At 51.5% G+C, this 407,226-nt stretch overlaps 3 long non-coding RNA genes across 3 annotated transcripts in view; 2 read left to right on the top strand and 1 right to left on the bottom strand.

Moving 5' to 3' along the window:
- Positions 1-4,794, top strand: part of LOC132388222 (uncharacterized) — a 13,137-nt gene extending 8,343 nt beyond the window's left edge. Inside the window, exon 3 of the long non-coding RNA XR_009510185.1 lies at positions 4,579-4,794. This is a non-coding gene — a long non-coding RNA (uncharacterized LOC132388222). The remainder of the gene's footprint in view (positions 1-4,578) is intronic.
- A 107,711-nt stretch (positions 4,795-112,505) lies between these two features.
- Positions 112,506-382,509, top strand: LOC132388221 (uncharacterized). Its single transcript, XR_009510184.1, has 5 exons — positions 112,506-112,641; positions 116,390-116,482; positions 137,746-137,815; positions 363,610-363,679; positions 382,371-382,509. It is a non-coding gene; the product is annotated as an uncharacterized LOC132388221 (long non-coding RNA).
- Positions 118,508-124,378, bottom strand: LOC132388220 (uncharacterized). The gene is made up of 3 exons (XR_009510183.1): positions 124,327-124,378; positions 122,610-122,684; positions 118,508-118,521 (listed from the first exon to the last, which is right to left on the bottom strand). It is a non-coding gene; the product is annotated as an uncharacterized LOC132388220 (long non-coding RNA).
- Positions 382,510-407,226: the final 24,717 nt, after the last annotated feature.

Consider the following 407,226-nt stretch of genomic DNA (forward strand, 5'->3'; position numbering starts at 1 on the left):
TGGCAATCACTATTCTCTGCCGAGGAAATTGCAACGACGGTCTGGAGAGGCAACTGGGTGTGTTACGGTAAACTCCTATTACCTTTTTCGGTAACGTTTGAGGGATTTTATTAGGCAAACCGCCTGCTGAATCCGCTACTTCCTTTCTTCCTCATTTTGACCCTCAATGCTCTGACCGTCGGACAGATACTGGCGGCGAGCAGAGTTCGCAGGGGTCTGAAGGGACGGGGAAATTGCGGTAAACAGCGAGATCCGGAGATGGAGAGTCGGAGAGTATCTTTCTCTGTTGGGCGACAACCACTCTGGTCTTCATCCTCATGCGGTACCTTTCCACCGACCTGGCAAAGTCTATCCGGCTTTTTTCAGGCTCACAATTGAGGCTCTGTGACTCAGAATTTCAGCAGCTGCACAAATACATTTATTTACGGAGTGACCCAGACCAGATTCAGACAGCAGATGAAAGTTCTTCTGCAATCCCCCCGCTAATTTAGTTTTGAAGCTTCTTAGATGTTTGTACCGCTCAGAGGAAAGAGTCAAGTAATTCTCTCTAATTTTTGGAAATAAAGACACATCTGCGCTGCGAACATATTGAAAAGTTTAACTCCCTGAAAACGTTGCAGTTCTCATTCAATCCGTTTGCTCCCAGCAAGTCTGTCTTTCCTTTCCTTTAACTTGAAGACTACTTTACTCTGTTGTAGATTAAATTGTCTGCTTAATTCCCTTCTGTAAGATGTGTTTTACCTTCCACATTAAATCACCATAATATCCAGTACTGAAAACTCATCGATCCATTCTCGAAGATTGCATTTCATAAATCTTTGGAGTGAACTGTCCGTGTCTACTGATCCGGACATCAATTATCTTTCAGTGGTGTTTCATTGTTTACTGTTTCAGTTTGCCTTCTGTACCGGCTGCTGTTTGATCTATTGCCCTTATTTTGCCTGGCTATTAATTTCTAGCTTCAGCACATGTTGAAAATCACGGAACAAATGAGATATAACTTTGCCTTGGTCCAGTTTCTCTCGAATTCTACAACACCTCGGTACAGTTTCCCTACTGGCCGAACAGTATTTTCCACAGTAAATACAAGTGGATCTTGCTACAGCGGATTTACACACAGTTCTTTTAGAGTTAGGATGTCGAATAAGATGAACTCAAGCAAATTAAAATACCTTACGCTTTATACGATACACTTATTTTAAAATGCTTATCTTCAAAATTCTTACTCAAGTGCGAGTTATTAATATCCCAGTCATTCAATCTCTATTCCAATATTAAGCAATCCGGGATTCCTTTCTTTTTTTTACCCCAGGGCTGTTTTGCTTTAATGACATTGAACTGTGACCTGGTTTGTCATGTCGTGTGTCGCAAGGAGTTGGATCGTAATGTATGACGATAATTTAATAGCTCTGGGTCTGTGCTTGCTGGAGTTTGGAAGAATTGGGGAAGAACACATTGCAACCTATCGGACAGTGGAAAGTCCAGATTAAGAATATGGGGAGACAATATTTCCTATTGTAACTGAGACTAGGACCAAGGTGCTGAATCTCAGTATTGAGAACATCCAATTAAAACACAGAGGACGAAGTTATTTCTTTAACCAGAGAGCGGTGAATCTGTGGAATGCATTGGTGTAGGCAGCTATGCAGGCTAATACATCTGAAAAGTTGAATCTATTGGAATCTGCTGCGTCTCCCGCTGCGCATTTTAAAATTCTGCTCCCAAGATACGCGGGGACTCGTTCTATTATGGCGCTGCATCATGGGAAAATTAGGCTAAAGGCCATCTAGTGAAACATGCTCATTGTAAACTAAACAGTTTGGGCAAAAGACCCTCCAGTGGAAATATAGACCCCTACAATAATTTTTAACAATTTTGTAATTTTATTTAATTTTGTAATTAGGGAGACTCAGTGAGGAGCAATATATAGAAACACATTCCATCAGACTGTTTTCCGAGATCAAAACTGACAAGTAAAGCTGGACAATGTGTGAGAATCATAATTACCAATGGAATTCTGACCTGACAGGCGGCATTGAAAACAGTTAAATTGAACTCAATCCAGGTGTTCCGGAGTTGTTCGCTGTCGAGCACTTACGTTTCCCGTTCCTTGCTCTCCAGTGACGTTGTTCAGCCTCTCAGTGAATTCTCTCCAGTTACGGGGGAGTTATCGCTAACACGCTCTGCAATGATCTCAAATCCCAATGGGAAACGAACTGAATAATCTGCTTGTTTTCAGCAGGCAGTGAAAGTCGTCACGTTGACTTTGGCCTGGAACAGGTTACACGGCTGTTCTTTCCTGGTGAACCAAATGAAATGAACAACTACTTGTCCTTATGTAACTAACTTTCTAAGAAAGTGGGCGGATTGTTTTGTTGTATTCATTTGTTTAATTGAATTCAAATTTTCCGAAACTTTGTTCGGTTGTGAACTCATTCCCCAATATTCAACGATGCAAGCTGAATGTTGGAAAATGTCATAGGAATGTCAACAGTGGCATGTAAAAGTTTGGGCACCCCTAGTCAAAATTTCTGTTACTGAGAATAGCTAAGTAACCAGAAGTTGACCTGATCTCCAAAAGTCTTAAAGTTAAAGATAAAACATTTTTTCAACATTTTATGCGATAGCAGTGTATTATTTTTTGTTTTCTACATTTTTAGAGTGTAAATAAGGAAAGGAACACCATGCAGAGGTTTGCGCACTCCAAGAGATTTGAGCTCTCAGATAACTTTTACCAAAGGCTCAGACATTAATTAGCTTGTTAGGCTAGGGCTTGTTCAAAGCAATCGTTAGGAACGGCCAGGTAATACAAATTTCAAAGTTGAATGAATACCCTGACTTGTCAAACCTTGTCCCAACAATCATCAGCCATGGGCTCCTCTATGCAGCTGCCCAGCACTCTGAAAATTAAAGTAAACAATGCCCCCAAAGCAGGAGAAGGCTATAAGAAGACAGCAAAGCGTTTTCAGGTAGCCGTTTCTTGAGTTCGTAATGTAATTAAGAAATGGTAGTTAACAACAATGGCGAAGGTCAAGTTGAGGTTTAGAAGACCAAGAAAACTTTCTGACAGAACTACTCGTAGGATTTCTAAAAATGCAAATCAATCCCTTCAGGAAGATTTAGCAGACTGTGGAGCGTTGGCGCACTGTTCTACTGTGCGGCAGCAACACCTGCACAGGTATGACCTTCATGAAAGAGTCATCAGAAGAAAACTTTTAGTGCGTCCACAAAATTCAGAGTCGGAAGTTTGCGAAGCAGCATCTAAACAAGTCTGATGCATTTTGGCATGTCCTGTGGACTGCAAAAGTTAAAATATAAGTTTTTGGCCGCAATGAGAAAAGGTATATTTGGAGAAAAACGGGTACAGAATTTCATGAAAAGAACACCTCTCCAACTGTTAAGCACCGGGGTGGATCGATCATGCTTTGGGCTTGTGTTGCAACCAGTGGCACGGTGAACGCTTTCCTGGTAGAGGGAAGAATGAATTCAATTTAATCCCAGCAAATTCTGGAAATAAATATCACACTGCCAGTAAAAAAAGAAAAAAAGCTGAAGTTGAGACGAAGATGGCTTCTACAACAGGATAATGATCCGAAGCACACGTCAAAATCCACCATGGACTACCTCACGGGGTACAAGCTGAAGGTTTGGCCATGGCCCTCACAGTCTCCCGACCTATCGTCGAAAGTTTGTGCATATACCTCAAAAAAACAGTGCATGCAAGACGACCCGAGAATCTTACAGAACTAGAAGCCTTTTGAAAGGAAAAACAGGCGAAATCCCCCAAACAAGAATTGAAAGACATTTAGCTGGCGACAGAAAGAGTTTGCAAGTTGTGATACTTGCCAAAGGGCGTGGTTCTAAGTACTGACCATGCAGGATGCACAAATTTTGCTTTGGGCCTTTTCCGATTTTTTGTTATTTTGAAACCTGTCAAAGTTTGAAACAAAAATAAATAATAATCTTGCTTAAAAATTAAAGAAATATCACATCTTTAACTATACACCTTTTGAAAATCAGGTCATCTTTTACTCGCTTAGCTATTCACATCAACAGAAATTTAAACCAGAGATGCCCAAACTTCTGCATACCAATGTAGTTTTCTTGTGAGGCACACCTGAGAACATCTATTGAAACGTAACTCTGAACAGGATTAATGAACAACAAACTGTGCAAATGAATATATAAACAGCTAGCAGTGTGTGAGGATCTCAGTAAATGTATGGAAAGTTAAATGCGCCTACTCTAGCAACTTTATGTTTCTTGCTACAGTCTATCTGCGAGTGTGTTCCTCTGAATCCCGAGGACTGATACGTGATTTGTAATAGGGCCCTATTATAGTGGCCATCTCCACTTTCTTCCCCAGTTCCACCGTTAGCGCCTCACTAGACGAATTTTCCAATCTGTGCTGACTGAGCAGTGAGATGACATTTTCCGTGACTAACAACACCGCCCCTCCCACGTTTCTCCCTCCCGCTCTGTCACGTCCAAAGAAAGGGAATATTAAGTTGCCAGAACTTTCTGCCCCTCCTGCAAGCAACTCTCACTAATCACTGCGTTATTATATTTTAATTCCAGGTGCCTTTAACTCATCTGCCTTTCCTACGACATTTCCGGCATTGGAACATGCGCTGCTATGCACATTTGCCTCACAGACCAAGCCTATGTCTCCGCAGCCACAGTTGAAACGGATAAGACAGGCCAAAGGGGCTCTGGTAAAGCTCTTTACGCCCATTCCCTGCACAGTTGATGGAGCGCTGATGACTTCCAACCAGACGGCCAACCCCAAATGGACGATGGAGATCAGAGATGTCGATGGCCTACAAGCCACTTTCGAGCTTGTGAACAATTAAGGGAGAAAGAACATTAGTCGCACATGTTCAAATATTTGATTTATGCTTGAGGTCTCAGCATCATCTGTCTCCACAATCCATTTTTAAATATTTTCTGACAGTCGGATTACCATCCCTTGCACTCTCGTTTAACTCTGTCACTCTGTCCCCTGCAAAGCAGGTCTCCCCAGCAGGATATTTGTCCCCCTCTAGTTCAGTTGCAATCCGTCTCTTAGGTACAGGGCTCACCTTCCCTCGAAGAGACCAAGCCGCTTACACCAGTTTCTTATTCCCGTGTTAAATTGTATATTCTTCGTATTGCATGTCCCTACTGTCATGTGGTAGCAATCCTGAGATCACAACCCAGGACGGCCTGTTCTTCAAAGGTAGTCCCTAACTCTCTGAACCAATGTTGCAGAGCTTCGTCACACTTCATATCTACGTCACTCGTAGCCAAATGTACCACAGCCCGTGACTGTTCACCCTTCAGCTTAAAATTCAGAGGACTCGATGCGGAATACCCCGCAATCTGTCATCTTGGAGTTGAGAAGACATCCGGGATTCTCTCTCTCATTCACAGATCTTCCTTTCAGGGATCATTTACAAAACAGATATCATATCAATGAAGAAGAGGATTAGTAGACTGGGCACATAGAAGATACGACTGCGTGGGCATTGCTTAACATTATCGTTTATACGGGAAATACATTTAATTGCTGAATGCTGTTTTCGATATTAAAGTTAAACATTGTTCATTTCAATATTCTGTTTGCAACCGCTACAGTTCCGGTAATCCATTACAATCCATATTTAAGTTTAAAATGAACAAGTATTGAGATGGAGATGGTAAAAATCATTATATGCGGGAAATTTAATAAGTGAGTAGTTGGGAATTCGTCTGGAGCCAGCGAGATGAAAGGCGTCCTTTCCCTCCACTGGCCTGCTGGCCGCTACTGCGATACATGTCGTACCTGCTTGGCAGCCTGATCAAGGTCACGTGAAGCCACGGCAGCGGCTGTTGGACGATTGCATGAGCAGCTGTGTCTCACAAGTCCTAGTTATGTGACTGATGATGCTAGGCAAGCAATCTCTGAAGGTTATTTATCATGGCCGCGTTACCCAAATTTCAAAGACACTGCCCACAATAAAGCAATCATCATCATCACGGATTTCATCACAATGATTGGCGTCAGAGCCAGCAGATGTCACTGACCAAAACCATAAGAAATCAGAGCAGAATTAGACCATTCGGCCCAAGGACTCAGCTCCGCCATTCCACCATTCCATCATTTATTGTTCCCTTCACGTCCATTCTCCTGCCTTTACTCCGTAACTTTAACTCGTTAATAATCAGGAAAAAATGTTATTTTTTTGTTTCATATACCGAATGGCATGGCATCAACAGCTGTCTGAGGGATTGAAGTCCAAAGATTCACCACCTCCTGGCTGCAGAATTATCTCCTCGTCTTTCTTCTATAGAAACGTCCTTGTATTCTGAGGCCGTGCAGTCTGTTCCCAAACCCCACAATGTGTGAATTATTCCTCCACGCATCCACTCATTCCTGGTCTTCCAATAGTCTATAATCTCAATTAAATCCATTTGCAATCTCCTGAACTCCCGCGAGTGCGGGCTCAGAGTCATCAAACGCTCCTTGTACGTTAACCCTTTCAATTCGGCATCACTCTTGTGTCAGTCATCTCGGCCATCGCCAATGCGATCGCATCCATTCTCAGATGAATTGCCGACACCAGTCAGAGTATTCCGAGTGTTGTCTGACTAAATACTTATGAAGCCTCAGTATTGCATCCTTCCTTTAATATTTTAGTTCACACAGAATGAGTGCAAATGTTTCATAGCGCCTGTCTTTATGCCAGTGGGCAGCAGCTTGTGAAATGTTGAACGTGTCTATCTGTGGTCTGGCGCGCACACAGACTGAGCAGTCAGTCTGGGATTTTGACGTAACCAGCAGCCTTACGGGGATTGGCTGTCCGCAGAGTCCTCATATTTGCCGTTGCTGCAGACATTGCCTGGTCACCTGGAGGTGTTCTGTTGACGGGGTCATAGGTCAACCGCTGGTGTCACGTGTGCCCACAGAACCGATAAATGGATAAAAAATCACAATCTGTCGATGGCGGAACATGTTTTGTTTGAGTTTGACGTCCTCTGCTGGCACCCTGCTGGATTCACATTATTGCCGATTCCTTTTGCACTCCTATAGCTGCCCGCCTGTTCCCTGTAAACTGACACACTGTGAATTCACTGCGATTGAGGAGTGCTGGCAGAATGATCCGCGCAGCCTTACACACAATTACCCTGATCAAACGATCCTGCTCAACGAACAGCGCGAACTGAAGATCATCGACCGGACTTCAGGTGTGCAAAGGATTCAGCTGTCCAACACGTACAAGGAGACTTGTTATGGCTCCTGAGTGTCGGTAACGGAGGTGGCCCGTGCCTAAAGTTGCAGACTCTGCTGGCACAGTTACATTATTGATCATAGAATGCAAGAGGATAGGAAACTGAAACACCCGGCCACTCAGCCGCCTGATTTTGCTAAAGAATCCTTCCTAAATCAGGTCTCTGATTCAATGGCAGACTGGGTTTAATCTGACTGTAGGAACAATGAAAGTCTGTTTGCTCATTTTGCATGCGCTGGAGTTGTACAGCATGAAATCAGACCATGCCGTCCATGATGACCGCGGTGCCTTCAAAGCTCGATCTATTTGTCAGCGTTCGGTGCCTAACCTTCCCAAATAATGCATCCCTTGAACTGCTTTTAAATGATGTTATTGTACCTGTTATTGTAAGTGATGGCATTGTAAACGTTATTAACATTTAAGAAAAACTTGGACGTGGATGAGAGGTGTATGGAGGGATATGGGCCACGGGCATGTCTCTGGGACTGGTCAGAAAAATGGTTCGGGACAGCCAGGAAGGGCCAACAGGCCTGTTTCCGTGCTGTAATGTTCTATGGGTCTGTGGTACTTGGCTACACCCTTTCTGACTGCTCTTTGCCGACATATGCCATTTTTAATCGAATTTTACACATCTACGGGAATAAAAGAAGACTGAGTGTATTCACCCTGGCAAGACCAGAGACACATCCATAAGCTGACACGTCATTCTGCTCAGCTCCAACGAACAATGTTCTTGCTGTCCAGCTTCTCTCAGATCGGATTTCCCTGTGTGCTATTAAAGTATCGATGAATGCCTCCTGTGCTATTCTAGAGTAATACAATTTGCTCTATAACTGGCCGTCTAAAACTGATCAGCTTATTTCAAGTGCAGCCTGACATCTCACATTTGGTTACCCCTTCCTCTCCACCTACGACCCTCACATCGCCTGGTCATCGGCCTCACTGCCGACACACAAACAAATAACTGAGTGTGTTCCGGAATTCTGCAAGGACCGAACTGTAACGGGTTAACTACATCCGACTTTGATCAGTGATTTGCACTGATGCTACCTTTTCATCATCGCACAGCCCAACTGAAACAACTAAAAACATGTGCATTCATTCACAGCATTCAGCACATTTTCTTCAATAGTTATCTTAAAAGTATGGTTACATGTACACAGGGTATTTTAACATAAATAATCTCCATTTCATACCTGGCATAAGACTTCAGAGTATCATATAGTTGTAAAGCTGTAAGTGCTGTAGGCTCGGCATTCATATGTTTCCATTATAGACAATAGACAATGGGTGCAGATGTAGAGCATTCGGCCCTTCGAGCCTGCACCGCCATTCTGAGATCATGGCTGATCATCTACTATCAATATCCGGTTCCTGCCTTGTCCCCTATTCCCCTTGATTCCCCTATCCATAAGATACCTATCTAGCTCCTTCTTGAAAGCATCCAGAGAATAGACCTCCACTACCTTCCGAGGCAGTGCATTCCAGACCCTCACAACTCTCTGGGAGAAGAAGTTTTTCCTTAACTCTGTCCTAAATGACCTACCCCTTATTCTCAAACCATGCCCTCTGGTATTGGACACTCCCAGCATCTGGAACATATTTCCTGCCTCTATCTTGTCCAATCCCTTAATAAACTTAATTATCTGAAACTACTTTTGTCATTGAGGTTCTTTATCCGCGAAGACGCCGTACAACGTCCGGATGTATTTTCATGAGAGTGCCGAAATAAAATAGGGGTAACAGGATTTGCAACAAATATCTCGAATGTCATTTAGAGATACGAAAATAAAACTATGCCATTGTCTCCAAATATAAACACGTGAAGATAACGAGTGAGTTTTCCTCCTGAGATCAACAGCAAAAGCCGAGGTTCCATGACGTTCTGTCCCACTAATGTTTTCGGTAACTCGTAGGTATGTGGACCTCTAAACTGAATTAGCGATAAAATCACGGCCACAAGGATACGATGAACGGAAGTTGTGTCCAGTACACCCCATCATTGTACCTATGTATAATGACAATAAAGATCATTCAATTCAATTCAATTCAATTCATTCAATCCATCTCCTGCTGTGCCTGGTGCTATAAGTATCTTTAAATGTTTGCACTTTTGAGGAATTGATTCTGCCGTTTATAATATGTGTATTATCGACATTTTTACTTGCTAAAGGGGAGTGGATATTATCGAATAAAGACATGAGAAATACGTTCCGCCATTCCGCTGACAATGTGGGCACTGATCACTGGGCATCTTCACTAACGGTGTCACTCTGCTGAAGAATATTTTTATGAAGAGGGAGCTTTTATGGTTTTCTGGTCTTATGGTTTTGCATCTGGCTTGCGCTGCGTCCCTCATGAGGCTGAAAAAAAATCAATGACTTTATCAGTGTAGTGAGTTCTGAATAAGCAGTGATATTCCCCGTGTTAGAGATCGTAGGACGGAATGAGCTGTGAGAGTAACTTTGCAGTATTGAGGAACTCTGACAAGTAGAGACATTGCCTTGGCCAGGGGTGTCAAACTCATTTTAGTTCCCGGGCCGGATTGGGCAAAATGCAGCTTCATGCGGCCGGATCAGTCGGGCGCGTGTGATAGGACGCTGTACACCAGGGGTGTCAAACTCATTTTAGGTCCCGGGCCGGATGGGGCAAAATGCAGCTTCATGAGGCCGGATCAGTCGGGCGTGGGCGAACGCAGCTTTCATTGCCACCGTTTTTTCAGCCTGTTCTCATGTGTCTCAGTCTCTGCTATAACTACAAAGTGTTTCACTTCACAAATTCCGTTTCTTATGAAGAAGACTGCTGAGCAAGCATTATTTTTATGATTGGTATTAACTGACAATCATAGGCTTCATATCGCCGGGCCATTAATTAAAATAACAGATCTATCTAAAATGAACTCGCGGACCGGATATAATTGTACGCCGGGCCGGATGTGGCCGGAGTTTGACACCTATGGCCTAGGTGGTCCGTAAGATCTCCGAGTAAGCACTGGTAGTGACAGTCTGGTGCCTCGAGGAGTAATGGATGCCCGGGAATGAGGAAAATACCAGTGGGCTCCTCACAGACCAGAAAATCCTCATCAATATAATCCTTCTCTATCTACCTCTCTACATATCTATCTACTTGTATGTGCACATTGCGATAAACTGAACACCTCTTTCTGTGAAATAGCCGCGGTGCCATCTTCTTTTGAATGTTGACAGAGTTCTCACCAGTAAGCAGGTTTATAAAAATGATTGTAAAAATCGTGAAGATTAAAAATCCGCAACAATATGTCTGTGTTATATCCTAATATAATTGGTTTGTTGCTTTATTATTGATGCATTTTCAATTGTTGCTTGCTGATGTAGATTATTGACCGTCGATGCGACGGTGACGTAAACCTGGGAGGGATAAAGTTCACAGTGAAACGGCCGTTGCTGTGGGACAGCTGCTGCGCTCCATCGGCCTTAACAGATTCCGTCCAATGGCGGGAAAATGTCGCTAACATTACAGACGTCAGCCGCTGCAGCGTAGAGCCGTGACGCACCATATGCTTTGTTTTGCCCTTCGCTCTCCACGAAGCTTTGCAACACCGCCCTCATAGGCTTTGGTTCTCGTAGTTGACCTCATCTGCCCAGTCCGGGAGCTGTTTTCCCATGCTCGGGTAGGCAAATCCCTAACTTATCGGGATTATAGTTTCCCGGTTACCCTCACCTTATTTAGCCCGCCTGTCGAGGTGATGTGCCAGGGTCAGGGTTACTTGGAAACACAAGTTATAGGTGGTGGCGAGTGGTGACCAAAGGTGGACGAGATGCCCCTGGTGGAGCACGACAAGCTCGCCACCAGAAGTGCCAACCAAATTATTATTTTATAAATGAAGAGTCTTGGAGGCTTTGTTTTGGCACGAAAGTTAAGCTGCCAAATTTGGGAAATTTTCATATATAGTCATTTTTATGACATGAACAATCAGCACGAAATACGTCATAACTATCAGTTCTTACCTTTGGCGGAGCACAGCGGTTCTCTAAAGAAAGTAAGGCAGTTAAATTGAAGTAAATTTATACAGTATGTTTTCCTGAAAGTGAAAGAGGTACGTTTCCGTGGACCGCTCGTATTTCAATGCTGGTTGTTAGCTGATGATATTCGACATAATAAATAATTATGATATTTAGTTGACAAGTACGAGATCAATATATTGACGCGGACAACGGTAACAATTGCATTCAACGCCGATACAGCACCTGAGCGTTTTGTAGAGTATGCTGAACAACACATTCTTGCAGTAAATTGACAGATCTGCCCGAAGCCCGTGGAAATCTTTCAATGAAGCTCCAGGCGGTATATCCTCAAACGCTTGAAGTTTGGCTCAGTTTCCTGTACTTGCATTTACCTCCGATAGCAATCATGATTATTTTGCAGGTTTCGGTGTTTGATGCTACACACGATTTTCCAGACCTTCAGTTGACTGAACGAGATGATCACCCTGAAACCAATAAGTATTTCTCGATATCTATACCTCACCCTCTGGAGAAATTCCAACCACGAATTCATCCCTCGTCAGAGCTGAGAACAGAATCTTCATGTCGTTACTGAACACACCACGAGCATCTCGTCCTCCGGAAATTCATTCATCTCGAACGGGAGCTCAGGAAGTTTCTCATTCCCTACCCCACCCCCCAATTTCTTTCGGCAGGAATCACTTTCCACATCACTGCCGTGTCCAATATCCCTCCCTACTGACATCCTTTCTGGCACTGATCCCTGCAGGCGTTACAAGTGGCTCAACCTTCTCGCTCAACAACTACCTTTAACGGCAATCTGTCCTTGCAGATCCAGCAGTTAAATCGCAATCCCTGGGAGTGGTGGCCCTCAGACTGGTGACGCCCAATGTACATCCGGTTCAGCATTGCGAAACGCCATCATTTCGCAGACACCCTCTAAAGCCCATGCCTTCTGAATCAGCGAATGTATGTACAAACAATTTCCAATACTCCGAGACAAATGGATTTATGGCCAGTCGATAAGAATGAAGCCCAGTGAATCTCGGGTTAATTGAGAAATTTAATTTCGGTAAAATATTCTGCTTTCTGTCCGCACATGGCATGCCACAAGAATACGATGGAATGTGCACCGCTGACCTTAAAAGAAATCCTCAGCAAGTCAGTAGGAGATTCGATGCTATCCGGAACAGGAAACCTGCTTCATGCTGTTTCATTCGGCGAGCGCAGAGACCGTCCAGGCAGTAGCTCCGGCGTCTGGGGCAACGGTCACAGTGGCAGGGAAACCCCGCCACCTCACAGTTCCCGTGCAAGTTAGAACTTGTTTTGCCGAGATATATATCTCCGACCGTCACTGTCGTTCTCTACCTCATTCCATCCGCTACTTGAAAGACTGCAATCATCGCCACCGGAGGAGTAATTGCATACAGATAATAATTGATTAATAATTGATTGGTAACAACGCAAATATCGCAGAAATGAACTAAGCCACATTAATGATCTGGATGATGGGGTGGTAAATCGGATTAGTAAGTATGCAAATGATACTAAGATAGGTGGCATTGTGGATAATGAAGTACATTTTCAAAGCTTGTGGAGAGATTTAGACCTGTCAGAAGAGCGGGCTGAAAGATGGCAGATGGACTTTAATGCTGATAAGTGTGAGGTGCTACATTCTGGTAGGAATAATCTAAATAGGACATACATGGTAAATGGTAGGGCACTGAGGAATTCAGTAGAACAAAGTGATCTGGGAATAACAGTGCATAGTTCCCTGAAGGTGGAATCTCATGTGGATAGGGTGGTGAAGAAAGTTTGTGATATGCTGGCCTTTATAAATCAGAACATTGAGTATAGGAGTTGGGATGTAATGTTAAAATTGTACAAGGCATTGGTGAGGCCAAGTTTGTAGTATTATGTACAGTTCTGGTCACCGAATTATAGGAAAGATGTCAACAAAATAGAGAGAGTACAGAGGAGATTTACTAGAATGTTACCTGGGTTTCAGCACCTAAGTTAGAGAGAAAGTTTGAACAAGTTAGGTCTTTATTCTTTGGAGCGTAGAAGGTTGAAGGGGGACTTGATAGAAGTATTTAAGATTATGAGGTGGATAGATAGATTTGACGTGGACAGGCAGGTTCGATTTTGTCATTTTAAACAATGGATAGGTATATGAACAGGATAGGAATGTAGGGTTATAGGCTGTGTGCAGGTCGGCGGGACTAGGCGAGAGTAAGCGTTAGGCACGGACTAGAAGGGCCCAGGTGACCTGTTCCCGTGCTGGTTATATGGTTATATGAATACTTGTATTAATCAGCTAATCGGATAAATTGAATAATGGAGCTGTTGGCAATAAAAATGACGGTGTAGGAATTGAAATGATCTGTTGTTGCAACAAAGGACAGATGTTTACGAATTGGGAATAGAATAAAACTATTCTCAAGACGGATGCAGTGAGCCTTGCAAATAGGATTCAAAGTGTAAGAAGGTAAAGCGTGTTATCACGCTGAAATGTTCTGAAACGAGCCGAGGGCCACGCACAGAAACAAGCTCCACAATGGATATCGAATAGTGAATCATCCGACAGTAAGCCGAGGGCCGCACGTCGATCCCAGTTCCACGACGGGACTGGCGTCAGACCTTCCGGAGACAACCGAGAGCTGCACATCGTTACGAATTCTACGATAGGCAAAGAGGGGGTACTGCAAGAGCAGTAGGAATTGCGATTGAAATCTGAGTTTGAACGCATACGCGGTTTTGCACATACTTAGAGTAGTGACGAACTGGAAATTGAGAAGAGTGGAGATATTCATGGCGTCATTGATTATCACTAGAGAGAAATAGGGCCTTCTGCCCCTCTAGATCCCCACCCCGTCCTGTTTCCGCACTCTCCTTCCTGCTCTCATGCATGTGCCTGACAAATTTCACAGAAATTATACAGTTCCTAGTTTCGCTGGCAATTACTTCCACATTTGTTCGACCCACTGAGTTGAATAAGCGTCAGCACATACTCCTTTTGAACAAATCACCTTTCACCTCAAACCTATGAATTCTTGTAGATGCACTCAGATGATGGGGAATATCTTCGGGAATTCACCGTCCGTAACTCACAATTTTCTATACTCCTGAAAAATCACCAATCATTTTCCTGCTGTCAAACGAATGAATTATTAACCTATTCAACCAGTCCCTCTAACTCTTGCTGTCATTTCCTGAACTCTTCCTTTCAAGTTACCGCTGCAAACCTGAAAGCTTATTGACATTTCAAAACTGCAGTTAGGTGACCAGAACAGTCCAGAACATACTACCTACGGCCTCACGAAGCTCACGGAGCTTCAACATGACGTCCCAACTCCTGTACTCAGTGAACTGATTGTTTAGGCCTATGTGATGAGTGGTCAATACGTGCCGATCTGCCCGTGAAATATCGATCTGTATTCCCAGGACCCTTTTAAATAATGCACACTAAATTCCAAAAAATTCAATGTTTGCTTATTTACCTGTTGCATCTTTCCTCACTACGCAGACAGCGTCACAGTAGCCTGCATTAAATTCCACCGGCCATTTTCAACCGATTCCCCAGCCATCCAATATCAATCTACAAGCTTGGATAGAGTTATTGTCTAACAACGCTAGCAACCTAGGATTGCCCACATTTTTTTCTGATTTAGTTTTCTACATTGAAATCCAAGTCAGTAACATTTATGGTAAATAATAACGGACCTAACATCAATCCTGCAGTTACACTTGTCACACAAAGAAGCAACCAGACACACTCTACCAATCCAGAAAGGAACGTTCATCAATCAGTCCGCTAGCTGCAGCTAGATATGAGTTGGCGCGAAGATTTTTTTTTTATTATGAATGGTCTCTGGAATATTGCTGTCAATCTATTTTATATGCTTGTAACAACATACGTACATCATGTTTTATTGTGGGACGTGTCATCAGCTGTGACTGTAACTTAATAGGAATTGTGTTTGGGAAGCGATGGACGGCTCACTGCCTCGCTCTAAACTGGTGGAGGGTCGCCAACCCACTGCCGCTCTCGTCCACCAGCCGGAGTGCACCGGCAGAGACTACACACACTTTATTTCTGCTTTCCACTTTCCAGGCGCTTGCTTTTCCAGATAGGCATCCTTTATTTCAAAAGATCGCCCAGTAGAATCTGGACACGCAGATCTATTCTTCTAAAATTTATGAAATCCCTTCACCTGTTTCACCTCTAATTATGGAATTGGCGTTGCTCCTGGTTACTGGAGCGATCGGAAGGTGAGTTGTGAAAATTATACGCCTCTCTCTAAACTGTCGGGAAGTTAATGGTACTCTAGCCAAAGTGCATCAACGGAGCCTCCACACTTTGAATTTCTGCTTTTCACTTCCGAAGAGCAGAACTTCCTGCATTGAAGGAATCGTGGGCATTCAGACAGTTGCAGCGAACGATAATCCTGTTTTTTTTTCTTCATATTTCTTGTAGTTAATTTAACGGCGATTGTGATCCTCTCTCGGGGGAAATGCGGACTCTCCAAATGCATCACCCGTTACCTGGTTGGAATGGCGACAGCGGATCTACTGGTGGTCATCGTTGTTGCTTTAGTGGAGCAGACCAACAATATCTACATTTATTCCCGAACCCTGCTCATCGCTCCTGTGTGCGCACTGACACTGGTATTTCGCGTAGTAACGAGGGACTGTTCTGTTTGGTTTACGGTCAGTTTTACCTTCGATCGCTTCATCGCAATATGTTGTCAACAGCTGCGGGAACGATACTGCACCGAGAGGACCGCAACGGCAGTTATGGTGACCGTGGCTCTCGTGAGTTGTGGGAGAAATATACCGTTTTACTTTGCCATTGAACCTTACGTCATTATCGACAACATCCCGTGGCGTTGTGTCTTCACACAGGGAATACGCTACGTCATCAGTGTGCAAAGGATTCGAATTGCTGGATAGCATTTTAACTCCGTTGTTACCAATCGGCTTAATTCTAGTATCAAGTGGGTTAACAGTCAGACATATAATTGCGGCAAATAGAGACCGCAGAGGGCTTCGGAACAGCATCGAAAATCAGAAAGATACCGAGGTTAAAAACCGCAGAAGATCGATGATTTTGTTGTTTGCAATATCAGCTAACTTCATTTTATTTTGGATTCCCTATCTAGCTCATTCCCTGAAATGGCAAGCCGAAAGCTATTTTTATCAGGACAGATATTTGAGTTCCCCAGCGTATATTCTACAACAATTTGGACACATGTTGCAAATGCTCAGTATGTGCACCAATACTTGTATCTATGCACTGACACAGAGGAAATTCAGAAAAGAGCTGAAGAATGGACTGAAGTATGTGTTTACTCTAAATGGCCATCTCTGTAGATAACGCCCCGTCCGTAAGGCCAGTGACGTTGTAGGGGTGGAACTGGACTCTCTGATGGTGGTGTCTGAAAAGAGAATGCTGTCCAAGTTGCATGCCATCTTGGACAACGACTCCCATCCACTCCATAATGTACTGGTCAGGCACAGGAGTACATTCAGCCAGAGACTCATTCCACCGAGATGTAACACTGAGCGGCATAGGAAGTCATCAAACTTTACAACTCCTCCCTCGGAGTGTCAGACACCCTGAGCCAAAAGGCTAGTCCTGGACTAATTTCCACTTGGCATGATTAAATTATTATTATTTAATTATTTATGGTTTTATATTGCTATATTTCTTCACTACTCTTGGTTGGTGCGGTTGTACCGAAACTCAATTTCCTTCTGGGTCACTAAAGTACGTTTGTCCGTCTGCCTGTCCGTCCGTCCAATAGCAATTCAGCTGAGTTTTGGAATAAAACAGCTTTAAAATTGAGTAGTTTTGTCGTAAATTCAGGCGATCATTTGTCTGGTCTTCCGGAAATTGCAAATTCTACGGCAGATTGCATACTTCATGCAGTTAAGGTAGGAAACTGGGCAAACATTCTCAGAGCTGGCGAGGTCGGTACATTTGTTGTACCCCAAACTATAATAGAGACTTGTGTTACGTACCCCGTAACTGGGTGTCTTACCAGCAAAGACAGAAGAGTCCGTTACAGTCTGGTACTACTTTCAAAACTGTGTTTATTAGTACAATATACAAATCAATAACAGCAATACAAATATACAGATAGTACAGTTTAGCAGTACTCAATCTAAAAATGTGGGTATAATAATAATCAATAATAAACAAGCTCTTTTGATGTCTAGGGGATAATGAATTAACATGGGAAGTATAAAGAGAGAGAGAGAGAGAGAGAGAGAGAGAGAGAGAGAGAGAGAGAGAGAGAGAGAGAGAGAGAGAGAGAGAGCGAGAGAGAAAGAGAGAGAGAAGAGAGAACGATCAAACAGTGACAGCTAGTCAAAACGTCCTTTACGTTCTTGATCCGTCCATATGTTGTTGTGGCCATTCAGGTATGACCACTCTGTCCTTTAGGACTAGGGTGTTCATCTATGGTGGACTCGTCACCCAGGCAAAGGTGGACACACACGCAAGCCCCCACTGGCCTCGTTATAAACACTGTGAGTTAAAATTGACTGATCCTTCGCTCGGTTTCCGATGCCCCCACACCTACGCGTGGGTCCCAGAACTTAAGCAGTGCTCACTAGTGCGTCTCCTGGTGTTTCTGAGGGGTGTCTCCCCAGACCTCAGTTTTATCCCTATTCACGGGGTCTCAGGTGTCAATCAGTTTTGAATGGTTTAGCCCATCAAACTAGCCCACTCCGGCTGTCCATTGAGGAATTTTAATGAACAGAATAGTACCAAGTAAACAGCCCTCTCCGGAGCCGTGAGTCTTACAGGACTCATAATATGGTCTCCCTCCCTCCGTTTATCTCACCCTTGTCTGAAGCAAATGTTCCAGTCCCAGTATGTTTTGTTCCATCTCTTTCTCTCTCATTAACAGCCTGGCAACAGTAACGGTTTGTAAGTCTCCCAGGGGAGGGGGACATGGGCAACCTTGCACCCTTCTACCTATCAGAGCTGTTCATCCTTCGTAACACCCCCATCCTTCTAGGAATTTTCAACAAAGGAGAAAATTAGCGAGTACAGCGTTTTACAGGATTACAGAGTTTAGCAAAAAATACAGAAATGTTTAACTACAAAACAATGCAGATATACCTTCAGCTTAGCATCTAGATAAACTGTCAGCGATTACATTGTCACTTCCTTTAATATCTTGTATCATAATAAATTCCTGTAGCATCAGACTCCAATTTATTAACCGCCTATTTTTTTCTTTGTTAGCCAACAAATACCAAGGGTTGTGATCTTAGCTTAAGTGTGGTGTATTACAAAATGTGAACTAATACATGTGTGATTATACTGTAGTACATTACAAAAGTTTATGCAAATACTAACCTCTATTTTACTTCTAAACTTAACATTCAATCTTCCATGTTGTTGTCTTTATTATTTACATGCTTTGTCGAATTCACTCAAAGCCAGATCCTGTTATTTAAAGTGGCATTCTGTCAACCTTTGCCTCTTTTCCACTTAACTCTCACGTGGTTAGCTTGCTCACCAGTGTGGAAAAGGCTTTCACATACTCCTTTCGTAGGAGTTATTTTATCACCAATGTTTTCCAAACTCAGTCTATTTTCTGAACTTCCACACAATTCTTTATTTTTAAGCAAGTCATTAATTTTATCTTCAGGACCCTGCATTCTATTAGTTTTCAGTTTAACATCTGCAAGTAATCCCTCTGTGTCAAAATAACACTTTTGATTCTGTCCCTCCAAATCACGTCCTTGAATAACATCAGCGAGTTGTTTACCTTTAAATTCCAAAACAAACTGGAATTGATTCACATGCACCTTGTTAACAAGCCATTGTTCATTCCGCCTGGTTACTGCTTCTAAAACCAATCCAGACTTTAAATTTTCTTTATTCAATTTAGGAATAACACTTTTCCCTTCTCCTTCAATAATATTCACATTACCACATTTCATCTCCTCACTAACTTGTAATATACCTTTTAACACAAACAACTGAGAATTCTCACTTTCCACAGGTTAATGCTTTCTTCACTGAACCAAGTCCATCTGCCCCAAAAGGACTGCATTCCTTTTGAACTAAATCAGATACCTCAGACTCTTCCTGAGTTTCAATACTAGGTTCAGTACCCTGTGCATCCACATCCTGAACACATTCAAACGGGACATCTACTTCTTCCAGGCTTTCCATACCAGTCCCTTTTTCAATTTCTAAGTACCCCTGATCCTCCCAGTTACTCTCTGGGCAACTCCCATCCGGAGTAATCGCAACTCTGCGGGTTAAAACAACTTCATCTGCTAACCCAGCAGACTCCTTCAAGGTAGCGGCATCCTTTTCATGTGGGAGACTCAGAATCGAAGTAAACAATACGGCACCAAGCCAACCGAAGCCAAAATCTCAAGCAGTCGGACTGGAGACGGGACTCTTACGATTGAGCACTGAGTGTTCTGCGACAATGCTTTAACTACAGACTGTCCATAAGGAATTGTGACATTGCACAATTATATCTCTGAATCTTTAGAAGAAAAGTGACAGTTAACTATACTCTGGGAAATGGACGTGCGGAAACATGACACCTTCTTTGTGTTTGCGTGAACGTGTTGGGCCACAATAGACCCTCTGAGTTGCTGACACACAGTAACCTAGGAACTTCAATTAAACCCAAACGACGCAGGAGGAGAATTAGGACATCGAGTCTGCTGGTCGTTTCACAGCTGATCCATAGTCCTCTTGGTTCCAAACTCGCGCCTTCATTCCTTCAATAATGTAGAATTTTTCAAACTCTCTCTTAAATATACAGAATGGCTGGTAGTCCACGCCTGCCTGCGGCGTTGGATTCGGCAGATTCAGCACGCTCTGGCGAAGGAAGTTCCTGATTATCCCCTTTTTAAAAGATATCTCTATATTCCCAAGCTGTTTCGTCTGATCCTAGATCCATTCTCTTCATACCAACTCTGTCATGATCTTTCACAATCTGAAATCTTTCAATATGCACCCTTCATTATTCATTATTCTGAATTCCCGCGAGTAGAGGCCCACAACCATCAAACGTTCTTCATACGACAGGCAATTTATTTCGGGAACCTTCTTTGAAACCTTTCAAATATAACCACATGCTTTGTTCGATAAGGGATATCAAAGTGCTCACAGTTCTCCAAATGTGGCCTCACAGTTCCTTATTTAGCCTTAGAATTATTGGCATTTTTGCTTGGAAGCTGAGGTGTGATGAGGTGGTTATACTGTGAGGATGTTAGACCCAACGTGCAGTTCACAGGAGACTGGGTGACAGTCAGAAGGACTAAGTTTAACAGACAGGCCCAGGTTAGAGTGCCCCTGTAGCCCACCCCTTCAATAGCTGGTCTACCGCTTTGTATACTTTTGGGTGGGGGACGGGTCAAATGACCAAGTAGAGGGAAGTATCTCAGGTCAGGTCTCTGGCACTGATTTTGTCACTGTGTTTCAGAATGGAAGGGGGAGGGCGAGATGAGGCGAGCTGTGGGATAGGGGATTATTCGTTAGGGAATTAGAAAAGGGGTTCTGTGTGCGACAGTGGGATTAGTGGATGGTATTTCGCCTCCCGAGTGTCAGGGACACTACCACTCTGAGCGGGTCCTCAGCAATCTTAAGCAGCAGGGTGAGCAGTCGAAGTTCGATACGCGCTGGTGTGGCCAGAAATAGGAAGATAACACTGCTTAACACGTGGCTCAGGTGTCCTGGGATGAGTGAGGGCTTCTGATAGCGGGATCATTGGATCTCTTCGAAGGAAGGTACAATAGACCTTATATGCATAAGGCTTAAAATAAGCCACAACGCAGCTTGAGTCCCGGGGTCCACAGATTGCAACCGGAATCTGGATTCGACACCGACAGAAGTTGTCTTCTGCAGAGTGAACAATAGGGGGCGGCACATACACCTGCCTGGAGGCCATGCTACACATCCCCTTCCTTTACACTGCCAAGAGCAAATCTCACCGTTTACATCTGGACTGGTCTGGAACTGATATTCCAACGGGAAATTCTGTCAATAAAGATGAGGAGGAGTGGGGATAGAACCAGCGATGCAGGGGTATGAAAAACAGAATGTCAAAACAGATGTTGGAGTGGTTGATGGAGCAGATGTTGTTGAGACCACAGACAAAGTGAGGAAGCAAAAGGTTGAGCCTGCTGGGACTCATGTTCTGAGCTGCCTCCGTTTCAATGCGAGAAGTATTGTCCGAAAGACCGCCGGGCTCAGGGAAGGGGTCATCCGCTGGCATTATGATATTGTAGACATTAGTGAGACACCGTTGCAGGGCGGGCAGGAGCGTCAGCTCAACATTCCCGGTTTCGGTTGTATTAGTCGTGATGAACCGGGAAGTATTCAAAATTGAGGGGTGGCTTTACTAGTCACGTGAGATTCATTGACAAGCACGGAGAGAGGAGTTCCGGTGCCGCTTTAACAGGGACGTTAATATGCAGGGAGTTGATTGCTGTGCAGTCAGAAGTGATTCAACTCGAGGTATATCACAACATTGAGGGTCGACTGGTCTGTTCTGTTCCGTGATGTACGTTCTCTGCTCTGCAGGAGGGGTAAAAGAGAAATTTAAACTCATCGAGTGGACAGATAAGAAGGTGGGTTAGATCAAGGACTTTGACGATAGGTTGCAAAACACAGAGAACAGCCACTTCACAGACTACATAGGCAGTGAGCGAGCCACACAGCTCTCACTGTGACACCTACACACCCCTCACCATGACTTGGACACAACACCGACCGGACTCTAAACGACCCCATTCCGTGACACCCACACGCATCTCGCTGTGACACTCTGCGTAAAGCGTTGGAACTGGAATTGGATGAACTCCGGATCATTCAGGAAGCTGAGGGGGTGATAGGGAAGACATATAGAGAGGTATTTACAACTACGGTGACGGGTACAGGAAACTGGGTAACAGACAGGAAGGGGAAAGAGGTTAAACAGCCAGAGCCAATGCAGAGACCCCTGGTGGCGAATCCGCAGAATAACAGGTGGACCACTTCCGATACTTCTGGATGGGAGGAGAGAGGTGCAAATAACCAATCAGAGGAAAGTCTTACCAGTCAGGTCACTGGCACTGTCTATGGCTCTGTGGCTCAGAAGGGATTAAGTTGTGAAATCTGGCGAGCTGTATCGATCGGGTTGCCTTTGTTAGGGGAGCAGAAAAGAGGTATTGTGAACGAGAACGAGATTAGAGCACGGATTGATACCTGGAAATATGATGTTGTAGCTATTAGTGAAACATGGTTGCAGGAGGGGTGTGATTGGCAAATAAATATTCCGGGATTTTGTTGCTTCAGGTGTGATAGAATCGGAGGATGAAGAGTAGGAGATGTGGCATTGCTTGTGCGAGAAAAATATTACAGCGGTGCTTTGGCAGGACAGATTAGAAGGCACATCCAGAGAGACTACTTGGCTGGAATTCAGGTATGGGAAAGGTGTAGTAACACTTATAGGCGTATATTATGGACCACCAAATGGGGAGCAAGAATTTAAGGAGCAAATTTGTAAGAAGATAGCAAATATTTGTAGAAAGCGCAAGGTTGTGATTGTGGGAAATTTTCCACACAGAGACTGGGAAGCTCATTCTGTAAAAGGGCTGGATGAATAGCAGTTTGTAAAATGTGTGCAATACTTAGACGTACCAACTAGCGAAGGGGCAGTGTTGGATCTCTATTAGGGAATGAGATAGGTCAGGTGACGGAGGTATGTGTTGGGGAGAACTTCGGGTCCGGGGATCACAATAGCATTAGTTTCAATATAATTATGGAGAAGGATAGGACTGGAACCAGGGTAGAGATTTTTGATTGAAGAAGGCTAACTTTGAGGAGATGCGAAAGGAGGCAGAAGGAGTCGATTGGGACATTTAGTTTTATGGGAAGGATGTAATAGAGAAATGGAGGTCATTTAAAAGTGAAATTTTGAGGGAACAGAATCTTTATGTTCCTATTACGTTGAAAGGAAATATTAAAATTTTGAGAGTGCAATGGTTTTCTAGGGATAGTGGAAACTTGGTTCGAAGAAAAGGGAGATCTATAATAAATATAAGCAGCATGGAGTAAATGAGGTGCTCGAGGAATATAAAGAATGTAAGTAGAATCGTAAGAAAGAAATTATAAAAGCAAGAAGAAGATACGAGATTGCATTGGCAAGTAAGGTTAAAATAAATCCGAAGGGATTCTACAGGTATATTAACAGCAAAAGGATAGTGAGGGATAAAATTGGTCCCTTAGAGAAGCAGATTGGACAGCTATATGTGGAACCGAAAGATATGGGGGAGATTGTGAACAATTTATTTTCTTCGGTATTAACTAAGGAGAAGGATATTGAATTGTGTAAGGTAAGGGAAACAAGTAAGGAAGTTATGGATACTATGACAATTAAAGAGGAGGAAGTACTGACATTTTTAAGGAATATAAAAGTGGATAAATCTCCGGCTCCTGACCGGATATTCCCTAGGACCTTGAGGGAACTTGGTGTATAAACAGCAGGGGCTCTGACAGAAATATTTCAAATGTCATTAGAAATGGGGATGTTGCCGGAGGATTGGCGTTTTGATCAAGTGGATCCATTGTTTAAAAAGGGGTTCTAAGAATAAACCTAGGCCTGTAAGTTTCACGTCAGTGGTGGGTAACTTAATGGTAAGTATTCTTAGAGATGATATATATAATTATCTGGATAAACAGGGTCTGATTTGGAATAGTCAGCATGGATATGTGCGTGGAAGGTCATGTTTGACAAATATTATTGAATTTTTTTGAAGAAGTTATGTACAGTTGACGAGGGTAAAGCAGTGGATTTTGTCTATATGGACAGCAGTAAGGCCTTTGCCAAGGTTCCGCACAGAAGGTTAGTCAGGAAGGTTTAATCGTTAGGTATTAACATTAAAGTACGTTTGTAGTAAAATGGATTCAACAGTGGCTAGATGGGAGATGCCAGAGAGTAGTGGTGGAGAACTGCATGTCAGGTTGGAGGCCGGTGTCTAATGGTGTGCCTCAGGGATCTCTAATGGGTTCAATGCTGTTTGTCATAATCATTAATGATCTGGATGATGGGGTGGTAAGTGGGATTAGCAAGTATGCAGATATAGGTACCTACGTAAGACACCTACCTAAGGTAGGTGGCATTGTTGATAATGATGTAGGTTTTCAAAGTTTGCAGCGAGATTTAGGACAATAAGAAGAGTGGGCTGAACGATGGCAGATGGAGTTTAATGCTGATAAATGTGCGGTGCTACATTTTGGTAGGGATAATCCAAATAGGACATGCATCATAAATGGTAGGGCATTGAAGATTGCAGTAGAATAGAGTGATCTCGGAATATTGGTGCATAGTTCCCTGAAGGTGGAATCTCATGTGGATAGGGTGGCGAAGAAAGTTTTTGGTATGCTGGCCTTTATAAATCAGAGCATTGAGTATAGTTGATGGGATGTAATGCTAAAATTGCATAATGCATTGATCTGCCTAATAAGAGGAAAGATATCAACAAAATAGAAAGAGTACAGTGCAAATTTACTAGAATGTTACCCGGGTTTCAGCGCCTAAATTACAGGGAAAGGCTGAACAAGTTATATCTTTATTCTTTGCAGCGTAGAAGGTTGAGCACGGAACTGATAGAGCTATTTAATATAATGAGGTGTATAGATCAAGTTGACGTGGATAGGCTCTTTGAGAGTAGGGGAGATTCAAACAAGAGGACATGATTTGAGAGTTAGGGGGCAAAATTTTAAGGGTAAAAGGAGGGGGAATTTCCTTACTCAGAGAGTGGTCGCTGTGTGGAATCAGCTTCCCGTAGAAGTGGTACAGACATTTTCGGTATTGTCATTTAAAGTAAATTTCGATAGGTACATGGACAAGAAAGGAATGGAGGGTTATGGGCTGAGTGCGGGCCAGTGGGATTAGGTGAGTGTCAGCGTCGGCACGGACTAGAAAGGCCGAGATGGTCTGTTTCTGTGCTGTAATTGTTATATGCTTATATGGATTTTTCCTCGATCGTGTGCGGTCGTTATCATCGCCAGTACTTAGGTTGGAAACGAGCCGGTTCTGAACATTCAATTTAAAACGTGGCGAAAATGTTAGGGTTGAAGCGCACATAATATGTATAAAATATGAAGATAACAAGCATATGTAGGAAATCAGTAAGTACATTTTCGCATTTCACACACACACACACACACACACACACACACACACACACACACACACACACACACACACACACACACACACACACACACACACACACACACACACACACACACACACACACACACACACACACACACACACACACACTGCACACATCTCTGCAGCCTGGGCACTTTGAATCCAACTGTTTACAACTGAGTTTGTATTCTGCCGAGCGGACACCTGGGGGCAGCACAGACTCCTGACCGGAGGCCGCGCCACACCTCCTCCACCTTGCTACGGTCCTTCATTTCCTCTCCAATTAGTACACCTGAACTGGATTGGAACTAATATTCCAGGGGTGAATTTTTTCCATTAAAATGGGAGATTGGTGGCATAAATTAGAGTTGCAGGGACATGTAAACAAGAACGCCATTTCAGATAGTTGAGTGGTTGTTGGGACAGATGTTGCTAAGACTTCTGAAAAAGTCAAGAAGCAAAAGGTTGAGCCTGCTGGGACTCGTGTTCTGAGCTGCGTACGCTTCAATGCAGGAAGTAGTGTTTGAAGGGCAGATGTGCTCAGGTCGGGGGTCAACGCCTCTAAGCCTTACACGGCAGATATTAGTGAGTCTAGATTGCAGGAGAGACAGTACCGTTTGCAGAAGCTATGAACGATACACACAACCCTCAGTGTGACACGGATAAGTTTTTCAATGGGGCTCTGAAAGTGTGTCGGTGTCACTGCCACAACCCACATCTGTCACGAACACGCCCCTCATTGTGACACTGACACACTGACAGGCTCTGCACCATGGCAGGATCTCACCACTCAACGATACCAACACAGAGTCAGGCCCTGCACTGGAACTCGAATACAGTCCTCCCAGTATGCATAACACCTTCCCACTCCAAAACCACTCCCGGACTCCGTCACCCTAGTCCTAAACTATTCCCAGTCACCGTCACACAGACTGCAGTGCACCACTCCCGTTTCCGTCACCCATCCCTCGACTACAAGCAATTCCGTGTCCTTGACTCACATCCTCTCCTGCACGCTTCGCCATCTCCATCATCCCGTACGTACCCATGCGCCCCGCCCCGTCTCCATGATACACTCCACCCGATAAACGCTCCCCATCTACGTCGTCCCTCCGCTCTCCTCCCACTCGATGTCCGAGAGACGGTCCAGCTGCAGTAAGTGCGACGCGTACGGGAGCTACAATTGCACAAGTAAATACAGATTAATCTGCGAGAAGTCGGCACTTCTACCACTTCTCCCCATTTAATGTACACCACTCTCACTCCCCCATCTTTTCTTACACTCCCACCCTCTCCGCCCCACCTTCCTACCCCATTATCGTCCTCTACTCACTTCCACATACTCCTCCACTGCTCTTCCTCTCCCCATCTAGTCAGCTCTTCGACCTTCCCGGACCCGAATCCCCCCCATCCCCCATTGAGTCCCCCTTTCTACTCCTCTTTCTCCCCGTCTCACCAACTCATTCCCTTTCCACCCCTTCTCTTCCCCTCGGACCCCATTCTCTGTCTCTCCTCTCTCCGATCCCTCCAAACACTCTCACCTCAATTCTGTGCACTCTGGCTCACAACTCCCCAACCTAGGGGGAAAAACTGTGTACATTCACCCTATCTGTGCCTCTCCTGGCTTCATACCCACGCTTCAAGGTACAAAGTCCCCTCCTTCTTGCCGACTCCCCATAACTCAGACCCTCGAGACCCGGCAACATCCTCCTAAATCTCCCCCTACACTCTTCCCAGCTCAGTGGCATCTTTCCTTCAGCAGGGCGACCAGAACTGAACACCGGACTCCAAGTGCGGACTCACCGACACCTTGTACAACTTCAACGTGACCTCAGCACGGTCGAAGATGCAAAATTAACGTAAATAGCGAAAAATAATAAATAATAGTTCAAAGGTGAATACCGAGGGAGCGTAAAAATGTGTACGGGGTGTTCTTAAACTGATGGCGAAGAGGCAGCAACGGCTTGTAAATTGTTGAGTTTACAGGCGCCTGTACCCCCTCCCCGCTGGTACCGATCAGCACAGGGCACTTATCCGGCTGGACAGGGTCCTCGCTGATGGATGTGGTCTTCCCGAGGCATTCCTTCTTGAACATGTCCTCGATGGAGGGGAGGTTTGTGCCCGTGATGGGGTTGGCTGAGCCTAGAACCCTCTGCAGCCTCTGGGGACCCTCTGCTTTGCAGCCTCCACACCAGGCGGCGATGCGACAAGTCAGAACGCTCTCCACAGTACATCCGGAGAAATTCGCGAGTCTTCAATGAGAGACTACATCCCGTAAAACCCCTAACCTTGCAATCTCTTCTGCATGGATTGTGGAGAAGGCAAGGGCAGAGTAGAGTCCAGAATACACTCCGGAATTAAACAAGTGCACAGTGGTGAAATCCAAAGATATAGTCACAAGCAGCAGAACAAGAAATGGATCCCGTACGGTTGAGCACTGAAATTGGATTAGCAAGTATGCAGATGTAGGTACATACCTAAGGTATGGAGCGTTGTTAATAATGAGGTAGGTTTTCAATGTTTGCAGAAAGATTTAAGACAGTTAAATGAGTGGGCTGAACGATGGCAGATGGAGTTTAATGCTGATAAATGTGCGGTGCTACATTTTGATAGGAATAATCCAAATAGGACATGCATCATAAATGGTAGGGCATTGAAGATTTCAGTAGAATAGAGTGATCTCGGACTATTGATGCATAGTTCCCTGAAGGTGGAATCTCATGTATAGGGTGGCGAAGAAAGCTTTTGGTATGCTGGCCTTCATAAATCAGTGCATTTAGTATAGGAGATGGGATGTAATGTTAAAAATGTATCATGCATTGGTCTGGCCGAATTATAGGCAAGATATCAACAAAATAGAAAGAGTACAGTGCAGATTTACTGGAATGTTACCCGGGTTTCAGCGCCTAAATTACAGGGAAAGGCTGAACAAGTTAGATCTTTATTCTTTACAGCGTAGAAGGTTGAGCACGGACCTGATCGAGCTATTTAATATAATTAGGTGTATAGATCAAGTTGACGTGGATGGGCTCTTTCTTTGAGAGTAGGGGAGATTCAAACAAGAGGACATGATTTGAGAGTTAGGGGGCAAAATTTTAAGGGTTTCAGGAGGGGGAATTTCCTTACTCAGAGAGTGGTAGCTGTGTGGACACAGCTTCCTGTAGAAGTGGTAGAGACAGTTTCGGTATTGTCATTTAAAGTAAAATTCGATAGGTGTATGGACAAGAGAAGACTGGCCGGTTATGGGCTCAGTGCGGGCCAATGGGATTAGGTGAGTGTAAGTGCCGGCACGGACTAGAAAGGCCGAGATGGTCTGTATCTGTGCGGGAATTGTTATATAGTTATTCCTCGATCGTGTTCGGTCGTTATCGTCGCCAGCATTTAGGTAGGAAACGAGCCGGTTCTGAATATTCAGTTTAAAGCGTGGCTAAAATGTTAACGTTGAAGCGCACATGATATGTATAAAATATGAAGATAGCAAGCATATTTAGGATATCAGTGAATACATTCTCGCATTATGCACACACACACACACACACACACACACACACACACACACACACACACACACACACACATCTCTGCAGCTTGAGGTCCCCTGGGCACTTTGAATGCCACGGTAATCTCCAACTTTTCACAACTGTGTTTGTATTCTACCGAGCGGACATCTGGGGGCAGCACAGACTCCTGCCTGGAGGCCGCGCCACACCTCCTCCACCTTGCTCAGCTCCATCATTTCCTCTACCATGAGCAACTCTCTCAGTTTTCACCTGAACAGGAATCGAACTAATATCCCAGCGGTAAGCTTTACCATGAGAAGGTGAGAGTGGTGGCATAAACTAGAGTTGCAGGGACATGTAAAGAAGAACGCTGTTACAGATATTTGAGTGGTCGTTGAGACAGATGTTGCTAAAACTTCTGAAAAAGTCACGAAGCAAAAGGTTGAGCCTGCTGGGACTCATGTTCTGAGCTGCGTACGTTTCATTGCAGGAAGTATTGTTTGAAGGGCAGATGCGCTCTGGAAAGGGGTCAACGCCTCTAAGCCTGACACGGCAGATATTAGTGAGACTTGATTGTAGGTGGGACAGTACCGTTTGCATAAGCTCTGAACGAGACACACAACCCTCACTGTGACACGGAGACGTTCTTCAATGGGACACTGGAAGTGTTTCGGTGTCACTGCCACAACCCACATCTGACATGAACACGCCCCTCATCGTGACACTGACACACTGATAGGCTCTGCACCACAGCAGGATCTCACCACTCAACGATACCAACACAGAGTCAGGCCCTGCACTGTAATTCGAATACAGTCCTCCCTGTATGCATAACTCCCTCCCTCTCCAAAACCACACCCCGACTCATTCACCCTACTCCGACACGATTCCCAGTCACCGTCATACAGATTGCAGTACACCACTCCCGTCTCCGTCACCCATCCCTCCATACAAGCATTCCCGGCTCTGTGACCCACAGCATTTCCTGCAGAACACATGAAAAGTGCTGGTGGAACACAGCAGGACAGGCAGCATTATTAAGGAGAAGCACTGTCGACGTTTCGGGCAAAGACCCAGTCTCAGGACTAACTGAAAGGAAAGATGGTAAGAGATTTGAAAGTTGTGGAGGAAGGGGGAAATGCGAAATGAGAGGAGAAGACCGGAGTGTGTGGGATGTAGCTAAGAGCTGGAAAGGTGATTGGCGAAAGTGATACAGAGCTGAAGAAGGGAACGGGTCATGGGACGGGAGGCCTAGAGAGAAAGAAACGGGGAGGAGAGCACAAGAGTGTCATGGAGAACAGGCAGTGTGATGGGCAGAGAGAGAGAGAAAAAAAACCAAACAACTAGGTATGTCAGGGATGGGGTAAGAAGGGGAGGAGGGGCATTAACAGAAGTGAGAGAAGTCAATGTTCATGTCATCCGGTTGGAGGCTACCCTGCCGGTATATACCGACCACCAACCTGATGGCATGAACATTGACTTATCTAACTTGCGTTAATGCCCCTCCCCTTCTTACCCCTTCCCTGATACATTTATTTTTCCCTCTCTCTATGTTACGTCTCCTCACTTTGCAACGGATATCGATCACAAGGAAATGAGCCTTTCCACAACTCTCCATGCATACGCCGGTCATGTGATTCCACACCACTTTCAGCAGTGCCTGCAAACTCACCACCCTTTCCCTGGCCTCCTCTCTCCTCCCCTTCCTTCCTCTAACGGCAGCACACAATCCGCTCACACACACACACACACACACACACACACACACACACCATCTCCGAGAGGCACACACAGTTCAAGACTACTGGAATGCCGAAAGGCTGGGTATTGGTGAGTGGGGAGAACGGAGGATGGAGAGGTTTTAGTACTTTTGCTGACTCCGGTAGTGTGTGCTGCGATGGTGTGGGAGGGTCTTTGCATGTCCGACCCCGGGAGCGTGATGGAATAATATTTAGAGAGATTAGCTGGTTATCCGACCCAAGGACTGAGCGTTTGGACGGTGTGGACGGAGCTTCAGTCTGTGTGTGACCCCGGAGTGTGTGTTGAAACAATATGGAGGGAGCTGCACTCTGTGTCTGATCCTGGGGGTGTGTAATTGATCGTTGCGGAGGGAGCGTGACTCAGTGTACGTTTCCAGGAGTGTGTGATGTGATTAAGTGGAGGTATTCTCGCTCATCTGTGACTCCTGCTCATGGTTCAGTGTATTTCGGCGCTTGAACAGACTCCGAACAAAGCCAGGGCGCCAGAAAATGGTGCCTCACACTTTCCACTCCCTTCCTTCCTCTTTTTCACAGCACACCGCTCCTTCCCTATGATGTTTCTTTATAATATATTTTATTGAAGGAACGGCACAATACAAAATACATTACATTTTCCTCTATTTTGCTTTTGTATATTACCCTTAAACAAACCTCCCCTCACCCGCCCTCCCCGAACATACAATGACAGCAAAGGCATTTCCAATATAACACTTCACAAATTCAAGTACGGACATTTCACAGCCACACCCCCACACTACTTCAAGACGACACAGATCTGCAACATCTCAGATGATCCAGAATATTACAATTCATCAATCACCCTGCGAGGTAAACCATATGCGTGTTAAAAGGGAAGCAACTTCCCAAGTACAATCAAATGCCCTAAACTATTAGGTAATTCCTTACGACTCCCAAAATACGAAGTGCCCCCATTTCGAATAGAACTTCCTCTCAGACGCACTCAGAGTGAATTTAATCATTTTTAATTTTAGAAAAAAGAAACAGTACGCCCTCTAACCAAGCAGAAGTAGATGGGGGTGGTGCAGATTTCCAGACCAGCAAGATTCTCCTACGTGGTTCAAGCTACGGTGCAGGTGAGAGGGCTTCAAATTTCATTGTGTTTTTTCCGAAGGAAGGCGTACAGAACAGCTGGTAAAATGTTTAATCATAAGCTGTAGGGGAACTGATATCCCAGCGGGATGGTTTGTCCGTACTGTACATGAGAGTTTTTGGGAGAGTTATTGAACTCAATTAGCGGGGGGGGGGGGGTGGTTGGGATTCAGAGTTCGAGCGTAGATAGCAGAGTCGATATGGAGAGAGATGATGTTAAGACCTCAGAACAAGTCAGGAGTCAAAAGTTTGTGCATCGAGCGACTTGTGCCCTGAGCTCCGTATGTTTCAATGCAGGAAGCTTCAAAGAAGCACAGTTGAGCTTAGGAAATGAATCAATACAGTGAATCTGATATTGCAGCCATTACTCAGAATGGGGTGTAGGAGGACCAAGCAGGACAGTACGAATTTTCGGGTTTCCCTATTTTTGGACGTGAGAAAATAGGAAGAATTACAGGAGAAGTGGTGACATTACAGAGCTGAGCAAATGTCACGGCCAACCACAGTCAGTACAGACAAGACAACTTGTCTAAGTAAGGCTTTATGGGAGGAAATATAGAAAACTTACAGCACAACACAGGCCTTTCGGCCCATAAACTTGCTCCGAACTGGTCCCTACTTTAGAAATTACTAAACTTACACACAGTCCTCTATATTTTCTAAGCTCCATGTACCTATACAAAAGTCTCTTTAAAGAGCCTACTGTATCCGCCTCCACCATCGTTGCCAGCAGCCCATTCCACGCACTCCCACTCTCTACGTAAAACACTTACCCCTGACATCTGCTCTGCACCTTCTCCACATCTCTTTCAATCTGTGTCCTCTTGTGGAGCCATTTCAGCCTCTGACTATCCACACCATCAATGCCTGTCATCATCTAATACACATTTATCAGGTCACCTCTCATCCTCCTTCTCTTCAAGAGAAAAGGCCGAGTTAGCTCAACCTGTTTTCATAAGGCATTCTCTCCAATCCAAGCAATTTCCTTGTGAATCTCCTCGGTACTTTTTTTTTGTAATTTATTTTTTTTTGATTGTCATCGTCAAACAAACATTTCCCAAACGTGTATTTCAGATATTGTACAAATATATCATATAGTCATAAATGACTCAAATCTCCACATAATATTTGTCTGAGGTATACACTTATAGAAAGAGAGAAAAGAAAGATCAAGGGAAAGCAGAAAACGATGTACAAGTAGGGAGTGATCACCTTTTACAACACATCCATTGTTTTGTGAGAATAAGATCAGGCCTATGAGGTGTTATGTATTTAAACCATTTTTCCTGTATCAAATTGTTCCAACTTATGATTAACAGATGCTGTTATCTTCTCCATTTTGTAAATGTCCAACGTCATTTGCATCTATGCATTTAAAATCGGGCTCTCCTCTGATAACCATTTCCTAGTAAGAGTCTTTTTAATTCCTACCGGCAGTATATTCATTAAATATTTTTCTCTTTTCAACCATTCTTGAGGTACGTACCACACATTCCGAACCTTTTCTATGGCTTCCATACCCTTCCTGTAGACAGGCGACCAGAACGGAGTACAGTACTCCATGTGGGGTCTGAACAGGGTCCTATATAGCTGCAACATTACCTCTCGGCTACTAAATTCAATACCAAGATTGACGAAGGCCAATACACAGGATGTCCTGTTAACCACAGACACAACCTGCGCAGCTGCTTTGAGCGTCCTATGGACCAGGACCACAAGATCCCTCTTATGCTCCACACTGCCAAGAGTCCTGTCATTAATATTGCATTAGGCCATAATATTTGGCTTACCAAAATGAACTACTTCATTCATATCTGGATTAAACTCCATCTGCTATGTCTCAGCTCAATTTTGCATCCTATCAATGTTCCACTGTAACTCCTGACAGACCTCCACACTAACCACAAAACCTCCAAACTTTCTGTCAGCAACAAACGTACGAACCCATCCCTCCACGTCCTCATTCGGGTCATTTATAAAAATCAGGAAGAGTAAGGGTCCCAGAACAGATCCCTGAGATACATCGCTGGTCACTGACGTCCATGCAAAATATGACCCGTCTACAACCACACTTCGCCTTCTGTGGGCAAGCCAGTTCTGGATCCGCAAAGCAATGTCTCCTTGGTTCCCATGCCTCCTTATTTTCTCAATAAGGCTTGAATGGGGTACTTAAACAAATGTCTTGCTTAAAGCCATATACACTACATCTACTGTTCTTCCTTCATCAATGGAAATGATGAAATAAGGAATAAGACATATATGGCCATGATATTCAAACTACATTGTAGACCAGCGAACAATCCGCTGAATTAGGAGGAACAGATCTGCAGAGAGATTGCAGACTGTTAGAACCAGAGAACCATAGAATATTACCGCACAGAAACAGGCCTTTAGGCCCTTCTTGACTGTGCTGAAACATTTTTCTGTCTAGTCCCACTGATCTGCACCTGCACTATATCCATCCATGCAACACTCATCCATGTACATGTCTAAGTTTTTCTTATATATTAAAAGTGAGGTCGGCATTCACAAGTTCATCTGGCAGCTCATTCCACACCTTCACCACCCTCTGTGTGAAGAAGCCACGTCCCCCAATGTTCCCTTTAGAGTTTTTCCCCTTCACAGTTAACCCATGTCCTCCGGCTTTTCCTTCCCCGAGCCTCGGATTAAATAGACTGCTTGCATTCCCTCTATCTGTACACATCATAATATTATATACCTCTATCAAATCATCCCCCATTCTCCTACGTTCCAGGGAATAATGTCATAACCTATTCAACCTTACTCTGTAACTCAGTTTCTCAAGTCCCGGCAACATCCTTTTAAACCTTCTCTGCATTATTTCTAAATTATTAATATCCTTTCTGTAATTAGGTGACCAAAACTGCACACAATACTCCAAATTCGATCTCACCAATGTGTTATACAACCTCACCGTTACATTTCAACTCTTACACTCAATAATTTGGTTTATAAAGTCCAATGTACCGATAGCTTTATTTGAACCCTTTCTACATGTGAAGCCACTTTTAGTAAGTTATGTATCTGCACTCCCAGATCCCTCTGTTCTACTACACTCCTGGGTGTCCTACCATTTACCCTGTATGTTCTACGTTGGTTTGACCTTCCGAAGTACAATATATCACTCTTCTCCGCATTAAACTCCATCTGTAATTTTTCAGCCCATTCATTCAACTGGTCCAAATACCTCTGCAAGCTTTGAAAAAACTTCCTCACTGTCCACTGCACCTCCAACCTTTATATCATCAGCAAAGTTGCTGATCAAATTTGTCACATTATCATCCAGATCATTAATATTGATTACAAATAACAATGGACACAGCACTGATCCCAGTGGCCAACACTAATCACTGGCCTCCACTCAGAAAAGCAATCCTCCATAATCACTCTCTGGGTTTACCTATTGAGCCAATGTATAATCCAATGTACTACCTCATCATGAATACCTAGCCACTGAATCTTCCTAACAGATCTCCTGTGCGGAACCTTGTCAAAGTCTTTACTGAGGTTCATGTAGACAACATTCACTGCCTTCGTTTCATCCACTTTCCTTGTAACTTCCTAGAGAAACTCTAATAGAATTGTTTAACATGAACTACCAGAAGCAAAGCAATGTTTACAATCCATTATAAGGCACTGTCTGTCCAAATGCTTATTGATCCTATCGCTTGGTACTCCTTACAATAATATTCACACTACAGACATCAGACTTACTGGCCTATAATCCCGGGATTACTTTTAGCGAATTTTTTAAACAGCAGAACAACATGAGCTATCCTCTAATCCTCCGGCACCTCAACAGTGACTACCGACCTTTTAAGTATATCTGCCCGCGCTCCTGCAATGTCAACACTAGTATCCGAGGGAATAGCCTGTCAGGTCCCGGGGTTTTAACTGCTCTGATTTGCCTCAAGATAGCAAGCACCTTCTCCTCTTCAATCTGTATTGGATCCATAATCTCACTACTTGTTTCCCTTATTTCCATTGACCTCGTGCCAGTTCACTTATTAAACAGGATAGGACTGGACCCAGGGTTGAGATTTTTGATTGCAGAAAGGCTAACTTTGAGGAGATGCGAAAGGAGTTAGAAGGACTGGATTGGGACAATTAGTTTTATGGGAAGGATTTAATAGAGCAATGGAAATCATTTAAAGGTGAAATTTTCAGTGCACCGAATCTTTATGTTCCTGTTAGGTTGAAAGGAAAGGTTAAACATCTGAGACAGCCATGGTTTTGAAGGGTTATTGCAAACTTGGTTAGGAAAAAGAGAGATATCGGCAATAAATATAGGCAGTAAGGAGAGAATGTGGTGCTGGAGGAATATAAAGAATGTAAGAAGAATCTTAAGAAAGATATTAGAAAAGCTAAAAGAAGATAAGAGGTTGTTTTGGCAAGTAAGGTGAAAAAAATAAATACGATGGGTTTCTATAGTTATGTTAATATTAAATGGATAGTGAGGGATAGAATTTGTCCCTTAAAGAACCAAAGCAAACAGCTATGTGTGGAGCCTAATGCGAGGGATTTTGATCAATTTATTTTCTTTGGTATTCACCAAGGAGAACGATATTGAATTGTGGAAGGCAAGAGAAAGTAGGGAAGTTATGGAAACTATGAAGATTAAAGAGGAGAATTTACTGTAGTATTTAATGAATATAAAATTGTGTAAATCTCCCGTCCGGGCAGGATATTCCCTCGGATCTTAAGGGAAGTTAGAGTAGAAATAACAAGGCCTCTGACGGTAATATTTAAAATTTCATTCGGAACGGGGATCCTGCCAGAGGATTGGCATATTGCTCATGTGACTCGGCTGTTTAAATACAGTTATAAGAGTAAACCTAGCGAGTATAGATCTGTCGGTTAGACGTCAGTGGTGGGTAAAATAATGGAAAGTATTCTTGGACATGGTATATATAATTATCTGGATTGACAGGGTATGATAAGGAGCTGTCAACATGGATTCGTGCGTGGGAGGTCATGTTTGACAAATGTTTTTGAATTTTTTGAAGAGGTTGCGAGGAAAGTTGACAAGGATAAATCAGTGAGAAAGCCTTTGACAAGGTTACTCACGGAAGGTTAGTTAGGAATGTTCAATTGGTAGGTATCAATATTGAAGTTGTTAATGGATTCAACAGTGGCTAGATGGGAGATGCCAGAGAGTATTTTTTTATAATATATTTAATGAAGAAACGGCACGGTATAGAATACATAGTAGATTACACTTTTCTAGTTTGCTTTTGTATCTTACACCTGAACAATACTCCCCTCACCCGCCCTCCCCGAACATACAATGACAGCAAATACATTTACAATACAACACTTCACAAATTCAAGTACGGACATTTCACAGCCACACCCCCACACTACTTCAGGACGAAGTCCCACACACATCTACAACATCTCAGATGATTCAGAATAGACTCAGATTAAAATTCATCAACCACCCTGTGAGGTAAACCTTATGCGTGTTAAAAGGGATGCAACTTCCCAAGTACAATCAAATGCCCTCAACTGGTTGTTAATTCCTTAAGACTCCCAACATATGACAAGAAGGGTCCTCATTTCGATTAGAACTTCTTCACAGACTCCCTCAGAGTGAATTTAATCTGTTCTAATTTCAGGAATAAAAAAAAACATTACGTCCTCTAACCAAGCAGCAGCAGATGGGGGAGTGGCAGATTTCCAGACCAGCAAGATTTTCCTACGTGGCACAAACTACGGTGCTGGTGGGAGGGCTTTAGATTTCATTGTGTTATTTTCCCAAGGAAGGCGGGATCTGTACAGAACAGCTGGTAAAAAGTTTAAACATAAGCTCTGGGGGAACTGATATCCTCGCGGGAAGGTTTATCAGTACTGTACATGAGAGTTTTTGGGATAGTTGTTGAACTCAATTAGCGGGGGGATTTGACATTCAGAGTTTGATAGCAGATAGCGGAGTCGATATGGAGACAGATGTTGTTACGACGTCAGAAAAAGTCAGGAATCAAAAGATTGTTCATCAAGCAACTGGTGCCCTGAGCTCCATATATTTCAATACAAGAAGCTTCTAAGAAGCGCATTTGAGCTCAGGGCATGAATTAACACAGTGAATATGATATTGCAGCCATTATTGAGAGTAGGGTGGAGGAGAAGCAAGCAGGACTGCACTTATTTTCGAGTTTCCCTAGTTTTGGATGTGAGAAAATAGGAAGAATTAAAGGAGACGTGGTGACAGTACAGTACAGAGCAAATGCCACCTCAAACCACAATCAGAACAGACAAGATAACTTGTCTAAGTGAGAATTTATGGGAGTAAATATAGAAACATAGAAAGCTTACAGCAGAACACAGGTCCTTCGGCTCACAAAGTTACGCCGAACTAGTCCCTACCTTCGAAATTTCTAGACTTACACACAGTCCTCAATTTTTCTAAGCTCCAAGTACCTATATAAAGTCTCTTAAAAGAGCTTATTGTATCCGTCTCCACCGCCGTTGCCAGCAGCCCATTCCGCTCACTCCCTCTGTCTACGTATAACATTTACCCCTGCCAACTGCTCTCCACCTTCTCCACATCACGTTAATACTGTGTCCTCTTGTGGAACCATTCAGCCCTGGGAAAAAGCTTCTGAAAATCCACACGATCAATGCCTCTCATCATCTTATACACATTTATCAGGTCACCTCTCATCCTCCTTCTCTTCAAGAGAAAAGGCCGAGTTAGCTCAACCTGTTTTCATAAGGCATGTTCTCCAATCCAAGCAATTTCCTTGTGAATCTCCTCGGTACTTTTTTGTGTAATTTATTTTAATTGAATTTCATCAACAAACATTTCCATGAGATGTATTTCATATATTGTATAAATATATCACACTGTCATAAATGACACAAATCTCCACATAATATTTATCTGAGGTATACACTTATAGAAAGAGAGGAAAGAAAGATCAAGGGAAAGCAGAAAACGATGTACAAGTAGGGAGTGATTATTTTTACAACACATACATTGTTTTGTGAGAATAAAATCAGGCCAATGAGGTGTTTTGTAGTTAAAACATTTTTCCCAGTATCAAATTTTTCCAACTTCTGATTAACAGATGCAGTTATCTTCTCCACAATGTAAATGTCCATTGTCATTTCCATCCATGCACTTGAAGTTGGGCTCTCCTCTGATAACCATTTCCTAGTCAGAGTCTTTTTTCAAGCTACCAACAGTATATTCATTAAATATTTATCTCTTTTCAACCAACCTTGAGGAACATACCGCACACTCCGAACATATCCTTCCTGTTGTCAGGCGAACAGAACTGAGCACAATACTCCGTGTGGTCTGACCCGGGTCCTATATAGCTGCAACATTACCTCCCGGCGGCAAACTTCAATTCCACGGTTGATGCGCAGCTGCTTTGAGCGTCCTATAGATTCGAACCCCAAGATCCCTCTGATTGTCCACACTGCCAAAAGTCTTGCATTAATATTATATTCGGCCATAATATTTGATCTACCAAAATGAACTACTTAATTCATATCTGGATTGAAGTCAATCTGCTATGTCTCAGCCCAGTTTTGCATCCTATCAATGTTCCACTGTAATTTCTGACAGCCCTCCACACTATCCACAAAACCTCCACCATTCCCATCAGCAGCAAACAGACGAACCCATCCCACCAACTCCTCATTCAGGTGATTTATAAAAATCATGAATAATAAGTGTCCAGAAACATTTCCCTGAGATACATCATTGGTCACTGACTTCCGTGCAAAATATGACCCGTCTACAACAACACTTTGCCTTCTGGATTCACAAAGCAATGCTTACTTGGATCCACTACTTCCTTACTTTCTCAATAAGGCTTGAATAGAGTACTTTAACAAATGCATTGCTGAAATCCATATACACTACATCTACTGCTCTTCTTTCATCAATGGAAATAATGAAATAAGGAATAAGACACTTATGACCATGATATGCAAGCTACATTGTAGACCAGCGAACAATCTGCTGAATTATGAGGAACAGATCTGCAGAGAGATTGCAGACTGTTAGAACCATAGAACCATAGAACCATAGAATATTACAGCAGAGAAACAGGCATTTAGGCCCTTCTTGGCTGTGCTGAAACATTTTTCTGCCTAGTTCCTCTGACCTGAACCTGGACCATATCCCTCCATACACCATTCATCCATGCACATGTCCAAGTTTTTCTTAAATATTAAAAGTGAGGCCCGCATTCACAGCTTCATCTGGAAGCTCATTCCACACCTTCACCAACCTCTGGGTGAAGACGCCACGACCCCCCATGTTCCTTTTCGAGTTTTCCCCCTTCACCGTGAACCCATTTCCTCTGGCTTTTCCCTCCCCGAGCCTCAGTTTAAATAGCCTCCTTGCATTCACTCTATCTATACACATCATAATTTTATCTACCTCTTTCAAATCATCCCTCATTCTGCTACGCTCCAGGGAATAATGTCATAACCTATTCAAACTTACTCTGTAAATCAGTTTCTCAAGTCCCGGCAACATCCTTTTAAACCTTCTCTGCATTCTATCAAACTTATTAATATCCTTTCTGTAATTAGGTGACCAAAACTGCACACAATACAGCAAATTCGATATCACCAATGTGTTATACAACCTCCCCATCACATTTCCAATCTTACACAGGATAATTTGATTTATAAAGGACAATGTAACAAAAGCTTTCTTTGAACCCTTTCTACATGTGAAGCCACTTTTAGTAAGTTATGTATCTGTATTCCCAGATCCCTCTGTTCTACTGCACTCCGCAGTGTCCTACTGTTTACCTTGTATGTTCTACCTTGGTTTGACCTTCCGAAGTGCAATACATCACACTTGTTCGCATTAAAATCCATCTGTAATTTTTCAGCCCATTTCTTCAACTGGTCCAAATCCCTCTGCAAGCTTTGAAAACCTTCCTCACTATCCACTGCACCTCCAATCTTTGTATCATCAGAAAATTTGCTGATCCAATTTGTCACATTATCATCCAGATCATTAGTATAGATTACAAATAACAATGGACCCTGCACTGATCCCAGTGGCCAACACTAATCACAGGCCGGGGATTTATCTGCTCTGATTTGCGTCAAGATAGCAAGCCCCTTCTCCTCTTCAATCTGCATAGGATACATGAACTCACTACTTGTTTGCCTTATTTCCAATGACTCCATGCCAGTTTCCTTATTGAATAGGATAGGACTGGACCCTGGGTTGAGATTTCTGATTGCAGAAAGGCTAACTTTGAGGAGATGCGAAAGGAGTTAGAAGGACTGGATTGGGACAATTAGTTTTATGGGAAGGATGTAATAAATCAATGGTGATCATTTAAAGGTGAGATTTTCAGTGCACCGAATCTTTATGTTCCTCTCAGGTTGAAAGGAAAGGTTAAACGTCTGAGAGAGCCATGGTTTTGAAGGGATATTGGAAACTTGGTTAGGAAAAAGAGAGGTATCTACAATAAATATAGGCAGTAAGGAATGAATGTGGTGCTCGAGGAATATAAAGAATGTAAGAAGAATCTTAAGAAAGAAATTAGAAAAGAAGATAAGAGGTTGCTTTCAAGGTTAAAATAAATTCGGTTTCCACAGTTCTGATAATAGTAAATAGATAGTGAGGGATAAAAATTGTCCCTTAAAGAACCACAGAAGACAGCTATGTGTGGAGCCTAATGCGAGGGATTTTGCTCAATTTCTTTCTTTTGGTATTCACCAAGGAGAACGATATTGAATTGTGGAAGGTAAGAGAAAGTAGTGAAGTTATAGAAACTATGACGATTAAAGACGAGAAAGTACTGTACTTTCTAATGAATATAAAAGTGGTTAAATCTCCCGGTCCTGGCAGGATATTCCCTCGGATCTCGAGGGAAGTTAGAGTAGAAATAACAGGGCCTCTGACGGTAATATTTCAAATGTCATTAGAAATTTGGATGCTGGATTGGCGTATTGCTCATGTGGTTCCGCTGTTTAAAAAGAGTTTTAAGAGTAAACCTAGCGATTATAGGCCTGTCGGTTTGACGTCAGAGGTGGGTAAAATAATGGAAAGTATTCTTGGACATGTTATATATAATTATCTGGATAGACAGGGTCTGATTAGGAGCAGTCAACCTGGATTTGTGCGTGGGAGGTCATGTTTGACAAATCTTTTTGAATTTGTTGAAGAGGTTGCGAGGAAAGTTGACAAGGGTAAAGCAGTGAGAAAGCCTTTGAACAGGTTACTCACGGAAGGTTAGTTAGGAAGGTTCAATGGTTAGGTATCAATATTGAAGTAGTAAAATGGATTCAACAGTGGCTAGTTTGGAGATGCCAGAGAGTATTTGCGGATAACTGTCAGATTGGAGGCCGGTGACTATTGGTGTGCCTCAGGAATCTGTACTGCGTCCAGTGATGTTTGTCATATACATTAATGATCAGGATGATGGGATGGTAGATTGGAGAGAGATTTGCTAAATCTCCGAGAGACACACAGGATTGAAGATTACTGGAAAGCCGAAAGGCTGGGTATTGGTGAGTGGAAAAACGGAGGTGGAAGAGGGCTGTGCACATTTTCTGACTCCATTAGGGTGTGCTGCGATGGTGCGGGATGTACTTCACATGACTGACCCCTAGGGTGTGATGGGAAATTTTTTTGGGAGCTTCGCTGGATATCAGACCCAGGAACTGTGCGTTTCGACGGTGTGGACGGAGATACACTCTGTGTGTGACCTCGGAGTGTGTGTTGAAACAAGATGGAGGGAGTTGCACTCTGTGTATGATCCCGGGGGGTGTGGCATGAATCGTCGCGGAGGGAGCGTTTCTTAGTGTATGCTTCCAGAAGTGTGTGATGGGATTGTATGGTGGGATTCTCGCTCTGTCTGTGGCTCCTGGCCATGATTTAGTGGATTTCGGGGTTTAAACAGACTCCCATCAGAAATAGGTTGAAAGAAATTGGTGCCTCACACGTTCTGCCCCAACGGCTGAATCTGAACACCCTTTCTGTGGCCCCACTCTCCTCCCCTTCCTTCCTCTTTTCACAGCACACCATTCCTTCTCCATGATTATTTCTTTATAATATATTTTATTGAATGAACGGCACAATAGAAAATACATAATAGATTACATTTTTATCTATTTTGCTTTTGTATCTTACCACTAAACAAACATCCCCTCACCAGTCCTCCCCGAACATACAATGACAGCTATTGTATTTACAATACAACACTTCACAAATTCAAGTACGGTCATTTCACAGAAAATACCCCCACAATACTTCAAGGCGAAGTCCCAAACACATCTGCAACATCTCAGATGATCAAGAATAGACTCAGATTTAAATTCATCAACCACCCTGTGAGGTAAACCACATGCGTGTGAAAAGGGAAGCACCTTCCCAAGTACAATCAAATGCCCTCAACTAGTTGGTAATTCCGTAAGACTCCCAACATATGACAAGAAAGACCCCCATTTTGAATAGAACTTTCTCACAGACGCCCTCAGAGTGAATTTAATCTTTTCTAATTTCAGGAATAAAAAAAAACATTACGTCCTCTAACCAAGCAGCAGCAGATGGGGGAGTGGCAGATTTCCAGACCAACAAGATTCTCCTACGTGGCACAAACTACGGTGCTGGTGGGAGGGCTTCAGATTTCATTGTGTTATTTTCCCAAGGAAGGCGGGATCTGTACATAACTGGTGGTAAAAAGTTTAAACATAAGCTCCAGGGGAACTGATATCCTCGTGGGAATGTTTTTCAGTACTGTACATGAGAGTTTTTGGGATTGTTATTGAACTCAATTAGCGGGGGGGGGGGGGTTGAGATTCAGAGTTCGAAAGCAGATAGCGGAGTCAATATGGAGACAGATGTTGTTAAGATCTCAGAAAAAAAGCAGGAATGAAAAGGTTGTGCATCAAGCGCTTGTGCCCTGAGCTCCGTATATTTCAATGCAGGAAGCTTCTGTGAAGCGCAGTTGATCTCAGGACATGAATCAACACAGTGAATATGACATTGAGGCCATTATTGAGAGTAGGGTGTAGAAGAAGCCAGCAGGACAGCACGAATTTTCGGGTTTCCCTATTATTGGACGTGAGAAAAGAGGAAGAATTACAGAAGAAGTGGTGACAGTACAGTACTGAGCAAAGGTCAACGTAAACCACAATCGGAACATACAAGACAACTTGTCTAAGTGAGGCTTTATGGGACTAAATGTAGAAACATAGACTATCCACACGATCAATGCCTCTCATCATCTTATACACATTTATCAGGTACCTTGATGAAATCCATATACACTACAGCTTCTGCTCTTCCATCACCAATGAACATGAGGAAATAAGGGATCAGAAATGTATGACTATGGTATTCAAGCTACATTGTAGACCAGCGAACAATCTGCTGGATTAGGAGGAACAGATCTGTCGAGAGATCGCAGACTGTTAGAACCATGGAACCATAGAATATTACAGCAGAGAAACAGGCCTTTTGGCCCTTCTTGGCTGTGCTGAAACATTTTTCTGCCTCGTCCTACTGACCTGCACCCGGACCATATCCCTGCATACACCACTTATCCCTGTACCTGCCCAAGTTTTTTCTTAAATATATTTAAAGTGAGGTCCGCATTCACAACTTCAACCGGTAGTTTATTCCACACCTTCACCACCCTCTGTGTGAAGAAGCCATGCCCGCAAGTGTTCCCTTTAAAGTTTTCCACTTCACCGTTAATCCATTTCCTCTGGCGTTTTCCTCCCCGAGCCTCAGTTTAAAAAGCCTGCTTGCATTCACTCTATCTATACACGTCATAATTTTATATACCTCTATCAAATCACCACTCATTCTCCTACGCTCCAGTGAATAATGTCATAACCTATTCAACTTTACTCTGTAGCTCAGTTTCTCAAGTCCCGGCAACGTCCTTTTTAACCGTCTCTGCATTCTTTCAACCTTATTCATATCCATCCTGGAATTAAGTGACCAAAACTGCACTCAATACTCCAAATTCGGTCTCACCAATGTCTTATATAACCTTACCATTACATTTCAACTATTACACTCAATAATTTGATTTATAAAGGCCAATGTACCAAAGGCTTTCTTTGCAACCCTTTCTACATGTGAAGACACTTTTAGTAAGTTATGCATCTGTACTCCCAGATCCCTCTGTTCTACTGCACGCCTCTGTGTCCTATCAGTTACCTTCTATGTTCTACCTTGGATTGACCTTCCGACGTGCAATACATCATACTTGTCCGCAATAAACTCCTTCTGCAATTTTTCAGCCCATTCTTTCAACTGGCCCAAATCGCTCTGCAAGCTTTGAAAACCTTCCTCACTGTCCACTGCACCTCCAATCGGTGTATCATCTGCAGATTTGCTGATCCAACTTGCCACATTATCTTCCAGATCATTGATATAGATAAAAAAAATAACAATGGACCCAGCAGTGATCCCTGTGTCACACCACTAATCACAAGCCTCCACTCAGAGTAGAAATCCTCCATTAGCACTCTCTGACTTTTCCTAATGAACCAATGTCTAATCCAATTTACCACCTCATCATGTATACCTGGCGGCTGAATCGTCCTAACCTATCTCCGATGCGGGACCTCGTCAAAGGCTTTACTGAGGTTCATGTAGACAAACTCCACTGCCTTAGTGTCATCCACTTTCTTTGTAACTTCCTGGAGAAACTCTAATAGATTTGTTTAATTTGACCTGCCACAAACAAAACCATGTTAACTCTCCCTAATAATTCCCTGTCTATCCAAATGCCTGGAGATCCTATCTCTTAGTACTCCTTACAATACCTTACACACTACAGACGTCAGACTTATTGGTCTATAACTCCGAGATTACTTTTAGCGCCTTTTTTTAAAACAACAGAACAACATGACCTATCCTCCGATCCTCCGGCACCTCACCCCTGGATACCGACATTTTAACAGTATCTGCCAGGGCCACTGCAATTTCAAGACTAGTATCCCGCAAGATCCGAGGGAATACCGTGTCAGGTCCCGGGGATTTATCTGCTCTGATTTGCCTCAAGATAGCAAGCACCTTCTCCTCTTCAATCCGTATAGGATCCATGAACTCAGTACTTGTTTCCCTTATTTCCATTGACTGCATGCCAGTTTCCTTATTACGTAGGATAGGTCTGGACCCAGGTTGAGATTTTTGATTGCAGCAATGCTAACTTTGAGGAGATGCAAAAGGATTTAGAAGGACTGGATTGGGACAATTAGTTTTATGGGAAGGATGTAATAGAGCAATGGAGATCATTTAAAGGTGAAATTTTCAGTGTACTGAATCTTTATGTTCCTGTTAGGTTGAAAGGAAAGGCTAAACGTCTGAGTCAGCCATGGTTTTGACGGGGTATTGTAAACTTGGTTAGGAAAAAGATAGATATGTACAATAAATATATGCAGTAAGGACTAAATGTAGAGTTCGAGGAATACAAAGAATGTCAGAAGAATCTGAAGAAAGAAATTAGAAAAGCTAAAAGTAGATACACGGTTGCTTTGGCAAGTAAGGTGAAAATAAACACGAAGGGTTTCCACAGTTATATTAATAACAATATTATCGTGAGGTATAAAATTTGTCCTTTAAAGATCCAGAGAGGACAGCTGTGTGTGGAGCAGAAAGAGATGACAGAGATTTTGATCAATTTCTTTTCTTTGTTATTCACCAAGGAGAACGATATTGCATTGTGTACGGTAAGAGAAACAAGTAGGGAAGTTATGGAAACTATGACGATTAAAGAGGAGGAAGTACCGCAGCTTTTAATGAATATAACATTGGGTAAATCTCCCGGTCCTGGCAGGATATTCCCTCGGATATTACGGGAAGTTAGAGAAGAAATAACAGGGACTCTGACGGTAATATTTAAAATGTCATTAGAAACGGGGATGCTGCCAGAGGATTGGCGTATTGCTCATGCGATTCCGCTGTTTAAGAAGAGTTATAAGAGTAAACCTAGCGATTATAGGCCTGTCAGTTTGACGCCAGTGATGGGTAAAATAATGGAAAGTATTCTTTGAGATGGTATATATAATTATCTGGTCAGACTGGGTCAGATTAGGAGCGGTCAACAGGGATTTGTGCGTGGAATGTCATGTTTGACAAATCTTCCTGAAATTTTTGAAGAAGTTGCGAGGGAAGTTGACAAGGGTAAAGCGGTGAGAAAGGCTTTGACAAAGTTACTCACGGAAGGTTAGTTCGGAAGGTTCAATGGTTAGGTATCAATATTGAAGTAGTAAAATGGATTCAACAGTGGCTAGATCGGAGAAGTCATAGAGTAGTGGTGGATAACTGTCAGATTGGAGGCCGGTGACTAGTGGTATGCCTCAGGGATCTGTCCTGGGAGTTGGGATGTAATGTTAAAATTTTGCAATACATTTTCAAGGCCGAGTTTGGAGAATTGCGTACAGTTCTGGGCACCGAATTATAGGAAAGATGTCAACAAATTAGAGAGAGTACAGTGATGTTTTACTAGAATGTTCCCTGGGTTTCAGCACCTAAGTTACAGAGAAACGTTGAACAAGTTAGGTCTTTATTCTTGCAGCGTAGAAGGTTGAGGGGGACTTGATAGAGTATTTAAAATTATGCGGAGGAGAGACAGAGTTGACATCGATAGGCTTTTTCCATTGAGAGTAGGGGGGATTCAACAAGTGGACATGAGTTGAGAGATAGTTGGCAAAATTTAAGGGTAACACGAGGGGAATTTCTTTACTCAGAGAGTGGTAGCGGTGTGGAACGAGCTTCCAGTAGAAGTGGTAGAGGCTGTTTCGGTATTGTCACTTAATGCAAAATTAGATAGGTATATAGAAAGGAAAGGAATGGAGGCCTATGGGTTGAGTGCGGGCCAGTGGGTCTAGCTGGGAGTAAGCGGTCGGCACGGACTAGAAGGGGCAAGATGGCCTGTTTCCGTGCTGTAATTGTTATATGGTTATAAATACAGGCGCAAAAAAGAAAACATTTACGATCTCTCCCGTTTATTTTTTGGTTCCATACATAGCCGACCTCTGATCTTCAAGAGGACCATTAAGATCCTTTTGCTCTTAATATACCTATCAAAGCTATTTGGATTATCCTTCACCTTGACTGCCAAAACAACCTCATTTCTTCTTTTAGTCCTCCTGATTTCTTCCTTAAAGATTTTTTGCACTTTCTAGCACCTTATTTGCTCGCGGTTTCCCTTGCATGACATATTTGTCTCTCTTCTTCTTTATCAGAGTTCCAATATCTCTTGATAACAAAGGTTCCTTATTCTTATTCACTTTGCCTTTATTCCTGACAGGAACATACAAAGTAAAAATTCCTCCTTTGAAGGCCTCCCACTTAACAATCACACATTTGCTAGAGAACAGCCTGTCCCAATCCACGTTTTTAGATCTTTTCCTATTTCTTCAAATATTGCCAGTTTCGAGCCTCAACCTGAAGACCAGATCTATCTTTATCCTTGCTCAAGTTGAATCTAATGGTGATATGATCACTGGAACCAAAGTGTTACCCTACACACACTTCCGTCTCCTGTCCTAAGTTGTTTCCTGACAAGAGATCTAATATTGCATCCTCTCCAATTGGTACCTCTATATATTGAAGTAGAAAACTTTCCTGAACATATTTTACCAACTCTAACCGTTCTAGACCTTTATCAGTTTGGGAGCCCCAATCAATATGTGGAAAATTAAAATCCCCTACTGTCAGAGCTTTATGTTTCCTGCATTTGTCTGTTATCTCTGTGCAGATTTGCTCCTCTGTTTCTCGTTGACTATTGGGTGGTCTATAGCACAATCTTATTATTGTGTTCATAACTTTCCTGCTTCTCAGCTGCACACATATGGCCCCGGAAAACAAATCCTCTGATCTGTTCTCCCTGAGCACTGCTGTAGCATTTTCCACGACACACCCACCCCCACACCCACGCACTCTCCATTCTTCTGCCTCTATTACGTCCGAAACACCGGAACTCTGGAACAGAGAGCTGGCCGTCCTGCCCCTCCTGTGTTTCAGTTTCAGTGATGGCTATAATGTTGAAATTCCATGTGTCAATCACCGTCCTCAGCTCGTCAGCCTTCCCCACAACACTCCTTGCATTGGAATAGACACACCTCAGAAGATTATTACCATCACACACAACACTTCTATTTGTGACTTTGCATGAAATTTAACATCATTTATCTTCACCCATGCTCCACTATCTACTCTGGCAATTTAACTCCCATTCCTCTCCCAATCTGGTTTAAGTCCTCCCCAAAAGCACTAAAAAATCCCCTGGCATAATATTGGACACCCTTTAGTTTAGGCGTAACTCGTCTCTCTTGTATAAGTGCCACCTGCCCGCGAAGAGGTCCCAATCAACCAGAAATCTGTAACACTGCCGCTACACCAGTTCTTCAGCCACGTGTTCATCCTCAAGAGCATCTTAATCTTACCCTCACTGGTACGTGGTATAGTTAGCAGTACTGAGAATACCACCCCTGAGGTTCTTCTTTTTATTTTTCTACAGAGCTCTCTATACTCACTCGTCAGGACCTCCTCATTCTTTCTTCCTTTGTTCTGGTACATCCATACATCTCCCAGATGTATGGATGGGCCAGGGTCATAAGATATCAGAGGAATTGAAACAGATTGACATTAGGAAAGAAACTGTGATGAGTAGACTGATAGTACTGATGGCTAATAAATCCCCGGGTCAACATGGTCTGCATCCGAGGGGTCAAAAAGAGGTGGCTCAGGAAATTGCGGATGCATTGGTAATCATTTTCCAATGTTCCTTAGATTCAGGTTCAGTTCCTGAAGATTGGAGAGTGGCTTTTCAAGAAGGGAGGGAAGGAGAAAACGGAGAACATGCTTGAGTCCATTATTAAGGACGAAATAGTGGCACATCTAGATGGCAGTAATAGGATTAGGCCGAGCCAGCATGGATTTACCAAGGGCAAATCATGCTTGGCTAATCTGTTGGAGTTTTTTGAGGGTGTAACAAGGATGTTAGACGAGGGTAAGCCAGTGGATGTTGTATACCAAGATTTTCAGAAGGCATTTGATAAGGTGCCACATAGGAGATTGGTGAGTAAAATCAGAGCTCATGGCATTGGGGGCAGGGTTTCAACATGGATAGAAAACTGGTTGGCAGATAGAAAGCAAAGGGTAGCAGTGAATGGGTGTTTCTCGGACTGGCTGGAGGTGACTAGTGGGGTACCACAGGGCTCTGTATTGGGACCACAGCTCTTTACGATTTATGTCAACGATTTAGATGAGGGCATTGAAAACTATATCAGCAAGTTTGCTGACGATACTAAACTGGGTGGCAGTGTGACATGCGAAGAGGACGTTAGGAGAATACAGGGAGACTTGGATAGGTTGGGTGAGTGGGCAGATACTTGGCAGATGTCATTCAATGTGAATAAATGTGAAGTTATCCATTTTGGAAGCAGGAACCAGAGGGCAGAGTATTGTATGAACGGTGTAGAGTCAGGTAAGGGAGAAATGCAAAGAGACCTAGCAGTCCTAGTTCATCAGTCAATGAAGGTGTATGAAAAAGTGCAACAGGCAGTGAAGAGGGCAAATGGAATGTTGGCCTTTATTACAAGGGGAATTGAGTACAAGAGCAAGGATGACCTTTTGCATTTGTACAGGGCCCTGGTGAGACCACACCTGGAATCTTGTGTACAGTTTTGGTCTCCAGGTTTAAGGATGGACATTCTGGCAATTGAGGAAGTGCAGCGTAGATTTACTAGATTGATTCCTGGGATGGCAGGGATGTCTTACGCAGAGAGATTGGAGAATATGGGCTTGTACACACTGGAATTGAGGAGATTGAGAGGGGATCTGATTGAAACGTTTAAGATAATTAAAGAATTTGATAGGATTGAGGCAGGAAATATGTTCCAGATGTTGGGAGAGTCCAGTACCAGAGAGCATGGATTGAGAATAAGAGGTCAGTTATTTAAAACAGAGTTGAGGAAAAACCTCTTCTCCCAGAGAGTTGTGGATGTGTGGAATGCACTGTCTTGGAAGACGATGGAGGACAATTCTCTGGATTCTTTCAAGAATGAGCTAGATACATATCTGATGGAGAGGGGAATCAAGGGATATGGGGACAAGGCAGAGACTGGGTATTGATAGTGAATGATCAGCCATGATCTCAGAATGGCGGTGCAGACTCGAGGGGCGGAATGGTCTACTTCTGCACCTATTGTCTATTGTCTATTGGTACCGATGTGTACCATGACATCTGGCTGATCACTCTTCCACCTCAGAACGCTGTGCATGCGATCGGAAACATCCCCGAACCTGGCACCCGGGAGGCTACAAACCATCTTGGAGCTTCTGCCACGACCAACGAACCTCCTGTCTGTACCTCTAACTGTAGATTCCCTTATCACTACAGCTGTCCTCTTCTTCCACCCTCCATTCTACCAGAGTCAATGCCAGAGTTCCGAATGCCGCAGATGGTCCCTAGTAACTCATCCTGCCAACAGTATCTAAATCGGTTTTCTTGTTTTTGAGGGCAACGACCACAGGGGAACCCGGCTCTGCCTACTCTTTCCTCTTCCCTCGCCTGAAAGCATCCGAATTACCTGTGCGCTGCTCCTTTGGCGTAACAACCTCCCTAAAACTACTATCTATAAACTCCTCATTTTCCCAAATGATCCGGAGGTCATCCAGATCTTGCTCCAGTTCCGTAAACCGGTTTTTTAGGAGCTGCAGCTGGACTAACTTCCCACAGCTGTCGCTGTCGCTCTCCCTGATATCCTGTATCCTGCCAGAGTAGCATTCCAACATCCTGCTCTATTCTCGCTATTCTAAACGAAAACAACAAAACTGACAGGACCCCGCCCTCGCTGTTCACGCCAAAGCCTGTTGAGCCAAAGCCGCGCGACTCTGCTCATTCTCATTCCTCTGCCCGCTCTCAACGCTGCCGCTGTACATGGTGTTTTTTTTTTTCTCAAACCTTTGGCGCTTTACGTCACGCGCCGGCGTAGTTTGATCTTATTTCCCCGAGCAGTAAAAAAACAAGATTTCTCTCCGGGATACATTTACTCCTTTACTCTCAGCCTCTTGCTTCAGTTTAAAAAGGATTTTGGGCTTCATTGCTAGAGGGATTCATTTTAAGTGAAGGGAGTTTATGCTGCATCTCCACAGTGTAGTGATCAGGCTGCACCGTGTTTTCCTGTCTCCTTACTTGATAAAGCTTGTACTGATTCTGAAGCGGTGCAGAGGAGTTTCTCCAGGTTAATTCCTGAGATGAGGGGGTTAGACTACGAGGAGAGATTTAATCTCCTGCGACTCCATTCAATGGAATTCAGAATATGAGAGAAGACCGTATCGAAACAGATAAAATATGAAAGGTGATAGATAAGACAGCGGCAGGAAAAGTTGTCTCTAATATTAAAAATGAACTGGATGAGGAAATGGAGGGAGTATTTAGCAGGTTTGACGGTGACACAAAGATTGGAGGTGTTGTGGACGGTTTAGGGGGTTGTCAGAGTTTACAGAGGGCATTGTTAGGATGCAGAACTGGGCTGAGAAGCGGCAGATGGAGTTCAACCCAGACAGGTATGAAGTGGTTCAATTTGGTCGGTCAAATATAATGGCAGAATATAGTACTAACGGTAAGACTCTTGGCAGTGTGGAGGATCAGTGATCTTGGGGTGCGAGCCAATAGGACGCTCGAAACACTACGCAGGTTGACTCAGTAGTTAAAAAGGCATATGGTGCAGCAGCTTTCATCAATCGCGGAATTGCATTTCGGAGCCGAGAGGTAATGTTGCAGCTTTATAGGACCCTGGACAGAGATCACTTGGAGGGCTGTGCTCAATTTTAGTCGTCTCACTAGAGGAAAGGTTCAGAGGGTAATTAGAAGGATGTGACCTGGATGATGTTGCTGGCATAGGGTGAGTGAATTCCGCATTTTCCCCTTGGAGTGACGGAGTATGAGAAGCGACTGCTCTGAGGCTCCTGAAACTTTCTGATGGTTGCGAGTTAATATCTGTCCCTGATCCTTTTGGAGAGCGATCTGAGGATCCTGTACCTTCCAATGAAGCTTGAGTGGTAATAACTGTTTCTGAAACCGTTGGGGTGAATCCTGAACCTCCTCTAGCTTATTCCTGATGGTCAAGGGGTAGTAACCATTCCTAAAACAGGTAATATGTGCCCTGAGGCTGTTGGAACTACTTCCCGATACTTGAGGGTTAATAACGTTCCTGAACCGTGTGTGTCCGGAGGCTCCTCCACCTGCTTCCTGATGGCTGAGTGGTAATAGCTGTTCCTCAACCTGAAGTGTGTGTCTTCAGGCCAGTATCTACAGTGAACGATTCTGTAAAAAATGGATTGTTGCAGGATAATCCCACTTCAGTGATGGTACCCGTGACCATTTATATCATCAATGACATGATGTTAGGAAATTTCAGAACTTCTCTGTCAGCAAAACTCAAAACCGTCACTCACTGTTCTCTGTTCCCCCATTTACAGAACAAACTTGCAGACAGGGATGGATCAACAGGAAAGGCGCTAGTTACCTCATAAAACCTCACGATGAGGCGAAGAATGTTCAAACAATGGTTCAAAGCTGCTGGAAATGAACTCAATCGAGGAAGGGGTTTGTATCAGAACATGTGAGGATGACTCCACACTCTCCTGTTCCTGACAAACTGAGGCTCAAAAACACACCGTCCAATCCCACACTCAAGGGGTCAGACACAGAGTGAATCTCCCTCCACAAGCTCCCAGGGTCCCATTAGACACGTCCGGGGCAAGACACAATGGGCAGCTCTCTCCCCACCGTCCCAGTACAGAGCTCCGTGATGAGACACAGAGAGAAGCTCCCTCTTCACCGATCCATCTCAAGCACCCGGGGTCAGACACAGTGTCACTCTCCCGACACGCCATCTCATCACACATCCACGGGATCAGACACAGAGTAAAGCACCCATCATACTCTCCGATCACACGCACCCGGGGTCAGACATTGTGTGAATCTCCCTGCATACCGTCCCATCACCAACTTCAGGGATCGGACACAGAGTGAAGTCCCTACACAAAGTCCCATCACACACTCCTGGCGTGAGGCACAGAGTGAAACTCCCTCCACACCGTCCCATCACACAATCCTGGTGTCAGACACAGAATGAAACTCCCTCCACACTGTCTCATCACACACTCCTGTTGTGAGACACAGAGTGAAACGCCCTCCACACTGTCCCATCATAGACTTCTGGGGCCAGACTCTGAGAGATGCTCACTCCGCACCTTCCCATCACACTCTCCAGGAATCACACATTGTATGAAGATCCATCCACACCATCTCAGCAAACACAATCGGTGTCAGTCACAGTGTGAAGCTTTGTGCACAACGTGCCATCACTGACTCCCGGGAGCAGAGAGTGAACGAAGATCCCACCACATCGTCCAATCACACACTATGCGGTCTTACTGAGTGAAGCTCCCTCCGCACCTTCACATTCACACACTCCCCGAGTACGACACAGACAGAAACTCCCTCCACATCTTCCCATCACACACTCCCATGGTCATACATAGATTGAATCTCCTTCCACAACTTCACATCACACTTTAACGGGATCGTAAAGAGTGTTTAGCTCCCTTCACAGTGTGCAATCACCCCCACCCGGGGTCCGACAAGATTGAATCTTTCTCCACACCGGCCCATCACTAAATTGGGCTTGTTGGGTAGTGGGAACCACACTGAAGTGACTAGGGAAGAGGAGGTTGTTTTACAGGTAGAAAAAACTTGGAGACAGTGCGAGAGGGAGGACAGGGAGGTGATAGAGAAGGGATGCACTCTATCCGATAATTTGAGATGCGTCTATTTTAACACAAGGTGTGTTGTGAACAAAACGGATGAACTCAGTGCATGGATCAGTAATGGAAATATGATGCACTGGCCATTACGGAGACTTTGATAGCTCAGGGACAGGATTTGTTAATTCAAGTGCCAGGTTTTATATGTTTCAGAAAGGACAGGGAAGGAGAGAAAAGAGGTGTGGGTGTGGCACTTGATCAGAAAAATGAAGGAGGTATTGTATACGGAGTCTCTGTAAGTACAGGTTAGGAAAACGAAGGGATCATTAACTTTACTGGGTGTGTTTTTACAGGCCGCTTAATAGTAATAGGGATGTAGAAGAGCCGAGAGGGGAGCAGATCCTGGAAAGCTGCAATAATAACAGAGCTGTGATGGGAGATTTTAATTTCCCAAATATCGATAGGCATCTTCCTCGGGTAAATAGTTTAGATGTGGTGGAGTTTGTTAGGTGTGTTCAGGAAATCTTCTTGACACAATATGTACGTTTGTAGATAAACCTAAAGAGGAGAAGCTGTACTTGATTTGTTATTGGGAAATGAAGCTGGTCAGTTATCAGATCTCTCAGTGGGAGAGAATTTTCGAGATAGTGATCATTATTCTATCTTCTTTACAATGCCATTGGAGAGAGATAGGAACAGACAAATTAGAAAAAAAACAATTAATTGGATTATGGGAAATTATGAGGCTGTCAGGCAGGACCTTTGAGGCTTAAATTGGAAACAGATTTTTCTCAAAAACAATGTACGGAAGAAATGTTGCAAATATTCAGGGGATATTTGTGCTGAGTTCAGTACAGGTACGTTCGAATGCGAGACATGGAAGTTATTGCAGGGTAGAGGAACCGTCGTGTACAAAGAGTGTAAGAAATCTAATCAAGAGAGAAACCGAAAGCTTACAAAAGGTCTTCACATTCCCACATTCACATTCACATTCGGATATGTCCATACATGGCCTCCTCTACTGCCATGATGAGCCCAAACTCAGGTTGGAGGAGCAACACCTCATATACCGTCTGGGTAGTCTCCAGCCCCTTGTTATGTATCGAATTCTCCAACTTCCGGTAATTACCTCCCTCTCCCTTCCACCATCCCACTTTCACTCTGCCTCCTCTTCGAGCTGCCTTTCACCTCTCTCATGATTATAGTGCTTTCCCCTTTCAATCATTCTTCACCTCGACGGTCTATCCCCTCCCTGCTTCATCTCTCTCTCCCCTTGAACTTTCCTCTGATTGTTTCTTCACCTGTCCCCCCACCACCTTTATAGGACTCCTGCACTTCTTCAATCCATCTGTAAGGACTACAAACGCGCATATTGTGACAAGAAACCTTCCTGAACACACCTAACAAACTCCACAGCGTCTAAACTCTTTACCCTAGGGAGATGCCAATCGATATTTGGGAAATTAAAATCTGCCTTTACGTCAACTCTGTTATAATCGCAGCTTTCCAGGATCTGCCTTCTTCAGTCCTGACGAAGGGTCTCGGCCTGAAACGTTGGCTGCTCATTTCAACGGATGCTGCCCGACCTGCTGATCTCATCCAGCCTGTCTGTACGTCTTATAAAAGTCCCTATAACCTAGAAGATTATAAGGCTAACAGGAAGAAGCTTTAAGAGAAAATTAGGAGAGACAGAAGTGACCATGCGAAGGCTTTGGCGTGCAGGATTAAGGAAAACCCTAAGGCATTCTAGGAGTATGTTAGAGGAAGAGGATAAGACGTTTAGCATTGGGAAAGTGTGTATGGAACCGGAGGAAATAGCAGTGGTACTGCTTGAATACTGTACTTCAGCATTCACTATGTAAAAACAGCTTCGAGATTGCAGTGATGATTTACAGCAGACTGAAAGCTAACGAGGCATAGGATCTAAGAGGACATTGTTCTGTCGATCCTGAACTGGTTTGACCACAGAAGGCAAAGAATAGTTGTAAAATGGTCATATTCTGCATGGAGAGCTGTCACCAGTGGAGTGCCTCAGGGCCCCATACTCTTCGTGAATGGTTTAAATAACCTGGCTGAGGATGTGGAGGGAAGAGTTAGTAAGTATGTCTGTGACACAAAGGTTGGACGAGTTGTGGATAATCTAAAGGGTTGTAGAAGGTTACAGTGGGATTCAAAACTGGGCTGAAAAGTGATAGATGGAATTTAGTCCAGAAAAATCAGAACTGGTTCATAGGTCAGGTATTATTGCAGGATACAGTATTAATTCTAAGACCCTTGGCAGTGCGGAGTATCAGAGGGATCTTGGGTAGTCCGGGTCCATAGGACGCTCAAAGCAGAAGCGCAGGTTGACTCAGTGGTTAAGAAGGTGGACGTTGCTTTGGACTTCATCAATCGTGGAATTGAATTTAAGAACCTCGAGGTAATTTTGCAGCTATCTAGGACCCCAGTCAGACCCCATTTGGAGTACTGTGCTCAGGTCTGGTCGCCGCTCTACAGGAAGGATGTAAAAGCCATAGAAAGGGTGCAGAGGAAACATACAAGGATTTTGCCTGGATTGGGGAGCATGTCTTATGAAGACAGGGTGAGTGAACTCGGCCTTTTCTACATGGAGCGGTGGAGGATGATAGCTGACCTGATCGAGGTGTAGAAGATGATGAGAGGCATTGATTTTGTGAATAGTCAGAGGCTTTTTGCCAGGGCCAAAATTGTTGCCACATTAGACAACAGACAATAGGTGCAGGAATAGGCCATTCGGACCTTCTAGCCAGCTCCACCATTCTTGTGATCATGGCTGATCATACACAATCAGTACACCGTTCCTACCCTCTCCCCATATCCCTTGACCCCGCTATCTATAAGAGCTCTATCTAACTCTCCCTTGAATGCATCCAAGACTTGGCCTCCCCTGTCTTCTGGTGCAGAGCATTCCACATATCCAACATTCTCTGGGTGAAAAAGTTTTTCAGCATCTTAGTTCTAAATGGCCTACCCTTTATTCTTAAACTGTGGCCTCTAGTTCTGGACTCACCCATCAGCGGAAAAAATGTTTCCTGCTTCCAGCGTGTCCAATCCCTTAATAATCTTATATGTCTCAATCAAGTCCCCTCTCATCCTTCTAAATTCCAGTGTATACAAGCCCAGTCCCTCCAATCTTTCAACATATGACAGTCCCGCCATCCCGGGAATTAACCTTGTGAACCTAAGCTGCACTCCCTCAATAGCAAAAATGTCCTTCCTCAGATTTGGAGACTAAAACTGCACACAATACTCCAGATGGCGTCTCACCAGGGCCCTGTACAGATGCAGAAGGACCTTTTTACTCCTATACTCAAATTATTTTGTTATAAAGGACAGCATGCCATTACCTTTCTTCACTGCCTGCTGTACCTGCATGCTTGCTTTCATTGACAGATGTACAAAAACACTTAGATCTCGTTGTACTTCCACTTTTCCTATCTTGACTCCATTTAGATATAACCTGCCTTCCTGTTCTTGCCACCAAAATGGATAACCTCACCCTGTCCCACATTAAACTGCATCTGCCATACATTTGCCCACTCACCCAACCTGTCCAAGTCCCCCTGCATTCTCATAACATCTTCCTGACATTTCACACAGCCACCTAGCTTTGTGTCATCGGCAAATTTGCTAATGTTACTTTTAATCCCTTCATCTAAGTCATTATGATATATTGTAAACAGCTGCGGTCCCAGCACAGAACCTTGCGGTACGCCACGGTCACAGCCTCTCAGTCCGAAAACGACCCGTTAATAGCTACTCTTTGTTTCCTGGCACCCAGCCGATTTTCAATCCATGTCAGTGCTTTGCCCCCAATACCACGTGCCCTAATTTTGACCACTAATCCCCTATTTGGGACTTTATCAAATGCTTTCTGGAAGTCCAGCTATACTACATCCACTGGCTGTCCCTTATCCATTATCATAGTTCCATCCTCAAAAAACTCCAGAAGATTAGTCAAGCATGATTTTCCCTTCATAAATCCCTGCTGACTCGGATTGATCCTTCTACTGCTATCCAAATATCTCGTAATTTCATCTTTTAAGAGAAGACACAGGTTTAATGTGCTGTGGAGATGTCAAGGGTAAGTGTTTTACTCAGAGAGTTGTGGTTGTGTGCAGATGGGCATCCGGCAAATGTGGTGGAGGGGAATTCGATAAGGCCCTTTTTGAGTATTTTGGATAGGTACATGGAGCTTAGAAAAATAGTGGGCTATTGGTAAGCCTAGTAATTACTAGGTTGGGGACATGTTGGGCAAAACCTTGTGGACCGAAGGGCCAGTATTGCGCTGCAGATTTTTTTTTCTATTTCCTGTGTTTTCATATTAGATGAACATATAACTAGGGGACACTGCCAAGAGTCTTAACATTAATACCAGATCCTGCCTTCATATTTGACCTACCAAAATAAACTACTTCACACTTACCTGTGTTGTTCACCACCAGCCACTTCTTTGCCCAGTTTTGCAGCCTATCAATGTCCCGCCTTAACCTCTAACTGCCCTTCGAACTATCCACAACCCTCTAATATTAGAGTCATCAGCAAACTTGCTAATCCAGCCCTCCACTTCCTCATCCAGGGAATTTTTAATAATGATAACAACTTTACTGCCTCTATCTTATCTATCACCTTTCAGTTTCCCACTGTTTCTGTTTATCTGGAGCTTAGAAAAATAGTGGGCTATAGGTAAGCTTTGTAGTTTCTCAGGTAGGGACATGTTCAGCACAGCGTTTGAGCCGAAGGGACGGTATTTTGCTCCAGGTTTCTAAAGGAAATTATAAGCCAGTTCGCCTAACGTCAGTGGTTGGGAAAGTTTTGGATCTATTAATACAGCTGCGGTTGCCAGACACTGGGTTACTCATGATAAAATATGTTAAAGTCGGCTTGGTATCTGTCAAGGGAAATTTTGATGACAAATCTGTTAGAATTCTTTGAGGAAGTAATCAGCAGGGTGGACAAAGGACAGGCAGTGGATGTCATTTACTGGACTTCCAGAAGGTGTTTGGTAAAGTGCCATGAATGTGGTTGCTAAACTAGTTAAAATTCTTTGGCGTTACAGGAAAGAAAAAGACATGGATAGAGGAATGACTGACAGGCCGGAACACATTATTTGTCAATGATTGAGTTGAATAGAGGGCTTTGTGGTAAAGTTTGCCAATGAAACGAAAATAGGGGTAGGATCCAATTCCATTATCAAAATTGTAGAACGAAGTCCCCATCTATGTCTCTTCAAGGATCCCATTGAATCCGCCTCGACCACCACCAGTGGAAGTGCATTCTCGCTCTGCAGTAACCCACATATTCTGTGTGAAAAACATTTGTCCGACAACACAATGTGCCATCACCCAAGCACCTTAACACTATGACCCGGCATCCCGAGAAAAGTTTGCTTTTCATTGGCAAACAACGCGAGAAAAACGGGACGGTGTGGAGGGAGCTTCACTCTGTGTGTGTCCCCGGGAGTGAGTGATGGGACGGTGTGGAGGGAGCTTCACTCTATGTCTGACCCCGGGAGTGTGTGATGGGAAGGTGTGGAGAGAGATTCACTCTCTGTCTGACCCCGGGAGTGTGTGATGGGACGGTGTGGAGGGAGATTCACTCTATGAGTTGACCTCTCATCAAGATGATGAGAGGCTTAGATCCTACGGACACTCAAAGGATTTTTTCCCAGAAATGAAATTGCTGACACGAAAGAGCAGTTTTAAAGTGCTTGGGAGTGGGTGCAGAGGAGATAACACAGGTATTTTTATTTTACTCGGAGAGCGTTGAGTGCGTTGAATGTGTTGCCGGCTACGTTGGTAGAGTCGGATTCGATAGGGTTCTTTAAGAGACTCCTGGGCATGTATATGGAGCTCCCAGAAATGTAGGGCTATGGGTAACCCTACATAATTTCTAAGTTATGGGCATGTTCAGAACAGCACTGTGGGACGAACGGCCTGTATTTTGCTCAGGGTTTTCTATGTTTCAGTGTTTCACTCAGGCTCTCTCTCACTCTACGCCCACTCTTTGCTCACTTTCACTCTCTTCCTCCCTCTTCCCCAGTACTTCTTCCCCCTGCTCTCGGTCCCTCCCTTCATCAGCTGCTAATCTGGTGATTTTTTGCTTCGCTGAGCTCAGAGAAGCAGAGGATCCTCGGCAAGATGGACGACAACGAGACTTACATGAAAATGCAGATCGTAAAACCGGACTCACCGTCTTCATCGGGAAGTGAGTGAGGAAGAAAAGGAGGGAATGAGTTCAATCTCTTTCTGACACCTGGAGTGTGTGATGGGACGTTCTGGAGGGAGCTACACTCCGTGTCTGACCTGGGGATTGTGTTATGGGGCAGTATGGAAGGCGCTGTACTCTGTATCGGATATTAGATATCCTATTAGGAAATGAATAAGGGCAGGTGACGGAAGTATGTGTTGGGAACTCTTCGGTTCCAGTGATCATAATGTCATTAGTTCAACTTGATCATGGATAAAGATAAATCTGGTCCTCGGGTTGAAGTAATACACTGAAAAGAGGGCCAAATTTGAAGAAATGAGAAAGGATCTAAAAAGCGTAGATTGGGACAGGTTGTTCTCTCGCAAGGGTGTGATTGCTAAGTGGGAGACCTTCAAAGGAGACATTTTCAGAGTGCAGAGTTTATATGTTCCTGTCAGGGTTAAAGGCAAAATGAATAAGAATAAGGAACCTTGGTTCTCGAGGGATGTTGGAACTCTGATAAAGAAGAAGAGAGCGGTGTATAACATGTATAGGCAACAAGGGGGGAAAAGGCGCTTGCGGGGTATAAAAAGAGTAAGAAAATACTTAAGAAAGAAGTCAGGAAGGCTAAAAGAGGACATGAGGTTGCTTTGGCAATCAGGGTGAAGAATAATCCTAAGAGTTTCTACAGGTATCTTTAGGCAAAAGGATAGTAAGGGATAAAATTGTTCCTCTTGAAGATCAGAGTGGTCGGCTATGTAAGGAACCAAAATAAATGGGAGATGCATTATTTATTTATTTATTTTTACATCTGTATTTACTAAGGAAACTGGAATGGACTCTATGGAAACAAGACAAACAAGTAGGCAGATCATGGAACTTATACAAATTAAATGGGAGGAGGTGCTTGCTGTCTTGCGGCAAATCAGAGACGTTAAATCTCCAGGACCTGACAGGCCATTACCTTGGACCTGGAAGGAGACTAATGTTGAAATTGCAGGGGCCCTGACAGAAATATTTAAATGAAGATATTCACAGATCAGGTGCCAGAGGATTGGAGGATAGCTGATGTTGTTCCGTTGTTTAAAAAAAAAGTTCAAAATGTAAGCCGGAAAATTATAGGCCAGTAATCCTGACATCGTTAGTAGGTAGGTTATTGGAAGGAATTCTAAGCGACAGTATCTACAAGTATTTGGATAGACAGGGACTTATTAGAAAAAGTCAGCATGGCTTTGTGCGTGGTAGGTCATGTTTAAACAATCTATTAGAGTTTTTCGAAGAAGTGACCAGGAAAGTGGATGGAGGGAAGGAAGTGGATGTTGTACACATGGACTTCAATAAGGCCTTTGACAAGGTCCCGCATGGGAGGTTATTCAGGAAAATTAAGTCGCAAGGTATAAATGGAAATGTAGTAAGCTGGGTTAGACATTGGCTCAATGGAAGAAGCCAAAGAGTGGTAGTGGAGGATTGCTACTTTGAGTGGAGACCTGTGACCAGTGGTGTGCCACAGGGATCAGTGTTGTGTCTATTGTTATTTGTCATCTCTATCAATGATCTGGATGATAATGTGGCAACTTGCATCAGCAAAGATTGGAGGTGTAATGGACAGTGAAGAAGGTTTTCAAAGCTTGCAGAGGGATTTGGACCAGTTGCAGGGACGGGCTGAAGAATGGCTGATGGAATTTAACACGGTCAAGTGTGAGGTATTGCTCTTCGGAAGGTCAAATCAAGGTTAGATCATACAAGGTAAATGGTAGGACACTGGGGAGTGCAATAGAACAGAGGGATCTGGGAGTACAGATACATAATTTGGTCAAAGTGGCGTCAGGTGGTTAGGGTCGTAAAGAGAGTTTTTGGTACATTGGCCTTGATAAATCAAAGTACTGAGTATAAGAATTGGAATGTAATGGTGAGGTAGTATAAGACATTAGTGAGACCGAATTGGACTACTGTGTGCAGTTTTGGTCACCTAATTACTGGAAGATTATTGATAAGTTTGAACGAGTGCAGAGAAACATTACAAGGATATTGCTGGGACTTGAGAACCTGAGTTACAGAGAAAGGTCGGATAGGTTAGGTAGGACATTATTCCCTGGAGCATAGGAGAATGAGATGTGATTTGATAGAGGTGTATAAAATTATGATGGATATAGGTATAGTGAATGCAAGCTGTTTTTCTTTTTTCCACTGAGGCTAGGGAGAAAAAAAATCAGAGGTCATGTGTTTAGGATGAAGGTGGGAAAGGTTAAAGGGAACATAATGGTGGTGGGGTCTCTTCGCGCACGGAGTGGTGGGAGTGTGGAATGAGCTGCCAGATGAAGTGTTGAATGCGGGCTCACTTTTGACATTTAAAAAAACACCTCGACAGGTATATGGATGAGAGTAATTTGGTGGGATATGGCCCAGGTGCAGGTCTGTGGGACTAGGCGAAAAAAATGTCTCTGCACAGCCAAGAAGGACCAAAAGTCCTGTTTCTGTGCCGTAATGTTCTATTGTTCTATGGACCCAGGGTGTAGGTCATGGGACGTTGTGGAGAAAGAGTCACCCTGTATCTGACCACGGAAGTGTGATACGGGACAGTATGGAGGGACAACCATTCTCTTTCTGATCCCGGAAGTGGTTAATGGTACGGTGTGGAGGAAGCATCACTCAATGTCCGACCACGAGAGTGTATGATGGGACGGTGGGTGACTGAGCGCACACTATGACTCACTCCGGGAGTGGATAGTGGGACAGGTGCTTCCCTTATGTCTAACCCCGGGAATGTTGGTTCGGACAGTGCCGAAGGCGTTCTCTCTCTCTCTCTCTCTCTCTCTCTCTCTCTCTCTCTCTCTCTCACACACACACACACACACACACACACACACACACACACAGACACACACACATAAATTTCAAGCGGGTTAGAGGCTTTCACTGCAGAGAACCGGGACAGGGAGGGCAGCGTGAGGGACGCGAGAGAGAAAATGATAGAAGGTGATGGAAGATTGCTGAGAACTGCTGAATTCCGTCTGTTGGGCTGACGTCGCTGCTGTTTTTATTTTTGCTGCCTGTATGCCGGACCAGTCAGTGTAGCCGCGCGTTTTCTATACATCTCTGAAACACTGACAACACCCAGCTTATGTTCTCATGGGCGAAGAGAGTCAATACTCAGACACCGCTCAGCGTGCGTTGGTTTCCTGTAAACTTCAATATCTAAATGTCAGCTTTCTTTGGTAAGTACTGCAGTGTCTAAAAATGGAAATCTATTGTTTGACGTCTTCTCGGAGGGACGGGACTTGCTTACTTCGGTGTGTTTTGCGGGTTGTCCCGGTGCCGTGGTTTCCAGAGCACAGAGGGTCTGAAGCCCTGGCGATAAGCAGAGCAATGGGAGCGCTGACGGTCAAACCGGGAATCAACTGGAGGTCGGGGTTGGGGTGGGGTATTTGGTGCAAATCCCTCTGACAATAAAGGCTCTGAATGAGTGACAATATATCCGTCCGTCTTTCCCTCCCTGTTCACTCATCATCCCTCACTCTTCCTCTCATCTATTACTTTCTTTCACCATTTTTCTCATTCAATGTCCCGCCAACTTACATATTCCATTCCCTCAATCGTCCCTTCCCAGCAACAATCTTCCCTCTCTTCCTTCGCCCCTCCGTTTCTCTCTCTCTCCCCCTCTCTCTCCCCCCTCTCTCTCTCTCTCCCTCTCTCTCCCTCTTTCTCCTGTTTCCCCCGGTAGCCCGCCTTCTGTTTTCTCACACTCTGCCCTAATTTCTCTAAAGGAATGTTCCCTCTTTATTTCGACCCCTCTATCACCCCAAGTCCCCCATTTCGGACGTCACTATGCCCTGTCCTGCCCCTATCTCCCTCCTCCTTTTTCTCCGCACTTTCACTTCCTCCAGCCACTCTCATCGGTCCAGCCCAACCCCTCTCACACACACAGTCTGACTCTTCCCCAGCACTTCCTTTCCCTGCTCTCGGCTCCTCTCATTATAAGCTGCTCATCTGGTGTTTGTTGGTCTCGCTGAGCTCAGAGACGCCGAGGATCCTCGACAGGATGGACGACAGCGAGACTTACATGAAAATGCAGCGCGTAAAACCGGACTCACGGTGTCCATCGAGAAGTGAGTGGGGCAGTGAGGGCGGGAGGAGGCATCAACCTCTTTCTGAACCCGTAATGTCTGATGTGACGGTGTGGAGGGAGTTTCACTCCGTGTCTGACCCCGGGAGTGTGTGATGGGACGGTGTGGAGGGAGATTCACTCTTTGTCTCATACCGGGAGTGCGAGATGGAACGGTGAGGAGGGAGATTCACTCTGTGTTTGACCCCGGGAGTGTTTGATAGGACAGTCTGGACGAAGCTACACTCTGTGTCTGACTTTGAGTGTGTGTGATGAGACGGTGTGGAGGGATCTTGACTCTGTGTCTTTGTGTAATGTGATTGTGTTATGGGACGTTCTTGAGAGAGATGCCCTTTGTGTCTGACCTCTGGACCCCTGGAGTGTGTGACGGTCACATTTCATTCCGGGAACGTTCACAGTGATCAGGAGAGCGTGGGAAGTGAGGGAATGGGGCAGAGAGAGAGAGCAGACGGAAAGAGAAGTCTTGTGAGGAGGGCAGTGATATAGAAAGGTAGTGGGCAGAGGGAGAGTGGAGCGAAATGGAGAGAGCAGGAGAGAGGAGTGAAACTGCTGCGGGTTAGAGACATTCATGGGAGAGAAATAGGGAGAGAGTGAGTGGAGAGTGAGGGACGCAGAGAGAGAAAAGATAGACAGAAGGTGCTGGAGGGTTTGGGAGAACTGCTGAAGTCCATCTGCTGGGCTGACGTCGCTGCTATTTTTATATTTTGCCGTTTGTATGACGGCCCAGTCAGTGTAGCCGCACGCTTTCTATACTTCTGTGAAATACTGAAAAACCGCAGCTTCTGTTCTCATGGGGGAAGAGAGTCAATACTCAGACACCGTTCAGAGCGTGCTTGTTTCCTGTGAACTTCAATATCTAAATGTCCTCTTTCTTTGATCAGTATAACACAGTTTGAAAATGACACTCTATTGTTCAGACGGCATCTCGGAGGGAGGGGGCTCCCTTACTTCGGAGGGTGTTGCGGGTTGCCCGGGACCCTGGTTTCCAAAGCACAGAGGGTCTGAAGCCCCGGCGATCAGCAGAGCAATGGGACCGCTGACACTCAAACAAGCAACCAACTGGAGGTTGGGTTGTCTCTGACAATAAAGGGTCTGAATGAGTGACAATATATCCGTGCGTCTTTCCCTCCCTGTTCATGCATCATACCTCACTGTTCCGCTTCATCCAGTCCTTTCTCTCTCCATTCTTTACTTCCAGTGTCCCTCCAACTTCCATATTCCATCTCCCTCAACCGTCCCTTCTCTGTATATCTCCTCCCTCTCTGTAGCGTTTCTCTCCTCACTTCGCCCCTCCTGGTCTCTTGGTCTCTCTCTCTCTCTCTCTCTCTCTCTCTCTCTCTCTCTCTCTCTCTCTCTCTCTCTCTCTCTCTCTCTCTCTCTCTCTCACTTTTTCTCCCGTTAGCTAGCTCGCCCTCTGTGTTTTCACTCCCTCCCTAATTTCTGTGCAGGGATCCACCCTCTCTATTTCGACTGCTCTCTCTCCCCACTTCACCCCTTTCAGGACCATGTATACCACTTCTCTTTTTCCTCCAAGCCCTGTGCTTCGCCTCCATCTCGCCTCCCTTTGATTCTCCACACTCTCACTACTCTCCCGCCAACCACTCTCATCGGTCCAGACCAACCCTACTCACACCCTCAATCTGCCTCTTTCCCAGCACATCCTTCCCCTGCTATCGGCATCTCTCTTCATCAGCAGCTCATCCGCTGTGAATTTGTCTCGCTGAGCTCAGAGAAGCAGGGGATCCTCGACGGCAAGACTTAAATTAATATGCAGCTCGTAAAACCGGACTCACTGTCTCCATGGATAAGTACATAGGGCAGAGAAGCTTCAATCTCTTTCTGACCACGGTGGTATGTGATGGGACGGTGTGGAGGTAGATTCCCCCAGTGTCTGACACCGGGAGTGTGTGATAGGACGGGGTAGAGGGAGATTCACTTTGTTCTGACCCCGAGAATGTGTGATGGGACGGTGTGGAGGGAGAATCGCTCTGTGTCTGACCCCTGGAGAGTGTGATGCGACTGTGTGGAGGATCCTTCATTTTGTGTCTGACCACGACAGTGTTTGATGGGACGGTGTGGAGAAAGATTCACTCTGTGCCAGACCCGTGAAGTGTGTGATGAGACAGGGTAGAGGGAGATTCACACTGTCTGACCCCGAAACTGTGTGATGGGTCGGTGTGGAGGGAGCTTCACTCTGTGACTGACCCCTGGAGTGTGTGATGGGACTGTGTGGAGAAAGATTCACTCTTGTGTCTGACCCCAAGAACGTGTGATGGGTCGGAGTGGAGGGAGATTCCCTCTGTGTCTGACCCCGGGAGTGTGTGATGATACGGTGTGGAGGGAGATTCACTCTGTGTCGGACACCGGGCGTGTGTGATGGGACGGTGTGGAGGGAGATTGCCTCTGTGTCTGACCCCGGGAGTGTTTGATGGAACGGAGGGAAGGAAGATTCACGTTGTGTCTGACTCCCAGAGTGTGTGAAGAGACGGTGTGCAGGAAGATTCACTTAGTGTCCGACTTCCGGAGTGTGTGAAGGGACGGTGTAGAGGAAGATTCACTTTATGTCTGACTCCCGGAGTGCGTGATGGGACGGTGTGGAGGGAGATTCACTCTGTGTCTGACCCCGGGACCGTGTGATAGGACGGTGTGGAGGAAGATTCACTCTGTGTCTGACTCCCGGAGTGTGCAGGGACGGTGTGGAGGAAGATTCACTTTGTGTCCGACTCCCGGAGTGTGTGAAGGGACGGTGTAGAAGAAGATTCAATTTGTGTCTGAATTCCGGAGTGTGTGATTAGACATTGTAGAGGCTGTTGGTGAACTCCGAATCCGTAACGCAACGGTCTGGAGGTGCCTTCACTGTGTGTGATCCAGGGAGTCTGTGTTGAGAGAGTCTGGAGGGATTCTCACTTTGTATCTGACCACGGGATTGCATGAAAAGGTGATGTGGAGTGTGCTTCACTCTGTGACCGACCCCGGGATTGTGTGATGTGACGGGGTGGAGGGAGCTTCACTCTGTGTCTGACCCCAGGTGTGAGTGATATGACGGTGTTGAGGAATTTCTGATGGGATGGTTTGGAGGGAGATTCACTCTGTGTCTGACCCCGGGTGTGTGTGATGGGACGGTGTGGAGTGGGATTCACTCTGTGTCTGACTCCGGGAGTGTGTGATGTGTCGGTATGGAGGCAGAATCTCTCTGGGTCTGACTCCACGAGTGTGTGATGGGACAGTGTGGAGGGAGATTCACTTTGTGTCGCACCCTCACTGACGAGTGTCCAGCTGAACCTGATGTACTTAATTTCGAGACATTCCCTGAACCCCCGGCCGGGACAGATCGAGGTCAGTTTCATCTTTGTCATTTTAAACCTCTTTAGCTGACGTGTCCATCCCTGTCGAGAGATCTCCGAGCAAACATGCAGTTGACTCCAGCGATTCCCTGTTTGAGAATAACACGGAGGGAACGCGTGAGAGATGCGACGACGGTGAAATACCCTTTGATTTTCCGTGCGGAGCTTTGCATGTCGGTGTGGTAAAGAGTGAGGACAGTGGGAGAGACGGTGAGTAGCGAGCGCGGTATAAAACCTTAAGCCCTCTCTCACTTTACTAACCCCACTCTCTTTTTTCTCTTTCCCCTTCTCTCATCTCCCTGCAAATCTCTCAACCCGTCTCCTCTCGCCGTCTCTGCACTGTCACTCACTCACACTATTTCCCCTACTGACCCCCACTGTGCCCTCCTATTTGCCCTCTCTCATTGTCCCCGTCTCTCCTTTATCACAGTTACCGTCTCTATCACACTTGGTTTCTCCATCGTACTCTTTTTCTCTCTGTCTCTGTTAACTCTCATTCCATCCCGCCCGCCTCTCCCGTTCTTCCTACCTCTCTGTCCATTTGTCGCTCATCTCCCCTCGCTCCTACCCCTGCTTTCTAACAAGCCCTTTCTCCCCGACGCTCTCCCTCTTGCTCTCCCCTTCACTCTATCCCCACGTCTCTGTCTTCTCCTTCCCTCTTCTCCCTCACACTCTGCCGCTGTCTCACCCCTTCTCACCCCTCACGTATCCCTCTCACTCTCTTCTCTCAACCCCTCTCTCTTCTGTCTATCACAGATTACCTCTCCTATTCCCTAACGCTCTCACTCTCTTCGTATCCGCCTGACCGACTCTTTCCCCCAGAGGGTCTGAACTCCACTGACACAGCGCTGAACGTTTGGAAAGTGGAACCGCTCATCGATGTGGATGAAGATCCTCCCATTTCCCCGGGAACCGACGGGCTGTCAACCACAGCACAAACAGGTCAGAGTTCACAGGGATGACGTCTTTCTGGAGGGTCACGTGCCATAATCTCACGATTCCGAATTTCCAATGCATCTGTCTCGACGACGTCCACTGTCATCTCAGTCCATAGACTGACCACCGTCTGGGTAAAAAAAAAATGGTATCTCTCGGCTCCGCAAATAAATCCCTTTCACCTCTTACCTCAGCCCTGTGCGCTCTGGTCCTCTGGAGGGTAGTAACAGATGTATGGGAGAAGGAAGAAAAAGAAGACAGCAAATTTCTTTGTCCTGTTAGAGATAAACAGAGAGGAAGTGGTGGAAAATTTTTTCAATGCATTTATTTTAATGCTAGGAACATTGTAAGAAAGGTGGATGAGCTTGGAGCTTGGATTTATACCTGGAAATATGATGTTGTAGCAAATAGTGAAACATTGTTGCAGGAGGAGTGTGATAGGTAACTAAATATTCGTGGATTTCTTTGCTTCAGGTGTGATAGGATCGGAGGGACAAGGGGGGGGGAGATGTTGCGTTGGTTGTCAGAGAAAAAAATACAGTGGTGCTCTGGCAGGATAGATTAGAGGGCTCGTCTAATATATTGTCGATGTCTTATAGACAACCTAATGGAGAGCAAGAATTGGAGGAGCAAATCTGTAAGAGATAGCAGATGTTTGTAGTGAGCACGGGGTTGTTATTGTGGGAGATTTTAATTTTCCACACACAGACTAGGAAGCCCATACTGTAAAAGGGATTGATGGTTTTGATTTGTAAAGTATGTACAGGATAGATTTGTTTGCAGCAATGTATAGAGGTACCAATCAGAGAAGGGGCAGTGTTGGATCTTCTATTGGGGAATGAAATAGGTCCGGTGACGGAGGCATATGTTCTGGGGAGCATTTCCCGTCCAGTGATCACAATGCCATTAATTTCAATATAATTATGGAGAAGAATTGCACTGGACCCTGTGTTGAGAATTTTGAGATTTTTCATTGGAGAAAGGCTAACTTTGACAAGATGCGAAAGAATTAGGAGTGGATAGGGTCAATTAGTTTTATTGGAAAAATGTAATAGAGAAATGGAGCTCATTTAAAGGTGAAATCTTGAGGGTACAGAATCTTTATGTTCCTGTTAGGTTGAAAGGAAAGGTTAAAAGTTTGAGAGGGCCATGGTTCTCAGGGGATACTGGAAACTTGGTTTGGAAAAAGAGGGAGATATACAATAAATATAGGCAGAATGGAGTAAATGAGGTGCTCGAAGAATATAAAGAATGTAAACTTCAGAAAGAAATTAGAAAAGCTGAAATAAGATACCAGGTTGCTTTGGCAAGTACGGGGAAAATAAATCCGAAGGGTTTCTACAGTTACATGAATAGCAAAAGGATAGTGATGGATAAAACTGGTCCCTTAGAGAATCAGAGTGGACAGCTACGTGCGGAGCCGAAAGAGATGGGGGAGAATTTGAACAATTTCTTTTCTTCGGTATTCATTAAGGAGAAGAACACTGGATTGTATAAGGTAAGGTAAACAAGTAGTGAAGATATAGAAATTAGCGGTTAAAGAGGAGGAAGTACTGGTGCTTTTAAGGAATATAAAAGTGGACAAATCTCCGGGTGCTGACATGATTTCCTGTAGGACCTTGAGGGGGTTAGTGCATAATTAGCAGGGGCTCTGACAGAAATATTTCAAATGTCATTAGAAACGGGGATTGTGCCGGAGGATTGGCGTATTGCTTATGTGGTTCCATTGTTTAAAAAGGGTTCTAAGAGTAAACTTAGCAATTATAGGCCTGTCAGTTTGACGTCTGTGGTTGGTAAATTAATGGAAAGTATTTTTATAGATGGTATAATAACTATCTGTATAGAGAGGGTCTGATTAGGAACAGTCAACATGGATTTGTGTGGGGAAAGTCATGTTCGTCACATCTTCTTGAAATTATTGAAGAGGATACGAGGAAAGTTGACGAGGGTAAAGCAGTGGATGTTGTCTATATGGACGTCAGTAAGGCCTTTGACAAGGTTCTGCATGGAAGGTTAGTTAGGAAAGTTCAATTGTTAGGTATTAATATTGAAGTAGTAAAATATATTCAAAAGTGCCTGGATGGGAGATGCCAGTGAGTAGTGATGGAGAACTGTTTGTCAGGTTGGAGGCCGGTGACTAGTGGTGTGCCTCAGGGATCTGTACTGGGTTCAATGTTGTTTGTCATATACATCAATGATCTGGATGATGGGGTGGTAAATTGGATTAGTAAATATGCAGATGATACTAATTTAGGTGGCGTAGTGGATACTGAAGTAGTTTTTCAAAGTTTGCAGAAAGACTTAAGACATTTAAAGAGTGGGCTGAGCGATGGCAAATGGAATTTAATGTTGATAAGTGTGAGCCGCTACATTTTGGTAGGAATATTCCAAATAGGAAATACATGGCAAATGGTAGGACATTGAAGAATGCAGTAGAACAGAGTGATCTGGAAATAATGGTGCATAGTTCCCTGAAGGTGGAAACTTATGTGGATAGTGTGGTGACGAAAGCTTTTGGTATTTTGGCCTTTATAAACCAGAGCATTGAGTATTTGAGTTGGGATGTAATGTTAAAATTTTACAAGACATTAGTAAGGCCGAATTTGGAGTATTGCGTAAAGTTCTGGTCACTTAAGTATAGTAAAGATGTCAACGAGATGTCAGTAGAGAGAGTACAGAGAAGATTTACGAGAATGTTGCCTGGGTTTCAGCACCTAAGTTACAGGGAAAGATTGAGGAAGTTAGGTTTTTTATTCTTTGGAGCGCAGGACGTTGAGTGGGGACGGTAAAGGTATAGAAAATTATGAGAGGGATAGATAGAGATGACGTGTATACGTTTTTTCCATTGAGAGTAGGGGAGATTCAAACAAGAGCACATGAGTTGAGACTTACGGGTCACAATTTAAGGGTAACATGAGGGGGAATTTCTGTACTCAGTGAGTGGTAGCTGAATGGAATGAGCTTCCAGTAGCAATTTTAGAGGCATGTTCGGTATTGTCATTTAAAGCAAAATTGTATAGGTATATGGACAGGAAAAGAATGGAGGGTTATGGGCTGATTGCGGATCGGTGGGATTAGGTGAGAGTAGGCGTTCGACAAGGACTAGAATGGCCGAGATGGCCTGTTTCCGTGCTGCAATTGTAATATGGTTATATGGTTATGTGACTATTCTGCATGTCTGGGGAAAATAACTGTACGCGTTGACCGCTCGTGGTGTTATACGTCTCTGTATCTTCATCACTACGCTCCAAGAATTAAAGTCCCAACCTGTCCTTTGATCAGTCTCCCGAGTCCGGCAACATCCTCGTTCTCCTCCTGCTCTCTCATCCACTCTAACATTGCACTCCTCACTCTCTCTGACCAACTCCTACCCCATTCTCCTCCTTTGCTCGCGTCCTGTTTCTCCCCCACCACTCTCCTACAAACTCCTACAAATCTATGGCCTTCTTTCTCCACATCCGTTCCATTCTTCTCCGTCCTTCCACTCTCCTCCACTCCCATCCCACTCCCTATTTCCTCTCCCACCCTTTCTCTCGCCCGTCTCTCTCCGTTCTCTCTACACAGCCTCCGTGTTTCCTCAACTTTCTCCCTCGTCGCCATCGAATCTCACTTCAATCCTCTGCCCAAAGGTCCCAGATACCCCGGTCCTGAGGAACGTCTGTGCTGATTCCCGCTGCCCGCGCCCGTCATGGTTTTATACAACTCTGTCAGATCGCCCCTGCGCTCCAAGGAATAATGTCTCGAATTTCCCGTCCTCTCTCCATGCCTCACTCCCCCGAGTCCAACATCCTCGTGAACCTTCCAGCACAGTATCCTTTCCTATATCAGGGCGACCGACACTGAACAAGATCGGCGTCACTGTACATCAGCCACGTGACCTCCCGACTCCTGTACCATCATCTTCCAGAGCAGTGTACCATCTGAGCCATGTTAATGTCTAGGTAGATTACATCTACTCACCGGGCCAGATGAGTCCTTCCCAATCATATTAGCCCGGCGACTCTCTCTCGGTCTCAGGCCATCCGTATCTCTCTCCCTCCTCCAACTTCCACAATCTGGATCTTCGCCCTCCCTCCCTCTCTCACCGCTCCTTTCTTTCTTCGTCCTTCCCTTCCTCTCTTCCATCTCCCAGAGTGATCCACCATCTGGGATCTTGTGACAGTATTTGTCACTGTACATTTTACCAACCAATCAGGCCAAACAGGTCCTACGCAATAGCTCCGATCAGTCTAATCCCCCCTGGCCCCACACCCTCATACAGAGCAGCCCAACAATAGCTCACTAAAGACCCTATCCATCACGCCTGTTACACTACCCTAAACAGCCGCCCTACTATCTTACTCCAAAGATGGAAATCTTACATGTCTACATCCATGGACACTGTCTACAGTTCTTGTTGCCTCCGTGAAGAAACCAGCATAACCAGAGACTCCCTCCCGAACCAACCGTACTCACTCCCATCGGGGAGAAAGTTACGAAGGCTCGTCCCACCGGTCTCAAGGACGGCTTCTGCTCCGTTTTTACCGGATTATCGAACGGCCCCCAAGGACAACGTGGAGGGAGATTCACCCTGTGTCTGACCCCAGTCGTGTGTGATAGGACCATGGGTGGGAGCATCACTCTGTGTCTGACACCAGGAATGTTTGATAGAACCGTGCGGAGGGAGATTCACTCTGTGACTGATCCCAGTCGTGTGTGATGGGACCGTGTAGAGGAATGATCACTCTGTGTCTGACCCCCGGAATGTGTGATGGAACCGTGCGGAGGGAGAGTCACTCTGTGTCTGACTCTCACTCTTCTGTGTCCAGCTGAACCTGATGTGCTGTACGCGGAAGTTAATTTCAAGACCCTCTCGGCAACCCGAGTCCGGACAGATCGAGGTCAGTTTCAGCTTTGTTCTTTCATCCCTGATTAGGTGACGTGTCCAATCCTGTCGCGAGATCTCAGGGCAAACGTCCAGTTGACACTAATGATTCCCTGTTTGAGAATAACACGGAGGGAACGGGTGATCAATGCGAAGTGGGGTGGGGGGTGTGGGGGGTGGATTCTCTGTTTGACGATCGGTACGGAGTGTTGCACTCTGGGAGGGGCGGATTAGAGGTAGCGCCGTGGAATGTGTTGTGGAGGGAGTGCTGTGGGAAGATGGCATGTTGTGCGGAGAAAGGCGCAATGAGGAGCAGGCGATGTGGGGAAGGGGTGGTGGAGATCAGTTAGATTCGTGTTGTTGTAGTGAGGAAGCAGGACTGTGGGCGAGACGGGGAGAAGGAGCGCGATATTAAACCTTAACCCTCTCTCTCTTTTCTAACACCACTCTCTTTTCCCTTTCCCTTTCTATCTCACCGTCTCCTCTCTCCCTCTATCTCCTGTCCCTCCCTCACACTATTTCCCCTACTGTCTCCCACTGTCCCGTACTCTTCTCCCTCTCTCAATGCCCCCTCTCCCTGCGATCTCTCTTCTATCACAGTCACCGTCTCTCCCACTCTCGTTCTCCCTCTCTATCGCTCTCTCTCTGCTCACACTTCTATCCCCGTCAACCCCGCCAGTTCTTCCCACTTCTCTCTGTCTCGAAGTTAGCCACTCATCTCCCCTCCACGCTTTCTCTTTCTCTCCATCCATCTCTCCCGCTTCCCGACGCTCTTCCCGCTTGCTCTTACCCCTCTCACTGAGATTCTCTTGTTCTCGCTTCCTCCTCCCTCTCCCACTTCCGCCCGCCCTCCCTCTCCCTTCTCATTCCCCTACATTCATCTCTCACGCCTCTCAATCCGCTCCCCCGACACAGTCTGCCCCCTCTCCCTTTCTCTCCCCGTTCTTTCTCTCGCATTTTCCTGTCCAATGCCCACCGCGCTCTCCCCTCTCTGTCCATCGTTTTCACTTACTCTCTGTCTCCACGTCTCTGTCCTCTCTCTCTCCCCGGTCGCCCCCAACCTCTCTCTCGCTACCTCATACCCTCTCTCCCTTCACTGGTCCCTCTCCCTCTTCTCTCTCTCCCCGACTCACTCCCTTATTCCCTACCGATCTCACTCTCTTCCTAATCTGCCTGTCTCTCTCTCTCTCCCTCACTCTCTCCCAGACAGTCTGAACACCACCTGCTCAGAGCTGAACATCCGGAAAAAGAAACCTCGCATCGATGAGGACGAAGATCCTCCCATTTCCTCGGGACCCGGCGGACTGTCAACCACTGCGCAAATAGCGATGACGTCATTCTGGAGTGGTCAGTCTCATACTCCCAAGTGTTTGTACTCCAACTGCTTGGACCACATTCACTGTCAGCTCCATAGACTGACAACCCTCACACGGGTCCCAATTAAATCTCATTCCCCTCTCACCTTAGACCTGTGCGCTCTGGTCCTCGATTCTCCAAGTCTGTGGAAAATAGCCGTACGCATTCACGGCTCGTGGTTTTATACGTCTTTGTGTGGTCACCCCAACACTCCAAAAATTAAAGTCCCAACCTGACCGATCTCTATCGATAAATTTCTCCCTCCAATCCGGCAACATCCTCATTCTCCTCATTCTCTCTGCTCTACTCTCACTCCTCCGTCTTCCCACACTACCCACCCCTCTCTCTCTGCCCCTGTCCTACGCCAGTCGCCTCCACTACTCTGTTCCCGATTCTCCCCATCTAATCTACTACAAACGTTTCCCCATCTATTCCCCTGTTTCTCCCCATATCCCCACTCTTCCCCTCCGCCCCACTGTCCGTCTCTCTCTCCACACCTATGCTCTCACTCTCACTTTCTCTTTTCCCCTCCAGTCTCGGTCTACCTCCTACCTCTCTAACACCACTCCCTCACTCATCTCTCTCCTTCCACGCAATCGACTCTCACCTCAATCCTGTGCCCTCTGGTTCCCGAAACCCCGGACCTGAGAAACGTCTGTGCTTGTTCACCCTGCCTGTGCACCTCGAGGTTTTATACAACTCTGTAAGGTCACCCCTGCGATACAAGGAATAAAATCCCGACGTGCCCGACCTCTCTCCATGCCTCATTCCCCCGAGTCAAACATACTCATAAACATTCCGGCATCGTGACCTTTCCTATATCAGAGCGACCAACACTGAACAAGAGCGGCGTCACTGTAGATCTGCAACGAGACATCCCGACTCCTGTACCATCATCTTCCAGAGCAGTGTACCATCTGAGAAATAGTTAACGTCCAGGTAGATTACATCTACTCCCCGTAACTGATCAGTCCTTCCGGAGCAAATTAGCCGGACATCTCTCCCTGGGTCTCAAACCATCCAGTCTGTCTCTCACTCCTCCATTTTCCACACTCTGGATCTCCCCCCCCACTCTCCCTCTCTCACCTCTCCTGTTCTTTCTCCGACTCTCCCTCCCTTCCTTTCTTCCATCTCACAGAGTGATCCACCATCTGGGATCATGTGACAGTATTTGTTAACGTCAGTGTACATATTATCGACCAATCAGGACAAACAGGTCCTCCGCAAAAAAATCTGACTGCTCTCAGGCCATCCAGTATCTCTTACTTTTCTCCATCTTCGATCTTCAGGATCTCCCCCCTCCCTCCCTCTCTCACCGCTCATTTCTTTCTTCGTCCTTCCCTTCCTCTCTTCTATCTCCCTGAGTGTTCTACCATTTTGTACCCAGTAAAAATATTTGTTGAATTCAGTGTGCATTTTATCTATTAATCAGGTCCTCCGCAAAAATATCGATGAATCTAATCTCCCCTGGCCCCACCCCCTTATACAAAGCAGCCCTACAATAGGTCATTGAAGTCCCTATCCATCACGCCTGGTACACTGCCCTAACCAGCCGTCCTGCTGTCTTACTCCAAAGATGGAAACCTGACACTTTCACTCCGTGGACATTTCCTGCTGTCTCCGTGAAGCAGCCAGCATAACTATAGACCCCCATCCATCCCAGCCGGACTCCGTCCCATCGGGGAGAAAGGTACTAAAGCTCGTACCACCAGTCTGAAGGACGGCTTCTGGCCCGTATCTATCGGATTATCGAACGGCCCCCTGGGACGATCAGATGGAGTCCTGACCTCACGATCTACCTCGTCCTGGCCCCTTGCATTTTATAGCCTGCCGGCACTGCCCTCTCTCTGTAACTGTGACTCTTTATACTGTAGGACCTCTCCTGCTCGTGATCTATATAGAAACATTCAAACATAGAAAACATACAGCACATTACAAGCTCTTCGGCCAAAAAGTTGAAGCGAACACGTCCCTACCTTCGAACTACCAAGGCTTTACCCAGAACCCTCTATTTTTCTAAGCTCGATGTAGCCATCCATGAGTCCTTTGATAGAGCCTAACGGTTTCGCCTCCACCACCATTTCCTGCAGCCTCACCACACTCTGAGTAAAAAAAAAGCTTACCCCGACACCTCCTCTGTACCTACTTCCAAGCACCTTAAAAGCATGTCCTTTTCTGCGAGCGATTTCAGTCCTGAGAAAAAGCCTCTGACTATCCACACGTTCCATGCCTCTCCTCATCTTGTGCACCTCAAATCTGGTCACCTCTCATCCTCCGTCAATAGGTTGAGTTCACTCAACCTATTCTCATAATGCATGCTCTCAAATCAAATAAACATTCTTGTCAATCTCCTCTGCACCCTTTCTATGGATTCCACGTCTTTTCTACAGCGTGGCGACCAGATCTGAGCACAGTACTCCAAGTAGGGTATGTCCAACATCCTATATAGCTGCAACATTACCTCTCGGCTCCTAAATTAAATTCCACGATTAACTAAGGCCAAAATAAACGTACGCCTTCTTAATCACAGAGTCAACCTGCGCATCTGCTTTGAGCTAGGTCCCCAAGATCCCTCTGATTCTCCACTCTGCCCATAATCTTACCATTAGTCCTGTAATCTGCCCTAGCAACGTGAACCACTTCACACTAAGCTGGGTTGAACACCATATGTAATTTCTTAGCCCGGTTTTGCACCCTATCAATGTCCCGCTGTAACCTCTGACAGCCCTCTAACTATCTACAACAACTCCAAACATTGTGTCATCAAACTTACGAACCCAGCCCTCCACATCTTCATCTAGTTCACTTATAAAAGTCACGAAGAATAAGGGTCCCAGAACAGATCCCACATGCACTCCACTGGTGACCGTTTTCCGTGCAGAATATGACCGGTCTACACCCACTCTTTGCCTTCTGTGGCAAGCCAGGTCTGGATCCACAAAGCAATATCCCCTTGGATCCCATTTCTCCTTACTTTCTCAGTAAGACTGGCAAGGGTTACCTTATCAAATGCCTTACTGAGATACATATACGTTAAATCTACTTCTCTTCCTTCGACAATGTGTTTAGTCTCATCCTCACAAATATACAATCAGGCTCGTCAAGCATACCTGCCCTTGACAAAGCCTTACTGGCTATTGCTAATCATATTGTAGCTCTCCGAACCCATCATTGCACAGTAGGTGATTCAGTGAAAACACTTTTCAATTCCCAGATCGGGACCATTACCTCTAGCCACTGAGTTCAAGTGTTTCCACCGATCCGCAGACGAGTCCAGATTAAATTAGAACAAATAGGTCACCATACTGAATGTGAGAGGACTTCAGTGTAAATGTACCATATTGCGTTCAGTCTTTCAAATGAAAGCATGTGTCTGAAGGTCGGAAATAACAGAGGGAAATGGGAACGAGCTGATGAAGAAGGGAAAGCAATATTGTGGAGAGCGGAGAAGACTAGCCAGGAATTCAGTGGGGCGTAGATCAGTTACAGATATGGTTTGGAGACCTGGCAGATAGAGGTTAACCGGTTAAAACCTAAAATGTTGGGCCTTGGTAAATCAAATGAAAGAAGTGACACACAATCAAAGCCAAGACCCTAAACATTGTTGGAACATAGAGACGTAGAGAATCTACAGCACAATACAACCCTTCAGATTACAATGCTGTGCCGAACAACTTTAGATGGTCAGAGGATCTTGGGATCCATGTTCATAGCTCCCTGAACATGGCTGCACAGTTTTATCAAGGCCCTTGACATTTTAGGTCACACTTTGAGGACAGTGTCCAGTTCCAGTCGCCTCACTATAGAAAGGATGTGGAAGCATTGGAAGGGGTACAGAGGAGACTTACCAGGATGAATCCTAGTTTAGAGAGTGTGCATTATGATCGGAGATTAAGGGAGCAAAGTCTTTACTCTCTGGAGCGAAGGAAGATGAGAGGATACATGGTAGATGATACAAGAAATTGACAAGCATAGATAGAGTGGAGAGTGAACGCCACTTTCCCAGGGAACCACAGCTCAATATAACAGGACATGGCTTGAAGGTAAGGGGTGGGAAGTTCAAGGGAGATATTAGATGAAGGTTTTTTTTACTCAGAGAGTGGCAGGTGCGTGGAATGCACTGCCTGAGTCAGTGGAGGAGGCAGATACAATAGTGAAATTTAAGAGAATACTAGACAGGTATATGGAGGAACTTAATGTGTTGAATTACATGGGAGGCAGTGTTTAAGGGTCAACACAGCATTGTGGGCCAAAGGGCATCAACTGCTCTTCCTTCACCAATGTGTTTAGTCGCGTCCCCACAAAAATTCAATCAGTCTCGTAAGGCACGATCTGCCCGTTACAAATCCATGCTGACAACTCCTAAACTGATTATACCTCTCTAACTGTTCATAAATCCTGCCTCCCAGGATCTTCTCCATCAGCTTACCAATCGCTGAGGTAAGACTCACTGGTCTATAATTTCCTGGGTTATCTCTTGTCCCATTTTTGAATAAAGGAACAACATCCACAATCTTCCAATCCTCCGGACCCTCCCACGTCTCCATTGATGATGCATAGATCATTGCCAGAGCCTCAGCAATCTCTTTCCTCCCCTCCCATGGTTGCCTGGGGTATGTTTCGTCCGGTACCGATGACTTATCCAATGTGATGCTCTCCCAATGCTCCATTAGATCCTCTTTCTCAACATCTACATGCTCAGGCCTTGCAGCTTCCTGCAAGTCATCACGACAGTCACTAAGATACTGAAGTAACGTATTCATTAAGTATCTCATATTGTCTTATTAAATACTTATTGTGATCTTATGGTCGTATGGTATCTCCACAGCTGCGCAGGAACAGGAGTCGAAAGTGAAGATTGGAAAAACAGCCTACCGACTTATCTGCATAATCTGCCTAGTTACGTTCGCCCTCATCGTGACAGTGGCCGGTCTCTCGATCCATGGTGAGTGGAACGGTCTCCGAGTGGAGTCAGACCGTAAAAAAAGAGAGTGGAATATATAGAGATTGTAAAACACAACAGTGAAACCAACAGCCGCCTTACCGTAACACCGATGGAAGAAGGCAGAGTACATGAAGATTAGGAAGCCAGAAAGAGATGTATAGATTGAGGAAAGCAGTTTAGAAAGAAAAGAGATGAAGAAGTCGCTGTCGACAGAAGGAAGCAAGAGAAGGCCTTGGCGAATAGTGTAAAGGAAAACAAGGCATTCTTCAATTATGTGAAGAACAAAAGGATGACAGGATTGAAGGCAGGAGCGATTAGAGATAAAGGTGGGAACATGTGCCTGGAGACTGTGGAAGTGAGCGAGGTTCTCAATGAATACTTCTCTTCTGTATTCACAAATGAGAGGGAAATTGATGACGGTGAAGACAATATGAGGGAGCTTGATGTTCTGGAGTATGCTGATATTAGGGGAGAGGAGCTGTTGTAGTTGATTAAATACATTCAGACGGATAAGTCACAGGAGCCTAAAAGAATATTCCCCAGGCTGCTTCACGAGGGGAGAGAAGAGATTGTTGATCACCTGGGTAGAATCGTTATGTCCGCGCTGTCCAAGGGAATGGTTCGGCAGGAAGGGAGGGGGGCACATTTTTCACTCCTGTTCAAATAAGTAGGTAGGGATAGTCCGGATAATTATAACCCAGTGAGCCTTCCGTCAGTGGTGGAAAAGCTGTTGGAAAAGATTCGAAGGGATAACACCAATGGGCATTTAGAGATCATGGTCTGAACAGGGACAGTCATCAAGGCTTTGTGAAGTGCAGATCGTGTCTAACAATCCTGATAGAATCCTTTGAGGAGGTGAACAGGCATACAGATGAGGGTAGAGCAGAGAATGTGATATACATGGAATTGAGTGAGGCATTTGACAAAGTTCCACACGGTGGAGCTTATTTTGAAATTCAGAAGGCATGGGATCCAGGGAAGCTTGGCCAGTTGTATTCACAATTGGCTTGCCTGGAGAAAGCAGAGTATCGTGGTGGAGGGAACACATTCGGATTGGAGGTCCGTGACTAGCGGTGTTCCTCAAGGATCGGTTTTTCGAGATTTTTATGAACGACATGGATTGGGGGGTAGAATTGTGGGTGGTAAGATTGGAGGTGACACAAAGGTTGGTGGTCTTGTGGATAGTGTTAAGGATTGTCGATGATGGCAGAGAGAATTTGATGGGATGCAGAAGTGGGCTGAAATGTGGCAGGTGGAGTTCAACCCGGAATGGTTTGAGGTGGTACACTTTGGAAGGGCAAACTCCAAGTCAGAGTGCAGAGTAAATGGTAGGATACTGGGTAGTGTGGTGGAGCAGAGGGAACTGGGGGTACGTGTCCACAGATCCCTGAAATTTCTACAAGACGGAAACACCCCAAACCGTGATACAAACACGGCCTTTACCGTAGCACAATCAGGTCTCATGCTGACACCGACACGCCATTCGCTGTCACGTCAACAATGATGTTACAGTTGCACAGTCACGACGTTCAATGAGATGCAGATGCACTCCTAACCGCGACACTGACACGACCATCGCTGTGACCCACATGTAGCTGTCACACTGACCGCAACATCCCCTCACTGTAATATTGACATGCCCCTCACCGTCTCACTGATAAATTTCTCACGCGACACCGAAAGACACCTCACGGTGACACCGACACGCTCTTCACCGTGACACTGAGGTACCGTACACCGTGACACCTTCACGGATCTCAGAGCGATCCGCTCTGCACCGCATCGTGACAAAGACTCACACGCCACTGTATCACCTCTTACTGAGACAGGATCACCCCTCAATATAACGCCGATGCATTGCTCACTGAGGCAATTACCCACACCTCACTCTGACACAGGCAAACCCCTTAACAAATACCGAGAGCTAAATTCACACTGAACACAGTGACATCGACGTACAACTCTTCATTGCACCGACACACACCTCAGCGTGTCACTCTCACACACACCGTGGCCATGACATGTCTCTCACTTTGTTCCTGACATAACCTTCTCTTTGCGACCAGCACACACCTCACCATGACACCTGGAAACGTCATTGTCAATTCCCGCCGGGGCATTGAAACTCCTATCACACTGACACCGACAGGCTCTTCACAGCAACTCGGACATGCCGCGCACGACACTGACGCAGACCCCCACGGTAACAACAACACCTTCACCGGGACATTGATATACCCGTCAGAGTAACACAAACACGCCCCTCAAGGTGGCGCCGTTTCCTCTCACTGTACCACGAGCACATCCTTCACTGTGACACCCTTCACCGTGACACTGACACAACACTCTCTGTGACCTGTTCTGTAGCGTGACGCTGACTCACGTGTCACTGTAAACTCTTAACATTCTTTACCATCTCTCTCAGTGTCACAGATTCGTCAGTCGAACGAAAGATGTCACCGGAACTCTAATCTGCCCGATCGTAAAGGAATGCAGAGCGATCTCCGTCACCGGTTCACCGAGATGGAAACGAAGTTCAGATCTGTCAACGAAACCAAGGCTCGAATCTGTGAATTGTTGACCAGCAGAAGAGGTGAGGCATCATCCCCCTCTTTCACCCGCTCCTCGTCACATGGCAGGCATGGAGAGAGGAAGCGTCACTCTGTGCTTGACATTGGGAGTGTGTGTGAAGAGATGGTATGGAGGGTGATACTCCCTGTGTTTGTCCCGGTGAGTGTGTGATGGGGCTGCGTGGAGGAACTTTCACTCTATCACTGAATCCAGTAGAGTGTGATGGGACGTTGCGATGTGGATCCACTCTGTGTCAGACCACGGGATTGTGAGACGTAACATTACAGTTTCGCTCTGTATCTGACTCGAGGATTCTGTGATCGATCGGTATGGTGCCAGCTACACTCTGTGTCTGACAGCGGGATCGTCTAATGGGAAGTGCTCAGAGAGATTCACCCCAAGTCTGAACTCTGAAGGGTGTACTGGGACCGTGCACACAGAGTTTCTCTCTGTGTGACGGGACGGTACAGAGGGGGATTCACTCTGTGTCTGACACCGGGAGTGAGTGATGGGATGGTGTGGAGGGAGATTCACTCTGTGTCTGACTCCGGGTGTGTGTGATAGGACAGTGCAGAGGAAGGTTCACTCTGTGTCTGCCTCGTAGAGGGGGTAATGGGATCGTACTGAGAGAGAGCGTTTGTGTCTCACTCGAAGAGTTTATGATTGGACAGTGCAGAGGAACCTTCATTCTATGTGACACCGGATTCTGTCATTGGATGTTGCGGAGGGAGTCTGACCACGTGAGTGAACTTCACTTTGTGTGTGAACACAGGGAGGTGTTGTGAGACGGTACAGAGAGAGCTTCATTCTGCGACTCGCCAGAGAGTGCAATGTGACGTAAGGAGGGGGACTCGTGTTAGACTTGAAGTGTGTGATAAGACCGTGAGGTGGCAGCTTCCCTCAGTGTCTGACAGTCTGCTCTGTGGTGTGTTTGGAAGCTGTAGAGGGAGAATCACTCTCCATCTGACATATGCCGTGTGTGCAGAGGGAGTTTCTTTCTGTGTCTTACCGATGAAGTGTGTGGTGGGGCCGTGGAGACGGAGAGATTCACATTGTGCCTGGCAAGGCTGTGTGTGTGATTGGACTCTGTGGAGGGATATAAATTTTACCGGCTGACACAGAGATTGTGTGAGGGGTGGTGCGGAGGGAAATTCACACTGTGTCTGACCCCGGTAGTGTGATGTGACGGTGTGGAGGGAGATTCACTCAGTGTCCGAACCCAGGAGTGTGTGATGGGACGGTGTGGAGGGAGCTGCACTCTGTGTCTGACCGCAGGAGTGTGTGATGTGACTGTGTGGAGGGATATTTGCTCTGTGTCTGACCCAGGAGTATGTGATGGGATAGTGCGGAGGAAGATTCACTCTCTGTCTGTCCGCAAGAGCGTATCATTTGACAATGAGCAGCCTGCAGTCTGAAACCATGTGTGTCCGATGGGGCCGGAGAGAGAGAGAGAGCTTCACTGTTTGTGTCTGACCCCGGGGGTGTGCAATGGAAGAGTGCGGAGGGAGATTCACTCTGTGTCCGGCCCAGAGGCTGCGTGACGAGGCGCAGTGGAGTGACCTTCACTGCCTGTTTGTGGTCGGTGATGGGACGGTGTGGAGGAAGCATCGCTCTGTTTCTGACACACCGAGTGAGTGATGGGACGGTGTGGAGGAAGCATCGGTCTGTTTCTGACACACCGAGTGAGTGATGGGACGGTGTTGAGCGAGCATCGATTTGTGAGTGTTTCAGCGTTGGGGTCGAGGTAGCTTCAATCGGTACCTGACGGCAGATTCTGTGTCTCTCCCCGGGCGTGTGCGATAAGACAGAGTGGTACGGAATTCACTCTGTGTCTTGACACCGGAAGTGCGTGATGGATGGTTTGGTGGGAACTTCACTACGCCTGATCCTTGTAACTTGTCCGATAGTACGGTGTTGGTGGAGATTCATTCTGTGCCTGACCTCAGTTGTGCGTGATGGGACCGCATGGAAGGAAATTTACTCTGTGTGTCACCGTTCCTTGTTCCTGATTTTCAGAGCAAACGTGTTCCGAGGACTTGGTCACAAATAAAGACCGGTGTTATTACGTCTCCACGTTTGAAACATCTTTCCGCCAAGCGATTCAAGAATGTTCAAACCGTGATTCAAGGCTGCTGGAAGTCAATACAAGGGATGAAGCGGTATGTGTCACAGCAGGGGAAGATCCCACAGTAACACAGGAATCATCACATACCAGCGGGGTCAAATACAGAGTGAATCTCCCTCCACACCGTCCCATCACACTCTCTCGGGGTCAGACACTGAGTGAATGTCCCTCCACACCGTCCCATCGCACTCTCCCGGGATCAGGCACAGAGTGAATTTCCTTCCACACCGTCCCATCACACACACCCGGGGTCAGACATAGAGTGAATCTCCCTCCACACCGTCCCATCACACACTCCCGGGGTCAGACACTGATTGATGCTCCCTCCACACCGTCCAATCACACACTCCCGGGGTCAGACACAGAGTGATGCTCCCTCCACACCGTCCAATCACACACTCCCGGGGTCAGACACAGAGTGATGCTCCCTCCACACCGTCCCATCGCACTCTCCCGGGATCAGACACAGAGTGAATTTCCCTCCACACCGTCCCATCACCCACTCCCGGGGTCAGACTCAGAGTGAATCTCCCTCCACACCGTCCCAACACACACTCCCTGGGTCAGACTCGGAGTGACTCTCCCTGCACACCGTCCCAACACACACTCCCGGGGTCAGACTCGGAGTGACTCTCCCGGCACACCTGCCCATCACACTCTCCCGCTCAGATTCAGAGTGAATCAACCATAACAGATTCCTGTTGAAATCAACGGACAGAAGCTACGTAGATAATTTTCAATTTTGGCATTAATGAAATAACTTTATTTTTCCAGAGCTTTGTATCACACAGAGTTTTGTATCTGACTTATGCATACTGGATTGGAAAATGCGAAGCCGGGTGAGATTTGGACTGATCTCTGGGGTGGGGGATGGGGTTTGTTTACTGAATGAAGTGGTTTTGTGGGAACAGGGCGGGGCTTTGGGATTTGTTTGTAGCCTGACGTAGGTATAGGATTGTGTGATTCATTGGGGAGGGATGGTACAATGGGAACATTTTGGGGCCGACACCTGTCTGCAGGGGAAGGACAGGACAGTGGGAATATTTCGGAAACTGTCAAGTTGCCGTGTGGAGAGATCAGTACACAGGGATTATTCTGGTCCTGACGCATGTCACTGAAGAGAGCGCGGTGCAGTGGGGTTATTTTGAAGATATTCGCCGGGCTGTGATAAGAGCGAGCAACAGTGTGATTAGTTTAGTGAGTGACTTAGATTTGCGGGGCGGTAGAAGGAAAACTGGATCAGTTTGGAGACCGATACAGGGCGGTGGTACATAATGGGTTAACGGGATTAGTTTGCGAACTGACGCAAGGATGTGGGAGAGAGGGTGCCAGTGTTATAAGCCCGGAGGTGGACCAGAGGCTGAGGGGAGAGCGCGGTGTAGTGGGATATGTTAGGAGACAGACAGGAAGCTCTTGGTAGAGGGAGGGGCAACGGGATTAATCTGGGTCCGGCACAGAGTGCAACAGTGGGATTCATTTCTGGACAGACATAGGTCTGTGCGGAGACGGTGGGATAGTGGGCTTTGTTCGGGGACTCAGATCAGAATGGAGAGAAGCGGGTGGACCCTTTCGATTCGTACGGGGACTGACGGAGGACTGGTGTGAGGAAGCGGTTCGGTGGGATTAGATGGGGTAACAAAGGGCTGTCGGGAGACGTTGGAACTGGGTATTTGTCTGTGTACTGGCACGGGGCGCTGGGGAGAGAGGGGTTGAATGGGATGAGTTGGAGACTGACACAGGCTGCTAGGAGAGAGTGAATTCATTGGACGATCTTGGGGTCGGTCTCGGCTCGTGTTCTCTGCTGGAGCTGCTTTGTCTCTGTTGAAATTGTTTAACCCTCTTGGACAGGAATGTGAGCTTGGCCCTCCTGTACAATGAGTCCCCGGGGACGTCCGTCTGCATAGACTGCGAGTCGTACGTAGGAGATCGCCCTTGCGATCGTGATCACCGTTTCATCTGCGAGAAGTCGGCACCTTTGTTCCCGGATATTCCTGAAAAGATCCAGGGTCTCTGTCAACAGCCAGTGGAGTCGACATGAATCAAGTGACTACCCCCATTTTCTCCTCCTTCTCTCTCCTTCACTTTCACTCCTAAATCCTTTCAAGTTCGCTCCTCACCCTCTCAACCCCTTCCTCCTACTCCATCTGCTCCTCTTGTCGCCATCATATTCTCCCCACCAGACACCGACATCGTCCTCTTCGTTCTTGCCATTCCTCCCCGTCCCGTTCTTCCCCGCTCCCTCTCCCTTTCTCTCTGCCCTAGCCTCCCCTTCTTTCCCCGCACTTTCTCTGCACCCTCTGCCCACCTCTTACACCTCTCTGCCCCTTCCTCCTACTCCATCTCATCCTCTTGTCGCCATCATATTCTCCCCACCAGACACCGACATCGTCCTCCGATCCTGCCATTCCTCCCCGTCCCGCTCTTCCCCGCTCACCTTTCTCTCTGCCCTCATCTCCCCTTATTTCCCCGACCTTTCTCCGCCCGCACTTTCTCTGCGCACTCTGCCCACCTCTGACCTCTCTCCCCTTCCCTCCACCAGGCACTCTGTATCTCCCCTCCCCGTTCACTCTGAACCCTCCGTCTCCCTGATCTCTCACTCTCTCTCTCTCTTTCTGTTTTCCCCTCACTCTCACCTCAATCCTGTGCGGTCTGGATCTCGACAACCCAACCCTGGGTGAAAGTCTGTGCGCATTCCCTCTGTCTGTGTTCCTCTCGAGTTTATGGAACTCTGTAAGGTTATAACTACGCTCCAGGGAATACAGTCCCAACACTCCTTCCCTCCCACCACAACTCAGTGCTCCGAGTTTCGGCAATATCCCCGTAGAATTCCCTGTACAATATATCGAGTTCAATGGCATTTTTCCTGAAGCAGGGCGGCCTCACCGACGTCTTGTCCCACGGCAACGTGACCTCCCGACTCCTGTACTCAGTGTGACTGGTGAAGACCAGCGGGGCAATTGTCCTGTCCACCCTATCGGATGTTTTCCACAGGAATCTCTATTTCAATTATTATCTGAATCTTATAAGTCCCGAAATTTGTTCTTTTGAAGCATCAGTACGGTGCAAAGATGTACAATTAATGTAAATTACAAATATTAATAAACACCGCAAAAATGTCGAGTTCTTGCTGATGCATTGAATGATGTGAGGGCGCAGGGGAAGAAGCTATTCCTGAATCGCTGTGTGTGGGTGTTCTGTCTCCCAGACCTGTAAAATAATCCTCCAGTAATACGAATCCCAATCCCGTTATAATTCCCGTAAGCCCTCTCTAACGTCTCACATCCCCTGTGAGATAAGCGATCGAGACTTGCTCACAAAACTCCAAATGTGACCTCAACAGTGACGTATTAAACTTGAGAATGACGTCAATGCTTTTACGTCCCAGTCCTCTCGAAATGAATGCTATCATCGCATTTGCCTTCCTCACTGCCGGCTCAAGCTGCAGGTTAAACTTCTGGGAAAGTTGCACGAAGTCTCCCAAATCCCTCTGCACCGCAGATTGTTTTTAACCCTTACACACTGTGCCGGGCATGTTTGACCCGTTTTGACATTTGACAACAGTAAATACACCCTGAAGTTTTATACTTCTGCAGGTGCTACAGATGTTTGCACATTGAGGCTGCGCCGGATCGAATTTGACCCGCAAATATTGAAGCGTATTTTGGATCTCTGAAAAATTAATTAAATATTAATCACTCATTTATTAACGTCAAATCGGCTATTCATACATACTAAATAGATCTGCGGTTCAAACTTTTGTGCAATCACTTTTTATGAGGGGATTTTTGGGCCGGCTGAATATTGACCCAGACCATTCTGTGAAGATATAGAATATGAACAGGTAGCCTGGGTTAAAAAAATCCCTCCCTTCTGAAAATATTGTGCGATTTTATGTCTTTTCAAAATAAAAAAAAAAAAATATGCCCATTCGATTCCCGGCACTGTATTCAATCTGCCGCGTATTTTCCCATTCTTCTGATCTCTGAGCGCTTCTGCAGCCCCAGCCCCCCTGCTTCCTCAGCACAACCTGTCAGTCGGTAACGTTGCTACCGACTGTGGTTTCCGGATGAGGGAGTCTATCATCCCGTTGCAGCGGGACGGATCCCAGCCCGGGATATGGAGTCGGTGATTAAAACTGGGAGCACGTGCACGATGAATAATCCACATCCTGTCACGCGCACTTACAGTATCCGGGACAGAATTCCAGAGAACTGGAATGGCGGAGACAACTGGGGATTGCTGAGAGGGGAGAGTGGAGGGGTTTAGATCTGCTATTGACTTGAGTAGTGTGTGGTGCGATTGTGCGGGTTTTGAGCTGGGGAGTGGCAGTTGAACTAAACAATATATGAACGGTGAGAGTGTGAAGGAATGGGGAACAGGGAATTTACTCTGTGTCTGTACCAGAAAGTATGTGATGGGATAGTGTCGACGTAGCATCACGTGTTTTATCACAGGGGTCTGCCATGGGACGGTGTGGAGGGAACTGCATTCTGTGTCTGCTCCGGAAAGTGTGTAATGGGACGGTGTGGAGGGATCTTCACACTGTGTTGCATCCCGGGAGTGTGTTTTAGCACGGCGTGCAGGGAGACGCACTTTGTGTCTGACCCCAACAGTGTGTGACGGGACAGTGTGGAGGGACATTCAGTCTCTCTCTGTCTCCAGAAGTGCGCTATACGACTGTGAGTGGGAGCTTCACTCCTTATCCAAAAATTTGGGACAGCGCGGAGGGAGCTTCACTCCTTGTCTGACCCGGAACTTGTGTGATGTAATGTTGGTGAGGGAGCTTCACTCAGCGTCTGACTCCGGTTGTGTATGATGTGATGGTATGGGTAAGTCTAGCTCTGTGTCTGACTAACGGTGTCAGAGACTCATATATATTTCCCCTTGGGACACCTCCAATCAGAGTTCGGGTGCAAGGAAATGTCTACATTATAAATCAGTGCAACGCGCTTATTTGACCAACAACCGATCCGCAAGGCGGGTTCATCAGCAAGAGAAAACGAAGATAGAAACATAGGAGCATGGAAAACCTACAGCTCAATGCAGGCCCTTCGGCCCACAACGTTGTGCCGAACACGTCCTCACCTTAGAAATTACTAGGCTTACCAATAGCCCTCTATTTTTCTAAGCCCCATGTACCTATCCGAAAGGCTATTAAAAGACCCTATCGAATTCGCCTCCACCACCGTTGCCGGCAGCCCATTCCACGCACTCACCCCATTCTGAGTAAAAAACTTACCCCTGACATCTCCTCTGTACCTACTCCCCATCACCTTAAACCTGTGTCCTCTTGTTGCAACCATTCAGCCCTGGGAAAAAGTGATGACAAAGCCATGAGATACAAGGTAATTATGGAAAAGGTTATTTTTCACCTCATGATTAGTTTCTAAATTGACACCAACTTCAAAGGAGATTAGGTCGGCAAGTTTTTTATTCACACAGAAACTAATGGAAGCTTGGACTGTATTACCAGAGACGGTGGTGAGGCAGATCGATAGAGGCGTTTCGCTGGCTCTTTGACAGACAAGTGGATATACAGGGAATTTATAGAGATGGACCTGTGACGGCAGATGTGATTTAGGTTAATTGGTATATCACAACATTGCGGGCCGAAGGGTCTCAACTATTCGGTAATTTACGTTCACTGCTCTGCAGGAGGTTCAGGGAGAGTTTTGAACTCATGGGATGGAAAACGCATGGGGCGGGGTAGATGCAGGAATATGACGCTGCATTGCGAAACTAAGGGAACGACCTCTCGACATAGGCAGTGAAAGAGCCACACAGCCCTCACTACAACACAGACACCCGCCCCTCTCACCGTGACACCGACACAGCACTCAACGGGACACGAACTCAACGCCCAACGTTACCGACACACCGTCACGCCCTTCACGGTAGCAGGGCACAATCCCCCCGTATGCATAATCCCCTCGCTCTCCAGCACTACTCCTGTCTCCGTCACAGACTGCATCCTTTACAGTACTCCCGTTCAGGTCACATTCCCTCCCTTTCAAGCTGCCCCGTCTTTGTGACACGCTCCCTCTCGGCACACATCACCGTCTTGGTTCAACTCCTGTCTTCCCACCGCCACAACCCGTCTCGGTGCCCCGCTGGATCCCTGAAATGTGCAGTGAGATTGGTCTGGAGAATGACACGGGGCCGTGAAGAGAGAGGGAGAGCGATGCACTGGGAAATGTTCGAAAAAAAATCCCGGAGTTGTCTGCTGTATCTATTTTGCTTCTGTTCAGATTGTTCAACACTTTTGATAGGAAATATCGTGTACAAGATGATCTCTGGAAAGTCCGAATGCAGTGAATGCAAATCGTCCAGGAAGAGCTCCTCCTGTTGTCGTGATAAACACAATTTCATCTGCGAGACGGTGGAGCGGTAGTGTCCCTGAGGGGGCTGTCTGAGTCTACATCTCTCTGCAGAGTCTGGCCACCCAAGGCGTTGACGACTCCACATCAGGCGGTGATGCGACTGGACAGAGCGCCCCCGAGCGGACATCCATTGAAATTTGCTCGTGTACAATGTGAGACCAAATTGTATCCAACTCATGACATGGCAATACTGTACCTTCTTCCTGACACATTTCCTCTCTGCACACATTACTGTCTCCGTTATCTCCTGTCTTCCCACCACCACAGCCCGTCTCGGTGCCCCGATGTATCCCCTGAGATTAGTCTGGATAATGACGCGGGGTCGTGGAGAGTGATCGGTGTAGTGAGAATAGTTTGGAGACTGACGTGGGGCTGCCTGGAGATCGCAGTATATTGAGATTAGTTTAGAGACCGACACGGGCTGTGGAGAGAGTGGAGTAGTGGGAATATGTCCAAAAAAACTCTTGTGGTTGCCAACTGGATCTATTTTGCTTCGGTTGAGATTGTCTAACACTGCTTAATAGGAAAGTGGCCTCTAATGTTGTCTACAAGAGGCACTCTGGAAAGTTCGAATGCAGAGTGCAAATCGACCATGAAGATTTCGTCTTGCAATCGTGATAAACACCGTTTCAACTACGAGACGGAGGGAGCGGTGTTGCCCTTGAAGGGACCGGCTGAGTCTACATCCCTCTGAAGTCCCTGGCCACCCTGGGCGTCGTCGACTCCACACCAGGCGGTGATGCGACTGGTCAGAGCGCCCCCCAGCGGACATCCATAGAAATTTACGCGCGTTCAATGAGAGACCAAATCGTCACATACTCCTGACGTCACAATAACTTCTGTGTCCAGGGAGTTATGGATGGTGTCAACCCAAGTGCGGAGTCAGGTCTGGAAATAACTCAGAGTTAGGCTCAAAATAAACGACGGCAGTAACTGCATCCGAAGTGTCAATCACAACCCACAGTGCCAGAAATAGATCTTCGACGGTTGAGCACTGAGTGCTCAGCACAATCCATTTAATTACAGACATTCCAGGAAGGATTGTGATAGGCAGAAATTTGCATTCCGAGTCTTAAAGTGGAAATGTCAGGGATACACACTCCAAACGAGGCCTCAGAAGAGCCTGAAAATTAAATCCTTGCCCGGGAAATGAATGCGAAACTTTTGTTAGCCTTCCTCTCTGCCGAGACCTTGTCCACTCCAGCCTGTTGGTGTCAAAGGTTTTCAATGCCCTACTAGAAACACATTCGGAACCCGATGCCTTGCGAGGGTTCACCCACCTGAAGGATGATTCTTACATCGGCCGAGAAAATAGAGGTTACAGAAGAGAAGTGGGCGAGCAGAGCCGAACATGATGCCCCTCTCTAACGTCTTTTTTCAAATGCAACGTGACTTTCCAACTCGTGTAGTTACTCAACTGCAACCCCCTTCGTCTCCGTCATCTCCTCCCCGCCCGACATCAGAACCGGTCCCCTCCAATAAAATCCTCCCCGACTCCATGACTCCTCCCTCCTGTGCACCGCTACACACCTCAGTTGTTCCTACTTCTCCTCCTCAACCCCGCCCCGTCTCTGTCAGTCCCTCCCTCTTCCCCACTCTCGGTTCCAGTCACTCTGTCCCTTCCAATTACCATTGCCCATCTCCATGAGCACTTCGCTCTTCTACACACCGTCAGTCTCTGTCACCACCAGCAGTGACAGCACCCTATCCTGTCTCCATCAGCCCCTTTCTCCCCTACGACTCCCCTCGTCGCCAACCCCATTCCCCGTCGACCAACCTCGCCACAGTCAGACAGGACATCCTCAACGTCACCACCCTCCCCCGTTGTATTCATACCTTCCCTTCCACACACCTCGTCTCCATTACTGTTTTATCCCCTACACCTTACGCCGTCTCTGTTATCCCCCCTTCCCCAACTCCTCTCGCCGTCTCTCTGAAACGCTGCGTCCCCTACAGCCTTGCAGGTTTCCGTCATCCCGCTGCATCCTCTACCCCGCTCCCTTTCTGTGTTAATGTGGAATTGTGGGGAAGAGGGAGATGTGACGTCTGGTGTTACATCAGCACACCCCCACACCCTACACCCGATGTCGATTTCCCCTACCTTCATTTCCATCACCGCAATCATTTTTACACACCCCGACTCCATCAGCCCTCCGTCTCCCGCACTCTTTGCCGTCTCCGTTATCTCCTCCTTCACCATCTCCTCTTCCCGTCCACCTGACCCGTTCAATCCTCTACACTCTCCACGGTTCCATCAACCCTCTCACTCCTCTACACCCCTCCCCCCGTTCATCTGGAAATCTGGGGAGGAAGGGGGAGAGGTGACGTCTGGTGTTACAATACCCAACCCCCTCTTCCGGATGTCGATCTCTCGGTTCTGATCCTGTTCACGGTTCTGTGTAGACAGGCCGGACTTGCGGTACCACACCATTTTCTGCCAGTGACCACTATCTCAACACCACGTCCCTACCCACTACCCGTCAACCTCTCCCACTTCTCTGCTCTTCCCTGCTCACCATCTGAACACGAACACACGCACAGTCTCCGAGACAGACACACAATGAAGGACTACTGGAACGGCGGAGTGCTGGGGGTGGGGAGAGGAAAGCAGCTTCTGACCCTCGGAGTATGTGAAAGGACCGGGGGGAGGGAGCTTCAATCTGTGCCTGATCCCGCGTCGGGGTGTTGGGACGGTGTGGGGTGAATTTCATTCATTGTTTGAATTTCTATATCCGTGTAATTAACAGGAGCAGAGCGGACATAACTCGGAATAAAGGAGTGGGCAATCGCAGCGGACATTGTTCAAGTAATCAGTGTCCGAGTGAAAGGTAGAGGGCTGATCAATTTGATGCTGTACGGATGAGAGAGGCATAAAACTGTTGCTAGATTTGTTTTCAATTTATTAATTGTTTCGTTTATAATTGCAGTTAGAAAGAGCAGTGAGCATTCCTGCAGGAGAGTGGACTGCTTTCCTTACGGGTTGTGGGAGGGCATGGAGACCGCCAGAGTCCCTGACAACTTCACCTGTAAGAAAGTCATCCAGCTGCACCTTCTATCACTGTGCGTAACAGCGTTGGAACTAGAACTGGACGAACTCGGGATCATTCAGGAAGCTGAGCGGGTGATAGGGCGGGTATATAGAGAAGTACTTACACTCAAGGTGGAGGATACAGGAATCTGGGTGACAGACAGGAAGGTGAAAGGGGTTAAACAGCTATAACCATTGCAGAGAACCCTTGTGGCCAACCTGCTCAATAACCGATAACCCACGTTGGATAGTTCTGGATGGGAGGAGAGAGGTGCAAATGACCAAGCAGGGGAATGTCTCACCGGTCAGGTCTCTGGCACTGACTATGATTCTGTGACTCTGCAGGGAGGCGGGTGAAATCTGACGAGCTGTGTCGATAGGGTTGTCTTTGTTGGGGGAACGGAAAAGTGGTACTGTGGATGAGAAACACATTCCTCGATGGTATGCGGTCCCCAAAATACAAGATTGTCGCTGGAATGGAGGAGCATTCCTTATGAGGTTGAATGAACTCGATCTTTTCTCCTTGGAGCGACGGAGAATGAGCGGTGAACAGACAGATGTGTACAAGATAATGAGAGGAATTTATCGTGTGGACAGTCAGACCCCTTTCGCCAAGGCTAAAATGACTAGCACAAAAGCGCATTGACTTATGGTGCTTGGAAGTATGTACAGAGGAGTTGTCAGGGTAGGTTTTTTTTACGTTGTGTGGTGTGTGCGTGGAATGGGCTGCCGGCGGCGGTGGTGGGGGCGGATACGATAGGGGCTTTTGACAGACTCCAGGCTGGCTGCATGGAGCTTGTAAAAATAGAGGTCTATGGGTAAACCCTAGGTCGTTCTAAGTTAGGGACATGTTCGGCACCGATTTCCGGGCCTAAGGGTCTGAATTGTGCTGCAGATTCTTCTATATTTCTATGTTGCCTATGTTATAGTCACCAGTATATAGGAACGAAGAGTGAGCCGTTTCTGCAAACTTATGTATGTGCAGGTGCGGCCAAAATTAAAAATAACTTTTAGTTTAACATGAGGTTTGGAATGAGAACTTCAGATATGTGTATCACTAGATTCTCTTCCACTGAAGGTGCGAACTCTGCAGACGGAACGGTTTCATTTTATTTCAATAATTTCAATTTATATTTCATTGTACTTCCATCACACAGGACTGCCCATGGATTCAGCCAGGAGGCGGATACAATAGGGTCTTTTCAGAGACTCCAGTCTGGTTGAATGGGGCTTGCAAAAATAGAGGTCTATGGGTAAACAAAAGACACAGAATGCTGGTGGAACACAGCAGGCCAGGCAACATCGATAAGGAGAAGCACTGTCGACGTTTCGAGCCGAGACCTTTCGCCAGGACTAACTGAAAGCGAAGATAGTCAGAGATTTGAAAGCAGTGGGGGGAGTGGGAAATGAGAAGACTGGAGGGGGTGGGATGACGCCAAGAGCTGGAAAGGTGATTGGAGAAAGTGATACAGAGCTGGAGAAGGGAAAGGATCATGGGACGGGAGGCCTCGGGAGAAAGAAAGGGCAGGGGGGCACAAGATGAAGATAGAGAACAGGCAAACAACTAAATATGTCAGGGATGGGGTAAGAAGGGGAGAAGGGGCATTAACGGAAGTTAGAGGTCAATGTTCATGCCATCAGGTTGGAGGCTACCCAGCCTGTATATAAGGTTTTGTTCCTCCAACCTGAGGTTGCATTCATTTGGACAGTAGAGGAGGCCATGGATAGACATATCAGAGTGGGAATGGGACGTGGAACTAAGATGTGTGACCACAGGGAGATCCTGCTTTCTCTGGCGGACCGAGGTTAGGTGTTCAGCGAAACGGTCTTCCATTCTGCGCCGGGTCTCAACGACATATAGAAGACCACACAGGGAGCACCCGACGCAGTATACCACACCAGACGACTCACAGGTGAAGTGATGTCTCACCTGGAAGTTAGTCCTGATGAAGAGTCTCGACCCCAAACGTCGACAGTGTTTCTCCCTATAGATGCTGCCTGGCCTACTGTGTTCCACCAGCATTTTGTGAGTGTTGCTTGAATTTCCAGCATCTGCAGCTTTCCTCGTGTTTGGTCTAAGTTAGGGACATGTTCGGCACAGACATATGTTGCCTATGTTATAGACACCAGCATATAGGAACGAAGAGGGAGCCGTTTCTGCAAACTTATGTATGTGTAGGTGTGACCAAAAAGAATAAGAACTTTGAGTTTAACACTAGGGTTGGAATGAGATCTTCAGACATGTGTATCACTAGATTCTCTTCCACTGAAGGTGCGAACTCTACAGACGGAACGGTTTCATTTCATTTCAATTGAAGTTTCATTGTAATTTCAACACAGAGAACTGCCCATGAATACAGCCAGGATCTGCTGTTAATTGCAATGCCAACAGTCCCACATGGCATAAAGCACACACAATATGTATAGAATGGAAAGATAGCAAGCATATGTAGGATATCAAGAAAACACATTATGTACACGCGCGCGCGCGCGCGCACACACACACACACACACACACACACACACACACACACACACACACACACACACACACACACACACACACACACACACACACACATTCATGCAGCTTGAAGCCCCTGGGCACTTTGAATACACGGTAATCTACAATTGTTCACAAAGAGATTGTCTTCTGCCGAGCGAACACTGGGGGGCATCTCAGACTCCTGCCTGGATACAGCGCCTCACCGGATCCATCTTGCGCAGCTCCTTCATTTACTCTCCGATGAGCAACCCTCTCACTTTACACCGATCTTTATTGGAACTAATATACCATCGGTAAGGTTTGCCATTAAAAATGCAGAGTGGTGAAATAAAATAGAGTTGCAGGGACATATAAACAAAAACGCCTTTGCAGATAACTGAGTGGTTGTTGAGTCAGATGTTGTTAAGGCCTCCGACAAAGTCAAGTATCAAAACGTTGAGCCTGCTGGGACTCTGTGGTGAACTATTTGCCTGTCTGGACAAGCCCCCTTCTGACTGCTCCTGTGGCTCCTCCCACAGGCCCCTGTATAAAGGTGATTCAGGTCTAATGCTCTGCCTCATTCTCCAGGATGTAATATGATGGTCACTCACTGCTGGTTCCTTCTTCAGTCAATAAATGCCGATATATCGCCTTACGTCGCAGTGTGAGTTATTGATGGTGCAATAATTTTATTGACTGAAAGTTTTAAAGCATGGAAACCGTTTTACGTCCGGAAAGGTTGGATTTGGACCCTCAAGATCCTGACGCAGCTCTCGCTTTTGAACACTGGCTTGCATGCTTCCAATCATACTTGGCGGAGCTTCCTGCGACTGACCCTGCCGTTATGTACAGAATTCTCCTCTCGAGGGTCACTCCAAAAGTTTATTCCATTATCCGGGACCTGCCGACATACGAAGGGGCACTGGACGCCCTCAAAAGACAGTACCTGCGGCCGGTGAACACCGTCTACGCAAGACATCGTTCAGCTACCCGGCGACAGCGGCCTGGAGAATCGAGCGCGGAGTTTCTCCGAGCACTACAGACACTCGTCCGAGCTTGTGACTGCAAGACGCTCGCGGCAGAACAACATGCGGAGCTGCTGGTGCGTGACGCCTTTGTGACGGGACTGAGGTCAGTGTACGTGCGCCAGCGACTGCTGGAACACTCCGATCTTACCTTACGCTCGGCGATCGAGACGGCGAACGCTCTGGAAGCTGCGCTGCACTACGCCGACGCTGTCCAGTCGCGCGATTCCCCGCCGGTTCCGTGGACGCATCCGACCCCGCCACCGCCGGCTCCCGCGAGCGAAATCGCCGCTGCCAGTGCGATTCCACCAGCTCCCCGAACCCGACCATGGCGGTGGCCCGTCAGAAGCCTGTGCTTTGTTATTTCTGCGGCCACAAAAAGCACCCCCGAAAACGCTGTCCAGCGGGGGAAGCGACCTTCTCCAGCTGCGGAAAGCGGGGCCATTTCGCCGAGGTCTGTACGTCTAAACTGCGAGCGGAGTGCAGCGCTGCTGGTGAGACGTGGGGGCCGCCATCTTGCATGCCCGGATGTGGGCGGCCATCTTTGTCGGCGTCAGCATGCCCCGCCGCCGACACTCGGATGCTTACCGGGTACCCCGGATGTGGCGGCCATCTTTGTCGGCGTCAGCACGCCCCGCCCCCGACCATCCGATGCTTACCGGGTACCCCGGATGTGGGCGGCCATCATTGTCCGCGTCAACACGCCCCGCCCCCGACCTTCCGATGCTTACCGGGTACCCCGGATGTGGGCGGCCATCTTTGTCCGCGTCAACACGCCCCGCCCCCGAGCTTCCGATGCTTACCGGGTACCCCGGTTGTGGGCGGCCATCTTTGTCGGCCTCAGCATGCCCCGCCGCCGACACTCGGATGCTTACCGGGTACCCCGAATGTGGGCGGCCATCTTTGTCGGCGTCAGCATGCCCCGCACCCGACCCTCCGATGCTTACTGGGTACCCCGGATGTGGGCGGCCATCTTTGTCGGCGTCAGCATGCCCCGCCCCCGACCCTCCAATGCTGACCGGGTACCCCGACGGCCACTGTGACCCTCGACCAAAGCGCCCCACACCAGCTTGCAAAGTCAATGATGGACATCCGGGTGGAGGGGCACAGGACTAGATGCCTGTTTGACACGGGCAGCACTAAGAGTTTTATTCACCCGGACACAGTGCAACGCTGCGGACTCGCAACACGGCCAGTAAGTCAGAAGATCCATTTGGCTTCTGGGTCGCGTTCCACAGACATCCGGGCGGGTTGTGTAGCGACATTGGTGGTGCAAGGCACAGCATATCGGAACTTTGCGCTGCTGGTCATGCCTAATCTGTGCGCACCTGTGCTATTGGGGCTGGACTTCCAGAGCCATCTTGAAAGTGTGACTGTGGTATATGACGGGCCCCTCCCACCACTCACTGTCCGGAATCCTCAGTTCTGTGGAACTTCATCACTGCTGACCACACACACACACACAGCGGCACACACATCCCATCCAGCATGACAGCTGCGCTACCGACACCACTTGCAGCCTCTCCACTCTCCAGGTCCCTCCCCTACCGCTGTCAGCCAACCTGACCCCGACTGTAAACCTGTGACGACTAAAAGCAGGCGGTACAGTGCGGGGGACAGAGCCTTCACTCAGTCAGAGGGGCAGTGGCTGCTCAGGGAGGGGATCATTGAGCCAAGCACAAGCCCTTGGAGTGCCCAGGTAGTTGGATGGCGGCCCCAACCCCCCCTCACGAACTCCTATTCTCTTTTCCCAGGAAGTCTGTCACTGGGACCACTCTACCTGTTTGGCTGACGTCCCCGGGGCCAGTGCTGCTCCGGAAACATGTGAGCAGCAATAAATACTCCCCGCTGGTCGAGAGGGTTCACCTTCTGCATACGAACCCCCAGTATGCCTACGTGGTCTTACTTGATGGGCGGGAGGACAAGGTCTCCATCCGCGACCTGGCGCCCGCAGGTGCAGCAGACCACTACCCTGAACACTCTCCGGTAACTATGAACCCTGTACCCGAGGTGACACCGCGCTCACCAGGCCCTACATAGACTCCTCATGACACCTATATACCAGGTGCCTCGCACATGCATGAGCTGGAACCAGCACAACCTCCGTCTCCTGTCACCAATATCACCAATATCGCCGGCATCGGTGCAATCACAGCCGGTGCTACGTAGATCGCAGCGACAGATTCGACCACCTGATAGACTTTACCTGTAAGAAACTTCGCCACATGGGTACACGTTTAAACAAAGTGTAGGGGGGGGGGTGAATGTGGTGAACTATTTGCCTGTCTGGACACGCTCCTCCCACAGGCCCCTGTATAAAGGCGATCGAGGTCTGATCCTCTCCCTCATTCTCCAAGATGTAGTATGATGGTCACTCGCTCCTGGTTCCTTCTTCAGTCAATTAAAGCCGATATCTCGCCTTACGTCTCAGAGTGAGTTATTGATGGTGCATCAACCACCTCACACCAGCTCCTCAGCCACCACTTTACCTGGGGTTTAGAAGGCGCCAGAAGCGTGGTCTATATATCCTAATATCAGTCTTATCCTGTTCCTCTATGTGACCGGACTTTCATTTCCCTCGCGACCCAGAGGAACAATTGTTCTGATGAATTAACCCTCTTATCACTGGAAGTGACTGCCCCCTCGCCCACCAACTGCTGTGTGTGAGGGCGCTCGCACTGGTCACGGGGCCGGGGAGCGACAGACCCAGTTTCTCGGGTATTTCCGGAATGGAAAAGCACTTCCTATAATTTAAAGCATGAGAATCAGCAAATTCCCAGAAAACCTTCAGTGTGTACGTGTTGTGTGAGGGAGGTTTTTTTTTTCCGCTCGAGCGCTGTGCTGCGGATAGGAAATTGCCGGGCCAAGTAAAGTGAAGGCGGAGAACAACACAAAGACTCTTCTAAGAGCCACCCAACACCTCACAGAGGGAGCCGTGTCCACAACCTTTTAATTATTTTTATCGATATATTTGGCTGAGTTACTTTTGAAGCAGATTAATCCATGATACAATTAATGGTACATAACATGAAAAAGTAATCAAGCACCGTTGCTGGGTGCTGTGAAATTGGCGGGTGATTTGAAATTAATCCTGCGCCAATCACACTGTATTCTGATTGCATGAAGTCCGACAGCCAGAAAATTCCTAGGAATTTTTCAGTATGTACGTGGTGTGTGAGGGAGTTTTCTTTCCCCTCTCTGGAGCTCTGTGTTTCGGATAAACCATTGGAAATTGCCGGGCCTAGTAAAGTGAAGGCGGAGCTGGACGATGAGAGGCCGCTCTCGGCTCTGTCCGTCACTCTGACTCTGTCCCCTCACTCCCCGCTCTGTCTCTCTGTGTGTTTCTTGGGCAGGAGTAGTGGCAGAAGATTGGAGGATGGGTTATGTTATCCTGTAAATTAGGAAAGGATCGAAGGAAAACCAAACATTGTTCAGATTCTGGGGGGTCTCGGCCTGAAACGTCGGCTATTTACTGTTTCTCACAGATGCTGCCTGGCCTGCTGAGTTCCCCCAGCACTGTGCGTGTATCACTGGAAGGAAAAGCCTGGGAGCTGAGTCAGGTCTGCTGCTGCAGTTCAATCATTAAAGACTCGGCTGACAATGTCAATGCCCGGCTCAGCAAATATGCAGATCCCTTTAAAGAGTGAAAAAATGTAACTAGCAATACAACAGGACGGTGATCAATGAGCTCAGTGATTTGAGGAATGTGAGATAGAAACATGGAAAATAGGTGCAGGAGTAGTCCATTCTGCCCTTCGAGCCTGCAAACAAGAACAAGAGATGTTCCATTGTCATTCACGAACCAGGGCAGAACTGCCGTGGGGAATGGTCGGTCCCTGGGAGTGCTGTAAAACAGAGATATCGGGGTGCAGATATCGAATTCCTTCAAAGTGTAAACACAGGTAGGCAGGACGGTGAAGAAGGTGTTTGCCACACCAGCATTCATCGGGAGAGTATTGGACACTGAGCAGTGACGTCACATTACAGCTCTACCAGCCTTGGGGAAACGACTCTTGGAGCATGACGTACATTTATAGTTGCCCTGTGAGCAGAGGGTGACATTAAACTGGAGAGGGTGCAAAATGGATTTAACAGGAGGCTAGATAGGCTGGAAATTCCTCATCAGAGTGTATGTGACATTAGAGAGGTTGATAACATAATGGCAGACATTGATATGTTCTGTGAATCTGTTATCTCCAGGGTCATGGAGTTGGACGCTAGAGATTCCAGGTATAAAGTGAGAGAGGGAAGATTTAAATGGGACCATGAGGAGCAGGTTTTGTACACAGAATGCGCTATTTACTTGTAACAAACTACCGCCAGTGATGATATAGGTGGGCACCATTGCAATATCTCTTGCACTGTAGAGAGGGAAGTTTCACAGGGATATGGGCCAAATGTAGGTAACTGAGAATGGTTTTGTTTGTCCACTTTGTCAGCATGGATGTGTTGGGCTGAAGGGCCTGTTTCTGTGCTGCACGACTCAGTGACAACGTCTGTTGCTCTCGCAGAGCGGAACGGACAGTGTCAGTAGTGAGAAGGTTTGGGGGATGTAGAGAGGAGAGTGAATGGTTGAGGATGGGGCGGATGGAAAAGAATGTGGGGAAAAGTGAGATCACCTATTCCCAGGAACAAACTGTAAGAGTCATTTCCACATGGGGATGTTCAAAGGGACCTGGGTGTCATTGTAAACAAATCACTTGAGTTAACATGCAGATACAACAAGTAATGAGAGGGGCAAACAGTATTTTGTCCTGTGATCAGGAGGAGTGGAGAAGAGGGGTACAGATATCTCAGTGGATTCTATAGGGTCCTGGTGAGAGCACACCTTGAATGTAGTGACCGTGTTTGGTCACACTTCCTCAGGAAGGATATCCCTGCAATAGAGGGAGTGCAGTGACTGTTCCCCACACTGACTGGGCTGGTTCCAAGGATGGAGCGTTGGTTATGTGAAAGGACAGTGAGTGGGCTGGGTCTGTATTCCTTGCACTTAATGAGAAAACGAGGAAATCTGTTAGATTCTTTCAGGGTGTGACAGACAGTAGGCAAGGAGGATCTTTCCCCTGAATGAGAGTTCCATAATTGAGGAAAATACCCTCAGAATGAGGTGTAAATCGCAAACACGAGAGAATCTGCTGATGCTGGAAATCCAAAGCAACACAAGATGCTGGTGGAACTCATGAGGACAGGCAGCCTGTATGCCAAAGAGTAAACAGTTAACACTTCGGGCCAAGACCCTTCCATCAGATCACAGTGTGAAGGTTCTCAGCCCAAAGCATCATTACTCTTTTACATCAGAATGCGGTGACATGCATTCAAGATGGAAATGGAATTATATCTTTTTAATCAGAAAATGAAGAACTTCTGTATTCGCTGGATAAGTAATCTGGAGCCTCAGGTGCTGGGTTGTGTCAAAGCTGAGATCACCATTCTCTGGGAGAGTTTTCGTCACTCAGTCCATAAGACCATAAGATATAGGAGCAGAATTCAGCCATTTCGCCCATCGAGCCTGCTCTGCCATTTCATCATCACTGATCAATTTATCCTCTTACCTCTTATCTGCCCTTGTATCCCTTTATGCCCTGACCACTAAAGAATCTATGAATCTCTGCCTACACCCAGTGATTTGGCCTCTCCTGCTGCCTGTTGCAAAAAACTCCACCGATTCACCACTCCCTGGCTGAAGGAATTCCTCCTCCTCTCCATTCTGAAAGGATATTCTATTTTGAAGCTGTGTGGTCTGGCTTTAGACACTCCCACCACAGGAAAAATCCTCTCCACATCCACTCAATCAAGCTCTTCCACTATTTGATAGGTTTCAATTCGGCAACCCTTCTTTCTCCAACGTCACGGGGAAGAGAGGCCCAGAGCTAGGAAACGCTTTTCATATGACAAGCCATTTAATCCTGGTAAAAATTCACCATTTGTGACGTCATGTCAGCAGAAAAGGTTCTGGATTTCAGAGATTTTTGTATTTTGGAATAATGGACAAATCTGCAAACCTCAATCATTAACCCATGCAATCCCAGGCACACAGATGCAAAATAAAGACAGATGTAAATTTAAAGCAGGAAAGTGGAACCTTACGAGGAGGTAAAGCCTGATTACAAGGCCTCAGAATATTGTACTCTCCAAATGGTCAAAATACAGCCAAGTAACAAGTTCGAAAATACCCACAACTTGCAGAATTACAGTGCCTCTGATTATCTTGGTCCATGGGATAAGCACAAGCTGGGTCTGATCAACCCTGGCTCGGTCACCTGGGTAAGAGAGTCTCATGATTAACGACCCGAAACCCCCAATGACCCCAGGTTGCAGTACTGATGATGTGTCCCTTTGCACACCCGGTTCTTTAAGCCAAGTGGGAGTCAGGCCACGTTAATGAAAGGCATCGGCTAGATTAAAGTGGCTGCACTACACTACCCTATCCACCATAGTCCCACATATCTCACCATACTAAACTCCACAGCTTTATCTCTTCCAGCCTCACATATACATCCACCAGCCCTACCCTCAAACCCAATCCTAAGAAGGGGCACCCACCGCTTCTAACCCTGGCCACACACCCACAAACCCGAAGCCGAGTGTACGGAGGAGTAAGATCCAACAAAGGCAAGTGTTGGACCTGGTGGATGAAGGCATGGGCCGGATCAATGTGGCAGCGTTGCGTGAGACTGAATCGAGAGTGACGAGATGAAGAAGCACAAGAGGGGTGATTCTCCGACTGCCCGCATAATCTCTTTGTTATTTTGATTTTGTTCTGATAGTCCTCTGTCTATTTGAATATGTTGGTATAATTCATATATAATTCCAGTGTTTCTTGTCAATGTTGTGTCTGATGAAATGTGTCTGTGATGCTGCTACAAATCCGTTGTTCCTTTCTCCTGTGTGCATAAATAAACTCGATTTGAACTTGACTTTGAAATGTACAAATCTCTCCTTCGCTCTCCTGCTGCCCTGTGTCATGAACTGAACGTCTTCGTGTTTAATTTTACAATATTTCATCTAATTTTATTTTCGTACTGCTTTTGAAATTTGCGTTTCCCTTTTCAATTGCAGCCCGCACCCCCGCCTGTCTCTGCCCTCTGTCCTTCCTCCTGTATTAAACGCAGCGCGAACCGTCACACATTGGTGCCGCTTCCCATCCCCCAGCGTTCCGCTTGGTGATTCATTTCTGCAAGCAGCCAATCGGAATGCTCAGCGTCGCCATTCTAATTAACATACCATTTTGTGCGCTGCCCATTTAGTCCGAGCTCCGAACAGTTTCTGATTATTATTGTGTTTGAAACCGACGGGGAAGTGCCTGATCCACCGAAACCCGCTCCCAAGAAGGGCGCCAAGAAAGCTCCGTCCAAACCGGCGAGCAAGTCTGGCAAGAGGTCGAGGAAGGAGAGTTACAAAGTGATGAAGCAGGTTCACCCCGACACAGGCATCTCCTCCAAGGCCATGAGCATCATGAATTCATTCGTGAACGATATCTTCGAGCGCATCGCGGGTGAGGCTTACCGCCTGGCCGACTACAACAAGCGGTCCACCATCAGCTCCCGGGAGATCCAGACCGCCGTGCGCCTGCTGCTGCCCGGGGACCTGGCCAAGCACGCCGTGTCCGAAGGAACAATGGCGGTGACCAAGTACACCAGCTCCAACTGAAGACAAGTTTACTGACAAAACAAACGGGAAAATCAAAGGATCATTTAAGAGCCACTCACGCTTTTATTAAAAGAGTTACAAAATATTGAGCCATGGACTTGAGGTAAGTTTGAAAATTGCTTTTTGATGCGCTCATTCAGAATCTTATCTCCGTTACTCAGAAATTGCTGTCCACTATTCAGCAGAATCCAGATTTCTCTGTTACATTCCTGCGTACTGCACAGGCACGGTCGTGACGCACCCCTTCCCTGTCATTTCCTCTCGGTCATCAGGTTTCTCTGAAGAAGACACTAATTGTTGCTTCTGGTTTAATTACCGTGGAGAATGCGGTTCTTTGAGTTTTGTCCCATTTCGGTTACTTCTCTTAACCCCATTCCAACACGAGAGCTGAACACTCACGGTTTGTTCAGACTGTATTTGTTAAAGCTCCACTTTCTGAAGGGCCATCCGCTGGTAAACTGACTTGAGTTTACACAATGACCGTCCGCGAACATTTATCAATTGAAAGAAATCGGTGAACTAAATCTCCAGACACTGTGGCAATATTAACTACACTTAGTTTAAATCTGTTTCACCAATCATAAACGACCCGCTACATTTCTCCAGACTGTATATGAAGGGAGAACACGCATATTTCCGGAAGCCAGAATTTTTCACGGTCAAGACTCCAAGTTTATTTCTGATTTATCAAATCTATCTGACGTTGTATGTATTCAGGAAACCTGGTTTCCCACATTTAAATTTTACCTTCCAGGATTATATTGTAATTAGGCGTGATAGATTATTTGGTAGAGAAGGTGCTATTGCAAATTTTATACAGAAAGGGAGAAGGCATACAGTTGTGGATGTGAATGAAATGTATGAGGCACTTGTAGAAGTATTTGATTCAACAGGGAGCGACATTAAAGAGGTATATTATTATAACCATGGTGGAAAGCTTTCGATTGATCTGTTAGAGTATATGTAGCTCCAGCTCACTAAGGGTTGTATGGTTGGGGATTTTAATGCATAGACTTCACTGTGGGCTTGTTCTCAGAATGATGGTGCTGGTTTGAAATGCAGAAGAGTTTTAGATATTTCACTGTGTCTAACTGGTGGGAGAGTTATGAGATTTAATGTTCATAATAGTTCTGAAATTGCTGTAAATTTAACTTTGGTTTCAAACATTCATGCTGCAGTGAGTGAGTGGTATGTCATGGGAGATGAAACATTGGGGAGTGATCATTTTCCTCTATTTATAAGCCTGGGTTTAGACCAAGATGCCACTTTGAGGAGGTGGAATTTCGGTAAAGCAAATTGGAGAAGTTGTAATGTTTTATGTGATGAATGGAACATCTGTGTGGATGGAATGGTGAGCATGATGTCGATTTCTGCAAAGAAAGGTTGTCACGTTATTCCTCAAATTTGCTGGAAGAGACTCATATTAAAAAGTGCATTAATAGGAGAAAAGCTGTACCATGGTGGACGGAGGAGTGTGCAGAGGCAATTATTCAGAAAAATGTGGCATTTTGGAAAGTTAAGAAGTATCACTGTCCGCGTGATCTTATTAAGTGTAACAGGTCACAGGCCGTGGTGAGGAAAGTAATGAAGGTTGTGAAAAATATTTACTAGAGGTCATATTGTGCTAGAATTCGAAGGACTATTAAACTTGGAGGTGTTAGGGGAATGATTAAGAAAGTGGGGGTGAGGGATTCATAGGGTTCCCAGTATTGATTAAAGAAGGTGATACAATTGTGACTGAAACAGAGAGGGTTTAATTACTGGCTTGGTCATTTGCTGTAACTCATAATCAAAATAATGAAGGGACTAAACAATGTAGGGATAAGCTGTTAAGTGAATACCCAGACGTGTTGGAAACCTGCTGTAGCAATGACAGTGATGTAGAGTTTTATTTGTGTGAATTTAGGAAAACGATTATTAATACAGGGCTGACGGCTCCAGGAAAGGATGATATAAGTTATTGCATGTTTAAACGTATGGCCATAGCTCTTTGGAGATAATATTACATTTTTGAATCCTATTTGGCATTCAGGCCATCTTCCCTCCTCATGGAAAATTGCAATTGTAGTGTCTATTCAGGATCCTGGTAAACCCCTGTTGGATCCTCCTAGTTATAGACCAATATTCCTGATTTCCCATTTGTGTAAACATATGGGATATATGGTATTAGAGTGGTTGAATTATATTTTGGAAAAGGGAGGGGACATGTTGTTGTTAATATACTGGATTAGTTTGAGGGGAGAAGTGCTGGTTCAACAGCACATGTCCCAAAAGCAGTCAATGTTTTTATGCAGAAATCTCAGCATCTACTTCAACACAGCAAGCTTCCAGAAACAATATATTCAGTGGAAATGTCAATCCATCGCCTCCTATATTGTCGCGATGAGGCCACACTCAGGTAGGAGGAACAACACCTTGTATTCTTGCTGGTCAGCCTCCAATCTGATGGCATGAACATCGATTTCTTGATCTTCCGGTCATGCCTCCCCTCCATCATCAATCCCCATCCACTTTTCCCTCTTGTCGCCTGCCCATCACCTCCCTCGGGTGTTTCTCCCCCCCCCCCCTTTCTTTCTTCCACGCCCTTCCGTTCTCTCCTATCAGACTTGCCCTTCTCCAGCCCTGTAGCTCTTTCACCAATCAACTTCCCAGCTCCTTACTTCATCTCTCCCTCTCCCAGTTCCAGTTATCACTTTGTGTTTCTCTCCCCCCTCCCCCACCTTTAAATTTACTCCTCATTGTTTGTTCCCCAGTCCTACTGAAGAATCTTGGCCCAAAATGTAAACTGTACTTTATCCACAGACGCTGCCTGGCCTGCAGAGTTTCTCTAGCATTTTGTGTGTTCTCCTTGGATTTCAATAACTGCAGATTTTCTCCTCTTTATTACTCAATGTCAACAGGCATTCTGTATGACAACTGTCAAAGTCCCACAGCAGATATGAAACTCGAGGTTCGGCAGATGCTGAGAATAAAGTGCAAAGTAACACACAAAAATACTGCAGGAGCTCAGCAAGTCGGGCAGCATCTCAGCAGAGAAATAAACAGTCTAGGTAGGATGAAGTGTTTGGGCCCATAATATTCACGGTTTATTCCTCTGCATAGATGCTGCTGGGGCTACTGAGACCCGCCAGCATTTTGCAAACATAAACCTCTTTTTTTTCAGTCAATCAGTTTCCAGATGTTGCTGAACTTTCATTTGTAGCCTCATCCTCCTGCTCTGGTTCCCTCTTTCTACTCCCCATCAACTCGAGCCTCCATCACATCTAGAGCCTCCTTTTTGCTGATCCCACTTGTTTCTGCTCCATCGAATATTTACCCACCATTCTGCTCATACCTTAGAGGAGAGCATTGTATTGCAACAGTCTGGCTGTGTGAGGCACGGCCCTTCAAAATCAGTGAAAATCACCCAAAACAGTGAACAGAGAAGGGCAGAGCCTATATTACCAGCAATATCGAGGAGCAGATAGGGAATCAGATTCTGGAAAGGTGTAAGAATAACAGAGTTGTCATGATGGGAAATTTTAATTTGCCAAATATAGATTAGCATCTCTCTAGAGCAAGGGTTTTTATGAGGTGGAGTTTGTTAGGTGTGTTCAGGAAGGCTTCTTGACACAATACGTAGTTAAGCCTACAAGAGGAGAGGCTGCACTTGATTTGGTATTGGGAAATGAACTTGGTCAGGTGTCAGATCTCTCAGTAGGAGAGCATTTTGGAGATAGTGAATATAATCCTTTCTCCTTTACAATATCATTGGAGAGATATTCGGAGCAGCCAAGTTAGAAAAGAATTTAATTTGAATAAGGGGAATTATGAGGCTATCAGACAGGAATTTGGAAACAAATGCTCTCAAGGAAAAGTACGGTAGTGTGGCAAATGTTCAGGGAATACTTGAGTGAAGTTCTGCAATAGTTACGTTCCCATGAGACACGGAAGTGATGGTAGTGTGCAGAAACTCTGGTGTACAAAGGCTGGTCAAGAAGAAAAGAAAACATTACTTCTTACTTCTTACTTCTCCTGACAGTAAGAGTGTTCACTTTGATTTGCAAATATGTGGATTTCATCTCCAGGCACAGTGAGGATATAAAATCCCCATTTGAATACACTCAGATATGAACTGATTGTTCATAGTCACAGTGCATTGATTACTCTTCACAAACATGTCTATCCAAATAGAAACTATTTGCGCCATTGCAAAATACTCCACTTGAGGTTCCTCCCCTCCCTGAATCACAATATATAGGGGACAACCACCTAAATCTGATACAGCAGCTCAAAGAAAGCAACTTCCATTTCTTTGTTACAGGTACATCTGATTTTTCTGAGTCTTTCTGAAATAATTATTGTCAAGCATTAAATGTAGATGGCTTCATTGGTAAATTGGAAGATGAAGAAACAATTGATGGAGCTGTGGATAGTGTGGAGGACTGGCAATAAATACAGCAAAATGTAGATCAATTGCAGATATAGGCTGGGAAATGGCAAATGGAATTTGACCCAGATAAATGTGACGAATTGCACCTCAGTAAGTCAAACGCAAGACAGAACACTGTTATGGGCAAGGTCCTTTAGTGTTGCTGAGCAGAGAGATCATGGCATCCTAGTTCATTGCTAGTTGTAAGTAGCTACACAAGTTGGTATGTTGTTTAGAAATCGGCTTACAACATGCTTGCATTTATTATTCGAAGCATTTAGCTCAATAGTCATGTTCCTAATTTGTAAGACTCTCGTTGGGCCACATCTGGATGACTGCATACAGTACTGGTCGCCCCACACTTGGAAGGATGTGGAGGCTTTGGAGAGGGTGAAGAATATGTTTACCAGGATGCTGCTTCATTTAGAGGGTGTGTGCTATCACAGGAGGCGTAATAAAATGTTGTTTCCACTGGAGCTCCAAAGGCTGAGGGGTGATCTGATAGAGGATTGCAGGAAGATGGAGAGTATGGGCATGGTATAGGCAGGAAGGATTAGTGTTTGGGTGTTTTTGATTTGCTTTATAGCTAGTTCATCACAACATTGTGGCCCTAATGGCCTGCTGTTGTGCTGTACTCTTCATTGTTCTATGTTCTCCTTAGTTCTCAAAGCATTTTCATAGCAAACTGACCCATTTGACAGTTACCTTGTAGCTGTTGGTTAAATCCTTTGCGATTTACAATTTGCTATTTCTAAACTCAAGGTAAAGATTCCATTTAGTATTTTAAATCTCTCACAATATCATTAGACATTTTGGCTCTTAAACCACACAAGCAGCAATGACGTTAAATTAGTTTCGTCATTCCCTGTTCATGAGATGTTCTTCTGCACACCATTGATTTAACATGTGGTAATTTAATAGCACCTTTCTGTCAGCTTAAACAGTCTGACATATCACAGAAACAAACGTTTTCACTGATAGAACTGCCAATGATCAAATGACTTATCTGTAAACGCTTTAAACTCTTGTACATGAAAGTCGCTGAAGGCTCTGATATTCTCGATCCACCTTGCCTGGCACAAATGATCAATCCATGGTCAAAGTCACTAAGATCTCATTTCTTTCCTATGATGATGTTTGGTCTCAACAACAAATGAATCTCTTGACCATTCCTGCATGCTTTTATGCATTAAGTTTCATCGACAATATTGGATGATGAGATATCGGCACTAACAAGTGTAATGGGATGTACGGGTGTTCCTAATAAAGTGGCCACTGAATGTACTATGCTCTGCTTGGGCTGTCCTGAACCATTTCACTGTCATTGAGATATTTTAGTAGAGTTTCTGATAAATTGGAAACACAGCAACCAACCTCACACATGCAGCAATGTTATGCCCTGATAGAAAGGAAAATGACTCAAAACCAGGGAGAACTTGCCCATCTTTTCCATGGTATATGGAAATCACTCAAGAGGCTTTAACATATCTGCCTGGATTCCTTCAGGATGGCATTGAAATAGCATCCTAGAATTTGAACTGTTCACTCGATTGGACCTCAAACCCACGCTATAGCCTCAAGGAAATAATCACACCACCTTGTCACACTTGACACTGTTAAGAACTCAGCATAGAAACAACTTTAGGGAAATGGAAAACAATCAGCTCAGCAAAGGCAGTAGTACAGGAACTTGCAGCTCATACTGAATGGAATCTAAATTCATACTCTCTGTGATTAAAGAAGAGAATAGTAATTTTAATATTATTCTATCTACAATTGAATGGTGTCCTAAAGTTGTCTTCAAGGCTACCAAAGTCTGTACTTCTGCAGATAATCTATTACCTTCAGTGACAGTGTCTGATTGTACAAGACAATATGTGGGAACCGAATTCAGCACAGATATACTATAGCCCATTGTTGAACACACTCAACTTAAACTAGAAAAATACAGTATTGCCTTTAAAACTGATCTGATTTACTGTCCCAGCTATCCAAAGATAAGTCATTCTTGTCATATAGTAGTATGTCTGTATTAATTTTACCTGTATTCTCAGTTTTCTGAAATATCCTCCCTCTCAATTTGTAGTTTCCAAAAGTCATAGGAGCAGAATTAGGCCATTTAGAACCAACGGGTCTGCCCATCATTCCATTTTGGATGATTTATTATCCCTCTCAACTCCATTTGCTTCCCCTGCTCCGGAACCTATCACAAACATATTAATGAATAATCTATCAACCTCCGCTTCACCCATCCCCAATTACATAGCTTCACAGCTGTCTGTGGCAAGCAATTCCACAGATTCACCACCTTCTGGCTCGAGAAATTCCTCCTCATCCCTGTTGTAAAGGGAAATACTTCTACTCCAAGGCTGTACCGTCTGGTCGCAAACTCCTCCACCACAAAATACATCCTATCTACTTCAACTCTATCTAGGTCTTCCAATATCCATAAGCTTTCAATGTCCTTCTTTTCTCTTTACCAGAGCTATCAAAATTGAGATACCTTCCTCCAGATAATTGCCTTCCAAAAAAACTCTTGTCGTCCTGGTGTTTCTCCTGCTGATTGTTAACACTGAGTTTTCCAAAGCCCGAGGGGTCAGACGACTTGATATCAGATTCAACAGTAATGCAGAGGGAATTTCTTCACAGGTAGGATTGTCTTAGCTCCACTTCTTTAACATTGTTCATTGTTGAAATTGCCTGCAATCCCAAAAAATGAACAGGTTCAGGAACTCGCGTTCAAATTCAATTTTCTTTACAGATATAAAACCAAACGAAACAACATTCCTCTGCACCTTGCTCCAACCACAGATCTTTGATCGCACAAAGCGCATAAAACTAAATATTGTCAAAAATAAGTGCATAAAATATAATTCACAATGCATGCAGTGTGCAGCACATTAAAAAAACAACTAACAGTACAGAGCTCACTGTCCTGTGATGAGAGGTCGGGAGTTGCAGGGCATTAATTTGTTTTGTAACCTAATGGAAGAAGCTATTACCCAGTCTAGCAGTCGTAGTCCTCGAGCTGCAATGCCTCCTTCCCGATGATTATAGGTCAAAGAGATTGGGAGATATGTGCCAGGGATCCTCAATGATGCTTTGGGCTTTCACTAAATCAAATGTGTCAGATCATTAATATTCCAAACAACATTTTATTTAAAGTCAAACATCTATTTTTTGATATAATGAACATACTGAAATGCAATATAAAACATTAATTTTTCCAAGTCAAATTGAGTTTATTCTTATTATCATAAGTTCAGTGAGGTACGGGTTCAGTACCAAGGAAAATTTGCATGCAGCAACATCACAAAGATGAAGGGACAGACAGCACACAGAATATAGATTATGCATTAGGTCTACCTTAAGTCATGCCATATGCAATAAAGTCGATTTGCCATCATGAGTATATATTTTCAGAAGTTAATTGGCTGGAATAGTAATGAATGGGAGATTGGTTTGACTAGACAAAATAGATGAATGTCACTTGAGGCAGGCATCCCCAAGAGTGCTGAAAACTTTGTCAATTACAATTTCCCACGAGACGTTACTCACGGACAGTTATACAAAATCGTGTAGGTCTTGTAATGGAAATGTTCCCATGATAGTTCAGGGTTTATTCATCGAGAAGATACTTTGATTGATGCACCAGTGGGGTGGGAGGTGGACGGGGTAATATTTTGGAAATACTTTCTGAGGAGCTGACTGGTCAAACTAAATAGTGAGAACTGGTGCCGAATACTTTCCTGTGTTCAATGGTGGGTGAGGTTCACCAATGACGGACTGGGCCATATTTAGTACTTATTACAGGCTATTCCGTACAATGGCATTGATGCTTCCATATCAGGCCAAGATGAAACCAGTCAATAAACTCTCTAACAGACATCTGTGGAAATTAATCAACGTTTCAGATAATAATTCAAATTTTGTCAAGCTTCCAAGAAAGCATAGCGTTTTTGGTGACATTCCAAATCTCCTCAAATTCCTATTGAAATATAGCCGTCGTCACACCTTCTTTACAGCTGTATCAATATTTTGGGTCCAGGTTAGCTCCTCGGACATACTGGCACCCAGGATCTTAAAATAGCTCCCTCACTGCATTTCTGATCCCTCCATGAGGATTAGTGTGTGTCATTCACTCAACTATAACGTGTCATCTCTCCTCATACTCGAACTCCGGAAAACACGTTGAGGAATTCTTCCATGGGCAACAAAGTCAATGGTCTGAGATAACTGAGCAGCAAGTTGACTTCACAATTCTTTGTTAATTGTTAATTCAAATATGAGCGAAAGTCTGAGAATCAGATTCCCTCGACACAATAGGTGACTTTGTGGTTTGTTAGAAGTAAAGGTCTGTTAAGATCAATTAAGAACTGTGCATTCCAGTGATCCACTACTCTCTGAATAAATAAAACCCTACCCATCACATGCCCTTTGAACACACGCCTTCTCACTTTAAATGCCTGCCCTTTGGTATTTGACATTTCAACCCCGGGAATCAGATACTCCCTGTCTACTCTATCTATGCCTCTTTTAAACTTATAAACCTTCGTCGGAATTCCCCTCAGGCTATGGTGCTCCAGAGGAAACAACTCACCGTCCTTTCCAATTGTATCCAGTCTCAATTGTAAGCCAGACTGACGCTGTGGAAATACAGCTCCAGAAATATGATTTTTATTTCTGCAAGGAGCATGTGTGTGTGTGTCAAATATCCGTCGACATTTCCTGGTACATGCTTCAGAGCATCGACTGATGATAAGAGGATGCTCACCATGACACTGGAGTAAACTCCAGATGTCTCTTTCTCCTGTGTAGTAAAGGACTTCAATTTGCTGCATCCTACTACAGGTTCTGAGTTATCATAATTCGAAAATGAGCAATGCTAAAAGTTCAGGTGCAACTGTTCTATTTATATTTTCTGCCCATTACACTACTGGTGTTTTGGCAGCAATAAAGGTCTTCCTTCTTTGGCTGTGTTCAGGGCTTCCTTCATCATGTCAGTGTTACGCCTGTGACAATAGACAATAGGTGCAGAAGAAGACCATTCAGCCCTTCGAGCCTGCACCGCCATTATGAGATCATGCCTGATCAATTACTATCAATACCCTGTTCCTGCCTTGTCCCCTAATCCCTTGATTCCCCTATCCATAAGATACCTCTTTAGCTCCTTGAAAGCATCCAGAGAATTGGCCTCCACTACCTTCCGAGGCAGTGCATTCCAGACCCCCACAACTCTCTTGCAGAAGAAGTTTTTCCTTAACTCTGTACTAAATGACCTTTTTTAATGATCCTCTTTTTAAAACGTTTTTTATTGCGTTTTCAAATAATTACAGAAAGAAAAACAAATATACCCTTAGCCCCTCCCCTCTAACAACCCTACAGAAAAAAAAGAAAATGAAAAAAAAAGAAAGAAAGCGAGAGTGCCTGTATATCTGAAGATCCCCACATGCTCCACGGAGTTCGTAATAACTTTATTATATATACTTATTTCTTTCCCCAAATAACCAATTATTTTATCTTCGGAGCAGTCATTTGAGATCTTAAGCTGTGTTGCCTTTAAGGCATTTGTTTAGTTTATTATACTTTTGCTTTAGTAATTTGTTTGTTATCAATTTCTAGTTAAAGTTAAGGTTGTTTAAAGTAAATTCGTTTTCTGTGATATATAGCGGCATGCGATGACGTCACTCCCAGTTACGCCGTGTGTTGTGGGAGAATACCGGTTTGGAGAAACAGGAGGGAGGGGGCTTATGTGTACAGTATCAGCGCGAGAAAAGTTTTCTTTCTACGCACTAGAAACATTAGTGAATCAACGCCCTAAGTTCATGAGATAATCGATATGTTGAATTAAAAATGTTAACGCTGATTCTGTTAAAAGTAATGATGATTGATAAAGTTTATGTTTTTTGTTATTTAAAGAGTGGCGGATAGTTTGTGTTGAAGTGTATTTAAAGCCAGTCGATGGCGTGGGTAGATTCTGACTGTATGTTGCACTTTAATGTAAGATTGTTGTTGTAGTTTTACTTTTGCAAGTGTTTATGATGTAAATGTGATGTCAAGAAGGAAACAAATACAGTATATTTTTTGTATTGTTTTATCAACAGTTTTCACCATACCTTAATGTGGAAGAGTGAACAGTAAATGGTTAATCTTACTGGGACCGCCTCATTGATTGGTTTATGCTTGGTGTTTAGTTCAGAGTTATTTTACAGCTGTGCGAGAACACTACATAAGCATTTACGAGAATGACAGCATCTGATTTCAAATCCCAGAAAATCCTGCAGTCTCGTTCCTGCAGTTCTTCCATTGGAGTGAAAATCATATAGTTATTGGAGATGATGTATGTTGCCGTATGTCGATTACAATAATGACATTTGTGCTGTTCATTTTTTTTCAGACAGCTGCACCATAGACCCTGAAAGTGACATCAGGAATATCTTCTCCGCAAGTTACAGTGAGCATCTGGGTTAAAACTGATCAACAGCACAAGGTCAGAAACTTAGTGTCACTACCAAAAGTTCCAGCCAATAGAAGTTCAACACTGTATAATGTGTGTTAAAGAAATGTGAAATAGTGCAACACTTGTAATAATAATTAACAATCAATGAAACATACATACAATGAGTTCTTCATTAGCATTTATTGTAAGACTGGAAGTGGTTACTACTGATATTGGCAACATTTATTCACCATACCTAATATCTGTGCTCTTGAGATTGTCCCCATTAAACACAAAATTATTATAAATAATTAATTTTAGACATACTTATTTAAGACCATATGACATAAGAGCAGAATGAGATAATCGGGCCCATTGAATCAGCTCTGCCATTCAATCACTGATGATCCTTTGTTTTATCTCCTCCTCAACCCCATGAGAAAGTAAGGATACATGGGATCCAAGGAGACATTGCTTTGTGGATCCTGAACTGACTTACCCCAAGAAGGCAAAATGTGCTTGGAGACGGGTCATATTCTGCATGGAGGCCAGAGTCCAGTGTTGTGCCTCAGGGATCTATTCTGGGACCCCAACTCTTCGAGATTTTTATAAATGACTGAGACGAGGTAATTTAATGAGATGAGGCATTAATAAGATGCAAAACTGGGCTGAGAAATGGTAGATGAAGTTCAACCCAGATAAGTGTGGCCTGGTTCATTTTGGTAGGTCAAATATGATGGCAGAATGTAGAGTTAATGCCTAGACTCTTGGCAGTGAGGAGGATCAGAGGGATCTTGGGGTCCCAGGCCCAAATTTTCTTTAAATAACTATTTATGGTTCTTAGTAATTGTTCCATCCAAATAAGTAAGTTTATTTCTTACAATTTTAAAAGGAAGGTTAGTATTAATTGATACTAAATGATTCAATAGAAAAAGTTCACTCTTATCCTGAATACTGACTAAAACAGGAGACAAAAGAATGTACGATAGCTAATAAAGTCTCAACATTAGGAATATAAAGCAAAAGGTCATCGGCATAATGCAAAATTTCTAAGGTAAGGACATGTTCGGCACAGCTTTGTAGGCTGGAGGGCCTGTATTGTGCAGTAGTTCCGTGTTTCTATGTTTCTATCATATCTGTTTCCTCAACATTTCATGTCCCTCCACCAATATTCCTAATATCTGCAAACCTGGCAGGAAAACCATCTATTCCTTCATCTAAGTCATTATATACAGCATAAAAATAAGTGGCCCCATAGGAACCCTGCGGATCACCACTAGCCACTGGCAGCCAACCAGAACAGGATCCATTTATTCCCACTCGCTGCCTCCTACCAATCAGCCAATGTACTACCCATGTTAGTAACATTCTTGTAATATCATGGGCTCTTAATTAAATACGCAGCCTTCTGTGTGGCACTTGTGTCAAAGGACTTCTTAACGCCCAGATATACAAAATACACTGCATCCCCTTTATCTATCCTACTGGCATTCTCATCAAATTATCGCAAAAGGTACATATTTTTAGCCAGATGGTGGTGGAATTATGGAATTCGTTGCCACATACAGTGTGGAGGCCCAATCATTGATGGTGCTTAAGGAGGAGATTGATAGGTATCTAATTAGTCAGTGTATCAAAGGATATGGGGAAAAAGTCGGAAATTGGATCTAGATGGGAGAATAGTTCAGTTCATGGTGGAGTGGCAGAGCAGACTCAATGGGTCGAATGGCCTACTTCTGCACCTTTACCTTGCTTGAAATGTAATATGAATTATTAATAGAGTAAACGAATAGACTATAACAGAGACAGTACTTAGCTCATGACGAATTAATGTTGTCACAAATAAAATGACTATGAATCACTGATTATTTCTCCTTGGCATAATTTATAATTATTTAATCATTTATGGTTAAATATTGCTATATTTCTACACAATTCCTGCTTAGTATGAATGTAACGAGACCCAATTTCCTTCGGGATCAATAAAGTATGTCGTTCAGTCTGTCTGTCTGATTGAAGTTTCTGGCAGACTGAATAACTTCCGATGGATCATTGTTGGGAGTGGTCGTTCCATTTGGGCAGCTCGCCAACTACAACACAAGTTCAGAAATATTCATTTGTTACTGAAAGCATAGTACCTTAAAACCTGGAATACAACAAATGATTAATATTGAATAGGATAAAAAAAACCTGACACATAAAGGTTTGCAACAAGAGGAAGTGGATTATGATGAATGTTAAATTGTGCCAATGCTTGAAATAAGGGATGGCAATAAATAAAGGGCTGCAAGAAGACCACAAACATGTCATCAGGTTTGAAGGACCATGTGCCTCAATGACCCTGAGTTCTATGTTGTCTGGAGTCAGGGCCTTCTGCTTTAGCTCTTGGTAGTATCAGCCATACCTAACAGGTCAATAAGTAGAGGACAGGCGAAGAGATGTCCATGGGTCCTGCCCGTTCAGGGTTTCAGTTCAGCAATAAAAATTCAGACTGGTAAATCAAAACTGGTGTGGAAAAGCAATAAAGAATAATTCTACATCTGAGTGTAACTGTATTCCTGAGTCTCCACATGAAATGCATACTAGAAAGTAGAGAAAACTAAGTGGAAGTACTGACATGATGAAGGAAGCCCGGGACACAACCAGAGAGGAAGACCTTTATTGCTGCCAAAAACACCGGTAGTGTAATGGGCAGAAAATATAAATAGAACAGTTGCATTTGACTTTCAGCATTGTTCATTTTCGAATTATGATAATTCAGAACTTGTAGTAGGATGCAGAAAATTTAATTCCTTTACTGCACAGAAGAAAGAGACATCTGGAGTTTACTCCAATGTCGTGGTGAACATCCTCTTATCATCAGTCGTGTGCTCTGAATCATGCACCAGGAAATGCTGCTTGATATTTGCCACACACACATACTCCTTGCAGAAATAAAAATCTTATTTCTGGAGCTGTATTTCCTCAGTGTCAGCTTGGCTTACAATTTAGACTGGATACAACTATTGTATTATACAATATTAATTAAAGTTCATAATGTGCTCCTTTGTTGCCTTTACATAGATCTAGTTTTATCAAGAGAACAGAAACATTCCCCGATATGTGACACAGCAGACTCTGCTTAGCTAATATTATAGACTGATTACTTTTGTTGAAAGTTATCAATATACGTTATCAAATGACAATTTTAATTAAATTACAAAGCACTTCAAATCACTTCAACAGGACTGACGATTTGGTATTCACTTAATGAGTGACATGTCAACAGAAACATTGAGAAAGTTTGTAGTATGATACCAAAGCAAAACGGATTATTGTGTAATGTGGGCATTGATTGCAAATTGATTGGAACTCATTGTCCTGTAATTCTGTTTGAGGCATCATGGTCGTGGAATTATGGAATTCGTTGCCACATGCAGTGTGGAGGCCCAATAATTTAGGGTGTTTAAGGAGGAGATTGATGGGAATCTAATTAGTCAGGGTATCAAGGAATATGGGGAAAATGTCGGAAATTGGAGATGGGAGAATACTTAAGCTCATGGTGAAGTGGCGGAGCGGACTCAAGGGGCCGAATGGCCTACTTCTGCTCCTTTATCTTGTCTTGTCTTGACATGTGAATTATTATTATAGTAAATGAATAGTCAGAAACAGTGCTTAGCTGATAACGAATTAATGTTGTCACGAATAAAATGACTTTGAATCACTGATTACTTCCACTTGGCATAATTTATTATTATTTAATTATTTATGGTTTTATATTTCTATATTTCTACGTGGGCTTTTCCGCCGGCTTTCACTATTACGCTGTTACAGGAGTTCTAGCCATTCTTCTGGTGCGTCTCAAGGAGCTGTTCCCCAGACCCTCTTTTATCCCCACTCAAAGGGTCTCAGATGTCACTCAGGGTGGAATGATGCCATCCCCTAACCTGCCCACGTTGCCAGAGGGCTTCCATGAAGCAGAGTACTCAATACACAATTCAGCCTCCAAGAAACAATGACCTTTTCCGTGGCTTTGTATCGCTGGGGGCCAGGACATTCCAAACTTCTCTCACTCATTTCCTGGGTCTCCTACCCTGACTTAATAGCGATCTTGCAATTCTCAAAAAGGAAGAGGGAGAAAACAGAGAACTATCGACCTGTTAGCCTGACATCGGTGGTGGGAAAGATGCTGGAGTGCATTATTAAGGATGAAATTGTGGCATGACTAGATAGCAGTGATAGGATTGGCCCGATCCAGCATGGATTTACCAAGGGTAAATCATGCTTGACTAATCTGTTGGAGTTTTTCCAGGAAGTAACCAGGAAGTTAGACGGGGGAGATCCAGTGGATGTAGTGTACCTTGATTTTCAGAAGGCATTTGATAAGGTCCCACATAGGTGATTGGTGGGTAAAATCAAAGCTCATGGCATCGGGGGGAAGGCATTGACATGGATAGAACACTTGTTGGCAGATAGAAAGCAAAGGGTAGGTGTGAATGGGTGTTTCTCGGAATGGCAGGTGGTGACTAGTGGGGTGCCACAGGGCTCGGAATTGGGACCACAGCTGTTTACAACTTACGTTATTGATTTGGATGAAGGCATAAAAAATAACATCAGCAAATTTGCTGATGATACTAAGCTGGGTGGCAGTACGACGTGATGAGGATGCTGGGAGAATTCAGGGTGACTTAGATAGGCTGGGTGAGTGGGCAGATACTTGGCAGATGGCGTTTAATGTGAATAAGTGTGAGGTTATCCACTTTGGGAGTAAGAACAGGAAGGTAGATTATTATCTGAACGGTTTAGAGTTGGGTAAGGGAGCAATACAAAGAGATCTCGGAGTCCTTGTTCATCAGTCACTGAAAGTGAATGAGCAAGTGCAGCAGGCAGTGAAGAAGGCTATTGGAATGTTGGCCTTTATTGCAAAGGGAATTGAGTACAAGTGCAAGGAAATCCTCTTGGATTTGTACAGAGCCCTGGTGAGACCTCACCTGGAGTATTTTGTACAGTTTTGGTCTTCAGGGTTAAGGAAGGTCATCCTGGCTGTAGAGGAAGTGCAGCGTAGATTCACGAGGTTAATTCCTGGGGTGTCTGGACTGTCTTACGCAGGAAGGTTAGAGAGACTGGGCTTGTACACGCTGGAATTAAGGAGATTGAGAGGGGATCTGATTGAAGCATGTAAGATTATTAAGAGATTGGACTAGATAGAGGCAGGAAATATGTTCCAGATGCTGGGAGAGTCCAGTACCAGAGGGCTTGGTTTGGGAATAAGGGGTAGGTCATTTAGGACAGAGTTAAGGAAAGGCTTCTTCTCCCAGAGAGTTGTGGGGGTCTGGAAGGCACTGCCTTGGAAGATAGTGGAGGCCAATTCTCTGGATGCTTTCAAGAAGGAGCTAGATAGGTATCATGGATAAGGGAATCAAGAGATATGGGGACAAAGCAGGAACAGGGTATTGATAGTAATTGATCAGCCATGATCTCAAAATGGCGGTGCAGGCTTGTAGGGCCGAATGGTCTACTTCTGCACCTATTGTCTATTGTCACAGGCGTAACACTGACATGATGAAGGAAGCACTGATCACAGCCAGAGAAGGAAGACCTTTATTGCTGCCAAAAAAAACAGTAGTGTAATGGGCAGAAAATATAAATACAACCGTTGCACATGAACTTTTAGCATTGTTCATTTTCGAATTATGATAACTCAGAACTTGTAGTAGGTTGCAGCAAATTGAAGTCCTTTACTACACAGGAGAATGAGACATCTAGAGTTTACTCCAGTGTCATGGTGAACATCCTCTTATCATCAGTCGATGCTCTGAAGCATGTACCAGGAAATGTTGATGGATCTGTGCCACACACACACATGCAGAAATAAAAATTATATTACTGGAGCTGTATTTCCTCAGCGACAGCTTAGCTTACAATTGAGACTAGATACAATTGGAAAGGACGGTGAGTTGTTTCCTCTGGAGCACCAGAGCCTGTGTGGAATTCCGATGAAGGTTTATAAGTTTAAAAGAGGCATAGATAGAGTAGACAGGGAGTATCTGATTCCCGGGGTTGAAATGTCAAATACCAAAGGGCAGGCATTTAAAGTGAGAAGGCGTGTGTTCAAAGGGCATGTGAGGCGTAGGTTTTTTTTTTATTCAGAGAGTGGTGGATCACTGGAATGCACAGTTCTTAATAGATCTTAACAGACCTTTACTTCCAACAAACCACAAGGTCACCTGTTGTTTGGTGGGAATCCGCTTCTCAGACTTTCGTTCATATTTTCCTGTGAATTGACAAGAAACAAAGAATTGTGAATTCAACTTGCTGCTCAGTTATCTCAGACCATTGACTTTCTTGCCCATTGAAGAATTCTTCACCGTGTTTTCCGGAGGTCGGGTTTGAGAATATAGAGTTCGGGTATGAGGACAGATGACACATTATAGTTGAGTGAATGACACACACCAATCCTCATGGAGGGATCAGAAATGCAGTGAGGGAGCCATTTAAAGTTCCTGGGTGCCAGTATGTCCGAGGAACTAACCTGGACCCAACATATTGATACAGCTGTAAAGAAGGTGTGACGGCGGCTATATTTCAATAGGAATTTGAGGAGATTTGGAATGTCAACAAAAATGCTATGCTTTCTTGGAAGCTTGACAAAATTTGAATTATTATCTGAAACATTGACTAATTTCTACAGATGTCTGTTAGAGAGTATATTGACTGGTTTCATCTTGGCCTGATATGGAAGCATCAATGCCATTGTACGGAAAAGCCTGTAATATATACTAAATATGGCCCAGCCCGTCATTGGTGAACCTCACCCACCATTGAACACAGGAAAGTATTCGGCACCAGTTCTCACTATTTAGTTTGACCAGACAGCTCCTCAGAAAGTATTTCCAAAATATTACCCCGTCCACCTCCCACCTCTCTTGTGCATCAATCAAAGTATCTTCTCGATGAATAAACCCTGAAGTATCATGGGAACATTTTCATTGCAACACGATTTTCTATAACTGTCCGTGAGTAACTTCTAGTGGGAAATTGTAATTGACGTTGTTTTCAGTCCTGTTGGGGATGCCTGCCTCAAGTAACATTCATCTATTTTGTATAGTCAAACCAATCTCCCATTCATTACTATTCCAGCCAATTAACTTCTGAAAATATATACTCATGATGGCAAATCGACTTTATTGCGTATGGCATGACTTAAGGAAGAGCTAATGCATAATCTATATTCTGTGTGCTGTCTGTCCCTTCATCTTTGTGATGTTGCTGCATGCAAATTTTCCTTGGTACTAAATCCGTACCTCACTGAACTTATGATAATAAGAATAAACTCAATTTGACTTGGAAAAATTAATTTTTTATTGCATTTCAGTATGTTCATTATATCAAAGAATAGATGTTTGACTTTAAATAAAATGCTGTTTGGAATATTAATGATCTGACACATTTGATTTAGTCAAAGCCCAAAGCATCATTGAGGATCCCTGGCACATATCACCCAATCTCTTTGACCTATAATCATCGGGAAGGAGGCACTGGAGCTTGAGAACTATCACTGCTAGACTGCTTCTTCCATTAGGTTACAAAACCAATGAATGCCCTGCCACTCCCGACCTCTCATCTCAAGACAGTGAGCTCTTTACTGTTAGTTGTTTTTTTTTATGTGCTGCACACTGCATGCATTGTGAATTATATTTTATTCACTTATTTTTGACAGTATTTAGTTTTATGTGCTTTGTGCGATCGATGTTCTGTGGTTGGAGCACGTTGTAGAGGAATGTTGTTTCGTTTGGTTGTATATCTGTAAAGAAAATTGAATTTGATCTTGAGTTCCTGAACCTGTTCATTTTTTGGGATTGCAGGCAATTTCAACAGTGAACAATGTTAAAGAAGTGGAGGTAAGACAATCCCACCTGTTTAGAAAGTCTCTCTGCATTTCTGTTCAATCCGATATCAAGACGTCCGGCCACTTGGGCTTTGGAAAACTCAGTGTTAACAATCAGCAGGAGAAACACCAGGACGACAAGTGTTTTTTGGAAGGCCATTATCTGGGGAAGATATCTCACTTTTGATAGCTCTGGTAAAGAGAAAAGAAGGACATTGAAAGCTGATGGATATTGAAAGACCTAGATAGAGTTGAGGTAGAGATGATGTATTTTGTGGTGGAGGAGTTTGCGACCAGACGGTACAGCTTTGGAGTAGAAGTATGTCCCTTTACAACAGGGATGAGGAGGGATTTCTCGAGCCAGAAGGTGGTGAATCTGTGGAATTGCTTGCCACAGACAGCTGTGAAGCTAAGTAATTGGGGATGTGTAAAGTGGAGATTGATAGATTATTCATTAATATGTTTGTGAAAGGTTCGTGACCAGGGGAAGCAAATGGGGTTAAGAGGGATAATAAATCAGCCAAAATGGAATGGTGGGGCAAACCCGTTGGGTATAAATGGCCTAATTCTGCTTCTATGACTTTTGAAACTACAAATTGAGAGGTAGAATATTTCAGAAAACTGAGAATGCAGGTAAAATGAATACAGACATACTACTATATGACAAGAATGACTTATCGTTGGATAGCTGGGACAGTAAATCAGATCAGTTTTAAAGGCAATACTGTATTTTTGTAGTTTAAGTTGTGTGTGTTCAACAATAGGCTATAGTATATCTGTGCTGAATTCAGTTCCCACATATTGTCTTGTACAATCAGATTCCTGTCACTGAAGGTAATAGATTATCTGCAGAAGTACAGACTCTAGTAGCCTTGAAGACTACTTTAGAACACCCTTCAATTGCAGATTGAATAATATTAAAATTACTAATCTCTTCTTTAATCACAGAGAGTATGAATTTAGATTCCATTCAGTATGAGCTGCAAGTTCCTATACTGCTGCCTTTGCTGAGCTGATTGTTTTCCATTTCCCTAATGTTGTTTTCATGCTGAGTTCGTAAAAGTGTCAAGTGTGACCAGGTGCTATAGAATGGGTTCAAGGTCCAATCTTGTGAACAGTTCAAATTCTAGGATGCTATTTCAATGCAGCTCTGAAGCAATCCAGGCAGAGAAGTTAAAGCCTTTTGAGTGATTTCCATGTACCTTGGAAAAGATGGGCAAGTTCTCCCTGGTGTTCAGTCCTTGTCCTTTCTATCAGTGTCATTATCAAACACATTGTCGTAACATTGCTGCATGAGTGAGATTTGTTGCTGTGTTTCCAATTTATCAGAAACTCTACTTCTAAAATACCTCAATGACAGAGAAATGGTTCCGGAAAGCCCAAGCAGAGCATAATACATTCAGTGGCCACTTTATTATGGACACCCGTACATCCCATTACACTTGTTAGTGCCGATATCTCATCATCCAAAATTTTCGATGTAACTTAATGCATAAAAGCATGCAGGAATGGTCAAGAGATTCATTTGTTGTTGAGACCAAACATCAGCATAGGAGAGAAATGAGATCTTCGTGACCTTGACCATGGATTGATCACTTGTGCCAGGCAGGGTGGTTTGAGAATCTCAGAACCCTCAGCGACTTTCATGTACAAGAGATTCCAGCGTTTAAAGATAAGTCATCTGATCTTTGGCAGTTCTATGGGTGAAAATATTTATTTCTGTGATATTTCAGACTGTTTAAGGTGACAGAAAGGTGCTATTAACTCAAATTACCACATGTTAAATCAATGGTGTGCAGAAGAACATCTCATGAACATGGAATGTCGAAACTAATTTAACGTCATTGCTGCTTGTGTAGTTTAGGAGCCAACATGTTTAATGATATTGTGAGAGATTTAAAATTCTAATTGGAATCTTTACCTTGGGTTTAGAAATAGCAAGTTGTAAATTGCAAAGGATTTAACCAACAGCTACAAAGTAACAGTCAAACATGTCAGTTTGCTATGAAAATGCTTTGAGAACATAGAACAATGAAGAGTACAGCACAACACCAGGCCATTTGGGCCACATTGCTGTGATGAACTAGCTATAAAACAAATCAAAAACACCCAAACACTAATCCTTCCTGCCTATACCATGTCCATACCCTCCATCTTGCTGCAATCCTCTATCAGATCACCCCTCAGTTTTTGGAGCTCCAGTGGAAACAACATTTTATTACGCCTCCTGTGATAGCACACACCCTCTAAATGAAGCAGCATCCTGGTAAACATATTCTTCACCCTCTCCAAAGCCTCCACATCCTTCCAAGTGCGGGGTGACCAGAACTGTATGCAGTCATCCAGATGTGGCCCAACGAGAGTCTTACAAAGTAGGAACATGACTATTGAACTAAATTATTCGAATAATAAATGCAAGCATGTTGTAAGCCTATTTCTAAACAACATACCAACTTGTGTAGCTACTTACAACTAGCAATGAACTAGGATGCCATGATCTCTCTGCTCAGCAACACCAAAGGACCTTGCCCATAACAGTGTTCTGTCTTGCATTTGCCTTACTGAGGTGCAATTCGTCACATTTATCTGGGTCAATTTCCATTTGCCATTTCCCAGCCTATATCTGCAATTGATCTAAATTTTGCTAAATTTATTGCCAGTTCTCCACACTATCCACAGCTCCAGCAATTGTTTCATCATCTGCCAATTTACCAATGAAGCCATCTCCATTTAATGCTTGACAATAATAATTTCAGAAAGACTCAGAAAACTCAGATTTACCTGTAACGAAGAAATCGAAGTTGCTTTCGTTGACCTGCTGTATCAGATTTCGGTGGTTGTCCCCTATATATTGTGATTCAGGGAGGGGAGAAACCTCAAATGGAGTATTTTGCAATTGCGCAAATATTTGGATAAACATGTTTGTGAAGAGTAATCAATGCACTGTGACTATGAACAAACAGTTCATATCTTAGTGTTTACAAATGGGGATCTTATATACTCACTGTGCCTGGAGATGAAATCCACATATTTACAAAATCAAAGTGAACACTCTTACTGTTAGGAGAAGTAAGAACCAAGATGCACTGATACCACATCCGTAGCATGGACTCTCAAATTGCACCGTCCACTGCAATCTTGGTAAGCAACCAATAATTTCTTATCTTTTTCCTTCCTGTGTTCCTCAGGAGTAGAGTGACATTTGTGATTTCCCGGTCTCGGGGAACAATTCCTGACTAAGTATTCTTGCACTATGAATGCCTCTACAATCGCTTCAGCCTCTTTTTGCGAATCTGTGGTGTCTTGTCCATCCACCGTCAGGATTTACAACTCTCCAAGCAATTTCTCCTTATTAAAAGGACTATACTCGATGCCGCCCAGGCTTCAATTTCTGGCATGCTCTTCATGTCGGAAAACATTGGACACTGACACAAAGTACGTGTACAGTTCTCTGCCGTTTCAGTGTATCTGACAACTTCTCCAGTGTCATTCCCCAGAGGTCCAATATCCATTCTACACTTTCTTTTACTGTTTATACATCTGTAAAAGTACTCTTTGTATCTTCTTTAATATTCACAAAAAGAATTAGGTTTAATATCACTGCTATATGTCTTGAAATTTGTTATGCTCGAGAAGTACATCGTAATACATTATAATAAAACCAGTAAATCACAGTTAGATTTCTATAAAAATAGTATAAAAAAGTTAAATAAGTTAGAAATCCGATGTCAGATGGGAAGAGGCTGTCGCTGAACCATTGAGTGTGTGCCTTCAGGCTCCTGTACCTCCTCCATGATGGTAGAAATGGGAAGAAGGCATGTCCTGGGTGGTGGCGGTCCCTCATGATGGATGCTGCCTTTTAGAGGCAGCGCTCGTCAGTGATGTCATGGATGCTATTATTTCATCCATACTTTTCCTTAATTCTATTGTAATTATTCAGCACATTATTCTACACCTTCTGCATTATTAATGTTTTACCTTATCCTACCTCATTACACTGTGTAACGATATGATTTGATTTGTCTCAAGGGTACACATGCAAAAACATTCACTATTGCGGTACCTATGGCAATAATAAAAACATTCCAATTCCAATCTGTTGAACCGACTTCCCTGCTATTTAGTGAAATACTGTCCACAGCCCTAGTTATGTGATTTGTCAGGACTTCAGACCTAACATGTTTCAGCTGGAACCTGTCCAATCAAATCATCTCCATCCTTCCCCAATAGTGGAAGCAAAGTACCATGAATCTAAGCATTCTTCTCTTCCTCCAGCCAGTCCTCCTGTCACCCGGAGCCATTGGATCGTCTTGACTTAAGGAGGGACAGCTGTCGCCTAATAGGGGACAGGTGTTTATAAGGGACTCGCGGACTGAGCCTGGGTGTGGGTTGTCCTACTCCGAAGCCGGTTTTACCCGATCTGTACCTGGGCTGCCGGCTCTGAATTCTGCTCTTTCCCTGGTTGCCGGCCTGCTCGGAATCCTGTTTTGCCCTGGTTGCCGGCCTCTTCTGCATCTGTTCTGTCCGGTTGGACTTGTTCCACTGCTTCTCTCGTGTGCGCTGGTCCCGCTGTTCCGCCTTAGTCGCCTTGCCTGCGCTGTCACGCTGTCGGTTGCCCTTCCCAATAAACCGGTGTATCACGGTAGCCCTACTGCTCTCCCTGGACCCAGCTTTCTTCTGATTCCTTGCCTCCCTCGGGCAGGCCTGGCTGGACTGCCGCTGCCGGGTGGGGATTCTGCCCTTTCCACCCATTGCTCACTAAGGGTTGTGCCCCGCACCTGCCCAGGTGTCCGCTCCTTGCAGATGCCTCCGTGTTTTTAGCCTGGGAGGTGGCCCTGCCCGGGGTCCATGCGGCCCGCCACGAGCTCTGGGATCCTCCTGCCCTATCACGAAATCGGGGATCCAGCCCCGCCTGCATAAACCCCTGCATGCCATGGCATCCCCATCCTGTCCTACCCCTAGTACTTCAGTGCCTGCGTTCTGCATTTGGGTCCAATCCTGTCCCCGTCCTGACAAGCTCCTGGAGACTTGATACTATCAAAAGGCTTGTCAGGAGGCAGATAAGAGTCAGGAGTCTAGATGTAGGGATGAGAGTGATGAAAAACCAGAATGGGTAAGGATGGGATTTCTCTATTAGGTCTCCAGATAGAGTTTGAATAAACAACAGACTTATGATCTGTTATGGCTTCTGTCACATGAAGTGGATGCTTTTCTCTGGGTACTGTAAAACAAATGGAAAGTTAAAAACAGTATATTCCATGAATGGATTTTTACGTACTCGTGACATGACAGTGGTACCCTTGTCACTTGACAGGGGTTGAAGCTGTACTGGACTTGATGTAATGGTCTTGTGATGGTGAAATGACGTCAGTTTCCCGCCAGTAGAGATCATGTGACAGTTTTTTTTTAACTGGTTATAAAAGGAAGACTCCACCCTGTGAGGAGGGACAGCTCGAGGCTGGATTTGTCAAGTTGATTTCATGCCACTGCGTGATTTAATGGGATGACGCAGTTTAGCTGAAGGGTGAAGTTTTATCAAATGCCAAAAGTTTAAAAGATCATTGCCAGCAGGTTCTTGAAATACTGCAAGTTCCGAAATCAGTGGAGAGTGAAGATCGAAGATCGAGGAGGATCTACTTCGACGGTGAAACGGGTTCGACCTTATTTAATCCTTATTCGAAAGGATTTCGTGGACTGTTCACGTGTTAATCTCTGCGGGAAAGCAGGAGATTGAGGACAGTGTGATAAAGGAAAGTTCAGTGCCTTTAAGCCGTTCCGTTTTGTAAATTCGTCGTGGGAGAAGTTCGACATCGGGTATCGAAGTGAAGCGACGTGAAAGAAAATTTAAATAGTCTTATAAAGTCTCTCCTTTTAGCTGAACTGTGAGCATATCGAACTTTTGGCAATACTACTTTAAAGAACTGTTTTTGCAATATCGCTTTAAGAACTGTTTGAGCTGCCGCACAGCAGCTGTTTCCGGTTACGTTAGTGTTTGTTTACTTTTGGGGGGTTTGTTTTCTGTGTTTAATAAACGTGTTATTTGTTATACAGAACCCCTTGCCGAACTCATATATTCATTGTTGCCGGAATACGTAACAGGATGACATCATCTTTTCTGTCAATGCAGAATCATCTCACCCACTTCCACGTAGCAAATCAGTGGTCAGCACTTTACACCACTTAATATCTTTGAATCCAAACCCCAGCTCCTGAAGGGAAAAAGGTAGGTCATCAGGCATCGTGAATAAATTATTGAGATTTATTTCTCGTCAGCTGAGGAATACTATGTTACCCTGCAGACTTTGTATGAATTGAACGAGCTGGTCTTTGTGCAATAGATGTCAAGTCTGATCTCTAATTGCGACTAATACGTATCTGTGGAGGGAAATCCCCATAAATGGACAACTGTAAATCCTGCATCGGACTCAGCTCCACCATAGACTTTCCATAGAGTCCAAAAAGAGAGAGTGACATTCCACAGTTACAGAAATCTAAAAAAGATGGTGGTTTAGCTTTACCCAATTTTAGATTTTACTATTGGGCGAATAATATTCGGAATTTATTATACTGGAAATTAGACTTAGAGTGCCCACAGTGGGTAAATTTAGAATGTACTGATACACAAGGATATTCTCTATTTTCAGTTCTTGGTTCTTCACTCCCTGTTGATTTAGTTAAACTTAATAAGATATCTAACCGTATTGTCAAACATGGTGTTCTTTGTCTTACATCCACATCAGGTTTAAAAATGTTACTGGTGTTTATCTGCTGCACCTATATTTCCAGTACGCTCATCGCTACCCTTTCAGTGACAGATCTGAATGCCACTCGTATTGACCCAGACATTTACATTCGGACCTAAAATATCCTCTTCTACACCTCACCAATTGTTCACTTACATCGAAACAGTGCATCGTATTCCAATATATTTTCTGTGCAGTCATAAAAAGTACAAATCGATCAATGTATATTTCACCCTTTGTGTGTTCTACTGGTGCCTGTCGACCATGTGGCCTTGCTTATCTTGTTGCTGCTCAGTTCTGTTATTCAGCTGATGGAAGACTGACGTATCATAGAGGGAGAAAGATGAACTTAGAGAAATGGAGACTGCAAGAACTGCTTCTGTTCCCAGCCATTCTCCATGACAACAAGAATTCTGGACTGGCTGGTTGACAGGACACGCTCAAGGAACAAAGACAGAATGAATGTTAACAACGTTTGAGGGCAGCATTAGTGAAATAACGAAGTTGAATTTGTTCAGGTCTCGTACCACACATCCGCCAATCTCTTTGACACCCACAATCTTTAGGAATGAAATGCTGGAGCATCAGGTCTACGACTGCCAGACTGGGTAAAAGCTTCTTCCCTCAGGCTGAGAACCTAATAAATATCCTCGCACCACCAAGGTCTCATCACGAGCAATGTGAGCTGTTTATTGTTTACTGTTTACTCTTTACAATTCACCCGTGCTGCCCACTGCATGTATTGTGAATTTTATTTTAGCCATTTATTTGTGATAATGGTGTGTTTTATGTGCTGTGCTTTGTGAGTATATGTTTTCTGAGTGCACCATGGTTTGGAGGAACATTTCTTTATTTGGTTGTCTGTACTTGAACTTGAGTTACTGAACCTGTTGAGCTAGTCTATTTGTCGGTGTAGGTTAACAATGCACAAATTACAGAAGTGGAGGAAAGTCAAATTCACCTGTGCAGACTGAGGTAGATCCACTTTGCTTCTGATACTTTTGAGTATAAGTTGAACTCTGGAAAACTCAGGGTTAACAAACAGAGGCCAAGTGTATTTTGAAAAGGCATTTACCTTTAGGAAGAGATCTCACTGTTCATGGCTCTGGGAGAAATTCATTGAAACAGGCGGGTTTGTGGATCTTGGATATGAAGTAGAAATGTTGGTTATGGGGTTAGAGTTCTATTATGTTGGTGGCAGTCTAACATGTCTGGTGCTATGAAAATGCTTTGAAAACAATGCAGAGTACGGTTGGGGGAGACAGTCTATGGGGGAAGCAACTATGGTGGCACTTCTGACACAGAGTCTGCCCCTGTGACTCAGATGACAGGGACATCAAAGATGCAATAATAACAGGGTTGACTTAGTGGGCGATTTTAATTTCCCAAATATTAATTAGCATCTCCATCGAGCAAGGGGTTCAGATGGAGTGGCATTGTTAGGTGGGTTCAGGAAAGTTTCTTGCCAAAATATGATGATAAGCCTACATGAGGAGAGGCTGTACTTGATCGAGTATTGGGAAATGAACCTAGTCAGGTGTCAGGTCTCTCAGTGGTAGAGCATTTTGGAGATAGAAATCACATAACATTGGAGAGGGATAGGAACAGATAAGTTAGGAAAACGTTTAATAAGAGTAGGGGGAAATATCATGCTATCCGGTAGGAACGTGGAAGCTTGAATTGGGAGCAGATGTTATCAGGAAATGTATGGCAGAAATGTGGTAAATGTTCAGTGGATGTTTGTGTGGATTCCTGAAGAGATGTGTTCTAATGAGACAGGGAGAGGATGGTACGGGACAGGAACCATGGGGTACAAATGCTGTTGTAACTCTAATCAAGAGGAGAGCAAAAGCTCATGAAAGGTGCGAAAGACTAGATAATGATTGAGATCTAGAAGATTGAGGCCAGAAGCGGCCAGGTGAAGGATTGATGAGCAGGATAAAGGAGAACCCCAAGGCATTATACAATGACAGGAATAGCAAGGGGATAAGATGTGAGAGAATAGGACCAATAAAGAGTGCCGGGGGATACGTGTGAATGGAACACAGGCGACTGTGGAAGGCGAGGGGTGGAGCCCATGGCAATGATATTTGCTTCATGAATGGGGACAGAAGTAGTTCCGGAGGATTGGAGTGTTGCAGATCTTGTTCCATTATTCAACAAAGGAAGCAGAGTTAGCCCGGGAAATTGAAGACCAGTGAGTCTTACTTCAGTTGATGGTTAGTACTTTGGTGGAGAGATCCCATGAGGTCGAATTTATAAACATATGGAGAGGTATAATATGATTATAAATTAAAAGCATGGCTTTGTCAAAGAAGGTTGTGCCTTACGAGTCTGATTGAATTTTTTGAGGATGTAACTAAATATATTGATGAAGGTAGAGCGGAAAACGTAGTGTATATGGACTTTAGTAATGCAATTCATATGATATCCCATGGAAAGCTTATGGAGAAACTAAGCAGGCATGGGATCCAAGGGACATTGCTTTGAGCATCCAGAACTAGCTTGCCCACAGATGGAAAAGTGTGATTTTAAACGGGTCATATTCTGCATAGAGTTCGGCGACCAGTGGTGTGCCTCAGGGACCTGTTCTGGACGCCCTTCTCATTCTGATTTTTATAAATGGTCTACATGAGGAAGTGGAAGAGGATTTAGTAAATTTGCTGATGTCACAGAGGTTGGGCGTGTTGTGGATAGTGCGGAAAGCTGTCAGATTTCACAGCAGAACATTGATATGGTACAAAACTGGGCTGAGAGTTGGCAGATGGAGGTCAACAAAGATAATGTGAGGTGGTTCATTTTGGTAGGTGAATTATGATGTCAGAATATAGTATTAATAGTAAAATTCTTGGCAGTGTGGAGGAACAGAGGGATCTTGGGGTCCAAGTCCATAAGACACTCAAAGCTGCTCTTCAGGTTGACTGTGGTTGATGAGACATACGGTGCATTGGCCTTCACCAACTGTGGGATTGAGATCAAGAGCCGAGAGGTTAATATTGCAGCTATATAGTACCCCTGTCAGACCCCACTTGGAATACTGTGTCCAGTTCTGGTCGCTGCACAAAAGGAAGAATGTGGAGACTACAGAGAGGGTGCAGATGAGATTTACGAGGATGGTCCCGGTAGTGAGGAGCATGCCCATTGAGAATAGATTGAATGATCTTGTCCTTTTCTTCTCAGAGCAACGAAGGATGAGTGGTGACATAATAGAGGTGTATAAGATGATCAGGGGCTTTGTTTGTGCAGATAGTCAGAGGTCTTATCCCAGGGCTGAAAAGGCTAATGTGTGAGGGCACATTTTGAAGGTGTTTGGAAGTAGATACAGAGGAGATGTCAGGGGTAAGTATTTTAAGCAGTGAGTGATGAGTTTGTGGAATGGTGCAGGAGGATACAATAGGGTATTTGAAGAGACTCCTGGGATGGAACATGGAGTTTAGAAAAAATAGAGGGCTATGTGTAATCCGGGGTAAATTCGAAATTCAAAAAAATGTTCGGTAAACCATTGTGCAGGAAGTTTTCCATGTTCTATGTTCTAAATGCTCTTCATATTACAAGACATTCAATCCTCGGTTTTATATTCTGATTCTCTTGAAATAAAATTTTACACGGCGTTTACCTTCCTGACCACAGAATCAACCAACAAATTAAGTTTTCAAATGCTGCACAGGAATACCAAATGCTTTTGCACTTCAGATTTTTATGTTTTATTTCCATTTAGAAAGCAGTAAAACTTTTATTTCTTCTAACAAAGTTTACAACCATAAACCTCTCAACATTGGATTCATCTGCCACTTATTTGACCATTCCCTTAATGTGTCGAATTCTTCTGTATCTTCCCTATTCTTTCAAATCTACCTGCCGATTCACTTATCTTTGTATCGTCTGCAAACTTTGCAACAAGGCCATCAATTCCATCAGGTCCATCAATCCCATCATTCAAATCATTCTCATATAATAAAAAAAAATTGGTCACAACACAAAGCCATGAGGAACACCAATAGTCAGGGTAATGAATCAGAAAAGGATCCCATTCTCCCCGCTCTTTTCCTCCTGCTAAGCAGCACTTCTTGAATCCGTGCTGGTATCTTTTCAATAATACCATGGGTTTATAGTTTGTTAAACAGCCTTATGTGTGGCAGCTTGTGAAAAGCCTTCTGAAAATCTATGTCCACAACATCAACGTATCTACATCGACACAACATCAACATATTTGTCTATCTTATTTTTTTCTTTCTTCAAAGAATTCCAACAGATTAGTCAGGCATGGTTTTCTCAAGGAAACCCTGCCTCCGACAAGCTATTCGTACCTCCCAGAATCCCTAAACCACATCCTTTACAATCAACTCCAACATCGTCCCTACCACTAAAGTCTGATTATCTGGCCCCTTGTTTCCTATCTTCTGCCTTTCACATTTCTCAAAGAGTGGGGCGACTGGGACGTTCCGGAGTTTGGAGAACAATTCCAGTCCCATCATGCTCGGAGTCTCTTTACATCCACTGAGTGGAAAGCTTGGGATATTCCCGACTGATCGAGTTTCTTTTCACGGTTCAAAGACCGATAGGCTTGGGAATTGATCATTACAAATTGTCCTGTGATTACACAGCTTGTACCTTGGTTTACTAGGTGGCGCAGCTTGAGGGGATGGAAGTCCTTGTTCCATCTTGCATCTCAATAAATAAGTAAATAATAGATTTGGGGCATCACATCTGAACTGCGGAAGAATTTGGGGTGGGAGAAAAAAAATGATCAGTGGTCCTGGTCCAGGTGAGTCCAGCAAATAGGATAACCACTGAAAAGTGACTGCTAAGCAGCTAAGAAATAAATATAGGAATCAGAATCAAAAGGTTAATATACTCTGCATTGTTATGTAAAGTGTGTGCGCTTGTTACAGGATCAATTAGATTAGGGAGTTAAAAGTGTGCCTCAAAGACTGGAGGAAGATTGCTGATATTCATGATACTTTGGTCCCACTTTTGGGGAGGAATGGAGATGATTTGATTGGACAGGGTACAGCTGAATCATGCTCGGACTGAGGTCCTGACAAGTCACATAACTACAGCTATAGACAGTCTTTCACTAAATTGCAGGGAAATGGGTTCAACAGATTGGAAATGTTATGGATGATGTTTAAGTGTATCTTGTTTCTCACTTCTTCTGGCAGCAATAGTGTTAACTTTGATGTCTAAATATGTGGATTTGATCCCAGGGACAGTGAGGACATACGACCCCCAACTGACGACACTGAGTCAGGATCTGTTTGTTCATGGTCACCTTCAATTGATTATTCTTGGCAAACTTGTTTATCCAAATAGAAGCTATTTACATAGAGCTTGATAAGGGTAGGCAGTGCATGTATCTACATTGATTTTACTCAGGCGCTGGGCAAAGTCTTTTTGGATGGTAATCCGGAAAATTCAGATGCATGTGGTTGGCAGGGACAGGAGGAGTGGTTGAAGGAAAACATTGGAGCTGGAGGTCTTCGATTAGTGGAGTTTCACAGCGATCTATGATGGGACCTCTGCTGCTTGTAATGTCTCTACATGTCCTGGATGAAGATGTAGATGGATTCGTTAGTAAATTAGCAGATGATACCAGGATTGACGGAGCTGTGGATAGCACAAGGGAGTGGCAATAAATACAACAAAATATAGATCAGTTGCAGATATAGGCTGAGAAATGGCAGATGGAATTTGACCCAGAGAAATGTGAGGAACTGCAACTCTGCAGGGCAAATGCAAAGAGACAGAACACTGTTATGGACAAGGTCTTTTAGAGTGTTGCTGAGCAGAGATCATGGCATCCTCATTCATTGCTAGTTGAATGTAGCTACACAGGTTGATATGTTGCTTCAGAGAAGCTTACAGAATGCTTTCATTTACTTGTCGAGGTACTGAGTTCAAAATTCATGTTCCAACTTGGTAAAGCTCTCGTTGGGCCACGTCAGGATCACTGCATAAAGTTCTGGTGGCCCCACACTTGGAAGGATGTGGAGGCTCTGTAGAGGGTGCAGAGTATGTTTACCAGGATGCTGCCTCAGTTAAAGGGTGTGTACTATCACAAGAGGGGTAATAAAATAGTTGTTGTCACTGCAACTCCAGAGACTGAGAGGTGATCTGATGCAGGAAGATGGAGGGATTTGGACATGGTGTAGGTAGGAGGGATTAGTGGGTTTGGTTTACCAATGACGGACTGGGCCATATTTACTACTACTGACAGGCTTTTCCGTACAATGGCATTGATGCTTCCACATCAGGCCACGAGAAAACCAGTCAATATACTCTCTAACATACATCTGTGGAAATTTGTAAATGTTTCAGCTAACATGTCAAATTTTGTCAAGCTTCCAAGAAAGTATAGCGTTTTTGTTGACATTCAAAATCTACTCAAATTTCTATTGAAATATAGCCGCCGAAATACCTTCTTTACAACAGCATAAATATGTTGGGTCCAGGTTAGGTCCTCGGATATTTTCACACCCAGGAACTTAGCTCCCTCATTTAATTTCTGATCCCTCCATGAGGATTGGCGTGTGTTATTCTCTCAACTATTTTCTGTCACCTGTCCTCATACCTGAACCCTTTTCAGTGCAACAGCACTCCAGAAAGCATGCTGTGGAATTCTTTCATGGGCAACAAAGTCAATAGTCTAAGATAACGGAGTTGCAAGCTGAATTCACTGTTCTTTGTTTCTTGTCAATTCACAGGAAAATATGTGCGAAAGTCTGAGATGCATATTCCCACATAGCTGTCCAGAACACAGCAGGTAACCGTTTGGTAAGTAAAGATCTGTTAAGAGCTCGTAAGAACAATGCATTCCAGTCATCCACAACTCTCTGAGTCAAAAGCCTACCTCTCATGTGCCCCTTGAACCCATGCCTTCTCACTCTAGATGCCTGCCCTTTGGTATTTGACATTTCAACCACGGGAAACAGATACTCCCTGTCTAATCTATCTGTGCCTCTTTTAATCTTATAAACTTTTATCTGATCCCGCCTCAGTCTCTGGTGTTCCAGAGAAAACATTTCAGCTTCCTTTCCAATTGTATCCAGTCTCAATTGTAAGCCAAGCTGATGCTGAGGAAATACACCTCCAGAAATATGATTTTGATTTCTGCAATGAGTATGTGTGTGTATGGCAAATATCCATCAGCGTTTCCTGGTGAATGATTCAGAGCACACGACTAATGATAAGAGGATGTTCATCATGACATTGGAGTTGTTTCCTTCTGTGTAATAAAGTACTTCTATTTGCTGCATCCGACTACCACTTCTGAGCTGTTATAATTTGGGAATGAAAAATGCTAAAAGTCCAAGTGCAACTATTTTATTTATATTTTCTGCCAATTACACTACTGACAGTTAGGGCAGAAATAAATGTCTTCCTTCTCTGGCCGTGGTCAGGGCTTTCTTCACCATGTCAGTAGCTTCCTCTTGGGTTTCAGTGCAGTCCAGTACACATCCCACGTGGAGACTGAGGAGAAGCATTACACTCAGATCTAGAATAATTCTTCATTGCTGTTTCTGGAGCAGTTTGGTCTTACCAGTCAGAGTTGTTATTCCTTGGCTGAACGCCCAGACCCGTGGACCTCTCTTAGCCTGGCCTCTACTTATTGACCTATTTGGTACGGCTGATACTACCGAGAGCCAAAGCGGAAGCCCCTGACTCCAGACAACATAGAACTCAGGGTCATTGAGGCACAATGGCCTCCAAACCTAAAGCTTGTGGTCCTCTTTCAGGCCTTTATTTTTTGCTATCCCTTATTTTAAGCATTGGCACAATTTAACATTCATCATAAACCACTTCCTCCTGTATCCAAACCTTTATGAATCAGGTTTTCTATCCGATTCAATGTTAAATGTTTATTTTATAACATTTTTATGGCTCCAAGCTTTCAGTAACAAATGAATATTGCTGACCTTGTATTGTAGATTGGGAATTGCACAGAGGGTTAGGATCACCTAAAGTCTGGATAGTGACAATCTTCAATCTTCTACGACTCTTCAGTCAGTGATAAATGGATGCTTTAGTTGTGTCAAAATAATTCGTCATCGGCTAAGCACTATCTCTAAGCTTAGTCTATTTATTTACTCTTTGAATAATTCACGTCTTCCTGTTGGAATTCTTTGAGGAGAATACAAGTAGGATAGATAAATGGGATGCAGCGGATTTTGTTTATCTGGACGTTAGGAAGGCCTTCGTTAAGTTACCACACAGATGGCTGATTACCAAAGTAAGAGCCCACGTTATTACTAGAATGTTATTAACATTGCTAGGTCATTGGCTGATTGGTAAGAGGCAGCAATTGGGAATAAAATGCTCCTTTTCCGGTTACCTGCCAGTGGCCAGTGGTGTTCCGCAGTGGTCGGTGTTGGGATCACTTCTTTTTTTTGCTGTATATAATGACATATGATAGAATAGATGGCTGTGTTGCCAAGTTTCAGATGTTAGAAAGATTCGTGGAAGGGCATGTAGTGTTGAGGAAACAGGTAGAATAGGAACATACAGATCATAGAATTGCAACAGCACAATACAGGCTCCTTGGTCCACAAAGCTGTGTCAAATATGTCCTACTCTTTAGAACTTTTGCATTATGTCGATGACCTTTTGCTTTATATTTCTAATGTTAAGACTTCATTACCTTTCGTACTTCCTTCATTCTCCTGTTTTTGCCAGTTTTCAGGACATAAAATAAATTTTCATAAGAATTAACATTTTCCTTTGAATAATTTGGTATCAATTAATAGCAACCTTACTTTTAAAATTGTAAGAAATCAATGTAAACACAAGGAAATCTGCAGATGCTGCTAATTCGAGAAACACACACAAGATGAAGGTGGAACGCCGCAGGCCAGGCAGCATGTATAGAAAGAAGCATTGTCGATGTTTCGGGCCGAGTCCATTCGTCAGGACTAACTGAAAGAAAAGATAGAGATTTGAAAATAGGAGGTGGAGGGGGAAATGCAAAAATATAAGAAAAGACCTGAGCGGGTGGGTTGAAGCAAAAAGCTAGAGAGTTGATTGGCAAAAGGGATACAGGGCTGGAGAAGGGAAAGGAACATGGGACGGGAGACCTAGGGAGAAAGAAAGGTGGAGAGGAACACCAGAGTGAGATGGAGAACAGACAGCGTGATGGACAGAGAGAGAACAAAAAGTGGCGGGGGGGAATAACTAAATCAGGGCTAGGGTAAGAAGGCGAGGGGCATTAACGAAAGTTAGAGAAGTCAATGTTCATGCCATCAAGTTGGATGCTGCCCAGACGGTATATAGAAAAAGGAAGGCATCTCCTTCGTCCTGGAATGAAAAGCCTCATCCCAAGAGCAGATGCGGCGGAGACGCAGGAATTGCGAAGAGGGGATGACATTTTTGCAAGAGACATGGTGGGAATACAAATAGTCCAGGTAGTTGTGAGATTCAGTCGGCTTATAGAAGATATGTGTAGATAAGCCGTCTCCAGAGATGGAGACAGGAAGATCAAGAAAGGGGAGGGAGTTGTCGGAAATGGACCAGGTAAATTTGAGAACAGGATGGAAGTTGGAGGGAAAGTTAATGAAATCAACGTGTTCAGCATGCGTGCAGAAAACAGCACCAATGCAGTCGTCGATGTAGCGAAGGAAAAGAGGGGGGCAGATACTCGTATAGGCTTGGAACATGGACTGCTCCACAAAGCCAACAGAAAGGCTGACGTAGATGGGACCCATGCGGGTGCCCCTGGCTGCACCTTTGGCATGGAGGAAGTGGGAGGAGCCAAAGGACAAATTATTGAGAGTGAGAACGAATTCCTCTAGACGGAGTTGAGTGGTGATAGACGGGAATTGGTTTGGTCTGGAATCCAAAAATAATCGGAGAGATTTAAGACCTTCTGGGTGGGGGATGGAGGTATATAGGGACTGCACGTCTATGGCGAAAATAAAGCAGTGGGGGGAAATAGAACTAAAAATCACTGAAAAAAATCAGAACATGAGAAGTGACACGAACATAGGTGGGAAGGGGTTGAACAAGGTTGGATAAAACAGTGTCAGGATACGCAGAAATGAGTCCGGTGGGGCAGAAGCAAGCTGAGACAATAGGTCTACCTGGACAGGCAGGTTTGTGGATCTTGCGCAGGAGGCTGAGACGGGAAGTACGGGGTGTGGGAACTATGAGATTGGTGGCAGGGGATGGGAGCTCCCCTGAGCTGACAAGGTTGGTGATGGTGTGGGAGACAGTGGCCTGGTGCTCCTTAGTAGGGTCATGATCGAGGTGTAAGTAAGAGGAGGTATCAGTGAGATGTCGCTGTGCCTCGGCCATGTAGAGGTCAGTACACTAGGCCACAACAGAGCCCCCTTATCAGCGGGCTTGATACTGAGTTTGGGGTTGGAGCGGAGAGCAGAGTGTTCGGAAGAAGTGAGGTTGGAAGTGGAACAAGGTGCGGTGAAGTCCAGATGGTTGATGTTCCGTCAGCAGCTAGCAATAAAGAGATCCAGAGCAGGCAGAAGACCAGAGCGGGGTGTCCATGAAGAGGAGTTTGGTTGAAGACGGGTCATCGGTGGGGGTGGGAGTCCTTGCCGAAGAATTAGGCTCGTAGACGGAGCCGGCGGAAGAAAAGTTCAGCATCATGGCGTCGAACTCGCTGAGATGTGGGCGAAGGAGCACAAAGATGAGGTCTTTACTGAGGACAGAGCACTCTGCCTCAGAGAGTTGAATGTCGGAGGGGATGGTAAATACCCGGCACGGATGAGAGATGGGATCACGGGGAGAGGCTGGTGAAGTCGGTGGAGAGGGGAGGATTAGGGTGAGAGGAAGGTGGAGCCTCTGAGGGTCCAGGAGCTGACGATGGGAATGAGGGAGAGGAGAATGCAGAGTGGTGCTTGGGGAAGGTCAGACAGGAGTCACAACCGCTGCACGTGAAGACCCGGCCTGGTGTTCAAGGCTGGAGTCGCAGTTGGGGTCTGCGCAATCGCGTTGAAGGTGTCCATGGTCGTTGGATTTTGAATATGCCCTGGGTTGCTGTGGCAGCCGAGATCGACGGCGGGGCCATTCCATGGTCTTTGGAACCAGTATTGATAGTGCTGGAGTCCGGGTATGAGAGAGTGTGAGATGTTTGAGAGAGCCATGGTTTTCAAGGGACATTGGAAGATTATTTCGAAAAAGAGAAAGGTCTATAATAAATATAGGCAGCATGGTGTAAATGTCGTGTTTGAGGAATATAAAGAATATAAATAAATCTTAAGGAAGAAAATAGAAAAGCTAAAAGAAGATACGAGGTTGCTTTGGCAAGTATGGTGAAAATAAATCCTGAAGGTTTCTACAGTTATATCAATAGCAAAAGGATAGTAAGGGAGAAAATTGGTCCCTTAGAGAATCAGAGTGGACAGCTATATGTGGAGCCAAAAGAGATGGGGTCGATTTTGAACAATTTATTTTCTTCGGTATTCAATAAGGAGAAGGATATTGTATCGTGTAAGATAAGGGAAACAAGTATAGTAGTTGTGGAAACTATGATGACTAAAAAAGAGGAAGTACTGGCGCTTTTAACGAATATAAAATGGCAAAAGCCTTCGGGTCCTGACAGGATTTCCTCTAGGACCTTGAGGGAAGTTAGTGTAGATACAGCTAGGGCTGTGACAGAAATATTTCAAATGTCATTAGAGACGGTCATCCCTACTTCGAGGCACACCGCTAATTCTGCGACACCTCTGGTGCCTGACTGCATCGGTCTTGACCATTGCTCTGGATTCATCAGCTGCGTGGAGAGCATTCACCCCTGCATGGGCAACAGCTTGCTTTATGTATCGTACTACCCTGACTTGCATATTGACTTTCATCCGCGAAGGTACAATATCCATGGTCGAACCTGACCAGCGGAGGGCCATCAACAGCATGTCTGACTATGACCTCCTCTCCTGCTGCGATGAGGCCAAGTAAAGGTTGAATGAACAACACCTCATATTCCGATTGTGTAGCCTCCAATCTCGACGGCATGAACATTGATTTCTTCAAATTCAAGAAATGAATATCCTGTGCTTCTTCCCCCCACTCTACCTCAACGTTCCTTCGGATCCCCCCGCCCCATTCTGGTGGCTATTTACTCCTTCACTTCCCCTCACGCACCGCCATGACCTCCTCATCAATTCTGTCTGGCTCTCCATCTCTTTTGTGTAATCCCGTGGTCCTGCGTCTCTCCTGTTAGATTCCTTGCTCTTCATCTCTTTGCCTTTTCTGCCTGTCACTCAGCTCTTCACATAATCGTTCCTCCAGAAACCAGACCCCTCCCGCACTCACTTGTCCTTCTACTCCTCCCCCATCACCTAATTCTGGCTTTTGTCTCTTTCTCTTTAATCAGAATGAAGGTTCCCAGCCCGAGCTGTCGACTGGTTGCTGAGTTCCTCCAACATTCTCTGTGTGTTTGCTTCTGTTTGTTTATTGATTAAAATAATCAAACTGGTACAGTGGAAGAGGAATTTGTGGAATGGTCAGAGACAGTTTCATACAGTAGCTTATTTGCCCAGGAACATGCCATTTCAGTTGTAATCTGTGTAATGAGGTGGTATTACAGAGAGTTCTTGCGGTGAAGGATCCTGAATATGAGCAGTGGCAGATGTTTAAGGAGAAGGTTCGTTAGAGCCGACATTTATCCCGATCAGACAGAGGAATCACAGAGAGCAAACAACAGTCTGTGGTTAAAAGAGTTCAAGGTAAATATTAAATCAGAGAACAAACAAAGAGGCAATGACAGGGTGGACAAAACAGTCGGGATTTTTCCTGTAACTCATGATGCGTCAAAAGATAAAAATATCAAGGAAAAAAACAGATTAGTTAACTCAATAATTTCCATTAGTGTTTTCAGTGGGGACACAGCAAACATCCTACAGATATCTAACGGTGACATTTCAATGCTGTGCCATAATGTGTAGCAATCACCATCAGGGGTGATAAACTAATGGGACTAAAAGCAAAAATATCCAGTTCCCAACGACCTGCACCAGACGGTTTCACAGGAAGGCTGGAGAGAAAGTAGAGACATTGGAATCTGTCAAAAATCACTGTTACAGAAAGGTCCCAGTGGAGCTGAAAACCATTGCTGAAGGGTGGAAGAGAAAGGAAAACAAAGTAGGTAACTGTACTGGAGTCTATAATCTGTGAAGAAATGAGAAGTCATTTAGAAAAGTTTAATGTCATTGAACTAAACCAAGAGGGTTTACAGCCAGATTCACACAGCACAGAAACAAGTCTTCAGCTCAAATGGTCCACACTGACCAAAATTCCCATCTGAGCTTCTGGTCTGTAACCGCCTCACCACGATATTATGAACAATGTTATCCTCCGTCCTTTTCCCATTTCCCACCTTTTGACCCATATCCTTCAAAACCTTTCCTTCCCATTAGCCTGTCCGAGTACTGCTTCAATGTACCTGATTCAACCACTCCCCCAGTAGCTCATTCCATTTGCTGACCAGCCTGTGCTTGGAAATGTTGTCCTTCAGGTTCCTATTAGATCTCCTCTTAAACCAATGCCTTCCGGTTCCTGATTCCCCAACACTGGCAGAAAGACTGTTTTATTCGACCCACACTGCAATACACCTCTGCAATACCAGCACTCATTCTCTGACATTCCAGGGAAAATTGTCCAAAACACCTTTCACAATTCAGTCCTTTGAGATCCAGTCACATCCCAGTAAATCTCCTCTGCACTTTTTCCAGCGGAATGGTGTCTGTCATACAGCAGGGCGACCTGAACTAAACACTATTTGCAAAATGCGGCGAAACCAACGTGGTGTACATCTGCACCATTTCTTCCCAGCTTCTATATTCGGTGCCCTGACTGAAGGATAGTGTTCCAAACCCCTCTTCACCACCCTGTCCATCTGGAACCTGGTCTTGGACCCTGTAACCTGGGTTACTGAATATTAAAACAACACACAGAAAATGCTGGTGGAACACAGCAGGCCAGGCAGCATCTATTAGGAGAAGCACTGTCGACGTTTCGGGCCGAGACCCTTCACCCCACACTCAGGTTGGAGGAATAACACCTTCTATACCAGCTGGTTAGCCTCCAACCTGATGGCATTAACATTGACTTCTCTAACTTCCGTTAATGCACCTTCTTACCCCATCCCTGACATATTTAGTTTTTTTCCCCTTTCTCCCTTTATTTTTTCTTTCTCTCTCTGCGCATCACTCTGCCTGTTCTCCATCTCCCTCTGGTGCTCCCCTCACCTTTTCTTTCTCACTCGGCATCCCGTCCCATGATCCTTTCCCTTCTCGAGCTCTGTAACCCTTTTACCAATCACCTCTCTGGCTCTCAGCTTCACCCCACCCCCTCCGGTCTTCTCCTGACATTTTGCATTCCCCCCCCCCAGTTTCAAATCTCTTACTATCTTTCCGTTCAGTTAGTCCTGACGAAGGGTCTCGGCCCGAAACTTCGACAGCCCTTCTCCCGATAGATGCTGCCTCGCCTGTTGCGTTCCACCAGCATTCTGTGTGATACCAGAGTTTTGAGACTTTATAGGGGAATTTGGAGAAGTGTGTCTTTGTACTTTCAGGGGCATTTACCACATGTAAGGCAAGTGCACAAGACAAGAGCTCTGTGCTGGGATGGAAGTGTGTTAATATTGATTGAAGTCTGGTTACCTTACTGAGACAGAATAACGTGTAAGGAGGATATAATTGGTGGAGTTTTCCAGGGATCATCAATGACTTATTGATATTAATGACCCGATGGAAGGGCAGAATGTGCGGAATCCACGGTGTCAATGATGGGGAACGTGATGAGGGGACGTGTTGTGATTGAACATTTGGTCTCTCCAACAAGACATGGGGAAGCTGGTGAGAAGAATACTTGGTAAATGAAGCTTAATGTGGTAAAGTGTGATGGCATGCAGAGAAGCAGGAGGAAACAAAAGTCAGACAATTATTTATGTTGAGATAAATTGTTAATGAGAGAAATAGAGAGGCGTCAATGTGTTCTCCTGCACAACAAAGTAGAGATGGGTGTAGTGAGTGGTTCATAAAAACATATATGACCAAGGTTCAGAGGTGAATGGTTCATTGATATTTATTGCTGTAGAGAAATAGAGAGGTTTTGTTACAGTGTCAGACAAATGCACAATGATGGATTTTGGAAAGTTAAAGCAGGTTATGACACAGACAGAGAAAAATAGGTTCCTGAGGATTGTTGACGAAAAGAAAGACTTGGGGTACAGGTACATAATTTCATGAAGGTGCCAACACAGGTAGACAAGGTTGTGAAGAAGGTGCACGTCATGCTTGCCTTCATCGGCAAAAGGCTTTGGGAGGAGCTGGGACATAATATTACAGTTGTACAAATCAATAATGAAACCACACCGGGAGTTCCCTGTGCAGTTCTGGTCACCACGAGAGGAAGGATGTGGTTAAGCTGAAACGATGCAAAAACCATTCACAGGAATGTTACCTGGACTGCGGGATTCAGTTACAAGGAAAGATCATACTGACTTGGACTGTTTTCCACGAAGTGAAGGAGGCTGACAGGTGAAATGGTAGAAGTTTATAAAACTAAGAGAGGAGTAGACAAGCAGAATCACTTACCCAGGGTGCAAGTATCAAATATGACAAGGTGCAGCTTTAAAATGCCAGGGTGAGTACTTAAAAGTGGGCATTAGTGGAGGTAAGATTAGTGTCTCCGTAAAAAGGGAGGGTGGGGAATAAATCAATCAGGGATGGGCTAAGAAAGGGAGGAAGGTTATTAACGGGTTAGAAAAATCAATGTTCATTCCATCAGGTTGGAGGCTACCCAGACGGAATATGCGGTGTTGTTCCTCTAAACTGAGTGTGGCTTCATCGTGATAGTAGAGGAGTCGTGGATCGACATATCAGAATTTGAATGGGACGTGGAATTAAAATATGTGGCCACTAGGAGGTGCTGCTTTCTCTGGCTTTTTCTGTCTATCCACGGTCCCAGAACAGGAACACTGCAATCCAGTGACGTTGCTCAGTCTCCTTCATCCTTCAACGCTGGCAGATGGTATCTATTTGGTACTACATATGCCGAATTGTAATAACCCCTTGACAGCGTTTGTTCAGCCTGCCAGCCGAATCTGTAACTGCCATCAGCAGAAGTTGTGATATTACTGGTGACATAGGTATTGTCCGTACAGTTAGCTAAATATGATCCCATTACCCCGTAGTTGCAATAACAGACTTCACGCTCATTCTCGTGAAGTTGTTTCAGAGATTAGGATTCGTGCAGTCCATTATAAGAAATTTAATGTCAGCGTTCAAAACAGTTCCATTGGCAAGAGTAATTTCTCTGGGCAGTTCAGACCAGTGCTCCCTTCACAGATCTAACATTGCTACTACAGTAAAACACAGACTCAATCTTGCCCAAACCTCAGCACCTGCAACTGGCTTTCGCATGGCGCTGACATCAATCAAAGCTTGTGTCTTCCTTGCTCTCAGCAAAGGATCGGCTATCTCGCCTCGGTTCAGCCACATCGAATTGTCTTCAATTCCAAAAGGAAGTTACAGACTATAACGTACGATGGTCTACACACACAAATTTCTTGAAGAACTCAGCAGGCCAGTCAGCATTTACAGAAGAAGTACTTTTTTTCCGAAGATGCGGCCTGACCTGCGAAGCTCCTCCAGCATTTTGAGATTGTTGCTCGAATTTCCAGCAGCTGTAGATTTCCTCTTGTTTGCCAATTGCGATGATCGTTTGTCAGAAAACGTGTGATGAAAAAACAGCGCAGAACCTCAGGATACTGACCACCACCCCCTTCCAGTGAAGATGGAAACCATCCCTTTGGTATCGATCACCCCTGCACAGATGAAGTCCCAGTGATTGGGTGAATGCAAGTCGGCTTTTTCCACGGGGGTTGGGAGGTACTACAACCAGAGGGCATGAGTTAAGGATGATGGGTGAAAGTTTAAGGAGAACAGGAAAGGAAAATTCTTCACTCAGATGGTTGTGAGAGTGTTGGAACGAGCTGCCAGAATGAGTGTTGCATGCAAGTTTGATTTCAATATTTAAGAGAAGTTCGGATAGATGCGTGCGAACGATCCCTGCGAAAAGCAGAGAGGGGTAGAGAGGGAACGATGTCCTTAGTGGTGGGTTCCTGTTGAAGGTGGCGGAAGTTGCGTAGGATAATATGCTGGTTCCGGAGGCTGGTGTGTGGTCTGGTGGGGTCAGCAACCCATTGTGCTTTCCCCTTAGATTCCTTCTTCTCCTCTCCTGCCTAACCCCGCCCTGCTTCCCCTCCCCACCCTTGATCTTTCCTCTGATTCGTTTTCCACCATCTTCTTCGTAGGGCCCCTGCCCCCTGCTTCTTTAATCCTGACGAAGGTTCTCGACCAGAAACATTGACTGCTTTTTTCAACTGATGCTGCCGGCCCTGCTGAGCTTATCCAGCCTTTTTGTACGTCCGGTAAATGGTTGACTCGTGCATCAGTCTTTACATTAATTCTTACTCATAGACTCAACTCACATCGGTAAAGGCATATTTTTTTGAGGTTTGCAAAATGGCTTTGTGTGGGTGAGATAATAGTTTACAAACCTGATCACATTGTTTATGAAAAATGGTTGATTGATGAAGCCCGGGGTGGATATTATATTAGTCGAATTTGAAAAGCTTTCAACAAGGCCTATCATGGTGGTCTCATCCAGAGCATTTATGCTCGGTGGAGATTGCAAACAGAAAGCAATGGTTGAAGGGTGTTACTCGAACTGGAGATCTGTGGACAGAGGCGTTCCAGGAGGATCAGTGCTGGGAACTGAATTTGAATTGAACTGAACTGAATTGTTTTTATTTATTGTATCCTTTACATACATGAGGCGTAAAAATCTTGACGTTACGTCTCCATCCCAATGCGCAAAGTGCAATCATGTTCATTTATAATAAATAGAACAGTCAATGTATTATCGTGTGCACTCAAATCAGCGTGAGCTTATTAGTCTAATGCCCTGGTGAAGAAGTTATCCCGGAGATTTTGGACGAAACAATTATGCTGCGGTATCGCTTCCCGGATGGTAGCCGCAGGGATAGATTGTGGTTGGAAAGGCTTGGATCCCATTGATACTTCGGGCCCTTGACATACACCGGTCCTTCAAAATGTCCATTTTCATCGGGGGTTGACAATTACAGATGCGCTGGACTGTCTTCACCACTCGCGGCAGAGTCCTGCGATTAAGGGGGGTATAGTTTCCACATCAGGGAGTCATGCAGCCAGTCAGGATGCTCCCAACTGTGCCACTCTAGAAAGTTAATAGTATTTGGGGGCCCATACCAAACTTCCCAAACCGTCTGAGTTGAAAGTGGTGCTGTTGTACCTGCACAGCGCAGAGCTGGTGTGCACAGTCCATGTGAGGTCCTCAGGGATGTGGATGTCGAGGAATTGGTAGCTGGTTACCCTCTCAAATCCAGACACACTGATGTCAACAGGTTTGAACCCGTCTCCATTCCGCCTGTAACCCGCCAGTAGCTGCTTAGTTTTTGCGACATTGAGGGAAAGGTTCTTTTCATGACACCCCTGTGTAGGATACATGACTTTTTCCTGATAGGCCATCTTGTTACTGTTTGAAATTAGGCCAATGAATGTAGTGTCGCCGGCAGAGTTCAATAGCATAATGCAACTGTGGTTGGCGATATAGTCATTGGTGTACAGGGAGTAGAGGAGGTGAATCAGTAAGCAGCCCTGTGGGTCTCCAGTATTGAGACTTGAATTCTCACAATACCTTACAAACTTTAAGTACTCACAACATCTCTTCGGATCCTCTGTTACCGCGATACCTCATAAACTTTTAAACCCACAATACCTCGTTACCCCGAATCTACTGACCTGTGGTACTCGGGCGACCCTCGGGTTTCGGTAGGAATCCGGCAGAGGATACCTGTCAGGTAGGGGGCAGGATTGGACCCAAATGCAGGACGCAGACACTGAAGTACTAGAGATAGGACAGGATGGGGATGCCATGGCATGCAAGGGGTAAGGCAGGTGGGGCTGGATCCCGGAGGTCAGGCGAGGCGGGAGGATCTCAGAGTTCAGATGAGGCGGGATAATTCCAGTGTTCAGACGAGGCAGGCCAGGAGGATCCCAGTGTTCAGACGAGGCAGGCAGGAGGTTCCCAGAGTTCAGACGAGGCAGACAGGAGGATCCCAGAGTTCAGACGAGGCAGGCAGGAGGATCCCAGTGTTCAGACGAGGCAGACAGGAGGATCCCAGTGTTCAGACGAGGCAGACATGAGGATCCCAGTCTTCAGACGAGGCAAACCGGAGGATCCCAGTGTTCAGAGGAGGCAGACCGGAGGATCCCAGAGTTCAGACGAGGCAGACAGGAGGATCCCAGTGTTCGGACGAGGCAGACAGGAGGATCCCAGTGTTCAGACGAGGCAGACTGGAGGATCCCAGTGTTCGGACGAGGCAGACTGGAGGATCCCAGTGTTCGGACGAGGCAGACAGGAGGATCCCAGTGTTCAGACGAGGCAGACAGGAGGATCCCAGTGTTCAGACGAGGCAGACCGGAGGATAACAGTGTTCAGGCGTGGGAGACAAGAGAATCCCAGTGTTCAGACGAGGCAGACAGGAGGATCCCAGTGTTCAGACGAGGCAGACAGGAGGATCCCAGAGTTCAGACGAGGCAGACAGGAGGATCCCAGTGTTCAGACGAGGCAGACAGGAGGATCCCAGTGTTCAGACGAGGCAGACAGGAGGATCCCAGAGTTCCGACGTGGATGACAGGAGGATCCCAGAGTTCAGACGAGGCGGACAGGAGGATCCCAGTGTTCAGACGAGGCAGACAGGAGGATCCCAGAGATCAGACGAGGCAGACAGGAGGATCCCAGTGTTCAGACGAGGCAGACTGGAGGATCCCAGTGTTCAGACGAGGCAGACAAGAGGATCCCAGTGTTTAGACGTGGGAGACAGGAGGATCCCAGTGTTCAGACGTGGGGGACAGGAGGATCCCAGAGTTCGTGGGAGACAGGATCCCAGTGTTCAGACGTGCGTGACAGGAGGATCCCAGAGTTCGTGGGAGACAGGAGGATCCCAGAGTTCGTGGGAGACAGGAGGATCCCAGAGTTCGTGGGAGACAGGAGGATCCCAGTGTTCAGATGAGGCAGACAGGAGGATCCCAGTGTTCAGACAGAGTTCGTGGGAGACAGGAGGATCCCAGATATCGTGGGAGACAGGAGGATCCCAGAGTTCGTGTGAGACAGGAGGATCCCCGAGTTCGTGTGAGACAGGAGGATCCCCGAGTTCGTGGGAGTCAGGAGGATCCCCGAGTTCGTGGGAGTCAGGAGGATCCCCGAGTTCGTGGGAGTCAGGAGGATCCCCGAGTTCGTGGGAGACAGGAGTATCGCAGAGTTCGTGGGAGACAGGAGTATCGAGAGTTCGTGGGAGACAGGAGGATCCCAGAGTTCAGGCTAGACAGGAGGATCAAAGAGTTCAGGCTAGACAGGAGGATCACAGAGTTCAGGCTAGACAGGAGGATCCCAGTGTTCAGACGAGGCAGACCGGAGGATCCCAGTGTTCAAACGAGGCAGACAGGAGGATCCCAGTGTTCAGACGTGGGAGACAGGAGGATCCCAGTGTTCAGACGTGGGAGACAGGAGGATCTCAGTGTTCAGACGAGGCAGACAGGAGGATCTCAGTGTTCAGACGAGGCAGATAGGAGGATCCCAGTGTTAAGACGAGGCAGACAGGAGGATCCCAGTGTTCAGACGAGGCAGACAGGAGGATCTCAGTGTTCAGACGAGGCAGATGGGAGGATCCCAGTGTTCAGACGAGGCAGACGGGAGGATCCCAGTGTTCAGACGAGGCAGACAGGAGGATCCCAGAGTTCGTGGGAGACAGGAGGATCCCAGAGTTCGTGGGAGACAGGAGGATCCCAGAGTTCGGAATTGGCAGACAGGAGGATCCCAGAGTTCAGACGAGGCAGCCAGGAGGATCCCAGTGTTCAGACGAGGCAGACAGGTGGATCCCAGAGTTCGTGGGAGACAGGAGGATCCCAGTTCGTGGGAGACAGGAGGATCCCAGAGTTCGTGGGAGACAGGAGGATCCCAGAGTTCGTGGGAGACAGGAGGATCCCAGAGTTCGAGGGAGACAGGAGGATCCCAGAGTTCGTGGGAGACAGGAGGATCCCAGAGATCGTGGGAGACAGGAGGACCCCAGAGTTCGTGGGAGACAGGAGGACCCCAGAGTTCGTGGGAGACAGGAGGACCCCAGAGTTCGTGGGAGACAGGAGGACCCCAGAGTTCGTGGGAGACAGGAGGACCCCAGAGTTCGTGGGAGACAGGAGGACCCCAGAGTTCGTGGGAGACAGTAGGATCCCAGAGTTCGTGGGAGACAGGATCCCAGTGTTCAGACAGAGTTCGTGGGAGACAGGAAGATCCAAGAGTTCGTGGGAGACAGGAGGATCCCAGAGTTCGTGGGAGACAGGAGGATCCCAGTGTTCGTGGGAGACAGGAGGATCCCAGTGTTCGTGGGAGACAGGAGGATCCCCGAGTTTTTGGGAGACAGGAGGATCCCAGAGTTCAGACGTGGGAGACAGGAGGATCCCAGAGTTCGTGGGAGACAGGAGGATCCCAGAGTTCGAGGGAGACAGGAGGATCCCAGTGTTGAGACGTGGGAGACAGGAGGATCCCAGAGTCCGTGGGAGACAGGAGAATCCCAGAGTCCGTGGGAGACAGGAGGATCCCAGAGTCCGTGGGAGACAGGAGGATCCCAGAGATCGTGGGAGACAGGAGGATCCCAGAGTTCGTGGGAGACAGGAGGATCCCAGTGTTCAGACGAGGCAGGCAGGAGGATCCCAATGTTCAGACGAGGCAGACCGGAGGATCCCAGTGTTCAGACGAGGCAGACAGGAGGATCCCAGAGTTCAGACGAGGCAGACAGGAGGATCCAAGTGTTCATACGTGGCAGACAGGTGGATCCCAGAGTTCGTGGGAGACAGGAGGATCCCAGAGTTCGTGGGAGACAGGAGGATCCCAGAGTTCGTGGGAGACAGGAGGATCCCAGAGTTCGTGGGAGACAGGAGGATCCCAGAGTTCGTGGGAGACAGGAGGATCACAGTGTTCGTGGGAGACAGGAGGATCCCAGTGTTCAGACGAGGCAGACAGGAGGATCCCAGCGTTCAGACGAGGCAGACAGGAGGATCCCAGTGTTCAGACGAGGCAGACAGGAGGATCCCAGTGTTCAGATGTGGCAGACAGGAGGATCCCAGAGTTCGTGGGAGACAGGAGGATCCCAGAGATCGTGGGAGACAAGAGGATCCCAGAGATCGTGGGAGACAGGAGGACCCCAGAGTTCGTGGGAGACAGTAGGATCCCAGAGTTCGTGGGAGACAGGATCCCAGTGTTCAGACGTGCGTGACAGTAGGATCCCAGAGTTCGTGGGAGACCGGAGGATCCCAGAGTTCAGACAGAGTTCGTCGGAGACAGGAAGATCCAAGAGATCGTGGGAGACAGGAGGAACCCAGAGTTCGTGGGAGACAGGAGGATCCCAGAGTTCGTGGGAGACAGGAGGATCCCAGAGTTCGTGGGAGAAAGGAGGATCCCAGAGTTCTGACGTGGGTGACAGGAGGATCCCAGATTTCAGACGAGGCAGACAGGAGGATCCCAGTGTTCAGACGTGGGAGACAGGAGGATCCCAGAGTTCGAGGGAGACAGGAGGATCCCAGAGTTCGTGGGAGACAGGAGGATCCCAGAGTTCGTGGGAGACAGGAGGATCCCAGAGTTCGTGGGAGACAGGAGGAAACCAGAGTTCGTGGGATTAGGAGGATCCCAGAGTTCGTGGGATTAGGAGGATCCCAGAGTTCGTGGGAGACAGGAGGATCCCAGTGTTCGTGGGAGACAGGAGTATCCCCGAGTTTGTGGGAGACAGGAGGATCCCAGAGGTCGTGGAAGACAGGAGTATCCCCGAGTTTGTGGGAGACAGGAGGATCCCAGAGGTCGTGGGAGACAGGAGGATCCCAGAGTTCAGACGTGGCAGACAGGAGGATCCCAGAGTCCGTGGGAGACAGGAGGATCCCAGTGTTCGTGGGAGACAGGAGGATCCCCGAGTTTGTGGGAGACAGGAGGATCCCCGAGTTCATGGGAGAGAGGAGGATCCCCGAGTTCGTGTGAGTCAGGCGGATCCCCGAGTTCGTGGGAGACAGGAGGACCCCAGAGTTCGTGGGAGACAGGAGGACCCCAGAGTTCGTGGGAGACAGTAGGATCCCAGAGTTCGTGGGAGACAGGATCCCAGTGTTCAGACGTGCGTGACAGGAGGATCCCAGAGTTCGTAGGAGACCGGAGGATCCCAGAGATCGTGGGAGACAGGAGGATCACAGTGTTCAGACGAGGCAGACAGGAGGATCCCAGAGTTCGTGGGAGACATGATCCCAGTGTTGAGACGTGGGAGACAGGAGGATCCCAGAGTTCAGACGAGGCAGACAGGAGGATCCCATTGTTCAGACGTGGGAGACAGGAGGATCCCAGAGTTCGTGGGAGACAGGAGGATCCCAGAGATCGTGGGAGACAGGAGGATCCCAGAGATCGTGGGAGACAGGAGGATCCCAGAGATCGTGGGAGACAGGAGGATCCCAGAGATCGTGGGAGACAGGAGGATCCCAGAGATCGTGGGAGACAGGAGGATCCCAGAGATCGTGGGAGACAGGAGGATCCCAGAGATCGTGGGAGACAGGAGGATCCCAGTGTTCGTGGGAGACAGGAGGATCCCCGAGTTTGTGGGAGACAGGAGGATCCCAGAGTTCGTGGGAGACAGGAGGATCCCAGAGTTTGTGGGAGACAGGAGGATCCCAGAGTTCGTGGGAGACAGGAGGATCCCAGAGTTCAGGCCAGACAGGAGGATCCCAGAGTTCGTGGGAGACAGGAGGATCCCAGAGTTCAAGCCAGACTGGAGGAACCCAGTGTTCAGACGAGGCAGACAGGAGGATCCCAGTGTTCAGACGAGGCAGAAAGGTGGATCCCAGTGTTCAGACGAGGCAGTCAGGAGGATCACAGTGTTCAGACGTGGCAGACAGGAGGATCCCAGAGTTCGTGGGAGACAGGAGAATCCCAGAGTTCGTGGGAGACAGGTGGATCCCGGAGTTTGTTGGAGACAGGTGGATCCCAGAGTTCGTTGGAGACAGGAGGATCCCAGAGTTCGTGGGAGACAGGAATATCCCAGAGTTCGTGGGAGACAGGAGTATCCCAGAGTTCGTGGGAGACAGGAGTATCCCAGAGTTCGTGGGAGACAGGAGGATCCCCGAGTTTGTGGGAGACAGGAGGATCCCCGAGTTTGTGGGAGACAGGAGGATCCCAGAGTTCGTGGGAGACAGGAGTATCCCAGAGTTCGTGGGATACAGGAGGATCCCAGAGTTCGTGGGAGACAGGAGGATCCCAGTGTTCAGACGAGGCAGACAGTAGGATCCCAGTGTTCAGACGTGGCAGACAGGAGGATCCCAGAGATCGTGGGAGACAGGCGGATCCCAAGTTCGTGGGAGACAGGAGGATCCCCGTGTTCGTGGGAGACAGGAGGATCCCCGTGTTCGTGGGAGACAGGAGGATCCCAGAGTTCGTGGGAGACAGGAGGATCCCAGAGTTCGTGGGAGACAGGAGGATCCCAGAGTTCAGGCCAGACTGGAGGATCCCAGTGTTCAGACGAGGCAGACAGGAGTATCCCAGTGTTCAGACGAGGCAGACAGGAGGATCCCAATGTTCAGATGTGGCAGACAGGAGGATCCCAGAGTTCGTGGGAGACAGGAGGATCCCAGAGTTCGTGGGAGACAGGAGGATCCCAGAGTTCAGGCCAGACAGGAGGATCCCAGAGTTCGTGGGAGACAGGAGGATCCCAGAGTTCAGGCCAGACAGGAGGATCCCAGTGTTCAGACGAGGCAGACAGGAGTATCCCAGTGTTCAGACAGGGCAGACAGGAGGATCCCAATGTTCAGATGTGGCAGACAGGAGGATCCCAATGTTCAGATGTGGCAGACAGGAGGATCCCAGAGTTCGTGGCAGACAGGAGGATCCCAGAGTTCGTGGGAGACAGGAGAATCCCAGAGTTCGTGTGAGACAGGAGGATCCCAGAGTTCGTGGCAGACAGGAGGATCCCAGAGTTCGTGGGAGACAGGAGAATCCCAGAGTTCGTGTGAGACAGGAGGAGCCCAGAGTTCAGGCCAGACAGGAGGATCCCAGTGTTCAGACGAGGCAGACAGGAGTATCCCAGTGTTCAGACGAGGCAGACAGGAGGATTCCAATGTTCAGATGTGGCAGACAGGAGGATCCCAGAGTTCGCGGGAGACAGGAGGATCCCAGAGTTCGTGGGAGACAGGAGGATCCCAGAGTTCAGGCCAGACGGGAGGAACCCAGTGTTCAGACGAGGCAGACAGGAGGATCCCAGTGTTCAGACGAGGCCGACAGGAGGATCCCAGTGTTCAGACGAGGCAGACAGGAGGATCCCAGTGTTCAGACGAGGCAGACAGGAGGATCCCAGTGTTCAGACGTGGCAGACAGGAGGATCCCAGAGTTCGTGGGAGACAGGAGAATCCCAGAGTTCGTGGGAGACAGGAGGATCCCAGAGTTCAGGCCAGACAGGAGGATCCCAGTGTTCAGACGAGGCAGACAGGAGGATCCCAATGTTCAGATGTGGCAGACAGGAGGATCCCAGAGTTCGTGGGAGACAGGAGGATCCCAGAGTTCAGGCCAGACAGGAGGATCCCAGTGTTCAGACGAGGCAGACAGGAGTATCCCAGTGTTCAGTCGAGGCAGACAGGAGGATCCCAATGTTCAGATGTGGCAGACAGGAGGATCCCAGAGTTCGTGGGAGACAGGAGGATCCCAGAGTTCGTGGGAGACAGGAGGATCCCAGAGTTCAGGCCAGACAGGAGGAACCCAGTGTTCAGACGAGGCAGACAGGAGGATCCCAGTGTTCAGACGAGGCAGACAGGAGGATCCCAGAGTTCGTGGGAGACAGGAGAAACCCAGAGTTCGTGGGAGACAGGAGGATCCCAGAGTTCAGGCCAGACAGGAGGATCCCAGTGTTCAGACGAGGCAGACAGGAGTATCCCAGTGTTCAGACAGGGTAGACAGGAGGATCACAATGTTCAGATGTGGCAGACAGGAGGATCCCAGAGTTCGTGGGAGACAGGAGGATCCCAGAGTTCGTGGCAGACAGGAGGATCCCAGAGTTCGTGGGAGACAGGAGAATCCCAGAGTTCGTGTGAGACAGGAGGATCCCAGAGTTCAGGCCAGACAGGAGGATCCCAGTGTTCAGACGAGGCAGACAGGAGTATCCCAGTGTTCAGACGAGGCAGACAGGAGGATCCCAATGTTCAGATGTGGCAGACAGGAGGATCCCAGAGTTCGTGGGAGACAGGAGGATCCCAGAGTTCGTGGGAGACAGGAGGATCACAGAGTTCAGGCCAGACAGGAGGATCCCAGTGTTCAGACGAGGCAGACAGGAGTATCCCAGTGTTCAGACAGGGCAGACAGGAGGATCCCAATGTTCAGATGTGGCAGACAGGAGGATCCCAATGTTCAGATGTGGCAGACAGGAGGATCCCAGAGTTCGTGGCAGACAGGAGGATCCCAGAGTTCGTGGGAGACAGGAGAATCCCAGAGTTCGTGTGAGACAGGAGGAGCCCAGAGTTCAGGCCAGACAGGAGGATCCCAGTGTTCAGACGAGGCAGACAGGAGTATCCCAGTGTTCAGACGAGGCAGACAGGAGGATTCCAATGTTCAGATGTGGCAGACAGGAGGATCCCAGAGTTCGCGGGAGACAGGAGGATCCCAGAGTTCGTGGGAGACAGGAGGATCCCAGAGTTCAGGCCAGACGGGAGGAACCCAGTGTTCAGACGAGGCAGACAGGAGGATCCCAGTGTTCAGACGAGGCCGACAGGAGGATCCCAGTGTTCAGACGAGGCAGACAGGAGGATCCCAGTGTTCAGACGAGGCAGACAGGAGGATCCCAGTGTTCAGACGTGGCAGACAGGAGGATCCCAGAGTTCGTGGGAGACAGGAGAATCCCAGAGTTCGTGGGAGACAGGAGGATCCCAGAGTTCAGGCCAGACAGGAGGATCCCAGTGTTCAGACGAGGCAGACAGGAGGATCCCAATGTTCAGATGTGGCAGACAGGAGGATCCCAGAGTTCGTGGGAGACAGGAGGATCCCAGAGTTCAGGCCAGACAGGAGGATCCCAGTGTTCAGACGAGGCAGACAGGAGTATCCCAGTGTTCAGTCGAGGCAGACAGGAGGATCCCAATGTTCAGATGTGGCAGACAGGAGGATCCCAGAGTTCGTGGGAGACAGGAGGATCCCAGAGTTCGTGGGAGACAGGAGGATCCCAGAGTTCAGGCCAGACAGGAGGAACCCAGTGTTCAGACGAGGCAGACAGGAGGATCCCAGTGTTCAGACGAGGCAGACAGGAGGATCCCAGAGTTCGTGGGAGACAGGAGAAACCCAGAGTTCGTGGGAGACAGGAGGATCCCAGAGTTCAGGCCAGACAGGAGGATCCCAGTGTTCAGACGAGGCAGACAGGAGTATCCCAGTGTTCAGACAGGGTAGACAGGAGGATCACAATGTTCAGATGTGGCAGACAGGAGGATCCCAGAGTTCGTGGGAGACAGGAGGATCCCAGAGTTCGTGGCAGACAGGAGGATCCCAGAGTTCGTGGGAGACAGGAGAATCCCAGAGTTCGTGTGAGACAGGAGGATCCCAGAGTTCAGGCCAGACAGGAGGATCCCAGTGTTCAGACGAGGCAGACAGGAGTATCCCAGTGTTCAGACGAGGCAGACAGGAGGATCCCAATGTTCAGATGTGGCAGACAGGAGGATCCCAGAGTTCGTGGGAGACAGGAGGATCCCAGAGTTCGTGGGAGACAGGAGGATCACAGAGTTCAGGCCAGACGGGAGGAACCCAGTGTTCAGACGAGGCAGACAGGAGGATCCCAGTGTTCAGACGAGGCCGACAGGAGGATCCCAGTGTTCAGACGAGGCAGACAGGAGGATCCCAGTGTTCAGACGAGGCAGACAGGAGGATCCCAGTGTTCAGACGTGGCAGACAGGAGGATCCCAGAGTTCGTGGGAGACAGGAGAATCCCAGAGTTCGTGGGAGACAGTAGGATCCCAGAGTTCAGGCCAGACAGGAGGATCCCAGTGTTCAGACGAGGCAGACAGGAGGATCCCAATGTTCAGATGTGGCAGACAGGAGGATCCCAGAGTTCGTGGGAGACAGGAGGATCCCAGAGTTCAGGCCAGACAGGAGGATCCCAGTGTTCAGACGAGGCAGACAGGAGTATCCCAGTGTTCAGACGAGGCAGACAGGAGGATCCCAATGTTCAGATGTGGCAGACAGGAGGATCCCAGAGTTCGTGGGAGACAGGAGGATCCCAGAGTTCGTGGGAGACAGGAGGATCCCAGAGTTCAGGCCAGACAGGAGGAACCCAGTGTTCAGACGAGGCAGACAGGAGGATCCCAGTGTTCAGACGAGGCAGACAGGAGGATCCCAGTGTTCAGACGAGGCAGACAGGAGGATCCCAGTGTTCAGACGAGTCAGACAGGAAGATCCCAGTGTTCAGACGTGGCAGACAGGAGGATCCCAGAGTTCGTGGGAGACAGGATAATCCCAGAGTTCGTGGGAGACAGGTGGATCCCGGAGTTCGTGGGAGACAGGTGGATCCCGGAGTTCGTTGGAGACAGGAGGATCCCAGAGTTCGTGGGAGACAGGAGGATCCCAGAGTTCGTGGGAGACAGGAGGATCCCAGAGTTTGTGGGAGACAGGAGGATCCCCAAGTTTGTGGGAGACAGGAGGATCCCCGAGTTTGTGGGAGACAGGAGGATCCCAGAGTTCGTGGGAGACTGGAGTATCCCAGAGTTCGTGGGATACAGGAGGATCCCAGAGTTCGTGGGAGACAGTAGGATCCCAGTGTTCAGACGAGGCAGACAGTAGGATCCCAGTGTTCAGACGTGGCTGACAAGAGTATCCCAGAGTTCGTGGGAGACAGGGGGATCCCAAGTTCGTGGGAGACAGGAGGATCCACGAGTTCGTGGGAGACAGGAGGATCCCAGAGTTCAGGCCAGACAGGAGGATCCCAGAGTTCAGACCAGACAGGAGGATCCCAGTGTTCAGACGAGGCAGACAGGAGGATCCCAATGTTCAGATGTGGCAGACAGGAGGATCCCAGAGTTCGTGGGAGACAGGAGGATCCCAGAGTTCGTGGGAGACAGGAGGATCCCAGAGTTCAGGCCAGACAGGAGGAACCCAGTGTTCAGACGAGGCAGACAGGAGGATCCCAGTGTTCAGACGAGGCAGACAGGAGGATCCCAGTGTTCAGCCGTGGCAGACAGGAGGATCCCAGAGTTCGTGGGAGGCAGGAGAATCCCAGAGTTCGTGGGAGACAGGAGGATCCCAGAGTTCAGGCCAGACAGGAGGATCCCAGTGTTCAGACGAGGCAGACAGGAGTATCCCAGTGTTCAGACGAGGCAGACAGGAGGATCCCAATGTTCAGATGTGGCAGACAGGAGGATCCCAGAGTTCGTGGGAGACCGAAGGATCCCAGAGTTCGTGGCAGACAGGAGGATCCCAGAGTTCGTGGCAGACAGGAGGATCCCAGAGTTCGTGGGAGACAGGAGAATCCCAGAGTTCGTGGGAGACAGGAGGATCCCAGAGTTCAGGCCAGACAGGAGGATCCCAGTGTTCAGACGAGGCAGACAGGAGTATCCCAGTGTTCAGACGAGGCAGACAGTAGGATCCCAATGTTCAGATGTGGCAGACAGGAGGATCCCAGAGTTCGTGGGAGACAGGAGGATCCCTGAGTTCGTGGGAGACAGGAGGATCCCAAAGTTCAGGCCAGACAGGAGGAACCCAGTGTTCAGACGAGGGAGACAGGAGGATCCCAGTGTTCAGACGAGGCAGACAGGAGGATCCCAGTGTTCAGACGAGGCAGACAGGAGGATCCCAGTGTTCAGACGTGGCAGACAGGAGGATCCCAGAGTTCGTGGGAGACAGGAGGATCCCAGAGTTCGTGGGAGACAGGAGGATCCCAGAGTTCGTGGGAGACAGGAGGAGCCCCGAGTTCGTGGGAGACAGGAGGATCCTCGAGTTCGTGGGAGACAGGAGGATCCCCGAGTTCGTGGGAGTCAGGAGGATCCCCGAGTTCGTGGGAGACAGGAGTATCGCAGAGTTCGTGGGAGACAGGAGTATCGCAGAGTTCGTGGGAGACAGGAGGATCCCAGAGTTCAGGCTAGACAGGAGGATCAAAGAGTTCAGGCTAGACAGGAGGATCCCAGAGTTCAGGCTAGACAGGTGGATCCCAGTGTTCAGACGAGGCAGACCGGAGGATCCCAGTGTTCTGACGAGGCAGACAGGAGGATCCCAGTGTTCAGACGTGGGAGACAGGACGATCTCAGTGTTCAGACGAGGCAGACAGGAGGATCCCAGTGTCCAGACGAGGCAGACAGGAGGATCCCACAGTTCAGACTTGGGAGACAGGAGGTTCCCAGTGTTCAGACGAGGCAGTCAGGAGGATCCCAGTGTTCAGACGAGGCAGACAGGAGGATCCCAGTGTTCACACGAGACAGACAGGAGGATCCCAGTGTTCAGACGTGGGAGACAGGAGGATCCCAGTGTTCAGACGTGGGAGACAGGAGGATCTCAGTGTTCAGATGTGGCAGGCAGGTTGATCCCAGAGTTCAGACGTGGGTGACAGGAGGATCCCAGAGTTCGTGGGAGACCGGAGGATCCCAGAGTTCGTTGGAGACCGGAGGATCCCAGAGTTCTTGGGAGACAGGAGGATCCCAGAGTTCAAGCCAGACTGGAGGAACCCAGTGTTCAGACGAGGCAGACAGGAGGATCCCAGTGTTCAGACGAGGCAGAAAGGAGGATCCCAGTGTTCAGACGAGGCAGACAGGAGGATCACAGTGTTCAGACGTGGCAGACAGGAGGATCCCAGAGTTCGTGGGAGACAGGAGAATCCCAGAGTTCGTGGGAGACAGGTGGATCCCGGAGTTCGTGGGAGACAGGTGGATCCCAGAGTTCGTTGGAGACAGGAATATCCCAGAGTTCGTGGGAGACAGGAGGATCCCAGAGTTCGTGGGAGACAGGAGGATCCCCGAGTTTGTGGGAGACAGGAGGATCCCCGAGTTTGTGGGAGACAGGAGGATCCCAGAGTTCGTGGGAGACAGGAGTATCCCAGAGTTCGTGGGATACAGGAGGATCCCAGAGTTCGTGGGATACAGGAGGATCCCAGAGTTCGTGGGAGACAGTAGGATCCCAGTGTTCAGACGAGGCAGACAGTAGGAGCCCAGTGTTCAGACGTGGCAGACAGGAGGATCCCAGAGATCGTGGGAGGCAGGCGGATCCCAAGTTCGTGGGAGACAGGAGGATCCCCGAGTTCGTGGGAGACAGGAGGATCCCAGAGTTCTAGGGAGACAGGAGGATCCCAGAGTTCGTGGGAGACAGGAGGATCCCAGAGTTCAGGCCAGACAGGAGGATCCCAGTGTTCAGAAGAGGCAGACAGGAGTATCCCAGTGTTCAGACGAGGCAGACAGGAGTATCCCAGTGTTCAGACGAGGCAGACAGGAGGATCCCAATGTTCAGATGTGGCAGACAGGAGGATCCCAGAGTTCGTGGGAGACAGGAGGATCCCAGAGTTCGTGGGAGACAGGAGGATCCCAGAGTTCAGGCCAGACAGGAGGAACCCAGTGTTCAGACGAGGCAGACAGGAGGATCCCAGTGTTCAGACGAGGCAGACAGGAGGATCCCAGTGTTCAGACGTGGCAGACAGGAGGATCCCAGTGTTCAGACGTGGCAGACAGGAGGATCCCAGAGTTCGTGGGAGACAGGAGAATCCCAGAGTTCGTGGGAGTCAGGAGGATCCCAGAGTTCAGGCCAGACAGGAGGATCCCAGTGTTCAGACGAGGCAGACAGGAGTATCCCAGTGTTCAGAAAGGGCAGACAGGAGGATCCCAATGTTCAGATGTGGCAGACAGGAGGATCCCAGAGTTCGTGGGAGACAGGAGGATCCCAGAGTTCGTGGCAGACAGGAGGATCCCAGAGATCGTGGGAGACAGGAGAATCCCAGAGTTCGTGTGAGGCAGGAGGATCCCAGAGTTCAGGCCAGACAGGAGGATCCCAGTGTTCAGACGAGGCAGACAGGAGTATCCCAGGGTTCAGACGAGGCAGACAGGAGGATCCCAATGTTCAGATGTGGCAGACAGGAGGATCCCAGAGTTCGTGGGAGACAGGAGGATCCCAGAGTTCGTGGGAGACAGGAGGATCCCAGAGTTCGTGGGAGACAGGAGGATCCCAGAGTTCAGGCCAGACGGGAGGAACCCAGTGTTCAGACGAGGCAGACAGGAGTATCCCAGTGTTCAGACGAGGCAGACAGGAGGATCCCAGTGTTCTGACGAGGCAGACAGGAGGATCCCAGTGTTCAGACGAGGCAGACAGGAGGATCCCAGTGTTCAGACGAGGCAGACAGGAGGATCCCAGTGTTCAGACGTGGCAGACAGGAGGATCCCAGAGTTCGTGGGAGACAGGAGAATCCCAGAGTTCGTGGGAGACAGGAGGATCCCAGAGTTCAGGCCAGACAGGAGGATCCCAGTGTTCAGACAAGGCAGACAGGAGGATCCCAATGTTCAGATGTGGCAGACAGGAGGATCCCAGAGTTCGTGGGAGACAGGAGGATCCCAGAGTTCAGGCCAGACAGGAGTATCCCAGTGTTCAGACGAGGCAGACAGGAGTATCCCAGTGTTCAGACGAGGCAGACAGGAGGATCCCAATGTTCAGATGTGGCAGACAGGAGGATCCCAATGTTCAGATGTGGCAGACAGGAGGATCCCAGAGTTCGTGGGAGACAGGAGGATCCCAGAGTTCAGGCCAGACAGGAGGAACCCAGTGTTCAGACGAGGCAGACAGGAGGATCCCAGTGTTCAGACGAGGCAGACAGGAGGATCCCAGTGTTCAGACGAGGCAGACAGGAGGATCCCAATGTTCAGATGTGGCAGACAGTAGGATCCCAGAGTTCGTGGGAGACAGGAGGATCCCAGAGTTCGCGGGAGACAGGAGGATCCCAGAGTTCAGGCCAGACAGGAGGAACCCAGTGTTCAGACGAGGCAGACAGGAGGATCCCAGTGTTCAGAGGAGGCAGACAGGATGATCCCAGTGTTCAGACGAGGCAGACAGGAGGATCCCAGTGTTCAGACGTGGCAGACAGGAGGATCCCAGAGTTCGTGGGAGACAGGAGAATCCCAGAGTTCGTGGGAGACAGGAGGATCCCAGAATTCAGGCCAGACAGGAGGATCCCAGTGTTCAGACGAGGCAGACAGGAGTATCCCAGTGTTCAGACGAGGCAGACAGGAGGATCCCAATGTTCAGATGTGGCAGACAGGAGGATCCCAGAGTTCGTGGGAGACAGGAGGATCCCAGAGTTCGTGGCAGACAGGAGGATCCCAGAGTTCGTGGCAGACAGGAGGATCCCAGAGTTCGTGGCAGACAGGAGAATCCCAGAGTTCGTGGGAGACAGGAGGATCCCAGAGTTCAGGCCAGACAGGAGGATCCCAGTGTTCAGACGAGGCAGACAGGAGGATCCCAGAGTTCGTGGGAGACAGGAGGATCCCAGAGTTCGTGGGAGACAGGAGGATCCCAGAGTTCGTGGGATACAGGAGGATCCCAGAGTTCGTGGGATACAGGAGGATCCCAGAGTTCGTGGGAGACAGGAGGATCCCAGTGTTCAGACGAGGCAGACAGTAGGATCCCAGTGTTCAGACGTGGCAGACAGGAGGATCCCAGAGATCGTGGGAGACAGGCGGATCCCGAGTTCGTGGGAGACAGGAGGATCCCCGTGTTCGTGGGAGACAGGAGGATCCCAGAATTCTAGGGAGACAGGAGGATCCCAGAGATCGTGGGAGACAGGAGGATCCCAGAGTTCAGGCCAGACAGGAGGATCCCAGTGTTCAGACGAGGCAGACAGGAGTATCCCAGTGTTCAGACGAGGCAGACAGGAGGATCCCAATGTTCAGATGTGGCAGACAGGAGGATCCCAGAGTTCGTGGGAGACAGGAGGATCCCAGAGTTCGTGGGAGACAGGAGGATCCCAGAGTTCAGGCCAGACAGGAGGATCCCAGTGTTCAGACGAGGCAGACAGGAGTATCCCAGTGTTCAGACGAGGCAGACAGGAGGATGCCAATGTTCAGATGTGGCAGACAGGAGGATCCCAGAGTTCGTGGGAGACAGGAGGATCCCAGAGTTCGTGGGAGACAGGAGGATCCCAGAGTTCAGGCCAGACGGGAGGAACCCAGTGTTCAGACGAGGCAGACAGGAGGATCCCAGTGTTCAGACGAGGCAGACAGGAGGATCCCAGTGTTCAGACGAGGCAGACAGGAGGATCCCAGTGTTCAGACTAGGCAGACAGGAGGATCCCAATGTTCAGATGTGGCAGACAGGAGGATCCCAGAGTTCGTGGGAGACAGGAGGATCCCAGAGTTCAGGCCAGACAGGAGGATCCCAGTGTTCAGACGAGGCAGACAGGAGTATCCCAGTGTTCAGACGAGGCAGACAGGAGGATCCCAATGTTCAGATGTGGCAGACAGGAGGATCCCAGAGTTCGTGGGAGACAGGAGGATCCCAGAGTTCAGGCCAGACAGGAGGATCCCATTGTTCAGACGAGGCAGACAGGAGGATCCCAATGTTCAGATGTGGCAGACAGGAGGATCCCAGAGTTCGTGGGAGACAGGAGGATCCCAGAGTTCAGGCCAGACAGGAGGATCCCAGTGTTCAGACGAGGCAGACAGGAGTATCCCAGTGTTCAGACGAGGCAGACAGGAAGATCCCAGTGTTCAGACGTGGCAGACAGGAGGATCCCAGAGTTCGTGGGAGACAGGAGAATCCCAGAGTTCGTGGGAGACAGGAGGATCCCAGAGTTCAGGCCAGACAGGAGGATCCCAGTGTTCAGACGAGGCAGACAGGAGTATCCCAGTGTTCAGACAGGGCAGACAGGAGGATCCCAATGTTCAGATGTGGCAGACAGGAGGATCCCAGAGTTCGTGGGAGACAGGAGGATCCCAGAGTTCGTGGCAGACAGGAGGATCCCAGAGTTCGTGGGAGACTGGAGAATCCCAGAGTTCGTGTGAGACAGGAGGATCCCAGAGTTCAGGCCAGACAGGAGGATCCCAGTGTTCAGACGAGGCAGACAGGAGTATCCCAGTGTTCAGACGAGGCAGACAGGAGGATCCCAATGTTCAGATGTGGCAGACAGGAGGATCCCAGAGTTCGTGGGAGACAGGAGGATCCCAGAGTTCGTGGCAGACAGGAGGATCCCAGAGTTCGTGGGAGACAGGAGAATCCCAGAGTTCGTGTGAGACAGGAGGATCCCAGAGTTCAGGCCAGACAGGAGGATCCCAGTGTTCAGAAGAGGCAGACAGGAGTATCCCAGTGTTCAGACGAGGCAGACAGGAGGATCCCAATGTTCAGATGTGGCAGACAGGAGGATTCCAGAGTTCGTGGGAGACAGGAGGATCCCAGAGTTCGTGGGAGACAGGAGGATCCCAGAGTTCGTGGGAGACAGGAGGATCCCAGAGTTCAGGCCAGACGGGAGGAACCCAGTGTTCAGACGAGGCAGACAGGAGGATGCCAGTGTTCAGACGAGGCAGACAGGAGGATCCCAGTGTTCAGACGAGGCAGACAGGAGGATCCCAGTGTTCAGACGAGGCAGACAGGAGGATCCCAGTGTTCAGCCGTGGCAGACAGGAGGATCCCAGAGTTCGTGGGAGACAGGAGAATCCCAGAGTTCATGGGAGACAGGAGGATCCCAGAGTTCAGGCCAGACAGGAGGATCCCAGTGTTCAGACGAGGCAGACAGGAGTATCCAAGTGTTCAGACGAGGCAGACAGGAGGATCCCAATGTTCAGATGTGGCAGACAGGAGGATACCAGAGTTCGTGGGAGACAGGAGGATCCCAATGTTCAGGCCAGACAGGAGGAACCCAGTGTTCAGACGAGGCAGACAGGAGGATCCCAGTGTTCAGACGAGGCGGACAGGAGGATCCCAGTGTTCAGTCGAGGCAGACAGGAGGATCCCAGTGTTCAGACGTGGCAGACAGGAGGATCCCAGAGTTCGTGGGAGACAGGAGGATTCCAGAGTTCGTGGGAGACAGGAGGATCCCAGAGTTCGTGGGAGACAGGAGGAGCCCCGAGTTCGTGGGAGACAGGAGGATCCCCGAGTTCGTGGGAGACAGGAGGATCCCCGAGTTCGTGGGAGTCAGGAGGATCCCCGAGTTCGTGGGAGACAGGAGTATCGCAGAGTTCGTGGGAGACAGGAGTATCGCAGAGTTCGTGGGAGACAGGAGGATCCCAGAGTTCAGGCTAGACAGGAGGATCAAAGAGTTCAGGCTAGACAGGAGGATCCCAGAGTTCAGGCTAGACAGGTGGATCCCAGTGTTCAGACGAGGCAGACCGGAGGATCCCAGTGTTCTGACGAGGCAGACAGGAGGATCCCAGTGTTCAGACGTGGGAGACAGGAGGATCCCAGAGTTCAGGCCAGACAGGAGTATCCCAGTGTTCAGACGAGGCAGACAGGAGGATCCCAATGTTCAGATGTGGCAGACAGGAGGATCCCAATGTTCAGATGTGGCAGACAGGAGGATCCCAGAGTTCGTGGGAGACAGGAGGATCCCAGAGTTCAGGCCAGACAGGAGGAACCCAGTGTTCAGACGAGGCAGACAGGAGGATCCCAGTGTTCAGACGAGGCAGACAGGAGGATCCCAGTGTTCAGACGAGGCAGACAGGAGGATCCCAATGTTCAGATGTGGCAGACAGGAGGATCCCAGAGTTCGTGGGAGACAGGAGGATCCCAGAGTTCGCGGGAGACAGGAGGATCCCAGAGTTCAGGCCAGACAGGAGGAACCCAGTGTTCAGACGAGGCAGACAGGAGGATCCCAGTGTTCAGAGGAGGCAGACAGGATGATCCCAGTGTTCAGACGAGGCAGACAGGAGGATCCCAGTGTTCAGACGTGGCAGACAGGAGGATCCCAGAGTTCGTGGGAGACAGGAGAATCCCAGAGTTCGTGGGAGACAGGAGGATCCCAGAATTCAGGCCAGACAGGAGGATCCCAGTGTTCAGACGAGGCAGACAGGAGTATCCCAGTGTTCAGACGAGGCAGACAGGAGGATCCCAATGTTCAGATGTGGCAGACAGGAGGATCCCAGAGTTCGTGGGAGACAGGAGGATCCCAGAGTTCGTGGCAGACAGGAGGATCCCAGAGTTCGTGGCAGACAGGAGGATCCCAGAGTTCGTGGCAGACAGGAGAATCCCAGAGTTCGTGGGAGACAGGAGGATCCCAGAGTTCAGGCCAGACAGGAGGATCCCAGTGTTCAGACGAGGCAGACAGGAGGATCCCAGAGTTCGTGGGAGACAGGAGGATCCCAGAGATCGTGGGAGACAGGAGTATCCCAGAGTTCGTGGGATACAGGAGGATCCCAGAGTTCGTGGGATACAGGAGGATCCCAGAGTTCGTGGGAGACAGGAGGATCCCAGTGTTCAGACGAGGCAGACAGTAGGATCCCAGTGTTCAGACGTGGCAGACAGGAGGATCCCAGAGATCGTGGGAGACAGGCGGATCCCGAGTTCGTGGGAGACAGGAGGATCCCCGTGTTCGTGGGAGACAGGAGGATCCCAGAATTCTAGGGAGACAGGAGGATCCCAGAGTTCAGGCCAGACAGGAGGATCCCAGTGTTCAGACGAGGCAGACAGGAGTATCCCAGTGTTCAGACGAGGCAGACAGGAGGATCCCAATGTTCAGATGTGGCAGACAGGAGGATCCCAGAGTTCGTGGGAGACAGGAGGATCCCAGAGTTCGTGGGAGACAGGAGGATCCCAGAGTTCAGGCCAGACAGGAGGATCCCAGTGTTCAGACGAGGCAGACAGGAGTATCCCAGTGTTCAGACGAGGCAGACAGGAGGATCCCAATGTTCAGATGTGGCAGACAGGAGGATCCCCGAGTTCGTGGGAGACAGGAGGATCCCCGAGTTCGTGGGAGACAGGAGGATCCCCGAGTTCGTGGGAGACAGGGGTATCCCAGAGTTCGTGGGAGACAGGGGTATCCCAGAGTTCGTGGGATACAGGAGGATCCCAGAGTTCGTGGGAGACAGGAGGATCCCAGTGTTCAGACGAGGCAGACAGTAGGATCCCAGTGTTCAGACGTGGCAGACAGGAGGATCCCAGAGATCGTGGGAGACAGGCGGATCCCAAGTTCGTGGGAGACAGGAGGATCCCCGAGTTCGTGGGAGACAGGAGGATCCCCGAGTTCGTGGGAGACAGGAGGATCCCAGAGTTCTAGGGAGACAGGAGGATCCCAGAGTTCTAGGGAGACAGGAGGATCCCAGAGTTCAGGCCAGACAGGAGGATCCCAGTGTTCCGAAGAGGCAGACAGGAGGATCCCAATGTTCAGATGTGGCAGACAGGAGGATCCCAGAGTTCGTGGGAGACAGGAGGATCCCAGAGTTCGTGGGAGACAGGAGGATCCCAGAGTTCAGGCCAGACAGGAGGAGCCCAGTGTTCAGACGAGGCAGACAGGAGGATCCCAGTGTTCAGACGAGGCAGACAGGAGGATCCCAGTGTTCAGACGAGGCAGACAGGAGGATCCCAGTGTTCAGACGTGGCAGACAGGAGGATCCCAGAGTTCGTGGGAGACAGGAGAATCCCAGAGTTCGTGGGAGACAGGAGGATCCCAGAGTTCAGGCCAGACAGGAGGATCCCAGTGTTCAGACGAGGCAGACAGGAGTATCCCAGTGTTCAGACAGGGCAGACAGGAGGATCTCAATGTTCAGATGTGGCAGACAGGAGGATCCCAGAGTTCGTGGGAGACAGGAGGATCCCAGAGTTCGTGGCAGACAGGAGGATCCCAGAGTTCGTGGGGGACAGGAGAATCCCAGAGTTCGTGTGAGACAGGAGGATCCCAGAGTTCAGGCCAGACAGGAGGATCCCAGTGTTCAGACGAGGCAGACAGGAGGATCCCAGTGTTCAGACGAGGCAGACAGGAGGATCCCAGTGTTCAGACGAGGCAGACAGGAGGATCCCAGTGTTCAGACGTGGCAGACAGGAGGATCCCAGAGTTCGTGGGAGACAGGAGAATCCCAGTGTTCGTGGGAGACAGGAGGATCCCAGTGTTCAGGCCAGACAGGAGGATCCCAGTGTTCAGACGAGGCAGACAGGAGTATCCCAGCGTTCAGACAGGGCAGACAGGAGGATCCCAATGTTCAGATGTGGCAGACAGGAGGATCCCAGAGTTCGTGGGAGACAGGAGGATCCCAGTTCGTGTCAGACAGTAGGATCCCAGAGTTCGTGGGAGACAGGAGGATCCCAGAGTTCGTGGGAGACAGGAGGATCCCAGAGTTCAGGCCAGACGGGAGGATCCCAGTGTTCAGACGAGGCAGACAGGAGGATCCCAGTGTTCAGACGAGGCAGACAGGAGGATCCCAATGTTCAGACGAGGCAGACAGGAGGATCCCAGTGTTCAGACGTGGCAGACAGGAGGATCCCAGAGTTCGTGGCAGACAGGAGAATCCCAGATTTCTTGGGAGACAGGAGGATCCCAGAGTTCAGGCCAGACAGGAGGATCCCAGTGTTCAGACGAGGCAGACAGGAGGATCCCAATGTTCAGATGTGGGAGACAGGAGGATCCCAGAGTTCGTGGGAGACAGGAGGATCCCAGAGTTCAGGCCAGACAGGAGGAGCCCAGTGTTCAGACGAGGCAGACAGGAGGATCCCAGTGTTCAGACGAGGCAGACAGGAGGATCCCAGTGTTCAGACGAGGCAGACAGGAGGATCCCAGTGTTCAGACGTGGCAGACAGGAGGATCCCAGAGTTCGTGGGAGACAGGAGAATCCCAGAGTTCGTGGGAGACAGGAGGATCCCAGAGTTCAGGCCAGACAGGAGGATCCCAGTGTTCAGACGAGGCAGACAGGAGTATCCCAGTGTTCAGACAGGGCAGACAGGAGGATCCCAATGTTCAGATGTGGCAGACAGGAGGATCCCAGAGTTCGTGGGAGACAGGAGGATCCCAGAGTTCGTGGCAGACAGGAGGATCCCAGAGTTCGTGGGAGACAGGAGAATCCCAGAGTTCGTGTGAGACAGGAGGATCCCAGAGTTCAGGCCAGACAGGAGGATCCCAGTGTTCAGACGAGGCAGACAGGAGGATCCCAGTGTTCAGACGAGGCAGACAGGAGGATCCCAGTGTTCAGAAGAGGCAGACAGGAGGATCCCAGTGTTCAGACGTGGCAGACAGGAGGATCCCAGAGTTCGTGGGAGACAGGAGAATCCCAGAGTTCGTGGGAGACAGGAGGATCCCAGTGTTCAGGCCAGACAGGAGGATCCCAGTGTTCAGACGAGGCAGACAGGAGTATCCCAGTGTTCAGACAGGGCAGACAGGAGGATCCCAATGTTCAGATGTGGCAGACAGGAGGATCCCAGAGTTCGTGGGAGACAGGAGGATCCCAGTTCGTGTCAGACAGGAGGATCCCAGAGTTCGTGGGAGACAGGAGGATCCCAGAGTTCGTGGGAGACAGGAGGATCCCAGAGTTCAGGCCAGACGGGAGGATCCCAGTGTTCAGACGAGGCAGACAGGAGGATCCCAGTGTTCAGACGAGGCAGACAGGAGGATCCCAATGTTCAGACGAGGCAGACAGGAGGATCCCAGTGTTCAGACGTGGCAGACAGGAGGATCCCAGAGTTCGTGGCAGACAGGAGAATCCCAGATTTCTTGGGAGACAGGAGGATCCCAGAGTTCAGGCCAGACAGGAGGATCCCAGTGTTCAGACGAGGCAGACAGGAGGATCCCAATGTTCAGATGTGGGAGACAGGAGGATCCCAGAGTTCGTGGGAGACAGGAGGATCCCAGAGTTCAGGCCAGACAGGAGGATCCCAGTGTTCAGACGACGCAGACAGGAGTATCCCAGTGTTCAGACGAGGCAGACAGGAGGATCCCAGAGTTCGTGGGAGACAGGAGGATCCCAGAGTTCGTGGGAGACAGGAGGATCCCAGAGTTCGTGGGAGACAGGAGGATCCCAGAGTTCGTGGGAGACAGGAGGATCCCAGAGTTCGTGGGAGACAGGAGGATCCCAGAGTTCGTGGGAGACAGGAGGATCCCAGAGTTCGTGGGAGACAGGAGGATCCCAGAGTTCAGGCCAGACAGGAGGATCCCAGAGTTCGTGGGAGACAGGAGGATCCCAGAGTTCAAGCCAGACTGGAGGAACCCAGTGTTCAGACGAGGCAGACAGGAGGATCCCAGTGTTCAGACGAGGCAGAAAGGAGGATCCCAGTGTTCAGACGAGGCAGACAGGAGGATCACAGTGTTCAGACGTGGCAGACAGGAGGATCCCAGAGTTCGTGGGAGGCAGGAGAATCCCAGAGTTCGTGGGAGACAGGTGGATCCCGGAGTTCGTGGGAGACAGGTGGATCCCAGAGTTCGTTGGAGACAGGAGGATCCCAGAGTTCGTTGGAGACTGGAGGATCCCAGATTTCGTGGGAGGCAGGAATATCCCAGAGTTCGTGGGAGACAGGAGTATCCCAGAGTTCGTGGGAGACAGGAGTATCCCAGAGTTCGTGGGATACAGGAGGATCCCAGAGTTCGTGGGAGAAAGGAGGATCCCAGTGTTCAGACGAGGCAGACAGTAGGATCCCAGTGTTCAGACGTGGCAGACAGGAGGATCCCAGAGATCGTGGGAGACAGGCGGATCCCAAGTTCGTGGGAGACAGGAGGATCCCCGAGTTCGTGGGAGACAGGAGGATCCCAGAGTTCTAGGGAGACAGGAGGATCCCAGAGTTCGTGGGAGACAGGAGGATCACAGAGTTCAGGCCAGACAGGAGGATCCCAGTGTTCCGACGAGGCAGACAGGAGTATCCCAGTGTTCAGACGAGGCAGACAGGAGGATCCCAATGTTCAGATGTGGCAGACAGGAGGATCCCAGAGTTCGTGGGAGACAGGAGGATCCCAGAGTTCGTGGGAGACAGGAGGATCCCAGAGTTCGTGGGAGACAGGAGGATCCCAGAGTTCAGGCCAGACAGGAGGAACCCAGTGTTCAGACGAGGCAGACAGGAGGATCCCAGTGTTCAGACGAGGCAGACAGGAGGATCCCAGTGTTCAGTCGAGGCAGACAGGAGGATCCCAATGTTCAGATGTGGCAGACAGGAGGATCCCAATGTTCAGATGTGGCAGACAGGAGGATCCCAGAGTTCGCGGGAGACAGGAGGATCCCAGAGTTCAGGCCAGACAGGAGGAACCCAGTGTTCAGACGAGGCAGACAGGAGGATCCCAGTGTTCAGACGAGGCAGACAGGAGGATCCCAGTGTTCAGACGAGGCAGACAGGAGGATCCCAGTGTTCAGACGTGGCAGAAAGGAGGATCCCAGAGTTCGTGGCAGACAGGAGGATCCCAGAGTTCGTGGCAGACAGGAGGATCCCAGAGTTCGTGGGAGACAGGAGAATCCCAGAGTTCGTGGGAGACAGGAGGATCCCAGAGTTCAGGCCAGACAGGAGGATCCCAGTGTTCAGACGAGGCAGACAAGAGTATCCCAGTGTTCAGACGAGGCAGACAGGAGGATCCCAATGTTCAGATGTGGCAGACAGGAGGATGCCAGAGTTCGTGGGAGACAGGAGGATCCCAGAGTTCGTGGGAGACAGGAGGATCCCAGAGTTCAGGCCAGACAGGAGGATCCCAGTGTTCAGACGAGGCATACAGGAGGATCCCAATGTTCAGATGTGGCAGACAGGAGGATCCCAGAGTTCGTGGGAGACAGGAGGATCCCAGAGTTCAGGCCAGACAGGAGGATCCCAGTGTTCAGACGAGGCAGACAGGAGTATCCCAGTGTTCAGACGAGGCAGACAGGAGGATCCCAATGTTCAGATGTGGCAGAGAGGAGGATCCCAGAGTTCGTGGGAGACAGGAGGATCCCAGAGTTCGTGGGAGACAGGAGGATCCCAGAGTTCAGGCCAGACAGGAGGAACCCAGTGTTCAGACGAGGCAGACAGGAGGATCCCAGTGTTCAGACGAGGCAGACAGGAGGATCCCAGTGTTCAGACGAGGCAGACAGGAGGATCCCAATGTTCAGATGTGGCAGACAGGAGGATCCCAGAGTTCGTGGGAGACAGGAGGATCCCAGAGTTCGCGGGAGACAGGAGGATCCCAGAGTTCAGGCCAGACAGGAGGAATCCAGTGTTCAGACGAGGCAGACAGGAGGATCCCAGTGTTCAGACGAGGCAGACAGGAGGATCCCAGTGTTGAGACGAGGCAGCCAGGAGGATCCCAGTGTTCAGACGAGGCAGACAGGATCCCAATGTTCAGATGTGGCAGACAGGAGGATCCCAGATTTCGTGGGAGACAGGGGGATCCCAGAGTTCGTGGGAGACAGGAGGATCCCAGAGTTCAGGCCAGACAGGAGGAACCCAGTGTTCAGACGAGGCAGACAGGAGGATCCCAGTGTTCAGACGAGGCAGACAGGAGGATCCCAGTGTTCAGACGAGGCAGACAGGAGGATCCCAGTGTTCAGACGTGGCAGACAGGAGGATCCCAGAGTTCGTGGGAGACAGGATAATCCCAGAGTTCGTGGGAGACAGGTGGATCCCGGAGTTCGTTGGAGACAGGAGGATCCCAGAGTTCGTGGGAGACAGGAGGATCCCAGAGTTCGTGGGAGACAGGAGGATCCCAGAGTTCGTGGGAGACAGGAGGATCCCAGAGTTCGTGGGAGACAGGAGGATCCCAGAGTTCGTGGGAGACAGGAGGATCCCCGAGTTTGTGGGAGACAGGAGGATCCCCGAGTTTGTGGGAGACAGGAGGATCCCAGAGTTCGTGGGAGACTGGAGTATCCCAGAGTTCGTGGGATACAGGAGGATCCCAGAGTTCGTGGGAGACAGGAGGATCCCAGTGTTCAGACGAGGCAGACAGTAGGATCCCAGTGTTCAGACGTGGCTGACAAGAGGATCCCAGAGTTCGTGGGAGACAGGGGGATCCCAAGTTCGTGGGAGACAGGAGGATCCACGAGTTCGTGGGAGACAGGAGGATCCCAGAGTTCAGGCCAGACAGGAGGATCCCAGAGTTCAGGCCAGACAGGTGGATCCCAGTGTTCAGACGAGGCAGACAGGAGTATCCCAGTGTTCAGACGAGGCAGACAGGAGGATCCCAATGTTCAGATGTGGCAGACAGGAGGATCCCAGAGTTCGTGGGAGACAGGAGGATCCCAGAGTTCGTGGGAGACAGGAGGATCCCAGAGTTCAGGCCAGACAGGAGGAACCCAGTGTTCAGACGAGGCAGACAGGAGGATCCCAGTGTTCAGACGAGGCAGACAGGAGGATCCCAGTGTTCAGACGAGGCAGACAGGAGGAACCCAGTGTTCCGCCGTGGCAGACAGGAGGATCCCAGAGTTCGTGGGAGACAGGAGAATCCCAGAGTTCGTGGGAGACTGGAGGATCCCAGAGTTCAGGCCAGACAGGAGGATCCCAGAGTTCAGACGAGGCAGACAGGAGTATCCCAGTGTTCAGACGAGGCAGACAGGAGGATCCCAATGTTCAGATGTGGCAGACAGGAGGATCCCAGAGTTCGTGGGAGACAGCAGGATCCCAGAGTTCGTGGCAGACAAGAGGATCCCAGAGTTCGTGGGAGACAGGAGGATCCCAAAGTTCAGGCCAGACAGGAGGAACCCAGTGTTCAGACGAGGCAGACAGGAGGACCCCAGTGTTCAGACGAGGCAGACAGGAGGATCCCAGTGTTCAGACGAGGCAGACAGGAGGATCCCAGTGTTCAGACGTGGCAGACAGGAGGATCCCAGAGTTCGTGGGAGACAGGAGGATCCCAGAGTTCGTGGGAGACAGGAGGATCCCAGAGTTCGTGGGAGACAGGAGGAGCCCCGAGTTCGTGGGAGACAGGAGGATCCCCGAGTTCGTGGGAGACAGGAGGATCCCCGAGTTCGTGGGAGTCAGGAGGATCCCCGAGTTCGTGGGAGACAGGAGTATCGCAGAGTTCGTGGGAGACAGGAGTATCGCAGAGTTCGTGGGAGACAGGAGGATCCCAGAGTTCAGGCTAGACAGGAGGATCAAAGAGTTCAGGCTAGACAGGAGGATCCCAGAGTTCAGGCTAGACAGGTGGATCCCAGTGTTCAGACGAGGCAGACCGGAGGATCCCAGTGTCCAGACGAGGGAGACAGGAGGTTCCCAGTGTTCAGACGAGGCAGTCAGGAGGATCCCAGTGTTCAGACTTGACAGACAGGAGGATCCCAGTGTTCAGACGTGGGAGACAGGAGGATCCCAGTGTTCAGACTTGGGAGACAGGAGGATCTCAGTGTTCAGATGTGGCAGGCAGGTGGATCCCAGAGTTCAGACGTGGGTGACAGGAGGATCCCAGAGTTCGTGGGAGACCGGAGGATCCCAGAGTTCGTTGGAGACCGGAGGATCCCAGAGTTCGTTGGAGACCGGAGGATCCCAGAGTTCGTGGGAGACAGGAGGATCCCAGAGTTCAGGCCAGGCAGGAGGATCCCAGTGTTCAGACGAGGCAGACAGGAGTATCCCAGTGTTCAGACGAGGCAGGCAGGTGGATCCCAGAGTTCAGACGTGGGTGACAGGAGGATCCCAGAGTTCGTGGGAGACCGGCGGATCCCAGAGTTCCTGGGAGACAGGGGGATCCCAGAGTTCGTGGGAGACAGGAGGATCCCAGAGTTCGTGGGAGACAGGAGGATCCCAGAGTTCAGGTCAGACAGGAGGATCCCAGAGTTCGTGGGAGACAGGAGGATCCCAGAGTTCAAGCCAGACTGGAGGAACCCAGTGTTCAGACGAGGCAGACAGGAGGATCCCAGTGTTCAGATGAGGCAGAAAGGAGGATCCCAGTGTTCAGACGAGGCAGACAGGAGGATCACTGTGTTCAGACGTGGCAGACAGGAGGATCCCAGATTTCGTGGGAGACAGGAGAATCCCAGAGTTCGTGGGAGACAGGTGGATCCCGGAGTTCGTGGGAGACAGGTGGATCCCAGAGTTCGTGGGAGACAGGAGGATCCCCGAGTTTGTGGGAGACAGGAGGATCCCCGACTTTGTGGGAGACAGGAGGATCCCCGAGTTTGTGGGAGACAGGAGGATCCCCAAGTTAGTGGGAGACAGGAGGATCCCAGAGTTCGTGGGAGACAGGAATATCCCAGAGTTCGTGGGAGACAGGAGGATCCCAGAGTTCGTGGGAGACAGGAGGATCCCCGAGTTTGTGGGAGACAGGAGGATCCCCGAGTTTGTGGGAGACAGGAGGATCCCCGAGTTTGTGGGAGACAGGAGGATCCCCGAGTTTGTGGGAGACAGGAGGATCCCAGAGTTCGTGGGAGACAGGAGTATCCCAGAGTTCGTGGGAGACAGGAGTATCCCAGAGTTCGTGGGATACAGGAGGATCCCAGAGTTAGTGGGAGACAGGAGGATCCCAGTGTTCAGACGAGGCAGACAGTAGGATCCCAGTGTTCAGACGTGGCAGACAGGAGGATCCCAGAGATCGTGGGAGACAGGCGGATCCCAAGTTCGTGGGAGACAGGAGGATCCCCGAGTTCGTGGGAGACAGGAGGATCCCAGAGTTCTAGGGAGACAGGAGGATCCCAGAGTTCTAGGGAGACAGGAGGATCCCAGAGTTCGTGGGAGACAGGAGGATCCCAGAGTTCAGGCTAGACAGGAGAATCCCAGTGTTCAGACGAGGCAGACAGGAGTATCCCAGTGTTCAGACGAGGCAGACAGGAGGATCCCAATGTTCAGATGTGGCAGACAGGAGGATCCCAGAGTTCGTGGGAGACAGGAGGATCCCAGAGTTCGTGGGAGACAGGAGGATCCCAGAGTTCAGGCCAGACAGGAGGAACCCAGTGTTCAGACGAGGCAGACAGGAGGATCCCAGTGTTCAGACGAGGCAGACAGGAGTATCCCAGTGTTCAGACGTGGCAGACAGGAGGATCCCAGAGTTCGTGGGAGACAGGAGAATCCCGGAGTTCGTGGGAGACAGGAGGATCCCAGAGTTCAGGCCAGACAGGAGGATCCCAGTGTTCAGACGAGGCCGACAGGAGTATCCCAGTGTTCAGACAGGGCAGACAGGAGGATCCCAATGTTCAGATGTGGCAGACAGGATGATCCCAGAGTTCGTGGGAGACAGGAGGATCCCAGAGATCGTGGGAGACAGGAGGATCCCAGAGTTCAGGCCAGACGGGAGGAACCCAGTGTTCAGACGAGGCAGACAGGAGGATCCCAATGTTCAGATGTGGCAGACAGGAGGATGCCAGAGTTCGTGGGAGACAGGAGGATCCCAGAGTTCGTGGGAGACAGGAGGATCCCAGAGTTCAGGCCAGACAGGAGGATCCCAGTGTTCAGACGAGGCAGACAGGAGGATCCCAATGTTCAGATGTGGCAGACAGGAGGATCCCAGAGTTCGTGGGAGACAGGAGGATCCCAGAGTTCAGGAGAGACAGGAGGATCCCAGTGTTCAGACGAGGCAGACAGGAGTATCCCAGTGTTCAGACGAGGCAGACAGGAGGATCCCAATGTTCAGATGTGGCAGAGAGGAGGATCCCAGAGTTCGTGGGAGACAGGAGGATCCCAGAGTTCGTGGGAGACAGGAGGATCTCAGAGTTCAGGCCAGACAGGAGGAACCCAGTGTTCAGACGAGGCAGACAGGAGGATCCCAGTGTTCAGACGAGGCAGACAGGAGGATCCCAGTGTTCAGACGAGGCAGACAGGAGGATCCCAATGTTCAGATGTGGCAGACAGGAGGATCCCAGAGTTCGTGGGAGACAGGAGGATCCCAGAGTTCGCGGGAGACAGGAGGATCCCAGAGTTCAGGCCAGACAGGAGGAATCCAGTGTTCAGACGAGGCAGACAGGAGGATCCCAGTGTTCAGACGAGGCAGACAGGAGGATCCCAGTGTTGAGACGAGGCAGCCAGGAGGATCCCAGTGTTCAGACGAGGCAGACAGGATCCCAATGTTCAGATGTGGCAGACAGGAGGATCCCAGATTTCGTGGGAGACAGGGGGATCCCAGAGTTCGTGGGAGACAGGAGGATCCCAGAGTTCAGGCCAGACAGGAGGAACCCAGTGTTCAGACGAGGCAGACAGGAGGATCCCAGTGTTCAGACGAGGCAGACAGGAGGATCCCAGTGTTCAGACGTGGCAGACAGGAGGATCCCAGAGTTCGTGGGAGACAGGATAATCCCAGAGTTCGTGGGAGACAGGTGGATCCCGGAGTTCGTGGGAGACAGGTGGATCCCAGAGTTCGTTGGAGACAGGAGGATCCCAGAGTTCGTGGGAGACAGGAGGATCCCAGAGTTCGTGGGAGACAGGAGGATCCCAGAGTTCAGACGAGGCAGACAGGAGGATCCCAATGTTCAGATGTGGCAGAGAGGAGGATCCCAGAGTTCGTGGGAGACAGGAGGATCCCAGAGTTCGTGGGAGACAGGAGGATCCCAGAGTTCAGGCCAGACAGGAGGAACCCAGTGTTCAGACGAGGCAGACAGGAGGATCCCAGTGTTCAGACGAGGCAGACAGGAGGATCCCAGTGTTCAGACGAGGCAGACAGGAGGATCCCAATGTTCAGATGTGGCAGACAGGAGGATCCCAGAGTTCGTGGGAGACAGGATAATCCCAGAGTTCGTGGGAGACAGGTGGATCCCGGAGTTCGTGGGAGACAGGTGGATCCCAGAGTTCGTTGGAGACAGGAGGATCCCAGAGTTCGTGGGAGACAGGAGGATCCCAGAGTTCGTGGGAGACAGGAGGATCCCAGAGTTCGTGGGAGACAGGAGGATCCCAGAGTTCGTGGGAGACAGGAGGATCCCAGAGTTCGTGGGAGACAGGAGGATCCCCGAGTTTGTGGGAGACAGGAGGATCCCCGAGTTTGTGGGAGACAGGAGGATCCCAGAGTTCGTGGGAGACTGGAGTATCCCAGAGTTCGTGGGATACAGGAGGATCCCAGAGTTCGTGGGAGACAGGAGGATCCCAGTGTTCAGACGAGGCAGACAGTAGGATCCCAGTGTTCAGACGTGGCTGACAAGAGGATCCCAGAGTTCACGGGAGACAGGGGGATCCCAAGTTCGTGGGAGACAGGAGGATCCACGAGTTCGTGGGAGACAGGAGGATCCCAGAGTTCAGGCCAGACAGGAGGATCCCAGAGTTCAGGCCAGACAGGTGGATCCCAGTGTTCAGACGAGGCAGACAGGAGTATCCCAGTGTTCAGACGAGGCAGACAGGAGGATCCCAATGTTCAGATGTGGCAGACAGGAGGATCCCAGAGTTCGTGGGAGACAGGAGGATACCAGAGTTCGTGGGAGACAGGAGGATCCCAGAGTTCAGGCCAGACAGGAGGAACCCAGTGTTCAGACGAGGCAGACAGGAGGATCCCAGTGTTCAGACGAGGCAGACAGGAGGATCCCAGTGTTCAGACGAGGCAGACAGGAGGAACCCAGTGTTCAGCCGTGGCAGACAGGAGGATCCCAGAGTTCGTGGGAGACAGGAGAATCCCAGAGTTCGTGGGAGACAGGAGGATCCCAGAGTTCAGGCCAGACAGGAGGATCCCAGAGTTCAGACGAGGCAGACAGGAGTATCCCAGTGTTCAGACGAGGCAGACAGGAGGATCCCAATGTTCAGATGTGGCAGACAGGAGGATCCCAGAGTTCGTGGGAGACAGCAGGATCCCAGAGTTCGTGGCAGACAGGAGGATCCCAGAGTTCGTGGGAGTCAGGAGGATCCCAAAGTTCAGGCCAGACAGGAGGAACCCAGTGTTCAGACGAGGCAGACAGGAGGACCCCAGTGTTCAGACGAGGCAGACAGGAGGATCCCAGTTTTCAGACGAGGCAGACAGGAGGATCCCAGTGTTCAGACGTGGCAGACAGGAGGATCCCAGAGTTCGTGGGAGACAGGAGGATCCCAGAGTTCGTGGGAGACAGGAGGATCCCAGAGTTCGTGGGAGACAGGAGGAGCCCCGAGTTCGTGGGAGACAGGAGGATCCCCGAGTTCGTGGGAGACAGGAGGATCCCCGAGTTCGTGGGAGTCAGGAGGATCCCCGAGTTCGTGGGAGACAGGAGTATCGCAGAGTTCGTGGGAGACAGGAGTATCGCAGAGTTCGTGGGAGACAGGAGGATCCCAGAGTTCAGGCTAGACAGGAGGATCAAAGAGTTCAGGCTAGACAGGAGGATCCCAGAGTTCAGGCTAGACAGGTGGATCCCAGTGTTCAGACGAGGCAGACCGGAGGATCCCAGTGTCCAGACGAGGGAGACAGGAGGTTCCCAGTGTTCAGACGAGGCAGTCAGGAGGATCCCAGTGTTCAGACTTGACAGACAGGAGGATCCCAGTGTTCAGACGTGGGAGACAGGAGGATCCCAGTGTTCAGACTTGGGAGACAGGAGGATCTCAGTGTTCAGATGTGGCAGGCAGGTGGATCCCAGAGTTCAGACGTGGGTGACAGGAGGATCCCAGAGTTCGTGGGAGACCGGAGGATCCCAGAGTTCGTTGGAGACCGGAGGATCCCAGAGTTCGTTGGAGACCGGAGGATCCCAGAGTTCGTGGGAGACAGGAGGATCCCAGAGTTCAGGCCAGGCAGGAGGATCCCAGTGTTCAGACGAGGCAGGCAGGTGGATCCCAGAGTTCAGACGTGGGTGACAGGAGGATCCCAGAGTTCGTGGGAGACCGGCGGATCCCAGAGTTCGTGGGAGACAGGGGGATCCCAGAGTTCGTGGGAGACAGGAGGATCCCAGAGTTCGTGGGAGACAGGAGGATCCCAGAGTTCAGGCCAGACAGGAGGATCCCAGAGTTCGTGGGAGACAGGAGGATCCCAGAGTTCAAGCCAGACTGGAGGAACCCAGTGTTCAGACGAGGCAGACAGGAGGATCCCAGTGTTCAGATGAGGCAGAAAGGAGGATCCCAGTGTTCAGACGAGGCAGACAGGAGGATCACTGTGTTCAGACGTGGCAGACAGGAGGATCCCAGATTTCGTGGGAGACAGGAGAATCCCAGAGTTCGTGGGAGACAGGTGGATCCCGGAGTTCGTGGGAGACAGGTGGATCCCAGAGTTCGTGGGAGACAGGAGGATCCCCGAGTTTGTGGGAGACAGGAGGATCCCCGAGTTTGTGGGAGACAGGAGGATCCCCGAGTTTGTGGGAGACAGGAGGATCCCCGAGTTTGTGGGAGACAGGAGGATCCCAGAGTTCGTGGGAGACAGGAATATCCCAGAGTTCGTGGGAGACAGGAGGATCCCAGAGTTCGTGGGAGACAGGAGGATCCCCGAGTTTGTGGGAGACAGGAGGATCCCCGAGTTTGTGGGAGACAGGAGGATCCCCGAGTTTGTGGGAGACAGGAGGATCCCCGAGTTTGTGGGAGACAGGAGGATCCCAGAGTTCGTGGGAGACAGGAGTATCCCAGAGTTCGTGGGAGACAGGAGTATCCCAGAGTTCGTGGGATACAGGAGGATCCCAGAGTTAGTGGGAGACAGGAGGATCCCAGTGTTCAGACGAGGCAGACAGTAGGATCCCAGTGTTCAGACGTGGCAGACAGGAGGATCCCAGAGATCGTGGGAGACAGGCGGATCCCAAGTTCGTGGGAGACAGGAGGATCCCCGAGTTCGTGGGAGACAGGAGGATCCCAGAGTTCTAGGGAGACAGGAGGATCCCAGAGTTCTAGGGAGACAGGAGGATCCCAGAGTTCGTGGGAGACAGGAGGATCCCAGAGTTCAGGCTAGACAGGAGAATCCCAGTGTTCAGACGAGGCAGACAGGAGTATCCCAGTGTTCAGACGAGGCAGACAGGAGGATCCCAATGTTCAGATGTGGCAGACAGGAGGATCCCAGAGTTCGTGGGAGACAGGAGGATCCCAGAGTTCGCGGGAGACAGGAGGATCCCAGAGTTCAGGCCAGACAGGAGGAATCCAGTGTTCAGACGAGGCAGACAGGAGGATCCCAGTGTTCAGACGAGGCAGACAGGAGGATCCCAGTGTTGAGACGAGGCAGCCAGGAGGATCCCAGTGTTCAGACGAGGCAGACAGGATCCCAATGTTCAGATGTGGCAGACAGGAGGATCCCAGATTTCGTGGGAGACAGGGGGATCCCAGAGTTCGTGGGAGACAGGAGGATCCCAGAGTTCAGGCCAGACAGGAGGAACCCAGTGTTCAGACGAGGCAGACAGGAGGATCCCAGTGTTCAGACGAGGCGGACAGGAGGATCCCATTGTTCAGACGAGGCAGACAGGAGGATCCCAGTGTTCAGACGTGGCAGACAGGAGGATCCCAGAGTTCGTGGGAGACAGGATAATCCCAGAGTTCGTGGGAGACAGGTGGATCCCGGAGTTCGTGGGAGACAGGTGGATCCCAGAGTTCGTTGGAGACAGGAGGATCCCAGAGTTCGTGGGAGACAGGAGGATCCCAGAGTTCGTGGGAGACAGGAGGATCCCAGAGTTCGTGGGAGACAGGAGGATCCCAGAGTTCGTGGGAGACAGGAGGATCCCAGAGTTCGTGGGAGACAGGAGGATCCCCGAGTTTGTGGGAGACAGGAGGATCCCCGAGTTTGTGGGAGACAGGAGGATCCCAGAGTTCGTGGGAGACTGGAGTATCCCAGAGTTCGTGGGATACAGGAGGATCCCAGAGTTCGTGGGAGACAGGAGAATCCCAGTGTTCAGACGAGGCAGACAGTAGGATCCCAGTGTTCAGACGTGGCTGACAAGAGGATCCCAGAGTTCGTGGGAGACAGGGGGATCCCAAGTTCGTGGGAGACAGGAGGATCCACGAGTTCGTGGGAGACAGGAGGATCCCAGAGTTCAGGCCAGACAGGAGGATCCCAGAGTTCAGGCCAGACAGGTGGATCCCAGTGTTCAGACGAGGCAGACAGGAGTATCCCAGTGTTCAGACGAGGCAGACAGGAGGATCCCAATGTTCAGATGTGGCAGACAGGAGGATCCCAGAGTTCGTGGGAGACAGGAGGATCCCAGAGTTCGTGGGAGACAGGAGGATCTCAGAGTTCAGGCCAGACAGGAGGAACCCAGTGTTCAGACGAGGCAGACAGGAGGATCCCAGTGTTCAGACGAGGCAGACAGGAGGATCCCAGTGTTCAGACGAGGCAGACAGGAGGAACCCAGTGTTCAGCCGTGGCAGACAGGAGGATCCCAGAGTTCGTGGGAGACAGGAGAATCCCAGAGTTCGTGGGAGACAGGAGGATCCCAGAGTTCAGGCCAGACAGGAGGATCCCAGAGTTCAGACGAGGCAGACAGGAGTATCCCAGTGTTCAGACGAGGCAGACAGGAGGATCCCAATGTTCAGATGTGGCAGACAGGAGGATCCCAGAGTTCGTGGGAGACAGCAGGATCCCAGAGATCGTGGCAGACAGGAGGATCCCAGAGTTCGTGGGAGACAGGAGGATCCCAAAGTTCAGGCCAGACAGGAGGAACCCAGTGTTCAGACGAGGCAGACAGGAGGACCTCAGTGTTCAGACGAGGCAGACAGGAGGATCCCAGTGTTCAGACGAGGCAGACAGGAGGATCCCAGTGTTCAGACGTGGCAGACAGGAGGATCCCAGAGTTCGTGGGAGACAGGAGGATCCCAGAGTTCGTGGGAGACAGGAGGATCCCAGAGTTCGTGGGAGACAGGAGGAGCCCCGAGTTCGTGGGAGACAGGAGGATCCCCGAGTTCGTGGGAGACAGGAGGATCCCCGAGTTCGTGGGAGTCAGGAGGATCCCCGAGTTCGTGGGAGACAGGAGTATCGCAGAGTTCGTGGGAGACAGGAGTATCGCAGAGTTCGTGGGAGACAGGAGGATCCCAGAGTTCAGGCTAGACAGGAGGATCAAAGAGTTCAGGCTAGACAGGAGGATCCCAGAGTTCAGGCTAGACAGGTGGATCCCAGTGTTCAGACGAGGCAGACCGGAGGATCCCAGTGTCCAGACGAGGGAGACAGGAGGTTCCCAGTGTTCAGACGAGGCAGTCAGGAGGATCCCAGTGTTCAGACTTGACAGACAGGAGGATCCCAGTGTTCAGACGTGGGAGACAGGAGGATCCCAGTGTTCAGACTTGGGAGACAGGAGGATCTCAGTGTTCAGATGTGGCAGGCAGGTGGATCCCAGAGTTCAGACGTGGGTGACAGGAGGATCCCAGAGTTCGTGGGAGACCGGAGGATCCCAGAGTTCGTTGGAGACCGGAGGATCCCAGAGTTCGTTGGAGACCGGAGGATCCCAGAGTTCGTGGGAGACAGGAGGATCCCAGAGTTCAGGCCAGGCAGGAGGATCCCAGTGTTCAGACGAGGCAGACAGGAGTATCCCAGTGTTCAGACGAGGCAGGCAGGTGGATCCCAGAGTTCAGACGTGGGTGACAGGAGGATCCCAGAGTTCGTGGGAGACCGGCGGATCCCAGAGTTCGTGGGAGACAGGGGGATCCCAGAGTTCGTGGGAGACAGGAGGATCCCAGAGTTCGTGGGAGACAGGAGGATCCCAGAGTTCAGGCCAGACAGGAGGATCCCAGAGTTCGTGGGAGACAGGAGGATCCCAGAGTTCAAGCCAGACTGGAGGAACCCAGTGTTCAGACGAGGCAGACAGGAGGATCCCAGTGTTCAGATGAGGCAGAAAGGAGGATCCCAGTGTTCAGACGAGGCAGACAGGAGGATCACTGTGTTCAGACGTGGCAGACAGGAGGATCCCAGATTTCGTGGGAGACAGGAGAATCCCAGAGTTCGTGGGAGACAGGTGGATCCCGGAGTTCGTGGGAGACAGGTGGATCCCAGAGTTCGTGGGAGACAGGAGGATCCCCGAGTTTGTGGGAGACAGGAGGATCCCCGAGTTTGTGGGAGACAGGAGGATCCCCGAGTTTGTGGGAGACAGGAGGATCCCCGAGTTTGTGGGAGACAGGAGGATCCCAGAGTTCGTGGGAGACAGGAATATCCCAGAGTTCGTGGGAGACAGGAGGATCCCAGAGTTCGTGGGAGACAGGAGGATCCCCGAGTTTGTGGGAGACAGGAGGATCCCCGAGTTTGTGGGAGACAGGAGGATCCCCGAGTTTGTGGGAGACAGGAGGATCCCCGAGTTTGTGGGAGACAGGAGGATCCCAGAGTTCGTGGGAGACAGGAGTATCCCAGAGTTCGTGGGAGACAGGAGTATCCCAGAGTTCGTGGGATACAGGAGGATCCCAGAGTTAGTGGGAGACAGGAGGATCCCAGTGTTCAGACGAGGCAGACAGTAGGATCCCAGTGTTCAGACGTGGCAGACAGGAGGATCCCAGAGATCGTGGGAGACAGGCGGATCCCAAGTTCGTGGGAGACAGGAGGATCCCCGAGTTCGTGGGAGACAGGAGGATCCCAGAGTTCTAGGGAGACAGGAGGATCCCAGAGTTCTAGGGAGACAGGAGGATCCCAGAGTTCGTGGGAGACAGGAGGATCCCAGAGTTCAGGCTAGACAGGAGAATCCCAGTGTTCAGACGAGGCAGACAGGAGTATCCCAGTGTTCAGACGAGGCAGACAGGAGGATCCCAATGTTCAGATGTGGCAGACAGGAGGATCCCAGAGTTCGTGGGAGACAGGAGGATCCCAGAGTTCGTGGGAGACAGGAGGATCCCAGAGTTCAGGCCAGACAGGAGGAACCCAGTGTTCAGACGAGGCAGACAGGAGGATCCCAGTGTTCAGACGAGGCAGACAGGAGGATCCCAGTGTTCAGACGAGGCAGACAGGAGGATCCCAGTGTTCAGACGTGGCAGACAGGAGGATCCCAGAGTTCGTGGGAGACAGGAGAATCCCAGAGTTCGTGGGAGACAGGAGGATCCCAGAGTTCAGGCCAGACAGGAGGATCCCAGTGTTCAGACGAGGCCGACAGGAGTATCCCAGTGTTCAGACAGGGCAGACAGGAGGATCCCAATGTTCAGATGTGGCAGACAGGATGATCCCAGAGTTCGTGGGAGACAGGAGGATCCCAGAGTTCGTGGGAGACAGGAGGATCCCAGAGTTCAGGCCAGACGGGAGGAACCCAGTGTTCAGACGAGGCAGACAGGAGGATCCCAGAGTTCAGACGAGGAAGACAGGAGGATCCCAGTGTTCAGACGAGGCAGACAGGAGGATCCCAGTGTTCAGACGAGGCAGACAGGAGGATCCCAGTGTTCAGACGTGGCAGACAGGAGGATCCCAGAGTTCGTGGGAGACAGGAGAATCCCAGAGTTCGTGGGAGACTGGAGGATCCCAGAGTTCAGGCCAGACAGGAGGATCCCAGTGTTCAGACGAGGCAGTCAGGAGGATCCCAATGTTCAGATGTGGCAGACAGGAGGATCCCAGAGTTCGTGGGAGACAGGAGGATCCCAGAGTTCAGGCCAGACAGGAGGATCCCAGTGTTCAGACGAGGCAGACAGGAGTATCCCAGTGTTCAGACGAGGCAGACAGGAGGATCCGAATGTTCAGATGTGGCAGACAGGAGGATCCCAGAGTTCGTGGGAGACAGGAGGATCCCAGAGTTCGTGGGAGACAGGAGGATCCCAGAGTTCAGGCCAGTCAGGAGGAACCCAGTGTTCAGACGAGGCAGACAGGAGGATCCCAGTGTTCAGACGAGGCAGACAGGAGGATCCCAGTGTTCAGACGAGGCAGACAGGAGGATCCCAGTGTTCAGACGTGGGAGACAGGAGGATCCCAGTGTTCAGACGTGGGAGACAGGAGGATCTCAGTGTTCAGATGTGGCAGGCAGGTGGATCCCAGAGTTCAGACGTGGGTTGCAGGAGGATCCCAGAGTTCGTGGGAGACCGGAGGATCCCAGAGTTCGTTGGAGACCGGAGGATCCCAGACTTCTTGGGAGACAGGAGGATCCCAGAGTTCGTGGGAGACAGGAGGATCCCAGAGTTCAGGCCAGGCAGGAGGATCCCAGTGTTCAGACGAGGCAGACAGGAGTATCCCAGTGTTCAGACGAGGCAGGCAGGTGGATCCCAGAGTTCAGACGTGGGTGACAGGAGGATCCCAGAGATCGTGGGAGAGAGGCGGATCCCAGAGTTCGTGGGAGACAGGGGGATCCCAGAGTTCGTGGGAGACAGGAGGATCCCAGAGTTCGTGGGAGACAGGAGGATCCCAGAGTTCAGGACAGACAGGAGGATCCCAGAGTTCGTGGGAGACAGGAGGATCCCAGAGTTCAAGCCAGTCTGGAGGAACCCAGTGTTCAGACGAGGCAGACAGGAGGAACCCAGTGTTCAGAATGAGGCAGAAAGGAGGATCCCAGTGTTCAGACGAGGCAGACAGGAGGATCACAGTGTTCAGACGTGGCAGACAGGTGGATCCCAGATTTCGTGGGAGACAGGAGAATCCCAGAGTTCGTGGGAGACAGGTGGATCCCGGAGTTCGTGGGAGACAGGTGGATCCCGGAGTTCGTGGGAGACAGGAGGATCCCAGAGTTCGTGGGAGACAGGAATATCCCAGAGTTCGTGGGAGGCAGGAGAATCCCAGAGTTCGTGGGAGACAGGAGGATCCCCGAGTTTGTGGGAGACAGGAGGATCCCCGAGTTTGTGGGAGACAGGAGGATCCCAGAGTTCGTGGGAGACAGGAGTATCCCAGAGTTCGTGGGATACAGGAGGATCCCAGAGTTCGTGGGAGACAGGAGGATCCCAGTGTTCAGACGAGGCAGACAGGAGGATCCCAGTGTTCAGACGTGGCAGACAGGAGGATCCCAGAGATCGTGGGAGACAGGCGCATCCCAAGTTCGTGGGAGACAGGAGGATCCCAGAGTTCTAGGGAGACAGGAGGATCCCAGAGTTCGTGCGAGACAGGAGGATCCCAGAGTTCAGGCCAGACAGGAGAATCCCAGTGTTCAGACGAGGCAGACAGGAGTATCCCAGTGTTCAGACGAGGCAGACAGGAGGATCCCAATGTTCAGATGTGGCAGACAGGAGGATCCCAGAGTTCGTGGGAGACAGGAGGATCCCAGAGTTCGTGGGAGACAGGAGGATCCCAGAGCTCAGGCCAGACAGGAGGAACCCAGTGTTCAGACGAGGCAGACAGGAGGATCCCAGTGTTCAGACGAGGCAGACAGGAGGATCCCAGTGTTCAGACGAGGCAGACAGGAGGATCCCAGTGTTCAGACGTGGCAGACAGGAGGATCCCAGAGTTCGTGGGAGACAGGAGAATCCCAGAGTTCGTGGGAGACAGGAGGATCCCAGAGTTCAGGCCAGACAGGAGGATCCCAGTGTTCAGACGAGGCAGACAGGAGTATCCCAGTGTTCAGACAGGGCAGACAGGAGGATCCCAATGTTCAGATGTGGCAGACAGGAGGATCCCAGAGTTCGTTGGAGACAGGAGGATCCCAGAGTTCGTGGCAGACAGGAGGATCCCAGAGTTCGTGGGAGACAGGAGAATCCCAGAGTTCGTGTGAGACAGGAGGATCTCAGAGTTCAGGCCAGACAGGAGGATCCCAGTGTTCAGACGAGGCAGACAGGAGTATCCCAGTGTTCAGACGAGGCAGACAGGAGGATCCCAATGTTCAGATGTGGCAGACAGGATGATCCCAGAGTTCGTGGGAGACAGGAGGATCCCAGAGTTCGTGGGAGACAGGAGGATCCCAGAGTTCAGGCCAGACGGGAGGAACCCAGTGTTCAGACGAGGCAGACAGGAGGATCCCAGTGTTCAGACGAGGAAGACAGGAGGATCCCAGTGTTCAGACGAGGCAGACAGGAGGATCCCAGAGTTCAGACGAGGCAGACAGGAGGATCCCAGTGTTCAGACGTGGCAGACAGGAGGATCCCAGAGTTCGTGGGAGACAGGAGAATCCCAGAGTTCGTGGGAGACTGGAGGATCCCAGAGTTCAGGCCAGACAGGAGGAGCCCAGTGTTCAGACGAGGCAGACAGGAGGATCCCAATGTTCAGATGTGGCAGACAGGAGGATCCCAGAGTTCGTGGGAGACAGGAGGATCCCAGAGTTCAGGCCAGACAGGAGGATCCCAGTGTTCAGACGAGGCAGACAGGAGTATCCCAGTGTTCAGACGAGGCAGACAGGAGGATCCCAATGTTCAGATCTGGCAGACAGGAGGATCCCAGAGTTCGTGGGAGACAGGAGGATCCCAGAGTTCGTGGAAGACAGGAGGATCCCAGAGTTCAGGCCAGACAGGAGGAACCCAGTGTTCAGACGAGGCAGACAGGAGGATCCCAGTGTTCAGGCCAGACAGGAGCAACCCAGTGTTCAGACGAGGCAGACAGGAGGATCCCAGTGTTCAGACGAGGCAGACAGGAGGATCCCAGTGTTCAGACGAGGCAGACAGGAGGATCCCAATGTTCAGATGTGGCAGACAGGAGGATCCCAGAGTTCGTGGGAGACAGGAGGATCCCAGAGTTCGCGGGAGACAGGAGGATCCCAGTGTTCAGACGAGGCCGACAGGAGGATCCCAGTGTTCAGACGAGGCAGGCAGGAGGATCCCAATGTTCAGATGTGGCAGACAGGAGGATCCCAGAGTTCGCGGGAGACAGGAGGATCCCAGAGTTCAGGCCAGACAGGAGGAACCCAGTGTTCAGACGAGGCAGACAGGAGGATCCCAGTGTTCAGACGAGGCAGACAGGATGATCCCAGTGTTCAGACGAGGCAGACAGGAGGATCCCAGTGTTCAGACGTGGCAGACAGGAGGATCCCAGAGTTCGTGGTAGACAGGAGAATCCCAGAGTTCGTGGGAGACAGGAGGATCCCAGAGTTCAGGCCAGACAGGAGGATCCCAGTGTTCAGACGAGGCAGACAGGAGTATCCCAGTGTTCAGACGAGGCAGACAGGAGGATCCCAATGTTCAGATGTGGCAGACAGGAGGATCCCAGAGTTCGTGGGAGACAGGAGGATCCCAGAGTTCGTGGCAGACAGGAGGATCCCAGAGTTCGTGGGAGACAGGAGAATCCCAGAGTTCGTGGGAGACAGGAGGATCCCAGAGTTCAGGCCAGACAGGAGGATCCCAGTGTTCAGACGAGGCAGACAGGAGTATCCCAGTGTTCAGACGAGGCAGACAGGAGGATCCCAATGTTCAGATGTGGCAGACAGGAGGATCCCAGAGTTCGTGGGAGACAGGAGGATCCCAGAGTTCGTGGGAGACAGGAGGATCCCAGAGTTCAGGCCAGACAGGAGGAACCCAGTGTTCAGACGAGGCAGACAGGAGGATCCCAGTGTTCAGACGAGGCAGACAGGATGATCCCAGTGTTCAGACGAGGCAGACAGGAGGATCCCAGTGTTCAGACGAGGCAGACAGGAGGATCCAAGTGTTCAGACGTGGCAGACAGGAGGATCCCAGAGTTCGTGGGAGACAGTAGGATCATAGAGTTCGTGGGAGACAGGAGTATCCCAGAGTTCGTGGGAGACAGGAGGAGCCCCGAGTTCGTGGGAGACAGGAGGATCCCCGAGTTCGTGGGAGACAGGAGGATCCCCGAGTTCGTGGGAGTCAGGAGGATCCCCGAGTTCGTGGGAGACAGGAGTATCGCAGAGTTCGTGGGAGACAGGAGTATCGCAGAGTTCGTGGGAGACAGGAGGATCCCAGAGTTCAGGCTAGACAGGAGGATCAAAGATTTCAGGCTAGACAGGAGGATCCCAGAGTTCAGGCTAGACAGGTGTATCCCAGTGTTCAGACGAGGCAGACCGGAGGATCCCAGTCATCAGACGAGGCAGACAGGAGGATCCCAGTGTCCAGACGAGGCAGACAGGAGGATCCCACAGTTCAGACGTGGGAGACAGGAGGTTCCCAGTGTTCAGACGAGGCAGTCAGGAGGATCCCAGTGTCCAGACGAGGCAGAAAGGAGGATCCCACAGTTCAGACGTGGGAGACAGGAGGTTCCCAGTGTTCAGACGAGGCAGTCAGGAGGATCCCAGTGTTCAAACGAGGCAGACAAGAGGATCCCAGTGTTCAGACGAGACAGACAGGAGGATCCCAATGTTTAGATGTGGCAGACAGGAGGATCCCAGAGTTCGTGGGAGACAGGAGGATCGCAGAGTTCGTGGGAGACAGGAGGATACCAGAGTTCAGGCCAGACAGGAGGAACCCAGTGTTCAGACGAGGCAGACAGGAGGATCCCAGTGTTCAGACGAGGCAGACAGGAGGATCCCAGTGTTCAGACGAGGCAGACAGGAGGATCCCAATGTTCAGATGTGGCAGACAGGAGGATCCTAGAGATCGTGGGAGACAGGAGGATCCCAGAGTTCAGGCCAGACAGGAGGAACCCAGTGTTCAGACGAGGCAGACAGGAGGATCCCAGTGTTCAGGCGAGGCAGACAGGAGGATCCCAGTGTTCAGACGAGGCAGACAGGAGGATCCCAGTGTTCAGACGTGGCAGACAGGAGGATCCCAGAGTTCGTGGGAGACAGGAGAATCCCAGAGTTCGTGGGAGACAGGAGGATCCCAGAGTTCAGGCCAGACAGGAGGATCCCAGAGTTCGTGGGAGACAGGATGATCCCAGAGTTCGTGGGAGACAGGAGGAGCCCCGAGTTCGTTGGAGACAGGAGGATCCCCGAGTTCGTGGGAGACAGGAGGATCCCCGAGTTCGTGGGAGTCAGGAGGATCCCCGAGTTCGTGGGAGACAGGAGTATCGCAGAGTTCGTGGGAGACAGGAGTATCGCAGAGTTCGTGGGAGACAGGAAGATCCCAGAGTTCAGGCTAGACAGGAGGATCAAAGATTTCAGGCTAGACAGGAGGATCCCAGAGTTCAGGCTAGACAGGTGGATCCCAGTGTTCAGACGAAGCAGACAGGAGGATCCCAGTGTTCAGACGAGGCAGACAGGAGGATCCCAGTGTTCAGACGAGGCAGACAGGAGGATCCCAGTGTTCAGACGTGGCAGACAGGAGGATCCCAGAGTTCGTGGGAGACAGGAGAATCCCAGAGTTCGTGGGAGACAGGAGGATCCCCGAGTTCGTGGGAGACAGGAGGATCCCCGAGTTCGTGGGAGTCAGGAGGATCCCCGAGTTCGTGGGAGACAGGAGTATCGCAGAGTTCGTGGGAGACAGGAGTATCGCAGAGTTCGTGGGAGACAGGAGGATCCCAGAGTTCAGGCTAGACAGGAGGATCAAAGAGTTCAGGCTAGACAGGAGGATCCCAGAGTTCAGACGAGGCAGACCGAAGAATCCCAGTGTCCAGACGAGGCAGACAGGAGGATCCCACAGTTCAGACGTGGGAGACAGGAGGTTCCCAGTGTTCAGACGAGGCAGTCAGGAGGATCCCAGTGTTCAGACGAGACAGACAGGAGGATCCCAGTGTTCAGACGTGGGAGACAGGAGGATCCCAGTGTTCAGACGTGGGAGACAGGAGGATCTCAGTGTTCAGATGTGGCAGGCAGGTGGATCCCAGAGTTCAGACGTGGGTGGCAGGAGGATCCCAGAGTTCGTGGGAGACCGGAGGATCCCAGAGTTCGTTGGAGACCGGAGGATCCCAGAGTTCTTGGGAGACAGGAGGATCCCAGAGTTCGTGGGAGACAGGAGGATCCCAGAGTTCAGGCCAGGCAGGAGGATCCCAGTGTTCAGACGAGGCAGACAGGAGTATCCCAGTGTTCAGACGAGGCAGGCAGGTGGATCCCAGAGTTCAGACGTGGGTGACAGGAGGATCCCAGAGATCGTGGGAGAGAGGCGGATCCCAGAGTTCGTGGGAGACAGGGGGATCCCAGAGTTCGTGGGAGACAGGAGGATCCCAGAGTTCGTGGGAGACAGGAGGATCCCAGAGTTCAGGACAGACAGGAGGATCCCAGAGTTCGTGGGAGACAGGAGGATCCCAGAGTTCAAGCCAGTCTGGAGGAACCCAGTGTTCAGACGAGGCAGACAGGAGGAACCCAGTGTTCAGAATGAGGCAGAAAGGAGGATCCCAGTGTTCAGACGAGGCAGACAGGAGGATCACAGTGTTCAGACGTGGCAGACAGGTGGATCCCAGATTTCGTGGGAGACAGGAGAATCCCAGAGTTCGTGGGAGACAGGTGGATCCCGGAGTTCGTGGGAGACAGGTGGATCCCGGAGTTCGTGGGAGACAGGAGGATCCCAGAGTTCGTGGGAGACAGGAATATCCCAGAGTTCGTGGGAGGCAGGAGAATCCCAGAGTTCGTGGGAGACAGGAGGATCCCCGAGTTTGTGGGAGACAGGAGGATCCCCGAGTTTGTGGGAGACAGGAGGATCCCAGAGTTCGTGGGAGACAGGAGTATCCCAGAGTTCGTGGGATACAGGAGGATCCCAGAGTTCGTGGGAGACAGGAGGATCCCAGTGTTCAGACGAGGCAGACAGGAGGATCCCAGTGTTCAGACGTGGCAGACAGGAGGATCCCAGAGATCGTGGGAGACAGGCGCATCCCAAGTTCGTGGGAGACAGGAGGATCCCAGAGTTCTAGGGAGACAGGAGGATCCCAGAGTTCGTGGGAGACAGGAGGATCCCAGAGTTCAGGCCAGACAGGAGAATCCCAGTGTTCAGACGAGGCAGACAGGAGTATCCCAGTGTTCAGACGAGGCAGACAGGAGGATCCCAATGTTCAGATGTGGCAGACAGGAGGATCCCAGAGTTCGTGGGAGACAGGAGGATCCCAGAGTTCGTGGGAGACAGGAGGATCCCAGAGCTCAGGCCAGACAGGAGGAACCCAGTGTTCAGACGAGGCAGACAGGAGGATCCCACAGTTCAGACGTGGGAGACAGGAGGTTCCCAGTGTTCAGACGAGGCAGTCAGGAGGATCCCAGTGTTCAGACGAGACAGACAGGAGGATCCCAGTGTTCAGACGTGGGAGACAGGAGGATCCCAGTGTTCAGACGTGGGAGACAGGAGGATCTCAGTGTTCAGATGTGGCAGGCAGGTGGATCCCAGAGTTCAGACGTGGGTGGCAGGAGGATCCCAGAGTTCGTGGGAGACCGGAGGATCCCAGAGTTCGTTGGAGACCGGAGGATCCCAGAGTTCTTGGGAGACAGGAGGATCCCAGAGTTCGTGGGAGACAGGAGGATCCCAGAGTTCAGGCCAGGCAGGAGGATCCCAGTGTTCAGACGAGGCAGACAGGAGTATCCCAGTGTTCAGACGAGGCAGGCAGGTGGATCCCAGAGTTCAGACGTGGGTGACAGGAGGATCCCAGAGATCGTGGGAGAGAGGCGGATCCCAGAGTTCGTGGGAGACAGGGGGATCCCAGAGTTCGTGGGAGACAGGAGGATCCCAGAGTTCGTGGGAGACAGGAGGATCCCAGAGTTCAGGACAGACAGGAGGATCCCAGAGTTCGTGGGAGACAGGAGGATCCCAGAGTTCAAGCCAGTCTGGAGGAACCCAGTGTTCAGACGAGGCAGACAGGAGGAACCCAGTGTTCAGAATGAGGCAGAAAGGAGGATCCCAGTGTTCAGACGAGGCAGACAGGAGGATCACAGTGTTCAGACGTGGCAGACAGGTGGATCCCAGATTTCGTGGGAGACAGGAGAATCCCAGAGTTCGTGGGAGACAGGTGGATCCCGGAGTTCGTGGGAGACAGGTGGATCCCGGAGTTCGTGGGAGACAGGAGGATCCCAGAGTTCGTGGGAGACAGGAATATCCCAGAGTTCGTGGGAGGCAGGAGAATCCCAGAGTTCGTGGGAGACAGGAGGATCCCCGAGTTTGTGGGAGACAGGAGGATCCCCGAGTTTGTGGGAGACAGGAGGATCCCAGAGTTCGTGGGAGACAGGAGTATCCCAGAGTTCGTGGGATACAGGAGGATCCCAGAGTTCGTGGGAGACAGGAGGATCCCAGTGTTCAGACGAGGCAGACAGGAGGATCCCAGTGTTCAGACGTGGCAGACAGGAGGATCCCAGAGATCGTGGGAGACAGGCGCATCCCAAGTTCGTGGGAGACAGGAGGATCCCAGAGTTCTAGGGAGACAGGAGGATCCCAGAGTTCGTGGGAGACAGGAGGATCCCAGAGTTCAGGCCAGACAGGAGAATCCCAGTGTTCAGACGAGGCAGACAGGAGTATCCCAGTGTTCAGACGAGGCAGACAGGAGGATCCCAATGTTCAGATGTGGCAGACAGGAGGATCCCAGAGTTCGTGGGAGACAGGAGGATCCCAGAGTTCGTGGGAGACAGGAGGATCCCAGAGCTCAGGCCAGACAGGAGGAACCCAGTGTTCAGACGAGGCAGACAGGAGGATCCCAGTGTTCAGACGAGGCAGATAGGAGGATCCCAGTGTTCAGACGAGGCAGACAGGAGGATCCCAGTGTTCAGACGTGGCAGACAGGAGGATCCCAGAGTTCGTGGGAGACAGGAGAATCCCAGAGTTCGTGGGAGACAGGAGGATCCCAGAGTTCAGGCCAGACAGGAGGATCCCAGTGTTCAGACGAGGCAGACAGGAGTATCCCAGTGTTCAGACAGGGCAGACAGGAGGATCCCAATGTTCAGATGTGGCAGACAGGAGGATCCCAGAGTTCGTTGGAGACAGGAGGATCCCAGAGTTCGTGGCAGACAGGAGGATCCCAGAGTTCGTGGGAGACAGGAGAATCCCAGAGTTCGTGTGAGACAGGAGGATCCCAGAGTTCAGGCCAGACAGGAGGATCCCAGTGTTCAGACGAGGCAGACAGGAGTATCCCAGTGTTCAGACGAGGCAGACAGGAGGATCCCAATGTTCAGATGTGGCAGACAGGATGATCCCAGAGTTCGTGGGAGACAGGAGGATCCCAGAGTTCGTGGGAGACAGGAGGATCCCAGAGTTCAGGCCAGACGGGAGGAACCCAGTGTTCAGACGAGGCAGACAGGAGGATCCCAGTGTTCAGACGAGGAAGACAGGAGGATCCCAGTGTTCAGACGAGGCAGACAGGAGGATCCCAGAGTTCAGACGAGGCAGACAGGAGGATCCCAGTGTTCAGACGTGGCAGACAGGAGGATCCCAGAGTTCGTGGGAGACAGGAGAATCCCAGAGTTCGTGGGAGACTGGAGGATCCCAGAGTTCAGGCCAGACAGGAGGAGCCCAGTGTTCAGACGAGGCAGACAGGAGGATCCCAATGTTCAGATGTGGCAGACAGGAGGATCCCAGAGTTCGTGGGAGACAGGAGGATCCCAGAGTTCAGGCCAGACAGGAGGATCCCAGTGTTCAGACGAGGCAGACAGGAGTATCCCAGTGTTCAGACGAGGCAGACAGGAGGATCCCAATGTTCAGATGTGGCAGACAGGAGGATCCCAGAGTTCGTGGGAGACAGGAGGATCCCAGAGTTCGTGGAAGACAGGAGGATCCCAGAGTTCAGGCCAGACAGGAGGAACCCAGTGTTCAGACGAGGCAGACAGGAGGATCCCAGTGTTCAGGCCAGACAGGAGGAACCCAGTGTTCAGACGAGGCAGACAGGAGGATCCCAGTGTTCAGACGAGGCAGACAGGAGGATCCCAGTGTTCAGACGAGGCAGACAGGAGGATCCCAATGTTCAGATGTGGCAGACAGGAGGATCCCAGAGTTCGTGGGAGACAGGAGGATCCCAGAGTTCGCGGGAGACAGGAGGATCCCAGTGTTCAGACGAGGCAGACAGGAGGATCCCAGTGTTCAGACGAGGCAGGCAGGAGGATCCCAATGTTCAGATGTGGCAGACAGGAGGATCCCAGAGTTCGCGGGAGACAGGAGGATCCCAGAGTTCAGGCCAGACAGGTGGAACCCAGTGTTCAGACGAGGCAGACAGGAGGATCCCAGTGTTCAGACGAGGCAGACAGGATGATCCCAGTGTTCAGACGAGGCAGACAGGAGGATCCCAGTGTTCAGACGTGGCAGACAGGAGGATCCCAGAGTTCGTGGTAGACAGGAGAATCCCAGAGTTCGTGGGAGACAGGAGGATCCCAGAGTTCAGGCCAGACAGGAGGATCCCAGTGTTCAGACGAGGCAGACAGGAGTATCCCAGTGTTCAGACGAGGCAGACAGGAGGATCCCAATGTTCAGATGTGGCAGACAGGAGGATCCCAGAGTTCGTGGGAGACAGGAGGATCCCAGAGTTCGTGGCAGACAGGAGGATCCCAGAGTTCGTGGGAGACAGGAGAATCCCAGAGTTCGTGGGAGACAGGAGGATCCCAGAGTTCAGGCCAGACAGGAGGATCCCAGTGTTCAGACGAGGCAGACAGGAGTATCCCAGTGTTCAGACGAGGCAGACAGGAGGATCCCAATGTTCAGATGTGGCAGACAGGAGGATCCCAGAGTTCGTGGGAGACAGGAGGATCCCAGAGTTCGTGGGAGACAGGAGGATCCCAGAGTTCAGGCCAGACAGGAGGAACCCAGTGTTCAGACGAGGCAGACAGGAGGATCCCAGTGTTCAGACGAGGCAGACAGGAGGATCCCAGTGTTCAGACGAGGCAGACAGGAGGATCCCAGTGTTCAGACGAGGCAGACAGGAGGATCCAAGTGTTCAGACGTGGCAGACAGGAGGATCCCAGAGTTCGTGGGAGACAGTAGGATCCCAGAGTTCGTGGGAGACAGGAGTATCCCAGAGTTCGTGGGAGACAGGAGGAGCCCCGAGTTCGTGGGAGACAGGAGGATCCCCGAGTTCGTGGGAGACAGGAGGATCCCCGAGTTCGTGGGAGTCAGGAGGATCCCCGAGTTCGTGGGAGACAGGAGTATCGCAGAGTTCGTGGGAGACAGGAGTATCGCAGAGTTCGTGGGAGACAGGAGGATCCCAGAGTTCAGGCTAGACAGGAGGATCAAAGATTTCAGGCTAGACAGGAGGATCCCAGAGTTCAGGCTAGACAGGTGTATCCCAGTGTTCAGACGAGGCAGACCGGAGGATCCCAGTCATCAGACGAGGCAGACAGGAGGATCCCAGTGTCCAGACGAGGCAGACAGGAGGATCCCACAGTTCAGACGTGGGAGACAGGAGGTTCCCAGTGTTCAGACGAGGCAGTCAGGAGGATCCCAGTGTCTAGACGAGGCAGAAAGGAGGATCCCACAGTTCAGACGTGGGAGACAGGAGGTTCCCAGTGTTCAGACGAGGCAGTCAGGAGGATCCCAGTGTTCAAACGAGGCAGACAAGAGGATCCCAGTGTTCAGACGAGACAGACAGGAGGATCCCAATGTTCAGATGTGGCAGACAGGAGGATCCCAGAGTTCGTGGGAGACAGGAGGATCGCAGAGTTCGTGGGAGACAGGAGGATACCAGAGTTCAGGCCAGACAGGAGGAACCCAGTGTTCAGACGAGGCAGACAGGAGGATCCCAGTGTTCAGGCGAGGCAGACAGGAGGATCCCAGTGTTCAGACGAGGCAGACAGGAGGATCCCAGTGTTCAGACGTGGCAGACAGGAGGATCCCAGAGTTCGTGGGAGACAGGAGAATCCCAGAGTTCGTGGGAGACAGGAGGATCCCAGAGTTCAGGCCAGACAGGAGGATCCCAGAGTTCGTGGGAGACAGGATGATCCCAGAGTTCGTGGGAGACAGGAGGAGCCCCGAGTTCGTTGGAGACAGGAGGATCCCCGAGTTCGTGGGAGACAGGAGGATCCCCGAGTTCGTGGGAGTCAGGAGGATCCCCGAGTTCGTGGGAGACAGGAGTATCGCAGAGTTCGTGGGAGACAGGAGTATCGCAGAGTTCGTGGGAGACAGGAGGATCCCAGAGTTCAGGCTAGACAGGAGGATCAAAGATTTCAGGCTAGACAGGAGGATCCCAGAGTTCAGGCTAGACAGGTGGATCCCAGTGTTCAGACGAGGCAGACAGGAGGATCCCAGTGCTCAGACGAGGCAGACAGGAGGATCCCAGTGTTCAGACGAGGCAGACAGGAGGATCCCAGTGTTCAGACGTGGCAGACAGGAGGATCCCAGAGTTCGTGGGAGACAGGAGAATCCCAGAGTTCGTGGGAGACAGGAGGATCCCAGAGTTCAGGCCAGACAGGAGGATCCCAGTGTTCAGACGAGGCAGACAGGAGGATCCCAATGTTCAGATGTGGCAGACAGGAGAATCCCAGAGTTCGTGGGAGACAGGAGGATCCCAGAGTTCAGGCCAGACAGGAGGATCCCAGTGTTCAGACGAGGCAGACAGGAGTATCCCAGTGTTCCGACGAGGCAGACAGGAGGATCCCAATGTTCAGATGTGGCAGACAGGAGGATCCCAGAGTTCGTGGGAGACAGGAGGATCCCAGAGTTCGTGGGAGACAGGAGGATCCCAGAGTTCAGGCCAGACAGGAGGAACCCAGTGTTCAGACGAGGCAGACAGGAGGAACCCAGTGTTCAGACGAGGCAGACAGGAGGATCCCAGTGTTCAGACGAGGCAGACAGGAGGATCCCAGTTTTCAGACGAGGCAGACAGGAGGATCCAAGTGTTCAGACGTGGCAGACAGGAGGATCCCAGAGTTCGTGGGAGACAGGAGGATCCCAGAGTTCGTGGGAGACAGGAGGATCCCAGAGTTCGTGGGAGACAGGAGGAGCCCCGAGTTCGTTGGAGACAGGAGGATCCCCGAGTTCGTGGGAGACAGGAGGATCCCAGTGTTCAGACGAGGCAGACAGGAGTATCCCAGTGTTCAGACGAGGCAGACAGGAGGATCCCAATGTTCAGATGTGGCAGACAGGAGGAGCCCCGAGTTCGTGGGAGACAGGAGGATCCCCGAGTTCGTGGGAGACAGGAGGATCCCCGAGTTCGTGGGAGTCAGGAGGATCCCCGAGTTCGTGGGAGACAGGAGTATCGCAGAGTTCGTGGGAGACAGGAGTATCGCAGAGTTCGTGGGAGACAGGAGGATCCCAGAGTTCAGGCTAGACAGGAGGATCAAAGAGTTCAGGCTAGACAGGAGGATCCCAGAGTTCAGACGAGGCAGACCGAAGAATCCCAGTGTCCAGACGAGGCAGACAGGAGGATCCCACAGTTCAGACGTGGGAGACAGGAGGTTCCCAGTGTTCAGACGAGGCAGTCAGGAGGATCCCAGTGTTCAGACGAGACAGACAGGAGGATCCCAGTGTTCAGACGTGGGAGACAGGAGGATCCCAGTGTTCAGACGTGGGAGACAGGAGGATCTCAGTGTTCAGATGTGGCAGGCAGGTGGATCCCAGAGTTCAGACGTGGGTGGCAGGAGGATCCCAGAGTTCGTGGGAGACCGGAGGATCCCAGAGTTCGTTGGAGACCGGAGGATCCCAGACTTCTTGGGAGACAGGAGGATCCCAGAGTTCGTGGGAGACAGGAGGATCCCAGAGTTCAGGCCAGGCAGGAGGATCCCAGTGTTCAGACGAGGCAGACAGGAGTATCCCAGTGTTCAGACGAGGCAGGCAGGTGGATCCCAGAGTTCAGACGTGGGTGACAGGAGGATCCCAGAGATCGTGGGAGACAGGTGGATCCCGGAGTTCGTGGGAGACAGGAGGATCCCAGAGTTCGTGGGAGACAGGAATATCCCAGAGTTCGTGGGAGGCAGGAGAATCCCAGAGTTCGTGGGAGACAGGAGGATCCCCGAGTTTGTGGGAGACAGGAGGATCCCCGAGTTTGTGGGAGACAGGAGGATCCCAGAGTTCGTGGGAGACAGGAGTATCCCAGAGTTCGTGGGATACAGGAGGATCCCAGAGTTCGTGGGAGACAGGAGGATCCCAGTGTTCAGACGAGGCAGACAGGAGGATCCCAGTGTTCAGACGTGGCAGACAGGAGGATCCCAGAGATCGTGGGAGACAGGCGCATCCCAAGTTCGTTGGAGACAGGAGGATCCCAGAGTTCTAGGGAGACAGGAGGATCCCAGAGTTCGTGGGAGACAGGAGGATCCCAGAGTTCAGGCCAGACAGGAGAATCCCAGTGTTCAGACGAGGCAGACAGGAGTATCCCAGTGTTCAGACGAGGCAGACAGGAGGATCCCAATGTTCAGATGTGGCAGACAGGAGGATCCCAGAGTTCGTGGGAGACAGGAGGATCCCAGAGTTCGTGGGAGACAGGAGGATCCCAGAGCTCAGGCCAGACAGGAGGAACCCAGTGTTCAGACGAGGCAGACAGGAGGATCCCAGTGTTCAGACGAGGCAGACAGGAGGATCCCAGTGTTCAGACGAGGCAGACAGGAGGATCCCAGTGTTCAGACGTGGCAGACAGGAGGATCCCAGAGTTCGTGGGAGACAGGAGAATCCCAGAGTTCGTGGGAGACAGGAGGATCCCAGAGTTCAGGCCAGACAGGAGGATCCCAGTGTTCAGACGAGGCAGACAGGAGTATCCCAGTGTTCAGACAGGGCAGACAGGAGGATCCCAATGTTCAGATGTGGCAGACAGGAGGATCCCAGAGTTCGTGGGAGACAGGAGGATCCCAGAGTTCGTGGCAGACAGGAGGATCCCAGAGTTCGTGGGAGACAGGAGAATCCCAGAGTTCGTGTGAGACAGGAGGATCCCAGAGTTCAGGCCAGACAGGAGGATCCCAGTGTTCAGACGAGGCAGACAGGAGTATCCCAGTGTTCAGACGAGGCAGACAGGAGTATCCCAATGTTCAGATGTGGCAGACAGGATGATCCCAGAGTTCGTGGGAGACAGGAGGATCCCAGAGTTCGTGGGAGACAGGAGGATCCCAGAGTTCAGGCCAGACGGGAGGAACCCAGTGTTCAGACGAGGCAGACAGGAGGATCCCAGTGTTCAGACGAGGAAGACAGGAGGATCCCAGTGTTCAGACGAGGCAGACAGGAGGATCCCAGAGTTCAGACGAGGCAGACAGGAGGATCCCAGTGTTCAGACGTGGCAGACAGGAGGATCCCAGAGTTCGTGGGAGACAGGAGAATCCCAGAGTTCGTGGGAGACTGGAGGATCCCAGAGTTCAGGCCAGACAGGAGGAGCCCAGTGTTCAGACGAGGCAGACAGGAGGATCCCAATGTTCAGATGTGGCAGACAGGAGGATCCCAGAGTTCGTGGGAGACAGGAGGATCCCAGAGTTCAGGCCAGACAGGAGGATCCCAGTGTTCAGACGAGGCAGACAGGAGTATCCCAGTGTTCAGACGAGGCAGACAGGAGGATCCCAATGTTCAGATGTGGCAGACAGGAGGATCCCAGAGTTCGTGGGAGACAGGAGGATCCCAGAGTTCGTGGAAGACAGGAGGATCCCAGAGTTCAGGCCAGACAGGAGGAACCCAGTGTTCAGACGAGGCAGACAGGAGGATCCCAGTGTTCAGGCCAGACAGGAGGAACCCAGTGTTCAGACGAGGCAGACAGGAGGATCCCAGTGTTCAGACGAGGCAGACAGGAGGATCCCAGTGTTCAGACGAGGCAGACAGGAGGATCCCAATGTTCAGATGTGGCAGACAGGAGGATCCCAGAGTTCGTGGGAGACAGGAGGATCCCAGAGTTCGCGGGAGACAGGAGGATCCCAGTGTTCAGACGAGGCAGACAGGAGGATCCCAGTGTTCAGACGAGGCAGGCAGGAGGATCCCAATGTTCAGATGTGGCAGACAGGAGGATCCCAGAGTTCGCGGGAGACAGGAGGATCCCAGAGTTCAGGCCAGACAGGAGGAACCCAGTGTTCAGACGAGGCAGACAGGAGGATCCCAGTGTTCAGACGAGGCAGACAGGATGATCCCAGTGTTCAGACGAGGCAGACAGGAGGATCCCAGTGTTCAGACGTGGCAGACAGGAGGATCCCAGAGTTCGTGGTAGACAGGAGAATCCCAGAGTTCGTGGGAGAAAGGAGGATCCCAGAGTTCAGGCCAGACAGGAGGATCCCAGTGTTCAGACGAGGCAGACAGGAGTATCCCAGTGTTCAGACGAGGCAGACAGGAGGATCCCAATGTTCAGATGTGGCAGACAGGAGGATCCCAGAGTTCGTGGGAGACAGGAGGATCCCAGAGTTCGTGGCAGACAGGAGGATCCCAGAGTTCGTGGGAGACAGGAGAATCCCAGAGTTCGTGGGAGACAGGAGGATCCCAGAGTTCAGGCCAGACAGGAGGATCCCAGTGTTCAGACGAGGCAGACAGGAGTATCCCAGTGTTCAGACGAGGCAGACAGGAGGATCCCAATGTTCAGATGTGGCAGACAGGAGGATCCCAGAGTTCGTGGGAGACAGGAGGATCCCAGAGTTCGTGGGAGACAGGAGGATCCCAGAGTTCAGGCCAGACAGGAGGAACCCAGTGTTCAGACGAGGCAGACAGGAGGATCCCAGTGTTCAGACGAGGCAGACAGGAGGATCCCAGTGTTCAGACGAGGCAGACAGGAGGATCCCAGTGTTCAGACGAGGCAGACAGGAGGATCCAAGTGTTCAGACGTGGCAGACAGGAGGATCCCAGAGTTCGTGGGAGACAGTAGGATCCCAGAGTTCGTGGGAGACAGGAGTATCCCAGAGTTCGTGGGAGACAGGAGGAGCCCCGAGTTCGTGGGAGACAGGAGGATCCCCGAGTTCAGGCCAGACAGGAGGAGCCCAGTGTTCAGACGAGGCAGACAGGAGGATCCCAATGTTCAGATGTGGCAGACAGGAGGATCCCAGAGTTCGTGGGAGACAGGAGGATCCCAGAGTTCGTGGGAGACAGGAGTATCCCAGAGTTCGTGGGATACAGGAGGATCCCAGAGTTCGTGGGAGACAGGAGGATCCCAGTGTTCAGACGAGGCAGACAGGAGGATCCCAGTGTTCAGACGTGGCAGACAGGAGGATCCCAGAGATCGTGGGAGACAGGCGCATCCCAAGTTCGTTGGAGACAGGAGGATCCCAGAGTTCTAGGGAGACAGGAGGATCCCAGAGTTCGTGGGAGACAGGAGGATCCCAGAGTTCAGGCCAGACAGGAGAATCCCAGTGTTCAGACGAGGCAGACAGGAGTATCCCAGTGTTCAGACGAGGCAGACAGGAGGATCCCAATGTTCAGATGTGGCAGACAGGAGGATCCCAGAGTTCGTGGGAGACAGGAGGATCCCAGAGTTCGTGGGAGACAGGAGGATCCCAGAGCTCAGGCCAGACAGGAGGAACCCAGTGTTCAGACGAGGCAGACAGGAGGATCCCAGTGTTCAGACGAGGCAGACAGGAGGATCCCAGTGTTCAGACGAGGCAGACAGGAGGATCCCAGTGTTCAGACGTGGCAGACAGGAGGATCCCAGAGTTCGTGGGAGACAGGAGAATCCCAGAGTTCGTGGGAGACAGGAGGATCCCAGAGTTCAGGCCAGACAGGAGGATCCCAGTGTTCAGACGAGGCAGACAGGAGTATCCCAGTGTTCAGACAGGGCAGACAGGAGGATCCCAATGTTCAGATGTGGCAGACAGGAGGATCCCAGAGTTCGTGGGAGACAGGAGGATCCCAGAGTTCGTGGCAGACAGGAGGATCCCAGAGTTCGTGGGAGACAGGAGAATCCCAGAGTTCGTGTGAGACAGGAGGATCCCAGAGTTCAGGCCAGACAGGAGGATCCCAGTGTTCAGACGAGGCAGACAGGAGTATCCCAGTGTTCAGACGAGGCAGACAGGAGGATCCCAATGTTCAGATGTGGCAGACAGGATGATCCCAGAGTTCGTGGGAGACAGGAGGATCCCAGAGTTCGTGGGAGACAGGAGGATCCCAGAGTTCAGGCCAGACGGGAGGAACCCAGTGTTCAGACGAGGCAGACAGGAGGATCCCAGTGTTCAGACGAGGAAGACAGGAGGATCCCAGTGTTCAGACGAGGCAGACAGGAGGATCCCAGAGTTCAGACGAGGCAGACAGGAGGATCCCAGTGTTCAGACGTGGCAGACAGGAGGATCCCAGAGTTCGTGGGAGACAGGAGAATCCCAGAGTTCGTGGGAGACTGGAGGATCCCAGAGTTCAGGCCAGACAGGAGGAGCCCAGTGTTCAGACGAGGCAGACAGGAGGATCCCAATGTTCAGATGTGGCAGACAGGAGGATCCCAGAGTTCGTGGGAGACAGGAGGATCCCAGAGTTCAGGCCAGACAGGAGGATCCCAGTGTTCAGACGAGGCAGACAGGAGTATCCCAGTGTTCAGACGAGGCAGACAGGAGGATCCCAATGTTCAGATGTGGCAGACAGGAGGATCCCAGAGTTCGTGGGAGACAGGAGGATCCCAGAGTTCGTGGAAGACAGGAGGATCCCAGAGTTCAGGCCAGACAGGAGGAACCCAGTGTTCAGACGAGGCAGACAGGAGGATCCCAGTGTTCTGGCCAGACAGGAGGAACCCAGTGTTCAGACGAGGCAGACAGGAGGATCCCAGTGTTCAGACGAGGCAGACAGGAGGATCCCAGTGTTCAGACGAGGCAGACAGGAGGATCCCAATGTTCAGATGTGGCAGACAGGAGGATCCCAGAGTTCGTGGGAGACAGGAGGATCCCAGAGTTCGCGGGAGACAGGAGGATCCCAGTGTTCAGACGAGGCAGACAGGAGGATCCCAGTGTTCAGACGAGGCAGGCAGGAGGATCCCAATGTTCAGATGTGGCAGACAGGAGGATCCCAGAGTTCGCGGGAGACAGGAGGATCCCAGAGTTCAGGCCAGACAGGAGGAACCCAGTGTTCAGACGAGGCAGACAGGAGGATCCCAGTGTTCAGACGAGGCAGACAGGATGATCCCAGTGTTCAGACGAGGCAGACAGGAGGATCCCAGTGTTCAGACGTGGCAGACAGGAGGATCCCAGAGTTCGTGGTAGACAGGAGAATCCCAGAGTTCGTGGGAGAAAGGAGGATCCCAGAGTTCAGGCCAGACAGGAGGATCCCAGTGTTCAGACGAGGCAGACAGGAGTATCCCAGTGTTCAGACGAGGCAGACAGGAGGATCCCAATGTTCAGATGTGGCAGACAGGAGGATCCCAGAGTTCGTGGGAGACAGGAGGATCCCAGAGTTCGTGGCAGACAGGAGGATCCCAGAGTTCGTGGGAGACAGGAGAATCCCAGAGTTCGTGGGAGACAGGAGGATCCCAGAGTTCAGGCCAGACAGGAGGATCCCAGTGTTCAGACGAGGCAGACAGGAGTATCCCAGTGTTCAGACAGGGCAGACAGGAGGATCCCAATGTTCAGATGTGGCAGACAGGAGGATCCCAGAGTTCGTGGGAGACAGGAGGATCCCAGAGTTCGTGGCAGACAGGAGGATCCCAGAGTTCGTGGGAGACAGGAGAATCCCAGAGTTCGTGTGAGACAGGAGGATCCCAGAGTTCAGGCCAGACAGGAGGATCCCAGTGTTCAGACGAGGCAGACAGGAGTATCCCAGTGTTCAGACGAGGCAGACAGGAGGATCCCAATGTTCAGATGTGGCAGACAGGATGATCCCAGAGTTCGTGGGAGACAGGAGGATCCCAGAGTTCGTGGGAGACAGGAGGATCCCAGAGTTCAGGCCAGACGGGAGGAACCCAGTGTTCAGACGAGGCAGACAGGAGGATCCCAGTGTTCAGACGAGGAAGACAGGAGGATCCCAGTGTTCAGACGAGGCAGACAGGAGGATCCCAGAGTTCAGACGAGGCAGACAGGAGGATCCCAGTGTTCAGACGTGGCAGACAGGAGGATCCCAGAGTTCGTGGGAGACAGGAGAATCCCAGAGTTCGTGGGAGACTGGAGGATCCCAGAGTTCAGGCCAGACAGGAGGAGCCCAGTGTTCAGACGAGGCAGACAGGAGGATCCCAATGTTCAGATGTGGCAGACAGGAGGATCCCAGAGTTCGTGGGAGACAGGAGGATCCCAGAGTTCAGGCCAGACAGGAGGATCCCAGTGTTCAGACGAGGCAGACAGGAGTATCCCAGTGTTCAGACGAGGCAGACAGGAGGATCCCAATGTTCAGATGTGGCAGACAGGAGGATCCCAGAGTTCGTGGGAGACAGGAGGATCCCAGAGTTCGTGGAAGACAGGAGGATCCCAGAGTTCAGGCCAGACAGGAGGAACCCAGTGTTCAGACGAGGCAGACAGGAGGATCCCAGTGTTCTGGCCAGACAGGAGGAACCCAGTGTTCAGACGAGGCAGACAGGAGGATCCCAGTGTTCAGACGAGGCAGACAGGAGGATCCCAGTGTTCAGACGAGGCAGACAGGAGGATCCCAATGTTCAGATGTGGCAGACAGGAGGATCCCAGAGTTCGTGGGAGACAGGAGGATCCCAGAGTTCGCGGGAGACAGGAGGATCCCAGTGTTCAGACGAGGCAGACAGGAGGATCCCAGTGTTCAGACGAGGCAGGCAGGAGGATCCCAATGTTCAGATGTGGCAGACAGGAGGATCCCAGAGTTCGCGGGAGACAGGAGGATCCCAGAGTTCAGGCCAGACAGGAGGAACCCAGTGTTCAGACGAGGCAGACAGGAGGATCCCAGTGTTCAGACGAGGCAGACAGGATGATCCCAGTGTTCAGACGAGGCAGACAGGAGGATCCCAGTGTTCAGACGTGGCAGACAGGAGGATCCCAGAGTTCGTGGTAGACAGGAGAATCCCAGAGTTCGTGGGAGAAAGGAGGATCCCAGAGTTCAGGCCAGACAGGAGGATCCCAGTGTTCATACGAGGCAGACAGGAGTATCCCAGTGTTCAGACGAGGCAGACAGGAGGATCCCAATGTTCAGATGTGGCAGACAGGAGGATCCCAGAGTTCGTGGGAGACAGGAGGATCCCAGAGTTCGTGGCAGACAGGAGGATCCCAGAGTTCGTGGGAGACAGGAGAATCCCAGAGTTCGTGGGAGACAGGAGGATCCCAGAGTTCAGGCCAGACAGGAGGATCCCAGTGTTCAGACGAGGCAGACAGGAGTATCCCAGTGTTCAGACGAGGCAGACAGGAGGATCCCAATGTTCAGATGTGGCAGACAGGAGGATCCCAGAGTTCGTGGGAGACAGGAGGATCCCAGAGTTCGTGGGAGACAGGAGGATCCCAGAGTTCAGGCCAGACAGGAGGAACCCAGTGTTCAGACGAGGCAGACAGGAGGATCCCAGTGTTCAGACGAGGCAGACAGGAGGATCCCAGTGTTCAGACGAGGCAGACAGGAGGATCCCAGTGTTCAGACGAGGCAGACAGGAGGATCCAAGTGTTCAGACGTGGCAGACAGGAGGATCCCAGAGTTCGTGGGAGACAGTAGGATCCCAGAGTTCGTGGGAGACAGGAGTATCCCAGAGTTCGTGGGAGACAGGAGGAGCCCCGAGTTCGTGGGAGACAGGAGGATCCCCGAGTTCAGGCCAGACAGGAGGAGCCCAGTGTTCAGACGAGGCAGACAGGAGGATCCCAATGTTCAGATGTGGCAGACAGGAGGATCCCAGAGTTCGTGGGAGACAGGAGGATCCCAGAGTTCAGGCCAGACAGGAGGATCCCAGTGTTCAGACGAGGCAGACAGGAGAATCCCAATGTTCAGATGTGGCAGACAGGAGGATCCCAGAGTTCGTGGGAGACAGGAGGATCCCAGAGTTCGTGGAAGACAGGAGGATCCCAGAGTTCAGGCCAGACAGGAGGAACCCAGTGTTCAGACGAGGCAGACAGGAGGATCCCAGTGTTCAGGCCAGACAGGAGGAACCCAGTGTTCAGACGAGGCAGACAGGAGGATCCCAGTGTTCAGACGAGGCAGACAGGAGGATCCCAGTGTTCAGACGAGGCAGACAGGAGGATCCCAATGTTCAGATGTGGCAGACAGGAGGATCCCAGAGTTCGTGGGAGACAGGAGGATCCCAGAGTTCGCGGGAGACAGGAGGATCCCAGTGTTCAGACGAGGCAGACAGGAGGATCCCAGTGTTCAGACGAGGCAGGCAGGAGGATCCCAATGTTCAGATGTGGCAGACAGGAGGATCCCAGAGTTCGCGGGAGACAGGAGGATCCCAGAGTTCAGGCCAGACAGGAGGAACCCAGTGTTCAGACGAGGCAGACAGGAGGATCCCAGTGTTCAGACGAGGCAGACAGGATGATCCCAGTGTTCAGACGAGGCAGACAGGAGGATCCCAGTGTTCAGACGTGGCAGACAGGAGGATCCCAGAGTTCGTGGTAGACAGGAGAATCCCAGAGTTCGTGGGAGACAGGAGGATCCCAGAGTTCAGGCCAGACAGGAGGATCCCAGTGTTCAGACGAGGCAGACAGGAGTATCCCAGTGTTCAGACGAGGCAGACAGGAGGATCCCAATGTTCAGATGTGGCAGACAGGAGGATCCCAGAGTTCGTGGGAGACAGGAGGATCCCAGAGTTCGTGGCAGACAGGAGGATCCCAGAGTTCGTGGGAGACAGGAGAATCCCAGAGTTCGTGGGAGACAGGAGGATCCCAGAGTTCAGGCCAGACAGGAGGATCCCAGTGTTCAGACGAGGCAGACAGGAGTATCCCAGTGTTCAGACGAGGCAGACAGGAGGATCCCAATGTTCAGATGTGGCAGACAGGAGGATCCCAGCGTTCGTGGGAGACAGGAGGATCCCAGAGTTCGTGGGAGACAGGAGGATCCCAGAGTTCAGGCCAGACAGGAGGAACCCAGTGTTCAGACGAGGCAGACAGGAGGATCCCAGTGTTCAGACGAGGCAGACAGGAGGATCCCAGTGTTCAGACGAGGCAGACAGGAGGATCCCAGTGTTCAGACGAGGCAGACAGGAGGATCCAAGTGTTCAGACGTGGCAGACAGGAGGATCCCAGAGTTCGTGGGAGACAGTAGGATCCCAGAGTTCGTGGGAGACAGGAGTATCCCAGAGTTCGTGGGAGACAGGAGGAGCCCCGAGTTCGTGGGAGACAGGAGGATCCCCGAGTTCGTGGGAGACAGGAGGATCCCCGAGTTCGTGGGAGTCAGGAGGATCCCCGAGTTCGTGGGAGACAGGAGTATCGCAGAGTTCGTGGGAGACAGGAGTATTGCAGAGTTCGTGGGAGACAGGAGGATCCCAGAGTTCAGGCTAGACAGGAGGATCAAAGATTTCAGGCTAGACAGGAGGATCCCAGAGTTCAGGCTAGACAGGTGTATCCCAGTGTTCAGACGAGGCAGACCGGAGGATCCCAGTCATCAGACGAGGCAGACAGGAGGATCCCAGTGTCCAGACGAGGCAGACAGGAGGATCCCACAGTTCAGACGTGGGAGACAGGAGGTTCCCAGTGTTCAGACGAGGCAGTCAGGAGGATCCCAGTGTCCAGACGAGGCAGAAAGGAGGATCCCACAGTTCAGACGTGGGAGACAGGAGGTTCCCAGTGTTCAGACGAGGCAGTCAGGAGGATCCCAGTGTTCAAACGAGGCAGACAAGAGGATCCCAGTGTTCAGACGAGACAGACAGGAGGATCCCAATGTTCAGATGTGGCAGACAGGAGGATCCCAGAGTTCGTGGGAGACAGGAGGATCGCAGAGTTCGTGGGAGACAGGAGGATACCAGAGTTCAGGCCAGACAGGAGGAACCCAGTGTTCAGACGAGGCAGACAGGAGGATCCCAGTGTTCAGACGAGGCAGACAGGAGGATCCCAGTGTTCAGACGAGGCAGATAGGAGGATCCCAATGTTCAGATGTGGCAGACAGGAGGATCCTAGAGATCGTGGGAGACAGGAGGATCCCAGAGTTCAGGCCAGACAGGAGGAACCCAGTGTTCAGACGAGGCAGACAGGAGGATCCCAGTGTTCAGGCGAGGCAGACAGGAGGATCCCAGTGTTCAGACGAGGCAGACAGGAGGATCCCAGTGTTCAGACGTGGCAGACAGGAGGATCCCAGAGTTCGTGGGAGACAGGAGAATCCCAGAGTTCGTGGGAGACAGGAGGATCCCAGAGTTCAGGCCAGACAGGAGGATCCCAGAGTTCGTGGGAGACAGGATGATCCCAGAGTTCGTGGTAGACAGGAGGAGCCCCGAGTTCGTTGGAGACAGGAGGATCCCCGAGTTCGTGGGAGACAGGAGGATCCCCGAGTTCGTGGGAGTCAGGAGGATCCCCGAGTTCGTGGGAGACAGGAGTATCGCAGAGTTCGTGGGAGACAGGAGTATCGCAGAGTTCGTGGGAGACAGGAGGATCCCAGAGTTCAGGCTAGACAGGAGGATCAAAGATTTCAGGCTAGACAGGAGGATCCCAGAGTTCAGGCTAGACAGGTGGATCCCAGTGTTCAGACGAGGCAGACAGGAGGATCCCAGTGTTCAGACGAGGCAGACAGGAGGATCCCAGTGTGCAGACGAGGCAGACAGGAGGATCCCAGTGTTCAGACGTGGCAGACAGGAGGATCCCAGAGTTCGTGGGAGACAGGAGAATCCCAGAGTTCGTGGGAGACAGGAGGATCCCAGAGTTCAGGCCAGACAGGAGGATCCCAGTGTTCAGACGAGGCAGACAGGAGTATCCCAGTGTTCAGACGAGGCAGACAGGAGGATCCCAATGTTCAGATGTGGCAGACAGGAGAATCCCAGAGTTCGTGGGAGACAGGAGGATCCCAGAGTTCAGGCCAGACAGGAGGATCCCAGTGTTCAGACGAGGCAGACAGGAGTATCCCAGTGTTCAGACGAGGCAGACAGGAGGATCCCAATGTTCAGATGTGGCAGACAGGAGGATCCCAGAGTTCGTGGGAGACAGGAGGATCCCAGAGTTCAGGCCAGACAGGAGGAACCCAGTGTTCAGACGAGGCAGACAGGAGGAACCCAGTGTTCAGACGAGGCAGACAGGAGGATCCCAGTGTTCAGACGAGGCAGACAGGAGGATCCCAGTTTTCAGACGAGGCAGACAGGAGGATCCAAGTGTTCAGACGTGGCAGACAGGAGGATCCCAGAGTTCGTGGGAGACAGGAGGATCCCAGAGTTCGTGGGAGACAGGAGGAGCCCCGAGTTCGTTGGAGACAGGAGGATCCCCGAGTTCGTGGGAGACAGGAGGATCCCCGAGTTCGTGGGAGTCAGGAGGATCCCCGAGTTCGTGGGAGACAGGAGTATCGCAGAGTTCGTGGGAGACAGGAGTATCGCAGAGTTCGTGGGAGACAGGAGGATCCCAGAGTTCAGGCTAGACAGGAGGATCAAAGATTTCAGGCTAGACAGGAGGATCCCAGAGTTCAGGCTAGACAGGTGGATCCCAGTGTTCAGACGAGGCAGACCGGAGGATCCCAGTCATCAGACGAGGCAGACAGGAGGATCCCACAGTTCAGACGTGGGAGACAGGAGGTTCCCAGTGTTCAGACGAGGCAGTCAGGAGGATCCCAGTGTTCAGACGAGGCAGACAGGAGGATCCCAGTGTTCAGACGTGGGAGACAGGAGGATCTCAGTGTTCAGATGTGGCAGGCAGGTGGATCCCAGAGTTCAGACGTGGGTGACAGGAGGATCCCAGAGTTCGTGGGAGACCGGAGGATCCCAGAGTTCGTTGGAGACCGGAGGATCCCAGAGTTCTTGGGAGACAGGAGGATCCCAGAGTTCGTGGGAGACAGGAGGATCCCAGAGTTCAGGCCAGGCAGGAGGATCCCAGTGTTCAGACGAGGCAGACAGGAGTATCCCAGTGATCAGACGAGGCAGACAGGAGGATCCCAATGTTCAGATGTGGCAGACAGGAGGATCCCAGAGTTCGTGGGAGACAGGAGGATCCCAGAGTTCGTGGCAGACAGGAGGATCCCAGAGTTCGTGGGAGACAGGAGAATCCCAGAGTTCGTGGGAGACAGGAGGATCCCAGAGTTCAGGCCAGACAGGAGGATCCCAGTGTTCAGACGAGGCAGACAGGAGTATCCCAGTGTTCAGACGAGGCAGACAGGAGGATCCCAATGTTCAGATGTGGCAGACAGGAGGATCCCAGAGTTCGTGGGAGACAGGAGGATCCCAGAGTTCGTGGGAGACAGGAGGATCCCAGAGTTCAGGCCAGACAGGAGGAACCCAGTGTTCAGACGAGGCAGACAGGAGGATCCCAGTGTTCAGACGAGGCAGACAGGAGGATCCCAGTGTTCAGACGAGGCAGACAGGAGGATCCCAGTGTTCAGACGAGGCAGACAGGAGGATCCAAGTGTTCAGACGTGGCAGACAGGAGGATCCCAGAGTTCGTGGGAGACAGTAGGATCCCAGAGTTCGTGGGAGACAGGAGTATCCCAGAGTTCGTGGGAGACAGGAGGAGCCCCGAGTTCGTGGGAGACAGGAGGATCCCCGAGTTCAGGCCAGACAGGAGGAGCCCAGTGTTCAGACGAGGCAGACAGGAGGATCCCAATGTTCAGATGTGGCAGACAGGAGGATCCCAGAGTTCGTGGGAGACAGGAGGATCCCAGAGTTCAGGCCAGACAGGAGGATCCCAGTGTTCAGACGAGGCAGACAGGAGAATCCCAATGTTCAGATGTGGCAGACAGGAGGATCCCAGAGTTCGTGGGAGACAGGAGGATCCCAGAGTTCGTGGAAGACAGGAGGATCCCAGAGTTCAGGCCAGACAGGAGGAACCCAGTGTTCAGACGAGGCAGACAGGAGGATCCCAGTGTTCAGGCCAGACAGGAGGAACCCAGTGTTCAGACGAGGCAGACAGGAGGATCCCAGTGTTCAGACGAGGCAGACAGGAGGATCCCAGTGTTCAGACGAGGCAGACAGGAGGATCCCAATGTTCAGATGTGGCAGACAGGAGGATCCCAGAGTTCGTGGGAGACAGGAGGATCCCAGAGTTCGCGGGAGACAGGAGGATCCCAGTGTTCAGACGAGGCAGACAGGAGGATCCCAGTGTTCAGACGAGGCAGGCAGGAGGATCCCAATGTTCAGATGTGGCAGACAGGAGGATCCCAGAGTTCGCGGGAGACAGGAGGATCCCAGAGTTCAGGCCAGACAGGAGGAACCCAGTGTTCAGACGAGGCAGACAGGAGGATCCCAGTGTTCAGACGAGGCAGACAGGATGATCCCAGTGTTCAGACGAGGCAGACAGGAGGATCCCAGTGTTCAGACGTGGCAGACAGGAGGATCCCAGAGTTCGTGGTAGACAGGAGAATCCCAGAGTTCGTGGGAGACAGGAGGATCCCAGAGTTCAGGCCAGACAGGAGGATCCCAGTGTTCAGACGAGGCAGACAGGAGTATCCCAGTGTTCAGACGAGGCAGACAGGAGGATCCCAATGTTCAGATGTGGCAGACAGGAGGATCCCAGAGTTCGTGGGAGACAGGAGGATCCCAGAGTTCGTGGCAGACAGGAGGATCCCAGAGTTCGTGGGAGACAGGAGAATCCCAGAGTTCGTGGGAGACAGGAGGATCCCAGAGTTCAGGCCAGACAGGAGGATCCCAGTGTTCAGACGAGGCAGACAGGAGTATCCCAGTGTTCAGACGAGGCAGACAGGAGGATCCCAATGTTCAGATGTGGCAGACAGGAGGATCCCAGAGTTCGTGGGAGACAGGAGGATCCCAGAGTTCGTGGGAGACAGGAGGATCCCAGAGTTCAGGCCAGACAGGAGGAACCCAGTGTTCAGACGAGGCAGACAGGAGGATCCCAGTGTTCAGACGAGGCAGACAGGAGGATCCCAGTGTTCAGACGAGGCAGACAGGAGGATCCCAGTGTTCAGACGAGGCAGACAGGAGGATCCAAGTGTTCAGACGTGGCAGACAGGAGGATCCCAGAGTTCGTGGGAGACAGTAGGATCCCAGAGTTCGTGGGAGACAGGAGTATCCCAGAGTTCGTGGGAGACAGGAGGAGCCCCGAGTTCGTGGGAGACAGGAGGATCCCCGAGTTCGTGGGAGACAGGAGGATCCCCGAGTTCGTGGGAGTCAGGAGGATCCCCGAGTTCGTGGGAGACAGGAGTATCGCAGAGTTCGTGGGAGACAGGAGTATTGCAGAGTTCGTGGGAGACAGGAGGATCCCAGAGTTCAGGCTAGACAGGAGGATCAAAGATTTCAGGCTAGACAGGAGGATCCCAGAGTTCAGGCTAGACAGGTGTATCCCAGTGTTCAGACGAGGCAGACCGGAGGATCCCAGTCATCAGACGAGGCAGACAGGAGGATCCCAGTGTCCAGACGAGGCAGACAGGAGGATCCCACAGTTCAGACGTGGGAGACAGGAGGTTCCCAGTGTTCAGACGAGGCAGTCAGGAGGATCCCAGTGTCCAGACGAGGCAGAAAGGAGGATCCCACAGTTCAGACGTGGGAGACAGGAGGTTCCCAGTGTTCAGACGAGGCAGTCAGGAGGATCCCAGTGTTCAAACGAGGCAGACAAGAGGATCCCAGTGTTCAGACGAGACAGACAGGAGGATCCCAATGTTCAGATGTGGCAGACAGGAGGATCCCAGAGTTCGTGGGAGACAGGAGGATCGCAGAGTTCGTGGGAGACAGGAGGATACCAGAGTTCAGGCCAGACAGGAGGAACCCAGTGTTCAGACGAGGCAGACAGGAGGATCCCAGTGTTCAGACGAGGCAGACAGGAGGATCCCAGTGTTCAGACGAGGCAGATAGGAGGATCCCAATGTTCAGATGTGGCAGACAGGAGGATCCTAGAGATCGTGGGAGACAGGAGGATCCCAGAGTTCAGGCCAGACAGGAGGAACCCAGTGTTCAGACGAGGCAGACAGGAGGATCCCAGTGTTCAGGCGAGGCAGACAGGAGGATCCCAGTGTTCAGACGAGGCAGACAGGAGGATCCCAGTGTTCAGACGTGGCAGACAGGAGGATCCCAGAGTTCGTGGGAGACAGGAGAATCCCAGAGTTCGTGGGAGACAGGAGGATCCCAGAGTTCAGGCCAGACAGGAGGATCCCAGAGTTCGTGGGAGACAGGATGATCCCAGAGTTCGTGGTAGACAGGAGGAGCCCCGAGTTCGTTGGAGACAGGAGGATCCCCGAGTTCGTGGGAGACAGGAGGATCCCCGAGTTCGTGGGAGTCAGGAGGATCCCCGAGTTCGTGGGAGACAGGAGTATCGCAGAGTTCGTGGGAGACAGGAGTATCGCAGAGTTCGTGGGAGACAGGAGGATCCCAGAGTTCAGGCTAGACAGGAGGATCAAAGATTTCAGGCTAGACAGGAGGATCCCAGAGTTCAGGCTAGACAGGTGGATCCCAGTGTTCAGACGAGGCAGACAGGAGGATCCCAGTGTTCAGACGAGGCAGACAGGAGGATCCCAGTGTGCAGACGAGGCAGACAGGAGGATCCCAGTGTTCAGACGTGGCAGACAGGAGGATCCCAGAGTTCGTGGGAGACAGGAGAATCCCAGAGTTCGTGGGAGACAGGAGGATCCCAGAGTTCAGGCCAGACAGGAGGATCCCAGTGTTCAGACGAGGCAGACAGGAGTATCCCAGTGTTCAGACGAGGCAGACAGGAGGATCCCAATGTTCAGATGTGGCAGACAGGAGAATCCCAGAGTTCGTGGGAGACAGGAGGATCCCAGAGTTCAGGCCAGACAGGAGGATCCCAGTGTTCAGACGAGGCAGACAGGAGTATCCCAGTGTTCAGACGAGGCAGACAGGAGGATCCCAATGTTCAGATGTGGCAGACAGGAGGATCCCAGAGTTCGTGGGAGACAGGAGGATCCCAGAGTTCGTGGGAGACAGGAGGATCCCAGAGTTCAGGCCAGACAGGAGGAACCCAGTGTTCAGACGAGGCAGACAGGAGGAACCCAGTGTTCAGACGAGGCAGACAGGAGGATCCCAGTGTTCAGACGAGGCAGACAGGAGGATCCCAGTTTTCAGACGAGGCAGACAGGAGGATCCAAGTGTTCAGACGTGGCAGACAGGAGGATCCCAGAGTTCGTGGGAGACAGGAGGATCCCAGAGTTCGTGGGAGACAGGAGGAGCCCCGAGTTCGTTGGAGACAGGAGGATCCCCGAGTTCGTGGGAGACAGGAGGATCCCCGAGTTCGTGGGAGTCAGGAGGATCCCCGAGTTCGTGGGAGACAGGAGTATCGCAGAGTTCGTGGGAGACAGGAGTATCGCAGAGTTCGTGGGAGACAGGAGGATCCCAGAGTTCAGGCTAGACAGGAGGATCAAAGATTTCAGGCTAGACAGGAGGATCCCAGAGTTCAGGCTAGACAGGTGGATCCCAGTGTTCAGACGAGGCAGACCGGAGGATCCCAGTCATCAGACGAGGCAGACAGGAGGATCCCACAGTTCAGACGTGGGAGACAGGAGGTTCCCAGTGTTCAGACGAGGCAGTCAGGAGGATCCCAGTGTTCAGACGAGGCAGACAGGAGGATCCCAGTGTTCAGACGTGGGAGACAGGAGGATCTCAGTGTTCAGATGTGGCAGGCAGGTGGATCCCAGAGTTCAGACGTGGGTGACAGGAGGATCCCAGAGTTCGTGGGAGACCGGAGGATCCCAGAGTTCGTTGGAGACCGGAGGATCCCAGAGTTCTTGGGAGACAGGAGGATCGCAGAGTTCGTGGGAGACAGGAGGATCCCAGAGTTCAGGCCAGGCAGGAGGATCCCAGTGTTCAGACGAGGCAGACAGGAGTATCCCAGTGATCAGACGAGGCAGACAGGAGGATCCCAATGTTCAGATGTGGCAGACAGGAGGATCCCAGTGTTCAGACGTGGGAGACAGGAGGATCCCAGTGTTCAGACGTGGGAGACAGGCAGGTGGATCCCAGAGTTCAGACGTGGGTGACAGGAGGATCCCAGAGTTCGTGGGAGACCGGAGGATCCCAGAGTTCGTTGGAGACCGGAGGATCCCAGAGTTCTTGGGAGACAGGAGGATCCCAGAGTTCGTGGGAGACAGGAGGATCCCAGAGTTCAGGCCAGGCAGGAGGATCCCAGTGTTCAGACGAGGCAGACAGGAGTATCCCAGTGTTCAGACGAGGCAGACAGGAGGATCCCAATGTTCAGATGTGGCAGACAGGAGGATCCCAGAGTTCGTGGGAGACAGGGGGATCCCAGAGTTCGTGGGAGACAGGAGGATCCCAGAGTTCGTGGGAGACAGGAGGATCCCAGAGTTCAGGCCAGACAGGAGGATCCCAGAGTTCGTGGGAGACAGGAGGATCCCAGAGTTCAGGCCAGACAGGAGGAACCCAGTGTTCAGACGAGGCAGACAGCAGGATCCCAGTGTTCAGACGAGGCAGACAGGAGGATCCCAGTGTTCAGACGAGGCAGACCGGAGGATCCCAGTGTTCAGACGTGGCAGACAGGAGGATCCCAGAGTTCGTGGGAGACAGGAGAATCCCAGAGTTCGTGGGAGACAGGAGTATCGCAGAGTTCGTGGGAGACAGGAGTATCGCAGAGTTCGTGGGAGACAGGAGTATCGCAGAGTTCGTGGGAGACAGGAGGATCCCAGAGTTCAGGCTAGACAGGTGGATCAAAGATTTCAGGCTAGACAGGAGGATCCCAGAGTTCAGGCTAGACAGGTGGATCCCAGTGTTCAGACGAGGCAGACCGGAGGATCCCAGTCATCAGACGAGGCAGACAGGAGGATCCCACAGTTCAGACGTGGGAGACAGGAGGTTCCCAGTGTTCAGACGAGGCAGTCAGGAGGATCCCAGTGTTCAGACGTGGGAGACAGGAGGATCCCAGTGTTCAGACGTGGGAGACAGGAGGATCTCAGTGTTCAGATGTGGCAGGCAGGTGGATCCCAGAGTTCAGACGTGGGAGACCGGAGGATCCCAGAGTTCGTGGGAGACCGGAGGATCCCAGAGTTCGTGGGAGACCGGAGGATCCCAGAGTTCGTTGGAGACCGGAGGATCCCAGAGTTCTTGGGAGACAGGAGGATCCCAGAGTTCGTGGGAGACAGGAGGATCCCAGAGTTCAGGCCAGGCAGGAGGATCCCAGTGTTCAGACGAGGCAGACAGGAGTATCCCAGTGTTCAGACGAGGCAGACAGGAGGATCCCAATGTTCAGATGTGGCAGACAGGAGGATCCCAGAGTTCGTGGGAGACAGGGGGATCCCAGAGTTCGTGGGAGACAGGAGGATCCCAGAGTTCGTGGGAGACAGGAGGATCCCAGAGTTCAGGCCAGACAGGAGGATCCCAGAGTTCGTGGGAGACAGGAGGATCCCAGAGTTCAGGCCAGACAGGAGGAACCCAGTGTTCAGACGAGGCAGACAGGAGGATCCCAGTGTTCAGACGAGCCAGAAAGGAGGATCCCAGTGTTCAGACGAGGCAGACCGGAGGATCCCAGTGTTCAGACGTGGCAGACAGGAGGATCCCAGAGTTCGTGGGAGACAGGAGAATCCCGGAGTTCGTGGGAGACAGGTGGATCCCGGAGTTCGTGGGAGACAGGTGGATCCCAGAGTTCGTTGGAGACAGGAGGATCCCAGAGTTCGTGGGAGACAGGAATATCCCAGAGTTCGTGGGAGACAGGAGTATCCCAGAGTTCGTGGGAGACAGGAGGAACCCCGAGTTTGTGGGAGACAGGAGGATCCCCGAGTTTGTGGGAGACAGGAGGATCCCAGAGTTCAGGCCAGACAGGAGGATCCCAGTGTTCAGACGAGGCAGACAGGAGTATCCCAGTGTTCAGACGAGGCAGACAGGAGGATCCCAATGTTCAGATGTGGCAGACAGGATGATCCCAGAGTTCGTGGGAGACAGGAGGATCCCAGAGTTCGTGGGAGACAGGAGGATCCCAGAGTTCAGGCCAGACGGGAGGAACCCAGTGTTCAGACGAGGCAGACAGGAGGATCCCAGTGTTCAGACGAGGCAGACAGGAGGATCCCAGTGTTCAGACGAGGCAGACAGGAGGATCCCAGTGTTCAGACGAGGCAGACAGGAGGATCCCAGTGTTCAGGCGTGGCAGACAGGAGGATCCCAGAGTTCGTGGGAGACAGGAGAATCCCAGAGTTCGTGGGAGACAGGAGGATCCCAGAGTTCAGGCCAGACAGGTGGATCCCAGTGTTCAGACGAGGCAGACAGGAGGATCCCAGTGTTCAGACGAGGCAGACAGGAGGATCCCAATGTTCAGATGTGGCAGACAGGAGGATCCCAGAGTTCGTGGGAGACAGGATGATCCCAGAGTTCAGGCCAGACCGGAGGATCCCAGTGTTCAGACGAGGCAGACAGGAGTATCCCAGTGTTCAGACGAGGCAGACAGGAGGATCCCAATGTTCAGATGTGGCAGACAGGAGGATCCCAGATTTCGTGGGAGACAGGAGGATCCCAGAGTTCGTGGGAGACAGGAGGATCCCAGAGTTCAGGCCAGACAGGAGGAACCCAGTGTTCAGACGAGGCAGACAGGAGGATCCCAGTGTTCAGACGAGGCAGACAGGAGGATCCCAGTGTTCAGACGAGGCAGACAGGAGGATCCCAATGTTCAGATGTGGCAGACAGGAGGATCCCAGAGTTCGCGGGAGACAGGAGGATCCCAGAGTTCGCGGGAGACTGGAGGATCCCAGAGTTCAGGCCAGACAGGAGGAACCCAGTGTTCAGACGAGGCAGACAGGAGGATCCCAGTGTTCAGACGAGGCAGACAGGATGATCCCAGTGTTCAGACGAGACAGACAGGAGGATCCCAGTGTTCAGACGTGGCAGACATGAGGATCCCAGAGTTCGTGGGAGACAGGAGAATCCCAGAGTTCGTGGGAGACAGGAGGATCCCAGAGTTCAGGCCAGACAGGAGGATCCCAGTGTTCAGACGAGGCAGACAGGAGTATCCCAGTGTTCAGACGAGGCAGACAGGAGGATCCCAATGTTCAGATGTGGCAGACAGGAGGATCCCAGAGTTCGTGGGAGACAGGAGGATCCCAGAGTTCGAGGCAGACAGGAGGATCCCAGAGTTCGTGGGAGACAGGAGAATCCCAGAGTTCGTGGGAGACAGGAGGATCCCAGAGTTCAGGCCAGACAGGAGGATCCCAGTGTTCAGACGAGGCAGACAGGAGTATCCCAGTGTTCAGACGAGGCAGACAGGAGGATCCCAATGTTCAGATGTGGCAGAGAGGAGGATCCCAGAGTTCGTGGGAGACAGGAGGATCCCAGAGTTCGTGGGAGACAGGAGGATCCCAGAGTTCAGGCCAGACTGGAGGAACCCAGTGTTCAGACGAGGCAGACAGGAGGATCCCAGTGTTCAGACGAGGCAGACAGGAGGATCCAAGTGTTCAGACGTGGCAGACAGGAGGATCCCAGCGTTCGTGGGAGACAGGAGGATCCCAGAGTTCGTGGGAGACAGGAGGATCCCAGAGTTCGTGGGAGAGAGGAGGAGCCCCGAGTTCGTGGGAGAGAGGAGGAACCCCGAGTTCGTGGGAGAGAGGAGGAACCCCGAGTTCGTGGGAGACAGGAGTATCGCAGAGTTCGTGGGAGACAGGAGTATCGCAGAGTTCGTGGGAGACAGGAGGATCCCAGAGTTCAGGCTAGACAGGAGGATCAAAGATTTCAGGCTAGACAGGAGGATCCCAGAGTTCCGGCTAGACAGGTGGATCCCAGTGTTCAGACGAGGCAGACCGGAGGATCCCAGTCATCAGACGAGGCAGACAGGAGGATCCCAGTGTTCAGACGTGGGAGACAGGAGGTTCCCACAGTTCAGACGTGGGAGACAGGAGGTTCCCAGTGTTCAGACGAGGCAGTCAGGAGGATCCCAGTGTTCAAACGAGGCAGACAAGAGGATCCCAGTGTTCAGACGAGACAGACAGGAGGATCCCAATGTTCAGATGTGGCAGACAGGGGGATCCCAGAGTTTGTGAGAGACAGGAGGATCCCAGAGTTCGTGGGAGACAGGAGGATACCAGAGTTCAGGCCAGACAGGAGGAACCCAGTGTTCAGACGAGGCAGACAGGAGGATCCCAGTGTTCAGACGAGGCAGACAGGAGGATCCCAGTGTTGAGACGAGGCAGACAGGAGGATCCCAATGTTCAGATGTGGCAGACAGGAGGATCCTAGAGTTCGTGGGAGACAGGAGGATCCCAGAGTTCAGGCCAGACAGGAGGAACCCAGTGTTCAGACGAGGCAGACAGGAGGATCCCAGTGTTCAGACGAGGCAGACAGGAGGATCCCAGTGTTCAGACGAGGCAGACAGGAGGATCCCACTTTTCAGACGTGGCAGACAGGAGGATCCCAGAGTTCGTGGGAGACAGGAGAATCCCAGAGTTCGTGGGAGACAGGAGGATCCCAGAGTTCAGGCCTGACAGGAGCATCCCAGTGTTCAGACGAGGCAGACAGGAGTATCCCAGTGTTCAGACGAGGCAGACAGGAGGATCCCAATGTTCAGATGTGGCAGACAGGAGGATCCCAGAGTTCGTGGGAGACAGGAGGATCCCAGAGTTCGTGGCAGACAGGCGGATCCCAGAGTTCGTGGGAGAGAGGAGGAGCCCCGAGTTCGTGGGAGAGAGGAGGAGCCCCGAGTTCGTGGGAGACAGGAGTATCGCAGAGTTCGTGGGAGACAGGAGTATCGCAGAGTTCGTGGGAGACAGGAGGATCCCAGAGTTCAGGCTAGACAGGAGGATCAAAGATTTCAGGCTAGACAGGAGGATCCCAGAGTTCAGGCTAGACAGGTGGATCCCAGTGTTCAGACGAGGCAGACCGGAGCTTCCCAGTCATCAGACGAGGCAGACAGGAGGATCCCAGTGTCCAGACGAGGCAGACAGGAGGATCCCACAGTTCAGACGTGGGAGACAGGAGGTTCCCAGTGTTCAGACGAGGCAGTCAGGAGGATCCCAGTGTTCAAACGAGGCAGACAAGAGGATCCCAGTGTTCAGACGAGACAGACAGGAGGATCCCAATGTTCAGATGTGGCAGACAGGAGGATCCCAGAGTTTGTGAGAGACAGGAGGATCCCAGAGTTCGTGGGAGACAGGAGGATACCAGAGTTCAGGCCAGACAGGAGGAACCCAGTGTTCAGACGAGGCAGACAGGAGGATCCCAGTGTTCAGACGAGGCAGACAGGAGGATCCCAGTGTTCAGACGAGGCAGACAGGAGGATCCCAATGTTCAGATGTGGCAGACAGGAGGATCCTAGAGTTCGTGGGAGACAGGAGGATCCCAGAGTTCAGGCCAGACAGGAGGAACCCAGTGTTCAGACGAGGCAGACAGGAGGATCCCAGTGTTCAGACGAGGCAGACAGGAGGATCCCAGTGTTCAGACGAGGCAGACAGGAGGATCCCACTGTTCAGACGTGGCAGACAGGAGGATCCCAGAGTTCGTGGGAGACAGGAGAATCCCAGAGTTCGTGGGAGACAGGAGGATCCCAGAGTTCAGGCCTAACAGGAGGATCCCAGTGTTCAGACGAGGCAGACAGGAGTATCCCAGTGTTCAGACGAGGCAGACAGGAGGATCCCAATGTTCAGATGTGGCAGACAGGAGGATCCCAGAGTTCGTGGGAGACAGGAGGATCCCAGAGTTCGTGGCAGACAGGAGGATCCCAGAGTTCGTGGGAGACAGGAGAATCCCAGAGTTCGTGGGAGACAGGAGGATCCCAGAGTTCAGGCCAGACAGGAGGATCCCAGTGTTCAGACGAGGCAGACAGGAGTATCCCAGTGTTCAGACGAGGCAGACAGGAGGATCCCAATGTTCAGATGTGGCAGACAGGAGGATCCCAGAGTTCGTGGGAGACAGGAGGATCCCAGAGTTCGTGGGAGACAGGAGGATCCCAGAGTTCAGGCCAGACAGGAGGAACCCAGTGTTCAGACGAGGCAGACAGGAGGATCCCAGTGTTCAGACGAGGCAGACAGGAGGATCCCAGTGTTCAAACGAGGCAGACAGGAGGATCCAAGTGTTCAGACGTGGCAGACAGGAGGATCCCAGAGTTCGTGGGAGACAGGAGGATCCCAGAGTTCGTGGGAGACAGGAGGATCCCAGAGTTCGTGGGAGACAGGAGGAGCCCCGAGTTCGTTGGAGACAGGAGGATCCCCGAGTTCGTGGGAGACAGGAGGATCCCCGAGTTCGTGGGAGTCAGGAGGATCCCCGAGTTCGTGGGAGACAGGAGTATCGCAGAGTTCGTGGGAGACAGGAGTATCGCAGAGTTCGTGGGAGACAGGAGGATCCCAGAGTTCAGGCTAGACAGGAGGATCAAAGATTTCAGGCTAGACATTAGGATCCCAGAGTTCAGGCTAGACAGGTGGATCCCAGTGTTCAGACGAGGCAGACCGGAGGATCCCAGTCATCAGACGAGGCAGACCGGAGGATCCCACAGTTCAGACGTGGGAGACAGGAGGTTCCCAGTGTTCAGACGAGGCAGTCAGGAGGATCCCGGTGTTCAGACGAGGCAGACAGGAGGATCCCAGTGTTCAGACGTGGGAGACAGGAGGATCCCAGTGTTCAGACGTGGGAGACAGGAGGATCTCAGTGTTCAGACGTGGGAGACAGGAGGATCTCAGTGTTCAGATGTGGCAGGCAGGTGGATCCCAGAGTTCGTGGGAGACCGGAGGATCCCAGAGTTCGTTGGAGACCGGAGGATCCCAGAGTTCTTGGGAGACAGGAGGATCCCAGAGTTCGTGGGAGACAGGAGGATCCCAGAGTTCAGGCCAGGCAGGAGGATCCCAGTGTTCAGACGAGGCAGACAGGAGTATCCCAGTGTTCAGACGAGGCAGACAGGAGGATCCCAATGTTCAGATGTGGCAGACAGGAGGATCCCAGAGTTCGTGGGAGACAGGGGGATCCCAGAGTTCGTGGGAGACAGGAGGATCCCAGAGTTCGTGGGAGACAGGAGGATCCCAGAGTTCAGGCCAGACAGGAGGATCCCAGAGTTCGTGGGAGACAGGAGGATCCCAGAGTTCAGGCCAGACAGGAGGAACCCAGTGTTCAGACGAGGCAGACAGGAGGATCCCAGTGTTCAGACGAGGCAGAAAGGAGGATCCCAGTGTTCAGACGAGGCAGACCGGAGGATCCCAGTGTTCAGACGTGGCAGACAGGAGGATCCCAGAGTTCGTGGGAGACAGGAGAAACACAGAGTTCGTGGGAGACAGGTGGATCCCGGAGTTCGTGGGAGACAGGAGGATCCCAGAGTTCGTTGGAGACAGGAGGATCCCAGAGTTCGTGGGAGACAGGAATATCCCAGAGTTCGTGGGAGACAGGAGGATCCCCGAGTTTGTGGGAGACAGGAGGATCCCCGAGTTTGTGGGAGACAGGAGGATCCCCGAGTTCGTGGGAGACAGGAGTATCCCAGAGTTCGTGGGAGACAGGAGTATCCCAGAGTTCGTGGGATACAGGAGGATCCCAGAGTTCGTGGGAGTCAGGAGGATCCCAGTGTTCAGACGAGGCAGACAGTAGGATCCCAGTGTTCAGACGTGGCAGACAGGAGGATCCCAGAGTTCGTGGGGGACAGGGGGATCCCAAGTTCGTGGTAGACAGTAGGATCCCAGAGTTCGTGGGAGACAGGAGGATCCCAGAGTTCAGGCCAGACAGGAGGATCCCAGTGTTCAGACGAGGCAGACAGGAGTATCCCAGTGTTCAGACGAGGCAGACAGGAGCATCCCAGTGTTCAGACGTGGCAGACAGGAGGATCCCAGTTCGTGGGAGACAGGAGAATCCCAGAGTTCGTGGGAGACAGGAGGATCCCAGAGTTCAGGCCAGACAGGAGGATCCCAGTGTTCAGACGAGGCAGACAGGAGTATCCCAGTGTTCAGACGAGGCAGACAGGAGGATCCCAATGTTCAGATGTGGCAGTCAGGAGGATCCCAGAGTTCGTGGGAGACAGGAGGATCCCAGAGTTCGTGGCAGACAGGAGGATCCCAGAGTTCGTGGGAGACAGGAGAATCCCAGAGTTCGTGGGAGACAGGAGGATCCCAGAGTTCAGGCCAGACAGGAGGATCCCAGTGTTCAGACGAGGCAGACAGGAGTATCCCAGTGTTCAGACGAGGCAGACAGGAGGATCCCAATGTTCAGATGTGGCAGACAGGAGGATCCCAGAGTTCGTGGGAGACAGGAGGATCCCAGAGTTCGTGGGAGACAGGAGGATCCCAGAGTTCAGGCCAGACAGGAGGAACCCAGTGTTCAGACGAGGCAGACAGGAGGATCCCAGTGTTCAGACGAGGCAGACAGGAGGATCCCAGTGTTCAGACGAGGCAGAGAGAAGGATCCAAGTGTTCAGACGTGGCAGACAGGAGGATCCCAGAGTTCAGGCTAGACAGGTGGATCCCAGTGTTCAGACGAGGCAGACCGGAGGATCCCAGTCATCAGGCGAGGCAGACAGGAGGATCCCAGTGTCCAGACGAGGCCGACAGGAGGAGCCCACAGTTCAGACGTGGGAGACAGGAGGTTCCCAGTGTTCAGACGAGGCAGTCAGGAGGATATCAGTGTTCAAACGAGGCAGACAAGAGGATCCCAGTGTTCAGACGAGACAGACAGGAGGATCCCAATGTTCAGATGTGGCAGACAGGGGGATCCCAGAGTTCGTGGGAGACAGGAGGATCCCAGAGTTCGTGGGAGACAGGAGGATCCCAGTGTTCGTGGGAGACAGGAGGATCCCAGAGTTCAGGCCAGACAGGAGGAACCCAGTGTTCAGACGAGGCAGACAGGAGTATCCCAGTGTTCAGACGAGGCAGACAGGAGGATCCCAGTGTTCAGACGAGGCAGACAGGAGGATCCCAGTGTTCAGACGAGGCAGAGAGAAGGATCCAAGTGTTCAGACGTGGCAGACAGGAGGATCCCAGAGTTCGTGGGAGACAGGAGGATCCCAGAGTTCGTGGGAGACAGGAGGATCCCAGAGTTCGTGGGAGACAGGAGGATCCCAGAGTTCGTGGGAGACAGGAGGATCCCAGAGTTCGTGGGAGACAGGAGGAGCCCCGAGTTCGTGGGAGACAGGAGGATCCCAGAGTTCGTGGGAGACAGGAGGATCCCCGAGTTCGTGGGAGACAGGAGTATCGCAGAGTTCGTGGGAGACAGGAGGATCCCTGAGTTCAGGCTAGACAGGAGGATCAAAGATTTCAGGCTAGACAGGAGGATCCCAGAGTTCAGGCTAGACAGGTGGATCCCAGTGTTCAGACGAGGCAGACCGGAGGATCCCAGTCATCAGGCGAGGCAGACAGGAGGATCCCAGTGTCCAGACGAGGCAGACAGGAGGAGCCCACAGTTCAGACGTGGGAGACAGGAGGTTCCCAGTGTTCAGACGAGGCAGTCAGGAGGATATCAGTGTTCAAACGAGGCAGACAAGAGGATCCCAGTGTTCAGACGAGACAGACAGGAGGATCCCAATGTTCAGATGTGGCAGACAGGAGGATCCCAGAGTTCGTGGGAGACAGGAGGATCCCAGAGTTCGTGGGAGACAGGAGGATCCCAGTGTTCGTGGGAGACAGGAGGATCCCAGAGTTCAGGCCAGACAGGAGGAACCCAGTGTTCAGACGAGGCAGACAGGAGTATCCCAGTGTTCAGACGAGGCAGACAGGAGGATCCCAGTGTTCAGACGAGGCAGACAGGAGGATCCCAATGTTCAGATGTGGCAGACAGGAGGATCCTAGAGTTCGTGGGAGACAGGAGGATCCCAGAGTTCGCGGGAGACAGGAGGATCCCAGAGTTCAGGCCAGACAGGAGGAATCCAGTGTTCAGACGCGGCAGACAGGAGGATCCCAGTGTTCAGAGGAGGCAGACAGGAGGATCCCAGTGTTCAGACGAGGCAGACAGGAGGATCCCAGTGTTCAGACGTGGCAGACAGGAGGATCCAAGAGTTCGTGGGAGACAGGAGAATCCCAGAGTTCGTGGGAGACAGGAGGATCCCAGAGTTCAGACGAGGCAGACAGGAGGATCCCAGTGTTCAGACGAGGCAGACAGGAGGATCCCAATGTTCAGATGTGGCAGACAGGAGGATCCCAGAGTTCGTGGGAGACAGGAGGATCCCAGAGTTCGTGGGAGACAGGAGGATCCCAAAGTTCGTGGGAGTCAGGAGGATCCCAGAGTTCAGGCCAGACAGGAGGAACCCAGTGTTCAGACGAGGCAGACAGGAGTATCCCAGTGTTCAGACGAGGCAGACAGGAGGTTCCCAGTGTTCAGACGAGGCAGACAGGAGGATCCCAATGTTCAGATGTGGCAGTAAGGAGGATCCTAGAGTTCGTGGGAGACAGGAGGATCCCAGAGTTCGCGGAAGACAGGAGGATCCCAGAGTTCAGGCCAGACAGGAGGAACCCAGTGTTCAGACGAGGCAGACAGGAGGATCCCAGTGTTCAGACGAGGCAGACAGGAGGATCCCATTGTTCAGACGAGGCAGACAGGAGGATCCCAGTGTTCAGACGTGGCAGACAGGAGGATCCCAGAGTTCGTGGGAGACAGGAGAATCCCAGAGTTCGTGGGAGACAGGAGGATCCCAGAGTTCAGGCCAGACAGGAGGATCCCAGTGTTCAGACGAGGCAGACAGGAGTATCCCAGTGTTCAGACGAGGCAGACAGGAGGATCCCAATGTTCAGATGTGGCAGACAGGAGGATCCCAGAGTTCGTGGGAGACAGGAGGATCCCAGAGTTCGTGGCAGACAGGAGGATCCCAGAGTTCGTGGGAGACAGGAGAATCCCAGAGTTCGTGGGAGACAGGAGGATCCCAGAGTTCAGGCCAGACAGGAGGATCCCAGTGTTCAGACGAGGCAGACAGGAGTATCCCAGTGTTCAGACGAGGCAGACAGGAGGATCCCAATGTTCAGATGTGGCAGACAGGAGGATCCCAGAGTTCGTGGGAGACAGGAGGATCCCAGAGTTCGTGGGAGACAGGAGGATCCCAGAGTTCAGGCCAGACAGGAGGAACCCAGTGTTCAGACGAGGCAGACAGGAGGATCCCAGTGTTCAGACGAGGCAGACAGGAGGATCCCAGTGTTCAGACGAGGCAGACAGGAGGATCCAAGTGTTCAGACGTGGCAGACAGGAGGATCCCAGAGTTCCTGGGAGACAGGAGGATCCCAGAGTTCGTGGGAGACAGGAGGATCCCAGAGTTCGTGGGAGACAGGAGGAGCCCCGAGTTCGTTGGAGACAGGAGGATCCCCGAGTTCGTGGGAGACAGGAGGATCCCCGAGTTCGTGGGAGTCAGGAGGATCCCCGAGTTCGTGGGAGACAGGAGTATCGCAGAGTTCGTGGGAGACAGGAGTATCGCAGAGTTCGTGGGAGACAGGAGTATCGCAGAGTTCGTGGGAGACAGGAGGATCCCAGAGTTCAGGCTAGACAGGAGGATCAAAGATTTCAGGCTAGACAGGAGGATCCCAGAGTTCAGGCTAGACAGGTGGATCCCAGTGTTCAGACGAGGCAGACCGGAGGATCCCAGTCATTAGACGAGGCAGACCGGAGGATCCCACAGTTCAGACGTGGGAGACAGGAGGTTCCCAGTGTTCAGACGAGGCAGTCAGGAGGATCCCGGTGTTCAGACGAGGCAGACAGGAGGATCCCAGTGTTCAGACGTGGGAGACAGGAGGATCCCAGTGTTCAGACGTGGGAGACAGGAGGATCTCAGTGTTCAGATGTGGCAGGCAGGTGGATCCCAGAGTTCAGACGTGGGTGACAGGAGGATCCCATAGTTCGTGGGAGACCGGAGGATCCCAGAGTTCGTTGGAGACCGGAGGATCCCAGAGTTCTTGGGAGACAGGAGGATCCCAGAGTTCTTGGCAGACAGGAGGATCCCAGAGTTCGTGGGAGACAGGAGGATCCCAGAGTTCGTGGGAGACAGGAGGATCCCAGTGTTCAGACGAGGCAGACAGGAGTATCCCAGTGTTCAGACGAGGCAGACAGGAGGATCCCAATGTTCAGATGTGGCAGACAGGAGGATCCCAGAGTTCGTGGGAGACAGGGGGATCCCAGAGTTCGTGGGAGACAGGAGGATCCCAGAGTTCGTGGGAGACAGGAGGATCCCAGAGTTCAGGCCAGACAGGAGGATCCCAGAGTTCGTGGGAGACAGGAGGATCCCAGAGTTCAGGCCAGACAGGAGGAACCCAGTGTTCAGACGAGGCAGACAGGAGGATCCCAGTGTTCAGACGAGGCAGAAAGGAGGATCCCAGTGTTCAGACGAGGCAGACCGGAGGATCCCAGTGTTCAGACGTGGCAGACAGGAGGATCCCAGAGTTCGTGGGAGACAGGAGAATCCCAGAGTTCGTGGGAGACAGGTGGATCCCGGAGTTCGTGGGAGACAGGTGGATCCCAGAGTTCGTTGGAGACAGGAGGATCCCAGAGTTCGTGGGAGACAGGAATATCCCAGAGTTCGTGGGAGACAGGAGTATCCCAGAGTTCGTGGGAGACAGGAGGATCCCCGAGTTTGTGGGAGACAGGAGGATCCCCGAGTTTGTGGGAGACAGGAGGATCCCAGAGTTCGTGGGAGACAGGAGGAGCCCCGAGTTCGTTGGAGACAGGAGGATCCCCGAGTTCGTGGGAGACAGGAGGATCCCCGAGTTCGTGGGAGTCAGGAGGATCCCCGAGTTCGTGGGAGACAGGAGTATCGCAGAGTTCGTGGGAGACAGGAGTATCGCAGAGTTCGTGGGAGACAGGAGTATCGCAGAGTTCGTGGGAGACAGGAGGATCCCAGAGTTCAGGCTAGACAGGAGGATCAAAGATTTCAGGCTAGACAGGAGGATCCCAGAGTTCAGGCTAGACAGGTGGATCCCAGTGTTCAGACGAGGCAGACCGGAGGATCCCAGTCATTAGACGAGGCAGACCGGAGGATCCCACAGTTCAGACGTGGGAGACAGGAGGTTCCCAGTGTTCAGACGAGGCAGTCAGGAGGATCCCGGTGTTCAGACGAGGCAGACAGGAGGATCCCAGTGTTCAGACGTGGGAGACAGGAGGATCCCAGTGTTCAGACGTGGGAGACAGGAGGATCTCAGTGTTCAGATGTGGCAGGCAGGTGGATCCCAGAGTTCAGACTTGGGTGACAGGAGGATCCCAGAGTTCGTGGGAGACCGGAGGATCCCAGAGTTCGTTGGAGACCGGAGGATCCCAGAGTTCTTGGGAGACAGGAGGATCCCAGAGTTCTTGGCAGACAGGAGGATCCCAGAGTTCGTGGGAGACAGGAGGATCCCAGAGTTCGTGGGAGACAGGAGGATCCCAGTGTTCAGACGAGGCAGACAGGAGTATCCCAGTGTTCAGACGAGGCAGACAGGAGGATCCCAATGTTCAGATGTGGCAGACAGGAGGATCCCAGAGTTCGTGGGAGACAGGGGGATCCCAGAGTTCGTGGGAGACAGGAGGATCCCAGAGTTCGTGGGAGACAGGAGGATCCCAGAGTTCAGGCCAGACAGGAGGATCCCAGAGTTCGTGGGAGACAGGAGGATCCCAGAGTTCAGGCCAGACAGGAGGAACCCAGTGTTCAGACGAGGCAGACAGGAGGATCCCAGTGTTCAGACGAGGCAGAAAGGAGGATCCCAGTGTTCAGACGAGGCAGACCGGAGGATCCCAGTGTTCAGACGTGGCAGACAGGAGGATCCCAGAGTTCGTGGGAGACAGGAGAATCCCAGAGTTCGTGGGAGACAGGTGGATCCCGGAGTTCGTGGGAGACAGGTGGATCCCAGAGTTCGTTGGAGACAGGAGGATCCCAGAGTTCGTGGGAGACAGGAATATCCCAGAGTTCGTGGGAGACAGGAGTATCCCAGAGTTCGTGGGAGACAGGAGGATCCCCGAGTTTGTGGGAGACAGGAGGATCCCCGAGTTTGTGGGAGACAGGAGGATCCCAGAGTTCGTGGGAGACAGGAGTATCCCAGAGTTCGTGGGATACAGGAGGATCCCAGAGTTCGTGGGAGTCAGGAGGATCCCAGTGTTCAGACGAGGCAGACAGTAGGATCCCAGTGTTCAGACGTGGTAGACAGGAGGATCCCAGAGTTCGTGGTAGACAGGAGGATCCCAGAGTTCAGGCCAGACAGGAGGATCCCAGTGTTCAGACGAGGCAGACAGGAGTATCCCAGTGTTCAGACGAGGCAGACAGGAGGATCCCAGTGTTCAGACGTGGCAGACAGGAGGATCCCAGTTCGTGGGAGTCAGGAGAATCCCAGAGTTCGTGGGAGACAGGAGGATCCCAGAGTTCAGGCCAGACAGGAGGATCCCAGTGTTCAGACGAGGCAGACAGGAGTATACCAGTGTTCAGACGAGGCAGACAGGAGGATCCAAGTGTTCAGACGTGGCAGACAGGAGGATCCCAGAGTTCGTGGGAGACAGGAGGATCCCAGAGTTCGTGGGAGACAGGAGGATCCCAGAGTTCGTGGGAGACAGGAGGAGCCCCGAGTTCGTTGGAGACAGGAGGATCCCCGAGTTCGTGGGAGACAGGAGGATCCCCGAGTTCGTGGGAGTCAGGAGGATCCCCGAGTTCGTGGGAGACAGGAGTATCGCAGAGTTCGTGGGAGACAGGAGTATCGCAGAGTTCGTGGGAGACAGGAGTATCGCAGAGTTCGTGGGAGACAGGAGAATCCCAGAGTTCGTGGGAGACAGGAGGATCCCAGAGTTCAGGCGAGACAGGAGGATCCCAGTGTTCAGACGAGGCAGACAGGAGTATCCCAGTGTTCAGACGAGGCAGACAGGAGGATCCCAATGTTCAGATGTGGCAGACAGGAGGATCCCAGAGTTCGTGGGAGACAGGAGGATCCCAGAGTTCGTGGGAGACAGGAGGATCCCAGAGTTCAGGCCAGACAGGAGGAACCCAGTGTTCAGACGAGGCAGACAGGAGGATCCCAGTGTTCAGACGAGGCAGACAGGAGGATCCCAGTGTTCAGACGAGGCAGACAGAAGGATCCAAGTGTTCAGACGTGGCAGACAGGAGGATCCCAGAGTTCGTGGGAGACAGGAGGATCCCAGAGTTCGTGGGAGACAGGAGGATCCCAGAGTTCGTGGGAGACAGGAGGATCCCAGAGTTCGTGGGAGACAGGAGGAGCCCCGAGTTCGTGGGAGACAGGAGGATCCCCGAGTTCGTGGGAGACAGGAGGATCCCCGAGTTCGTGGGAGACAGGAGTATCGCAGAGTTCGTGGGAGACAGGAGTATCGCAGAGTTCGTGGGAGACAGGAGGATCCCAGAGTTCAGGCTAGACAGGAGGATCAAAGATTTCAGGCTAGACAGGAGGATCCCAGAGTTCAGGCTAGACAGGTGGATCCCAGTGTTCAGACGAGGCAGACCGGAGGATCCCAGTCATCAGGCGAGGCAGACAGGAGGATCCCAGTGTCCAGACGAGGCAGACAGGAGGATCCCACAGTTCAGACGTGGGAGACAGGAGGTTCCCAGTGTTCAGACGAGGCAGTCAGGAGGATATCAGTGTTCAAACGAGGCAGACAAGAGGATCCCAGTGTTCAGACGAGACAGACAGGAGGATCCCAATGTTCAGATGTGGCAGACAGGAGGATCCCAGAGTTCGTGGGAGACAGGAGGATCCCAGAGTTCGTGGGAGACAGGAGGATCCCAGAGTTCGTGGGAGACAGGAGGATCCCAGTGTTCAGACGAGGCAGACAGGAGTATCCCTGTGTTCAGACGAGGCAGACAGGAGGATCCCAATGTTCAGATGTGGCAGACAGGAGGATCCCAGAGTTCGTGGGAGACAGGAGGATCCCAGAGTTCGTGGGAGACAGGAGTATCCCAGAGTTCAGGCCAGACAGGAGGAACCCAGTGTTCAGACGAGGCAGACAGGAGGGTCCCAATGTTCAGATGTGGCAGACAGGAGGATCCCAGAGTTCGTGGGAGACAGGAGGATCCCAGAGTTCGTGGGAGACAGGAGGATCCCAAAGTTCGTGGGAGACAGGAGGATCCCAGAGTTCAGGCCAGACAGGAGGAACCCAGTGTTCAGACGAGGCAGACAGGAGGATCCCAGTGTTCAGACGAGGCAGACAGGAGGTTCCCAGTGTTCAGACGAGGCAGATAGGAGGATCCCAATGTTCAGATGTGGCAGAGAGGAGGATCCTAGAGTTCGTGGGAGACAGGAGGATCCCAGAGTTCGCGGGAGACAGGAGGATCCCAGAGTTCAGGCCAGACAGGAGGAACCCAGTGTTCAGACGAGGCAGACAGGAGGATCCCAGTGTTCAGACGAGGCAGACAGGAGGATCCCATTGTTCAGACGAGGCAGACAGGAGGATCCCAGTGTTCAGACGTGGCAGACAGGAGGATCCCAGAGTTCGTGGGAGACAGGAGAATCCCAGAGTTCGTGGGAGACAGGAGGATCCCAGAGTTCAGGCCAGACAGGAGGATCCCAGTGTTCAGACGAGGCAGACATGAGTATCCCAGTGTTCAGACGAGGCAGACAGGAGGATCCCAATGTTCAGATGTGGCAGACAGGAGGATCCCAGAGTTCGTGGGAGACAGGAGGATCCCAGAGTTCGTGGCAGACAGGAGGATCCCAGAGTTCGTGGGAGACAGGAGATTCCCAGAGTTCGTGGGAGACAGGAGGATCCCAGAGTTCAGGCCAGACAGGAGGATCCCAGTGTTCAGACGAGGCAGACAGGAGTATCCCAGTGTTCAGACGAGGCAGACAGGAGGATCCCAATGTTCAGATGTGGCAGACAGGAGGATCCCAGAGTTCGTGGGAGACAGGAGGATCCCAGAGTTCGTGGGAGACAGGAGGATCCCAGAGTTCAGGCCAGACAGGAGGAACCCAGTGTTCAGACGAGGCAGACAGGAGGATCCCAGTTTTCAGACGAGGCAGACAGGAGGATCCCAGTGTTCAGACGAGGCAGACAGGAGGATCCAAGTGTTCAGACGTGGCAGACAGGAGGATCCCAGAGTTCGTGGGAGACAGGAGGATCCCAGAGTTCGTGGGAGACAGGAGGATCCCAGAGTTCGTGGGAGACAGGAGGAGCCCCGAGTTCGTTGGAGACAGGAGGATCCCCGAGTTCGTGGGAGACAGGAGGATCCCCGAGTTCGTGGGAGTCAGGAGGATCCCCGAGTTCGTGGGAGACAGGAGTATCGCAGAGTTCGTGGGAGACAGGAGTATCGCAGAGTTCGTGGGAGACAGGAGTATCGCAGAGTTCGTGGGAGACAGGAGGATCCCAGAGTTCAGGCTAGACAGGAGGATCAAAGATTTCAGGCTAGACAGGAGGATCCCAGAGTTCAGGCTAGACAGGTGGATCCCAGTGTTCAGACGAGGCAGACCGGAGGATCCCAGTCATTAGACGAGGCAGACCGGAGGATCCCACAGTTCAGACGTGGGAGACAGGAGGTTCCCAGTGTTCAGACGAGGCAGTCAGGAGGATCCCGGTGTTCAGACGAGGCAGACAGGAGGATCCCAGTGTTCAGACGTGGGAGACAGGAGGATCCCAGTGTTCAGACGTGGGAGACAGGAGGATCTCAGTGTTCAGATGTGGCAGGCAGGTGGATCCCAGAGTTCAGACGTGGGTGACAGGAGGATCCCAGAGTTCGTGGGAGACCGGAGGATCCCAGAGTTCGTGGGAGACCGGAGGATCCCAGAATTCGTTGGAGACCGTAGGATCCCAGAGTTCTTGGGAGACAGGAGGATCCCAGAGTTCGTGGGAGACAGGAGGATCCCAGAGTTCGTGGGAGACAGGAGGATCCCAGTGTTCAGACGAGGCAGACAGGAGTATCCCAGTGTTCAGACGAGGCAGACAGGAGGATCCCAATGTTCAGATGTGGCAGACAGGAGGATCCCAGAGTTCGTGGGAGACAGGGGGATCCCAGAGTTCGTGGGAGACAGGAGGATCCCAGAGTTCGTGGGAGACAGGAGGATCCCAGAGTTCAGGTCAGACAGGAGGATCCCAGAGTTCGTGGGAGACAGGAGGATCCCAGAGTTTAGGCCAGACAGGAGGAACCCAGTGTTCAGACGAGGCAGACAGGAGGATCCCAGTGTTCAGACGAGGCAGAAAGGAGGATCCCAGTGTTCAGACGAGGCAGACCGGAGGATCCCAGTGTTCAGACGTGGCAGACAGGAGGATCCCAGAGTTCGTGGGAGACAGGAGAATCCCAGAGTTCGTGGGAGACAGGTGGATCCCGGAGTTCGTGGGAGACAGGTGGATCCCAGAGTTCGTTGGAGACAGGAGGATCCCAGAGTTCGTGGGAGACAGGAATATCCCAGAGTTCGTGGGAGACAGGAGTATCCCAGAGTTCGTGGGAGACAGGAGGATCCCCGAGTTTGTGGGAGACAGGAGGATCCCCGAGTTTATGGGAGACAGGAGGATCCCAGAGCTCGTGGGAGACAGGAGTATCCCAGAGTTCGTGGGATACAGGAGGATCCCAGAGTTCGTGGGAGTCAGGAGGATCCCAGTGTTCAGACGAGGCAGACAGTAGGATCCCAGTGTTCAGACGTGGCAGACAGGAGGATCCCAGAGTTCGTGGGGGACAGGGGGATCCCAAGTTCGTGGTAGACAGGAGGATCCCAGAGTTCGTGGTAGACAGGAGGATCCCAGAGTTCGTGGGAGACAGGAGGATCCCAGAGTTCGTGGGAGACAGGAGGATCCCAGAGTTCGTGGGAGACAGGAGGAGCCCCGAGTTCGTTGGAGACAGGAGGATCCCAGAGTTCGTGGGAGACAGGAGGATCCCAGAGTTCGTGGGAGACAGGAGGATCCCAGAGTTCGTGGGAGACAGGAGGAGCCCCGAGTTCGTGGGAGACAGGAGGATCCCCGAGTTCGTGGGAGACAGGAGTATCGCAGAGTTCGTGGGAGACAGGAGTATCGCAGAGTTCGTGGGAGACAGGAGTATCGCAGAGTTCGTGGGAGACAGGAGGATCCCAGAGTTCAGGCTAGACAGGAGGATCAAAGATTTCAGGCTAGACAGGAGGATCCCAGAGTTCAGGCTAGACAGGTGGATCCCAGTGTTCAGACGAGGCAGACCGGAGGATCCCAGTCATCAGGCGAGGCAGACAGGAGGATCCCAGTGTCCAGACGAGGCCGACAGGAGGAGCCCACAGTTCAGACGTGGGAGACAGGAGGTTCCCAGTGTTCAGAGGAGGCAGTCAGGAGGATATCAGTGTTCAAACGAGGCAGACAAGAGGATCCCAGTGTTCAGACGAGACAGACAGGAGGATCCCAATGTTCAGATGTGGCAGACAGGGGGATCCCAGAGTTCGTGGGAGACAGGAGGATCCCAGAGTTCGTGGGAGACAGGAGGATCCCAGTGTTCGTGGGAGACAGGAGGATCCCAGAGTTCAGGCCAGACAGGAGGAACCCAGTGTTCAGACGAGGCAGACAGGAGTATCCCAGTGTTCAGACGAGGCAGACAGGAGGATCCCAGTGTTCAGACGAGGCAGACAGGAGGATCCCAGTGTTCAGACGAGGCAGAGAGAAGGATCCAAGTGTTCAGACGTGGCAGACAGGAGGATCCCAGAGTTCGTGGGAGACAGGAGGATCCCAGAGTTCGTGGGAGACAGGAGGATCCCAGAGTTCGTGGGAGACAGGAGGATCCCAGAGTTCGTGGGAGACAGGAGGATCCCAGAGTTCGTGGGAGACAGGAGGAGCCCCGAGTTCGTGGGAGACAGGAGGATCCCAGAGTTCGTGGGAGACAGGAGGATCCCCGAGTTCGTGGGAGACAGGAGTATCGCAGAGTTCGTGGGAGACAGGAGGATCCCTGAGTTCAGGCTAGACAGGAGGATCAAAGATTTCAGGCTAGACAGGAGGATCCCAGAGTTCAGGCTAGACAGGTGGATCCCAGTGTTCAGACGAGGCAGACCGGAGGATCCCAGTCATCAGGCGAGGCAGACAGGAGGATCCCAGTGTCCAGACGAGGCAGACAGGAGGAGCCCACAGTTCAGACGTGGGAGACAGGAGGTTCCCAGTGTTCAGACGAGGCAGTCAGGAGGATATCAGTGTTCAAACGAGGCAGACAAGAGGATCCCAGTGTTCAGACGAGACAGACAGGAGGATCCCAATGTTCAGATGTGGCAGACAGGAGGATCCCAGAGTTCGTGGGAGACAGGAGGATCCCAGAGTTCGTGGGAGACAGGAGAATCCCAGAGTTCGTGGGAGACAGGTGGATCCCGGAGTTCGTGGGAGACAGGTGGATCCCAGAGTTCGTTGGAGACAGGAGGATCCCAGAGTTCGTGGGAGACAGGAATATCCCAGAGTTCGTGGGAGACAGGAGTATCCCAGAGTTCGTGGGAGACAGGAGGATCCCCGAGTTTGTGGGAGACAGGAGGATCCCCGAGTTTGTGGGAGACAGGAGGATCCCAGAGTTCGTGGGAGACAGGAGTATCCCAGAGTTCGTGGGATACAGGAGGATCCCAGAGTTCGTGGGAGTCAGGAGGATCCCAGTGTTCAGACGAGGCAGACAGTAGGATCCCAGTGTTCAGACGTGGTAGACAGGAGGATCCCAGAGTTCGTGGTAGACAGGAGGATCCCAGAGTTCAGGCCAGACAGGAGGATCCCAGTGTTCAGACGAGGCAGACAGGAGTATCCCAGTGTTCAGACGAGGCAGACAGGAGGATCCCAGTGTTCAGACGTGGCAGACAGGAGGATCCCAGTTCGTGGGAGTCAGGAGAATCCCAGAGTTCGTGGGAGACAGGAGGATCCCAGAGTTCAGGCCAGACAGGAGGATCCCAGTGTTCAGACGAGGCAGACAGGAGTATACCAGTGTTCAGACGAGGCAGACAGGAGGATCCAAGTGTTCAGACGTGGCAGACAGGAGGATCCCAGAGTTCGTGGGAGACAGGAGGATCCCAGAGTTCGTGGGAGACAGGAGGATCCCAGAGTTCGTGGGAGACAGGAGGAGCCCCGAGTTCGTTGGAGACAGGAGGATCCCCGAGTTCGTGTGAGACAGGAGGATCCCCGAGTTCGTGGGAGTCAGGAGGATCCCCGAGTTCGTGGGAGACAGGAGTATCGCAGAGTTCGTGGGAGACAGGAGTATCGCAGAGTTCGTGGGAGACAGGAGTATCGCAGAGTTCGTGGGAGACAGGAGAATCCCAGAGTTCGTGGGAGACAGGAGGATCCCAGAGTTCAGGCGAGACAGGAGGATCCCAGTGTTCAGACGAGGCAGACAGGAGTATCCCAGTGTTCAGACGAGGCAGACAGGAGGATCCCAATGTTCAGATGTGGCAGACAGGAGGATCCCAGAGTTCGTGGGAGACAGGAGGATCCCAGAGTTCGTGGGAGACAGGAGGATCCCAGAGTTCAGGCCAGACAGGAGGAACCCAGTGTTCAGACGAGGCAGACAGGAGGATCCCAGTGTTCAGACGAGGCAGACAGGAGGATCCCAGTGTTCAGACGAGGCAGACAGAAGGATCCAAGTGTTCAGACGTGGCAGACAGGAGGATCCCAGAGTTCGTGGGAGACAGGAGGATCCCAGAGTTCGTGGGAGACAGGAGGATCCCAGAGTTCGTGGGAGACAGGAGGATCCCAGAGTTCGTGGGAGACAGGAGGAGCCCCGAGTTCGTGGGAGACAGGAGGATCCCCGAGTTCGTGGGAGACAGGAGGATCCCCGAGTTCGTGGGAGACAGGAGTATCGCAGAGTTCGTGGGAGACAGGAGTATCGCAGAGTTCGTGGGAGACAGGAGGATCCCAGAGTTCAGGCTAGACAGGAGGATCAAAGATTTCAGGCTAGACAGGAGGATCCCAGAGTTCAGGCTAGACAGGTGGATCCCAGTGTTCAGACGAGGCAGACCGGAGGATCCCAGTCATCAGGCGAGGCAGACAGGAGGATCCCAGTCCAGACGAGGCAGACAGGAGGATCCCACAGTTCAGACGTGGGAGACAGGAGGTTCCCAGTGTTCAGACGAGGCAGTCAGGAGGATATCAGTGTTCAAACGAGGCAGACAAGAGGATCCCAGTGTTCAGACGAGACAGACAGGAGGATCCCAATGTTCAGATGTGGCAGACAGGAGGATCCCAGAGTTCGTGGGAGACAGGAGGATCCCAGAGTTCGTGGGAGACAGGAGGATCCCAGAGTTCGTGGGAGACAGGAGGATCCCAGTGTTCAGACGAGGCAGACAGGAGTATCCCTGTGTTCAGACGAGGCAGACAGGAGGATCCCAATGTTCAGATGTGGCAGACAGGAGGATCCCAGAGTTCGTGGGAGACAGGAGGATCCCAGAGTTCGTGGGAGACAGGAGTATCCCAGAGTTCAGGCCAGACAGGAGGAACCCAGTGTTCAGACGAGGCAGACAGGAGGGTCCCAATGTTCAGATGTGGCAGACAGGAGGATCCCAGAGTTCGTGGGAGACAGGAGGATCCCAGAGTTCGTGGGAGACAGGAGGATCCCAAAGTTCGTGGGAGACAGGAGGATCCCAGAGTTCAGGCTAGACAGGAGGAACCCAGTGTTCAGACGAGGCAGACAGGAGGATCCCAGTGTTCAGACGAGGCAGACAGGAGGTTCCCAGTGTTCAGACGAGGCAGATAGGAGGATCCCAATGTTCAGATGTGGCAGAGAGGAGGATCCTAGAGTTCGTGGGAGACAGGAGGATCCCAGAGTTCGCGGGAGACAGGAGGATCCCAGAGTTCAGACGAGGCAGACAGTAGGATCCCAGTGTTCAGACGAGGCAGACAGGAGGATCCCATTGTTCAGACGAGGCAGACAGGAGGATCCCAGTGTTCAGACGTGGCAGACAGGAGGATCCCAGAGTTCGTGGGAGACAGGAGAATCCCAGAGTTCGTGGGAGACAGGAGGATCCCAGAGTTCAGGCCAGACAGGAGGATCCCAGTGTTCAGACGAGGCAGACAGGAGTATCCCAGTGTTCAGACGAGGCAGACAGGAGGATCCCAATGTTCAGATGTGGCAGACAGGAGGATCCCAGAGTTCGTGGGAGACAGGAGGATCCCAGAGTTCGTGGCAGACAGGAGGATCCCAGAGTTCGTGGGAGACAGGAGATTCCCAGAGTTCGTGGGAGACAGGAGGATCCCAGAGTTCAGGCCAGACAGGAGGATCCCAGTGTTCAGACGAGGCAGACAGGAGTATCCCAGTGTTCAGACGAGGCAGACAGGAGGATCCCAATGTTCAGATGTGGCAGACAGGAGGATCCCAGAGTTCGTGGGAGACAGGAGGATCCCAGAGTTCGTGGGAGACAGGAGGATCCCAGAGTTCAGGCCAGACAGGAGGAACCCAGTGTTCAGACGAGGCAGACAGGAGGATCCCAGTTTTCAGACGAGGCAGACAGGAGGATCCCAGTGTTCAGACGAGGCAGACAGGAGGATCCAAGTGTTCAGACGTGGCAGACAGGAGGATCCCAGAGTTCGTGGGAGACAGGAGGATCCCAGAGTTCGTGGGAGACAGGAGGATCCCAGAGTTCGTGGGAGACAGGAGGAGCCCCGAGTTCGTTGGAGACAGGAGGATCCCCGAGTTCGTGGGAGACAGGAGGATCCCCGAGTTCGTGGGAGTCAGGAGGATCCCCGAGTTCGTGGGAGACAGGAGTATCGCAGAGTTCGTGGGAGACAGGAGTATCGCAGAGTTCGTGGGAGACAGGAGTATCGCAGAGTTCGTGGGAGACAGGAGGATCCCAGAGTTCAGGCTAGACAGGAGGATCAAAGATTTCAGGCTAGACAGGAGGATCCCAGAGTTCAGGCTAGACAGGTGGATCACAGTGTTCAGACGAGGCAGACCGGAGGATCCCAGTCATTAGACGAGGCAGACCGGAGGATCCCACAGTTCAGACGTGGGAGACAGGAGGTTCCCAGTGTTCAGACGAGGCAGTCAGGAGGATCCCGGTGTTCAGACGAGGCAGACAGGAGGATCCCAGTGTTCAGACGTGGGAGACAGGAGGATCCCAGTGTTCAGACGTGGGAGACAGGAGGATCTCAGTGTTCAGATGTGGCAGGCAGGTGGATCCCAGAGTTCAGACGTGGGTGACAGGAGGATCCCAGAGTTCGTGGGAGACCGGAGGATCCCAGAGTTCGTGGGAGACCGGAGGATCCCAGAATTCGTTGGAGACCGTAGGATCCCAGAGTTCTTGGGAGACAGGAGGATCCCAGAGTTCGTGGGAGACAGGAGGATCCCAGAGTTCGTGGGAGACAGGAGGATCCCAGTGTTCAGACGAGGCAGACAGGAGTATCCCAGTGTTCAGACGAGGCAGACAGGAGGATCCCAATGTTCAGATGTGGCAGACAGGAGGATCCCAGAGTTCGTGGGAGACAGGGGGATCCCAGAGTTCGTGGGAGACAGGAGGATCCCAGAGTTCGTGGGAGACAGGAGGATCCCAGAGTTCAGGTCAGACAGGAGGATCCCAGAGTTCGTGGGAGACAGGAGGATCCCAGAGTTTAGGCCAGACAGGAGGAACCCAGTGTTCAGACGAGGCAGACAGGAGGATCCCAGTGTTCAGACGAGGCAGAAAGGAGGATCCCAGTGTTCAGACGAGGCAGACCGGAGGATCCCAGTGTTCAGACGTGGCAGACAGGAGGATCCCAGAGTTCGTGGGAGACAGGAGAATCCCAGAGTTCGTGGGAGACAGGTGGATCCCGGAGTTCGTGGGAGACAGGTGGATCCCAGAGTTCGTTGGAGACAGGAGGATCCCAGAGTTCGTGGGAGACAGGAATATCCCAGAGTTCGTGGGAGACAGGAGTATCCCAGAGTTCGTGGGAGACAGGAGGATCCCCGAGTTTGTGGGAGACAGGAGGATCCCCGAGTTTATGGGAGACAGGAGGATCCCAGAGCTCGTGGGAGACAGGAGTATCCCAGAGTTCGTGGGATACAGGAGGATCCCAGAGTTCGTGGGAGTCAGGAGGATCCCAGTGTTCAGACGAGGCAGACAGTAGGATCCCAGTGTTCAGACGTGGCAGACAGGAGGATCCCAGAGTTCGTGGGGGACAGGGGGATCCCAAGTTCGTGGTAGACAGGAGGATCCCAGAGTTCGTGGTAGACAGGAGGATCCCAGAGTTCGTGGGAGACAGGAGGATCCCAGAGTTCGTGGGAGACAGGAGGATCCCAGAGTTCGTGGGAGACAGGAGGAGCCCCGAGTTCGTTGGAGACAGGAGGATCCCCGAGTTCGTGGGAGACAGGAGGATCCCCGAGTTCGTGGGAGTCAGGAGGATCCCCGAGTTCGTGGGAGACAGGAGTATCGCAGAGTTCGTGGGAGACAGGAGTATCGCAGAGTTCGTGGGAGACAGGAGTATCGCAGAGTTCGTGGGAGACAGGAGGATCCCAGAGTTCAGGCTAGACAGGAGGATCAAAGATTTCAGGCTAGACAGGAGGATCCCAGAGTTCAGGCTAGACAGGTGGATCCCAGTGTTCAGACGAGGCAGACCGGAGGATCCCAGTCATCAGACGAGGCAGACCGGAGGATCCCACAGTTCAGACGTGGGAGACAGGAGGTTCCCAGTGTTCAGACGAGGCAGTCAGGAGGATCCCGGTGTTCAGACGAGGCAGACAGGAGGATCCCAGTGTTCAGACGTGGGAGACAGGAGGATCCCAGTGTTCAGACGTGGGAGACAGGAGGATCTCAGTGTTCAGATGTGGCAGGCACGTGGATCCCAGAGTTCAGACGTGGGTGACAGGAGGATCCCAGAGTTCGTGGGAGACCGGAGGATCCCAGAGTTCGTTGGAGACCGGAGGATCCCAGAGTTCGTTGGAGACCGGAGGATCCCAGAGTTCTTGGGAGACAGGAGGATCCCAGAGTTCGTGGGAGACAGGAGGATCCCAGAGTTCAGGCCAGGCAGGAGGATCCCAGTGTTCAGACGAGGCAGACAGGAGTATCCCAGTGTTCAGACGAGGCAGACAGGAGGATCCCAATGTTCAGATGTGGCAGACAGGAGGATCCCAGAGTTCGTGGGAGACAGGGGGATCCTAGAGTTCGTGGGAGACAGGAGGATCCCAGAGTTCGTGGGAGACAGGAGGATCCCAGAGTTCAGGCCAGACAGGAGGATCCCAGAGTTCGTGGGAGACAGGAGGATCCCAGAGTTCAGGCCAGACAGGAGGAACCCAGTGTTCAGACGAGGCAGACAGGAGGATCCCAGTGTTCAGACGAGGCAGAAAGGAGGATCCCAGTGTTCAGACGAGGCAGACCGGAGGATCCCAGTGTTCAGACGTGGCAGACAGGAGGATCCCAGAGTTCGTGGGAGACAGGAGAATCCCAGAGTTCGTGGGAGACAGGTGGATCCCGGAGTTCGTGGGAGACAGGTGGATCCCAGAGTTCGTTGGAGACAGGAGGATCCCAGAGTTCGTGGGAGACAGGAATATCCCAGAGTTCGTGGGAGACAGGAGTATCCCAGAGTTCGTGGGAGACAGGAGGATCCCCGAGTTTGTGGGAGACAGGAGGATCACCGAGTTTGTGGGAGACAGGAGGATCCCAGAGTTCGTGGGAGACAGGAGTATCCCAGAGTTCGTGGGATACAGGAGGATCCCAGAGTTCGTGGGAGTCAGGAGGATCCCAGTGTTCAGACGAGGCAGACAGTAGGATCCCAGTGTTCAGACGTGGCAGACAGGAGGATCCCAGAGTTCGTGGGGGACAGGGGGATCCCAAGTTCGTGGTAGACAGGAGGATCCCAGAGTTCGTGGTAGACAGGAGGATCCCAGAGTTCGTGGGAGACAGGAGGATCCCAGAGTTCGTGGGAGACAGGAGGATCCCAGAGTTCGTGGGAGACAGGAGGAGCCCCGAGTTCGTTGGAGACAGGAGGATCCCAGAGTTCGTGGGAGACAGGAGGATCCCAGAGTTCGTGGGAGACAGGAGGATCCCAGAGTTCGTGGGAGACAGGAGGAGCCCCGAGTTCGTGGGAGACAGGAGGATCCCCGAGTTCGTGGGAGACAGGAGTATCGCAGAGTTCGTGGGAGACAGGAGTATCGCAGAGTTCGTGGGAGACAGGAGTATCGCAGAGTTCGTGGGAGACAGGAGGATCCCAGAGTTCAGGCTAGACAGGAGGATCAAAGATTTCAGGCTAGACAGGAGGATCCCAGAGTTCAGGCTAGACAGGTGGATCCCAGTGTTCAGACGAGGCAGACCGGAGGATCCCAGTCATCAGGCGAGGCAGACAGGAGGATCCCAGTGTCCAGACGAGGCCGACAGGAGGAGCCCACAGTTCAGACGTGGGAGACAGGAGGTTCCCAGTGTTCAGAGGAGGCAGTCAGGAGGATATCAGTGTTCAAACGAGGCAGACAAGAGGATCCCAGTGTTCAGACGAGACAGACAGGAGGATCCCAATGTTCAGATGTGGCAGACAGGGGGATCCCAGAGTTCGTGGGAGACAGGAGGATCCCAAAGTTCGTGGGAGACAGGAGGATCCCAGTGTTCGTGGGAGACAGGAGGATCCCAGAGTTCAGGCCAGACAGGAGGAACCCAGTGTTCAGACGAGGCAGACAGGAGTATCCCAGTGTTCAGACGAGGCAGACAGGAGGATCCCAGTGTTCAGACGAGGCAGACAGGAGGATCCCAGTGTTCAGACGAGGCAGAGAGAAGGATCCAAGTGTTCAGACGTGGCAGACAGGAGGATCCCAGAGTTCGTGGGAGACAGGAGGATCCCAGAGTTCGTGGGAGACAGGAGGATCCCAGAGTTCGTGGGAGACAGGAGGATCCCAGAGTTCGTGGGAGACAGGAGGATCCCAGAGTTCGTGGGAGACAGGAGGAGCCCCGAGTTCGTGGGAGACAGGAGGATCCCAGAGTTCGTGGGAGACAGGAGGATCCCCGAGTTCGTGGGAGACAGGAGTATCGCAGAGTTCGTGGGAGACAGGAGGATCCCTGAGTTCAGGCTAGACAGGAGGATCAAAGATTTCAGGCTAGACAGGAGGATCCCAGAGTTCAGGCTAGACAGGTGGATCCCAGTGTTCAGACGAGGCAGACCGGAGGATCCCAGTCATCAGGCGAGGCAGACAGGAGGATCCCAGTGTCCAGACGAGGCAGACAGGAGTAGCCCACAGTTCAGACGTGGGAGAGAGGAGGTTCCCAGTGTTCAGACGAGGCAGTCAGGAGGATATCAGTGTTCAAACGAGGCAGACAAGAGGATCCCAGTGTTCAGACGAGACAGACAGGAGGATCCCAATGTTCAGATGTGGCAGACAGGAGGATCCCAGAGTTCGTGGGAGACAGGAGGATCCCAGAGTTCGTGGGAGACAGGAGGATCCCAGTGTTCGTGGGAGACAGGAGGATCCCAGAGTTCAGGCCAGACAGGAGGAACCCAGTGTTCAGACGAGGCAGACAGGAGTATCCCAGTGTTCAGACGAGGCAGACAGGAGGATCCCAGTGTTCAGACGAGGCAGACAGGAGGATCCCAATGTTCAGATGTGGCAGACAGGAGGATCCTAGAGTTCGTGGGAGACAGGAGGATCCCAGAGTTCGCGGGAGACAGGAGGATCCCAGAGTTCAGGCCAGACAGGAGGAATCCAGTGTTCAGACGCGGCAGACAGGAGGATCCCAGTGTTCAGAGGAGGCAGACAGGAGGATCCCAGTGTTCAGACGAGGCAGACAGGAGGATCCCAGTGTTCAGACGTGGCAGACAGGAGGATCCAAGAGTTCGTGGGAGACAGGAGAATCCCAGAGTTCGTGGGAGACAGGAGGATCCCAGAGTTCAGACGAGGCAGACAGGAGGATCCCAGTGTTCAGACGAGGCAGACAGGAGGATCCCAATGTTCAGATGTGGCAGACAGGAGGATCCCAGAGTTCGTGGGAGACAGGAGGATCCCAGAGTTCGTGGGAGACAGGAGGATCCCAAAGTTCGTGGGAGTCAGGAGGATCCCAGAGTTCAGGCCAGACAGGAGGAACCCAGTGTTCAGACGAGGCAGACAGGAGGATCCCAGTGTTCAGACGAGGCAGACAGGAGGTTCCCAGTGTTCAGACGAGGCAGACAGGAGGATCCCAATGTTCAGATGTGGCAGTAAGGAGGATCCTAGAGTTCGTGGGAGACAGGAGGATCCCAGAGTTCGCGGAAGACAGGAGGATCCCAGAGTTCAGGCCAGACAGGAGGAACCCAGTGTTCAGACGAGGCAGACAGGAGGATCCCAGTGTTCAGACGAGGCAGACAGGAGGATCCCATTGTTCAGACGAGGCAGACAGGAGGATCCCAGTGTTCAGACGTGGCAGACAGGAGGATCCCAGAGTTCGTGGGAGACAGGAGAATCCCAGAGTTCGTGGGAGACAGGAGGATCCCAGAGTTCAGGCCAGACAGGAGGATCCCAGTGTTCAGACGAGGCAGACAGGAGTATCCCAGTGTTCAGACGAGGCAGACAGGAGGATCCCAATGTTCAGATGTGGCAGACAGGAGGATCCCAGAGTTCGTGGGAGACAGGAGGATCCCAGAGTTCGTGGCAGACAGGAGGATCCCAGAGTTCGTGGGAGACAGGAGAATCCCAGAGTTCGTGGGAGACAGGAGGATCCCAGAGTTCAGGCCAGACAGGAGGATCCCAGTGTTCAGACGAGGCAGACAGGAGTATCCCAGTGTTCAGACGAGGCAGACAGGAGGATCCCAATGTTCAGATGTGGCAGACAGGAGGATCCCAGAGTTCGTGGGAGACAGGAGGATCCCAGAGTTCGTGGGAGACAGGAGGATCCCAGAGTTCAGGCCAGACAGGAGGAACCCAGTGTTCAGACGAGGCAGACAGGAGGATCCCAGTGTTCAGACGAGGCAGACAGGAGGATCCCAGTGTTCAGACGAGGCAGACAGGAGGATCCAAGTGTTCAGACGTGGCAGACAGGAGGATCCCAGAGTTCCTGGGAGACAGGAGGATCCCAGAGTTCGTGGGAGACAGGAGGATCCCAGAGTTCGTGGGAGACAGGAGGAGCCCCGAGTTCGTTGGAGACAGGAGGATCCCCGAGTTCGTGGGAGACAGGAGGATCCCCGAGTTCGTGGGAGTCAGGAGGATCCCCGAGTTCGTGGGAGACAGGAGTATCGCAGAGTTCGTGGGAGACAGGAGTATCGCAGAGTTCGTGGGAGACAGGAGTATCGCAGAGTTCGTGGGAGACAGGAGGATCCCAGAGTTCAGGCTAGACAGGAGGATCAAAGATTTCAGGCTAGACAGGAGGATCCCAGAGTTCAGGCTAGACAGGTGGATCCCAGTGTTCAGACGAGGCAGACCGGAGGATCCCAGTCATTAGACGAGGCAGACCGGAGGATCCCACAGTTCAGACGTGGGAGAAAGGAGGTTCCCAGTGTTCAGACGAGGCAGTCAGGAGGATCCCGGTGTTCAGACGAGGCAGACAGGAGGATCCCAGTGTTCAGACGTGGGAGACAGGAGGATCCCAGTGTTCAGACGTGGGAGACAGGAGGATCTCAGTGTTCAGATGTGGCAGGCAGGTGGATCCCAGAGTTCAGACGTGGGTGACAGGAGGATCCCAGAGTTCGTGGGAGACCGGAGGATCCCAGAGTTCGTTGGAGACCGGAGGATCCCAGAGTTCTTGGGAGACAGGAGGATCCCAGAGTTCTTGGCAGACAGGAGGATCCCAGAGTTCGTGGGAGACAGGAGGATCCCAGAGTTCGTGGGAGACAGGAGGATCCCAGTGTTCAGACGAGGCAGACAGGAGTATCCCAGTGTTCAGACGAGGCAGACAGGAGGATCCCAATGTTCAGATGTGGCAGACAGGAGGATCCCAGAGTTCGTGGGAGACAGGGGGATCCCAGAGTTCGTGGGAGACAGGAGGATCCCAGAGTTCGTGGGAGACAGGAGGATCCCAGAGTTCAGGCCAGACAGGAGGATCCCAGAGTTCGTGGGAGACAGGAGGATCCCAGAGTTCAGGCCAGACAGGAGGAACCCAGTGTTCAGACGAGGCAGACAGGAGGATCCCAGTGTTCAGACGAGGCAGAAAGGAGGATCCCAGTGTTCAGACGAGGCAGACCGGAGGATCCCAGTGTTCAGACGTGGCAGACAGGAGGATCCCAGAGTTCGTGGGAGACAGGAGAATCCCAGAGTTCGTGGGAGACAGGTGGATCCCGGAGTTCGTGGGAGACAGGTGGATCCCAGAGTTCGTTGGAGACAGGAGGATCCCAGAGTTCGTGGGAGACAGGAATATCCCAGAGTTCGTGGGAGACAGGAGTATCCCAGAGTTCGTGGGAGACAGGAGGATCCCCGAGTTTGTGGGAGACAGGAGGATCCCCGAGTTTGTGGGAGACAGCAGGATCCCAGAGTTCGTGGGAGACAGGAGGAGCCCCGAGTTCGTTGGAGACAGGAGGATCCCCGAGTTCGTGGGAGACAGGAGGATCCCCGAGTTCGTGGGAGTCAGGAGGATCCCCGAGTTCGTGGGAGACAGGAGTATCGCAGAGTTCGTGGGAGACAGGAGTATCGCAGAGTTCGTGGGAGACAGGAGTATCGCAGAGTTCGTGGGAGACAGGAGGATCCCAGAGTTCAGGCTAGACAGGAGGATCAAAGATTTCAGGCTAGACAGGAGGATCCCAGAGTTCAGGCTAGACAGGTGGATCCCAGTGTTCAGACGAGGCAGACCGGAGGATCCCAGTCATTAGACGAGGCAGACCGGAGGATCCCACAGTTCAGACGTGGGAGACAGGAGGTTCCCAGTGTTCAGACGAGGCAGTCAGGAGGATCCCGGTGTTCAGACGAGGCAGACAGGAGGATCCCAGTGTTCAGACGTGGGAGACAGGAGGATCCCAGTGTTCAGACGTGGGAGACAGGAGGATCTCAGTGTTCAGATGTGGCAGGCAGGTGGATCCCAGAGTTCAGACGTGGGTGACAGGAGGATCCCAGAGTTCGTGGGAGACCGGAGGATCCCAGAGTTCGTTGGAGACCGGAGGATCCCAGAGTTCTTGGGAGACAGGAGGATCCCAGAGTTCTTGGCAGACAGGAGGATCCCAGAGTTCGTGGGAGACAGGAGGATCCCAGAGTTCGTGGGAGACAGGAGGATCCCAGTGTTCAGACGAGGCAGACAGGAGTATCCCAGTGTTCAGACGAGGCAGACAGGAGGATCCCAATGTTCAGATGTGGCAGACAGGAGGATCCCAGAGTTCGTGGGAGACAGGGGGATCCCAGAGTTCGTGGGAGACAGGAGGATCCCAGAGTTCGTGGGAGACAGGAGGATCCCAGAGTTCAGGCCAGACAGGAGGATCCCAGAGTTCGTGGGAGACAGGAGGATCCCAGAGTTCAGGCCAGACAGGAGGAACCCAGTGTTCAGACGAGGCAGACAGGAGGATCCCAGTGTTCAGACGAGGCAGAAAGGAGGATCCCAGTGTTCAGACGAGGCAGACCGGAGGATCCCAGTGTTCAGACGTGGCAGACAGGAGGATCCCAGAGTTCGTGGGAGACAGGAGAATCCCAGAGTTCGTGGGAGACAGGTGGATCCCGGAGTTCGTGGGAGACAGGTGGATCCCAGAGTTCGTTGGAGACAGGAGGATCCCAGAGTTCGTGGGAGACAGGAATATCCCAGAGTTCGTGGGAGACAGGAGTATCCCAGAGTTCGTGGGAGACAGGAGGATCCCCGAGTTTGTGGGAGACAGGAGGATCCCCGAGTTTGTGGGAGACAGGAGGATCCCAGAGTTCGTGGGAGACAGGAGTATCCCAGAGTTCGTGGGATACAGGAGGATCCCAGAGTTCGTGGGAGTCAGGAGGATCCCAGTGTTCAGACGAGGCAGACAGTAGGATCCCAGTGTTCAGACGTGGCAGACAGGAGGATCCCAGAGTTCGTGGGGGACAGGGGGATCCCAAGTTCGTGGTAGACAGGAGGATCCCAGAGTTCGTGGTAGACAGGAGGATCCCAGAGTTCAGGCCAGACAGGAGGATCCCAGTGTTCAGACGAGGCAGACAGGAGTATCCCAGTGTTCAGACGAGGCAGACAGGAGGATCCCAGTGTTCAGACGTGGCAGACAGGAGGATCCCAGTTCGTGGGAGTCAGGAGAATCCCAGAGTTCGTGGGAGACAGGAGGATCCCAGAGTTCAGGCCAGACAGGAGGATCCCAGTGTTCAGACGAGGCAGACAGGAGTATACCAGTGTTCAGACGAGGCAGACAGGAGGATCCAAGTGTTCAGACGTGGCAGACAGGAGGATCCCAGAGTTCGTGGGAGACAGGAGGATCCCAGAGTTCGTGGGAGACAGGAGGATCCCAGAGTTCGTGGGAGACAGGAGGAGCCCCGAGTTCGTTGGAGACAGGAGGATCCCCGAGTTCGTGTGAGACAGGAGGATCCCCGAGTTCGTGGGAGTCAGGAGGATCCCCGAGTTCGTGGGAGACAGGAGTATCGCAGAGTTCGTGGGAGACAGGAGTATCGCAGAGTTCGTGGGAGACAGGAGTATCGCAGAGTTCGTGGGAGACAGGAGAATCCCAGAGTTCGTGGGAGACAGGAGGATCCCAGAGTTCAGGCGAGACAGGAGGATCCCAGTGTTCAGACGAGGCAGACAGGAGTATCCCAGTGTTCAGACGAGGCAGACAGGAGGATCCCAATGTTCAGATGTGGCAGACAGGAGGATCCCAGAGTTCGTGGGAGACAGGAGGATCCCAGAGTTCGTGGGAGACAGGAGGATCCCAGAGTTCAGGCCAGACAGGAGGAACCCAGTGTTCAGACGAGGCAGACAGGAGGATCCCAGTGTTCAGACGAGGCAGACAGGAGGATCCCAGTGTTCAGACGAGGCAGACAGAAGGATCCAAGTGTTCAGACGTGGCAGACAGGAGGATCCCAGAGTTCGTGGGAGACAGGAGGATCCCAGAGTTCGTGGGAGACAGGAGGATCCCAGAGTTCGTGGGAGACAGGAGGATCCCAGAGTTCGTGGGAGACAGGAGGAGCCCCGAGTTCGTGGGAGACAGGAGGATCCCCGAGTTCGTGGGAGACAGGAGGATCCCCGAGTTCGTGGGAGACAGGAGTATCGCAGAGTTCGTGGGAGACAGGAGTATCGCAGAGTTCGTGGGAGACAGGAGGATCCCAGAGTTCAGGCTAGACAGGAGGATCAAAGATTTCAGGCTAGACAGGAGGATCCCAGAGTTCAGGCTAGACAGGTGGATCCCAGTGTTCAGACGAGGCAGACCGGAGGATCCCAGTCATCAGGCGAGGCAGACAGGAGGATCCCAGTGTCCAGACGAGGCAGACAGGAGGATCCCACAGTTCAGACGTGGGAGACAGGAGGTTCCCAGTGTTCAGACGAGGCAGTCAGGAGGATATCAGTGTTCAAACGAGGCAGACAAGAGGATCCCAGTGTTCAGACGAGACAGACAGGAGGATCCCAATGTTCAGATGTGGCAGACAGGAGGATCCCAGAGTTCGTGGGAGACAGGAGGATCCCAGAGTTCGTGGGAGACAGGAGGATCCCAGAGTTCGTGGGAGACAGGAGGATCCCAGTGTTCAGACGAGGCAGACAGGAGTATCCCTGTGTTCAGACGAGGCAGACAGGAGGATCCCAATGTTCAGATGTGGCAGACAGGAGGATCCCAGAGTTCGTGGGAGACAGGAGGATCCCAGAGTTCGTGGGAGACAGGAGTATCCCAGAGTTCAGGCCAGACAGGAGGAACCCAGTGTTCAGACGAGGCAGACAGGAGGGTCCCAATGTTCAGATGTGGCAGACAGGAGGATCCCAGAGTTCGTGGGAGACAGGAGGATCCCAGAGTTCGTGGGAGACAGGAGGATCCCAAAGTTCGTGGGAGACAGGAGGATCCCAGAGTTCAGGCTAGACAGGAGGAACCCAGTGTTCAGACGAGGCAGACAGGAGGATCCCAGTGTTCAGACGAGGCAGACAGGAGGTTCCCAGTGTTCAGACGAGGCAGACAGGAGGATCCCAATGTTCAGATGTGGCAGACAGGAGGATCCTAGAGTTCGTGGGAGACAGGAGGATCCCATTGTTCAGACGAGGCAGACAGGAGGATCCCAGTGTTCAGACGTGGCAGACAGGAGGATCCCAGAGTTCGTGGGAGACAGGAGAATCCCAGAGTTCGTGGGAGACAGGAGGATCCCAGAGTTCAGGCCAGACAGGAGGATCCCAGTGTTCAGACGAGGCAGACAGGAGTATCCCAGTGTTCAGACGAGGCAGACAGGAGGATCCCAATGTTCAGATGTGGCAGACAGGAGGATCCCAGAGTTCGTGGGAGACAGGAGGATCCCAGAGTTCGTGGCAGACAGGAGGATCCCAGAGTTCGTGGGAGACAGGAGATTCCCAGAGTTCGTGGGAGACTGGAGGATCCCAGAGTTCAGGCCAGACAGGAGGATCCCAGTGTTCAGACGAGGCAGACAGGAGTATCCCAGTGTTCAGACGAGGCAGACAGGAGGATCCCAATGTTCAGATGTGGCAGACAGGAGGATCCCAGAGTTCGTGGGAGACAGGAGGATCCCAGAGTTCGTGGGAGACAGGAGGATCCCAGAGTTCAGGCCAGACAGGAGGAACCCAGTGTTCAGACGAGGCAGACAGGAGGATCCCAGTTTTCAGACGAGGCAGACAGGAGGATCCCAGTGTTCAGACGAGGCAGACAGGAGGATCCAAGTGTTCAGACGTGGCAGACAGGAGGATCCCAGAGTTCGTGGGAGACAGGAGGATCCCAGAGTTCGTGGGAGACAGGAGGATCCCAGAGTTCGTGGGAGACAGGAGGAGCCCCGAGTTCGTTGGAGACAGGAGGATCCCCGAGTTCGTGGGAGACAGGAGGATCCCCGAGTTCGTGGGAGTCAGGAGGATCCCCGAGTTCGTGGGAGACAGGAGTATCGCAGAGTTCGTGGGAGACAGGAGTATCGCAGAGTTCGTGGGAGACAGGAGTATCGCAGAGTTCGTGGGAGACAGGAGGATCCCAGAGTTCAGGCTAGACAGGAGGATCAAAGATTTCAGGCTAGACAGGAGGATCCCAGAGTTCAGGCTAGACAGGTGGATCCCAGTGTTCAGACGAGGCAGACCGGAGGATCCCAGTCATTAGACGAGGCAGACCGGAGGATCCCACAGTTCAGACGTGGGAGACAGGAGGTTCCCAGTGTTCAGACGAGGCAGTCAGGAGGATCCCGGTGTTCAGACGAGGCAGACAGGAGGATCCCAGTGTTCAGACGTGGGAGACAGGAGGATCCCAGTGTTCAGACGTGGGAGACAGGAGGATCTCAGTGTTCAGATGTGGCAGGCAGGTGGATCCCAGAGTTCAGACGTGGGTGACAGGAGGATCCCAGAGTTCGTGGGAGACCGGAGGATCCCAGAGTTCGTGGGAGACCGGAGGATCCCAGAATTCGTTGGAGACCGTAGGATCCCAGAGTTCTTGGGAGACAGGAGGATCCCAGAGTTCGTGGGAGACAGGAGGATCCCAGAGTTCGTGGGAGACAGGAGGATCCCAGTGTTCAGACGAGGCAGACAGGAGTATCCCAGTGTTCAGACGAGGCAGACAGGAGGATCCCAATGTTCAGATGTGGCAGACAGGAGGATCCCAGAGTTCGTGGGAGACAGGGGGATCCCAGAGTTCGTGGGAGACAGGAGGATCCCAGAGTTCGTGGGAGACAGGAGGATCCCAGAGTTCAGGTCAGACAGGAGGATCCCAGAGTTCGTGGGAGACAGGAGGATCCCAGAGTTTAGGCCAGACAGGAGGAACCCAGTGTTCAGACGAGGCAGACAGGAGGATCCCAGTGTTCAGACGAGGCAGAAAGGAGGATCCCAGTGTTCAGACGAGGCAGACCGGAGGATCCCAGTGTTCAGACGTGGCAGACAGGAGGATCCCAGAGTTCGTGGGAGACAGGAGAATCCCAGAGTTCGTGGGAGACAGGTGGATCCCGGAGTTCGTGGGAGACAGGTGGATCCCAGAGTTCGTTGGAGACAGGAGGATCCCAGAGTTCGTGGGAGACAGGAATATCCCAGAGTTCGTGGGAGACAGGAGTATCCCAGAGTTCGTGGGAGACAGGAGGATCCCCGAGTTTGTGGGAGACAGGAGGATCCCCGAGTTTATGGGAGACAGGAGGATCCCAGAGCTCGTGGGAGACAGGAGTATCCCAGAGTTCGTGGGATACAGGAGGATCCCAGAGTTCGTGGGAGTCAGGAGGATCCCAGTGTTCAGACGAGGCAGACAGTAGGATCCCAGTGTTCAGACGTGGCAGACAGGAGGATCCCAGAGTTCGTGGGGGACAGGGGGATCCCAAGTTCGTGGTAGACAGGAGGATCCCAGAGTTCGTGGTAGACAGGAGGATCCCAGAGTTCGTGGGAGACAGGAGGATCCCAGAGTTCGTGGGAGACAGGAGGATCCCAGAGTTCGTGGGAGACAGGAGGAGCCCCGAGTTCGTTGGAGACAGGAGGATCCCCGAGTTCGTGGGAGACAGGAGGATCCCCGAGTTCGTGGGAGTCAGGAGGATCCCCGAGTTCGTGGGAGACAGGAGTATCGCAGAGTTCGTGGGAGACAGGAGTATCGCAGAGTTCGTGGGAGACAGGAGTATCGCAGAGTTCGTGGGAGACAGGAGGATCCCAGAGTTCAGGCTAGACAGGAGGATCAAAGATTTCAGGCTAGACAGGAGGATCCCAGAGTTCAGGCTAGACAGGTGGATCCCAGTGTTCAGACGAGGCAGACCGGAGGATCCCAGTCATCAGACGAGGCAGACCGGAGGATCCCACAGTTCAGACGTGGGAGACAGGAGGTTCCCAGTGTTCAGACGAGGCAGTCAGGAGGATCCCGGTGTTCAGACGAGGCAGACAGGAGGATCCCAGTGTTCAGACGTGGGAGACAGGAGGATCCCAGTGTTCAGACGTGGGAGACAGGAGGATCTCAGTGTTCAGATGTGGCAGGCACGTGGATCCCAGAGTTCAGACGTGGGTGACAGGAGGATCCCAGAGTTCGTGGGAGACCGGAGGATCCCAGAGTTCGTTGGAGACCGGAGGATCCCAGAGTTCGTTGGAGACCGGAGGATCCCAGAGTTCTTGGGAGACAGGAGGATCCCAGAGTTCGTGGGAGACAGGAGGATCCCAGAGTTCAGGCCAGGCAGGAGGATCCCAGTGTTCAGACGAGGCAGACAGGAGTATCCCAGTGTTCAGACGAGGCAGACAGGAGGATCCCAATGTTCAGATGTGGCAGACAGGAGGATCCCAGAGTTCGTGGGAGACAGGGGGATCCTAGAGTTCGTGGGAGACAGGAGGATCCCAGAGTTCGTGGGAGACAGGAGGATCCCAGAGTTCAGGCCAGACAGGAGGATCCCAGAGTTCGTGGGAGACAGGAGGATCCCAGAGTTCAGGCCAGACAGGAGGAACCCAGTGTTCAGACGAGGCAGACAGGAGGATCCCAGTGTTCAGACGAGGCAGAAAGGAGGATCCCAGTGTTCAGACGAGGCAGACCGGAGGATCCCAGTGTTCAGACGTGGCAGACAGGAGGATCCCAGAGTTCGTGGGAGACAGGAGAATCCCAGAGTTCGTGGGAGACAGGTGGATCCCGGAGTTCGTGGGAGACAGGTGGATCCCAGAGTTCGTTGGAGACAGGAGGATCCCAGAGTTCGTGGGAGACAGGAATATCCCAGAGTTCGTGGGAGACAGGAGTATCCCAGAGTTCGTGGGAGACAGGAGGATCCCCGAGTTTGTGGGAGACAGGAGGATCACCGAGTTTGTGGGAGACAGGAGGATCCCAGAGTTCGTGGGAGACAGGAGTATCCCAGAGTTCCTGGGATACAGGAGGATCCCAGAGTTCGTGGGAGTCAGGAGGATCCCAGTGTTCAGACGAGGCAGACAGTAGGATCCCAGTGTTCAGACGTGGCAGACAGGAGGATCCCAGAGTTCGTCGGGTCAGGGGGATCCCAGAGTTCGTGGGAGACAGGAGGATCCCAGAGTTCGTGGGAGACAGGAGGATCCCAGAGTTCAGGCCAGACAGGAGGATCCCAGTGTTCAGACGAGGCAGACAGGAGTATCCCAGTGTTCAGACGAGGCAGACAGGAGGATCCCAGTGTTCAGACGTGGCAGACAGGAGGATCCCAGTTCGTGGGAGACAGGAGAATCCCAGAGTTCGTGGGAGACAGGAGGATCCCAGAGTTCAGGCCAGACAGGAGGATCCCAGTGTTCAGATGAGGCAGACAGGAGTATCCCAGTGTTCAGACGAGGCAGACAGGAGGATCCCAATGTTCAGATGTGGCAGACAGGAGGATCCCAGAGTTCGTGGGAGACAGGAGGATCCCAGAGTTCGTGGCAGACAGGAGGATCCCAGAGTTCGTGGGAGACAGGAGAATCCCAGAGGTCGTGGGAGACAGGAGGATCCCAGAGTTCAGGCCAGACAGGAGGATCCCAGTGTTCAGACGAGGCAGACAGGAGTATCCCAGTGTTCAGACGAGGCAGACAGCAGGATCCCAATGTTCAGATGTGGCAGACAGGAGGATCCCAGAGTTCGTGGGAGACAGGAGGATCCCAGAGTTCGTGGGAGACAGGAGGTTCCCAGAGTTCAGGCCAGACAGGAGGAACCCAGTGTTCAGACGAGGCAGACAGGAGGATCCCAGTGTTCTGACGATGCAGACAGGAGGATCCCAGTGTTCAGACGAGGCAGACAGGAGGATCCAAGTATTCAGACGTGGCAGACAGGAGGATCCCAGAGTTCGTGGGAGACAGGAGGATCCCAGAGTTCGTGGGAGACAGGAGGATCCCAGAGTTCGTGGGAGACAGGAGGAGCCCCGAGTTCGTGGGAGACAGGAGGATCCCCGAGTTCGTGGGAGACAGGAGGATCCCCGAGTTCGTGGGAGACAGGAGTATCGCAGAGTTCGTGGGAGACAGGAGTATCGCAGAGTTCGTGGGAGACAGGAGGATCCCAGAGTTCAGGCTAGACAGGAGGATCAAAGATTTCAGGCTAGACAGGAGGATCCCAGAGTTCAGGCTAGACAGGTAGATCCCAGTGTTCAGACGAGGCAGACCGGAGGATCCCATTCATCAGACGAGGCAGACAGGTGGATCCCAGTGTCCAGACGAGGCAGACAGGAGGATCCCACAGTTCAGACGTGGGAGACAGGAGGTTCCCAGTGTTCAGACGAGGCAGTCTGGAGGATCCCAGTGTTCAAACGAGGCAGACAAGAGGATCCCAGTGTTCAGACGAGACAGACAGGAGGATCCCAATGTTCAGATGTGGCAGACAGGAGGATCCCAGAGTTCGTGGGAGACAGGAGGATCCCAGAGTTCGTGGGAGACAGGAGGATCCCAGAGTTCAGGCCAGACAGGAGGATCCCAGTGTTCTGACGAGGCAGACAGGAGGATCCCAGTGTTCAGACGAGGCAGACAGGAGGATCCCAGTGTTCAGACGAGGCAGACAGGAGGATCCCAATGTTCAGATGTGGCAGACAGGAGGATCCCAGAGTTCGTGGGAGACAGGAGGATCCCAGAGTTCGTGGCAGACAGGAGGATCCCAGAGTTCGTGGGAGACAGGAGGATCCCAGAGTTCGTGGGAGACAGGAGGATCCCAGAGTTCGTGGGAGACAGGAGGATCCCAGAGTTCGTGGGAGACAGGAGGATCCCAGTGTTCAGACGAGGCAGACAGGAGTATCCCTGTGTTCAGACGAGGCAGACAGGAGGATCCCAATGTTCAGATGTTGCAGACAGGAGGATCCCAGAGTTCGTGGGAGACAGGAGGATCCCAGAGTTCGTGGGAGACAGGAGTATCCCAGAGTTCAGGCCAGACAGGAGGAACCCAGTGTTCAGACGAGGCAGACAGGAGGATCCCAGTGTTCAGACGTGGCAGACAGGAGGATCCCAGAGTTCGTGGGAGACAGGAGGATCCCAGAGTTCGTGGGAGACAGGAGGATCCCAGAGTTCGTGGGAGACAGGATGATCCCAGTGTTCAGACGCGGCAGACAGGAGTATCCCTGTGTTCAGACGAGGCAGACAGGAGGATCCCAATGTTCAGATGTGGCAGTCAGGAGGATCCTAGAGTTCGTGGGAGACAGGAGGATCCCAGAGTTCGTGGGAGACAGGAGTATCCCAGAGTTCAGGCCAGACAGGAGGAACCCAGTGTTCAGACGAGGCAGACAGGAGGATCCCAGTGTTCAGACGTGGCAGACAGGAGGATCCCAGAGTTCGTGGGAGACAGGAGGATCCCAGAATTCGTGGGAGACAGGAGGATCCCAGAGTTCGTGGGAGACAGGAGGATCCCAGAGTTCGTGGGAGACAGGAGGAGCCCCGAGTTCGTTGGAGACAGGAGGATCCCCGAGTTCGTGGGAGACAGGAGGATCCCCGAGTTCGTGGGAGTCAGGAGGATCCCCGAGTTCGTGGGAGACAGGAGTATCGCAGAGTTCGTGGGAGACAGGAGTATCGCAGAGTTCGTGGGAGACAGGAGGATCCCAGAGTTCAGGCTAGACAGGAGGATCAAAGATTTCAGGCTAGACAGGAGGATCCCAGAGTTCAGGCTAGACAGGTGGATCCCAGTGTTCAGACGAGGCAGACCGGAGGATCCCAGTCATCAGACGAGGCAGACCGGAGGATCCCACAGTTCAGACGTGGGTGACAGGAGGTTCCCAGTGTTCAGACGAGGCAGTCAGGAGGATCCCAGTGTTCAGACGAGGCAGACAGGAGGATCCCAGTGTTCAGACGAGGCAGACAGGAGGATCCAAGTGTTCAGACGTGGCAGACAGGAGGATCCCAGAGTTCGTGGGAGACAGGAGGATCCAGAGTTCGTGGGAGACAGGAGGATCCCAGAGTTCGTGGGAGACAGGAGGAGCCCCGAGTTCGTGGGAGACAGGAGGATCCCGAGTTCGTGGGAGACAGGAGGATCCCCGAGTTCGTGGGAGACAGGAGTATCGCAGAGTTCGTGGGAGACAGGAGTATCGCAGAGTTCGTGGGAGACAGGAGGATCCCAGAGTTCAGGCTAGACAGGAGGATCAAAGATTTCAGGCTAGACAGGAGGATCCCAGAGTTCAGGCTAGACAGGTGGATCCCAGTGTTCAGTCGAGGCAGACCGGAGGATCCCAGTCATCAGACGAGGCAGACAGGAGGATCCCACAGTTCAGACGTGGGAGACAGGAGGTTCCCAGTGTTCAGACGAGGCAGTCAGGAGGATCCCAGTGTTCAAACGAGGCAGACAAGAGGATCCCAGTGTTCAGACGAGACAGACAGGAGGATCCCAGTGTTCAGATGTGGCAGACAGGAGGATCCCAGAGTTCGTGGGAGACAGGAGGATCCCAGAGTTCAGACGAGGCAGACAGGTGGATCCCAGTGTTCAGACGAGGCAGACAGGAGGATCCCAATGTTCAGATGTGGCAGACAGGAGGATCCTAGAGTTCGTGGGAGACAGGAGGACCCCAGAGTTCGCGGAGACAGGAGGATCCCAGAGTTCAGGCCAGACAGGAGGAACCCAGTGTTCAGACGAGGCAGGCAGGAGGATCCCAGTGTTCAGACGAGGCAGACAGGAGGATCCCAGTGTTCAGACGAGGCAGACAGGAGGATCCCAATGTTCAGATGTGGCAGACAGGAGGATCCTAGAGTTCGTGGGAGACAGGAGGATCCCAGAGTTCGCGGGAGACAGGAGGATCCCAGAGTTCAGGCCAGACAGGAGCAACCCAGTGTTCAGGCCAGACAGGAGAAACCCAGTGTTCAGACGAGGCAGGCAGGAGGATCCCAGTGTTCAGACGAGGCAGACAGGAGGATCCCAGTGTTCAGACGAGGCAGACAGGAGGATCCCAATGTTCAGATGTGGCAGACAGGAGGATCCTAGAGTTCGTGGGAGACAGGAGGATCCCAGAGTTCGCGGGAGACAGGAGGATCCCAGAGTTCAGGCCAGACAGGAGGATCCCAGTGTTCAGACGAGGCAGACAGGAGGATCCCAGTGTTCAGACGAGGCAGACAGGAGGATCCCAGTGTTCAGACGAGGCAGACAGGAGAATCCCAGTGTTCAGACGTGGCAGACAGGAGGATCCCAGAGTTCGTGGGAGACAGGATTATCCCAGAGTTCGTGGGAGACAGGAGGATCCCAGAGTTCAGGCCAGACAGGAGGATCCCAGTGTTCAGACGAGGCAGACAGGAGTATCCCAGTGTTCAGACGAGGCAGACAGGAGGATCCCAATGTTCAGATGTGGCAGACAGGAGGATCCCAGAGTTCGTGGGAGACAGGAGGATCCCAGAGTTCAGGCCAGACAGGAGTATCCCAGTGTTCAGACGAGGCAGACAGGAGTATCCCAGTGTTCAGACGAGGCAGACAGGAGGATCCAATGTTCAGATGTGGCAGACAGGAGGATCCCAGAGTTCGTGGAGACAGGAGGATCCCAGAGTTCAGACGAGGCAGACAGGAGGATCCAAGTGTTCAGACGTGGCAGACAGGAGGATCCCAGAGTTCGTGGGAGACAGGAGGATCCCAGAGTTCGTGGAGACAGGAGGATCCCAGAGTTCGTTTGAGACAGGAGGAGCCCCGAGTTCGTGGGAGACAGGAGGATCCCCGAGTTCGTGGGAGACAGGAGGATCCCCGAGTTCGTGGGAGGCAGGAGTATCGCAGAGTTCGTGGGAGACAGGAGTATCGCAGAGTTCGTGGGAGACAGGAGGATCCCAGAGTTCAGGCTAGACAGGAGGATCAAAGATTTCAGGCTAGACAGGAGGATCCCAGAGTTCAGGCTAGACAGGTGGATCCCAGTGTTCAGACGAGGCAGACCGGAGGATCCCAGTCATCAGACGAGGCAGACAGGAGTATCCCAGTGTCCAGACGAGGCAGACAGGAGGATCCCACAGTTCAGACGTGGGAGACAGGAGGTTCCCAGTGTTCAGACGAGGCAGTCAGGAGGATCCCAGTGTTCAAACGAGGCAGACAAGAGGATCCCAGTGTTCAGACGAGACAGACAGGAGGATCCCAATGTTCAGATGTGGCAGACAGGAGGATCCCAGAGTTCGTGGGAGACAGGAGGATCCCAGAGTCGTGGGAGACAGGAGGATCCCAGAGTTCAGGCCAGACAGGAGGAACCCAGTGTTCAGACGAGGCAGACAGGAGGATCCCAGTGTTCAGACGAGGCAGACAGGAGGATCCCAGTGTTCAGACGAGGCAGACAGGAGGATCCCAATGTTCATATGTGGCAGACAGGAGGATCCTTGAGTTCGTGGGAGACAGGAGGATCCCAGAGTTCGCGGGAGACAGGAGTATCCCAGAGTTCAGGCCAGACAGGAGGAACCCAGTGTTCAGACGAGGCAGACAGGAGGATCCCAGTGTTCAGACGAGGCAGACAGGAGGATCCCAGTGTTCAGACGAGGCAGACAGGAGGATCACAGTGTTCAGACGTGGCAGACATGAGGATCCAAGAGTTCGTGGGAGACAGGAGAATCCCAGAGTTCGTGGGAGACAGGAGGATCCCAGAGTTCGTGGGAGACAGGAGGATCCCAGAGTTCGTGGGAGACAGGAGGAGCCCCGAGTTCGTGGGAGACAGGAGGATCCCCGAGTTCGTGGGAGACAGGAGGATCCCCGAGTTCGTGGGAGGCAGGAGTATCGCAGAGTTCGTGGGAGACAGGAGTATCGCAGAGTTCGTGGGAGACAGGAGGATCCCAGAGTTCAGGCTAGACAGGAGGATCAAAGATTTCAGGCTAGACAGGAGGATCCCAGAGTTCAGGCTAGACAGGTGGATCCCAGTGTTCAGACGAGGCAGACCGGAGGATCCCAGTCATCAGACGAGGCAGACAGGAGTATCCCAGTGTCCAGACGAGGCAGACAGGAGGATCCCACAGTTCAGACGTGGGAGACAGGAGGTTCCCAGTGTACAGACGAGGCAGTCAGGAGGATCCCAGTGTTCAAACGAGGCAGACAAGAGGATCCCAGTGTTCAGACGAGACAGACAGGAGGATCCCAATGTTCAGATGTGGCAGACAGGAGGATCCCAGAGTTCGTGGGAGACAGGAGGATCCCAGAGTTCGTGGGAGACAGGAGGATCCCAGATTTCAGGCCAGACAGGAGGAACCCAGTGTTCAGACGAGGCAGACAGGAGGATCCCAGTGTTCAGACGAGGCAGACAGGAGGATCCCAGTGTTCAGACGAGGCAGACAGGAGGATCACAGTGTTCAGACGTGGCAGACAGGAGGATCCAAGAGTTCGTGGGAGACAGGAGAATCCCAGAGTTCGTGGGAGACAGGAGGATCCCAGTGTTCAGACGAGGCAGACAGGAGTATCCCAGTGTTCAGACGAGGCAGACAGGAGGATCCCAATGTTCAGATGTGGCAGACAGGAGGATCCCAGAGTTCGTGGGAGACAGGAGGATCCCAGAGTTCGTGGGAGACAGGAGGATCCCAGAGTTCGTGGGAGACAGGAGGATCCCAGAGTTCGTGGGAGACAGGAGGATCCCAGAGTTCGTGGGAGACAGGAGGATCCCAGAGTTCAGGCCAGACAGGAGGAACCCAGTGTTCAGACGAGGCAGACAGGAGGATCCCAGTGTTCAGACGAGGCAGACAGGAGGATCCCAGTGTTCAGACGAGGCAGACAGGAGGATCCCAATGTTCAGATGTGGCAGACAGGAGGATCCTAGAGTTCGTGGGAGACAGGAGGATCCCAGAGTTCGCGGGAGACAGGAGGATCCCAGAGTTCAGGCCAGACAGGAGGAACCCAGTGTTCAGACGAGGCAGACAGGAGGATCCCAGTGTTCAGACGAGGCAGACAGGAGGATCCCAGTGTTCAGACGAGGCAGACAGGAGGATCCCAGTGTTCAGACGTGGCAGACAGGAGGATCCCAGAGTTCGTGGGAGACAGGAGAATCCCAGAGTTCGTGGGAGACAGGAGGATCCCAGAGTTCAGGCCAGACAGGAGGATCCCAGTGTTCTGACGAGACACCCAGGAGTATCCCAGTGTTCAGACGAGGCAGACAGGAGGATCCCAATGTTCAGATGTGGCAGACTTGAGGATCCCAGAGTTCGTGGGAGACAGGAGGATCCCAGAGTTCGTGGCAGACAGGAGGATCCCAGAGTTCGTGGGAGACAGGAGGATCCCAGAGTTCAGGCCAGACAGGAGGATCCCAGTGTTCAGACGAGGCAGACAGGAGTATCCCAGTGTTCAGACGAGGCAGACAGGAGGATCCCAATGTTCAGATGTGGCAGACAGGAGGATCCCAGAGTTCGTGGGAGACAGGAGGATCCCAGAGTTCAGGCCAGACAGGAGGAACCCAGTGTTCAGACGAGGCAGACAGGAGGATCCCAGTGTTCAGACGAGGCAGACAGGAGGATCCAAGTGTTCAGACGTGGCAGACAGGAGGATCCTAGAGTTCGTGGGAGACAGGAGGATCCCAGAGTTCGTGGGAGACAGGAGGATCCCAGAGTTCGTTGGAGACAGGAGGAGCCCCGAGTTCGTTGGAGACAGGAGGATCCCCGAGTTCGTGGGAGACAGGAGGATCCCCGAGTTCGTGGGAGTCAGGAGGATCCCCGAGTTCGTGGGAGACAGGAGTATCGCAGAGTTCGTGGGAGACAGGAGGATCCCAGAGTTCAGGCTAGACAGGAGGATCAAAGATTTCAGGCTAGACAGGAGGATCCCAGAGTTCAGGCTAGACAGGTGGATCCCAGTGTTCAGACGAGGCAGACCGGAGGATCCCAGTCATCAGACGAGGCAGACCGGAGGATCCCACAGTTCAGACGTGGGAGACAGGAGGTTCCCAGTGTTCAGACGAGGCAGTCAGGAGGATCCCGGTGTTCAGACGAGGCAGACAGGAGGATCCCAGTGTTCAGACGTGGGAGACAGGAGGATCCCAGTGTTCAGACGTGGGAGAAAGGAGGATCTCAGTGTTCAGATGTGGCAGGCAGGTGGATCCCAGAGTTCAGACGTGGGTGACAGGAGGATCCCAGAGTTCGTGGGAGACCGGAGGATCCCAGAGTTCGTTGGAGACCGGAGGATCCCAGAGTTCTTGGGAGACAGGAGGATCCCAGAGTTCGTGGGAGACAGGAGGATCCCAGAGTTCAGGCCAGGCAGGAGGATCCCAGTGTTCAGACGAGGCAGACAGGAGTATCCCAGTGTTCAGACGAGGCAGACAGGAGGATCCCAATGTTCAGATGTGGCAGACAGGAGGATCCCAGAGTTCGTGGGAGACAGGGGGATCCCAGAGTTCGTGGGAGACAGGAGGATCACAGAGTTCGTGGGAGACAGGAGGATCCCAGAGTTCAGGCCAGACAGGAGGATCCCAGAGTTCGTGGGAGACAGGAGGATCCCAGAGTTCAGGCCAGACAGGAGGAACCCAGTGTTCAGACGAGGCAGAAAGGAGGATCCCAGTGTTCAGACGAGGCAGACCGGAGGATCCCAGTGTTCAGACGTGGCAGACAGGAGGATCCCAGAGTTCGTGGGAGACAGGAGAATCCCAGAGTTCGTGGGAGACAGGTGGATCCCGGAGTTCGTGGGAGACAGGTGGATCCCAGATTTCGTTGGAGACAGGAAGATCCCAGAGTTCGTGGGAGACAGGAATATCCCAGAGTTCGTGGGAGACAGGAGTATCCCAGAGTTCGTGGGAGACAGGAGGATCCCCGAGTTTGTGGGAGACAGGAGGATCCCCGAGTTTGTGGGAGACAGGAGGATCCCGAGTTTGTGGGAGACAGGAGTATCCCAGAGTTCGTGGGATACAGGAGGATCCCAGAGTTCGTGGGAGTCAGGAGGATCCCAGTGTTCAGACGAGGCAGAAAGTAGGATCCCAGTGTTCAGACGTGGCAGACAGTAGGATCCCAGAGTTCGTGGGGGACAGGGGGATCCCAAGTACGTGGTAGACAGGAGGATCCCAGAGTTCGTGGGAGACAGGAGGATCCCAGAGTTCAGGCCAGACAGGAGGATCCCAGTGTTCAGACGAGGCAGACAGGAGTATCCCAGTGTTCAGACGAGGCAGACAGGAGGATCCCAGTGTTCAGACGTGGCAGACAGGAGGATCCCAGTTCGTGGGAGACAGGAGAATCCCAGTGTTCGTGGGAGACAGGAGGATCCCAGAGTTCAGGCCAGACAGGAGGATCCCAGTGTTCAGACGAGGCAGACAGGAGTATCCCAGTGTTCAGACGAGGCAGACAGGAGGATCCCAATGTTCAGATGTGGCAGACAGGAGGATCCCAGAGTTCGTGGGAGACAGGAGGATCCCAGAGTTCGTGGCAGACAGGAGGATCCCAGAGTTCGTGGGAGACAGGAGAATCCCAGAGTTCGTGGGAGACAGGAGGATCCCAGAGTTCAGGCCAGACAGGAGGATCCCAGTGTTCAGACGAGGCAGACAGGAGTATCCCAGTGTTCAGACGAGCCAGACAGGAGGATCCCAATGTTCAGATGTGGCAGACAGGAGGATCCCAGAGTTCGTGGGAGACAGGAGGATCCCAGAGTTCGTGGGAGACAGGAGGATCCCAGAGTTCAGGCCAGACAGGAGGAACCCAGTGTTCAGACGAGGCAGACAGGAGTATCCCAGTGTTCAGACGAGGCAGACAGGAGGATCCCAGTGTTCAGACGAGGCAGACAGGAGGATCCAAGTGTTCAGACGTGGCAGACAGGAGGATCCCAGAGTTCGTGGGAGACAGGAGGATCCCAGAGTTCGTGGGAGACAGGAGGATCCCAGAGTTCGTGGGAGACAGGAGGAGCCCCGAGTTCGTGGGAGACAGGAGGAGCCCCGAGTTCGTGGGAGACAGGAGGATCCCCGAGTTCGTGGGAGACAGGAGTATCGCAGAGTTCGTGGGAGACAGGAGTATCGCAGAGTTCGTGGGAGACAGGAGGATCCCAGAGTACAGGCTAGACAGGAGGATCAAAGATTTCAGGCTAGACAGGAGGATCCCAGAGTTCAGGCTAAACAGGTGGATCCCAGTGTTCAGACGAGGCAGACCGGAGGATCCCAGTCATCAGACGAGGCAGACAGGAGTATCCCAGTGTCCAGACGAGGCAGACAGGAGGATCCCACAGTTCAGACGTGGGAGACAGGCGGTTCCCTGTGTTCAGACGAGGCAGTCAGGAGGATCCCAGGGTTCAAACGAGGCAGACAAGAGGATCCCAGTGTTCAGACGAGACAGACAGGAGGATCCCAATGTTCAGATGTGGCAGACAGGAGGATCCCAGAGTTCGTGGGAGACAGGAGGATCCCAGAGTTCGTGGGAGACAGGAGGATCCCAGAGTTCAGGCAAGACAGGAGGAACCCAGTGTTCAGACGAGGCAGACAGGAGGATCCCAGTGTTCAGACGAGGCAGACAGGAGGATCCCAGTGTTCAGACGAGGCAGACAGGAGGATCCCAATGTTCAGATGTGGCAGACAGGAGGATACTAGAGTTCGTGGGAGACAGGAGGATCCCAGAGTTCGCGGGAGACAGGAGGATCCCAGAGTTCAGGCCAGACAGGAGGAACCCAGTGTTCAGACGAGGCAGACAGGAGGATCCCAGTGTTCAGACGAGGCAGACAGGAGGATCCCAGTGTTCAGACGAGGCAGACAGGAGGATCCCAGTGTTCAGACGTGGCAGACAGGAGGATCCAAGAGTTCGTGGGAGACAGGAGAATCCCAGAGTTCGTGGGAGACAGGAGGATCCCAGAGTTCAGACGAGGCAGACAGGAGGATCCCAGTGTTCAGACGTGCCAGACAGGAGGATCCAAGAGTTCGTGGGAGACAGGAGAATCCCAGAGTTCGTGGGAGACAGGAGGATCCCAGTGTTCAGACGAGGCAGACAGGAGTATCCCAGTGTTCAGACGAGGCAGACAGGAGGATCCCAATGTTCAGATGTGGCAGACAGGAGGATCCCAGAGTTCGTGGGAGACAGGAGGATCCCAGAGTTCGTGGCAGACAGGAGGATCCCAGAGTTCGTGGCAGACAGGAGGATCCCAGAGTTCGTGCGAGACAGGAGAATCCCAGAGTTCGTGGGAGACAGGAGGATCCCAGAGTTCAGGCCAGACAGGAGGATCCCAGTGTTCAGACGAGGCAGACAGGAGTATCCCTGTGTTCAGACGAGGCAGACAGGAGGATCCCGATGTTCAGATGTGGCAGACAGGAGGATCCCAGAGTTCGTGGGAGACAGGAGGATCCCAGAGTTCGTGGGAGACAGGAGGATCCCAGAGTTCAGGCCAGACAGGAGGAACCCAGTGTTCAGACGAGGCAGACAGGAGGATCCGAGTGTTCAGACGAGGCAGACAGGAGGATCCCAGTGTTCAGACGAGGCAGACAGGAGGATCCAAGTGTTCAGACGTGGCAGACAGGAGGATCCCAGAGTTCGTGGGAGACAGGAGGATCCCAGAGTTCCTGGGAGACAGGAGGATCCCAGAGTTCGTTGGAGACAGGAGGAGCCCCGAGTTCGTGGGAGACAGGAGGATCCCCGAGTTCGTGGGAGACAGGAGGATCCCCGAGTTCGTGGGAGTCAGGAGGATCCCCGAGTTCGTGGGAGACAGGAGTATCGCAGAGTTCGTGGGAGACAGGAGTATCGCAGAGTTCGTGGGAGACAGGAGTATCGCAGAGTTCAGGCTAGACAGGAGGATCAAAGATTTCAGGCTAGACAGGAGGATCCCAGAGTTCAGGCTAGACAGGTGGATCCCAGTGTTCAGACGAGGCAGACCGGAGGATCCCAGTTATCAGACGAGGCAGACCGGAGGATCCCACAGTTCAGACGTGGGTGACAGGAGGTTCCCAGTGTTCAGACGAGGCAGTCAGGAGGATCCCAGTGTTCAGACGAGGCAGACAGGAGGATCCCAGTGTTCAGACGAGGCAGACAGGAGGATCCCAGTGTTCAGACGTGGGAGACAGGAGGATCCCAGTGTTCAGACGTGGGAGACAGGAGGATCCCAGTGTTCAGACGTGGGAGACAGGAGGATCTCAGTGTTCAGATGTGGCATGCAGGTGGATCCCAGAGTTCAGACGTGGGTGACAGGAGGATCCCAGAGTTCGTGGGAGACCGGAGGATCCCAGAGTTCGTTGGAGACCGGAGAATCCCAGAGTTCTTGGGAGACAGGAGGATCCCAGAGTTCGTGGGAGACAGGAGGATCCCAGAGTTCAGGCCAGGCAGGAGGATCCCAGTGTTCAGACGAGGCAGACAGGAGTATCCCAGTGTTCAGACGAGGCAGACAGCAGGATCCCAATGTTCAGATGTGGCAGACAGGAGGATCCCAGAGTTCGTGGGAGACAGGGGGATCCCAGAGTTCGTGGGAGACAGGAGGATCCCAGAGTTCGTGGGAGACAGGAGGATCCCAGAGTTCAGGCCAGACAGGAGGATCCCAGAGTTCGTGGGAGACAGGAGGATCCCAGAGTTCAGGCCAGACAGGAGGAACCCAGCGTTCAGACGAGGCAGACAGGAGGATCCCAGTGTTCAGACGAGGCAGAAAGGAGGATCCCAGTGTTCAGACGAGGCAGACCGGAGGATCCCAGTGTTCTGACGTGGCAGACAGGAGGATCCCAGAGTTCGTGGGAGACAGGAGAATCCCAGAGTTCGTGGGAGACAGGTGGATCCCGGAGTTCGTGGGAGACAGGTGGATCCCAGAGTTCGTTGGAGACAGGAGGATCCCAGAGTTCGTGGGAGACAGGAATATCCCAGAGTTCGTGGGAGACAGGAGGATCCCCGAGTTTGTGGGAGACAGGAGGATCCCCGAGTTTATGGTAGACAGGAGGATCCCCGAGTTTGTGGGAGACAGGAGGATCCCAGAGTTAGTGGGAGACAGGAGTATCCCAGAGTTCGTGGGATACAGGAGGATCCCAGAGTTCGTGGGAGTCAGGAGGATCCCAGTGTTCAGACGAGGCAGACAGTAGGATCCCAGTGTTCAGACGTGGCAGACAGTAGGATCCCAGTGTTCAGACGTGGCAGACAGGAGGATCCCAGAGTTCGTGGGAGACAGGAGGATCCCAGAGTTCAGGCCAGACAGGAGGAACCCAGTGTTCAGACGAGGCAGACAGGAGGATCCCAGTGTTCAGACGAGGCAGACAGGAGGAACCCAGTGTTCAGACGAGGCAGACAGGAGGATCCAAGTGTTCAGACGTGGCAGACAGGAGGATCCCAGAGTTCGTGGGAGACAGGAGGATCCCAGAGTTCGTGGGAGACAGGAGGATCCCAGAGTACGTGGGAGACAGGAGGAGCCCCGAGTTCGTGGGAGACAGGAGGATCCCCGAGTTCGTGGGAGACAGGAGGATCCCCGAGTTCGTGGGAGTCAGGAGGATCCCCGAGTTCGTGGGAGACAGCAGTATCGCAGAGTTCGTGGGAGACAGGAGTATCGCAGAGTGCGTGGGAGACAGGAGGATCCCAGAGTTCAGGCTAGACAGGAGGATCAAAGATTTCAGGCTAGACAGGAAGATCCCAGAGTTCAGGCTAGACAGGTGGATCCCAGTGTTCAGACGAGGCAGACCGGAGGATCCCAGTGTTCAGACGAGGCAGACAGGAGGATCCCAGTGTTCAGGCGAGGCAGACAGGAGGATCCCAGTGTTCAGACGAGGCAGACAGGAGGATCCCAGTGTTCAGACGTGGCAGACAGGAGGATCCCAGAGTTCGTGGGAGACAGGAGAATCCCAGAGTTCGTGGGAGACAGGAGGATCCCAGAGTTCAGGCCAGACAGGAGGATCCCAGAGTTCGTGGGAGTCAGGAGGATCCCAGTGTTCAGACGAGGCAGACAGTAGGATCCCAGTGTTCAGACGTGGCAGACAGGAGGATCCCAGAGTTCGTGGGGGACAGGGGGATCCCAAGTTCGTGGTAGACAGGAGGATCCCAGAGTTCGTGGGAGACAGGAGGATCCCAGAGTTCAGGCCAGACAGGAGGATCCCAGTGTTCAGACGAGGCAGACAGGAGTATCCCAGTGTTCAGACGAGGCAGACTGGAGGATCCCAGTGTTCAGACGTGGCAGACAGGAGAATCCCAGAGTTCGTGGGAGACAGGAGGATCCCAGAGTTCAGGCCAGACAGGAGGATCCCAGTGTTCAGACGAGGCAGACAGGAGTATCCCAGTGTTCAGACGAGGCAGACAGGAGGATCCCAATGTTCAGATGTGGCAGACAGGAGGATCCCAGAGTTCGTGGGAGACAGGAGGATCCCAGAGTTCGTGGGAGACAGGAGGATCCCAGAGTTCAGGCCAGACAGGAGGAACCCAGTGTTCAGACGAGGCAGACAGGAGGATCCCAGTGTTCAGACGAGGCAGACAGGAGGAACCCAGTGTTCAGACGAGGCAGACAGGAGGATCCAAGTGTTCAGACGTGGCAGACAGGAGGATCCCAGAGTTCGTGGGAGACAGGAGGATCCCAGAGTTCGTGGGAGACAGGAGGATCCCAGAGTTCGTGGGAGACAGGAGGAGCCCCGAGTTCGTGGGAGACAGGAGGATCCCCGAGTTCGTGGGAGACAGGAGGATCCCCGAGTTCGTGGGAGTCAGGAGGATCCCCGAGTTCGTGGGAGACAGCAGTATCGCAGAGTTCGTGGGAGACAGGAGTATCGCAGAGTGCGTGGGAGACAGGAGGATCCCAGAGTTCAGGCTAGACAGGAGGATCAAAGATTTCAGGCTAGACAGGAAGATCCCAGAGTTCAGGCTAGACAGGTGGATCCCAGTGTTCAGACGAGGCAGACCGGAGGATCCCAGTGTTCAGACGAGGCAGACAGGAGGATCCCAGTGTTCAGGCGAGGCAGACAGGAGGATCCCAGTGTTCAGACGAGGCAGACAGGAGGATCCCAGTGTTCAGACGTGGCAGACAGGAGGATCCCAGAGTTCGTGGGAGACAGGAGAATCCCAGAGTTCGTGGGAGACAGGAGGATCCCAGAGTTCAGGCCAGACAGGAGGATCCCAGAGTTCGTGGGAGACAGGATGATCCCAGAGTTCGTGGTAGACAGGAGGAGCCCCGAGTTCGTTGGAGACAGGAGGATCCCCGAGTTCGTGGGAGACAGGAGGATCCCCGAGTTCGTGGGAGTCAGGAGGATCCCCGAGTTCGTGGGAGACAGGAGTATCGCAGAGTTCGTGGGAGACAGGAGTATCGCAGAGTTCGTGGGAGACAGGAGGATCCCAGAGTTCAGGCTAGACAGGAGGATCAAAGATTTCAGGCTAGACAGGAGGATCCCACAGTTCAGGCTAGACAGGTGGATCCCAGTGTTCAGACGAGGCAGACAGGAGGATCCCAGTGTTCAGACGAGGCAGACAGGAGGATCCCAGTGTGCAGACGAGGCAGACAGGAGGATCCCAGTGTTCAGACGTGGCAGACAGGAGGATCCCAGAGTTCGTGGGAGACAGGAGAATCCCAGAGTTCGTGGGAGACAGGAGGATCCCAGAGTTCAGGCCAGACAGGAGGATCCCAGTGTTCAGACGAGGCAGACAGGAGTATCCCAGTGTTCAGACGAGGCAGACAGGAGGATCCCAATGTTCAGATGTGGCAGACAGGAGAATCCCAGAGTTCGTGGGAGACAGGAGGATCCCAGAGTTCAGGCCAGACAGGAGGATCCCAGTGTTCAGACGAGGCAGACAGGAGTATCCCAGTGTTCAGACGAGGCAGACAGGAGGATCCCAATGTTCAGATGTGGCAGACAGGAGGATCCCAGAGTTCGTGGGAGACAGGAGGATCCCAGAGTTCGTGGGAGACAGGAGGATCCCAGAGTTCAGGCCAGACAGGAGGAACCCAGTGTTCAGACGAGGCAGACAGGAGGAACCCAGTGTTCAGACGAGGCAGACAGGAGGATCCCAGTGTTCAGACGAGGCAGACAGGAGGATCCCAGATTTCAGACGAGGCAGACAGGAGGATCCAAGTGTTCAGACGTGGCAGACAGGAGGATCCCAGAGTTCGTGGGAGACAGGAGGATCCCAGAGTTCGTGGGAGACAGGAGGAGCCCCGAGTTCGTTGGAGACAGGAGGATCCCCGAGTTCGTGGGAGACAGGAGGATCCCCGAGTTCGTGGGAGTCAGGAGGATCCCCGAGTTCGTGGGAGACAGGAGTATCGCAGAGTTCGTGGGAGACAGGAGTATCGCAGAGTTCGTGGGAGACAGGAGGATCCCAGAGTTCAGGCTAGACAGGAGGATCAAAGATTTCAGGCTAGACAGGAGGATCCCAGAGTTCAGGCTAGACAGGTGGATCCCAGTGTTCAGACGAGGCAGACCGGAGGATCCCAGTCATCAGACGAGGCAGACAGGAGGATCCCACAGTTCAGACGTGGGAGACAGGAGGTTCCCAGTGTTCAGACGAGGCAGTCAGGAGGATCCCAGTGTTCAGACGAGGCAGACAGGAGGATCCCAGTGTTCAGACGTGGGAGACAGGAGGATCTCAGTGTTCAGATGTGGCAGGCAGGTGGATCCCAGAGTTCAGACGTGGGTGACAGGAGGATCCCAGAGTTCGTGGGAGACCGGAGGATCCCAGAGTTCGTTGGAGACCGGAGGATCCCAGAGTTCTTGGGAGACAGGAGGATCCCAGAGTTCGTGGGAGACAGGAGGATCCCAGAGTTCAGGCCAGGCAGGAGGATCCCAGTGTTCAGACGAGGCAGACAGGAGGATCCCAATGTTCAGATGTGGCAGGCAGGAGGATCCCAGTGTTCAGACTTGGGAGACAGGAGGATCCCAGTGTTCAGACGTGGGAGACAGGAGGATCTCAGTGTTCAGATGTGGCAGGCAGGTGGATCCCAGAGTTCAGACGTGGGTGACAGGAGGATCCCAGAGATCGTGGGAGACCGGAGGATCCCAGAGTTTGTTGGAGACCGGAGGATCCCAGAGTTCTTGGGAGACAGGAGGATCCCAGAGTTCGTGGGAGACAGGAGGATCCCAGAGTTCAGGCCAGGCAGGAGGATCCCAGTGTTCAGACGAGGCAGACAGGAGTATCCCAGTGTTCAGACGAGGCAGACAGGAGGATCCCAATGTTCAGATGTGGCAGACAGGAGGATCCCAGAGTTCGTGGGAGACAGGGGGATCCCAGAGTTCGTGGGAGACAGGAGGATCCCAGAGTTCGTGGGAGACAGGAGGATCCCAGAGTTCAGGCCAGACAGGAGGATCCCAGAGTTCGTGGGAGACAGGAGGATCCCAGAGTTCAGGCCAGACAGGAGGAACCCAGTGTTCAGACGAGGCAGACAGGAGGATCCCAGTTTTCAGACGAGGCAGAAAGGAGGATCCCAGTGTTCAGACGAGGCAGACCGGAGGATCCCAGTGTTCAGACGTGGCAGACAGGAGGATCCCAGAGTTCGTGGGAGACAGGAGAATCCCAGAGTTCGTGGGAGACAGGAGTATCGCAGAGTTCGTGGGAGACAGGAGTATCGCAGAGTTCGTGGGAGACAGGAGTATCGCAGAGTTCGTGGGAGACAGGAGGATCCCAGAGTTCAGGCTAGACAGGTGGATCAAAGATTTCAGGCTAGACAGGAGGATCCCAGAGTTCAGGCTAGACAGGTGGATCCCAGTGTTCAGACGAGGCAGACCGGAGGATCCCAGTCATCAGACGAGGCAGACAGGAGGATCCCACAGTTCAGACGTGGGAGACAGGAGGTTCCCTGTGTTCAGACGAGGCAGTCAGGAGGATCCCAGTGTTCAGACGTGGGAGACAGGAGGATCCCAGTGTTCAGACGTGGGAGACAGGAGGATCTCAGTGTTCAGATGTGGCAGGCAGGTGGATCCCAGAGTTCAGACGTGGGAGACCGGAGGATCCCAGAGTTCGTGGGAGACCGGAGGATCCCAGAGTTCGTGGGAGACCGGAGGATCCCAGAGTTCGTTGGAGACCGGAGGATCCCAGAGTTCTTGGGAGACAGGAGGATCCCAGAGTTCGTGGGAGACAGGAGGATCCCAGAGTTCAGGCCAGGCAGGAGGATCCCAGTGTTCAGACGAGGCAGACAGGAGTATCCCAGTGTTCAGACGAGGCAGACAGGAGGATCCCAATGTTCAGATGTGGCAGACAGGAGGATCCCAGAGTTCGTGGGAGACAGGGGGATCCCAGAGTTCGTGGGAGACAGGAGGATCCCAGAGTTCGTGGGAGACAGGAGGATCCCAGAGTTCAGGCCAGACAGGAGGATCCCAGAGTTCGTGGGAGACAGGAGGATCCCAGAGTTCAGGCCAGACAGGAGGAACCCAGTGTTCAGACGAGGCAGACAGGAGGATCCCAGTGTTCAGACGAGGCAGAAAGGAGGATCCCAGTGTTCAGACGAGGCAGACCGGAGGATCCCAGTGTTCAGACGTGGCAGACAGGAGGATCCCAGAGTTCGTGGGAGACAGGAGAATCCCGGAGTTCGTGGGAGACAGGTGGATCCCGGAGTTCGTGGGAGACAGGTGGATCCCAGAGTTCGTTGGAGACAGGAGGATCCCAGAGTTCGTGGGAGACAGGAATATCCCAGAGTTCGTGGGAGACAGGAGTATCCCAGAGTTCGTGGGAGACAGGAGGAACCCCGAGTTTGTGGGAGACAGGAGGATCCCCGAGTTTGTGGGAGACAGGAGGATCCCAGAGTTCAGGCCAGACAGGAGGATCCCAGTGTTCAGACGAGGCAGACAGGAGTATCCCAGTGTTCAGACGAGGCAGACAGGAGGATCCCAATGTTCAGATGTGGCAGACAGGATGATCCCAGAGTTCGTGGGAGACAGGAGGATCCCAGAGTTCGTGGGAGACAGGAGGATCCCAGAGTTCAGGCCAGACGGGAGGAACCCAGTGTTCAGACGAGGCAGACAGGAGGATCCCAGTGTTCAGACGAGGCAGACAGGAGGATCCCAGTGTTCAGACGAGGCAGACAGGAGGATCCCAGTGTTCAGACGAGGCAGACAGGAGGATCCCAGTGTTCAGGCGTGGCAGACAGGAGGATCCCAGAGTTCGTGGGAGACAGGAGAATCCCAGAGTTCGTGGGAGACAGGAGGATCCCAGAGTTCAGGCCAGACAGGTGGATCCCAGTGTTCAGACGAGGCAGACAGGAGGATCCCAGTGTTCAGACGAGGCAGACAGGAGGATACCAATGTTCAGATGTGGCAGACAGGAGGATCCCAGAGTTCGTGGGAGACAGGATGATCCCAGAGTTCAGGCCAGACCGGAGGATCCCAGTGTTCAGACGAGGCAGACAGGAGTATCCCAGTGTTCAGACGAGGCAGACAGGAGGATCCCAATGTTCAGATGTGGCAGACAGGAGGATCCCAGATTTCGTGGGAGACAGGAGGATCCCAGAGTTCGTGGGAGACAGGAGGATCCCAGAGTTCAGGCCAGACAGGAGGAACCCAGTGTTCAGACGAGGCAGACAGGAGGATCCCAGTGTTCAGACGAGGCAGACAGGAGGATCCCAGTGTTCAGACGAGGCAGACAGGAGGATCCCAATGTTCAGATGTGGCAGACAGGAGGATCCCAGAGTTCGCGGGAGACAGGAGGATCCCAGAGTTCGCGGGAGACAGGAGGATCCCAGAGTTCAGGCCAGACAGGAGGAACCCAGTGTTCAGACGAGGCAGACAGGAGGATCCCAGTGTTCAGACGAGGCAGACAGGATGATCCCAGTGTTCAGACGAGGCAGACAGGAGGATCCCAGTGTTCAGACGTGGCAGACAGGAGGATCCCAGAGTTCGTGGGAGACAGGAGAATCCCAGAGTTCGTGGGAGACAGGAGGATCCCAGAGTTCAGGCCAGACAGGAGGATCCCAGTGTTCAGACGAGGCAGACAGGAGTATCCCAGTGTTCAGACGAGGCAGACAGGAGGATCCCAATGTTCAGATGTGGCAGACAGGAGGATCCCAGAGTTCGTGGGAGACAGGAGGATCCCAGAGTTCGTGGCAGACAGGAGGATCCCAGAGTTCGTGGGAGACAGGAGAATCCCAGAGTTCGTGGGAGACAGGAGGATCCCAGAGTTCAGGCCAGACAGGAGGATCCCAGTGTTCAGACGAGGCAGACAGGAGTATCCCAGTGTTCAGACGAGGCAGACAGGAGGATCCCAATGTTCAGATGTGGCAGAGAGGAGGATCCCAGAGTTCGTGGGAGACAGGAGGATCCCAGAGTTCGTGGGAGACAGGAGGATCCCAGAGTTCAGGCCAGACTGGAGGAACCCAGTGTTCAGACGAGGCAGACAGGGGGATCCCAGTGTTCAGACGAGGCAGACAGGAGGATCCCAGTGTTCAGACGAGGCAGACAGGAGGATCCAAGTGTTCAGACGGGGCAGACAGGAGGATCCCAGCGTTCGTGGGAGACAGGAGGATCCCAGAGTTCGTGGGAGACAGGAGGATCCCAGAGTTCGTGGGAGAGAGGAGGAGCCCCGAGTTCGTGGGAGAGAGGAGGAACCCCGAGTTCGTGGGAGACAGGAGTATCGCAGAGTTCGTGGGAGACAGGAGTATCGCAGAGTTCGTGGGAGACAGGAGGATCCCAGAGTTCAGGCTAGACAGGAGGATCAAAGATTTCAGGCTAGACAGGAGGATCCCAGAGTTCCGGCTAGACAGGTGGATCCCAGTGTTCAGACGAGGCAGACCGGAGGATCCCAGTCATCAGACGAGGCAGACAGGAGGATCCCAGTGTTCAGACGTGGGAGACAGGAGGTTCCCACAGTTCAGACGTGGGAGACAGGAGGTTCCCAGTGTTCAGACGAGGCAGTCAGGAGGATCCCAGTGTTCAAACGAGGCAGACAAGAGGATCCCAGTGTTCAGACGAGACAGACAGGAGGATCCCAATGTTCAGATGTGGCAGACAGGGGGATCCCAGAGTTTGTGAGAGACAGGAGGATCCCAGAGTTCGTGGGAGACAGGAGGATACCAGAGTTCAGGCCAGACAGGAGGAACCCAGTGTTCAGACGAGGCAGACAGGAGGATCCCAGTGTTCAGACGAGGCAGACAGGAGGATCCCAGTGTTGAGACGAGGCAGACAGGAGGATCCCAATGTTCAGATGTGGCAGACAGGAGGATCCTAGAGTTCGTGGGAGACAGGAGGATCCCAGAGTTCAGGCCAGACAGGAGGAACCCAGTGTTCAGACGAGGCAGACAGGAGGATCCCAGTGTTCAGACGAGGCAGACAGGAGGATCCCAGTGTTCAGACGAGGCAGACAGGAGGATCCCACTGTTCAGACGTGGCAGACAGGAGGATCCCAGAGTTCGTGGGAGACAGGAGAATCCCAGAGTTCGTGGGAGACAGGAGTATCCCAGAGTTCAGGCCTGACAGGAGCATCCCAGTGTTCAGACGAGGCAGACAGGAGTATCCCAGTGTTCAGACGAGGCAGACAGGAGGATCCCAATGTTCAGATGTGGCAGACAGGAGGATCCCAGAGTTCGTGGGAGACAGGAGGATCCCAGAGTTCGTGGCAGACAGGAGGATCCCAGAGTTCGTGGGAGAGAGGAGGAGCCCCGAGTTCGTGGGAGAGAGGAGGAGCCCCGAGTTCGTGGGAGACAGGAGTATCGCAGAGTTCGTGGGAGACAGGAGTATCGCAGAGTTCGTGGGAGACAGGAGGATCCCAGAGTTCAGGCTAGACAGGAGGATCAAAGATTTCAGGCTAGACAGGAGGATCCCAGAGTTCAGGCTAGACAGGTGGATCCCAGTGTTCAGACGAGGCAGACCGGAGCTTCCCAGTCATCAGACGAGGCAGACAGGAGGATCCCAGTGTCCAGACGAGGCAGACAGGAGGATCCCACAGTTCAGACGTGGGAGACAGGAGGTTCCCAGTGTTCAGACGAGGCAGTCAGGAGGATCCCAGTGTTCAAACGAGGCAGACAAGAGGATCCCAGTGTTCAGACGAGACAGACAGGAGGATCCCAATGTTCAGATGTGGCAGACAGGAGGATCCCAGAGTTTGTGAGAGACAGGAGGATCCCAGAGTTCGTGGGAGACAGGAGGATACCAGAGTTCAGGCCAGACAGGAGGAACCCAGTGTTCAGACGAGGCAGACAGGAGGATCCCAGTGTTCAGACGAGGCAGACAGGAGGATCCCAGTGTTCAGACGAGGCAGACAGGAGGATCCCAATGTTCAGATGTGGCAGACAGGAGGATCCTAGAGTTCGTGGGAGACAGGAGGATCCCAGAGTTCAGGCCAGACAGGAGGAACCCAGTGTTCAGACGAGGCAGACAGGAGGATCCCAGTGTTCAGACGAGGCAGACAGGAGGATCCCAGTGTTCAGACGAGGCAGACAGGAGGATCCCACTGTTCAGACGTGGCAGACAGGAGGATCCCAGAGTTCGTGGGAGACAGGAGAATCCCAGAGTTCGTGGGAGACAGGAGGATCCCAGAGTTCAGGCCTAACAGGAGGATCCCAGTGTTCAGACGAGGCAGACAGGAGTATCCCAGTGTTCAGACGAGGCAGACAGGAGGATCCCAATGTTCAGATGTGGCAGACAGGAGGATCCCAGAGTTCGTGGGAGACAGGAGGATCCCAGAGTTCGTGGCAGACAGGAGGATCCCAGAGTTCGTGGGAGACAGGAGAATCCCAGAGTTCGTGGGAGACAGGAGGATCCCAGAGTTCAGGCCAGACAGGAGGATCCCAGTGTTCAGACGAGGCAGACAGGAGTATCCCAGTGTTCAGACGAGGCAGACAGGAGGATCCCAATGTTCAGATGTGGCAGACAGGAGGATCCCATAGTTCGTGGGAGACAGGAGGATCCCAGAGTTCGTGGGAGACAGGAGGATCCCAGAGTTCAGGCCAGACAGGAGGAACCCAGTGTTCAGACGAGGCAGACAGGAGGATCCCAGTGTTCAGACGAGGCAGACAGGAGGATCCCAGTGTTCAAACGAGGCAGACAGGAGGATCCAAGTGTTCAGACGTGGCAGACAGGAGGATCCCAGAGTTCGTGGGAGACAGGAGGATCCCAGAGTTCGTGGGAGACAGGAGGATCCCAGAGTTCGTGGGAGACAGGAGGAGCCCCGAGTTCGTTGGAGACAGGAGGATCCCCGAGTTCGTGGGAGACAGGAGGATCCCCGAGTTCGTGGGAGTCAGGAGGATCCCCGAGTTCGTGGGAGACAGGAGTATCGCAGAGTTCGTGGGAGACAGGAGTATCGCAGAGTTCGTGGGAGACAGGAGGATCCCAGAGTTCAGGCTAGACAGGAGGATCAAAGATTTCAGGCTAGACATTAGGATCCCAGAGTTCAGGCTAGACAGGTGGATCCCAGTGTTCAGACGAGGCAGACCGGAGGATCCCAGTCATCAGACGAGGCAGACCGGAGGATCCCACAGTTCAGACGTGGGAGACAGGAGGTTCCCAGTGTTCAGACGAGGCAGTCAGGAGGATCCCGGTGTTCAGACGAGGCAGACAGGAGGATCCCAGTGTTCAGACGTGGGAGACAGGAGGATCCCAGTGTTCAGACGTGGGAGACAGGAGGATCTCAGTGTTCAGACGTGGGAGACAGGAGGATCTCAGTGTTCAGATGTGGCAGGCAGGTGGATCCCAGAGTTCGTGGGAGACCGGAGGATCCCAGAGTTCGTTGGAGACCGGAGGATCCCAGAGTTCTTGGGAGACAGGAGGATCCCAGAGTTCGTGGGAGACAGGAGGATCCCAGAGTTCAGGCCAGGCAGGAGGATCCCAGTGTTCAGACGAGGCAGACAGGAGTATCCCAGTGTTCAGACGAGGCAGACAGGAGGATCCCAATGTTCAGATGTGGCAGACAGGAGGATCCCAGAGTTCGTGGGAGACAGGGGGATCCCAGAGTTCGTGGGAGACAGGAGGATCCCAGAGTTCGTGGGAGACAGGAGGATCCCAGAGTTCAGGCCAGACAGGAGGATCCCAGAGTTCGTGGGAGACAGGAGGATCCCAGAGTTCAGACGAGGCAGAAAGGAGGATCCCAGTGTTCAGACGAGGCAGACCGGAGGATCCCAGTGTTCAGACGTGGCAGACAGGAGGATCCCAGAGTTCGTGGGAGACAGGAGAAACCCAGAGTTCGTGGGAGACAGGTGGATCCCGGAGTTCGTGGGAGACAGGAGGATCCCAGAGTTCGTTGGAGACAGGAGGATCCCAGAGTTCGTGGGAGACAGGAATATCCCAGAGTTCGTGGGAGACAGGAGGATCCCCGAGTTTGTGGGAGACAGGAGGATCCCCGAGTTTGTGGGAGACAGGAGGATCCCCGAGTTCGTGGGAGACAGGAGTATCCCAGAGTTCGTGGGAGACAGGAGTATCCCAGAGTTCGTGGGATACAGGAGGATCCCAGAGTTCGTGGGAGTCAGGAGGATCCCAGTGTTCAGACGAGGCAGACAGTAGGATCCCAGTGTTCAGACGTGGCAGACAGGAGGATCCCAGAGTTCGTGGGGGACAGGGGGATCCCAAGTTCGTGGTAGACAGTAGGATCCCAGAGTTCGTGGGAGACAGGAGGATCCCAGAGTTCAGGCCAGACAGGAGGATCCCAGTGTTCAGACGAGGCAGACAGGAGTATCCCAGTGTTCAGACGAGGCAGACAGGAGCATCCCAGTGTTCAGACGTGGCAGACAGGAGGATCCCAGTTCGTGGGAGACAGGAGAATCCCAGAGTTCGTGGGAGACAGGAGGATCCCAGAGTTCAGGCCAGACAGGAGGATCCCAGTGTTCAGACGAGGCAGACAGGAGTATCCCAGTGTTCAGACGAGGCAGACAGGAGGATCCCAATGTTCAGATGTGGCAGTCTGGAGGATCCCAGAGTTCGTGGGAGACAGGAGGATCCCAGAGTTCGTGGCAGACAGGAGGATCCCAGAGTTCGTGGGAGACAGGAGAATCCCAGAGTTCGTGGGAGACAGGAGGATCCCAGAGTTCAGGCCAGACAGGAGGATCCCAGTGTTCAGACGAGGCAGACAGGAGTATCCCAGTGTTCAGACGAGGCAGACAGGAGGATCCCAATGTTCAGATGTGGCAGACAGGAGGATCCCAGAGTTCGTGGGAGACAGGAGGATCCCAGAGTTCGTGGGAGACAGGAGGATCCCAGAGTTCAGGCCACACAGGAGGAACCCAGTGTTCAGACGAGGCAGACAGGAGGATCCCAGTGTTCAGACGAGGCAGACAGGAGGATCCCAGTGTTCAGACGAGGCAGAGAGAAGGATCCAAGTGTTCAGACGTGGCAGACAGGAGGATCCCAGAGTTCGTGGGAGACAGGAGGATCCCAGAGTTCGTGGGAGACAGGAGGATCCCAGAGTTCGTGGGAGACAGGAGGATCCCAGAGTTCGTGGGAGACAGGAGGAGCCCCGAGTTCGTGGGAGACAGGAGGATCCCCGAGTTCGTGGGAGACAGGAGTATCGCAGAGTTCGTGGGAGACAGGAGTATCGCAGAGTTCGTGGGAGACAGGAGTATCGCAGAGTTCGTGGGAGACAGGAGGATCCCAGAGTTCAGGCTAGACAGGAGGATCAAAGATTTCAGGCTAGACAGGAGGATCCCAGAGTTCAGGCTAGACAGGTGGATCCCAGTGTTCAGACGAGGCAGACCGGAGGATGCCAGTCATCAGGCGAGGCAGACAGGAGGATCCCAGTGTCCAGACGAGGCCGACAGGAGGAGCCCACAGTTCAGACGTGGGAGACAGGAGGTTCCCAGTGTTCAGACGAGGCAGTCAGGAGGATATCAGTGTTCAAACGAGGCAGACAAGAGGATCCCAGTGTTCAGACGAGACAGACAGGAGGATCCCAATGTTCAGATGTGGCAGACAGGGGGATCCCAGAGTTCGTGGGAGACAGGAGGATCCCAGAGTTCGTGGGAGACAGGAGGATCCCAGTGTTCGTGGGAGACAGGAGGATCCCAGAGTTCAGGCCAGACAGGAGGAACCCAGTGTTCAGACGAGGCAGACAGGAGTATCCCAGTGTTCAGACGAGGCAGACAGGAGGATCCCAGTGTTCAGACGAGGCAGACAGGAGGATCCCAGTGTTCAGACGAGGCAGAGAGAAGGATCCAAGTGTTCAGACGTGGCAGACAGGAGGATCCCAGAGTTCGTGGGAGACAGGAGGATCCCAGAGTTCGTGGGAGACAGGAGGATCCCAGAGTTCGTGGGAGACAGGAGGATCCCAGAGTTCGTGGGAGACAGGAGGATCCCAGAGTTCGTGGGAGACAGGAGGAGCCCCGAGTTCGTGGGAGACAGGAGGATCCCAGAGTTCGTGGGAGACAGGAGGATCCCCGAGTTCGTGGGAGACAGGAGTATCGCAGAGTTCGTGGGAGACAGGAGGATCCCTGAGTTCAGGCTAGACAGGAGGATCAAAGATTTCAGGCTAGACAGGAGGATCCCAGAGTTCAGGCTAGACAGGTGGATCCCAGTGTTCAGACGAGGCAGACCGGAGGATCCCAGTCATCAGGCGAGGCAGACAGGAGGATCCCAGTGTCCAGACGAGGCAGACAGGAGGAGCCCACAGTTCAGACGTGGGAGACAGGAGGTTCCCAGTGTTCAGACGAGGCAGTCAGGAGGATATCAGTGTTCAAACGAGGCAGACAAGAGGATCCCAGTGTTCAGACGAGACAGACAGGAGGATCCCAATGTTCAGATGAGGCAGACAGGAGGATCCCAGAGTTCGTGGGAGACAGGAGGATCCCAGAGTTCGTGGGAGACAGGAGGATCCCAGTGTTCGTGGGAGACAGGAGGATCCCAGAGTTCAGGCCAGACAGGAGGAACCCAGTGTTCAGACGAGGCAGACAGGAGTATCCCAGTGTTCAGACGAGGCAGACAGGAGGATCCCAGTGTTCAGACGAGGCAGACAGGAGGATCCCAATGTTCAGATGTGGCAGACAGGAGGATCCTAGAGTTCGTGGGAGACAGGAGGATCCCAGAGTTCGCGGGAGACAGGAGGATCCCAGAGTTCAGGCCAGACAGGAGGAATCCAGTGTTCAGACGCGGCAGACAGGAGGATCCCAGTGTTCAGAGGAGGCAGACAGGAGGATCCCAGTGTTCAGACGAGGCAGACAGGAGGATCCCAGTGTTCAGACGTGGCAGACAGGAGGATCCAAGAGTTCGTGGGAGACAGGAGAATCCCAGAGTTCGTGGGAGACAGGAGGATCCCAGAGTTCAGACGAGGCAGACAGGAGGATCCCAGTGTTCAGACGAGGCAGACCGGAGGATCCCAGTCATCAGACGAGGCAGACAGGAGGATCCCAGTGTTCAGACGTGGGAGACAGGAGGTTCCCACAGTTCAGACGTGGGAGACAGGAGGTTCCCAGTGTTCAGACGAGGCAGTCAGGAGGATCCCAGTGTTCAAACGAGGCAGACAAGAGGATCCCAGTGTTCAGACGAGACAGACAGGAGGATCCCAATGTTCAGATGTGGCAGACAGGGGGATCCCAGAGTTTGTGAGAGACAGGAGGATCCCAGAGTTCGTGGGAGACAGGAGGATACCAGAGTTCAGGCCAGACAGGAGGAACCCAGTGTTCAGACGAGGCAGACAGGAGGATCCCAGTGTTCAGACGAGGCAGACAGGAGGATCCCAGTGTTGAGACGAGGCAGACAGGAGGATCCCAATGTTCAGGTGTGGCAGACAGGAGGATCCTAGAGTTCGTGGGAGACAGGAGGATCCCAGAGTTCAGGCCAGACAGGAGGAACCCAGTGTTCAGACGAGGCAGACAGGAGGATCCCAGTGTTCAGACGAGGCAGACAGGAGGATCCCAGTGTTCAGACGAGGCAGACAGGAGGATCCCACTGTTCAGACGTGGCAGACAGGAGGATCCCAGAGTTCGTGGGAGACAGGAGAATCCCAGAGTTCGTGGGAGACAGGAGGATCCCAGAGTTCAGGCCTGACAGGAGCATCCCAGTGTTCAGACGAGGCAGACAGGAGTATCCCAGTGTTCAGACGAGGCAGACAGGAGGATCCCAATGTTCAGATGTGGCAGACAGGAGGATCCCAGAGTTCGTGGGAGACAGGAGGATCCCAGAGTTCGTGGCAGACAGGAGGATCCCAGAGTTCGTGGGAGAGAGGAGGAGCCCCGAGTTCGTGGGAGAGAGGAGGAGCCCCGAGTTCGTGGGAGACAGGAGTATCGCAGAGTTAGTGGGAGACAGGAGTATCGCAGAGTTTGTGGGAGACAGGAGGATCCCAGAGTTCAGGCTAGACAGGAGGATCAAAGATTTCAGGCTAGACAGGAGGATCCCAGAGTTCAGGCTAGACAGGTGGATCCCAGTGTTCAGACGAGGCAGACCGGAGCTTCCCAGTCATCAGACGAGGCAGACAGGAGGATCCCAGTGTCCAGACGAGGCAGACAGGAGGATCCCACAGTTCAGACGTGGGAGACAGGAGGTTCCCAGTGTTCAGACGAGGCAGTCAGGAGGATCCCAGTGTTCAAACGAGGCAGACAAGAGGATCCCAGTGTTCAGACGAGACAGACAGGAGGATCCCAATGTTCAGATGTGGCAGACAGGAGGATCCCAGAGTTTGTGAGAGACAGGAGTATCCCAGAGTTCGTGGGAGACAGGAGGATACCAGAGTTCAGGCCAGACAGGAGGAACCCAGTGTTCAGACGAGGCAGACAGGAGGATCCCAGTGTTCAGACGAGGCAGACATGAGGATCCCAGTGTTCAGACGAGGCAGACAGGAGGATCCCAATGTTCAGATGTGGCAGACAGGAGGATCCTAGAGTTCGTGGGAGACAGGAGGATCCCAGAGTTCAGGCCAGACAGGAGGAACCCAGTGTTCAGACGAGGCAGACAGGAGGATCCCAGTGTTCAGACGAGGCAGACAGGAGGATCCCAGTGTTCAGACGAGGCAGACAGGAGGATCCCACTGTTCAGACGTGGCAGACAGGAGGATCCCAGAGTTCGTGGGAGACAGGAGAATCCCAGAGTTCGTGGGAGACAGGAGGATCCCAGAGTTCAGGCCTAACAGGAGGATCCCAGTGTTCAGACGAGGCAGACAGGAGTATCCCAGTGTTCAGACGAGGCAGACAGGAGGATCCCAATGTTCAGATGTGGCAGACAGGAGGATCCCAGAGTTCGTGGGAGACAGGAGGATCCCAGAGTTCGTGGCAGACAGGAGGATCCCAGAGTTCGTGGGAGACAGGAGAATCCCAGAGTTCGTGGGAGACAGGAGGATCCCAGAGTTCAGGCCAGACAGGAGGATCCCAGTGTTCAGACGAGGCAGACAGGAGTATCCCAGTGTTCAGACGAGGCAGACAGGAGGATCCCAATGTTCAGATGTGGCAGACAGGAGGATCCCAGAGTTCGTGGGAGACAGGAGGATCCCAGAGTTCGTGGGAGACAGGAGGATCCCAGAGTTCAGGCCAGACAGGAGGAACCCAGTGTTCAGACGAGGCAGACAGGAGGATCCCAGTGTTCAGACGAGGCAGACAGGAGGATCCCAGTGTTCAAACGAGGCAGACAGGAGGATCCAAGTGTTCAGACGTGGCAGACAGGAGGATCCCAGAGTTCGTGGGAGACAGGAGGATCCCAGAGTTCGTGGGAGACAGGAGGATCCCAGAGTTCGTGGGAGACAGGAGGAGCCCCGAGTTCGTTGGAGACAGGAGGATCCCCGAGTTCGTGGGAGACAGGAGGATCCCCGAGTTCGTGGGAGTCAGGAGGATCCCCGAGTTCGTGGGAGACAGGAGTATCGCAGAGTTCGTGGGAGACAGGAGTATCGCAGAGTTCGTGGGAGACAGGAGGATCCCAGAGTTCAGGCTAGACAGGAGGATCAAAGATTTCAGGCTAGACATTAGGATCCCAGAGTTCAGGCTAGACAGGTGGATCCCAGTGTTCAGACGAGGCAGACCGGAGGATCCCAGTCATCAGACGAGGCAGACCGGAGGATCCCACAGTTCAGACGTGGGAGACAGGAGGTTCCCAGTGTTCAGACGAGGCAGTCAGGAGGATCCCGGTGTTCAGACGAGGCAGACAGGAGGATCCCAGTGTTCAGACGTGGGAGACAGGAGGATCCCAGTGTTCAGACGTGGGAGACAGGAGGATCTCAGTGTTCAGACGTGGGAGACAGGAGGATCTCAGTGTTCAGATGTGGCAGGCAGGTGGATCCCAGAGTTCGTGGGAGACCGGAGGATCCCAGAGTTCGTTGGAGACCGGAGGATCCCAGAGTTCTTGGGAGACAGGAGGATCACAGAGTTCGTGGGAGACAGGAGGATCCCAGAGTTCAGGCCAGGCAGGAGGATCCCAGTGTTCAGACGAGGCAGACAGGAGTATCCCAGTGTTCAGACGAGGCAGACAGGAGGATCCCAATGTTCAGATGTGGCAGACAGGAGGATCCCAGAGTTCGTGGGAGACAGGGGGATCCCAGAGTTCGTGGGAGACAGGAGGATCCCAGAGTTCGTGGGAGACAGGAGGATCCCAGAGTTCAGGCCAGACAGGAGGATCCCAGAGTTCGTGGGAGACAGGAGGATCCCAGAGTTCAGGCCAGACAGGAGGAACCCAGTGTTCAGACGAGGCAGACAGGAGGATCCCAGTGTTCAGACGAGGCAGAAAGGAGGATCCCAGTGTTCAGACGAGGCAGACCGGAGGATCCCAGTGTTCAGACGTGGCAGACAGGAGGATCCCAGAGTTCGTGGGAGACAGGAGAAACCCAGAGTTCGTGGGAGACAGGTGGATCCCGGAGTTCGTGGGAGACAGGAGGATCCCAGAGTTCGTTGGAGACAGGAGGATCCCAGAGTTCGTGGGAGACAGGAATATCCCAGAGTTCGTGGGAGACAGGAGGATCCCCGAGTTTGTGGGAGACAGGAGGATCCCCGAGTTTGTGGGAGACAGGAGGATCCCCGAGTTCGTGGGAGACAGGAGTATCCCAGAGTTCGTGGGAGACAGGAGTATCCCAGAGTTCGTGGGATACAGGAGGATCCCAGAGTTCGTGGGAGTCAGGAGGATCCCAGTGTTCAGACGAGGCAGACAGTAGGATCCCAGTGTTCAGACGTGGCAGACAGGAGGATCCCAGAGTTCGTGGGGGACAGGGGGATCCCAAGTTCGTGGTAGACAGTAGGATCCCAGAGTTCGTGGGAGACAGGAGGATCCCAGAGTTCAGGCCAGACAGGAGGATCCCAGTGTTCAGACGAGGCAGACAGGAGTATCCCAGTGTTCAGACGAGGCAGACAGGAGCATCCCAGTGTTCAGACGTGGCAGACAGGAGGATCCCAGTTCGTGGGAGACAGGAGAATCCCAGAGTTCGTGGGAGACAGGAGGATCCCAGAGTTCAGGCCAGACAGGAGGATCCCAGTGTTCAGACGAGGCAGACAGGAGTATCCCAGTGTTCAGACGAGGCAGACAGGAGGATCCCAATGTTCAGATGTGGCAGTCAGGAGGATCCCAGAGTGCGTGGGAGACAGGAGGATCCCAGAGTTCGTGGCAGACAGGAGGATCCCAGAGTTCGTGGGAGACAGGAGAATCCCAGAGTTCGTGGGAGACAGGAGGATCCCAGAGTTCAGGCCAGACAGGAGGATCCCAGTGTTCAGACGAGGCAGACAGGAGTATCCCAGTGTTCAGACGAGGCAGACAGGAGGATCCCAATGTTCAGATGTGGCAGACAGGAGGATCCCAGAGTTCGTGGGAGACAGGAGGATCCCAGAGTTCGTGGGAGACAGGAGGATCCCAGAGTTCAGGCCAGACAGGAGGAACCCAGTGTTCAGACGAGGCAGACAGGAGGATCCCAGTGTTCAGACGAGGCAGACAGGAGGATCCCAGTGTTCAGACGAGGCAGAGAGAAGGATCCAAGTGTTCAGACGTGGCAGACAGGAGGATCCCAGAGTTCGTGGGAGACAGGAGGATCCCAGAGTTCGTGGGAGACAGGAGGATCCCAGAGTTCGTGGGAGACAGGAGGATCCCAGAGTTCGTGGGAGACAGGAGGAGCCCCGAGTTCGTGGGAGACAGGAGGATCCCCGAGTTCGTGGGAGACAGGAGTATCGCAGAGTTCGTGGGAGACAGGAGTATCGCAGAGTTCGTGGGAGACAGGAGTATCGCAGAGTTCGTGGGAGACAGGAGGATCCCAGAGTTCAGGCTAGACAGGAGGATCAAAGATTTCAGGCTAGACAGGAGGATCCCAGAGTTCAGGCTAGACAGGTGGATCCCAGTGTTCAGACGAGGCAGACCGGAGGATCCCAGTCATCAGGCGAGGCAGACAGGAGGATCCCAGTGTCCAGACGAGGCCGACAGGAGGAGCCCACAGTTCAGACGTGGGAGACAGGAGGTTCCCAGTGTTCAGACGAGGCAGTCAGGAGGATATCAGTGTTCAAACGAGGCAGACAAGAGGATCCCAGTGTTCAGACGAGACAGACAGGAGGATCCCAATGTTCAGATGTGGCAGACAGGGGGATCCCAGAGTTCGTGGGAGACAGGAGGATCCCAGAGTTCGTGGGAGACAGGAGGATCCCAGTGTTCGTGGGAGACAGGAGGATCCCAGAGTTCAGGCCAGACAGGAGGAACCCAGTGTTCAGACGAGGCAGACAGGAGTATCCCAGTGTTCAGACGAGGCAGACAGGAGGATCCCAGTGTTCAGACGAGGCAGACAGGAGGATCCCAGTGTTCAGACGAGGCAGAGAGAAGGATCCAAGTGTTCAGACGTGGCAGACAGGAGGATCCCAGAGTTCGTGGGAGACAGGAGGATCCCAGAGTTCGTGGGAGACAGGAGGATCCCAGAGTTCGTGGGAGACAGGAGGATCCCAGAGTTCGTGGGAGACAGGAGGATCCCAGAGTTCGTGGGAGACAGGAGGAGCCCCGAGTTCGTGGGAGACAGGAGGATCCCAGAGTTCGTGGGAGACAGGAGGATCCCCGAGTTCGTGGGAGACAGGAGTATCGCAGAGTTCGTGGGAGACAGGAGGATCCCTGAGTTCAGGCTAGACAGGAGGATCAAAGATTTCAGGCTAGACAGGAGGATCCCAGAGTTCAGGCTAGACAGGTGGATCCCAGTGTTCAGACGAGGCAGACCGGAGGATCCCAGTCATCAGGCGAGGCAGACAGGAGGATCCCAGTGTCCAGACGAGGCAGACAGGAGGAGCCCACAGTTCAGACGTGGGAGACAGGAGGTTCCCAGTGTTCAGACGAGGCAGTCAGGAGGATATCAGTGTTCAAACGAGGCAGACAAGAGGATCCCAGTGTTCAGACGAGACAGACAGGAGGATCCCAATGTTCAGATGTGGCAGACAGGAGGATCCCAGAGTTCGTGGGAGACAGGAGGATCCCAGAGTTCGTGGGAGACAGGAGGATCCCAGTGTTCGTGGGAGACAGGAGGATCCCAGAGTTCAGGCCAGACAGGAGGAACCCAGTGTTCAGACGAGGCAGACAGGAGTATCCCAGTGTTCAGACGAGGCAGACAGGAGGATCCCAGTGTTCAGACGAGGCAGACAGGAGGATCCCAATGTTCAGATGTGGCAGACAGGAGGATCCTAGAGTTCGTGGGAGACAGGAGGATCCCAGAGTTCGCGGGAGACAGGAGGATCCCAGAGTTCAGGCCAGACAGGAGGAATCCAGTGTTCAGACGCGGCAGACAGGAGGATCCCAGTGTTCAGAGGAGGCAGACAGGAGGATCCCAGTGTTCAGACGAGGCAGACAGGAGGATCCCAGTGTTCAGACGTGGCAGACAGGAGGATCCAAGAGTTCGTGGGAGACAGGAGAATCCCAGAGTTCGTGGGAGACAGGAGGATCCCAGAGTTCAGACGAGGCAGACAGGAGGATCCCAGTGTTCAGACGAGGCAGACAGGAGGATCCCAATGTTCAGATGTGGCAGACAGGAGGATCCCAGAGTTCGTGGGAGACAGGAGGATCCCAGAGTTCGTGGGAGACAGGAGGATCCCAAAGTTCGTGGGAGTCAGGAGGATCCCAGAGTTCAGGCCAGACAGGAGGAACCCAGTGTTCAGACGAGGCAGACAGGAGGATCCCAGTGTTCAGACGAGGCAGACAGGAGGTTCCCAGTGTTCAGACGAGGCAGACAGGAGGATCCCAATGTTCAGATGTGGCAGTAAGGAGGATCCTAGAGTTCGTGGGAGACAGGAGGATCCCAGAGTTCGCGGAAGACAGGAGGATCCCAGAGTTCAGGCCAGACAGGAGGAACCCAGTGTTCAGACGAGGCAGACAGCAGGATCCCAGTGTTCAGACGAGGCAGACAGGAGGATCCCATTGTTCAGACGAGGCAGACAGGAGGATCCCAGTGTTCAGACGTGGCAGACAGGAGGATCCCAGAGTTCGTGGGAGACAGGAGAATCCCAGAGTTCGTGGGAGACAGGAGGATCCCAGAGTTCAGGCCAGACAGGAGGATCCCAGTGTTCAGACGAGGCAGACAGGAGTATCCCAGTGTTCAGACGAGGCAGACAGGAGGATCCCAATGTTCAGATGTGGCAGACAGGAGGATCCCAGAGTTCGTGGGAGACAGGAGGATCCCAGAGTTCGTGGCAGACAGGAGGATCCCAGAGTTCGTGGGAGACAGGAGAATCCCAGAGTTCGTGGGAGACAGGAGGATCCCAGAGTTCAGGCCAGACAGGAGGATCCCAGTGTTCAGACGAGGCAGACAGGAGTATCCCAGTGTTCAGACGAGGCAGACAGGAGGATCCCAATGTTCAGATGTGGCAGACAGGAGGATCCCAGAGTTCGTGGGAGACAGGAGGATCACAGAGTTCGTGGGAGACAGGAGGATCCCAGAGTTCAGGCCAGACAGGAGGATCCCAGTGTTCAGACGAGGCAGACAGGAGGATCCCAGTGTTCAGACGAGGCAGACAGGAGGATCCCAGTGTTCAGACGAGGCAGACAGGAGGATCCAAGTGTTCAGACGTGGCAGACAGGAGGATCCCAGAGTTCCTGGGAGACAGGAGGATCCCAGAGTTCGTGGGAGACAGGAGGATCCCAGAGTTCGTGGGAGACAGGAGGAGCCCCGAGTTCGTTGGAGACAGGAGGATCCCCGAGTTCGTGGGAGACAGGAGGATCCCCGAGTTCGTGGGAGTCAGGAGGATCCCCGAGTTCGTGGGAGACAGGAGTATCGCAGAGTTCGTGGGAGACAGGAGTATCGCAGAGTTCGTGGGAGACAGGAGTATCGCAGAGTTCGTGGGAGACAGGAGGATCCCAGAGTTCAGGCTAGACAGGAGGATCAAAGATTTCAGGCTAGACAGGAGGATCCCAGAGTTCAGGCTAGACAGGTGGATCCCAGTGTTCAGACGAGGCAGACCGGAGGATCCCAGTCATTAGACGAGGCAGACCGGAGGATCCCACAGTTCAGACGTGGGAGACAGGAGGTTCCCAGTGTTCAGACGAGGCAGTCAGGAGGATCCCGGTGTTCAGACGAGGCAGACAGGAGGATCCCAGTGTTCAGACGTGGGAGACAGGAGGATCCCAGTGTTCAGACGTGGGAGACAGGAGGATCTCAGTGTTCAGATGTGGCAGGCAGGTGGATCCCAGAGTTCAGACGTGGGTGACAGGAGGATCCCAGAGTTCGTGGGAGACCGGAGGATCCCAGAGTTCGTTGGAGACCGGAGGATCCCAGAGTTCTTGGGAGACAGGAGGATCCCAGAGTTCTTGGCAGACAGGAGGATCCCAGAGTTCGTGGGAGACAGGAGGATCCCAGAGTTCGTGGGAGACAGGAGGATCCCAGTGTTCAGACGAGGCAGACAGGAGTATCCCAGTGTTCAGACGAGGCAGACAGGAGGATCCCAATGTTCAGATGTGGCAGACAGGAGTATCCCAGAGTTCGTGGGAGACAGGGGGATCCCAGAGTTCGTGGGAGACAGGAGGATCCCAGAGTTCGTGGGAGACAGGAGGATCCCAGAGTTCAGGCCAGACAGGAGGATCCCAGAGTTCGTGGGAGACAGGAGGATCCCAGAGTTCAGGCCAGACAGGAGGAACCCAGTGTTCAGACGAGGCAGACAGGAGGATCCCAGTGTTCAGACGAGGCAGAAAGCAGGATCCCAGTGTTCAGACGAGGCAGACCGGAGGATCCCAGTGTTCAGACGTGGCAGACAGGAGGAGCCCAGAGTTCGTGGGAGACAGGAGAATCCCAGAGTTCGTGGGAGACAGGTGGATCCCGGAGTTCGTGGGAGACAGGTGGATCCCAGAGTTCGTTGGAGACAGGAGGATCCCAGAGTTCGTGGGAGACAGGAATATCCCAGAGTTCGTGGGAGACAGGAGTATCCCAGAGTTCGTGGGAGACAGGAGGATCCCCGAGTTTGTGGGAGACAGGAGGATCCCCGAGTTTGTGGGAGACAGGAGGATCCCAGAGTTCGTGGGAGACAGGAGTATCCCAGAGTTCGTGGGATACAGGAGGATCCCAGAGTTCGTGGGAGTCAGGAGGATCCCAGTGTTCAGACGAGGCAGACAGTAGGATCCCAGTGTTCAGACGTGGCAGACAGGAGGATCCCAGAGTTCGTGGGGGACAGGGGGATCCCAAGTTCGTGGTAGACAGGAGGATCCCAGAGTTCGTGGTAGACAGGAGGATCCCAGAGTTCAGGCCAGACAGGAGGATCCCAGTGTTCAGACGAGGCAGACAGGAGTATCCCAGTGTTCAGACGAGGCAGACAGGAGGATCCCAGTGTTCAGACGTGGCAGACAGGAGGATCCCAGTTCGTGGGAGTCAGGAGAATCCCAGAGTTCGTGGGAGACAGGAGGATCCCAGAGTTCAGGCCAGACAGGAGGATCCCAGTGTTCAGACGAGGCAGACAGGAGTATACCAGTGTTCAGACGAGGCAGACAGGAGGATCCAAGTGTTCAGACGTGGCAGACAGGAGGATCCCAGAGTTCGTGGGAGACAGGAGGATCCCAGAGTTCGTGGGAGACAGGAGGATCCCAGAGTTCGTGGGAGACAGGAGGAGCCCCGAGTTCGTTGGAGACAGGAGGATCCCCGAGTTCGTGGGAGTCAGGAGGATCCCCGAGTTCGTGGGAGTCAGGAGGATCCCCGAGTTCGTGGGAGACAGGAGTATCGCAGAGTTCGTGGGAGACAGGAGTATCGCAGAGTTCGTGGGAGACAGGAGTATCGCAGAGTTCGTGGGAGACAGGAGAATCCCAGAGTTCGTGGGAGACAGGAGGATCCCAGAGTTCAGGCCAGACAGGAGGATCCCAGTGTTCAGACGAGGCAGACAGGAGTATCCCAGTGTTCAGACGAGGCAGACAGGAGGATCCCAATGTTCAGATGTGGCAGACAGGAGGATCCCAGAGTTCGTGGGAGACAGGAGGATCCCAGAGTTCGTGGGAGACAGGAGGATCCCAGAGTTCAGGCCAGACAGGAGGAACCCAGTGTTCAGACGAGGCAGACAGGAGGATCCCAGTGTTCAGACGAGGCAGACAGGAGGATCCCAGTGTTCAGACGAGGCAGACAGAAGGATCCAAGTGTTCAGACGTGGCAGACAGGAGGATCCCAGAGTTCGTGGGAGACAGGAGGATCCCAGAGTTCGTGGGAGACAGGAGGATCCCAGAGTTCGTGGGAGACAGGAGGATCCCAGAGTTCGTGGGAGACAGGAGGAGCCCCGAGTTCGTGGGAGACAGGAGGATCCCCGAGTTCGTGGGAGACAGGAGGATCCCCGAGTTCGTGGGAGACAGGAGTATCGCAGAGTTCGTGGGAGACAGGAGTATCGCAGAGTTCGTGGGAGACAGGAGGATCCCAGAGTTCAGGCTAGACAGGAGGATCAAAGATTTCAGGCTAGACAGGAGGATCCCAGAGTTCAGGCTAGACAGGTGGATCCCAGTGTTCAGACGAGGCAGACCGGAGGATCCCAGTCATCAGGCGAGGCAGACAGGAGGATCCCAGTGTCCAGACGAGGCAGACAGGAGGATCCCACAGTTCAGACGTGGGAGACAGGAGGTTCCCAGTGTTCAGACGAGGCAGTCAGGAGGATATCAGTGTTCAAACGAGGCAGACAAGAGGATCCCAGTGTTCAGACGAGACAGACAGGAGGATCCCAATGTTCAGATGTGGCAGACAGGAGGATCCCAGAGTTCGTGGGAGACAGGAGGATCCCAGAGTTCGTGGGAGACAGGAGGATCCCAGAGTTCGTGGGAGACAGGAGGATCCCAGTGTTCAGACGAGGCAGACAGGAGTATCCCTGTGTTCAGACGAGGCAGACAGGAGGATCCCAATGTTCAGATGTGGCAGACAGGAGGATCCCAGAGTTCGTGGGAGACAGGAGGATCCCAGAGTTCGTGGGAGACAGGAGTATCCCAGAGTTCAGGCCAGACAGGAGGAACCCAGTGTTCAGACGAGGCAGACAGGAGGGTCCCAATGTTCAGATGTGGCAGACAGGAGGATCCCAGAGTTCGTGGGAGACAGGAGGATCCCAGAGTTCGTGGGAGACAGGAGGATCCCAAAGTTCGTGGGAGACAGGAGGATCCCAGAGTTCAGGCCAGACAGGAGGAACCCAGTGTTCAGACGAGGCAGACAGGAGGATCCCAGTGTTCAGACGAGGCAGACAGGAGGTTCCCAGTGTTCAGACGAGGCAGATAGGAGGATCCCAATGTTCAGATGTGGCAGAGAGGAGGATCCTAGAGTTCGTGGGAGACAGGAGGATCCCAGAGTTCGCGGGAGACAGGAGGATCCCAGAGTTCAGGCCAGACAGGAGGAACCCAGTGTTCAGACGAGGCAGACAGGAGGATCCCAGTGTTCAGACGAGGCAGACAGGAGGATCCCATTGTTCAGACGAGGCAGACAGGAGGATCCCAGTGTTCAGACGTGGCAGACAGGAGGATCCCAGAGTTCGTGGGAGACAGGAGAATCCCAGAGTTCGTGGGAGACAGGAGGATCCCAGAGTTCAGGCCAGACAGGAGGATCCCAGTGTTCAGACGAGGCAGACAGGAGTATCCCAGTGTTCAGACGAGGCAGACAGGAGGATCCCAATGTTCAGATGTGGCAGACAGGAGGATCCCAGAGTTCGTGGGAGACAGGAGGATCCCAGAGTTCGTGGCAGACAGGAGGATCCCAGAGTTCGTGGGAGACAGGAGATTCCCAGAGTTCGTGGGAGACAGGAGGATCCCAGAGTTCAGGCCAGACAGGAGGATCCCAGTGTTCAGACGAGGCAGACAGGAGTATCCCAGTGTTCAGACGAGGCAGACAGGAGGATCCCAATGTTCAGATGTGGCAGACAGGAGGATCCCAGAGTTCGTGGGAGACAGGAGGATCCCAGAGTTCGTGGGAGACAGGAGGATCCCAGAGTTCAGGCCAGACAGGAGGAACCCAGTTTTCAGACGAGGCAGACAGGAGGATCCCAGTGTTCAGACGAGGCAGACAGGAGGATCCCAGTGTTCAGACGAGGCAGACAGGAGGATCCAAGTGTTCAGACGTGGCAGACAGGAGGATCCCAGAGTTCGTGGGAGACAGGAGGATCCCAGAGTTCGTGGGAGACAGGAGGATCCCAGAGTTCGTGGGAGACAGGAGGAGCCCCGAGTTCGTTGGAGACAGGAGGATCCCCGAGTTCGTGGGAGACAGGAGGATCCCCGAGTTCGTGGGAGTCAGGAGGATCCCCGAGTTCGTGGGAGACAGGAGTATCGCAGAGTTCGTGGGAGACAGGAGTATCGCAGAGTTCGTGGGAGACAGGAGTATCGCAGAGTTCGTGGGAGACAGGAGGATCCCAGAGTTCAGGCTAGACAGGAGGATCAAAGATTTCAGGCTAGACAGGAGGATCCCAGAGTTCAGGCTAGACAGGTGGATCCCAGTGTTCAGACGAGGCAGACCGGAGGATCCCAGTCTTTAGACGAGGCAGACCGGAGGATCCCACAGTTCAGACGTGGGAGACAGGAGGTTCCCAGTGTTCAGACGAGGCAGTCAGGAGGATCCCGGTGTTCAGACGAGGCAGACAGGAGGATCCCAGTGTTCAGACGTGGGAGACAGGAGGATCCCAGTGTTCAGACGTGGGAGACAGGAGGATCTCAGTGTTCAGATGTGGCAGGCAGGTGGATCCCAGAGTTCAGACGTGGTTGACAGGAGGATCCCAGAGTTCGTGGGAGACCGGAGGATCCCAGAGTTCGTGGGAGACCGGAGGATCCCAGAATTCGTTGGAGACCGTAGGATCCCAGAGTTCTTGGGAGACAGGAGGATCCCAGAGTTCGTGGGAGACAGGAGGATCCCAGAGTTCGTGGGAGACAGGAGGATCCCAGTGTTCAGACGAGGCAGACAGGAGTATCCCAGTGTTCAGACGAGGCAGACAGGAGGATCCCAATGTTCAGATGTGGCAGACAGGAGGATCCCAGAGTTCGTGGGAGACAGGGGGATCCCAGAGTTCGTGGGAGACAGGAGGATCCCAGAGTTCGTGGGAGACAGGAGGATCCCAGAGTTCAGGTCAGACAGGAGGATCCCAGAGTTCGTGGGAGACAGGAGGAACCCAGTGTTCAGACGAGGCAGACAGGAGGATCCCAGTGTTCAGACGAGGCAGAAAGGAGGATCCCAGTGTTCAGACGAGGCAGACCGGAGGATCCCAGTGTTCAGACGTGGCAGACAGGAGGATCCCAGAGTTCGTGGGAGACAGGAGAATCCCAGAGTTCGTGGGAGACAGGTGGATCCCGGAGTTCGTGGGAGACAGGTGGATCCCAGAGTTCGTTGGAGACAGGAGGATCCCAGAGTTCGTGGGAGACAGGAATATCCCAGAGTTCGTGGGAGACAGGAGTATCCCAGAGTTCGTGGGAGACAGGAGGATCCCCGAGTTTGTGGGAGACAGGAGGATCCCCGAGTTTGTGGGAGACAGGAGGATCCCAGAGCTCGTGGGAGACAGGAGTATCCCAGAGTTCGTGGGATACAGGAGGATCCCAGAGTTCGTGGGAGTCAGGAGGATCCCAGTGTTCAGACGAGGCAGACAGTAGGATCCCAGTGTTCAGACGTGGCAGACAGGAGGATCCCAGAGTTCGTGGGGGACAGGGGGATCCCAAGTTCGTGGTAGACAGGAGGATCCCAGAGTTCGTGGTAGACAGGAGGATCCCAGAGTTCGTGGGAGACAGGAGGATCCCAGAGTTCGTGGGAGACAGGAGGATCCCAGAGTTCGTGGGAGACAGGAGGAGCCCCGAGTTCGTTGGAGACAGGAGGATCCCCGAGTTCGTGGGAGACAGGAGGATCCCCGAGTTCGTGGGAGTCAGGAGGATCCCCGAGTTCGTGGGAGACAGGAGTATCGCAGAGTTCGTGGGAGACAGGAGTATCGCAGAGTTCGTGGGAGACAGGAGTATCGCAGAGTTCGTGGGAGACAGGAGGATCCCAGAGTTCAGGCTAGACAGGAGGATCAAAGATTTCAGGCTAGACAGGAGGATCCCAGAGTTCAGGCTAGACAGGTGGATCCCAGTGTTCAGACGAGGCAGACCGGAGGATCCCAGTCATCAGACGAGGCAGACCGGAGGATCCCACAGTTCAGACGTGGGAGACAGGAGGTTCCCAGTGTTCAGACGAGGCAGTCAGGAGGATCCCGGTGTTCAGACGAGGCAGACAGGAGGATCCCAGTGTTCAGACGTGGGAGACAGGAGGATCCCAGTGTTCAGACGTGGGAGACAGGAGGATCTCAGTGTTCAGATGTGGCAGGCACGTGGATCCCAGAGTTCAGACGTGGGTGACAGGAGGATCCCAGAGTTCGTGGGAGACCGGAGGATCCCAGAGTTCGTTGGAGACCGGAGGATCCCAGAGTTCGTTGGAGACCGGAGGATCCCAGAGTTCTTGGGAGACAGGAGGATCCCAGAGTTCGTGGGAGACAGGAGGATCCCAGAGTTCAGGCCAGGCAGGAGGATCCCAGTGTTCAGACGAGGCAGACAGGAGTATCCCAGTGTTCAGACGAGGCAGACAGGAGGATCCCAATGTTCAGATGTGGCAGACAGGAGGATCCCAGAGTTCGTGGGAGACAGGGGGATCCTAGAGTTCGTGGGAGACAGGAGGATCCCAGAGTTCGTGGGAGACAGGAGGATCCCAGAGTTCAGGCCAGACAGGAGGATCCCAGAGTTCGTGGGAGACAGGAGGATCCCAGAGTTCAGGCCAGACAGGAGGAACCCAGTGTTCAGACGAGGCAGACAGGAGGATCCCAGTGTTCAGACGAGGCAGAAAGGAGGATCCCAGTGTTCAGACGAGGCAGACCGGAGGATCCCAGTGTTCAGACGTGGCAGACAGGAGGATCCCAGAGTTCGTGGGAGACAGGAGAATCCCAGAGTTCGTGGGAGACAGGTGGATCCCGGAGTTCGTGGGAGACAGGTGGATCCCAGAGTTCGTTGGAGACAGGAGGATCCCAGAGTTCGTGGGAGACAGGAATATCCCAGAGTTCGTGGGAGACAGGAGTATCCCAGAGTTCGTGGGAGACAGGAGGATCCCCGAGTTTGTGGGAGACAGGAGGATCACCGAGTTTGTGGGAGACAGGAGGATCCCAGAGTTCGTGGGAGACAGGAGGATCCCCGAGTTTGTGGGAGACAGGAGGATCCCCGAGTTTGTGGGAGACAGGAGGATCCCAGAGCTCGTGGGAGACAGGAGTATCCCAGAGTTCGTGGGATACAGGAGGATCCCAGAGTTCGTGGGAGTCAGGAGGATCCCAGTGTTCAGACGAGGCAGACAGTAGGATCCCAGTGTTCAGACGTGGCAGACAGGAGGATCCCAGAGTTCGTGGGGGACAGGGGGATCCCAAGTTCGTGGTAGACAGGAGGATCCCAGAGTTCGTGGTAGACAGGAGGATCCCAGAGTTCGTGGGAGACAGGAGGATCCCAGAGTTCGTGGGAGACAGGAGGATCCCCGAGTTTGTGGGAGACAGGAGGATCACCGAGTTTGTGGGAGACAGGAGTATCCCAGAGTTCGTGGGAGACAGGAGGATCCCCGAGTTTGTGGGAGACAGGAGGATCCCCGAGTTTGTGGGAGACAGGAGGATCCCAGAGCTCGTGGGAGACAGGAGTATCCCTGAGTTCGTGGTATACAGGAGGATCCCAGAGTTCGTGGGAGTCAGGAGGATCCCAGTGTTCAGACGAGGCAGACAGTAGGATCCCAGTGTTCAGACGTGGCAGACAGGAGGATCCCAGAGTTCGTGGGGGACAGGGGGATCCCAAGTTCGTGGTAGACAGGAGGATCCCAGAGTTCGTGGTAGACAGGAGGATCCCAGAGTTCGTGGGAGACAGGAGGATCCCAGAGTTCGTGGGAGACAGGAGGATCCCAGAGTTCGTGGGAGACAGGAGGATCCCAGAGTTCGTGGGAGACAGGAGGAGCCCCGAGTTCGTTGGAGACAGGAGGATCCCCGAGTTCGTGGGAGACAGGAGGATCCCCGAGTTCGTGGGAGTCAGGAGGATCCCCGAGTTCGTGGGAGACAGGAGTATCGCAGAGTTCGTGGGAGACAGGAGTATCGCAGAGTTCGCGGGAGACAGGAGTATCGCAGAGTTCGTGGGAGACAGGAGGATCCCAGAGTTCGTGGGAGACAGGAGGATCCCCGAGTTTGTGGGAGACAGGAGGATCCCCGAGTTTGTGGGAGACAGGAGGATCCCAGAGTTCGTGGGAGACAGGAGTATCCCAGAGTTCGTGGGATACAGGAGGATCCCAGAGTTCGTGGGAGTCAGGAGGATCCCAGTGTTCAGACGAGGCAGACAGTAGGATCCCAGTGTTCAGACGTGGCAGACAGGAGGATCCCAGAGTTCGTGGGGGACAGGGGGATCCCAAGTTCGTGGTAGACAGGAGGATCCCAGAGTTCGTGGTAGACAGGAGGATCCCAGAGTTCAGGCCAGACAGGAGGATCCCAGTGTTCAGACGAGGCAGACAGGAGTATCCCAGTGTTCAGACGAGGCAGACAGGAGGATCCCAGTGTTCAGACGTGGCAGACAGGAGGATCCCAGTTCGTGGGAGTCAGGAGAATCCCAGAGTTCGTGGGAGACAGGAGGATCCCAGAGTTCAGGCCAGACAGGAGGATCCCAGTGTTCAGACGAGGCAGACAGGAGTATACCAGTGTTCAGACGAGGCAGACAGGAGGATCCAAGTGTTCAGACGTGGCAGACAGGAGGATCCCAGAGTTCGTGGGAGACAGGAGGATCCCAGAGTTCGTGGGAGACAGGAGGATCCCAGAGTTCGTGGGAGACAGGAGGAGCCCCGAGTTCGTTGGAGACAGGAGGATCCCCGAGTTCGTGGGAGACAGGAGGATCCCCGAGTTCGTGGGAGTCAGGAGGATCCCCGAGTTCGTGGGAGACAGGAGTATCGCAGAGTTCGTGGGAGACAGGAGTATCGCAGAGTTCGTGGGAGACAGGAGTATCGCAGAGTTCGTGGGAGACAGGAGAATCCCAGAGTTCGTGGGAGACAGGAGGATCCCAGAGTTCAGGCCAGACAGGAGGATCCCAGTGTTCAGACGAGGCAGACAGGAGTATCCCAGTGTTCAGACGAGGCAGACAGGAGGATCCCAATGTTCAGATGTGGCAGACAGGAGGATCCCAGAGTTCGTGGGAGACAGGAGGATCCCAGAGTTCGTGGGAGACAGGAGGATCCCAGAGTTCAGGCCAGACAGGAGGAACCCAGTGTTCAGACGAGGCAGACAGGAGGATCCCAGTGTTCAGACGAGGCAGACAGGAGGATCCCAGTGTTCAGACGAGGCAGACAGAAGGATCCAAGTGTTCAGACGTGGCAGACAGGAGGATCCCAGAGTTCGTGGGAGACAGGAGGATCCCAGAGTTCGTGGGAGACAGGAGGATCCCAGAGTTCGTGGGAGACAGGAGGATCCCAGAGTTCGTGGGAGACAGGAGGAGCCCCGAGTTCGTGGGAGACAGGAGGATCCCCGAGTTCGTGGGAGACAGGAGGATCCCCGAGTTCGTGGGAGACAGGAGTATCGCAGAGTTCGTGGGAGACAGGAGTATCGCAGAGTTCGTGGGAGACAGGAGGATCCCAGAGTTCAGGCTAGACAGGAGGATCAAAGATTTCAGGCTAGACAGGAGGATCCCAGAGTTCAGGCTAGACAGGTGGATCCCAGTGTTCAGACGAGGCAGACCGGAGGATCCCAGTCATCAGGCGAGGCAGACAGGAGGATCCCAGTGTCCAGACGAGGCAGACAGGAGGATCCCACAGTTCAGACGTGGGAGACAGGAGGTTCCCAGTGTTCAGACGAGGCAGTCAGGAGGATATCAGTGTTCAAACGAGGCAGACAAGAGGATCCCAGTGTTCAGACGAGACAGACAGGAGGATCCCAATGTTCAGATGTGGCAGACAGGAGGATCCCAGAGTTCGTGGGAGACAGGAGGATCCCAGAGTTCGTGGGAGACAGGAGGATCCCAGAGTTCGTGGGAGACAGGAGGATCCCAGTGTTCAGACGAGGCAGACAGGAGTATCCCTGTGTTCAGACGAGGCAGACAGGAGGATCCCAATGTTCAGATGTGGCAGACAGGAGGATCCCAGAGTTCGTGGGAGACAGGAGGATCCCAGAGTTCGTGGGAGACAGGAGTATCCCAGAGTTCAGGCCAGACAGGAGGAACCCAGTGTTCAGACGAGGCAGACAGGAGGGTCCCAATGTTCAGATGTGGCAGACAGGAGGATCCCAGAGTTCGTGGGAGACAGGAGGATCCCAGAGTTCGTGGGAGACAGGAGGATCCCAAAGTTCGTGGGAGACAGGAGGATCCCAGAGTTCAGGCCAGACAGGAGGAACCCAGTGTTCAGACGAGGCAGACAGGAGGATCCCAGTGTTCAGACGAGGCAGACAGGAGGTTCCCAGTGTTCAGACGAGGCAGATAGGAGGATCCCAATGTTCAGATGTGGCAGAGAGGAGGATCCTAGAGTTCGTGGGAGACAGGAGGATCCCAGAGTTCGCGGGAGACAGGAGGATCCCAGAGTTCAGGCCAGACAGGAGGAACCCAGTGTTCAGACGAGGCAGACAGGAGGATCCCAGTGTTCAGACGAGGCAGACAGGAGGATCCCATTGTTCAGACGAGGCAGACAGGAGGATCCCAGTGTTCAGACGTGGCAGACAGGAGGATCCCAGAGTTCGTGGGAGACAGGAGAATCCCAGAGTTCGTGGGAGACAGGAGGATCCCAGAGTTCAGGCCAGACAGGAGGATCCCAGTGTTCAGACGAGGCAGACAGGAGTATCCCAGTGTTCAGACGAGGCAGACAGGAGGATCCCAATGTTCAGATGTGGCAGACAGGAGGATCCCAGAGTTCGTGGGAGACAGGAGGATCCCAGAGTTCGTGGCAGACAGGAGGATCCCAGAGTTCGTGGGAGACAGGAGATTCCCAGAGTTCGTGGGAGACAGGAGGATCCCAGAGTTCAGGCCAGACAGGAGGATCCCAGTGTTCAGACGAGGCAGACAGGAGTATCCCAGTGTTCAGACGAGGCAGACAGGAGGATCCCAATGTTCAGATGTGGCAGACAGGAGGATCCCAGAGTTCGTGGGAGACAGGAGGATCCCAGAGTTCGTGGGAGACAGGAGGATCCCAGAGTTCAGGCCAGACAGGAGGAACCCAGTTTTCAGACGAGGCAGACAGGAGGATCCCAGTGTTCAGACGAGGCAGACAGGAGGATCCCAGTGTTCAGACGAGGCAGACAGGAGGATCCAAGTGTTCAGACGTGGCAGACAGGAGGATCCCAGAGTTCGTGGGAGACAGGAGGATCCCAGAGTTCGTGGGAGACAGGAGGATCCCAGAGTTCGTGGGAGACAGGAGGAGCCCCGAGTTCGTTGGAGACAGGAGGATCCCCGAGTTCGTGGGAGACAGGAGGATCCCCGAGTTCGTGGGAGTCAGGAGGATCCCCGAGTTCGTGGGAGACAGGAGTATCGCAGAGTTCGTGGGAGACAGGAGTATCGCAGAGTTCGTGGGAGACAGGAGTATCGCAGAGTTCGTGGGAGACAGGAGGATCCCAGAGTTCAGGCTAGACAGGAGGATCAAAGATTTCAGGCTAGACAGGAGGATCCCAGAGTTCAGGCTAGACAGGTGGATCCCAGTGTTCAGACGAGGCAGACCGGAGGATCCCAGTCTTTAGACGAGGCAGACCGGAGGATCCCACAGTTCAGACGTGGGAGACAGGAGGTTCCCAGTGTTCAGACGAGGCAGTCAGGAGGATCCCGGTGTTCAGACGAGGCAGACAGGAGGATCCCAGTGTTCAGACGTGGGAGACAGGAGGATCCCAGTGTTCAGACGTGGGAGACAGGAGGATCTCAGTGTTCAGATGTGGCAGGCAGGTGGATCCCAGAGTTCAGACGTGGTTGACAGGAGGATCCCAGAGTTCGTGGGAGACCGGAGGATCCCAGAGTTCGTGGGAGACCGGAGGATCCCAGAATTCGTTGGAGACCGTAGGATCCCAGAGTTCTTGGGAGACAGGAGGATCCCAGAGTTCGTGGGAGACAGGAGGATCCCAGAGTTCGTGGGAGACAGGAGGATCCCAGTGTTCAGACGAGGCAGACAGGAGTATCCCAGTGTTCAGACGAGGCAGACAGGAGGATCCCAATGTTCAGATGTGGCAGACAGGAGGATCCCAGAGTTCGTGGGAGACAGGGGGATCCCAGAGTTCGTGGGAGACAGGAGGATCCCAGAGTTCGTGGGAGACAGGAGGATCCCAGAGTTCAGGTCAGACAGGAGGATCCCAGAGTTCGTGGGAGACAGGAGGATCCCAGAGTTTAGGCCAGACAGGAGGAACCCAGTGTTCAGACGAGGCAGACAGGAGGATCCCAGTGTTCAGACGAGGCAGAAAGGAGGATCCCAGTGTTCAGACGAGGCAGACCGGAGGATCCCAGTGTTCAGACGTGGCAGACAGGAGGATCCCAGAGTTCGTGGGAGACAGGAGAATCCCAGAGTTCGTGGGAGACAGGTGGATCCCGGAGTTCGTGGGAGACAGGTGGATCCCAGAGTTCGTTGGAGACAGGAGGATCCCAGAGTTCGTGGGAGACAGGAATATCCCAGAGTTCGTGGGAGACAGGAGTATCCCAGAGTTCGTGGGAGACAGGAGGATCCCCGAGTTTGTGGGAGACAGGAGGATCCCCGAGTTTGTGGGAGACAGGAGGATCCCAGAGCTCGTGGGAGACAGGAGTATCCCAGAGTTCGTGGGATACAGGAGGATCCCAGAGTTCGTGGGAGTCAGGAGGATCCCAGTGTTCAGACGAGGCAGACAGTAGGATCCCAGTGTTCAGACGTGGCAGACAGGAGGATCCCAGAGTTCGTGGGGGACAGGGGGATCCCAAGTTCGTGGTAGACAGGAGGATCCCAGAGTTCGTGGTAGACAGGAGGATCCCAGAGTTCGTGGGAGACAGGAGGATCCCAGAGTTCGTGGGAGACAGGAGGATCCCAGAGTTCGTGGGAGACAGGAGGAGCCCCGAGTTCGTTGGAGACAGGAGGATCCCCGAGTTCGTGGGAGACAGGAGGATCCCCGAGTTCGTGGGAGTCAGGAGGATCCCCGAGTTCGTGGGAGACAGGAGTATCGCAGAGTTCGTGGGAGACAGGAGTATCGCAGAGTTCGTGGGAGACAGGAGTATCGCAGAGTTCGTGGGAGACAGGAGGATCCCAGAGTTCAGGCTAGACAGGAGGATCAAAGATTTCAGGCTAGACAGGAGGATCCCAGAGTTCAGGCTAGACAGGTGGATCCCAGTGTTCAGACGAGGCAGACCGGAGGATCCCAGTCATCAGACGAGGCAGACCGGTGGATCCCACAGTTCAGACGTGGGAGACAGGAGGTTCCCAGTGTTCAGACGAGGCAGTCAGGAGGATCCCGGTGTTCAGACGAGGCAGACAGGAGGATCCCAGTGTTCAGACGTGGGAGACAGGAGGATCCCAGTGTTCAGACGTGGGAGACAGGAGGATCTCAGTGTTCAGATGTGGCAGGCACGTGGATCCCAGAGTTCAGACGTGGGTGACAGGAGGATCCCAGAGTTCGTGGGAGACCGGAGGATCCCAGAGTTCGTTGGAGACCGGAGGATCCCAGAGTTCGTTGGAGACCGGAGGATCCCAGAGTTCTTGGGAGACAGGAGGATCCCAGAGTTCGTGGGAGACAGGAGGATCCCAGAGTTCAGGCCAGGCAGGAGGATCCCAGTGTTCAGACGAGGCAGACAGGAGTATCCCAGTGTTCAGACGAGGCAGACAGGAGGATCCCAATGTTCAGATGTGGCAGACAGGAGGATCCCAGAGTTCGTGGGAGACAGGGGGATCCTAGAGTTCGTGGGAGACAGGAGGATCCCAGAGTTCGTGGGAGACAGGAGGATCCCAGAGTTCAGGCCAGACAGGAGGATCCCAGAGTTCGTGGGAGACAGGAGGATCCCAGAGTTCAGGCCAGACAGGAGGAACCCAGTGTTCAGACGAGGCAGACAGGAGGATCCCAGTGTTCAGACGAGGCAGAAAGGAGGATCCCAGTGTTCAGACGAGGCAGACCGGAGGATCCCAGTGTTCAGACGTGGCAGACAGGAGGATCCCAGAGTTCGTGGGAGACAGGAGAATCCCAGAGTTCGTGGGAGACAGGTGGATCCCGGAGTTCGTGGGAGACAGGTGGATCCCAGAGTTCGTTGGAGACAGGAGGATCCCAGAGTTCGTGGGAGACAGGAATATCCCAGAGTTCGTGGGAGACAGGAGTATCCCAGAGTTCGTGGGAGACAGGAGGATCCCCGAGTTTGTGGGAGACAGGAGGATCACCGAGTTTGTGGGAGACAGGAGGATCCCAGAGTTCGTGGGAGACAGGAGGATCCCCGAGTTTGTGGGAGACAGGAGGATCCCCGAGTTTGTGGGAGACAGGAGGATCCCAGAGCTCGTGGGAGACAGGAGTATCCCAGAGTTCGTGGGATACAGGAGGATCCCAGAGTTCGTGGGAGTCAGGAGGATCCCAGTGTTCAGACGAGGCAGACAGTAGGATCCCAGTGTTCAGACGTGGCAGACAGGAGGATCCCAGAGTTCGTGGGGGACAGGGGGATCCCAAGTTCGTGGTAGACAGGAGGATCCCAGAGTTCGTGGTAGACAGGAGGATCCCAGAGTTCGTGGGAGACAGGAGGATCCCAGAGTTCGTGGGAGACAGGAGGATCCCCGAGTTTGTGGGAGACAGGAGGATCACCGAGTTTGTGGGAGACAGGAGTATCCCAGAGTTCGTGGGAGACAGGAGGATCCCCGAGTTTGTGGGAGACAGGAGGATCCCCGAGTTTGTGGGAGACAGGAGGATCCCAGAGCTCGTGGGAGACAGGAGTATCCCTGAGTTCGTGGTATACAGGAGGATCCCAGAGTTCGTGGGAGTCAGGAGGATCCCAGTGTTCAGACGAGGCAGACAGTAGGATCCCAGTGTTCAGACGTGGCAGACAGGAGGATCCCAGAGTTCGTGGGGGACAGGGGGATCCCAAGTTCGTGGTAGACAGGAGGATCCCAGAGTTCGTGGTAGACAGGAGGATCCCAGAGTTCGTGGGAGACAGGAGGATCCCAGAGTTCGTGGGAGACAGGAGGATCCCAGAGTTCGTGGGAGACAGGAGGAGCCCCGAGTTCGTTGGAGACAGGAGGATCCCCGAGTTCGTGGGAGACAGGAGGATCCCCGAGTTCGTGGGAGTCAGGAGGATCCCCGAGTTCGTGGGAGACAGGAGTATCGCAGAGTTCGTGGGAGACAGGAGTATCGCAGAGTTCGCGGGAGACAGGAGTATCGCAGAGTTCGTGGGAGACAGGAGGATCCCAGAGTTCAGGCTAGACAGGAGGATCAAAGATTTCAGGCTAGACAGGAGGATCCCAGAGTTCAGGCTAGACAGGTGGATCCCAGTGTTCAGTCGAGGCAGACCGGAGGATCCCAGTCATCAGACGAGGCAGACCGGAGGATCCCACAGTTCAGACGTGGGAGACAGGAGGTTCCCAGTGTTCAGACGAGGCAGTCAGGAGGATCCCGGTGTTCAGACGAGGCAGACAGGAGGATCCCAGTGTTCAGACGTGGGAGACAGGAGGATCCCAGTGTTCAGACGTGGGAGACAGGAGGATCTCAGTGTTCAGATGTGGCAGGCACGTGGATCCCAGAGTTCAGACGTGGGTGACAGGAGGATCCCAGAGTTCGTGGGAGACCGGAGGATCCCAGAGTTCGTTGGAGACCGGAGGATCCCAGAGTTCGTTGGAGACCGGAGGATCCCAGAGTTCTTGGGAGACAGGAGGATCCCAGAGTTCGTGGGAGACAGGAGGATCCCAGAGTTCAGGCCAGGCAGGAGGATCCCAGTGTTCAGACGAGGCAGACAGGAGTATCCCAGTGTTCAGACGAGGCAGACAGGAGGATCCCAATGTTCAGATGTGGCAGACAGGAGGATCCCAGAGTTCGTGGGAGACAGGGGGATCCTAGAGTTCGTGGGAGACAGGAGGATCCCAGAGTTCGTGGGAGACAGGAGGATCCCAGAGTTCAGGCCAGACAGGAGGATCCCAGAGTTCGTGGGAGACAGGAGGATCCCAGAGTTCAGGCCAGACAGGAGGAACCCAGTGTTCAGACGAGGCAGACAGGAGGATCCCAGTGTTCAGACGAGGCAGAAAGGAGGATCCCAGTGTTCAGACGAGGCAGACCGGAGGATCCCAGTGTTCAGATGTGGCAGACAGGAGGATCCCAGAGTTCGTGGGAGACAGGAGAATCCCAGAGTTCGTGGGAGACAGGTGGATCCCGGAGTTCGTGGGAGACAGGTGGATCCCAGAGTTCGTTGGAGACAGGAGGATCCCAGAGTTCGTGGGAGACAGGAATATCCCAGAGTTCGTGGGAGACAGGAGTATCCCAGAGTTCGTGGGAGACAGGAGGATCCCCGAGTTTGTGGGAGACAGGAGGATCACCGAGTTTGTGGGAGACAGGAGGATCCCAGAGTTCGTGGGAGACAGGAGTATCCCAGAGTTCCTGGGATACAGGAGGATACCAGAGTTCGTGGGAGTCAGGAGGATCCCAGTGTTCAGACGAGGCAGACAGTAGGATCCCAGTGTTCAGACGTGGCAGACAGGAGGATCCCAGAGTTCGTCGGGTCAGGGGGATCCCAGAGTTCGTGGGAGACAGGAGGATCCCAGAGTTCGTGGGAGACAGCAGGATCCCAGAGTTCAGGCCAGACAGGAGGATCCCAGTGTTCAGACGAGACAGACAGGAGTATCCCAGTGTTCAGACGAGGCAGACAGGAGGATCCCAGTGTTCAGACGTGGCAGACAGGAGGATCCCAGTTCGTGGGAGACAGGAGAATCCCAGAGTTCGTGGGAGACAGGAGGATCCCAGAGTTCAGGCCAGACAGGAGGATCCCAGTGTTCAGATGAGGCAGACAGGAGTATCCCAGTGTTCAGACGAGGCAGACAGGAGGATCCCAATGTTCAGATGTGGCAGACAGGAGGATCCCAGAGTTCGTGGGAGACAGGAGGATCCCAGAGTTCGTGGCAGACAGGAGGATCCCAGAGTTCGTGGGAGACAGGAGAATCCCAGAGGTCGTGGGAGACAGGAGGATCCCAGAGTTCAGGCCAGACAGGAGGATCCCAGTGTTCAGACGAGGCAGACAGGAGTATCCCAGTGTTCAGACGAGGCAGACAGCAGGATCCCAATGTTCAGATGTGGCAGACAGGAGGATCCCAGAGTTCGTGGGAGACAGGAGGATCCCAGAGTTCGTGGGAGACAGGAGGTTCCCAGAGTTCAGGCCAGACAGGAGGAACCCAGTGTTCAGACGAGGCAGACAGGAGGATCCCAGTGTTCTGACGATGCAGACAGGAGGATCCCAGTGTTCAGACGAGGCAGACAGGAGGATCCAAGTATTCAGACGTGGCAGACAGGAGGATCCCAGAGTTCGTGGGAGACAGGAGGATCCCAGAGTTCGTGGGAGACAGGAGGATCCCAGAGTTCGTGGGAGACAGGAGGAGCCCCGAGTTCGTGGGAGACAGGAGGATCCCCGAGTTCGTGGGAGACAGGAGGATCCCCGAGTTCGTGGGAGACAGGAGTATCGCAGAGTTCGTGGGAGACAGGAGTATCGCAGAGTTCGTGGGAGACAGGAGGATCCCAGAGTTCAGGCTAGACAGGAGGATCAAAGATTTCAGGCTAGACAGGAGGATCCCAGAGTTCAGGCTAGACAGGTAGATCCCAGTGTTCAGACGAGGCAGACCGGAGGATCCCATTCATCAGACGAGGCAGACAGGTGGATCCCAGTGTCCAGACGAGGCAGACAGGAGGATCCCACAGTTCAGACGTGGGAGACAGGAGGTTTTCAGTGTTCAGACGAGGCAGTCTGGAGGATCCCAGTGTTCAAACGAGGCAGACAAGAGGATCCCAGTGTTCAGACGAGACAGACAGGAGGATCCCAATGTTCAGATGTGGCAGACAGGAGGATCCCAGAGTTCGTGGGAGACAGGAGGATCCCAGAGTTCGTGGGAGACAGGAGGATCCCAGAGTTCAGGCCAGACAGGAGGATCCCAGTGTTCTGACGAGGCAGACAGGAGGATCCCAGTGTTCAGACGAGGCAGACAGGAGGATCCCAGTGTTCAGACGAGGCAGACAGGAGGATCCCAATGTTCAGATGTGGCAGACAGGAGGATCCCAGAGTTCGTGGGAGACAGGAGGATCCCAGAGTTCGTGGCAGACAGGAGGATCCCAGAGTTCGTGGGAGACAGGAGGATCCCAGAGTTCGTGGGAGACAGGAGGATCCCAGAGTTCGTGGGAGACAGGAGGATCCCAGAGTTCGTGGGAGACAGGAGGATCCCAGTGTTCAGACGAGGCAGACAGGAGTATCCCTGTGTTCAGACGAGGCAGACAGGAGGATCCCAATGTTCAGATGTGGCAGACAGGAGGATCCCAGAGTTCGTGGGAGACAGGAGGATCCCAGAGTTCGTGGGAGACAGGAGTATCCCAGAGTTCAGGCCAGACAGGAGGAACCCAGTGTTCAGACGAGGCAGACAGGAGGATCCCAGTGTTCAGACGTGGCAGACAGGAGGATCCCAGAGTTCGTGGGAGACAGGAGGATCCCAGAGTTCGTGGGAGACAGGAGGATCCCAGAGTTCGTGGGAGACAGGATGATCCCAGTGTTCAGACGCGGCAGACAGGAGTATCCCTGTGTTCAGACGAGGCAGACAGGAGGATCCCAATGTTCAGATGTGGCAGACAGGAGGATCCTAGAGTTCGTGGGAGACAGGAGGATCCCAGAGTTCGTGGGAGACAGGAGTATCCCAGAGTTCAGGCCAGACAGGAGGAACCCAGTGTTCAGACGAGGCAGACAGGAGGATCCCAGTGTTCAGACGTGGCAGACAGGAGGATCCCAGAGTTCGTGGGAGACAGGAGGATCCCAGAGTTCGTGGGAGACAGGAGGATCCCAGAGTTCGTGGGAGACAGGAGGATCCCAGAGTTCGTGGGAGACAGGAGGAGCCCCGAGTTCGTTGGAGACAGGAGGATCCCCGAGTTCGTGGGAGACAGGAGGATCCCCGAGTTCGTGGGAGTCAGGAGGATCCCCGAGTTCGTGGGAGACAGGAGTATCGCAGAGTTCGTGGGAGACAGGAGTATCGCAGAGTTCGTGGGAGACAGGAGGATCCCAGAGTTCAGGCTAGACAGGAGGATCAAAGATTTCAGGCTAGACAGGAGGATCCCAGAGTTCAGGCTAGACAGGTGGATCCCAGTGTTCAGACGAGGCAGACCGGAGGATCCCAGTCATCAGACGAGGCAGACCGGAGGATCCCACAGTTCAGACGTGGGTGACAGGAGGTTCCCAGTGTTCAGACGAGGCAGTCAGGAGGATCCCAGTGTTCAGACGAGGCAGACAGGAGGATCCCAGTGTTCAGACGAGGCAGACAGGAGGATCCAAGTGTTCAGACGTGGCAGACAGGAGGATCCCAGAGTTCGTGGGAGACAGGAGGATTCCAGAGTTCGTGGGAGACAGGAGGATCCCAGAGTTCGTGGGAGACAGGAGGAGCCCCGAGTTCGTGGGAGACAGGAGGATCCCCGAGTTCGTGGGAGACAGGAGGATCCCCGAGTTCGTGGGAGACAGGAGTATCGCAGAGTTCGTGGGAGACAGGAGTATCGCAGAGTTCGTGGGAGACAGGAGGATCCCAGAGTTCAGGCTAGACAGGAGGATCAAAGATTTCAGGCTAGACAGGAGGATCCCAGAGTTCAGGCTAGACAGGTGGATCCCAGTGTTCAGTCGAGGCAGACCGGAGGATCCCAGTCATCAGACGAGGCAGACAGGAGGATCCCACAGTTCAGACGTGGGAGACAGGAGGTTCCCAGTGTTCAGACGAGGCAGTCAGGAGGATCCCAGTGTTCAAACGAGGCAGACAAGAGGATCCCAGTGTTCAGACGAGACAGACAGGAGGATCCCAGTGTTCAGATGTGGCAGACAGGAGGATCCCAGAGTTCGTGGGAGACAGGAGGATCCCAGAGTTCGTGGGAGACAGGAGGATCCCAGAGTTCAGACGAGGCAGACAGGTGGATCCCAGTGTTCAGACGAGGCAGACAGGAGGATCCCAATGTTCAGATGTGGCAGACAGGAGGATCCTAGAGTTCGTGGGAGACAGGAGGACCCCAGAGTTCGCGGGAGACAGGAGGATCCCAGAGTTCAGGCCAGACAGGAGGAACCCAGTGTTCAGACGAGGCAGGCAGGAGGATCCCAGTGTTCAGACGAGGCAGACAGGAGGATCCCAGTGTTCAGACGAGGCAGACAGGAGGATCCCAATGTTCAGATGTGGCAGACAGGAGGATCCTAGAGTTCGTGGGAGACAGGAGGATCCCAGAGTTCGCGGGAGACAGGAGGATCCCAGAGTTCAGGCCAGACAGGAGGAACCCAGTGTTCAGGCCAGACAGGAGAAACCCAGTGTTCAGACGAGGCAGGCAGGAGGATCCCAGTGTTCAGACGAGGCAGACAGGAGGATCCCAGTGTTCAGACGAGGCAGACAGGAGGATCCCAATGTTCAGATGTGGCAGACAGGAGGATCCTAGAGTTCGTGGGAGACAGGAGGATCCCAGAGTTCGCGGGAGACAGGAGGATCCCAGAGTTCAGGCCAGACAGGAGGATCCCAGTGTTCAGACGAGGCAGACAGGAGGATCCCAGTGTTCAGACGAGGCAGACAGGAGGATCCCAGTGTTCAGACGAGGCAGACAGGAGAATCCCAGTGTTCAGACGTGGCAGACAGGAGGATCCCAGAGTTCGTGGGAGACAGGATTATCCCAGAGTTCGTGGGAGACAGGAGGATCCCAGAGTTCAGGCCAGACAGGAGGATCCCAGTGTTCAGACGAGGCAGACAGGAGTATCCCAGTGTTCAGACGAGGCAGACAGGAGGATCCCAATGTTCAGATGTGGCAGACAGGAGGATCCCAGAGTTCGTGGGAGACAGGAGGATCCCAGAGTTCAGGCCAGACAGGAGTATCCCAGTGTTCAGACGAGGCAGACAGGAGTATCCCAGTGTTCAGACGAGGCAGACAGGAGGATCCCAATGTTCAGATGTGGCAGACAGGAGGATCCCAGAGTTCGTGGGAGACAGGAGGATCCCAGAGTTCGTGGGAGACAGGAGGATCCCAGAGTTCGTTTGAGACAGGAGGAGCCCCGAGTTCGTGGGAGACAGGAGGATCCCCGAGTTCGTGGGAGACAGGAGGATCCCCGAGTTCGTGGGAGGCAGGAGTATCGCAGAGTTCGTGGGAGACAGGAGTATCGCAGAGTTCGTGGGAGACAGGAGGATCCCAGAGTTCAGGCTAGACAGGAGGATCAAAGATTTCAGGCTAGACAGGAGGATCCCAGAGTTCAGGCTAGACAGGTGGATCCCAGTGTTCAGACGAGGCAGACCGGAGGATCCCAGTCATCAGACGAGGCAGACAGGAGTATCCCAGTGTCCAGACGAGGCAGACAGGAGGATCCCACAGTTCAGACGTGGGAGACAGGAGGTTCCCAGTGTTCAGACGAGGCAGTCAGGAGGATCCCAGTGTTCAAACGAGGCAGACAAGAGGATCCCAGTGTTCAGACGAGACAGACAGGAGGATCCCAATGTTCAGATGTGGCAGACAGGAGGATCCCAGAGTTCGTGGGAGACAGGAGGATCCCAGAGTTCGTGGGAGACAGGAGGATCCCAGAGTTCAGGCCAGACAGGAGGAACCCAGTGTTCAGACGAGGCAGACAGGAGGATCCCAGTGTTCAGACGAGGCAGACAGGAGGATCCCAGTGTTCAGACGAGGCAGACAGGAGGATCCCAATGTTCATATGTGGCAGACAGGAGGATCCTTGAGTTCGTGGGAGACAGGAGGATCCCAGAGTTCGCGGGAGACAGGAGTATCCCAGAGTTCAGGCCAGACAGGAGGAACCCAGTGTTCAGACGAGGCAGACAGGAGGATCCCAGTGTTCAGACGAGGCAGACAGCAGGATCCCAGTGTTCAGACGAGGCAGACAGGAGGATCACAGTGTTCAGACGTGGCAGACATGAGGATCCAAGAGTTCGTGGGAGACAGGAGAATCCCAGAGTTCGTGGGAGACAGGAGGATCCCAGAGTTCGTGGGAGACAGGAGGATCCCAGAGTTCGTGGGAGACAGGAGGAGCCCCGAGTTCGTGGGAGACAGGAGGATCCCCGAGTTCGTGGGAGACAGGAGGATCCCCGAGTTCGTGGGAGGCAGGAGTATCGCAGAGTTCGTGGGAGACAGGAGTATCGCAGAGTTCGTGGGAGACAGGAGGATCCCAGAGTTCAGGCTAGACAGGAGGATCAAAGATTTCAGGCTAGACAGGAGGATCCCAGAGTTCAGGCTAGACAGGTGGATCCCAGTGTTCAGACGAGGCAGACCGGAGGATCCCAGTCATCAGACGAGGCAGACAGGAGTATCCCAGTGTCCAGACGAGGCAGACAGGAGGATCCCACAGTTCAGACGTGGGAGACAGGAGGTTCCCAGTGTACAGACGAGGCAGTCAGGAGGATCCCAGTGTTCAAACGAGGCAGACAAGAGGATCCCAGTGTTCAGACGAGACAGACAGGAGGATCCCAATGTTCAGATGTGGCAGACAGGAGGATCCCAGAGTTCGTGGGAGACAGGAGGATCCCAGAGTTCGTGGGAGACAGGAGGATCCCAGAGTTCAGGCCAGACAGGAGGAACCCAGTGTTCAGACGAGGCAGACAGGAGGATCCCAGTGTTCAGACGAGGCAGACAGGAGGATCCCAGTGTTCAGACGAGGCAGACAGGAGGATCACAGTGTTCAGACGTGGCAGACAGGAGGATCCAAGAGTTCGTGGGAGACAGGAGAATCCCAGAGTTCGTGGGAGACAGGAGGATCCCAGTGTTCAGACGAGGCAGACAGGAGTATCCCAGTGTTCAGACGAGGCAGACAGGAGGATCCCAATGTTCAGATGTGGCAGACAGGAGGATCCCAGAGTTCGTGGGAGACAGGAGGATCCCAGAGTTCGTGGGAGACAGGAGGATCCCAGAGTTCGTGGGAGACAGGAGGATCCCAGAGTTCGTGGGAGACAGGAGGATCCCAGAGTTCGTGGGAGACAGGAGGATCCCAGAGTTCAGACGAGGCAGACAGGAGGATCCCAATGTTCAGATGTGGCAGACAGGAGGATCCTAGAGTTCGTGGGAGACAGGAGGATCCCAGAGTTCGCGGGAGACAGGAGGATCCCAGAGTTCAGGCCAGACAGGAGGAACCCAGTGTTCAGACGAGGCAGACAGGAGGATCCCAGTGTTCAGACGAGGCAGACAGGAGGATCCCAGTGTTCAGACGAGGCAGACAGGAGGATCCCAGTGTTCAGACGTGGCAGACAGGAGGATCCCAGAGTTCGTGGGAGACAGGAGAATCCCAGAGTTCGTGGGAGACAGGAGGATCCCAGAGTTCAGGCCAGACAGGAGGATCCCAGTGTTCAGACGAGACACCCAGGAGTATCCCAGTGTTCAGACGAGGCAGACAGGAGGATCCCAATGTTCAGATGTGGCAGACTTGAGGATCCCAGAGTTCGTGGGAGACAGGAGGATCCCAGAGTTCGTGGCAGACAGGAGGATCCCAGAGTTCGTGGGAGACAGGAGGATCCCAGAGTTCAGGCCAGACAGGAGGATCCCAGTGTTCAGACGAGGCAGACAGGAGTATCCCAGTGTTCAGACGAGGCAGACAGGAGGATCCCAATGTTCAGATGTGGCAGACAGGAGGATCCCAGAGTTCGTGGGAGACAGGAGGATCCCAGAGTTCAGGCCAGACAGGAGGAACCCAGTGTTCAGACGAGGCAGACAGGAGGATCCCAGTGTTCAGACGAGGCAGACAGGAGGATCCAAGTGTTCAGACGTGGCAGACAGGAGGATCCTAGAGTTCGTGGGAGACAGGAGGATCCCAGAGTTCGTGGGAGACAGGAGGATCCCAGAGTTCGTGGGAGACAGGAGGAGCCCCGAGTTCGTTGGAGACAGGAGGATCCCCGAGTTCGTGGGAGACAGGAGGATCCCCGAGTTCGTGGGAGTCAGGAGGATCCCCGAGTTCGTGGGAGACAGGAGTATCGCAGAGTTCGTGGGAGACAGGAGGATCCCAGAGTTCAGGCTAGACAGGAGGATCAAAGATTTCAGGCTAGACAGGAGGATCCCAGAGTTCAGGCTAGACAGGTGGATCCCAGTGTTCAGACGAGGCAGACCGGAGGATCCCAGTCATCAGACGAGGCAGACCGGAGGATCCCACAGTTCAGACGTGGGAGACAGGAGGTTCCCAGTGTTCAGACGAGGCAGTCAGGAGGATCCCGGTGTTCAGACGAGGCAGAGAGGAGGATCCCAGTGTTCAGACGTGGGAGACAGGAGGATCCCAGTGTTCAGACGTGGGAGAAAGGAGGATCTCAGTGTTCAGATGTGGCAGGCAGGTGGATCCCAGAGTTCAGACGTGGGTGACAGGAGGATCCCAGAGTTCGTGGGAGACCGGAGGATCCCAGAGTTCGTTGGAGACCGGAGGATCCCAGAGTTCTTGGGAGACAGGAGGATCCCAGAGTTCGTGGGAGACAGGAGGATCCCAGAGTTCAGGCCAGGCAGGAGGATCCCAGTGTTCAGACGAGGCAGACAGGAGTATCCCAGTGTTCAGACGAGGCAGACAGGAGGATCCCAATGTTCAGATGTGGCAGACAGGAGGATCCCAGAGTTCGTGGGAGACAGGGGGATCCCAGAGTTCGTGGGAGACAGGAGGATCACAGAGTTCGTGGGAGACAGGAGGATCCCAGAGTTCAGGCCAGACAGGAGGATCCCAGAGTTCGTGGGAGACAGGAGGATCCCAGAGTTCAGGCCAGACAGGAGGAACCCAGTGTTCAGACGAGGCAGAAAGGAGGATCCCAGTGTTCAGACGAGGCAGACCGGAGGATCCCAGTGTTCAGACGTGGCAGACAGGAGGATCCCAGAGTTCGTGGGAGACAGGAGAATCCCAGAGTTCGTGGGAGACAGGTGGATCCCGGAGTTCGTGGGAGACAGGTGGATCCCAGAGTTCGTTGGAGACAGGAGGATCCCAGAGTTCGTGGGAGACAGGAATATCCCAGAGTTCGTGGGAGACAGGAGTATCCCAGAGTTCGTGGGAGACAGGAGGATCCCCGAGTTTGTGGGAGACAGGAGGATCCCCGAGTTTGTGGGAGACAGGAGGATCCCCGAGTTTGTGGGAGACAGGAGTATCCCAGAGTTCGTGGGATACAGGAGGATCCCAGAGTTCGTGGGAGTCAGGAGGATCCCAGTGTTCAGACGAGGCAGAAAGTAGGATCCCAGTGTTCAGACGTGGCAGACAGTAGGATCCCAGAGTTCGTGGGGGACAGGGGGATCCCAAGTTCGTGGTAGACAGGAGGATCCCAGAGTTCGTGGGAGACAGGAGGATCCCAGAGTTCAGGCCAGACAGGAGGATCCCAGTGTTCAGACGAGGCAGACAGGAGTATCCCAGTGTTCAGACGAGGCAGACAGGAGGATCCCAGTGTTCAGACGTGGCAGACAGGAGGATCCCAGTTCGTGGGAGACAGGAGAATCCCAGTGTTCGTGGGAGACAGGAGGATCCCAGAGTTCAGGCCAGACAGGAGGATCCCAGTGTTCAGACGAGGCAGACAGGAGTATCCCAGTGTTCAGACGAGGCAGACAGGAGGATCCCAATGTTCAGATGTGGCAGACAGGAGGATCCCAGAGTTCGTGGGAGACAGGAGGATCCCAGAGTTCGTGGCAGACAGGAGGATCCCAGAGTTCGTGGGAGACAGGAGAATCCCAGAGTTCGTGGGAGACAGGAGGATCCCAGAGTTCAGGCCAGACAGGAGGATCCCAGTGTTCAGACGAGGCAGACAGGAGTATCCCAGTGTTCATACGAGGCAGACAGGAGGATCCCAATGTTCAGATGTGGCAGACAGGAGGATCCCAGAGTTCGTGGGAGACAGGAGGATCCCAGAGTTCGTGGGAGACAGGAGGATCCCAGAGTTCAGGCCAGACAGGAGGAACCCAGTGTTCAGACGAGGCAGACAGGAGTATCCCAGTGTTCAGACGAGGCAGACAGGAGGATCCCAGTGTTCAGACGAGGCAGACAGGAGGATCCATGTGTTCAGACGTGGCAGACAGGAGGATCCCAGAGTTCGTGGGAGACAGGAGGATCCCAGAGTTCGTGGGAGACAGGAGGATCCCAGAGTTCGTGGGAGACAGGAGGAGCCCCGAGTTCGTGGGAGACAGGAGGAGCCCCGAGTTCGTGGGAGACAGGAGGATCCCCGAGTTCGTGGGAGACAGGAGTATCGCAGAGTTCGTGGGAGACAGGAGTATCGCAGAGTTCGTGGGAGACAGGAGGATCCCAGAGTACAGGCTAGACAGGAGGATCAAAGATTTCAGGCTAGACAGGAGGATCCCAGAGTTCAGGCTAGACAGGTGGATCCCAGTGTTCAGACGAGGCAGACCGGAGGATCCCAGTCATCAGACGAGGCAGACAGGAGTATCCCAGTGTCCAGACGAGGCAGACAGGAGGATCCCACAGTTCAGACGTGGGAGACAGGCGGTTCCCTGTGTTCAGACGAGGCAGTCAGGAGGATCCCAGGGTTCAAACGAGGCAGACAAGAGGATCCCAGTGTTCAGACGAGACAGACAGGAGGATCCCAATGTTCAGATGTGGCAGACAGGAGGATCCCAGAGTTCGTGGGAGACAGGAGGATCCCAGAGTTCGTGGGAGACAGGAGGATCCCAGAGTTCAGGCAAGACAGGAGGAACCCAGTGTTCAGACGAGGCAGACAGGAGGATCCCAGTGTTCAGACGAGGCAGACAGGAGGATCCCAGTGTTCAGACGAGGCAGACAGGAGGATCCCAATGTTCAGATGTGGCAGACAGGAGGATCCTAGAGTTCGTGGGAGACAGGAGGATCCCAGAGTTCGCGGGAGACAGGAGGATCCCAGAGTTCAGGCCAGACAGGAGGAACCCAGTGTTCAGACGAGGCAGACAGGAGGATCCCAGTGTTCAGACGAGGCAGACAGGAGGATCCCAGTGTTCAGACGAGGCAGACAGGAGGATCCCAGTGTTCAGACGTGGCAGACAGGAGGATCCAAGAGTTCGTGGGAGACAGGAGAATCCCAGAGTTCGTGGGAGACAGGAGGATCCCAGAGTTCAGACGAGGCAGACAGGAGGATCCCAGTGTTCAGACGTGCCAGACAGGAGGATCCAAGAGTTCGTGGGAGACAGGAGAATCCCAGAGTTCGTGGGAGACAGGAGGATCCCAGTGTTCAGACGAGGCAGACAGGAGTATCCCAGTGTTCAGACGAGGCAGACAGGAGGATCCCAATGTTCAGATGTGGCAGACAGGAGGATCCCAGAGTTCGTGGGAGACAGGAGGATCCCAGAGTTCGTGGCAGACAGGAGGATCCCAGAGTTCGTGGCAGACAGGAGGATCCCAGAGTTCGTGCGAGACAGTAGAATCCCAGAGTTCGTGGGAGACAGGAGGATCCCAGAGTTCAGGCCAGACAGGAGGATCCCAGTGTTCAGACGAGGCAGACAGGAGTATCCCTGTGTTCAGACGAGGCAGACAGGAGGATCCCGATGTTCAGATGTGGCAGACAGGAGGATCCCAGAGTTCGTGGGAGACAGGAGGATCCCAGAGTTCGTGGGAGACAGGAGGATCCCAGAGTTCAGGCCAGACAGGAGGAACCCAGTGTTCAGACGAGGCAGACAGGAGGATCCGAGTGTTCAGACGAGGCAGACAGGAGGATCCCAGTGTTCAGACGAGGCAGACAGGAGGATCCAAGTGTTCAGACGTGGCAGACAGGAGGATCCCAGAGTTCGTGGGAGACAGGAGGATCCCAGAGTTCCTGGGAGACAGGAGGATCCCAGAGTTCGTTGGAGACAGGAGGAGCCCCGAGTTCGTGGGAGACAGGAGGATCCCCGAGTTCGTGGGAGACAGGAGGATCCCCGAGTTCGTGGGAGTCAGGAGGATCCCCGAGTTCGTGGGAGACAGGAGTATCGCAGAGTTCGTGGGAGACAGGAGTATCGCAGAGTTCGTGGGAGACAGGAGTATCGCAGAGTTCAGGCTAGACAGGAGGATCAAAGATTTCAGGCTAGACAGGAGGATCCCAGAGTTCAGGCTAGACAGGTGGATCCCAGTGTTCAGACGAGGCAGACCGGAGGATCCCAGTTATCAGACGAGGCAGACCGGAGGATCCCACAGTTCAGACGTGGGTGACAGGAGGTTCCCAGTGTTCAGACGAGGCAGTCAGGAGGATCCCAGTGTTCAGACGAGGCAGACAGGAGGATCCCAGTGTTCAGACGAGGCAGACAGGAGGATCCCAGTGTTCAGACGTGGGAGACAGGAGGATCCCAGTGTTCAGACGTGGGAGACAGGAGGATCTCAGTGTTCAGATGTGGCATGCAGGTGGATCCCAGAGTTCAGACGTGGGTGACAGGAGGATCCCAGAGTTCGTGGGAGACCGGAGGATCCCAGAGTTCGTTGGAGACCGGAGAATCCCAGAGTTCTTGGGAGACAGGAGGATCCCAGAGTTCGTGGGAGACAGGAGGATCCCAGAGTTCAGGCCAGGCAGGAGGATCCCAGTGTTCAGACGAGGCAGACAGGAGTATCCCAGTGTTCAGACGAGGCAGACAGCAGGATCCCAATGTTCAGATGTGGCAGACAGGAGGATCCCAGAGTTCGTGGGAGACAGGGGGATCCCAGAGTTCGTGGGAGACAGGAGGATCCCAGAGTTCGTGGGAGACAGGAGGATCCCAGAGTTCAGGCCAGACAGGAGGATCCCAGAGTTCGTGGGAGACAGGAGGATCCCAGAGTTCAGGCCAGACAGGAGGAACCCAGTGTTCAGACGAGGCAGACAGGAGGATCCCAGTGTTCAGACGAGGCAGAAAGGAGGATCCCAGTGTTCAGACGAGGCAGACCGGAGGATCCCAGTGTTCTGACGTGGCAGACAGGAGGATCCCAGAGTTCGTGGGAGACAGGAGAATCCCAGAGTTCGTGGGAGACAGGTGGATCCCGGAGTTCGTGGGAGACAGGTGGATCCCAGAGTTCGTTGGAGACAGGAGGATCCCAGAGTTCGTGGGAGACAGGAATATCCCAGAGTTCGTGGGAGACAGGAGGATCCCCGAGTTTGTGGGAGACAGGAGGATCCCCGAGTTTGTGGTAGACAGGAGGATCCCCGAGTTTGTGGGAGACTGGAGGATCCCAGAGTTCGTGGGAGACAGGAGTATCCCAGAGTTCGTGGGATACAGGAGGATCCCAGAGTTCGTGGGAGTCAGGAGGATCCCAGTGTTCAGACGAGGCAGACAGTAGGATCCCAGTGTTCAGACGTGGCAGACAGGAGGATCCCAGAGTTCGTGGGGGACAGGGGGATCCCAAGTTCGTGGTAGACAGGAGGATCCCAGAGTTCGTGGGAGACAGGAGGATCCCAGAGTTCAGGCCAGACAGGAGGATCCCAGTGTTCAGACGAGGCAGACAGGAGTATCCCAGTGTTCAGACGAGGCAGACTGGAGGATCCCAGTGTTCAGACGTGGCAGACAGGAGAATCCCAGAGTTCGTGGGAGACAGGAGGATCCCAGAGTTCAGGCCAGACAGGAGGAACCCAGTGTTCAGACGAGGCAGACAGGAGGATCCCAGTGTTCAGACGAGGCAGAAAGGGGAATCCCAGTGTTCAGACGAGGCAGACCGGAGGATACCAGTGTTCAGACGTGGCAGACAGGAGGATCCCAGAGTTCGTGGGAGACAGGAGAATCCCAGAGTTCGTGGGAGACAGGTGGATCCCGGAGTTGGTGGGAGACAGGTGGATCCCAGAGTTCGTTGGAGACAGGAGGATCCCAGAGTTCGTGGGAGACAGGAATATCCCAGAGTTCGTGGGAGACAGGAGGATCCCCGAGTTTGTGGGAGACAGGAGGATCCCAGAGTTTGTGGGAGACAGGAGTATCCCAGAGTTCGTGGGATACAGGAGGATCCCAGAGTTCGTGGGAGTCAGGAGGATCCCAGTGTTCAGACGAGGCAGACAGTAGGATCCCAGTGTTCAGACGTGGCAGACAGGAGGATCCCAGAGTTCGTGGGGGACAGGGGGATCCCAAGTTCGTGGTAGACAGGAGGATCCCAGAGTTCGTGGGAGACAGGAGGATCCCAGAGTTCAGGCCAGACAGGAGGATCCCAGTGTTCAGACGAGGCAGACAGGAGTATCCCAGTGTTCAGACGAGGCAGACTGGAGGATCCCAGTGTTCAGACGTGGCAGACAGGAGAATCCCAGAGTTCGTGGGAGACAGGAGGATCCCAGAGTTCAGGCCAGACAGGAGGATCCCAGTGTTCAGACGAGGCAGTCAGGAGTATCCCAGTGTTCAGACGAGGCAGACAGGAGGATCCCAGAGTTCGTGGGAGACAGGAGGATCCCAGAGTTCGTGGCAGACAGAAGGATGCCAGAGTTCGTGGGAGACAGGAGAATCCCAGAGTTCGTGGGAGACAGGAGGATCCCAGAGTTCAGGCCAGACAGGAGGATCCCAGTGTTCAGACGAGGCAGACAGGAGTATCCCAGTGTTCAGACGAGGCAGACAGGAGGATCCCAATGTTCAGATGTGGCAGACAGGAGGATCCCAGAGTTCGTGGGAGACAGGAGGATCCCAGAGTTCGTGGGAGACAGGAGGATCCCAGAGTTCAGGCCAGACAGGAGGAACCCAGTGTTCAGACGAGGCAGACAGGAGGATCCCAGTGTTCAGACGAGGCAGACAGGAGGAACCCAGTGTTCAGACGAGGCAGACAGGAGGATCCAAGTGTTCAGACGTGGCAGACAGGAGGATCCCAGAGTTCGTGGGAGACAGGAGGATCCCAGAGTTCGTGGGAGACAGGAGGATCCCAGAGTTCGTGGGAGACAGGAGGAGCCCCGAGTTCGTGGGAGACAGGAGGATCCCCGAGTTCGTGGGAGACAGGAGGATCCCCGAGTTCGTGGGAGTCAGGAGGATCCCCGAGTTCGTGGGAGACAGCAGTATCGCAGAGTTCGTGGGAGACAGGAGTATCGCAGAGTGCGTGGGAGACAGGAGGATCCCAGAGTTCAGGCTAGACAGGAGGATCAAAGATTTCAGGCTAGACAGGAAGATCCCAGAGTTCAGGCTAGACAGGTGGATCCCAGTGATCAGACGAGGCAGACCGGAGGATCCCAGTGTTCTGACGAGGCAGACAGGAGGATCCCACAGTTCAGAGGTGGGAGACAGGACGATCTCAGTGTTCAGACGAGGCAGACAGGAGGATCCCAGTGTCCAGACGAGGCAGACAGGAGGATCCCACAGTTCAGACGTGGGAGACAGGAGGTTCCCAGTGTTCAGACGAGGCAGTCAGGAGGATCCCAGTGTTCAAACGAGGCAGACAGGAGGATCCCAGTGTTCAGACGAGACAGACAGGAGGATCCCAGAGTTCGTGGGGGACAGGGGGATCCCAAGTTCGTGGTAGACAGGAGGATCCCAGAGTTCGTGGGAGACAGGAGAATCCCAGAGTTCGTGGGATACAGGAGGATCCCAGAGTTTGTGGGAGTCAGGAGGATCCCAGTGTTCAGACGAGGCAGACAATAGGATCCCAGTGTTCAGACGTGGCAGACAGGAGGATCCCAGAGTTCGTGGGGGACAGGGGGATCCCAAGTTCGTGGTAGACTGGAGGATCCCAGAGTTCGTGGGAGACAGGAGGATCCCAGAGTTCGTGGGAGACAGGAGGATCCCAGAGTTCAGGCCAGGCAGGAGGATCCCAGTGTTCAGACGAGGCAGACAGGAGTATCCCAGTGTTCAGACGAGGCAGACAGGAGGATCCCAATGTTCAGATGTGGCAGACAGGAGGATCCCAGAGTTCGTGGGAGACAGGGGGATCCCAGAGTTCGTGGGAGACAGGGGGATCCCAGAGTTCGTGGGAAACAGGAGGATCCCAGATTTCGTGGGAGACAGGAGGATCCCAGAGTTCAGGCCAGACAGGAGGATCCCAGAGTTCGTGGGAGACAGGAGGATCCCAGAGTTCGTGGGAGACAGGAGGAGCCCCGAGTTCGTGGGAGACAGGAGGATCCCCGAGTTCGTGGGAGACAGGATGATCCCCGAGTTCGTGGGAGTCAGGAGGATCCCCGAGTTCGTGGGAGACAGGAGTATCGCAGAGTTCGTGGGAGACAGGAGTATCGCAGAGTTCGTGGGAGACAGGAGGATCCCAGAGTTCAGGCTAGACAGGAGGATCAAAGATTTCAGGCTAGACAGGAGGATCCCAGAGTTCAGGCTAGACAGGTGGATCCCAGTGTTCAGACGAGGCAGACCGGAGGATCCCAGTGTTCTGACGAGGCAGACAGGAGGATCCCAGTGTTCAGACGTGGGAGACAGGACGATCTCAGTGATCAGACGAGGCAGACAGGAGGATCCCAGAGTCCAGACGAGGCAGACAGGAGGATCCCACAGTTCAGACGTGGGAGACAGGAGGTTCCCAGTGTTCAGACGAGGCAGTCAGGAGGATCCCAGTGTTCAAACGAGGCAGACAGGAGGATCCCAGTGTTCAGACGAGACAGACAGGAGGATCCCAATGTTCAGATGTGGCAGACAGGAGGATCCCAGAGTTTGTGAGAGACAGGAGGATCCCAGAGTTCGTGGGAGACAGGAGGATACCAGAGTTCAGGCCAGACAGGAGGAACCCAGTGTTCAGACGAGGCAGACAGGAGCATCCCAGTGTTCAGACGAGGCAGAAAGGAGGATCCCAGTGTTCTGACGAGGCAGACAGGAGGATCCCAGTGTTCAGACGTGGGAGACAGGACGATCTCAGTGATCAGACGAGGCAGACAGGAGGATCCCAGAGTCCAGACGAGGCAGACAGGAGGATCCCACAGTTCAGACGTGGGAGACAGGAGGTTCCCAGTGTTCAGACGAGGCAGTCAGGAGGATCCCAGTGTTCAAACGAGGCAGACAGGAGGATCCCAGTGTTCAGACGAGACAGACAGGAGGATCCCAGTGTTCAGACGTGGGAGACAGGAGGATCTCAGTGTTCAGATGTGGCAGGCAGGTGGATCCCAGACTTCAGACGTGGGTGACAGGAGGATCCCAGAGTTCGTGGGAGACCGGAGGATCCCAGAGTTCGTTGGAGACCGGAGGATCCCAGAGTTCTTGGGAGACAGGAGGATCCCAGAGTTCGTGGGAGACAGGAGGATCCCAGAGTTCAGGCCAGGCAGGAGGATCCCAGTGTTCAGACGAGGCAGACAGGAGTATCCCAGTGTTCAGACGAGGCAGACAGGAGGATCCCAATGTTCAGATGTGGCAGACAGGAGGATCCCAGAGTTCGTGGGAGACAGGGGGATCCCAGAGTTCGTGGGAGACAGGAGGATCCCAGAGTTCGTGGGAGACAGGAGGATCCCAGAGTTCAGGCCAGACAGGAGGATCCCAGAGTTCGTGGGAGACAGGAGGATCCCAGAGTTCAGGCCAGACAGGAGGAACCCAGTGTTCAGACGAGGCAGAAAGGAGGATCCCAGTGTTCAGACGAGGCAGACAGGAGGATCCCAGTGTTCAGACGTGGCAGACAGGAGGATCCCAGAGTTCGTGGGAGACAGGAGAATCCCGGAGTTCGTGGGAGACAGGTGGATCCCGGAGTTCGTGGGAGACAGGTGGATCCCAGAGTTCGTTGGAGACAGGAGGATCCCAGAGTTCGTGGGAGACAGGAATATCCCAGAGTTCGTGGGAGACAGGAGTATCCCAGAGTTCGTGGGAGACAGGAGGATCCCCGTGTTTGTGGGAGACAGGAGGATCCCCGAGTTTGTGGGAGACAGGAGGATCCCAGAGTTCGTGGGAGACAGGAGTATCCCAGAGTTCGTGGGATACAGGAGGATCCCAGAGTTCGTGGGAGACAGGAGGATCCCAGTGTTCAGACGAGGCAGACAGTAGGATCCCAGTGTTCAGACGTGGCAGACAGGAGTATCCCAGAGTTCGTGGGGTACAGGGGGATCCTAAGTTCGTGGGAGACAGGAGGATCCCCGAGTTCGTGGGAGACAGGAGGATCCCAGAGTTCTTGGGAGACAGGAGGATCCCAGAGTTCGTGGGAGACAGGAGGATCCCAGAGTTCAGGCCAGACAGGAGGATCCCAGTGTTCAGACGAGGCAGACAGGAGTATCCCAGTGTTCAGACGAGGCAGACAGGAGGATCCCAGAGTTCAGTCTAGACAGGAGGATCCCAGAGTTCAGGCTAGACAGGTGGATCCCAGTGTTCAGACGAGGCAGACAGGAGGATCCCAGTGTTCAGACGTGGGAGACAGGAGTATCTCAGTGTTCAGACGAGGCAGACAGGAGGATCCCAGTGTCCTGACGAGGCAGACAGGAGGATCCCACAGTTCAGTCGTGGGAGACAGGAGGTTCCCAGTGTTCAGACGAGGCAGTCAGGAGGATCCCTGTGTTCAGACGAGGCAGACAGGAGGATCCCAGTGTTCAGACGAGACAGACAGGAGGATCCCAGTGTTCAGACGAGGGAGACAGGAGGATCCCAGTGTTCAGACGTGGGAGACAGGAGGATCCCAGTGTTCAGACGTGGGAGACAGGAGGACCTCAGTGTTCAGATGTGGCAGGCATGTGTATCCCAGAGTTCAGACGTGGGTGACAGGAGGATCCCAGAGTTCGTGGGAGACCGGAGGATCCCAGAGTTCGTTGGAGACCGGAGTATCCCAGAGTTCGTGGGAGACAGGAGGATCCCAGAGTTCGTGGGAGACAGGAGGATCCCAGAGTTCGTTGGAGACCGGAGGATCCCAGAGTTCGTTGGAGACCGGAGGATCCCAGAGTTCTTGGGAGACAGGAGGATCCCAGTGTTCAGACGAGACAGACAGGAGGATCCCAGTGTTCAGACGTGGGAGACAGGAGGATCTCAGTGTTCAGATGTGGCAGGCAGGTGGATCCCAGACTTCAGACGTGGGTGACAGGAGGATCCCAGAGTTCGTGGGAGACCGGAGGATCCCAGAGTTCGTTGGAGACCGGAGGATCCCAGAGTTCTTGGGAGACAGGAGGATCCCAGAGTTCGTGGGAGACAGGAGGATCCCAGAGTTCAGGCCAGGCAGGAGGATCCCAGTGTTCAGACGAGGCAGACAGGAGTATCCCAGTGTTCAGACGAGGCAGACAGGAGGATCCCAATGTTCAGATGTGGCAGACAGGAGGATCCCAGAGTTCGTGGGAGACAGGGGGATCCCAGAGTTCGTGGGAGACAGGAGGATCCCAGAGTTCGTGGGAGACAGGAGGATCCCAGAGTTCAGGCCAGACAGGAGGATCCCAGAGTTCGTGGGAGACAGGAGGATCCCAGAGTTCAGGCCAGACAGGAGGAACCCAGTGTTCAGACGAGGCAGAAAGGAGGATCCCAGTGTTCAGACGAGGCAGACAGGAGGATCCCAGTGTTCAGACGTGGCAGACAGGAGGATCCCAGAGTTCGTGGGAGACAGGAGAATCCCGGAGTTCGTGGGAGACAGGTGGATCCCGGAGTTCGTGGGAGACAGGTGGATCCCAGAGTTCGTTGGAGACAGGAGGATCCCAGAGTTCGTGGGAGACAGGAATATCCCAGAGTTCGTGGGAGACAGGAGTATCCCAGAGTTCGTGGGATGCAGGAGGATCCCCGAGTTTGTGGGAGACAGGAGGATCCCCGAGTTTGTGGGAGACAGGAGGATCCCAGAGTTCGTGGGAGACAGGAGTATCCCAGATTTCGTGGGATACAGGAGGATCCCAGAGTTCGTGGGAGACAGGAGGATCCCAGTGTTCAGACGAGGCAGACAGTAGGATCCCAGTGTTCAGACGTGGCAGACAGGAGTATCCCAGAGTTCGTGGGGGACAGGGGGATCCTAAGTTCGTGGGAGACAGGAGGATCCCCGAGTTCGTGGGAGACAGGAGGATCCCAGAGTTCTTGGGAGACAGGAGGATCCCAGAGTTCGTGGGAGACAGGAGGATCCCAGAGTTCAGGCCAGACAGGAGGATCCCAGTGTTCAGACGAGGCAGACAGGAGTATCCCAGTGTTCAGACGAGGCAGACAGGAGGATCCCAGAGTTCAGTCTAGACAGGAGGATCCCAGAGTTCAGGCTAGACAGGTGGATCCCAGTGTTCAGACGAGGCAGACAGGAGGATCCCAGTGTTCAGACGTGGGAGACAGGAGTATCTCAGTGTTCAGACGAGGCAGACAGGAGGATCCCAGTGTCCAGACGAGGCAGACAGGAGGATCCCACAGTTCAGTCGTGGGAGACAGGAGGTTCCCAGTGTTCAGACGAGGCAGTCAGGAGGATCCCTGTGTTCAGACGGGGCAGACAGGAGGATCCCAGTGTTCAGACGAGACAGACAGGAGGATCCCAGTGTTCAGACGAGGGAGACAGGAGGATCCCAGTGTTCAGACGTGGGAGACAGGAGGATCCCAGTGTTCAGACGTGGGAGACAGGAGGACCTCAGTGTTCAGATGTGGCAGGCATGTGTATCCCAGAGTTCAGACGTGGGTGACAGGAGGATCCCAGAGTTCGTGGGAGACAGGAGGATCCCAGAGTTCGTGGGAGACAGGAGGATCACAGAGTTCGTGGGAGACAGGAGGATCCCAGAGTTCGTGGGAAACAGGAGGATCCCAGAGTTCAGGCCAGACAGGAGGATCCCAGAGTTCAGGCTATTCAGGAGTATCCCAGTGTTCAGACGAGGCAGACCGAAGGATCCCAGTGTTCAGACGAGGCAGAGAGGAGGATCCCAGTGTTCAGACGTGGGAGACAGGAGAATCCCAGTGTTCAGAGGAGGCAGACAGGAGGATCCCAGTGTTCAGAGTAGGCAGACAGGAGGATCCCAGTGTTCAGACGAGGCAGACAGGGGGATCCCAGAGTTCAGGCCAGACAGGAGGATCCCAGTGTTCAGACGAGGCAGACAGGAGGATCCCAGTGTTCAGACGAGGCAGATAGGAGGATCCCATTGTTCAGACGTGGCAGACAGGAGTATCCGAGAGTTCAGACGTGGGAGACATGGGGATCCCAGAGTTCAGACGTGGGAGTTAGGAGGATCCCAGTGTTCATACGAGGCAGACAGGAGGATCCCAGTGTTCAGACGAGGCAGACCGGAGGATCCCAGTGTACAGACGAGGAAGACATGCGGATCCCAGTGTTCAGACGTGGGAGACATGAGGATCCCAGAGTTCGTGGGAGACAGGAGGATCCCAGAGTTCGTGGGAGACGGGAGGATCCCGGAGTTCGTGAGAGACAGGAGGATCCCGTAGTTCGTGGGAGACAGGAGGATCCCAGTGTTCAGACGTGGGAGACAGGAGGATCTCAGTGTTCAGATGTGGCAGGCAGGTGGATCCCAGAGTTCAGACGTGGGTGACAGGAGGATCCCAGAGTTCGTGGGAGACCGGAGGATCCCAGAGTTCTTGGGAGACCGGAGGATCCCAGAGTTCGTGGGAGACAGGAGGATCCCAGAGTTCAGGCCAGGCAGGAGGATCCCAGTGTTCAGACGAGGCAGACAGGAGGATCCCAATGTTCAGATGTGGCAGACAGGAGGATCCCAGAGTTCGTGGGAGACAGGGGGATCCCAGAGTTCGTGGGAGACAGGAGGATCCCAGAGTTCGTGGGAGACAGGAGGATCCCAGAGTTCAGGCCAGACAGGAGGATCCCAGAGTTCGTGGGAGACAGGAGGATCCCAGAGTTCAGGCCAGACAGGAGGAACCCAGTGTTCAGACGAGGCAGACAGGAGCATCCCAGTGTTCAGACGAGGCAGAAAGGAGGATCCCAGTGTTCAGACGAGGCAGACAGGAGGATCCCAGTGTTCAGACGTGGCAGACAGGAGGATCCCAGAGTTCGTGGGAGACAGGAGAATCCCAGAGTTCGTGGGAGACAGGTGGATCCCGAAGTTCGTGGGAGACAGGTGGATCCCAGAGTTCGTTGGAGACAGGAGGATCCCAGAGTTCGTGGGAGACAGGAATATCCCAGAGTTCGTGGGAGACAGGAGTATCCCAGAGTTCGTGGGAGACAGGAGTATCCCAGAGTTCGTGGGAGACAGGAGTATCCCCGAGTTCGTGGGAGACAGGAGGATCCCCGAGTTTGTGGGAGACAGGAGGATCCCAGAGTTTGTGGGAGACAGGAGGATCCCAGAGTTCGTGGGAGACAGGAGTATCCCAGAGTTCGTGGGATACAGGAGGATCCCAGATTTCGTGGGAGACAGGAGGATCCCAGTGTTCAGACGAGGCAGACAGTAGGATCCCAGTGTTCAGACGTGGCAGACAGGAGTATCCCAGAGTTCGTGGGGGACAGGGGGATCCCAAGTTCGTGGGAGACAGGAGGATCCCCGAGTTCGTGGGAGACAGGAGGATCCCAGAGTTCTTGGGAGACAGGAGGATCCCAGAGTTCGTGGGAGACAGGAGGATCCCAGAGTTCAGGCCAGACAGGAGGATCCCAGTGTTCAGACGAGGCAGACAGGAGTATCCCAGTGTTCAGACGAGGCAGACAGGAGGATCCCAGAGTTCAGTCTAGACAGGAGGATCCCAGAGGTCAGGCTAGACAGGTGGATCCCAGTGTTCAGACGACGCAGACAGGAGGATCCCAGTGTTCAGACGTGGGAGACAGGAGTATCTCAGTGTTCAGACGAGGCAGACAGGAGGATCCCAGTGTCCAGACGAGGCAGACAGGAGGATCCCACAGTTCAGACGTGGGAGACAGGAGGTTCCCAGTGTTCAGACGAGGCAGTCAGGAGGATCCCTGTGTTCAGACGAGGCAGACAGGAGGATCCCAGTGTTCAGACGAGGCAGACAGGAGGATCCCAGTGTTCAGACGAGGCAGACAGGAGAATCCCAGAGTTCGTGGGAGACAGGTGGATCCCAGAGTTCGTGGGAGACAGGAGGATCCCAGAGTTTGTGGGAGACAGGAGGATCCCAGAGTTTGTGGGAGACAGGAGGATCCCAGAGTTTGTGGGAGACAGGAGGATCCCAGAGTTTGTGGGAGACAGGAGTATCCCAGAGTTCGTGGGAGACAGGAGGATCCCCGAGTTTGTGGGAGACAGGAGGATCCCCGAGTTTGTGGGAGACAGGAGGATCCCAGAGTTCGTGGGAGACAGGAGTATCCCAGAGTTCGTGGGATACAGGAGGATCCCAGAGTTCGAGGCAGACAGGAGGATCCCAGTGCTCAGACGAGGCAGACAGGAGGATCCCAGTGTTCGGACGTGGCAGACAGGAGGATCCCAGTGTTCGTGGGAGACAGGAGAATCCCAGAGTTCGTGGGAGACAGGAGGATCCCAGAGTTCAGGCCAGACAGGAGGATCCCAGTGTTCAGACGAGGCAGACAGGAGTATCCCAGTGATCAGACGAGGCAGACAGGAGGATCCCAATGTTCAGATGTGGCAGACAGGAGGATCCCAGAGTTCGTGGGAGACAGGAGGATCCCAGAGTTCGTTGCAGACAGGAGGATCCCAGAGTTCGTGGGAGACAGGAGAATCCCAGAGTTCGTGGGAGACAGGAGGATCCCAGAGTTCAGGCCAGACAGGAGGATCCCAGTGTTCAGACGAGGCAGACAGGAGCATCCCAGTGTTCAGACGAGGCAGACAGGAGGATCCCAATGTTCAGATGTGGCAGACAGGAGGATCCCAGAGTTCGTGGGAGACAGCAGGATCCCAGAGTTCCTGGGAGACAGGAGGATCCCAGAGTTCAGGCCAGACAGGAGGAACCCAGTGTTCAGACGAGGCAGACAGGAGGATCCCAGTGTTCAGACGAGGCAGACAGGAGGATCCCAGTGTTCAGACGAGGCAGACAGGAGAATCCCAGAGTTCGTGGGAGACAGGTGGATCCCGGAGTTCGTGGGAGACAGGAGGATCCCAGAGTTTGTGGGAGACAGGAGTAACCCAGAGTTCGTGGGAGACAGGAGGATCCCCGAGTTTGTGGGAGACAGGAGGATCCCCGAGTTTGTGGGAGACAGGAGGATCCCAGAGTTCGTGGGAGACAGGAGTATCCCAGAGTTCGTGGGATACAGGAGGATCCCAGAGTTCGAGGCAGACAGGAGGATCCCAGTGCTCAGACGAGGCAGACAGGAGAATCCCAGTGTTCGGACGTGGCAGACAGGAGGATCCCAGTGTTCGTGGGAGACAGGAGAATCCCAGAGTTCGTGGGAGACAGGAGGATCCCTGAGTTCAGGCCAGACAGGAGGATCCCATTGTTCAGACGAGGCAGACAGGAGTATCCCAGTGTTCAGACGAGGCAGACAGGAGGATCCCAATGTTCAGATGTGGCAGACAGGAGGATCCCAGAGTTCGTGGGAGACAGGAGGATCCCAGAGTTCGTGGCAGACAGGAGGATCCCAGAGTTCGTGGGAGACAGGAGAATCCCAGAGTTCGTGGGAGACAGGAGGATCCCAGAGTTCAGGCCAGACAGGAGGATCCCAGTGTTCAGACGAGGCAGACAGGAGCATCCCAGTGTTCAGACGAGGCAGACAGGAGGATCCCAATGTTCAGATGTGGCAGACAGGAGGATCCCTGAGTTAGTGGGAGACAGCAGGATCCCAGAGTTCCTGGGAGACAGGAGGATCCCAGAGTTCAGGCCAGACAGGAGGAACCCAGTGTTCAGACGAGGCAGACAGGAGGATCCCAGTGTTCAGACGAGGCAGACAGGAGGATCCCAGTGTTCAGACGAGGCAGACAGGAGGATCCCAGAGTTCGGGGGAGACAGGAGAATCCCAGAGTTCGTGGGAGACAGGTGGATCCCGGAGTTCGTGGGAGACAGGTGGATCCCAGAGTTCGTTGGAGACAGGAGGATCCCAGAGTTCGTGGGAGACAGGAGGATCCCAGAGTTCGTGGGAGACAGGAGGATCCCAGAGTTCGTGGGAGACAGGAGGAGCCCCGAGTTCGTGGGAGACAGGAGGATCCCCGAGTTCGTGGGAGACAGGAGGATCCCCGAGTTCGTGGGAGTCAGGAGGATCCCCGAGTTTGTGGGAGACAGGAGTATCGCAGAGTTCGTGGGAGACAGGAGGATCCCAGAGTTCAGGCTAGACAGGAGGATCAAAGAGTTCAGGCTAGACAGGAGGATCCCGGAGTTCAGGCTAGACAGGTGGATCAAAGAGTTCAGGCTAGACAGGAGGATCCCAGAGTTCAGGCTAGACAGGTGGATCCCACTGTTCAGACGAGGCAGACCGGAGTATCCCAGTGTTCTGACGAGGCAGACAGGAGGATCCCAGTGTTCAGACGTGGGAGACAGGACGATCTCAGTGTTCAGACGAGGCAGACAGGAGGATCCCAGTGTCCAGACGAGGCAGACAGGAGGATCCCACAGTTCAGACGTGGGAGACTGGAGGTTCCCAGTGTTCAGACGAGGCAGTCGGGAGGATCCCAGTGTTCAGACGAGGCAGACAGGAGAATCCCAGAGTTCGTGGGAGACAGGTGGATCCCGGAGTTCGTGGGAGACAGGAGGATCCCAGAGTTTGTGGGAGACAGGAGTATCCCAGAGTTCGTGGGAGACAGGAGGATCCCCGAGTTTGTGGGAGACAGGAGGATCCCCGAGTTTGTGGGAGACAGGAGGATCCCCGAGTTTGTGGGAGACAGGAGGATCCCAGAGTTCGTGGGAGACAGGAGTATCCCAGAGTTCGTGGGATACAGGAGGATCCCAGAGTTCGAGGCAGACAGGAGGATCCCAGTGTTCAGACGAGGCAGACAGGAGTATCCCAGTGTTCAGACGAGGCAGACAGGAGGATCCCAATGTTCAGATGTGGCAGACAGGAGGATCCCAGAGTTCGTGGGAGACAGGAGGTTCCCAGAGTTCGTGGCAGACAGGAGGATCCCAGAGTTAGTGGGAGACAGCAGGATCCCAGAGTTCCTGGGAGACAGGAGGATCCCAGAGTTCAGGCCAGACAGGAGGAACACAGTGTTCAGACGAGGCAGACAGGAGGATCCCAGTGTTCAGACGAGGCAGACAGGAGGATCCCAGTGTTCAGACGAGGCAGACAGGAGGATCCCAGAGTTCGGGGGAGACAGGAGAATCCCAGAGTTCGTGGGAGACAGGTGGTTCCCGGAGTTCGTGGGAGACAGGTGGATCCCAGAGTTCGTTGGAGACAGGAGGATCCCAGAGTTCGTGGGAGACAGGAGGATCCCAGAGTTCGTGGGAGACAGGAGGATCCCAGAGTTCGTGGGAGACAGGAGGAGCCCCGAGTTCGTGGGAGACAGGAGGATCCCCGAGTTCGTGGGAGACAGGAGGATCCCCGAGTTCGTGGGAGTCAGGAGGATCCCCGAGTTTGTGGGAGACAGGAGTATCGCAGAGTTCGTGGGAGACAGGAGGATCCCAGAGTACAGGCTAGACAGGAGGATCAAAGAGTTCAGGCTAGACAGGAGGATCCCGGAGTTCAGGCTAGACAGGTGGATCAAAGAGTTCAGGCTAGACAGGAGGATCCCAGAGTTCAGGCTAGACAGGTGGATCCCACTGTTCAGACGAGGCAGACCGGAGTATCCCAGTGTTCTGACGAGGCAGACAGGAGGATCCCAGTATTCAGACGTGGGAGACAGGACGATCTCAGTGTTCAGACGAGGCAGACAGGAGGATCCCAGTGTCCAGACGAGGCAGACAGGAGGATCCCACAGTTCAGACGTGGGAGACTGGAGGTTCCCAGTGTTCAGACGAGGCAGTCGGGAGGATCCCAGTGCTCAGACGAGACAGACAGGAGGATCCCAGTGTTCAGACGTGGGAGACAGGAGGATCCCAGTGATCAGACGTGGGAGACAGGAGGATCTCAGTGTTCATATGTGGCAGGCAGGTGGATCCCAGAGTTCAGACGTGGGTGACAGGAGGATCCCAGAGTTCGTGGGAGACCGGAGGATCCCAGAGTTCGTTGGAGACCGGAGGATCCCAGTGTTCGTGGGAGACAGGAGGATCCCCGAGTTTGTGGGAGACAGGAGGATCCCCAAGTTCGTGGGAGTCAGGCGGATCCCCGAGTTCGTGGGAGACAGGAGGATCCCAGAGTTCGTGGGAGACAGGAGGATCCCAGAGTTCGTGGGAGACAGGAGGATCCCAGAGTTCGTGGGAGACAGGAGGATCACAGAGTTCGTGGGTGACAGGAGGATCCCAGAGTTCGTGGGAGACTGGAGGATCCCAGAGTTCAGGCCAGACAGGAGGATCCCAGAGTTCAGGCTAGACAGGAGGATCCCAGTGTTCAGACGAGGCAGACCGATGGATCCCAGTGTTCAGACGAGGCAGAGAGGAGGATCCCAGTGTTCAGACGTGGGAGACAGGAGGATCCCAGTGTTCAGAGGAGGCAGACAGGAGGATCCCAGTGTTCAGACGAGGCAGACAGGAAGATCCCAGAGTTCAGACGTGGGAGATAGGAGGATCCCAGAGATCAGACGAGGCAGTCGGGAGGATACCAGTGTTCAGACGAGGCAGACAGGAGGATCCCAGAGTTCAGACGAGGCAGACAGGAGTATCCCAGTGTTCAGACGAGGCAGACAGTAGTATCCCGGTGTTCAGACGAGGCAGACAGGAGGATCCCAGAGTTCAGACGATGCAGACAGGAGGATCCCAGTGTTCAGACGAGGCAGACAGAAGGATCCCAGTGTTCAGACGAGGCAGATAGGAGGATCCCATTGTTCAGACGAGGCAGTCGGGAGGATACCAGTGTTCAGACGAGGCAGACAGGAGGATCCCAGAGTTCAGACGAGGCAGACAGGAGGATCCCAGTGTTCAGACGAGTCAGACAGTAGTATCCCGGTGTTCAGACGAGGCAGACAGGAGGATCCCAGAGTTCAGACGAGGCAGACAGGAGGATCCCAGTGTTCAGACGAGTCAGACAGGAGGATCCCAGTGTTCAGACGAGGCAGACCGGAGGATCCCAGTGTTCAGACGAGGCAGACAGTAGTATCCCGGTGTTCAGACGAGGCAGACAGGAGGATCCCAGAGTTCAGACGATGCAGACAGGAGGATCCCAGTGTTCAGACGAGGCAGACAGGAGGATCCCAGTGTTCAGACGAGGCAGATAGGAGGATCCCATTGTTCAGACGTGGCAGACAGGAGTATCCGAGAGTTCAGACGTGGGAGGCAGGAGGATCCCAGAGTTCAGACGTGGGAGACAGGAGGATCCCAGTGTTCATACGAGGCAGACAGGAGGATCCCAGTGTTCAGACGAGGCAGACCGGAGGATCCCAGTGTACAGACGAGGCAGACAGGCGGATCCCAGTGTTCAGACGTGGGAGACATGAGGATCCCAGAGTTCGTGGGAGACAGGAGGATCCCAGAGTTCGTGGGAGACAGGAGGATCCCAGAGTTCGTGGCAGACAGGAGGATCCCAGAGTTCGTGGGAGACAGGAGAATCCCAGAGTTCGTGGGAGACAGGAGGATCCCAGAGTTCAGGCCAGACAGGAGGATCCCAGTGTTCAGACGAGGCAGACAGGAGCATCCCAGTGTTCAGACGAGGCAGACAGGAGGATCCCAATGTTCAGATGTGGCAGACAGGAGGATCCCAGAGTTCGTGGGAGACAGCAGGATCCCAGGGTTCCTGGGAGACAGGAGGATCCCAGAGTTCAGGCCAGACAGGAGGATCCCAGAGTTCAGGCTAGACAGGAGGATCCCAGTGTTCAGACGAGGCAGACCGATGGATCCCAGTGTTCAGACGAGGCAGAGAGGAGGATCCCAGTGTTCAGACGTGGGAGACAGGAGGATCCCAGTGTTCAGAGGAGGCAGACAGGAGGATCCCAGTGTTCAGACGAGGCAGACAGGAAGATCCCAGAGTTCAGACGTGGGAGATAGGAGGATCCCAGAGATCAGACGAGGCAGTCGGGAGGATACCAGTGTTCAGACGAGGCAGACAGGAGGATCCCAGAGTTCAGACGAGGCAGACAGGAGTATCCCAGTGTTCAGACGAGGCAGACAGTAGTATCCCGGTGTTCAGACGAGGCAGACAGGAGGATCCCAGAGTTCAGACGATGCAGACAGGAGGATCCCAGTGTTCAGACGAGGCAGACAGAAGGATCCCAGTGTTCAGACGAGGCAGATAGTAGGATCCCATTGTTCAGACGAGGCAGTCGGGAGGATACCAGTGTTCAGACGAGGCAGACAGGAGGATCCCAGAGTTCAGACGAGGCAGACAGGAGGATCCCAGTGTTCAGACGAGTCAGACAGGAGGATCCCAGTGTTCAGACGAGGCAGACCGGAGTATCCCAGTGTTCAGACGAGGCAGACAGTAGTATCCCGGTGTTCAGACGAGGCAGACAGGAGGATCCCAGAGTTCAGACGAGGCAGACAGGAGGATCCCAGTGTTCAGACGAGTCAGACAGGAGGATCCCAGTGTTCAGACGAGGCAGACCGGAGGATCCCAGTGTTCAGACGAGGCAGACAGTAGTATCCCGGTGTTCAGACGAGGCAGACAGGAGGATCCCAGAGTTCAGACGATGCAGACAGGAGGATCCCAGTGTTCAGACGAGGCAGACAGGAGGATCCCAGTGTTCAGACGAGGCAGATAGGAGGATCCCATTGTTCAGACGTGGCAGACAGGAGTATCCGAGAGTTCAGACGTGGGAGGCAGGAGGATCCCAGAGTTCAGACGTGGGAGACAGGAGGATCCCAGTGTTCATACGAGGCAGACAGGAGGATCCCAGTGTTCAGACGAGGCAGACCGGAGGATCCCAGTGTACAGACGAGGCAGACAGGCGGATCCCAGTGTTCAGACGTGGGAGACATGAGGATCCCAGAGTTCGTGGGAGACAGGAGGATCCCAGAGTTCGTGGGAGACAGGAGGATCCCAGAGTTCGTGGCAGACAGGAGGATCCCAGAGTTCGTGGGAGACAGGAGAATCCCAGAGTTCGTGGGAGACAGGAGGATCCCAGAGTTCAGGCCAGACAGGAGGATCCCAGTGTTCAGACGAGGCAGACAGGAGCATCCCAGTGTTCAGACGAGGCAGACAGGAGGATCCCAATGTTCAGATGTGGCAGACAGGAGGATCCCAGAGTTCGTGGGAGACAGCAGGATCCCAGGGTTCCTGGGAGACAGGAGGATCCCAGAGTTCAGGCCAGACAGGAGGAACCCAGTGTTCAGACGAGGCAGACAGGAGGATCCCAGTGTTCAGACGAGGCAGACAGGAGGATCCCAGTGTTCAGACGAGGCAGACAGGAGGATCCCAGAGTTCGGGGGAGACAGGAGAATCCCAGAGTTCGTGAAAGACAGGTGGATCCCGGAGTTCGTGGGAGACAGGTGGATCCCAGAGTTCGTTGGAGACAGGAGGATCCCAGAGTTCGTGGGAGACAGGAGGATCCCAGAGTTCGTGGGAGACAGGAGGATCCCAGAGTTCGTGGGAGACAGGAGGAGCCCCGAGTTCGTGGGAGACAGGAGGATCCCCGAGTTCGTGGGAGACAGGAGGATCCCCGAGTTCGTGGGAGTCAGGAGGATCCCCGAGTTCGTGGGAGACAGGAGTATCGCAGAGTTCGTGGGAGACAGGAGGATCCCAGAGTTCAGGCTAGACAGGAGGATCAAAGAGTTCAGGCTAGACAGGAGGATCCCGGAGTTCAGGCTAGACAGGTGGATCAAAGAGTTCAGGCTAGACAGGAGGATCCCAGAGTTCAGGCTAGACAGGTGGATCCCACTGTTCAGACGAGGCAGACCGGAGGATCCCAGTGTTCTGACGAGGCAGACAGGAGGATCCCAGTGTTCAGACGTGGGAGACAGGACGATCTCAGTGTTCAGACGAGGCAGACAGGAGGATCCCAGTGTCCAGACGAGGCAGACAGGAGGATCCCACAGTTCAGACGTGGGAGACAGGAGGTTCCCAGTGTTCAGACGAGGCAGTCGGGAGGATCCCAGTGTTCAGACGAGACAGACAGGAGGATCCCAGTGTTCAGACGTGGGAGACAGGAGGATCCCAGTGTTCAGACGTGGGAGACAGGAGGATCTCAGTGTTCAGATGTGGCAGGCAGGTGGATCCCAGAGTTCAGACGTGGGTGACAGGAGGATCCCAGAGTTCGTGGGAGACCGGAGGATCCCAGAGTTCGTTGGAGACCGGAGGATCCCAGTGTTCGTGGGAGACAGGAGGATCCCCGAGTTTGAGGGAGACAGGAGGATCCCCAAGTTCGTGGGAGTCAGGCGGATCCCGGAGTTCGTGGGAGACAGGAGGATCCCAGAGTTCGTGGGAGACAGGAGGATCCCAGAGTTCGTGGGAGACAGGAGGATCCCAGAGTTCGTGGGAGACAAGAGGATCACAGAGTTCGTGGGTGACAGGAGGATCCCAGAGTTCGTGGGAGACTGGAGGATCCCAGAGTTCAGGCCAGACAGGAGGATCCCAGAGTTCAGGCTAGACAGGAGGATCCCAGTGTTCAGACGAGGCAGACCGAAGGATCCCAGTGTTCAGACGAGGCAGAGAGGAGGATCCCAGTGTTCTGACGTGGGAGACAGGAGGATCCCAGTGTTCAGAGGAGGCAGACAGGAGGATCCCAGTGTTCAGACGAGGCAGACAGGAAGATCCCAGAGTTCGTGGGAGACAGGAGGATCCCAGAGTTCAGGCCAGACAGGAGGATCCCAGTGTTCAGACGAGGCAGACAGGAGCATCCCAGTGTTCAGACGAGGCAGACAGGAGGATCCCAATGTTCAGATGTGGCAGACAGGAGGATCCCAGAGTTAGTGGGAGACAGCAGGATCCCAGAGTTCCTGGGAGACAGGAGGATCCCAGAGTTCAGGCCAGACAGGAGGAACACAGTGTTCAGACGAGGCAGACAGGAGGATCCCAGTGTTCAGACGAGGCAGACAGGAGGATCCCAGTGTTCAGACGAGGCAGACAGGAGGATCCCAGAGTTCGGGGGAGACAGGAGAATCCCAGAGTTCGTGGGAGACAGGTGGTTCCCGGAGTTCGTGGGAGACAGGTGGATCCCAGAGTTCGTTGGAGACAGGAGGATCCCAGAGTTCGTGGGAGACAGGAGGATCCCAGAGTTCGTGGGAGACAGGAGGATCCCAGAGTTCGTGGGAGACAGGAGGAGCCCCGAGTTCGTGGGAGACAGGAGGATCCCCGAGTTCGTGGGAGACAGGAGGATCCCCGAGTTCGTGGGAGTCAGGAGGATCCCCGAGTTTGTGGGAGACAGGAGTATCGCAGAGTTCGTGGGAGACAGGAGGATCCCAGAGTACAGGCTAGACAGGAGGATCAAAGAGTTCAGGCTAGACAGGAGGATCCCGGAGTTCAGGCTAGACAGGTGGATCAAAGAGTTCAGGCTAGACAGGAGGATCCCAGAGTTCAGGCTAGACAGGTGGATCCCACTGTTCAGACGAGGCAGACCGGAGTATCCCAGTGTTCTGACGAGGCAGACAGGAGGATCCCAGTGTTCAGACGTGGGAGACAGGACGATCTCAGTGTTCAGACGAGGCAGACAGGAGGATCCCAGTGTCCAGACGAGGCAGACAGGAGGATCCCACAGTTCAGACGTGGGAGACTGGAGGTTCCCAGTGTTCAGACGAGGCAGTCGGGAGGATCCCAGTGCTCAGACGAGACAGACAGGAGGATCCCAGTGTTCAGACGTGGGAGACAGGAGGATCCCAGTGTTCAGACGTGGGAGACAGGAGGATCTCAGTGTTCATATGTGGCAGGCAGGTGGATCCCAGAGTTCAGACGTGGGTGACAGGAGGATCCCAGAGTTCGTGGGAGACCGGAGGATCCCAGAGTTCGTTGGAGACCGGAGGATCCCAGTGTTCGTGGGAGACAGGAGGATCCCCGAGTTTGTGGGAGACAGGAGGATCCCCAAGTTCGTGGGAGTCAGGCGGATCCCCGAGTTCGTGGGAGACAGGAGGATCCCAGAGTTCGTGGGAGACAGGAGGATCCCAGAGTTCGTGGGAGACAGGAGGATCCCAGAGTTCGTGGGAGACAGGAGGATCACAGAGTTCGTGGGTGACAGGAGGATCCCAGAGTTCGTGGGAGACTGGAGGATCCCAGAGTTCAGGCCAGACAGGAGGATCCCAGAGTTCAGGCTAGACAGGAGGATCCCAGTGTTCAGACGAGGCAGACCGATGGATCCCAGTGTTCAGACGAGGCAGAGAGGAGGATCCCAGTGTTCAGACGTGGGAGACAGGAGGATCCCGGTGTTCAGACGAGGCAGACAGGAGGATCCCAGAGTTCAGACGAGGCAGACAGGAGGATCCCAGTGTTCAGACGAGTCAGACAGGAGGATCCCAGTGTTCAGACGAGGCAGACCGGAGGATCCCAGTGTTCAGACGAGGCAGACAGTAGTATCCCGGTGTTCAGACGAGGCAGACAGGAGGATCCCAGAGTTCAGACGATGCAGACAGGAGGATCCCAGTGTTCAGACGAGGCAGACAGGAGGATCCCAGTGTTCAGACGAGGCAGATAGGAGGATCCCATTGTTCAGACGTGGCAGACAGGAGTATCCGAGAGTTCAGACGTGGGAGGCAGGAGGATCCCAGAGTTCAGACGTGGGAGACAGGAGGATCCCAGTGTTCATACGAGGCAGACAGGAGGATCCCAGTGTTCAGACGAGGCAGACCGGAGGATCCCAGTGTACAGACGAGGCAGACAGGCGGATCCCAGTGTTCAGACGTGGGAGACATGAGGATCCCAGAGTTCGTGGGAGACAGGAGGATCCCAGAGTTCGTGGGAGACAGGAGGATCCCAGAGTTCGTGGCAGACAGGAGGATCCCAGAGTTCGTGGGAGACAGGAGAATCCCAGAGTTCGTGGGAGACAGGAGGATCCCAGAGTTCAGGCCAGACAGGAGGATCCCAGTGTTCAGACGAGGCAGACAGGAGCATCCCAGTGTTCAGACGAGGCAGACAGGAGGATCCCAATGTTCAGATGTGGCAGACAGGAGGATCCCAGAGTTCGTGGGAGACAGCAGGATCCCAGGGTTCCTGGGAGACAGGAGGATCCCAGAGTTCAGGCCAGACAGGAGGAACCCAGTGTTCAGACGAGGCAGACAGGAGGATCCCAGTGTTCAGACGAGGCAGACAGGAGGATCCCAGTGTTCAGACGAGGCAGACAGGAGGATCCCAGAGTTCGGGGGAGACAGGAGAATCCCAGAGTTCGTGAAAGACAGGTGGATCCCGGAGTTCGTGGGAGACAGGTGGATCCCAGAGTTCGTTGGAGACAGGAGGATCCCAGAGTTCGTGGGAGACAGGAGGATCCCAGAGTTCGTGGGAGACAGGAGGATCCCAGAGTTCGTGGGAGACAGGAGGAGCCCCGAGTTCGTGGGAGACAGGAGGATCCCCGAGTTCGTGGGAGACAGGAGGATCCCCGAGTTCGTGGGAGTCAGGAGGATCCCCGAGTTCGTGGGAGACAGGAGTATCGCAGAGTTCGTGGGAGACAGGAGGATCCCAGTGTTCAGACGAGTCAGACAGGAGGATCCCAGTGTTCAGACGAGGCAGACCGGAGTATCCCAGTGTTCAGACGAGGCAGACAGTAGTATCCCGGTGTTCAGACGAGGCAGACAGGAGGATCCCAGAGTTCAGACGAGGCAGACAGGAGGATCCCAGTGTTCAGACGAGTCAGACAGGAGGATCCCAGTGTTCAGACGAGGCAGACCGGAGGATCCCAGTGTTCAGACGAGGCAGACAGTAGTATCCCGGTGTTCAGACGAGGCAGACAGGAGGATCCCAGAGTTCAGACGATGCAGACAGGAGGATCCCAGTGTTCAGACGAGGCAGACAGGAGGATCCCAGTGTTCAGACGAGGCAGATAGGAGGATCCCATTGTTCAGACGTGGCAGACAGGAGTATCCGAGAGTTCAGACGTGGGAGGCAGGAGGATCCCAGAGTTCAGACGTGGGAGACAGGAGGATCCCAGTGTTCATACGAGGCAGACAGGAGGATCCCAGTGTTCAGACGAGGCAGACCGGAGGATCCCAGTGTACAGACGAGGCAGACAGGCGGATCCCAGTGTTCAGACGTGGGAGACATGAGGATCCCAGAGTTCGTGGGAGACAGGAGGATCCCAGAGTTCGTGGGAGACAGGAGGATCCCAGAGTTCGTGGCAGACAGGAGGATCCCAGAGTTCGTGGGAGACAGGAGAATCCCAGAGTTCGTGGGAGACAGGAGGATCCCAGAGTTCAGGCCAGACAGGAGGATCCCAGTGTTCAGACGAGGCAGACAGGAGCATCCCAGTGTTCAGACGAGGCAGACAGGAGGATCCCAATGTTCAGATGTGGCAGACAGGAGGATCCCAGAGTTCGTGGGAGACAGCAGGATCCCAGGGTTCCTGGGAGACAGGAGGATCCCAGAGTTCAGGCCAGACAGGAGGAACCCAGTGTTCAGACGAGGCAGACAGGAGGATCCCAGTGTTCAGACGAGGCAGACAGGAGGATCCCAGTGTTCAGACGAGGCAGACAGGAGGATCCCAGAGTTCGGGGGAGACAGGAGAATCCCAGAGTTCGTGAAAGACAGGTGGATCCCGGAGTTCGTGGGAGACAGGTGGATCCCAGAGTTCGTTGGAGACAGGAGGATCCCAGAGTTCGTGGGAGACAGGAGGATCCCAGAGTTCGTGGGAGACAGGAGGATCCCAGAGTTCGTGGGAGACAGGAGGAGCCCCGAGTTCGTGGGAGACAGGAGGATCCCCGAGTTCGTGGGAGACAGGAGGATCCCCGAGTTCGTGGGAGTCAGGAGGATCCCCGAGTTCGTGGGAGACAGGAGTATCGCAGAGTTCGTGGGAGACAGGAGGATCCCAGAGTTCAGGCTAGACAGGAGGATCAAAGAGTTCAGGCTAGACAGGAGGATCCCGGAGTTCAGGCTAGACAGGTGGATCAAAGAGTTCAGGCTAGACAGGAGGATCCCAGAGTTCAGGCTAGACAGGTGGATCCCACTGTTCAGACGAGGCAGACCGGAGGATCCCAGTGTTCTGACGAGGCAGACAGGAGGATCCCAGTGTTCAGACGTGGGAGACAGGACGATCTCAGTGTTCAGACGAGGCAGACAGGAGGATCCCAGTGTCCAGACGAGGCAGACAGGAGGATCCCACAGTTCAGACGTGGGAGACAGGAGGTTCCCAGTGTTCAGACGAGGCAGTCGGGAGGATCCCAGTGTTCAGACGAGACAGACAGGAGGATCCCAGTGTTCAGACGTGGGAGACAGGAGGATCCCAGTGTTCAGACGTGGGAGACAGGAGGATCTCAGTGTTCAGATGTGGCAGGCAGGTGGATCCCAGAGTTCAGACGTGGGTGACAGGAGGATCCCAGAGTTCGTGGGAGACCGGAGGATCCCAGAGTTCGTTGGAGACCGGAGGATCCCAGTGTTCGTGGGAGACAGGAGGATCCCCGAGTTTGAGGGAGACAGGAGGATCCCCAAGTTCGTGGGAGTCAGGCGGATCCCGGAGTTCGTGGGAGACAGGAGGATCCCAGAGTTCGTGGGAGACAGGAGGATCCCAGAGTTCGTGGGAGACAGGAGGATCCCAGAGTTCGTGGGAGACAAGAGGATCACAGAGTTCGTGGGTGACAGGAGGATCCCAGAGTTCGTGGGAGACTGGAGGATCCCAGAGTTCAGGCCAGACAGGAGGATCCCAGAGTTCAGGCTAGACAGGAGGATCCCAGTGTTCAGACGAGGCAGACCGAAGGATCCCAGTGTTCAGACGAGGCAGAGAGGAGGATCCCAGTGTTCTGACGTGGGAGACAGGAGGATCCCAGTGTTCAGAGGAGGCAGACAGGAGGATCCCAGTGTTCAGACGAGGCAGACAGGAAGATCCCAGAGTTCGTGGGAGACAGGAGGATCCCAGAGTTCAGGCCAGACAGGAGGATCCCAGTGTTCAGACGAGGCAGACAGGAGCATCCCAGTGTTCAGACGAGGCAGACAGGAGGATCCCAATGTTCAGATGTGGCAGACAGGAGGATCCCAGAGTTAGTGGGAGACAGCAGGATCCCAGAGTTCCTGGGAGACAGGAGGATCCCAGAGTTCAGGCCAGACAGGAGGAACACAGTGTTCAGACGAGGCAGACAGGAGGATCCCAGTGTTCAGACGAGGCAGACAGGAGGATCCCAGTGTTCAGACGAGGCAGACAGGAGGATCCCAGAGTTCGGGGGAGACAGGAGAATCCCAGAGTTCGTGGGAGACAGGTGGTTCCCGGAGTTCGTGGGAGACAGGTGGATCCCAGAGTTCGTTGGAGACAGGAGGATCCCAGAGTTCGTGGGAGACAGGAGGATCCCAGAGTTCGTGGGAGACAGGAGGATCCCAGAGTTCGTGGGAGACAGGAGGAGCCCCGAGTTCGTGGGAGACAGGAGGATCCCCGAGTTCGTGGGAGACAGGAGGATCCCCGAGTTCGTGGGAGTCAGGAGGATCCCCGAGTTTGTGGGAGACAGGAGTATCGCAGAGTTCGTGGGAGACAGGAGGATCCCAGAGTACAGGCTAGACAGGAGGATCAAAGAGTTCAGGCTAGACAGGAGGATCCCGGAGTTCAGGCTAGACAGTTGGATCAAAGAGTTCAGGCTAGACAGGAGGATCCCAGAGTTCAGGCTAGACAGGTGGATCCCACTGTTCAGACGAGGCAGACCGGAGTATCCCAGTGTTCTGACGAGGCAGACAGGAGGATCCCAGTGTTCAGACGTGGGAGACAGGACGATCTCAGTGTTCAGACGAGGCAGACAGGAGGATCCCAGTGTCCAGACGAGGCAGACAGGAGGATCCCACAGTTCAGACGTGGGAGACTGGAGGTTCCCAGTGTTCAGACGAGGCAGTCGGGAGGATCCCAGTGCTCAGACGAGACAGACAGGAGGATCCCAGTGTTCAGACGTGGGAGACAGGAGGATCCCAGTGTTCAGACGTGGGAGACAGGAGGATCTCAGTGTTCATATGTGGCAGGCAGGTGGATCCCAGAGTTCAGACGTGGGTGACAGGAGGATCCCAGAGTTCGTGGGAGACCGGAGGATCCCAGAGTTCGTTGGAGACCGGAGGATCCCAGTGTTCGTGGGAGACAGGAGGATCCCCGAGTTTGTGGGAGACAGGAGGATCCCCAAGTTCGTGGGAGTCAGGCGGATCCCCGAGTTCGTGGGAGACAGGAGGATCCCAGAGTTCGTGGGAGACAGGAGGATCCCAGAGTTCGTGGGAGACAGGAGGATCCCAGAGTTCGTGGGAGACAGGAGGATCACAGAGTTCGTGGGTGACAGGAGGATCCCAGAGTTCGTGGGAGACTGGAGGATCCCAGAGTTCAGGCCAGACAGGAGGATCCCAGAGTTCAGGCTAGACAGGAGGATCCCAGTGTTCAGACGAGGCAGACCGATGGATCCCAGTGTTCAGACGAGGCAGAGAGGAGGATCCCAGTGTTCAGACGTGGGAGACAGGAGGATCCCAGTGTTCAGAGGAGGCAGACAGGAGGATCCCAGTGTTCAGACGAGGCAGACAGGAAGATCCCAGAGTTCAGACGTGGGAGATAGGAGGATCCCAGAGATCAGACGAGGCAGTCGGGAGGATACCAGTGTTCAGACGAGGCAGACAGGAGGATCCCAGAGTTCAGACGAGGCAGACAGGAGTATCCCAGTGTTCAGACGAGGCAGACAGTAGTATCCCGGTGTTCAGACGAGGCAGACAGGAGGATCCCAGAGTTCAGACGATGCAGACAGGAGGATCCCAGTGTTCAGACGAGGCAGACAGAAGGATCCCAGTGTTCAGACGAGGCAGATAGGAGGATCCCATTGTTCAGACGAGGCAGTCGGGAGGATACCAGTGTTCAGACGAGGCAGACAGGAGGATCCCAGAGTTCAGACGAGGCAGACAGGAGGATCCCAGTGTTCAGACGAGTCAGACAGGAGGATCCCAGTGTTCAGACGAGGCAGACCGGAGTATCCCAGTGTTCAGACGAGGCAGACAGTAGTATCCCGGTGTTCAGACGAGGCAGACAGGAGGATCCCAGAGTTCAGACGAGGCAGACAGGAGGATCCCAGTGTTCAGACGAGTCAGACAGGAGGATCCCAGTGTTCAGACGAGGCAGACCGGAGGATCCCAGTGTTCAGACGAGGCAGACAGTAGTATCCCGGTGTTCAGACGAGGCAGACAGGAGGATCCCAGAGTTCAGACGATGCAGACAGGAGGATCCCAGTGTTCAGACGAGGCAGACAGGAGGATCCCAGTGTTCAGACGAGGCAGATAGGAGGATCCCATTGTTCAGACGTGGCAGACAGGAGTATCCGAGAGTTCAGACGTGGGAGGCAGGAGGATCCCAGAGTTCAGACGTGGGAGACAGGAGGATCCCAGTGTTCATACGAGGCAGACAGGAGGATCCCAGTGTTCAGACGAGGCAGACCGGAGGATCCCAGTGTACAGACGAGGCAGACAGGCGGATCCCAGTGTTCAGACGTGGGAGACATGAGGATCCCAGAGTTCGTGGGAGACAGGAGGATCCCAGAGTTCGTGGGAGACAGGAGGATCCCAGAGTTCGTGGCAGACAGGAGGATCCCAGAGTTCGTGGGAGACAGGAGAATCCCAGAGTTCGTGGGAGACAGGAGGATCCCAGAGTTCAGGCCAGACAGGAGGATCCCAGTGTTCAGACGAGGCAGACAGGAGCATCCCAGTGTTCAGACGAGGCAGACAGGAGGATCCCAATGTTCAGATGTGGCAGACAGGAGGATCCCAGAGTTCGTGGGAGACAGCAGGATCCCAGGGTTCCTGGGAGACAGGAGGATCCCAGAGTTCAGGCCAGACAGGAGGAACCCAGTGTTCAGACGAGGCAGACAGGAGGATCCCAGTGTTCAGACGAGGCAGACAGGAGGATCCCAGTGTTCAGACGAGGCAGACAGGAGGATCCCAGAGTTCGGGGGAGACAGGAGAATCCCAGAGTTCGTGAAAGACAGGTGGATCCCGGAGTTCGTGGGAGACAGGTGGATCCCAGAGTTCGTTGGAGACAGGAGGATCCCAGAGTTCGTGGGAGACAGGAGGATCCCAGAGTTCGTGGGAGACAGGAGGATCCCAGAGTTCGTGGGAGACAGGAGGAGCCCCGAGTTCGTGGGAGACAGGAGGATCCCCGAGTTCGTGGGAGACAGGAGGACCCCCGAGTTCGTGGGAGTCAGGAGGATCCCCGAGTTCGTGGGAGACAGGAGTATCGCAGAGTTCGTGGGAGACAGGAGGATCCCAGAGTTCAGGCTAGACAGGAGGATCAAAGAGTTCAGGCTAGACAGGAGGATCCCGGAGTTCAGGCTAGACAGGTGGATCAAAGAGTTCAGGCTAGACAGGAGGATCCCAGAGTTCAGGCTAGACAGGTGGATCCCACTGTTCAGACGAGGCAGACCGGAGGATCCCAGTGTTCTGACGAGGCAGACAGGAGGATCCCAGTGTTCAGACGTGGGAGACAGGACGATCTCAGTGTTCAGACGAGGCAGACAGGAGGATCCCAGTGTCCAGACGAGGCAGACAGGAGGATCCCACAGTTCAGACGTGGGAGACAGGAGGTTCCCAGTGTTCAGACGAGGCAGTCGGGAGGATCCCAGTGTTCAGACGAGACAGACAGGAGGATCCCAGTGTTCAGACGTGGGAGACAGCAGGATCCCAGTGTTCAGACGTGGGAGACAGGAGGATCTCAGTGTTCAGATGTGGCAGGCAGGTGGATCCCAGAGTTCAGACGTGGGTGACAGGAGGATCCCAGAGTTCGTGGGAGACCGGAGGATCCCAGAGTTCGTTGGAGACCGGAGGATCCCAGTGTTCGTGGGAGACAGGAGGATCCCCGAGTTTGTGGGAGACAGGAGGATCCCCAAGTTCGTGGGAGTCAGGCGGATCCCGGAGTTCGTGGGAGACAGGAGGATCCCAGAGTTCGTGGGAGACAGGAGGATCCCAGAGTTCGTGGGAGACAGGAGGATCCCAGAGTTCGTGGGAGACAAGAGGATCACAGAGTTCGTGGGTGACAGGAGGATCCCAGAGTTCGTGGGAGACTGGAGGATCCCAGAGTTCAGGCCAGACAGGAGGATCCCAGAGTTCAGGCTAGACAGGAGGATCCCAGTGTTCAGACGAGGCAGACCGAAGGATCCCAGTGTTCAGACGAGGCAGAGAGGAGGATCCCAGTGTTCTGACGTGGGAGACAGGAGGATCCCAGTGTTCAGAGGAGGCAGACAGGAGGATCCCAGTGTTCAGACGAGGCAGACAGGAAGATCCCAGAGTTCAGACGTGGGAGATAGGAGGATCCCAGAGATCAGACGAGGCAGTCGGGAGGATACCAGTGTTCAGACGAGGCAGACAGGAGGATCCCAGAGTTCAGACGAGGCAGACAGGAGGATCCCAGTGTTCAGACGAGTCAGACAGGAGGATCCCAGTGTTCAGACGAGGCAGACCGGAGGATCCCAGTGTTCAGACGAGGCGGACAGTAGTATCCCGGTGTTCAGACGAGGCAGACAGGAGGATCCCAGAGTTCAGACGAGGCAGTCGGGAGGATACCAGTGTTCAGACGAGGCAGACAGGAGGATCCCAGAGTTCAGACGAGGCAGACAGGAGGATCCCAGTGTTCAGACGAGTCAGACAGGAGGATCCCAGTGTTCAGACGAGGCAGACAGGAGGATCCCAGTGTTCAGACGAGGCAGACAGGAGGATCCCAGTGTTCAGACGAGGCAGATAGGAGGATCCCATTGTTCAGACGTGGCAGACAGGAGTATCCGAGAGTTCAGACGTGGGAGACAGGAGGATCCCAGAGTTCAGACGTGGGAGACAGGAGGATCCCAGTGTTCAGACGAGGCAGATAGGAGGATCCCAGTGTACAGACGAGTCAGACAGGCGGATCCCAGTGTTCAGACGTGGGAGCCATGAGGATCCCAGAGTTCGTGGGAGACAGGAGGATCCCAGAGTTCGTGGGAGACAGGAGGATCCCGGAGTTCGTGAGAGACAGGAGGATCCCGGAGTTAGTGGGAGACAGGAGGATCCCAGAGTTCGTGGGAGACAGGAGGATCCCAGAGTTCGTGGGAGACAGGAGGATCCCAGAGTTCGTGGGAGACCGGAGGATCCCCGAGTTCGTGGGGGACAGGAGGATCCCCGAGTTCGTGTGAGTCAGGAGGATCCCCGAGTTCGTGGGAGTCAGGAGGATCCCAGAGTTCGTGGGAGACAGGAGGATCCCAGAGTTCGTGGGAGACAGGAGGATCCCAGAGTTCGTGGGAGACAGGAGGATCCCCGAGTTCGTGGGGGACAGGAGGATCCCCGAGTTCGTGGGAGTCAGGAGGATCCCCGAGTTCGTGGGAGTCAGGGGGATCCCCGAGTTCGTGCAAGACAGGAGTATCGCAGAATTCCTGGGAGACAGGAGGATCCCAGAGTTCAGGCTAGACAGGAGGATCAAAGAGTTCAGGCTAGACAGGAGCATCAAAGAGTTCAGGCTAGACAGGAGGATCCCAGAGTTCAGGCTAGACAGGAGGTTCCAGTGTTCAGACGAGGCAGACAGGAGGATCCCAGTGTTCAGACGTGGGAGACAGTAGGATCCCAGTGTTCAGACGAGGCAGACAGGAGGATCCCAGTGTTCAGACGAGGCAGACAGGAGGGTCCCAGTGTTCAGCCGAGGCAGACAGGAGGATCCCAGAGTTCGGAATTGGGAGACAGGAGGATCCCAGAGTTCAGACGAGGCAGACAGGAGGATCCCAGTGTTCAGAGGAGGCAGACAGGAGGATCCCAGTGTTCAGACGAGGCAGACAGGAGGATCCCGGTGTTCAGACGTGGGAGACAGGAGAATCCCAGAGTTCTTTCGTTGGAGACAGGAGGATCCCAGTGTTCAGAGGTGGGAGACAGGAGGATCCCAGAGTCCGTGGGAGACAGGAGGATCCCAGACTTCGTGGGAGACAGGAGGATCCCAGAGTTCGTGGGAGACAGGGGGATCCCAGAGTTCGTGGGAGACAGGGGGATCCCAGATTTCGTGGGAGACAGGGGGATCCCAGAGTTCGTGGGAGACAGGGGGATCCCAGAGTTCGTGGGAGACAGGAGGATCCCCGAGTTCGTGGGAGACAGGAGGATCCCCGAGTTCGTGGGAGACAGGATGATTCCCGAGTTCGTGGGAGACAGGAGGATCCCAGAGTTCGTGGGAGTCAGGAGGATCCCAGAGTTCGTGGGAGATAGGAGGATCCCAGAGTTCGTGGGAGACCGGAGGATCCCAGAGTTCGTGGGAGCCAGGAGGATTCCAGAGTTCTTGGGAGACAGGAGGTTCCCAGAGTTCATGGGAGACAGGAGGATCCCAGAGTTCAGGCCAGACAGGAGGAACCCAGTGTTCAGACGTGGCAGACAGGAGGATCCCAGAGTTTTGGGAGACAGGGGGATCCCAGAGTTCGTGGGAGACAGGAGGATCCCAGTGTTCAGACGAGGCAGACAGGAGGATCCCAGTGTTCAGACGAGGCAGACAGGAGGATCCCAGTGTTCAGACGTGGCAGACAGGAGATCCCAGAGTTCGTGGGAGACAGGGGGATCCCAGAGTTCGTGGGAGACAGGAAGATCCCAGAGTTCGTGGGAGACAGGAGGATCCCAGAGTTTGTGGGAGACAGGAGGATCCCAGAGTTTGTGGGAGACAGGAGGATCCCAGAGATCGTGGGGGACAGGAGGATCCCAGAGTTCGTGGGAGACAGGAGGATCCCAGAGTTCGTGGGAGACAGGAGGATCCCAGAGTTCGTGGGAGACAGGAGGATCCCAGTGTTCAGATGACGCAGACAGGAGGATCCCAGTGTTCAGACGAGGCAGACAGGAGGATCCCAGTGTTCAGACATGGCAGACAGGAGTATCCCAGTGTTCAGACTTGGGAGACAGGAGGATCCCAGAGTTCGTGGGAGACAGGAGGATCCCAGAGTTCGTGGGAGACAGGAGGACCCCAGAGTTCGTGGGAGACTGGAGGACCCCAGAGTTCGTGGGAGACTGGAGGATCCCAGAGTTCGTGGGAGACAGGAGGATCCCCGAGTTCGAGGGAGACAGGAGGATCCCAGAGTTTGTGGGAGACAGGAGGATCCCAGAGATCGTGGGAGACAGGAGGATCCCAGAGTTCGTGGGAGACAGGAGGATCCCAGTGTTCAGACGTGGGAGACAGGAGGATCTCAGTGTTCAGACGTGGCAGGCAGGTGGATCCCAGATTTCAGACGTGGGTGACAGGAGGATCCCAGAATTCGTGGGAGACCGGAGGATCCTAGAGTTCGTTGGAGACAGGAGGATATCCGAGTTCATGGGAGACAGGAGGATCCCAGAGTTCGTGGGAGACAGGAGGATCCCAGAGTTCGTGGGAGACAGGAGGATACCAGAGTTCGTGGGAGACAGGAGGATCCCAGAGTACAGACGAGGCAGACAGGAGGATCCCAGTGTTCAGAGGAGGCAGACAGGAGGATCCCAGTGTTCAGACGAGGCAGACAGGAGGATCCCAGAGTTCAGACGTTGGAGACAGGAGGATCCCAGTGTTCAGAGGTGGGAGACAGGAGGATCCCAGAGTCCGTGGGAGACAGGAGGATCCCAGAGTTCGTGGGAGACAGGAGGATCCCAGAGTTCGTGGGAGACAGGGGGATCCCAGAGTTCGTGGGAGACAGGGGGATCAAGGATTTCGTGGGAGACAGGGGGATCCCAGAGTTCGTGGGAGACAGGAGGATCCCCGAGTTCGTGGGAGACAGGAGGATCCCCGAGTTCGTGGGAGACAGGATGATCCCCGAGTTCGTGGGAGACAGGAGGATCCCAGAGTTCGTGGGAGTCAGGAGGATCCCAGAGTTCGTGGGAGATAGGAGGATCCCAGAGTTCGTGGGAGACCGGAGGATCCCAGAGTTCGTGGGAGCCAGGAGGATTCCAGAGTTCTTGGGAGACAGGAGGATCCCAGAGTTCGTGGGAGACAGGAGGATCCCAGAGTTCAGGCCAGACAGGAGGAACCCAGTGTTCAGACGTGGCAGACAGGAGGATCCCAGAGTTCGTGGGAGACAGGGGGATCCCAGAGTTCGTGGGAGACAGGAGGATCCCAGTGTTCAGACGAGGCAGACAGGAGGATCCCAGTGTACAGACGAGGCAGACAGGAGGATCCCAGTGTTCAGACGTGGCAGACAGGAGATCCCAGAGTTCGTGGGAGACAGGAGGATCCCAGAGTTTGTGGGAGACAGGAGGATCCCAGAGTTTGTGGGAGACAGGAGGATCCCAGAGATCGTGGGGGACAGGAGGATCCCAGAGTTCGTGGGAGACAGGAGGATCCCAGAGTTCGTGGGAGACAGGAGGATCCCAGAGTTCGTGGGAGACAGGAGGATCCCAGTGTTAAGATGACGCAGACAGGAGGATCCCAGTGTTCAGACATGGCAGACAGGAGTATCCCAGTGTTCAGACTTGGGAGACAGGAGGATCCCAGAGTTCGTGGGAGACAGGAGGATCCCAGAGTTCGTGGGAGACAGGAGGACCCCAGAGTTCGTGGGAGACTGGAGGACCCCAGAGTTCGTGGGAGACTGGAGGATCCCAGAGTTCGTGGGAGACAGGAGGATCCCCGAGTTCGAGGGAGACAGGAGGATCCCAGAGTTTGTGGGAGACAGGAGGATCACAGAGATCGTGGGAGACAGGAGGATCCCAGAGTTCGTGGGAGACAGGAGGATCCCAGTGTTCAGACAGAGTTCGTGGGAGACAGGAGGATCCCAGTGTTCGTGGGAGACTGGAGGATCCCAGTGTTCAGACAGAGTTCGTGGGAGACAGGAGGATCCCAGAGTTCGTGTGAGACAGGAGGATCCCAGTGTTCAGACAGAGTTCGTGGGAGACAGAAGGATCCAAGAGTTCATGGGAGACAGGAGGATCCCAGTGTTCAGACAGAGTTCGTGGGCGACAGGAGGATCCCAGAGTTTGTGGGAGACAGGAGGATCCCCGAGTTTGTGGGAGACAGGAGGATCCCAGAGTTCGTGGGAGACAGGAGTATCCCAGAGTTCGTGGGATACAGGAGGATCCCAGAGTTCGTGGGAGACAGGAGGATCCCAGTGTTCAGACGTGGGTGACAGGAGGATCCCAGAGTACAGACGAGGCAGACAGGAGGATCCCAGTGTTCAGATGTGGCAGACAGGAGGATACCAGAGTTCGTGGGAGACAGGGGGATCCCAGAGTTCGTGGTAGACAGGAGGATCCCAGAGTTCGTGGGAGACAGGAGGATCCCAGAGTTCGTGGGAGACCGGAGGATCCCCGAGTTCGTGGGGGACAGGAGGATCCCCGAGTTCGTGTGAGTCAGGAGGATCCCCGAGTTCGTGGGAGTCAGGAGGATCCCAGACTTCGTGGGAGACAGGAGGATCCCAGAGTTCGTGGGAGACAGGAGGATCCCAGAGTTCGTGGGAGACAGGAGGATCCCCGAGTTCGTGGGGGACAGGAGGATCCCCGAGTTCGTGGGAGTCAGGAGGATCCCCGAGTTCGTGGGAGTCAGGGGGATCCCCGAGTTCGTGCAAGACAGGAGTATTGCAGAATTCGTGGGAGACAGGAGGATCCCAGAGTTCAGGCTAGACAGGAGGATCAAAGAGTTCAGGCTAGACAGGAGCATCAAAGAGTTCAGGCTAGACAGGAGGATCCCAGAGTTCAGGCTAGACAGGACGTTCCAGTGTTCAGACGAGGCAGACAGGAGGATCCCAGTGTTCAGACATGGGAGACAGTAGGATCCCAGTGTTCAGACGAGGCAGACAGGAGGATCCCAGTGTTCAGACGAGGCAGACAGGAGGGTCCCAGTGTTCAGACGAGGCAGACAGGAGGATCCCAGAGTTCGGAATTGGGAGACAGGAGGATCCCAGAGTTCAGACGAGGCAGACAGGAGGATCCCAGTGTTCAGACGTGGCAGACAGGAGGATCCCAGAGTTCAGACGTGGGAGACAGGAGGTTCCCAGTGTTCAGACGAGGCAGTCAGTAGGATCCCAGTGTTCAGACGAGGCAGACAGGAGGATCCCAGTGTTCAGACGAGGTAGACAGGAGGATCCTAGTGTTCAGACGTGGGAGACCGGAGTATCCCAGTGTTCAGACGTGGGAGACAGGAGGATCCCAGCGTTCAGACGTGGGAGACAGGAGGATCTCAGTGTTCAGACGTGGCAGGCAGGTGGATCCCAGATTTCAGACGTGGGTGACAGGAGGATCCCAGAATTCGTGGGAGACCGGAGGATCCTAGAGTTCGTTGGAGACAGGAGGATATCCGAGTTCATGGGAGACAGGAGGATCCCAGAGTTCGTGGGAGACAGGAGGATCCCAGAGTTCGTGGGAGACAGGAGGATACCAGAGTTCGTGGGAGACAGGAGGATCTCAGAGTACAGACGAGGCAGACAGGAGGATCCCAGTGTTCAGAGGAGGCAGACAGGAGGATCCCAGTGTTCAGACGAGGCAGACAGGAGGATCCCGGTGTTCAGACGTGGGAGACAGGAGGATCCCAGAGTTCAGACGTTGGAGACAGGAGGATCCCAGTGTTCAGAGGTGGGAGACAGGAGGATCCCAGAGTCCGTGGGAGACAGGAGGATCCCAGAGTTCGTGGGAGACAGGAGGATCCCAGAGTTCGTGGGAGACAGGGGGATCCCAGAGTTCGTGGGAGACAGGGGGATCCCAGAGTTCGTGGGAGACAGGGGGATCCCAGAGTTCGTGGGAGACAGGGGGATCCCAGAGTTCGTGGGAGACAGGAGGATCCCCGAGTTCGTGGGAGACAGGAGGATCTCCGAGTTCGTGGGAGACAGGATGATCCCAGAGTTCGTGGGAGACAGGAGGATCCCAGAGTTCGTGGGAGTCAGGAGGATCCCAGAGTTCGTGGGAGATAGGAGGATCCCAGAGTTCGTGGGAGACCGGAGGATCTCAGAGTTCGTGGGAGCCAGGAGGATTCCAGAGTTCTTGGGAGACAGGAGGATCCCAGAGTTCGTGGGAGACAGGAGGATCCCAGAGTTCAGGCCAGACAGGAGGAACCCAGTGTTCAGACGTGGCAGACAGGAGGATCCCAGAGTTCGTGGGAGACAGGGGGATCCCAGAGTTCGTGGGAGACAGGAGGATCCCAGTGTTCAGACGAGGCAGACAGGAGGATCCCAGTGTTCAGACGAGGCAGACAGGAGGATCCCAGTGTTCAGACGAGGCAGACAGGAGGATCCCAGTGTTCAGACGTGGCAGACAGGAGGATCCCAGAGTTCGTGGGAGACAGGGGGATCCCAGAGTTCGTGGGAGACAGGAGGATCCCAGAGTTTGTGGGAGACAGGAGGATCCCAGAGTTTGTGGGAGACAGGAGGATCCCAGAGTTTGTGGGAGACAGGAGGATCCCAGAGATCGTGGGGGACAGGAGGATCCCAGAGTTCGTGGGAGACAGGAGGATCCCAGAGTTCGTGGGAGACAGGAGGATCCCAGAGTTCGTGGGAGATAGGAGGATCCCAGAGTTCGTGGGAGACAGGAGGATCCCAGTGTTCAGATGACGCAGACAGCAGGATCCCAGTGTTCAGACGAGGCAGACAGGAGGATCCCAGTGTTCAGACATGGCAGACAGGAGTATCCCAGTGTTCAGACTTGGGAGACAGGAGGATCCCAGAGTTCGTGGGAGACAGGAGGATCCCAGAGTTCGTGGGAGACAGGAGGACCCCAGAGTTCGTGGGAGACTGGAGGACCCCAGAGTTCGTGGGAGACTGGAGGATCCCAGAGTTCGTGGGAGACAGGAGGATCCCCGAGTTCGAGGGAGACAGGAGGATCCCAGAGTTTGTGGGAGACAGGAGGATCCCAGATATCGTGGGAGACAGGAGGATCCCAGAGTTCGTGGGAGACAGGAGGATCCCAGTGTTCAGACAGAGTTCGTGGGAGACAGGAGGATCCCAGTGTTCGTGGGAGACTGGAGGATCCCAGTGTTCAGACAGAGTTAGTGGGAGACAGGAGGATCCCAGAGTTGGTGTGAGACAGGAGGATCCCAGTGTTCAGACAGAGTTCGTGGGAGACAGGAGGATCCCAGAGTTCGTGGGAGACAGGAGGATCCCAGTGTTCAGACAGAGTTCGTGGGAGACAGGAGGATCCCAGAGTTTGTGGGAGACAGGAGGATCCCCGAGTTTGTGTGAGACAGGAGGATCCCAGAGTTCGTGGGAGACAGGAGTATCCCAGAGTTCGTGGGATACAGGAGGATCCCAGAGTTCGTGGGAGACAGGAGGATCCCAGTGTTCAGACGTGGGTGACAGGAGGATCCCAGAGTACAGACGAGGCAGACAGGAGGATCCCAGTGTTCAGACGTGGGAGACAGGAGGATCCCAGTGTTCGTGGGAGACAGGAGTATCCCAGAGATCGTGGGAGACAGGAGGATCCCCGAGTTCGAGGGAGACAGGAGGATCCCCGAGTTCGGAGGAGACAGGAGGATCCCAGAGTTCGTGGGAGACAGGAGGATCCCCGAGTTCGTGGGAGACAGGAGGATCCCAGAGTTCGTGGGAGACAGGAGGATCCCAGAGTTCGTGGGAGTCAGGAGGATCCCAGAGTTCGTGGGAGATAGGAGGATCCCAGAGTTCGTGGGAGACCGGAGGATCCCAGAGTTCGTGGGAGCCAGGAGGATCCCAGAGTTCTTGGGAGACAGGAGGATCCCAGAGTTCGTGGGAGACAGGAGGATCCCAGAGTTCAGGCCAGACAGAAGGAACCCAGTGTTCCGACGAGGCAGACAGGAGGATCCCAGTGTTCAGACGAGGCAGACAGGAGGATCCCAGTGTTCAGACGAGGCAGACAGGAGGATCCCAGTGTTCAGACGTGGCAGAGAGGAGGATCCCAGAGTTCGTGGGAGACAGGGGGATCCCAGAGTTCGTGTGAGACAGGAGGATCCCAGAGTTTGTGGGAGACAGGAGGATCCCAGAGATCGTGGGGGACAGGAGGATCCCAGAGTTCGTGGGAGACAGGAGGATCCCAGAGTTCGTGGGAGACAGGAGGATCCCAGTGTTCAGATGACGCAGACAGGAGGATCCCAGTGTTCAGACGAGGCAGACAGGAGGATCCCAGTGTTCAGACATGGCAGACAGGAGTATCCCAGTGTTCAGACTTGGGAGACAGGAGGATCCCAGAGTTCGTGGGAGACAGGAGGATCCCAGAGTTTGTGGGAGACAGGAGGACCCCAGAGTTCGTGGGAGACTGGAGGACCCCAGAGTTCGTGGGAGACAGGAGGATCCCAGAGTTCGTGGGAGACAGGAGGATCCCCGAGTTCGAGGGAGACAGGAGGATCCCAGAGTTCGTGGGAGACAAGAGGATCCAGAGTTCGTGGGAGACAGGAGGATCCAAGAGTTCGTGGGAGACAGGAGGATCCCAGAGTTCGTGGGAGACAGGAGGATCCCAGAGTTTGTGGGAGACAGGAGGATCCCAGAGTTTGCGGGAGACAGGAGGATCCCAGTGTTCAGATGACGCAGACAGGAGTATCCCAGTGTTCAGACAGAGTTCGTGGGAGACAGGAGGATCCCCGAGTTTGTGGGAGACAGGAGGATCCCAGAGTTCGTGGGAGACAGGAGTATCCCAGAGTTCGTGGGATACAGGAGGATCCCAGAGTTCGTGGGAGATAGGAGGATCCCAGTGTTCAGACGTGGGAGACAGGTGGATCCCAGAGTCCGTGGGAGACAGGAGGATCCCAGAGATCGTGGGAGACAGGAGGATCCCCGAGTTCGAGGGAGACAGGAGGATCCCCGTGTTCTGAGGAGACAGGAGGATCCCCGAGTTCGGAGGAGACAGGAGGATCCCAGAGTTCGTGGGAGACAGGAGGATCCCAGTATTCGTGGGAGAAAAGAGGATCCCCGAGTTTGTGGGAGACAGGAGGATCCCAGAGTTCGTGGGAGACAGGAGTATCCCAGAGTTCGTGGGATACAGGAGGATCCCAGAGTTCGTGGGAGACAGGAGGATCCCAGTGTTCAGACGAGGCAGACAGGAGGATCCCAGTGTTCAGAAAAGTTTCTTGCCAAAATATGATGATAAGCCTACATGAGGAGAGGCTGTACTTGATCGAGTATTGGGAAATGAACCTAGTCAGGTGTCAGGTCTCTCAGTGGTAGAGCATTTTGGAGATAGAAATCACAATTCTATCTCCTTTACCATAACATTGGAGAGGGATAGGAACAGATAAGTTAGGAAAACGTTTAATATGAGTAGGGGGAAATATCATGCTATCCGGTAGGAACGTGGAAGCTTGAATTGGGAGCAGATGTTATCAGGAAATGTATGGCAGAAATGTGGGAAATGTTCAGTGGATGTTTGGGTGGATTCCTGAAGAGATGTGTTCTAATGAGACAGGGAGAGGATGGTACGGGACAGGAACCATGCGGTACAAATGCTGTTGTAAATCTAATCAAGAGGAGAGCAAAAGCTCATGAAAGGTGCGAAAGACTAGATAATGATTGAGATCTGGAAGATTGAGGCCAGAAGCGGCCAGGTGAAGGATAGATGAGCAGGATAAAGGAAAACCCCAAGGCATTATACAATGACAGGTATAGCAAGGGGATAAGACGTGAGAGAATAGGACCAATAAAGAGTGCCGGGGGATACGTGTGAATGGAACACAGGCGACTGTGGAAGGCGAGGGGTGGAGCCCATGGCAATGATATTTGCTTCATGAATGGGGACAGAAGTAGTTCCGGAGGATTGGAGTGTTGCAGATCTTGTTCCATTATTCAACAAAGGAAGCAGAGTTAGCCCGGGAAATTGAAGACCAGTGAGTCTTACTTCAGTTGATGGTTAGTACTTTGGTGGAGAGATCCCATGAGGTCGAATTTATAAACATATGGAGAGGTATAATATGATTATAAATTAAAAGCATGGCTTTGTCAAAGAAGGTTGTGCCTTACGAGTCTGATTGAATTTTTTGAGGATGTAACTAAATATATTGATGAAGGTAGAGCGGAAAACGTAGTGTATATGGACTTTAGTAATGCAATTCATATGATATCCCATGGAAAGCTTATGGAGAAACTAAGCAGGCATGGGATCCAAGGGAAATTGCTTTGAGCATCCAGAACTAGCTTGCCCACAGATGGAAAAGTGTGATTTTAAACGGGTCATATTCTGCATAGAGGTCGGCGACCAGTGGTGTGCCTCAGGGACCTGTTCTGGACGCCTTTCTCATTCTGATTTTTATAAATGGTCTACATGAGGAAGTGGAAGAGGATTTAGTAAATTTGCTGATGTCACAGAGGTTGGGGGTGTTGTGGATAGTGTGGAAAGCTGTCAGATTTCACAGCAGAACATTGATATGGTGCAAAACTGGGCTGAGAGTTGGCAGATGGAGTTCAACAAAGATAATGTGAGGTGGTTCATTTTGGTAGGTGAATTATGATGTCAGAATATAGTATTAATAGTAAAATTCTTGGCAGTGTGGAGGAACAGAGGGATCTTGGGGTCCAAGTCCATAAGACACTCAAAGCTGCTGTTCAGGTTGACTGTAGTTGATGAGACATACGGTGCATTGGCCTTCACCAACTGTGGGATTGAGATCAAGAGCCGAGAGGTTAATATTGCAGCTATATAGTACCCCTGTCAGACCCCACTTGGAATACTGTGTCCAGTTCTGGTCGCTGTACAAAAGGAAGAATGTGGAGACTACAGAGAGGGTGCAGAGGAGATTTACGAGGATGGTCCCGGTAGTGAGGAGCATGCCCATTGAGAATAGATTGAATGATCTTGTCCTTTTCTTCTCAGAGCAACGAAGGATGAGTGTTGACATAATAGAGGTGTATAAGATGATCAGGGGCATTGTTTGTGCAGATAGTCAGAGGTCTTATCCCAGGGCTGAAAAGGCTAATGTGTGAGGGCACATTTTGAAGGTGTTTGGAAGTAGATACAGAGGAGATGTCAGGGGTAAGTATTTTAAGCGGTGAGTGATGAGATGGTGGAATGGTGCAGGAGGATACAATAGGGTATTTGAAGAGACTCCTGGGATGGAACATGGAGTTTAGAAAAAAATAGAGGGCTATGTGTAATCCGGGGTAAATTCGAAATTCAAAAAAATGTTCGGTAAACCATTGTGGGCCAAAGGACCTGCATTGTGCAGGAAGTTTTCCATGTTCTATGTTCTAAATGCTCTTCATATTACAAGACATTCAATCCTCGGTTTTATATTCTGATTCTCTTGAAATAAAATTTTACACGGCATTTACCTTCCTGACCACAGAATCAACCAACAAATTAAGTTTTCAAATGCTGCACAGGAATCCCAAATGCTTTTGCACTTCAGATTTTTATGATTTATTTCCATTTAGAAAGCAGTAAAACTTTTATTTCTTCTAACAAAGTTTACAACCATAAACCTCTCAACATTGGATTCATCTGCCACTTATTTGACCATTCCCTTAATGTGTCGAATTCTTCTGTATCTTCCCTATTCTTTCAAATCTACCTGCCGATTCACTTATCTTTGTATCGTCTGCAAACTTTGCAACAAGGCCATCAATTCCATCAGGTCCATCAATCCCATCATTCAAATCATTCTCATATAATAAAAAAAAATTGGTCACAACACAAAGCCATGAGGAACACCAATAGTCAGGGTAATGAATCAGAAAAGGATCCCATTCTCCCCGCTCTTTTCCTCCTGCTAAGCAGCACTTCTTGAATCCGTGCGGGTATCTTTTCAATAATACCATGGGTTTATAGTTTATTAAACAGCCTTATGTGTGGCAGCTTGTGAAAAGCCTTCTGAAAATCTATGTCCACAACATCAACGTATCTACATCGACACAACATCAACATATTTGTCTATCTTATTTTTTTCTTTCTTCAAAGAATTCCAACAGATTAGTCAGGCAAGGTTTTCTCAAGGAAACCATGCCTCCGACAAGCTATTCGTGCCTCCCAGAATCCCTAAACCACATCCTTTACAATCAACTCCAACATCGTCCCTACCACTAAAGTCTGATTATCTGGCCCCTTGTTTGCTATCTTCTGCCTTTCACATTTCTTAAAGACTGGGACGTTCCGGAGTTTGGAGAACAATTCCAGTCCCATCATGCTCGAGTCTCTTTACATCCACTGAGTGGAAAGCTTGGGATATTCCCGACTGATCGAGTTTCTTTTCACGGTTCAAAGACCGATAGGCTTGGGAATTGATCATTACAAATTGTCCTGTGATTACACAGCTTGTACCTTGGTTTACTAGGTGGCGCAGCTTGAGGGGATGGAAGTCCTTGTTCCATCTTGCATCTCAATAAATAAGTAAATAATAGATTTGGGGCATCACATCTGAACTGCGGAGGAATTGGGGGTGGGCGAAAAAAAATGATCAGTGGTCCTGGTCCAGGTGAGTCCAGCAAATAGGATAACCACTGAAAAGTGACTGCTAAGCAGCTGAGAAATAAATATAGGAATCAGAATCAAAAGGTTAATATACTCTGCATTGTTATGTAAAGTGCGTGCGCTTGTTACAGGATCAATTAGATTAGGGAGTTAAAAGTGTGCCTCAAAGACTGGAGGAAGATTGTTGATATTCATGATACTTTGGTCCCACTTTTGGGGAGGAATGGAGATGATTTGATTGGACAGGGTACAGCTGAATCATGATCGGACTGAGGTCCTGACAAGTCACATAACTACGGCTATAGACAGTCTTTCACTAAATTGCAGGGAAATGGGTTCAACAGATTGGAAATGTTATGGATGATGTTTAAGTGTATCTTGTTTCTCACTTCTTCTGGCAGCAATAGTGTTAACTTTGATGTCTAAATATGTGGATTTGATCCCAGGGACAGTGAGGACATACGACCCCCAACTGACGACACTGAGTCAGGACCTGTTTGTTCATGGTCACCTTCAATTGATTATTCTTGGCAAACTTGTTTATCCAAATAGAAGCTATTTACATAGAGCTTGATAAGGGTAGGCAGTGCATGTATCTACATTGATTTTACTCAGGCGCTGGGCAAAGTCTTTTTGGATGGTAATCCGGAAAATTCAGATGCATGTGGTTGGCAGGGAATTGGCTGTTTGGAGTCAGTACTGGCTTTCGCATAAGAGACAGGAGGAGTGGTTGAAGGAAAACATTGGAGCTGGAGGTCTTCGATTAGTGGAGTTTCACAGCGATCTATTATGGGCCCTCTGCTGCTTGTAATGTCTCTAGATGTCCTGGATGAAGATGTAGATGGATTCGTTAGTAAATTAGCAGATGATACCAGGATTGACGGAGCTGTGGATAGTACAAGGGAGTGGCAATAAATACAACAAAATATAGATCAGTTGCAGATATAGGCTGAGAAATGGCAGATGGAATTTGACCCAGAGAAATGTGAGGAACTGCAACTCTGCAGGGCAAATGCAAAGAGACAGAACTCTGTTATGGACAAGTTCTTTTAGAGTGTTGCTGAGCAGAGATCATGGCATCCCCATTCATTGCTAGTTGAATGCAGCTACACAGGTTGATATGTTGCTTCAGAGAAGCTTACAGAATGCTTTCATTTACTTGTCGAGGTACTGAGTTCAAAATTCATGTTCCAACTTGGTAAAACTCTCGTTGGGACACGTCAGGATCACTGCATAAAGTTCTGGTGGCCCCACACTTGGAAGGATGTGGAGGCTCTGTAGAGGGTGCAGAGTATGTTTACCAGGATGCTGCCTCAGTTAAAGGGTGTGTACTATCACAAGAGGGGTAATAAAATAGTTGTTTTCACTGCAACTCCAGAGACTGAGAGGTGATCTGATGCAGGAAGATGGAGGGATTTGGACATGGTGTAGGTAGGAGGGATTAGTGGGTTTGGTTTACCAATGACGGACTGGGCCATATTTACTACTACTGACAGGCTTTTCCGTACAATGGCATTGATGCTTCCATATCAGGCCACGAGAAAACCAGTCAATATACTCTCTAACATACAACTGTGGAAATTTGTAAATGTTTCAGCTAACATGTCAAATTTTGTCAAGCTTCCAAGAAAGTATAGCGTTTTTGGTGACATTCAAAATCTACTCAAATTTCTATTGAAATATAGCCGCCGAAATACCTTCTTTACAACAGCATAAATATGTTGGGTCCAGGTTAGGTCCTCGGATATTTTCACACCCAGGAACTTACCTCCCTCATTTAATTTCTGATCCCTCCATGAGGATTGGCGTGTGTTATTCTCTCAACTATTTTCTGTCACCTGTCCTCATACCTGAACCCTTTTCAGTGCAACAGCACTCCAGAAAGCATGCTGTGGAATTCTTCCATGGGCAACAAAGTCAATAGTCTGAGATAACGGAGCTGCAAGCTGAATTCACTGTTCTTTGTTTCTTGTCAATTCACAGGAAAATATGTGCGAAAGTCTGAGATGCATATTCCCACATAGCTGTCCAGAACACAGCATGCAACCGTTTGGTAAGTAAAGATCTGTTAAGAGCTCGTAAGAACAATGCATTCCAGTCATCCACAACTCTCTGAGTCAAAAGCCTACCTCTCATGTGCCCCTTGAACCCATGCCTTCTCACTCTAGATGCCTGCCCTTTGGTATTTGACATTTCAACCACGGGAAACAGATACTCCCTGTCTAATCTATCTGTGCCTCTTTTAATCTTATAAGCTTTTATCTGATCCCGCCTCAGTCTCTGGTGTTCCAGAGAAAACATTTCAGCTTCCTTTCCAATTGTATCCAGTCTCAATTGTAAGCCAAGCTGATGCTAAGGAAATACACCTCCAGAAATATGATTTTGATTTCTGCAATGAGTATGTGTGTGTATGGCAAATATCCATCAGCATTTCCTGGTGAATGATTCAGAGCACACGACTAATGATAAGAGGATGTTCATCATGACATTGGAGTTGTTTCCTTCTGTGTAATAAAGTACTTCAATTTGCTGCATCCGACTACCACTTCTGAGCTGTTATAATTTGAGAATGAAAAATGCTAAAAGTCCAAGTGCAACTATTTTATTTATATTTTCTGCCAATTACACTACTGACAATTAGGGCAGAAATAAATGTCTTCCTTCTCTGGCCGTGGTCAGGGCTTTCTTCACCATGTCAGTAGCTTCCTCTTGGGTTTCAGTGCAGTCCAGTACACATCCCACGTGGAGACTGAGGAGAAGTCTTACACTCAGATCTAGAATAATTCTTCATTGCTGTTTCTGGAGCAGTTTGGTCTTACCAGTCAGAGTTGTTATTCCTTGGCTGAACGCCCAGACCCGTGGACCTCTCTTAGCCTGGCCTCTACTTATTGACCTATTTGGTACAGCTGATACTGCCGAGAGCCAAAGCGGAAGCCCCTGTCTCCAGACAACATAGAACTCGGGGTTATTGAGGCACAATGGCCTCCAAACCTAAAGCTTGTGGTCCTCTTTCAGGCCTTTATTTTTTGCTATCCCTTATTTTAAGCATTGGCACAATTTAACATTCATCATGAACCACTTCCTCCTGTATCCAAACCTTTATGAATCAGGTTTTCTATCCGATTCAATGTTAAATGTTTATTTTATAACATTTTTATGGCTCCAAGCTTTCAGTAACAAATGAATATTGCTGACCTTGTATTGTAGATTGGGAATTGCACAGAGGGTTAGGATCACCTAAAGTCTGGATGGTGACAATCTTCAAACTTCCACGACTCTTCAGTCAGTGATAAATGGATGCTTTAGTTGTGTCAAAATAATTCGTCATCGGCTAAGCACTATCTCTGGGAGTCTATTTATTTACTCGTTGAATAATTCACGTCTTCCTGTTGGAATTCTTTGAGGAGAATACAAGTAGGATAGATAAATGGGATGCAGCGGATTTTGTTTATCTGGACGTTAGGAAGGCCTTTGACAAGTTACCACACAGATGGCTGATTACCAAAGTAAGAGCCCACGATATTACTAGAATGTTATTAACATTGTTAGGTCATTGGCTGATTGGTAAGAGGCAGCAATTGGGAATAAAATGCTCCTTTTCCGGTTACCTGCCAGTGGCCAGTGGTGTTCCACAGTGGTCGGTGTTGGGATCACTTCTTTTTTTTTGCTGTATATAATGACTTATATGATAGAATAGATGGTTGTGTTGCCAAGTTTCAGATGTTAGAAAGATTCGTGGAAGGGCATGTAGTGTTGAGGAAACAAGTAGAATAGGAACATACAGAACATAGAATTGCAACAGCACAATACAGGCTCCTTGGTCCACAAAGCTGTGTCAAATATGCCCTTTCTTTAGAACTTTTGCATTATGCCGATGACCTTTTGCTTTATATTTTTAATGTTAAGACCTCATTATCTTTCGTATTTCCTTCATTCTCCTGTTTTTGCCAGTTTTCAGGACATAAAATAAATTTTCATAAGAATGAACATTTTCCTTTGAATAATTTGGTATCAATTAATAGCAACCTTACTTTTAAAATTGTAAGAAATCAATGTAAACACAAGGAAATCTGCAGATGCTGCTAATTCGAGAAACACACACAAGATGAAGGTGGAACGCAGCAGGCCAGGCAGCATGTATAGAAAGAAGTATTGTCGATGTTTCGGGCCGAGACCATTCGTCAGGACTAACTGAAAGAAAAGATAGAGATTTGAAAATAGGAGGTGGAGGGGGAAATGCAAAAATATAAGAAAAGACCTGAGCGCGTGGGTTGAAGCAAAAAGCTAGAGAGTTGATTGGCAAAAGGGATACAGGGCTGGAGAAGGAAAAGGAACATGGGACGGGAGGCCTAGGGAGAAAGAAAGGTGGAGAGGAACACCAGAGTGAGATGGAGAACAGGCAGCATGATGGACAGAGAGAGAACAGAAAGTGGCGGGGGGGGGGGGGGGAAATAACTAAATCAGGGCTAGGGTAAGAAGGCGAGGGGCATTAACGAAAGTTAGAGAAGTCAATGTTCATGCCATCAAGTTGGATGCTGCCCAGACGGTATATAGAAAAAGGAAGACATCTCCTTCGTCCTGGAATGAAAAGCCTCATCCCAAGAGCAGATGCGGCGGAGACGCAGGAATTGCGAAGAGGGGATGACATTTTTGCAAGAGACATAGTGGGAATATAAATAGTCCAGGTAGCTGTGAGATTCAGTCGGCTTATAGAAGATATGTGTAGATAAGCCGTCTCCAGAGATGGAGACAGGAAGATCAAGAAAGGGGAGGGAGGTGTCGGAAATGGACCAGGTAAATTTGAGAACAGGATGGAAGTTGGAGGGAAAGTTAATGAAATCAACGTGTTCAGCATGCGTGCAGAAAGCAGCACCAATGCAGTCGTCGATGTAGCGAAGGAAAAGAGGGGGGCAGATACTCGTATAGGCTTGGAACATGGACTGCTCCACAAAGCCAACAGAAAGGCTGACGTAGATGGGACCCATGCGGGTGCCCCTGCCTGCACCTTTGGTATGGAGGAAGTGGGAGGAGCCAAAGGACAAATTATTGAGAGTGAGAACGAATTCCTCTAGACGGAGGTGAGTGGTGAGAGACGGGAATTGGTTTGGTCTGGAATCCAAAAATAATTGGAGAGCTTTAAGACCTTCTTGGTGGGGGATGGAGGTATATAGGGACTGCACGTCTATGGCGAAAATAATGCAGTGGGGGGCAATAGAACTAAAAATCACTGAAAAAATTCAGAACATGAGAAGTGTCACGAACATAGGTGGGAAGGGATTGAACAAGGTTGGTAAAACAGTGTCAGGATACACAGAAATGAGTCCGGTCGGGCAGAAGCAAGCTGAGACAATAGGTCTACCTGGACAGGCAGGTTTGTGGATCTTGTGCAGGAGGCTGAGACGGGAAGTACGGGGTGTGGGAACTATGAGATTGGTGGCAGGGGATGGGAGCTCCCCTGAGCTGACAAGGTTGGTGATGGTGTGGGAGACAGTGGCCTGGTGCTCCTTAGTAGGGTCATGATCGAGGTGTAAGTAAGAGGAGGTATCAGTGAGTTGTCGCTGTGCCTCGGCCATGTAGAGGTCAGTACACTAGGCCACAACAGCGCCCCCTTATCAGCGGGTTTGATACTGAGTTTGGGGTTGGTGCGGAGGGAGTGGAGAGCAGAGCGTTCGGAAGAAGTGAGGTTGGAAGTGGAACAAGGTGCGGTGAAGTCCAGATGGTTGATGTTCCGTCGGCAGCTAGCAATAAAGAGATCCAGAGCAGGCAGAAGACCAGAGCGGGGTGTCCATGAAGAGGAGTTTGGTTGAAGACGGGTCATGGGTGGGGGTGGGAGTCCTTGCCGAAGAATTAGGCTCGTAGACGGAGCCGGCGGAAGAAAAGTTCAGCATCATGGCGTACGTCGAACGCGCTGAGGTGTGGGCGAAGGAGCACAAAGATGAGGTCTTTACTGAGGACAGAGCACTCTGCCTCGGAGAGTTGAATGTCGGAGGGGATGGTAAATACCCGGCACGGGTGAGAGATGGGATCACGGGGAGAGGCTGGTGAAGTCGGTGGAGAGGGGAGGATTAGGGTGAGAGGAAGGTGGAGCCAGGAGCTGACGATTGGATTGAGGGAGAGGAGATTGCAGAGTGGTGCTTGGGGAAGGTCAGACAGGAGTCACAACCGCTGCACGTGAAGACCCAGCCTGGTGTTCAAGGCTGGAGTCGCAGTTGGGGTCTGCGCAATTGCGTTGAAGGTGTCCATGGTCGTTGGAACTGGCATTGATGATGCTGGAGTCCGGATTTTGAATATGCCCTGGGTTGCTGTGGCAGCCGAGATCGACGGCGGGGCCATTCCATGGTCTTTGGAACCAGTATTGATGGTGCTGGAGTCCGGGTATGAGAGAGTGTGAGATGTTTGAGAGAGCCATGGTTTTCAAGGGACATTGGAAGATTATTTTGAAAAAGAGAATGGTCTATAATAAATATAGGCAGCATGGTGTAAATGACGTGTTTGAGGAATATAAAGAATATAAATAAATCTTAAGGACGAAAATAGAAATGCTAAAAGAAGATACGAGGTTGCTTTGGCAAGTATGGTGAAAATAAATCCTAAAGGTTTCTACAGTTATATCAATAGCAAAAGGATAGTAAGGGAGAAAATTGGTCCCTTAGAGAATCAGAATGGACAGCTATATGTGGAGCCAAAAGAGATGGGGTCGATTTTGAACAATTTATTTTCTTCGGAATTCAATAAGGAGAAGGATATTGTATCGTGTAAGATAAGGGAAACAAGTATAGTAGTTGTGGAAACTATGATGACTAAAAAAGAGGAAGTACTGGCGCTTTTAACGAATATAAAATGGCAAAAGCCTTCGGGTCCTGACAGGATTTCCCCTAGGACCTTGAGGGAAGTTAGTGTAGATACAGCTTGGGCTGTGACAGAAATATTTCAAATGTCATTAGAGACGGTCATCCCTACTTCGATGCACACCGCTAATTCTGAGACACCTCTGGTGCCTGACTGCATCGGTCTTGACCATTGGTCTGGAATCATCAGCTGCATGGAGAGCATTCACCCCTGCATGGGCAACAGCTTGCTTTATGTATCGTACTACCCTGACTTGCATATTGACTTTCATCCGCGAAGGTACAATATCCATGGTCGAACCTGACCAGCGGAGGGCCATCAACAGCATGTCTGACTATAGGTTGAATGAGCAACGACTCATATTCCGATTGTGTAGCCTCCAATCTCGACGGCATGAACATTGATTTCTTCAAATTCAAGAAATGAATATCCTGTGCTTCTTCCGCCCACTCCACCTCAACGTTCCTTCGGATCCCCCCGCCCCATTCTGGTGGCTATTTACTCCTTCACTTCCCCTCACGCACCGCCATGACCTCCTCATCAATTCTGTCTGGCTCTCCATCTCTTTTGTGTAATCCCGTGGTCCTGCGTCTCTCCTGTTAGATTCCTTTCTCTTCATCTCTTTGCCTTTTCTGCCTGTCACTCAGCTCTTCACATAATCGTTCCTCCAGAAACCAGACCCCTCCCGCACTCACTTGTCCTTCTACTCCTCCCCCATCACCTAATTCTGGCTTTTGTCTCTTTCTCTTTAATCAGAATGAAGGTTCCCAGCCCGAGCTGTCGACTGGTTGCTGAGTTCCTCCAACATTCTCTGTGTGTTTGCTTCTGTTTGTTTATTGATTAAAATAATCAGACTGGTTCAGTGGAAGAGGAATTTGTGGAATGGTCAGAGACAGTTTCATACAGTAGTTTATTTACCCAGGAACATGCCATTTCAGTTGTAATCTGTGTAAAGAGGTGGTATTACAGAGAGTTCTTGCGGTGAAGGATCCTGAATATGAGCAGTGGCAGATGTTTAAGGAGAAGGTTCGTTAGAGCCGACATTTATCCCGATCAGACAGAAGAATCACAGGGAGCAAACAACAGTCTGTGGTTATAAGAGTTCAAGGTAAATATTAACTCAGAGAACAAACAAAGAGGCAACGACAGGGTGGACAAAACAGTCGGGATTTTTCCAGTAACTCATGATGCGACAAAAGATAAAAATATCAAGGAAAAACAGATTAGTTAACTCAATAATTTCCATTAGTGTTTTCAGTGGGGACACAGCAAACATCCTACAGATATCTAACGGTGACATTTCAATGCTGTGCCATAATGTGTAGCAATCACCATCAGGGGTGATAAACTAATGGGACTAAAAGCAAAAATATCCAGTTCCCAACGACCTGCACCAGACGGTTTCACAGGAAGGCTGGAGAGAAAGTAGAGACATTGGAATCTGTCAAAAATCACTGTTACAGAAAGGTCCCAGTGGAGCTGAAAACCATTGCTGAAGGGTGGAAGAGAAAGGAAAACAAAGTAGGTAACTGTACTGGAGTCTATAATCTGTGAAGAAATGACAAGTCATTTAGAAAAGTTTAATGTCATTGAACTAAACCAAGAGGGTTTAAAGTCAGATTCACACAGCACAGAAACAAGTCTTCAGCTCAAATGGTCCACACTGACCAAAATTCCCATCTGAGCTTCTGGTCTGTAACCGCCTCACAACGATATTATGAACAATGTTATCCTCCGTCCTTGTCCCATTTCCCACCTTCTGACCCATATCCTTCAAAACCTTTCCTTCCCATTAGCCTGTCCGAGTACTGCTTCGATGTACCTCATTCAACCACTCCCCCAGTAGCTCATTCCATTTGCTGTCCAGCCTGTGCTTGGAAATGTTGCCCTTCAGGTTCCTATTAGATCTCCTCTTACACCAATGCCTTCCGGTTCCTGATTCCCCAACACTGGCAGAAAGACTGTTTTATTCGACCCACACTGCAATACACCTCTGCAATACCAGCACTCATTCTCTGACATTCCAGGGAAAATTGTCCAAAACACCTTTCACAATTCAGTCCTTTGAGATCCAGTCACATCCCAGTAAATCTCCTCTGCACTCTTTCCAGCTGATTGGTGTCTGTCATACAGCAGGGCGACCTGAACTAAACACTATTTGCAAAATGCGGCGAAACCAACGTGGTGTGCATCTGCACCATTTCTTCCCAGCTTCTATATTCGGTGCCCTGACTGAAGGACAGTGTTCCAAACCCCTCTTCACCACCCTGTCCATCTGGAACCTGGTCTTGGACCCTGTAACCTGGGTTACTGAATATTAAAACAACACACAGAAAATGCTGGTGGAACACAGCAGGCCAGGCAGCATCTATTAGGAGAAGCACTGTCGACGTTTCGGGCCGAGACCCTTCACCCCACACTCAGGTTGGAGGAATAACACCTTATATACCAGCTGGTTAGCCTCCAACCTGATGGCATGAACATTGACTTCTCTAACTTCCGTTAATGCACCTTCTTACCCCATCCCTGACATATTTAGTTTTTTTCCCCTTTCTCCCTTTATTTTTTCTTTCTCTCTCTGCGCATCACTCTGCCTGTTCTCCATCTCCCTCTGGTGCTCCCCTCCCCTTTTCCTTCTCACTCGGCATCCCGTCCCATGATCCTTTCCCTTCTCGAGCTCTGTAACCCTTTTACCAATCACCTCTCTGGCTCTCAGCTTCACCCCACCCCCCTCCGGTCTTCTCCTGACATTTTGAATTCCCCCCCACTTTCAAATCTCTTACTATCTTTCCGTTCAGTTAGTCCTGACGAAGGGTCTCGGCCCGAAACTTCGACAGCCCTTCTCCCTATAGATGCTGCCTCGCCTGTTGCGTTCCACCAGCATTTTGTGTGATACCAGAGTTTTGAGACTTTATAGGGGAAGTTGGAGAAGTGTGTCTTTGTACTTTCAGGGGCATTTACCACATGTAAGGCAAGTGCACAAGACAAGAGCTCTGTGCTGGGAAGGAAGTGTGTTAATATTGATTGAAGTCAGGTTATCATACTGAGACAGAATAACGTGTAAGGAGGATATAATTGGTGGAGTTTTCCAGGGATCATCAATGACTTATTGATATTAATGACCCGATGAAAGGGCAGAATGTGCGGAATCCACGGTGTCAATGATGGGGAACGTGATGAGGGGACGTGTTGTGTTTGAACATCTGGTCTCTCCAACAAGACATGGGGAAGCTGGTGAGAAGAATACTTGGTAAATGAAGCTTAATGTGGTAAAGTGTGATGGCATGCAGAGAAGCAGGAGGAAACAAAAGTCAGACAATTATTTATGTAGAGATAAATTGTCAATGAGAGAAATAGAGAGGCGTCAATGTGTTCTCCTGCACAACGAAGTAGAGATGGGTGTAGTGAGTGGTTCATAAAATCATATATGACCAAGGTTCAGAGGTGAATGGTTCATTGATATTTATTGCTGTAGAGAAATAGAGAGGTTTTGTTACAGTGTCAGACAAATGCACAATGATGGATTTTGCAAAGTTGAAGCAGGTTATGACACAGACAGAGAATAATAGGTTCCTGAGGATTGTTGACGAAAAGAAAGATTTGGGGTACAGGTACATAATTTCATGAAGGTGCCAACACAGGTAGACAAGGTTGTGAAGAAGGTGCACGTCATGCTTGCCTTCATCGGCAAAAGGCTTTGAGAGGAGCTGGGATATCATATTACAGTTGTACAAATCAATAATGAAACCACACCAGGAGTACCCTGTGCAGTTCTGGTCACCACGAGAGGAAGGATGTGGTTCAGCTGAAACGATGCAAAAATGATTCACAGGAATGTTACATGGACCGCGGGATTCAGTTACAAGGAAAGATCATACTGACTTGGACTGTTTTCCACGAAGTGAAGGAGGCTGACAGGTGAAATGGTAGAACTTTATAAAACTAAGAGAGGCGTAGACAAGCAGAATCACTTACCCAGGGTGCAAGTATCAAATATGACAAGGTGCAGCTTTAAAATGCCAGGGTGAGTACTTAAAGGTGGGCATTAGTGGAGGTAAGATTAGTGTCTCCGTAAAAAGGGAGGGTGGGGAATAAATCGATCAGGGATGGGCTAAGAAAGGGAGGAAGTTTATTAACGGGTTTGAAAAAATCTATGTTCATTCCATCAGGTTGGAGGCTACCCAGACGGAATATGCGGTGTTGTTCCTCTAACCTGAGTGTGGCTTCATCGTGCCAGTAGAGGAGTCGTGGATAGACATATCAGAATGGGAATGGGACGCGGAATTAAAATATGGGGCCACTAGGAGGTGCTGCTTTCTCTGGCTTTTCATGTCTATCCACGGTCCCAGAACAGGAACACTGCAATCCAGTAACGTTGCTCAGTCTCCTTCATCCTTCAACGCTGGCAGATGGTATCTATTTGGTACTACATATGCCGAATTGTAATAACCCCTTGACAGCGTTTGTTCAGCCTGCCAGCCGAATCTGTAACTGCCATCAGCAGAAGTTGTGATATTACTGGTGACATAGCTATTGTCCGTACAGTTAGCTAAATCTGATCCCATTACCCCGTAGATGCAATAACGGACTTCACACTCATTCTCGTGAAGTTGTTTCAGAGATTAGGATTCGTGCAGTCCATTATAAGAAATTTAATGTCAGCGTTCAAAACAGTTCCATTGGCAAGAGTAATTTCTCTGGGCAGTTCAGACCAGTGCTCCCTTCACAGATCTAACATTGCTACTAAAGTAAAACACAGACTCAATCTTGCCCAAACCTCAGCACCTGCAACTGGCTTTCGCACGGTGCTGACACCGATCGAAGCTTGTGTCTTCCTTGCTCTCAGCAAAGGATCGGCTATCTCGCCTCGGTTCAGCCACATCGAATTGTCTTCAATTCCAAAAGGAAGTTACAGACTATAACGTACGATGGTCTACACACACAAATTGCTTGAAGAACTCAGCAGGCCAGACAGCATTAACAGAAGAAGTACTTTTTTTTTCAAAGATGCTGCCTGACCTGCGAAGCTCCTCCAGCATTTTGAGTTTGTTGCTCGAAGTTCCAGCAGCTGTAGATTTCCTCTTGTTTGCCAATTGTGATGATCGTTTGTCAGAAAAAGTGTGGTGAAAAAACAGCGCAGAACCTCAGGATACTGACCACCACCCCTTTCTAGTGAAGATGCAAACTATCCCTTTGGTATCGATCACCCCTGCAGAGGTGAAGTCCCAGTGATTGGGTGAATGCAAGTCGGCTTTTTCCATGGGGGTTGGGAGGTACTACAACCAGAGCGCATGAGTTAAGGATGATGGGTGAAAGTTTAAGGAGAACAGGAAAGGAAAATTCTTCACTCAGACGGTTGTGAGAGTGTTGGAACGAGCTGCCAGAATGAGTGTTGCATGCAAGTTTGATTTCAATATTTAAGAGAAGTTCGGATAGATGCGTGCGAACGATCCCTGCGAAAAGCAGAGAGGGGTAGAGAGGGAACGATGTCCTTAGTGGTGGGGTCCTGTTGAAGGTGGCGGAAGTTGCGTAGGATAATATGCTGGTTCCGGAGGCTGGTGTGGTGGTCTGGTGGGGTCAACAACCCATTGTGCTTTTCCCTTAGATAACTTCCTCTCCTCTCCTGCCTAACCCCTCCCTGCTTCCCCTCCCCACCACTTGAACTTTCCTCTGATTGGTTTTCCGCCATCTTCTTCATAGGGCCCCTGCCCCCTGCTTCTTTAGACCTGACGAAGGTTCTCGACCAGAAACATTGACTGCTTTTTTCAACTGATGCTGCCGGCCCTGCTGAGCTCATCCAGCTTTTTTGTACGTCCGGTAAATGGTTGACTCGTGCATCAGTCTTTACATTAATTCTTACTCATAGACTCAACTCACATCGGTAAAGGCATATTTTTTTGAGGTTTGCAAAATGGCTTTGTGTGGGTGAGATTAAAGTTTACAAACCTGATCACATTGTTTATGAAAAATGGTTGATTGATGAAGCCCGGGTTGGATATTGTATTAGTCGAATTTGAAAAGCTTTCAACAAGGCCTCTCATGGTGGTTCGGAGGGAGATTCCCTCTGTGTCTGATCCCGGGAGTGTGTGATGGGACGGTGTGGAGGGAGATTCACTCTGTGTCTGACCCCGGGAGTGTGTGATGGGACGGGGAAGAGGGAGATTCACTCTGTGTCTGACCCCGGGAGTGTGTGATGGGACGGGGTGGAGGGAGATTCACTCTGTGTCTGACCCCGGGAGTGTGTGATGGGACGGGGTGGAGGGAGATTCACTCTGTGTCTGACCCCGGGAGTGTGTGATGGGACGGGGTGGAGGGAGATTCACTCTGTGTCTGACCCCGGGAGTGTGTGATGGGACGGGGTGGAGGGAGATTCACTCTGTGTCTGACCCCGGGAGTGTGTGATGGGACGGGGTGGAGGGAGATTCACTCTGTGTCTGACCCCGGGAGTGTGTGATGGGACGGGGTGGAGGGAGATTCACTCTGTGTCTGACCCCGGGAGTGTGTGATTGGACGGGGTGGAGGGAGATTCACTCTGTGTCTGACCCCGGGAGTGTGTGATGGGACGGGGTGGAGGGAGATTCACTCTGTGTCTGACCCCGGGAGTGTGTGATGGGAAGGTGTGGAGAGAGATTCACTCTGTGTCTGACACCGGGATTGTGTGATGGGACGGTGTGGAGGGAGATTCACTCTGTGTCTGACCCCGGGATTGTGTGCTGGGATGGTGTGGAGGGAAATTCACTCTGTGTCTGACCCCGGGAGACTGTGATAGGACGGTGTGGAGGGAGATTTACTCTGTGTCTGGCCCCGGGACTGTGTGATGGGATGGTATGGATCGAGATTCACGCTGTGTCTGACCTCGGGATTGTGTGATGGGACGGTGTGGAGGGAGATTCAATCTGTGTCTCACACCGGGAGTGTGCGATGGGACGGTGTGGAGGGAGATTCAGTCTGTGTCTGACCCCGGGAGTTTGTGATGGGACGGCGTGGCGGGAAATTCACTTTGTGTCTGAAACCGGTAGTGTGTGATGGGACGGTGTGGAGGGAGATTTATTCCGTGACTGACAACGAGAGTGTGTGATGGAACGGGGTGGAGGGAGATTCACTCAGCGTCTGACCCCGGGAGTTTGTGATGGGACGGTGTGGAGCGAAATTCACTCCGTGTCTGACCCCTGGAGTGTGTGATGGGACGGTGTGGAGGGAGATTCACTCTGTGTCTGACCCCGGGAGTGTGTGATGGGACGGTGTGGAGGGAAATTCACTTTGTGTCTGACACCGGTAGTGTGTGATGGGACAGTGTGGAGGAAGATTCACTCTGTGTCTGGCCCCGGGAGTGTGTGATGGGACGGTGTGGAGGGGTTAACGATTCAATGACCGACTCCCAGACGGGCAGAGGGAGAATCACTGTTCCTTGTTCCTGAATTCCAGAGCATGCTTGTTCCAAGGACTGGATCAGAAATGAAGACCGGGAAGGGGGGGGGGGGGACGTCACGTGATGACATAGGATCGGGACGCTGGAACCCAGTCCTCCCGTAAAAAAGTTAATAAATTAATGTTTAAGTGAAGAAAAGTTAATTAATACTTTTTTAAGGTTACTTATAAATTACTTTGGATTGTTTTAAGCTATGCCTCATAAACAGAGGGCGAAGAAAACTGCTACCGCGAAGACCGCTCAAGTTGGAACAGAATCAAGGCCTACTTCTACTGACTCGGGACTCGGACTCGGGTACAACACACCACCGGTGAAACAGAAAAGGAGACTGCGGCAGCATCGGCCATTTCTAAAGGAAAAGATCAACGAGAACTGCGCAAGCGTAAAGGAACGAGCATGCGCAAAAGAGAGCAACCAGAACTACAAAATCCAGCAACGACTGAAACCGACAGTGAATCGAGTCTGAGAGAGAGGCGGACTCTCTGGAAAAATCAGACGAAGATGGAGAAGAAGAAGAAGAAGATGAAAGTTCCTCTGAAAATACAAAAAAGATTTTGAGGCAAATAATGCATAAATTAAATGCATTAAAAGTAATTAAAAGTAACCAAAAAGTAATTAAAGAAAACAATAACAAATATGGAGGCTATGTTTGATAAAATGACAAAGAAACAGGAAAAAATGGAAAAGAAAATTACAGATTTGGACGTCAAAATGGAAGAAATAGATGGAAGAATGAAGAAGATGGAAGATGATAATGATGCCTGGACATCAGAAAGAAAACAACTCGTGGGAAAAATTGATAAGCTTGAAAATTTTAGTAGACGCAACAATATTAAAATTGTTGGACTTAAAGAAGGTACCGAAGGAGAAGACCCAATAATTTTTTTTCAAAAATGGATTCCTGAGAAATTGGAAATGGGAGAAGAAACTTTAATTGAGATTGAAAGGGTGCACAGAGCCTTAAGACCAAGATCTCAAGATGATCAAAATCCGCGATCAATTTTGATAAGATGTTTAAGATACCAGGATAAAGAAAAGATTTTGAGGGCGGCTGCCCAGGGTGCTAAAAGTAGAAAAGGTCCGTTGATGATAGCAGGGAAACCAGTTCTTTTTTATCCTGATATAAGTTATAACCTTTTGAAGAGAAAGAAAGAATTTAATCCAGCTAAAAATGTTTTATGGGACAAAGGTTATAAGTTTTTAATGCGTCACCCAGCAACACTGATACATTTTTTGGAGGAAGGAAAAAGATTTTTTTCTGATTATCCAGATGCGGAGGTGTTTGCACAAAACCTTCCATCTCTTCGTTAATTAAACGTAGCGATTTCTAAATGTAATGGTTAAAGACGAAGACAGAGAAAGCAAATGGAACTGATGGACATTTAAGGACGATATAAGGGAGAAAAGTAAAATTTTAGAAATATTAATTGAGAATAGTATGTTTTTTAATATATACTTTTTATGTTGCGGGGGGCTGCGGAGCTTTGAATCGGTTACTACGGGATTCACGTGTGTAATCATGGCGATTGCCATGACCCGTACAATAGAGGGGGGTAATGTTGTGTTTTTTTTCTTTCACAACATTAGTAAGGGGGTATTTTGTTTTTTTCTTTATTTTCTATTTTTCTTCTATTGTTTTGCCTGGATGATTGGTGGGGACACACATAGCAACATGGTGACTTCTAAAAAGATTTCCCAGGATGCAATGAAAGTTGAAAGATTAGGTATTATTATAGATTGGAGTGACATAAATAAAAATAATGACTAATTTATTGATTTTTTTTAAGTTTTAATGTTAGTGGGCTTAATGGACCAATAAAAAGAAAAAGAATTTTAACATATAATAAAAAAAAATGAAAATAGATATAGCTTTCTTACAAGAAACTCATTTAACGGATATAGAACATCAGAAATTAAAAAGAGACTGGGTTGGAAATGTTATTGCAGTTTCACTTAACTCAAAGGCAAGAGGAGTTGCAATTTTGGTTAATAAAAATTTACCAATTAAAATACAAAATATATTAATTGATTCGGCCGGAAGATATTTAATTATACATTGTCAATTTTTTTCAGAACTATGGACTCTTATGAATATTTATGCACCAAATGAAAATGATGTAAAATTTATATAGGAGGTCTTTTTGAATTTGGCTAAAGCACATGATAAAATATTAATAGGTGGAGATTTTAATATTTTGTTTAGATCCAGTTTTAGATAGATCAACAAAGGCTATTACAAAATCAAAAGTAGCAAAATTAACTCTATCATTGATGAAAGATTTAAATTTGATTGATATATGGAGAAGAATCAATGCAAAAGAAAGGGATTATTCATTTTATTCAAATAGACATAAAACATATTCAAGGATAGATTTTTTCCTATTATCAACAAATACTCAAGATAGAGTGAAAAATGTGGAATATAAAGCAAGAATATTGTCTGATCACTCTCCTTTAATAATGACAATGATAATGATAGATAAAGAGGAATCAATTTATAGATGGAGATTTCATTCAATTCTACTAAAACGTCAAGATTTTTGTGATTTTATGAAAAAGCAGATTCAGTTCTTTTTAGATACAAATTTACATTCAGTTGATGATAAATTTATATTGTGGGAAGCAATGATAGCATATTTGAGAGGCCAGATAATGTTATACTTCTAAAATTAAGAAGGAATATATGATAGAAATAGATCAATTGGAAAAAGAGATTATAAAATTAGAAAAAGAATCTCAAAGAAATATGACAGAAGAAAAACGAAGGCAACTTATTAATAAGAAGTTAAAACATAATACACTCCAGACATATTGAACAGAAAAAGCAATTATGAGAACTAAACAGAGATATTATGAACTAGGTGAATTTCTTGCATGGCAGTTAAAAACAGATCAGATTTCTAAAACAATAAATGCAATTCGAACAAAAGTGAATGAAATTACTTATAAACCTCTAGAAATTAATGAGGCTTTTAAGAATTTTTATTCTGAGTTGTATGAATCAGAATCAAAGAATGATGACGTTAAGATAGAAGAATTTTTATCACAAATAACTCTTCCAAAATTAAATACAGAAGAACAGAAGGGATTAGGTATGCCTTTTACATTGAAGGAAGTTGAAGAAGCTTTGGGATCACTTCAAAGTAATAAATCTCCAGGAGAAGATGGTTTTCCACCTGAATTTTATAAAAAAGTTTAAAGATTTATTAATTCCTCCTTTTATGGAGTTAATATATCAAGCGGAAAGAACGCATAAACTTCCAGAATCTTTTTCAACAGCTATTTTAATAGTGTTGCCAAAAAAAGATAGAGACCTTTTAAAACCAACATCATATAGACCTATTTATTTATTAAACACCGATTATAAAATAACAGCAAAAATCTTATCTAATAGATCATCTAAATGCTTACCAAAATTAGTGCATATGGATCAAACAGGATTTATGAAAAATAGACAATCGGCAGATAATGTAACTCGGTTATTTAGTATAATCCATCTAGCACAAAAGAGGGAGGAAATGAGTGTGGCAGTTGCTTTAGATGTAGATAAAGCATTTGATAGATTGGAATGGGATTTTTTATTTAGGGTACTGGAAAAATATGGACTAGGAACATCATTTATAAAATGGATTAAAACCTTAAATACTAATCCCAAAGCTAAAGTAGTGACAAATGGTCAAATTTCAACATCATTTCAGTTAACAAGATCAACAAGGCAAGGTTGCCCACTATCACCTGCTTTACTTGTGTTGGCAATAGAACCACCAGCTGAATTAATTAGAATGGACCCAGATATTAAGGGTTTCAGAGTTAATCAGGAAGAATACAAGATTAACTTATTTGCTGATGATGTTCTACTTTATTTAACAGATCCATTACATTCACTACGCAAATTATCTTATAGACTAGAAGAATATGGGAAAATATCGGGTTATAAAATAAATTGGGATAAAAGTGAAATTTTACCTCTTACTAAAGGAGATTATAATCAATGTCGATTAATAACTCAATTTAGATGGCCAGCAAATGGTATAAAATATTTAGGTATAAGAGTTGATAATGATATAAAAATCTTACACAAATTAAATTATTTACCACTTTTGAAAAAAATTCAGGAAGATCTTGAAAAATGGATGGCATTACCAATAACATTAGTAGGTAGAGTAAATACTATAAAAATTAATATATTCCCTAGATTACAATATTTATTTCAATCATTACCGATCAATTACCCCAGAAGTTTTTTCAAGAGTTAAACAAATATGTGAGGAAATTCCTCTGGAAAGGTAAGATATCAAGAATATCGTTGGAAAAATTGACATGGAAATTTGATCCAGGAGGATTACAACTTTCAAATTTTAGGAATTATTATAAAGCAAATCAACTTAGATTTATTGCATCTTTTTTCGAGAAAGATAAACCGGCATGGATTAGAATAGAATTAGATAAAATAGGAGAAAACGTACCAGAAGATTTTATATACAAATGGGAATCTAAATGGATACGGGAACAGAAAGAATCTCCTATATTAAAACATTTGATTGATTTATGGAATAAGATAAATGTTGATGATGAGACAAAAAAATCTTTATTAGCAAAGAGATCTTTAATTCAAAATAGACTTATTCCTTTCACAATGGACAATCAACTTTTATATAATTGGATTCAAAATGTGATTAGATATATAGGGAATTGTTTTGAAGGAGGTATATTAATGTCATTTGATCAATTAAAGAATAAATATAAAATATCAAATAACACTTTATTTTGTTACTTTCAATTAAGGGCTTATTTAAGAGAAAAATTAGGTCAAACAATGTTATTGCCGAAATCTAATGAAATAGAAATTTTAATTCAAAAAGGAAATAATAAAAAAATTATATATTGTATGTATAATTTGATTCAAAGACAGGTATTTAAACAAGGAGTCCATAAGTCAAGACAAAAATGGGAAAGTGATTTGAATATTAAAATTGAAGAAACAAATTGGTCAAGACTGTGTCTTGATAGTATGACATATACAATAAATGTTCGGTTAAGATTAGCGCAGTATAATTTTCTACATCAATTATATATTACACCACAAAAAAATAAAAAAAAAATAAATCCAAATTTATCGGATCAGTGTTTCCGATGTAACCAGGAAACTGGTACCTTTTTACATTCGACATGGTCTTGCTCTAAAATTCAACCTTTTTGGACAAATTTAAGACTTTTACTGGAACAAATTACAGGAACACAATTTCCTCATAATCCAATATTATTTTTACTAGGTGATATTGAAGGGATAAAACCGAAACTCAAACTAAATAAGTATCAGAAAGAATTTATAAAAATTGCACTGGCAGTAGCCAAAAAAGCTATTGCAGTTACTTGGAAATCGGATACACATTTAAGTATAGACTCTTGGAAGAAAGAAATCTATGGTTGTATTCCATTAGAAAAAAATACTTATAATTTAAGAGATAAATATGAAACATTTCTGAAATTTTGGAGCCCTTATTTACAAAAGACAGGAATAAATATATAGATGCTCTGAAGATGAAACAATTGCTTATTAGGGGAAAGAAATAAATATACATATTAAAGTTATTACGAATTCCATGGAGCATGTGGAGTTCTTCCAACAACCAGGCATTCTTTCTTTCTTTCTTTTTTTTTTCTTTCATTCTCTTTTTTTTCTATAGGGCAGTTAGGGGGAGGGGTTAAGGGGAGGGGGTAAGGGTTACATACATTGTTTTTTCATACTTTACTTTGTAAACATTTAAAAATGCAATAAAATAAGTTTTTAAAAAAAGAAATGAAGACCGGCTTTATTACATATCCACGTTTGAAAGATCCTACACTGAGGCCGATCTGCATTGCTGCAACTCTAAATCGAATCTACTTGAAATCAGTTCAAGCTAGGAAGAGGTATTTGTCAGATGAACTGAAGAGCAGTATATATATATATATAGATAGATAGATAGATAGATAGATAGATAGATAGATAGAGAGAGAGAGAGAGAGAGAGAGCTCCCTCCATACGGTCTCATCACACACTCCGGGGCTCAGAGTCAGAGTTAGGCTCCAGCATCACCGTCCCAACTCACACTCCCTTGATCAGACACAAAGTGAAGCTCACTCCACACCGTCGCATCACACACTCCCCGGTTCAGACGCAGAGTGAGTCTCCCTCCAGTACGTCCCATCACACACTCCCATGGTCAGACACAGAGTGATCTCCCTTCCATACCGTCTCATCACACACTCCCGGTGTCAGACACAGAGTGATCTCCCACCACACCGTCGCATTACACACTCCCCGGTTCAGACACAGAGTGAGGCTCCCTGCATCTTGCCATCACATTCTACTGGTGTGAGATACAGAGTTCCTTCCACACCATCCCTTCGCGCTCTCCCTTTGTCAGACGTAACGTGACGCTCCTTAAATTCAAACTTTAATGATAGTAATTTATTTTCACAGAATTTTGTTGAGAAATCTGTCCGCGACCAAGGCAGTTCATACTGGATTGGAAAATGCAACTATGGGTGAGATTTGGGGTATTGCAAGTTTCTGAGAAAAGAGTGAGTCGGGGATCGGTGCAGGCTGAGTGAAGGGAGTGGGCAATGTGTTTAGTTTGGGGACTGACACAGTCTGCGAGAGGGGAGTGGGCAGTGAGATTAGTTTGGGGACTGACGCTGTTTGCTAGAAGGAGTGGGCATTGATATTAGTTTGCGGACTGATAAGGGCTGTATGGAGAGCGTGTGCAATTGGCTTTGTTTGGGGATTGACAAAGTCTGTTGGTAGAGGGTGTGCAGTTGAATTAATGTGGGAACTGGCATGGGCTGTGGGAAGAGAGTGCGAAGTGGGAGTGTTTTGGTGGTTGCCACAGATCTTTAGGGAGAAGGCTAGGCATTGGGTTTATCGTGGGGACTCGCGCGGGGTCTTGGAGTGAAAGTGGGATGTACACGTATTTTGGGGACTAACACGGGTCTGTGGGGAGAGACTGGAGCTGCAGAGCTCTTTTGGGAACTGACCCAGGTTGTAGGAGAGAGTGAGGCAGTGGGAACACTTTGGGGCCTAGCACATGTCTGTGGTGAGGGAATGAGGGAGGGGTGTACATAGGGGACACACACAGATCTGAGGGGAGAGAATAGTTCAGTGGGAGTACTCTGGGGACTGAGACACGTCCGTGGGGAGATCATGGGAAGCGGGAGGTGTTTTGGTGATTGACACAGGTCTCTAAGAAGAGGGTTGAGCAGTGGGATTATTTTGGGTTCCGGCACGGGGCTGTGGGGAGAGAGTCAGGCAGTGTAGTTTGGACTGACACTGATCTGTGTGGTGGGAGTGGTGAGTCTGAGTACTTAGGCAGAAAACACAGGCCTGTGGGGAGACATTGAAGATGTGGCAGCATTTTGAGGACTGACATGGGGCCTTGGGAGAGACTGACGCTGTGGGAATATTTTGGGGACTGACAAAGGGCTGCAGGGAGAAAGTGGACCATTGAGAAAATTCTGGATACTGAGACAGGGCTGTGCTGGGAAAGTGGGATTGTGGGAAATTTTGGGGTGCCGCAGGTCGTTGGCGAGAGTGGGCGTCAGTGATTTTGGGGACTAACACACGGCTGCCTGCTGAAGGTACGCTGATATTGCTTACCCCTTCTTGATAGGAGAGTGGCCTCGAATATCGTGTTCCAAATGAAGGCTGGAGTCTTCGAATGCATTGAATGTGGATGGTACCCTCACTTTGAACATTGCAGTGAGGATAAGCGTTGCTTCATCTGCGAGAAGTCGGCGCTTCTGTGCTCAGATCTTTCTGAAAAGATCCAGGATCTCTGTCAACAGTCAATAGGGTCGACTTAAACAAGTGGCAAAACCGTCTTTATCTCACCGACTCACATTACATCATCAGCTCTGCCTCTCACCCTTGCCTTATTATCTTTCCCTCTATCGCAATCTTACCCACCATCTCGCCCACTCTTCACCTTCGTTCCTCTGAACACTCTCTCTCATCCCACTCCACTCCCGCCTCTTCCATTTCATCCGCATTTTCTCCCTCCCGCATCTCGCCTCCCTTTCCCCGAACTCTTCCTCTTCTATCCCTGTCTCTCTCTCGATTCTCTATTCCCCCTCTACACACTCTCCCAATCCCTCTCTTTCCCTTTTATCGAACTCAACTCGCTCTCCCGCTTCTGTCTTCAGCTACTCTCACCTCAATCATGCGCGTCAATGTTCTCGATACCCCAGTCCTGTGGAATAAGAGTGCATGTATTCGCCTTATCCGTGCCCCTTGTAGTTTTGTACAGCTCTACATGGTCACAAAATAAAGCCTGAAAATTTCCGACTGCACCATAACTCAGCTCCTAAAATCCTGGCAGAAACTTCGGAATTCTCCCTCTGTAATCTTTCCAGTTCGTTGAGATTTTTCTCAGAGCAAGGCAAGCAGAACTAAACTCCATACTCCATGTGCGGCCTGACCGACGTCATTTGCAACTGCAACGTGTCCTCCGACTCCCGTACTCAGTGCCCTGACTGATGAAGGGCAGCGTGTCAAATATCCTGTCCACCAGTATCGCATCTTCTCTACCGGATTCACGGTCTGTTTTATTATCTGTGACGTAGACCACCTGAGATTTGTTCTTTTGAAGGATCAGTGGGGCGCTAATATGTAAAAATTACCGACAAATGCAACAAGCTAATAAATGCCGCAAAAAATGTGGAGGTGGTGCTCATACGTTCAAGAAAATGCCAGCGGAAGGGAAGAAGGTGTTTCTGGATCATTGAGATTTCGGCCTCCTGTTTCTCGTCAATCCTCCTTCCCAGACGACCATCCTTGTCACCGTCCGCCACGACTTCCTCTGCAGCCCTCTCCGTTTCCGCCACCGCATTCTTCTTCCACACTTCTTGACTCTAGCAACCCTCCGTTCACTGCGCTGCGTGCCGTCTTCGTCATCTCCTCCTTCTCCAACACCTCCACGTCTCCCTGATCTGCTTGATCCCCTGCAGGTCCACCCCGCTTCCATTAACCGTCTTCCTCCTTTACACGTCCCCCTCTCACTGTTTATATAGAAGTATGGCGAGGAAGGGGGAGAGGTGACGTCCAGTGTTACACCAACCAGCTCCCTTCAAACGGATATTGATCTCTCGTTTCTGAGCCTTTGCTCTATTCTGTGTGAACAGGCCGATCGTTTGTATGGACAAAACTTCATCCCGAGTGGGGTGGTGGGCGGATGGGATGAGGGTAGATGTGCGGAAAGATGCGTTAGACCACTTTAGACCAGAGCCAGTGCAGACACCCCTTGCGGCCAATCCGCTCAATAACAGGTAGACCACTTTGGATGCTTCTGGATGGGAGGAGAGGGGTGCAAATTACCAAGCAGGGGAAAGTCTCACCGGTCAGGTCTCTGACAGAGACTATGGCTCTGTGGCTCAGAAAGGAAAGGAGTGAAATTTGGCGAGCATTATCCTGAGGGTAGTCTTTGTTAGGTGAGCAGAAAAGAGGTACTGAGGACGAGAACGAGATTTCTCAATGGTATGCGGTCGATATACTAACCAGTATATAGGCAGGAAAATGGAGCCGGTTCTGCAAACTTTGAAAGAACATTCAGTTTAAACTGTGACTGAAATGTTAGGATTTGGAACGAAGTCTTGAGATATCTGTATCACTGGGCGCTCCTGCTCGGAAGCTGCGACCTCTGCAAACCGAGCGGTTTATTTCATTTCAATTCAATTCATTTCAAGTTTATTTGCAATTCCATCACATATGACCGCCAGGGCCAAGCTTCAAAAACACAACACCAAGCTCACGTAATATGTATAAAATAGCAAGTTAGCAAGCATATGTAGGGTATCAGTGAGATATATTCACGCTTTATGTACAGGCGCACACACGCACGCGCGCGCACGAGCACATGTATATATAATCAGCTTGAGGTCCTAGACAGTGTAAAAGCCACCGAAATCTAGAAACTACAACAACTACTCTTGTGTTCTGCCGAATGAACACTGGGAGACAGCACAGACTCCTGCCTGGAGATCGCGCCACACCGCCCCTCGTTGTGCAGCTCCTTCATTTTCTCCGCCATCTGGCAACTCTCTCAGTTTACACCTGAACCGGAGTGGAACTAATATCCCAGCGGGAAGGTTTGCCATTAAGAAAGGGGTCGATGTGTTGTTTAAGCCAGAGTTGCAGGGGGATGATAACCAGAATGATTGAACAGAAAGTTGAGTCATTGTTGGGACAGATGTTGTCAAGACCTCAGATAAAGTCAGCGAGCAAAACGTTGAACCTGCTGGATCTCATGTTCTGAGCTACGTCCATTTCAAAGCAATAAGTATTATACGAAGAGCAGATGAGCTCAGGGTCGGAGCCAACGATTGAAAGCATGAGAGAGCCATTAGTAAGATTTGTTTTCAGGAGGGGCAAGTCTGTTAGCTCAGCCTTCCAGTTTACCGCTGTTTTTGTCGTACTAATGTTTATATAATTTAAGCTAAGGTGAGGCTTCAGAGGTGGAACTGAGGAATGAGAAGGGTATGAACTCGTTCATGGGGCAACATTATCGACCACCGTACAGTCGGGGGATTTAGAGGAACAAATCTGTGGAGAGTTCGGAGTCTATTGTAAGAGACATCAGGTTGTGGCATCGGGTGAGTTTAAGATTCTTGGTACTGACTGTGAAAGGATCACTGGGATAGTTTTCTTAATCAGTTAAGGAAGGAACCTTAATCAGCAGATAGATAGTCCCAATGAGAGAGTGCAATACTTGATCTCATCCTAGCGATTAGGACACGCAAGGGGTCAGAAGTGTGTGTCAGGGAACAATTTGCATCTAGTGTTGGTAATGCCATTAGATACAGGATAAGTATGGAAAAGGATAGATGCAACCTCGAGTTAAGTTTAGTTTTGAGGTTTATAACAATACGGGACGCAAGTAGACCACAGAGCTTGTATCTTTTACCCGTAGGGTGGAAATGTCTAATATTAGAAGACCTGCATTGAGGTAAGAGCGGGTAGGTTCAAAGGAGATGAATTTCGCAAGTTTTTGTCGTCACAGAGATTGGCGGGTAATTGGAAAGTTCTGGCAGCTCTGGTGGTGGAGGTAAATCCATACAGACTTTTAACTGGCTCTTCTATAGGTACGTGGGTGTGCAAGGAATGGAAGGAGACAGATGTCGGGAGAACAAATTCAGAATTGAGATATCACAATTCTTGAACCAAAGCGTCTGTTCTGTTGTGTGATTTACCTTCTCTGCTCTGTAGAAAGAGCAGAGTGATCTGACCTCATCCGGTGGAAAGTGCAGGGAGTTAGTTTGTGAAAAGTCACTTGACGATTTATCGATAACAAGAGGGAACGACCAATTCACAGAAGGCATACGGCATGAAAAAGACGCACAGAGACACCATCTTCAAAGGGACACTGAAAAACCCCTTACAATGCTTTTGTATCACAGACACAACCCTCGTCGTAATACGAACACGCCCCTCATGGTGACAGCCACACACTGATAGACCCGGTACTGCAACAAGGAAACTTCCTCGCTGTGTGCATAGGGGTGATAGAGATATATAGAGATGTATTTAGACCGAACGTGCAGGATACAGGAACCTGGGTGACAGACAGTGCAGATCCAGAGACGTGCAGAGACCCCTTGTGACCAACCCGCTCAATAGCAGGTAGACCCTTTGGATACTTCTGGATGGGAGGACAGAGGTGCAAATGCTGAAGCTGGGGAAAGTCTCAACGGTCAGGTCTCTGGCACTGACTGTGGTTCTGTGGCTCAGTAGGTAATGGGTTGAGATGTGGCGAGCTGTATCGATAGAGTGTTCCTTGTTAGTGGAACAGAAAAGAGATACTGTGGATGAGAACGAGATTTTGCAATGGTATGTGGTCCCCAAAGTACAAGGATATAGCTAGGATTGGGGAGAATGCCTTATGAGGTTTAGTGAAATCGACCTTTTCTCCTTGCAGCGACCGAGGAAGAGAGATGAATAGGTCGACGTGTATACGATAATGAGAGGCATTTATCAGTGGATAGTGTTACGAAGGATGAATAACTCTGGTGGGCAGAAGGGTGCAAGGTTGTCAATGTCCCCCTCCCCTGGGAGAATCACAAACTGTTGCTGTTACCACGCTGCTAACGAGAGAGTAGGAGAGACAAAAGAAAACATGCCAGGACATCTGTTACCGATAACAGCCTGAGAGAGAGTTATGTTTATCCACCATGTTATGACTCCCGAAAGACGTATGGCTGCGGAGAGTGCTGTTTACTTGGTACTATTCTGTTCATTAAAATTCCTCAGTGGGCAGCCGGAGTGGGCTGGTTTGATGGGCTAAGCCATTCAAAACTGATTGACACCTGAGACCTCGTGAGTGGGGATAAAAGTGAGGTCTGGGGTGTCACCCCCTCAGACGCAGCAGGAGACACACTAGTGAGCATCAGAAACCCACGAGAAAGTGTGGGGCATCGGGGTCCGAACGGATCGGTCAATTTCACTCACAGCGGTTATAGCAAGGCCGGTGGGGGCTTGTGTGTGTGTCCACCTTTGCCGGAGTGACGAGTCCACCACGGAAGAACGGTCTAGCTAAAGAACAGAGGGGTCATACCTGAATGGCCACAACGAAACGACGGATCCAGAAAGTAAAGGAAGGTTTGGAAGACAATAGCTGTCACTGTTTGATCGTCCTCTCTCTCTCTCTCGCTCTCTCTCTCTCTCTCCAACAATTACAACACATCGACCAGCAACTACCTGAGCCTACATGAATTGAACTGAACTTTATACTTTCTCATGATAATTCATTATCCCCTATACAACGATAGAGCTTGTTTATCATTGATTGTTATTTTAGGTTTAGTATTGCTAACGTGTATTATCTGTATATTTGCCTTGATATTGACTTGTATATTTTACTAATAAACACTGCTGAAAATAGTACCACCAGACTTTAACGGATACTTCTGTATTTGCTGGTAAGACACCCAGGTACGGGGTACGTAACAATAGTCGGACACTTTTTCCCCAGGGCTGTGATGGCTAGCACAAAAGGGTACTGTTTTATGGTGCTTGTAAGTAGGAACAGAGGTGATTTCAGGGTAAGTTTATTTGCACAGAGAGTTGTGACGGCGTGGAATGGCTGCCGGCGGCGGCGGTGGAGGCGGAAATGATAGGGTCTTTTGAGAGACTCGTGGATGACTAAGTAGAGCTTAGAAAAATAGAGGTCTAATGATAAAGCCTAGGTAGTTCTAAGGCAAGGACATGTTCGGCAAAATTTGTGGGCCAAAGGATCTCTGTTGTGCCGTAGATTTTCTATGTTTCTATGTTGTCTACGCTTCAGACGCCAATATATAGGGAAAAAAGGGGGAGTAGGTTCTGCAAATTTATGTACGTTCATTTGTGGTCAAATTTAGAAAGAAATTTCAGTTTAGCATTATGGTTGGAATGAGAACTTCAGGTATGTGTATCCTTGGATTCTCTTCCACGGAAGGTGAGAACTCCGCAGACCAGACGGTTTCATTTCATTTCAATTAAATTCGATTTAAGTTTAATTGTAATTCCATCACACGGGAATGCCCATGAAAACAGCCAGGATCTGGCTGTTAATTGCATTACCAACAGTCCAACACGGAACAACACACACATAAAATGTATACAATAGAAACGTAGCAAGCATATGGAGGATATCAATAAAACACCTTCACACACACACACACACACACACACACACACACACACACACACACACACACACACACACACACACACACACACACAGACACACTCACACACACACACACACAGAGTTATGCAACTTGAGGCCACTGGGCACTTTGAATGCAACGGTAATCTACAATTGTTCACCACAGAGATTGTTTTCTGCCACGTGAACACTGGGGGGCAGCAGAGGCTCCTGCTTTGAGGCAGCGGCCACCGCCACCACCTTGTTCAGCTGCTTCATGCCGTATCCCATGAACAACTCCCTCATTTTTACACCTCAACTGGATTGGAACTATTACCCCATCGGTGAGGTTTACCATTAAAAGAGGGTAGTGCTGGTATGAACGAATGTTGTAAGAACTCTCTAAAACTTTATGAAAATAAGAATGCCATTGCAGATAGTTGAGTGGTTGTTAGGACAGATGTTGTTAAGACCTCTGACAAAGTCAGGAAGCAAAAAGTTGAGCCTACGTCACTCAGTCTCTGGTGCACCACTCCCGTCTCCGGCACTCATCCCTCGCCTATAGGCAGCTTCGTCTCCGTGACCCATGCCCTCTCCTGCACACATCGCCTTCTTCATCCTCCCATACGTTGCCATACGCCCCTCCCCGTCTCCGTGATACACTCCACTCGGTAAACGCTCCTCATCTACGTCGTCGTCTTTCCTCCCGTTCTGTGACACAGGCAATTGTTGCGTGTATGAGGGAGAGTTACACCTCCCTCATTCCACTGGATATCCATAAACATGATCTGATCCTCTCTACGGCTCCGTATGCACATGCCGTTCGAGTAGCTCCACACAAGATGCATCAGTGATTGCAATCTCTACACCTTTGCCCTGGCCTCCTCTCTTCTCCCCTTCCTTCCAATTCTGGCAGCACACAATCCGCTCACACCCACATACACACACACACACACACACACACACACACACACACACACACACACACAATCCGCTCACACACACACACAATCAGCTCTCTCTCTCTCTCACACACACACATACACACACACACACACACACACACACACACACACACACACACACACACACACACACACACACAGACACACACACACACACACACACACACACACACACACACACACACACAGTTCGTAGGCAGTCATCATAACATGACTGAGTTCACTGTGAAATTTGAGAAAGTGAAGAGGTTGAGTCGGTGGTGAAGAAGGCGAATGCAATGTTGGCATTCATTTCTAGAACAATATAGGTGCAGGGATGTGACGTTGAGGCTGTGAGCAGCATTGGGACCCTTATTTAAGAAAGGATGTGCTGACGTTGGAGAGGGTTCAGAGGAGATGCACTAGAATGATTCCTGGAAAGGGAGGGTTAACATATGGAAAACGTCTGACCACTCTTGGAGTGTGCTCACTGGAGTTTGGAAGAATCCGGAGGGGGGGGGGAACTCATAGACACAATTTGAAATTTGAAAGACATGGAGAGAGTGGATGTGAAAAAGTAGTTTCTCACGGTGGGCGAGTCTAGTACGAGCGGACATGACTTGAGAATTGAATGGCGCCCATTCAGAACAAAGATGCAAAGATTTTTTTTTTAGCCAGAGGGTGCAATTTTAGCAATTTGTTGCCACGGGCGGCAGTGAAGGCCAAGTCATTGGGTGTATTTAATTCAGAGATTGATAGGTATCTGTGTAGTAAGGACATCAACGTTTATGGTGAGAAGGCGGAATGGAACTAAATGGGACAATGGATCAACTCATGAAAATAAAATGAGTCGATGGGCCTAATGGCCGACCTCTGCTCCTTTGCCATACGGTCTTAAACGCATCCAGCTGCAGCTTCTAACACGCCGCGTTAAGCAGTTGGAAAATGAACTGGATGAACTCAGGGCCATTCGGAAAGGCGAGGGTGTGATAGCGAGGACACAGTGGGAGTAACTGAGCCTGCTCTGTAACTCGAAAACACTCGAAAACATTCCTCCCCGCATGCATAACATCCTCCCTCTCCAAAGCCCCTTCCCGAATCCGTCAAACTCTCTCTCTCCTCCACTATTCCCCGTCACTGTCACTCCGTCTCCAGTACACCACTCCCGTTTCCGTCACCCATCCCTCGCACTCAAACTATCGCGTCTCCCTGACCCACAACCTATCCTGCGCACTTCGGCTTCTCCATAATCCCATACATACCCAGGTGCCCCTCCCCCGTCTCCGTGATACACTCCACCCGCGAAACGCTCCGCATCTACGCCGTCCCTCCACTCTCCTTCCACTCTGTGTCACAGGCAATAGTGGAGAGTATGGGGGAGCGATGACGTCTGGTATTTCTACTCCCCCGTTCCATTGGGTATCTATCACCAGGATCTGAGCTTCACCACAGCTCTGCAGACACAGTCCGGTCGTGTGGTTCCACATCACTTGCATCAGGAACTGCAATCTCACCACCCTTTCCCTGGCCTCCTCTCTCCTCCCCTTCCTTCCTCTTTCGGCAGCACACAGTCCACTCTCACACACAAACAATCTCCGAGAGACACACACAATTCGTACTACTGGGAAACTGAAATACTGGGTACTGGTGAGTGGGGTGACCGGAGAAGGGAGAGGGTTTGGTACATTTTCTGATTCTAGTAGAGTGTGCTGCGATGGTGCGGGAGGTGCCTCAGATGTCTGACTCCGGGAGAGTAATGGTTTAATATTTCGGCAGCTTCGCTGGTTGTGTGACCCTGGAAGTGTGTGATCGCGAGGTGTGGACAGAACTTCACTCTGTGCCTGGCCCCGGACTGTGTGTGATGGATCGTAGCTGAGGGAGCGTTACTCATTGCATGTTTCCTGGTGCGTGTGATGAGATTGTATGGAGGGATTCTCGCTCTGTCTGTGACTCCTAGTCACGGGTCAGTGGATTTCGGCGTTTAAGCTGACTCGAAATAGAGATGGGTGCCTCAAAATGGCAACTCACACGTTCTGCTCCAACGGCTGCAGTCTGAACACCCTTTCTATAGCCTCCAATCTCCTCCCCTTCCTTCCTCTATTCTCCCAACACCATTCCTTCTATATGTTCCTGAAGTGGGTGAGTGAACAATAGTATGTCCTGGTCCATATCGGTACCAGCGACATGGGAAGGTGGTTTTGCAAAGTGAAGTCAGGGATTTATCTGTTAAATTAAAGGACAGGATAACTACCCGTCCCAGCTGAGGGCATGGATGAACACATTCGATTATGATATTGTGACCATTATTGAGAATTGGTTGTAGGAGGAACAAGCAGGACAGCACGATATTTCGGGGTTCCCTATTTTTAGTCCTCAGAAAGCGGAAGAATTTCAGAAAGATTGGTGACATTACAGGACTGAGAAAATCTCACCGCAGAGCGCAGGCAGAACATACAAGGCAGCTCGTCTAAGTGAGACTTTATCGGTGGAAATGAGGAATAAGAAATGCGTGGTCATGTTATGGGGCTACATTATAGACCAGCAAACAGTCTGCTGGATTAGGAGGAAGAAACCTGCAGAAAGATCGCAGACTGTTGCAGTAAATATAAAATTGTTATAGCAGGTGATTTCGGCTTTCCACGTATTGACTGAGTCGCCTACTGCTAAAGGACCAGTGGGATAGAGTTTAACAAAAATATTCAGGGATGATTCCTTGATCAGTCCCAGTGAGAGAAAACACTACTTTATAATCTACTGCGGAATGAGACGGCAGGTGTCAGCGCTTTGTGCAGGAGCAGACTTTGTATCGAGTGATCATAAAGTCATTTGGCTTCAGGTGATTATAGAAAAGTATAGGGCAGTCGTTGGGTTGAGATTCGGAAATGGAGCAAGTCCATATTTGTTGGGTACAGAAAGGATCTGGAATGTGTGGATTTGGACAACATGTTTTCTGGAGCTTTAATTACCTTGGCAGCTTTACGTCACAAGATGCTGGATGTAGAGTAGAAATAAAAATAAGAATTGCCATTGCTAAAACCAACTTCCAAAAAATGAAACCCATTTTACCTACTGACAGATTTCTATGACAACAAGGCTTAGGCTACTGAAATACTACTTCCGGTCAATCTTGCTGTGTGCTTCCGAAACGTGGACTGTAAGACCAGAACTCAAAAGAAACTTAGAAGCAACAGGAAGGTGGTTTCTTAGAAGAATGCTGAAAATATCACATAGAGATGGGGTACTAATGAGACAATACTCCATCGTCCCCATATAGCAAGATCTTTAGTGAGAACATTAAATGAGAGGAAACTAAAATTCCTGGGCAATGTCATCAGGAAGGAAGAAATGCAATGTTTTGTATTATATATAACCATCTAAAAATTACAGCACAGAAACAGGCCATCTCAGCCTTTGTAGACCGTGCTTAACGCTTACTCTCACCTAATCCCACTGTCCTGCGATCATCCCATAACCCTTCATTCCTTTCCTGTCCATATACCTATCCAAGTTTAAGTTTAATAACAATATCGAGCCTGCCTCTAACACTTATACTGGAAGCTCGTTACACACAGCCAGCACTCTCTGAGTAAAGACATTCCCCTTTGTGTTACCTCTGAAATTTTGCCCCCTCTCCCTCAACTCGTGTTGTCTTGTTTGAATCGCCCGTCATCTCAATGAAAAAAGCCAATGCACGTCAACTCCATCTTCCCCCTCATAATTTGAAATACCTCCATCAAGTCCCCCCTCAACCTTCTACGTTCTAAAGAATAAAGACCTAACTTTTTCAAACTTCTCTAACTTCCTTTAATGCCCCTCCTCCTCTCTTACCCCATCGCTGATTTATTTATTTTCTCCCTTCCCCTTTTAGTTCTCTCTCTGCCCATCACTGCCTGTTCTCCATCTCCCTCTGGTGCTCCCCTCTCCTTTTCAATCTCCCTAGGACTTCAGCGCCTTGTTCCTTTCCCTTCCCCAGTTCTGTATCTTTTTTTTAGCCAATCACCTTTCCAACTCCTTGCTTCACGCAACCCCTTCCGGACTTCTCCTATGTTTTCGCGTCCCTCTCCCCTCCGATTTTGAAATCTCTTACTATCTTTTCTTTCAGTTAGTCCGGACAAGGGGTCTCAGCCCGAATAGACGACAGTGCTTCTTCCTATTGATTCTGCCAGGCCGGCTGTGTTCCACCAGCCTTTTGTGTCTGTTGCCTGAGTTTGCAGCATCTGTAGATTTCCTCGTGTTTCCTATACACAATACTTGGATTTATAAAGGGAAGCATACCAAAAGCTTTCATCACCACCCTATCCACATGAGATTCCACCTTCAGGGAACAATGTACTATTCTCCCTCGATCACTCTGTTCTACTGCATTCTTCAATGCCCTACCATTTACCATGTATGTCCTATTTTGATTATTCCTACCAAAATGTAGCAGCTCATACTTATCAGCATTAAACTCCATCTGCCATCTTTCAGCCCACTCTTCTATCTGGCCTAAATCTCTCTGCAAGCTTTGAAAAACTACTTCATTATCTACAACGCCACCTATCTTCGTATCATCTTCGGATTTACTAATCTAATTTACCACCCCATCGTACAGATCATCAATGTATATGACAAACAACATTGGACTCAGTATAGACCCCTGAGGCACACCACTAGTCACCGGCCTCCAACCTGACAAACAGTTATCCACCACTACTCTCTGGCACCTCCCATCCAGTCACTGTTGAATCCATTTTTCGACTTCAAAATTAATACCAAACGATTGAAACTTCCTCACTAACCTTCCGTGCGGAACTTTGTCAACGATGATACTGGTGTTCTGAGCTGTGTATATTTCAATGCTGTAAGTTTTTTTTAAAGGCGGGTGAGCTCAGGGCATGAACTAACACATTTTGATGATATTGTAGACATTATTGAGTCCTTGCAGGAGGAACAAGTCGGACAGACCAATATTTCTGGGATCCCTAGTTTCAGCCGTCTACATACGGAAGGAATTAAAGGAGGTGGGGTGACATTACTCGGGAGGGAAAATGTCACCGAATGCCAAACAGAAAACCTACGGTCACGCAGGGCGCAAAGCACAGAGGGAATGTACAAGACAGAAAGATAACTATCAGATGCATAATATAACAAGCAGACGGATAACAAGACAGAGATAGACCAGGCAACCGGTAGCTTTCTCATCCATCCCCGGAGAGAAATGACTAATAGCGCGGTGGAAGTGGAGAGGGAGTATCCTTTCAGGAGAGGTGAACGGCAATGTTTCGTTTGCCCAGAGAGTGCGATGAGTGGAATGTGCTTTCCGGGTTGGAGGTGGAGGTGGAGGCAAATCGACATAGGCGTTAAATTGGCTCTTTGGTAGGCACGTGTATGTGCAGGGATTGCATGGAGATGAGCAACTAAGTCGTAAAACCGGCTTAGATAGAAGGTATAATTGTTATAGCCGAGTTTCGGGCCGAAGGGTCTGCTCCGTTCTGTGATTTCTGGTCACTGCTCGGCATGAGTGATTTGAACGCAGAGGGTGGGAACAGCAGGGATCAAGGACTATGACGATGGATTGGCAAAGACAAGGAATGATTTTTCAGCAGACGGAATGGGCAGTGATCGATCCACTAGGAGTGACAGATCAGACCCAAGCATATGGCTAATCTGCGTTTTAACAGCGACCCTCATTATCACGGGTATCTGCTGGAGGATTCATGGTGAGTTTCACACCGGTCGGAACGACAAAACCGCAGAGAATAAAAATGGCCACTGTAACAGCGACACATTCCCATCATTTCCCAGAAAACCCCTTTACGGTGATATCGACACACCCCTCACTGTGGTACTGACGGGTCTCTCAGCATGACCACGACTCACCCCTCACCGTCACACCGACACAACCCCCACCAAAACATCCCTCAACATGATACCAACATATCCCTCAACGTAATACCAATGTAATACCGAGTCACTGTAACGTTGACACGTCCCGCACTGTGACGTAGAAACATCCCTAACTGTGACACAGACATGTCCATCACTTTTAAGACGACTTATCTCTTATTATGACAGTAACTGCCACTTCACCGAAACACCGACGTAACACTCACAATGACACCTTCCTCACCGTGACACCGACAAGCCCTCAGAGCGTCACCCACTCAGTCCGCACCGTGTCAATAACACTACACTTACCGTGACACCGACACATCCACCGTGACAACAACAGGTCCTTCCTCGTGAGACAGACACGCCCCTCACCGTGACATCGGCATTTTGTCCACTGTCACACCAATACACCGGACATTATGACACCGACGAGTCTCTCTTTGCAACACCGTCACACCTCGCACTGTGACTCCGACATATCTCTCACCGTGACATAGAGAAACACCGCGATATGACCCGGTGCATTTCTCACATTGAACCAGAAACACCTATCACAATGACAGCTAGACGTCTCTCACTGAAACACCGACTCGGTGTGACACGGAATCAACTATCACCGCGATACTGACGCAGCTCCCATCGTGTCACCAACAAAAACCTCGCTGGTAACATAATATACCCCTCAGCATGTCCCAGACACGTATCGCACTGTGGCGCCGACGCCCCTCACTGTGCCAACAGCACACACCTCACTGTTACACCCTCAGCGTGACACTGACACACTATAAACGCCAAACATCCTTCACCATCTCAGATCTCTCCTGAACGAAACTACAAACTCCTTTGGGCAGAAAATCAGGAGATCAACAGGAACCAACGCCAATGTCGAATACCAGTCCAAGAGTTAAACTCAACCTTTGAATGTAAGATATGTGAGATTTCCCACCCGTATGACCCCAGAGAACCTGTCACAAGGAGACTCCGAAACACACCTCACAGTAACACCGACACGCCCGTCACTGTGACACTGAGACACCACTGACACCTACAGGCTCCTCAACGTGACCCGTCCAGCTCCGCACCGTGACAAAGACTCACACGTCACTGTAACACCCCTCACCCCGAAGCAAATAGCCACACCTAACCCTGACACAGACAAAACCCTTACTCTGATACCGACATCTAAATTCACAACGGCGCCGACAAAGTTTTATCCATCATACCGACACACACCTCAGCGTGGCAACCGAACACACACCGTGGCCATGACATGCCTCCCACGGTGACACAGACACCATTCTCAATGAGAGCAGCATCCACACGTTACACAGATACTCCACCCACCGTGACACGAACAGACTCCTCACTTTGACATTTCCCTCTCCGTGATGTCGAGAGACACCTCCATCACAGCAACACGAGCATGCCCCGCGCTGAGACTGTGAATTGATCATCACCACGATACCGACACAGACCACATTGTAACAACAACAAAACCTTCACCAGGGCATTGATAACCCCTCAGAGATACACAGACACGCCCCTCATGTTTCCGATGACGCCTCTCACTGTGACACCGGCACATCCTTCACTGTGACACGCTTCACCGTGACACTGACTCAACACTCTCTGTGACCCGTTCGGTAGCGTGACGCTGACTCCCGTTTCTCTGTAAACGCTAAACATCCTTCACCATCTCTCTCAGTATCACAGATTCGTCCGTCTTTTAAACGAATGCACAGCGATCTCCGTCAGCAGTTCACTGAGATGGAAACGAAGTACAGATCTGTCAACGAAACCAAGGCTCAAATCTGTGAATTGTTGACCAGCAGAAGAGGTGAGGCATCATCCCCCTCTTTCACCCTCTCCTCATCACAGGGCAGGCATGGAGAGACGATGCGTCACTCTGTGTTTGACCCAGTGATGTGTGATGGGGCTGCGTGGAAGAAGTTGCATCTTCACTACTGTGTGGATCCAGCTTCACTCTGTGTCTGACAGCGGGATTGTGTGATGGGACAGTGCACAGAGATATTCACCACATGTCTGACCCCTGAAGTGTGTCATGGCACCTTGGAAAGAGAGTTTCAATCTGAATCCCGGAGTGTGTGATGGGTTCGTGGAGAGACAGCTTCAGTCTGTGTCTGATATCGGGAGTGTGTGATGGGACGTTATTGAGAGACGTTTATTCTGTGTGACAATGGATTGTGTGATTCGATGTTGTGGAGTGCGCCATTGGAGAATGTGGACGGAACTTCGCCTTGTGTGTGAACACTGTGGGGTGTGATTGAACGGTTCAGAGGGAGCTTCACTCTCTGACACGCCAAGAATTGTGTGATAAGATGGGAGGAAGAAGATTCACGCTGTGTTAGACTAGGGTGTGTGCGATGGGACCATTTGGTGGCAGCTTCTCCTTCTGTCTGACCGGTGGAGTGTGTGATGGGGCATGGAGAGAGAGATTCATTCTCCGTCTGATTGTGAGTGTGTGATCGGACGGTGTGCAGAGAGTTTAAGTCTGTGTCTCACCCCCTCACCCCGTGTGTTTGTGATGGGACTCTGTGTTTGACAGTGCGTGCGTGTGATGGGAAGGTCTGGCTGGGCGGTGGGGGGTGAGTGCTTTTGGGATGGGATGTGCCGTGGTCATGATTGTGTCTTACACCAGTAACGGTGAAGCGTGCCTGGACGGAATGCCGCCCCATATCTGAAACCAGCGTTGTTTGATTGGACGGTTCGGAGGGAGCTTCCCTCGTTCTCTGACCCCTGTACTGTGTGACGTCCCTGGCTAGAAGGCGCATTATACTCTGACTGACCACGGGAGTATGCGGCGGGATGGTGCAGAGACTGTCTCATTTCCTATCTGATCACGGGTGGGTGTATAGAGGTAGTGCAGAGGGTGGTTCACTCTGTGCTTGTCCGCAGTACTGTGTGATGGGAGAGTGTGCAGGGAGCTTCACTCCATGATTGACCAAAGGAGGGTGTGATAGTGCGGTGGAGTGAAAGCTTCAGACCGAGGTTGACCCCAGAGCTATGGGACAGTGTGGAAGGAGGTTCACTCTGTGACTGGCCCAGAGAATGTGCGATGGGGCAGTTTGGAGAAAGCTTCACTCTGTACCTCACCTCGGCAGTGTGTGCCTGGACGGTGGGGAGGTAGCCTCAATCTCTGTCTAACCACGGCACTGTGAGGTCTGACGGTGCAGTGGGAGATTCACTCCGTCTCTGACACCAGGATCGTGTTTTCGGATGCTGTACAATGAACATTTCTCAGTGTCTGACCCCGGGAGTGTGCGATGGGACAGGGAGGAGGAAGATTCACTCTGTGTTTGACCACAGGAGTGCGTGATGGGACCGTGTGGATAGAGGATCACTTTGTTTCTGACCCCTGGATTGTGAGATTGGACGGTGTGGAGGAAACTTCATTCTGAACCTGATCGCGGGAGCGTATGATGGGGCTGCGTGGAGGAAGATTCACCCTGTGTCTGACCCCGGGTGTCTGTGATGGGACGGTGCGGCGGGAGATTCACTCTGTGTCTGACCTCGGGAGTGTGTGATGTGACGGTGTGGAGGAAACTTCATTCTGTACCTGACCCTGGGAGAGTCTGATGGGTCCACGCGGAGACAGATTCACTCTGTGTCTGACCCCGGGTGTCTGTGATGGGACGAGGTGGAGGGAGATTCACTCTGTGTCTGACCCCGGGAGTGTGTGATGGGACGGTGTGGAGACGCTTCACTCTGTCTCTGAACCGGTGAGTGTGTGATGGGACGGTGTGGAGGGAGATTCACTCTGTGTCTGACCCCGGGAGTGTGTGATGGGACGGTGTGGAGGGAGATTCACTCTGTGTCTGACCCCGGGAGTGTGTGATGGGACGGTGTGGAGGGAGATTCACTCTGTGTCTGACCCTGGGACAGTGTGATGGGTCCACGCGGAGACAGATTCACTCTGTGTCTGACCCCGGGAGTGTGCGATGGGACAGGGAGGAGGAAGATTCACTCTGTGTTTGACCACAGGAGTGCGTGATGGGACCGTGTGGATAGAGGATCACTTTGTTTCTGACCCCTGGATTGTGAGATTGGACGGTGTGGAGGAAACTTCATTCTGAACCTGATCGCGGGAGCGTATGATGGGGCTGCGTGGAGGAAGATTCACCCTGTGTCTGACCCCGGGTGTCTGTGATGGGACGGTGCGGCGGGAGATTCACTCTGTGTCTGACCTCGGGAGTGTGTGATGTGACGGTGTGGAGGAAACTTCATTCTGTACCTGACCCTGGGAGAGTCTGATGGGTCCACGCGGAGAGAGATTCACTCTGTGTCTGACCCCGGGAGTGTGTGATGGGACGGTGTGGAGACGCTTCACTCTGTCTCTGAACCGGTGAGTGTGTGATGGGACGGTGTGGAGGGAGATTCACTCTGTGTCTGACCCCGGGAGTGTGTGATGGGACGGTGTGGAGGGAGATTCACTCTGTGTCTGACCCCGGGAGTGTGTGATGGGACGGTGTGGAGAAGCTTCACTCTGTGTCTGACCCCGGGAGTGTGTGATGGGACGGTGTGGAGGGAGATTCACTCTGTGTCTGACCCCGGGAGTGTGTGATGGGACGGTGTGGAGAAGCTTCACTCTGTGTCTGACCCCGGGAGTGTGTGATGGGACGGTGTGGAGGGAGATTCACTCTGTGTCTGACCCCGGGAGTGTGTGATGGGACGGTGTGGAGGGAGATTCACTCTGTGTCTGACCCCGGGAGTGTGTGATGGGACGGTGTGGAGGGAGATTCACTCTGTGTCTGACCCCGGGAGTGTGTGATGGGACGGTGTGGAGGGAGATTCACTCTGTGTCTGACCCCGGGAGTGTGTGATGGGACGGTGTGGAGACAGATTCACTCTGTGTCTGACCCCGGGAGTGTGTGATGGGACGGTGTGGAGAAGCTTCACTCTGTCTCTGAACCGGTGAGTGTGTGATGGGATGGTGTGGAGGGAGATTCACTCTGTCTCTGAACCGGTGAGTGTGTGATGGGACGGTGTGGAGGGAGATTCACTCTGTGTCTGACCCCGGGAGTGTGTGATGGGACGGGGTGGAGAAGCTTCACTCTGTCTCTGAACCGGTGAGTGTGTGATGGGACGGTGTGGAGAAGCTTCTCTCTGTCTCTGACCCCGGGAGTGTGTGATGGGACGGTGTGGAGAAGCTTCTCTCTGTCTCTGACCCCGGGAGTGTGTGATGGGACGGGGTGGAGAAGCTTCACTCTGTCTCTGAACCGGTGAGTGTGTGATGGGACGGTGTGGAGAAGCTTCTCTCTGTCTCTGACCCCGGGAGTGTGTGATGGGACGGTGTGGAGAAGCTTCTCTCTGTCTCTGACCCCGGGAGTGTGTGATGGGACGGGGTGGAGAAGCTTCACTCTGTCTCTGAACCGGTGAGTGTGTGATGGGACGGTGTGGAGAAGCTTCTCTCTGTCTCTGACCCCGGGAGTGTGTGATGGGACGGTGTGGAGAAGCTTCTCTCTGTCTCTGACCCCGGGAGTGTGTGATGGGACGGTGTGGAGGGAGATTCACTCTGTGTCTGACCCCGGGAGTGTGTGATGGGACGGTGTGGAGGGAGATTCACTCTGTGTCTGACCCCGGGAGTGTGTGATGGGACGGGGTGGAGAAGCTTCACTCTGTCTCTGAACCGGTGAGTGTGTGATGGGACGGTGTGGAGGGAGATTCACTCTGTGTCTGACCCCGGGATTGTGTGCTGGGACGGTGTGGAGGGAGATTCACTCTGTCTCTGAACCGGTGAGTGTGTGATGGGACGGTGTGGAGGGAGATTCACTCTGTGTCTGACCCCGGGAGTGTGTGATGGGACGGGGTGGAGGGAGATTCACTCTGTGTCTGACCCCGGGAGTGTGTGATGGGACGGGGTGGAGAAGCTTCACTCTGTCTCTGAACCGGTGAGTGTGTGATGGGTAAGTGAGGAGGGATACCGATTCAATGCCTGACTCCGGGACGGACGGAGGGAGAATCACTGTTGCTTGTTTCTGAATTCCAGACCATGCTTGTTCCAAGGACTGGATCAGAAATGAAGACCGGCTTTATTTTCTATCCCCGTTTGCAATTCTCTACGGTGAGGCGAAGCAGCATTGTTGTAACTCAAAATCAATTCTTCTTGAAATAAATTCAACAGAGGAAGAGGTATGTTTCTGATCGACGGAAGGTATATATATATATATATATATATATATGTGTGTGTGTGTGTGTGTGTGTGTGTGTGTGTGTGTGTGTGTGTGTGTGTGTGTGTGTCTGTGTGTGTGTTTGTGTGTGTGTGTATATGTGAATCTCCCTCCACATCGTCCTACCACACAGTCCCGGGGTCAGACACAGAGTGAAGCTCTCTCCACACCGTCCCATCATACACTCCCGGGGTCAGACTCAGAGTGAATCTCACTCCACACCGTCCCATCATACACTCCCGGGGTCAGACTCAGAGTGAAGCTCCCTCCACACCGTCCCATCACACACTCTCGTGGTCAGACACAGAATGAATCTCCCTCCATACAGTCCCATCACACACTCCCGGGGTCAGACACAAAGTGAAGCTCCCTCCACACCGTCCCATCACAGACACCCGGGGTCAGACACAGGGTGAATCTTCCTCCACACCGTCCTATCACATGTTCCCGGGGTCAGACACTGAGTAAGGCTCTGTGCATCTTGCCATCTCATTCTCCTGGAGTGAGATGCAGAGATAACTCCTTCTGCGCTACCCCTTCACACTCTCCCTGGGTCAGACATAACGTGACACACCTGAAATTCAATCATTCATGATAGTACTCTAATTTCACAGAATTTTGTAAACAAATTTGTCCAGGACCAAGGCAGTGCATTCTGGATTGGAAAATGCAAAGATGGGTGAGATTTGGGCTCTTGCATGTTGCTGAGAATAAAATGAGTCGTGAGATTGATACAGGTTGCGAGAGTCGAGTGGGCGGTAGGTTTAGTTTGCGGTCTGGCACAGGCTGCGGGAACGTTTGGGGACTATGGTGCTCTGTTGGGATCTGACCAACGTTGTTTGAGAGTGTGAAGGAGTGGCAGTATGTTGGGGTCTGTCACATGTCCGTGGGGAGAGATGAGGAGGGGTGTACTTTGGGTTCAGACACAGATCTGTGGGGAGAGAATGGTTCAGTGGGAGTACTCTGGGCACAGAGACACGTCCGTGGAGTGCATGGGACGTGGGAGATGTGTTGATGATTGACACAGGTCTCTAAGAAGAGGGTTGAGCAGTGGGATTATTTCGGGGACTTTGGGTGCTGTGGGGAGAGAGTCAGCCAGTGGGTGTACCTTGGACTGACACTGATCGGTGGGGTGGAAGTGGTGAGTGTGAGTACTTAGACAGATAACACAGTTCTGTGGGGAGACATTAATGACGTGGGAACATTTTGAGGACTGACATGGGGCTTTGGGGGACACTGGCGCTATAAGAATATTTTGGGGACTGACACGGAGCTGTGAGGAGAAGGTTGGGTACTGTTATTATTCTGGTCTCTGAAACCGATCTGTGGGGAGATAGTGAGGGAAGGGATTACTTTGGGGTCTGACGCAGGGCTGCAGAGAGAGAGAGAGAGTGGGTCAGTTTGAGTATTCCGGTTACTGTAAGGGGGGATGTGGGAGATTTTGGGGTGCCACAGGCCAATGGTGAGGGAGGGCGTCTGTGATGTAGGGGATTGACACACAGCTGCCAGCTGGAGGTGCATTGAAATTCTTTCCCTGATAGGAAAATGGCCACGAATGTCGTGTACCAGATGAAAGCTGGAGGCTTCGAATGCGGTACATGTGAATGGTTCGGCGAGTTTGAGATTTGCACTGAGTTTCGTCAGCGCTTCATCTGTGAGAAGTCTGCACATTTATGCCCAGGGATTTCTGACCAGATCCAGATTCTCTGTCAACAGGCAGTGGGTCCGACTTGAATCAAATGATAACGCGTTCTTTCAAACCCATTTCCTTCTCTGACTCACATTAACCCATCCGCTCTGCCCCTTACCCTTACCCTGTTTTCCTCTTTCCCTCTATCGCAATCTTACCATCTCACCCTCTCTTTACCCTCGTCCCGATAAACTATCTCTCTCATCCCTCTCCACTCTCGGCTCCTCCATTTCATTTGCATTTTTCTACCCCCACCCCCACCACGACTCTCTCGCCTCCCTTCCTCCCAACTCTTCCCGCTTCTATCCCGGCCTCTCCCTCGATTCTCTATTCCCCCTCTACACACTCTCCGCATTCCTCTTGTTCCCTTGACTCTACACCATTCGCTCTCCCGCTTCTGTCTTCAGCTACTCTCACCTTAACCATATTCGTCAATGTTCTCGTACCCGCGCCCTGGGGAAATAGAGTGCATGCATTCGCCTTAGCCGTGCCGCTTGTGGTTTTATACACCTCTATGAGGTCACTGGAAGAAGTCTCAGAATTCCCATCCTCGCTCCATTACTGAGTCCTCCCTGTCCCGACAGCATCCTTGGAAATGTCCCTCTGCAATCTTTCCAGTTCGTTGAGATTTTTCTTGGAGCAAGGCAAGCAGAACTGAACTCCATACTCCAAGTGCGGCCTGACCGACGTCATCTGCAACTGCAACGTGACCTCCGACTCCCGGACTCAGTGTCCTGACTGATGAAGGCCAGCGTGACAAATGTCCTGTCCACCTGTATCGCAACTTTTCTACCGGATTCACGGTCTGTTTTATTATCTGTGACTTAGACCACCTGAGATTTGTTATTTCGAAAGATCAGTAGCGCGCAAATATGTACAATTAATGTCAAATGCAAAAAGCTAATAAATGCCGCAAAAATGTGGAGGTGGTGCTGATGCGTTCAAGAATATGCTGGCGGAGGGGAAGAAGGTTTTCCTGGTTCATTGAGTTTTCAGTCTCCTGTTCGTTGTCAACCCTCCTTCCCAGCCGACCATACCCGTCACCGTCATCCATGACATCCCCTACAGCCCTCCCCGTTTACCCCACCGCCATCTACTTCTACAAACCCTGTCTAAATCACCCCTCCATCCCCTACACTCCGTGCCGCCTCCGTTATCTCCTCCTTCCTCAAATCCTCTCCCCGTCTCCCTGACGCGCTCCATCCCCTGCAGGTCCACCACGATTCTCTTAATCCTCTTCCTGCTCGACCCGTTTCCCTCTCTCTCAATTTATATGGATATCTGGGGAGTAAGGGGGAGAAGTAACCTCTGTTGTTTCTCCATCCATCCCCCTTCCTCCAGATATCGATCTCTCGCTTCTGAGCCTCTGCAATGTGCTGTGTGAACAGGCCGATCGTTTGGATCGATAACAATTCATCCCAGTGACCGCTATCTCACCACCATATCCGTGCTCCCGACAAAACCAACCCTTCTTCCAATTCCATCCTGTTCCCTGCACACTTCCGGAACAGAAACGCATACACATTCTACGAGCCTGCACACAATTCAAGACTTCAGGATCGGCAGAGTTTTGGGGATTGGTGGGAGGGAAGCTTCGGAACATCGTAGTTTCTGAACGGACCCTGGGGCAGTGAGCTTCAATTTGTGCGCTAGGACGGTCCGGAGAAAGCGTCACCCAGTGTCTAAATTCAGGAGAGTGTGATGCGACTGTGTGGAGGGAGTTTCACTCTGTGCCTGTCCCCGGGAGTGAGTGTGGAGGGAGCTTCACTGTGTCTGACCCCGGAAGTGTATGATGGGACGGTGTGGACGGAGATCCAGTCTGTATCTGAACCTGGACGTGTTGAATGGGATGGTGGGGAGAGATTTTCTGTGTGTGTGTCTGTGTGTGTGTGTGTGTGTGTGTGTGTGTGTGTGTGTGTGTGTGTGTGTGTGTGTGCGTGTGTGTGTGTGTGTTTGTGTGAGTGATGAGCCAGAATAGAGGGATAGAGCAGCGGGAAATTGGTTTTGAGCGGAAATAAGAAGGTTTCTATCTTTGAATCTTCAAGGAGGAAGCTTGGGTGAGAGAAGACACAGAACTGTTGGTGGATTTGTTTACTGTTTAATTATTGTTTCTTTCTTTATATTCGCAAGGTCAGAGCAGTAGCAATGTCTGGCCGGACAGTTGAATACTCCTTTGTGAGATGTGGGAAGGCAGGGAGTCCTCAAGAGCTCCTGACAACTTCACTTGTAGGAAGGCTATCCAGATGCACCTTCTAACACACTGTGTTACAGAGTTGGATCTGAAACTGGATGAACTCGGGATCATTCGGAAAGCCGAGGGGGTGATAGGGAAGACATACAGAGATGTATTTGCACCTGATGTGTAGGATACAGGAAACTGCGTGAGAGCCAGGAAGGTGAAAGGTGTTAAAAGCCAGAGTCAGTGCAGAGACCCCTTGTGGACAACCTGCTCAATAACAGGTAGACCACTCTGGATACTTCTGTATGGCAGGAGATAGGTGCAAATTACCAAGCCGGGGAAAGTCTCACCGGTCAGGTGTCTGGCACTGACTGTGGTTCTGTGTCTTAGAAATGAATAGACTGAGATATGGTGAGCTGTATTGATAGGGTTGTCTTTGTTGGGGGAGTCGAAATAAAAACTGCTGTGGACGAGAACGAGATTCCTCGATGGAATGCTGGCGTTATCGTAAGGGAGCCAGATCCACAAACTTGTGTATGTGCAGGTGTGCCCAAAATTAGAAAGTACATTCAACCTAAAATGTGGCTAAAATGTTAGGATTGGAACGAGGTGCTCAGATATGTGAATCACTGGGATCTCTTCCTCGGAAGGTGCGCCGTCTATAGTTGAGACGGTTTCATTTCATTTCAATTCAATTCATTTTAAGCTTAATTGCAATTTCATCACACATTACCGCCAGGGCCAAGCTACTAAACGAAATACCAACTGTCACACGAGGCACACAGCACG

Source organism: Hypanus sabinus, unplaced genomic scaffold (genome assembly GCF_030144855.1).
Source record: "Hypanus sabinus isolate sHypSab1 unplaced genomic scaffold, sHypSab1.hap1 scaffold_279, whole genome shotgun sequence".
Lineage (NCBI taxonomy): Eukaryota > Metazoa > Chordata > Chondrichthyes > Myliobatiformes > Dasyatidae > Hypanus > Hypanus sabinus.